This window comes from Schistocerca nitens, chromosome 8 (genome assembly GCF_023898315.1).
Source record: "Schistocerca nitens isolate TAMUIC-IGC-003100 chromosome 8, iqSchNite1.1, whole genome shotgun sequence".
NCBI lineage: Eukaryota > Metazoa > Arthropoda > Insecta > Orthoptera > Acrididae > Schistocerca > Schistocerca nitens.
The window spans coordinates 372,131,933-372,708,648 of record NC_064621.1 but is presented as its reverse complement, the minus strand read 5'-3'; the positions used below and the strand labels follow the sequence as shown (position 1 = coordinate 372,708,648).

The 576,716-nt window shown below is 43.4% G+C and overlaps 1 protein-coding gene and 1 pseudogene across 1 annotated transcript; one reads left to right on the top strand and one right to left on the bottom strand.

Moving 5' to 3' along the window:
- Window positions 1-168,918: 168,918 nt before the first annotated feature.
- LOC126198590 (uncharacterized) lies at window positions 168,919-463,079 on the bottom strand. Its single transcript, XM_049935039.1, has 8 exons — window positions 462,408-463,079; window positions 366,010-366,066; window positions 225,060-225,134; window positions 215,275-215,529; window positions 204,341-204,601; window positions 193,371-193,601; window positions 175,918-176,212; window positions 168,919-170,178 (listed from the first exon to the last, which is right to left on the bottom strand). Exons 1-8 carry the CDS (start codon window positions 462,522-462,524, stop codon window positions 170,096-170,098), a joined length of 1,374 nt encoding a protein of 457 aa, XP_049790996.1. The 5' UTR covers window positions 462,525-463,079; the 3' UTR covers window positions 168,919-170,095.
- LOC126199939 (5S ribosomal RNA) lies at window positions 383,390-383,507 on the top strand (annotated as a pseudogene).
- Window positions 463,080-576,716: the final 113,637 nt, after the last annotated feature.

The following is a 576,716-nucleotide window of genomic DNA, read 5'->3' as shown; positions in this document are numbered from 1 at the left end:
TCTCAGTCATTAGTTATAATCTGAACTACCTGTTGTACTAAGCCGTGCGTTGCTGTGTTTGAAAGACCAGGTCATTATTGGTGAATTTTAGCTGGATCTTCTGGTTCCGCCGAGTGAGTTCTCTTGTAATAAGTGTTCACAAGAAATGTTTTAAGACGTTCCTTCAGACTGGTCTTAAAATTAAATGTTACCAGGTCATTAGTCAAAATAAGACTGTCAAGAGGGACGGGTTGGGATCCAGTCGCACTTTGGTTGCCGATTGAAATTAAAAGGTTGGTAAGCCTTATCATTGTCATATTGTTTCCTACACTGCTTAACTTTTAGGCACAGTTGAGCATCGTAACCCCGAACCTTTCGACATACAGCTTTCAAATTAAATGTTACGTCATCTGTTTTGATTAATCGAATCACTCGTGTCATCAGTGGCGCTTATATAGTTTTCATGTGTTGCACAAACGCATTTAATAAGACAGACTGGGTCCAGCGCGGTAGTCAAACCGCTGTTTCACCCGATAACGGAAGGGCTGCAGGTCCGGCAGTCTTGTAATCATTGTCATATTGTTTGCTGGTTTTTTTTTTGCAAAAGTTCATTCTTCTCACCGTTTAAGGTCAAAAGAATACTGCAAATTTGTTCATTTTGTAAAAAAAAGAAAAGAACAAAAAATGTATGGCTATATATTGTTAAATATACAGGTTGCGTAAAAAGAAAATTATATTGGTGGATCCTCCCTTCCATGTTTCCCTTAATTCCAGTAAGTACCCCCGTCGCAGTAAATACAACGAAACTTGTTTGGTGACAAAAATAAGTACTTTCTTGTAATTGTAGAGATTGTTTTAAAATACTTCCAGTAATAGATGGAGTACAGTTCAGGAGACGTCAGCGCGCTGTGTCGTTCGTCATGTTCTGATTGTGATTGATAGCTTTTAGTGCTGCTCGTTTGATCCCGTGATGTGGAACGTAGAAAGGTGCAATGGTATTTCACATCCAGCCTCTTTCTCCTGACCGCTAACCCTTATTTTTACGAGGACGGCACGTAAATATTGGATTTGGAAATGTTAATGGTAGAGGGTGGACGGACGCCCCACCTTCCCGATCCACCCTTTTACCCTCCCAAGGCGGAATTTGTGTACCTCAACTGCCTGTGTCTAGTTCGAAACTGTGTGAACGTTTTCTGAATGTTTGCGACCAGTGTAACTGAGCTAGGACCTTGGTACCAGCGCGGTATTCATGTATTTGGATGTGAGAAATCGCCTAAAAACCACATTCAGAATTAAATCCTGGGCCAGCCCGTCTCCACGAATACCGGAAGCACTGTATTCGAATAAATTCAGCTTTGATCACTCCATGTACAAAGACATCTGTGAAGTGTTTACAAGCATGTATATGCAAATATGCCTCTTGAGTGAAGTGATATGTACGAACAAGATGAAGAATAGAATGTATGATGTCCTAAAATATTAAAAATGCTTTTCTTGGATTAAGTGGTAAGTTTACACTGTTCATCATTTCCACTATTTCGCACATATTTTTCGCGTTTTCATGACAAGAATATGCATTTCACTTCATTCAAGAGACAAAAATAAAGTGTGTATTAAGACAAAGCACACCTGATGATGGACTCTTAGGTCCGAAATGCGTCGTGTACTTAATAAAATACGAGAATTTGTGACTGTAGATGTTTTTTAATTCGTAATTCCAGTGTATTGAATACAGTCGCGTTTGAAGCTGCAAAATATGGATAAAAGTAAAATAAAATAAATATACGTTTGATCCTCATTGAACTTGATTAATGATTTTAGGGGCCTACTTCATTTAACGAAAACAGAATTGGGGATGACCTATTTTCTGATTTTTGTTAATGTAGAAATCAGTGATCTTGGTAACCCGAAGCAGTCGCAACGAGCCAATTAGTTCAAAGATGGAGGAAGAAGAAGAAGAAGAGAAGAAAAAGAGCAGATATTTAGTAACTCTTAATTTTGTGGTATGGTTTCCTTTGTCGTGCTTAAACAGCGTCCTGAATATTTCATTTGAAATCTCTCCAGATCTCTTTGGATCAGATGCACAGCAGCCTGAAGATGCTAAATTGCGCAATAATATTCTCGCACCTCTTTGCAAGACCGCTCCGAATTCGCCTAGTTCAGCTAAAAGCGGGGGAAGCCCCAAGATGGTTTGCGGCGATCGGGGCCTGAGTACTGAAGTACTGGAGTTAGCGCAACACGGGACACAGGTTTAGCACCGAACGCGGGACGCACTGAACACCGCAGTCGATTAGCTAAACTGGGAGGAACTAAGAATTCATGACGGGTGACACGGAACAGGAACCGTGCTACGGTGATAAGGATCGAGGTCTGTCGGAAGCAATAAAGTGTGGCCGTAAACTGAACCGCAAGTACGCCACCGGTCGCGACCCCTGCCAGCACGCGGAGCTCTGAGTCACACACAGGCGCTGTCCCCGCTCCATCGGTCACGCACTCGCCGCCCACCTCGTGAGTCACCCTGAATGTCACTTGCTCATCTTCCCTCTCACAGACTGCGGAATCCTCATTGCTTAATCGTGACTAATCGCTTTGAGTAGGGTACGCCTAATCCAATATTAAAAGATTCTTGCCACTCCTCGGGTTCGATTTCATGTTCTTGTCTCCAATTCTTCTTCGATACAAATCTCGTTGAGTGGCTCAGTAATTCTTTCGACTGCATACTCTTTGGCGACTTGTGTGCCCCTTATCTATCCCGGTTAGCCAAGGGAACATACAGTTTCACGTGGAACCCAAGCAACGTGTAATTACTAGTGACTCCTCAGATCGTAGACAGCTAACGGCTAAATTAAACGCTGATTAAAAATTTCCTTAGTCCAGTCGTGATTAGACCCAACAAGCACGTGGAATCTAGGCAAGCGCTTTACCTTTAGCCCACGACACCCGACAGCGATTCGAATAGAAACTTGATTTAATACCTGCTTCAAAATTCGTAGAAGTAACAAGCAACGTTACTGACTATCGTACGTTGCGATTTGAGAGATCAAGAGAATATATTGGCCATAACAAGAGTTACATGAAATGTGTTCGCAGTTGCGTATATGCATGCGGAAAACCATCACCTGTACAATGGAATGACGACAATGAAAAAAAAATGGCTCTTAGCACTATGGGACTTGACTTCTGAGGTCATCAGTCCCCTAGAACTTAGAACTACTAAAACCTAACCAACCTAAGGACATCACACACATCCAGGCCCGAGACAGGATTCGAACCTGCGACCGTAGCGGTCACGCGGTCCCAGACTGTAGCGCCTAGAACCGCTCGGCCTGTACGACAACAATGGAAATATTGTGCCGGATCGGGACTAGAAACCGAATTTCTGGCTTTACGCGTGCGTTATCCATAACTACATTGGCTACCCGTGCACAGCTCACGGTGAGACCCAAACTTTCATACGTCGTCGTTTAAGCGTCATAACCTGCACTCGTAAACATTGCGTGTTTTCCGAACAAGAGATGGTATTTTAATAGGAATCCGCTGTCTGGTATCAGTTGATGAAAACGATATTTTACCGTAGTTGTTAACAACACAGGCATTGAAATACCGTACAAAGGAGCCAGACACTCAAGGTGAAGAGGTAAGTCAGGACAGCACGCGCTGTATGCGGTCTGACATTATCTTGTTGAAAGCTGACGCCGCGAGGTAGGCGACGATAGTTCAATGCCACTGGTGATAACACACTGGAAAAGTAATTCTGCTGTCATCATTATTGGCTCTGAAAAGTAAAGGTGATGGTGTCGTGCACCCAATAGCACCCCGTTCCATCACACCAGGTACTGTGTCCATATGACGATGACGAAAGCTAATTATTTGCACAAGCAAAGATGTAGTGCACTTCACGCCAGTCTGACATTTATTACATGAAGCCTCCTGCCGGCAGATACTGTTCTAACGACCAGCAGTATAGTGTCATCTTTGAGAGAGGAGACCGTGCACCCAATGGCACCCCGTTCCATCACACCTGGTACTGTGCCCATACGACGGTGACGGGGGCTAATTATTTGCACAAGCAAAGATGTAGTGCACTTCACGCCAGTCTGACGTTTATTACATGCCTCCTCCTGGCGGCAGATACTGTTCTAATGACCAGCAGTATAGTATCATCTTTGAGAGAGGAGACCCGAGTCATATCACAGCACGAAATATCTTCCTACGAAACCCGATGATGTCCTCTCTTACAACAATCATTCCGAGCAAAGAGCAACACGTTGAATAAAATACCGAAAAAGATTATCTACTTATAATTGCCATCAATATTACTACAGATGAACATGAATAACTTGTTTGACAAGCATTAGCCCACAAGAATATCGTAAATTTCTCAGTCATTGCAAGAATTCTGACAGGCTGCTTTCAATCTGTCTCGGTAACTACGCTCTACCACCCGCCTAACATTGCTCTTCCAGATGTAAGAAAACCTGAAAGGCTACGTGCCTACGTGTCACTGCCATAATTGTGCATCTGATGATCTCCGGGAAGCCGAAACCGGTTATCAATTTTTTTAGAGTAGTGTGTAATGAGAACACTGAAATTTATAGTCCAATACTTTTCATTAATTTTTAGGGTTTTGACAGTCTGTCTGTCTGCCCGACGGTAAAAAACCCTTTTTATCTGGAACGGATAGACGTATGCAGTTCAAATTTATATCACACGTTAGGGTCTACAGCTACCTGGTGGTGTAAAAACTTGAGGCTTCTACGTCTATGCAGTCAAAAGATACGGTCCTTCATGTCACATTTGGGCACTCGCAAACTAACCCATCACTTCCCGTTGGTCTAGAAGAATGAAATTCAGCAACAAGCAAGGTTTTACAGTATAACCGAAGTAAAAAATCCAAAAATTCCTATTTTTAATTATATCACACGAAAACAATTTTTCTGTAATTTGTTGTCACACTGTCTGCCCGTCCGTCTGTTACGTCAACCTTTTCTTCAGGAACAGGTAGATGCATCAAACTGCAATCTATGTCACGTGCTAAGCTATATAGTTACTTGGCGGTGTCATAAATATAAGCTAGGTGAAAGGAACCAAAATACAAGGCCATTTAGAAAACATGTTTTGATACTCAAAAATTCTCTGCCGGCCGCGTTTTTCTCAGGCCGACTGTTCACTGGGCGGTCAGGACTAGAAAGCTGTTATGACGTACAGAAGAGTATAATCGGAAGATGATTTCTGGTGTAGTATTTTAATAAGAACGGAGTAAACTGGAATATTGTTGCCGCTCTACACAGTAATATCGCTGGTGTAAGTGACGAAAGTATATGGTTCAAATGGCTCTGAGCACTATGGGACTTAACTTCTAAAGTCATCAGTCCCCTAGAACTTAGAACTACTTAAACCTAACTAACCTAAGGACATCACACACATCCATGCCCGAGGCAGGATTCGAACCTGCGACCGTAGCGGTCACGCGGTTCCAGACTGTAGCGCCTAGAACCGCTCGGCCACCCCGGCCGGCTGACGAGAGTATAATTTCGTGATACGTTGACGATTAAAAAGAAAACTAACCAGCTGCCTTTAATACACTACTGGCCATTAAAATTGCTACACCACCAAGAAGACGTGCTACAGACGCCAAATCTATCCAACAGGAAGAAGATGCTGTGATATGCAAATGATTAGCTTTTCAGATCATTCACACAAGGTGGGCGCCGGTGGCGACACCTACAACGTGTTGGCATGAGAAAAGTTTCTAACCGATTTCTCATACACAAACAGCAGTTGACCAGCGTTGCCTGGTGAAACGTTGTTGTGATGCCTCGTGTAAGGAGGAGAAATTCGTACCATCACATTTCCGACTTTGGTAAAGGTCGGATTGTAGCCTATCGCGAATGCGGTTTATCGTATCGCGACATTGCTGTTCACGTTGGCCGAGATCCAATGACTGTTAGCAGAATATGGATTCGGTGGGTTCAGGAGGGTAATACGGAACGCCATGCTGGATCCCAAAGGCCTCGTATCACTAGCAGTCGAGATGACAGGCATCTTATCCGCATGGCTGAAACGGGTCGTGCAGCCACGTCTCGATCCCTGAGTCAACAGATGGGGACGTTTGCAAGACCACAACCATCTGCACGAACAGTTCGACGACGTTTGCAGCAACATGGACTATCAGCTCGGAGACCATGGCTGTGGTTACCCTTGACGCTGCATCACAGACAGGAGCGCCTGCGATGGTGTACTCAACGACGAACCTGGGTGCACGAAAGGCAAAATGTCATTTTTTCGGACGAATCCAGGTTCTGTTTACAGCATCATGATGGTCGCATCAGTGTTTGGCGACATCGCAGTGAACGCACATTGGAAGCGTGTATTCGTCATCTCCATACTGGCGTATCACCCGACGTGATGGTATGGGCTGCCATTGGTTACACGTCTCGGTGACCTCTTGTTCGCATTGACGGCACTTTGAACAGTGGACGTTACATCTCAGATGTGATACGACGCGTGGCTCTACCCTTCATTCGATCCCTGTGAAACCCTGCATTTCAGCAGGATAATGCTCGACCGCATGTTGCAGGTCCTGTACGGGCCTTTCTGGATACAGAAAATGTTCGACTGCTGCCCTGGCCAGCACATTCTCCAGACCTCTCACCAACTGAAAACGTCTGGTCAATGGTGGCCGAGCAACTAGCTCATCACAATACGCCAGTCACTACTCCTGATGAACTGTGGTATCGTGTTGAAGCTGCATGGGCGGCTGTACCTGTACACGCCATCCAAGCTCTGTCTGACTCAATGCTCAGGCGTATCAAGGCCGTTATTACAGCCAGAGGTGGTTGTTCTGGTTAATGATTTCTCAGGATCTACGCACCAAAATTGCGAGGAAATGTAATCACATTTCAGTTCTAGTATAATACACTCCTGGAAATGGAAAAAAGAACACATTGACACCGGTGCGTCAGACCCACCATACTTGCTCCGGACACTGCGAGAGGGCTGTACAAGCAATGATCACACGCACGGCACAGCGGACACACCAGGAACCGCGGTGTTGGCCGTCGAATGGCGCTAGCTGCGCAGCATTTGTGCACCGCCGCCGTCAGTGTCAGCCAGTTTGCCGTGGCATACGGAGCTCCATCGCAGTCTTTAACACTGGTAGCATGCCGCGACAGCGTGGACGTGAACCGTATGTGCAGTTGACGGACTTTGAGCGAGGGCGTATAGTGGGCATGCGGGAGGCAGGGTGGACGTACCGCCGAATTGCTCAACACGTGGGGCGTGAGGTCTCCACAGTACATCGATGTTGTCGCCAGTGGTCGGCGGAAGGTGCACGTGCCCGTCGACCTGGGACCGGACCGCAGCGACGCACGGATGCACGCCAAGACCGTAGGATCCTACGCAGTGCCGTAGGGGACCGCACCGCCACTTCCCAGCAAATTAGGGACACTGTTGCTCCTGGGGTATCGGCGAGGACCATTCGCAACCGTCTCCATGAAGCTGGGCTACGGTCCCGCACACCGTTAGGCCGTCTTCCGCTCACGCCCCAACATCGTGCAGCCCGCCTCCAGTGGTGTCGCGACAGGCGTGAATGGAGGGACGAATGGAGACGTGTCGTCTTCAGCGATGAGAGTCGCTTCTGCCTTGGTGCCAATGATGGTCGTATGCGTGTTTGGCGCCGTGCAGGTGAGCGCCACAATCAGGACTGCATACGACCGAGGCACACAGGGCCAACACCCGGAATCATGGTGTGGGGAGCGATTTCCTACACTGGCCGTACACCACTGGTGATCGTCGAGGGGACACTGAATAGCGCACGGTACATCCAAACCGTCATCGAACCCATCGTTCTACCATTCCTAGACCGGCAAGGGAACTTGCTGTTCCAACAGGACAATGCACGTCCGCATGTATCCCGTGCCACCCAACGTGCTCTAGAAGGTGTAAGTCAACTACCCTGGCCAGCAAGATCTCCGGATCTGTCCCCCATTGAGCATGTTTGGGACTGGATGAAGCGTCGTCTCACGCGGTCTGCACGTCCAGCACGAACGCTGGTCCAACTGAGGCGCCAGGTGGAAATGGCATGGCAAGCCGTTCCACAGGACTACATCCAGTATCTCTACGATCGTCTCCATGGGAGAATAGCAGCCTGCATTGCTGCGAAAGGTGGATGTACACTGTACTAGTGCCGACATTGTGCATGCTCTGTTGCCTGTGTCTATGTGCCTGTGGTTCTGTAAGTGTGATCATGTGATGTATCTGACCCCAGGAATGTGTCAATAAAGTTTCCCCTTCCTGGGACAATGAATTCACGGTGTTCTTATTTCAATTTCCAGGAGTGTATATTTGTCCAATGAATACCCGTTTATCATCTGCATTTCTTCTTGGAGTAGCAATTTTAATAGCCAGTAGTGTAATAGCCAGCACTTAGGTCACATGATTTTAATTTCGGTAAAGCATCAAAAAAAATATTTAGTACGCTAGCAATTTTTGGCTATTGTTCAACACTTACATTGCTTTTAACGCACTAAAAACTGTAAAGAATGACCTCAGCAGTGATCATCACAGGTACAACAAGTATCGTGATCGCTACCCCGCGTCTGCTGGGTCCCACACTAATGCTTTGCCCTCGGGTTGCCGTTTACTACTCGTACACTCGCCACTGCCCATCCTGCCACAGCCACCCCTCCATCGCCCTGCCGGTGTAGCAGGTCGCAGAAGCCGCGGCAGAGGTGCGGGCATTATTAGCAGCGGTAATTGCCTGCGGCCGCCACCCCCAACCCCCTCTCACCCCGAAATGCCACGGCCGACACGTCGATACACCGCCAGGTGACGGATCGCTCACCTGGCGATAATCGGAGCTAACAGCTGACAAGACAACTACGGCTAGAGGTCTGCGCGGCTGCTGATATCCGTCGATGTACCCGAAGCAACATTGGTTTGAATGGATAAAAGCCTGCACCGAGGTGGATATCAGTGGTATAAAGCTATCATCAAGCCGAACGTTGGTTTGAATAAGTGTTTTATTAGTCATGTAGCATACTTGTACCCTCCTCCCTGCTTTGCGTACACTTATCAGAAAGTTATAGATTGGCCTACAGTTTACTGATGACACCGTACGATTACACAACTCGACATTTTTCACATTAGCACATACTAACGGAGGTGACAGAAGTGACAACTCACAGATAAAAATCCTAGTAGTGAATATCCGCAGTAATAATTACTTTGACAAACTGCCTATTGGCTTCTGTCTCGGATTCTTCGGCCGACGTTCGTCTGATAATTTTACCGACGTTTTGCCTGCACGAAAGGCTGGTATTGTCAAAGCTTCATCCTCCATTGCCGGTGGTGAACTGGACCCGAGCTCGCGGCCGCAGACTATAGGTACCTGGCGTGCCAACGTCCGAGGGCTTCTCCGCGGTCATTTCCGGTGCCGTGCTCCTCTTGCTATCTGCGACGGTCGTTCACTGCAGCACGGGAAGCCAGGATCCGTTTACTTTAAGGCTTTCCTGTTGAAGTGATTCGCGTGGTTTTGTATTTGCACAGCTTCTCTGAACACGCGGGTGTGATAGTGCTTCTCGAGAGCCAGAAATTCTGTGTCGGCGAATTTTATTACGTGGTCGGTCTCACTCAGTACGTGCTCTACCACGGCCGATTTATTCACCTGCCTCAACCTGCAATGTCGCTTATGTTCTTAGATACTGGTGTTGATTGATCGTCCGGTCATTCCGACATAAACGTTTCCGCATGTGCATGGTATGCGGTATATTTCTGACGTTGCAAGTGGGTCAGTTTCCTCCTTTGCCGATCTAAGACACTCTTTGAGCCTCCTTCTAAAAAATGGTTCAAATGGCTCTGAGCACTATGGGACTCAACATCTTAGGTCATAAGTCCCCTAGAACTTAGAACTACTTAAACCTAACTAACCTAAGGACATCACACACACCCATGCCCGAGGCAGGATTCGAACCTGCGACCGTAGCAGTCCCGCGGTTCCGGACTGCAGCGCCAGAACCGCTAGACCACCGCGGCCAGCAGCCTCCTTCTCGGTTTTAAAATCGTCTCTACATTGTGTTTGCGCAACCTATAATTAAATTATAGGACGTTTTAATTGTTAGGATTTTCGACAATTTTTGTAATACTGGTGATAGATAGTAACGATAATTATTCTTTAAGTCATTATCATTATTCTAGAGTCAGTGTCATTTCAGTGGCCTCAGCGCCCATAGCCTCAATTGGGTATAAGCAATGTTGACATCTCCGACAGCTGAAGATGGCAACATGGCGATCTTCCTGATTTTGTGTCGCATTACCTGTACAGTCTGCTTCCATGGTACAAACGCTTATTTCGTTACAGAAAGCTTTCATAAGGCGACATGAAAGCTGCTCTAGGTCAATCTACCCACTGGAATCTTTGATTCATGACCTCACATTTTTCTGTGTGCCATACACATCGTAGATAGTGTTCTGCACAAAATCACCTTTTCTATCAACGTTTCTATTAAACAAATTTACAGTTATACAGGACATCCCAGAAATGTTGAGGCAAACTTCGAAGAACTGTAGAAGGTGTCTTCAGGAACAAATCGAGGATAGGAGCCCATGCTCGGAAACATCCAACGACGGCACAGAGCGTCCGAGTTACAAGCGCCGGCGGCTGCAACTAGACCACCCCCTCGGCAGCAAACGTTACTTTTTACGCTGGCTGACTGCGGGAGGAACGTTTCCCACTGTTGTTTGTTATTCAGTGATGACGACTAATTGCCACGATCGACAGGGAGAAGATGGTATTACTGCTGCGTAGAGAGACCTCGTCTCCTGTGTATGCGGCGTTCTGTTGCCTTTGTGGATGAAGGTTTTCTCCTGTATACCGATAAACACTGTTTAGAGGGTCCCAGCAAAGAAATAAACTGTAGATGGAAACTCGTGTCTGACTGTCCGACTGCTGCCTACAAGATAGTATGAGTAGCGATTTACAGTCACGATACATGTGATGGTCGTGTCTCCAATTCCTGCAGCAGTTTCTGCGAGCAGATCGGTCCTGATGGTGTCGCAGATTCTATATTCAGACAGTTCCTCATTTGACCTCATGAGGATGCGTGGATCCCTACAACAAAACAATGTCATTAGGTCGTGAGCATGTAATACAGGGTGTTTCAAAAATGACCGGTATATTTGAAACGGCAATAAAAACTAAACGAGCAGCGATAGAAATACACCGTCTGTTGCAATATGCTTGGGACAACAGTACATTTTCAGGCAGACAAACTTTCGAAATTACAGTAGTTACAATTTTCAACAACAGATGGCGCTGCGGTCTGGGAAACTCTATAGTACGATATTTTCCACATATCCACCATGCGTAGCAATAATATGGCGTAGTCTCTGAATGAAATTACCCGAAACCTTTGACAACGTGTCTGGCGGAATGGCTTCACATGCAGATGAGATGTACTGCTTCAGCTGTTCAATTGTTTCTGGATTCTGGCGGTACACCTGGTCTTTCAAGTGTCCCCACAGAAAGAAGTCACAGGGGTTCATGTCTGGCGAATAGGGAGGCCAATCCACGCCGCCTCATGTATGTTTCGGATAGCCCAAAGCAATCACACGATCATCAAAATATTCATTCAGGAAATTAAAGACGTCGGCCGTGCGATGTGGCCGGGCACCATCTTGCATAAACCACGAGGTGTTCGCAGTGTCGTCTAAGGCAGTTTGTACCGCCACAAATGCACGAAGAATGTCCAGATAGCGTGATGCAGTAATCGTTTCGGATCTGAAAAATGGGCCAATGATTCCTTTGGAAGAAATGGCGGCCCTGACCAGTACTTTTTGAGGATGCAGGGACGATGGGAATGCAACATGGGGCTTTTCGGTTCCCCATATGCGCCAGTTCTGTTTATTGACGAAGCCGTCCAGGTGAAAATAAGCTTCGTCAGTAAACCAAATGCTGCCCACATGCATATCGCCGTCATCAATCCTGTGCACTATATCGTTAGCGAATGTGTCTAGTGCAGCAATGGTAGCGGCGCTTAGGGGTTGCCGCGTTTGAATTTTGTATGGATAGAGGTGTAAACTCTGGCGCATGAGACGATACGTGGACGTTGGCGTCATTTGGACCGCAGCTGCAACACGGCGAACGGAAACCCGAGGCCGCTGTTGGATCACCTGCTGCACTAGCTGCGCGTTGCCCTCTGTGGTTGCCGTACGCGGTCGCCCTACCTTTCCAGCACGTTCATCCGTCACGTTCCCAGTCCGTTGAAATTTTTCAAACAGATCCTTCATTGTATCGCTTTTCGGTCCTTTGCTTAAATTAAACCTCCGTTGAAAACTTCGTCTTGTTGCAACAACACTGTGTTCTAGGCGGTGCAATTCCAACACCAGAAAAATCCTCTGTTCTAAGGAATAAACCATGTTGTCTACAGCACACTTGCACGTTGTGAACAGCACACGCTTACAGCAGAAAGACGACGTACAGAATGGCGCACCCAGAGACTGCGTTGTCTTCTATATCTTTCACATCACTTGCAGCGCCATCTGTTGTTGAAAATTGTAACTACTGTAATTTCGAAAGTTTGTCCGCCTGAAAATGTACTGTTGTCCCAAGCATGTTGCAACAAACGGTGTGTTTCTATCGCTGCTCGTTTAGGTTTTTTTTTTTTTTTTGCCGTTTCAAATATACCGGTCATTTTAGAAACACCCTGTAGATATTTCAAGAAATAATAGTAAAATTGTAATGTTTGATTACATGGCCATCTTCAACAGCAGGTGTTAAAATTAGTTACTCGTTCGTCTTAAGCTTACTGCAATAATTTAAAGAGAATTTTACACTATATGCGTTTCACTTTTGTTTAAAACCATCCTTTGTTTTCAAACTGGAAATGTTTGTAAATTTCAGTTTGTTTTATATTAAAAACAGAATTTATTTATAAAGCTGGTGAGATATTTACGTACAGTGTATCTTCTTCTTGTTTATATATTTTTCAAACCACTGCTTCGTCCCTCTCTCTTAGCAGAGGTTCATGTCGAAAGGAACTTCGTTATGAATGTATACCCCACAGTTTTTGTCTTTTTGCACTTTTTCTTACACTGCATTTGCGTTATTTACACTTCATCTCATTTTTGGAAATAGAACTGAAGTTAACTATAGGAAAGAAACTGAGAGGAGATGCTAGTGGTAAATGGAACCAATGGTTACATGCGTCATTTAGTGTTATATTAAGAGATTAGTATGTTTAAGAAGTGTGTGGGTTGCCAGATTGATCTGATCGTTTATGATTTTCTTTCTCTTCTATTACGGTTTCCGGAACGCGGTAGTTTTGTTGTAAGGTGAGGAGGTGTTCTTTGTTGTGGTTTATCCTGACGATTTCCATGCCTGTGTCTCTCCCGGTAAAAGTTTAATGATTTGTCCTATACTTCCATACTCGTACATGTTCTTAGAATGTGGTGTCAAATGTCCTCCCGGTTTAACCTTTGTATCTTCCATCACATTTCAGTTCATGTAGTTCAGATTTCTGATATAAGGTCAGTTTTTCCTACTGTTTTTGGAAAGTATTCTTAAATTAGACTATTGGTTTGGTCGGCTATTTTTGCTTTTTTTGTAAATACTGGATATTCTGTGTGTATTTGTGGTTGTATGCCATTGTGTGCCATCTTTTTTTCTGCTTTTGTCTAAATGCCAAATGTATATGTGTAACTAAGGTTCTTTCGACATCAAACTCTGGCAAGAAAGGGGGAACAAGTACTGGTTTGGAGAATATGTAGACAAGAGGCAGAAGCACCGTAAGTATACTACGCACCAACTTTATAAACAAAATGCTGTTTATAATGTAAAACAACCAAGATTTACAAACATATGTATCCAATTTGCAGAATGAGGAGAAGCGAAACGCAAATGGTGTAATATTATGTTTAAATTATTGCAGCACGCTTAAGACGAATAGAACCATAGTAATTATTTTGAAGAATAAAATAATCTTTCGCACAACTTGTTACAGAAAAGTAATGTTAAAAACTGTCCATTTAGTTAGCTAGGAGACCATCTAGCAAGTCTTTCATCCGTATCTGCGGATGTTAAAACAGTAAACCACTTTAACTCGTTGGTTCACTGGATCTCTGACGTGCTTACGACTGGTCTCAATTGTCTGCTGAAGTCGGAAATGGTTGTCTGCTGAAGTCGGACCTCGTAAGGATGGAGATGGTGGTGATGACCACTTTTTAATACAACGCAACACAATAGGGCAGGCTACATTTTATTAAGACGCGGTCCTTAGCTACATTCTTAGCTTATTTTAAAACACCGACAGAACAGGCGATTAAGGTCCTACGGTACCGATCGGCCGCCTTGTCATCCTCAGCCCGAATGCGTCACTGGATGGAGATATGGAGGGGGCATGTAGTCAGCACACCGCTCTCCCGGCTGAATGTCAGTTTACGAGACTGAAGCACCTACTTCTAAGTCAAGTAGCTTCTCCGTTTGCCTCAGAAGGGCTGAGTGCGCCCCGCCTGCCAACAGTGCTCGGCAGACCGGATGGTCACCCATTCAAGTGTTAGCCCAGCCCGACAGCGCTTAACTTCGGTGATCTGAAGGGAACCGGTGCTACCACTGTGGCAAGGCCGTTGCCTTCTTAGCCTATGGAATGGAAATTACGATGTCCGAGCTCAATAGATACCTCGGGCCAGTCGCGAGCGTATCATCATAGATCCAGTGTAGAGAATCCATTAAAGTAGTATGTTATTAACATCGACGGATATGGATAAAAGGCCGGACGGAGTGGCCGAGCGGTTCTAGGCGCTTCATCCTGGAACCACGCGACCGCTAAGGTCGCAGGTTCGAATCCTGCCTCGGGTATGGATATGTGTGATGTCCTTATGTTAGTCACGTTTAAGTAGTTCTAAGTTCTAGGGGACTGATGACCTCAGCTGTTAAGTCCCATAGTGCTCAGAGCCATTCGATATGGATAAAAGCCTCGCTTGATGGCTAATCACCCAGCTAACCAACTGGGTCGTTTCCCATTACATTTTTGTATCAATGCAACAGAAAGATACGAGGGTTGTCCAGAAAGTAAGTTCCGATCTGCCGCGAAATGGAAACCACTGGGAAAATCCGGTAAAGCTTTGCACAAATGTGTTGGGCTGTGTCTCTAGTATGCCAGTCGATCCTGTCGAGCCGCTCTTTTCAGTTTTAAATGAACAGTGAGCACGTAAAGATGCGTAGGGAATAGCGTCTTCCGCCAAGTATGTGGGCCTGGTTAGAGATTTCGCCTGTGTCATGCAGCCCACGTAACACAACCATCGAGCAGTTCCTTCGTCATGCCAATTCTCGGCCGCAGACTACAGGGTCAATGTAGGCGCTCCTGCAGCGTTTCCGATGAGAAGTGTTTGATCACCCACAATACAGTCCGTAATTGGCTCCCCCTGAGTGTGATCTCTGCTCACAAAAACCGCTGGCTATGAAGACAAAATTTTTCCGCGGACAATGAGCTGCAGAGCAGTGCTGATAACTGGCCGAAAGTACAAGCGGCTGCTTTCTATGACGAAGATATTGGAAAGTTTATACGACACTACGACAAAACTCGAAGCTGAAGCTGTGACTATGTAGAGAAGTAGGTGGAAGGTGTACCTAACTGTTGCAAATTAAAAATTTTTGGTTTTCACTGTGGTTCCCATTTCGCTACCGATCGGAACATACTTTCTGGACAACTCTCGTATTTTAATTGCAGTTTGTTAGAATATTAATACACAGTTACAATCTTAACAAATAAATAAAAATTCTAAAATAATATTAGATTCAGATATTGTAAGAATTTAACTGAAAACCATTTGATTATGAAGTTAAAAAACGACAATGATAGGAAAGAATGTGTAAGATCGCCCCCCAATTACATCACAGAGGCAGGGTCTCGCAAATACATATCGAGTCGCTAAATTCTGCATGGGATAGTGATTTATAATCTTAGTGATTATCTACTATCAGGAAGCAGCACCTAATTATTGTGGAGCCTGTCTACTATGCTGTTGGATTCTAATTTTTTGTATTTGATTCTAATGTAATATAAATTCTTATGTTGTCCTACATGTGAATATAGCGTGTTTCATTTCTGTCTGTATTCGATTTAACACGTATATTGCAAGTGTTACCTGGGACAGCCGTCACTACTGTATCCATGACCTGCTTGGCAGAATTTCAGATCTGCTGATACTATTTGTACAATACTGCTAATGTGATTTTATTTCTTCCTGCGTGTCGCTCATTAACTATGAACTGCCATTGTAAAAGTATGTATTTTCGTTATGTTCTGTGCTGAATACTATCCATGCTTAAAATTATCTCAGAAGATTACCTGTCTGGTTCTTCGTATGAATTCATCGTAGATTGTGCATGTTGTAATGTCAGCGGCTCTGTTCAGGCCTTGCCTTTTGACTAAGTCCCTTATAGATGAATAAAAATTGTCATGAGGTGCACTGGTTACGTTTCAACAAGTGTACCAATTGGAGATACAAACATTTTTTTCTCACAGTGCCCTGTAGTAGCTCTACTCCGAAGCATCTTCCATTAGCGAGGCGAACTGCCAAGTCGTTAAGCGAAGAGAACTATAGGGGTAACTCAGTAACTGAAGAGGTAACTCAATAACTGAAGACCTTTCTTTCTGTTCTACAGACTAAACGCACTGATTCAGCTATATCATGCCTTAACCTTATTGACGATCTTATTCCGAAGTGTGGATCAGCGTTCAAGGTTACAAGGATGTGCCCGAATTATTCTTAAGCCCACTTGTAAAAGGCAGTACCCTGTCAAAATGAAACTTTTCTTCTGTTTGATGCAATTATAGTTGGTCATTAAGAATTGTGTGTTGGCTCTGTGAATGTTTCTGTTCTTAGTGAATTCAGAACGTTTTATTACTAGTGTCCCACACAGTGCATACACCAACAATGAAATAAGAGAGTTCTTCGATTGTTTGTACTCGGAACAGACTGAGGCTGCAGAGATAATTCTCAGAATGTAGCTGCATTGTAGTGATAGCAGTCTCAGTGAGCCACGCATTCGTTAATATTGATACCTAGTGTCAATATTTACTTGATGTTCCACGTGGTAACTGGGGTTGATCATCGAGGACTGAGGTACGGTTACTTATAAATGGTAATCCTTAACTGTGACTAGTGTGTCCAGAACATTCCAAGAATTACGGATTCCCAAGGCCTTCATTATCGCGGGTTCGCGTTCCTTATTCTATTGCTTCCGTTTGTGGATGTTGAACTGCCAATATTTACTACAACCAAGGACCAGTGTAGGGAACGAACGGTGCGCACCAGTTTGTTATGTGTAACTGAAGTAGTGGTTGTTATACGCGAAAACACTTCTTCTTTGACCTGCTTATGGTAATTTATTTTCTGTTCTCTCGTACAACGCTCTCTAACTTTCAATAGTGATTTGCACAATGATCTTAGTACGAAGTGTGGATCAGCGTTCTAGGTTACAAGACCATGCCTGAATTATTCTTAAGCCTACTTGAAAGAGGCAGTATCCTGTCAAACTGAAACTTTTCTTCTGTTTGATGCAATTATAGTTGGACATTAAGAGGTTTTCATTTTAAATTGTGTGTTACTTTTTAAAGGCTCACGTGTTAAAACTCTTATGAAAGATTTATGTTTTAAATTGTTCGTTTCCTTGGTAACAATCATGTGTTATGTTGTCACAGTTGTTCTCATGATTGCAGAGCCCAAGTGTAAAAACTTACATTGTTCACTGTTAAACACTGAAAGGGCTTTATAAGCTATTTCAGCATGCGATTTGTAATAAATTTCTGTTGTTGTCACCTTCTGCCTACTTGGTTTTTGTTATCTTGTGTGAATTTTAAATTATCCATTTGAGCTGAACGTATGGACCGAGTGATGTCTGGGCTAATCTCAAACTGGTTGTCTTATGCCAACACCTGTTCATTAAATAAATCTACTTGTCTTGAGTTATTTGAATTGTGCTTTCTATTGTTATGAAACTTGGAAATTCATTTAATATTAATTTTCTCGCTGCCTCTTAGATTTTAAACTTCATATATACAAAATTTTAAAATATTAATTGTTTAAAAAGAAGAACTTAAAGTTTCGTTTTTATTGTGTGATTCTCATTCTTGTTCGAAAATCACTGAAGTGAATAAATGCTGTAATTTTTGTTCCTTCTTCTAGTTACTTTGGGCTGAGCAGTTACTATTCCTATGAGAGGCACCCACATGCCTTGCTCATACTGTGGCATCAAGCAGTCAGGCCTGCAAGATGAGTGGTCTGCCAAGCGAGTGGATTCATTCTTATTTATCGAGTAACATGAACTCTCGTACTCACAATTAAGTTACAAATTATCCTCCTGTATGAATAATACGCAACGGAAACGCACATCTGACTATCAGTGATTTACAGAACTCTGACTGTTCAGTGCGCACTGGCAATACCACATTTTCTTTTTGTCTTTTATTTAACGGCTTTTATCAACACGTGGCCACCGCACTGAATATGAATGGCGCACACATTATAAATTCGGGACATCATGACAACATACAGTTCGAAGGAAAAGTCCACCAATCTTTTTCATTTCACTATCTTATTTATTCCAATAAATTCTATAACCTAAACACAGAAATTCTATAACCTACAACAATAACACATGAGAAATTCCGCCCAGTGGTCATGGCTTTACATTGGTGATTCTCTACCTTATGGTCTCGTAATTATTTAACGCTACAGTGCACTTTCTGGATAGGATGGTGGATCTTTTATTGTATCTCACACTTCGACTCTCACAATCATCATCACGAAACTTTCCTCCAGATCGAGCGGTACAGAAGGAACAAGCATAACCCACTAATCTTTTGAAACTACCTTGCTACTCTCCCTTGCAAACCACACATACCCAAATTACATGACACCACACTACAACATGGAATACAATACAATAAATAGTCACAATACTATCACTTTCAGCCCGCATCTCGTGGTCGTGCGGTAGCGTTCTCGCTTCCCACGCCCGGGTTCCCGGTTTCGATTCCCGGCGGGGTCAGGGATTTTCTCTGCCTCGTGATGGCTGGGTGTTGTGTGCTGTCCTTAGGTTAGTTAGGTTTAAGTAGTTCTAAGTTCTAGGGGACTTATGACCACAGCAGTTGAGTCCCATAGTGCTCAGAGCCATTTGAACCATTTTGAACTAACACTTTCAGCTGTCCCACTTCAATTAGTATTTATCCCAGTTTCACACGACACTGCCCCACTTTGTAATTCTACTTTCCTACTATGAACTCTGGAGATATATGCACGTCTTCCTGTGCAATGCAAGCCAAGTGGCGTTGCTGGATAGACGGCCGACTCACCTTGCTTCTCTCTCAGAGTTTGAATCTAGCGTCACACGGAATCATATCACGCAAAGTAATATTAAGAACATATTCATCACACACGTGAGTCCTCAACTAATACCATGGACGAGTACTTCTCTTTATCCTTTGTCTCATACACAGATTGAGACACACAGTACTCACCACATGGAAGTACTCGTCTCTAATTTCAAGTCCCGCACCAATTAAAGAAATGTCTCCTACTACAAATGCAAATGACAATGTCCCACTTTAGTTTCTTGCGTTCATACAATAATTAGTCACCAAACGACAACTGTCCTCTATAAGTATACCAAGCGTCCCACATGAAATTCACAAAGCACACTTAACAAGTTACTGCCAAAAGCTTATGGATCCCACCGTTCAGTGGTCAAGACAAAACAAAACGATCGTTCTGTCTGCTAAAGACAAAATCTTTTCCACCACTCACAACGTGGAAACACCAGTCCTTCACTTTCCACCTTATGGAGACATACGAGCAGTCATCTTGCTTCACGGCTCCACAGTCCAGTACTAGTTAATAGTTGCTGGTAACAAATGCCCACGGGACTCTGCCCCGCGTCGTTCATTCTGCCGTTGCGCCGCCGCACGAGCTGTTGAGCAGAAGAAACCACCCGCTGTTGTCTCCGCGGGATACTTTCCCCAGTCGTAAGGGTGGCGGAACTTATGAATGGCCAGTGGGACGTGCGTGTCGCCCAGGCCATTGACCCCCTGTAGCGGGTGCGTGGAGTGTACCCCGACTGGCAGTGGAGTGGGGAGTGCCGCGGTTCTGTCGCCTCTCCCATGCCGACGTCAGCTCGGCCTCCCGCCTTCTTATGCAGGTACGGGCGCATTCTGCATGAGCACCTCTGCGCTACGACACCCAATCAGTCAGACCCTTCCGTGCATCTCGCAACATTATAGACAAAAGGATATTCTTACAGTATTTAAATACTCATTGATTACATGTATGATCTATTAGATACATTGGTAATAAAAGAATCTTTGTTCTAAAAAACATAAAATCATACACCCTAGTTTTCTACACATACAACATCAACATTTATCCCTTTTCTATATACAGCCCACACTTGTGCTATTGATTTTACCTGTCGTCCCTCACACAAAACATGAAAGTGTAAAAAGAAAAAAAAAATGGAATAAGAAACACTCTATACAGCTCATAATTACAATATTAAATAGTAGACTACTCTAACATCCTATCACAGTGAAAATATTAGAAACTGTTTATTCTAAAACTACAATATACGGTGAACCTTTGTGCTTGTGACAGACTGAAATTAATACCCCTTGAAAGTGTTCTAACAAAAAAATAAGAAATAATCTATACAGCTCACAATTACCCACCACATGCTATTAAATAGCAAACTACTTTAACATCCTAACACCATAAACATTTTAGAAACTGATGACTCTAAATCTACAACATACAATGCACCTTTGTGCTTGTGACAGACTGAAATTAGTATCTCTTTATATATTTTACATTTTATTATATATAACAACATTTCTAGGACACATATGTACCATCCACATGTCAGATCCTGACCTGCCATCGAGGTTCATCCCAATCAAACAATAAAACACAATAATGTTTTAGTTATGGATCGGTAGCATTCCCTTTACAGGAGTGTGCGCATTGATCACACTACTCTACGACTCTCACTCACCAGACATCACATTTTCCTTCTCATTCAACCCATTAATACACTAACAGAATAGGTCTAGAAGTCAGCTAACCTTAACACCACCACACTCACGACAACATACCATACCTTTGCCCTTATACTCAACCACATAACACATGAAGCTGTTTCGGAGATAGCTTTCCAGTCTCCGAATTCGTCCTTTCACTCTGGCACCTCTCTCCATCGGCTTACCTCTGCATTCACTTAACCGATTATTCATCCTGCTAAATATCAACTTAGAATTGCGACATTTCATCTAAGAACAAAAAATACACAAATTATTCATCCAGCAAAATAACTGTACACATTCTTGGTACCGTTTTGATTAGTTATACTGGTACCAGGCCTCAACAACAACAACAACAAAAATTATTTTTTTCATATAGCAAATGTTATGGTAAGAATTAGATTCACACTTATATTACATCTTACGTCAGTATTCCAGAACGTTCACCATCTGGATCTCATACTCCCTTTATGTCCTTTCACGTTGTGCAGTTGTCCTCCTCTCTTCATTCGTATTTCGGCTCTCCATCCGTCCATTACTCCATCATTTCCTGGTCTTCCTTCGCCATTGGCATCAATCTCGATTGCAGCATACACAGGCCTCTCTCTGTAACATACATCTAAGACATCTCCACATCATTAATTCTACTCACCTTTATTCACCACTGTTTCATCACGTCGAATCTCTCTTTATTAATCACACTGCTTCACGTCGCTTCTCTCCTTAAATATCATCTTTATCTACTACTATTTATTAAGTCGCTTCCCTCATTATCTACCATCTTTATCCACTCATTACTCATCACGTCGTTTCTGCTTGATCCTTATTCATATGACAAAAAATACGTACATACACCACTCTGTAGACTCCTGTTCATGACTCATTCGACCAGTCTATTCCGTCATACTTCCTGACATCCCGCCTGAAAATTCTTATGTTCGATTTGACCCTGCACAACGTTACACACCACAAATAAATACACTGACTATCTACCATAAATTGCCTACTTTCGATCTATCCTTAACTTTTCCATAATTTGATGTTAGAAATGTGATGAAGCCCACACGATTGTTTTCCCTTGATCGTCTCAATCAGTACAGTATTTTCCTGGACAATTCGCCTCACTCTCAATGGTCCACTATATACAGCAAAGAATTTGCTAGTTAGGAATCTGTGCTTACATGAAAATTAAATGTGTGCAGAGAATATACAAGCTGGGAGAAGTAGGACAGCCCAAGTGTTAGAAACTTTGGTGCTAGTGGCCTCTTTCCCTAACACCAGATTCCGAACAACCATACGCAGCACCACATAACTGTCACTATGAGAATGACATACTACCGATCAGGTGGCAGCTACTCTAAAAACTTCGGTCACAATGTTGACTTTTTACATTACGTGTTAAGTACCTGCAATTGTCAAATTGCACTAATTAAACTGGACTCATTGGCATTATTACATAACATTTTTAGCAACTTTTTTTTTTTGAGGAAACTGTCCTTTTACTTTAGTGTTCCAAAACAAAATTTGCAAATTTTGCTCTGAGAGACCAGCCTAACAGATTCCATTACTGGTGTTTTATTCTGTGATCTGAAGTATGGTATTTGCACTCCTACATATCAGTAGAGTATGTCTGCTACATAGACAATTTTCAGTGCCAGCGGCAAGTGTTTTAAGGCAGCATGCTAAGGGCTGATATGTTGATATGTTGGATCCATCAATCTATTACGAAAAGAAAGAAATGCCAGGATTCCATGCTCTCCTGTCATTCTGATAGTTTCTGCCGTTCCTATCCCCGACACTGTCTGACCTATGAGTCGTGTCTCCGTTCACGATGTTGCTCTCATTACCCAAACCTTGTAACAAGTGCTGAAATGACGCAGAATCGTCTACGCCTCTGCCTGCTATCGCTATATCTCTGCGCAATTTCACTGGCAACTTCGCTACACAGATCCTAATGAGCTCCCCCAGGTTCGTATGTCACATCCAAATACCTATTTCGTCTCAGGATTTCCTGATAGCATGACACTGGATCTCTTATACCACCTTCGTTACAATTTGGCATCATCAATATGCTTTGCGTAACCTGGTCCTGCTTACTTTTCGACCAGAATTCTTTTAAATAGCTGCTACAGTCTTTAATAACTTCCTGCATTTTCGATCTAGCCACGTCCCTCAAATGGTTACACACAAACTATCCAGTTGGGTTTGCCACCTGTTTTATCCGACACAACCGTTCTTCTAACTCTCTGAGTTCGTCTTCCTCTTTCTGCCTATTTTCGTTTTTTGAATTTATCTCACTCTCCCTCTACAATCTACCTGGTGGTGTTTCACCTTCGCTTCTGCACGCTAATTGCAACTGTGCTACATCTTCCCTATGTTTCCTATTTGTTTCTAATTGTGCCTCTTTAAACGGTAATAGTGATTGTATCTCCTCCTGGTCGGCATAAACCTCTCGCTGCGTACTGACAGAGCCTGTTTCGCCTCTTCTACTGATCTTTTCTACATCTGCGCTAATCGTATTCATTCTGACCACTACCTCCGCAACTTCATCCCTGTGTTTATTTAGCGCCACTTCCTGCCGGGTGACTTGAGCTTCCACGCTTTCTAATGCCCCTTGTTTATCTGCAAGTAAGTCCTCCCCTATCTCTTTGATTCTCTCATCCAGCAACACGTCCCTACGTTCTGTAATATCACTCTCTATTTCACTCATTCGTACCTCCAAATTATTGGCTTTTTCTTTCACGGCATCACATACTTGCTTCAATGCATCCAGATTTTTTTCTCCCTCATCTAACCGATTATTAACTGTGGACAGACGCTCATCGATAACTGTGTGTAGCTTCCTCACTGCCTCTTTATTTCCCTTATCCATTGCCTCCAATCTTTCCTTAGTCTCCCTATCTCTTTCCTTATTATCTTTATCCATCGCTTCCAATCTTTCCTTACTATCTTTATCCATCGCTTCCAATCTTTCCTTATTATCTCTATCCATCGCTTCCAATCTTTCCTTATTATCTTTATCCATCCTCTGTAAATACTGCAGTAGCACATTGTCATTTGCTACTTTCGATGCGGTCACCTCATTCGCCTGAGAAGCAGTAGCTTTGCTAAGGGTAGCTACACTGTCACTGCATACCTGACCCAGTCCGGGCTCGCCCGCGTCGTCGGGAAAAGCCCCCGGTTGCGGACAAAGCCCGCCGCTTAAAGGATCAACTCGCTGCGGTCTGCTGACCAATTCAGCCCCTTCCAAGTGTTTGCCGTTCTCGCTCATTAACCCATGGTCGACAGCTACTCCTCCCGCACTGCTACGTTCACGCCAGAATCACTATTCTCCATGGTGACTACACTTTTCGACTGCGGACTAGGTACTACGGACATTACGCAAAAAAAAATTATACAACGATCTTCCAACCTTAGATGACGTAGCAAGCGATTACATAAAAAAAATAAAAGATCCTCACCAATCCAGAAAGAAATTGCAAATAAAAAAAATTTTACTTCTTAGCGTTATCACAATACATTCCACAAAAAAAAAATCTAAACCGTAAACCCTAACAGCAGAGTCCTGGCAGGGTCGAAATTATGAGAGGCACCCACATGCCTCGCTCATACTGTGGCATCAAGCAGTCAGGCCTGCAAGATGAGTGGTCTGCCAAGCGAGTGGATTCATTCTTATTTATCGAGTAACATGAACTCTCGTACTCACAATTAAGTTACAAATTATCCTCCTGAATGAATAATACGCAACGGAAACGCACATCTGACTATCAGTGATTTACAGAACTCTGACTGTTCAGTACGCACTGGCAATACCACATTTTCTTTTTGTCTTTTATTTAACGGCTTTTATCAACACGTGGCCACCGCACTGAATATGAATGGCGCACACATTATAAATTCGGGACATCATGACAACATACAATTCGAAGGAAAAGTCCACCAATCTTTTTCTTTTCACTATCTTATTTATTCCGATAAATTCTGTAACCTAAACACACAAATTCTATAACCTACAATAATAACACATGAGAAATTCCGCCCAGGGGGCATGGCTTTACATTGGTGATTCCCCACCTTATGGTCTCGTAATTATTTAACGCTACAGTGCACTTTATGGATAGGATGGTGGATCTTTTATTATATCTCACACCTCGACTCTCACAATCATCATCACGAAACTTTCCTCCAGATCTAGCGGTACAGAAGGAACAAGGATAACCCACTAATCTTTTGAAACTACCTTGCTACTCTCTCATGCAAACCACACATACCCAAATTACATGACATACACCACACTACAACATGGAATACAATACAATAAATAGTCACAATACTATCACTTTCAGCTTTCCCACTTCAATTAGTATTTATCCCAGTTTCACACGACACTGCCCCACTTTGTAATTCTACTTTCCTACTATGAACTCTGGAGAAATATGCACGTCTTCTTGTGCAATGCAAGCCAAGTGGTGTTGCTGGATAGACGGCTGACTCACCTTGCTTCTCTCTCAGAGTTTGAATCTAGCGTCACACGGAATCAAATCACGCAAAGTAATATTAAGAACATATTCATCACACACGCGAGTCCTCAACTGATACCATGGATGAGTACTTCTCTTTATCCTTTGTCTCATACACAGATTGAGACTCACACAATACTCACCACGTGGAAGTACTCGTCTCTAATTTCAAGTCCTGCACACGCCATTTCTTAAATATTTCAACTTATGGTACACACGCTATTTCTTAAATATTTCAACTTATTGTACACACGCTAGTAATTCAGCTTAACTTAAGCACACGGAAGTATTTCAACTTATTGCTACACGTGGTTTCATTGTGACCATTGGTCACTTTCGAAGATTACTACGATCCCAATAATATTACCTGCCTGACATTTAATTCTCCCCACAAAAGTTCCTGAAATAGAGAAATTATTATTTCAAACTACTCTTAAATATTCCACATGCATACCATGTCTCCACTCTTTTGTCTTTACGGAGCACAACTAAGACGGGTCTTAACAGCACAAGATCCAGCGGCAGAGTGGTGAAACATGGCCGTTCTTCAGGTCCTCTCGCACCTCTGCTGAAGTGGGGGAGCACCTTGCTACCGTATTGGTCAGCCACATTTCAGGCGCTCAAAGCTCAGGTAAATTTAATCTCTTTGGTCCCACCAAAGGTGGACAAAGGATCGTCTCAAAGATGATGATATATTCACATTCACTATCTGCGGTTAGCAGATGACCATACATTCATTCATTTCACAGATCTCCCCAAACTGGATGTAGGGATTTACTTTGTGGGAGTGCACATGTGATCAATGAAATAAATAAATTGTCATTCTTTCCCACACTGGTATCCGGCTTCGCTGTATTAATTGAAATTGAGTTATTTTACAAAAAAATGTGTTGTTCTGACAAAAATAATGAAGTATGTTGTACCTATTTTCCATGTCGGGCGGTACTGTACCCTTTCACCTAACTCAACGTTACCTGTCACTTCACTTGCTGAATGAAAAGTGCTGGAGTGGATAAATCGCTGTAGAAGTGGGCGTATATACAGGGTGAGTCAGTGAGTCACTAACTATTGGCACCTAGAATAACTCCGAACATATGATATCAGCTGAAAAGTTCATGAGACAAATGTTGCATGGGACAACTGGGACCATAATATGACATTGTTTTTTTGTGTTGCTAGGTCCCCACCTAGCGTCAGAGATATGTAGGTCATTTTTTATGGAATTCTGTAGTTAGGTACTTATTTTCTGACAGCTGCTATCGAGACGAATCCTGTGATGTGTAACAGTAAGGTCTTTGAACGTCTTTGAAGGGTCAAAATGAGCGCATGAACGTCCATTTACAGAAGGTGTTCGAAGTGATAACCATTGGTATCGATGCAGTGCTGCAATGTCCTTATCATGGACACAGTGGTATTCGTTATCACAATGGCAGTTACCGAATCACATGCTCTGACAATTCTCTCTCGTATATCGTGCAAATAGTAAATATTCGCCGAATACGTCGTATCCATCTAATGTGCCATTGACATGAAAACACCATTCGACGGTTTCGCAATACAACACTAATAGGAACGGTAAGCGAAGTATCGTCGAATCAAGCGAATGTGAATGATGTATTCCTTCGATGAACAAGTCGATATGCTTCTCATTTACGGAGCATGCCAACGAAATTCAGTGAGAGGTAAACATTTATACGCTGAAAGATATCCTCAACGTAGTCACCCTACACCTCATACATTTAAATATGTGTAAAATAAGTTGAGAACAACTAGATCTGTAATGCATCGGAAACATATCCGGAAAAGGAAAGTTACTAACGAGGAAACGGAAACTGGTACTCTTGCCACTGTGGTTCGAGATCCTTGTGTTCGATCGCTTCAAGTCGCAAGGGAATCTGGCATGAGCCAGAGCAGTGTGGTTCGTGTTCTGCATCGCCATAAATATCACCCTTATCATATCAGTCTCCACAAAGAATTAACTTATACAGATTGTATCTGTCGCACTGAATTCTGCCGATGGGCTCAGCTTCAGATTCAGAGGGATGACACGTTTATTAATTTGATTTTATTTACTGACGAGGCTACATTCACGAACCATGGAAATGTTAACTTGTATAACGTGCTTTATTGGTCAACTGAAAATCCATGTTGGCAGCGGCAAGTTGCACACCAAAAACCGCAGTCGCTGAATGTATGGCGTGGGATTCTGGAGGACAGAATTATAGGCCCCTATTTCACCGAAGGAAATCTCAATGGTAGGAAGTACACCAAACTCCTGCAAGAAACATTAGGTCTGTTACTGCAAGAAATAACTTTAGGAACAAGGAACAGAATGTGGTATCGACACGTTGGCTGTCCGGCACATTTTTCGCTGATGGCTAGAAATGAGTTGCAGAGACAATTCACAAATCGTTGGATTGGACGCAGAGGAGACGTCTCGTGGCCGCCTCGTTCGCCAGACTTCTCGCCTCTGGATTCTTTCTTATGGAAATTCGTAAAGGACATTGTCTGTAAAGACGTTCCAACTATACCTGGAGATATGCTAGAGGGAATTGGCAGAGCATGTGCTTCGATAACTGTCGACGTGATAAAGAATACCACTCAATCCATGATAAGAAGATTGCTGCACCGCGTTGATACCAATGGTCATCACTTCGAACACCTTCTGTAAATTAACGTTCATGCCACCTTTGTGACCTTCGTTGCCCTTTAAAGACTTTACTCTTACACATCATTGGATTCGTCTCGATAGCCGCTATAAGAAAATAAGTACCAAACTATAACATCCCATTAAAAAGAAAAATAAAAGTTGACCTTCATATTTATGAAACGACGCCGGACGCTGTGGTCGAGCGGTTCTAGGCGTTTCAGTGCGGAACCACGCAGCTGCTACGGACGCAGGTTCGAATCCTGCCTCGGGCATGGATGTGTGTAATGTCCTTAGGTTAATTAGGTTTACGTAGTTCTAAGTCTGGGGGACTGATGACCTCAGATGTTAAGTCCCATAGTGCTCAGAGCCATTCGAACCATTTTCTATGAAACGACCCCACCTAGCAACAAAAGCCAACGTTATATTATGGCCCCCGTTGTCCTATGGATTTTGTCCCACAAACATTTCAGCTCCTATCACACTTTCGGAGGTACTCTTGGTGGAAATAGTTAGTGACTCACCCTGTATGTGTACAAGAAAGAGCGTTCGGATAGGTCAACCACTGTGAAGTTGTTGGAACACTGACATAGCTCAGGGAATGGTTCGTGATAATCTTTGTACCAGAGCGGATGATACTGAGCGTGAGATGAACATTAGCCACAGTCGAGCGTTTGCAGTTGTCCATGGATCTCTAAGCTATAGCAATGTTTGTCTAGTTGGGAGTCGCGTCGGCTTACAGACTTAACTAGAAATACAATTTACATGGGTTAAGTACTGTATTTTACGGCTGCAGTAAAGTCTAATCAAGACCCAAAGCGTTTCACTTTATTTTAAACCGTCTTCAGAAGATGCTGTGACAATATAGATTTCTTACTTTTTTGTTTGCTAGGTGAGCTGTGCGTGGCTTGTGTTTGTGCCATCTCTCATTTAACACCCTGTTTTTACCGTACTGCCGCCTCGTTATGTTAATTTTCAATTACTGGTGTCACTGAGTTGCTGCCTTGCCTGCCCGTGAGCGGCAGCAGCAGCGCTTATCAATAGAGGCCTTGCCGTATTATCCTCACTGGACTGTTATTACTTCCTGGTCGTCGTGTGTCGGGGATCGAGTTGGAACGCGCCAGCAGTGGAGTTCGGACCTGGCAGTCAGACAGTTGGGACAAGGCAGAAGTTCGGGCGGGTTGGAGCGGCAGTGAGGTTCGGATAGCCATGACTCGCCCGATTGTTGCCGGAACACATGGTTTGAGTGGGGGCGGTCTTGGTTGATCCTAGGTTGGTCGTCTTACGAGACGACGTGTATTTGATAGCCGATCGCTTATGGATTGGTGGTGTGTGTCTCAACTCGTGGTTCCTCCTGGTGATTGCACAGTCACTGCTTTTAGCATTTGTCGCGTTCTTCGTCCAAGTGTTTATGAAATTGTGCGTAGCCTGTGATGTTCACTGCCCAGTTATAACGACTTTGGTTGATCGTCAGTCTGTCGTCTTGTCGGACGACGTACATTTGGCCGGCGATTACTTAGGGGTTGGCTGTGTGTGCCAGCTCGTGATTCGTCCTTGTTTTGCTCAGTCAGTGCCATTAGTATTGTCTAGTTCTTCGTGCAAGTGCTCGTGAAACTGTCTAGCTTATGTGGTTTTGACTGACAAGTTTTTTTTCTCTGAATTGGCCGGTTGGCGTGGAGTAGCGAGGAAGGGCAGGAGAGCCATCAATCACCTGACGATTGCCGACACACACGTTTGAGTGGTAACGACCTTGCTTGGCCGTTTGGTCGGTCGTCTGATTAGACGACGTGTTCTAGGGTCGTCCACCGCTTATGGATTGTCTGTGATCCGTTCTGCTTGTTGCTCCAGTCTCCGCTGTTAGCATCGTTAGAGTTTTGGTGCAAGTGTGGAGCGGAACTGATCTTGATCATTGGTCCGCTGACTGCCGGTCTGTTGGGTTATCGTCGGTTAGTGAATGGTGGGACCGACTGCCTGTCTCACCTAAGCGAGCGTACTGTTTGAATTATAGGTCGACCCTCGAACATCTGGGCGCCCTTGTGTGAATTACCCTGGTTTTTTAAAATTTATTCTTGTTGTTTGTACTTGTATGGCTTCTAGCTGATTTTGTTTTAAATTAGTTGTTTTCCTCTTAAGTCCTTCAGCCTAGTTTAAGCCCTTTGGCATTTTAAAAGTTTTAATGTTGTTGAATTTTTAAGTCTTCGGCCTTCAGCTGATTTGAGGTTCAGTTGTTTGTTCTTAAGGCCTTCAGTTTAAATTAAAGAACTGTTTCACGTGAGGACTTTGGCATTTAAAAAAATTTTTTTTTGAGTGATAAGTGTTAGGCCTTCAGCCGATTTGAATTTAACTTGTTTACTTCAGCCTAACTAAAGAACTGTTTCAAGATAAGGCTTGCCTTTTAAGTTTTTGATTATGCTTGCGTTTTAAATTATTGGTCTTTAGCCGTTTTCAAATTAAGTGGCTTTCAGCTGGTAAGTAAGTCCCAGAGATTAAAGCTGTCCGTTTAAAAAAAAAATTTTTCGGGCTCTTGTAATGTTTGATCAAATAATAAAATTGCATGTTCGAGTGTAACTGACAGCCCCATATTTTGACCCCTTTCCACAATTTATACTATCTGTCCTGTCCTCCGGGTTAAGTGGGGCGTTTCACTAGGATCATGAACATTTCTGATCCTTTAACTTACGGCAGTGAAATCTATTAATTACTATCGTCACTGAAGTTTTCTTTTTTTTTTTTTTTCTTACTTTATTACTGACGTTCTGCTACTCGTACGTGGTACATTTTAGCACACGTAACATTCACTAACACTAAACAGTTCATTTTGATTTGACGTGCAGATCGAGTTCTCTTTTGTGTAGTTTCGGTGGAAGCGGGATGCCTTCCATTACTGTGTATGTGTGTGTGTGTGTGTGTGTGTGTGTGTGTGTGTGTGTGTGTGTGTGTGTGTTACCACTATTGCCAAACACAAAAGCATTTTCCGCACTTACCTTGTATGTTTTAGTGTGTGCACGCCTCAACAATCTGTTGAAGCTGACTCATCTACATTTCTAACTTTTTGACTAATAAATGTTAAGAAAACAACTTGATATCAACCATCATGAGAATCAAATACAATAATCAATGATCCTGTGCCGATGGAGGTTGTGAGGAATGGTAAAACTTTTCTGTGTCGTAAAGCTGTTCAAACACAAAGAAAACTTCACCATAGATTGTTTAAACACAGTCAAGTTCACAAGCTAAAGCTGAACGAAGCGAAAGTGAGCTCAGGAAGAATGGTAGGTACCAGAAGCGTACAGTGAATTCGAAAGTATAATTTCGCCATCCCATCGGACTAAAAATTCAAAGAAGCTTTTGTCTTACTTAAAATCAGTAAGCGATTAGGAATCATATACTCAGTCTATCATTGATCACAATGGAACTGAAACAGAACATGCAGACTCAAAGCTGAAATAGCTAAGGCTTAGTGTAGAATGCTTCAGATTTTCATACAGTTTTGCTCCACATTTTTGTCCTCAGAGTTGAATATTTTATGTTGACTGCTCATATACTTTGCAACTTGTTTCCTATCATACTTGATAAATAAAAATATTTTCCAATCTCTTTAATATTCCATGTTACACTTGTAGCCAGTGCAGTTATAACAGCCTTTTTCCCAAATCAGTCTCGTAAATTTTTTCTGTTACTTAGAGCTTCTTTCATTAATCTGTTAATGCAAAAACTGAAAAAGTTACACCACAGTTCGGAGTACGTGTTTATACCATAGTCCGGATTATTCATAGCAGGACAAGTCAGTTTAAGGTCGAAGGAAGGAATAGTATACTGCGTCCAACAAGATCATGCCTAGTATGGTCCAAATGGTTCTGAGCACTATGGGACTTAACATCTGTGGTCATCAGTCCCCTAGAACTTAGAACTACTTAAACCTAACTAACCTAAGGACATCACACTCATCCATGCCCGAGGCAGGATTCGAACCTGCGACCGTAGCGGTCACGCGGTTCCAGACTGAAGCGCCTAGAACGCACGGCCACACCGACCGGCCATGCCTAGTAAATTGCTGCTGTGCTCAAACAAGGCTTCCAATTAAGGGTTTCTTGAAATTACTGCAACCAGTCGCATTTTGTTTTGTCTTTCAGTTTTTATTGTCCGAATACCAGTTTCGAACGGCCTAGCAATTCATCATCAAATAGAACATATTTATTGAATCTTTGCAGCAGCGTGGGACTTTTGAAGCTGTGGCAAGAAGCGTAAACGTAACATGTAAGCACACATCTTGCAACAATACACAACTTCCGCACTGCTGCAAACGATCAATAAATATGTACAATCTGATGATGAATTGCTAGGCTGTTCGAAACCTTAATGGGAAAATAGAAATTGAAGAACGAAATAAAACGTGACTGGTGCTTTAATTTCAAGAAACCTTTATTCGTGACAGTCGCAGTGATCCTCATCCATAATGGGTAAAACGTTTTTTAATCTTCTAATCGATCACACTATTTCCTTTTTAGTTGTGTACGTAAAATTCCCATTCACAGTTCCAAAACCTTCACAGTAATTATTAGTTGTCTCTCAATTTTTTTTTAAATTTGTTTTTGTATTACTTCTAGACTATTATCTGATGCCTTTATTGCCTGGTCTTGTTTCCTCTTTATACCGGATATCTTACGAGCACAGGACATTCGTTAAAGCCAGGTAATCTAATACGAACATCAATATTCAGACAAGTTACCGGTAATACCCCACCGACTACTGAATTGCAATTCGGATGTCTGTGCTGTGTCGCTTTCTTCGGGATTTATAGCCCATAAACACGAACAGTGCGCATATCGCTTCTCACACGAGACCATACAATATTCATGGGGACACAGCCGATGCGTAAACAAACGCGCTGCTGATGTCAGGGGGTAAATGCTCGGTGGCGGTCAGCCGTCTCCTGCTGGACACCCCTGTGTGAGTTATTATGATGCACAGTAGTCCAGCAGTAGGGGGCCTAGCTACGCCCACTGGTCTTGGGTAGGGCCAACATACGGCTGAGAGGGTTATTCTTCTCAGGCCGAAAAGAGAAGCCTTTGATACTGTATTACGAGTATGAGCTGAAAGCAAGCCGGCCGCGGTGGCCGTGCGGTTCTAGGCGCTCCAGTCCGGAGCCGCGCTGCTGCTACGGTCGCAGGTTCGATCCTGCCTCGGGCATGGGTGTGTGTGATGTCCTTAGGTTAGTTAGGTTTAAGTAGTTCTAAGTTCTAGGGGACTAATGACCACAGCAGTTGAGTCCCATAGTGCTCAGAGCCAAGCCATTTTTGCTGAAAGTGATGTGTCGGCAGCTGGGCCAACACCTTGTAGATAGAGGTGGCTTAAAAGGCACGCTAGACTAACGCAGACGGGCGTGAAGTACTGGAACAGGATACGTAATTAATGCTATGAAGAAAAGTACGTAGCTGGTATAATACTTATCTTTAATCAATCATTGTGGTACATCGCACAAAGGAGACTTTAATTACAATCACTGTAAGGCTAATGGCGCCTTGTTAGTTCGTAGCCATTAACTTAGCTGAAGGCTATTCTGTCTCTCGGCTAATGAGAGAGAAAGGCTTCGTACGTCTAGTCGCTAGCTCTGTCGTCCGTACAACTGGGCTGAGTTCGAGTCAGTCTCTCGAGACCTGCCTTGTGGTGGCGCTAGGTTTGCGATCACACAGTGGCGACACACGGGTCCGACATGTACTACAGGACCGCGGCCGATTTAAGCTACCACCTAGCACGTGTGGTGTCTGGCTGTGACACCACAGAAAGCAATACCTCCGAATTTTTATATGAAAACTCTTTCAGTTTTTTTTAATGCAGACGTTATTTTCTGTACCTTTATTCTTCACGTCTACATATTCGCAACCCTGTGCTGCTAGTGAGCTCCGAATTGCAGCATCTAACATGACCGTGTGTAACGTAAAATTGTCGGTGCGTGAGAAACAGCGTGCTGTAATCATGTTTCGAATTAGAAGAGTTCGTCCACACACGGAACACTGTTTTCTTGAACTTGACAATGCCAGACTACACACGAGCGCTGTGATATCTGCAGTCTTAGGATCACTGTCATCGATCATGCTCCATACAGCTCCGACTCGGCCCCATCCGATATTCAGCAGTTTTAAAACTTAAAGAACATCTTCGCCGGCTTTACTTCGATATTGATGAAGAGGTCCGAGCAGAGATGAGGCTCATGCTCTGTCAACAAAGTTAAATATTCTACTTTGACGGTATCAACAAAATGGTTTCTCCTTGGGTAAAATATGTTCGTCACCAGGATAACTGTACTGAGAAACAAGTATGTAGGCATGAAGAATAAAGATGTGGTATGTTAATATCGTTCGTTTCATTGAAAAAGTTTTCACACAAAAAATTTGCAGGCATTATTCTTCACTGCGCCCACATAGTTAATGGCGCATGCACTCACTATATAGTCCCACTCCTAGGCCCAAATGTAAAGGTAACAATACTCACATATTACCAAGAAGAGGAAACTGGGTGACACAATAGACCAGTAGCATCGAATCTTTAAATTCAGACTGGATAATACACTAGTATGCAAAACCTTAGCCCCTGCCAATTAACTTAGCTCGTGGAAACGTCTACCATACGTAGAATGAATTACTTCAGTTGTTGTTGTTGTTGCGATCTTCAGTCCAGAGACTGGTTTCATACAGCTCTCTGTGCTACTCTATCCTGTGCAAGCTTCTTAATCTCCCAGTACCTACTGAAACCTACATCCTTCTGAATTTGCTTAGTGTATTTATCTCTTGGTCTCCCTCTACGATTTTTACCCACCACGCTGCCCGCCAATACTAAAGTGGTGATCCCTTGATGGCTTAGAACATGTCCTACCAACCGATCCCTTCTTCTAGTCAAGTTGTGCCACAAATTTCTCTTCTCACCAATTCCATTCAATACTTCTTCATTAGTTATGTGATCTACCCATCTAATCTTCAGCATTTTTCTGTAGCACTACATTTCGAAATCTTCTATTCTCTTCTTGCCTAAACTATTTATCGCCCATGTTTAGCTTTCATACATGGCTACACTCCAATACAAATGCTTTCAGAAAAGACTTCCTGACACTTAAACCTACAACCGATATTAACAAATTTCTTCTCTTCAGAAACGCTTTCCTTGTCATTTTATACCCTCTCTACTTCAACCATCATCAGTTATTTTGCTCCCCAAGTATCAAAACTCATCTACTACTGTAAGTGTCTCATTTCCTAATCTAATTCCCTCAGCAACACCCTATTTCGATTTAATTTGCTTTTGATGATGTTCATCTCATATCCTCCTTTCAAGACACTGTCCATTACGTTCAACTGCTCTTCCAGGTCCTTTGCTGTCTTTGACAGAATTACGATGTCATCGGCAAACCTCAAAGTTTTATTTCTTCTCAATGGATTTTAATTCCTACATCCTTCTTTTGTTTCCTTTACTGCTTGCTCAGTATACAGATTGAATAACATCGGGGATAGGCTACAACCCTGTCTCACTCCCTTCCCAACCACTGCTTCCGTTTCATGGCCCTCGACTCTTATAACTGCCACCTGGTTTCTGTACAAATTGTAAATAGCCTTTTGCACGCTGTGTTTGACCCCGGCCACCTTCAGGATTTGAAAGAGAGTATTCCAGTCAACATTGTCAAAAGCTTTATGTAAGTCTACAAATGCTAGAAACGTAGGTTTGCCTTTCCTTAATCTATCTTCTAAGATTAGTGTTCCAACATTTCTATGGAATCCAAAATGATCTTCCCCGAGGTCGGCTTCTACCAGTTTTTCCATTCGTCTGAAAACAATTCGTGTTAGTATTTTGCAGCCATGAGTTATTAAACTGATCGTTCGGTAATTTTCACATCTGCCAACATCTCTTTCTTTGAGATTGGAATTATTATATTCTTCTTGAAGTCTGACAGCATTTCGCCTGTCTCATACATCTTGCTCACCAGATGGTAGAGTTTTGTCAGGTCTGGCTCTCCCAAGGCTGTCAGTAGTTACTTATGGAATGTCTACTCCCGGGGCCTTGTTTCGACTTAGGTCTTTCAGGGCTCTGTCAAACTCTTCAAGCAGCATCTTATCTCCCATTTCATCTTCAACTACGTCCTCTTCAATATCCATAATATTGTCCTCAAGTACAGCACTCTTGTATAGACCCTCTATATACTCCTTCCACCTTTCTGCTTTCCCTTCTTTGCTAAGAACTCGGTTTCCATCTGAGCTCTTGATATTAATACAAGTGGATCTCTTTTCTCCAAAGGTCTCTTTTATTTTCCTCTAAGCAGTATCTATCTTACCCCTAGTGATATAACTATGGTGCAGAGAATAACGAAAGAAACGCGCATAGAGACAAACAGAAATAACACTTTTATTCAAAGACGCTAACGAAATCATCGCGTTTCATGATGGTCCCCTGGACATTACAGAAGGCGGGACATGGTTATTAGTAGGGTGTGCCATCACCATGGAAGGTAATCCGTGCTCTGCAATGTGCTCCCTCGCTGGCCTTAGGGCTGACAATGAGTACCTGTGGTTCTGCGTTCTATTCTCGCACGAGTTCGTTTGACAACTGCTGGATGGTTCGTTTATGCGTGTGGACTAGCTGCTGTACGTCGCCCAAACGCACCCCACATGTGTTCGATGGGATACGATTCAGGGTAAAGAGCAAGCCAGTCCATTCGCCGAAAATCCTTTCCTTCCAAGAATTCCTCCACTTCCTCTGTCCGATGCGGTCATTGTCTTCTATGAATATGAAGTCAAAGCCTAACGCAATCCTGAAAATACGAACAGGGCAAGACGTTCAGTATCATTATAACGTTGACAATTGAGTGTACTGCGTTCAAAGATATGGAGACCAGTAGATCCTTACAAAGGTCCTTACAGCATTATGCCTCCCCACACCCTAACACCTGGACCACCAAACCGATCGTGTTCGACAATTTGACTGGGTGTATTACATGTAGCCACCTCTCGCCATATGACTATACCCAGAAAAATTTTCGAACATGATCGTTTTGTTGGTCCATGTGTTATGGTGTGTCCCACTATAATGTTTCGTGGTTGTACTGGACTGAAAGAAGGCCCAGGTCATAATCTATAAAAACGGTAGAAAATGGGATGCACATAATTACCGGAATTTCACCGACATCGATTTGTTGTAGAATCATGGAACATATTTTGTGTTCAGACATAATGACCTATCTAGACTTTAAGATGCTCATCTCCAGAAACCAGCACGGTTTTAGGAAACAGCGGTCATGCGAGACACAGCTGGCCCTCTTCGGTGCATGATATACAACATGCTCTAGATATTGGCTCCCAGGTTGATGCCATATTCCTCGAATTTAAAAAAAAAAAAGTTTCAAATGGCTCTGAGCACTGTATGGGATTTAACATCTTAGGTCATCAGTCCCCTAGAACTTAGAACTACTTAAACGTAACTAACCTAAGGACATCACACACATCCATACCCGAGGCAGAATTCGAAACACCGACCGTAGCGGTCGCGCTGTTCCAGACTGAAGCGCCTAGAACCGCTCGGCAACAACGGCCGGCTTCTCGAATATCGAAAGGCGTTCGAATCAGTCCCGCACTGTCGTTTGCACCAAAACGTGCGCGCTTACGGTTTATCCGATGACATATGCTGTTGGATAGAAAGTTTTCTAACAGACAGAGAGCAGTATGTCGTCCTGAATGGGGAGACTTCAGCAGAAACTAGCGTAAGATCAGGTGCGCCCCAGGGCAGCGTAATAGGTCCGCTGCTTTTTACGATTTACATAAACGATCTGGGTGTTGATATTCACAGCGGCATTAGACTTTTTGCCGATGATGCTGTAGTCTACAGGAAAGTAGTATCACACGAAAGTTGTGAACAAATCAATGAGGATTTGCAGAAAATAAATGCGTGGTATAATGACTGACAGTTACAGGCTCAATATTAGTAAGTGTAACCTACTACGTATAACAAAGCGAATATCCACATTAATGTACGAGTACAAAATAAATGCCCAGTCATTGGAAGCGGTAACATCCTTCAAATATCTGGGTATGGCTATTCGTAATGATCTCAAATGGAACGATCAGATTACACAAGTAACGAGTAAGGCGAACTCTAGATTGCGGTTTATTGGTAGAATCCTGAAGCGATGCAGTCCTTCAACGAAGGAAATTGCTTACAAAACTTTAGTTCGATCAGTCGTAGAGTATTGTTCGTCTGTATAGAACCCTTACCAGTAGGGTATGATTCAAGAGATTGGCCGGCCGGGGTGGCCGAGCGGTTCTAGGCACTTGAGTCTGGACCCGCGCGACCACTACGGTCACAGGTTCGAATCCTGCCTCGGGCATGGATGTGTGTGATGTCCTTAAGTTAGTTAGGTTTACGTAGTTCTAAGTTCTAGGGGACTGATGACCTTAGAAGTTACGTCCCATAGTGCTCAGAGCCATTTGAACCATAGTGCTCAGAACCATTTGAACTATCAAGAGATTGTGAAGGTCCAAAGAAGAGAGTAAGATTCGTGACTGGTACATTTTGCCACCGCGAGAGCGTTACAGATGTAATTCAAAGTTTGAAGTGGGACACACTTGCTGATAGATGACGTGCTAAACGGAAGGGGCTGTTCGCTAAATTCCAAAAACCGAACCTCTGCGTGGATGTAGAGCATACATTACCACCAACTTTCAAGTCGCGCATTTAAATCACCATTCAAAGATAAGGGGAATTAGGGCTCGTACTGAGGCGTCCAGACAGTCCTTTTTCAATCTCGCGATCCGCAAGTGGAAAAAAAGGGGGGTGGGGGGGGTGGGGAATGTGACTTTGCCGCGAATAGCGCCCTCCACCTGAAACCGCTTGGTGGCTATCGGAGTATATATGCATATGTAGATGAGCTGACAACCAAATTTATGGGTATTGTACATCCATGGTCAAAGTTATTGTGACACTGTACTCCTTCCCATGTACATATTTCAGCTGTGTATTGGTCCTGCCTTCATTTTAATATATGAGAACACACGACAGCATCGAAAGTTGCAGAAGGATCTCTTGTAATGAGAAGATAGTTTGCGAATGGTCTGACCTGTCCATTCGCGTGGCTTAAATCCATTCTTGCACGTGTGGTATCCGTAGGGAAACGTATTGCAGCACGTCCATTGCTTCAACAGGAGCTGTCGCCCACGTTGGTGGTGGAATCGGACGCCTTACGTCAAGAGCTCCTTACCAAAATCGTGGCGAGCGTGGGATAAAGTTACAGAGCATTCGTTAGTGCCAATGACTATGATACATCCTACACCCTATTACGAATATGTAACGACTTTTGTGATGTCTAGGGGGCCATCACACATCGTGGTGAAGTCAGTGTAATTATTCTCTTTGAATAGATGTCTTATTTTTGATGGTCTCAAAGGGCGTGTCTTTCAATTACCTTCTGCACTGCGATGTAGCAGTTCCTTCTGTGTGTGGTACAAGTTTCTTCGGGCTTGGTTACCTCATAGTAACACTTCATGAGAAAGTTATATTTGTAATTAAGTTTCGAACTTGAAAGCTATAGACCTGGAGACGTAGATGATCAGAAATTTCCCAGAGACATGGTTTGGTCCGGTATTGTTCTAATTTTTTTCTGACAATTACCCGAGCATTTAGTTGGAGAGCGGACTCGTGAGGGTAATATTTTAGATCTCCTCGTAACTAACAGAAGCTAATTTTTCCATTCAGTTATCGAAGAGATGAAAATCAGTGCCCAAAAGGTTGATATAACATCAGTAACTACAGGTGTGAAATGGATTAGTGATAACTGTGCTTAACAAGTGGAATAAGGAAAATTCTGAGTGAGCAACAACCACTCATCTCTTAAGATCAAAATGTGGAGTATCAATACACTAGAGGAAAATACTCCTATCGGAGCACAAAAAGGACGAATGTGCTCCTCTTTAAAAGGCTCTACCTTCCTGAGCGCCTTCAAAACCTTTCCCAAACGTTTTGGCATGCGAACATATTTGCGCTTTTGTAACACGCAACTCACTTCCCACTCCCGCAAGCACTCCTAACAGTAACTCGCTCTGACCCACTTACCCATACCTGTAAGTTGCCCATGCTCATCCACTCTCGCTCACTCACTCAACTCAACTAATTGCCATTATCCCTTTGTGACACTCTGTCACTGTCTCCCGTCGCACAGCAACACTCTCCTTCGTTCTGTCCCACTACTATTGTCTCCTCTCAGCGTCACTGTCTTACTCTCTCTTACTGCTTCTATCTCATTCATTCCTTCCCACTGCTGGTGTCTCTCCACATTGTCATTATCTCTTCCTTCCTCGTTGTTACTGCGCTACACGGTCTCTCATCACTGGCTCCCACCCACCTCCACCTTGCTCTTCTCTTTATTCCTCTCCCACCAGTACTGTCTCATTCACTCTTTTCCTAATAACTTTCCGTCACTGTCAACTGTATTCCACCGCCACTGTGTCCCTTTATTTCTCTCATACTGCCATTGTCCCCTTCGTTCTTTCTATGTCACGACCACTGTCAACTATCTTCCAATATTAACTTCTTTTCCTTCTCTTTCTCATTGCCACTGTCTCGTTCCCTCTGAGCATACAAAAGCACGAATACGTCCGCATGCCGAAATATTTGGGAAAAATTTTTTAGGTGTTAAGGACTGTAGAATAAGGCAGCGGGTACCTCACATCTCAGTCAGAGTCTTTTAAACAGGAGCTTACTCGCCTTTCGTGTTCCGATCGGAGCAATTTGCCGCTAGTTCCCTTTTTTCCCATGCTACAGCAGGACATGTCACTCAAACGAAAAGATGTTTATGGGTCAGTAAAACTTTGATAGTTTACCTGAATGAAACTGAAATAACACAGAACTAATTCTACACCCCAGACCGGATTTTACATGAACAAAAATTTGGCATGTGCTTCGGACAACAAAATGGGGTTAGCAGAATCCTTGTGATAAAACGGAGACGCTTTACAGATAAGTCTGCGTGCTACGTCACATTATGAACCACGTTTTCGCCTCAAACCGGATTTTACATGCATATTATAGATGAACGTGTGGAACTAGGCTAATTTTGAACCTCTGCCTCTCGGGAACAGATAAAGTTAGCAAAAAAATATTGAGATTCTGCCTTTTGCTGCGCATAGCAGTCTCGGAATACACGGCTCGGTTTTGGCGTCCTAAATTAACGTTTTTCGTGGTTCTAGGTAACGGATCATTATTTCTGAAAACGTGATGATGGCACTTCTATATATTGCCTAGTGAATACACCTCTGAAATTTAAGCAGTTTGCTACTGTTAATTATGTAGGTATCAGCTGCTGACGGCGAGAAAATGGCAAAATACGCTTTTTTCGAGTTTTCCCAGGAACCGTCCATGGGCTACGGGGTGAAACCATAAGCCCTTATGGGGCAGTATAGACCACATCTGAGATAGAACCGATTGATTTGATCCATTTGTCTAAGGTGGAGAAAGTGTGTAATATTCAAATTTTTCACCCTGTACTGAGTGATAATCGGTAAGATGATTCTTCCATTGGATATAAAATGGTCCCTATCCAAAAGATTTGTTCCTACATTTCTATCATCAATAGAACCCGAGGTATGAGTCCCGAAAATGTCACGTATTTACGCACAGGCTTTTGTAAAATACTGGTAGTGCATGCTACCTCGCATACGTACCGATAACATTAAAAGAGTATATTGTACAATAAGCTTTCGACATTTATGAACTAAGTAAAATTGTGAAAAACAGGACAAACCACCTGCGCTTCAAAGTTCGTTTTCGAAAATTGCTGCCAATCTGAAGAAAGGTTCAACGTGAATTCGAACGAAGTTAAAGCCTGAAGCAAACAATGACGGTAGGAAAACCGGGTATGAAGAGCGTAGTTGGAGACGAGTTCCCTGAGTTCTAAGGTAAAACTCTGACTACCGGTCTGACGAAAAATCGTATGAGACATGTTGGTGTCACTTCTTGTCGGAAATGAAGCACTCGATATAGTCTCAAATCGACGAATGATACAGAGAAGGCCATAATAGTGAATTCACTGTGAAAGATCGTAATATTTTCCTTTTAATTCATCAAGCGAACGCCGAAAAGACAGACGTCGAAATAAATAATGGCAGAATGGAAAACTGACAAGACTCAGCAGACGAAGGTTGAAGGATCTGCTCCATTTCTATGCATCAAAACTTTGTCACAGGGTCGATGGAGCAACAGAAGGTCGCAAGAAATTTAAAAATTTTGGGAGAAAGGAATGATTTACAGAATGTCTCATCAACTTTGTGACTGTATTATAGGCGTTTAGAGGCTGATAGAAAACAATACATCATTCCCAATAAGGTGAAATCGTCTATGCAATATAAGAAATACAACGCAATATAGAGGTTGTAAAAAAAAAGTTACGCATACAAAATTTTTTAGTGTTTAGATGAGATAAAATGAAACATTTTTAAGTGTGCCTAAAATGTCACAGGTGCACCGTTTCGACACTAAGGGTCCGTGAAGATTTTGAAGCAAGTGATTTTCAGAGACGATGTTCAAACTGCGGTCTGATGAATGTTGTTCTGTAAAAGTTGTTGACCGATGGGTTTTCATTTCAGAAGAGCTGGTTGCGCGTTTGGCGGAAGCTACAGCTATCAGTCGTGAAACGTCTGGTTGTTTTAAGCGTATTAGACCACCATTAGCCCGCATATGCCAGTTGTGAGTTAATGTAAACGGACGACATTTTCAGCAACATCCCTGCAGAAATATTCGTATGTGGTCGCTATGCATACATGCCTTCAGACTCTTCGACTGGCGGATCGTCTTTCAGGGCACCATTCGCGGAATGATAATGGAATCCAAAGGTAGCAATACTCTGTGTATCATCCCGTACACGTCACACAGTGGGTGGTTTGTTCTATTGTTACGAAAATATACAAAAATTTGACGAAAGAGTAGGATTTACCTGTTTTTGTTATTGTTGTGTTTTTCAGTTCGAAGTTTGAAGAAGCTCTCGATCCTACGCTACGCTGTGCAAGCCTCTTCAGCTCTGCATCCGACTTTCAGCTGAACCTGCTGTGGGGCGGCAGGTGGAATTATTTGTTTATATAAAATGTCCGATTAGCCATATGTGGGGCGGCGGGTGGAATTATAGTAGAATATATATGTTTTGTTTATTTCCCGGCCGATGCACCATATGTGGGGCGGCGGGTGGAGTAGTTGTCATATAATGTAGAATGTAATGTAGAAAAGATGCATTTCCCGGCCGATTAGCAACATATGTGGGGCGGCAGGTGGAATAATTGTTATTATATAAAATGTTCCTATTATTTATTTAATGCTGTTGTTGTTGTTTGCCGTTCTCAACACTGGCTCTCTAACTACAATATTGGCAACCAGAAAGTGATTAGCAAAACGTGAAGCCTGTAATTAGAGTTCCTAGTACCCACTTCATCTCAGAAATAAATTTATAGCTACAGCTTATGGCTCTGAGGAATTAGGAGATTGTCTGGGATTCATAATCAAAAACGATTCTCTCTAAAATGTTCACTATATTCTGAAAGTCACAGACCAAAAAAGCATCCACACAATCCAACTACCAGAGCAGTTCAGAGTCTAATGCGCTGATGCAACTATAACTGTTCAAATTAAAGGTTTAAGTGAATGCTCGCCATAATTTGATGATAATGTTCATCAAATGCCACGCTAAATAATGATAGAATGTCTGTGCCGCGGCGGCACGTGAAAATACGACATACGCAAACTGAAGATAGATCATTAAAGTCATCCCAGAATTAACACTTCACTCGAAAACGATTTCATGGTTACGCGTATCCCGAGTAATTTATTACGGCATCCGAGGCTGTTTATAGCAATGATACCGATGCGACGCGACTCCCGGCACAGGTGGTGCGCTAATCAGCGTCTGGAGAGAACTGGGACCTTTCTTCTCTCGCGCAGCATTCTTATATATAAAGCCGCGGTGCGGACGGCTAAGGGAACGCCTGATTAAATCCGCTCTCCCGACTAGCCGCTGGGCTAGTAATGCACCACTTTAAGTTAATGAATAAATCATTGCTTCCTTTGCTGATGGCTGATGGAGCTCTCAATTTAAATGTGCATTCAGCATACAGGTAAGTAATCATAATAAAAGTCTGACGTGGCTAAGTCAAATATTTTGGGCGAGAGAATTAATTTAATTACTCTACACGCAGTAGATGAGCTCTGAACTTGCCCTTTGGAGATACGCTATCACTATAGTTTTATAGTTATTCAGTTGAAACTTCTCATATCTTTATGATTATAGCGGATCTCCCTTCTACTTAAATTTAAACATCCTTGCTTTATTTATTCGCCTACTTAATCTGTCTTGCTTCCTTAATTTTTAAGACAAAAACCAGAAAATCATGAATTTCAACTAAAATTTTAATTTGTGAGATCCAGGATATTGTTTCTACTAAATTATTATGAAAAAGGAATCTAAATATAAATTTTTAAGTTTCTAGCTCTTTTCTGTTGCGCCAATGATTTTTACAGAGAGACATCCAAATTTCGAAAATGGTTAAAGTTATTGAACTGATATTCAACACACATTGATTTAGTATTACTCCTGACATGCTAGAAACGTTTCAGGTTATTTACTTGATTTTTAAAATATTGCGCAACATTTATGACGTCAGAGCTAGTTACAGCGGACTGGCTAGCACACAGTGAAAAGACTGATGTGAATTCCCTACACTGCCTACTACAGTGAAGGCTCCGTCTACAAATTTTACTCCCTACACTTACCTCCACTACCAAATTAACTATCTATTAATACTTCATAAGGTGTCCTGTCAACCGGTTCCTTCTTTCAGTCAAGTTTTCCTCATCATTTTGATTCAGTATTGCTTCATTTGTTTTTAGATGTGCCACCAATTCTTCAGCAACCTTCTGCAACGCCACATGTCAAAAGTTATTCTCTTACCGTCTGAACTGTTTATCGTACATGTTTCACCTTCTTGCAAGGGCACACTCTAGAAAATACTTTCAGAAAATACGTCGTAACACTTAAATTTGTATTTGCACATTGATATTGATGGTTATTACCTGTTATCAAGTCTCAGTGTCTCAGTTATCCTATGACATATTCTCTTTGCAAATATAGTTTGACAAATGTTGTTTACTTCCTAATCTACCACTGAATGACATCCACATCTTAATGCGTCCATATGAATTACCCAGTTTTTCCTAATAGCAGTCTAAGAATTACCTGTATCTCTTTCTTTGAAAACACGAAGAACTATGGAGATCCAACTCAGGTAGAAATAGATATAAACCTCTTCGAGATTCCCTAGTCTACTGATGACATGAGCTGTTGAATGAAATATAATTTACGGCACCCTTAGTCTCTCTGCGAGATGGGAGATTTTCGAAATCATCTGATGGTGTGCTTTCTATAAATTCTGAAAGGCGCGTGGAAGAGAAGAATGTTGTCAAGACCGACGGAGTCGAGCATACGTCCAAATGGGTTTATATATTCCGCAGATTTTGCCATCAAGAAAATGCAGTACTGTAATCTTAAGGATACTTTCTTAGAAGTGATAAGACGTTTCAGTTTGTCGACAGATCCCGTCCTCCACACGCAAGACAATCATATATGAGAATACACGGCCTTCTTCTACATAATCTTTATGGAAATTAAGATACCTTGAAACTCTTAAACAACGCCCTGTGTTTCTTCAGCATTCGTTCCACTACATTTGGTTCTCTGACATTTCTCAACGGGCACACCAACGTCTTTCAGTCCTATGAAAGCGAGACAGTTCTGAGAGAGAGCTATCCACCGCGAGCCAAAAGCAATTCAGTTTCAACATCGCTCATAAAACTTACGTTTGTCTTTGTCGTCTATGCACTACCGTTTGCATGGTCTCGGGCACAGTTATTTACCACTTTTACGCCTACCAGGATTGCTGAATTGCTGCGCTAGACGAAGATCTAGTTGTTTTGAGTGTGGGCTTACTTCAACGGCGATCTGTTCCGCTGTAGCAGGTCTAGTGGTATCCACACTGCAGTGTACTAGACGATCATTTCTGACATCATGCGCCATTGCAATAAGGTTTATCCTCAACGGACCCTCATGAATTTGAAGATGACTTTTCTTGCTAGTTTTCGTTTGATGTTGACTGCCGTTGTATTTACAGAATAGTTTCTTGTTAATTGGAATCGTTACATAGCTTACGATATCTCTACATTATCAGTAGCGTTTGAGCTTCTGTTTCAGTTTACATCATTTACTTGTTGAATCGATATTCGTTCTTCCATACCATTCACATACCTTAGATATATCTTATGGAGAGTTAAAATAAACTACGTATCGTTTGCCCTCTGTTAGCTCACAATGGTATCAGTTCTCTGCTTACTGTCTGTTCATCGTTCCCATGCGTTGTCCATAATGAAAATCTCGGCTGAGGCAGAATTCCGCTCGTGCCGTCGACAGAGCGACAGCAACAAAGACTTGACACAGGACGCGAGGCAGAGTAATACGAAACGTGCGCCTATGTTCCCGCTGCATCTGAGGCCCTAGAAGCTTTTCCGTGCGCCTGTGGCGTATCTTACAGATAGCAGCAAAACTACTGTGTCACTCGATCAGCATTTGACAGTGACCGAATAAGTATCTCGCACAAGACGGAATGAAAAATTGCGGGGATGTTGAAAGCACTGCGTTCAAATTGATGAATCGCTCAATCAAACAGTGTAACCGTAATATAAATGTCCCTTTCACTACCTCCGATGCTGAGAGAAAGGACTGAAGAGAAGGAAGGACGCACCACATACACACACACAAACGCACACACACACACACACACACACACACACACACACACACACAGAGAGAGAGAGTGAGAGAAAGAGAGAGAGAGTTTGAAGTAGGCAAGACATTCGAAAAGAAAAATCAGGAAAGTTGTAGTGCATATTGCGATATCTTCCGTTTGCCTCAGAAAAATTGCAGGCTGCAACGGTATTCCACAATATTTACCGGAGAAAAGTATGCAGTATCCGTTAAAAGGTACAAAGACTATCACAATACAGTCATTGAACCATCCTTTACTGAATGTTAAGACGTATACGTTCGTCTAGAAACGTTTATTTATAAAAAAAACTCAACAAAAATACAATAGTCAAATCAGTGATAAGTTTAGGAATTCAACTACATTTCAGTTTTTTTAATGCAATTATACGATACCTCCTACATATTCCAGTCTCTGTCTTCTCATACAAACAAAAAACAAAAATTATAAAATTAATTGCCTTCAGCAACTGATGAAGTTCCGCTATAATAGATAAACTAATCCATACATCAAAATGAAATCAGCCAATTACTGAATAACGACCCAAAAACAAGAAAACCACATTTGTAAGCCTACCATTTACTAGGAAGACCTCCTATCAAATTACAGATCATGTTAGGACATAAGAATAAGCTTCTTCACAATAAATAAAATACCATCACCCACCGTACCAAAACTACTATGCAGTAATATCAAAAATCAGGCGTGTAGAAAGTCATTTGCAACTGATGCCTATGTTTCTACATTAGACAAACTCATGCAAGTTTCACGTCAAGATTCAAAGAACGTATGGATGCACTCCATCTTAACAACTTCAACCAATCTCCTTTCCGCCACATCTCACCCATTACAATCTGCAAACAGCGCACAACAGAACATTAAGATATCTCATCTTTCTAATACAGACAAAACGTTAACCTTGAAGAAACTGAAATGTTTATGAATATACATATTACCTCCTGGCGACCTTCTCACTGACCGGATTGAACAGGTAAACAAATTTATCCTTCTGAACTTCGAAGACTTACTTGCTCGATTGAAAGAGCTAATCAGTCGACCACGCCCTCTCCATGGGCTCCTTATCTTTCCCCTATAAATATGTGCCAATAACCCATCAGAAAATAGTTCATGTACTATGTAGCTAACAACTAAGCGTCCTACTACTAAAATAATTTAATCTTCATGTACATATTATCACATCAGCTGCAACATACCACATTTGCATCTACTATAAGCCAAATATTCCAGACCACAGTAACATGAAAACAGAAATAAGGCAGCAGTTCAATTTAGAGAAAATTTGGGAAATTTGTGGTACATTCCTATGGTATAGATGGCTCTACGCACTATGTGACTTAACATCTGAGGTCATCAGTCCCCTAGACTTAGTACTTAAACCTAACTAACCTAAGGACATCAGACACATCCGTGCCCGAGGCAGGATTCGAGTCTACGACTGTAGCAGCAGCGTGGTTCCGGAGTGAAGCGCCTAGAACCGAGTTCCTATGGAACGAAACCGCTAAGGCCATCAGTCCCTAGGCTTACAAACTACTTAATCCAACTTAATCTAACTAGCGGTAAGAACAATACACACACACACACACACACACACACACACATACACACACACATACACATACACACACATGCCCGAGGGAGGACTCGAACATCCGACGGTGGGGAAGCCGCACGGACCGTGACATGGCGCTTCAAACCACGCGGCTCAATTTAAAATTTTATATGTAGTTTGTCCCTTTTAATAGAAGTCAGACGCGATTTCTCTGATATTTTTGCAGACAATGGCAATTCGTTTTTGTGATGTGTTGCTGAACTCAGTTCAAACATGTACAGCTCATCACGTCTTTCATGCGACGTCCCCGAACAATGGTAAGCATCGGTTTGTTTTTCGTTACAAATCAAATGACTGTTAAGTGAAATTACTCTACTGCGATGTTCGTATTATCGATATACATGGCGTCCAGAATAAAGGTACAGAAAAACATTTTTCTTCTTGCATTTGCTGCGTATTAAGGTTTATAAATTTGTTTCTCCAGCATTGTGCACAGGAGCTTATACATATTTACGCGTGTTGGTGCAGTTTAGTGTTGGCACCGTTTGTAGCTCGACAGATATCGAAACAGTACTCCATTACTCGCCACATGTACACTTTTTGACATAAAACTTGACCGGCGGCAGGCCGCTGCAGAGGCTAAGTCCGCGCCGATCGCGACATGGGACAAATAAACTGACCAACTCGCTAATTCTCTAAGCCCGGCTATCTGCACAATCTGGCAACACTGTAGACTACGGCACTTCCAGGAGGAAGTCTTGTCCCATGTTAGAGAAAACGCCCGTGGTCTAGCGGTAGCATGCGTTCTTTCTGTCGATAATGTCTATGGATTGAGACCAACTGGTGCAAAACATTTTGATAGCCTCTTCTCTTTGATTGCTGAAGACGTGAATTAAGTGGTAGCGCAGATACAATCTATTTCACTTTCTGACACACCGATATCATAATTTTATCCAGTAACCATTTTGCGGCAGATTTCTCGCAGACTGTCCTCCTTTGGACGCCGTATGCGGTAAAGCTCCGGGATCCACTTCCCAGCTACCGGCAGCGGCTGTGGCGACAGCAGCGGCGCTGCACTCCCCCGTTCTTTATCGAAAACTCCTGCTACCGCTCGTCGCTTTTGATAATTTAAAACTCTTTATTATTATTATTATTAAATGTTGCTCCACAAAAAATTTCTACGATTTCCATTCACGCTCGAAAGCAACGGAGATTACTGTATTACATAACTCGGCAAGAGCTGAGTACGGCCCGAAATTAATGTTATAGACTAGGACGAAATTAAACCACCTCACTACATTCGACGAATTTATAAATGCTTCATACCTCGTTTCTTTTTCTTTGAAATTCATTCGGATGTTTTCGTCAAGGCAGAGTGAGCGTCTGTGGTGTAAAGTGTATTACAGTTTTTCTTACATTCCTTGTGGTAAGTCTATGCGATAAACTGTGTGAATACCTTGCAATGCATGCTCTGTAGCAGTGCAGGAAGACTGCACATTTGGAGTTCCATGTATGGATTCATTAAGTATTTAAAGTTGATCGGAAGTGATAGTAAAGGTCATCGGATTTAAACCAGAAAAAGTTATCGTTTTTGACGTTTCAGAGAACTAAAAGGAATTGCTAACGCCGCTGTCAGAAAACCTCTACAGTTAAATGCTGTTGCAAATATTTAGAGGAGAGGAAGTATATTAATCAACATGTTCACTTCATAAGCAATCTCCATGACATATTAGTCCTATATGACGAACAAAGTTCAAATTCGTATCGTTGACAGTCGGTTTGAATCTTTTCAGAAACTAGTTTACAGTGATGCACCTCGGCAGTTGCAAAGCAGTCATCCGTGATATTAACATAATTTACTAATTCGAAATTGCACAAAGATTTGTAAGTAAAGGCATTCTTCGGCTTTCGTATAAGGAATTTTTACTAGCAGTTTGCAACTCCGTTAATTAAAATGGAGCCGGCCGCGGTGGTCTCGCGGTTTTAGGCGCGCAGTCCGGAACCGTGCGACTGCTACGGTCGCAGGTTCGAATCCTGCCTCGGGCATGGATGTGTGTGATGTCCTTAGGTTAGTTAGGTTTAAGTAGTTCTAAGTTCTAGGGGACTGATGACCACAGCAGTGGAGTCCCATAGTGCTCAGAGCCATTTGAACCATTTGAACCAATTAAAATGGAAAATAAACGGTCGTATTCTGCAGCTTTCACCAAGATTGGAACTGCCACCTCATATAGCATAAGCATCGCAACACGTAAGGGAACCACCGGGCTAACGACACACTAGCGATAAGAGGCGGCCTATAGTCATTGAGATATTGACTGAGCCTCAAAACGCGACGTTAAAAACACGAACAGGTGTTACTTATGTGAAGAACACCGTTCTTGGAGTCCAGAAATTAAATATACTTTCTAAGTGTCTCATCTTATAGTGGATTATATCGTATGAGTCTTCGATGTGAAAAACGAATGCCAAGTGAATTTAGCGAGGTTATGCCGGGCTACACACGGAAGTGAATGAACTATCACAGTGTTGAGAAATACTTGCTACGATGCTGCCGATTCTCAGCTCTCTTACGAGGCAGCTCTTCTGCGAAATGCTTGTCGCGATTGTCCGATACGGTTCTTCAGACGGGAGACGCGCGCGAACGTTTGGTTTTTATGCGGCGTTCTCCCCTGATTGTTTCTGACGTCACCTTGTGGGCTATGTATACATTTGACGCTTTCAATAATCATTAATCCAAATGATACAAGTTTCAGCTTCCGGCAGGGAAGAAGACTGTTGACGCCGACATTGTATCATTTCAAAGTAGGGAAATCAAAACGGATGATTCAGTGTTTCTCATTCAGCATAAACCATGTGAAATAATTTTCCGTAACTTTCATAATCATCTCAAAATACAGGAGAAGTAAAAATACATCGAAATCTAATTTGAATTGAATATAATGTAAGATATCAAACGCTTTCACTTCGATGTTGAATGTGTCCATGTGCAATCTTTTGCAGCATACATAGAGAATGTCACGATTAGCACGAGAATGAAGAAATATGTTGGTAGGGATGGAAGCAAGAAGAGACACAGTCAACAAATATTCGATTCCTCATGGCATTCATTTCATTTGAGATTTAAGAAAAGGTAAAGCGGGATATTACTTTCGTTAACACGAAAGATATGCCGCACATATGGATGATAATGAGGAAGTCTGCGCCTTCATACGTTCAATCGTTAAATCTGTATGTTCTATTATATACTAAGTAGCCTGATCATTGTTTCCATATGTTACCCTCTTGTTTGGCCCCTACACGGTCAATAGATTCCAAATGCATGTCTGTGAATGAAAGTAGTTGTTTGAACCCTTCCTATGTTGTTTTTTGTGATCTTTGCTTGGAATTCATGAAGCAGACCCCCCACTCTCGAGGGTTAGTTCTTAAATCTAAACCAATTTTTTACTCACGGGCATATTTTATTCAGGCTGAATCAGCACAAGACTATCAAACAAAGCCTTCCGTTTACAGTTGCAACACTCTGACCAGCAGCTGACCCAAGGGTAATTCACGGTCATGGTCCGAAATTAGGAGATCTCTGCTACTGTGGCAAGTTCCAGAGTTGTGCCAGCGTATATGTCCTCCCATTGTCAACTTTATGTATCTCACTTCTACTGTAGCGTTGATCACGAGGTGCCGAAGTAAAGGAGTGTATTCTGCATGACGTAACATTCAGTATTCCCTTCTTCCATAGCCACTCTTCATGTGCTTCGATACCAAACAGGGATGTGAAAACTCTTGCGAGTGAGAGAGTGACAGCAATAATCGTAATAAGAACAAGCAAATAATGAGTGAAGTTCATTGCAATGCAAACGAGAATGGTTGTGAAAATAAAAAATCTATAAAAATTGTTTGATCGTTGAGTTGGCACAACGCAAATATCTTCTTAGCTTTTTATTACTGAATTTAGTTCTGAATGTTTGCAGAGAAAAAGGAAAATTCGGTACATTGTGAACCAGCAACTACCCTGTCCTTAGACCGCGACTCAAGCAGGTCCTCTAGTAGCTACCAAGGCATTGCTGCATTCTGTTCCCTGACATTGCTCTGATGACGTTTAATGCTGATAGTACCGATTCCGAAATACAAAACGTATTGAGGTTAGTTTCTAGGATCGTAATATTAAATTTGCGATGTGGAGACTATCCTGATTACTCGTCAATATAAAAAGAGAATATTATTGGAATTTAGCATGATCCCGCAGCCACTTCCTCTTTTCCACTCGTTATAGCCCCTTTGATGGTATTCTTTCCGCCAGCGTCTAGCTGTTCTTTTCGGTACTCCACACTTTTCTCCAGATTCTGATGCCGAGTAGTTACCATGGTCAATCATTGCAAGCACACGCACACTACTCCCTCGATTCCGAAGCGACTGCATTGCGACTGTCGCCCTTGTGAGGTTACCATGCGTTTTATATAGAGTACCAGTGGAGAAACGAAGATTGACAAAATAAAAGAGTATCTTTTTTCAGTTATCTGACACACAAAAATATAAACTCCGTTAAAGTGCTTTTTCAAGAATCACTATTAAGAAAGAAACGACAATCATTAGGCAAGATATTAAACGATGCTGTTGTTCATTTTTGTCAGACCACAAATATGCAAGAAAAGGTAAATTAAGGTTTCTGTCCCACTTATAATATTCATGTAATCCATTTGACTTATTACTTGAGTAACATGTTGAAAAAACACTACGCCCTCTTGACACGGCCACTCGCAGCATGTGACGTGGTGAGCAGTGTGCCCAGCCACGTGGTGTTTGTGTTGACGAAACAGGATCGCTGCGGCAGCCACTGTGGTGTAGAAATAGCACTCGGACTTGACCATCATCACGTCCGTCTACTATCCAAAAACTGCCTCCCATTCTCAAATGCAACGAAACGAGTGAAATCTGTGCTGCCAAACTTTTTATCATCACGAAAGCACCCGTCCCATACGTTACCAGACTCGAAAGCATTCATGAAATGAGTTTTTCGAAAAGCATATAAATCACATCTGCATCTTGTGACGTAAAAAATGCTGCCAACAGGCCCTTCTTCAGAAGTGGCCTTTTGTATTTTCGAATCACTGCTCAAATGACTTGATGCTCTACATCAAGTCAGAGCTTTATGGTTGTCTAACTTACGGTGTGACTAACACACCATATAACGCTCTAAGAAATCTCTATGGTAGGAATCAATGAGAAAAGTTAGAAAACATTTCAGTGTGTCATCAAGGAACGGACTGAAATTAAAATTAGTGATGGCCGCAAGCGAAACGCTACCTAACGTGACCAGGTGGAAGTAGTTCCCGTATAAGTACACTGATGCTTTTGTATCAAGATCACATTTTGGTCTATCAGGAACTAAATTCAACGGAAACTGGTCTAGCATCACGGCACTACGTCAAACCCTCCCCACGCTGCCTATGGTCAACTTGCTCGTCTTAATATTATTTTCTTTAATTCGGTCTGGAGGGTGCTGCAAATTGAAAGGCTCGTTCAGCTGTTCTGAGCGCTTTTATAAGCACAATTTCCTGATTGCATCACGGTAAACATTACAAGTAGATGTTATTTCTCTTTCCTTGGTGTATAGCCTTTAATAAAAGGGTAATGAGCAGTATTAAAGTTAAGTAAGGCTAAGCAGAGGAAATGAGACGATGGTAGTCGTAGGCGTGGTTTCCCATGTGGGCAGCAAAATAACTGTTGCAGGAGAGGTGAGAAGGATATGAAATGTTGTCTGGAAATATAAACAATAGCTTTATTGAAAAAGAAAACCCGCTACATCCGAAAATTAATTCAAATATCAAGGCGTCTACTCCGAAAGTATTTCTCTCCTTTCCTGCTGTTATTTGATGTTGTAGGTAACAGTCGGTAAGCATGAACAGTGGTAATAAATGGGCTTTAACCATGATACGAGTCACAGACGTGGGAATATTACTCATATGATTAACAATTAGGTTTTCTGCTCTTTTTAGACATGTAGGCATACAGCCATATCTGTCATTCGGATTGCATTGTATCCCCATCCGTTCGTGAAGAATTCCTGCTAAGAAAATGGAATCTTCTAGCCACTAACGTAGTCAAGGACTCACAAGGTCGTACGCCTTATTTGGCAACCGTCTTAGTATGAGAATGATTTGCGGCTGTGGAACTGTGTTTTATCTGCTACACCCATTTAACATTTTCTTGTCATGTCGATCAAATATTGTGAATAATTACCACAGAAGGAGTGGTCTTGAGTTAGAAAACGTATTTTAGTTCAAAATGGTCGCTTCATGCAATATGTGGCCATACTCCCATGTTTCACGTTGCGGGCTGTATAAGTGAGCTACGATTACGGTTCAAATGGCTCTGAGCACTATGGGACTTAACATCTGAGGTCATCAGTCCCCTAGAACTTAGAACTACTTAAACCTAACTAACCTACGGACATCACACACATCCATGCCCGAGGCAGGATTCGAACCTGCGACCGTAGCAGTCGCGCGGTTCCGGACTGCGCGCCTAGAACCGCTAGACCACCGCGGCCGGCGCTACGATTATGGTAAGGGCAGTATTTACTACTGTGAGAACGAGGCACTGCTACAATAAAGTGTTCAATTTACGTAACTGTAGCTGTTTTTACATTAGTTCCAGTTTCTCTGCAAAAGCTTTATCTTATCAATTCCTTCCGCTACTGTTTTCTAAGTTCTAATGCCTAAGGGACCAAACTACTAGGGTCATCAGTCCCTAGACGTAGAAACTCCTTACATTAACTGACTTATTCTAAGGACAACACACACATCCATGCCCGGGGGAGGACTAGAACCTCCGGCGGAAGCGGCCGCGAAATCTGTGACACGGCGCCCCAGCCCGAGCGGCCACGCCGCGCGGCAACTGCGATTCTAAAGATCACAACTAAGAGACTATTCTTAACCCTCGGTTTCATATGCGTTCAGGAAACCTTTCAGGATTTGTGATAGTAGTATTCTTCGCGAATAACAATTTACATCAACAACAAAACAAGACTAAGTCCCTGAAGAGACTAGAATTAACTGTCAGTAACACGAATTTGTGTTGTTTATATCATCTCGGTGTCAAACAAGAAGTTAACAGTTACTGAAGCAATAAACGAGGTTATTATTGATGTATTAACTATGGCAGCTATGAACATAAAAACGTTTGAAAATGCACATCAGCGCATTTTCCCATTGTTTCCTTTCTTCTTCAGTACTCCCACATTACATTTTTCTTTCAGTATCCACCAAATGATTTCGATGTGTTGGACTACTATCCATAATAACATCTGATATTCTAGTGATGTATAACAAATTTCGCTGAAGCTGATCAGCATAAGTACACAATTCATTCGTAGATTTCAGTGGTGTAATGTGCTATCGGGTTTGCGTCTGGCAGCGCAACTCCACTAGTGCTGACTTCAAACTGGCTGTGGATAGCAGTGAGGCTTTCCTGATCTGTCCATTGCTTTCTTCATATTGCTACTGTCTTTGGTACTTGGCAGACCTTTTGAAAGTGTTGGAATCGCCTGTGGTCATTCACTCTCTTTCAGCATTGGTGCCGTGCAACACTGTTCAATACCCATAATATTGTCTTTTTACATTGACCAGTAATCTGGATAGTCGTCACGTTCATGTGCCATCTGCATCGCAAATTTAATATTACGATCCTAGGAACTAACCTGCAATACGTTATGTATTTCTTAATCGGAACTATCTGCATTAACCGTCAACAGAATAATATCAGGGAGCAGAGTGCAGTAATGACTTGGTAGCTACTTGGGGACCTGCTTGAGTCGTGTTCTAAGGAAAGGGTAGTTGCGGGTTCTCATTATATGACACTAGCGAGATGTACTGAATTTTCTTCTTCTCTGCAAACATCCAGAACTAAATTCAGTAATAAAAAGCTAAGAAGATATTTGCATTGTGCCAACTCAACGAAAAACCAATTTTTTATAGTTTTTTATTTTCACAACTATTCTCGTTTGCATTGCAATGAACTTCACTCATTATTTGCTTGTTCTTATTACCATTATTGCCGTCACTCACTCATTCGGAAGAGTTTTCACATTCCTGTTTCGTATCGAAGCACATGAAGAGTGGTTATGGAAGAAGGGAATACTGAATGTTACGTCATGCAGAATACACTCCTTTACTTCGGCACCTCGTGATCAATGTCCGCAGCTCGTGGTCGTGCGGTAGCGTTCTCGCTTCCCGCGCCCGGGTTCCCGGATTCGATTCCCGGCGGGGTCAGGGATTTTCTCTGCCTCGTGATGACTGGGTGTTGTGTGCTGTCCTTCGGTTAGTTAGGTTTAAGTAGTTCTAAGTTCAAGGGGACTGATGACCATAGATGTTAAGTCCCATAGTGCTCAGAGCCATTTGAACCATTTTTTTGTAAACGGAAGGCTTTGTTTGATAGTCTTGTGCTGATTCAGCCTGAATAAAATATGCCCGTGGATAAAAAAATGGTTTAGTTTTAAGAACTAACCCTCGAGAGTGGGGGGTCTGCTTCATGAATTCCAAGCAAAAAATCACAAAAAACAACAGAGGAAGGGTTCGAACAACTGCTTTCATTCATAGACATGCATTTTGAATCTATTGACCGTGTAGGGGCCAAACAAGAGGGTAACATATGGAAACAATGATCAGGCTACTTAGTATATAACAGAACATACAGATTTAACGATTAAACGTATGAAGGCGCAGACTTCCTCATTATCATCCATATGTGCGGCATATCTTTCGTGTTAACGAAAGTAATATCCCGCTTTACCTTTTCTTAAATCTCAAATGAAATGAATGCCATGAGGAATCGAATATTTGTTGACTGTGTCTCTTCTTGCTTACATCCCTAGCAACATATTTCTTCATGCTCGTGGTAATCGTGACATTCTATATGTATGCTGCCAAAGATTGAACATGGACACATTCAACATCGAAGTGAAAGCGTTTGATATCTTACACTGTATTCCATTCAAATTAGATTTCGATGTATTTTTACTTCTCCTGTATTTTGAGATGATTATGAAAGTTACGGAAAATTATTTCACCTGGTTTATGCTGAAGGAGAAACACTGAATCATCCGCTTTGATTTCCCTACTTTGAAATGATACAATGTCGGCGTCAACAGTCTTCTTCCTTGCCGGAAGCTGAAACTTGTATCATTCTGGATTAATGATTATTGAATGCGTCAAATGTATACATAGCCCACAAGGTGACGTCAGAAACTCTCAGGGGAGAACGCCGCATAAAAAAGCAAACGTTCGCGCGCGTCTCCCGTCTGAAGAACCGTATCGGACAATCGCGACAAGCATTTCGCAGAAGAGCTGCCTCGTAAGAGAGCTGAGAATTGGCAGCATCGTAGCAAGTATTTGTCAACACTGTGATAGTTCATTTACTTCCGTGTGTAGCCCGGCATTACCTCGCTAAATTCACTTGGCATTCGTTTTTCACATCGAAGACTCATACGATATAATCCACTATAGGATGAGACACTTAGAAAGTATATTTAATTTGTGGACTCCAAGAACGGTGTTCTTCACATAAGTAACACCTGTTTGTGTTTTTAACGTCGCGTTTTGAGGCTCAGTCAATATCTCAATGACTATAGGCCGCCTCTTATCGCTAGCGTGTCGTTAGCTCGGTGGTTCCCTTACGTGTTGCGATGCTGATGCTATGTGAGGTGGCAGTTCCAATCTTGGTGAAAGCTGCAGAATGCGACCTTTTATTTTCCATTTTAATTAATGGAGTTGCAAACTGCTAGTAAAACTTCCTTATACGAAAGCTGAAGAATGCCTTTACCCACAAACCTTTGTGCAATTTCGAATTAGTAAATTATGTTAATATCACGGATGACTGCTTTGCAACTGCCGAGGTGCATCACTGTAAACTAGTTTCAGAAAAGATTGAAACCGACTGTCAACGATACAAATTTGAGCTTTGTTCGTCACATAGGTCTAATATGTCATGGAGGTTGCTTATGAAGTGAACATGTTGATTAATATACTTCCTCTCCTCTAAATATTTGCAACAGCATTTAACTGTAGAGGTTTTCTGACAACGGCGTTAGCAATTCCTTTTCTTTCTCTGAAACGTCAAAAACGATAACTTTTTCTGGTTTAAATCTGATGACCTTTACTATTACTTCCGATCAACTTTAAATACTTCATCAATCCATACATGGAACTCCAAATGTGCAGTCTTCCTGCACTGCTACAGAGCATGCATTGCAAGTTATTCACACAGTTTATCGCATAGACTTACCACAAGGAATGTAAGAAAAACTGTAATACACTTTACACCACAGACGCTCACTCTGCCTTGACGAAAACATCCGAATGAATTTGAAAGAAAAGAAATGAGGTATGAAGCATTTATAAATTCGTCGAATGTAGTGAGGTGGTTTAATTTCGTCCCAGTCTATAAAATTAATTTCGGGCTGTACTCAGCTCTTGTCGAGTTATCTAATACAGTAATCGCCGTTGCTTTCGAGCGTGAATGGAAATCGTAGAAATTTTCTGTGGAGCAACATTTAATAATAATAATAAAGAGTTTTAAATTATCAAAAGCTATGAGCGGTAGCAGGAGTTTTCGATAAAGAACGGGGGAGTGCAGCGCCGCTGCTGTCGCCACAGCCGCTGCCGGTAGCTGGGAAGTGGATCCCGGAGCTTTACCGCATACGGCGTCCAAAGGAGGACAGTCTGCGAGAAATCTGCCGCAAAATGGTTACTGGATAAAATTTCTATATCGGTGTCTCAGAAAGTGAAATAGATTGAATCTGCGCTACCACTTAATTCACGTCTTCAGCATTCAAAGAGAAGAGGCTATAAAAATGTTTTGCACCAGATGGTCTCAATCCACAGACATTATCGACAGAAAGAACGCATGCTACCGCTAGACCACGGGCGTAAACAACCTATGTTTTCTCTAACATGGGAAAAGACTTCCTCCTGGAAGTGCCGCAGTCTACAGTGTTGCCAGACTGTGCAGATAGCCGGGCTTAGAGAATTAGCGAGTTGGTCAATTTATTTGTCCCATGTCGCGATCGGAGCGGACTTAGCCTATGCAGCGGCCGGCCGCCGGTCAAGTTTTATGTCAAAGAGTGTACATATGCATGACAGGCGTTATGGCCTCTATTGCGAAGTACATCCGTTGTCTTAAATCTCCCAGATTTAGAACTTAATTTTGCAAACAGTGTCCTTAATAAACCCCTATGCACCGAAATCCACTGGATTTTAATCGAGAGACTGAGGAGGCCAGACAATGGGACATCGCTGGAAAGTTTCATGGAGAAATGTGGTAGCATTCCCATTATAGTGGGAGGGATGGGAGGGGGCGTGGGAACCAACCTGCTGGAAAATAACATCGAGAGCTATGTGTGAAACTGCATAGTTGACAACATGTTGAGACAGATGCGTCCTGTCACTGGCACGCATGCGCCCTGCAAATCAGTGTTGCTTAAGATATGGTGAGGATCACGTCTTGGAGAGTGTCTCTGTCGATTGGGTATTTATCCAACGTTATAAAATGTCAAGTTCTTTCTTTATTAGGATTCCTTTATTTATACACCTAGCCCAGACACGAACATTAACACACGATGCACTTCTGAGTAGCTGCTGGAGTACTGGTTACTCATCGCGTTTAATATTCGTGTTGACACATGTAGAGAAGACGAATATCGCTTTAGATTAATTTAGAGACCACTCTGTCGGATGGGCACATAAAATTCCGCTTTAAAAAATATCTTGTCTGGGAAACAAAGCAAAGCTTTCCGCCAACGTTGGACGCTGCATTGAAAACGCGATGAGAAGTGTCTGTCTGGGCTGACACAAGCTACACACTGTAAAATCGTAATTGCAAATATTTACCGAAAGGCTAGAGAAAATGAAAATGCATCTGACGATTCTTAGCTGGGACGCCTGGTATGTATTTCAGCATTCACGTTAGACCAGTTCTGACTAAAGTGTTTGGCCACATTGTGACAGTAGTATAGGCATACAAGAAGAAATAATTGTCTCTGAGTGAAGTACATCGTATGTTTGCGTAAAGATCTTTGTGTCATGTAGTAACTGTACAGAGCACTCTGGGTGGTGGCAGATTCATTGCAAGCAGCACACATGTATCCTTGTAGTGAAAAGTCAGTGATCTGTGACCCACTGGCAACTACAATGGAACCTGACAGTTGTATACCATTTACAGAGCTGCCCATATTGTCTCTGTAGGTAACGTAACTCATTTTTCGACACAATTCACCTTATAAACATTGCTCATCGCCATACATTAGCCGTTTCATTTATTTGCTTGTCTCAGAGGCAGTACTCAGCATCATGCCATGAAAAAAAAAGGATGTTTGCACCTGCTGACGTTAAGCTTGAATAGGTAGGTGATGGAAAAAACGAATATTTCGAAAAAGTGACTGTCGCAATTTTTTTTATTCTTTATATTTATATTAGTCCACGTAAGTAAAGCTTTTTGTAGCTAACCGTTTTTGGAACCACCAGCTGTACATACAAACCTTTTTTCTATACTTTTTTCAATTTTAGCAAACATCATCACGTAGAAATATAACACAAAGAAACGGGAAACATGTAGTATACACATACAAACTCTTAAAATAACGACCCAAATGTGCGACGAACAATCATCTGTAAAGGACTTACAAAGCTGTGTATGTGTGTGTGAAATCTTATGGGACTTAACTGCTAAGGTCATCAGTCCCTAAGCTTACACACTACTTAACCTAAATTATCCTAAGGACAAACACACACACACCCATGCCCGAGGGAGGATCCAAACCTCCGCCAGGACCGGCCACACAGTCCATGACTGCAGCTACAAAGCTGTATATCCACGTATCAAAAAGGGTACAACTGCATGTCCAGTACAAATTTGCCCCTATAATAACACACAGAAGCTCTATAACCGTTAAGACAGTACTTACCACAGAAACACCATAGTGTATACTAGATAACTCACAGCTGTTAACAACTAGTAAGTTCAGGGCTACAGAAGCTCATATTGCAGACTATCAAAGGCAATACTGTCGAAGATTACAAGAAGATATGAAGACCTACAGCCAAAGAATGTAGGATGTATGCTTTGGTCATAGTTGGCAATACTCGTCAATATTGTCAACAAATAGTGCCAAGAATAGCGATATATTACAGAAGTCCGTAGTGAGATTGGGTCTGATCATAATAAAGTATATCATGCAATACTATCGAATTGTTGCATGATAAACCATATCATGTAAGACTATCGAAATGGGATTAACAGAATAATCTGTGAATCAAATGGTATGTTGAACAGGCGTTAAATCATGAAGGCATGGCTGGTAAATACAGTGTGATTCAAAATTAACTGTACACGCTACATGGGTGTAATGTATGGATCAAAATAACAGTAAAATGTTAAATAAAGTTTAATCTAAAACTCCTTTATTTCCGATTTATGATGCATAATGTCATCGTGGTAGGCATTACATCATAGGCCAGGTTTTTGGCGTGTTAAGTTCGCTTTCATATCGACTAATGTTGCTTTGTCAACGGCGACCTTGTGCATTTCAGTCGGGAGGCAAGATAGTATCTCGAAGTTGCTAATACCGACGAGTGGACAGGTCGTGCAGGACCAGTTGGTTGGCCCGCCAGATCTCCAAATCTTAACCCGTGGACTTCTACCTCTGGGGTCATCTCAAGATCTGGTGCATAGTATGCAACTGAGAATGAAACACAACTACAGCAGCGAACAGAAAACAGCTGTACAACTGTGCAGAATGAGATGAAAGGGGCTTTCAACGTTCGGAGAGAGGTAAGAAGTCGAGCACGTCACTGTCTTCTTCTACTTGGACATAATTTTTAACATGTCCTGGGGTAAGCATACAATACGTAGTGGAGTTGAGTTTCTAGTTCCTTTGTTTCGTTGCTTTCCGAGAAGAATTAAGTTTGTGTTGCACTTGTGATCGCTACACTACTGCTTAAAGCAGTTTCAAATAGAACATGATTTGATGTTTTATTCTTGTTTTGATCCATACGTTACATCCACGAAATGTGTACAGTTATTTTTGAATTACCCTGTATAATAACATTATTGAGATAATGAAGTACAATATTAGTCCTGTTTTTCTGTTGGACAGATCCATTGATATAATCTTGTTAAGTACTTTGCCGGTGAAAGTTCGTCACACATGAGTTTCCTTATTTTAATAGCTTCTCCGTGCACACAACGTACGTTTGTCTGTTTCTTTATTTTATAGTCTCACGTGACGACGGTTGCTAAAATTGAAACCGGTTTAGAAAAAAATTGTATATCTACGGCTAGTTGCTTAAAATGCTTTAACCTAATGTTGTCCATGTTGAGACAGTTTATGACAATAAAAGAACAAACAATACAATTATCTGCGACAGTCAATCTTATTATTTCATCTCTCGACGCGTTTCGAGAATTTACACGGAACAACGATATCCCGGTAGATATTTGCTAGCTGGCTGCTTCTAGCTAGTAAATAATGTAACACAGTATCATTGTTCCACCTGAAAATGAAAGTATAAACTCTCCAAACGCGTCGTGGGATGAGATAAAAAGAGTGAGTGCCGCAGATAATTGTTTTGTTTGTACTTTTATTGTCAAAATGCTTTCCTTCAGGTAGGTTTTGATCCCCAACGCATTTGCATAAAGCTACAGTCTGAGAGTCAGTTCGCCCTTCCGGCCGGGCAGTTCCAGATTCACTGACCTGTCTTGCCAACAAGGCGGGATTAGTTCCAGCTGTCTGACGCTCTCGAGGTAAACAGGCCTGCGTGCCTTGCTCTGGCCCACAGACGCTCGCGGCCGTCGCCCCTTTGTTAGCGTCACCTGCTGCGACGAGTGTGCTGGGAAGAGAACGGTTCACAGGCGACAGAGACTGCAACAACGAGGTAGGGTGCCGGACGACGCACCCTTTCTGAGCAGCACGCGTGCGTGACCGAAGGGCTGCACCAGCCCGGAATTTGGCACGCCGAGGCTGCGTCGCCCGCTGCGACCGCCCCTGGAGACCTCCCTCGCCGATTGCTGGGATCCGTTGTGAGAACCCCCCTACGGCCCTCGAGAAGGATGTCGGCTCTCTGTCAGCCCCGGTACCGTTGCTCTGCCGGTTCAACGTCCTGCCGTCACCAGGCCGGCGACCTGCATCCGATTCACAGTCACAGGACGTGTACAGCGGGGTTTTCACGGGCGTGAATTTCTTTCAGTTCCCCTCCCTTCCCCCCGCCCTCACCCGCACCATCAACGGACCTTCAAGATCTAGGCAAGTTATTCGTGGAACTATGTTTCATCGGAGCAGTTAAATGAAAGGCAGTTTGTTTTTTGTCACACGCGTTTTGCTTCTTTTGGCTATGAAATATCTTCAGTAATATACACATATTCAGTAATACATATAATTATGTAGTAGTTACTGTTGCCTTTCCTATTGCACTCTCTTGTTTTTCGTATTGCAAATAACTTTTGTAGCAGACGTTTCACAAGGTTAACGTACTATTTGGCGTTATTTACTATTTCTCATGTTGTCATTACCCGACCACGATATTATTGTAGTTGGCCTCCTGTGACCGTGATCGGAAAACCTATGGAAACGTTATAGTAAACGAGTACAGTCGTGACTAAGGAAAACCACTGAATTGTGAGTGATTACAGGACAGTTGTGCATATACCACCAAGCGCTTCAGCGTGTCCTCGTGAAATATCGCAATAAAAACTCACAATAACCCGACCGAAGTGCCGTCACTCCCATATGCAATAATATTGTGGTTGATTTATAGTTTATGTGTGGCATTTTGGAAAGGAACAGCAATCCTGAAGAGGAATTGCAATCCTAGATAGATTTTTACTCGGTCTCTACCCTTCAGATGACAAGTTCTCAACGTATCTTCACCTAAATTTATTACAACACTTCACTTCTACTTCTCACTGTGTGTTGAACGTGTGTATATTTCAAGTGTGTAGCATTACCAACTATTACTGTGTTTTTCTTTCGTATTTTGCTTGTGTTGTGGTGTCACCGCCAGACACCACACTTGCTAGGTGGTAACATTTAAATCGGCCGCGGTCCGTTAGTATACGTCAGACCCGCGTGTCGCCACTATCAGTGATTGCAGACCGAGCGCCGCCACACGGCAGGTCTAGAGAGACTTCCTAGCACTCGCCCAGTTGTACAACCGACTTTGCTAGCGATGGTTCACTGACAAAATACGCTCTCATTTGCCGAGACGATAGTTTAGCATAGCCTTCAGCTACGTCATTTGCTACGACCTAGCAAGGCGCAATTATCAGTTACTATTGATCTTGTGAATCTTGTACCGTCAGACCGACGTTCACCATTAATGGATTAAAGTTAAGTATTCCACCAGCTACGTCCGTTTTTCTAAATTCTAATTTCCTTGTCCTGTTCCAGACCTCATGCCAGCCTGCGTGAGCTAAAACGCGTGCCTTTCGGCCTCCTTCTAGTAACACGGTGTTGGCTCTCCTGCCAACCAAAACATGTGTTATGTATGAGTGGTTTGATATTTGCTCATTCATTGTGTGTGTGTGTGTGTGTGTGTGTATGTGTGTGTGTTTGTGTGTATGCGCGCGTGTGCTCGCACGCTAGTGCGCGCCCATGTGTGTGTGGCTTTTGTTTTGTGCGAGAATGTTGTTCTTTGCGTGTGAGTACTTTTATGTGCGCGTGCGTTTGTGTGTGTGTGTGTCTGTATGTGTGAGAGAGAGACAAAAGAGAGAGAGAGAGAGAGAGAGAGAGAGAGATGGGGGGGAGGGAGGGAATTAATAAATTATTTAGTCTGGTTATGTTTTCACATTTCTGTAATTGTATTAGTGACAAACATAGTTAGTGCGTGGGGCTATTGCCTTTGTTGATATGGGCGTTTTTTTGTTGTTGTAATTGTTCACTTTAATAATTTTCATGTCCTCTTCCATGTTGGATGGTTCACGTACACATTCCATCAGGTATTCAGTAAAGACAGAATGACTATTTTGATTTTTCCAGATACTAATTTTTTTTTACGCCTAGTTTTGAAATTCTTGCCTCATTCACACTCTTGGTATTGCAATTGGTATATCTCGATATTTATCTTGTTTGTCTATTGTTGTATGTAAATGCGACTGCAGTGAGTGTCTTTCTCTGTAAGCAATATGTAATCCTTGTTTCTCATATATATTTCCAATCTGTAGGTCGACCTGCGTTTGTAGGTTAAAGTGTATGATACCTTTTTGTCAGTCATGTAGAAAATATTACCGCTTTGTGTTTCGGTGTGTGCTGTAATATCTGTGTTGTTTGTGGGGTTCCCACGAGTGTTGCGCAAGTCGTAGCCAAGAGCTTTTAGTGATGTCGACGAAGAAAAGACCACAAATGTTGGGGACGAAAATGGGTATCTTCTAGGAATCGTTCCTGGATGCCCAATACACTAATAAGGGAGTTATCTGCCGAGGACGAGGTTTCGTTCTAAAATCATTTTAGAATGAATAAAATCAATTATGAAACCTTTTTGAGACGTATTTCTGTCTTCGTGTATGAGTTACGATGCCAGCCTGCATTAAATTACAAGTAACATTGAAATATCTGACAACTAGGGTCACTGCAATATACGTACTACATTCTGGAGAGAACTTTTCCTGAACTTTGATGTTATCTACAATACGTTGAGGATACATAGAAATGCATTATGTGCATGTGTGTGTGTGTGCGCGCGCGCGCGCGCGTGTGTGTGTGTGTGTGTGTGTGTGTGTGTGTGTGTGTGTGTGTGCGTGTGTGTGTGTATTGAGAATAAGATGAAATTACATGAATCGGTGATCAGCTTTAAACAGGTAAATTCTACTTATGTCTCTGTAGATCTAAATCCTTGTAGTATATGCTGAGTGATTATAATTAAGGTACAACTAGTCACAGAGGTCCAGTGTGGGCTTTATTTATCGGACTACAGCGAAACTTAGTAGATATTCTAACGTGTTAATGCGGGATTGCTTAAAGATGGAAAAAAATTAGTTCCAATTTTGGTCACCACGTGCAAGTCTGGCGCTGTGAATGCAAAAAAGACGTTTAGATGTGCTTCCATATGTAATGGATGAAGAGCTGCAGAAAGAAAGTCAAACAAACTGATGTTATTACTTGCATAAGCCACCGTTTACACGATCTGTTCAATATGAGCGCCGGAGAAGTCGACGAGATGCTGTACATCGCAGACCTGTAGCTGTAGGCCAAAACTGGAAGATTTTTTCCAGCCTTAATCGGTTCCGCATTAATGCATTAGAATATCTAGCACGTTTCGCTGCCATAACTGGACTTATGCAAGTAGCTCCATTTTATTATAGGCACCCGCTATATTTATTCCCATTTCTAGGAGTAAGGACGCAAAACTAACCAAAGTTCAGGGAAATGTCGTTATAATGTTCCAGTAATCTTATTAATAATCATTTAGAGAGAACGCTAGCGACTAAAAGTACTTTCAAATAGTAATATTTTATTGTCACGGGCGGTTACAGGCCATTATATTCGTATTAAGGTGATTACACTTGCTTAAGTGCACGGTCAGCATGTTATCTGATGCTGTACTGCGTAATAATATCCAAGCATTACAGCCACTTGATGTGCTGTGTGCATGACTTGTCTAATACGGAAAAATGTTCTAGTGTGATTTCAACCGAAAACAAATGACGTGAGTCAGTTATTTGGGTGCTTTTGCACTAAGCACAAAGCTTTCTAATGTTAACAGCATAAACTTATTACATGATAAATTGTTACACACCGTTTCACAACATATGTCACACAATCAAATTAAGGCACAGAAATATATCAGTTTAATCATCATGGGGTGAATTCGGCAATACGTGAGAGGGGTTAACATTTGTGCACTGTATTCTTCTCTCCAGATATGCGATAGGTCCCAAGAGAGAAAACATCGTACAACAGAACAAAAGCAGATGCTGCATAGCTCAGTCACTTTGTATGTACTCAACTGCATGTGTACACTCCTGGAAATTGAAATAAGAACACCGTGAATTCATTGTCCCAGGAAGGGGAAACTTTATTGACACATTCCTGGGGTCAGATACATCACATGATCACACTGACAGAACCACAGGCACATAGACACAGGCAACAGAGCATGCACAATGTCGGCACTAGTACAGTGTATATCCACCTTTCGCAGCAATGCAGGCTGCTATTCTCCCATGGAGACGATCGTAGAGATGCTGGATGTAGTCCTGTGGAACGGCTTGCCATGCCATTTCCACCTGGCGCCTCAGTTGGACCAGCGTTCGTGCTGGACGTGCAGACCGCGTGAGACGACGCTTCATCCAGTCCCAAACATTCTCAATGGGGGACAGATCCGGAGATCTTGCTGGCCAGGGTAGTTGACTTACACCTTCTAGAGCACGTTGGGTGGCACGGGATACATGCGGACGTGCATTGTCCTGTTGGAACAGCAAGTTCCCTTGCCGGTCTAGGAATGGTAGAACGATGGGTTCGATGACGGTTTGGATGTACCGTGCACTATTCAGTGTCCCCTCGACGATCACCAGTGGTGTACGGCCAGTGTAGGAGATCGCTCCCCACACCAAGATGCCGGGTGTTGGCCCTGTGTGCCTCGGTCGTATGCAGTCCTGATTGTGGCGCTCACCTGCACGGCGCCAAACACGCATACGACCATCATTGGCACCAAGGCAGAAGCGACTCTCATCGCTGAAGACGACACGTCTCCATTCGTCCCTCCATTCACGCCTGTCGCGACACCACTGGAGGCGGGCTGCACGATGTTGGGGCGTGAGCGGAAGACGGCCTAACGGTGTGCGGGACCGTAGCCCAGCTTCATGGAGACGGTTGCGAATGGTCCTCGCCGATACCCCATGAGCAACAGTGTCCCTAATTTGCTGGGAAGTGGCGGTGCGGTCCCCTACGGCACTGCGTAGGATCCTACGGTCTTGGCGTGCATCCGTGCGTCGCTGCGGTCCGGTCCCAGGTCGACGGGCACGTGCACCTTCCGCCGACCACTGGCGACAACATCGATGTACTGTGGAGACCTCACGCCCCACGTGTTGAGCAATTCGGCGGTACGTCCACCCGGCCTCCCGCATGCCCACTGTACGCCCTCGCTCAAAGTCCGTCAACTGCACATACGGTTCACGTCCACGCTGTCGCGGCATGCTACCAGTGTTAAAGACTGCGATGGAGCTCCGTATGCCACGGCAAACTGGCTGACACTGACGGCGGCGGTGCACAAATGCTGCGCAGCTAGCGCCATTCGACGGCCAACACCGCGGTTCCTGGTGTGTCCGCTATGCCGTGCGTGTGATCATTGCTTGTACAGCCCTCTCGCAGTGTCCGGAGCAAGTATGGTGGGTCTGACACACCGGTGTCAATGTGTTCTTTTTTCCATTTCCAGGAGTGTATAAGCACATTTTTCCATATCACACAAGCCAGCCACGCAGCATGTAAACCAGTGTAGAACAGCAACAGATAACATGCTGCTGCCGATTGTCATACATCACTGAAACCAGCTTAACCACTTGAAGATGTGTATATTTACATTGAAGACGAATGTATCAAAACTCAGTTACGTTAGTAAGAGTAGTTAGTTTAGTTAGGAAATTATCAGTCCAAAACAAGTTTTGCCTGCCAATATCAGCATTAAAACTGTTGAAGAAATCAATCGGGAAAAGGTCGAACGAAATGGGACAGAACGGAACGTCAAAACATTGCACAAGGCGTCCGCACAGGCTGTCTTCCTCGGGAAGAAAATTTTTGGGGGTTTCGGAAGCGGGGGTGAGTGGTGTTATCATCCACTAACATTATCCACTAACATCGTAAATCAGCTATTTTCGCTGCTTTCATTGATTTTGTAGTAACGTATTACGTGATTTTATGATTTTTTACTTTTTTTATTGGTTTAGTTTATTTTCGTGATATGATGGAGATGATCCGCGATAGAAATGTCCCGTGAGAACTTGGGTATTTTTTTATATTGAGCATTCTTCCACAAGAGAGGATAGATATCTGAAAGTGAAATATGTTTTACAATGGAATTTCAAAAAATAAGTTACACGTGACGTGTGGGCGAAATGCAATGTTGCGTTGCCTAAGTGAAACGTTGTCAACAATTTCATCAAGGGCGTAGAGATGCTAATCGGGGGCCGGCCGCGGTGGTCTAGCGGTTCTAGGCGCTCAGTCCGGAACCGCGCGACTGCTACGGTCACAGGTTCGAATCCTGCCTCGGGCATGGATGTGTGTGATGTCCTTAGATTAGTTAGGTTTAAGTAGTTCTAAGTTCTAGGGGACTGATGACCACAGACGTTAAGTCCCATAGTGCTCAGAGCCATTTGAACCATTTTGCTAATCGGGAACAAAGTCTATCAGAGTCGACCGCAGACGTCAACGTCCAAGCAATCGAAGAAGTGATTCGCAGCAACCGCAGATAATTCGGCGATGAGAAGGTTCAACAGCGGTTCTCGAATGGCAACAACAGCAAGTAGCGGATTTGTATCTTACGAATTGTATCACATTGGTACTGTCGTTCACAGAGACTTGACTGCACTGGATCTGTGTCACTATAAAGTGTGCTGCAGCATTCATTGATCTGATGCAATAATGTGTAACATACAACCAAAGTAAGAATACAGATTGGTGAAGCACTTTTAATTAAATATCTTTTCGCTTAAATTTTAGAAAGTCAGCTCTATTGAGGGAGAGAAACAGAATTGTATTTGATTTTAGTTCGTAACTGGGAGAAAATAAGATAGACAGACCCTATATGTTACCTTCATTGTGCGACGTCTTTGTAGGCCTATGCATGTAGTTTCGCTGGTAAATAAATGTAGATGTTGTGAATTGTTTGGACGATACTACGAGGGGGCATTCAATAAGAAATGCAGTAGTTTTTTTCTGAAATCAAGTTGGTTTTATTCAAGATTCCAACACGTCCTATTATTCGCTAATGTTTTGGCTATGAAACCCTGTTTTTCAGCATAATCTCCGTTCAGTGCGATTGCCTTACCCCACCTCACTGGGAGAGCAGGTATGCCCGCATGATACTGCTCTGACGGTCGACTTCGGAGACAAAATGTTCCAGCATCAATAACCTCCCCATCATCACTGGGCTAAACCGATGAAAGTCGGAAGGTGCGAGATCCGTTCTGTAGGGTGGATGAGGCTGAACGGTCCTATGAAGTTTAGTGAGCTCCTCTCGGGTGCGCTAACTTGTGTAAGGCCGTACGTTGCCAAGGAGAAGGAGAAGTTGATTTGTATCTTTGTGGCAACGAACCTACTGAAGTTGTTTCCACGATTTCCTGACGGTATCACAGTACACAATGGAGTTGATCGTTAAATCTTGAGGTAGAAAATCAAACAGAATAATCCCGAAAGACCGTCGACATGACTTTACCCGGTGAGGGTGCGGCTTTGAACATTTTTTTTTTTTTTTTTTTTTTTTTTTTTTTTGAGAAGAGGTGGTGTGACGCCACTCCATGGATTACAGTTTTCTTTCTGATTCAAAGTGGTGAACCCGTGTTCCATCACCTGTGACGGTGTTCGACAGCATGCATTTCTATGTACTTAATGATGCAGTGATTGATGAATGGTGTGCTTGGGGCTATACAACTGAAATGTTGTTTCTATTTTATGCACAATATTTCGATGACCCATCTAGTCATCTTACTGATGATGTATGTTCGACTCCCGACTCGATCGAAATAATATGCAACAACTCGGCTGTATGCCCGGAATGTATAAAAAGGGGCAGATACCTCTGCTAGAAATTATTACTGATTCTTGTTTAGAAAAGCAACTAAACGTCAGTGAAAATCAGAATAGGCAAAGTAGTCAAATTCAACGATGAAAAAACAAGTTTCAGAATCAAATCAAGCTCGTTAGCAAAAACAGTCCTAAACAAAACAAAAAAATCAACGCACCATGATGGAATTATCCAAATGGGACGGACAAAAAATGACAAACGATTACAGTTTCAAAGAAACTGTATAATTTATTCAATATAATGAGCTTCACAAACTGAGCATGTCAGTAATGCGTTGATCCACCTTTGGCTCTTTGCAAGCAATTGCCATTGATTGGCAAAGTTACTGGGTGTCCTCCTGGGGGATATCGTGCCAAATTTTTGTCCAATTGGCGTTCTGGATCACCAAAAGCCCGAGTTGTTTGGAGGGACCTGCCCATTATGCTCTCAAGTTCTCAGTTAAGAGATCGGGCGACCTCGCTGGCCAAGATAAGATTTCGCAAGCACGAAGACTAGCTGCAGAGATTGCCGCCGTGTGTGGGCGGGCATTATCTTGCTGAAGTGCAAGTGCAGGATGGCTTGCCACCAAGGGCAACAGAATGGGACGTACAATATCGTCGACCTTCCGCTGTGCTGCAAGAGTGCCGCTGATGGCAATCAAAGAGGTCCTGCTATGAAAAGAAATGGCACCCCAGGCCATCACTTCCGGTTGTAGGGCCTAATGTTGGCGACAATCAGGTTGCTATCCTACCACACTTCGTGGCGTCTCCAGACATGTCATCAGTGTGGAATCTCATTGGAGTAGCACTGTCTTCAGTGATGAGTCCCGCTTCGACTGGAGCCATAATGAGAAGAGTAGCTGAACAACTGCTTGCCAGAGCGCTATTGACTTTCTCGGTTTGTGAAGTTCTTTAATAAATCATCCATTCTCTCTGGAAGTGTAATCATTTGCCAATCTGTACATGTACATTACATCTACCGCCATTACCACTGTTATGGACATACAAGTTTTATCGTAATCGTAGACTGCATGCATAACGGTAGACTAGTAGTTGACTGCTGTAATTTTATGATTCTTCTAATCAGCATGTCGATAGTACTGCCGAGTAGGGTGGCTAGTCATATACTGAATGAACCGTGTTAAAACAATAAAGACTCCAATGTATGAAAACTCGACCAGGAAAAGAAATAGCTTTATCAGTGTCACTGTGTCACTTAAAACGGACAACAAAATGCTTACTGCAGCAATACACAGTAAGACTTGTGTGTTGTTAAACCATTTAACATTTACTATCAGAATGTTATCTGTGAACTTCATCTTGTAGAATGACAAAACTTCAAAATGAGGCATTTTATAAGTTAAGTCACTTGCTAACAGAACTAGAAATTATATGCAACCTAGGATCACAGCTAAAATTTTCAGTTACGTCTATATATGGATTAAAATTTACAGTTTAGCAAGAAAAATCGCAGTTTTATGTAACTCATTATATCAGCATATTTATCTCTGTAATTCTCACAGCCTGAACACAAATGCATTCAGCCTTTTCATTTTTAATGTAGGATCGCAAGACATTTGTGACAACTGCGAAAAAAGTATTAATTGGTTCCCAGCTTTCCAACTAATGGCGCACGTGCTCTCCGGCTTGACAGCTCTCATTAAATTCACTAACGGTTTTTCACTACCACTGACACTGTGCTGCGAAAGGTCTAATTTTGATTTAAAATTACGCTTACGTGGGGTTATTTAGCATACACGCGCGTATTTCATTGATTACGATTTCACACGTCTCGCACATGAGAATTAATTTTCTGCCCTCTTGTAGAGCAATAGTTTTGTGAACTGTATCAGAGCATTCTTCAGAATTTTTTTACTTGTATTTTGCAGAAAAAACAGCACATTCAGTAACAACATGTTTGATATGCGGATTTCACAGATTGGAATGGTAGCCAGGGGCACACCTTCCCAGCCAATACTCTGGGTGTTGTGAGTTTCAAATGTGTTTTATTTACAAAGGAACAAAAATTTCAATCAAACAATGCCTATTGATTGTACCACAAACAAAGTAGACTAATTAGAACGTCTTTCATGTTTGCTGCAGGAGTCTAGTGCAAGTAGTTTAAGAGATACCGTAGTTTGAGCATTTGTTCCATGTTGCGGCACAAACTAATGTGAATTTCACGTACGAGCGTATGTGCAGCCCTACGCAGATGTTAATAGGTCTCCGGTGGTGTCTTAGTGTTGAATGGGACATTGCCTTGGATAAACGAAAGACAAAAAAATGAATGCAGTGTAAATGTGTGGTCTGACAAGCGAAGAACAAATGTAACCTCAAAGTCTCTGCTCAAAATGGCCACCACCAGCGTCAGTAACAGCTTGCAGTCTGCCATGCAACAATTTCTGCATACGTACTAGCATTTCAGGGGAAATAGCAGCGCAAGCAGCAGTAATACGCCGTTTCACATCATCTGTAATTGTTCGAAGAGGTTGAAGTCCACTGCGATCTCTTTCGGTATACACGTTACACGAACGGACATCATACTTAGTAAATTCGCCATAAACCATGAACATGACCGCTTTTTCGCATTGGGAAATACGACCTTCCAAGCACGTCTTACCGAGTCACCTCTCACACAGTGACAGGACCGTCGCAGTGCAATCGCGGTGCACACGAAACACAACATAAACAAAGCCAACGTCGTCACATACCATCTAAGGAATACGACTGAACAAGCAAATGTCGGTGTGTACAATATTCACAATACGATAGATCGTAAACTAATTGTACTAGCTTCCTGCAGCAAACACCATTAAAGTTCTCGTTTACTCATCTTTTACTATTTTACAGTCAATGGGCACTTTCCTATTTAAAAATTTGTAAATGTTGTGAGAAATTGCACATCATGCAACGTCTCGATATCTGTGTATTGACTGCAAATACCTGAGTTTGCCTACAATCCAATTCTGTGAAAAATGCATATCGATAGTATCTTCCATGTCCGAAATATCTGCGATCCTAGTGTTTGGTGACTCACCCTGTATATGATTTGAAGGTTATAACTACAAATATTTCTGTAGGTGACTAAGGACAGTGTAATGAGCAACATTACAGCAATACTTATGTGATTTGCAGACTATTAATTGTAGCTATTACAAGTCGCATGTTTTTAGATTCATTAGTATCTCCAAGCACACGCGACAAGAGCAAATCTTATTGCTTATATACCACTGGGCAACAGGTCAGTATTGATGTGTGGATAAAAAACAATTTGTCTGTGTTGACAAACGTAGTCCAGTTACTTCTGCGATGTAACCGTGCAGAAAACATTAGATCATAAAGTTTTTGACGCGTTTTTCAGAAGACTGTTTGAAGCACAGAAAAAACAACCAAACAATGATGTGGTACCACATATAAAAATACCTGCACATATACCCGTTACACCCGCCTGTGTGTGTGTGTGTGTGTGTGTGTGTGTGTGTGTGTGTGTGTGTGAGAGAGAGAGAGAGAGAGAGGCAGAGAGAGAGAGAGAGAGAGAGAGAGAGAGAGAGAAGAGGGAGGGAGGGAGAGAGGGAGGGAAACTGAACGAGAGTAATGAGAGGCAGAATACGGTGCGAGAGACAGAGAAGAGAACACGTTTTTGTCCTTAATGAACCTGGGTTTATGGTGAACGAAGAGTTAACTCGTTCTGTAACATTGCTGTCCAGTTCTTGCGGGTAACTCCTGATGTCCGTATAGCCGCCGCAGATTGCTGCAACCGACTGCTTCAGCATTCACCTGTCAGGGGCCATCATCACGTCAACACGTCAATATATCACCATTCGGAGACTAGCGTTCTTACCAAAACCGGTATACGTGACACCTGAGACATATATGCGTCACGCCATATCGGAGCTACGAGTGGCTGCTAGAGCACTGAAGCCGCGTGACGGTACCACTTGAGCAGCGCTCGCTACCTATTGTTCGCTTGGAGCGTCTTTGCGGAAGCACGCATCCGGCTGTTTCCTCAGTCGGTATCACGCGGGAAACACCTACTGTGAGGCCCTGCCGAGCGGCTAAGGAAAGGCACACTCCATACAGCTTCGTCCAAATGTAATGGCGCGAACAAACCCGGAAAGTGGTGGAACGCATTTAGAACAATATTTTCTTTATCTGTCGATTTTCCAAGTTTCAAATGAAGAAAGTTTATACCATTACCACATCGAATGAGTATGATCATGTATAACGAAAATTAAAGTGATGATCTAATACTTGACTGTTACTGAGTGACACTAGTTTAGCAGTGGAACTGTACATCTGAATGGAAAAATAGCTGATGAAATAATTTTGGCCCTTAATCTGTTGCTAAAATCACTCTGAGACATGCACTATTTCGGACGGAATGGATAAATGAATGGAATTACGAAACAGGAAAAGCCCTCAGTGCTAAGGAAAATAACGTATGGAACGTAACTACAGCTAAAAGCGTATCAAGCTAGACGACATTATACAGGGTGGTCCATTGATAGTGAGCGGGCCAAATATCTCACGAAATAAACATCAAACGAAAAAACTACAAAGAACGAAACTCGTCTAGCTTGAAGGGCGAAACCAGATGGCGCTATGGTTGGCCCGCTAGATGGCGCTGCCATAGGTCAAAGGGATATCAACTACGTTTTCTTAAATAGGAACCATTTTTATTACATATTCGTTTAGTACGTAAAGAAATATGAATGTTTTAGTTGGACCACTTTTTTCGCTTTGTGATGGACTGCGCTGTAATAGTCACAAACGTATAAGTACGCGGTGTCACGTAACATTCCGCCAGTTCGGACGGCATTTGTTTCGTGATACATTACCCGTGTTAAATGTACTGTTTACCAATTGTGGAAAAGGTCGATATCGTGTTGATGTGTGGCTACTGTGATCAAAATGCCCAACGGGCGTGTGCTATATATGCTGCTCGGTATCCCGGACGACGTCATCCAAGTGTCCGGACCGTTCGCCGGATAGTTACGTTATTTAAGGAAACAGGAAGCGTTCAGTCACATGTGAAATGTCAACCACGACCTGCAACAAATGATGATGCCCAAGTAAGTGTTTCAGATGCTGTCGCGGCTAATCCGCACATCAGTAGCAGACAAATTGCACGAGAATTGGGAATCTCAAAAAAGTCGGTGTTGAGAATGCTAAATCAACATCGATTGCACCCGCACCATATTTCCATGCACCAGGAATTGAATGGCGACGACTTTAAACGTCGTGTACAGTTCTGCCACTGGGCACAAGAGAAATTACGGGACGACGACAGATTTTTTGCACGCGTTCTATTTAGCGACGAAGCGTCATTCACCAACAGCGGTAACGTAAAGCGGCATAGTATGCACTGTTGGGCAACGGAAAATCCACGATGGCTGCGACAAGTGGAACATCAGCGACCTCGGCGAGTTAATGTATGGTGCGGCATTATGGGAGGAAGGATAATTGGCCCCCATTTTATCACTGGCAATCTAAATGGTGCAATGTATGCTGATTTCCTACGTAATGTTCTACCGATGCTACTACAAGATGTTTCACTGCATGACATAGTGGCGATGTACTTCCAACATGATGGATGTCCGGCACATAGCTGACGTTCGGTTGAAGCGGTATTGAATAGCGTTTTTCATGATAGGTGGATTGGTCGTCGAGGCACCACTTCATGGCCCGCTCGTTCACCGGATCTGGCGTCACCGGATTCCTTTCTGTGGGGAAAGTTGAAGGATATTTGCTATCGTGATCGACCGACAAAGCCTGACAACACCGTCAGCGCATTGTCAATGCATGTGCGAACATTGCGGAAGGCGAACTACTCGCTGTTGAGAGGAATGTCGTTACACGTATTTTTAAATGCATCGAGGTTGACGGACATCATTTTGAGCATTTATTATATTATTGTGGTATTTACAGGTAATCACGCTGCAACAACATGCGTTCTCAGAAATGATAAGCTCACGAAGTTGCATGTTTCACACTGGAACAACCGAAATAAAATGTTCAAACATACCTACTTTCTGTATTTTTAATTTAGAAAACCTACCTGTTACCAATTGTTCGTCTAAAATTTAAAATTTAGAGCCATATGTTGGTGTCTATTACAGCGCCATCTATCACAAAGCGAAAAAAGTGGTCAAACTGAAACATTCACATTTCTTTACGTACTAGACGAATATGTAATAAAAAATGGGGGTTCCCATTTAAAAAAACCTAGTTGATATCCGTTTGACCTATGGCAGCGCCATATAGAGGGCAAGCCATAGCGCCATCTGGTTTCCTCCTTCAAGCTAGACAAGTTTCGGGCTTTGTAGTTTTTTCGTTTGACGCTTATTTCGTGAGATATTTGGCCCGGTCACGATCGATGGACCTCCCTGTATAGGTGCTAGAAATACCGATAAATCACTAACAAGAAGAGCGCAGGGAGGAAGTTAGGAAAAATTCGTGACTGATGTGGATCATGATGGATATGAGAAACAAGACTTCCACTGTAAATTACCAAGAAATTTAAGTAAACCAGAAAGAGATCACACACAAGTAGATGTGGTGACACACGAAGTGTGGACTGAATATCATAAAAACCCTAGGAAAACATTTCTACTAATCCTGAAGATAGGACCGGAGATACTGTAAAAAATATTGACTTTCTTACTGTGGGAGAGTTAGAGGCAATAAAAAAGAATAAAAAGTCAGCAGTACCAGAGGTCATAAATGTAGAATTCATAAAGAACGGAGAATTTTCTCTCAGCCTCCGTCTCCTTCATCTACTGAACACCTACTGGCCTACAATGAGGATCCCTGATACACTGTTCACAACCACTGTCTCTCCTGTATTTCTGAAACGGCAAATAAATAAATTCAGAAACTGGAGAGGTGTAAGTATATTAAATTCAACCTACAAAGTATAGCCTGGTGCATTAAATAAATGATTAAAGCCAATAGTACAGTCACTCTTGCAAGAATAACAGAATAGTTTTAGACAAGGGAGGGCTTATATTGATAATGTATTCACTATGAAATAGCTAACAGATAAAAGAAGGGAATACAATTTTCCCACCCATATGGCAATTGTAAATCTAGAGTTTGCCTTCGGTAAGGTAGACAGGCACAAATTGAGGAATGTAAAAGCTAAACGAGGCTACCCTGAACACGTAATAAGATCAATGAAAACTCTATGTAGTGGCGCCTGCTTTAGACTCAACTTACGCAATTACAGTGGGGCAAACATTATTCAGGGAGTAAGACAAGTGTGTGGATTTCAGCCATGTTTTCCACATGGACAAAATCCCACATAGATTGAAGGAACAGGCACCACATGGGATTATGTTAGAAAGGACGATTTTAAATGTACAAACTTAGGCTGATGATTTAGTGATTGTACCAGATGTTGAAATATAATCTTCAACGAACTATTTACTGCCCAACATTTCTAAAGAATATAAATTTAAAATTTCTGATCAACATCAGTAGCCATCGCATTCCACGGCAGACATCCACCAAGAGCAAAAATTATTTGGACAACAGAATCTTAGAAAATGCAGAAGATTTCCATTACTTCGGCTGTGATGTCCCGTATGCTTACGATATAAATATAATTAATAAATTAAGAAGAATGAGCAGAACAATTCTAATACTGAAAACAGCACAGATTCAAACACAGAAAGTTAAAGAAGAATAAGTTAACTAAATGCAGGATATAAAATCTGTGGAAAAATTGGCCGTGCTGTTATAGGCGCTACAGTCTGGATCCGAGCGACCGCTACGGTCGCAGGTTCGAATCCTTCCTCGGGAATGGATGTGTGTGATGTCCTTAGGTTAGTTAGGTTTAATTAGTTCTAAGTTCTAGGCGACTGATGACCTCAGAAGTTAAGTCGCATAGTGCTCAGAGCCTTTTGAACTATTTGTGGAAAAATTATTAATCAAAGGCTACAAACTTTCGCTGATTCGGTAATCACAGAATAACAATCAGGGTTCAGAAAGGGGCTTTCGTTCCATGATAATATATTTATTATAAGACAGTATTGAAAAATGTCAGGAAAACGGCTTAGTAGTGCATGAAGTATTTATTGAGTTTTGAGAAGGCCAATGGTATGCTAAAAGGATCTCTTTTGTGGAAAATGATGGAAATAAAAGGTTTTTCTAAATATCTTATTAATATTATAAATAATCTATATGTAAATACACTACCGACCATTAAAATTGCTACACCAAGAAGAAATGCAGATGATAAACGGGTATTCATTGGGCTAATATATTATACTATATCTGACATGTGATTACAAAAAATGGTTAAAATGATTCTGAACACTATGGGACTTAACTTCTTTGGTCATTAGTCCCCTAGAACTTAGAACTACTTAAAGCTAACTAACCTAAGGACATCACACACATCCATGCCCGAGGCAGGATTCGAACATGCGGCCGTAGCGGTCGTGCGGTTCCAGACTGTAGCGCCTTGAAACCGCTCGGCCACTCCGGCCGGCAATGTGATTACATTTTCGCGCAATATGGGTGCATAGATCCTGAGAAATCAGTACCCAGAACAACCACCTCTGGCCGTAATAACGGCCTTGATACGCCTGGGCATTGAGTCAAACAGAGCTTGGATGGCGTGTACAGGTACAGCTGCCGATGCAGCTTCAACACCATACCACAATTCATCGAGAGTAGTGACTGGAGTATTGTGACGCGCCTGTTGCTCGGCCACCATTGACCAGACGTTTTCAGTTGGTGAGAGATCTGGAGAATGTGCTGGCCAGGGCAGCAGTCGAACATTTTTTGTATCCAGGAAGGCCCGTACAGGACCTGCAACATGCGGTCGTGCACTATCCTACTGAAATGTAGGGTTTCGCAGGGATCGAATGAAGGGTAGAGCCCCGGGTCGTAACACATCTGAAATGTAGCGTCCACTGTTCAAAGTGCCGTCAATGCGAACAAGAGGTGACCTATACGTGTAACCAGTGGCACCGCATACCATCACGCCAGGTGATATACGAGTGTGGCGATGACGAATACACGCTTCCAATGTGCGTTCTCCGCGATGTCGCCAAACACGGATGCGACCATCGTGATGCTGTAAACAGAACCTGGATTCATCCGAAAAAATGACGTTTTGTCATTTACCTCGTGCGTAATCTAGTTGAGTGGCCTTCAAAGATATTTGGGCTTGTGTATTTGCAGCTAGACTAATGCACATAAATGAAGGATAATGCTGATACATGGTGAAACAACGCTCTGGTGGGCGGTTTGCGGGTTTAAATCTCCTCGGGGAATGATCATGCGGTGCATTTGACGTGCGGCCGTCGAATGGTGGCGCTGGCAGCAGTCCACATACTCAGAGGTTTGTTGGTGCATGTCAGAGTACGGTGCAGGGAGTAAGTCTGCGAACCTGACGTTCTCATACGTGCTAATGGTGACTGTGTGTTGCAAATGGATCAAGGGGTGATATACTAGGGCCACGTTGTGTGGCACCACATTCTGCAGTTATCCTTAAAATACGAGCATGAGTTTAGTTTTGTTTCTGTGGGCTAAGCCATTCAGCATTTTCAGTAAAGCGATCATACTAGACTTCAATGCCAATTGATCATCAAGTGACAGGTGGCATCCCATGTAAGTACTCAGTTCGGCAAATGAAATCTTGTTTTCACACAAACCTATATCTTCACTACCCCGAAATCAAAGATGAACCTACAGAAGGTTTTCTGTTCAAATGGTTCAAATGGCTCTGAGCACTATGGGACTTAACTTTTGAGGTCATCAGTCCCCTAGAACTTAGAACTAATTAAACCTAACTACCCTACGGACATCATACACATCCATGCCCGAGGCGGCAGGATTCGAACCTGCGACCGTAGCAGCAGCGCGGTTCCAGACTGTAGCGCCTAGAACCGCTCGGCCACTCCGGCTGGCGAAGGTTTTCTGTAGACACGCATATTTCGTCACTTGTGAAACAAGGTTCCCCGTCCTCACTTCCATACCACTTACTACAATACATTCTACTCACCATGCTTTCTGCTATGTAACCGTATGTATGAATTTTATTTGTAAGTTGTAACATTTCTTATAGTGAGGACCAACTGCCAATCCCTGCACAACAGTCAATCTTCTGCAAATGCTCCTGCATTTTGCTATAATTTTCTAGCGTTGCGACCTCTCTTTATACAACAGCTTCATCCACGAACAGGTTCATGGAGCTTCCAACATTATCAAGTAGGTCATTTATTTTGACTGCCGATAGTCCTGTAATACTCCCTTTTTGTATGCGCAAAGTTCCTTCTGAGTCGGCCGGAGTGGCCGAGCGGTTCTAGGCACTACAGTCTGGAATTGCGCGACCGCTACGGTCGCAGGTTCGAATCCTGCCTCGGGCATGGATGTGTGTGGTGTCCTTAGGTTTTTGGTTTAATTAGTTCTAAGTTCTAGGGGACTGATGACCTCAGAATTTAAGTCCAATAATGCTCAGATCCATTTGAACCATTTTTGAGTTACTTCTGAAAATATTGCTCTGTTCGGAATGATATTCAGACCAGTCTAAAATCTGGTATGATATTTTGTTCATTAGCGCACAGCGCGGAACTGTATCGATCGCCTCCCTAAATTCGAGGAACACGGCGTCAGCGTGGTCCCCGGCGTCTATTGCCTACTTGTGAGTGAGTTCATCGTCTGTCGAAATCTGAGAAGGTGGCACATTAGTCCGACGGTAGACCGGGGTGATGACCATCCCCCACCCAGGAGACAATATATCCGGTGTAGTAGCTGAGTTGCGTTGACCAGGCGTGTCCCGATGGGAGGCCTATACAAGCCAGGTTCCCTCGGCTGGGGGCGGGTCGATAAGTCGCCCTGGAAGCGCCCCGCCGCCTCCCTGTGGAGCACAAGGCGCCGCCCCTTCCCACCCCCGCCCTTATCGCTACGGACCACTATCCCGCCACCCTCGGACGGGCAGGGTATTGCCTCGGCGAGGATCGGGGCGGCGGACCAACCGGCGCGTTAATTCTGAAGCCACTTCCAAATTAAAACAGCGCACTGGACCGAGAAACTAACCTCTTCAAAATAGCATTCAGGGGCGCCAACATATATGCAATTCCAATCTCCTCTTACATGTTTTCTATACACAACCATTCAAATACAAATTCCAATACTCTCCACTTGAACAGGAGGACAAAGGTTCGTATTATATCAAGGTACTCACAAATCCTTTTCATCGTCCCCAGTACCAACGTGTCCACCGCCACCTTCACATCGGTTTGCTTTTCAGCCTTTTAAAATTCCTCATCAGATAGGTGAAATACCCTCATATTACAAGAATAAGATAATAATTCGAGTTTCAAAGAAGGCGGATGTTAACAGAAATTAATATAATCGAACCCCCTGTTTCATAAGCGTAGGCTGTAAAATATTGACACGAATTATGAGGTGCATTCCGAAGGTAAGGTCCGATCGGTCGCGAAATTGAAACCACAGTGAAAATCAAAAGTGTTTTGTTTGTAATAGTTAGCCACGCCTTCCAGCAACGTCTCTACATAGTCCACGCTCAGTCTGAAACATCTGTCATAGCGTTGTACCAACTTTCGAATACCCTCTTCATAGAAGACAGCCGCCTGCACTTTTCGTCCGTTCTCTATGCTGATTTCCAGTCCGTTGTCTGTGTCAAAACGTTGACTTCATAGCCAGTGGTTCATGTCAGCAGAGATGAAACTCACAGGGAATAATGTCCGGGCTGTATGGAGAACGGTCAAACTCTTCCAATAGAAAACGCAGCTGAGTGCGGCCAAGAGCTGTCACGAAGAAGGAAATGCATGACAGTTATGTTGGGTGGGCTGCATAAAATCAGGCGAAATCTCTCACGGGCACTCATACTTTGCGGTAGAACTGTTTTCTAGGTATCTTTACGTGCTCACTCTGCGCTCAGAACTGAAAAGACAGACGTGGCGCGCCGGCCGTTGTGGCCGAGCGGTTCTAGGCGCTTCTGTCCGGAACCGTGCTGCTGCTACGATTGCAGTTCCGAATCCTGCCTCAGGCATGGATGTGTGTGATGTCCTTAAGTTAGGTTTAAGTAGTTCCAAGTCTAGAGGTCTGATGACCTCAAATGTTAAGTTCCATAGTGCTTATTGCCATTTGAACAGACGTGACGCGGTCAACGGCCATACTAGGGGTACTGTCCAACACACCTATGCAAAGCTTTATCGAATTTTCACGGTGGTTTCCATTTCGCAACCGATAGGACCTTATTTTCGGAATACTCGTAGTTACTGCCGTCTTGACTTACAAGACAGGTTGAAGAAAACTGATCCAACGTTTACAGCATTTGTAGGTTTAGAAAAGCTTTCGATTATGTTGGCTGGAACACACTGAAATTCTGAAGGTAAGAGGGACAAAACATTTTGAATCACCATTTATTATTGGAGCTATAGCTACGATCCATTTACTCTTTCAGTGGAAGCGAAAGGTTGTCTTCAACTTATACAGAAAATACAACGCAGTTACGTGATCCAAAGGACACGAAGGAGCAGCAGTGGTTTTGGCAGCTAAATAACTAATAATGGCAGAAGTAAATAGGATATGAAGTGCTGACCGGCAATAGCAAGAAAAGAATTTCTGAGAAAGAGTAATTTGTGAAAATAGTACATAATTTGTTAGAAAGTCTCAACTTGAGGTGTTTGTCCAGGGAGGTAAGAGAGCCCCGCGGCAAATACCTTAAGAAAGTAACTTCTCCCCCACGACTACCCCTCCGCCCTTTTCCTACTCATTAAAATGTCGAAGTTCGTGTCTCATAGCTTACAGCCCCCAAATTATCTCTTAGATTTTTTAATGTATGAACAGCCTTCCCGACAATCTGGGTTTGACAGGTGGCGATTGTTTCGTTCCTCTTCTTCGACACTGAGATCGCTAGTAATAATAAAGTTAATTCGAAGACTCTGAATAAGTAATACTTTATTAATTACAACAAAACTTATCTTTCCTCACCAGGCTGCGCTGTAGCTACGAAACTGCTCAGGTCGACATGGGATTCAGAACCCACTAAATGATCCTCGTTTACTGAGTGGCGAGTTGATACAGGTTCCGAATGGCTGTACTGTGGCTTCACTACAGTCACTACAAAACACATGTCCGTAGACGTTTGTTGACAAAGTTCTGACAGCGTTGGCGCGCAGGCGCGGTTCTGAGGAGACGGAAGTCTCGTCACTCCCAGGCGTTACACACGGACTGTGTCGCGGACAGCAGGCAGCACAACTACGTCATTCCGACAGGATCTCCCTGGAAGTGGGCGGGATCCGACCTCGGCCATAACTACTTCCTGACTTCTGGCGATGCTATTTTGGGGCAGAGGCGTGGCGGTGAAGCCTTGGAACTATGGGAGGTACAGCTTCTTCCAAGCATCTCATTGGCTCCTCGTGATACCACTTTGCTGTTCAGTATCTCTGATGTGGTCGATACTTTTTGCCCTGCTCCCGATACTCGAGAACACCGCAGCGATGGTAAATCAAGCATTGTTGTCTACCACAGTACTTAAATTCATTTCCATTATACATAATTCTCAGGGGTCATGGAATATGACGAAGGGCAGCTCATCTGTCAGGAAAGAAACAGATCGTAACTAGTAACACACCACTAGACGTCTTCAGTTGCAAGTCTAAGCACTGACTGCTACATAAGTAGCTTAAGACACTCTGCTGGTTGGAGGTTTCCGTCGAGTTAAATTTTCCATCGAAGAACTGCCGTAATTGTTTTCTCCTGATTTGGTTTGCGGGTGAAATTCGACGCTCGTTGTATACGACACATTACCAGGCCTAGTACGGTGCAGAAAATCTTTTAGCATACAGAACAGCTTACATTCATATCGGAATGGATAAATACAGGTCGTGCCTGGTTTTCAACGGAATGTTATGCCATTTTTTCCTGGAAAATAGAAGCAAGTTCAGGTGGCTATGATGGAGGTGGGTAGAGATCACTCACGCTTCTCTCCAACGTAGACAAAACAGGCTCAATAGTATTAAGATCTGGCGACCGCGGTGGCCAGGGGAGATACGCCAATTCACCTTCGTGTTCACAAAACCAGTCCTGGTAGACGCGAGCCATATGGACAGGTATCCTGTTGTGTTAGAACATAGTATCAACATGGGGAAAGAACAGTGTACCATTGCGCGGACCTGATGATCCATAATATATATTTCTTGGCAGTAATACGAGCTCGCAGTGGAAACACAGGGCCCATAGAATACCACGATGTGGCTGCCCAAATGATCATCAAACCCCCGCCATGTTTAGGATGTGAACTCGCTCAAAAGTCGCAAAAAGTATTAAACAAGACCCATCCTACCAAATGACATTCTTTAGATGCTCCATAGTCCGGGTATTGCGGGTTCGGCACCATAGATTCGTCTCACGAAAATTTGCTTCAGTGATGAATGTTTTTGGAATGCTGGCTCGCCCTGTAATTTCCTGTTTATGAAGCTCTCTTCCTGTTGTTTTGGTGCTGAGAGGGTTCGCAAGTGTAACATTCAGTTCTTCTGTGACTTTTGCAGCTTTTGTTCTCTTAATTTTAGTGACAATCTCCAACGACCGTCTGTCCCGCTCACTGAACACATACTTTAGTTCGCGTTGTGACTTAGCGGATGATGTTCTTCCGTTTTCTTTCCGTATGCGGTATACATTTTCGGTAAGGTATCTCTTGAAATACCAAAAATTTCGTATGTCTCAGTTACTGAAGCATCTCCCATAAGAGCAACAACAATCCTTCCACGTTCGAAGTCTGCGAGCAGCTACACAACGAACTCAGAACCACACAGGACAAAGTTCTGACCACTAATGACACTTGCAACGTGCTGGGGACATTTCGCAGGTGCTATTCGTGGCCAAATACCACCGCAACCTGCAAGCTCGGCTTCGTCTGCATATATGCTGAAGTAAGTATTTTCGCGGTATTTCCATGTTTTTGCCCAGTTACTGTATCTTTGAGCAAGTGGTACAGGCTGAAAGGTTCGAAGTGCATTTAGCTCACATTCAAAGGATTAGTTATGAACTTCTGTTGAAATCAGTGCATGTATTTTTTGCTACTTTTTCTTTTATTTTGAACTTTTCCTAATTTCTCTCTTCTGGGCCTAGGTGGTTCCAAGTTTTAGGGTCCCCAGAGCTGCAGCCTTGTTACGCCCCTGTGATTGTCAGGCGTTGTCCTTCGTAACGAAACGGAACGCGGACGAGAAATGATACAGAGAAGAAGAGGATACTAGCTTTTCAGACGTGATCCTACAGAAAACTGAAATGATTGTGTGGCATGATTGATCGGGAGAACCCATCTGGTTCAAATGGTTCAAACGGCTCTGAGCACTATGGGACTTAACATCTGAGGTTATCGGTCCCCTAGAACTTAGAACTACTTAAACCTATCTAACCTAAGGACATCACACACATCCATGCCCAGGCAGGATTCGAACCTGCGACCGTAGCGGTCGCGCGGTTCCAGACTGAAGCGCCTAGAACCACTCGGTCACAACGGGCGGCGACCCATCTGGGTTAGGTTGGTTACTATGAGTCTTTTTTATTTTACGCCTCTTTGGTGAGTTGCCCCTCAACGATGATGAAATGATGAGAAGGTTAGCAAATCATCCAGACCAGAGCAGATAAAATCTCCGTCCCGGCTTGTAATCGAACTACCCCCATGTGACAGTAACAACTAATTTCATAGTACTGAACATAAATGGGCAGGAATGAAATTTATAGTACAACTTGAATAAAAGAAGGGATTATTTAATGGGAGACATCCTGAGGAATCAAGATATTGTCCATTTGGTAATGGAGGTGAGTAGGGGCAGTCAAAAATTGTTTAGGTAGACCAACCATTGACTACTGGAAGCAGCTTCAAATAGATGTTCGCTGCAGCAGTTGTGCAGAGAGGTGAAGAGGCTTGCACAGGACCGACAGCTCCAAACCAGTCTTCGGACAACACCACAACTACGTAACATGTGTAAAAATCACCTACAGTATCGACGCGCTGTGAGGCGCTTGGAAGCGGAGTGAGCGCGTTAGGATGCAGCACGCCGTGGGAAACTCGCGCCGAGAGCTTCGCCCCTCAGATTTATGCCCGGGCGTGGCGGCGTACCCCTCCCACCCACAGACCTCAGCCCTTGGGCCCTAGCGGTACTCCTCGTGACCCGCGCCCAAGGTCAGCTGGGCGGGTGACGCCCCGTCCTCCGACAACGTGCTTACGCTGGAGCCGAGGACATCGCCTGGTCCTGTAGCTGTGTAGCTCGCTGGCCAGCCCGTGGCTTCAGAAGACGACGGCACTGCGCCCGGCTCGGAGGAGACAGACGTGCGTCTCAGACTTGCAAAATGGTTCAAATGGCTCTGAGCACTATGGGACTCAACTGCTGAGGTCATTAGTCCCCTAGAACTTAGAACTAGTTAAACCTAACTAACCTAAGGACATCACAAACATCCATGCCCGAGGCAGGATTCGAACCTGCGACCGTAGCGGTCTTGCGGTTCCAGACTGCAGCGCCTTTAACCGCACGGCCACTTCGGCCGGCTCAGACTTGCAGTGATCTGTTCGTTATACACTGAATTCTGTAATCGCTGTTGTAGTGAAGCAGTCCTCAGCTTAAATGTTCGCTTGAACACAGTCATACTTTATTAGCCGTCATCGTATTTGAGGTGCTACATACTTGCTTTCCTGCAACCTGTGAACTGCCTTCTCAGGCTAGTAAGAAAGACACGAATACTTTTTTTGTTTGGTCTTTACCATAGGTGCACTATTTAGATAACAACAGGTACGATAACTAGCGTCCAGGGATTACACTATTTAGCCAATAATTCAAAAATTTCAGCACTTTTTAACATTTAAGTGATTATGTTAATTTAAAGTGATTAAAAATCACCTTTTCATTACGTAAGAGAATATTTCGGTATCGAAATAACATATTGCTATTACGTTTCTACAGAAGTCGCCCATCACATGAGTGTTAATGTTTAGAGCTCTAAAATACACGACGCGCGGGATTAGCCGAGCGGTCTTAGGCGCCGCAGTCAGGGACTGTGCGGCTGGCCCCGGCGGAGGTTCGAGTCCTCCCTCGGGCATGGGTGTGTGTGTTTGTCCTTAGGATAATTTAGGTTAAATAGTGTGTAAGCTTAGGGACTGATGACCTTAGCAGTTAAGTCCCATAAGATTTCACACACATTTTTTTCTCTAAAATACGCGTATCAGACCGCATGAAAGATGTGAAGTAGATCAGGGTATCGAAATGTTGTAGAACTCTCAGAAAAAAGTGGCAAAAATTAGAATAAAAAGATGTGATGTCTTCACTCCATATTTAAATGTGGAAAAGATCAGTCTCCATCGGATGGAAGGTCGTAAATCTGTAGCGATCAAGAAAAATTCAAGACAGAACTTCTATAGAAATTTGAAATGGCACAATAGCCGAAACTGACCAGTAATGTAAAATATACAATAATTACATTCGAAAGCGGGACAAGTGGTAATTTAGGAACGGTAACTTTTGTTTGTTTCGTAGTGTTAAGATTGACGTATAGGTTTCCGTTTGCTAGCAAGTCCTGAATCCACTAATAAATCTTGCTCGATACTCGCTTAGCTCACAGTACGGATCTATATCGAATGCCTCACTTAAGGAACACTGCATCAACTCGGACGCTTTTGTCTTTGCTGCACCGTAAGATAGCATACAGTGAGATGACAAAAGTCATGGGGTAAAGATATATACGTATAAAGATGGCGGTAGTATAGGGTACATGAGGCATAAAAGGGCATTGAATTGGCGGACCTGTCATATTTATGCCAGTGATTCACGTGAAAAGGTTTCCGACGTGACTATGGACACACGACGGGAATGAATAGAATTTGAACTCGGAATGGTAATTGAGCTACACGCACGGGACATGACATTACGGAAATCGTTAGGGAGTCCTGTACTTCGAGATCTACAGTGTCAAAATCGTGCTGAGAACATCAGATTACATGTATTACCTCTCACAACGGGCAAAGCAGTGGCTGACGGCCCTCACTTAACGTCGGAGAGCAGCACAGTTTGCGTAGATTTATTACTGCTAACAGACACCCAACACTCTGTGAAATAACAGTAAAATTCAATGTGGGACAGACGACGAACGTATCCATTATGACAGTACGGCGAAATATGGCGTTAATGGGTGATGGCAGCAGAAGTCGACGCAAGTGCCTTTGCTAACAGCACAACATCGGCTGCAACCCCTCTCCTGGGCTCGTGACCACATCGGTTGGACCGTAGATGACTGGAAAACTGTGGCCTTGTCAGATGGGTCCCGATTTCAGCTGGTAAGAGCTGATGTTACGGTTCGAGTGAAGCGCACACCCCACAAAGGCATTGGCCCAAGTTGTCAACGAGGCACTGTGCAAGCTGGTGGTGGTTCCATAATGGAGTGGGGTGTGTTTGTAATTAATGGATTGGGTCCTCATATCCAACTGAACCATTAATTGATTGGAAATGGTTAAAATAATTTGCCTGTAGACATAGTTCTCAAGTGTTTTCTCTAACAGTTAATTACCTAATTATTCATTGCAGGTGTGTGAATATGCTAGAATCTGTCGTACTAATGTTTGGTTTAAACCTCCTATTGCTCCAATAACAATTCTTCGGAGACCCTTTACAGCCATCTATTGACTTCATGTTCCCAAAAACTATGGAATTTTTACGGATGACAATGCACCTGGTCATCGAGCCACAATTCCTCGCCATTACTTTGAGACCATTCTGGACAATTTAAGAGAATAATTTGGCCACCCCAGTCACCCGAATGAATTCTGTCGAACGTTTATGGAACATAAAAATCCACAAAATCCTGCACCGGCAACACTTTCGCAGTTATGGATGGGTATAGAGGCAGCATGGATCAGTATTTCTGCAGGGCACTTCTAACCAGTTTGAATCAGTGTCGCGTCCAGTTGCTGCATTACGCCGGGCAAAAGGACGCTCAAATTGGTTCATATGGCTCTAAGCACTATGGGACTTAACATCTGACGTCATCAGTCCCCTAACTAAACTAAGGACATCACAAACATCCATGACCGCGGCAGGATTCGAACCTGCGATCGTAGCAGCAGCGCGGTTCCAGACTGAAGTGCCTAGAACCGCTCGGCCACAGCGGCCGGCGCAAAAGGACGTGCGACACGATATTAGGAGGTATCCTATGACCTTTGTCACCTCATTGTATACTTGTAGATGTAGACCCTGGTATGCGTTAACACGAAACATTGGTCCGTTTACACGAAATGTGGATATGCTATCTTACAACCTCGCTGCTAGCATATCACTGTTCGCACATCGTTCCTCGCTGCTGATAAATCGCTGCTAAAACATCGCTTCCACCGGGAACCCTCACCGTTCAGCTGTCCTCATAGCTAGCTGAGTGCATATTTGCATTGGCGTGAAGCGATAACAATATTCCCTGGATCGTCTGACGAGAGTAATAGTAAGAATAAATAACAGCCAACCAGTTGCGAAAGATAAAGTAATCTTTACCTAGGTTTCAATAGTTATAAAACTATCTTCTTCAGAAGATGGCCTGGAGACAATGAACATCATTAGTATCTTAAAAGTATGAAACGTGAGTCAAGAATAAAATGTAACATATATTAGGAGAGTCTTGTATTATAACATGTGAGAAGAACTGCTGATACTTACAGTGTTAAATTGACATGGAGTATTATATCTTAGTCGTTTTTACAACCATCTACGTAACTCAGTTAATATATATAAAACATAGCCCTGAGTACAGGGTTAGTCAGACACACAAATAAGAACATAGTGGCTAAAGAGCGTACGGCCGACTGAGTAAAATCGGCCGGCGTAGTAGCACTGCAGCCAGGGCAGGTGTCGCTCAAGTCGCGAACTATGTGCCGAATGGCGTACTGAAATAACATGTAAGATATCAAATTAAATGCATCCTTAGATAGAGTACCAAAAATAATGGAAATCAATTATCACTCCCGTTATGACATTGTGGGAGTTATAGGAGCAATATCATAGAGACGATCATCAAAAAGACATGTGGCGCTTCCGCCGTGAATAACATGCAGTGGCCTGTACGGCCAGAATATAAAAGTTGTATTATCATAATAGTGAAGCGCATCTCCGGCGGTACACCGCAAGGTTACCGCCCTTCGATAGTGCCCTTCTAGCGCTTATCGAAGTGTTAGGTGTTCCAGGTGCCAGCCAGCCAGCCAGCCAGCCAGCCAGCCAGCCAGCCAGCCCAGAAGCAGCAGCAGCAGCAGCAGCAGCAGCAGCAGTTCCCGGTCCCGGCCTGCAGCAGTGGTCGGGCAGCCAGCCAGCCAGCCAGCCAGCCCTCCGGTGGCAGCAGCAGCAGCAGCAGCAGCAGCAGCAGCAGCAGCAGCCGCCGCCCCGGCCCCGTCCGCGGCAGCAGCGTTCCTGCCTCTCGCCGTCCAGCCAGCAGCAGCAGCAGCAGCAGCAGCAGCAGCAGCAGCCGCCGCCGCCGCCCCGGCCCCGTCCGCGGCAGCAGCGTTCCCGCCGTCCGCCGTCCGCCGTCCGCCGTCCGCCGTCCGCCGTCCGCCGTCCGCCGTCCGCCGTCCGCCGTCCGCCGTCCGCCGTCCGCCGTCCGCCGTCCGCCGTCCGCCGTCCGCCGTCCGCCGTCCGCCGTCCGCCGTCCGCCGTCCGCCGTCCGCCGTCCGCCGTCCGCCGTCCCCCAGTGTGTGTCCTGTCCTTTCGTGCTGTGTATTTTCTTCTCCTTGTCATCATGTCCGCCCCCACCACCACCGTCACTACTACCACCACCGTCATCGTGTATACGTCCCCTTCTGCCGCCTCCACCACTATCACTTGGTGTGCCCAGTCCCACCCCCCTCCTTCCATCCCTCCCCTCCTCTCTATCCCTTCGCCCTCGCTCTTTGTCCCCCCCTCTTCCGCTTCTTCCTCTCGTTCTGATCCCTTCCCCCCACTCCCCCAGCCTGTCACTGCAGCTCCGGCTCGGGTGGTGGCCCGTCGGGCCACTGCCCACGCCCAGCTTTCCCCGTCGCCATCGCCATCTCCGCCGCCACCACCACCACCACCGCCATCTTCGTCGCCGTCACCATCACTGCCACCTTCGCCTGCACCGTCACAGTCATCTCCGGCGCCGACTGTTGCGTCCGTGCCGGGACCTGCCCCTTCCCACCACCTCCCCATCTTTCCCGTCCCTCTTATCACCACCCGCCCATCTGCAGCTGTCAAACGCCCTAGTGGCGCCCCCACTTCCTCTGCTCCTAAAAAGGCTCCACCCCGCCCCCCATCCCCACCCCAAAATGCCATGGACGTCTCCCCACCTGGCCCTGCTCCCTCCTCCTCCCCCTCCTCCTCCCCACCCGGTCTCTACAAATATCTCCTGTCCCGTCCCGATCCTTCCTTCCTCGAGGCCCGGAATCTCTCCCTCCTCCTCCGCCGCCATTTCCCTGGCGCCCCCATATCTCTCCTTACTCCCAGACGGGACTCTGTTCTTATCTCCTCCCCCAGCCCGACCCTCCATACTGACATCCTCTCCCGCCTCCCCATCACCCGTTTTGGTCCTAACGCCTCCCTCACCCCTGCTCCCTCTCCTTCTCCTACCCGCCAACCCCAACCCCCGCGTCGCCCGCCGACCCTCACCGCCGTGATCACTCGGCTTAGTCCGTCGATCACGGAGGAGGAGGTGTTGGCGGAGCTGAAGGCCCATCCCACCCTGGAGGTGCGGGCAGTCCGCCGCATTTTTAACGCGACCGGCCCCACCCGCCTTATGCGGGTGTTCTCTGAGGACGCCCCCTCCATTGACCGCCTCCTGAAGGAGGGTGCCCTCCTCTTCAATCAGCGGTACAAGGTCGACCCCTCCCGTTCCCCCCCTCAATCCCTGCGCTGCCAGAGATGTCTGCGCTATAATGCACATACAACAGCCGAGTGCCGCGAGGCCCCCACCTGCCCGCATTGTCGCCAAGCGCACTTTCTCCGGCAGTGCCCCAACCTCCAATCCCCTCCCTCCTGTAATACTTGCAGCCTCCCCCACCCTACCTACTCCCAAAAGTGTAAAGCCCGGCCCCCTCCCACCTCCCCTGAACTCACCGTACCTGTCCGTCCCCTGGACGCCCCCACCCCTCCTGGCAATTCCCTTCGTCCCCCCCCCACTGCTGAGGACATCATCAGGTTCCTCACTATTGTCCTCCAAAACGTCCATCCCTTCCAGCGCCCCCACACCCTCCAACAGATCTCCCTCGCCGCCCGTTCCATATTCCACCTTAAAATGTACGCCACCTATTCCAATAACCAGGCCCATTTCACCTTCTCCCGCCTTGACACCCTCGTCTAAATCCTATCATGGCGCGACAGCATCGTATCCTTTTCAACAATATCCGCTCCCTTCCCGCCAACAAGAACCTCTTCCTGCACACCCTTGCTACCCACCGTGTGGATGCCTTCCTCCTCAATGAAACCTTTCTCCAACCCCACCACTCCATTCACACCTCCCCCTATCTCCTCCACCGATCCGATAATCCCCTCCCAGTGGCGCGTGGCGGCGTTGCTATTGGCCACCACCGCCAGATCCCCGTTCGGCTCCAACCTCTCCTTCCAGACCCCACCGAACACCTGATCCTTAGTCTCTTCTTCCCCGGCCTTACCGTTACCTGTGCCACCATCTATGTCCGCCCTAACGCCCCTCTTCCTTTCGACTTCCTCTCCCACATCGACCGTACCTTCTCCTCCTACGTGATCGCCGCCGACCTCAACATCCATAGTCGCTCCGCTGCCCAGTTACGGCGGTGGCATCGGTTCCTCTCCTCCCTTCAAGGCGACCTCATCCCCATCCCCCAGCATACCCGCCCCGAATCCAATTCCACTCCCGATGTTATTCTTTCCTCCCCCAACCTCCTTGGTCGCATTACGGTGGATGTCCTGGAGCCTATTGGTAGTGACCATCTCCCTGTCCTCCTCACCGTTTCAGACGGTCGTCGCCCCCGCCCCGACCCTCGTAATGACCCTCCCCCCAAGTACATCCATGACTATTCCCGTGCCGACTGGAATGCCTACCGGGATACCCTCTCCACTCAGGTCGACAGCCACCCTCTCGCCTACCGCCGTCCCGATGATGTCTCCCATGCCGCCTCCTTTCTCCAGCAGACCTTGTCTGAGGCCGTGGAGGCCCACGTCCCTACTGTTGCCATCCACCCCCACCGTCCTACCTTGCCACCGCAGGCCGTCCTCCTCCTCCGTGAATCCCGTCGTCTCTACCGTGCCTTCCTCCGCACGCGTGACCCGGACACCCTACGACGCCACCGGCAACTACAGCGACACATTCGAAATTTGCTCGCGGCTAAGAAACGCCGGGACTGGCGACAGACATGCACCCGTTTAAATGCTACCCTTCCTATAAACTCGTCCAAGTTCTGGACCGCCTTCCGTCGCCTTACCGGAACAAAGCCCTCCCCCTACTATCCTCTTCTCCACGATGACCACCCATTCCCTGACGCCCTTAGTAAGGCCAACCACTTTGCCTCCTACCTGTCCGATGTGTTTTCCATCCCTGATGATCCCCGGTTCGATTACTCCCTCTTCCCCGATATCCGCGATCGAACTGACACCTCTGTCCCTCCCCTCGCTCCTGGTTTCCAGTACTTGGACAACATTCCACACACGGAACTTAATGCCCCCATCACTACACAGGATCTCATTACTACACTCCGCACCAAACGCAACACCGCTCCTGGTCACGATCGTGTCACCTACCGTCACCTTCGTGAAGCTCCTGTCTCTTTCCTCTCCACCCTGGCCAGGCTCTACAATGTAGTCCTGTCCACTGGTTACTACCCCGACCTGTGGAAAACCTCTCGTATCCTCATGTTCCTCAAACCTGGCAAACCGCCGTCCGCCGTCTCCTCCTACCGTCCCATCAGCCTTACCTCGGTCTTCAGCAAGGTCCTGGAATCCATCCTCACCCGCCGCATCCACCAGCATCTCCGCCAGCACCGCCTCCTCCCCGTTACCCAGTGTGGCTTTCGGCCGTCCTTCTCTTCCGACGATCTTCTCCTTCACCTCACTCATCTCCTTTCCGAACAGCTCAATTCCCGTCGCTCCGCAATCTTCCTCTCTCTTGACCTCGAACGCGCATATGACCGCGTATGGCATTCCGGTCTCCTCTTCAAGCTCCAAACCTTCGCCCTTCCCATTAACTACGTTCGTCTGATCGGTTCCTTTCTCTCCCGCCGTCCTTCCCATGTCACCATCCATAACACCGATTCCTACACCTTTTTCCCCTCCGCCGGTGTGCCCCAAGGCTCCGTCCTCTCCCCCCTTCTGTACTTGTTGTACACGGCGGACATGCCGCCGCCGCCACCCCCCGTCCACCTTCTCCAGTTTGCCGATGACACCGCCTTCCTTGCCCTTGCCCCCACCCTGCAACGCTCCCAACACCTTCTCCAATCCCATCTTGACCGGTTCACCGCTTGGTGCAACCAGTGGTTGCTCAAGGTCAATCCTTCCAAAACCCAGGCGATCATTGTAGGCAAAACCACTCCTTCCTTCCGCCTCCTTGATTTCTATCTCACCGTTTATGGCCGTCCCATCGCTCTCACCCCCACCCTTAAGTACCTTGGCGTCACCCTCGACCGTCGTCTCTCCTGGACTCCCCATCTCCAGACAATCCAAGCCAAGGCACGTTCCCGACTCCGTCTCCTTAAGCTCCTTTCTGGCCGTACGTGGGGTCTGGACCCCTCCACCATCCTCCACACCTATAAGTCCCTCATCCGCCCTATCCTCTGTTACGCCCATCCAGCCTGGATCTCCGCCCCCCCTTCCTTTTATAAATCCCTCCAAATCCTTGAACGCCATGCTCTCCGCCTTGCCTATCGCATCCGTCTCCCCTCCCCCACGCGGATCCTGTATGACCTTATCCCCTTCCCCCACCTCCTCCTCTTCCTCGAAAGGATACGAATCCTCTACACCTCCCGTAAACTCGATCCTCCTCACCCGCTCGTCTCCCCGATCCTCTCCCACCCCCGCCCGCTGCCGCGCCTGTACTCCCATGTCCCACCCGGTCTCCATCTCTCCACCCTCCTTACCCTCTCCCGAGGTGGCTTCCGCCAGCTCCCTCTCCCTGATGATGTCCTCCTCCCCTCCATCTACCCCTCCTATCAACTTTGATCCCCCCCTCCTCCTGTGTCCTATCCTTTAGGCACCCTCCCTCCCTCCTATCCCCTCCCTTCTCTTTCCTTTCCCCCCTCCCTCCTCCCCTCTCCCCTGGGCTTCCCCACCCCCTCCCTCCCTCCCCCTCTCTCCTTTGCCCATGGCATCCCTGCTCTCCCCTCTCGCTCTCCCTCTCCACTTCCTCCTCCTCCTCTCTTGGCAGGTCCCCGGACTCGCACACGCTTAGTGAACATTCGCGCGCCGGAGATCATCGCCTTCTGTGTCTCGTGTGTGTGCCGCCGTTTAGTGTTTTTGGTGTCCGCCGTCCCACTACTACGTTCACTTGTGCCGTCGGATTCGTCAGTGTTGTGTGCGCCGTGCCAATGTGTTCTCAGTGTTGTTATCGTCACGTGTGAACGACTCCGTGTTTTTTGTGTCTATGTGACATCTTTCTTTTGCCCGTCACTTTGTTTCATTGTCTTTCTCCGTTTTTCTACTTTTGTGAAACGCTGTGGCTGAAGAGCGGCGTAGTGTGCCGCTGCCAGCCTACTTGCTTTGTACAAGTATTAAAATAACAATAAAGTAAAAAAAAAAAAAAAATAGTGAAGCGCATAAGTAGTATATAAGTCAGAAAAATAGTAAGAAAAACAGTGATGGCTCTTAAATTATAATTACGAAACCTGGGTGACAGTCCAGTTAATACACATTTAAGAAAAGAGAAAATTTACATTAGGGCCAATGTAGTGGCAACCATACATCGTGAGATAGACACATTATATAACTGGTAGTGAGCTAGAGGAGTAGAAAGTGCATTATAGCTTCCTGAGGAAACAGACTACCGAGGTTACTAGCGACAATGTTATATATTAAACAGTACGGGTTTAAAGCCTTCAAAAAATTGTCTACAGGCGAGGTTCAACTGATCATTCAGTATATTGCCGTCTTTAAGCTCTAGATGTTTGAAAATAAATAACTCTTCCCACAGATCTAGTCTACGTCCTTTGGCTTGTCTGTGTAGGATAACCGTGTCTTCTAATTGTTTAGGCGTATGGCCGGCGATCAAGAGGTGCTCAGCAAAAGTAGAGTTGCGAATATTCGTTCCTTTTTTACCTAATAAATGTTCTTTATATCGTGTTTTCACGGCTCTGCCTGTTTGACCAATGTAGTATGAGGGGCAGTTGTTACAGGTTAGTTTGTAAATACCTGAATTAGAAAACCAATCCCTTGCGATCTCTATTGACTGTACAAGATTTCTTTTTAAACTGTTACCTGTAGAGAAAGAGACGTTACAGTTATATTTTTTATTTAGAAGACGTTTGATCCTATAAGATATGTTACCTAAGAAGGGGATGGAAATAAATTTTTTAGTTTCTAAGACATCTGTGGGGAGGTTATTTCTCAAGGTCGAACAATTTTTGGAAATTTTCTTATTGAGCAGGTAATCGATCATATTCGGGTTGTACCCATTATTGACCGCAATAGTTTTAATGACATTCAATTCCTTTTTTTGGGCCTCAGGCGATAAAGGAGTGGTTACCATTCGATGAATGGCGGAATGAAAAAATGCCAGTTTATGAGCTTTTGGATGAGTTGAGTCAGCAGGAATGATATTATCTGAAAAAGTTTCTTTACGGAAGATATTGAAATGGAAGGTGTTATCTTGTATAAAAATTGTTAAATCTAGAAAATTTAGTTCGCGTTTATCATTTTGAACCTCTTTAGTGAAGGAAATTTTTTCATGAAAACCGTTGAAAGTGTTAAAGAGATGCTCTAGCTCAAGATCAGTGCCATCAAAAGCAATGAAAATGTCGTCAACATAACGTGCATAATAGCGGATTTTTTGGCGTAATTCTGAATTAGAATTGAAGAACGTTGTTTCAAGGGCGTTGATGAAAATTTCTGCTAGAATACCGGCAAGGGGGCTACCCATTGCTAGACCATCCGGTTGTATATACATTTACCCATTAAATGTGAAATAATTGTATTTTAAAACGACCCTAAGCAAACTAATGAGTTCCGCAATCTGTGTTTCACTTAATTTTTTATGCTTTAGAAGATTACCTTTTATAAGGTCTATGGTTTCATCCACCGGAACATTTGTGTAAAGACTGACGATGTCAAAGGACACCAGTCTAGTGTCAGATGTACAATGTACCGGCTGAATATTGTTAATTAATTCCTTACTGTTTTTTATAGAAAAATTATTTTCAAATATGAAAGCATCTTTAATTTTATAATGAAGGCGTCTTGCAAGTGTATGATGTGGACTGCCTATACCATTCACTATGGGGCGGATAGGGTGGTTTCGTTTATGCAGTTTAAACTGGCTTCTCAGTACGGGTGGTTTCGGGTTCATATTTATAAGCTCTTTCTTTTGAAACTTATTAAACAGGCTGACGGAATTAGTTAAAGTACGCCGGATTTCATCCTGCAGCTCAGCAGTAGGATCTACAATTATTTCACATTTAATGGGAAAATGTATATACAACCGGATGGTCTAGCAATGGGTAGCCCCCTTGCCGGTATTCTAGCAGAAATTTTCATCAACGCCCTTGAAACAACGTTCTTCAATTCTAATTCAGAATTACGCCAAAAAATCCGCTATTATGCACGTTATGTTGACGACATTTTCATTGCTTTTGATGGCACTGATCTTGAGCTAGAGCATCTCTTTAACACTTTCAACGGTTTTCATGAAAAAATTTCCTTCACTAAAGAGGTTCAAAATGATAAACGCGAACTAAATTTTCTAGATTTAACAATTTTTATACAAGATAACACCTTCCATTTCAATATCTTCCGTAAAGAAACTTTTTCAGATAATATCATTCCTGCTGACTCAACTCATCCAAAAGCTCATAAACTGGCATTTTTTCATTCCGCCATTCATCGAATGGTAACCACTCCTTTATCGCCTGAGGCCCAAAAAAAGGAATTGAATGTCATTAAAACTATTGCGGTCAATAATGGGTACAACCCGAATATGATCGATTACCTGCTCAATAAGAAAATTTCCAAAAATTGTTCGACCTTGAGAAATAACCTCCCCACAGATGTCTTAGAAACTAAAAAATTTATTTCCATCCCCTTCTTAGGTAACATATCTTATAGGATCAAACGTCTTCTAAATAAAAAATATAACTGTAACGTCTCTTTCTCTACAGGTAACAGTTTAAAAAGAAATCTTGTACAGTCAATAGAGATCGCAAGGGATTGGTTTTCTAATTCAGGTATTTACAAACTAACCTGTAACAACTGCCCCTCATACTACATTGGTCAAACAGGCAGAGCCGTGAAAACACGATATAAAGAACATTTATTAGGTAAAAAAGGAACGAATATTCGCAACTCTACTTTTGCTGAGCACCTCTTGATCGCCGGCCATACGCCTAAACAATTAGAAGACACGGTTATCCTACACAGACAAGCCAAAGGACGTAGACTAGATCTGTGGGAAGAGTTATTTATTTTCAAACATCTAGAGCTTAAAGACGGCAATATACTGAATGATCAGTTGAACCTCGCCTGTAGACAATTTTTTGAAGGCTTTAAACCCGTACTGTTTAATATATAACATTGTCGCTAGTAACCTCGGTAGTCTGTTTCCTCAGGAAGCTATAATGCACTTTCTACTCCTCTAGCTCACTACCAGTTATATAATGTGTCTATCTCACGATGTATGGTTGCCACTACATTGGCCCTAATGTAAATTTTCTCTTTTCTTAAATGTGTATTAACTGGACTGTCACCCAGGTTTCGTAATTATAATTTAAGAGCCATCACTGTTTTTCTTACAATTTTTCTGACTTATATACTACTTATGCGCTTCACTATTATGATAATACAACTTTTATATTCTGGCCGTACAGGCCACTGCATGTTATTCACGGCGGAAGCGCCACATGTCTTTTTGATGATCGTCTCTATGATATTGCTCCTATAACTCCCACAATGTCATAACGGGAGTGATAATTGATTTCCATTATTTTTGGTACTCTATCTAAGGATGCATTTAATTTGATATCTTACATGTTATTTCAGTACGCCATTCGGCACATAGTTCGCGACTTGAGCGACACCTGCCCTGGCTGCAGTGCTACTACGCCGGCCGATTTTACTCAGTCGGCCGTACGCTCTTTAGCCACTATGTTCTTATTTGTGTGTCTGACTAACCCTGTACTCAGGGCTATGTTTTATATATATTAACTGAGTTACGTAGATGGTTGTAAAAACGACTAAGATATAATACTCCATGTCAATTTAACACTGTAAGTATCAGCAGTTCTTCTCACATGTTATAATACAAGACTCTCCTAATATATGTTACATTTTATTCTTGACTCACGTTTCATACCTTTAAGATACTAATGATGTTCATTGTCTCCAGGCCATCTTCTGAAGAAGATAGTTTTATAACTATTGAAACCTAGGTAAAGATTACTTTATCTTTCGCAACTGGTTGGCTGTTATTTATTCTTATGACGTGGAACTGTTGCTGTAGCGCAGCTATGTTTAAAATACTGAGAGTAATAGTAGTTTTTTCGCGATTGGTAAGACTACTCCTTCTGAGATAATATTTCGTCAGTTTTTAATGCTCTTCATGTATCACATCTGCCGCAGATATGACGCCTTGTGTCCTGATATTTTGCCGAATACAGAGTGTTTCACACTTCTCGTTACAGGGTTATAGAGGTTGAAGAGGGGACTTACTAGATAAAGTTTTGATGAGGGACCCATGCCTGAAAATGTATCGTCTGGATACAAAATAAGTTTGAAGATGGGATGGCTCTGAAATCTCGCACTTCGCGGTACGCACACAGACTGAGAAGAGGGTACCGTTATCAGAGACTTCTGTAATTATTATAAAACTCAGCATTGTCGTCCGAGGAAAACAATGGCTGTCAAAAACGTCCCAAGTTCGCAACCTAGCCAGTGGGCTAAGTTGCGGAGCATTCACGGCTTTGAAGGTGACTTACTTCATCACGTAGTAGAGAACCCGACCACGAGTACTCGAAACATTGGCGTCACCATGGGCTCCTGCAGAACAGACCAGTCGGAACTCGTTATATCGGCTGGGTGCGTACCATGAAGTTTGAAATATTTTTGAAAGTAGATTAGAGAAGATAAAATTCTTTCCCAAGATCGCTAATAATAACCTTTATTCTTCACAATCGGTTTCGGTAATCAGTGGTACCATCTGAATATGGTAACACTGGTTACAGAAACCGGTTATCGAGAATAAACATTATTATTAGCTCAAATGGAGTAAAGAAAAAAATGTGAACATGATTCTATATTCGGACCTTTTTACGTCCAAACGGTACATTTTCGGAGATTGTGAGAAAATAAAACGCCTACAGCCGTCCTAATGTTTTTATTTATTTTGTAGCAACCAGTTTGGCGCTTCAATGCGCCATCTTCAGGCTGTAGTTGATGTGGAATGGGTTGATACGATCCCTATATATCGCATCATTCTCACTGGATACGTAGATAATATGTAAACTCAAGTGTCAGTACTCTAACCATCAACTGCTAACACCTAAGTTTTCAGATTATCTGCGTATCCAGTTATGCTGGCCACTGATGCGATTTATATAGAGGGATCGTATCAACCCGTTCCGCATCAACTACAGCCTGAAGATGGCGCATTAAATCGCCGAAACTGGCTGCAGCTAAATAAATAAAATCATAAGAACGTCTGTAGGCGTTTTATTTTCTCGCAGTAGTAAACGGCCGTCGACCAAAAGGATGGACATAAAAAAATTTTCGGGGATGGTTTTTCACCTGACCTCTATCTACTAACCAAGTCCCCTCTATAGCCCCTCGTGAAACACCCTTATAACAGATAAGTTTACTGAACAAGAGGAACTAATTTCTAAAAATTATTACACTTAATTTTATTCCGTAGTAAGTGGTCGTGATGATCTGCATGTTTCTGGTCCCAGACAGCGGGGACTTCAAAAACCGCTGAAATTGGTGCCAGTTTGACCCTCTCTTGAATACTGAACTGTCAAGCGCTAGAAGATAGATGCCAACTATTCCATACCCAAAGCTAACTTACAATATTTCAGCAACTAATACCGAGGAATCTAAGAGTATCCAAAGACTTTCTACACGTCTTCCGTAGGAATGGCGTAGGCAAAGCTAGACAAACTAAAGCGGGGCCAGAGCTTTAAAGCAGTCATTTTTCTCGCTTCCATACGCGAATGGAAAGGGAAAAAAGTTACAACATGTGATACAATAGAAAATACCCCCTGCCATGCACTTCACAGTGGTTTACAGAGTGGATGTGTGATGGAGAAACGGCAAGAACGAGAGGTCTGTGTCCACTAACAAGTCAAATTTTGCAAATCGCTTTCAGAATCGTCGTAAGAAAATTCTTGGATGTGGAAACACGCCCAGCAAGTCATATTCCGAAAGTTATGTCAACTGACAGAAGTAGCTTCAGCAGGTTGCTGGAAACAATCACTAACTTCTTGCTTCTAACACCCGCCGAAGTTGTCCGTTGCTGTAAGTTTTTCTCAAACTCGAGAAACATTTGTGTGTTCCATAAGGGTACGGAAATGACAGCGTTAAAAAGGAGAATAGCATAAAGACATAGGCCGAACCAAATGTATCACTGGAATCCCTAAAGATATATAACTGACCACCGTGAACTAAGAAAATGAGAAATGAATTTACCTATTATTCTGTTTCGTCACAGGAGAGGTGAGTAGCGAAGTAGACGTACATTAGTTTTAAATGATGTTTAATGTTAGTGTGTATGTAAACGAATTACATTTATAATAAAAATAATAAATAATATTTGAAAGAATAGAAGTATAATATCTTGGTGATACAGCTTTCCTCATTTTTGTATCCAATTTTCGAATATTTGGATGCACAATAAATATGTCCGAACTCGCATACGACATTTCCAGTACAGACGAACTCCTTCAATTGTAGTTAGTTAAGAAACGTTTCTTGATAACGTAAATAAGTACGCCTAAGTATCCATTTCTCCACCAAAAAATTGCTTTTTTTTTCTTAACGTCTTGTTCTGCGTCACGATTTTTCCGCAGTGATAAAAATGCAGAAACAGTGGTGGCTACTCTGTGTTTTAAAAACGACACTGTGAACTTCGTGTGAATTTCTAGTTGCCTACCACTCAACACGGTTCTAGTGGAACCACTTCTGCGAGTGCTTGCAACAAGTTCCTGCATGCCTTCTCTGCAAATCACACTTAAGCGTCTGTCGAAGGACTCTTCGAACCACCTTCAAACTATTTCTCCACCGTCCCAATCTCTGACAGGGCGAGAGAAAAATGAAGATTCCTCTCTATGTAGGTTGACAGCGAAAACATATTTTCCCGTTCAGAAAAGAAAGTTACTGATTGAAATTTCGTAAAAAATTCTCGCCGCAACAAAAATGATTGTCACCCTAACTCGCTTATCATATCCGTGATACCAATCCCCCTATTTCGCAACAGTGCAAAACGAGCTGCCCATCTTAGGACTTTTTCTGTGTCCTCCACCAGTACTGTCTCATAAGGATCCCATCCCGCACAGCAATGCACTAGAACAGAACGGACAAGCGTGATGTGGGCAGTCTCTTTAGCAGGAGTGATAAATAATCGTATTGTAAATGTTCTGCCAATAAAACCTAATCTTTAGTTTGCCTTTCTCACGAAATCTATTTCATCTTTCCAATGTAAGGTCATCGTAATTTTAATTCCTGGGTATTCAGTTGAACAGATAGCCTTAAGGTTGGTGTGATTCATCTGGAAACGAAATTTAACGGACATCTTTTGATACTAATGTGGATGTCTTGGCGCTTTTTCCGTATTCAAAGTCAACTGCCACTTTTCTCAACATGAGATATCGTGTCTAAGTCATTTTGTTCTTCTGATGACTTTACTACATCGAAAATGGCGACATCATGTGCAAACGACGCACGAGTGCTGCTCAGATTGTTTCCTAAATCTTATATGAAGAGTATGAACTGCTGAGGATCTATAACACTTCTTTAGCAAGTGACAGATATCACTGTTGTTTTTCTCAACGACTTTCCGTCACCCAAACGAATTGGAGTAGTATAACTGTGCAATTTTTGCTGTTAACATCTCAGCACGTAATTGTAGAAGCTACTAGTGGAAGTTATTTGCAATTGGACACACTCGTCTTAATGATGGCAACGACTGGAAGCGACTCATCGCAGATGAAGTTTCAGCATAGCCGGCAATGATTGTAGCTTGAAACAAAATTAGATGATATCTTCGACTGCCGACGGAAGGGCTAAGCAATTTTTTTTTTTTTTCTGATTGGTTTGATGCGGCCCTCCACGGATTCCTCTCCTTTGCTAACCTCTTCATCTGAGAGTCGCACTTGCAACCTACGTCCTCAATTATTTGCTGAATGTATTCCAATGTCTGTCTTCCTCTACAGTTGTTGCTCTCTACAGCTCGCTCTAGTACCATAGAATTCACTCCCTCGTGTCTTAACAGATGTCCAATCATCCTGTCCCTTCCCCTTATCAGTGTTTTCCACATATTCCTTTCCTCTCCGTTTCTGCGTAGAACCTCCTCATTGCCCACCTTATCAGTGCACCTAATTTTCAACATTCGTCTGGAGAACCACGTCTCAAATGCTTCGATTCTCTCTTGTTCCAGTTTCCTACAGTCCATGGTTCACTACCATACAATGCTGTACTCCAGACGTACATTCTCAGAAATTTCCTCTTTAAATTAAGGCCGGTATTTGATATTAGTAGACTTTTCTTGGCCAGGAATGCCTTTTTGCCATTGCTAGTCTGCTTTTGATGTCTTCCTTGCTCCGTCTGTCACTGGTTAATTTACTGCCTTAACTTCATCTACTTCGTGACCATCAATCCTAATATTAAGTTCCTCGCGGTTCTTCTACTACTTCTCATTACCTTCATCTATCTTCGAGTTACTCTCAGTACATACTGAGTACTTATTAGACTTTTCATTCCGTTCAGCGCATCATGTAATTCTTCTTCACTTTCACTCAGGATAGCAATGTCATCAGCGAATCGTATCATTGATTCCTTCCACCTTGCATTTTAATTCCACTGCTGAAGCTTTCTTTTATTTACATCATTGCTTCCTCGATGTACAGATTGAACAGTAGGGGCGAAAGGCTACATCGTTGTCTTACACCCTTCTTAGTACGAACACTTCGTTTTTGATCGTCCACACTTATTATTCCCTCTTGGTTGTTGTATACATTGTATATGACCTGTCTCCCTATAGCTTACCCCAACTTTTTTTCAGAATTTCGAACCTATTGAACCATTTTATATTGTCGAACGCTTTTTACAGGTCGACAAATGCTATGAATGTGTCTCAATTTTTCTTTAGTCTTTTTTCCATTACTAACCGCAACGTCAGCATTACCTCTCTCGTGCTTTTACATTTCCTAAAGCCAAACTGATCGTCATCTAGCACATCCTCTATTTTCGTTCCATTCTTCTGTATATTACTCTTGTAAGCAACTTGGATGCATGAGCTGTTAAGATGATTGTGCGATAATTGTCGCACTTGGCAGCTCTTGCCGTCTTCGGAATTGTGTGGATGATGCTTTTCCGAAAGTCAGATGATATGTCGCCAGACTCATATATTCTACACACCAACGCAAAAAGTCGTTTTGTTATCGCATCCTCCAATGATTTTAGAAATGCTGATGGAATGTTATCTATCCCTTCTGCCTAATTTGACCTTTAAGCCATCCAAAGCTCTTTCAAATTCTGATTCTAATAGTAGATCCCCTATCTCTCCTAAATCGAATCTAGTTTCTTCTTCTAGCACATCAGACAAATCTTCGCCCTCATAGAGGCTTTCAATGTATTCTTTCCTCCTACCCGCTCTCTTGTCTGCATTTAACAGTGGAATTCCCGTTGCACTCTTAATGTTACCAACCTTGCTTTTAATGTCACCGAAGGTTGTTTTGACTTTCCTGTAGGCAGAGTCTGTCCTTCCGACAATCATTTCTTTTCCGATGTCTTCACATTTTTCCTGCAGCCATTTCGTCTTAGCTTCCCTGCAATTCCCACTTCTTTCATTCATCAGCAACTTGTATGTCTGTATTCCTGAGTTTCCCCGGACCATTTTTGTACTTCCTCTTTTTGTCAATCAACTGAAGTATTTCTTCTGTTACAAAAGCTTTCTTCGCAGTTACCCGCTTTGTACCTATGAGATGACCCTTTTCAGAGATGTACATCCCTCTTCAACTGTACTGCCTAGTGAGCTATTAATTATTGCTGTATCTATAGCCTTAGAAAAACTTCAAGCGTCTCTCGTCATTCCCTAGTACTTCCGTATCACACTTCTTTCCATATTGATTCTTCGTGTCTAGTGTCTTAAACTTCAGCCTACTCTTCATCACTGCCACATTGTGATATGAGTCTATATCTGCTCCTGAGTATGCCTTACAATCTAGTCTCTGATTTCGGAATCTCTGTCTGACCATGATGTAATCTAACTAAAATTTTTCCGTAACTCCCGGCCTTTTCCAAGTATACCTCCTCCTCCTGTGTTTCTTGAACAGGTTATTCGCTACTACTAGCCGAAAATTGTTACAGAACTCTATTAGTCTTTCTCCTCTATCATTCCTTGTCCCAAGCATATATGCTCCTGTAAGATTTTCTTTTACTCCTTCGCCTACAACTGCGTCCAGTCTCCCATGACTATTAGATTTTCGTCCCCGTTACATACTGTATTACGCTTTCAATATCCTCATACACTTTCTCTATCTCTTCATCTTCAGCTTGCGACGTCGGCATATATACCTAAACTATCGTTGTCGGTGTTGGTTTGCTGTCGATTATAATGAGAACAACCGTGTCACTGGACTGTTCACGATAACACACTCTCTGCCCTACCTTCCCATTCATAAAGAATCCTATTCCTGTTATACCATTTTCTGCTGCTGTTGATATTACCCGATACTCATCTGACTAGAAATCCTTATGTTCTTTCCACTTCACTTCACTGAACCCTGCTATATCTACATTGAGCCTTTGTACTTCCCTCTTCAGATTTTCTAGTTTCCTTACCACGTTCAAGCTTCTGACATCCCAAGACCGACTCGTAGAACGTTATCCTTCCGTTGATTATTCTGTCTTTTTCTCATGGTAACCTCCTCCTTGGCAGTCCCCTCCTGGAGATCCGAATAGGAGGCTATTTCGGTATGTTTTGCCAATGGAGAGATCATCATGACACTTCTTCAATTAGAGGCCACATGTCCTGTGGGTACACGTTACGTGTCTTTAATGCAGTAATTTTCATTGCCTTCTGCATCCTCATGCCGTTGACCATTGCTGATTCTTCCGCGTTTAGGAGCATTTTCCCATCCAGTGGACAAGAGAGTGCAGCGAACCTCTGTCCACCCCTCCTCCCTCTTTGACATGGTCGTTGTCAGAAGGAGAGTGACTTCTTATGCCGAAAGTCTTCAGGCACCAATGCTGATTATTCATCAAAATTTAAGCAGCTGCGGGATTCGAACCCGGGACCGAAGACGGATTATGAATCAAAGACGCTACCCCTAGACCCTTGAATGTTAAATGCACCGGTAAGGGTTACTTGTTTCATAATGGCCGCACAATGTCGGCGAGGAGCGAGTTGTGTGATTGTAGCATAGACGCATCCTTAGTGTCGGAATTAGGTGGCAGTGAAAGTTTCCACAGAAAACTAATGGCTAGCACTAAACAGTTCTGAGAATCTAACATATCCGTGGAACGTGGTCGGTGGTCCACGTCGATAGGTGTGGGAGGCGGTCCGTCACAAAGCTGGGGACGCTTCCAGCCTCCCGTCGCCTAGTGGTACTGGACAGGGAGGGGGTTCCCCCACAGGGAGTCCCGTGAAAGCAGCAGCTCTCCTCTCGTCTCCTCTCCAAAGGGCCGGCCGCAGTGCGAGAAATCCATTTGGCCGCACAGAGCGCCCCCACAATGCCGTCCTTTCCCGGCAATTCGCGGCGGCTGTCCAGGAGGCGTGTGCGCGCTGGAGGCGGCCGCAATTTGTCCAGCAGACGTGGAGGACCCCGGCGACGACTCTTCTGCCTGCCGCGCCAAAGGCGGCGCTCGCCCTTTGAATTATCTGCGATTGTCCCGCGTCGCAAGCTCGTCGTTCATTACCCCTCTTCTCTGACGTGATGCGCCGGACTTTCTAAACACGAACTTACGACTATATTTCATTCGCTAACACGCTTTTCCCACTTTGAGTAATGCCGCTGAGGAAACACGGTATTTCCTGAGCTTTCATCTCTACCTACGGTCACGTCTTCATAGCCCTCAGCATCCTTACAAAATACCTGAGCCTAGGTGTCGGTGGCGATAGTCCTGAGGAGCTTAACAACAGGGTGAATCTCTAAATGTGAACGTAGGCATTTGGTCACATGTAGAGAGGACTTAGGCATAAGATTATGATTTTGCCAGCAAAGAACTTGTAAGAGTGGAAAGAACAGCGTTTTGAAAAGAGGCTATAAGACAAATATTAATAAAAGTTCAAAAATGTAATGGAAAGTAGCCGAATTAAACAAACCGATGCAGAAAAAATAACATTAAGGAAATATGACACTAAAAGTCGTAGATGGGTTTTACTATCAAGATATGTAGTGTGAAGCATGGAAACTGTAATTTTCTAAGTGCCAAATTTCACTTTTGTTGCCAGAATGAAAAAATCATGGATCTGTATTTATACCTAAGTGATTTATATCCAAAAATTGAGTAGGTATTCTGATACCACATTATTATTCTGCTCACTGCAACACTGCAGAAAATACTGAAACAAATTATAAAATAAATAAATTACCTTATCAAGAACGTTTAAAGACCATATCAAGAAACTGACTATTTTTTAACGCTAAAAAGAAAGGTTTTAGAAGCTGAATCTTCGATGTAAGAAAACAGCAGCCAACCACTGTTGATAATGATCTTTATTTACTCAAATGGCACTCGATTTCGAATGGAAAGATTCTTTTTGAGACCGCCATTTACGTTTATATTACATTTGTTTCTTGTTTACATCAGTTGTTTGCAAAAAATTGTCAACAATTAATATAATCAACGACAAATGAAAAACACACATGAAAATTCGTCCGAAGACGAACGTGTCGTTTCGAAACTGCTAACGGCGTTATTATTAATATTGACTGGGTGCCGTTTGCTTCTTTTCAAGAATCAACTTCTATTTTGTACACACCCACGCTCTACGCACTACGTGTGATAATACAAGTCCAGAATTATAGCGTTAGGTTTTTAATTGATAGACCTTTAGTCACCAAGAAACACTTCTCGTAGCTTTTGAATTTTCTAGTTCCAGAGGGAAGTAAGGCTTGGCACAATCAGCATGCACCCTCTACAAACGCATGTTTGAAACACTTTGTCCACGAATTGAGTACTGAAACAAGTCTAGAGACATGCAACAGAACGCCGAGAACGCACTATCCCGGCAGACGCGTTTAGGGAAAAAATGACACTTGAATGTTTTCCATTCTCATGACAGCGGAAGCAGAGAGGATATAGAATGAAGACTTGCTGTAACACATAAAGCGTTACTGGAAAGGGGGCATCTGTTTAACATCTAAGAGAAATTTTAGTGTTTTATGACGGTGTTTGTCTGTAGTGCAGATTTATACGGAATTGATACACGGAAGTGATACGTGAACGGTAAAGCTTTTGTACAAGAAGAGCGTACAAGCACACGAAACGTGGTTCTACAGAATAATCGAGATTAGATGGGTAAACAGGGTAACTAAAGAGGTGGTACTTAACCGAATTGTGCGAAAGGAAATTAATCAACTATTTGGCCAAAAGAAGGAATCGGTTCATAGGACACATCTTAGACCTGAAAAAATGGTTAATGTGGTATTGGAGTGAAGAGCGAGGGGTATATATTGTAGAGGGAGACGAAGTAATCGGGTTAAAATGGATGTCGGAAGTTAAGACACTAAACGTGTAGAACTGAATCAAACCAGTCAACAGTAACAGGCATATGATACTTACGTTTCGTTGTAACCACATTACAAGAATTCTTAAGTGGCAATTACAGCACTGAAAACCATAACGCCTGAAGTTGATTCGTAATGATCCAGAAGTTTCCAACTAAACACTTCTTTTTGTTGCTTCGCTGATGTTTAATATCTGACTTTTTACAGTGCTCGTTTATTTTCACACAAACCCTAGAAATCAGGAATTGAGACGCATTTGAATTAAAACGAAAGGATATGTCCTTTGTTTGAGGTCAGAAGACTGGAGTCATTCGTTATTGTTTGTGTACGTGTTTGAGAGAGCAATAAAATTGATGACTTTTTCGATGAATCATGCACTATACCATAACTAAACAACTGGAAATGCGAGGTACCCCTTACAATTAAATTATCAGATACTACAGACAGAGCAATAGCACTTCTTACTGCAGGACAAGGCAAATGGAACAATTAGCAGTATAAACAAGAGTTTTGTTAACTCCTCACGCCCTTGCTCAAAGAGAGAGAGAACGCGTACACTTTGAGGCAATTTGTAATGATTATTATCCACGACAAAGAATGAACTGAAGTCCAGGCAGGAGCAGTACAAAGCAATACCGTATAAGCTCGTTGTCTCGCCTACTTATCGAGGTGCAAACCATTGCTTTGCTGAAGGTTCACGAACGAAATAATCGCGGCTGCGTTGCCTTTAGCGCGAAACAGTACTAACCGCAGCTGTAAGATCCATGGCTGATACTGAGAACAATAAGAAAGCACAAACACATATAAATAACTGGAACTTCTGCGCTACTGAACTCCACGGACATGGTCCAGTAACAACTGCAAGCAAGTGAGTACGATACGACCTCTCTCTTCAGTTGAGTTACCGAGAGTATTGCAATCCAGTAAGCGTGTGCCGGCAGAAAGAGGAGACCGTAGCCAACTTAACCAGAATGACAGTTAAGTTTAGTTTTGGTCTACCAGGCCTGGTCCTACAGTTCCGAAGTTGCGTTTCCTGGATTGGTGGCAACTCACCGAAAGGGGGAGGACAGACCTGTTCCTCCGCCACGAAGGAGCTGTGGTCTGGAATTCAAATTAGAGCTCGAACAGACTTTGTGTCTGTTCACCGTATTGATAATTACTGGGAATATTCAAATCAAGGCTCGGAAATTACTCCACCTGCACGAGACAACAGTCCTCTAGGTCCTCTAGTAAGGCATGCCTACAGTGATATCTGACTGCCATGGAAAACTAGTTTTCCCTTTTTTTTTCTTTTTGTTTCGTGGTGGTAAATTCCTGAGGTCATCGGTCCCTAGGCGTACACACTAGTTAATGCAATTTAAACTAACTTACGCTAACGACAACATGCACACCCATGCCCGATGGAGCGGAGCCGCACGAAGCATGGCAAGGCCCCCTAGACAACGCGGCTACCCCGCGCGGCAAAATTAGTTTAATACGGTTTAATGGACGATTAATTTCATCGAATTTCTTAATGTTATCAGATTGACCTTTGTCACATATAAAAAAAAGTACTGGTAAATTTGTGAATGGTTTGAATCTAACGTCAGAAAAGCCGGCTAGAGAAAAGTCCCTGCTGTGCAGTCAACAGACCTGTCCTTACCGCTGTCTCTCACTGCTAACGTATTACTAACATTGCCGAAAATAATAAACCCAAGATGGAAGCTAGCAGTAGGCATACTGAATACAAAGCTGAGGACAGAGGGTAAACTGAGCATTGCCTTTGGTACCCGCATGTACCGTGAATGAACTAAACAAATTTGTTTCTAACGAGGCACACAGCGTATACTATCGACATTACCACTGTTCCCCAGATGTTTTCAGTGGAAAGCAGGTACTGTGACAAAAAAGCCCTGAAATCAAAACGAAATGCACTCTTCATTCGTAACCTAGTGAGCTAACAGGAGAAGTATGCCGCAGGCATTAATTTGAACGCCTAGTTCAAATGGCTCTGCGCACTATGAGACTTAACATCCGAGGTCATCAGTCCCTTAGAACTTAGAACTACTTAAACCTAACCAACCTAAGGACATCACACACATCCATGTCCGAGGCAGGATTCGAACCTGCGACCGTAGCAGCAGCGCTGTTCCAGACTGAAGCGCCGAGAACCGCTCGGCCACTCCGCCCGGCTGAACGCCTAGTCTATGCATGTGTGCCTGTCAGTGTGTATAATTAAGTCTACGACCCGCTCGGGAAGATTGATAATGTAGCCCTAGGATTAATACAAAGTTCGATTAAAAAAAGAATAATGTGAACAAACTTACGAAAATTACAGCGTTCATAATGTAACATTGCAAGCATGACGCACAAACATTATTAACGTCAACAAAAGGTTGACAAATGCTGAGGCAAAGACGAAGACAAAAGACTAACACGTACCAGCGACAGCTACCATAATACTTGAGTTTTTTGACAGATAACTCAAACTTACTCATTATTACAAAAGCAGTTGCAATTTATTTTGGAATACCGTATTCAACCGCTGATACCAGACAGCTACTTGCAATTAAAAGTGTTCTCCCCTGTACGGGAATTGTATAATGTGTTTATTGAGTACAGGTTGTGGCGCAGGAACGATGAAACATGGAAGTTTGAGTAAGGCTGTTGGTCGTCCACATATAGCCAGAGGTGTTAAGCCTACCGCTCGGGTAAAACGAAAAGTCTGGGCTCGAGTCCCGGTACGGAACAACTTTTCCTTGTCCTCATTCCCTTATGCATCTGATGGTTGTTCGTCTTCGCAACTGCGAATACATTTCATGATTCATTATTATCTAAATATTACACAAAAATCCTCACTCTAAAGTTTTCATACTTTTTAATATTTTACAAATTTGTTGTGTTTTGGTAAAATTGTCTGATTGTGTCTTTTCAGTTGTACATTATACTTACTTTAGAAAACTTCTCACTTATGTCGACTTTGATATTTTTTCAACAAAATAGTGTACACAATTTTTTTTACCAACACACTAATTCCATACGAAATCGAGGTTCTGTTTTGCTTAAAACAATGAAGAGTATTGTACTTGCGTGTTGTTATCCAACAAAACTTACTCGCACACTTATGTAAAAGAGCTTGAAAATAACAAAAAGCCACATGTCCACACTGAGGTATGTTAACCACCTCTCAATCAGCACATTCAAATATAATTTTCCCGCAAAGTCAAAGCTCTGGTTTATGAACAATGCAAGTATCGTATTCTTCACTAACCACGGTGTCATTTTCTGTACTAGAGTGGCCGCCACGAACTTAGGCATGTCAAGGTCACATCCGCTCCCTGCAGTCCGTTCATACTTTTGCTGCCTCACGTACACTTAACATTGCCAGCTGAATCTTCCCGTGCAATACGTATGTTAACATGTAATTTCTTCCCTTGAAACGCTGCAATGACGTCTTTGGTAGTAAGCGAAACGCAGGGACTAGGGTCTACGTGCAGTGCTACTCGTGTCGGTTAGCGTAAAGGATGAAAGACCTCAGGAAACGATCTGAAATTGTTATACCGAACGCAATGAAGGTTTCTTGCTTATGTGATCAACAGAGAAGATACCAGGAGTAGTATGAATTTCGCAATATTTCCTAATGGCCAACAAAAACTTATGGTATTTACGAATGGACTGTATTCTGTATTAACTGTACAGTAACATGGGCATAATCTCTAGTTGTGCGCACATGTTGATTCACCAAGAAAAGGGTATAAATGAAAACGGAAATTAACGGAATATGACGATCTTGACAAAGCGTTAGTGCATAGAACTGTACTTCGATCCTAGGAGACAGGAGATTACCCACAGTTAAAAATACTCAGTGATTATCCTGGCTCCTTTGTCTTCTCTGCTAGCTTAGTTTTTGGTTCAGAAATTTTTAATGAAATGTCGAGACGGTGCAGCAATAAGAACGAAATTCTGTTTAAAATGCACCCCTACTATAAATAGATTGAGCCTTTGAATTTTCCTTTTCAGATATCTAGCTTCACTACAACATTCAAGCTTCTGACATTCCACGCCCCGATTGGAAGAACGTTATCCTTTCGTTGATGATTCAGTCTTTTTTCCATCCTCACCTCCCCCTTTGCAGTCCCCTCCAGGTGATCCGAACGGGGGACTATTCGGGAATCTTTTCCCAATGGAGAGACCGTCGTGGCACTTTTTCAATCACAGGCCACATGTCCTGTGGATACATGTTACGTGTCCTTAATGCAATGGATTCCATTGCCCTCGCATCCTCATGTCTTTGATCAGTGCTGACTCTTCCGCCTTTAGGAGCAGTTTCCCACCTCAAGCTCAAGAGAGTGCCCGGAACTTCTGTCTGTTCCTGGGCCCTCTTTGACAAGGCAGTTGACGGAATTGGAATTGTCGGAAGTCCACGGCCCCTATTGTTTATTATTAATGAAAATGTAAGCAGTGGCGGATTTCGAACCAGTGACCCAGTACGTTTTGATTACCAATTAAAGACGGTACACCCTAGACGACGGGTGCAGATTATCTAACAATAATTTTATATACTCGTGACAAAATATGTGTCACAAACATCTATAAGCTTTCGCAGTGATCATACATCATTTTCGGTCGAAATATATTACTGGTTCTGTCTTTTTCATGGGGCTGAAGTAAAAAATATTTTTTTTCAAAATTTCTTGTAACGTTAGTTTTCATTTATTTATTTATTTATTTATTCATAGCAGCTGTCAGGAATTTTCTTTTGGAAAGGAGTCCATCATATTCTAGACTGAAAATAGTGATGTCTAGTAATTTTTTCGGAATTTTTACTAACGTTTAAACTTATAAGTAACAGGCAATACCTGTAGGACAGTGAAATGGCCATGAGGTGCTTATTTTCGTGACGGCCACTATGGTCACTGCTGAGGCACTTAGATTTCAATGCCCATCCACTGATACGGATGCCGTTATTCGAAATATTCCATTCTGACCATCGTGTGGACGGCCGCTTCATTCGAAGGATCTCCAGATAGCTACAGTACGAAAGCTTCACATAGTCTGCTTTTTGAGAACATCTGACTAGGTAAACATGTGAAAGTGTGAGGAAGGCCGGCTCTGCGATGCGAGTCGCCCTTGTCAGACGACACCTGACAGTCCTGGCTGTATCCGCCTGCTCTGTCGTGGTTTGGAAACTGAAGAAAAGTTTACGGTTTAACGTGCAGTCAACGATCCTGTCTTTAGGGGCTGACACAGATTAACGGCATTCCTCCGCATTCCTCTCTGTCGCCGTTAAATCACGGTGGAGAAAGAGTCTGACCTTTCATTGTACATGAAATACTTGAAGGTACCGCCAGAAAAAGAGACAGAACGCCAGGGCACAATAGGTATCGTCAACTAAGGAAAGAAAGGTAACAATGTTACACGGTCCAGCCGTAAAGAATCATTGGTTTTTGTCTCCTTTGTCATCGCGATACGCTAGCCAAGAGGAGGGAAGTTTAAGTACCCCGGAGATTGAAGTACCCCAGAGATTGAAGTACCCCGGAGATTGAAGTACCCCGGAGATTGAAGTACCCCGGAGATTGAAGTACCCCGGAGATCAGATGAGGAGATAGAATGTCGCATAGAGACAGGTATTTCAACCTGAGCCTCACAGGAAGAAGACCACGGGGAAGGCCATGAAAACTGGGTATTGGAAAATTGTGCTGAAATGCAGGAGGATCTGCAGCGAATTGACGCATGGTGCAGGGAATGGCAATTCAATCTCAATGTAGACAAGTGTAATGTGCTGCGAATACATAGAAAGGTAGATCCCGTATCATTTAGCTACAAAATAGCAGGTCAGCAACTGGAAGCAGTTACTTCCATAAATTATCTGGGAGTATGCATTAGAAGTGATTTAAAATGGAATGATCATATAAAGTTGATCGTCGGTAAAGCAGATGCCAGACTGAGATTCATTGCAATAATCCTAAGGAAATGCAATCCGAAAACAAAGGAAGTAGGTTACACTATGCTTGTTCGCCCACTGCTTGAATACTGCTCAGCAGTGTGGGATCCGTACCAGAGAGGGTTGATAGAAGAGATAGATAAGATCCAACGGAGAGCAGCGCGCTTCGTTACAGGATCATTTAGTCATCGCGAAAGCGTTACGGAGATGATTGATAAACTCCAGTGGAAGACTCTGCAAGAGAGACGCTCAGTAGCTCGGTACGGGCTTTTGTTGAAGTTTCGAGAACGTACCTTCACCGAAGAGTCAAGCAGTATATTGCTCCCTCCTACGTATATCTCGCGAAGAGAACATGAGGATAAAATCAGAGGGATTAGAGCCCACACAGAAACATACCGACAATCCTTCTTTCCACGAACAATACGAGACTCGAATAGAAGGAAGAACCGATAAAGGTACTCAAGGTACCCTCCGCCACACACCGTCAGGTGGCTTGTGGAGAATGGATGTAGATGTAGATGTAGAATACTGAATAGAGACTGTAAGATCGGATGCGGAGGAGAAAGGACATAAATGGGAAGTTGTCCTGGAACAGAAGATGTATGAAGGCAGAAGGAGATGGGGAGCGTTTGTACACCACACTCGGGAAACTGGAGTTGGAAAATGATGATAAGATATCAGACCAGAAGTCTGCAATCAGAGCTGTTTTCAATATAACTCTAGACTTTTCAGCATCCTCATTAAGTCAAAAAAGAAGTCTTCCCTGCGGTAAGAGGAGCGGAAGTTTTATTCTTGCTCTTCCCAGCTCTCATCCCTCCCCCGCCGACCCGCACTTGGTAAACAAAAGGGAAAAATTTAGTTTACGACTTTTAATTATTGTTTTATAGTGACTAATAGCGGCGCGGTTGGCTGTTCCTGTGGAATACCCCCCTGTTATTGTGGGCGGCTGAGAAGTTTGTCGTGGGATCCGGCGGCGACCGCTCTTCGGGACAGATATAAACATCCGGCCGGGCCGGGCCGGGCCGAATGGGCCGGGACCTCCGGACCTCCCCCTCCGGGGGCGGCCAGGAAGCGCGACGGCGCTCAGCTCAGCTGCCACTAGAGCGCAGCCGGGAACCACCGAGGGCCGGGAACCGCCGCGGCACGCCAGCTGCGCCGCCGCGGCCTCAGCTGGGCGCGCCCCGGCCGGCGCCGCCCACCGCATTCGGATAATTAACAACCGCCCGCCGCCGAGATTAAAGGACGCACCCCAGTCCTCCATCAGCAGCGCATAATAGCCGCCCTGGCCCACCTTGTCCTTTGTTCTTCCCAAAGACGACGCGATGCGACGCGGCGCGCCGAGGGCCTCGCTCGAGTTCAGATAAGCCCGCGTGCTCAAACACACGGCCGTGTTTCATCCAGTAGCGGGCCTGTTGTGCCACACACACACACACGCGCCCGGGCTCTGATTAGAGCAGAGTGGTCTTATTAGATGGCCCATTTCCTCGACGGCTTAGTGGCCCTGGCGCCGGCGTATCGGCGGAGCAGCAGGAGCGGCTTCTGCCCCCAGTAATGGACTGCTCGTGTCTCGAGGCACCCAAACTCCATCCCCGGCAATCGTAACACAGTGGCGCACGACAACGGAGCAGCGTCTCGGAGCAATCACTGCCGGGGAATACCTTGATTGCTCCTCTTTAGCCGTGATAGAATCCTGAGGGACTCCGTCGTAAATCATATGCAGCCACTTCCGTACGACGTCATTCTTTACCGTCCGAGGCCCACGAGGAAGACGGACCGTGGCGAGTACGTCACAGCACGTGACAATGCAGGTCTTACGAGTGCCACCAGCCGTATCCGACGCGGAGCGAGTTACTTCTCATAGTTCATACTTCATAGTTCACACTTCAAATTATGCCCCTCACACAAGCACCACCAGAAATATGTATTACTGTAACAAGATCGCATTAATCACTATAGATGTTGAATATGGATACTGTTGTGTACATAGTTCCGCGTAGTCAGCGCGTACACAACTTTCCCGCTAGAGCGTGCCCCGCTAAGCACAACAGCGCAGGCGCAGCGCTCGTCCGTCTCCGCACTACTAGATGGCGCTGCCTTAGAGACGGACCAAATTATGCTTCCGCCGATGCGCGTATTAATATGTAACGCAGCCAATGAGATTGCTGCTAACGTAGAACCTTTTCTCCTCGGGGATCACACTCGCGCAGTGTTACCTGAACCCGAAAGGTATTATAACAAGTGTACAGACCTCTGATCAGTCGGTCTGCATTTATCTGCACCTGTCTGTACCAGTCTCCATTAGTCTGTACCAGTCTATAGTCAAGTTTGAGTCTGCGCCTAATAAGATTACCATATTCCTGTACATAGCCATGAAGATAAATGAAAAGACACTTTGTCAAGCATCAGAGATATGTGAGAATAAGATTAACGTACCAAGACCAAAGGAACTTTAGATTGTCAGTTGTAAACAGCATCCAGAATCAAGTTAAGTCATTTTATGCTTTCTATTATTTTAATAAATGTGTGTGAAAATTAATCAAGTTCTGTTTAAAGTTGGTCACCGTCAATCTGCTACTCTAAGTGTGCAAGTGGCATTTCTATCGTCTGACCTAACGGCAGAAGATAAACACGCCACGATAAGCCCACGAGACATATTGCTGACACTCGCCTACTTCGTTAGAGCGACAAGTCAAATAATCTGATGGTGTGTGTACCAAAGGTCTCACAGTACGCACACCACAGATACCCAATATGAGATATAGTATTTAGCATGAGGCCAAGAGTGGTAAGGCTCGAGGAATGTTCCGAGGTTTTCTTCTCATGGCCTTGTTGGTGAAGGGATACTTAGTAAATATCCAGAATCTGCCAGGAAGTTTCGTTAGTAAATATCATTTACTTTTTGTAATTTTGAGTTGCTATACTTCAAATTACAATTAAAGATTCTTTTTGTATTATTAATATTTAAAACTACAAGTACATATTTTCTTTTTCTTTGCTAATTATTAAATGCTGCTCAGTAGTTGACTAAAATTACCTTACACTGTACTTGTCCGCCTCCACGGGGCGGGACACAGGCAACGGCACATCAGTAACTCAAGTTCAGTATGTGTAGCTTTGATGGGTGTATGTTCATTACTATGTGGATTTTCCCTTGTTCTTGATCTTGAGTTACTGATGTGACGGCTAAGAGACCAACTGCAGTATTACAGCCCGCTTTTTTATACAGGCAGAGGGCCTATTTGCCAAGCAACAAGTGAAAAACAAAGTTCAGACGAGTTTTATAATGTTTCTAGACTAAAATTTTCACTCTGCAGTGGAGTGCGCGCTGATATGCAACTTCCTGGCAGATTAAAGCTGTGTACCGGTCCGAGACTCGAACTCAGGACCCTTCCCTCTCGCGCGCAGGTACTCTACCATCTGAGCTACCCAAGTACGACTCACGACCCGTCCTCACAGCTTTAATTCTGCCAGTACCGTGCCTCCTACCTTCCAAACTTCGCAGAAGCTCTCCTGCATGCTGGAAACATCCCCCAGGCTGTGGTTAAGCCACGTCTCCACAGTATCCTTTCTTCCAGAAGGGCTACTTCCGCAAGGTCTGCAGGAGAGCTTCTGCGAAGTTTGGAAGATAGGAGACGAGTACTGGCGGAATTAGAGCTGTGGTCCGCCACACAGTTTTAATTTGCCATACAGTTACTAGCAAGGGCATTAGATCATGACTCTACTGAATTATGATAAATATGAGGCACTCTCGAGCAGTATTCCCTGCATGTCTGCACGACTGGCCTTGGTGAAAAGTGTCGGAGGTTGAGAATTGTGGAATATAAAATCTGCAGATGGCCGTAGCTCGCCAGACCGCCGTGGGCGGCAGGTAGCGGTCACCGGAAACGTGGGACAATACGGTGCTTTTGGGGGTAGCCCGGCATCCGGAGCCACCTGTGCTGGGCAACACGTGGCGAAGACGGGAATTTTGTTTGCCTAGGGGCAATATGACCTACTCGATCATTGGGTAGATCTCAGAAATGCCGTTGGAGGGATTTCGGCGATGATAGAGCGTTCGACATTGGCCGAAACAGGGTATTCTTCCGCCGCGTTTTCGTACGCGTGTGAGACGGGAGAATTGTGGCGAGAGAGGACTTCGCCTTCAGCCATCGAGCGGTACGGACTTGGAGATGGCGTCTTGGCCATCGTCTTAGAAGGGAGATATATGGTCTGTTGATTGGCGACTCCATGTTGTCTTGTGCACTACGACCAGATAACAGGTATACTTGAAAAAAGAGACAGCATTGGTCGTATATTTTTTACTATTGCAAAATCGATTTTCTGTCACTGAGTGACAGTATCACAGCACTGCACCAACGCGTGTTCTGTGCAGAGTTCTGCGGTTAGAGCTCTTTGTGCGCTCAGAGGCGAGATTTCCACCAACGCTTAACCACTTCCAACAACTTACCTAATATTCTTGATCCAGTAGTTATCCTTGCGAGGTGCCGAGTATTTACTAACGTAGGTGCCGGTATTAGGGGCGCGTAATTGCATATTGTTAATATGCCATTGTCAGGAGTGTGTGGGAGGACAAAGAAATTCACTTTTTTTTTGTAAATTTTGTCAGTTGTGGGGGATATCAAATTGAAATGCCACTATTACCATAGAACTATCGACTTCATTGTAGCTAGCATTTACCCTGTCCCAGTAAGCTTTACATGTACGCTAGTCACTGCACAGCTTGCACAGACGGGGAGGAAAGAAGGTTTGCGGTCTTCTATGTCAGCGACGGACAAATAAGTTTACAATTTTTCATCGTGGTGTTTCACTTTTATTTGTGAAGCATCTACCGCGTTTGTTCTGTAAACTGGATACATACATTTATCCATTTTTGGTTGATATCTATTGTAAACGCCGTATTGTTTATAAAGATGGACTGCAAATTACATACGGTGTTTCTGCCTCTTATCTACACATACACCAAACCTCTACATCTTCCTTCCTTATTAGCAGCTATTAATGTCGAAAGAGTTCGTTTAACATTTACAATTGGCAGTTTTTGCCCTTCTCCAGTATTTCTTGCTTTGCATTTGCGTTATTTACACTTCATCTCACTTTTATAAATCTAAATGAAGTTATAAGAGTTCTCAATCAGAACATTATTACGAACAGTCATAAACGTTGCAATACGGTGCTGAATGAGAACACACATCACTTCAGTTCGATTAACAAAATTGAGGAAAGTGTAAGTAACACAAATGCAGCCTAATAAATACTGCAGAAAGACAAAAATTGCTAACTGCTTGTGTGAAACGAAGTCTCTGGACTTCAGCCGCTGCTTAGAAGGATGGAAGAAGAAGTGTTTTGGTAAATGTGTAAACAAGAGGCAGAAACACATCAAGTAATTTGCACTCCTACTTTAGAAGCCAAACGCCGTTTTTAATCTAAAACATCCAAAACATACAAATATAGGTATCCAATTTTCAGAATAACCGCAGAAGATGCTTTATAAATAAAAGTGAAAAGCATCTGGTATAAAATTCTCTTCAATTAAATTGGAATAAGCTTGAGACGAAAGAAAGAATAATAACTGAGTTTCATAATTCCTGACTGCGCTTTTAAGCGCACGCAACATGGCAATAGCACACAAAAACTTAAGGCCTTTACGGGGTACCTTCCAAATCAAATACTGGTTTCACGTGTTCCCTGCACGGAGCCGAGAGTTCGCGAAGTGTGGTGGACAAGCCGACTGGTCTGACGTCAAAGGTTCGTTGCGTGGCCCGTATTTCTCGTGGGCTCCGGTGTTGTCACCGAGGCAGACCCGGTACAGATTTTGATACACAGTAATAAAGTAATGAAACATTTTATTTGCGGGAGCTTCCTGTGCTTTACATGTTTGCAGACGTGCAGGAATTGGACAAAAGTATGGAAACACCGCGAGAACTACATGCTTGAACATAAACGAAACCCTCAGCTTGCTCTGCTACATTCAGCCGCGAACGGCACCTGTGTAACTTCCACAATATATTGGAAGTGTCAGTCGGGATCAGTGAGATTGTGAGTGTATTATCTCTGAAATAAGTGAATATGAACGCTCGAAAATTGGTTGTGCTGGTATGGTTGCTGCTTCCGTAACCAAGGTAGTCGAAGTGTTTGGTGTTTCAAGAGGAACCGTGTCGAAGGTTTATACAGCAAACCGGGAAAACATCATCCACTAAGTCGCAAAGCGGACCATACTTTGTGCTAAGTGGAGTACTAAGAGGACTCTTCGGAAAGTAACGTCCAGTCGGTCGCGAGATGGAAATCACAGTGCAAAGCAGAAAGTTTGGTACACCTTCAAGCTACTTCCTTACATAGTCGCCACTCCGACTGTCGTAGCGTTGTATCAATCTTCCAACACTCTAGTCATAGGCAGCCACCTGTGCTTTTCGTCAGTTCTCTACGTCTGCAGGTCGCTGTCTCTGCCAAAATGTTGTCTTGATAGCCAGCGGTTTAAATCAACAGAGATAAACATCAGAAGGCACGAAGTCCGGGCGGTGTGGTGGGTGATCAAACACTTCCCATCGAAAACGTAACAGGTGCGCCATCATTGTCCCTGCAGTGAGCCGCCGAGAACTGTCATGAGGAAGGAAATCTATTACAGGTACATTATGCGGGATTGCATAAAATCAATCGAAATCTCGCAGCAGGTACGCAAACTTGGCAAGATACACTATTGTTGTAAGCATCTTCATGAGCTCACTGTATGCTCATATGAGTTAAAGAGCATTGCGCTCTCATTTGAATAAATGGCCGAAAGAGTCAGCCTACAGGAATTGTGAAACTAACCCGTCGTCGAGGACGGTGTGCCACAAAGGGCGCAGATTCACCACGAGATGGGGAAATTCATTGGCGCCTATTGTCTGTTGAGGCCTAAGTGCTGTATTGTGCGTGTGAAACAGACGAGAACCCACGTAATAGGGAAACCCAGTTGAACCCGTTTGTGGCCGAGGAGACGTAGCAGCGTTAATTATGGCGGACCTAAGATGGGCTACAAAGGGAAATATTTGTGGAAACAATTTAATTCAGTAGTAATGCAGCGAATTAAGCCAGTTATTTTAATCTACCATCCTGCATAAATTTACATGGCAATCCCAATAAAACTTGAATATTGATCATATCTATAATAGTTTAGGATTTACTGCTAAAGTGAAATTAACAAGTTTTGTAACAAAGACCCGAATGCTAAAATCTGAACGTTTTGGTCTATCTTAACGATCGACATTTCATATGGAAGCCCATCATTAAAATGACGAACGTTGCAATTGTCAACTATGTAACTTTATTTGTTTAAAAGGTATAGTAAATTTAAATTATCAGTATTTTCAGTTAAGCATCAGATCATCATTTCCTCCACACAAAACACACTGAACGATGATAGCATGGCACCTTATTGAATCATTAGGTGACAGAATATTTGTTCTGAAGTTCAGCGCATAATAGTTACTTTTGTTCTTTATTTATCAGAAGGCAAGGCTAATGGCCTTCGCACTCAAAGCTAAGAAGGAAATTGTATGTAAAAGAATTTAACGTTTATTATGTAAAAGATATTATTGTTACTTTTTTTAGAACGTGAAAGAGGTCAAGCTTTGATTATTTGAATGTGTTAAAATGTAAAATAATGTAGAATAAGCTGTAGCCAATCAGATGGACGGCTTCAGGAAAGGGAGCTGCCTTAGTCAGTTGAGCGAGGAGGTTCGGCGCGCGGGAAACGCGGCCGGAGACGGGCAGAGGGCAGTTCTGGTGCAGACGCAAAGGCGGACAGTTCGGCTGGAGACACAATAGGGTACAGTTCGGAATGAGACGCGAAAGCGGACCGTCGATCTTTAGGCAGCTAGGAGCTGAAACAAGTTAAAAAAATTTCACGTTGTATGCTATCGCGGGCTTAGTGTCTGAGCGGCGAGCAGCCGCGCGCCTACTATGAACTCTAACTTTTCGTGTAGTTTAGGACACAGAGCGTTGCACTTGTCTTTCGCGATGAGATTGTGAATGATCGTACTGTATCAAACAGTACACTAAATATGACCACTTTCGCTCTTAGTTTGCTTTCTGAATAAACATTATTCTAACCGAATCGCAACTGTGTAGCCTATGCCTTTTTTTGGCTCGTTAATTTAGTTCCCGATGTTATTATTATTGTTATTATATGTTATGTTAACTTCGTATTTCGAAAACTTGCCATCAGCCAGACAATTTAATCAAAGGGGCACAAGTGTCTAATTTAGGGCGTGTAATACGACACTTGCGGTTCAATCAAAACGGCTCTGAGCGCTATAGGACTTAACATCTGAGGTCATCAGTCCCCTGGAACTTAGAACTACTTAAACCTAACTAACCTAAGGACATCACACCCATGCATGCTCGAGTCAGGATTCGAACCTGTAACTGTAGCGGTTGCGCGGTTCCAGACCAAAGAGCCGAGAACCGCTCCTCCACACCGGCAGGTGCGGTTTAATTCCTAGACGAGTTTGAGCCAAGGAATTTCGACGAAGAGGAACTGCGTGTGAGCCCGAACATCTTTGGGATGTTAGCTCGTGCTCAGAAACGAAAAGACCGACGTGACGCGATCGACAAGCATACTAGAGATATCTCCCAGTACATCTGGGCAAATATTCATCGGATTTACACTGTTGTTTCCATTTCGCGACCTCCACATAGCCCTCGTAAAACTACCGTAGCCTACCGTAGATCGTCGTAAGCAAAGGCCTACTACAGTGATTTTTCTATTAACCTTGGTCAGCTAAGGTCTAAGTAGCGTTATTTGTACTTTAGGTGTGTTGTATACCCACTGGGCCGTACCTTATATCACTCGCTTTGTATACGTATTCCACCAGTGCCTCACTAGATTCCTTAGAGATCGTGTAAAAAGCAAGTAAGGTCTGCATAACCTACGTAAAATTTTTCTTCTACATATTTATCCTCCTGTATGTTACTTGAAAATAAACAATGTCTATAGAAAGTTTCAAACTGTCAATGTTTAATTCGTTTTTAATCGAAAATTACTGTATCAAAAAAGTGTTCTGCCCTTCAACATAAGAACATTAGTTTAGAACTGACTTTTACAAGAAATCTGCGTTTTGTAATATTTATAACATTCCATCTATTACTTTTGTCTGTTTATAGTAGGTCATCAAATGATGGGTTAAACTAGAACGTGACATGATAGTTTATAAACAAATTCAGAGGAAAGCAGCGACTGTTCTGAAACAACCACATAGCCTTTTTTCATTCTTTCAAATGATTATATTCAGAATAGACGCATTTGAAATACGATACTGCTGAAGAATGCTGAGTAAAAACGAGTAACTAATGAGGTGGTACCCAGTTGAATTGGGGAAAAAATAAATTTATTGCACATTTGGGCCAAATGAAGGCATTTGTTGATAGGACACATTCCGAAGCGTCGAGAAATTATCATTTTGGAAATGCAGGTGAGTGTTGTGGATAAAAATTGAAGACGAAAACCAATGCTTGAATACAGAAATCAAGTTGAAACTGGTATAGTTTGCAGCAGATATACGGAGATGAAGACGCTTGCACTGAATAGACTACCATGAACAGCTTTTGCAACGTAGTTTTCGAACTTAACGACCACAACAACAACAAGGTGTCACGCAATTAATGGTGAAAACTTACACGACTGAAATTATAAAATAACATAAGCAAAAACGTTCTAGTAAATACGAATTCGAAAACCAGCCTATTGCGACATACAGAGCACCTACAATCCGCTACTGGGTTCTTTATGAAATACTGTAATAATTAGTACAAATGTGTTTCAAAGGTAAACTTTTAGATTAAGGTCCCATCTAATTAGGCTCCAATTTCATCTATGGCATACCTTAAGAAGAAATACTATACTTTATAACTTCAGTCGTACAATTTACTGCACACACGTATCTGTTAAAAAAGATGTTCGAGGTGATGTACTTGGAAGCAGTACTGCTCTCATGTTCGCAGCGATTCTTTCTAAAGCGTCTGAATCCTTTCGTGAATTTTGACAAACTGTACAATTTGTGGCTCCAGTTCTTCAACATTATCATCTATACTTTCCTTTGAGATTACACAAGATAGAAAAATTCAGGGAATTGAGCTGAAGTGATCTTGGAGGCGAAGCAGCAGGTCGCTTTCGACGTATCCATCTTTCACTATTTCTGTGCGTTAGATGTCGTCATGCATGTGCAGCAAAATATGCCGTACATCTACTATATTCCCTAACAGTTGATCGTGGGTTACGTCGGAATCCACTTAGATGGAGACATGAGCGAAAGGATTAAATTTCCGTTACGTTTGTAATATCTAGGAGAATACATCGTAACGAAGCCAGTGACTTCTGTGGGATTCCGGACTCCGTTTCTTGGCTTGAGTGTTAATGAAGCCTGGCACTGGTTTGACATTTTCAACACGAGAAGGAAAATTGTTTAAGGACGATGAAGGGAACGCGGTAGGGCAGGAAAAACTCCTTACATCTGCCGTCAGAGCTCGCCTTCAACGGAACTGCAAAGTTACCACAGAGAATATACACACATTTTTAAAAAATCCATATCTTCCCTGACTGTGACAATTTTCTTCTTATTCTGTAAAAGCAGCCACATTCACTCTTCTCCCAGAGGACTCATCTCGACCAGTTTCAATCTGCGTTACAAATTAGACCAAGTCTACGATCACCCTCGGTAGCTTCAAAACAAATTAGCTTAAGCAACTTGTACAGCAATATACTGCAACCAGAACTGGGGAACTATAGTTTCAAGCATGTATTTATTACAGGTCGTTCGCACAGACCATGTACAGGGTTCCAAAGAAACACTAACAAACTATAGGAACAGATTCCCTACACTAAAAACAAGTAAAAAAGTCTACTAAACAGGGGCTCCAAAGCGCATACATTAAGAGATATGAGCACTTGTTCGTCTTCGATTCTATGAAAGACATCTTTCCTGCTGGAAGCTCTTTGCTTTTCATATTTTATGGGAGACAGTACGCAACAAAATAAGAAAGAAATGTCTGGTAAACATGACCCCTAAAACACATATCTCAAGAGCTATGGGCACATGTTCAGTAGAAGAGATGTGTTTCCCTTTAGCGAAGATGAACGAGTGCTCATGCTTCTTAAAGTATCAGTTTAGTACCCCATGTTTAGTACATACTTTTTTCTTATTTTTGGTACAGATCCCATGTTTACTAGACATTTTTTATTGTTTTGGTTCAAGGAACGTGTCCCCACAGTTTGTTTATGTTTTTTGGGACACCCTGCACATCCAATAAAAGTATGACAAACATTAGCCCAATCGTTTATCTCTTGACAAAATTAATAAAGTTTCAATGTCTGATATCTTGTGTAAGGTCAGTGGACAATGTGGGCACGGGATGACACTAATTTCACAATAATCTCTGCAAACGTAACGTCATTTTGACGTCACACGTAATATCGACAAAGCTTCACTCGCAACGCTGTCCTCCTAGGTTCCTATCTAACCACACGCTCGGAAGTCGCTACGTATTCAGAAATAAACAGCGAAATATTTGTGACACGGAGGAATACAAACGTTATTGGTACTCGTTTCGCTCTCAGCAAATTCAGTTGTCTTAGGTTCCTGAAATCTCCAAATACTCGTGTTTCATCCTTCGTTCTCTAATCACACGGAAATGGAAATAAGATTGAATACGGCAGAACATACTTGTATTACATTCATAACAAAGTCCCAGAATGTTTTAACAACTCTAAAATGAAAAAAAAGTTCATGTAACAGGATGTAAATCGACTATACATCGCGCCATTATCTATGCCGCTAGCACTTCGTCAGGTGACATTAGCCTCCTGTCTTGGTTATCATAGTAAGTCTTGAAGGAGTTTATCTGATTTTGTAAATTATCGACGGTAACAACTCGCTCGTGTGAGATCATACTTAAATGAAAGCATTAACCGTCGATAAATCATTATGAGACGTTCGATTACAACAAAAATTATTCGTGCAATAAATTGTACCAAGAATGGCGTTTTCTCTTTTCATTATTTTTTCTTTAAAAAAGATTGCAATGTGCTTGCATGAAGCCCAAGCGACGTCACGTTTGCAGAAAGTCTTGTGAGACAAATACTACCCTCAATACGTCCCGGAGTCGCAATGGCCTTTCACTTGTCATCAGCGGTGGCCAGATATACGCTGCTCTGCTCGCTCCGGCGACGCGCTGCGGTTTGGCCCAATTATCCAGTGACGTAAGGCCCATTGATAGAGAGCTATCCACGAACATCAATCACAATAACAGACACAAATCACATACAGCTTCTCCCATTATAACCACCCAAGAAATCAAAAGATACATTAAGTCGGCAGCAAAAATAAACTGGTGTCCTAAACTTTTGGGACACTGCACCTCTCGTAACCCCACTTTCGCAGATACTGCACCTCTCGTAACCCCACTTTCGCAGATACCTTGCGAACTACTCATTTCTGAACCTTTTTATGGAGCGTTTGCGCTTCTGTTTGCGCATATTTTAAACCGTATAATTTTTAGCTACTGATAGTGAGTGATAGAGGCTGTATAGATTCTGTCGGTTTCAGGAGTTTTGCTTAAACGTTCAGAAAATTGTGACCGTATGTATCCCCTTACAACGAAGGCATAAGACAGAATGTCTGTGGTTGTCTGTATACGGTTTTAACACGTTGTTGCGTTTCCTCCCTCTTCCTTCGCTGGCAACTTCTCTGAGGCGTACAGAAGTCTTTTCTTACCGCTGCTTGAAAAGACATATTTCAAAATGTCCCTTTTGGTTCCACCTTCGTAAATGACAATACGTCTTAAACGAAATTTTCTTTTATGTCTTCGTGGAGTAAAATCCCTTAACACCTAGCTATTATCATTGGAATAACGGTTTCGGAAAATGTAATGTAGCCATTCATGTTAACAACAAACTGGAGATGTTGGTCATAGTGAATGCTCGAGACAATAAATAATGCTCACCAGTAACGGTCAGAGTTGCTAGCTCAAAAGTCGAACTGGGCTAAAAGGTTTTCATCTTAAATTGACTTAGTTAGTCATGAATCGTTCCCCTCATCACTCCAATGAACAAGACCGTCGCTCGATAACAACTACAAATCCTCAGTCGTTACGTGGAAAGTCCAATAACTTGCAAAGCAAAAAATACAAGACATTCAGGTGATGCAAAGACGAGTAGTCGTCCTCAATATGAGCTCGCAGCGAAGTTCTGCCTCAGCATAGCATTATAGCTGCAGCAAACTGACTCCAAACACGCATCTCACAGCACGGTATGCCGAACTGTTTCATAGTGATCTATATTTCACCGCTCAAGTAAAATTAATTCTTGACCACAATTAATCCTAGAGAAACTGCATCAAATCATGATATCGAACCAGCGTGTGCTTGTAAATTATGTACTTTTTGCCACCGCAATGGCAAACCAAAGACATCTACGAATAAAGCTGCGCATGTGTATTTAATTTGGTTTCTGCCGAATTCTCATACTTAAAGAGTTTTTCTATGGGAAAACCCAATCATTCGCGATTCGACTGAAAATTGGAAATATTACAAAAAAGTGTCAGTTTCACGTACGACATTCTGTTAATCACAGTAAAATCACTGAGGTTTTATATAAAGGTGAGTGCCTAGCTATTGCCACTAAGAGTAACTCCGAAAGTATGATGGGTACTGAAAAGTTTGTCGGACAAATGTTGCATGGGGCAACGGGAGCCATAATATGATGTTGTTTTTTTATTGCTAGGTTGTGTCGCGTCAAATGTGAAGGTCTACTTTGTTTTTTAAATGGGATGCTACAGTTTGGTATTTATTTTCTGATAGCGGTTATCGAGAAGAATCTAATAATGTGTAACCGTAAGATCTTTGAAGATCAACGAAGGTCACAAAGGTAGCAAGAACGTCCATTTACAGAGGGCGTTCGAAGTGATGACCATTGGTATCAATGCAGTGCTGCAATCTTCTTATCATGGATTGAGTGGTATTCCTTATCACATCGGCGGTTATCGAAGCACATTCTCTGCCTGTTCTCTCTCGCATATCTTCAGATATAGTTGAAACGTCTTTATAAACAATGTCTTTTACGAATCCCCACAAGAAAAAACTCAAAGACCTTACTGTTACGCATCATTGGATTTGTCTCGATAGCCGCTATCTGAAAATAAGTACCAAACTATGGCATCCCATTAAAAAAAAGTTGACCTTCATAACTATGGCGAACGAGCTTACCACGACACATCTCCTCCTCGCCCAATCCAACGATCTGGGAATTGTCTCTGTAACTCATTTCTAGCAATCAGTGAAAAATGTGCCGGACACCCATCGTGTTGATACCACATTCTGTTCCTTGTTCCTAAAGGTATTTCTTCCAATAACAGACTTATGTTTCTTGCAGGAATGTGGTGTACCTCCTACCATTAAGATTACCTTCAGTGAAATAGGGGCCTAATTTCTGTCCTCTAGAATCCCACACTATACATTCACCGACCACGGTTGCTGGTGTGCAACTTGCAGCAGCCAACATGAATTTTCAGTAGCCCAGTAACGCATGTTATGCAAATTAACATTTCCATGGTTAGTGAAAGTAGCCTCGTCAGTAAATAAAATCAAATTATTAAATGTTTCATCCCTCTGAATCTGAAATTCAGCCCATCAGCAAAATTCAATGCGATGCATACAATCCATACCAGTTAATATTTGAAGGAGACTGATATAGTAAGGATGATATTTATGGTGATGCAGAACTCGAAGTACACTACTCTGACCCATGCCAGATTCCCTTGTGATTTGACGTGAACTAACACAAGGATCTCGAACCACAGTGGCAAGAGTACCAATTTACGTTTCCTCGTTAGTAACTTTCCTATTCCGGATATGTTTCCGGTGCGTTAAAGATCCAGTTGTTCTCAGTTTATCATACACATATTAAAATGAGCGATGTTTAGAGTGAGTACGTTGAGGATATCTTTCAGCGTATAAGTCTCTAGGTCTCACTGAATTTCGTTGGCATTCTCCGCAAATGAGAAGCATGTAGACTTGTTCTTCGACATATTCTTCACATTCGCTTGATTGGACGATACTAGTCTTATCTTTCCTGTTGTATTGCCAAACCGTCGAATGGTGTTTACGTATCACCGGCACATTAGATGGCTACTCTGTATTCGGCGAATATTTACTATTTGCACCATATAAGTGAGAAAATTGTCAGAGCATGTGCCGATGTGATAAGGAATACCACTCAGTCCATAACAAGAAGATTGCAGCACTGCATTGATACCAATGGTGATCACTTCGAACATCTTCTGTAAATGGACGTTCATGCCACCTTAGTGACCTTCGTTGACCTTCTAAGACCTTACTGTTAAGCATCATTGGATTCGTCTCGATAGCCGCTATCTGAAAATAAGTGCCAAACTATAGCATCCCATTAAAAAAAAAGTTGACCTTCGTAAGTCTGACGCGACCCCACCTAGCAACAAAAAATTAACGCCATATTATGGCCCCCCTTTGTCTGATGCAACGTTTGTCCCACAAACTTTTCAGCTACTATCATACTTTTGGAGTAATCCTAGGTGGCAATAGTTAGTGACTCACCCCGTATATGGGGCCCGAATATTACACAGCCTCAGTTAATGACATACATTATACAGCATTAACACACAAACCCTCCGCCTTTTATCATTCTTGTACTTAACCAACTAACACGTGAAGTTCGACAGTGGAAAACACAAAATACCATTATCTTAGAAAATCATGGAAACATTTAAAAAGAGTATTTACGACTAGCTTTTGTAATAAAAAAATACTAATAAAATTTCATTTGTAAGAATATTGATTACGACGCTCTTAAGCTCAGATAATTGTTGTTATATATGATGACTATTCGGGAAGTTAGATTCGATCGGTTGCTAATGGAAACCACAGTGCAAACCAAAATGTTTTATTTGCACCTGTTAACTATACCTTCCAGCTATTTTTCCACGCAGTCGCCGCTCCGACTAAGACATCTGTCGTAGCATTATGCCAACTTTCCAATATCCTCGTCATAGAAGGTATACTTGTGATAGAAGGTAGCCGCTTGTATTCATTGCCAATTTTCTACCTCGATCTGCAGGTTGTTGTCTGTGCTAAAATTTTCTCTTCGTAGTCAGCAGCTCATGAGAGCAGAGATGAAAATGGGAACTAAGCCCGGGCTGTATGGCGGGTGCAAACACTTCCCATCGGGCACGCTGCTATACCGTTCTCATTGTCCCTGCAGTGTGCGGCTGAAAACTGTCATAAAGAACGAATTGTGAGACAAGTTACGTTGGGTGGGCTGCATTAAATCAAGCGAAATCTCTCACCGGCACTTATACTTGGGGGGAGGCACTATCTTTACGTGCAGGCAGCATCTTTGCGTGCTCTCTGTGAGCTCAGAACTGAATAGAGTGACGTGACTACAGGCATACTAGACGCACAACCCAACATCTGTGCAAAGCTTCATCTGATTTTAGCTTCCATTTTCATTCCGCAATAGATCGGATCTTACTTTCCGAATAGTAATTAATCTAATTTCGATAAAATTCTTTGGTGTGTGGCATCGTCATATACCATAAAACTCCTAGGGTGTGGCTACTGTTGTAAGCAGTCTTCATCAGGATCGCTACTTCTGCTTTGTGATTGCCGGTTTACGTAATGGTGAGGCAAATAATGTCACCATAGCAGAGATGAAACCCATTCTAGCAAATATATGAACTGCAGATGTGTAAATACTCTGTCATAAGCTATTTCGGCAGAGGGTAACTGAAGAAAACTTCACCATCCAAGATCGCTAAGAAAGTATTTAATCGGATGACTGGTTTTGACAGAGCTTCACTATCATCATCGTATGTTATGCTTAAAATTTTTTTACAGCATATTGTCCATCAGCGTTGCAAGTCGCTTCGCATTGCTTATGCATTTCCCACTACCATATGAAATATGAAGCCACTTACAACACTGATGGACAACATGCTGTAAACAATTTTAAATCATCCGATCACGACAGCATAGCTCCGTCGAAACCAGTCGTCCAGACGACAGTCCGTTGGACGTCCACTCCTCAGAAAAGAACTTGGTGCTCGAAGGCTTGCCCCGTCTGTAAAGCATGATAAGCGGTGATCAGTGGCAGACATGATAATTGGTGCAGCCCAATTGTTTCGAAGCACACCGTTCAGCGGACGTTGTCGGACACGTGGCTCCGCAGCATACGGCCCCTACGCATCACTATTTCGACCTACATCGTCAGTTGCGTTTGCAGTAGGTACGGGATTATCGGGACTGGACCGTGAATCAATGCAAGGCGCCACTGATTGCGGTGAATCAAATTTCGTGCTACAGCAGCTTGACAGTCGTGTCCGAATATGCTGTAATCCTGGCGAACGGGCTTCTGTGGCACCTGTGATAGTACTGTAAGCCACCGTGGTACCTGTGGATTACATGAACATCATTGTGTAACTCCCGCTTCCCTTCGAACTTGATGTCTTCCTTGACGGTGATGGCATCTTCCAGCAGGGCGACTGTCCTTTTCCCATGGCCGGAGCAGTGCTGCAGTGATACGAAGAACATGACTCTGAACTCAAGTTGCCTTACCCCTAAAATCGTCGACTAAACACGTTTGAGGCGCTACGGAGCGTGAATTACATTGAACGACTCTTCGGTCGTTTCTTGGTAGAATATTTCACGTATTATGAATGAAACATAGACAACAATGTTGTAAAATTCTACGATATTTATTATTTGTTACGCGAACCGGTTTTCAGTTTTTTGCCATCATCAGGTACAAAGATAAGTATGTGAAGCAGTCAAATTTTGTTGGATCAAACATTTTAAACTACTGCGTGTATCATCTCTATTTACAGAGATGAAAATATTAATATCAGAATTAGGAATAGAATAAGATCGATTATTTCAGTGTAGACGGGATATAAGATTAATTAGCCAAGATAAATATGTGACACATTAACTAATGGACTACAGACAAATTATCATAGATCTACATAGAAGAAAACAATTGAACAATAAACTTTGGTAACATATTCCAAGGATGTGGCTGTAAAAAATAATCTTTCCTTTAATAGGCCCTAAATTAAAAATAGATAAGATGTAATAGTGACATTAAGCAGGTGAGTGAAACAGCTTTGGATAAACAAAGTGAAATTTTTTAACACAATGAGACAAATTATAGCAACTGGAATAAAGGAAATGGGGCATGTGAACAAGAGGAGTAATTTGCAACATGGTCTGGATGGGATTATGAGTAGAGCCTCCAGTTATAAGTGGCGAGTAAGAGAATTAACCCTGGTCATTCAGTACGAAGCTTCGATTGAAGGACACGTTTTCTCACTTTCCATTATATCGAGATAGTTCATCTTCCTTCCCCTATGGATGTGATGTGATGTGATGCTTCATGTTTCACCTTGTTACTATGGCCTTCTACAATCAAGTAGAGTCTCCTTTTCTAAGTTTCGAATTTCTGTGGTGTTCCTTTCAGGGGGTACATATTGCCCTGCCTGTCTGACCTTTGGAATATGTCACCAAAATTTATTATTCAGTTGCTTTATTCTATGTACAACTATTATAATTTGCCTGTAGTCCACTAGTTGGTTCAAAAATGGCTCTGAGCACTATGGGACTTAACATCTGTGGTCATCAGTCCCCTAGAACTTAGAACTACTTAAACCTAACTAACCTAAGGACATCACACACATCCATGCCCGAAGCAGGATTCGAACCTGCGACCGTAGCGGTCGCGCGGTTCCGGACTCAGCGCCTAGAACCGCTAGACCACCGCAGCCGGCCAGTCCACTAGTTAATATGTCACATAGCTATCTTAGTTAATTAGTCTTACATCGCATTTACACTGAAATAATGCCTCCTGTTTTATTCCTAATTCTAACATCAACACTTTCCTCTGTGGAAATGGAGATATTTGTGAATTCACTAGTTTAAATTCATTGATCCAACAAAATTTCACCTCACTATACACTTATGTTTGTACCTGATGATTGCGTAATAGTCGAAAACCGATTCGTGTGACAAATAATAAATATTCTGGAACATTATACCATTGTTGTGTGTGTTTCGAGAATTGCGCGCGCGTATGTGTGTGTGTGTGTGTGTGTGTGTGTGTGTGTGTCTGTGTGTGTCTGTGTGTGTGTGTGTGTGTGTGTGTGTGTCTGTGTGTGTGTGTGTGTGTGTGTGTGTGTGTTCGGCATAGCTCTGGAACGCATGAAACACGATCAACCAGACATATGACTTAGTGGAAACAGACAGTTACCACTCGTATAAGACACACCTAGTACCTTGTGCCTAGAGGCGGAAAAATTATTTAAGCCAAATGATTGTAACACCTGTAACAATTTCAACCGAATGTGGTATATATGTCACTTTCCATAAGGAAAAATATTCTGAAGGCCACAATTAAAAATAATCCAAACCCAACGATATTACTATCGAATCTGTAATTTGCTTGGCATATTGGTGCACATTTAAATAGGGAAAGAACGGGAGTGAAGTCAGTTCACACTTTGTTGTGTCCCATACTTGATTGGAGTACTTCTTCTATCTTCAGCAACTGTATTTCTATTTGTTGAAATAATCAGCAGAGAGATGCGTAAAAGAAATTTTTTCGGGCACCTACTGCCGACTTCAGAAGGTTAAAGTTATCGCACTACTTGTGAGCGTCAAAAAGTGTACGTGGCACAGTTCTGTGGTCATGTAGATCATAGTGCTTATACAAATATGCTATAAGGAAAGCAAACGACAAATGCAGACATTATGACAGAACTGGGGCTAATCAGCTAATCATTAGCAGATTAGGTCCTGTTCAGGTATGATGTCAGCACTTGAAAAAGCTCAGACTTTGCCGGCAATCATTGTCATCTTGCTGAGATCGAATGTTCTGCCGGCCGACCGCTTGTTCCCAACACATTGCGACGCCGGAACTCGTCTTCGTCAGGTGTTCTTAGGGAGCACCTGATAAAGATGTAGCAGTATGGCGTCGAAGTATCATGTTGAGAATACGCGGACGACCGGAAGATCAGCCAATTTCAATGAGATATTTGCACTTGTTGTCTGGTTTCTTGCAGTCATCTTATTTTTGATGCTCACAAATAATGTGATATTTATATCCTTCTGAAGAATGGTACTAGATGCCTGATACCGGTAAAGGAATGAAATTTCTTTTGTGCAACTGGGTGCCATACTTAATGGTTTTGACACTGTATTTTAGTTTCTTAACTGGACTGGACTTTTATAACCAGAAGATTAAACGACTCACAAAGGAATGCTTTTGTATCGCCGTACAAGACTACAAGTAAACAGTCCGCTCTCAACAGTGAACATAGTCAGTAAGCTATTCCACCAGTAGGAACATGACGCGGCATAACAACCCAGATTACGCGTTCAATCTGTCCTTTGTCAGTGGGTTTCCTCACTCATGGTCCGTATCGCCCCTGGAATGGTTCTATATTTTGTCTCTGCTTCGTTTGTATACTTTGGCAACAGGTGACATTCCTACTCAAGTATGCGGAATGTGCTTGCAATTTCCGTACAATATTCTGGAAAGAGTCAAGTCCGAGTTTAGGCCAATTAAAAAATTTTGAGAAACCTGTTTCGTCAGACTAGTGTTCTCAGAAATCGCAGATCTGCGGTCAACAACGATGTTGTGTGTGACTCCGTTAATTTGCGCAGAATACGATTCATCGTAGTAGAGGCTGTTGGCGACCACATTACAGTGCACAGTGGTGGGAGATTTCGTATTTGCATGCACAGTAAATGAAAGCAGCAGATTACTGTCAACGGGTTATCACTTCATCAGTAATGGAGTCCCTTATGTGAGCGACGAGTGATTAATAGTGTGTAAATAAGAACAGTACTAAGCATCAGATACCCTTTATCAGGACCAATAAGCGTTTCAAACATCACGTCAGACACATGAGGTGACTTATTTGGTGTTTCACTATTGGAAAAGAATTTGTGAAGCTTTTGAGGAGTTCATTGTCGCTTCTCAAAAACAATTACATTACAAAGACAGAACGATGTAGAATTAATAAAACGGAAGTACTGATTGAAGGTTAAAAAAGAGAAAATGGAGTATGTCAAGCTATGTGAGCCTACAAGGAACGTTGTGAAAATTAAAGACAAACAAAAATACCCAAACTGGTATGTAAACAGGAAACAATGGCTTAGAATGTGCACCATCGGCGAACGAGCCAAGAGGTGCGCCTTTAAGAAAAGAAAATGCAACTGTCATAATAACCAGTGAAATGTGGGATCAGTTAAGAAATACTGGCTAAATATTTCAGGCGGTACTGAGTGTCGGTGTCAGAAATACGACGCTGCTCGCATGTTCTGCAGGAAGTTGGAGGACGACACTGACAAATACTGCGGATTATTTTAACAAGATGTAGAGTGAAAGTCGTCCGCATCTCGTGGTCGTGCGGTAGCGTTCTCGCTTCCCACGCCCGGGTTCCCGGGTTCGATTCCCGGCGGGGTCAGGGATTTTCTCTGCCTCGTGATGACTGGGTGTTGTGTGCTGTCCTTAGGTTAGTTAGGTTTAAGTAGTTCTAAGTTCTAGTGGACTGATGACCATAGATGTTAAGACTCATAGTGCTCAGAGCCATTTGAACCATTAGAGTGAAAGTCGCATTTGCACGCCTCTGTTCGCATGTGAACGAACCTGATGTCCTTTCATTACTCTCGTAATGGAGTGGTGGTGGAATGCTGTAGAATTGGTTATACTTCAAGTAACTTGGTTCTAAATTTATTTCATTTCATTTTTCATTTTAACTGGCTCTTAAGCGAGATTTCTTGTTTTTTTTTTCTTCACATACACTCCTGGAAATGGAAAAAAGAACACATTGACACCGGTGTGTCAGACCCACCATACTTGCTCCGGACACTGCGAGAGGGCTGTACAAGCAATGATCACACGCACGGCACAGCGGACACACCAGGAACCGCGGTGTTGGCCGTCGAATGGCGCTAGCTGCGCAGCATTTGTGCACCGCCGCCGTCAGTGTCAGCCAGTTTGCCGTGGCATACGGAGCTCCATCGCAGTCTTTAACACTGGTAGCATGCCGCGACAGCGTGGACGTGAACCGTATGTGCAGTTGACGGACTTTGAGCGAGGGCGTATAGTGGGCATGCGGGAGGCCGGGTGGACGTACCGCCGAATTGCTCAACACGTGGGGCGTGAGGTCTCCACAGTACATCGATGTTGTCGCCAGTGGTCGGCGGAAGGTGCACGTGCCCGTCGACCTGGGACCGGACCGCAGCGACGCACGGATGCACGCCAAGACCGTAGGATCCTACGCAGTGCCGTAGGGGACCGCACCGCCACTTCCCAGCAAATTAGGGACACTGTTGCTCCTGGGGTATCGGCGAGGACCATTCGCAACCGTCTCCATGAAGCTGGGCTACGGTCCCGCACACCGTTAGGCAGTCTTCCGCTCACGCCCCAACATCGTGCAGCCCGCCTCCAGTGGTGTCGCGACAGGCGTGAATGGAGGGACGAATGGAGACGTGTCGTCTTCAGCGATGAGAGTCGCTTCTGCCTTGGTGCCAATGATGGTCGTATGCGTGTTTGGCGCCGTGCAGGTGAGCGCCACAATCAGGACTGCATACGACCGAGGCACACAGGGCCAACACCCGGCATCATGGTGTGGGGAGCGATCTCCTACACTGGCCGTACACCACTGGTGATCGTCGAGGGGACACTGAATAGTGCACGGTACATCCAAACCGTCATCGAACCCATCGTTCTACCATTCCTAGACCGGCAAGGGAACTTGCTGTTCCAACAGGACAATGCACGTCCGCATGTATCCCGTGCCACCCAACGTGCTCTAGAAGGTGTAAGTCAACTACCCTGGCCAGCAAGATCTCCGGATCTGTCCCCCATTGAGCATGTTTGGGACTGGATGAAGCGTCGTCTCACGCGGTCTGCACGTCCAGCACGAACGCTGGTCCAACTGAGGCGCCAGGTGGAAATGGCATGGCAAGCCGTTCCACAGGACTACATCCAGCATCTCTACGATCGTCTCCATGGGAGAATAGCAGCCTGCATTGCTGCGAAAGGTGGATATACACTGTACTAGTGCCGACATTGTGCATGCTCTGTTGCCTGTGTCTATGTGCCTGTGGTTCTGTCAGTGTGATCATGTGATGTATCTGACCCCAGGAATGTGTCAATAAAGTTTCCCCTTCCTGGGACAATGAATTCACGGTGTTCTTATTTCAATTTCCAGGAGTGTATTTGAAACAGGTGAATAATTTATGAATGTTGAAGTTTAATATTGTTAAGAAATTAAATATGGAACACTCTTTTCAAATTATAAATATAGCCGTATAGTGATCTGCATTTGAATACAAATGATTCGCGAATTTATGTCCTGTTAACCGGACATGATTGTTCAAGGCGCAACTAGTCGCTTGGTTCGCCTACTGTCTATGAACAGGATAGTGCAAACATAATTTTGTCCTTTCGTAAATATAGATGGTAAAATAACTTAAAATCTGCAGTTGATCGTTTTATAATTAGCTCTAACTCAGGCGCTGGTCACTTTTCAGTTTTAGAGCCCCGCTGGAAATACGTCAGATTTTGGTAATAGTTCCGGGGACAACCGGAGCTAGAGTATCACTGTAAATCGCTACGAAATTACGGTGATATCCTACGGAATTATTTGCATGCAGTCAACGTCATCTCTCGGGAAACGTAGGAGGTAAATTGCCTAATGAACTATCCCTCCTTCGGATTTCCTTTGGTGAATATTTGCAACGTGATCTGCCACATAATTTCCAGTTTTTATCCCCCGCTCCTGTAGAATACAGCTTTCACGAGGCCATTTGCAAAGTTAGCCGGACGTAAGACGTACGTCTAATGGCCGAGATCGGTGATGCCGCAATCGAGTTCCCTGAATACCTCCCGCGCGGCCGGCCGTGTGACAGCTAAAACACAGCGCGGGCATTCCGTCCGATCTCCATCAGCGGTCGCGTAATTACCGACTGGTGGCATTTCCGGCGGATTCGCCGTCCCGTCTCCACGCGGGTGTTCCTCTGGAGCAAAGCAGCCGTCTACTTAGACCGCAGCGATGATGCAGCCACCGGCGGTTCTGCCGCTTTTCGCCCGCTGCTAGTCGTGAATCACCGTCTCCAGGGAAATCGCAGCTCCGCATCGATGCGGGCATCCGGTTCCGACGTCAGAGACAATGATTCGAAATGGAGCGCGGAGGAGCAATGTAGGGGAGCTAGTATTTCCGGTCACTCGACAGACCACCTTCAATGGGAGCTCAATTAGACTGACTGACGCTGCCCGCCAGTCCCTGTGGCTTTGTATCGACTGCCACGTCGACTACTCTCTGTTCAAAATTACTTCAGCATCTACACTTCCGTTGGAGCACGTGAAGGCACGGAGCGGGGATGTCACGAAGAGATGGTACATCTCACAACGAACACAGGCATAAGATTATATTTTATTCACCTCGCCCACACTCAGAAAGTATTCGTCGTGCTAATATTGAACTGTCATCAGTGTGTTTAGGAAAACGCTGCACTACGTTTTCATCTTAGATTTATTTGCAGCAACAAATCTTTCAGATGATACAAGAAAGCTTACGAAAATCCATATCCCGATGATGTTGTAGCATTTGCGATAAGCGAGAAATTTTTCTTTGTTGAAGATACGTGGAAGTATCATTCAAGCACAGCGTTCAAAATAAATCACCTTAGGTAAACTTTAGATCTGTCAGACATCTCGTCACTCGTGGGTGAAATCCGTGGTTTCATTGCGAGAGCCGGCCGGTGTGGCCGAGCGGTTCTAGGCGCTTCAGTCTGGAACCGCGCGACCGCTACGGTCGCAGGTTCGAATCCTGCCTCGGGCGTGGATATGTGTGATGTCCTGAGGTTAGTTAGGTTTGAGTAGGTCTAAGTTCTAGGGAACTGATGACCTCAGATATTAAGTCCCATAGTGCTCAGAGCCATTTGAACCATTTTCTTCATTGCGACAAACAAATCCCTAGGTACAAAATAAACTGGTTTTCTGAGCACCCACACATCTGTCTGTATGTTCCGCCTCTATCAACAGCTTAGGGCCAGAGATGATAGGGAAAAGAGCGAGTTGCGTTGAATTGTTAATATTGATATGACGGTGTTGAAACAGGCCTGGTTCTGTAAGAGTGACCAATAATCTGCTGAATGTCGTTTGTTTCTTTCTGCTGTGAGATTCCAGGCCTGTGAAGATCTTGGAGAAGAGTTGCCTCGTCTGGTTGGTGTCAGCAGTCCAAAGGTTATGAAGATCGTCGTTCTGTTCCTCATCATACTGCGAACTGTCGTTTCCGACCACGGAAATGTGTGGGAAACAACGCCCTATGGGAAGGTTTGGTTTCATTGGAGCCTTTTATGCCTCCTCCTCAGGTCTTTTCGTATCGATTCCGAGCAGCGGTGTCTCTAAAATGTTTACCTCGGCTACACATAAGAGAACGTGTGATTTCTACGCTTGGTTTCGTGGTTCTGACCTCTACTGCAAAAGAGTCAAAAGAAGGGCTCAAACGTGCGTAAAAGGGGAGGGTGGGGGTGTAACGACTTACTCGATGTGTGGCACGACCAATGTGACAATGGGCAAAACTGTCTTGAAATTTAGTGCCAATATGTCTTAACACTTATCCTATCACCCTGTCCCTTCTTCTTACCAGTGTTTTCCATAATGTTCCGTACTTCGCCGATTGTGCGGAGAGTCGCAAGAGACTGGAAAGAAGCGCAGGTGACTCCAGTGTAAAAGAAAGGGAAAAGAACGGACCCGGAAAGTTACAGACCTAACTTCTGTTTGCTGCAGAATCCTAGAACATATTCTCAGTTCAAATATAACAGACTTTCTTGAGACTGAGAAGCTTAAGTCCACTAATCAGCATGGTTTTCGAAAGCCTCTTGAAACATCCCCTTAGGAAAATTAAGAATGATGGTGCTCGTAAACCTCTTATGTTATTAGATTTACAAACAGCTGAGCGAAACTGAACGTACTTATACATTTCTCTCTTTACTTATTCTGATCAACACTAAATTGACACACAATATATTTTTTTTTATTTTTAGCGCAACGCAATCTGACTTTCAATAATCCCTAGAAAAGAATGGCCCTGACTAACAATATTTACCTTAATAGGGATCAAAAGTCATAATATATATGTATATCAGTTCATGACATCCAGTCTTACAAATTTCCTTTTTCTGACGGACACACCTCCAGATCTTCCGCTCTCAAAAGTCTGTCATCTCTCTTCCCACATCCACCATTGCTGGCGGCTCACCTCCAACTGCGCAACGCTACGCTACACGCTGTTCACATCCATCTGCCCAACACTACAATAGCAAATATTCCAACAATGCAAACCAGCCACAGACTGCACACAGCACAGCCAGTGATTTTCATACAGAGCGCTACGTGGTGTTACCAACATGAAAACCTAAACAGCCTACTTACTCTCTCTCCTGCGAAACTCAGCTTACCCTTTCCACACATGATATACAGAGAATTGTAGACGAAGGGCAACATGTAGATTCCATATTTCTAAATTTACGGCATGCGTTTGACATGATGCCCCATTACAGGCTCTTAACGAAGGTACGACCATATGGAATAAGTACACAGATATGTGAGTGGCGGGAAGACATCTTAAATAATATGTTGTCCTGGGAAGTCTGATAGCACCGCTGTTGTTCTCTATAAATATAAATGATTTGGGAGACAGTGGGCATCAATCTGTGGCTATTTGCTGATGATGCCATGGTGTATGGTAAGGTGTTGAAATTGACTGATTGTAGTAATATACAAGACGACTTAGACAAAATTTCCGGTTGATGTGATGAATGGCAGCTAGCCGTAAATGTGGTTAAATGTAAGTTAATGCGGAAGAACAAACCTGTAATGTTCGGATGCCGTGTTACTAGTGTCTTGCTTGACAGTCAAGTAGTTTAAATATCTGGTCGTAACGTTGCAAAGCGATTTGAGGTGGAAAGAGCATGTGAGAACTGTGGTAGGAAGGGCGAATGGTCGACAGCAGTTTACTGGGAGCATTTTAGAAAATGTTTCACCTGCAAAGGCGGCCGCATATACGATGCTGGTGCGAGCTATTTTCGAGTACTGCTCGAGTGCTTGGGATCCGAAACAGTCGGATTGAAGGAAGACATCGAAACAACTCAGAGGTGAGCTGCTAGATTTGTTGCCGGTATTCGAACAACAAATAAGTATTATGGAGATGCCCCAGGGACTCAAATGGGAATCCATGGAGGGAAGGCGACGTTCTTTTCAAGAAAATCTATTGAGAAAATTTAGAGAACCGGCATTTGAAGCTGACAGCCGAACGTCTCTGCTGCCGCCAATATACATGTCGCCAATGTAAGGACCACGAATATAAGATACAAGAAATTATGGTTCATACAGAGGCATATAGACAGTCGTTTTTCCCTCACTCTATTTGCGAATGGAACAGGAAAGGAAATCACAACTTGTGGATGGCGGAGTATCTACGTAGATGTAGATGTATTCCTTACTACTCATATGGTGTACCCACGGTCCATAATTATTGCTGTGCGCGAAACATACATTCACAGAAATGGCTTCCTCATACTAATGCCTGGTTTCATACTAGTAGTAGACTCCTTTCCACCAGAACTATTGCATATTAAGGTAAAATGGATTGCCACTGGTGTCTCTCTACTGAAGTGTTGCGACACAGTTTCACTTTTTTTTCCAACACACACGTCCACAAGTCTTAGGGAGCCCAAAAGTAACTAGGACACAACTTCCCCTAGAAACGATTGACGTGTGGCTAAGAACAGACTCGATGATTAATATGAGTCTTTGGTGACATGGGAATGTTAGCGCTGCTAAATAGCTGCAACATCTTATTTAAACTGGCCTGGGGAGCATAAATCGTTACTTAATTGAAGACAGTGACAAGGTATGTTTGAAAAATGAATGCAGGCAACGTTGTTTCAATATACCGTAAACGGACATGGCTACAAAGAATATGGCGCTCAAAGAAATTTCCACTGATCTGGAAGAAGGATTAGGTTTTGATAAAGCGCACTTTGTAGAGACTCTGGCGAAAAGGGTTCATTTCAGTTAGAAGAACTTCCTGTTATTTTATTGCCTGCCGGAGTGGCCGAGAGGTTCTAGGCGCTACAGTCTGGAACCGCGCGACCGCTACAGTCGCAGGTTCGAATCCTGCCTCGGGCATGGATGTGTGTGCTGTCCTTAGGTTAGTTAGGTTTAAGTAGTTCTAAGTCCTAGGGGACTGATGACCTCAGAAGTTAAGTCCCATAGTGCTCAGAGGCATTTGTTATTTTATTGTGTTAAACAAAGCTGTAATTTATTAATATTACTTAATACAGTGTTATAAACAATAAAAGTAAGGTCGACATTATATGCTCCACATCACATTTAACTACACTTTCGGTTATCTACTACTCTATGCTCATCCAGAAAGCCACATGGTGACTTTGTATCAGTATGAATGTCTAATGATAACTGATAATTTGTGACAGACTAGCCATCGAACCCAGATTTCCTGTCGCCTTGACGTTTAGCATAACTGAGCTGGCTGAAATTTTATTGCCACTGTTTCCACCTATGATGTGAGAGCTCTGTGTGGTTTTTCGGTTGTCAATACACATTAATTATATTTTTTTCAGTTGTCAACACACATTAATTATATTACATTTCCAGCATATCTGAATTGCTCTCACAGTTAAACATTTCGCGTCTCTGGATCTTCATTGAATTATTTTCCGTCGAGCCTTTTATTTCGTTTAAATGCGTGTAACTCTTTTCATTTATATCTGCGAAATGAATAAAAGGGCTTTATGTAGTAAGTAAATGAAAGAATGCCTGTCACTAATAAAACCTAACTATGCTAGAGCACGCATCGGCTGAGTTCGGAACTTCTCGGATGTACTCGGTACAGCTCGACATTTCAATTAGCATTATGGTGCTTTATTCTTCAGTCGGCACGACTTTCTTCTATTCCACAATATCGTGGTGTCAGAGCTGTTTATATGTTCGTGGTAAACAAGAAGCTTGCACGTCCAGTGGCTGTTTCCACAAAAACAGGCAGCCTAGCGATCTATCGTCAGAATCCCTTAAAATGAGTGGGAATTATGCGATGTGCAGTGGCAGAATCGATGGCTACAGCAAATTTGCTATGGAAAGACATTACAGCAGCTTGCAGAAAGAATTTAAAGATTTAGTTAACAATCAAACAGCAAAAAATTACGATGATATATGGGACCCATTGCTCTGTACATCAAGGAGCACATGTGCTAAATTTGCAAGGCATGGATCACGTGACGCAATAGGTTATACGAATAGTAAATTTCCTGAAGTCGCACACATTATTTCACTGTCAGTTGCAATAATTTTCTATGAACCTGAATGACGAGAATGGAAAACTTGTGTATTACTGAAAAGTAAATTTTTAAGTTAAAGGAACGGTTTTTCGATTTAAAACGCGCCATTATTGAATTCCTTAAAGACTTAGGATGTATACACAGGAGTACTTATTCTCCAATATTAAAACTTTGCATCTGCAAACTTTTTCTATCATATACTTGTTTGTATAGTCTCGTCTTCTCTGTGAGATTAACCAGTGCGTCTAACCTTTTCCTCCCATTGATGAGTCACTATCAGTAACTTGGGGATCTTATCTACCCACTCATTCTATTCTTGACGGAACGTCAGTTCTGCTGGTGTGAAATTCGTGGCAGTACTTTGCCTTCCCCAGGTAGTCAATCCATATGGTTTGTCTGGCATGGCTATAGGTATGCATTAATCTATTTAGCTCTCTAAAACTCAGTTCCACAGTATTCCGTTTGGAATGGTACTTTGAGGTAAGAATTCGTTTAATAACCACTCTGGTTAATACATTTCTCCAAGCAAAACAGTAAATTTGAAAGCATTATCCGACAGTACCGCATGTGACTCGCACACCCACAGCACGAAGTCGTCAAGTAATCGTTTTAGGTTGCTGTCTTTAACGGATACACCTCTACATACTTCGTGAAGACATCAGAGAAAGCAACTATATACTTAACAACCACTTCTAGTTCTAGACATTGGCCCACCAACATCCACACAAATGATGGCTAGGATCTTGTCTGGTATAATTGAAAGCAATAGACCATTACCACTTTTATTGTCTGACTTTTTCTTTTGTCATAATTGACAGTAGAGAATCTCTTTCAACACCTTACACCTTATGAACAAAAGGGCCCCAAACATGGTTCATGTTCCATATGAGCCTCTTTCCATAGTCACTAGAAATGCAAACACATAAATTCTTTGCATTTTCACTCCTATGAAATAGCGCTTGGCCTACTATTTTATAGAACTTGTGCGATCAGTGATCCTGTTGCCGCTGAAGTAACTGCTGAACCTTTGACTATCAATTATCTTGTGCTTGTAATCCAGCCATACTATGGAATAAGTCCTAGTGGTACCCCCGATTCAATTGATCTTACATTAGCAAAACAGTAAAATCTTCTGTTTGTTCTCCCACAGCTGTTTCCTGATTGATCCCCTCTGGCAATCACGATAGTGAATCGACAACTACATTCTCATTTCCACTAACATATACAAACTTAAAACTATACACCTGTAAAGTAAATGTCCAACTTGCAAGTCTTGAATGTAACAATTTACAAATTTGCAAAAATATTGCAGCTTGGTGATCACCATGTACAGACGTAAGTGATCTGCAGAGATAATAGTGACTCTTGAACAGAGTATTCACTGTCACTAGCTGAAACTTATTACAGAACTCAATTAGTCTTCCTCCCCTCTCATTCCTTGTTCCAAGCCCATATTCTCCTGTAACCTTTTCTTCTACTTCTTCCCATACAACTGCATTCCAGTCTCCCATGACTATTAGATTTTCGTCTCCCTTTACGTACTGTATTCTCCTCTCATTATCCTCATATAATTTCTCTACCTCTTCATCTTCAGCCTGCGAAGTCGATATATACCTCAACTATCGTTGTCGGTGTTGGTTTGCTGTCGATTCCGATAAGAACAACCCTATCTCTAAACTGTTCACAGTAACACACTCTCTGCCCTACCTTCCTATTCATATCGAATCCTATTCCTGTTATACCATTTTCTGCTGTTGTTCATATTACTCTATACTCATCTGACCAGAAATCCTTGTCTTCTTTGCATTTCACTTATTGATCTCCTAAAAATCATATGCGGCCTGCAACGAAATCAAAGCGACGTGGATTGCTGTCAGCAGGTGTCCTTTTGCAACATGACAATGCAAGGCCCGTATAACAGTTGCAACAATCGCAGACCTGCATTCTGAGTATCTTCCTCATCCACAATACTCACCACACCTTGCCCCAAGTGATTTCCATATGTTTGCACCACTCAAAGACGCAATGGGAGAAAGAAGTTCTGTTCTGATGAAGAGGTACTCCACGCGGTGCATGAGTGGTTGCGAGGACTACCAAAAGAATTATTTCCTAGAGAAATTTAAGCACTTTGTAAGCGCTGGAGGACTTGCTTTGAGCGTGGGGGAGATTATGTCGAAAAGTGACACAGCTCTGTACCACTTCTGCACAACAAATAATATTTTAAAAAATATTTAACGTTTTCATTTGACTCACCCTCGTATATATAACTCCGCCTGTCCCAAGCCCAGTTGGGAAAGGAGAGGGAAGGAGTCACACACGAGAAATTTTATTTTCCACTTTAATGACACGTCCAATCCATTTGCAAGTTTTATCACTGTCTTTATATAGGTTTTTGGTAATCAAACTGACCACAGCATCACGATCGATACCTACAGGGTGTAACAAAAATGTACGGGACAAATTGCTGACACAATCCTCACACGTAGATGAAGAAATTACGTTACAAGAATATGGGTCTGAAAACACTTTCTTTGTGTCCAAGCCGTCCTGTTGCCATGCGACGTAGGTCATTGCTTGTTTACAGGTAACATTAACTGTTCTAGCGATCAGTATGACCACTGCAAGCACACGGGTTGCTACGTATAGTTAATCACAGACTTGGCTCGTGTAATGGCAGTGCACACAAACGCAGTGACGGCGGATGCCAATTTGATGTATGGATTAGCTGAAGGTAATGGCGCTACGCTCAACGTTTGTACCGGGAGAGATTTCCAGGACGAAGGTGCCCCGTCCGGAAAAATTTTGAATCAATTGATCGTCGTCTTAAATAACATTGGACGTTTAAGGCTGACACTCGTGACCGGAGGAGGCCTAGAAGGATGAGGACACACCAACGGGAGGTGGTAATTTTTCATGCAGTTGACGACGACCCTGGTGTCAGTACAAGATATGTAGCTGCAAAGCTGAATGTTGACTACATGACCGTCTGGCGAGTGCTACACTAGGACCAGCTGTATCCATACCATTTACAGCATGTTCAGGCACTACCAGCAGTTGATTTTCCTGCATGAATACCCTTCGGCTAATGCTTTATTCAACAAAGTAACAACACTAGTTTTAGTGCAACGGCGCTGTTCACAAATGAGGCGTCGTCACAACGAGGTCACATTGTAAATTTTCGTAATTGGAATGTGTGGGCAGACTTCAATACCCACCCTTTTGAAGCAAGTCATCAACGAAGATTTTCTGTTAATGTTTGGGCCGGCGTTATTGGTGACTGTTCGGTGGGGTCTCATTTACTGCCACCCATGCTCAACAGACGAGGTTATCATCATTTCTTAGAGAATGTTCTGGCTGATCTGTTAGCAGATGCGCCTTTTATCTATGCTACGAAATAAGCGCGATGGAGCACCTCCTCATTTTAGAGTTAATGAACGTGAGCTTCTAAAGAACAGATTCGGTGACAGATGGAATGGTAGAGATGCAATAATTGCCTGGCCTCCAAGCTCTCCGGACCTACACCCGCTGGACTTTTATTTGTGGGGGGACTTTGAGTGTTCTTGTGTATGGAAACCCCAGTACCAAGATGTTGAGAGTCTCTGTGCCCGTATTCAGGAAGACTGCGAAAACGTATGCAATACTCTAGGGATGCAGCAACGCATCCACGGCCACTAGGACGGCGGGTTGATGCACGCATCAATCCCCACGGAGGGCATATTGAAGATCTCCTGGAAGAAAGAGTTGCATGTGGTATGCTGGTGCGTTTTGTTAGTGAGTTGTAGAAAATGAGTTATAGCATAGAAAAAAGTGTTTACAGACTCATGTTCATATAACATAATTTCTTCGCCTACGTATGAGGAATGTGTCCTGCTATTAGTGCAGTACAAAAAAAAAAAATATATATATATGGTTCAAATGGCTCTGAGCACTATGGGACTTAACTTCTGAGGTCATCAGTCCCCTAGGACTTAGAACTACTTACACCTAACTAACCTAAGGACATCACACACATTTATGCCCGAGGCAGGATTCGATCCTGCGACCGTAGCGGTCGCGCGGTTCCAGACTGTAGCGCCTAGAACCGCTCAGCCACCCCGGCCCCCCGGCTGGCAGTGCAGTACATTCTTGATACATCCCCTATAGTTGCACTGAGTCATGTGCTCTCCCAAGATTTAAGTAGTAATGCCGTCATTAACACCAAAATTTACTTGAATACCAGAGTCCTTTACTAGACATGATCGTACTGGAAGTGGTGTGCTGTCGCCTTTCTGCTCCTTTTATCTGACTTACTGTAGTAGGGGGGGATGTACAGCTCCACGTATGTTGAAACAAATTTTTGGCTTCCAGCCGGTCGTTGCACATTATTTGGACTGGGCAATTGCCAGTTAGAGATGGGCAAACTCGTTCATCCTTGGGAACTAGATGACTGGTGATTGCTCTTTCTTGGGAACCGTTCATTCTTACTCGTTCACCGTTCATATGTGCATGGTATATGGTTATTATGAAAGATTAAAAATTAGTAGCATAGGTGACTGAAGATGGAAGGCGCCAAGACGGGGCACTTGCCTCCCCTCTTGAGCAGAGTTTTTACTCATTACAGAAGTCTCACAAACTTGTAGAAGTAATTTTCGTGATTCCGCAAAACCTCTGGTTTAGCCAACTGTAGCGTTATGAGGCTGATCGCAGTGAAATAATATAAGGTGGCGCAGGCCGAAGTGGCCGTGCGGTTAAAGGCGCTGCAGTCTGGAACCGCAAGACCGCTACGGTCGCAGGTTCGAATCCTGCCTCGGGCATGGATGTTTGTGATGTCCGTAGGTTAGTTAGATTTAACTAGTTCTAAGTTCTAGGGGACTAATGACCTCAGCAGTTGAGTCCCATAGTGCTCAGAGCCGTTTTTTAAGGTGGCGCACGAAAAACGGGTCCCGAGTACAGACTGCTCGCCAATTACGCACGAATTGTTGACCGCTACGAGCAGATTAGATAAACATGTAATAGTTAGACAGTAAAAAAATAACAACTAAGCTAACGCAATGAACTACGAAATAACAGATGACAACTGGTGGGTGAAAATGAGCAGTCTAGTACACGGGACCGATTTTTCGTGCGCCACCCTGTACCACTGAAATAATGTTGTAGGAGCTGTCGTATCCTCTTTACAAGATGTGACACCAGACACTCGGTTATGGAGCGCGGGCTTCATTCGGTTGTAAGTCGATCTCCCTTCCATAACAATGAACATGCTGTTTTACTATGGATCAAAAAAAGATGGAAAATGGCCACTCGAGTGTGCCGTACGGAATTTCTTTGCATGTGTAATAACAGAAAAACTTGCCTTTCTATAAGTATGTCTTCTACTGTTTAAGGAAATAGTGAAGTAAGTTGATATGTCATTTTGTTACCTGAAAAGATGTGTGTGTTACATCCCCCGTAATTTTTATGTAATATACGTAATTATAAAATATGTTTTAATTGCCGGTCGTGGAGGCTGAATAGAATACGAAAAGAACCAGAAGTCCAGACTTCAAAAAAGATTTGAAACAGATCTAGAATGGGCGTGAGCAACGAACGAAACGAACGACAACTCGATCCAGAACTAAGTGGGAGCAGACGGCAGTGGAACTGCGACGAGTGGCCACGCGAAGGAGGACGAGTCCGGCAGAGGGAGACCGAGACCGAGACAGACGGGAACGGGACCGAGGATGGAACCGGACCGGCCAACGTACCGTTGCGGGAACGAGACCGACCGTTTCCCTTACCCAGGAACAATAAGTAGAAAGCCGTTACCGAAGTGAACTATGAAAGACCGTTCCCTAGAATTCGTTCCTCGCTCCCTCTGTTCATTTTGGTGAACCGTTCCTTTGGACCCATTAGTTCGTGAACAACCAATCTCTACTGCCAGTCATCTCCAGTTGAGCCATCGAAGCGTTAGATTATTTTCCATTCTTTCTCCATGATCCATATAATGGCAAAGATGTTATCTTATCTTAGAAACCAAGTTGTTCTTGTTCACTTATAATCTTCTCGGTCAATGGTTTTAAAATCCTCCGTACAGGTCGCTAACTCAACTTCCGACACTTTTGCCTCGGTATCTGCTACACTCTTTCTTCCTTCCCTTTTTATATGTGGGGCTTAGATAAGCTGTTCCACTCTGCTGGAATTTCCTCCCAATACTACAAACACTGATTGAACAAATTGCTTTTATATTTATAAGAATACTTGGACTGTATCTCATTAACTATTGGTACATTTCTAGGCGCTGATGATTTCCCCAATTGCTTTTGTGTAGCCGCCTTCAGTACCTGTTTCACCGATATTTTCTGTACTACTTGTTGTCCACCTTCTTCCACTTTGTTTCCTTGTAGTTAGTCCTTTCTTCTGTTAGCAGATCTTTAAAATGATCCCCCCTCTTGGCAGACTGATATTCGTCAAGTTTACTCTTTCTTTTGCTTCGTTCCTCAGTTCTGCAAACATTTTCCACGTTGCGTGGCCCCCACTTTTGTGCTTCTTCCCCCCCGCCCCCCTCCCCCAGTCACTGAACTGATTGTCTTTCTTGCGTTCATCCTCACAGATTTCATTCTTCTTTCTGCAGCAGCCTTTTTTACTCTTGTGTTCATTCTAATGTACAAGACTACCCGGTTTGTCCTTAACTGTCCCTTTGCTGTTTCTGACAATATTACTGTGTCATCGGCAAACCTCAAAGCTTTATTTCATTTACTTGACTAATTTCCTTTCGAAATTTTTCTTTAGGATCCTTTACTGTCTGCATAGTTTACAAGCTGAATGACATCAGGGATAAGCTACAATCCTTAGTCCGTTCTCTACTTCACAATGTAGATGTTCGAATAGAGATTTTGTACAGCAAACAGTCTGCTTCAGTCGAGGCTGCAGTTCTAAGCTGTTAGCAAGTGGTATTATAGATATTTAAAATGATAGGGCATGTCTTCTCACTTGGCATGGCTACAGTTTTTAGAGATCTGGGAATGTTCCTTTTGTTTGCCAATTATATAACACTAAACATCATTTTCCAACCACAGATAACCGAATTCAGAGTGTTAAATCATGTTTCCTATATAATGTTGAAGATTAGAGCAATTCCAAGTACATAATTTCCTCTGGATATGCAAATGGGAACAATTTAAGGAATTATAAGTCACTTTATGACAGTAGAGCCTCTTTCAATTACAAGCGTAGAAAGAACTTCAGCACGTATCGCAGTTCCCCATCACAAAAGTGTGGTATAGTAATTTGGAATATATTATTTTCATTGTGAGTCGGTGCAACATTCACAAGTAATTTCATTAAGGTCGATACTTGGGCTTCAGTCGATAGACTAATGCTAAGAAGAGATTACTTCAATTCATTCCGTTCTGTGTAAAAATCCTAATTACGGTATAGCAGGTACAGTTTATATGTTTACTCATCACCAGTATCGACGAGTAATTGCTTTAGATTGTTGTCTGTCGGACTGGACGAGGAATGAAATAGACATAGGCAGAGGAAACGCAAGAGATGAATTAGTAGACTGCATGATGAACAGAGCTTGTCTCTTAAAAATAATAATAGATGTACTCCGATGAGTTTCCCCGTAATGTTGCAGGTTTGTTGATGACAAAATTGAAACAGAAGCGTTGTGACATAGATATATATTTTTGCATCAGTAATTTCCTTCACTTTGTTAATTTTGTAGCCTTAATCAGTGCAGTTACATTGTAAATCAATCTACACTGAAACTATGATGCATTTCTGTAAGAGGTTTTGTATTCAAAATTATCTTTACAATTGCCTCCTGGACTATTTACAGTTGACTACATACACACATCAAAAAAGTTTTGCATCACTTCGGTTGCGAGAGTTCCGGAATCTCTACAGAAAACTGGAATAGAGATCAACAGGAACAGCATTTCCGCCCTTTTTATTGCTAATGAAAACCACACATTGCAGGTGGTGGTCCGGATTGCTGTACACATCGGTACCTCTAATACCCAGTAGCACGTCCTCTTGCATGGATGCATGCCTGTAATCGTCGCGACGTACTATGCACAAGTTCATCTAGGTACTGCTTGTCCAGATGCACTATTTGTCCAGATTGTCCCACTCCTCCACGGCAATTCGGCGTAGATCCCTCAGAGTAGTTGGTGGGTCACGTCGTCCATAAACAGCCCTTAGCAATCTATCCCAAGAATGTTCGATAGGGTTCTTGTCTGGAGATCATCCTGGACACTCTAGCAATTTCATTATCCTCAAGGAAGTCATTCTGAAGATGTACACGATTGGGGAGCAAATTCTCGTCCATGAAGACGAATGCCTCGCCAATATGCCGTCGGAGGTTGGCATTCACGTATTGTACAGCCGTTACGGTACCTTCCATGAGCACCAGCGGCGTACGTCGGCCCCACAGAATGCCACTCCAAAACAGCAGGGGACTTCGACCTTGCAGCACTCGCTGGACAGTGTGTCTAAGGCGTTCAGCCAGACCGGATGGCCTTCAAACAGGTCTCCGACGATTGTCAAGTTGAAGGCATATGCGACACTCATCGGTGAAGAGAATGTGATGCCATACCTGAGCGGTCCACTCGGCATGTTGTTGGGCCCATATGTACTGCGCTCCGTGGTGTCGTGGTTGCAAAGATGGACCTCGCCATGGATGTCGGCGCATCATGCAGCCTATTGTGCACAGTTTGAGTCGCAACACGACGTCCTGTGTCTGCACGAAAAGCGTTATTCAACATGGTGGTGTTGCTCTCAAGATTCCTCCGTCGTCAGCGGCCATCCTCCGCAGTAGTAGCCCTTCGGCTGCCTGATCGAGGTACGTCACCGACAGTTCCTGTCTCTCTGTATCTCCTCCGTAACCGAACAACATCGCTTTGGTTCACTCCGAGACACCTGGACATTTCCCTTGTTGAGAGCCCTTCCACGCACAAAGTAATAATGTGGACGCTTTCGAATTGCGGTGTTGACTGTCTAGGCATGGTTGAATTACAGACAACACGAGCCGTACACGTCCTTCCTGGTGAAATGACTGGAACTGATAGGCTGTCGGACCCCCTCCGTCTAATAGGAGCTGCTCATGCATGGTTGTTTACATCTTTGGGCGGTTTTAGTGACATCTCTGAATAGTCAAAGGGACTGTGTCTGTGATACAATATCCACAGTCAACGTCTATGTTCAGGAGTTCTGGGAAACGGGCTGATGCAAAACTTTTTTTGATGTATGTAGAATGTTATGTGTTACAATTGAAAATATACTTAAACCTTGTTCTTTACTGTTCTCTTATTGCTGATGTTTTTGGATTTCTGAAATATCTATAGTAATTTTCCGGATCAATAAGTAAAAACCTACTGTCTTTCACTGAGTTCGAGAAACGTCCTACCCTATTACCTTATTGAACATTCCGAGATGAATCTTCCGCTAGATGTGAAATGCAGCAGTGAACATTGTCAACTTCCAAATAAACTGAAATATTTTCTCTTGAATTTCATTTATTTGAGTTTCACTTTGAGTTCTCGGCTGAAAAGGTCTTATTATCGGTAACCTGTTTGTAAGCATTGTTCTTACATTTTATAAACCTGTTACTTTCTTTCCTTTGATTCTGATACCTTACGCAGTCTCTTTTCGAAATACGGCGAGCCAGTGAATCCTTAACGTGTATGTTTATTTAAGGTTTAGTTACCATTTCTTACTTTGAATCCATAAGCTTTGTGCACGTCTGAGGCATTTGATAACTCAACGTCCTGCTAAACATCCATCGACTTCTCGATTCCACAGCACCAGGCATTAACTGTATATGGCTATTTGGCTGCAATTTTATTAAATAAATAAAGCAGTTTAGTATATGGTTCTAGGGATCCATAATACTTTACATATAAATGATTATATGTAATAATGTGGAGCAACTTTGCGAAGTCACAGTCCCATAAAACCAACTGATTATTTAACTGTTGCAGATTGATGGCGTGTAATTATCAAAAGACGTTAGCTGTATTTCTCTTTCATTGTAAATGATTATGTAGTTCGTGTGTGATAATATAAATTGTATTTACTGCACACTTATAATACCGAAAAGAGAAAGTGTGTTTTCTCTAGAATAGTACGGAAAAAGTGCAGAATGTTGTAACATGGACATTGTGGACACATTAGCCCGTATCTGCAGTGGTTGTTACTGAAATCGTTTTATGTTATGCGGTTAAATTAAATGGAAGAGTGACTCGTTGCTGTGTGTTTTACGAATTTTTTTCTTTAAACAGACGTCTATATAGCCATCTTTGATATTATTTATGAGGTATCCGTTCACGTCCAACCTCTCTAGTCCTTGTTTGCGTTATTGCACTCACAATTACCGCAAGTTTCATATTTCTTCCGATGTCATTATGTAATGCTTTTCTTTATCAATCAGGTGGAGTTTGGTACTAAATGAAACGAGAATCGTTCCCTGCCGTTTTCAAATAAGAGTGTTAAAGAAACTGTAAAGCTTTTACTTTGTACACATGCTCGCATGAACAGAGATCGAGGTTAACAGAAACAAAACACTGTGTTTATTTTTATGAAAGAAAGACTAGTGCTAAACGTATTTCTCCATTACCAAGAATAGCGACAAATTACACTGAGTTCTTAATTTAGACTGCTTAGCGTGATTCGGACATGAGACCTATTACGTTAATCGATCCTGTGTGGGTGCAGAAGTACTCTTATTCCACGATAATGGTTACGTGAGTTTCAAACTTGCTGAAGAAATAGCGTTGCAAACCACAGCAACGGCCACACTTTAGAAATTTGTCGATGGGGTAGGAACATGTCAGAGATCATCCTCTTGCAACAAACGACGACTGACAGATAGAAACGTCACTGATCTTTTCAATAGCTTGAAGCACGACACGGATAATGTTTGGACATCTGCTTACCGAGAGTTACAGGTAGTTTCTAGAAGCTAGGTTTAAATCTGTTTTTGAGACTTCAGTAGTTTCAAACTTTTGCAAGAGTGTAATGCTAGAAAGCTAACTCATAACCTAGACATGGAAGAAAATTTCGTTAAACTTAATGCGGCGTATAGTGTAACAATAACGAAGCTTTACGAAAAACACAGTCATGTTGCGATAAATGGGAATTGTACAATAGTAGCATAGTCAAAGTCCGCAACAGAATTTCACTAGGCCGACCGGTGTGGCCGAGCGGTTCTGGGCGCTAGTCTGGAACCGCGCGACCGCTACGGCCGCAGGTTCGAATCCTGCCTCGGGCATGGATGTGTGTGATGTCTTTAGGTTAGTTAGGTTTAAGTAGTTCTAAGTTCTAGGTGACTGTTGACCTCAGCAGTTAAGTCCCATAGTGCTCAGAGCCATTTGAACCATTTGGAATTTCACTAGAGACAATATCGCGTAATATTGGATACCAACGCCAGACAGATTGAAACAAAGCGTTATTCTGAGACGATAAAGAAGTTTCAGGCAGAAAATTGAAATTATATTGGCAGTTGTAAAAAAAAAAAAAAAAAAAGTGTAATATCGGAATTTGGATGCTCACCATATCAAAACTCTTCTGTGGGAGAAGAAATCTTCCAGTGATACATCAAAATAGGGAATACATTAATAACAATTTCTTCTCAGTAGTTGACTCGTTAATCAAGCTTAATTTTTTAAAACGAAGTATGTATACCTAATAAAACCCGATATTTGGAGAAAATTATGCCTCACGCAGCTACAATAACAAACTAGGAGTACCTTGAATCGATTATTAAATCACTAAAGAGTAAATAAATATCAAGCTGGAGTGTTACAAAATGTATTTCCGGTAACTGGTGTAATGTTGACTTGATTCGGCTGCACACATACCCACACATATTTTAATCAGTGCTGAGCTCTCCTAAAAGTAAAACAGATTGAACTGATCGAAGAAATAACTGATATTTAGCCGATCTGAATAAGTTATTTTCGGTATCAATATAATAACAGTAGTTAGGATCCTTTAAGCTATCTTAAGAATCTCTCCGGTAGCTTCAAAGAACCTGTGCATTGCGTCTCTGGTTCAAATGGCTCTGAGCACTATGGGACTTAACATCTATGGTCATCAGGCCCCTTGAACTTAGAACTACTTAAACCTAATTAACCTAAGGACATTACACAACACCCTGCCATCACGAGGCAGAGAAAATCCCTGATCCCGCCGGGAATCGAACCCGGGCGCGGGAAGCGAGAACGCCACCGCACGACCACGAGCTGCGGGCGCGTCTCTGGTTCTGTGATTCCACACACAATAGCTGGACAGAGAAATTGCGATCATTATTTGACCAGTGAGTCAGGGCTGGCAGTAACCGTTACAGGGATGATACCTTTGGCGAAAATGGCAACCTTTACGAACGAGGGACTAACATACAACCAGCTCGGACTGCCGACTGAGGGATGCACAGAGGACACTTGGACACACCACTCGGTTGAATGCATAGGCATAGCATGTGAATCCTGTAGTAGCGGTGATGTCTGATTGTGTAAATATGTAGAATATATATTTAAAGTCACTTAAAACGGACTGTTGTATTAATTTCGAGTGTTTTTCATCGCAGTTCGTGAAGGTATCCTTCAGAAAAATAATATATTGCGTATCTTAGCTATTACTATTTTGCATATGTTTTGGATAGGTCCGCCTTTAGCAACACACAATTTTGTTTTTTAACCCAAACACGTTTCACTGCAGTTGCAGCATCTTCAGTAGGCTTTTATTTTATGACTGTTAAAGATGAAGAATGTTCTTTACTGTTTGTATACATGTAAGTATTGGTTTTTGAAATAGTAAGTACAGAGGTTTAGTTTAAGAAACAAAATTGTGTTTTGCTAAAGGCGGACCCTATTCAAAAACATATGTATTGCTAAAGCAAACACGGGAAAAAAGAGCTTCAACCCCAAGATGATTATGACTATTTTAGTTAGTGAAATGTGTGCCTTTCTTATATTTTTATGATGACTCATTGTTTTGAAAACCTTACAGTGGGTAGTTCTGAGATTCTGAGAGATGGTTTTGTTCCACTCGCCACCTGAATACAGCTATAATGTGTCGAATTTCAGCCATAATTTGATCGTTTGTGGATGAGCTGAGTGGTAGCAGAGGCGTATCCCATCATGTGCACTTCTTGTCCATAAGTGGTAAATCGTGGCTTTTTCTTTGTGTGTTGAACCACATGTTGGAGTGTCAGTTAAATGTGATGTGCGGTAAATGCGTGTTATTACGGTATCAGTTCCTCCACTCTGGACGCTGGGCATAGAGTTTACTTTCTGTCGTTCGAGACATTTTGGCGTTTCTTTGTCTGAAGATCCTTGTGGACTGTGCCTTAAAAGACCAGTTACTATGCTATGATTTGTATGAATTTATCTTCAAATTTGCTGATGAGTTGTGTCAGAAAAATAATACCATCTTACTGCACCTAATTGGTCAGTGAAACAATGCTATCTACCAGTGAAGTTAGGCTGTTTGTGTTAGTGTTTTCATTTTTCTTACCTATGTATTGCTACATTTCTCCAACTGACTGCGGTCAAAACGTATCTATCTGAGGGCTTCGCTGCAGCGTATATGCAACCCAGCGCGACTCATACATGAGTATATAAGCGCATCCATGTACTCAGAGAGTTAGTGAGGCCATGGAACGGAAACTTTTTCATCGAGCCCTAGAGTATAGTCGAGCACTTCTCGGGTTCTTGTACCTCAAATTATTTTTGTATACACGTCTGGAGTACGAACTCTGCTTCATTAACTTGTACAATATATATCGCTCACTGCCTAAGAACTGCAAGGTAGCATTATTTTAACAAGTATGTTTCGCTGATTGAATCTGCTGTGGCCGCACACTTCGGACATCGTAGCGCCTACTGCATCGGTATCCCACTTTACGTCCAACAATCACGGCATGCCTGCATCAAAGGGTTTATATTCATCAGGAAACGTACGTCGTCCGTGTTGTTAAAACAAAGACATAATGGCGGCCACAACACAACACACCACCAGGTCTCCACCAACGGCCACCAGGGACCGCTACCCGTTCGCTGAGCCGGCAGAACCGCTTTACCAGAGGTCGCAGTTAGCCTAGGAACTACTTTGCTACGCCAGGCACGTGATCGCAAATAGTTCCAGCAGATACATCCGCCAACGGGCTTTATAAGACTGCGCACTGCCGGCAAAAGGCAGTTCGACGCACTGCTCGGAAGGATACAGAACTGCCGCCACGGCAGCTACGGCCAGACGCCTCCTCTAGCTGGCTGATCTCTTGGTATAGTCGACGAACCTCTTGACGTTGTACAACTGTTTGTGTTCGTTCCCCCTGAAGAGACGGGTCTCTTTTTATTATTAATATTATTGTCTGCTATTTTGTGTTTGTGTCGATCCGCAGTTTTGATCGAGTTGGTTGTTCTTTTGGATATTGTATTATTGTTTCGTTTTGGTGAATGTAATAAATTGTTTTCGGAATTGTGTATTCTGCATTTCTATTCTGACAATGTAGATACTTCATTGGTGTCGAGTTGGTTTACGAGTTTCCCGCGTTTAATCGTTTGTTGTCCGCTATGGCAGAAGGTATTACAGGTATTGATGAACCCTCAGGGTGCGAATCAGAGCGCTGTTTTAACCTATACAACAAACGAGCGAGCTCAATATTCATCGTTTACAGGCGATGTCCAACTTCCCCGTTGAGGTGCCTATGCTGGTGCCTTATCCAGCTTCCCCGCTTCTGGGCCTCCGTGCCACGCCCCTTGCATTTCCCAAGTTCGAAAAACCCGTTGAACTTTGGGGCAACTACGTCGCTCATCTGGAGCAAACATTTTATTGCTAATGATGTCACTGGCAAAGTTCAGCGTCGCTCTTTCTTCCTCTCCTGTGTGGGCCAGAGAGTTTATCACCTTTTTTAACAGTTGCATCCCTATACAGAAGAAATCTCAACAGTCTTTAATTTCATATCCGGCTAATACGAAGCGCTAGGACGATTTCTAGTACGAACAAACAGCGTAGGTGGAGAAACTACATTAAAGGCCCCTACGAGGGGGATGAGAGGGGGGAGTAGGGTTGGGGGACTGATCTGATGACGTAATAGAAGAAGTGGAGGTCGATATGGATGACTGTTGAGATTTCTTCACAGTTCCATAACGTTTCTGCGTCTGTAAAGTACAGTGTGACCATCATGATTAAAACGGAGAAATTATTTTGTAACATGAAGAAACTGCTCTATAACTTACCATTTACTCGATATGGATGACACAGGAGATTCAATACAAGAGTCAGAATTTAACAGAGCTCCGCGGACACTGGGACTTTATGAGGTAGGGAAGCCACAGTGATATGTTCTAGGCCGAATGTTTTTGTCAGTGTAAATCAGTAATTCCTCGGATGACATAAATGTCTCTCCTAAAGATTGGGAAAGCAATAGGAAGACTGACAAAGCTTAATATTGGGTAACACTACCCATGTCCTACAGAGATTTCGAAAATTTTAAATTTTATGAGAGAAAATATGTAAAAAGTTTCCTTGGAGTACCACATTCAGGGTATTGTGTCAAAACTTAATACTGCACACTTCACCTTACGAATTATCTCCACTGGACCTAAAACTGGGAAGTGTATTCTTGGTTACAACGCTTACTTAGGCGATATTGTGCTCTACAGTACCACGTTTTGGGTCATCTTTCCGTACTTGCAAACAGTATTCTTAGCCAAGAAAACGTTAGTCAAGCCGATAAGTGGCGTGAGTTCATTAAATTTCGGGCGGACGGTTTTTCAAGCATTTCACAATATTAACTATGTTATCCCTGTACCTAAAGTCCCTCTCAAAACTTTTGGTTAGTAGTATTAAGTCATTCAAAAATATCAGCGGGATTCACTCAGTGAACTCCGATAAGAAAAATGATATTTATTTCGGTAATTGACATAACATTTGTATAAAATTTCTTAAACAATACTGATGGGTCGTTTTTGTTACCCTTGCAGCAGAACTGAAAAATGCAGTGTTAAGTCTCAGGTTCTCCAACCTAATTTTAGAGGCTTCCTTGTGACACAAAGCTTTCATTCTGTCCACTATTTTCTCGCTGCTGTTTGGAGCTGTTCCGTGCAACATCTGCTTTGTGTACATGCTTTTGTAAACCTTTTGTATTGGCGATGTTCATTCCTTAAGTTACTTTTATAATCTTCTCACTTTTTCTTAAGACAGAATTATGAGGAAATGCCAAAGGGAAACTAGTAAAATGGTGATTTTAAGTATGGGAGAACTGTCCCTGATAACGTTATGTGCCTGTTCTGTGCCAAGGCGAAACACGAGATTTCTTCGGAAAGTAGAGAACGATCGGTATCGAAATGGGAAAATACAGTGAAAAACCTGGTGAAGCTTCACACAGATGCGTTGGGCACTGTGTCTAGTACGCCCGTCGATCGCATCATGTCGCTCTTATCAGTTCTGAGCTGACGGGGAGAACGTAAAGACGGCTAGAAATGAGTGTCTCCCGCGAAGTGCCTGGCGAAGCCATGCAATACACATAACGTAATTGTCATGCGGTTCGTTCTACACGACAATTCTCGGTCGCATTCTGCAGGGGCAATGAAGATGCTCCTGCAGCGTTTCCGATGGGAAGTGATTCATCACCCACAATACAGCCCGTAATAGGCTACCCCTGAGGTTCATCTCTGCTCAAATGAACCGCTGGCTATGAAGACAATATTTTGACACACAACAAGATGCAGTTCAGAGTGGAAAATTCTCGAAAAGCACTGGCGGCTGTCTTCTATAACGAGGGAATTAAAAAGTTGGTACAACGCTACTAGAGATGTCTAAGTCCGAGCGGCGACTATGTAGAGAAGTTTACATTTCGCGACCTATCGTTCCATAGTTTCCGAATAACCCTCGTACTACGAGTTACGCGGAAAACTACTTGGCGCTGGCGGTCTCTTTAACTTCTTTTCATTGCTCCTCGGCACTTGTGTCTGTGGCACCTAATAGTTAATTAGCACCCCACGAAAGTCAATATTGACTTTGAGATCCCATACCGTCTCAAATGTGTTGAGGGAGCATTTGGAAAACTGAGCGTAAGTACATTTGGTAACCATAACCATCTATGCAAGATGTCTAGTAGACAAATCCATTGATCCGAATCTTTTCAATGCTTGCGGGACTTGGGGTACCTTGCGTGAATCACAATAAAGCTATTGAAATAATTCCGTCAGATGCCATAGAAACTACTAAAACATTACTTTGCGTGACATCACACAAACATTCCCTATCTGCAGGAGCAAATTTCCAGTTGTTCTGTGGGCTAGGAGAGGCTACCATGTTGCACCTCAGACGGACATTTAAAGTGGTTCAAGATCGTTACTGACAAGTGTTAGACTAGCGCCCTTCACTGCTCAAATTGAGGAGGAACTTTGTCAAGGACTAACTCTGGTCAAGGACTGGAGACAATGTGGCGCACTTCAAAAGCACAAAACAAGAAAGCAGAGTAAACCTCTGAAGGGAGAGAACACGACTACTGCTGGTCCCTCATATTTACATGTGACCACTGAGATGGAAAGTTTGCATTAGGGATTTTGCTACTCACTACAAACCCCCAAGTTACTTAATTTCCAAACATTTACTATGTAAACATCGGAAAACATGATGCTTAAGGAGCGGTTATACTAAAATATTAAACAGCAGACTAAAACTGGCAAATAAAAACAAATAAACCTCGACCCAGAACCGAACCTTCGACCTCCTCTATGTTAACCCAAAACGGTTTACACTGCATCATCTGCACAGCACTGCTTCTATCTGCTGACAGAGGTAGTTACCGTAAATATGATTACGGTGTTACCACATTGCCATCCTTTAACGTCCACTTACTCCCGGAAAAATGCCTGGGACGAATTTTCGTGAGACATTTTTGTATTACTAGTACCTAATTCATGAGAAATCGCCTGCGAAGTCCGAGTGCACAAAATTTTGTTTACCGCAATATGTATACAGGGTGAGTCACCTAACATTACCGCTGGATATATTTCGTAAACCAAATCAAATACTAACGAATTGATTCCACAGACGGAACGTGAGGAGAGGGGCTAGTGTAACTGGTTAATGCAAACCATAAAAAAATGCACGGAAGTATGTTTTTTAACACAAACATACGTTTTTTAAATGGAACCCCGTTAGTTTTGTTAGTACATCTGAACATATAAACAAATACATAATCAGTGCCGTTTGTTGCATTTTAAAATGTTAATTACATCCGGAGATATTGTAACCTAAAGTTGACGCTTGAGTACCACTCCTCCGCTGTTCGATCGTGTGTATCGGGGAGCACGGAATTACGTAGGGATCCAAAGGGAACGGTGATGGACCTTAGGTACAGAAAAGACTGGAACAGCAGATTACGTCCACATGCTAACACCTTTTTATTGGTCTTTTTCACTGACGCACATGTACATTACCATGAGGGGTGAGGTACACGTATACACGTGGTTTCCGTTTTCAATTACGGAGCGGAATAGAGTGTGTCCCGACATGTCAGGCCAATAGATGTTCAATGTGGTGGCCATCATTTGCTGTACACAATTGCAATCTCTGGCGTAATGAATGTCGTACACGCCGCAGTACATCTGGTGTAATGTCGCCGCAGGCTGCCAGAAGACGTTGTTTCATATCCTCTGGGGTTGTAGGCACATCACGGTACACATTCTCCTTTAACGTACCCCACAGAAAGAAGTCCAGAGGTGTAAGATCAGGAGAACGGGCTGGTTAATTTATGCGACCTCCACGTCCTATGAAACGCCCGTCGAACATCCTGTCAAGGGTCAGCCTAGTGTTAATTGCGGAATGTGCAGGTGCACCATCATGCTGATACCACATACTTCTGTACCTAAGGTCCATCACCGTTCCCTTTGGATCCCTACGTAATTCGGTGCTCTCCGATACACACGATCGAACAGTGGAGGAGTGGTACTCAAGCGTCAACTTTAGGTTACAATATCTCCGGATGTAATTTACATTTTACAATGAAACAAACGGCACTGATTACGTATTTGTTTATATGTTCAGATGTTCAAACAAAACTAACGTGGTTCCATTCAAAAAAACGTAGGCTTGTATTAAAAAACATATTTCCGTGCATTTTTGTATGGTTTGTAATAAACAATTACACTAGCCCCTCTCCTCACGTTCGGTCTGTGGAATCGGTTTGTCAGTATTTGATGTGGTTTACGAAATATATCCTGCGGTAACGTTAGGTGACTCACCCTGTATATATAGCGGTACCTGTGATTCTGTTTCTCAGGCCTAGTGTATATAATCCGCCTCCGTAGCTGAATGGTTAGTACATGTGAGGAGCTCCTTGATTGAGAAGTATCGGCTACAAGGTCTGAAAAGCGGCAAAACGGCCGAGAGAGGTGGCGTGCTGGCCATATTTCCCTCCATACTGTAACCACACAACGACGCGTGGCAGTGGATGACACAGCGGCTGGTCGACAGCCTCTGTAATTTCAGTGCCTGGAGGAGGAGTTCACTCAATATCATAGCCCAGTTCTGTGCTGACGAACCTAAGTATTGATAACGAAGTGTAGAGGTCACGCGAACTACATTTGTCCACTTTCGCCATTATCGTGTCCTGAGCGAACAATGTACCTTTCGCAAGTTGTATTCCAGTCATTCAGAGAAAACAAGATAAGGATCAACACCGATCTGTGTACATTGTGGGCACATCCTCAGGTTACCGTATAATTTGAACCTACAACTGGAAGCGTCCGGTGACTCACCCGTCCTGCAATCAGGACCTTTAGGTGGCCACACATTATTCTTTCAGCTAAAGTGTTAAAATTGTTTCTGACTTGTTTGCAAAAGAATCTGTTCCATGGCTAATACACAGGGCATCCCATTTTCCTTGACCACCCTAAATAGCTGTTTGCCCAGATTCAAATTACTAAATGTTTCATGCAAATGTTCTTTAGACAGCAGGGGGACATCAATCAGCATGACTGCCTTCGTTGTAACTTAATCTTTTACAAAGATTTGAACAGCAGTTTGACTTTTTTAAATGGCATCCTGTACTTTTTATACGGTAATTCATCTCCTCTCCTAAAGGCCTATTCAAAAATTTATCACCGAGTACCATTCACTGAAAACAACGTTATTAATTACATAACACAACACTGACGTTGACGATCCCAGTGCTGGAACACATCCACGTGCTGATGTTGACAGAGGAGAAATGTAAACATTAGTAGAATGCACACCCGTCATTCCATCAAAAAATGGTTCAAATGGCTCTGAGCACTATGGGACTTAACTTCTGAGGTCATCAGTCCCCTAGAACTTAGAACTACTTAAACCTAACTAACCTAAGGACATCTCACACATCCATGCCCGAGGCAGGATTCGAACCTGCGACCGTAGCGGTCGTGCGATTCCAGATTGTAGTGCCTAGAACCGCTCGGCCACCCTGGCCGGCTCATTCCGTCAACCAGCGTCAGTTGAAGAGTTGTGTGAGTAGATTGTACACCAACTAAGAGAAGGTAGAAATGTTACTCATCTATGGGGAATGTAAGTTAGCAGAATAGTAATTGCAATACTGTTTTCTTATGTACGGGTACATTTATTACAGTAGATTAGTCCTTTAAAATACTGTTGTGTAGAGCAGGCATACAGTAAAGGCTGTCCTCCTACAAACTGCATCGACATGACGTTCTTTTTGTAGTAGTAGTAGTAGTAGTAGTATTAGTAGTAGTAGTAGTAGTAGTTGTTGTTGTTGTTGTTGTTGAAGGTAGGCGAAATGCTACGCAGGCAGCGGAACTGCACAGAGAGCGATATTCTGACAAGAATCCGCCTTCCCGACGGATGTTTTCTCGTCTTGTTGCGACGCTTCACGTAACGGGAAATTTCAACCCACGACAAAGCAATCGTCGTAGCACTCGCACAGACGAAGCTGCTGAAGTTATTGTTCTCGCTTCAGTTGCTATGAATCCACATGTGAGCACACGACAGCTTGAACACGAGATTGCATGGGAATGATTTCCAGAATCGTGTATAGTTCTGTCAGTGAGCACAGCAGCAAATCCGCTCCACCCTGTACTTCTTCTCCAATGTTCTGTTAACTGATGAATGTTCTTTCTCAAACAAAGGACAGGTAAATACAAGGAATATGCATTATTGGTCCGGTGACAACGCACGATGGCTTAGACAGATGGAACATCAGCGTCAATAGAGAGTTAACTTTTGGTGTGGGATGCTTGGTGCTACAATTATTGGCCCTTATTTCATCAATGTTAGTCTAAACGGCACAGTGTATGCTAACTTCCTCAGACGAATTCTTCCTCCTCTTCTCGTTGAAGTGCCGCTAAGAACTAGAACGCTTCTATGGTATCAACACGATGGATGTCCAGCACATAATGCCTTGCGTGCACGTCTGGTTCTGAACCCAAGGTATCCTGCCAGATGGATTGGTCGACGAGGAACAGTTACGTGCCCTGCTACGTCTCCTGATTTACATCCTCTGGAGTTTTTTCTATGGGGATGCATTAAAGAAGTTTTCTATCGCGATGTTCCAAGAACTCCAGAAGATGTGCAGGAACGTATCATGCTTGCTTGTAATTCTTTTCAGGAGACAAACTGGAAACAGTAAATAATTCTTTTGTTGAACGAGTGCACCATTGTGTCGGAATCCAGCGTCACCACTTTGAGCCCTTTTGACTCTCCTGTACCAGGAGTAGAACATTCAAAGTCAATTTTGAGTTATGTTTTTACTTGGTTTTCATTTGTTTTCTGACAGCTCCAGCAAGTGAACGAGTTTGTGATCCTGGGCTCAAAGTCAGTGCTGTGTTGTGTAATTAATAACTTTGTGGTTCAGTGAATGGTACACTGTGATACTTTTTGAATAGGTCTTTAGGAGAGGAAATGAATTACCGAATAACGAAAACAGGATGCCATTTAAAAAAGGCATACTGCTGTTCATATATTTGCAGATAACAAATCTGTAACGAAGGCAATCATGCTGATTGATGTCCCCCTGACGGCTAAATAACATTTGCTTGAAACGTCTTGTAATTTGCATCTGGTCAAACAGTTATATGGTGTGGTCAAGATAAATGGAACACCCTGTATATACAGCGCGGTTAGGAAAGCTTTTAAGGGCGTTGCAGTGTAGGTTTTGCTGAAAAATAACTGTTTTGAAGCAAATTCGATCGGTTGTTCCGTTTACGACCTAATTAGCACATATACAAATACAATTAGTTTTAGCTGTTCTCCTAGCTTAGATGACCGTGTACGAGACTGTTCAGCAGTTGGTTTGGATATGATAGTTACTACTGTTCCATATCAAATTTTAGCACCTCTCTCTTGTTCAGTTTGAGGAAACCAAATATAGAACACGTTTGGTAATAACATCCCTCCGTCTCTGTCACGCTGATTTTATATGGGAGTCAGAAGGAGTCTGATAAGCTTGTAAGACTGTAGCAGAGGAGATTGTGCTCAGAAGTAGTTGTTAACAGAAAAATTCGATACGTTGCTCCCTTCCCGAGCTACTTAGCATTGAAGTTAGCCAATAATGTCGTTATGCGCCCAAATTTGAGCACCTGAGCGCGCTAAAATGTGCTAATGTTTACACTTCTATGGGTCCGTAAGTAATAATTTGTTCATATGCTCATTACCAAATGAAATGTGCATTTTTCGAAAGCAATAAATTTAAGTTGGGTGAGCAAAAGCTACGTTGCTCTGCTTGAGGAAATCAAACGAGGAACACTTTTGGCCACACTGTGTCTGGCAAGCTTCAATTTGCGCGCGTAACTACCTGATTGCCTAACTTCAATGTTAAATAACTCGGAAATGGCGCAACGTATCGAATTTTTTCCTAACAACAATTTCTCAGCAGTATCTCCCCTGCAACACTCCAACACTCTTACCATCCTACATCTACAATTAACTTATCTGTTGTGTTATTCTTTCATTTGCATATAAATGCGTGTTGTGTGTGTGTGTGTGTGTGTGTGTAACCTATATCTAACCTTCTGACAAATCTGCATGCTGGACTGATACTGTAGTTGAAAAATTTATTTCGGATCTGTTGCAACAAGTTATAACTGTGTTTTCTTGTAACATTTTGAGATATAGCTCTTGTAGGAAGGATAGTAAAGAAAAGATTGAAAAAATGTTCAGCTTTCATGTCTATTATATTTTGATTGCACAGTTTATGGAAAAGTAAGGAGATACAAGATAAATATACCATACAAAAATAACATAGAGGATAGATTAGGCTGTCAAAAGCATAGTATACGATATCTTCAAGAGAAATAGATGTTCTACAGAAATTTATGGAAGTTTATGAAACATATTATGTTTACATATGTACCTGGATCAATGCTGTTGAAGAATGAATATTGGCCATATTAATAAATAATTTATCTCAATTACTACTTAATCTACTTATTATGTTTATGCACAACCACTGAAACAATTTAATTAGTACTTGTATAGTTGTAGTTATTGTATCATGTTAGGAACATTTGTAATGTATGTAGACATAAACATAACGACACAAAGTATTACGTACTACGAAAGAAATATAACTGGAAATTGATTTTTAAGTATATGTGCTAGTGTTCAAATTTATAAGAAAAATATTTAATCATTTAAATTGTGCAAACATCATTAGAAAAAATGAAAGTGAAATTAATAATTGGTTGAAAATACAAGAAATACAGTCATGTTTTAAGTTCAGTACTATTAATATTTTAAAATACCAGGCTTTTAAATATGATGTAGACAGTGGGTATAATAATCAGAAAATTTTACCATTGAGAAATACCGTTAAGTAAAGAACACGTATTTCCAAAAATGTGTGTTAAATTAATATTTTCATCTGGTGAACATTGACCATTACTTTCAGCATTTGCTGAACCCTACTACCTACAGGCATTGTTTCTCTCATTTAGGTCTCAATAACAAATGAAGCACAGTAGCACATGAACATGGACTATGATGGGTACATTACTTCTAATCTCTGCTTTAACGTAAGTGAAGGACGTCAACAATCTGATGGAACCAAATGCCACATTTGAAAACAAGCTAATTTAGTGGCACACATTCTTGCCTTTGTGAACAGTCTTTATAAGCACTAAGCTATGCATGAATTTCAAGCTTATGAGGTGTTACAGGACCTAATCAATACTGAAGGACCTTGGGAAGTTTTTATACAATTGCAACATCTTCTTAATGAAGCACTTGAAAAACTTGACTAGAATTTCACAAAAAGGTTTTGTAGACTTATTAGGGTAGCCTTGCAGAAACCTATTTTGACACTGGCAGTAATAAGGAACAGATAGGTCCCTTCATACATGGATGTTGTTACACTTTTCTTCGAGAGGAGTTGCTTCCTTTTCGATACCCGTCCACACTGGATTCAACGGGGAATCTGAAATCAGTAAAATACAGTGTATGGAATAGAACTCTCTTTTTTCTAATTTTTATTAAATGACATATATGTATATTAGCTCTTAGGTAACTACTTCATGAGTGATTTACATAATAAAGTAATCACGAAATGATAGTTACAACACTGCATTACAAAACAGAAAGTTTGGTATTTGCTCGTTATATTACTCCATCCTGTTTCAATTAGACTTCTAATACGTTAACTACCATAGTATATTTTAGTCACAGGTATTGTTGTTTGTAATTTGAAATGCTTCGATGAACAATATATTGAAGGAAACTGACAAAAATCACAGGCGTTTTATTTTGGGAAATACAACAGACATCACATAAGGGGGTTCAGAAAGTGAAGGAACGTATATGGTAAAGCATAAAAAGCACTGTGACTCTAAACTTGTCAACTACTAGCGCAGAAACTGTAAAGTGAAGCCCAGTGAAAATAGAATGCGAACTTCTAGAAGAAACGGTATGGAATTACCGCCACTCTCCATTGAAAAACTGACACTAATTGTTTTGAAATAACATCTTGGGTTGTCGGGTGTTCTGCCGGATATCAGCGTCGTACTTGCACAATATTTCGGTCACGTAGCTCGTAACCTTCATCAGGTGTGACCTGAGACTGCTCCTCGAGTGGACCTGGTCCTGTATTTATGCCTATGGCCTTCCCCCTCCACCAACGGCTGCAAGCGCAACGCTCCAGCAGGTCGTGGTGAGCGGGCGCGGACCGCAGGGGGAACGCTTGGTACCCCAGACCGTTGATGTAACCCCCAGGAGCGGGTTTGGTGGGCGCGGACCGCAGAGGGAACACCTAGAACCGCAGCGGACGGAAAACGGAGCAGCAACGCTCCAGCAGGTCGCAGGGAATGGGCGTGGACCACAGAGGAAGCGCCTGCAGCCGTTGGTGGAGGGGGAAGGCCATAGGCATAAATACTGGACCAGGTCCACTCGAGGAGCAGTCTCAGGTCGCACCTGATGAAGGTTACGAGCTACGTGACCGAAATATCGTGCAAGTACGACGCTGATATCCGGCAGAACACCCGACAACCCAAGATGTCGTTACATCGCCGGGAAAGCCTGAAGTGTTTTGAAATACATCCATTAGAAATTTGAAGATAATTGTCAGATGTAATAAGTCATAATAGAAGTAGCTTACTGTTACACTGACACACTCGCGAGAAATTGTACGAAAGAAAATAGCATAAGACGAAATTTTCCATTTAACTAGTTAATAACGGACGAAATCACAGTTGAAGTAAATGTGGAGTGAAGTGCCCAACTTTTTCACCCCAAAATTCTTTTGATCACTTAAAGATGATGATGATAGTCATCTATTTTCACATGGAAAAACAGTGACCAGGGGCTCATGGATCAAAAAGCAATGCGTCATTGCTACGTCATTAATAACTAAAGGCATCACCTTTGTCTTCCTTTTAATAGGGTAATGGTATTTTTACCATGAAAATAGAAAATATGATGAGACTAATTTAGTGATGTAGCTCTCTTGTAAATCTAACAACAACTGCTGCAGAAACAGCACAAAAACCCTATGTTACATGTCTTTTTACTCGGTTATTTCTTGACCGGAGAAAGTAGCACAGCTCCACTAAAATATTTGATGCTTGTATTTCGGTTATTCATGAAGAGAATGAGTTCCTCTATATTTCACTGTTCGCTGTTCGTCTGGCTAGAAACAGATTTAATTTGTCTTTATAGAGTCAGCGTTGTCATGACCATACGACCCCAAACCACAATCACTTAGTATCCACATAGTATGCTCATGTGTATTAAGCAGTCCAGTCACGCGTCATTTGCAACCCTGCTCCACCGGGTGGTCAGGACTACCGTGAGAGATCATTTTATGAGAAGTTGGTCAGGATGCGACATGATCCGCATGCCACGTGACACGTGTTTTATTATTTAAATATTTATTTGCTTTTCCCTTTAAGTTTCTTACACAGAGTCTAACACAGGCCAAATTCCACATATGAAAACGTAGATGCAAGTATAATACATAGCATATTAATATGAAATTACAAGTGCTAAAAATGGCTGTCTCGCAGTTTCAGCAGAGGAATCACACAGCCAACCGATTGCAAATAACTGTTTGGTACATTGATCTAGATTTCGACATTTCAAAGGATGTCTTCATCAGAAGTAAATGTTAAGAAACCTTTAAGTTCCTATGCGAGAGAACAATGGTCAAAGTTTTGAGCAGATAAGCTAAAGTAAAAAAATTGTAATTAAACATGTTCAAGCCTTTGGTACATATGCCTAAGAACAATATCAGGCTGATGTTGTTCCTAGCAAGGTATACGTGCTAAAGGCTGCAAACAGGAAGCTATTTTCTGTGGTGAAGAGAAAGGGAACTTCCTGTGTGCTTCCCTCCGTCAGAAGCTGCCTACTGTACTGTGTACCATTGCTACTCCACGGAATTTCTGATTTCTCGTTCTATGTCACGCCAGTCTATACAGTAGGAGAGAATGTTGTACCCTGGAACTTTTTTCTGACACTTGCTTCTAATTGGAACTGTAACAGACGTTTAGTATATTGTCTTTTTCCATTTATAAAGGATCGCATTTACTTTTGTGTGCTGCTAAAAAATTGCTCTGGAAAAGTAAAACTTTTTCAAATGTGAAAAAATATTCTAGATGTCATGTACGTAGGAATAAATATTCCACTGAAAAATTGCAAATCGAGAATATCTTCTCGGTGCTGTATTTAACAGTCTTCCCATTACATTGATTAATACATCGAAATAATGAGTAATTGAAAGTAAATTATTATCAAAAACCAGTTACAAGTTAAATACACTTTAAATAGAGGTTAATGGAAAGTAATGCAAATTTTTATTGCCGGACAAGTAAAACTGGTTAGATCGTTAAAGAAACCCAGTTCGTTTGCAAATACCATACGTTCCATGGTAGCATACCTCCTTCCCTTTCTAAATGCAAGAGGGTGCAAGACCGACGAAGTATTGGAAAATAGTTCACATATTTTATAACTTTTGCTTGGGTTGGGAATGTATAACAAAATTATTTATTAAAGTAATTTACGCGATCCCTTTATAAAAGGACAGAAAAACAAAGGAAAGATACCTAGCGTGTAACCTATAACCACGGCGTTATCTAACTGAAACTTGTGGGTTAACGAGCATTTCGCTCTCATTTAATTATATTGCCGAAAGAGACAGCCTTCCAGGAACTGTGAAACGAATGCTTCCGTCCAGGACCTTGTGCCACAAAGAGCGCAGATTCGTCACGAGATGCGGAAATTCGCCGGCGTTTATTGTGCTGAATGAGGCCAAGCTGCTCAGGCCTAAGCGCTGTAGTGCAGTCATAGGGAAACCCCGAAGGAGCTGTTTGTGCCCAGGGAGTTGTAGCAAATATGGCGGGCTTAAGATAGGCCATAAAAGGGAATGATTTATGAATACTACTTAATTCTGTAGTAATTCAGGGAATAAAGCCATAGTAACTTCAATCTACCATCTTTCTTAAATTTTCATGGTGATCCCAATAAAACTTGAACATTGATTTTTATCTATAATAGCATAAGATTTACTGTTGAAGTGAAATTAAAAAGTTTGGTAACAAGGACCTGAATACTAAAATCTGAATGCTTTAGTCGATCTTAGCGATCGACGTTTCATATAAAAGCTCGTCATTAAAATGACAAATATTGTAAATATCAACTCTGTAACTTTGTTTGTTTAAAAGATATTGTAAATTTAAATTATCAGTATTTTCAGTTAAGCATCAGATCATCATTTCCTCCACACAAAACACATTGAACGATGACAGCTAGACATGTTATTGCCCGCATCTCGTGGTCGTGCGGTAGCGTTCTCGCTTCCCACGCCCGGGTTCCCGGGTTCGATTCCCGGCGGGGTCAGGGATTTTCTCTGCCTCGTGATGGCTGGGTGTTGTGTGCTGTCCTTAGGTTAGTTAGGTTTAAGTAGTTCTAAGTTCTAGGGGACTTATGACCACAGCAGTTGAGTCCCATAGTGCTCAGAGCCATTTGAACCATTTGAACCATAGACATGTTATTGAATCATTAGGTAATAGAATATTTGTTTAGTGCATCATAGTTACTTTTGTTTTTTATTTATTTATCAGAAAGCACATTGGTGCAAGGCTACTGGCAGTGACATTCAAAGTTAAGAAGGAAATTTTATTGGTTTTATGTAAAAGAATTTAACGTTTATTACGTAATGGATGTTATTGTTACTTTACTTAGAACTTGAAAGTGGTCAAGCTTTGATTATTTAAATATGTTAAAATGTAAAATAATGTTGAATAAGCTGTAGCCAATCAGGTAGACCGTTTCAGGGAAGGGAACTGCACTAGTCAGTTGAGCGACGATGTTCGGCACACGGGGGACGCGACCGGAGACGGGCAGAGGGACAGTCCTGGTGGAGACGCGAAACCGGACAGTTCGGCTGGAGACACCAAAGTGGACAGTTCTGGTCTAAACACCAAAGGGTACTGTTCGGTTTGAGACACGAAAGCGTACAGTCGGTCTTTAGGTGCTACTAACTGAAACGACTTACAAAATTCCGCGTTGTGTGGTATCGCAGGACTTAGTCTCTGAGCGGTGAGCAGCAGCGCGCCTGGTGTGAACTCTAACTTTTCGCGTAGATAACTTGTATTTCGCGATGAGATTGTGAATGATGGAACTGTACCAAATGGATATGCGCTCGAGTGTAACAGTAAGTCTAAATATTACTACTTTCGCTTTAGTTTGCTTTCTGAGTAAACATTATTCTAACCAAATCCTGTGTGGCCTACATCATTTATGGGTCGTTAATTTAGCTCCCAATATTATTATTACTGTTATTATGTGTTATATTAACCTTGTATGTTTCATGCAATTTCGCAAACTTGCCATCAGCCAGACACTTTAACCAAAGGGTCAAAAGTGTCTAATTTAGGGCGCGTAATGCGACACGTGCGGTTCAACCACTAGACGAGTTTGAGCCGAGACATTTTGACGAACAGGAACCGCACGTGAGCCGGAACATCTTCGGGATGTTAGCTCGCAAACTTCCACATGGAACATCGTGACGTCAAATGCAATACAAGAAAAGCAACAACAACAAGAAGAGTTTTCTTTGCCCGATGGCTTATAGGTAAAAACGACTCAGGTGCGATCACAACCACGACATTATTGATGAGCAGCCCGTCTTCGAAAGATTCCAAATCTCAAAGATCTACATTAGTTCGGGCGACTCAAACCATTCACTTGCTACCAGTTAGGTCAATGAAACGAGGTCATCGACTCCTATAAGCTGTCGATAGCTCTATGAGAGTAGCCTACACAGAATTTCATTTTCCATAGAATTAAATAAGTGAAGAATTAAAAATACCTTCGAAATAGCTGTATTATTCTATACAGCTCTTAAATTTGTAGAACTCAAAATATTAAAAAATACTGCATACAACACATGCTCGTATATCACAGTAACACCAATAGTAATAAATTTTGGAAAGGGATTTTAGAATCACCTGAAGGATTGCTTTGTAGATACAGCCGTCTGTCTCGTTGAAACACCAACCAAGAAACATGTGTTACCATGTATACTATTCTATTCTACTATCCTTCTGAGCGTCAGAAGCAAAAATATTTTCCTCAAATTTTCCGGACTTTTTTAATCACTGGCGGGGCGAGGCATAGTTCAGAAATCACAGACGTTCTGCTGGGATGCCATCCATAGTGTACTGACCCTTCTTGCAAGGCTCGTCCTCGAAGTCCACGATGAGCGCCGCCTTCTCCGGCTCCTGGTGGTGGCGGCGCAGGAAGGAGCCGCGGTAGCAGAAGAAGAGGGCGAACAGCGCCACCACCGCCTTCAATGCCGCCCCCACGATCGGGCCGGCCACGCCCTGTAGCCAGACGCCGCCTCCGCCCCCAATTCCGCCAACTCCGCCTCCAGCTGACAGCCCCTCAACCCCCAGCCTGCCGGTGTCCACCACCAGCGGCCGGCTGCGACTCACCGACTCGGAGCGTGAAACCAGCTCCACCTGAAACATGGGGTTTTAGATAAGGCTCTGTAACTTCTCTCATGGAAACACATTGAAAGCTGCCTGTTATTTGCACATTCTTTTTTGTCCACAAAGTCTTTCTTTTTCTTAAATCTCGAGTTTATGTTTGCAATGTTTTGCATGTTTATGCTATGGTCAGCTTCGATTGGTCGAAATTAACTCATGGAGCGATCTTTTCGTGTCTCCACTGATGCATTACAAACCTTCAGAGGCCGCTTTGGGTCCTCAGCTAATGGGAAAGGTTCAGGGACGTGGAATCACGAGACAATATACTTTACGATGAGCTTCCGGCGTTCTGTTCGTGTTGTCTCCGGTTTGGGTTGGCAGTCCAGTCTGATTTGTTTACTGGAGTTGGTATTACGCGGTTCGTAGTTTCAGCAGTGATGATGTACGGGTGACATATTTCCATTACTTTCTACGCTGACTAACAGGTATAGGTGAAATCAGGTTAATTGTTGGATATTTTTACCGATTCCGCTGTGACAGTTTCCGAGTCATTCAAAGTAAGTGTACGGTGAGTAGCGCGTACATACCCAGATCATGCGATACTTGTCGGAGGCGACTTTAACCTAATGACTATAGTGTGGGACGTATTTACATTTATCAAATGGTTCAAATGGCTCTGAGGACTATGGTACTTAACATCTGTGGTCATCAGTCCCCTAGAACTTAGAAGTACTTAAACCTAACTAACCTAAGGACACCACACACATCCATGTCCGAGGCAGGAATCTTCAACAACCATTTCGACAGACGACACGCAGTGTGTATATCTTAAACCTTGTAGTTACAAATAAGTCAAACCTTACCGACAGCACCAGTACAGAGACAGCGATTTATAATAATGATGTCATCATAGGTACTATAGCTACTGAAGCTAATAAGTAAGTCAAGAAGGCAAGGAGAGTGTTTCAGGTAGAAAAATCAGATAAGCAGATGTTAGCATCTCCCTTAGACAGTGAACTAACATCATTTAGTTCCAGTACGATGGAAGTAGAAGAATTATGGGCAAAAGAAGAACTTCTGTGAAGTTTGGAATGTAGGAGACGATATACTTGCAGAAGTAAAGCTGTGAGGACGGGGCGTGAGTCGTGCTTGGCTAGCTCAGATGGTAGAATGGCAAAGGTCCCGAGTTAGAGTCTCGGTCCGCCACACAGTTTTAATCTGCCAGGAAGTTTCATGTTTCAATTATGGACAAAGTTTAAACAGACTGTGAATCGTCATACCTTAGTGAAAGATCAGGCCGAGAAACAGAGAAAATTCTGGTCCTATGTAAAATCGATAAGCGGGTCTAAGGCTTCCATCCAGTCACTCGTTGACCAATCTGGTGTGGACGTAGGAGATACGGAAACGAAAGCTGAAGATCCAAATTTCGCGTTTATGAAACCACTCATGCAAAAGACTCGTACAAACATACCGTCGTTTGGCCGTCGCACAGACACCCGTGTGGACGACATAGTAATAGACATCCCTGGCGAAGAGAAGTAGCTGAAAGAGTTGAAAAGAAATAAGTCGCAAGGTCCGGATGCAACCCCAGTTCGGTTTTACAAAGTATTCCATAGCATTAGATCCTTACTTAGCATGCATTTATCGCGAATCTCTCGCCCAGCACAAAGTCCCAAGCGAATGGAAAAAGCGCAGGTGACTCCTGTATATCCAGGATAAAAGAAGAAGCCACATATTTATAGACCAATATCCTTGAAACCGGTTTGCTGCAGAATTGTTTCACATATTTCGAGTTCGAATATAAAAAAACTCCTTCAAACCGGTCAGCTTCTGTGCAAAAACCAGCATTCTTTTAGAAAGCATCACTCGTGCGAAACTCACAATGCACTTTTCTTTAATGATATATTGCGAACTATGGACGAAATGTGACAGGAAGATTCCATATATCTAGATTTCCGAAAGCCGTTTGACACGTTGCCCCAGTGCAGAGCATATGGAATAGGTCCCTAACATGTGTGTGGCTAGAAGAGTTCTTAAGTAATAGAATCAAGTACGTTGTCCTCAGCGGCCAATATTCTTCAGAGGGATGGTATCGTGAGGAAGTTTGATAGAACAGTTATTATTTTCTATGTACATAAATCATAAGGCGTACAGGGTGGACCGCACTCTGTGATTGTTTTCTTGCGATGCCGTGGTGAATGGGAAAGCGTCGACGTTGTGAGACTGTAGGAGGATACAAGATGACAGACAAAATTTGCAGTGGGAGTGATAAATGGCCGCTAGCTCTAAACGTAGAAAAATGTAAGTTAATGCAGATGAGTAGGAAAAATAAACCTGAAAAATTTCGAATACAGGATTGACACATTCACATCGTTTAAATATCTGGGCGTAGCGTTCCAAGGCGACATGGAATGGAAAGAACACCTGAGGATTGTGGTAGGGAAGACGAATGTTCGATTTCGGTTTGTTGAGAGACTTTCGGAGAAGAATGGTTCAGCCGCAACGGACGATAGTGCGACCAATTCTAGTATACTGCTAGAGTGTTTGCGACCCGCACGAGGTCGGATTTAAGGAATACGTGGAAGCAATTCAGAGGCGGACTACCAGATTTGTTACAGGTAGATTCTATCGACACTTGAGTGTAGCGGAGATGCAGTGCGAACTCATATGAGAATGCCTGGAGTGACGAACACTACTGAGAAAATTTACTGAACCGGCATTTAATGCTGATTGAAGAACGATTCTGCTCCCATCAACGTACTTTTCCCCCATGGACCACGAAAATACAGAGGTGTAAGATACAGAGGCATACACAGATTCGTTTCACCTTCACTCTCTCTATTAGCGAATGGAATATGTGCCTTGCGATGTATATTTGTAGATGTATATGTGTAGGTTTTTTCAGTTGTGCTTGCTAAATATTTGCACAGTTGTCTTGCGATCACTCCACATAGAGAACTTGCAATGGTATCCTGCCGCTTGGGGAATCGGAGGTTCACAGACCGCTCACTTTTAGTGATACGAAAGATGATTATTGGATCGAGTAACATCTTCTCAGTCCATCGCTTGTCATCCTCTCCTGCATTATAAGTGTTTTACTGTTTTTATAGAAGTCATGTGTTGATGATTTTTGATTTCGTTACTCTTTTAGAGAAACTTATTGTGTGTTAACTACATTGAGAACACATGTGAATTTTGTGAATCATTTAAATTTAATGATTACAGATATGAGGGATCATCCTCATAACACATCTTTGGTTATAAGCTGAAATCATACGTATTATTTAATTTTTGGATAGTTCTTGATGACTCTCTTTACCCAAATGCTACCGATTTCTGCGACACATTCCTCCGTCGTCAGCCCCCCCCCCCCCCCCCCCCCCACAACCCTACTGGCAAATATGCAATTTAGCTTACTGTCATCATAGGGGACAGAAATGAAACTCGGTGACCACGGATAAGTTCATGCATGAAGGGCCCGCTACATGCAATACATCAAAGAACTACTGACAGGTCGCATTTAAATAAACTGATTCAAACACACGGCTAAAGGTGTAATCATTAATTCTCTTATACTAAACATTCGAAATAGAAAATGGATGTACGACAGTTTTATTTACATTGTTACACAATTTTTTCACCCCAGTTCCCATATTCTACGAGTTTACACATCAAATAAAAAGTATCTTACTCAACGTTGACTGCACAGATTATAGATTGCATAGATATCGTATTGCTTCACAGTCCGTCCACAGTAGGGCCTCGTCATCCTCTCAGTTGAGCAATGATACGCGAAGTAAAGGATTAACACTGTACTGAAGAAGACATCCAAATTGTACGTTGTAATGACTTGTGGACACGTCAGATTCGGATTTGAAATCTGTTTTTCGCGAAAGTGTTACATCACAGCACGTTCTCATCTGTTGTGTTGGCTTCTGTTTGTTTCGGTGACGGTTCTGCTAATGCCTTCTGAAATAGAGTTAGGTTTCGGGGGAAATAAGGTAATAACGCCGTTCCCCTAATCTTAGGTCGAACTCAGAACGTGATAATCCTGAACAGAAAGCCACCCAGTCTAATACTGTGAGAGGCAGTAAATCAGTTTATCATCGTCTCGAATCTGATGTAACGAAAAATTATTTCTGTATTATCAGTATTGTTTCAATTTAATACCAACAGGACGAACAGCGGTCGATGGATCAACCCTCACGTTTCCTTGTTTAGAGCTAAATGGTAATGGCTGCAGTTATTTCAATGGTACAACTTTTGTAGAGTTCAACCACTCATAATGCACTTGTGTCTCCTTTATTGTGCAGATTGAAGAAAGTCTAATTGCCCCATAGAGCAATTTAGGCACTTTTTATAGCGTTTTCTGATTTATACTCTTAATTTCGGAACGTAAAGGCCATTGGCGGTGGCATTTTTTCCTATTTTTTTCTCCATACTCTTATAGCTGTCCTTATTTTACCAAGAAACTACAACTATTCGCAAATAAGTTCTGTCTCGTGTTAGTTTTGCGAATGTTGTGTTCCTATCCAAGAACTTGGCAACACAAATTTATAGTTTGCACATTGTCATCGTAGTACAGAGCTTTCTAGAAATTAAATAATCATATTCAGCAGATCCATTTACATACGGGGAACTGCTGGGAATATAGATGGTCAAACTCGATTTGATAAAGAAAATTTTTATCTAATAGTACTAGAAAGCCTTCGGTAAAACTTATAGGAAAAGGCATGAGCTGGGATAACTGTATGTGAAAAAATTGCCAGCCACATTCTCCTGTTTAAAGTTTATATACAAACGAATCATTATAGTGGGGTAATTACATGGAAAACAAAAGGTAGATGCCTAGTGTGTAACAGTATAACCACAGGGCGTTATCTAACTGAAACTTATATCGGTTTTACAAGTTACTGAGGTTAATTTCCATGTGAAATATAGTAATACCAAATGCATGCCAGTGGGAAGCAACAACAAGGAAAGGTCTGGTGACCAGATGGCTTGCAGGCAAAAGGGCCTTTGTGTTTGTCGCAGTCACGACGCTGTTGATGAAAAACACGTCTTCGATAAATTCATAACATTTGATGGAATATTCTGCACTAGTTCAGGAGGATTAAACCATTCACTTTTTTTCCGACTAGGTCAGTGGAAAGATATCATCGACTGCTATAAGCTGCTAGTACAGTAGCTCCACTAGATTAGAGATGTCAGGAATGTGAAATCATGTCCTGTCAATAACCTGCTTCACAGAAGGCACAACTACCCTAATGATGGCCTTACTGACTGGACGTGTATGTTTCTTTTTATCTTATTACGTGTTCCTGGATACTGAAGTTTTTATTTATGTATACCACAAACAGAAAAAACATGACTAGCACGTGGACAAGGAAGAAAATTTGCTTTTTAATAGAGCTAATGCAGAAATTTTATGCATGTCCATTTTTGTGAAAAAACTGTATTCACATCGTTGGCGATCCAAATAAAGCCGGCAACTGCCGCTGGGGAGCGCTGAGAGCGCAAAATCACAATAACCAGCCCGTCCCGTGTGCTCAGAGCACTCTCTCTCCTAACGTTAGATATCCCATTGGCGCGCATGCCAGCGTTAGCTGTTTCCTCCCGTGTGATGACTTAAGCCAAAATGATGCTTTCAGGACGAATAAATGAATGTTGGGTATCACTTGGTGAGAGAGTGGGACTCTGTAGTGGATGTGTAAGGATTTCCCAGCGAAACCTGTGCAGCATAGTCTAAACAACTGTGGCAACATGTGGGCTCAATGTCTCTCCGTGCCCTGTGCACATTTTTGGAGCGCTGAAGAATAATATTCGTAGCTACGAGCTTCGTGGCTCACCGACCCAGGACGTCAAGGTTGAGTGGTGTGTTGAGTACGCAAGCCTCGTCCGTTCATGTTGTGTCGTTCGTTTCGGTAGTTCGCTGTTGGAGAGCTTTTCCTGTGAGCAACACCGAGTGTTTGTAGTGGTGAAATCGAGCCACCGTGCGGTGGAAATAACTATATTGGTTCACGACAATTCAAGTGCACATGCGGAATTTTCTGCCTTCTGGCCGTTGGTGTTCTGGTTACCTGTCGTGGCCACTGACGTAATTTCCTCACCTGTTGTCACTGTCCAATATGGTGTGTAGTTTTGACAAATTAATACATATTTCATTGTGGATAATCACGTCCTAACTGTTTGGTCTTCGAGTCTTTATGTACCGATTGGTGGCTAGCGCGTAATTTGGTCGGTCGGTCCGTGACTGTCCCTTGGTTGGGTTACCGACGGATCAAGTGTAGTTGGGCCCACCACCTGGCTCATCTAAGTGAGCGTTTATGTTTCGAGGAGCAACCCCACCTCCGCCCCCACTTCCCCCCCCCCCCCCCCCAGCTCCCTGGAGGCGTCTGAGTGCCGTTGTCTATACTGTCCTTTTCATGGATATTCAATGGTCTGTTGGTAATCTATTATAGCCGATGCTTTACAAGAAAAAAAAGTGTTGTATTTTATGTAAATCAATTTATGTAAATTTATGTAGGCCTTCAGCCGGTTAAAACCTTATTCTCAAGCTTTTTCACTTAGTGTGCGTTCGGCCATTGAAAACTTAGAGGTTAAGGTATTTTTGAATTTTTGGAAATCAACTGTGGGTCTTCAGTCACTTAAAGCCTTATTCTCAAAATTTCCCCTTAAGGGAAAACATTACGGCCTTCTGCCTTAAAAGATTATGGTAATATATTTTAAAATTTAGAAATTTAATTGTGACCTTCAGCCGATTATATTGCAACTTGTATATGTTGGTTCTATCCTTTGCTTTGAGGCTTAATTATTTTATTTGCAAACTGCATGTCTTTAGTCATTTGAAATGTATCTTGTTACTTTTTAAGATTTCTTGTTTGGAGGTTTTCAGCCGAGTAAGAATTGGATTTTGAAACTCGTAGTTGTAAAGGTTCGGCTATGTGCCGTTTTGGTTTAAAGGTTTTATTAAATACCAGTAAATTACAATTCTGAAGTGAAACTGACCGACACCTTATTTGGCCCTTTCCACAATCCTAATCACCTGTTCTGCCCTGCGGGTTTAACGGGCGTCTCACTTGTACAGCTACAGCAGAAAATGTGCACGCCTGGGTACTATGATGGTCCCGTAGACAAGTGCAAGCATAATTCCTTGAAGACATTGACCATCTTGTATCACAGTCGGATAAAGGCATTAACAATTATGCCGATTACTTCTGAAATAACAGTGTACTTACTTTTTTCACCTGTCTAATGTCCTTTTGAATTCTCTTTAAAAATAGTCGAGTTTTGGATTATCTGCATCGTCATGGATAAAAAATTAGTTCCACAATCTATTATGTGCAGTGGGTCGACGAATACATTTGACTATAAGTACTGTAGGTGACATATCTATATTTAATCACTTCTGTACGCCTTATGTGAGTTTCGGGTCGTATACCTTTTTTCAGATGTTTGAGGGTACAGTAGAAAACCAGGAATGTCTATATGTGGCGCAACGCAACTGCTCATTCCAGTTCCTCGTCCGTTCACTGACCCAACGACACACACAGTGCACGACATGTCACATATCAGTAGCGTTATTGGCTGTGTCCTACAAGCCATTCCTTTGCAGTATCAGACGTCTCATCGCGTGTCCCTTTGCCTCGTCGACTGACATAGTATACCCACAAAGTGGCAGTCGTCATTGCCGTGTCTGCCTGCAGTGGAGAACCGTTCCAAATAAAGCAGGGCCAGTCCAACTGCGGGATCACGAGACGGAGCACTCACGTAAACTTGTCGACGCTACTGCCTCCCTGCAGACACCTCGCTAATGGCTAATGAGCGCGCACTGGCGACGCGCGGGCGCCGGGGACCACCCGGGCAGAAATACTTTCTCAGCGGGGGACGCTGTTTATTTCCGTGCCCGTCACAGCCAAACATCGGCGCCCTTAAACTGCGTGTTTTGTGATAGCAGGCACGCCCTCCTCTGTAAACACACGCACGAGAACCTTCATCAGTGACAAAAACAAACAGCGGAAGTCAATAAAGAGGACTTTTACGGCTGAAAGACCGTACGTACTGGCGCACCTAAAAGACCCGAATTTCGTTTTAATACAAACATTTTCCTGGTAATTCTGAGGCGTCATTACAGATTTTCAACATCGTGTACAGTAATTACAGAACTTGTTTGTCAGACACGATAAGCGCACTTCCTCCCTCTTTTTCTGACGTCGCGAGGCGTAGCGGTAGCACGCTATTTAGGACAAACGGAGTTTTAGAACCAGTCCAGCCATCCGAACTCGGGTTTGCTATCGGTTCACTTAGTCTAAATTCAGATGTAACGTGCGTTAAAGCACGGTAACGCGCGATCAAATTTCAAAACAGTTGAGATGACGAGCGATAGAACGCGAACCTCTCTCGCAGTGTTACTGTTCCAGGAAGAAAAGAAGATAAAGAGTTTAACGCCCTGTCAACAATGCGGGCATTAGAGACTGCCGCTTTCAGATATCTTGCAAGCGGATGCCGAGTGGTGGAGCTACACTATTCATATAAAATTGGAAAATCGGCTGTGTCTGGGATAATTCGTTAAGAATGCGAAGTTATCTGGATGAAACTGACGCTGAGACGCCAACACCAGATGATTAAAAATGTATCAAAAATTTGAACAGTAGCAATGTTTCCTCATTGCACTGGTGCTCTCAGTTCTAAACAGAGCGGTTCTAGACCCTTCAGTCCGGAACGGCGCTGCTGCTACGGTCGCAGGTTCGAATCCGGCCTCGGGCACGGATGTGTGTGATGTCCTGAGGTTAGGTTAGGTTTCAGTAGTTCTAAGTCCAAGGGACTGATGACCTCAGATATTAAGTCCCATAATGCTTAGAGCCATTTGAACCATTTGAATTTCTGAACATACCGGAATACAAAGTACACAACACTCGACTTTCTTATAAATATTTTTCTCTATAGGACTGTTGGCTCTGCGTGACAATATTTATCACTTTATGAGGTTACATTTTCACGCTTATAAAAGATACAACGACTCATAAATTTTTAGATATTCCATTCTATATGAAAAACTCTGAGCATTTTCTGGATATGCGCGAGAGAAAGATCTTTAACAGCAAACTACGACACGGCAGTTCCTACGTGATGGCAGGTGATGAAGCCTATGGCCTGATGGAAAACTTAATGGGACCATACGGTGGAAAGCAGCTGACTTATGAAAAGAAAAGACAGTTAACTATCGGCAGATTCTAGCGGTTACGTACGATGAATGTACTTTTGCTAAAGCGTGTAAGAAATGAAGGATACTACATCGCTTGGTGGCTTTGAGTGTGGATTGCGCCGAACACACTGTAAAAACGATTACAGTTCTTCAAAGCAATGTTGTAAATACAGATGAATTTGAACAAGAAGACATCTTAGAACAGTATAAATGCTAATCGCAGTACACGAATCTTCGTGTTTAATTTAGCAACTATTTTGTTAGTGAAGGCAGGCAGACGAATATACACATCGTACGGTATTACCGAAAGTGTTCTTATTACCTAGATTTCTCGTTCTTTCTTGAGTCACTTCCCTCACAGAAGATGAAAACCAATTTCTTCCAAGCTTGCCGTTTCCAAAACGCTATTCAGATGCTATAGTCAGTATTGCTGTTTTTCTTTTTCTAATTCGTCAGTTAGTAACTCTATGACAATATTCTCGCCTTTGATTTCACCAACTTTTCTCAATGCCTATCAAAGGAAAGTAACAGAAACACGCAGAAGATAGATTCGGTCACGATGGAAAAGCGCCCTCGATCGAACAGCATAAGGACGTCTCTCTCTTTCCAGTTGCCCGTTAACGAACGTTCCTCAGCGATTAGAGATATTTTCCGTGGACGCTGACGCAGGCTCATGTGATTGATTGGAAGTTGAGTGTTAGGTGTCTAAACGCAGGTTTTGAAATCACGCGTCAGCTTTCTGTCATCTGAACTTAGCCTATCCCTAAAAGAGAATGCCGGTATAAGCTCACTAAATCGTCTGTTATGTGGTTACTTCTCCTTTCTTGCCGGGCTGCATTAGTGCACATTGTTTACCGAAAACTAATCCAAATATCAGTCCTTCCTTTTCTCTTTCAAATTATAGTATAAGTGTTAATAGCTACCGCCGTACTTTAACTGTTTAGTCAGCATCAAGTTACCTTCTGTTAGGAACGTGGATGCACTCAACGACTGTGATATGACTCTCAGATGATGGAGCATATCAATCAGTTATCTTTTTTTGCAATTTTATTCGGAAAATCTAGATTTTGGCTAGTGCCTGGCCATTATCAGTGAATAATTTCATAATATGAACGCATGTTGACTCAAGAGTCTCGAAAGAACTGTGGCAGAAGCCCAAACAACAGGGGACTGACCGAAATGGTGCACTGATAATGGCTAGGTACTAGTCGAAACGTAGATTCGCCAAATAATATCCGCAAGAAAAGGACGGCTGATGGCTGTGCTCTATTATTTGAATGTTAAGTCAGCATTCCGAAAGATATAAGTTACAAATGATCCCATCACAAGAAACTGGTAAACACACATCACTGCACAAGAAAAATTATTGGCTGTTGGTGGAACATATGGTAAAACATACAAAGACTCAGCATAAATAAAATATGTCAACAATTTTTTAATCTGAATTACGGTAAATGTAAAACAAGGATAGATGAGTTTTACTAAGGGAAATAGCTAACTGTGGCCAAAATAGAGAGTACGTGAAATGCACACAGGCAATAGCAAGAAAACAGTTTCCGAAAACGAGAAATTTGTTGCACTGAATACATATTACGCAGAGATGAAGATTCTTGCATAGAATAGATTAGCGTGGAGAGCTGCATTAAACCTGTCTTCGAAATGAAGACAACTTCAACAAGATCGTTTTAGTCGGCATTAGAATGGTGCTTGACAGATCTGGAAAACGACCGACGGGCGTATGTGACGGATGTCCATGAGTTCGCTGAACAAGAACTGCATATCGAATGGAAGTTTAAGTCATGTTTCAATAATCATTTTCTTCAAGGTATTTCGAAGTGTTCGAATACAACATATGATCCAAAATGCTTCTAGAAATCGGTGTTCTTGCTGACCAAAAAGGTCAAACTGAGGTGGTACAATGGTTCTCACTCGTATTCGAGATCAGTGGTGTCGCTTTAATTTAAAACCGAAACGTCCAGGCCGTGTCGTTATCTACCTTGCTGCATTTGGCGTCGTCCACCCGACCGTTTTGCCGAATTTCCAGACGGTGGAGCTGCTACTTCTCATTCAAGCAGATCCTCTGTTGCCATCATGAGGCTCAGAGCCCTCCGTCCCACTTCTCCTACCAAGCAAAAATCCATCGCAGTAGCAGTAGTCGAAGACGGATCCTCCGCATAACAGCGATACACGCTGACCACTCTTGTTTTCCCTTTGTGACGATGGTGGGGCGGGAAGTGAGGTGGAGGAGGCATGGATCCCACCTCGTTATTGTTCACGCATTCTCTCTCCTTCTTTGCCTTCTTCTGGTAGCCCTATTTGCTTTACTGTCTCTGTTTTTTTTAATGCAAACTTGGAAATAAAGATCTTAGGTTAAACTGAAAGATCGTTCCTACTTAAAGCAATGATAAATTTCCATTCACAAAAAAAGTTTTTTTTTTTTTTTTTAAATTAAAATTTTGTTCTGTGTGAACAACATAAACGCTGGCTCCACTGCAGCTGTGTATCTGCTCCTCAGCCAGGATAACCGAAAAGTGAAATTCTTATTTCTTGAAAATAATAATGTAGAAAAACTTCTTTCTAAATGTCGAAATTTTGTGGTCCGTGAAACGCAGTATGCTACTTAGAAATTAAATATTTACTTTCGAGACGGAAATAACTCTGTCCGAGGAAGGTGCCATGTTCACTATCAAAGTACTTCCGTCTGGCTGATACCCCTACTAATATCTCTCTTGGTTGTAGCTCTACAGTGTTCAACTGCTCTGTCTACTACATGTATACTTTCTCTTAAGATGCCATATTCTCATAGATCTCCTTCTGGTTAGCGTCTTCTGCAATATCACAAAATCCGTGTAGTATACAAGTACAAGCGACGCAGTCATTCGGTTGTCTGTTTTCTGTTAGATTCATTGCTGTGTGCCAAGTCATCCATATGGCAGTGTTGTTTGTTTTGCAGGTGAAAATCGAAGTTTGTCTGGTCGAAGCAGTTTTCTCATCGTTTTGACAACTTCATAACTTACACGACGTAAAGCAAAGGTGTACACCTGTCATTATCAGTAATTGGTACTATGATTGCGAAGACGGCTTCCCAGACTATGCTGTGTGAGTGTAAAGGAGTGCAATGCTGACAGTCGTTTCCGTCAGCTTTCGGAAAGTCAGTCTGTCCATTTTTCTTTTCTCGTTAAATGATCTGGTTCCGCCGTTCTACCTCTGGACTATTCCTTACACATGTGGGAGACCTTTCACTTAACATCCATAAAGCAGAATTGGTGCAAAACTTTTTACAGCCAAAATCGCATAAGTTCTTTATTTTTGACAACCCGTTTCGGCAGATATAACTGTTATCTCGTGGCCTTCAAAAATATTTATTACTAAACGTGTTCATTGCGGGCTAGGGTCCCACGCAATGATGTCTTTGTGGCGGATAAAATAGAGCACTTCATACAAATGTTTGTAAGAAGTAAAACTTAACAGTTAAAAAGCATCACGAGCACAAGGTCATGTCCAAATACAAGTGTTCAGACCGAGCGGGGTGGCGCAGTGGTTAGCCCACTGGACTAGTATTCGGGAGGATGACGGTTCAAGCCGGCATCCGGGCATCCTGATTTAGGTTTTCCGTGATTTTCCTAAATCGATTCAGGCAAATAATGCCGGGATGGTTCCTTGGAAAGTGCAAGGGCGACTTCCTTCTCCATCCTTCCCTAATCCTATAGGACCTATGACCTCGCTGTTTGGTCCCTTCCCCCAAATCAGCCAACCAACAAACCATGTGTTCAGAGGCAACTATTGATTCTTAAAAAGCACAATATACATCAAAATGCATAGCGCAGGTGCTCACGCAAAGAATTGGAAAACATCCTGTGTTAAATGCAGTCTGTAAATTCTAACAATCGTTGCCATTTTAGGGACCCTTCATTCTCCTGTAGTTAACTCTATAATTTGGAAATTCATATATTTATTGTTAGTGTTGAATAGATGCGACGGACGTTATAGAATCACGCAAAGCTATCAGATTCCAACGTTTAAAGTTTCCATGCAGCTCCAGTGTTTTCACAGTGGAATTTTCTTCTTTCTTCAGCCCACTTTTTCCCAACTCTGGTGGTGACTTCATTCTCTGGTACTACATGTTCTTTGCTAATTTTTTGTCTGTATGAGTTTCTGCTGAAAATGTCTGACATATTTGTATAAGAATTTTTTTAAATCCTGTATTGTCCTGCTGGATTGAGTTTTTCTGTGTACTTCGCAGTTTTGTGAGTGAGTTATGTTGTTGGGAGTCTGTGGATATGCTCATAAAATTTCAGTCTCCTTTTTCTGATATCGGCCGCAAAATTAAATACTTTTTTCGGTTGTTAAAAGTATCGGTTGGATATTTTTTTTCTGAGAGGAAGACCTTTCTTAGAATTTTGAATTCTTCTTTTAGGATATCTTCGAGTTCACATTTTCAGTTGAGTGTAGTCGTTTCACTACCGTACAACTTTGTTACAGCTCCTGACTTTCGTGTCTGTGTCCAAATGGTTCAAATGGCTCTGAACACTATGGGACTTAACATCTGAGGTTATCAGTCCCCTTGAACGTAGAACTACTTAAACCTAACTAACCTAAGGACATCACACACATCCATACCAGAGGCAGGATTCGAACCTGCGACCGAAGCGGTTGCGCGGTTACAGACAAGCGCCTCTAAGTTTATGGTATTCTCGTAAGAAGTTGAAACATAGAACTCTCTCGATTTGTTCATATGTGATGAGCAGCTGTACTTGACTTTTCTGAAGTATAACCGGAGTCTAATTCTTTCAGAGCATTTCTTGATAGTTCCCGTATGATTGTTGACGTTTCGCGGTCTGCTAGAATCGCCAGATGGCTTGCGAATTTTAGGCAAGAAATCTGGATGTTATTTCTAGATCTTCCAATTAGTTTAAGTTCCAAAGGTTTGGTTTTTAAGTTGTTTTTCCCACTACATATCTGAACGTATCAAAACGAATTACCTGACTTAAAAACTAAATAATCAGTGAAAGAAACATATTAAAGAAAAACTGCGACGAAAATCTTAAAAGACATAGCTACGTTATTACAAACACTACGTGTTCACTACCAGCAGCAGACAACGTCTAGACGATTCGTACATTCATCTTCTGCTCATTTAAAGCTGTATGTAACGTATCTAAAATGACGGAAGTCACTCCAGTTCTGTTCTGTTCCTCAGCTCATCTAAGTCACGAGGTGAAGGAGCGAAAGAAACAGTTCCCTTCACATATTCTCTCAGGAAATCAGGAAGTCTAAGAATCTTGGAAGCCGAGAATGGAGGGCAGTGTCTTGAAGTCCCGTGAGCCCTATCCTGTACTGAGACAGTATGTCATCGAGGAATTGTCGCGCGCTGTAGTGCCATTAAGGTGGGGCTCCGTCCTGTTAGAATATGAAGCCATTAACGCTCCTCAAGTTGTGAAAAGGCCACGTATCCACCATTCAAATATTCCTCATCCAATCACCGTGTGTTCCTCAAAAAAGGTGGGACCATAGATATTTTCACAACAATCTCCGAGTAGCACTTGTAACTTACGTCCTCAATTCTTTGCTGCATGTATTCCAAACTGTGTCTTCCCCATTTGTTTTTACCCTCTACAATTGTCTTACTAGCACGGGAGCTAATTCCTAATGCCTTAACACATGTTCTATCATCCCGTCCCTTGTTACAGTCAGTGTTTCCAACACATTCTTTACCTCCCCGATTCTGCGGAGCTCCTGCTCATTCCTTAGCTTGTCAGTTCACCTAATCTTCAACATTCTTCTGTGGCAACAAATCTCAAATGCTTCGATTCTCTTCTTTTCCGGTCTTCCCACAGTCCATGTCTCTCTGTCTTACAATTCCGTGCTCCAAACGTACAGTCTCAAAATTTATTCTTCAATTTAAGTCCCATGTTTGATACCAGTAGACTTCCTATAGCCGGGAATGCCCTTTTTGCCAGCGCTAGTGAGCTTTTTGTGTCCTCCTTGCTCCGTCCGTCATGGGTTATTTTGCTGCCTAGGTAGCAGAATCCTCAAATTTATCTACTTCCCGATCATCAGTGCTAAGTTAAGTTTGTCTATGTTGCTATTTCCATTCCTTCTCATTACTTTCGTCTCTCTCCGATTTACTATCAATCCATACCTGTTCTCATTAGACTTTCATTCCATTCCGAAAATCCTGTAATTATTATTCAGTTTCACTGAGTATAACAATGTCGTCAGTGAATCTTATCATTGACATTCTCTCACCTTGAATTTTACTTCCACTCTCGAACCTCTATTTTATTTCCGTCATTGCTTCTTCGATATATTAATTGAACAGTAAATTGCATCCCTGTGTTACACCTTTTTTAATCAGGGGACTTCGTTCTTGTCTTCCACTGTTATTATTCCCTCTTGGCTATTGTACAATTTGTATACTACTCGTCTTTCCCTATAGAATATCCATATTATTGTCAGAATGTCACACATCTTGTACCATTTGGCTTTGCCGAACGCTTTTTCCGGGTTGATAAATCCTATGAACGTGTCTTGATTTTCCTCCAGTATTGCTTTCATTATCAATCGCAACATCATAAATGTCTCTCTGGCGCCTTTACCTTTCATAAAGCCAAACTGATCTTCATCTAGCGCACCCTCAATGATATTTTCCATTCTTCTGTATACTATTCTTGTCAGCAACTTGGATGCATGAGCTGCGACTTGGATGCGTGAGCTGTTAAGCCGATTGTGTGGTAATTGTCCCATTTGTCAACTCTTTCAGTCTTCGCAACTGCATGGATGATATTTTTCCGAAGGTCAAATGGTATATCGTCATACTTACACGTTCTACACATCAACGTGAATTGTCGTTTTGTTACAGATTCCCCCAATGATTATCGAAAATCTGAATAATCTTACCCAACCCTTCTGCCTTATTCGACCTTAAGTCTCATAAATCTCTTGTAAATTATGATTCTAATAGTGGGTCTTCCATGTCCTCTATATTGACTCCTGTTTCTTGTAATCTGACAAGCCTTCCCCCTTCACAGAGTCCTCCAACCTATCTGCCCTTTCCTTTGTATTTAATAGTGGAATTCCCTTTGTACTCTTAGTGATACTGCCCTTGATTTTAATTTCACGGAAGATGTTTTGACTTTTCAATATAATGAGTCAGTCCTTCCGACAGCTATTTCTTTCTCGATTTCTTCACATTATACATGCAGCCGTTTCACCTTAGCTTCTCTGCACCTCATATTTACTTCATTTCTAAATGACTTCTATTTCTGTATTCCTTCTTTCATCGACATACTGAAGTATTTAGCCTCATATCAGGTATTCCAATTTTTCCACTTGCGCGGTAGGTTGTCTTCAGTCGATTTCTCACTAACGTTTGCTGAATCATTTCAGTGATCAAATTAGCATCCGACCATGCTGATCCAAGTTTTCCATGATATCCTCAAACAGCTCAAAGTGAATGCCGGGGTAGTACCTTTGGAAGAGCACGGCCGATTCTTCCCCACCCATGAAACGCTTAGAGCTATTGCTCCGTCTGTAATGAACTCGGTCTCTACGGAATATTTAACTCTAATCTTTCTTCTTCTTCCCACTAACAAGACCAGTGACGAATATTTTTCGGCAAAGGCGGATCAATCAAAATCCACTACATACACTCTGGGCTCTAATCACTGCCTCACTCTTGCTGAATTGTAGTAAACGAAATGCCTTCTGTTGAGCAAACGCCATCTTGCTTCAGGACGACTGAGCAGACGCATCGATTGGTATATATGGCGATTCTCTAAAAATCTAGGGCATGCCTGTTCAGCATGGTTACTGGTTCCTTATCATTACACTCTACAATCAGGTCATACTTTTTGACACACCCTGTGTGTAAACACTTCTGCTAAAATGTTTGAGGGTGAGAGTGTGGTATGTCTGAGCCCCATGACCATTCCATCTCTCTCGTCGATCCTTTTCTGGGTTACTAGAGGAGAGAAGAGTAGTTACCTGTATGTGGAAGACAGTGTCGGGCCAGAGGGAGAGCGTGACGCAGGTGGAGTCGGTGTAGAGGTTGCCGGTGATGCCGCCGCCGTCCACCTCCCAGGTGACCAGGTACTGGTGGCCGGCGCGCCGCTGCCGCTCCGCCTCCTTGGGCGGCACCCGCCACGACAGCTCCGCGATCACCAGCACACCCTGGTGGATCAGCGACTGCACCCGCACCGACCACACACCGCCCTTCTGTCGGAAGGAAACACAGCGCCGCCATGGCGTCTCAAGAACTGAATACAGCTCACTCCTCCCACCTAAACTACACTCCTGGAAATTGAAATAAGAACACCGTGAATTCATTGTCCCAGGAAGGGGAAACTTTATTGACACATTCCTGGGATCAGATACATCACATGATCACACTGACAGAACCACAGGCACATAGACACAGGCAACAGAGCATGCACAATGTCGGCACTAGTACAGTGTATATCCACCTTTCGCAGCAATGCAGGCTGCTATTCTCCCATGGAGACGATCGTAGAGATGCTGGATGTAGTCCTGTGGAACGGCATGCCATGCCATTTCCACCTGGCGCCTCAGTTGGACCAGCGTTCGTGCTGGACGTGCAGACCGCGTGAGACGACGCTTCATCCAGTCCCAAACATGCTCAATGGGGGACAGATCCGGAGATCTTGCTGGCCAGAGTAGTTGACTTACACCTTCTAGAGCACGTTGGGTGGCACGGGATACATGCGGACGTGCATTGTCCTGTTGGAACAGCAAGATCCCTTGCCGGTCTAGGAATGGTAGAACGATGGGTTCGATGACGGTTTGGATGTACCGTGCACTATTCAGTGTCCCTTCGACGATCACCAGTGGTGTACGGCCAGTGTAGGAGATCGCTCCCCACACCATGATGCCGGGTGTTGGCCCTGTGTGCCTCGGTCGTATGCAGTCCTGATTGTGGCGCTCACCTGCACGGCGCCAAACACGCATACGACCATCATTGGCACCAAGGCAGAAGCGACTCTCATCGCTGAAGACGACACGTCTCCATTCGTCCCTCCATTCACGCCTGTCGCGACACCACTGGAGGCGGGCTGCACGATGTTGGGGCGTGAGCGGAAGACGGCCTAACGGTGTGCGGGACCGTAGCCCAGCTTCATGGAGACGGTTGCGAATGGTCCTCGCCGATACCCCAGGAGCAACAGTGTCCCTAATTTGCTGGGAAGTGGCGGTGCGGTCCCCTACGGCACTGCGTAGGATCCTACGGTCTTGGCGTGCATCCGTGCGTCGCTGCGGTCCGGTCCCAGGTCGACGGGCACGTGCACCTTCCGCCGACCACAGGCGACAACATCGATGTACTGTGCAGACCTCACGCCCCACGTGTTGAGCAATTCGGCGGTACGTCCACCCGGCCTCCCGCATGCCCACTATACGCCCTCGCTCAAAGTCCGTCAACTGCACATACGGTTCACGTCCACGCTGTCGCGGCATGCTACCAGTATTAAAGACTGCGATGGAGCTCCGTATGCCACGGCAAACTGGCTGACACTGACGGCGGCGGTGCACAAATGCTGCGCAGCTAGCGCCATTCGACGGCCAACACCGCGGTTCCTGGTGTGTCCGCTGTGCCGTGCGTGTGATCATTGCTTGTACAGCCCTCTCGCAGTGTCCGGAGCAAGTATGGTGGGTTGACACACCGGTGTCAATGTGTTCTTTTTTCCATTTCCAGGAGTGTAGATGAATGGTCTCGCGACATGTTCAATAAAGTGTGACGTGATCAAACCGGAGCTCTCGACCTTATTCAAATGCCGCAAAATGGGGTGAAAAGAAACAAAGTCTCACTGCTGTGGCTTTGTAACATCGACCAAAATGGCCTCGCTGTGCTGGTACTGCGAATGGCTGACAGCCAGGTGAAACCACAGCTGTATTTTTTCCTGGGGTCATGCAGTTCTATTGTATGGTTGAATGATGATGGCGTCCTAGTAGGTAAAATACTCTGAAGGTAAAACAGTCCCTCATTTGGATCTCTGGACGGAGACTACTCAGAAGGATGTCGTCATCAGGACAGCGTAGAATCCTAGAGCCCTTATCGCGCTTCTAGGGTAGAAAATTTAAAAATGGAAGTGGATAGGCCTCAGTCACAAATAAATAGAAAATCAAACAGGGCTAATGCAGGAGTAGGTTTAATAATGAACTACAATATAGGAATGCGGGTAAGCTACTACCAACAGCATCACGAACGCATCATCGTAGCCATGATAAACACGAAGCCCACACCTTCTACATTAGTACTTGTTTATATGCCATCCGATTCTGCAGATTATGAAGAGACTGAAGAAATGTTTGATGAGATAAAAGAATTTATTCAGATCATCAAGGGATAAGAAAATTAAATTGCAATCGGGGATTGGAATTCAGTAGTAGGAAAATAAAGAGAAGGAAAAATAGTAGGTAAGGGGGGAAAGGAATTCAGTAGAAGACGAATGGGTAGATATGAGATGAGGTAGTGAAAACAGCAATCAAATAGGCAAAAAGACAAGGTTTATAAATTATAGAGTGGATCAATCAGTCCTCTTTTTTTTCAGGTTTTATTTGGCAAATCCAGATTTCGGCTAGTGTCTGGCCATTATCAAGGCACTATTTTCTAGTCTCGATGCATCTCAGTTCCCTGTTGTTCGGGCATGAGTCACAGTTCTTTGAATTGACTGACGCCCGAACAACAGGGAACTGACATGCATCGAGACTAGAAAACAGTGCACTGACAATTACGAGGCACTAGCGGGAATCTGGATTTGCCGAATAAAACTCGCAAAAAAACAAAATGACGACTGTTTAATGCGCTCTATAATTTATAAATCATACCACAGTCGCTGAGTGCACCCTCTTTCCTAACGGAAGGTAACCTGAAAAAGACAAGGCCTACTAGATGTTATTGGATATCACAGTAGATACTGAATTTAACTGACGAAAGGAGAAAATATAAAAACTCAGAAAATAAAGCAGATAAAAGGGTATACAAAGATCTAAAAAAATAGACTGACAGGAAGTGCAGGACGGCTAGATATTTGAAGCATACATCACTGGGGGAAAGATAGATACCACCTACAGGAAAATTAAAGAGGCCGTAAGAGAAATGAAAGCACCTGTATAAATATCGAGAGTTCAGATGATAAACCACTACTAAGCAAAGAAGGGAAAGCTGAAAGGTGGAAGAAGTATATAGGTCGTTTATAGAAGGGAGATGAACTTGCATGCAGTATTATAGAAAAGGAAGAGGAGGTAGATGAAGATGAATGAGAGATATAATAGCGCGAGAAGAATTTGTTAGAGCACTGAAAAACAAATAACGAACAAGGCCTCTGGAGTAGGCGTGATTTCGTCAGAATTACTGAATGTCTTGCGAGAGACAGCGATGAGAAAACTATTCCATCTGGCGTGCAAGATTTTTGGGACAGGCGAAATACCGTCAGACTTGAAGCACAATGTAATAATTCCAAAGAAAGAAGGTGCTGACGTGCGTGTATAATCCGAATTATCGGTTTAATAAGTCGTGGTTGATAAATACTAACACTAATTATTTACAGGAGAAGGGGAAAACTGGTAGTCGACCTCGTGGAAGATCAGTTTGCATTTCGGAGAAATGTAGAAACACGTGAGGCAGCACTCACATTACGTCTTACCTTAGAAGAGAGGTTAGGGTAAGGCAAACCTGCGTTTGTAGTATTTGTAAACTTTGAGAAAAATTATGACAGTGTTGACTGGAATACTTTCTTTGTAATTGTGAAGGTATCAGGGCTAAAATACAAAGAGCGAGACGGTATTTACAACTTGTATGGAAACAAAACGGCAGCTGTAAGAGTCGTTGCTCATGAAAGGGAAGTAGTGGTTGAGAAGGGTGTAAGGTGGGGTTGTACACTACCTTCGATGTAATTCAATCTGTATATTGCGCAAGTGATAAAAGAAGCAAAAGAAAAATCTGGAGTATCAATTTAGATTCAGGGAGAAGAAAGGAAAATTTTGAAGTTTGCCGACAACATTGCACTGTAATTCTGTCAGAGATGACAAAGGACTTGCAGGAGCACTTGAACGGAACAGATAGTGTCTTAAAAGGTGGATACAACACGAACATCAACAAAAGCAAAACAAGAATAATGGAATGTAGTCGAATAAAATCAGGTGATTCTGAAGGTACTAGCTTAAGAAGCTAGAAACTTGAAGTAGTACATTTTGGGCAGCAAAATAACTGCCATGGCTGAAGTAGAAAAAACATAAAATGTAGACTCGTAACGGCAGGAAAAAGCGTTTCTGTAAAAGAGACCTTTATTAACATCGGAAGGTATTTGTATGAAGTGTATCCATGTAGGGAAGTGAAATATGGACGGTAAACAGTTTAGACAAGAGGAGAATAAAAGCCCAAGAAATGTGGTGCTACAGAACAATGCAGAAGATTAGAGAGGCAGGAGAAAAGAAACCTGTGGCACAAATTAACTAAAAAAAGGAGATCGGCTGATAGAAGCTAACCTGTGACATAGAGAGATCACCAATTCAGCATTGGGGGGGAAGTGGAGGGTAAAAGTCGTGTATCTGGTTAGTTACAATCTCTTGGTGTCCCTCCACGACACCAAGAGATGGCAACTAACCAGATCCAGAAGGATGAGTTGCAGTAGTTATTCGAAGATAAGGCTTGCACTGAATAGAGTAGCATGAAGAGGTGCGTCAATCCAGTCTTCGTAACGAAGACCATTACAACAATAGAAGCTAAGGTGTGAACGTGAACAGAAGCAAACATCCAAGAAAATTCAATGCTATTGTATTGAAAGACAAACGGGAATATCGTTCAAACATTTTTTGTCTAGATTGTTAGTAAACTAGTCTAACGGGAAATTATGAATTTAAAAGTTGGCGCTGATGTTCGTTACTTCGAACTTTGCTTGTACGTACAGTTTGTGTTGTTTTAATTTTCATATATGATAAGAAAATTTGCAATCCCGTTTCATTAACCAAAAGTTGTTTTTTTGAAGTTTGCTTTAATCTGACTTATTTGTCGGCTAATTGAAAATTTAGGGTTGTATCCTCGGAATTTGTGGGGTGAATAGAAACACTAATTGCAGGTGCTTCTTCAGAAGAACACCAAGAACTTTACGTATGTGAAGGACCCACGTGACTATGTTCTCAACCCAACAGATTAATTCGTGATTAAAACATATGGAAAAAGTAAGTAATCTTACAGATTGTAGTCTGTGGTCTGTAGGTGGAAACAGCTATTTTTGAACCGGAGAAATTTTATTTCTTTCAGTGCTAGATTCAAAACAGACTTTAACACTTTCCTATTCATCCAAAATACCAGTATTTAGAACAAATAATAAGATTAACACTGTTGTTTCTATTCACTCCTCTCCGCGGGGTGAACAGCAACACAAATTTTTGATTCTTTATGTTATACAAAAAGTGAGATAGGTCCCAAATCAAATTGTAAGCTTAAATTAAGACATGAGGTCCATGACCCCACGTAATTTACATTAATTTACATATTTCTTTTTAAATTCATCAATTATTTCTTTTGAAACTGAAAATTGTTTCTGTTCATGTCATTTAAAGTACACTCGTTCATTCACAAATGCCTTGATCTCATTAGGTGGATTTCACATTTGTGCTTTCACCATCGGATCTAGCATATTGGTACAAAAGTACTTCTGTAGGTACTACACTATTCTGCAGTCCACATTATCGAGCTTGGCAGTGGGTTCATAGAAACACTTTCAGAATATTTCTCGATTCTTCCATGTATGAAAAATGAACACCTAAATCCGCGCGAACTCTGGTTTGTGTTATTTTATCACGATGGTCGTTTTCCCCTTCGCACATGGGAGTCAACAATACATCGTCTTATTCTGAGGAGGATATTGGTGATTTAAATCTCTTCTATAGATGTCGGTGCAACGAAACCTTGTGTCGTCCGGCGTTAACAAGCACTGATTACACCCCATTTGTAGAGAAACCTCAAAATAGACAACTTGCTATAAACAGCAAACAAAAGTATAACACAATCCTTTCACTCACCCGAAGTTGTGAGAGAAAATAAAAAGTTACTGACACGGATAACTGTTTTAATCTATATTTTATGTCTACAATTCTCAGGCAATAGTGCAAAGTTTCGGATGGGAGTAATTTGCATGCTCTGGCCACCGAGCGCACGCTTTGCACTCTTTGCATCCGAGAAGGGTCGGTGCATGCAACCGAAGTGCGACTCTCCACTATTCTGTTCTGAAATTGTCGTCAGAACTGAAACAGCCGATTCACTGTTGTGTAGGTGCTGCAGAGCCATACGCTTGTCGCCCTAAGTCCCCCATATAGTGCCAGAAAATTCACACAATATCAAACCATACTTCTCTAGAGTTGGGATGCTGAAGATAATTGAAGAAGGAACTAAAGAATTAAATTAAACGCTTTTAACAAAATAAGAGCCTCCCACCCCCACAGACATCCTCAAAACACGACGGGATTTGACTGGTGAACCTGTAAACATAGTACGTTACCGTTTCTGGGTTTCCTTTCCATATACCTCTACCGAGCTCCAGGTCTATAAATATGAACACATATTAGCATCTTCTTTAACTGTTTACTGCAAACGCTAGGCATGAAATATACAGAAACTTTAAGTGGTCACAAACCACGGTGAACGTAGTTTTGCAGGAATTTCACCAAAGCCAGGAGAACTTCTGGGATGTTGTCAGATTTCTGTGTCGTAGAGAGCTTGAAATGGAACTTCAAACTGGGATAATTGTACCCAGTAATGAGAACTGGAAACATCTGTCTTAACCTTGTCGCCACTGATATAGTCGCTGTATTTCCTTTGACACATGTCTGTGTTTTTTGCCATTTTAACTGGACGAAGCAGTGTTTATTTCCTTAAAATCTCGGGTACAGTTATTAAACATAATGCTTCTTACCAAATTTGTCTTGCACCAAGCTCACAGATGCATTACATATATATTAACTATCACACCGAGCAAAGTGGCGCAGTGGTTAGCACACTGGACTCGCATTCGGGAGGACGACGGTTCAATCCAGTGTCCGGCCATCCTGATTTAGGTTTTCCGTGATTTCCCTAAATCGCTCCAGGCAAATGCCGGGATGGTTTCTTTGAAAGGACACGGCCGACATCCTTCCCCATCCTTCCCTAATCCGATGCGACCGATAACCTCGCTGTCTGGTCTCCTCCCCCAAACAACCCAACCCCAATTATCACATTCGTGGGCTTCTTTCTATGATTTCGTCTTTGTCGTAAAGTATAACGACTGCGGTGACAGTTTCCGTTACCAAAGAGGACATCTTGCTTACTCAAACAGCCTGCGTGTTTATAGGTAGGTGAGAATGGAAACACGCACTCGCATTTGTTGAGCAAGAAAAGTGCAGCAACACATACGTGTTCTATGACGCGGGAGGCATACGCTGGCGCATGGCGACTTCTTGTATGTGCAAGGCTCTCTGGCGTAAACGCACTTCCAAGAGAACGGCTGTGGAGATAATCCCGCCGGTGTAAGACAAGTCGGGGATTTTTATTGTTAATTTAAAAAAATTTTCTACTTAAATTTCACTTCTGTACTCGTGTAACAACTAGTGAGGCTCAAGAGAAAAGGAGAGTGATTGTATCAACAAAGGATTCGTGTTTCTGCAAAGAAAGCTAACTGACAGACTTCCACGCGTCATGATTGGCTGACCAATGGGGAGAGTGCGAGAAAATTTAAGTGCTGACTGCCAGAGACGGCTGGAGCGTGGGGCTACAGACGGGCTCGGCATGACGTCTTTTCTCGTCTCTGCTTCCTAATTGTTCTCGGCACCAGCCCAGACCACCCTGACCGGCTTGTGGTCTGTTCTACAGGTACAACCCACGGTCCCCAGTCGTAGAGGGCGATTTTCTAGTTCCTATAGGGCGCGAAATGGAAACCATAGTGAAAATCAAAACTGTGTTACTTGCAACGTTTAGCTACTTCGTCCAGTTACTTCTCTACATAGTCGCCATTCCGACTTAGACATCTGTCATAGTGTTGTGCACACTTTCGAATGCCAATATGACAAAAGGCAGCCACCTGTTTCTTCCGCCAATTCTTTATGCTGGTCTGCAGCTCGTTGTCTGCAAGGCGCGGTTTGTGTCAAAATGCTGTCCCCCGTAGCCAAAGGCTCTTACGAGCAAAGAGGTAAAAATTAGATGGAGCCAAGTCTGGGCTGTATGATGCGTGATCAAACACCATTGCAAACGCTGCAGCGTGGGGACGAGCACTGTCATGAAGAAGGACAATCCATGATGACAACATTCGCCTTCACTTGCTCTGAATTGTCCCCCGTAGGCGAACTTCTCGAATCGTCTAATCCACTCACTAAACAAGATCATCGGTTGATGCTCGGTTCCTTCTTACGCGATTACAACATGAACGTCTGTACGTCGTGTTTCAAAGTTCCTGTACCATCGCCGCACGTTGCTGTCACGGGTGACGGTTACATCATGTGGGCTCCATGAAATGGGGTGGTACCACTAAGCAATAAGAAATCCAATGACAGCACGCACTCCATACTTGTCAACATCTTTACGTGCTCACTGTGCCCTCAGAACTGAAAAGTGCGAGGTCAGACGACCGGAGGGTGTACTACAGACGGTGCGCAACATATCTGTCCAAACTATCATCGGATGCCCGCTGAGATTTTAATTTTGCTACCGACGGAGCGAAGCCCTCTTACACCGAGCGCAAAATATTTGAAAAATCAGTGTTCCATTTCAAACACTCTCTTTGGACGTCCTCATTCCTAGATAGTCCTGAAGTTACCACTCCGCTAGTGTACATGAGTAACATTCCATCCGGTAAATTATTCTTTATATTGCTGCGTATGTTACACACTTTCATCTACATCTGCATGGATACTCTGAAAATCACACTTAAGTTACTAGTACAGGGTTCATCGAACCATTTTCACAATAATTTTTCATTATTCCAGTGCGCGGTAGAAAACGGCCGCATAAACGTTTCCGTGAGAGGTCTCATTTCCGTTCTCTTATTATGATGATCGTAGCTCTCTATGTAGGTCGGCGTCAACAAAGTATTTTAGCATCTGAAGTAGAAAGTTGGTGACTGAAATTTCGTAAGAAGAGTCCGCCGCAACGAAAAACGCCTTTGTTATAATTATGTCGATCCAAATCCCGTATCATGTCAGTAGCACTCTCTCCCCTATTTCGCGATAATAACGTGCTGCTCTTCTTTGAACTTCCTCGCTTCACTCCGTTAAACTTATCTGGTAAGGATCCCAGAGTGCGCAGCAGTACTTGGTTCAAATGGCTCTGAGCACTATGGGACTTAACATCTGAGGTCATCAGTCCCCTAGAACTTAGAACTACTTAAACCTAACTAACCTAAGGACATCACACACATCCATGCCCGAGGCATGATTCGGACCTGCGACCGTAGCGGTCGTTCGGTTCGAGACTGAAGCGTCTAGAGCCACTCGGCCACTCCGACCGGCGTAGCCGTACTCCAAAACACTACGGACAAGCGTAATGTAGGCACTCCAGTAGATCTGTTACATTTTGTACATGTTCTACCAATAAAAGCAGTCTTTGGTTTGCCTTCCCCACAACATTTTTGATGTCTTCTTTCCAATTTAAGTTATTCATGACTGTAATTCATGCGTATTTAGTTGAATTTATGGCCTTCATATTTGACTGATTTACCGTGTAAGCGAAGTTAAACCGATTCCTTTTAGCAACCATGTGTATGAGCTCACATTTCTCATTATTTAGGATTGATTGAAAATTTTTGCACCATACTGATACCTCTTCTAAATATTTTTGCAATTTTGTTATGAGCTTCTGATGACTTTACTAGACGACGCTTAAGTCTGGAACCGCGCGACCGCTACGGTCCCAGGTTCGAATCCTGCCTGGGGCATGGATGTTTGTGTAGTCCTTAGGTTGGTTAGGTTTAAGTAGTTCTACGTTCTCGGGGAGTTATGACCTGAGAAGTTAAGTCCCATAATGCTCAGAGCCATTTGAATCATTTACTAGACGATAAACGGCAGCATCATGTGGAAACAACCTAAGACGGCTGCTCAGATTGTCTCCTAAAACGTTTATATAGACAAGGAACCGCAGAGGGCCTATAGCACTACCTTAGCGAACGTCATAAATCACTCCTATTTTACTCCATAACTTTTCATCAGTTACTACGAACTGACAGAAAATCGCGAATGCGTAAGCACGCAACGTCACTACACGCCGCTTGTGTGGTACAGTGTCGAAAGCCTATTGGAAATCTATAAATACGAAACAATAGGACTCAACACTTCATGTGAGTAAAGAGCTAGTTGCGTTTCACAAGAACGCTGTTTTCTAAATCGAGGTTGACTGTGTGTCAATAGACAGTTCTCTTCGAGATAATTAATAAGGTTCGAAACAATATTATATTCGAAAATCGTGCTGCATATCGACGTTAACGATGTGGGGCTGCAATTAAGTCGATTACTCCCACTACCTCTCTTGAATAGTGGTGTGACTTGTGCAACTTTCAGGTCTTTGGGTAAGGAACTTTCGTCGCGCGAGCGGCTCTCTCTGAGCACTATGGGACTTAACAGCTATGGCCATCAGTCCCCCAGAACTTAGAACTGCTTAAACCTAACTAACCTAAGGACATCACACAACACCCAGTCATCACGAGGCAGAGAAAATCCCTGACCCCGCCGGGAATCGAACCCGGGAACCCGGGCGTGGGAAGCGTGAACGCTACCGCACGACCACGAGCTGCTCGCGCGAGCGGTTGTATATGACGGTCATCTATGGAGCATTCTCTCTGAAAGGAACCTAATTATTATACAGCCTGGACCGGAAGACTTGATGTAAAGGTGGAAAGCGATAGAGATCGATACATATTACAGTGGAGCAAGCAGTGGAGTGTTAGCGGCTAGACACTAGACAGGGGCTACAGTGTAGCTACCTCCTCCGGCAGCACCCAGCCGGCGGGCGCGGCCACGAGTCCCGTCCCCAGCGCGGCGGCGCCGCCGCTCAGCGTGGCGGCCACGGCGGCGGCCGCGGCGGCGGCGTCGGCGTCAGCTGCGGGCTGGCGGGCGCCCGCGGGTGTGTAGACGGTGCGCAGGCCGCCCGGGTCCACCACCAGCACCCGCGCAGAGCCCGCCGCCACCTGCCGCGGCTCGGAGGCGCCCGGTGTCGCGGGCAGCCGCGCCCTGCGCTCCAGCGTCTGCAACAGACAAACGGGACGCGCCGTCAGCGCAGCCACACCGTGCCGTCCGTAACTGCACTGATACCTGTTCCATTCTTTGCTGACTATCTGGCTTATTGCCCGGTGGTGCCGAAACATGTTGACTACACGCCCAGCCCCAAAGCCACCAGCAGACAATAAATGTCCTCGTGACTGTCACTGATCAGCCGACGACTCCGAAGGTCTCTGACTATGGCACAGTCATCTTTGAATATTTTCAGCGGAACTGTCTCACTCGCTCATCTTAGAGGTGATAAAACAGACCTTAACTGGAAAACTATGAGAGAGATTTCGCCATTGCAACCGGTCATCGTAAACTGCACTCCACGACATTTCGACTGGACACCTGCGATTCGTCTTCAGATAAGCCACGAAGACTGATGGCTCATCTGAAGATGACTAGCAGGTGTCCAGTCGAAATATCTTCGAACATTTAATTTTCAGGGATAATTTTAAATGTCACAATGATGAGACTAATGCTGACATCCACAACAAACATCCTCGGCGGTGGACAGTCACAAGGCAGCTTGGTACCATTTCTCCATCGTCTTCGACAACCGAGGACGCTCAGCCTGTATTTGGACCAAAAATATTCATCAGAGAAGCTATCATTGTACTCAAGAGTTTGCTGCACAAGTTAGAATGAAATAGTGAAGCTTACATAGCGTTGTTTAATCTGTAAAAGGCATATGACTGAAATTACTGGGAAAAACTCCTAACGATCTTGAAAGATAGGCAGTTACACTGTAAAGCTAGAAGAACTGTATTAAAATACCGAAAATCAAAGTATGGGGACACGAATTATTAAAAAACTAGAAACCCGCCTTTTTGCGTAAAAAGCAGCTAGTGTTAACCTAGGTTTCGGCGTAGATAACTACACCTTCTTCAGAACAATAAAACCCACAAGTCATCCACGGTATGTGTTCTTTCGGGAACAGATACTACCGTCATATATAGTAAAACCCACAAGTGCCTAAGACCTTTGTCAATGATTAAAACAACACCATAGCTAAACATTTATACACGAAAAAAAGGAAAACACAAACAGTACATACGTACAAAGTCTAAACCACTACTTAACTTAATGATGTAACCTCCACCTCACACCGGCATATGTTCGATGGGCCGTGATCCGCCATAAACTGCAGCTACGAATGGTCGCTCACTTACACTACCTATGCACATGCGCAAGACAAGGGAAGTTACTTGAATGCGCATGCGCCTACGAATACGTGAAAGTTTATACATGGGTCGTGGCTAATTCTTTGGCCCTCACTTTAACTGTGGTTGACAACCGCATTAAATTTGATATTTTTCGGAAGAATACGTTTTCCGACAATATTATACCTGCAGACTCGGCTCATCCGTAAGCCCATTAGATGGCCTTTTTTCATTCTAATATTCACAGAGTTACAGCTATCCCTCTTGCGTGCGCTGATTGGCGAGCGCGGTTGATCAAGCTTTTCATTTTTCTTCTTTTTTCCTCATTTCCTTTTACGATGAAGGTGACTTTAGCCCGTTGAACACCTCACGTTTTATCCCTATATCTTTATTACCACGACGTCTTTAGATTACGTCTTCTCAGCCCCCCCCCCCCCCAGGCCAACTATTGGCTTTAGGAATAGTTTTTTAGAGTTCCTCCTGTTGTCATAGGTAGCTTCATATATGTTCCTTTCCTAGCATAAGCAACCGTGTGCGGTTATTTTTAGGCTTCATCTCCTATTCAGCTCGTCACTTATTCTGTCCATTGTATTTTTTGATATACGTTGATCCACGGTTGGGAATATAAGGGCTATTTAGCCACGACCCATGTATAAACTTTCACGTATTCGTATGCACATGCGCATTTAAGTAACTTCCCTTGTCTTGCGCATGTGCATAGGTAGCGGGTCGGGCGTGTAAGTGAGCGACCATTCGTAGCTGCAATTTATGGCTGATCACGGCCCATCGAACATAGGCCGGTGTGAGGTGGAGGTTACACCATTAAGTTAAGTAGTGGTTTAGACTTTGTACATTTGTACTGTTTGTGTTTTCCTTTTTTTCGTTTATAAATGTTTAGCTATGATGTTCTTTTAATCATTGACAAAGGTCTTCTTAGGCGCTTGTGGGTTTTACTGTTCTGAAGAAGGTGTAGTTATCTACGCCGAAACCTAGGTTAACACTAGGTGCTTTTTACGCAATCGAGGCGGGTTTGTAGTTTTTTAATATATTAACGAACGATTGCTGACACGCTGCGATGTTGAAGGTTCTTGAACACAAATTATTTCAAAACAGCTGAGGACAATATTAGAAAAAAAGGTAATACATTATCACAACAGGTTTCAGGCAACATCAGCCATCTTCAGATACTATGGGTGGTATTTGGTGATCAAATCCTCACGCATTGTCAAGTAAACACAATAGAGGAAATTAGTTCAGTCGACAATGCATGAAACTTTGTTCACCAAATACCCTCAAACCTCCTGAAGGTGTGGCTATTTTAGGCCGAAACCTGTTGTGATAATGTCTTAAAAAATTGATTGTGTCATAAATAAACGAAAATTTGTAATAATCGTCTTTTTTTCTGGAATTCCCATTCTCTGAATAAGGTTTGCTGAGGATATTACCTTAATAGCTGATGGTGAAACCGTATGCAAAATATAATTTCTAAATTTTCTACAATTATTTAGAAACATGAACTTAAAATTAATAGTCAAAACTTTTATAGTAAACAACAAGAAATGATAAATCGCCTGACATCCAGATTGAGAGAAATAAAAAACAAAAGTTCTAAAATTTTGATTTTACTTACAGTACACATCAGATGCATCATGCAATTTAGAAAACGACTGCAATACCTAAACGCTCTTTCAGCGAATAAACACACCTACGTGTGAACAAGTCTTTTAGTGTACAAAAGAGATAATACCATTCAAAATATTCAACTAGAGTGTGCTCCTGTATCGCTGCGACGACTGACAGCTGACAGAAAGTGCTTCGAAGTAACGGTAATATAGCTTTAGAGAAGACTAAAGAGGACCAGCTACACGGAAAGAAGGCCAGTTATAATGTTCTGAAAGAGAACAATGAACAGCGAATCCTCATAGCAAACGTGCAAGAAAGGAAAAAGAAACTTTTGCGATATTTCTTCAATTATAATAACGTTGTAATACAGATACCGCTACGGCAGATATTGGCAAACAAAACCAGAGAGGTGCCAAGAAAGGAAATAGTTGAACATCTACTGCCAACGACGAAGTGCCAAAATTATGAAGAAATGAACAGAACAACAACAGGCATGGGAGAAGTGTTTCAGCGACAAGGGATAGCCTTCAGATTTGAAAGATGGTCATGCCATTCTCTTCTAAGCTTCGCAACCCCGACAACCATACCCATTGGTCAACTGTCATAATAAGTGCTACTTTTTAGCGACCTAACCTAAGCTAACTTCAAACACCAGGGATTTGGCCACTTTTTGTTGTTTTTATGCCACCGCTTCCTGCACCACCCGTATCCTAAAGTCGCTTTAGGTACCCTACCTTCACATTACGTTTTTGTAGGTAGTAAGCCATATGTGTTGCAAGGTTGGTATTTTCTGAGACCTCTCTAACATATTTGACTGCGTGAATCGCAATATTCTCCTAGATAAATTGACGTTTTGTGGGATTGATAGTATAGCCAACCAATGGATAATGTCAAACCCAGCGAAAAGTATCCAGAAATTTGTACTTAGCAATTCAAACAATAGTACTGCAATCAGTCCAAGCATATGTGTATAAACAGAAGAAACGGTGAACAAAGTTCTTTACTGACTGGCCTCCAGTGAGTGGTCTCACGATCAGTTTTAAAAGGACACAAGGTATTCAGTTCTGCATATCTACATGTACTACACCAAAGATAAGTGTAACATACGGAGAGGAAATAATAAATAGGGTTGAAATTTAAAAATTCTTAGGGGTACATATTGATGAGAATTTAAATTGGGTAAAACACATTTAGGAACTCCTAAAACAACTTAGCTCAGCTACATTTGCAATTACAATTATTTTAAATCTTGGGAAGAGACATATTTCGCATATTTTCATTGAATAATGTCGTATTTTATAATGATCCGGGGTAACTCATCTTTAAGAAAGAAAGTCTTCACCGCGCAAAAACTTGTAAGAATAATATGTGGTGCTCGCCACGATCATTTTGTAGAGACCAGTTTAAGTAGTTGGCCATTCTGAGTACTGCTTTACAGTATATTTATTGCCTCATGAACTATGTTGTAAATAATCCACTACAATTCAAAACAAACCATAAGTTATATAATTACAATACAACAAGGAAACATGACATTCATTACTCGATATTGTCTTTAGAACAAAGAGGGGTGCACAACGCTGAAACAAAAATTTTTGATAAATTACCCAGTAATAAAACACCTGAGTGAGAGCAAAGTAAAACCCAATAACAAACTGATAAAGTTTCTCTCTGACAAGTTCTCCTATTCCGTAGGAAAACAAGCATGTGAGCGCATGTACAAATTAATTAGCGATGTAGATGTAAAACGACTTATTCCACATCATTATGGTATACAGTGAAAAATGAGCCATAGAACATGTAACTAACTTAAACTCCCCTACCCCATTTCACTCGTGTAATCCGTTAACTGCTACATTTATCCTTGTCTCATACTGCCTTTTTCCAGATAATGAGGCATCTGCGTTCCAAGATCGTGGAATTAATCGAACCTCTTCAACAGTGAGCAGCCACACCTCAATAAACTATCGTAAAACTGGGAAATTTTGTGACTGATGCATCAGTTTATGACAACAACGCGCTCCAGCTTTTTATGTTTAAGTATTATAACTCAGGTCTACATATGGTATACAGCTCTGCTGCATTGCGTTCGTGGACATTCCTGTCGTTAGAGACGAAAGTTACAAGTACGTGCATTACACTTGAGTTGATTCCAAAGCCATTTCGTTTGGAGATGCAAAAACATGTTCGTAGATTTCTTCGGAACTTCCTGCTACTGCCAATAACTTTGAGAAATGACTAAGTAAAGGTAAACCGATACAAATATGTTATTTGTCGGTTTTTCTGAGTCACAATGAAATTTTACAAAAAAATTTCTTCAGCGGTTAGAAAACAAAGAAAGTTATTTCCGTTGGATGGTGAAAGCACACATGCCTGAGAATCAAGTGTGACTATTGAAATTGTCATTGTAGAAAACAAGTCTCATTAGTGAAATTAGGCACTTTTGTGAATGGTTTAGTAAAGAAGAGAAAGTGATATTTCGCAGTAAGACATTCTTTATGAATAAAGCATGCAGTTGCTTAGAATGTTGTATTAAATACGTAATTCCCTCGTTTTTTCCTCTTATACCAATGAATTTGTACGTAAGTAGCTAACAATTTGAAAGAATAACCTGTGTTACAATGTAAGTGTTGGGATCTGCTTTCTTTCTCATACAATTCCACTGAACAGATGCGTGAGTAAGTGTGGAAAACTTGTCTTTAATTATATTGTTTCATATAGTTCTGTCTCTTCTTTCGTTCTCATTTTGTTTCAGTTATGATAGACCTATAATTATAAGAATTTTAGGAAAATTACGAAAATTTAAGTCACCAAAGTGGCAAACTTTGCGACAAATATTTTTCTGTATGTGGATGAAATAGCACAAAACTACGTGCTGGTACTTTTAACAAAGCTACAACTGTGTATCATACAGAAATACTAGATCACCTCATTTTTCCGACAGATGAATTTAATTGATTGGCGACTCCATGGAGTTATTGTGATGATTTCTTAGCTTTGGTTACTGATAATAACTCGATACCAGTGCCTACGTGTTTAATTTGTACACCATAACACTGAAGATGATCACTATGATATAGAAAATCGATTTTGCTATCAATAAACCATCAATATTACGGCCAACGCTGACCTTCTTTCTAAGATAAATTTAACTCTAAGTTCTCTGTCATACACTTCAAGTCACTATGTCATCCTGAGCTGAGGAGGGACAACATTGCGGCAATTAATATTCAATGTTCCGAATACTTCATTTCTAATAAAACCTTTAATGCTATCAATATTAAATAATAAAGCTATAAAATTTTATATACTTGGAAATTAAACGCCACAGTACGCATTTGCATTAGACTATGTCATAAAAAGTATTAAAGGATCTCCAAGTCGCCCAATTTTACGGTACTCTAATAAATACAACCACAATGGGCATTTTATCAAAAAAGAATACAGCTGTCTCAACGGATGACACCTCATTACGCGACCGATGCTTCTATCAACATTATACATGTGACGGACTATCTACATGCAACTGAATCTAGATCAAGACAATCAGCACTTAACCATTTTCTACCTTTTAAAGTCCTTTGATCCTCATTTCTGCACGTCTTTGTAAATTCACATGATATTACTGGATGTCACACGGAAAACTGGCCACGATTAGAGAGTGCTCGCCTATCACGCATGAATTGTTGCCCACCAACAGCAAATACAACAAATAGACAAATATGTAATAATTATATAATGAAGAGAAACTGATAATACAAAACTTAGTCACAACAGCGTCGAAAAAATATGTGACAAATGGCGGTCGACAATGCATAATCTAGTACTCAGAGCAAATTTTACGTGCACAACCCTGTTTAATTATTATTCAGAATGTTCGGAAATTCCTGTTACTTGTAGACTGAGTACATAATACTATGAATAGCAAGCAATGTCCGGATACTTACCGTTTCCGCTCTACGACGGTTTCAGATCAGATTTTTAATTCATTCACTTCTGCTTGACGTATTTAATTAGGCGTGACGCAGTAAAATTATTAGAAAACAATTCGGAAGCAAACATAACAAAACATCAATTTTTCACTCATGCTCATTTGTCTTCATGAACGCTTCAACATTACGTGTTTGCATGATTCCAAAAAAAAAAAAGTACCTATCGTAATGTACGTACAGAACAGTATTGATGTGTTATAACAGCGGCTCGATGTGGCGACCATCAACGATGTTACAGACATATTCCCTACGAAGCATGTTCTAGTACACATTCTCCGTTCCACCAGGTGTCTCTTCAGTTTCTAGTGCAGCTGCCAGAACTCGTGCCAGCTGATCCTCCTCTTTCTCAACAGTCCCGTAACTTAAACGTTGCATACGCTCCTACAAAAAGTAGTCCATATTACACATCATCCTGCGTACTTTATAGCGTACCAGGACAAGCAACTCTGCGACTTTTCTCTTTCCCTTTGCAGACGTGGACGCATTACACATCTCAACCAAAATGTTTTTGAACGGAAATTATACATTTCCGAACATGGGTTGCTATTCAACATATGATATACTCATACTCCTCTACAAGTCCTAGAAGTCTGTAACGGGAATTTCCGAACACCTTGTAAATAAATAGTATAGGGGAGAGAGGGGCATATTGCAGCAGGGGAAATTGCAACATCTGCATTTTTTCACGAAGTATTCCCTCAAGTGCTGCCATCGTGTGGGGACACTTTCAACTGCGTGTTATCCTCACTGTGATGGTCAGAGCCTGCGCGAGAAGACGTTTTTCTTTGTGTTCTCTTTCTCTGATCAAAATTGTCAGTGGTGAGTAACAGTTTACAGTTTAAAAAACGTTTTGTATAGAATCACACGTTCGGTGACAACTATTAGATTTTACAACTGATAAATGGTTGCTATTTGTAGTTTAACAATGTAATAACTGATTTTAGTTTAAAGTCTCTGACGGGGTATTTACTTATGATTTATGTGGCGATGCTAAGTGGGGCATGTTGCAACACAGTGTTTCAACTTACCCCACTCTTGGTTAGGTCGAATTTTTATGATAATGTAATGTAATGATTTTCTTTTACTTGTTCTTGTACTTTTACGTTTATTCAGTCTAAATTTTTACTTTCAGGTAAAGAAAATGCGTCATTAAAAACGCAAAACAGAAAAAGGTTGGACACCTTTAAATGTAGTGCAGAGATCAGTCACTTTAGTTCAATAAAATGGAGGAAAAAGCGATTATTCTTTTTAAAAAATGGCAAAACAGTTTAATATTTGCTATTGTACTCTCTCTCGCTTCACCAAAAAGTAAAAGGTGACAGACGGATATTACTTGTGAGTACTCTAACCTCATGAAAGTATTTAGAGACAGTCAGGAAAAAATACTATATCTTGAGATTCAGCGAAATTATGTTCGAGTTGACAAAAGAGGAAGTTCTAAAACTAGGATTTCTCTGTGCAAAATACTTAAACATGAGAATGCCATCATCTTGGGCACAAAAGAAAATAGCCGGGGCCGACTGGCTATCAGCATTTTTGCACAAAAACACCGATCTCTCGATCAGACAACCTGAAAGCAAAAGTCTGGGAAGAATGACACCATCTATTGGAAAAAAGTTGGTGAGTTTTTTTCCAAAAATTACGAGTTGTTTACCCTCGGCACATTCTCCCCCCTTCCAGAACTTGGAACACGGATGAAAATGGAAATGCCGTGTGGCTAGAGCCTCCCGTTGGGTAGACCGTTCGTCTGGTGCAAGTCTTTCGAGTTGACGCCACTTGTGTGTCGATGGGGAGGAAACGATGATGATAAGGACAACACAACACCCAGTCCCTGAGCGAAGAAAATCTCCGACCCACCCGCGAATCGAACCCGGGCCGTTAGGTATGACATTCCATCACGCTGACCACTCAGCGACCAGGGGCGGACGGAACATGGATGAAAAAGCTGTAACTACAGTGTTGAAGCCAAACAGGATAGTTGTACACGAAGTTGTGAAACTGCTGAACGTGGAGAATTGGTAACAGCAGCAGCTGCTACATGTGCACGGGGGACATTCATTCCACCCATGATTATTTTTCCAAGAAAAAATTTTAAAGATCATATTATCCGTGACGGGCCCTTTGGATGCATTGGTGCTGCCACAGGTTCTGGATGGATCGTGGAGCAATCTTTTTCAAATATTTATCACCATTTTATTAGGCAAACCAGACCCACAAAAGAAGCTCCTGCCCCACTACGTGTGTGCAGACTGTGGACACAATTAAGACACTTCTGTCATGTCAGATATTTCAAAGTGAGAAGGCTCTTTTCAGTAAAATTTTGGTATGTTGCAACATGCCCCGTTAGTGGCGTAAATTGGATCTTTGTCAATCTTTCCTCTATCCTTTATTGTAGCCATTCTAACGGCCTAATCGGACATTTAATTTGTGACTTCTGTGTGCAAAAGTATGTAGTTTCTCATTGGGATTTTCAAATTTAACCAGTTGTTGTTGTTGTGGTCTTCAGTCGAGAGACTGGTTTGATGCAGCTCTCCATGCTACTCTATCCTGAGCAAGCTTCTTCATCTTCCAGTACCTACTGTAACCTAAATCCTTCTGAATCTGCTTAGTGTATTCATACCTTGGTCTCCCTCTACGATTTTTACCCTCCACGTTGCCCTCCAATACTAAATTGGTGATACCTTGATGCCTCAGAACATGTCCTACCAACCGATCCCTTCTTCTAGTCAATTTGTGCTACAAATTTCTCTTCTCCCCAATTCTATTCAATACCTCCTCATTAGTTATGTGATCTACCCATCTAATCTTCAGCATTCTTCTGTAGCATCAAAGTTCGAAAGTTTCTATTCTATTCTTGTGCAAACTATTAATCGTCCATGTTTCACTTCCGTACATAACTACAGTCCACACAAAGATTTTCAGAAATGACTTCCTGCCACTTAAGTCTATATTCGATGTTAACAAATTTCTCTTCTCCAGAAACGCTTTCCTTGCCATTGCCAGTCTACATTTTATATCCTCTCTACTTCGGCCAGCCATCAGTTATTTTGCTCTCTACATAGCAAAACTCATCTACTACTTCAAGTGTCTCATTACCTAATCTGATTTCCTCAGCATCACCAGGCTTAATTCGACTAAATTCCATTATCCTCATTCTGCTTTTGTTGATGTTCATCTCATATCCTGCTTTCAAGACACTGTCCATTGCGTTCAGCTGCTATTCGAAGTCCTTTGCTGTCTCTGACAGAATTACAATGTCATCGGCAAACCTCAAAGTTTATATTTCTTCTATATGGATTTTAATTCCTGCTCCGAATTTTTTTTTTGTTTCCTTTACTGTTGCTTAGTATACAGATTGAATAACATCGGGGATAGGCTACAACCCTGTCTCACTCCCTTCCCAACCACTGCTTCCCTTTCATGCCCCTCGACTTTTATAACTGCCATCTGGTTTCTGTACAGATTGTAAATTGACTTTCGCTCCCTGTATTTTACCCCTGCCAGCTTCAGAATTTGAAAGAGAGTATTCCAGTCAGCATTGTCAAAAGCTTTCTCTATGTTTACAAATGCTAGAAACTTAGGTTTGCCTTTCCTTAATCTGTCTTCTAAGATAAGTCGTATGGTCAGTATTTAAACAGTTTATAATAAAAAATAATAAATTTCAATATACGTTATTTGCTGTAACTTGCTCCTCCCCCCCCCCGCCCCCCCAAAAAAATAGTTACTGCTGAAATAGCTTTGATATACTCTTTAATGTAACAGTAAGTATGCCAACCCTGTAAACTGTATAGGTACTAGTTTAACGTAAGAAAGGGCCTAGAGACTGCAGGAAGTAGACAGATGACAGAGAGCGAGAGAGACTGGCGACTGACTGACCTGTGTGACCTGTGCCCAGCGGGCGGTGTCGTTGGGGCGCCACATGACGACGTAGACGAGCCTGCCGGCGTCGGCGTCGGCGCCCGCCCCTGCTCCTGCGCCTGCGCGCGGCGGCCGCGGCCAGCGCAGCTCGACGCCCAGCACCACCAGCAGGTCGGCCGCGCTCGTCTCGCGCACCGGCTGCAGCTGGCGCTGCTGCTGCGGCGACGCCCGGAACTCCGCGAAGAAGCGGCACGCCGCCCGGCAGCCCGGGAACTGCTCCACCGGCAACACACAACACTTCCGTATACACCACTTCCTGCTCCTCGTACAACAAACAATTTCCAGAGACAAACACAGTCACTGATGTCACGGCATTCTTACACTGAGGTGACAAAACTCTGGTTTTCGTGTACGTGTGTTATAGCTGCCTGTCTGGTTTTGTACAAAAGTGTCTTTCTTATCTTCACATTTTGTACTTAGCTGTTTTTTTTTTCTATTTTCCGCTGTATGTAATGATTTATACTTGGCGATGAGGTCTGACTTTATTTAATTGATTTCTACATGAAATTTGTCTATGGATCTATTTGTTGGCGATTTGAAACCTTATTTTCGTATTAATAGCGTCGTCGAAGTTTTCAAAGTTTGTTTCATCGACGTGGCGAGCATGACGCCGTCGTGATGATGTATAGACACATTTTTGTTTCCGTTACAGGTTGTAAATTAAACTACCTTCTTGCAAAGATTTATGTTTGTATTAAGAACATGTATTTTGTAATGTTTGTTAATCACTTTATAATAAGCTGAAAAAGAGAAAGAGAAAAGAAAATGTGTAGAATAAAGTTGCTGCTAGACGGCAAATTTACGTTAAGCGCCCTCTGCCATAGTCTTCTTAATGTCTTCCACGCTGCGATGTCTCAATTAGGCGAATGAAGTTCAATCCTGCAATAATTTTCAAACATCTGTATAAATGGAATCACTAGTCATGTGGCTGCCTTAGTGGATGTTATTGCATAATTTCGCGGTAGGTACCAAATTCATTAATTATCTCTGTTCTGTCGCACTGTTTTGCAATGAACGTATTACTTACTATTTGGTTTCTGTTTGCTAGCATGATGTGATGAAAAGCTTAGGCTCGAAACTATTCATCAAGTAATAAAGAAATGTGACATTACAACTTCGACGGTTCTAAGCAGTTTTTCGCGTTATTTGGTACTCCACACTGGTGTTGATGTTATAAATTTCAGAATCATGGGACTTCGTAAATATCTATTTAGTTATTCATTTATTCTGGCAACATTAAAGCCATTAGGTCTTCTCTTACATCTAACAAGGCGCTATACATCTTATATACAAGGTGTCCCAATATAATGTATCCATTTTTTGAAACTGAATATCTCGTTAATTAAAGAAGATAGAAAGGCAGTTTTTGTGGGTAATTTTGTTCCAGGATTGTAAACATGGTGTTATTGTTGGCTCAACAGAAATGTGTGCTGAAGTGTTACTGGAAAACAGAGAATGTGAGTGAGGTATGATGATGCAGGAGGGCTGAATTTGGAACACCCTCACCACCAAGGGTAACAACTGCAAAAATCTAAAATAAGTTTGACATCAGAGGAGCAGTACAAGATTTTTAGGTGAGACATTGCGGAAGAAAGAGATGTTCAGCAGACAATGAAAGGGTTGACGCAGTGATCCAGGCATACACACAATCCCGAATAAATCTGCAAGGCAATGCTCTCGTGAGGTTCAAAATGGTTCAAATGGCTCTGAGCACTATGGGACTCAACTGCTGTGGTCATAAGTCCCCTAGAACTTAGAACTACTTAAACCTAACTAACCTAAGGACAGCACACAACACCCAGCCATCACGAGGCAGAGAAAATCCCTGACCCCGCCGGGAATCGAACCCGGGAACCCGGGCGTGGGAAGCGAGAACGCTACCGCATGACCACGAGATGCGGGCACTCTCGTGAAATTGGGACCTGCAAATGCAGTGTTCATAGAATTCAGCGGGCTCAGGAATTGAAGGCTTACATTCCAGGACTTCTCCATTCTCTTACTGAGGATGAACCCAATAGGTGAGGTGAATTTTGTGAGTGGTTCGTTAACAGATGCGAAGAAGAGCAACATTTCCACGATCTAATTCTTTGGTCAGATGAAGTGACCTTTATACTTCGTGGAACAATTAACTACCATAACTGTGTGTACAGGACCAGCGAGAAACCATACGTAAGAGAGGAAAGACATGTTAATCTACCAGGAGTAAAGTCTTGTGTCATCCGCCTTCTGGAAGGTTAATTGGGATGTACTACTTTACACTGTCACAGGGGACCCTTACTTAGAAATGTTGCATATGGTAACTCCTGATTTTAATGAATTTTTTGAAAATGAGATGCACTACATCACCTTGACATTGATGTAGGGTATTTGTCAGTTGTACATTCCCTGCAAGATGGATAGGTCAAAGAGGGAGTGTGGAGTTTTCAACTTGATCCCCTGATTTAACTCCTCTAGACTTCTGTCTTTGGGGTACTCTCAAGAACACAGTATACACTGCAAGTCCACAAACACTGGATGATCTTGGAGACCAAATTGAGGAAGCCTGTGATGCTATTCCGTTAGGAACAATACAGTTGGGATGTCGTTCTGTTGTAAGTCATTTTCGATGGTGTATTGTCGCTGAAGGGGACAACTTTGAATATTTGACACCTTAAGTTGGACCTTAAGGTACACCACAAACAGTGTACTGTATTTCCATCTCCTTTAATTAAAGAGCTATTCAGTTTGAAAGAGTGTATACATTTTTTTGGGACACCCTGTATGTTAGATAGCGACACAGACGGCAGGAGATATCTGCTACCGACCACTGAGGCTGTCTCTTCGTGAGTGGTTGAGTGGGCCTCTGATGGGATGATGTAGGCCACATCGGGATAATTGACGACGAAACACGTGGTTCTAAGGAAAACATACCACACAGAGATTTGAATTGTATCAGCTACATCTGAAGAAGAGGCTAGTGGCCTCGAAATCAGTCATGTTACAACAGAAAAATTTACTTTCATTAACTGCAGTCAATTTCATTCTCACGCTCAGCGCATCGAATGATTGCGTTACCGCGGTTCCGTCAATGGTGGAAAGTTTAAGAAAGGTCCTTCAGCTACCAGTTAAATGTAATGGGACAGAGCGAATGGTATCTCTTCTAGGGGCGGAAAAGAGCTGTTGTAGAAGTTAGCGAATGTTTATAATTTTTTTTAATTCTTTTACTTCATTTTTTACGTTAATAGCATAAATTATTCAGAGTTCAGTTCTGTCAATGGATAATTCATTGCAGTATTGCAATGTCAAACTTCAGAAGCCTGCTAGTATCAAACATCGGCCTTAATTTGAAAAAGAAATTTCCGAGAATGTCCATTTGGAGCACTGCATTATATTATAATAACTAATGGTGTTTGAGAAAACAGAAACAGAAGAGAATCAAAGCGTTTGACATGCTGCGCTAGAACACTGTTGAAAAGTAGATGGACTGACAAGGTGAGGAATGAGGAGGTGCTCCACAAAATCAGCGAAGAAAGGAACATACAGAAACTCCTCACAAGACCAAGCAAGATCATCAGAAGAGCACTTAACTAGAGGGAGCTAAAGAGCGTAAAAACTGTAGAGGAAGAGAGAGACTGGAGTATATCCCGCTGGCAGAAAGATAAGTTTCCCAGTTTCCGTCAGTGGGACATCTTCAACTGGTTCCCACGTCATTCAGGATATCGTGTTGCCTATGGTCATTATCTAATAAAGCGTAAGATCATCGTACACATGGGATTCTGCACCTTTCTTTTCACTGTGTGAGAATACAGTGTCTTATTTGTTGCTAGTTCCATGATTATGGATCAGAAGATGGCCATTGAACTGGCTGAGACTGGTTATCTGTGTAATAGAATTTGCGATCTAGGCAATAAGTGTTCTAGGAGGGTACCAGACTCTCAGAAAGAAGTGAGTGCAAGTGCTAGTCTGATATGAAAATGATGGAATAGCACATTAATTCTTGGCGGGCTGCATCAGACGAACCAGAAAACTGAAGACTAGCAAATTAATAAATAAGTAAAGTCTGTCAATAAATCATTCATAGTGCGACTGCAATGACAAACTTCCTACACAGATTGTACTCGAGTAAAATCTTCTCGGTGTTCAGACCGCGTGAAATCGGAATTCAATCTCGAGCTGCCGAAGGTTATCTCTATCTTCTCACATGGATGATTTTTCGCTGGGAACGAAGTCTGCTTCCTTTACAGTGACGTTCAAGCGTGTCTTTGGTTGGATGACGACTCTTGTTATTCTATTGCCGATGTGACGTCACGTGGAGAGTTGGATTAGCATGCGCAAATGCAACCGGGGCGCGAATGAGGAATGGAGGGGAAACCGTGAGCACTCCCAGAATCTCCTACGGGTTACAACTTTCGGTTATCTTTCTTTGAAGAATCTCCGTCTGAGGTTCTCTTCTCGAGGCACTGCAAAGAATATATGTACCGCCTCTGTTCATCCTTCTACTGCACACGCGAATTTCTATCGCTTCTTTTGATACGGAATCCTAGTAGGCCGATGCGTGGAAGTCGACCTTCGTTTCTCAAAGTTGATGTTGTATTTCTTCGTAAGGCTGTGTTTCGCTACCGAAAATTTCTGAATATTTCTGTATTTGGTACGTTTTCTGTGTTCAGTGCAGCGCTCAGCTACGGAGCGGATTTGTCTGCCCTATCAAATTTTAGCAGCATTCACATGCCACAGTGCACATAACAGGTATCATCTTTTCCAAGCTGTTTCTAATTGGACAAAACAAATCCTTAATTTTCCACGAACGCTGGAAAACTGATTGTTTATTGTAACGTGTCTACAATTGCTGACAATATAAACTAATGCTGTTCCCTTTACCTCTAAATTATTTTAGGATATATTAGTATCTATACCAGCTTCACTTCACCTGTTCTGTCCAGTAACTCTCCTACCGCATAAATTTTCTACATTATTCTTCAGTACCGCGACTCTTACGTATGTGGTGGCAGTCTCTACTGAATCTACCCACATTATGGAACGAGCCATGTGGCGTGACTCCAGACCAGCGACTATCATATTCGACTGCGTAACTGTATAGCGCCATTGGTTGTGATGAGGCTTGTAATATGTAGCGTTTTTCTGGGTTTTAGCTATGCAGCCGTAGCTATTCGCGATGCGTTGAACACCGTCGACGCCACCCAATTAGTTCCCCTGCTTGACGGAAATATCAGCATCGGCAGGATCTTAATCCAGTTCTACAAGACAGGTGGAGTTGTATGGAATTTTACCCGGACGACTCGCACAAACTCTGATGATCACGAAGAGTACGTAATCCACTCGTCATTTCATTCGAGCGCCACTGCGTTAATGAAGTCGTCCACAGGCCTGGCGGTGGTAAGTTGATATGGGACCAAACTGCTTACACAGCGCCTGATCTAATTTAAACAAACTTATACTTAGGACAACACATACATCCATGCCCGAGGGAGGACTGGAACCTCCGACGGGGAGAGTCGCACGAACCGGGGCAAGGTACCTTAGACCGCCCGGCTACACCGCAGGGTTCCAAAGACCTGGGTACAGTATGCTTGTAACGAATAATTTCCGGACCGTGACGATCGGCGAGTGCCCGCCGCTGTTGCGGTTCACAGCACCAGTTTGCCAGTGTCCGCGGGGGTGCGGACATTCTCCGGTCTGGGGATAGAAGCCGAGCCTTTCTTAATCTGGCTAACGGGTGTTCGCCTGAGCCGCCTGGGTGGTCCTCAAAGGCGAGGCTGTTTCCCATAGAGTGGCTGACGTTTCCTCGTACACTCTGAGAACAAACAGCTGAAAGTTTCGGCAGGCAGCAGCATTTCACAGTTGTAGTAAGAGCGTTAGCAGGAAATGGCCAGTCGTAGTGCTACTTGCTGCCGTGGAGCCGGATTGGCCGAAACATCTGAATGTGAAAAGAATACGTTCGTTCGAGATACGGTTGCAACTGTAGGAACCACGCGAATACATTCGACGCAGGCATTCTGCCTGTTCCCGTGGCTTGTGAGTTGGTGAAAGCTTTTTGTGTGGCGGGCAATGGACGCTTGCTGCTAGTTTCAGGAAATTTTTTCGACTGGCTCCAAAGCGTTTAATAATCCTTCTCCAAAGAGATCAGCGCGCTCATGCACAAAGCTTTTTGTTTTCAGTCCTGTAGCATTCTAGTTTAGGAAACAAGCACTACATTACTGCCAGCCTTTACGTCTCAACCTTGTGAAAATTTTATACGTACTAGCGTAATTTTATCCCCTTAAGGGATTTTTCTGTAGAAATGCCGCATATATAAAGACTGGGTAATCAAAAGCGTAAGGACCCCACCACCCTTCGTTAACTTCACTTTCAAAATGTACAAATATTCTCTCCTGCGTGCAACGATACAATCAGAAGAGTAGGTAAATGGGGGTCTTATACTATAGTTATTGCTATAAATGACATGCACACATTAACTTGGCTCACTTTAGAGGGGAGGTCGCATAGGTAGAAATAAACATGCTACGCTGTTGCACATATATTAATGAAACTGAGCTGCATGCCAGATTCATAACCAGTGGTCACATTGCAGCCACACCCTACCACGTAAATCAACGACAATTTTTCTTCATATTACATAATTTCCATCAGCTATAATGTTTGGGCATTGACTAGACTGTAGTTTAATAAAATTGGTGCTAATCTTCTGCAGCGTCTTGTCAATTAGCAACAAAATTTGTTTATTAAAATCAATGTGACAAGTTTATCAAATCTCTCATCGTGTGCACATAATCAAAATATGCAAAAGAAAACAGGGCAGTGATGCGGAAACTCGTGTCAGGAATAATGAAGCACTTCTTCAACTGGCATTTAATATCATTGCTTCTCCAAGAATTGCCGATCAGAAGTGGGAAGCAATGAACGTTTGACTCAGTTTCATTAATCATCATTGATCTTTTGGAAAGCACGTAACTGTCATTCATTCTTTACATAATGAGACACTAAGTCACTCACGTATTTTTTCATGTTTACCACGACACATTTCGAGATTTTCTAATTATCATTATCAGGTGTTATTTACATTAGTATTTTTATATTGAGCTGCCTGTATTGCACTTTAGTCGTCGTAGGTACTGTGCCTCCTCCACTATGCAGAAAACAACATACACACAAATCATCACTCAGCACCGTTTGTAAAATTTGACACTGTGAGTGTGTCTTTCTCTAGAATGTGGGAGGCACAATATGGTACATTACAAGTTCAAAAAGATGACACAGTAAAGTGCAAGAGAGGCACAACATACATACAAACAGCACAAAAAATAATTATGAAAACGTTATTACTTGAGAACGAGAATAAATTCTTGAAATGCGTAGTGCGAAACATGAAAAAAATAATATCGGATGGACCGTTTCATTATGTAAACGTGAAGGATTTAACCAACGCAAAGAGAAGAAAGTATTTCGCTACATGTGGTCAAAAAAACACGCGAAACATGCATTCGAGTGAACCCAAATGGTTCTGACGGTCTAAACTACCGTGATGCTCCATATGTGCAGCAGAGACAGTTTGGACAGTTTGAAAGCGACTTCACTCGATTGTGATGCTTTTCTGGAACGAGCCTAATGTCGTGGAGCTGTGGTCAGCCCACGATATCAAGCAGTTGGTTGGTGGCCCTTTTAGGGTGCAGGAGGTGAATTTGAGCCTTCCGGGGAGGAGGTGGTGTGGAGGTGTATTTCGGAAGTTTGCAGTCAGGAGCAGATTAACATGTTTTCGTGTGTGGGAGGTTCAGAAAGTGTTGGAAAGTGCATTCCCTTTCGCGCGCGTGAGAAGTGTTTTAATTATTGCTGGTTTCCGAGGTGGGTGTTGAAGTAAGCGAGCGAACACTGACTGTTAAGTAAGAAACCACATAAGAGACTGTGGAACAACTGAGTTCCGGAACGCGTCATGTGCAGCACGACGTGTACTTGGAGATGGTTATCAGAATAGTTCTCGTGTACGTCTTTATCCTCTTTGACTTTAGACATGCTTCTGCGTTGTTTTCAGAAGAGAAGGAAGAGACAACTTGGTGCCGGTGTGGTGGCTGATTGCGATGTTTTCTGTGCAGTCCAGTGGCCGGGCAAGTGAGCTTTTGAAGGGACATTTCTTCAAGACAGTGAATAGTGGTTAAGAGGAAGGGAGTCTTTTATCCTTCTATGTGAAATGTATTCGCAGTGCCAATATGGGCAACCATCAGCTGTGTGATGGAATGGCGACAATACACGTTTGTGCCGGATCGGGACTCGAACCCGGATTTCTCGCTTATTGCAAGCGGTCGCCTTACCATTTTCCTATTCGAACACGAATCACGGCCGTACCCCAAATTCCATGTATCTACAATCTGTACTCGAACATCATGTATATTCCGGTACAGTGGAGACATTTTACTTGAAAGTCGCTCGCCCAGTGTCGGCGGATAAATACGACACTGCAGCGCCTAGAAATTAGCCATGTCCGCCACCAAACGTTTCAGTGGTTGTATACGGAGCAATATGTCGCGTGATTTTTGTAGCTCATTGCACGGCAGTAAGAGTTCGTGGACTTTGGCCGAGGGCACGAGGGGCTTCACCAGACGCTACAGAAGCTCCGAAACATCGGACTAGGAAGAGCGTTTTATGGTGACACACAACAGTTGTCTCTTAAATATTTCACACAGCACTTTATAGGCTCTGAGGAGTACAGTTTGGTTAAGTATAAAGAATAACAAGTTGACTTTAAAAAACAAGTTGATCTAACCTCAGCGGTCACAGCCAATATTTCAGATCCTTCATCTGGAAAATGAAGTAAGAGCTCCAGAAAATGGGTCTTTTCAAAACCACTTTCATTTTGCTGATGACACTGCACTGTTTGCCACAAATACAGGTACACTTAAGCGAAAACAAGAACCTCATCGAGCAAGCTTAAAAGCAGGCCTGAAAATCCATTACCATATCACAGAAACAATTATTAACCAGCTTATCAAAAAACTGTACGAATTAACTGTGAAGGTGTATAACCAGAAGACGAAAGAAGGAAGAAAATGGCTCTGAGCACTATGGGACATAACTGCTGTGGTCATCAGTCCCCTAGAACTTAGAACTACTTAAACCTAAGTAACCTAAGGACACCACACACATCCATGCCCGAAGCAGGACCTGCGGTTCCAGATTGTAGCGCCTAGAATCGCTCGGCCACTCTAGCCGGCCAAAAGAAGGAAGATTAGGGTTTAAAATCCCTTCGATATCAAGGTCATTAGGGACAGAGCCAAAGCTCGGAATGATTCAAGGATGAGGGAGGAACTTGACCGTTCCCTTTCAAGGGAACCTTCCTGGTATTTGGGATTTAGGGAAATCACGGAAAACGTAAATTTCTCACTACTGAGTCCTAGTGATATACACGTAGTAGGTGGTGTAGAAGTTAAAGAGTCTTTAATCCGAAGAGAAGTTGTCAAATACCGGCTGAGACCTCTTCTTTTACGACGTCAGAGTGCCTGCACACTGCTGAGGTTCGACCACAGAAAATAGGGATAAGGAGTTCGTTCCACACAGCTGTTCTGTAACTCTAGTTTTATGCAGTCCACCTTATGTCTTTGTAATATATTACTATATATAACATCCTATTATCTGCTTATATGGTTCGTGATGTTTAATTACATCGTGTCTATTGGACATCTACCCTTTCCATCGTTCGCACGGTGTATGCAGTTTCATCAGTAAAAGTGTGGTGCAGGCAGGTATAAGATACTTACGCATGACGTCTTCTCAGAACACATGCTGCTCCAGATCGACCAATTGGCGTGCAACATCTCACAGTTCTGCCAGCACTGAAACAGAAAAGACAAAATACTATAACTCGCAGATACTTCATAGAGTTTATATATAGCTTCTTTATTCGCCTGCTCATGCTATTTATCTTATAGCTCCTATGCCAGCAATTAGCATGTAACTACTGAAATAAATAAATATCGTAACACAGACACATTTGCCGCCATTGCTCCTGTTCACTGAGTGAATATACACTCAACCTGAAGAGTAAAGAAAGGCAAATTTACAATCTGTCTGCACTGAGTGAATATACATTCAACCTGAAGAGTAAAGAAAGGCAAATTTACAATCTGTCTGTTCGACTGGGATGCTCTTTGACCATGCATACGCCATTTGCCCCCTACACAACGTCCCTGGAAAATAGAAATAAAGATTGCAAAACATGTTTTAGTGGCTAATCTCGACTTCCACAGAGCTGACATTTTGAAAAACTAAACCCCCTTCAAAAAAGTCCCAATAAGACGTTTTACAATTCCCAAAGCACCTCTGTGAAACAGTCTCAGGGATAGCTTTTAGCACGCTCCATTTCCTTCCCCGTCCATTTCGAGCGTGTCCTCTGTCCATAATGGCCTTGATGTCGACAGGGTGTTAAACCCTAATATTCCTTCATTCATTTTCTGTTTCGTACTTGACAGCTCTTGTCTAGCTTTTTTCGATCGTAGCCATCTAGAAAGCTTCCGTTAGCACGCCTCAGCCATTGTTTCATCACTTGTTACGACACGTTTCAGTAATTACGTTGGCTAGATGTATAAGTTCATGGCGTTTTTGAGTAAGGATAATAAAATTGGCACAGTCAAGTCGTTTAAATATCTGGGCATAACGCTGCAAAGCGATATGAAGTGGCAGGAGCATGTGAAAACTGTGGTAGAGAAGGCGAAAGGTCGACTTCGGTTTATTGTCAGAATTTTAGGAAAGAGTGGTTCACCTGTAAACGAGAACACATATAGTGTAAGTAGCCTGTTTATATATTTGTATGTTGGCAGCACGATAGACTGCATTAATGTCACTGACTGCGCTCTGCGCCCTCGCTAAGAGACTCTGTGGCTCGTCGGTCTCTCAGTTAGAAGTTAATAGTGAGCAGTGTTGGAGGTTGACAGTGTTAGCGCAAGCGGACGGTTTGGACGAGTGTCTTTCATGGAGATTTAGTATTGGTTGGACATGGGTTGTAAAATGATGATGGATGTATTTGCTAATGTTTGGGTAATGGAATTATTGACGATTATACAATTTTCGGCACTGGATGTCACATGATTAAGGTAAAATCTGCTAAATACATTGTTTGCTCTGCAACAAAATCTTTTCTTTGCTATCCACATGCCTTTAGTAGTTAGACTCTATAGTAGTTAGAATCTCATTATTTAGCTGGCTGTAGTTGCTGCTTGCTGTATTTGCTGTAGTTCGTGTCATGAAGATTTTCTGTGAGGTAAAATGGTTCAAATGGCTCTGAGCACTATGGGACTTAACTTCTGAGGTCATCAGTTCCCTAGAACTTAGAACTACTTAAACCTAAGTAACCTAAGGACATCACACACATGCTTTGCGCTTCTATACTGTGGGTCGTAAAAGAATAGGATAAGTTTGAGTTGTATTTGTCAGGGAAAATTCTGTAGGTCACTGTTGAAATGACAATAACAAGTACAGAGACAGTACGTTCAGTTCAACCTGCAGTTCAAGAAGTTTCAGTTGCATTCAGAAGTTCACGTAAAAACTCAAAGTTTCACCAACTCAGTACTCAATTTAAATATAAACGTAGAATTTTCAATAGAACCTATTCTTGAGTACTGCTCAAGTGTTTGGGATTCATAACTGGTCGGATTGAAGGACGACATCGAAGCAATTCAGAGGCATTCTGATGGATTTTTTAACAACAGGTTCGAACAACACATAAGGGATCGCAGATGCTTCGGGAACTCAAGTGGGATTCCTAGCGACTTTCTTTTCGAGAAACACTATCGAAAAACTTTAGGCAACTGGCATTTGAAACTGACTGCCCAACGATTCTATTGCCGCCGACATACGTTGTGCGTAAGGACCACGAAGATAAGATGCGAGAAATTAGGTGTCATAAGGAGGTTCACAGACAGTCGTTTTTCCGTCACTCTATTTGCGAGTAGAACAGGAAAAGAAATGACAAGTAGTGGTACAGGGTACCCTCCGCCACGCACCGTAAGGTGGCTTGCGAAGCATCTATGTAGATGTAGATGTAGAAACACGACAGATACACATAAAAGAGACTTTAGTCATCAATAATATACACTCCTGGAAATTGAAATAAGAACACCGTGAATTCATTGTCCCAGGAAGGGGAAACTTTATTGACACATTCCTGGGGTCAGATACATCACATGATCACACTGACAGAATCACAGGCACATAGACACAGGCAACAGAGCATACACAATGTCGGCACTAGTACAGTGTATATCCACCTTTCGCAGCAATGCAGGCTGCTATTCTCCCATGACACAGGCAACAGAGCATGCACAATGTCGGCACTAGTACAGTGTATATCCACCTTTCGCAGCAATGCAGGCTGCTATTCTCCCATGGAGACGATCGTAGAGATGCTGGATGTAGTCCTGTGGAACGGCTTGCCATGCCATTTCCACCTGGCGCCTCAGTTGGACCAGCGTTCGTGCTGGACGTGCAGACCGCGTGAGACGACGCTTCATCCAGTCCCAAATATGCTCAATGGGGGACAGATCCGGAGATCTTGCTGGCCAGGGTAGTTGACTTATACCTTCTAGAGCACGTTGGGTGGCACGGGATACATGCGGACGTGCATTGTCCTGTTGGAACAGCAAGATCCCTTGCCGGTCTAGGAATGGTAGAACGATGGGTTCGATGACGGTTTGGATGTACCGTGCACTATTCAGTGTCCCCTCGACGATCGCCAGTGGTATACGGCCAGTGTAGGAGATCGCTCCCCACACCATGATGCCGGGTGTTGGCCCTGTGTGCCTCGGTCGTATGCAGTCCTGATTGTGGCGCTCACCTGCACGGCGCCAAACACGCATACGACCATCATTGGCACCAAGGCAGAAGCGACTCTCATCGCTGAAGACGACACGTCTCCATTCGTCCCTCCATTCACGCCTGTCGCGACACCACTGGAGGCGGGCTGCACGATGTTGGGGCGTGAGCGGAAGACGGCCTAACGGTGTGCGGGACCGTAGCCCAGCTTCATGGAGACGGTTGCGAATGGTCCTCGCCGATACCCCAGGAGCAACAGTGGCCCTAATTTGCTGGGAAGTGGCGGTGCGGTCCCCTACGGCACTGCGTAGGATCCTACGGTCTTGGCGTGCATCCGTGCGTCGCTGCGGTCCGGTCCCAGGTCGACGGGCACGTGCACTTTCCGCCGACCACTGGCGACAACATCGATGTACTGTGGAGACCTCACGCCCCACGTGTTAAGCAATTCGGCGGTACGTCCACCCGGCCTCCCGCATGCCCACTATACGCCCTCGCTCAAAGTCCGTCAACTGCACATACGGTTCACGTCCACGCTGTCGCGGCATGCTACCAGTGTTAAAGACTGCGATGGAGCTCCGTATGCCACGGCAAACTGGCTGACACTGACGGCAGCGGTGCACAAATGCTGCGCAGCTAGCGCCATTCGACGGCCAACACCGCGGGTCCTGGTGTGTCCGCTGTGCCGTGCGTGTGATCATTGCTTGTACAGCCCTCTCGCAGTGTCCGGAGCAAGTATGGTGGGTCTGACACACCGGTGTCAATGTGTTCTGTTTTCCATTTCCAGGAGTGTATTTTCAAATGGTTCAAATGGCTCTAAGCACTATGGGGCTTAACACCTGAGGTCATCAGTCCCCTACACTTAGAACTACTTAAACCTAACTAACCTAAGGACATCACACACCTCCATGCCCGAGGCAGGATTCGAACCTGCGACCGTAGCAGCAGCGCGGTTCCGGACTGAAGCGCCTAGAACCGTCCGGCCACATCGGCTAGCTTAATATATTTTCCTTCACTATTTACAACACTGGGGTAGCTCTTCCATTTCGCGACTGCAGAAATCACACGAGAGAAGAGACAGAGAAAGTATACGAGGATACGGAACGGGTAATTCAGTACGTAAAGAGAGATGGAAACTTAGTAGTCATCAGGGACTGGAATCCGGTTGTAGGGAAGGGGTAGAAGAAACGGCTACTGGAGAATGTGCGCTTGGTTGTAGAAATGAGGCAGGAGAAAGACTAATTGAGTTCTGCAGTAAATATCAACTAGTAATAGCGAATACTCTGTTCATTAATCACAAGAGGAGGAGATGTACTTCGAAAATGCAGGGAGATACGGCAAGATTACATTTTGATTAGGGCCTACATCACGGTCAGGCAGAGGTTACGAAATCAGATATTGGATTTTAAGGCGCACCCAGGGGCAGATATAGACTCGGACAACAATTTAACACTGATGAAGAGTAGACTGAAGTTGAAGAGACTACTCAGCAAGAAACAATGAACAAAAAAGGTTGGGTAGGGTCATACTAACGAATGAAGAGACAGAAGTTCTCTGAGGCTACAGACACTGCAATATTGAATAGTTCAGCAGGCAGTTATGTTGAAGAGGAACAGACATCCCTAAAAAGAGCAATCACTCAAGTTGGAAAGAAAAACATAGGTACAATGAAGATAATGCGAAGAAACCACGGATAATACATTAAAAGAAGTACTTAATTTGTTAAACGAAAGACGGATGCACAAAAATGTTCAGAAAAACTGAGCAACACACAAACAAAATTCAGTTAGGAATGAAATAAACGGAAAGTGCAGGGAAGCTAAGTATATATAGCAGCATGAAAAATGTGAAGAACTCGAAAAAGACTTGATTGTCGGAAGGACTGACTCAGCATAGAGACAACTTAAAACAACCTGTGATGAAATTACAAACAAGGTTGGTATCATTAAGAGTGCAATTGAATTTCCGCTGTTAAATGGAGAAAAAGTAGAAATAGTACACTGGAGGCCTCTGCGAGGAGCCTGATGACATGATAAAAGGAATTCGATATGTAGCACACAGAGGATCCAACATGAGTCAGAGATTAACAGATTTTGGGAAGAGTGGGAAGAGTTCTGATTAAATAAGGCAGAAGGCATAGATACATTTCCTTCGAACATTCTAAAATGCTTCTGGGGAACGGCAGCCAAAAGAATTCTGAAGTAGCATAGCTCTATGAGGGGGAGGACTTGACTGATGAAGTTACAGAAGAAGAAGCAGGAGTCCATAGGGAATAGATACGGGAACCTGTGTTTGAATTTAAAAGAGGTTTGGTGGACTTCAGAAGGGACGGATAACACTCCATCGGATTTTCTACAATCGATGTGGGAAGTGGCAACGAAACGGGTATTCATGTTAGTGTATGGAATGTATGAGACCGGCGGCATACCATCTGACTTTCGGAAAAGAAAACATCATCCATACAAAACCGAAGATTTGGCTCTATGAAAGGTAAAGGTAACAGACAGGCAGTTATGACGTTGTAGCTCATAATGGAAACAAGACGAAAGAGACAAAGACAAGTCTATAGGATTTGTCGACCTGGAAAAAACATTCGACAATGTCAAATGGTGCAAGATATTCGAAATTATGAGAAATGTAGGGGTAACATTTAGGGAAAGACGGCTAGTATATAATTTGTACAACAACCAAGACTGGGCAATAAGAGTGGGAGACTTAGAACGTAGGTCTCGAATTAAAAAGGGTGTAAGACGGCGATGTAGTGTATTGCCACTAGTCTTCAGTGCGTACATCGAAGAAGCAATGATAAAAATAAAAGGAAGTTTCAAGAGTTCGCTTCAAATTCAAGGTGGGAGAATATCAATGATAGGATTCGCTGATGACTTTGCTACTCTCAGTGAAAGTGAAGAAGAATTACATGATAGGCTGAATGAAATGAACAATCAAATGGGTACAGAATATGGGTTCAGAGTAAATCGAAGAAAGACGAATCTAACGAGAAGTAGCAGAAATGAGAAAAACCAGTAACCCAACTTAAGAATTGGGGATCACTAAGTAGTTGAAGTCAAGGAATTCTGCTACCTACGCAGCAAAATAGCCAGTAATGGACGGAGCAAGGAGGACATAAAACACAGAGTAGCACTGGCACAAAGGCATTCTTGAACAAGAGAAATCTACTAGTATCAAACATAGACCTTAATGTGAGGAAGAAATTCCTGAGGATGTACGTTTGGATCACAGCATTGTTTGGATGTGAAACATGGACTGTCCGAAAAGAAGAGAAGCGAAGCTTTGAGATGTGGTGCTACAGAAGATTATGGGAAATTAGGTGATCTGATAAGGTAAGGAATGAGGAAGTTCTCGGCAGAATGGGAGGTTAAAGGAATATATTGAACACTGACAAGAAGAAAGGACAGGATGATAGGATATCTGTTAAGGCGTCGAGGAATAACTTCCACTGTACTAGAGGGGGCTGTAGAGGGTTAAAACTGTAGAGGGTTAAAACTGTAGAGGAAGGTGGACATTGGAGTACATCCAGAAGATAGTTGATGACTATGCTCTATTTAGATGAAAATGTTGACACAGGAGAGTAATTCGTGGGCGCCGCGTCAAACCAGTCACAAGACTGATGAATGAAAAGAAAAAGATCGTGTACATGTGCTTCCGCTACCAGCTGATCTACCGGACTTAATAAACAGAACTTACACAGACGTGGCAACAGTTACTCCAGATACACTGATTAGGATTTGGGAAGAACTCGCCTATCTACTCGATGTGTACCGTGTGATAAATCACTTTACTAAGGTTTGAAGCTCCACTTTTCGTTCTTCCGTGTTTTAAAAACTGGGCTGTTTTGTAAATGAGCCTTATGCAAACACAATTAGTTTATATCTCCCCAGACATGTTTCAACACCAATGTGTCATCTTCTGTGGGTAAAATTTTTATTTCTGTAAAGTACAATATCACATTTGTAATAATTAAACTGCTGAAGGCCTAAAAAATACAATTATTATACGTCGATTTTAGTGCTCGTTTTCATTTTTTTTTGTTTTTTTGACGGAATGTCGTTTGCAAACTAGCCATGAAGAAAATTATATGGTATATGTGGACAGGGTACGTTTCTGTACTTACATTTTCCGTCCAGTGAGAGGTGTCATCTTATTCTCGTTGCTCACATGTTCATCGTGGTTTTTTTTTAAAAAAAAAGAAAAAGAAACGGGGTAGCCACCTTTTAAAGTGCATTGAGTGTTCCAAACAGTGTTTTGCTACACAGTGTTCTATTTTCATTCAGGATTCCTTTTCCCTGTATCATTGCTTTTTGTATGTGGTAGTTCTCCTCTACTGTGAGTTTTTGATAAAGATTGTTGCTTTCTCTGAGGAACTTAAGATCAGTCTCCATGTTTTTTGGGTGGTGGTTTTCTTGTATTAGATGGTCTGCAAAAGCGGAGTGTTTACTATCACTTCTTAGGGCTCTGAGGTGTTCGGAGACCTCGTTTTGAAATTTCTGCATGTTTGGCCTATGTAGACCGACTGGCACGAACTGCAAGTTAACTGATATATTCCAGCTTTGGAGAATTGGTCTGCAGTGGAGTTCTTAGATCTTAGATTCTTCTGTACTGTGTTATTTGTACGGAATTATATTTGTAGCCCTTGTTTCTTCAGTATGTTTCCCACTCTGTGTACGTTTTTGTTCCTGTATGTTAGTGTGTGCCACATTGTATTATTTTTAGAGTGTTTCTGGTATCCTGTGTTTGTCTGGAGCTTATGTTCGTTCTCTGTTGCGGCTGGTGATTTGTTGATGGTTTGTTTTCTTTTAATTTGTTTTTTTTTTAATTTTGTTGTTCAGTCTGTTTATCATTTGTGTGTTGTACCCATTCTGTCTGGCTATTTGATGGATGGTATTTTGTTTCTTTGCGTAGTTGAGTTTCTCTGTTGAGCCTGTGTAGCATGTGTCTGAAAATTGAGAGTTTGTTTGCTTGTGGGTGGTTGGAGTTGATGTGAATGGTTGTACTTGTGGCTGTAGGTTTCCTGAAAATTCTAATATTATGTTTGTTGTGTCTAAGAAATTAAGCCTCATTTCCTCATCTGTCTCAATGGTGAATTTTATTTTTCATAAATGGTGCTCACATCGAACAGGTGTAAGAAAAACTATTTGAGTTCTTTCATTAGATGCACTATTTATTATTGTAAGCTGAATGTAATAAATGCTACAAAGCCTTGAAACCACAATGTTGATTTTGAAACATCCGCTATTTTTTGGAAAGACATTAATTTCGCACTCACTGATGTAATCTTAAACTAGCAAAAGGTGCTACGTGACCACCGAATCCTTTCCCGTGAGACTCAAACCGAATCGGGAATGCAGTCGGTTCGAGAGGTATTCAGAGGGCTGCGACCGCTTCCGCCCACGTGGGGTGGCAACGGGTCAGCAGATAACGCTAGGCCAGCAGGCAGCTCACAACAGAACAGCGTGACCCAACGTCTGAGAGGAGGCCGACCGATTCCCTCGGGAGTAAGACGGCAGAGTCGCCTGGCTGCCCTGCGGTCGGAGGGCAGAGCTGTGGCTGGCGGCTGGGGAGGTCGCCAACCCCCGCGGCGCCCGCATGCTGGGGGTAGGGTGTGCGCGCAGCAGCCCCAAGGGGTGCAATAGCCGTGGGAATTCCTCTGTTGGCCTAGCGGTACGGCCTATACCTGCCACTCTAAACTATGTTTACAGATCTAACAGCGGCTAATGAGACTGTTTGAAGACAAGGGATAATATTCTAACTCTTACGGACATACCGTGTCTTAAAATCGGCAGTCTCGTCATCGCTGTGTGAGGAATTAGATGAAACCCCTAACGAAGTTTAGTAGTAATCATAGCTAGCACCTATACTGTTTTCCCTGTACACAATGTGTCCCTCGAGGAATGTTCAGTTCTCAGGTGCATGACGGGAAGCAAAAAACTCTACGATGGGTTTGCTTTTAAATCATTTCCCTGCCACAATTCACAGTTTTCTTTCATTTATTTATTTACTTATTCGAACAACCCTTTTGGAGGTTACGATAAATCAATTGTCGTTTTGCTTCTTTGTGTTTCTTTTTGTTGCTCCCAGATTTATTTCATTCTTCGAGAGTGCCGTTCCTTTTCTTCCTGGGTCCACTTTCTTCCTCTTGCACACCTCTTTTTTTCCTGGAATCCTGTATGTTGTAATGAAAGTATTTTGTTATCTATTATGTTCATTCTAATTCCAGTGTTACTCATATCTTTGACAATTTTGGTGAAGCATGTAGGCTTTTATTTGTAGCAGTTTAGTAAGTTTAATATCTGCTTGGATAGTCTCTTACTACCCATTCGGCAATCGCGTCCATAAAATAATAGTCTTCTTTTCCCTGTTATATCAATTAGCTTTTCCATTTTCAACTAGAGCACTCTGTTTGCTCTTCACTTGTATTCAATATTACTGTTACTTCCTGATGAAAGTATTTGCCTTTCAATTGTCCATTAAAGTTTTTCTAGTTGTTCAAGATCCCCTAATCACTACATACAGTGTTCCAGCTCTCACCACCGTTTGATAGTGCTTTACGTTTGTGTTCCAGAATAAAGTCCGTCTTTTCATACATATTTGTTGTCGTTTGAAATTCCCTTTCCGTTTTATGCACGCTATTTTCTGTGGTTATCTTTCCTTTTGCATCACCTTTTATCGATTCTCCTAGGAATTTAAAAGAGTTTGTTTAAATATTGTGTTCTTATTAATTTTAACACCTGTAGGGAAATCAGACATTTTTCATGCTACGTGTTTTTCCAAATGATATTCTTAGTCCTATTTTGACTGTTCTTCTCTGTAGTTCAGTAATTTGTTCTTTGATTAGTGGTTAAAGTTGTCAATTTACATAACCAACTAAGATTTTCATTTCAGGGTTGTTTGTTTCCTTAGATCTACATCTACATCTACATTTATACTCCGCAAGCCACCCAACGGTGTGTGGCGGAGGGCACTTTACGTGCCACTGTCATTACCTCCGTTTAGTTCTGAAAAGTACGATGATGTGTGATGAGTGACACAATGAACAACATTTTAGATTGTCCCGAAAATGGATCAGTATAGAAATAAAAGGGCAAGATTAGCGAATGAGATGGAGAAAAAGAATCGGAGGAGAAAATCTCACGTAGTTTATAACATGACAGAAATATTGGTTCCTTGTTGGACAGTAGAAAAACAGTTGTGATTTGCCGAGAAGGAAGTTACCCTCATGATGACTCATAAACTGAATACAGAGTGGTCTTGGACAAGACAAAGATTATAGGATATTTCCTTCCACATTCATTTGGCTGAAATAAAGAAGGTAGTGTAGAAGGATTATGTGAAGTTGCAGCTAAGAAGCTGGGCCTATCCGATCTGATACTGCACTACAACATAATGGCCACCTCTATTAATATACGTGTCCCAAAGATGAACTAGTTGTTTTACACTTCGTGCAAAGAAGTCATTATCTTGTTGCATGAGCCACTTTACAACAAATTGTTTCACCTCCTCGTTGTTGCCAAACCATTATCCACTAATGTTTCCATGAATGGACAAACAAACAAAAATCCGAGGGAGCGAAATTTTTTCAAAGGTTCCATGGGTCAGACGGGCGGTGTGAGGGCAACATCGTCATGTAGGAGTATCACGCTTTATCTTTGAGATCCTGCTGGCTCCAGTATGTACTGTACGCTAATCTTCCAAGTAATCACAAAAGACGACGTCTCAAGCATTCCATAAGATGGTCAATATGACTTTCTTTTGATCTTCTGATGACTTTATTAATCGATAAACGACAGCGTCATCTGACAACAACCGCAGACGGCTGCTCAGATTGTCTCTCAAATCGTTTATATAGATAAGGAATAGCAAAGGGCCTATAACACTACCTTGGGGAACGCCAGAAATCACTTCTGTTTTATTCGATGAGTTTCCGTCAGTTCCTACGACCTCTCTGACAGGAGATCGCAAATCCAGTCACATAACTCAGACGATATTCCATAAGCACGCAATTTCACTACGAGCCGCTTGTGTGGTACAGTGTCAAATGCCATCCGGGATCCAAGATTACCTAATCGATCTAAATTCCCTGGTCAATAGCACTCAGCACTTCATGTGAATATAGAGCTAGTTGTGCTCCACAGGAACGATGTTTTCTAAACCCATGTTGACTGTGTGTCAATAGATCGTTTCCTTCGAGGTAATTCATAATGTTCGAACACAATATATGTTCTAAATCCTGCTGCATATCGAAGTTAATGATATGGCTCTGTAATTTAGTGGATTACTCCTACTACCTTTCTTGAATATTGGTGTGACCTGTGCAACTTTCCAGTCTTTGGGTACGGATCTTTCGTCGAGCGAACGGTTGTATATGATTGTTAAGTATGGAGCTAAGGCATCGGCATACTCGGAAAGGAACCTAATTGGTATACAGTCTGGACCAGAAGACTTACTTTTATTAAGTGATTTAAGTTGCTTCACTACTCTGAGGATATTTGCTTCTAGGTTACTCTTGTTGGCAGCTGTTCTCGATTCGAATTCTTGACTATTTACGTCGTCTTCTTTTGCGAAGGCATTTCGGAAGGCTGCGTTTAGTATCCCTGCTTTGGCAGCACTGTCTTCGATAGTATCTCCATTGCTACCGCGCAGAGAAGGCATTGATTGTTTCTTGCCGCTAACATACTTCACATACGACCTGAATCTCTTTGGATTTTCTGCCAGGTTTCGAGACAAGGTTTCGTTGTGGAAACTGTTATAGGCGTCTCACATTGAACTCCGCGCTAAATTTCGAGCTTCTGTAAAGGATCGCCAATCCTGGGGGTTTTGTGCCTGTTTAAATTTGGCATGTTTGTTTCGTTGTTTCTGCAACCGTGTTCTAACCCGTTTTGTGTACCAAGGAGGATCAGCTCCATCGTTCGTTAGTTTATTTGGTATAAATCTCTCAATTGCTGCCGATATTATTTCTTTGAATTTAAGCCTCATCTGGTCTACACTTATATTACTAATTTGGAATGAGTGGAGATTGTCTCTCAGGAAGCTTTTCCTTCGGACACATTGTGTTTTCCCACAACATTGTATGCGTCAACCCCGATTTCCTACCTAGCCGTTACCGCTCTCTGTATTGTTCTGCACGAACACGTTCAGGATGACTCGTATTGCTTCACAAGAGCATCAGCAACGAACAATCGTACATCGACTTTTCATTTGAAATTTGGTAAGACAATTACTAGAGATAGGCGAAACCGTATTGTTTCTCTCAGAAATGTATTACCGTCTTCTCTAATACGGAAGGGGAGTTTTCGCGAGAGCGGTGAACGCAGCCTTTCGCCGCTGGCCGCAGGTTCCGGGGTTATCTGTACACCAGCCAGAGGTGACATGGCGAGATGGTTATCACCGGCGGCGCGGCGGAGACTGGCAAGCTTTCTCTGCGGACGGCCTTATTAATGTCCCCCACGGGACACACACGCCCTGTGCCGTATCCCACCGCATCTTGCGTCCGAAAAAGGAAACGTGACGTACAGCGGCTAGCGCGCTTTCTCCGGTGTGACCTGGGTGTGATGCGATGTACGGAGAAAATCAAGCACGAGAAACTGAATAGGGTATGACCCTTTTCTTTTCTTCCTCAAACTCAAATGAATAGACTAACGAAGAACGATAACTGAACTGTGCTGAAAATTGGCTGGGTAGCTCGCATAACTAATAAGGAGGTACTAAATCGAATTAGGGAGAACAGATATTCATGGCACAACTTGAAACTTCCTGGCAGATTAAAACTGTGTGCCGGACCGCGACTCGAACTCCGGACCTTTGCCTTTCGCGGGCAAGTGCTGTACCAACTGAGCTACCCAAGTACGACTCACGCCCCGTCCTCACAGCTTTACTTCTGCCAGTATCTCGTCTCCTACCTTCCACAGCGCACACTCCGCTGCAGAATGAAAATCTCATTATGGCACAACTTGACTGAAACAAGCAATCGGCTCATAGGACAAACATTCTGAGGTATGTTTATTCATGGTGTCAACATTGGAGACAAGCGATCTGTGTAATTTTTTTATACTAACGACTGAAAATCCTCATAGTCACTTAGTACCAGCTACAGACGGCAGCCATCTACAGATCATATATATATCCTTGACTGGTGTAACTGCCATTACGGCACAAAAAACATCGTTAACATTTCTTTCTTTATGGAAACACCCGTATAGAATGTATAGGTAAAATAACTTTACATTGTTCATAACCTACCAAGTAGAATAAAGGTCATAAAACCAAGACGTTGTGGCGTTAAAGCGTAGTTTAATCAGTATTTGTATTATCTCCTACATGATTTTTGAGACTTAACGCTGTGACATTTAACCTTACGGAGGTTTTCGGAGTACCTATGTAGATCTAGATACGACGTTCTAAGAACAGTGGCAACACATGAAGGACAGCTGCACCTGTCGGCGTTTCGGAAATGGTGGGTGACCGGCGATGGTAACAGCCAATGGCTATCAGCCTTACGGCACTGAATGATAGCGAGTTTTTGATGCATGAAATACAAGAAAGGAAGCTGAAGCACTAGGCAAGAATCGGATTTTTCTATGCCATTTGCGAATGGTCTGCGGTAAAAACGAGTCAGTAAACCCCATATTAGCTCTGTTTATTCGGTCGTGCTTATTTCGCCCAATGTACGAGGAAGGAAGCGAAGTGGCCCAATCTCCTTGGTACGTGCGCTCTCGGACTGTAACCATAACCTCGGACTGTAAACTATAATCTTCTCCGTTATAGAAACTGGCAGAAACCGACCTCGGGGAAGATCAGTTTGGATTCCGTAGAAATGTTGGCAATAATGCCTTACGACTTACCTTAGAAGATAAATTAAGGAAAGGCAAACCTACGTTCCTAGCATTTGTAGACTTAGAGAAAGCTTTTGACAATGTTGACTGGAATACTCTATTCCAAATTCTGAAGGTGGCAGCGGTCAAATAGTGGGAGCGAAAGGCCATTTACAATTTGTACAGAAACTAGATGGCAGTTATAAGGATCGAGGGACATAAACAGGAAGCAGTGGTTGAGAATGGAGGGAGACAGGGTTGTAGCCATTCTCCGATGTTATTCAGTCTGTAAAATGAGCAAGCAGTAAATAAAATGAAAGAATAATTTGATGTAGGAATTAAGATCCATGGAGAAGAAGTAAAAACTTTGACGTTTGCCGACGACATTGTATTGGTCAGAGACAGAAAAAAACCTGGAAGACCAGTTGACGGAATGGACAGCGTCTTGGAAGGAAAATATAAGATGAACCTGAACGAAAGCAAAAGGAGGGTAATGGAATGCAGTCGAATTAAGTCAGTTAATGCTGAGAGAATTAGATTAGGAAATGAGATACTTTTGATGCTCAGGAAATTAGATCAGGAAATGAGACACTTAATGTGGTAGATGAATTTGCTATTTGGGAAGCAAAATAACTCATGATGGTCGAAATAGAGGGGGTATAAAATGTAGACTGGCAAAGGCAAGGAAAGCGAGTCTGAAGAAGAGAACTTTGTTAACATCAAGTATAGATTTAAGGGTCAGGAAGTCTTTTGTGAAAGAATTTGTATGGCGTCTATCGATGTATGGAAGTGAAATGTCGACGATAAATAGCATAGACAAGAAGAGAATAGGAGCTTTCGAAATGTAGTGCTACATAAGAATGCTGAAGATTAGGTGGATAGATCACCTAACTAGTGAGGAGGTACGGAACAAAATTTGGGAGAAGAGGAATTTGTGGCACAACCTGACCAGACGAAGGGATCGGTTGGTAGGACACGTTCTGAGGCATCAAGGGATCATCAGTTTAGTACTGGAGGGAAGCGCGGAGGGTAAAAATCGTAGAGGGAGATCAAGAGATGAATACACTAAGCAGATTCAGAAGGATATAGGCTACAGTAGTTACTCGGAGATGAAGAAGCTTGCACAGAGTAGAGCATCATGAAGAGCTGCATCAAACCAGTCTCTGAACTGAAGACAACACCAACAACAACAAGTATGGTACAGACATTTGAACTTGCTTGATTGTAAATGGGGTTTCAATGCATACGTCAAATAAATGCCGCAATGGAGATGAGTAATTCAGGGGAAGTATGTTTTGCAACGAGTGTCTGTCCTCACTGTGGATAATTAGCGTTATTATCTGAGAAGGAGCTATGGCTAGTGCTTGCAATGCAGTACGAATTCCTTCATAGTTCTTTCTAATACCCCCTCCCCCCCCCCCCTATACCCCGTCTTCCCTCACGCCCCCCCACCCCAAGACAAACTAAATATCATTTATCCTTCATCATTTTAAAAATAAAAGAGTTCAAGGACAGTCTTTTATTCTACAGTTTAGTTAGTTGTTAAAGTTGGTGGTAATGTGGGGGAACAGAGGGAGCGTCAATAGACAGCGGGAGGGTGGGGGAAGTCAGGGGTAGTTGCTAAGGTCAGGTTGCACTCAGAGCTAATGGTAAGGAAGGTTGGGAACCACTGAGCTAGAAGATGAAAAATCACACAACAATGCATGGGCCGGAAACGCTTTCCTTGAGAGGTAGTGACGACACAAAACAGAAGGAAGGGAGGACACCAAGTTTATTATTGTCGTTGCAACAGGAATCAAGAAATAAGAACGGTGATCGTCATCAAATAATTGAAATTACGTCCCCGATCCCGACCTCAGTTGACATCTCCGGCACATGGAAGATGTTCTGGAACACACTAGGCGTGTCCCGAACTCCTCCAGAAATTGCCAAGATTCTTACAAGTTCCGCAGCACTGTTGACGGGGGTTACGAGTACAAGCGTCTTGACGTATCCCCTGAGAAAGTAGTCCGAGCGAGTGAGGTCTTTCCCGCTGACCAATGGACCAAAGTACTCCGACCAAACTACCCCGACCAAACCAATTTTTTCACGATACATTGCATTCAGGTGTAGAGGCTGTAACGTGAGGGGGTCCCATCACGGTGAAAGAATTTGGCTGTACTAAGCGTAATGAATATGTTATTCTTAAAATTTATCCTGCTTAAAGTGTGTTCCTTAAAGTTTCGGGATTGCAGCCGGATAATGTCGACTTCCTGCCATAATATTTCGTTTGACAACCACTCAGCCATCTTCAGGTGAGTGTTTTGCATTGGAAATGGCTAGTTCACATCACTAGCGTTGTACCAATAACGGACGCTAAGACGCATGCGCTAACGTATCCGCTACATGAGCGACCTCTGTCGTGTTACGCGCGCTCTTCGAATTTTGCTCGATGTATAAATATGTTTTCTCACTCTTTTCGTGTCCTTCCCTTCATTTGCTTTGTGTCGTCACTAACGGGGAACCGTTTCCGACCCATGCCTTGCTATATGATTTTTCATCGACCGGGAGTACTCTACATCGCCTTAAAGATTTTAACTGCAAACCTGAAACATTCTGTATACAAACCTATAAATGCTCGTATTTTTTTAGATGAAGGATCATGGTCCCCTATGAGCAACACCCTCTCCCTTGAATCTGCGCCTGTCAAAAATTATCTTCGGTTTGTTACCCTCCCAGAGAAATGTCACAAACCAAGATGTCTATCGCCAACAGAAGTGCGAATTTCGAATAATTTAACCCATTGGAATTTAACTGAATACGTCGTCATTATGTAACTTTCAGCTAACAAGAGTTCAACGCCATTTTCAGTTTGCACACCTTTCTACAGGAACATTTACATGTGAAATATTACATGGTACAGCCGCTTCAGATATTTACTACTGAGCTTTCCGTGCCCTATTTTCTCCCGGGGCTCCCCTTCCGACTGACACAAAGGCCGCGCAGCGACGGACGGTACAGAAGTGAGCGGCGAGGATTTCTCCCTGGCGTCCACGTCGCGTGATTTTCCTTTATACTGCAAACACCGCTGCGTCCGCAGCGCCCCTAGGGCCCTCTAGAAGACTGGCCGGCGAATTTGAAGGAATATCTGCAGCGTGGCTGAAAGGGAGCGGACCCTCCCTCTGCTCTCGTCTGTCGTCCGTCGTGTTGCGGGGGTGCGCGGGTTCGGTTGTTTGAGGGATTATCCCAGGAGAGCCGTCCCTCTCCTGCCAGCTCAGGCGAGCTCGCTGAAACACAAAGGGTGGGCACCGCTAGCTCTTTTGTGGGCCCGTAGCCAGAATGCGCCGCCGTTCTAACAGCAGACTACAGTAAAACTGTGTGTCTCTGGTTCCGTCCAATTCACAACCTAAATGTGTGACGATTTACAAATACCTCACTCTTTGAATATGAACATTTTGCATAACACAGAGGTGAAAAAATTAATGGGATAACGATGTGCATATATGTAGATGGCGGTAGTATCGCGTACACGAGGCATAAAAGGGCTGTGCATTGGCGGGACTGTCATTTGTACTGCGGTGATTCATGTGAAAAGGTTTCCGATGTGATTGTGGACCCACGACGGGAATTAACAGACTCTGAACGCGGAATGGTCGCTGGAGCTACAAGCATGGGCCATTCCATTTCGGAAATCGTTATGAAACTTAATATTCCGAGATCCATAGCGTAAAGAATGTGCCGAGAATACCACATTTCTGGCATTACCTATCACCCCAGACAACTCAGTGGCCGACGGTTTTCACTTAACGGCCGAGAGCAATGGCCTCTTCATTGAGCTGTCAGTGCTTACAGACAAGCAATACAACGTGAAATAACCGCAGAAAGCAATGTAGGACGTATGAAGTTCGTATATGATAGGACAGTGCGGCGAAACCTGGCTTTATATCGCAGCAGACTACCGACGAGGGTGCCTTTGCTAACAGCACGACACCGCCTCCAGCGCCTCTCCTGGGCTCAAAACCATATCGGTTGGAGCCTAAACGACTGGAAAGACGTTGCTTGATCGGATAAGTCCCAACATCATTTGCTAAGAGCTGACGGTACTGTTCGAGTGTGGCGCAAACCCGCCGAAGCCGTGGACCGAAGCTGTCAGTAAGGCACTGTTGAATCTTGTATTAGCTCCATATTGGTGTGGGCTGTGTTTACATGGAGTCGACTGGGTCCTCCGACTGGGAATTGCTATGTTCGGCTACTTGTAGACCATTTCCAGCCTTTCGTGGGCTTCACAAACGATGGGATTTTTATGGATGAGAATGCGCCATGTCTCCTGGCGTCAATTGCTCGCGAATGGCGTTAAGAATATGCTGGACGGTTGGAGCGAATGATTTGACCTCTCATATCACCCGACATGACTCCTACGGATCATTTATGGTACATAATCGAGAGGTCTGTGCACGCATGAAATACTGTACCGGCGACACTTTCGAAATTATAGACGCCTATAGAGGCAGCATGACTCAGTATTTCTGCAGGGGACTTCTAACGACTTGTTGAGTCGAGTTGTTTCACTACGTCTAACACAAGAAGGTCCGACACGATATTAGCAGCTATCCCATCACTTTTTTCATCTCAGTGTAGGTCTGAGAGCAACTGGTGTAAACATCAACTGAAACAGAGAAGAATAACTGTTATCAGTAACTGTTCGTAAACGATTTCACGACGGAAGCCTGACTACTATAACTTCTTCGCCTGTTGCGTTATTTATCGTTATCACCCTATTTATGTCGATTTTGTCTGTGCTATTTAGTGAATAACTTTTAGTATAGTCTCAAAGTGAAATGTAATCACAAGTTGCTTTTGAAAAGTTGGAGACTAATGTCCTATTTTGCACATATGGCACTATGGGCATTGTTGACAGGTGTAAAAAGAAATTAGGAGCGCCCCAGGGAAGATTGATGGGAACCTTGCAATGTTCGTGTTGTATCTCATGAATCTTAGAAAAAGAAAAAAGAACTGCTGCTTACTTTTAAGGTCTTCTTCCCTTTTCAGCAGTTGCCCTGTACTCCCATTAGCCAGTTTTCACGATAATCACATTCTTCCTCTTTCAGATCTCTCTTCCTCATCATCCCAGTTACTCCCGCTCACGTGTTAATTTCGGCGGTGACCATTCCAGGACTACTTTTGGACATCGTCCTTACTCCATCTGCCGCAAATCACCATAACACTGAAGAGCTCTACTCTCAGTTCTCTACACGACTGATTGTTCCACATCCATTATCTCCCTAATTTCCTCATTTCCTCTCTTCTCTCTACTGGATATCTTGGCTGCCCTCATCATTCCACCCATCTCTACTGTCTGTTCTCTGCTTCTCTGCTGCTCCCCCACGGTCCATCCTTCTGTACCGTACGTTACTATACTTCCCACTACTGTTTGCAGAATCCTTTTCTTTGTTTCTTTTGACATTACCCGGCCCCACAGAACTCCGTTATCATTTTAATTGCTCCTCTTGCCTGCTGGATAACGCGTTTCGCTTCTGCTTCACAGATTCTCGGGGAATGAGTTATCTATCCTGAGTATTGAAATCGCTTTACGACTTTAATAGTACCTTTCGGCATAACTATATCGCTTTTATCTCCTCCCACTACTAGATATTCTGTTTTGCTGATATTTATTCTAAGCCTGGCTAGTTTAAATGATTTCATTAACTTCTTGATCATATATTTGACATCTTCTCTATTTTGTGTATCAGTACTTGATCATCGACGAATAATAATGAGAACATAGTACCATGCTACGAAGGAAATCCCATACCGTCGCGTGATTGGTTACACAGTTCCTATGCACACTGCAAATATATTTTAAACAGGGTCGGTGACACACTACAGCCCTGTCTAAAATCTGTCGATATTTTGAATGTCTCACTCAACGTTCCCCTACTTTAACTATTGTTACGATTGGTGATATGTTCTTTGAATTAGGGATGTCTGTTGTACTTCTACAACTATACACTACATCGCTTCCCATATTCCGTTGATGAATACAGAATCACAGGCTTTATCTAAACAAACCCTCGCTACAACTTACGTGTAGCTCATTGTAATTACATATATGTGTTATACACAAAAAGTTCAGCATAGGTAAGATATTGAAATCGGTGAAGACATGAAAGAAAAATTATTATGTTGCAGATTAATATGAATTAGCAGCACATATAGCCTTCACAAGTTATGAAGAGGTTGAAAAATAATGAGAAGACTTTTATGACCATTGTCTACAGCGAGACTGAAAGTACGCTCACGTGCTGATGTAAAGAACGTGTATTCGTGGAGAAGAGACGAGAATCATTCTAGCAACGACTGGAGTCGCAGATGAAAAATCCATTGATATAAGCTATTTTATGAGAACGGCACTTATATGCAAAACATTCTCGGTTTCCTTGCCGTGTCAATTCGGGCTGAAAAAAAAAAAGAGAAAGGAAACGTGAAAATGCTGCACACTTACAGGATGAAACACCGATTGCGGATCTTCCTTTTTGTGGCGCTATATCCAGCAAAATAGGAACAGTTCTGGGTAGACGGGGTACAAGACCGATTTTTCGTCCTAAGAAAATTAAGGAGATGATGCGCCCTGTTAAGGACAGTCTCGGCCTCAGGGTCCCTGGAATTGATAATATCCCCTATGAGTGTGGAAGCAATTATATAGGTCAGGCCATTTGTACCATTTCCGACGGCTATGCAGAACATCAACGTCTTGTTAAAAAATAGAGAATTGGAGAAACGGCAATTGCGGAGCACAGCCTCACGAACAAACACAAAATACTGTTCGATGGAACAAAAATTCTGTCCCATGCCTCAACATACTGGAATTCTGTTATTAAGGAGGCTGTTGAAACAAGAATGAGTGAGAAGAGCTTTAACCGTGATAGCGGATATTATCTGAGCGGTGCACGCAAACGAGCACTCTATGCAGAGAAGCAGCAGAGACATTCCTTCCAAGGTTTACGTTCCAACGGAAGCGGTGGTGCCACCAGCACACACATCGTCACCGCCTGCGACAGCAGTACGTAATCGCCGACCAATCACAAGCCGACCAATCAGAAGCCGTCCACGGGCTATAAAAAAAGTATACCACAGCAGCAGTGAAGACAGTCAGTTGCTCCTGACGATGACTATAGAGGGTATCGTCGAAAGCTCGAGGTCTTGTCCCGAATTGACGCGGCAAGAAAACGGAGAATGTTTTACGTATAAGCGATTTTGATAAAGGGACGATTTTCATGGTTCGGGACATGAGTATGAGCATGTAGGGAAGGCGGAAGCTGGTCGACTTTTCGAGTGCTATGGATTGTGGTTGTCTACAAGGTGTATGTTCACACCTCATCACAGAACACGGTCACTCTTGTCCGCTCTGTAAAGTAGGAGAATTGATAACACGTATGAGATAAACCTGACGACATAGTATAATGCTGCTGGTGGTACTGCAGTAAACCAGTATATATTTCAGCGGTCATCCCCTGTCCCCCGTCCGGGTCAGAAAGCGGAACTTTACCTTACGTAAGGCTCTTCGATGAAATTAAAAGCAAGGGTGGTAACATTAAGAGTGCAAACGGAACTCCATTGTTAAATGCAGCCGGCCGGTGTGGCCGAGCTGTTCTAGGCGCTTCAGTCTGGAACCGCGCGACCGCTACGGTCGCAGGTTAGAATCCTGCCTCTGGCACGGCTGTGTGTGATGTCCTTAGGTTGGTTAGGCTTAAGTAGTTCTAAGTTCTAGCGGACTGATGACCTCAGATGTTAAGTCCCATAGTGCTCCGAGCCATTTGAACCATTTTGTTAAACGCAGGGGAGAGAGCGAATAGGTGGAAAGAGTATTTGAAGCCCTCTATGAGGGGGGCAGAGATTGTTGTTGTTGTGGTCTTCAGTCCTGAGACTGGTTTGATGCAGCTCTCCATGCTACTCTATCCTGCGCAAGCTTCTTCATCTTCCAGTACCTACTGCAACCTACATCCTTCTGAATCTGTTCAGTGAATTCATCTCTTGGTCTACGATTTTCACTCTCCACGCTGACCTCCAATACTAAATTGGTGATCCCTTGATGCCTCTCTACTTCGACCATCATCAGTTATTTTACTCCCTAAATAGCAAAACTCCTTTACTACTTTAAGTGTCTCATTTCCTAATCTAATTCCCTCAGCATCACTCGACTTAATTCGACTACATTCCATTATCCTCGTTTTGCTTTTGTTGATGTTCATCTTATATCCTCCTTACAAGACACTGTCCATTCCGTTCAACTGCTCTTCCAAGTCCTTTGCTGTCTCTGACAGAATTACACTGTCATCGGCGAACCTCAAAGTTTTTACTTATTCTCCATGAATTTTAATACCTACTCCGAATTTTTCTTTTGTTTCCTTTACTGCTTGCTCAATATACAGATTGAATAACATCGGGGAGAGGCTACAACCCTGTCTCACTCCTTTCCCAACCAGTGCTTCCCTTTCATGCCCCTGGACTCTTATAACTGCCATCTGGTTTCTGTACAAATTGTAAATAGCCTTTCGCTCCCTGTATTGTACCCCTGCCACCTTCAGAATTTGAAAGAGAGTATTCCAGTTAACGTTGTCAAAAGCTTTCTCTAAGTCTACAAATGCTAGAAACGTAGGTTTGCCTTTTCTTAATCTTTCTTCTAAGATAAGTCGTAAGGTTAGTTTTGCCTCACATGTTCCAACACTTCTACGGAATCCAAACTGATCTTCCCCGAGGTCCGCTTCTACCAGTTTTTCCATTCGTCTGTAAAGAATTCGCGTTAGTATTTTGCAGCTGTGACTTATTAAACTGATAGTTCGGTAGTTTTCACATCTGTCAACACCTGCTTTCTTTGGTATTGGAATTATTATATTCTTCTTGAAGTCTATGGGTATTTCGCCTGTCTCATACATCTTTCTCACCCGATTGTAGAGTTTTGTCATGACTGGCTCTCCCAAGGCCATCAGTAGTTCTAATGGAATGTTGTCTACTCCCGGGGCCTTGTTTCGACTCAGGTCTTTCAGTGCTCTGTCAAACTCTTCACGCAGTATCTTATCTCCCATTTTGTCTTCATCTACATCCTCTTCCATTTCCATAATATTGTCCTCAAGTACATCTCCCTTGTATAAACCCTCTATATACTCCTTCCACCTTTCTACCTTCCCTTCTTTGCTTAGAACTGGGTTTCCATCTGAGCTCTTGATATTCATAGAAGTGGTTCTCTTCTCTCCAAAGGTCTCTTTAATTTTCCTGTAGGCAGTATCTATCTTACCCCTAGTGAGACAAGCCTCTACATCCTTACATTTGTCCTCTAGCCATCCCTGCTTAGCCATTTTGCACTTCGTGTCGATCTCATTTTTGAGACGTTTGTATTCCTTTTTGCCTGCTTCATTTACTGCATTTTTATATTTTCTCCTTTCATCAATTAAATTCAATATTTCTTCTGTTACCCAAGGATTTCTATTAGCCCTCGTCTTTTTACCTACTTGATCGTCTGCTGCCTTCACCACTTCATCCCTCAGAGCTACCCATTCTTCTTCTACTGTATTTCTTTCCCCCATTCCTGTCAATTGTTCCCTTATGCTCTCCCTGAAACTCTCTACAACCTCTGGTTCTTTCAGTTTATCCAGGTCCCATCTCCTTAAATTCCCACCTTTTTGCAGTTTCTTCAGTTTCAATCTGCAGTTCATAACCAATAGATTGTGGTCAGAATCCACATCTGCCCCAGGAAATGTCTTACAATTTAAAACCTGGTTCCTAAATCTCTGTCTTACCATTATATAATCTATCTGAAACCTGTCAGTATCTCCTGGCTTCTTCCATGTATACAGCCTCCTTTCACGATTCTTGAACCAAGTGTTAGCTATGATTAAGTTATTCTCTGTGCAAAATTTTACAAGGCGGCTTCCTCTTTCATTCCTTCCCCCCAATCCATATTCACCTACTATGTTTCCTTCTCTCCCTTTTCCTACTGACGAATTCCAGTCACCCATGACTATTAAATTTTCGTCTCCCTTCACTACCTGAATAATTTCTTTTATCTCGTCATACATTTCATCTATTTCTTCATCATCTGCAGAGCTAGTTGGCATATAAACTTGTACTAGTGTAGTAGGCATGGGCTTTGTGTCTATCTTGGCCACAATAATGCGTTCACTATGCTGTTTGTAGTAGCTAACCCGCACTCCTATTTTTTTATTCATTATTAAACCTACTCCTGCATTACTCCTATTTGATTTTGTATTTATAACCCTGTAATCACCTGACCAAAAGTCTTGTTCCTCCTGCCACCGAACTTCACTAATTCCCACTATATCTAACTTTAACCTATCCATTTCCCTTTTTAAATTTTCTAACCTACCTGCCCGATTAAGTGATCTGACATTCCACGCTCCGATCCGTAGAACGCCAGTTTTCTTTCCCTGATAACGACGTCCTCTTGAGTAGTCCCCGCCCGGAGATCCGAATGGGGGACTATTTTACCTCCGGAATATTTTACCCAAGAGGGCGCCATCATCATTTAATCATACAGTAGAGCTGCATGTCCTCGGGAAAAATTACGGCTGTAGTTTCCCCTTGCTTTCAGCCGTTCGCAGTACCAGCACAGCAAGGCCGTTTTGGTTAATGTTACAAGGCCAGATCAGTCAATCATCCAGACTGTTGCCCCTGCAACTACTGAAAAGGCTGCTGCCCCTCTTCAGGAACCACATGTTTGTCTGGCCTCTCAACAGATACCCCTCCGTTGTGGTTGCACCTACGGTACGGCCATCTGTATCGCTGAGGCACGCAAGCCTCCCCACCAACGGCAAGGTCCATGGTTCATGGGGGGCAGATATATACACGAAACTAATCTACAGCCCCAAACACCAGGAGCTTCTTATATGCTGACGACCTCGCTCTAGCCACCCAGATCACAGATTTTAAATCAGTGGAGAACAACCTCACGAATGCCGTTGAAGATCTATCCAGATACTACAACACAAACCAGCTTAAACCAAAGCCTTCAAAGACCCAAGTGTGTGCTTTTCATTTGAGAAACAAGGAAGCCACTCGTAAATTGAAAATAGCATGATCGGAGGTTGAACTGGAACATTACGAGACTCCAAAATACCTAGGAGTGACAATTGATAGATAGATCTCTCACTTTAGAAAAGCACTGCATGAAATGCAAGTCGAAAGTCTCCACCAGGAACAATCTCCTACGGAAACTGGCCGGATCGCAGTGGGGTAGTCAACCTTAAACAATCCGAACATCTGCAATGGCACTATGCTATTCTGCGGCAGAGTATGCCTTTCCTGTTTGGTACAATTCAACTCACGCCAAACATTTGATAATGGTCTAAGGCCGAAATTGCAATAGTGTAATAAAAACTTATAACAGTCACTGGCAATATACTGTCTGAATTTCGGAAAAATATTATCCACACACTTCCGAATACTGCAAGACCTGACAAGTGCGAGAAATATAGAAAATCAGCTTAATGGCTCATGCATCCAAGTTTCTGACAAAAATAAGGTACAGAAGAACAGGAAATATAATTTCTGAGAATGTACATCTGGAGTACAGCATGGACTGTGGGAAAACCGGAACAGAAGAGAATCGAAGCATTTGAGATGTGGTGCCACAGACGAATGTTAAAAATTACGTGGACTGACAAGGTAAGGAATGAGGAGGTTCTGCGCAGAATCTGAGAAGAAAGGAGCATGTGGAAAACACTGATAAGGAGAAGGGACAGGATGATAGGATATCTGTTAAGACATGAGGGAAAGACTTCCATGGTACTAGAGGGAGCTGTAGAGGGTAAAACCTGTAGAGGAAGACAGAGATTGTAATATATCCGGCAAATAATTGAGGACGTAGGTTGCTAGTGCTACTCTGATGTGAAGAGGTTGGCACAGGAGAGGAATTGGTGGTGGGCTGCATCAAACCAGTCACAAGACTGGTGGAAAAAAAAAAAACCCGCGATACTACCGCCATCTGTATATATGGGTACCGCTATCCTCTGTCGTTCGTCACCTCAGTGTACGAGGTGCATTCAAGTTCTAAGGCCTCCGATTTTTTTTCTGCGGACTGGAAAGAGATAGAAACATGCGCATTGTTTGAAAATGAGGCTGCGTTCATTGTCAATACGTCCCAGAGATGGCAGCGCCGTACGGCAGATGGAATTTTACCGCCAGCGGCGAGAATGAGAACTGTTTTAAATACTTAAAATGGCGACGTTTTCCTTACTTGAACAGCGTGCAATCATTCGTTTTCTGAAATTGCTTGGTGTGAAACTAATTGAAATTCATCGACAGTTGAAGGAGACATGTGATGATGGAGTTATGGATGTGTCGAAAGTGTGTTCCTGGTTGCAACAGTTTAATGAAGGCAGAACATCGTGTGACAACAAACCGAAACAACCTCGGGCTCGCACAAGCTGGTCTGACGACATGATCGAGAATGTGGAGAGAATTGTTTTGGGGGATCGCCGAATGACTGTTGAACAGATCGCCTCCAGAGTTGGCATTTCTGTGGGTTCTGTGCACACAATCCTGCATGACGACCTGAAAATGCGAAAAGTGTCATCCAGGTGGGTGTCACGAATGCTGGCGGACGACCACATGGCTGCCCGTGTGGCATGTTGCCAAGCAATGTTGACGCACAACGACAGCATGAATGGGACTTTCTTTTCGTCGGTTGTGACAATGGATGAGACGTGGATGCCATTTTTCAATCCAGAAACAAAGCGCCAGTCAGCTCAATGGAAGCACACAGATTCACCGCCACCACAAGTGCTGAAAAAATGATGGTGTCCATGTTCTGGGACAGCGAGGGCGTAATCCTTACCCATTGCGTTCCAAAGGGCACTACGGTAACAGGTGCATCCTACGAAAATGTTTGAAGAACAAATTCCTTCCTGCACTGCAACAAAAACGTCCGGGAAGGGCTGCGCGTGTGCTGTTTCACCAAGACAACGCACCCGCACATCGAGCTAACGTTACGCAACAGTTTCTTTGTGATAACAACTTTGAAGTGATTCCTCATGCTCCCTACTCACCTGACCTGGCTCCTAGTGACTTTTGGCTTTTTCCAACAATGAAAGACACTCTCCGTGGCCGCACATTCACCAGCCGTGCTGCTATTGCCTCAGCGATTTTCCAGTGGTCAAAACAGACTCCTAAAGAAGTCTTCGCCGCTGCCATGGAATCATGGCGTCAGCGTTGTGAAAAATGTGTACGTCTGCAGGGCGATTACGTCGAGAAGTAACGCCAGTTTCATCGATTTCGGGTGAGTAGTTAATTAGAAAAAAAATCGGAGGCCTTAGAACTTGAATGCACCTCGTATATGTAGAACCATTTTAAAATATATAAGGACTTAAGGTTTTTAAAATGGTTGTCAATCAGCGACTGTTGTATAGTACAAAATTTTGAAAAACACAGCTCTCAGTCGCGAACACAATTAATTTGTAACTTACGTTTTGGTGTCACAAGGGACACCTTCTTTGGACAAAATTAAAACTGAATGTTAGAGCATAACGTACCAAAAAATAAGAAAGCTGCGGTCATACCTGACAGCGTCAGATAGTCAGAATTAAAATAAAATTCAAAAGAGGTGCAAGCAACTAGGGGCCGCCATGTGTGTTCTGCTACAGTCAACACAAAACTGAAACATCATGTGACTTGTGCACCACGGCAACTTCAAGACAATACCACCATCTGGTGGTTAATTGGTAAAACAAGCTATTTTGTAAACATCTCTCGTAACTGCAGAGAGGGAAATAAACAAACACCTGAACGGTGTACATGAAGTAATTACAAAAGCGGGATACTGCATGATACAAAATTCAACTAATGAATGACTGGCTGTAGTACAAAAATTTCAGAATAAATGCATAAAGAAGACATATACGAAATAATCCATTAAATGACATTACTGCTTGCTGTAATAGATACGTTATAAAACCAAAAAAGATTTTTTAATTTACGTATATGAGCCGTAAAAAGTAGAAAGAAAAGGTATCTCTGAATCTGCAAGAAGTGTTAGATCTCGTCAAGCAGCGGCTTTATACCATTGAAATAACTTCTTCCACGCAACTGCACGTGCTCGTTGAGAAAAAGTCCGTCATTCGAAAGTAAATGCTTGAAAATTTTCAGCTCCTCCAAAATATCAAGTTTACGCCCCCCTTTTTTGTTTTCAATATGCAAAATTTTCAACTTCTCAACTCCTTTAGGATAGTGCCCTGTGATTTAGTTTTAATTTTGTCCGAAGAAGGTGTCCCTTGTGACACCGAAACCTAGGTTGCAAATTAATTGTGTTCGCAACTGAGGACTGTGTTTTTCAAAATTTTGTATATATAAGGATGTATGGAAGACCTCGCTCCACTGCACTCTGGGGGACATAGGAAAGTGCACATTACAAATTAGTAACTGGCTATAGGACAAATCCGTCCTCTGGTTCTCGGATAGCGAATGGACAGCTTATAAGAGACTACAGGAATAGTCGCCTGGCTAGTTTCTGCGTGGTCGACGTACGCGGGCTTACTGATCCCGCCAGAGCAGACGCAGACGCCCGGCGGCCACAGCCCTGATGCCGCAGGGTGCAGACAGGGCGCGCGGCGCAGTGCTGGCTGGCTGGCGTGATGGCTGTGATCAGGGCGGGCGTGCCGGCGGCGCAGATTACAGGGGCCGGCGCGCGCCGGGTCGTTAGCGGCCATTCAGGGGCAGCCGCTACCCCGGTGGCCGGCCTCCGCCGCCTCCGGGACGCCGGCTAATCGGCCAGTACACCACCGCTGCTTAGCGTTTCCGATGTCGCCGGCCCCTGTCCCAGACGATATTGTCCGTCCATTATAAGCGGTGCCGGTCCCGTTATCGCCGCATCAGCTGGCGCAGTCGTAAAACGACGAACGCGTAATAAGGAGAAATCTGGTTCAGCTTCCTTTTCGCCCATCTTTTTTCTCAGTTGACGTGGCTTTCTCAGAAACTTTCTCATACATGTTGGATCCCCACATACATACAGGTCAAAACAGACCAATTTGAAGTCATGTTGACCGTTAATCGACAGAGACTGTTTCAAAAATATGAAAAGGTTTTCAGATACGACGACCAGTCATAAAATTTCTTGGCTACTAAATTATCTATTTACCGATAGTTTTCGAGGTTATACCTCATCACCCGGCTATACTGGCATTACAAAAAAAAAAAAAAAATACTGTATACAGATATTAAAGGTTTATATACTTATATGGATATGGAGTCTGTTCTTTCGGACATGTCTGAAAGAACAGACACCATATCCATGTAACTACACTACTGGCCATTAAAACTGCTACAGCATAAAGAAATGCAGATGATAAACGGGTATTCATTGGACAAATATATTATACTAGAACTGACATATGATTACAATTTCATGCAATTTGGGTGCATAGACCCTGAGAAATCAGTACCCAGAACAACCACCTCTGACCGTAATAACGGCCTTGATACGCCTAGGCATTGAGTCAAACAGGGCTTGGATGGCGTGTACAGGTACAGCTGCCCATGCAGCTTCAACACGATACCACAGTTCATAAAGAGTAGTGACTGGCGTATTGTGACGAGGCGGTTGCTCGGCCAACATTGACCAGACATTTTCAATTGGTGAGAGATCTGGAGAATGTGCTGGTCAGGACAGCAGTCGAACATTTTCTGTATCCAGAATGACCCGTACAGGACCTGCAACATGTGGTCGTGCATTATCCTGCAGAAATGTAGGGTTTCGCAGGGATCGAATGATGGGTAGAGCCACGGGTCGTAACACATCTGAAATGTAACGTCCACTGTTCAAAGTGCCGTCAATGCGAACAAGAGGTGACCGAGACGTGTAACCAGTAGCACCCCATACCATCACGCCGGGTGATACGCCAGTATGGCGATGACGAATACACGCTTCCAATGTGGGTTCACCGCGATGTCGCCAAACACGGATGCGACCATCATGATGCTGTAAAAAGAACCTGGATTCATCCGAAAAAATGACGTTTTGCCATTCGTGCACCCAGGTTAGTCGTTGAGTACACCATCGCAGGCGCTCCTGTCAGTGATGCAGCGTCAAGAGTAATCGCAGCCATGGCCTCCGAGCTGATAGTCCATGCTGCTGCAAACGTCGTCGAACTGTTCCTGCAATTGGTTGTTGTCTTGAAAACATCCCCATCTGTTGACTCAGGGATCGAGACGTAGCTGCACGATCCGTTTCAGCCATGCTGATAAGATGCCTGTTATCTCGACTGCTAGTGATTCGAGGCCGTTGGGATCCAGCACGGTGTTCCGTATTACCCTCCTGAACCTACCGATTCCATATTCTGCTAACAGTCATTGGATCTCGACCAACGCGAGCAGCAATGTCGCGATATGATAAACCGCAATCGCGATAGGCTGCAATCCGACCTTTATCAAAGTCGGGAACGTGATGGTCCGCATCTCTCCTCCTTACACGAGGCATCACAACAACGTTTCACCAGACAACGCCGGCCAACTGCTGTTTGTGTATGGGAAATCGGTTGGAAACTTTCCTCATTTCAGCACGTTTTAGGTGTCACCACCGGAGCCAACCTTGCGTGAATGCTCTGAAAAGCTAATCATTTGCATATCACAACATCTTCTTCCCGTCGTTTAAATTTCGCGTCTGTAGCACGTCATGTTTGTGGTGTAGCAATTTTAATGGTCAGTAGCGTATATAGTTCTGGCAATAACGGCCATGACCTTCCTCTTCTGTGCGGATGCACACATATTGGTACGGCATATTCTGAGGCATCAAGGGATCACCAATTTAGTATTTGAGGGCAGCGTTGACGGTAAAAATCGTAGAGGGAGACCAAGAGATGAATACACTAAACATATTCAGAAGGATGTAGGTTGCAGCAAGTAATGGGAGATGAAGAAGCTTGCACAGGATAGAGTAGCATGGAGAGCTGCATCAAACCAGTCTCAGGACTGAAGACCACAACAACAACAACACAAAACAAGTCAGCAGTTCAGAAAACAATGCTACTATCAACACCATGATCGACTTAATTTTTTCATAGATTAATATGAAAGCGGTTTCTGCACTGCTGATTTCTTTTGTATTATTGTGTTATAAAGTAACTCCTACGACGCTTATGAAGAATGATGTAGAAATCCAAGAGAACCACGGAAATAGCAATACTTCTGCCTATCACAAGAAGAACGCCACGCCACAATATCACAGATGATCACAATAATTATGTAAAGAAACTTAGATATCTGTATACGCTTACGTTAAATCTTTTTGTAATGCCAATATAGCCTCACGATGAGATATCACCTCGAAACATGTCGCTAAATAAGTAATTTACAAATCACAATTCAGTCCGTATATGATCGTTACGTGATTACGTAAAATTAAGCAGCTCACGTTCCCTCAATTATCTAAAAATGATTGAAAAAACATACTGGTAAAGACCTAGTTATTCAGTCTTAAACTGCAGTTCATCCGCTCTCCCCCCCCCCCCCCCCCCCCCCACCTCACCCAAAAAGAGAATTCAGTGTAGAACCATTTTAAGGCTCAACACGAAACTGAAATGAAGTGAACCGAGGGTGAATATCGTGCGGTACCTAAACAGTGCAATCGGCAGAAAGCAACACATTGCGGAAAGCCAGGTGGCAAGAGGCAGAACGTAGCCATTTACAGTTTTCTGAGATAACTCGAAGAAAATAAACTGTGGGTCGCTAATGGCATTCTGTACTGCTTTTAAAAAGCGACCCACAGTTCTTTGCCCATCCCCTTTCTATATTCTCACAGGGTATCACTCCTAAGATCGATTAGGCCCATTGACTTTTCGGCAGATATTTGCAATTTCGTTTCTGTTCTGTGTAGCTGAAGTCAGCCGACACAAATAGCTCATCACGTCTCTCATGAGATATCTAGTATCGACGGAAAGCGTTGGTTTGTTTCCCATTACAAACAAAATTATTTTTAAATCGGAATTTTACAAAAAATGGTTCAAATGGCTCTGAGCACTATGGGACTCAACTGCTGAGGTCATTAGTCCCCTAGAACTTAGAACTAGTTAAACCTACCTAACCTACGGACATCACAAACATCCATGCCCGAGGCAGGATTCGAACCTGCGACTGTAGCGGTCTTGCGGTTCCAGACTGCAGCGCCTTTAACCGCACGGCCACTTCGGCCGGCAGGAATTTTACATGCCCACTCAATAAATCAGGGTCATATTAGCCTAGTTTAAAATTAATTTTATCGATATGTATTAACACGGATAGTGAAACACGGAGGATAAACAGCAGCAGGGGCAGCACCGACCTGGCCTGCGCTGATAGCTAGTGCCACGCAGCAGTGCTGCTCGGTCGCTGCTGCACTCACAACCACAAAAAATCTCGAAATACGCGTCTGGAGCGATTTAAAGCGAAATACTCACGTAAAATAAATCACAGGAAATACAATGACACACCGAGATTCAATGGATAAGTCCATAGAAAATGAGAAAATATAGTCTACTGACGTTGGAAGTAGTTTACGAAAGCATTGTTCGACTGATGCTTGTATCTGTGCAGCCTCATTGCTGGGACCAATAGCAGAGAGGATTAAGGAAATAGTGAATATAACAATAGGGTCAGCTTCTTTAGTCACGGGATCGATTAGTAAGAGCGAAAGCTTTACGGAGATGCTCATCCAGTTCTAGTGTCAGACGCTACGAGGAAGTCCTTGTGCATCACAATGTGGTTTTTTTTTCCCTAAAACTCCGTCAGAACACAGAACACTTTCATAGATTAATCAACAGCATTGCTTCCTGTAATATACACTGATCAGGCATGACATTATGACCACCAACCTACCATCAATACAAACCCTGGCGAGGACTGATTTGCCAGTCAGACACACGCACGGTGCATGTAGTACCAGTGAGCGTGCCGTACGTGTGTATGTTGGAGAAGGTGCGCGATCCCTCTGAGTTTTACTGAGGACAGATTGTGATGGCGCAGACGCTTAGCACAAGCATTTAGGAAACTGCACGACTCGGCGGGTGTCTGAGGAATGCTGTGACGGGTGTCTTCAATAGTGGCGAAACCAAGGTGAAAACACGTCCAGACGTCGTGGGGTTGGACGGCCATCCCTCTTTACAGATGTCAGACATCGTAGGCTGGGAAGACTCGTAAAACAGGACAGGCGGTGGATTGTGGAGGAACTGACATCGGCAGAGAACAAGTGTGTCTGAACTCACAGTGCACCGTACAATCCTAACGATGGGACTCTGCAGCCGACAACCTTTGCAGGTGCCAATGTTAACACCACAACATCGGCAACTGCAACTGAAATGGGCACGTGACCATCGACACTGAACGCGGGCGCAGTGGCAGAGCCTTGCGTGGTCTTCTTCACCATGCCGATGGGAGGGCGCGAGTCCGTCGTCTTACACGGCAACAGCCCCTTGACATCTGTATTACGGCTCCATTTGTCCCGTGGAGCTCGTGCAAGGTACCACGATGACAAAGGAGAATCGTACACTGGTTGCAGGCGCGAAGATCGTGTTTCCCGACTGCAGTGGCATTTTTCAACCAGATAAGGTGTCATGTCACAAGGCTAGGAGTGTGACGGAGTGGTTCGAGGAACACAGTGTCAACTTCAAGTTGATGTGCAAGTTGACTGGCAAGCATTAAAACAAAGACGTTTTTCGTTGCGACGAGATCTTCTCATGAAATTTCAGTTTTCTCCTCCGATTGTGAAGACATTCTGTTGCCACCCACCTACATAGGGAGAAATGATCATCACGACAAAATAAGAGAAATCAGGGCTCTCACAGAAAAATTTAAGTGGTCGTTTTTCCCGCGTGCCGTTCGAGAGGGTAACCTGTGGAGAGGCAGCTTGAATGTGGTTCATTGAACCCTCTGCCGGGAACTTTATTGTGAATAGCAGAGTAATCACGTAGATGTAGATGTGCTGACACCCTCAACTCGCCAGATCTGAACCCGATCGAACACATTTGGGATGACGCTGAACGTGGCATTAGAGCTCATCGCCTCTTTCCCAGGTATTAACGGGAATTAGATGACTCGTGTTTGCAGATGCTATGTCAACTCCCTTCAGCGACCTACGAAGGCCTCATAGGTACCATGCCACAAAGCGCTGCAGCTGTCATCGTCCCAAAGGCGAATATACCGGCTATTAGGTAGGTGGTCATATTGTTCTACCTGATCAGTTTATATCTCGAAACACCATCAAAGTGTGATTAGATGTAATGGGGCTCACTCTGAGATTTACCAGGAATTGCTCTTACCACTTATCACCCGCAACCGTAACAGAAAAAAATTGGATGTAGCAATAGTACGTAAAGTAACCGCTTCCACATATCACATGGTGGCTTGCAGATTCGAAATGTCGATAGTCCTTGGGTAGTTCAGTTGGTAGAGCACTTGCCAGCGAAAGGAAAAGGTCCCGAGTTCGAGTTTCGGTCCGGCACACTGTTTTAATCTGCCAGGAAGTTTCATATCAGCCCACACTCCACTATAGAGTGAAAATTTCATTCTAAAGTAGACAGTCATTTACATAAACTTGGAATCCTATAAGGATAAGAGTCTTTGGTATTCCTTCGTGAAGATGTTTGATAGTGGAAGCCGCTGATTGTTCTCTCCTGACACACTATACAGTACTACCATGATTGCAGTTGGCCACGTGTATAGCTGCTTGAGGTATCTCTTTGAGAAAGATTCAGGTAGACAGACGCAGAGTTTGGAGTAAAGTCAGTAACTGTCCAGAACGGAAGACGAACACGAAATTCACGCTACACGAGCACGGTTCAAATGGCTCTAAGCAATATGTGACTTAACATCTGAGGTCATCAGTCCCCTAGACTTAGAACTACTGAAACCTAACTAACTTAAGGACAGCCCATACATCCATGCCCGAGGCAGGATTCGAACCTGCGGCAGTAGCAGCAGCGCGGTTCCGGACTGAAGCTCCTAGAACCACTCGGCCACAGCGGCTGGCTACACAAGCATGGTCTACGGCATTTTTGCTTTGTAATCTTGAGGACCTATCTTAGTATTAGTGGACAAAGAGATCTGGCAATGTAAGTCGATGCCAAATGTCTGGAATGTTTTGTACAGTGTCACCACGATGGCGATTGGCTGTCTGTGTGGCTGTTGGTGGCAATATTTTAGAGGTGTGTCAAGATGATAAAATAGGGAAATGCGTATTTAGTAATATAATGGTTCAGTACTACGACACTATTGCTAATTTTGCTGCAGCAACGTTTCCTACGAATGCTTCGTTTCGCAACAGTGGAGATCACTGAAGAGTGTGCGTCAATAAACTAGTTGAGTGTGAATTACCTGACATTTCTAGAAGCCCAAAGTGCGTTCATTGATCTTTTCTTGGAACGTATGCAAATGAGAGCGTTTACTGCTGGAGCCGGACAAATTATTGACGAGCGATCACGCTCGTAAAAAGGAAGACATTAATTAATGCGTAGAGCATAAGCATTTCTGACGCTGTAACAAAAAGGCACTGGCGAGCCAAACATTATGATAACTGACAACTACGAGAGTGAATGGCGCCTGGTGACGCTACGGACATCTGATGCGTTAAGGAAAGTGCGAATGTGTAAGCGGAGCAGAAAGATTGGGGATTCAGTTGCCGCAGAAGTCAGAAGACTGCCGGGACACACATATCCAAGCGCTGTGACACGAAGATCACCTGCACATCGAAAATCGCTGGCAAGACCTGCTGAGTGTTTACAGTATCAGACAGAAAGGAAAAAAAAACAAAGACAACAAAAACGACGGCCATGCGTAAACTGAAATAAAGGTCGACCCGAAGATGACTGAAACGACCGAGAGTTTACCCACCGCCACACTCTTGGAAAAAGTAACCCAGTAAAGATCTGTTGCCTGGCTGACAATCAGGAATCGTCCCAGAGATAATACGTACAGAAAATGTGGAAATCCACTGACATAAGTGACCTTAACAAGGGGCAGATTGTTACGACCCAGTGCCTGTTGACCCAACCACGTCGTCAGTAACGATTCCAGTGGACACGGTATCATTGTGATTGGACCATTCATCAATGGAAACGTGTCGCCCGGCGAAATAAATCACATTTCTAGGGGTTGTGTATCTGAATCTGTAAAAAACGAGACCCCTGTAAGACCACTTTATTGTACGTCTGTTTGTCTGACTATTATGACCCCTTTTGCTCATGAACGTGTAGAGGTATCAAGCTGAAATGTGTGTCACGTTCTAATGTTTAAGGTCCATTAGCGGTGTGAAAAATGTAAGCCTTTTGATTAAACATATGAACATTTATGTCACATATTTCGACAGTCCCAAACTTACTCAGGAAAATCTTAGGGTACTTCCTGTTGGCTTAGGACCATAAAATTTAGCAAGAAGGAAGGTTTCAAAATGCAATTAGAGGAAAAAATCCGATAACTGTTAATTTGTAAATATATCCCTTTTTGTCTGTCTGTCCGTCTCTTAAGAGCTCTTTCTCTCCGCAACTAGCAGAGGTATCAAGTCGAAGTTTATATCAAACACAGAATATACAGTCTTGTACTGCCAGGAAGCTAGGGAGAGGATGTTGTTATGGGTGGCCGGAATCCTCTTTCTACCACACAAATGCACACGTGCATTAATACGGTTCTTTATTTGCGCGAACTGTAAATTTTACTTAACTTGAATAGAGTCCACGTGTACAAGCTCATCAGTAATTCTGTTTGAGGTAAACTAGTTCCGTTGTATTCACTAATCTGGTCGCTGTGTGCTGTCGTAGCCTGTGAAGAACTGAACCCGCTCTGTGGGTAAACTGACAGACGCCAAATTGGATGGTTGAGTGATTGAGAATGGTGAGATCAATTTCCATCACTATTTGTATGGTCGCAAGTTCTTTTTAGTGACAGATCATAAGCATTTGCAGTCTTTGTTTCTTCAGTCAAAGCCGGCTCCTACAGGCACTGCTCAAAAATTGCAACGATGGGCTTTGTTGCTTTCGCACTATCTTTATGAAATTGTGTACAGGACTACGGCAAAGCATGGCAATGCAGAAGTCCTATCTCGCCTTCCGATTGGCCCAGACTCTGATTTTGATGTATATGCCGCATCTTGTTGCCAAATCTATGGGCAGAACTCTGAATTTCTGGAATGTTGTCCTTTGCTTTTTCGCTGTACACGACTGTACAGTGGCGACGAGGATGGGATACGAATCCACGTGTGCACAGCATCTCACTGTTTAGAGAGGACAGGAAATTGCAGTGGTTAGACAGTGTAGTTTGCGTGCCACTTACTAATCTCACACTAGGACGGTGAATGGAAGACTGATCCATTAGTGGTGAAAAAAAATTAAGCTTCTAAGTCAATATAATCAAAAGATACAGCCATATATGTCACTCTTTAAAGCTCCGCGATCAATAATCTACATACATTGTGAGCCTGGTGGTTAGCGGTAATGCACTAAGCAATTGCAGAATGAAATTTAGGTGAAAGCTTGGATTCTTTAGTCTTAGTTTTAACCTAGCGCCGGCCGCGGTGGCCGAGCGGTTCTAGGCGCTTCAGTCCGATACCGCGCGACGGATACGGCTGCAGGTTCGAATGCTGCCTCTTGCATGGATGTGTGTGATGTCCTTAGGTTATTCAGGTTTAAGTAGTTCTAAGTTCTAGGGGACTGATGATCTCAGATGTTAAGTCCCATAATGCTCAGAGCCATTTGAACCAATTTTTTTAACCTAGCCTACAGCTACCAAATATGTGAGAAGTGGCCAGAAACAACACGTGCTTCAGATTCCACGTTATACACACTAGGACTACTGGGGTACGTTAGTGATACGCAAGTCGCCATGTCCAATATAAAGACTTGCAACAGGCCACTGGCCACACGAAATTACTATTATTATCTACAGGGTAATTTAGCTACCCCTTCAAAAACCACACACGAGAGACTCATTTTCTCTCCCTCGTTATGCGCCGACTAGAAGTACTACAGAAAAATGAAGAGACCTTTTAGTAGCAAATTTAATGTTGTTAAATTTTGAACTGGACTAAGTTTCCGAATTATTCAAGAAAAACGTACAAAAGTGACCTTCAAACGCCTCTTTCTTGAATAACTCGAAAACCGTTGCTTCTAATGAAAACGTATCACAGTACAAATTTTAACTGCGTGAAATATCCTACAAGAAGGTCCAGTTCATTGTTTCTTTAGGACCAATAGTTTCCATATGATGAGTAAGAGAATATAAAAATTTCGCGCGTGGTTTTTGAAGGCGCTGCGAGCTGCATACAGCCTATAGGTAGGGGCAGCTGAATAATTCTCTGTTGACTTATACATAATTCAGATTGCACGGAATTCTCGCAGCGCGAGTCCTACGCGCAGTTATACACTTTTTATACACCAGGTCAGTGGCCGTCTCCGGATACACTGTCATCCAGGCGAACTGATGCTATATGGATGCTCACCACCACGGAAGCAGATTTACGCTAGTGGCGATATACACACGGGATTCCATGGCACCTGTGATAGTAATCGAAAGCACAACGACAGTTGTGAACTACGCGAATGTTACTGCGGACTACCCTCATCCCTTCGTGCTTACTCTCTACCCCGACGGCGATGGCAACTTCCATCAAGATAAATTTCCGTGGCATTAAAACACAATTGTCTTAGAAGGGTTTGAGGAGCACGACAGCGAATTCACGTTAATGTGTTGCTCATTAAATTCATCTGATACGAACCAATTGCATCACAACTGGGACGTACCCCAGCTTCGCTCCCTTTGGGCACCTGCCTTCAGTTTACTGTAATTTCTTGGCCTATGCTTAGACGTCTGGTGCCACATACCACTGGAAACCAACTAAAGATTTTTCGAATTTACATCACTCAAAATCACTGATGTATTACGTACCGAAGGTGGATCAACACATTGTTAAACAGACGGTCACAGTGTTTTGGCTCATCAACGAAGATGATATTTTGTTTGTGGCCACTCAACAGCGATATTATCAGCGCCCGTACAAATTCCCAATCTTTTCACTGTCCACTCACGCCACTTTTCCCAAATGATGATGAAATAATGAGGACAACACAGACATCTCCCCGGGCGAAAACAATCCCCGGCCTGGCCGGGAATCGAAAGCGGGACCCCCTAATCCAGAGAAAGCAACGCTTGCCACTAGAAATAATGAGTGAGTCATTTCTAGCAGAAGCGACGCTTTCTCTCCACTAAGTTGCCCACTTTGTGGTGTTATATCACTAAAAGGAAGTGTGAATTTATTCGCTAACTAAATTTGGTTCAAATGGTTCTGAGCAGTATGGGACTCAACTTCTGAGGTCATCAGTCCCCTAGAACTACTTAAACCTAACTAACCTAAGGACATCACACACATCCATGCCCGAGGCAGGATTCGAACCTGCGACCGTAGCGGTCACGCGGTTCCACACTGTAGCGCCTAGAACCGCTCGGCCACTCCGGCCGGCTTCGCTAACTAGAAAGAAAGCAGAGCTGAGTACATTTTGAGTTTGTCCTGTGAGGTACTAGGTTAATTGTCACTAACCCGAGCTGATGAGAGAGAGAGAGAAAGGGTTAAAAATCTGCCTTTCTTATCAAAGGTTTACTTGGAACCTAACAAGCGTTTATGGTAAACGCCTAGATGTGGGAGGATGGTTGCTCCGTGGGCACTCGGGACCATGTTCAAGAAATGGACGGTAAAAGACAATCAGCTGCAGAGACGAGGGTAGACAGTCTTCCGCGGGACGACAGCAGGTGAATGGGAAGTGAGAGATCCACAGGCGGACACTCTAGAGAATAAACATTCACAGCTAGAGGAGGTGACACGCTATACGTGATCTTTTGAATTCTGACCTTTGAGTGTATCTTATGGGCTGACAGTTTCCACTGCTTTGGACACTAGATTCACCTCTATTCGCCAACACTATTCGGTTATGTTTACATGCGATTTAAACTTAAAAGGACTTACTTGCACTGTATCGCTCCTACCTGCCTGTTATTTTTAATTAATTTCGTTATGATTATCGCCATATTTGTATCATATCGATGTGCTCCTTCTTTTGGGGATCGTTAAATGCCGTGAAGGACACACACAATTGAATTTCTTTATAATCAAGACTGATGAAAACGTTACGAGTATCGATAACATTATTTCAGTATCTTGAAAGTTTTATAAAATATTGGTGGTGTCATTACGTGGGAAATCCAGATATAGCCCGCATTATTAAGAACTTAGCGCACATTTGATACCCACACATGCAAGATGGAAATAAGGAAGGAAAGTCATAGTTCAGCATCTCGTAGACAACGAGGACTCTAGAGACAATTACTATCTCAGCTTGTGTAAGATTGAAAGAGGAAGAAGGCTGGATTAATCTGGGGAATTTTTATTTTTTCACACGTTTACTTCTGTAGACCAAACTGAGAAGGAAATCTCCATGATTATGGAACGAGTCAGTACATGCAATTAGCATTATTAAAATTAATAACATAAAGAATAACATTTACACGATTCCTATGCAGATGACAAAGTTTTGGGTATGTATTAGCGTAACCATCACTGTAAGTCAGCAATTTGATCTTTTTTCTCCGGGACTCCTCGGCTGAATAGGAGTTGTGAGCAAGGAGGAAACTCTTCACTTAACACTTGAAACCGCGAGGATTACTGCTCAGGTTTTTAAATTCTTGTGATAGCTTACTGAAAATAGATGCACCCGAAAACTGCACTCCTTGCACAAGACTCAAGGACGGGGACCCAAATCCGGATTGGATTTGTGCCTAGTTTTAATTGAATTAAAGCTGCTAATTCCGGGAAATAACCTCATAATTTTGAATGAAACGACGTTAAAGGAAATGTGCTAAGAGTTCAGTCACAGAATTCCCAAACTCCCGAACTGCGGTCGACAAGAAGGACAATTGCTTAAAATGATCATCTACCCTTAATCTCGTCGTAATCGTAACAAAAGGTCTAACTTGTGTCCTAGCTGTGCCCTTCCAAGAAAATAATAACTTCTAAACCTCCTATTCTACTTCTGCTGCCCGGCTGTGGAACAAGTTGCATTTAAGATAAATCCGAATCACTTTGTTTTGCTGGTGGCCTGAATTTTGCCATCGAAAATTTCCGAATGAGTGCATTTCTCTCCGAGAAACAATGGAACAAAGATCCACATCGTATGCAGTAGCACTTTATTCGCTTTAACTTTTTCAGACACACTTTCTTTCCATCTCTCTTCACTTACTAATGGTCTGTCACGTTGTTTCTCTCCCTATCCATGATTTCTCTCACTCTATTCCTGTCAATGACGACGTTTAAAATTATGCCCATGTAATAAATCTCCATTATTCTACGTATTGAAAACGAATATGATTTTTTTTTGTTTTTGATTTTAGCTAATTCTGTTTCATCTGTTTAAGCTATGTCATGTACAAAGGTTGGATTACATGCTTGGTATAATGTATAATATCTCTAACAACATGTATGCCATAATGAAGGTAGCAGATGCAGAAGACAAAAAGCGGAAGGTCATTTACAACTTGTGAGAAGCCAGACAGCAGCCATAAAAGGGGACATGCTTGAAAGGGAACTATTAGTTGAAAATGGAGTGATGTTCTTCAGTCTGTGCCTTGAAAAAGACGTAAAGAAAATTAAGACCATTCCACTACGTACATTAGTGTTTTAACTAGCAAGGTTGGACCTTCCATGTTCTTCGACATGTTGCGCAGCATTTTTAAATGTTTATATGCACCTGGTGATGTTGCTACAAGTCACGAAACAAGTAGTACGTTAATAAAATTTGTTCGTAATGCTGCTGGTTGTGCAGTTCTCGCTATGGCATAAGTAAGTAAATAAACGAGTAAATAAAATAAAAGTATTTTAAAAATTATCTGACGTTTGCCGATATTTTGATTCTGTCAAAGACACAAAAGACTTGGTTGAGCATTTCAACGGAATGAATAGTGCCTTTAAAAGAGGCTGTAAGATAAATATCAAACAAGTGAAACAATGGTTCTGAAATGTAGTCGAATTCAATGATGCCAAGCCAAAGGAATAAGATTATTATACGAAAGATTAAAATTAGTAGAGATGTTTTGCTATTTTCGCAGCAAGGCAACTGATGGAAATGTAGCCTGTTTTCCTGGTGAGTAGCCTCACGCAGAAGTGAAGCGAATAGAAGCTTTCCAAATTTGGAACTGGAGAAGAATGCTGAAGATTTGATAGGGAGATCGTACAGCTAACGAGGAATCGCGCAGGGTAAATAGAAAAAAAAGTCATAGAGTGACCAAAAGCAGGGATCGGTTGGTAGGACACGTCCTGAAACATCAAGCAATCATCGGAGGACGAGGGCGGGGCAAACCTTCTAGAGGAAGACGAATTCTCGAATATAGTGAGCAATTCCAGATGGATTAAGGTTGCAGCCGTTACGTAGGGATAAAGAGGCTTGCATAGGATAGACTAGAATGGAGAGCTGTAGTAAACGCTTCTTCACAACAATTTCTTGTTACATATTATATAAAATACAGTCTAAGATAAAAAAAGAAAAAAGAAAGACGTCGCACCAAGAAGGAATTATCCGAATGGGACGGTAATTAGAAGATGTGATGTAAATGTACAGATAAACAATTTATTGCAATTTCAGAATTACAGGAATATTGGATAATTTATTAAAGAGAAAGAGCTTCATAAATAAAGCAAGTCTGGCCCTTATGCAAGCAGTTATTCGGTTTGCCATTGATTAACGTAGTTATCCTGAGGCCATTGTGCCAAATTCTAACCAACTGGCGAGTTTGATAGTAAAAATCCCGAGGTTTTCCAAGGGCCCTGCCCATAATGCTCCAAAAACTCTCAACTGGGTAGAGATTCGGTGGGATTCCTGTCCACGGTGCGGTTTGGCAAGCGCGAAGACATGTGTGCGGGTGGCATTATCTTGCTGAAATTTAAGCCCATATGGGCTTTCTACGAAAGGCAACAACGTCGACATACCGCAATACAGTAAGGGTGCACGGATTACTACAAGGGGTCCTCCTATGAAAATAAATGGCACAACAGAAGGTTAACCATGGTAATCGGGCCATACGGCGGGTAACAGTGTGGTATCCTACCGCTATCCGGGCCGTCTCCAGAGACGTGGTCATCAGGGCTCAGTTCGAAGCGGGGCTCACCACCGAAGACGATTCTACTCCAGTCTAACAGATTCCAATCCGAAGACGCATCTGAATTCGCTCCGGATGGCGGTCGTTTGTTCAATTTGTGAAGCTCTTTCTCTTAAATAGTTCATCCAGTTTTTAAGTTTTCTGAAATTGTAACCATTTGTTTGTGTGTAGATGTACATCACATCTACATATTTCAGTCCTATTCAGATAATTCCTTTGAAGTGAGCGGTTCTTTTTTTAACTGTATACAAATTGCATGTGACATTTCAGATATAAGACAGGATCCTATAGCCATATTTTTGTCAACAAACAAATCAAAATTTCAATAAACCACGGAAATTATATTTCTGAATGACCAAATAGTGATTTAGAATCCGCCCCTGCGGAATACATCTTCAGCGTATTAACCACAATTCGTGCTCACTCTGCAGGCTGAAAGAAGGGAGATAATCAAGGATAATTCAGAGCCCTGTCTGGGCTCTGTGATGTCCTTGTGCACCCTGAAAAGTCGCAATCACGGTGCGGCCGGCTTCCGCGCTGTTACAACGCGCAGGTGGTCGGCGCCTCCGCGTCTCGAGCAGACACTTGCCCGTCATTAATCAGCGGCGGCGGGCTGTCAGCGCCGCAGCCGCTGATGGGGAGCGGAAGTGACGCCAGCTGACAAAGCGACGTCGCTTCCTGTCGCATTGTGCGCCGCATCCGGCCGCTCACATCTCGCCACTCGCCGTGAATACGTCATCAGGACGTGGAAGCGACACACGCGCGCGGCTCGGCGCACAAAAGGGCGCCGCCGTTCCCACCTGCGCTCCCACGTATCGCATAGTGGCGACTGCTCGCCCGCTGAATACGCCGGGAGGATCTGGGGATCGACCCTGGCACCCGGCCAGGCATAGCAAATCACACGAGCGCTACCGCCAGGAAGAAAGCATCACACGTACGAATTAAATCCGCACTTTACTCACATGTCACCCTGAAAGCCATGATCAAGGTATAATGTGACAACACTACATTTTGCTTTTTACGTATTTTGCCATCATAATTTAATATGAATTGTACAGTCTAACGAAGAAGAAAAGGACGCTCCACCCAGGAATCATCCGAATAGGACAGAAATCGGTAGATGTGATGTACATGTTGTAATGGTACTTGAATTACGTAACCATTACGGCACCTCACCTCAACCTCTCGATACCAGCAATATTCTACTGTGTTTTTGTAAAATAGTTAACATATTTCTGTGACAACATTCAGATTTGATTTCACTGATGTAGAGGTACTTCGATACATCGATATGTATATATTGCAATGATATTATTCTTATGTGTATTCTTTCTTTTGTCACTATGATCTTTGACGTACTTGTAACTCTGATTTTTGGGCTCGTAAGCGGTTATTAGAGAGTCAAGCTTTGGTCGTCATGTTAAAAAGACGCAAATTGTAGTCAGTTTATGAAATGTGAACTTTTACAGTGAGGAAGACATTTTCAAGTACGTTTTACATTGTGAAGTGATGTTTTGGAACGAGTTATGTGATATTGCAACAAAAGTAATAAAAAAGAAGTGTAACTTAAATTCGGAGTGCTCATTACTTTTTTACATCACCATTGTCCTAAGTTGCAAAAGTTTAATCTTCAAGAATGTTTTATGAAACACATCTATAAAATTTTTGAATATCGCAGAATAACACCTAGGCCTCTTTGCATCCGAGCTTGGAATCATCACTACCTAGATTTTCGACGATTGAGCCATGAGTTCACAACGAGACCAGCGTGGGAAACATGAAAAGATGAGTGCCTAGTTTATCCATTATTTCAAGAAATGACTTTAATAACTGTGGTCTAATGACACCTGCCACATAATATAACTTTGTTGTTGCCCGAAAATGCAATATTTAGCAGCGTGAGCAACACTACAATCATAATTAATTTTTGACCTTTGTTGTGGTAGGGTTGTTAGAGTGTGCAGACAATGAAATTATTACAATTCCAGATATATTGGATGACTTGTCCAAGACTAAGACCTTCACAAACAGAACAAATCAGTAAACCGTTGTTCCAGCTCTGGCTCTTATGCAGGCAGCTATTCGGCTTGAAATTGGTTTTTAGAGTTGCTGCATGTCGTCCCGAGGAATTTCGTGCCAAAATGTATCCAACTGGCGCGTTAGCTCGTCAAAATCCCAAGCTGGTTGGGTGACCCTCCCAATAATTCTCCTAAACTTCTCAACTGAGATGAGATCCGGCGACTTTTCTGGCCATGGTAAGGTTTGACAATCATTAAGACAAGAGTAGAAAGTCCCTCCGTGTGTGGGCGGGCATTATCTTGCTGAAATGCAAGCCCATGATGGCTCACCACGAAGAGCAACAAAACGGGGCGTAGAACATCGTCGCCCCACCACTGTGTTGCAATAGAGCGCGGATGACAGCCAAAGGCTCCTGCAATGAAATGAAATGGCACCCCAGACCATCAACCTTGTTGTCTGGTCTTAAGGCGGGCGGCAGCCATATTGGAACCCCACCGCAGTCCGTATGGTCTCGACACACATCTTCGCCTGGTCATTGGGGCTCAGTTCGAAGCAGGACGCGTCACTGAAGACAGTTCTGCTCCAGTTGGTGAGATTCCAGGTCAAAGACAGGTCTGGAGACGCCCCGGACTGCGCTTGCGATACCATCCCGAGCATCGCCCTTTCAGCACAGCGAAACGCCGACGACATACTGTGCGCCGTTTCGTTGCCCTCCATGGCAAGCCATCCTGGCCCTACCGCCCACACATGGCGAGAGCTTTAATGCTTGTCTTCGTGCTTGCCAAACACTACCTTGCCCAGCAAGGTCGCTGGTCTCTCCCAATTGAGAACGATCGGAACATTACGAGCAGGCCCTCCAGCCAGCTCAGTTTATCATCTATCCAACTTCAGAATTTGGCAAGATATTCGTAAGCAGGGCATTCAACAACTATATCAATCAATGAAAAATCGAATAACTTCTTGCATAAAGGCTAGAGCTGAACCAACGAGTTACTGACTTGCTCAAATTCTGATTCGCTTTCTCTTGAATAAATTATCGAATTTTTTGAAAATGTAATATTTTGTTTATATATGTACATCACATTCACCGAATGCCGTGATGCGTAAGTTTTTTATGTTATAGTGCATTATAAATAGAATTAAATTAACTAAATTTGTCACTGAATCGCAGAAGTCATTTTTAATATGAAAAGTGTTACACAATCGAGTTTGATGAAGAACTCATGTCCGTACATATATAAAATTCGAAGATAGGATCGCTTTCGATTCTTCCAGTTCCCTAGGCACACAAACTGAGAAGATGCCTCCGTCTTCAGCCCCTGTTGCAACTAGGACATCACATGCTATTGTCGTAGGATTAGAAGAACGGCTGCCAGTAATTGATATATTCACAACTAGGAGCGTTGTTGCGGTGCTCCACCGACGTGGCGCAGTTTGACTTTCAAGAATATGTAGAAGAGAACGCGATGAGGATTCTGTAAGAGGTCCATGATTAAGGAATTTGTAGCTAGCGCACTCATGATTACGGAATTTGTTGCTAGCGCACTCGAGCATATGTAATTTCGATGGATTGCTCACGCGCTAGCAACAAATTCCTTAATCATGGACCTCTTACAATTATTCGAAACATTGCGCATGCCATGGGTTCCACTAGAGCACAAAAGTCAGGGTGCATTATCTCCGCTGTGTGCTAACTGTGAAGCGGGAGGTTAGGAAGTGATCCAGTCTTCAAACATTTAACATCCAAACGGCACGTCTCTGGACAAGGATTCCTGTACATGGTGATTCAGTTGCCTATGCCGCTGTCGTCTCATGCAGCCCTTCATGTCATAGCTGGCTTTCATAAACCACATGCGGTATTTTCATATTTTCTCGCTTGCTACGCGCAAACCAATAGTCTTACAGAAACAAATGAGCAGTATGTTTTTGCAGGAAATGTGTTGTAGTTAAATTTTGTACTGGGATACGTTTTCGCTGGACGCTACTGTTTTGAAGATATTTAAGAAAAACGTACAAAAGTGAGCTTCGAACGCACCTCCATCCTACACTCGCCCTCACAAGTCGGGATTTCTAGTACTCTGATCATGGCACTCCCTCCTACCACCGTTTACACGAACTATTCCCGATATTCGAAATTTTTTGGTCTGTATTGGTTGGGCTACTACGCCGTCAGCACAGCCGGCTACTTCGCCGACTTATTAAACTTGCCTGTGAGGGTAATGAAGGAAACTGACTTTTGTTAACGTTGCGCTAAACCTAATTCCGTTGACAATTCGATCCAAACGTAATCCGTATAAGCACAGCAGTTCCGCAGCAAAAGGAATACGAAGATGTAATTGGTTATTTTATGCAGTTAAAATTCACAGAAATGTTAGGAAAAATTACATATACGTCAATTTCACAATTTGTGATCTACTAAGCCCCCGGTATAATGAGACTTGTAAAAAAGAGTCGAATGTGGGAAATAATTTTTGCAGTCGCAAATACTTGTACATTGGTATTAGGGAGCGCCGTGAACAATTTAATAGAAATCGTGACTGGTGAGGACAGCGGGTGAGGGCAGGGGTGTGCTTGAAAGTCACTTTTGTACGTTTTCTTGAATAATTCGAAAACTTCAGCCTCCAGGGAAAATGTTTCCTAGTACAAAATTTAACTGCAAAAAGGTCCTATTCATGTTATCTGTAGGACTAATAGCAGCGTAGCGAGGGAGAGAATATGAAAACCCGCTCCTGGTTTCATGAGACCACCTATAACGCTACGAGTTGTACAAAATGACAGCGGTAGGGACAGCTCAAAAATGGCTTTGAGCACTATGGGACTTAACATCTGAGGTCATCAGTCCCCTAGACTTGGAACTACTTGAACCTAACCTAAGGACATCACACACATCAATGCCCGCCCGGGTTCCCGGGTTCGATTCCCGGCGGGGTCAGGGATTTTCTCTGCCTCGTGATGGCTGGGTGTTGTGTGCTGTCCTTAGGTTAGTTAGGTTTAAGTAGTTCTAAGTTCTAGGGGACTTATGACCACAGCAGTTGAGTCCCATAGTGCTCAGAGCCATTTGAACCATTTTTGAACATCAATGCCCGAGGCAGGAGTCGAACCTGCGACCGTAGTAGCAGAGCGGTTCCGGACTGAAGCGCTTATTTAGAACCTCTAGGCCACAACGGCCGGCTAGGAACAGCTGAATGACATTATATACGGGCTGACCAAGACTCTACATCGAGATATTCGCAATCTCTTCAGGAGTGAACCACTTCCAACCACAGTCGGAAATCCGGAAACTTACAAATTTTGTGTAAATCTACAGAAAGTTAGCCATTAACGGAGGAAAGGAAACAGAAAGAGACAAAACGGCTGTAGAAAACTACGGGTTAGAATAAAAAAAAAAGTCAGCTGGCATTCCTGATCGTGCTACGGAAGATTCTCAACGAATTTCGCTTCCATACAGCACATGAACTTGTCCTCTTAAAGACCTGGGCAATTCCAAGAGCTATTATTCGCCCACTTTATTCAGCCACAAGACTCCCGTCAGGAAGCACATATTGGACTACTAAGGTAACAGCCCCATCCTATTCAGAATGCTGTAATAAAGGAGCAGAGGCAGAAGATGTTTTCCTTTTTTGTATTTTGTTTAGTGAGATAGGTGAAAAGTTTTTTCTTCACACCGAGTAAATTACCTGTATAAGAAAAGAGCAGGCGAATATATCGTCTAATATTTTCCGCGGCCAAAAGGTGGAATTCTAAAGGCGTAAAATTTCAAAAAGTATGAAGTGGAGGAACACGGAACGAAACTGTGTGTGTCGGGGCAGGCAGGCAGCGCTAACCAAATTTACAGACGACAGACGGAGCCAGCTGCGGAAACACGGCGATTATTACCCCGGCGGGCGGACGAGAATTCCTCTGCGGCGTGAGGCAGTGTATATTACCACTTCGCGTTTCCAGGCCACATAGACGCGCCGCGGCGAATCGGCCCGACGTCGCGGCAGCGCTAACGTAACCGGACCCACGGTCGTAACTCCCCGCCGGCCGGTGTGCCGCGAATCCAAGTATTTTCTACGCTCAGCGGGAAGGCACTTGGCTCGCTTTGTTCCGATTGCGTGAGAAGGTGGAAGGGAAACCAAAACATGCATCTTCAGCGAAAGGCAAGTTGCGCAACTCTTCCGAATATAATTGCTTTCTCGTAGGGAGATACCCTTAGCGCCATCCCAACGAAGATGGAACGCTCACAAGTATTTAGTGCCGTTACGTCGTTGTTCAGTTTTCAGTTTTTTTAATTTTTTCAGTGATCAGTCATCTCACTGGTTTGGTGTGGCCTGACACGAATTCCTCTCCTATGCCATCCTCTTCATCTCAGAATAGGCCTAGCAACTACCGTCCTCAATTATTTGCTGCTTGCATTCAAATCTCTGTCTTCCTCTAAAGTTTCACCTTCTGCAGCTTCACTACCACGGAAGTTATTTCCTTATGTCTTAAAAGATTTCCTGTCTTCAGCTGTTCAAATGTGTGTGAAATCTTGCTAAGGTCATCAGTCTCTAAGCTTACACACTACTTGACCTAAACTATCCCAAGGGAGGACTAGAACCTCCGCCGGGACCAGCCGCACAGTCCATGACTGCACCGCCCTACACCGCTGTCCTGTCATCCGATCCATTCTTCTTGTCAGTGTTTTCCTTCTATGCTCTTCCTCGACGATTCTCTGGAGAACATTCTCATTCCTTACCTTATAAGTCAAACCAGTTTCCAACAATCGTCTGTAGCATCACGTCTCAAATGCTTCTATTCTTTTCTGTTCAGGCCCTGTTTCACTACCATACAATTCTCTGCTCCAAACATTCATTCTTAGAAATTTCTTCCTCAAATTAAGACCTTTGTTTGATACTACTAGACTTCACTTGGCCAGCAATGGCCTACTGCCAGTGAAAAACTGATTTTCATGTCCTCTTTGCTTCGTCCGTCACCCACTATTTTGCTGCCTAGGTAGCAGAATCGTTGTCGGTGTGGGTTTGCTATCGATTGTCATGAGAATAAGCCTGTCACAGAACCGTTCACAATAACTCACTCTCTGCCCACCTTCCTATTCATAACGAATCTTCCTCCACTTACACCATTTTCTGCTGCTGTTGATATTGCCCGATACTCATATGACCAGAAATCTTTGTCTTCCTTCAGTTTCACTTCAAATGTTCAAATGAATGTGAAATCTTATGGGACTTAACTGCTAAGGTCATCAAGCTTACACACTACTTAACCTAGATTATCCTAAGGACAAACACACGCGGGAGGGCACGATCCTCCGCCGGGACCAGCCGCACAGTCCATGACTGCAGCGCCTTAGACCGAGTTTCACTTCACTCACCGCCACTGCATCTCTACTGAGCCTTAGCACTTCCCTTTTCAGGTTTTCTAGCTTCCCTACCACGTTCTAGCTTCTGACATTCCACACCCCAGCTCGTAGAACGTTATCCTTTCGTTGGTTATTCAATCTTTTTCTCATGGTCACCTCCCACTTGGGATTGCCCTCCCGGGCATCCCAATGGAGGACTCTTCCGGAATCTTTTTCCAATGGAGAAGTCATATGACACTTTTTCAGTTACAGATCACATGTCCCGTGGATTCACGTTTTGTGTCTTTAATGCTGTGGTTCCCATTGCCTTCTGCATCCTCATGCCAAGAATCATTGCAGATTCGTTCCCCTTTAGGAGCAGTTTCCCACTCCAAGAGCAAGAGAGTGCCCTGAACCTCTGTCCGCTCCTCCGCCCTCTTTGACTAGGCCATTGCCTGAACGAGGATGACTGCTCTTACCGGAAGTTTTCGGCCGCCAGTATTTCGAAAAATAAGTGGGGGCGAAATTCGAACTTCCGATAGGCTGTCATGCATATTAATCAAAGACGCTTCCCGTAGACCACGGGTTTAATGTTATATGTTTTAACTAACTCCTTAAATTATCTTAGATAATCACTTGACGAATAAATTTACTGAAGTTTTAGAATTACAATTGGCGAGAAACTGTGGTCTACTCCACAAAGTTCTGAGCATTGACCGAAAAATAGTCCAGGTAGGTTTATTGTAAATGTTCCTTCATTTAGTCGGTCTGGTGTGGCATCGATTTTAACTGTTTCAAGCTTACACCTCTAATCAAGGAGAAAGTGAACCCGAAAAACGTAAGTACTGTCGTTCCCAGCGTTTAAAATTAGCTTAAAAGCGTCTCTTCTCCGGATTTAGCTGAAAGTGAGCGAAACTTCTGTGTCGCCATAAATGAATCATGTCAGGTCATTGCACCTTCACGAATTTCATCCCTATCACGCCATTCACTTCCCTCCAGGGAATTTAAAATTGAATTCTGTAATGAGGAGTAGCAGACATAAACAACTTAATATCACAATTATGAACGATGAAGTAAGTGTAGGGAACGAATTCTTCTACCTTGGAAGCAAAGTAACACATGACGTCCGAATCACGAATGACATAAAAATATATACTGGCACTACCGGCCGAAGCACTCTAATAGTATTCTAACAGCGGTTTTGTCGATCACATAACGCACGTGGCGAGGGCACAGCGTCTGTCCAGACCAGGCCTTACAACAAAGGAGGAGAGAGTAATAATATTAATTCTTTGGTTCAGATCACAGATTCGAACTCGCAATAAATTCTGATTAAATTGATATCAAACAGAGACAGGTCGGTCATAAAATAAACAATTCGTCTGACTTAGTAGTTACTCAATCAATACTAGTAACGTACCAAGCTGTTGTTTACATCCAGGACCATCGGTTGGAGGTACAGGGTAATTTTGGCATTCCCCGTTTATTTAATGTAGTAAACGCTCATTAAAACTAAATCTAGTTTGGTTCCATTCGAATCGTCATTGGAGCCACGCTGTGGAGGAGATACACAACGCCTCCCGCGTTAGGAATCATCGCCAATTGGGGCCACCCAACTTGAAGACAAGAACTCGGCAGCTCCAGTTGGCCGCAACATCAGTAACGGTCAAACTTCCAACTTCTGTTAGAATGACTAAAGGACCTTTTCGCATACTGCGGAGGTGCACTGTATTTCATAGACTGAGCGTTTTGATGTCCGGAGAGCAGCTCTTCACCTCATTCAGTTGCAGTTACTAAGTTAGCGACATTGCAAGGTTCTTCGTGGAGCAGTTACCTAGGGTGCAGCATTGTGTTAACCATTCACGAGATGCTCGTAATATTTTACATTTGCGGATGGTTGGTCTATGCTGTCGTTATATTTGCACCGCGAGGTACCGGTACCGCAAATCGCCATGTAGCGTGGTAAACTCTATTGTCCCACCCCTGTTATTGTGACCACATTCTTGATCCATGGCTAGCTTTGTAACCTACCCACTATATTTGTTTCCGTATGAAATGTAGCCCAACTTTACCCCCAGTCTATAAAAATCTACTTATTACTAAAACTATGCATCCACGAACTGTTATCTACCTTAAACTCGTATGTAACCTTTGACTAAACAGAACATAATTTTAACCGAATTGTAACTGATGTGAATGCAACTTGTCTTATGTAAATCGTGCAATTGAAGTAAAATAATTATCTGGACCTAATCAAAATTTCCACTTATCTCGTGTCTTGATAACATTGTGCAGATTTCTCGATAGCGCAACAGCAAATAGCAAGCAGGCAGCGACAAGATAGATTTCTGTTTCTAAATAAATATTCAGACTGTTGCGATCCACCTCTTTCAATTTGGTACTGCGTAATGATAAACAGTGGGGTGCTGAGAGGAACTACTCCTATGAAATGATATTCTAAGGCAACGATTTTAGAATGAAGTATGTATTCAAAAGGGCAAAGCAAAATTTCGCGTGATCTCCACACATAACATTGGTCCTGAAGAATACTATGCTTAACAAGGTGAACAATGGTTTCAAAAGGGTACAATGGTAACAGAAAATTTCCATAAAGACCAAACAAGCTAATCAGGCGATATCTTAATACATTATTGAGGGAAGCTGGGTGGTCTTTCTCTCATTGATGAGTAAGTTAACTAGCTAACAATAATCATTCTGATAAACTAGATGCGCAGTGCTGCAATCTTACGTCAAGGTTCTTCTATTCAAAAAATAATGACATTGTTCAAAATTTATATTCCCTTCACTTTATAATATCTTCATCCTACTCATTCTTGCTGTCCTTTACTGTCAGTCTTTCTTCATCCAGTAGATAGAATCACTAGTCCACTACTAAGTACGTCGATCACGTGTTGCGGTAAAAGGTTCGACTAATGCCTTGAACCATTTTTTTAAGTAACATAAACTAGTAGAGGCAAAGGTGGAAAAATGGGCCCCTGCTGGTATTATGGGCCCCCTACATATTTGGAAGTACAGGCCACGAATTCTAGCGGAGAGCACATGAACTACTAAAACTAGTTGCCAAACTGCACTGTACAGTGCGCAGACGTAGTAGCTGTCATGGTTTGTGAGTAGTTGTGCTGTGAATTTTTTGGCTGTCATCAAAAGTTTGAAAGGTTAGTGTTTACTTGAATAAAACTCAAACTTATAACATGTTATTAGTAGAACTAAGGTAAGGTACGTATTTGACTTGCTGTTGGGATACCGTTTTACGTTAATTAACGTCGGTTGCGAAGCAAACTAACCGTAGGCAAAATCGTTTTTACCGTGATGGCGAGGGTGGATATATGGGCCCCTTTTGCTGCTGGTATTATGCGCCCCGTAAAATCAATCAGATATTGCTACTCTTTATGTTTCAGATGCCTCGAACACATCTTGTACCCCCAAAAAAATCGAAACGGCAATCGTGGGACAAAGCAAATATGGCAAATGCTATTGTAGCTATTAAAGAGAAAAAAATGGGGTTGAGAAAAGCGGTTAAAGTGTACTCTGTCCCTCGTGTACGCTCCAAGGGCTTTCCACCGGTTTTACCACAGGGACTTGAGGACGAACTGGTTAAATATCTTCTCATTATGGAATCCAAATTCTACGGCCTTACCAGAAATGACGTCAGGCGCATGGCCTACCAGCTTTGCACAAGAAATAAAAAGTTGGTGTTTCTGTCCCTGATGTTGACGACGCTGTATGTCTATTTTGTGAAGGGATTTTTTCAAAGGACACAAAAGGTGAACTTTGGGTCCAGTGTATAGCCTGTGAGATGTGGGCTCAAAAGGAATGCGCTGGATGCGAAAAAGATGATTATGTGTGTGACTATTGTAAATAGGCTAGGCGTAGGCTGTGAAAATCATCCCACCAGTAGACTAATTAACAATGTTCAGAGTGAATCTTTCCTTCATTACACAGAAAAATTAAATAAAATTGTATTTTTCAAATTTTTGTTTCTTTTTATTTCAAACTACCTTGAGGCCCATATTACCAGCACAAATTCTTGGCGAGACAAAATGCAGAGTAACAGGAAAAAAATAAAATTTTGTTTTAAATATTAAAAAGTTGGACCAAAACATGTCGTAACTATTGCAGGACATAATAGATAAATGTTTTATGTTAATTTCAGGTGATTATACTAAAAATAAAAGGTGTTATATAAAAAAAACAGAGTGGGGGCCCATTTATCCACCTTTACCTCTAACTATAACATGGAAGCTGTAAGGTGGTCACGTCATTTAGATTTCTGTTTGTTATCGATGTGTCCGTCAGTGAGAGAGAGGAAGTTGCGTTAATGTTAAACGATCTTTGGCCTTGTTGTGGCACAGTCTTTGCCTCTGCGCAGTCTGATATATTGTTAGTTGAAGCATTGTACGTGATGGACGTTCAAATGGCTCAAATGGCTCTAAGCACTAAGGGACTTAACATCTGAGGTCATCCGTCCCCTAGAGTTAGAACTACTTAAACCTAACTAACCTAAGGACATCACACACATCGATGCCCGAGGCAGGATTCGAACCTGCGACCGTAGTGGTCGCGCGGTTCCAGACTGTAGCGCCAAGAACAGCTCGGCCACCCCGGCCGGCTATGTTACATCATTTAGCGTTCTCGTTAGAGACTGGTCTTTATACTGAAGACATTATTGTTGATGTGAACTTTTATCCTTTTGACTTGCCCTGCAGCAGGTCCGGTGTCCGTCTAGCGGCTACTTTACTGTGAGCGATACGTTACGAATCTTGTGACAGGGCTACCTTTCGGTTATGTGTCCTTTTCTGAACAGATGCACTGCAAGACGACACTGACATTCATTGACCTATAACTTCCATGCTGTCTCTTTAAACAGTTAGTTGCTAGGCGACGTAACATCTGCTGTAAGGAACGAACTCCGACGTCTGGGGCGGAACATCAGGAGGTAAGTGAACTGCGAGAGGAAAAAATAATAGTTTGTATGAGTAGTTCACACTCTTAAAAGGAGAGCTCACAGAGACCGCAGCCATAGCTACCCAGCACACACACTACAGTGTTAAATACTGGAGCGTAACGTTATACGGAAGTAAGTCATAGGCAATGGTAAAACCGGAACGGAAAAGAATCGAGACGTTTGAGATGTTGTACTGTAGAATAACCGATCACGGAATAGAAAAGCACGTCAGGATTAGGTCAGATATCTAAAAGATTCTACAAAGATAATGCAGAAGAACTTGCTGCCCTTCTAGCAGGAATTTATCGTAGATCGCTTGAGCAACGAAGCGTACCTAGCGATTGGAAGGAGGCGAAGGTCATTCCTGTATTTGAGGAGGGCCGTAAGTTTATAGAACTACATCGCTGACGTCAATCTGTTGTAGAATCATGGAACACTTTTAATGCTCAAGAATTACAACGTTCTTGGAGAAGGAAAATCTCTATAAAAGCCAACATGGATTATGCAATCAGAGATCCTGCGAAACTCAGCTCGTTCCGTTCCTCCATGAGGTCCACAGCGCTGCACACAACGGCGCTCAGCTTGATGCCGTGTTCCTAGACTTCAGGAAGGCATTTGATACCTTCCCGCACTGCCATATAGTGAAAAAAATACGAGCTTATCGAGTATCGGAGCAGATTTGCGACTGAATTCAAGACTTCCTTGCAAACAGAACGCAGCACATCGCTCTTAATGGAACAAAATCGACGGATGTCATGGTAATTTCTGGACCCAGCCGTTCTAGGCGCTTCAGTCTGCAACCGCGCGACCGCTACGGTCCGACGCTTTCTACTAGATCGTTTATATATATACTGTAAACAGTAACGGTACTGTCACACTTCCCTGAGGTAGTCCAATTCAAAATGGTTCAAATGGCTCTGAGCACTATGAGACTTAACTTCTGAGGTCGTCAGTCCCCTAGAACTTAGAACTACTTAAACGTAACTAACCTAAGGACATCACACACGCCCATGCCGAGGCAGGATGCGAACCTGCGACCGTAGCGGTCGTGCGGTTCCAGACTGAAGCGCCTAGAACCGCTCGGCCACTAACAAAGCTCTTTAAAAAAATTAGTTTCAGTCAAGTCATTGAGCGGATATTCCCCAAATATTTTCTGTAAAAATTAAATTCTACTTTTTGACGTAGACATCTTCGCCCTTTGTTGATTTTATGATGTTTGTACTGTGTTAGAGCGCTGTCTAGTGTCTGTTACATATTTATTTATGTTTTAACCTTTAACATTATAAAAAGAGGAAACATAACCTGTTTTCTCTTATCCCACTTCCTGAAAAGACATCTGTGCTCTGCACTAATATCAAGAATGTAAGTGCACAGTTCTCCATCTGAAGATGATGGTGTGACCATCGAAACGCATAGAGGTAAAATCAAACAGTAGCTGATGCAGAAAATTGTATAACATCCTAGGATTTCCAGAATCACTTCACACTTGACTGTTCCTACAATAAGGTACTGAGCCACCTCTGTCGCTCTCTCCAGCCTAGCTCTGAGCACTGACTGCTACAGCAGATGGCAACAAAGGTAGCAGGTGAAGGTAACGCAGCTCAGAATTTCATACCAGCCGGTGCTGCGACACTTTACCAAAACCACAAACGTATGACGTGAAGGCGACATAAGAGCCCTGAGACAAGAACACATCTCCCTACTGGAAGATGCCATCACCATCAGGGAAGACACCAAGTATGAACGGTTGTAGGTGGTTCACAATATTGTTCACATAGTATTGAAATTAGCCTACTGTGCGTGTCGTATTTAGGCCTGACGGATTTACATTCGATAATATCAAAAAGAGAAGAATTTTTATATACACTACTCTCAAGAGGATGCATGCTGATACTGCGCTGCCAGATTTACCTAACGCTAGTTTGCATTGGCCCTCGTACATATACTAATGAGTTCTAGTAAATACAATTACTACAGAAATTATGTAAGAACTCTTCCAAAATATGTGAGCTGGGAAAAGAAGTTAAGTTATGATCACAAACCAAGAAGACAATTGCTAATCTATAACAAACAGATGTAAAACTTGGATCTTGACACAGAATTTTAGAGTGACTGGTTGTACAAAAATCACGAACATGTCCAAGAATTGCTGGTAAGAACACAAGCTTGTAGACCTAATTTGAATACAGCAAACATGCTGTTCATTCTACTGAAGTCAAGGATTTCTAATACAAACATAGAATATGCCTAACTCAAAATTGTGATCGACTACAAACAGAAAAGGCTTTGCATGCAAACAAAGAGACACTGACTGCTACAGAAGATGGCAACAAAGGTAGCAGGTGAAGGTAACGCAGCTCAGAATTTCATACCAGCCGGGGCTGCGACACTTTAGCAAAACCACAAACGTATGACGTGAAGGCGACATAAGAGATAATACAACTTCACCCTATGACCTTCCAGAAGCGATCGCCGATTTTTTATCCTTCACGCCACAACATGGACACCCATCTTGTCACTCACGAAAAATTACTATCTTGACACAGCAACAGAACCGTCAAGATTCATTACCCCGAAACAGATGCTCTCTGCTCCCACTACAAAAAACAGAAAAAAGTCCTGTGTCAATCTGAAGGCGTCCTGCCAAAACGAAACGGTGGCTTTGAACATGGTCAGACGTCACAGTCTGCCCACCAATCACAGGCCCTGCCAACTCCGCACGCAGGACTACTCAAGTGCGGGATGTATGTAAATTTTCCGGTCTTCGTGTGGCGCACTGCAGCGGTCGTCACGCAGAGTCAGAGGGCAACTTCTGCGAATTCTACAGACCAAGCAGTGCGGGCATCGCCGCCCAGCACTCTGCCATATACGCAGAAACAAAACAAAGATTCCAGCAACACAGACAGCGAGCTGTAAGGCGATTTGGCGAGCCAGGGCAACGAGGTGGCAACTTAAAAGACGGACAGGGACTGTGAGGTCCTCACTTCCTTCCACGAAGTTCTCCGATTCGCCACTCTCACGTGACCACTGGCCTCCCAGCCTCGGCCGCATAGAACGGGCGAAATGTAGTACTGAGAAAAAATGGTTCAAATGGCTCTGAGCACTATGGGACTTAACATCTATGGTCATCAGTCCCATAGAACTTAGAACTACTTAAACCTAACTAACCTAAGGACATCACACAACACCCAGCCATCACGAGGCTGAGAAAATCCCTGACCCCGCCGGGAATCGAACCCGGGAACCCGGGCGTGGGAAGCGAGAACGCTACCGCACGACCACGAGATGCGGGCCCAAGTACTGAGAAAAGAAATCCATCCCCTCACCGATGAAATTTCCCAGACATTGAGGTACTGTGAGCTCAATCACCGATTCGTGCTTATATTCCCTATCAGAAATAAAATAACATGTAAATTATGACCTACTAGTATGTTGAATTACGAAAAAAAAACATATGAATGGGAACGGGCGTGATGGGCCCTATGATGAGAGTGGAGGAGACCACGGAGGAACCAGAAGACCATGTCGTATTTCACGCACACAGCTGTCATTGTTCTTTCGTTTACTACATAGGTCTTGTAGAAGGCCAGGTGAACGTCCTCAATAGCATAACATTGCTCACACCAGAACCACATGGTGGTATAGAGCATGTTTCGAACACCCATAATAATGGGCTGTGGCTCAAGTTTATTGTCTTTGATGAATCTTTAATTTGTTTTCATCTCGTTGTGTATTTCAATTACTTTACGTACTGTGCTATACTATAGCAGGTCTTTCTACACTCCTGGAAATTGAAATAAGAACACCGTGAATTCATTGTCCCAGGAAGGGGAAACTTTATTGACACATTCCTGGGGTCAGATACATCACATGATCACACTGACAGAACCACAGGCACATAGACACAGGCAACAGAGCATGCACAATGTCGGCACTAGTACAGTGTATATCCACCTTTCGCAGCAATGCAGGCTGCTATTCTCCCATGGAGACGATCGTAGAGATGCTGGATGTAGTCCTGTGGAACGGCTTGCCATGCCATTTCCACCTGGCGCTTCAGTTGGACCAGCGTTCGTGCTGGACGTGCAGACCGCGTGAGACGACGCTTCATCCAGTCCCAAACATGCTCAATGGGGCACAGATCCAGAGATCTTGCTGGCCAGGGTAGTTGACTTACACCTTCTAGAGCACGTTGGGTGGCACGGGATACATGCGGACGTGCATTGTCCTGTTGGAACAGCAAGTTCCCTTGCCGGTCTAGGAATGGTAGAACCATGGGTTCGATGACGGTTTGGATGTACCGTGCACTATTCAGTGTCCCCTCGACGATCACCCGTGGTGTACGGCCAGTGTAGGAGATCGCTCCCCACACCATGATGCCGGGTGTTGGCCCTGTGTGCCTCGGTCGTATGCAGTCCTGGTTGTGGCGCTCACCTGCACGGCGCCAAACACGCATACGACCATCATTGGCACCAAGGCAGAAGCGACTCTCATCGCTGAAGACGACACGTCTCCATTCGTCCCTCCATTCACGCCTGTCGCGACACCACTGGAGGCGGGCTGCACGATGTTGGGGCGTGAGCGGAAGACGGCCTAACGGTGTGCGGGACCGTAGCCCAGCTTCATGGAGACGGTTGCGAATGGTCCTCGTCGATACCCCAGGAGCAACAGTGTCCCTAATTTGCTGGGAAGTGGCGGTGCGGTCCCCTACGGCACTGCGTAGGATCCTACGGTCTTGGCGTGCATCCGTGCGTCGCTGCGGTCCGGTCCCAGGTCGACGGGCACGTGCACCTTTCGCCGACCACTGGCGACAACATCGATGTACTGTGGAGACCTCACGCCCCACGTGTTGAGCAATTCGGCGGTACGTCCACCCGGCCTCCCGCATGCCCACTATACGCCCTCGCTCAAAGTCCGTCAACTGCACATACGGTCCACGTCCACGCTGTCGCGGCATGCTACCAGTGTTAAAGGCTGCGATGGAGCTCCGTATGCCACGGCAAACTGGCTGACACTGACGGCGGCGGTGCACAAATGCTGCGCAGCTAGCGCCATTCGACGGCCAACACCACGGTTCCTGGTGTGTCCGCTGTGCCGTGCGTGTGATCATTGCTTGTACAGCCCTCTCGCAGTGTCCGGAGCTAGTATGGTGGGTCTGACACACCGGTGTCAATGTGTACTTTTTTCCATTTCCAGGAGTGTACATATGATCCAAATTTCATCGAGCTGTGTTACTTGCCGTAACACACCAGTACAGTAAACTGCCTGCGTGAGAGAATATAGTAGTGGAAATCACTATAATGACATGGATATTTATAGGAAAATTAACATTGTCTGCTGTAAAATTTGTGCACAGTGTGTTCGCTATAGTATGAGACCCAGTATAGTGACAGATTCGCTCAAATGGTACCGCATTTGATGTCAGTAGTACAATATGTAATAATACATCGCCGGTTCATGTGGTGAGGTAGTCGGCTCTGAGATGTTATTGTGTGCATATGTGCCTCTATTGCAGATAGGAAACAGACACCAGTAGTGACAATGCGTGTTGTATATATAAACCCGATCGTAACGGTGCCACACGGAAAACAGTAACCATGATTTGACAAAACAAAAATCGTTGCTTGCATGGAAATAAGACTCTCTAATCGTCAGACCGCCAATAAACTGAACTGCTCAAGCACAGTGATTGATAATTATTCTAGACTGGACATACGATATGGACAGAAAGCAAAATATGCGCTTAGTAGAAAATCGCTTGAAGCATCAGAACCGCTGCTTTTGCACAAAGCGAGGGCCACCTACCGTTTTTATTCTAAAGTTCTTACTGATTTAAAGTTCTCAATTACTGCCAGGTGTGTAAGCTAAATTTTGTCGAGTGACAAACATATTACATTCAAGAAACTACTGCAGAAATTTGCTCTAACACCCAAACATAAGCAGGCTAAATCGGAGTTTGCTGAGAAACATATAACATGGACTTCAGAATGGGATAAAGTGATCTTCAGTAACAAGAAGAAGTTAAATCTAGATGAGCGGATGGACTACTGGGATGCTCTGAGAGCAGAGCACCAGTTAAGAACGAGCAGAAATTTTGATGGTGGAAGTTTTATGTTATGGGCAGCCTTCTGCGGTAATGGTAGATCATGCGTTGCTTGACTGAACACTACAATGAACTCTAACTTGAGACGCTAGAGACAGAACTAATTAAAATGTATGAGCACTTAGGAAACGGAAGTGTACTGTTTCAGCAATATAATCCATCTGTGCATGTTTCTGCTGGAACCGAAAAGTGGTCTGAGGATAAAGATATCGATGTCTTGCCGTGACCTGCTCGTAGCCCGGATAGGAGCTCCGTAGAAAGCTCTGGAGAACACTTGCAAGGTGTCTTAAGGGAAGGCAATCTAAGGCCGTAATCGAGCTGAAAATTGCGATACGAGAAGAGAGGGCAACAATTTCACCGCAAAGAACTCATTGCCCCCCAAAAAACAATGCCGTAGAGAATTTTTGAGGTAATTAGGAAGAACAGAGGTACTAAAAAGCAATACCAAAACAGGACAGTGAGCGCCTTTATACAAATTTCCACCCAGGACATGCAAATGCGTTACACTGAAGAGCCACAAAAACTGGTACACCTGCCTAATATCGTGTAGGGTCGCCGCGGGCACGCAGAAGGGCAGCAGCAAGACATGGCATGGACTCGACTAATACTGAGTAGTGCTGGAGGGACTTGACACCATGAATCCTGCAGGGCTGTCCATAAATCCGTAACAGTACGAGGGGGTGCAGAACTCCTCCAAACAGCACCTTACAATGCATCCCAGACATGCTCAATAGCCGGCTGAAGTGGCCGAGCGGTTCTAGGCACTGCAGTCTGGAGCCGCGCGACCGCTACGGTCGCTGGTTCGAATCCTGCCTCGGGCATGGATGTGTGTGATGTCCTTAGGTTAGTTAAGTTTAAATAGTTCTAAGCTCTAGGGAACTGATGACCTAAGAAGTTTAGTCCCATAGTGCTGAGAGCCATTTGAACCATGCTCAATGATGGCTATGTCTCAGGAGTCTGCTGACCAGCGGAAGTGTTTAAACTCAGAAGAGTGTTCCTGGAGTCCTCTATAACAATTCTGGAGTGTGAGGTGTCGCCTTTTCCTGCTGCTATTGCCCAAGTCCGTCTGAATGCACAATGGGCATGAATTGATTCAGGTGATCAGACAAGATGATTACGTACGTGTCACCTGTCAGAGTCGTATCTAGACATATCGGGGTCCCATATCGCTCCAACTGCACACACCCCACACCGTTACAGAACCTCCGCCAGCTTGAACAGTGCCCTGCTGACATGCACAGTCCATGGATTTTCCAGGTTGTTTCCGTACCCGTACACGCCCATCCGTTCGATACAATTTGAAACGACACTCGTCCGACCAGTCATCAACAATCCAATATCTTTGTTGACGGGCTCAGGTGAGGCGTAAAGCTTCGTGTCGTGCAGCTACTAAGGGTACACGAGTGGGCCTTCGGCTCCGAAAGCCCAAATCGATGATGTTTCGTTGAATGGTTCTTATGATAACACTTCTTGATGGCCTAACATTGAAATTTGCAGTAATTTGCGGATAGGTTGCACTTCTGTCACATTGAACGATTCTGTTCAGTCGTCGTTGGTCCCGTCCTTGCAGGATCTTTTCCCGATCGCAGCCATGTCCCAGATTTGATGCTTTACCGGATTCCTCATGTCCGCGGTACACTCGTGAAATGGTCGTACGGGAAAACCCCCAGTTCATCGCTATCTCTGGGAAGTTGTGTCCCACCGCTCGTGCGCCGATTATAACACCACGTTCAAACTCACTTGAATCTTGATAACCTGCAAGTGTAGCAGCAGTATCCCATCTAACAACTGCGCCAGACTCGTGACGTTTTATACACGAGTTGCTGACAGCAGCACCGTACAGCTGAGCCTTGATTGGAGCTACGGCGTATCAAGGTATACGTCGACAAGTGCGAAGCAGTTCTGTTCACACGTAGACCGAAACTACTGCGCAAACATCAACACAGTAGACCGATAACACTACATACACGCCCAATACGTTTCCGAGAGAAAGTCAGGTACCTAGGTGTCTGGCTGGACGGGAAACTTACATGGGGGGGGGGGGGGGGGACCACATCTAGTACGTTGCCAACGGAGTGCACGCGAGGCTCAAACAGCTCTACCCAACGCTCAACAGGGAAAGCACACTGAATAGGAGGGTGTTGAGGTCCATATACATGACACTGGTTTGATATCCCGTCTGGGGATATGCAGCTCCTACACGACTGCGCCGCCTGCAGGTCATACAGAACAAAGTGCTACGAATCATTAGCAACGCTACACACGCACCGTGGATCTTCACCATGAATACCGCCTTGATACCCTCAAGGAAGTATTCAAAAAACACGCCACACGACTATACAGGAACTCGAGACACTCGAACAATCCTTTCATGCTCACTCTGGAAAACTACGATCACAACCATAAGTGGAAGCACAAGCGGCCAAAGACACTACTAGCTAGGGCATAGCCACCTATGGTTAACTAACATACACTAACAAGTGACAAACATTGGCAAGCCCCTGCATATCAGCAACACTGACTAGCAATTACCAGCTGCTATTAGAACCGACCAACAGGCCACAGCAGGGACACCGACGAGCTCGCCCACTGACGCACAAACAAACCGCCAACATTACCTTACACTGTGCATCCGATATATGACCTACCGGACACAAAAACGATAACAAACCTAACTGTTGCACGTTGATGACTCTGAACGAGAACTCTACACCGGCACCCAGCGGCAGCCTCCGAGCAACACAACCGCACAACGTCAAAGATATCGACATGCATGCATGATTCCCACTACTAACAAAGCCTGTCCTTGCACGACCTATCGCAGGCAGCAAGACATCCACTACTGCTCTTACCACCCGACCTAACTATCGCAGAGGTTTTCTTCCCTTGGCTCTTGCCTTGGCACTTTTTTTCCTATGCCCTTCAAATCGCTACCCTTCGTTCGACTTCGAACCAATCTATCTCCAGATGAGCGCGTATTAATGGTTAACCTTAACCAGACGTACGCAAACATCGCAGTACCCATATCCTGCGACACCTCCCATTAGTGAAAACTAGCCCCTATGCAGAGATGGCAGTAGACCTATTGAGTTGGCCATCATGCCGGTGTGGGAGTGGAGAGGCTCCACCTCTAAAAAAAAAAAAAATCAGCACAGTATTCTACCTGCTTACATATCTGCGTATTTGAATAAGCATGCCCATACTAGCTTTCTTAGAACTTCAGTGCATTTTGTTCCTCGTGATACGAAACAAAATACTGTATAATTTCGTCATAACTTTTTATGTCTTGTACGTGTCTACTACTTTCATAATAAATTCGGTACAGTATGCTACAGACATTATACTGTCATAGAAACCTGCCTTTATACTGGTTTCCGCAACTGCACGCAGACCGCCCGGCGGCTGGTAGTCAGCTGCGACCCCGCCAGCACGTGCTTCCCGCAGGGAGCCTTATGAGTGTTTTGCGGCAGAGCAGCCAGCTCGGAGACGGGCTGGGCCGGCGTGCAACCAGAAGACAGCGCCGCGCCGCGCCGCCGGCCAGCCCTTTGTTCAGCAGAGAGCCACTTTGTCGGAGACGCGAGCAGATAAGCGGCGACCCGGCCAGCGCCGGCGCACACAGGCCGCCCCCTACCCTGCGCGTATACCTCCTCCGATAAAGAACAAACAGGCCCGTCGCTGTGCGGGGATCCCGTGTTGTTTCTCCAGATAACCCGAGATGAATGGGGGTCGGCAAGCCGAGAAAGCTTCCGTTGCGACATCTTACGAAAATAAAACTTCCACTTTAGGTCCTGTAAGTGTTTTTTCATCGCTGTGTTTCGCGTCTCGGTAGTCGCCTCCGAAGCTCAGAGGCTGTAATGTGTGTGTGTGTGAGTGTGTGTGTGTGTGTGTGTGTGTGTGTGTGTCACTGTCGTAATTTCGACGCCCGGCTCCTTAGAAAACAAAAACACAACTCATTACACAAGACTGAAAAACGTGTACGCAGAAAATTCACGACTGGGAAGTTGGCATGGTAGGAAAAAAAAAGGGCGAGAAATAGCCCTTTCTGAGATAATGGATGTAATGTAGGAACAAAGGAAAGCTAAAACAAAATTCTGAAAATGTTCTTCGTTTTACATGGCGTGATGAATTAGGATCCAAACATTAATAATAATAATAAAGATTCATCCTTTTGGGAGTCTACAAGTAGGCCTCATAGTAGTGAGAGGAAACGAAGGACTACAGTGGCCCCGTTTTCAAAAGTCCACATTAACAGAGGCAAGGGAGGTATTTTAAGAGCGTGCCACTCCTACACACAAAGTGTCAGCTGATAAGCAGAAACTTAAAACGGAGCAGAACACCACGCACGCACTGCGTATGTATACCTCTCATCCTCAACCGCACGAAGTAATGGCCGCTATCGACAGGGGATCTCAAGTTGATTCCGTATTTCTAGATTTCCGGAAAGCTTTTGACACCGTTCCTGACAAGCGACTTCTAATCAAGCTGCGGGCCTATGGGGTATCGTCTCAGTTGTGCGACTGGATTCGTGATTTCCTGTCAGGAAGGGTGCAGTTCGTAGTAATATACGGGAAATCATCGAGTAAAATTGAAGTGATATCAGGTGTTCCCCAGGGAAGCGTCCTCGGACCTATGCTTTTCCTGATCTATATAAATGACCTGGGTGACAATCTGAGCAGTTCTCTTTGGTTGTTCGCAGATGATGCTGTAATTTACCGTCTAGTAAGGTCATCCGAAGACCAGTGTCAGTTGCAAAGCGATTTAGAGAAGATTGCTGTATGGTGTGGCAGGTGGCAGTTGACGATAAATAACGAAAAGTGTGAGGTGATCCACATGAGTTCCAAAAGAAATCCGTTGGAATTCGATTACTCGTTGAATAGTACAATTCTCAAGGCAGTCAATTCAACTAAGTACCTGGGTGTTAAAGTTACGAACAACTTCAGTTGGAAAGACCACATAGATAATATTGTGGGGAAGGCGAGCCAAAGGTTGCGTTTCATTGGCAGGACACTTAGAAGATGCAACAAGTCCACTAAAGAGACAGCTTACACTACACTCGTTCGTCCTCTGTTCGAATATTGCTGCGCGGTATGGGATCCTTACCAGGTGGGATTGACGGAGGACATCGAAAGGGTGCAAAAAAGGGCAGCTCGTTTTGTATTGTCACGTAACAGGGGAGATACTGTGGCAGATATGATACGCGAATTGGGATGGAACTCATTAAAGCAAAGACGTTTTTCGTCGCGGCGAGATCTATTTACAAAATTTCAGTCACCAACTTTCTCTTCCGAATGCGAAAATATTTTGTTGAGCCCAACCTACATAGGTAGGAATGAACATCAAAATAAAATAAGAGACATCAGAGCTCGAACAGAAAGGTTTAGGTGTTCGTTTATCCCGCGCGCTGTTCGGGAGTGGAATGGTAGAGAGATAGTATGATTGTGGTTCGATGAACCCTCTGCCAAGCACTTAAATGTGAATTGCAGAGTAATCATGTAGATGTAGATGTAGATGAGGTTCGGTAAGAATATTCATTGTGACCTGAGTATGTGATCCTGAGACTGTGACAGAATAGAACGTCTCTGCAAATCGATGCATCTCCGCAGACCGAAGGTATCACTCCTTTGTACAAATGTCAGCTGATAAACAGAAACATGAAACGGAGCAGAACACCACGCACACACTGGCACGTATACCTCTCATCCTCAGCCGCTCAGGTTCAGGAAGAGTTTTCATTGGGACGATGAAAGAATAGAACATTTCTGCAGATCGAAGACAGCAGCGAAGCAGCGCCTCGTTGACACTGATGAAAGCTTATCGGAGGTTGCTAAACATATTAGGATCCCGAGTGGGAAAATCCAAGGACAATAAGAAGAAATTGAGTTATAATGTTGATGACACATATTGCGAATGCAGAGAAATTGAGTTATAATGTTGATGACACATATTGCGAATGCAGACAAGAATGAACAACAAGCCACATCGAGAATGAGTTTTCACTCTGCAGTGGAGTGTGTGCCGTTTTGAAACTTACTGACAGATTGAGTTCGTCCATCGGACCGTTAGTCGAAGCTTGGACATCTGTCTTCCGCGTGCAAGGGCATTTGGTTCGAGAGCAAACAAGCGACCGCTTCATCACCTACAGTTTCCACCATCCTGTACAGAGGAAGATATCACGCAAGCCATCCAAAGTCGTGGAGATACATGATATGAGGATGAAGGTTAACCGTATGTGTCTATTTTCCCAGTCTAATTTATCTAACTTCTAATATACCAATTTTCTGAATTGTTTCCGTGTGTGTGCATTCGTGTGTTTTAGGGTCGAGAGTAAAACGCCCCAATATTGCTGGTCGACGATGTGTTGATCAGATTTTAGATTTATCCCCCTTTGGTGATATTTTTGGTAGAAGACTGGCCATGTCTGCAAGGGAATACGTATAAGAAAAATGTTCTCAACACAAAACCTCAACAGTGTTATAGTAATACTTTTCACATTTATAAGTGCCCTTGAGTTGTTCTATAGATGTAGAACGTTCTGTTTAGCAACACGGAATATCTGCTGATGTAAGGAGAAATTTGAACCACGTCACTTACTATATGGCCAAGAAGACTGGAACTCTGTAGCACAGCAACACCCTTCCTGGCAATAACCCTACATTCGAGCTGTACTAGAACGCCTGCAGTTTTGATATGGTCTGTAATAAATTACATGAGGGAATTTTACAATGAATCGTGTTTTATTGGGTTACAAACAGTGTTTATAAAAATAATTTATCCAATTTTTAGTTTGATTTACGGGAACCGCAAATATTTACTCGTTCGTTTTGCGGCTCATTTATTCGAGAAACCACAACAAATTTAAACTGCGTTAGCACTCATTATTAGATAATTGTCGATGTGGTCTTCCACAGCTTGTACCAATTATTTGCGGTTCTGTCATACGACGGTAAAAACGAGTTGATGAATATATAGCACGAGTGTTCAAGTGTCTTGACGTATCCGAGAGCTGAGACTTTGTAAGTGAATAGATATTGAAATTAAACAGTGTCTAGTTGCAATTATTTAAATTTTAAAGTAAGTTAGCATCAGTCAGATAGGCAGTACATAAAACGACCTTTTATGCATGTTGCCGGCCGGTGTGGCCGTGCGGTTCTAGGCGCTTCAGTCTGGAACCACGCTGCTGCTAAGGTCACAGGTTCGAATCCTGCCTCGGGCATGGATGTGTGTGATGTCCTTAGGTTAGTTAGGTTTAAGTAGTTCTAAGTTCTAGGGAACAGATGACCACAGATGTTAAGTCCCATAGAGCTCAGAGCCATTTGAACCATTTTTTTATTCATGTTGAGGGAAACTCGGGTGCTGTTGACTTTCAGATTACTTCATTCCGTTCTCTTACTGGATGATAGTTGTTACTAAAGTGACAAACTGCCTGTTGGCTTCTGTCTCGGGTTCTTCGGCCGACGTTCATCTAATGATTTTTCTGACGTTTCGCCAGCACGAGTGGCTGGCATTGTCAAAGATTCACCCTCCATTGCCGGTGGTGAACTGGAGGCGAGCTCGCGGCCGCAGACTATATGTACCTGGCGCGCCAACGTCCGAGGGCTTCTCCGCGGTCATTTCCGGTGCGGTTCTCCTCTTGCTACCTGCGACGGTCGTTCGCTGCAGTACGGGAAGCCAGGATCCGTTTACCTTAAGGCTTTCCTCTTTCTTGTTGAAACTGTTCGCGTGTTTTTGGATTTCTACAGCTTCTCTGAACAAGCGCGTGTGATAGTGCTTCTCTACAGCCAGAACTTCCGTGTCCGACAAGGAAGATCAAAGAGTGTCTTAGATCGGCGAAGGAGAAAAGAGACCCACTTGCAATGTCGGGAATATACCGTATACCTTGCACATGCGGAAAAGTTTATGTCGGAATGACTGGACGATCCATTAACACCAGGATCAAAGAGCATAAGCGACATTGCAGGTTGGGGCAGGTGGAGAAATCGGCCGTGGCAGAGCACGCACTGAATGAGACCGACCACGTAATAAAATTCGCCGACACGGAAGTTCTGGCAGTAGAGAAGCACTTTTGTAAAGTACAGACGTTGTGCTGTGAGCCGATCTGTACGAGTGAAAATGTATAACACACTTCGTACGCCGCGATGGCAGTACAGGAACATTTATTGTTCCAAGATCATCGGTTTCATCAGTCTTTATGTTGCCATCTTCTGGTCTCATCTTTTGCCAAATTCCGGGCGACAGGTTCCGTCGCTGCTAAACCAAAAATTCGAAGGCCAAAATCAGCCATCGATGACGGACCGACGGCAAGTGTGCTGGAATCATTTAGCAAGAGTCCGCAACGCAGGACCCGTCGCCTGTCGCAAGAACGTAGAGTTAGCGGTACCTCAGTTCTGCGAATTTCGTCGCAGCACAATTGACACCCGTACAACTGCTCCAACACCTGAATGAGGATGACCCAGACCAGCGGGTACAATTCGCAGAATGGGTAGCGTAGCAACTGCAGACAAATCCTCGTTTTCCTTATCAGGTACTGTTCAGTAACGAAGCCAGTTTCTTTGTCAATGGTGAGCTGAACAAGCAGAATCACAGCTATTGGTCGGATACAAATACACACTGGATTAATACATCTAAAACGGACGGCTCGCAAAAAGTGATGGTCTGGGGTGGTGTGTGGGCCGGCCGGGGTGGCCGAGCGGTTCTACGCGCTACAGTCTGGAACCGTGCGACCGCTACGATCGCAGGTTCGAATCCTGCCCCGGGCATGGATGTGTGTGATGTCCTTATGTTAGTTAGGTTTAAGTAGTTCTAAGTTCTAGGGGACTGATGACCTTAGAAGTTAAGTCCCATAGTGCTCAGAGCCATTTGAACCATTTTTTGTGTTGTGTGTGGTATCCAAGAGGTGGGACCGTTTTTTATTAAAGGTTCATTAACAGCCAACGGCTATTTGTTGGATGAAGAGATGTTCCACTGCTGTTATCGGAGGACAGGACATTTCCGAGATTCTTCCAACATGGTGGAACCCTGCCTCATTATGGACGCAGTGTGCGCGAGTACTTGTACGTGCAGTTCCCCCAAAAGTGGGTTGGTCGTAGGGGTGCAGTGGAGTGGCCACCACGTTCATCAGATTTAACTCCTTTGCATTTTTACTTCTGGGGTCATGTCGATGCATTGGTTTATGTCGTCAAAGTACAGCATCCGGTTTATCTTAAGCAGCTTCTTGCTCATGCGTGCGGTCAAATTTAGCCGGATGCGTTGGTCAAAGTTCATCGGACTGGGTTCGGACGATAGCAACACTCCGAAATAAGGACAGCATGTCGAAGCGTTACTATGACTGTTCGTGTTCTGTGGGGGAGTATGTGCCTTTATGGTACCTAACCCCATGCTGCTGAGCGTATCACCGCTGCCACATATGTTGTTGTTGTTGTGGTCTTCAGTCAAGAGACTGGTTTGATGCAGCTTTCCGTGCTACTCTATCCTGTGCAAGCTTCTTCATCTCACAGTACCTACTGCAACCTACATCCTTCTGAACCAGTTTAGTGTACTCATCCCTTGGTTTCCCTCTACGACTTTTACCCTCCGCGCTGCCCTCCAATACTAAATTGGTGATCCGTTGATGCCTCAGAATATGCCCTACTAACCGATCCCTTCTTCTTCCTGTCAAGTTGTGCCACAAATTCCTCTTCTCTCCAATTCTATTCAATACCTCCTCATTAGTTATGTGATCTACCCATCTAATATTCAGCGTTCTTCTGTAGCAACACATTTCGAAATCTTCTATTCTTTTCTTGTCTGAACTACTTATCGTCCACGTTTCACTTCCATACAAGGCTACACTCCATACAAATACTTTCAGAAACGACTTACTGGCACTTGAATCTATACTCAATGTTAATTTCTTTTCTTCAGAAACGCTTTCCTTGCCGTTGCCAGTCTACATTTTATATCCTCTCTACTTAGACCATCATCAGTTATTTTGCTCCCCAAATAGCAATACTCTTTTACTACTTTAAGCGTCTCATTTCCTAACCTTAATTTGTTATAATTCGAGAATGAATAAAGCTGTGTTCAAAATTACAACGTCATCGTTTTTCTGACGCAATTCTCTCTCTCTCTCTCTCTCTCTGATATGTAACATGACCCACCTTCCAAATGGAACCTAGATGGCCACTTTCAAGATGGCCGTCATGTTGGTCCCATAGCCCATAAGAATTTCCCCCTCCCTTTCCTAATGTCCAGGGCTTTTTTTTACTGTTTGCTACTCCACTTGCATTTTTAGGGTGTTTTTAGAATTTTGGACCACCCTGTATATTTAATCAAACGCTAAAAAGTCGCGGCAACTCTTCCTGTTCGCTATTATTAACCTGTGCTTGATGAGAGACAAGTTATAAGGTGGTACTTGAGCTTAAGTCCACTTAAAGTGAGAAACAGAGGCTGCTCCAGCACTGGTTTCGGGCCAGCGGTCGCCTGGCGCCAGTGATCTTGCAGGCCCCACGGCAGGGGTCTCTGCTGGCACGCCTGGGGTGGAGGCCGCTACCTGCGGAACAAAGCGATGCCAGGCGCCGCTGCTGACGCCCTCTGACCCACCCCCAGCCCCGGCTCCGCTGTAAATCTCCCGGAGGCAAACAGCCAGCTGTCAGCCGGTGCCAGGTAGCCTCTCCACTTCGGAGGACACTGCGACCGCCCTCCGAGAAAATCGCTTACTCGGAAATTGTCTGCTTCGCACGGTTAAATACTCTAAATCGTCAACAATGCAGCTGCAAACAAACCGTGATCACATTTAATTACACTAGTGGCCATTAAAATTACTACAGCAAGAAGAAATGCAGATGATAAACGGGTTTCATGGGACAAATATATTATACTAGAACTGACATGTCATTACATTCTCACGCAATTTGGGTGCACAGATCCTGAGAAATCAGTACGCAGAACAACCGCCTCTGGCCTTAATAACGACCTTCATACGCCTGGGCATTGAGTCAAACAGCATGGATGGCGTGTACAGGGACAGCTGCCCATGCAGCTTCAACACGATACCACAGTTCATCAAGAGTAGTGACTGGCGTATTGTGACGAGCCAGTTGTTCGGGCCGGCCGAAGTGGCCGTGCGGTTAAAGGCGCTGCAGTCTGGAACCGCAAGACCGCTACGGTCGCAGGTTCGAATCCTGCCTCGGGCATGGATGTTTGTGATGTCCTTAGGTTAGTTAGGTTTAACTAGTTCTAAGTTCTAGGGGACTAATGACCTCAGCAGTTGAGTCCCATAGTGCTCAGAGCCATTTGAACCATTTGAACCAGTTGTTCGGCCACCATCGACCAGAAGTTTTCAATTGGTGAGAGATCTGGAGAATGTGCTGGCCAGGGCAGCAGTCGAACATTTTCTGTATCCAGAAAGGCCCGTACAGGACCTGCAACATGCGGGCGTGCATTATCCTGCAGAAATGTAGGGTTTCGCAGGGATCGAATGAAGGGTACAGCCACGGTCGTAACACATCTGAAATGTAACGTCCACTGTTCGAAGTGCCGTCAATGCGAACAACAGGTGACCGAGACGTGTAACCAATGGCACCCCACACCATCACGCCGGGTGATACGCCAGTATGGCGATGACGATTACACGCTTCCAATGTGCGTTCACCGCGATGTCGCCAAACACGGATGCGAACATCATGACACTGTAAACAGAACCTGGATTCATCCGAAAAAATGACGTTTTGCCATTCGTGCACTCAGGTTCGTCGTTGAGTACACAATCGCAGGCGCTCCTGTCTGTGATGCAGTGTCAAGGGTAACCGCAGCCATGGTCTCCGAGCTGATAGTCCATGCTGCTACAAACGTCGTCGAACTGTTCGTGCAGATGGTTGTTCTCTTGCAAACGTCCCCATCTGTTGACTCAGGGATCGAGACGTGTCTGCACGATCCGTTACAGCCATGCGGATAAGATGCCTGTCATCTCGACTGCTAGTGATACGAGGCCGTTAGGATCCATCACGGCGTTTCGTATTACCCTCCTGAATCCAGCGATTCCATATTCTGTTAAAAGTCATTGGATCTCGACCAAATCGAGCAGCAATGTCGCGATACGATAAACCGTAATCGCGACGGGCTACAATCCGAGCTTTATCAAAGTTGGAAACGTGATGGTACACATTTCTCCTCCTTACACGAGACATCACAACAACGTTTCACCAGGCAAACGCCGGTCAACTGCTGTTTGTGTATGAGAAATCGATTGGAAACTTTCCTGATGTCAGCACGTTGTAGGTGTCGCCACCGGCGCCAACCTTGTGTGAATGCTCTGAAAAGCTTATCATTTGCATATGACAGCATCTTCTTCCTGTCGGTTAAATTTCGCGTTTGTAGCACGTCATCTTCGTGGTGTAGCAATTTTAATGGCCAGTAGCGTATAATGAAGAGATACATAGCCCGTGGGGCTTGATGTGTTTCATTAGGATAACCGGTTTTGAGTGTCGTTACACGTCGTATTCAGATCCCAAGTTTCATTACTGCGAAGTGCGTCTCGTCATCAGGTGAATCTTTCGATCTTTGCTCTACTGAAGACCTGTGTCGAAGGTCAAAACCGGTTAACCTAATAATAAGACTGACCCAGACGGTGTATATCCATTGCTGTTAAAAGTGGGTACGATTCCTGAGAGATCTAGGTTTCAGTTGCAATCGTAATGCATCAGTGTATTGTACCATGGGAGTCGGCTACTGCAGCAGACAAGTTCCGTGTAAGTGATTTTAATTTTGCCGACATATCCACTACGCCAGTGTGTTCTGAAGAAACTATAGTCCTGTGTGAGAAATAATATTTGTCTAAGTATATTCGTGGTGAATATTTCTGCGATTTGTGATTATATTAAACGAAATTAGGAAAGGAAAGAAGAAAAGCCACTTTCCTCCTTCCATCCTTTCTCTCTTTCTTTCTCTCTCTCTGTCTCTATATAACTGATTCCTTTTCATGACTGGAACTTTGGTGGTGGTAATATACTGTTGTCAAATAACCTGTTTTATTAATAGCATTTGTAAGTAGGCTGTTTAGGTTTTTATGTTGGTATAGCCACGTAGCGCTCTATATGAAAAATCACTGGCTGTGCTGTGTGCAGTCTGTGGCTGGTTGGCATTGTTGGAATATTCGCTATTGTAGTGTTGGGCAGTTGGATGTGAACAGCGCGTAGCGTTGCGCAGTTGGAGGTGAGCCGCCAGCAGTGGTGGATGTGGGGGGAGAGATGGCAGAATTTTGAGAGCGGACGATCTGGACTTCTGTCCATCAGAAAGAGTAAATTTGTGATACTGGATATCATGAACTGATAATGATGACTTTTCAATATTATTAAGGTAAATACATTGTTTGTTCTCTATCAAAATCTTTCATTTGCTATCTATGCCTATCAGTAGTTTGTGCCTTCAGTAGTTAGAATCTTTTATTTAGCTGGCAGTATTGGCGCTCGCTGTATTGCAGTAGTTTGAGTAAGGAAGATTTTTGTGAGGTAAGTGATTCATGAAAGGTATAGGTTATTGTTAGTCAGGGCCATTCTTCTGTAGGGATTATTGAAAGTCAGATTGCGTTGCGCTAAAAATATTGTGTGTCAGTTTAATGAATGTCTGAGTACGTTCAGTTTTGCTCAGCTGTTTGACAATCAAATAGCGTAGAGGTTTTCCAGCACTGTCATTTATAAAATTTTTCTAAGGGGATGTTTCATATACTGCTGTCAAATAATCTGTTTTATTAATAGCATTTAATTCACATGATCAGTTTTAAATCACACTGTTTCATCTTCCCCAATTAGACTACCAGCGAGATCCATAGAGTACGACATAAGTAACGTGAGCTCGTGAGCTAATGCGTAAGAACAGGGAGAGATTCTGTTCCCATTATCTGATTACGTCGCAAGAATCATTGTATAACTGAACTGAATATAATGCGAGAGTTGAGATTTTGTTCGTGCATTTTTCCAGTAAAGTAATTTTTATTTTAAGAGTAGATTCAGTGACAACAATAGTAATTCACAGTTGTTACAATTGAAGGTGATTTATTGACACTGGCGGTTTAGGGCTAGCGCCCATCTTCAGGTAAGTTTATGCATATATTTTCATATCTTCACATACAGTGTGCGAATCACTATTTAAAGAAAAAGAAACCGATAGTGTCTTAAATAAATCTCCTTCAATTCTGACTGGCTGCGGATCTTCCTCTATACCCCGTGAAGGAACAACTGCATTTAACAGCCCTTTTGTTCAAAGATTCTTTGATTGATCTAATTTAGTTTGTGTGTGTGTGTGTGTGTGTGTGTGTGTGTGAACTCTTATGGGACTTAACTGCTAAGGTCATCAGCCCTAAGCTCACACACTACTTAACCTAAATTATCCTAAGGACAAACACACACACCCGTGCCCGAGGGAGGACTCGAACCTCCGCTGGGACCAGCCTCACAGTCCATGACTGGAGCCCCTTAGACTGCTCGGCTAATCACGCGCGGCCTGATTTAGTTTCAATAAATCTTAAAATACAGTATCAACTAAAAGTCTCCTGCATGTTAAATAAAGTGATTGAAATGCAGTAACCATCTGACCTCTGGAGCAGGTGAAATACTTCAGCGTGCTTTCTACTTCTATCTTATACTACATTTAAAACTTTAACAATGTATGTAATATCAAGAAGTTACATTGTATGCAGTTTGTGCGTCAGCTTTTGGGTAAGCACATTTATATATTTCTACTGTATTAATGTCTTGTTATTCGTACGCTCGCTCCTTTTCTATTTGATTGTGAACATAAGTTTTAATTATCCCTTGCAGATGTAGCATCATATAAATCATGTCGAAAAAGAAAGTTACACATACAGCTATGTTTTCAAAGCGAGTTTCTAAAAATACTTGAAACAGATTTATCTCACAGCTTCTTAAAAACGTTAGAATCCCATATCCCAACCGCTTCCATTGCTCGCGTTAGACTTCGATTTGATTTTGTCCTGTTACCCATAAAAGCACGGAGATAAATATATATTGTTATCCGCCGATTACTGCTGCGACACTGACATTAAAGCAGAAATATGTGTGATTCCTCGTTTTTTTTTTTCCCTTCACCTTCTTGATTTGGGACGTGCCACAAGCTGAAGCCAGCCAACTGCGCGGCTTTCGTGGACAAGTGACTCAGCGAAAACGACCAGCGCTGGGAGTCACTTCGACCCAGTTTCGGAACTCTGGGTACAAAGAGCAACGTCTGTCTCTCGTTAAATTGAATAGAGACCAGTGATATCGTTCATAACAACGCTTTTAAGAACGTATTTCACTTTACTTGTAACAGGGAAATATAGAAATGGCAAGATCACCTTACATCTGAGCATATGGGTGAAGGCTGTAGAGACGAGGAAGGTCTTTATTCAGCAGTGGATGTCATAGATGTCAAATGACGGATGATGAACTAGGTCTCTGAGTTACACCATACAGCGGACTCTATGCATCATGCTGGAAGGTAGTTTTTCCCAGTTTCTTTCTTTCTGTCTCTCTCTCTCTCTCTCTCTCTCTCTTTCTCCCTTTCTCAAGATTTGTTTATCTGGCTTTAGAGATGATCCAGCTTGTTGTTTTTAACAGATAAGGCCAACACTATCGTGGAAGCTGGGCTCTTTCCAATGACAAAATTCTGCTAGCTTCCTAATTACTTATCGTGATCGAATGGGCAACTTTGAGTCCGGGGTTGCATATTTCAGGAATGTGTGATTACGTGTCTACACTGTCGTAGCAAAGAATAATACGTGCATGCAGCATAAAGGAGCACACGCTACAAATAAATACATAATTCCTTCAGCTTTCATGAGCGAGTCAATATTTAGGTGTGTGGGTGAACGGATTCCAGAAATCCTGTTTCTAGGCTTTCGAACAGTTTACAGTTGCATATCGAAGTCTTCAAAACAATGTACGTATTGTATCACGTAGACAGGTAAGTATAGAGACACTAAAGTAAAAACGTATTTTATGCTCCCGCGGACTGTAATACGAGTAGATCCGTTGTGTTTCATGTAATACATTGATCGAATGACACACTATCGATGAGTCGACACTATGCGGTGAAGTGGCAGCAATATCCTGTAGGATTTCGACGAAATACCATCTTGGTGCAAAGACTGGTCACTAACTCTTACTGTAGAGAAATTCCAAGTCGCTGTATTTTGAAGCGCTAAACAGTGATACCTTTTCACCAAAGGAATAATGAGTCAAATCTGGAATCAGCTGTGTCTTGCAAATATTTTGGGGCTTAGAACCCGTAGAAGTGAAATGTCCACAAAAATAGGTAAACCAAAAGACAGGCTAGGATTGATGGAGAGAGCAGTTTGTATATTAAAATTATTGCATAAGTGTTGTTGTTGTTGTTGTTGTGGTCTTCAGTCCTGAGACTGGTTTGATGCAGCTCTCCATGCTACTCTATCCTGTGCAAGCTTCTTCATTTCCCAGTACCTACTGCAACCTACATCCTTCTGTATCTGTTTAGTGTACTCATCTCTTGGTCTCCAGCTACGATTTTTACCCTCCACGCTGCCCTCCAATACCCAATTGGTGATCCCATGATGCCTCAGAACATGTCCTACCAATAGATCCCTTCTTCAAGTTGTGCCACACACTTCTCTTCTCCCCAACCCTATTCAATACCTCCTCATTAGTTATATGATCTACTCATCTAATCTTCAGCATTCTTCTGTAGCAACACATTTCGAAAGCTTCTATTCTCTTCTTGTCCAAACCAGTTATCGTCCATGTTTCACTTCCATACATGGCTACACTCCATACAAATAATTTCAGAAACGAATTCCTGACACTTAAATCTATACTCGATGTTAACAAATTTCTCTTCTTCAGAAACTATTTCCTTGCAATTGCCAGTATACATTTTATATCCTCTCTCCTTCGACCATCATCAGTTATTTTGCTCCCCAAATAGCAAAACTCCTTTAATACTTTAAGTGTCTCATTTCCTAATCTAATTCCTTCAGCATCACCCAACTTAATTCGACTACACTCCATTATCCTCGTTTTGCTTTTGTTGATGTTCATCTTATATCCACCTTTCGAGACACTATCCATTCGGTTCAACTGCTCTTCTAAGTCCTTTGCTGTCTCTGACAGAATTACAATGTCACCGGCGAACCTCACAGTTTTTATTTCTTCTCCATGGATTTTAATGCCTACTCCGAATTTTACTTTTGTTTCCTTCACTGCTTGCTCAATAATCAGAGTGAATAACATCGGAGATAGGCTACAACCCTGTCTCACTCCCTTCTCAACCACTGCTTCCCGTTCATGTCCCTCGATTCGTATAACTACCATCTGGTTTCTGTACAAATTGTAAATAGCCTTTCGCTCCCTGTATTTTATCCCTGCCACCTTCAGAATTTGAAAGAGAGTATTCCAGTTAACATTGTCAAAAGCTTTCTCTAAGTCTCCAAATGCTAGAAACGTAGGTTTGCCTTTCATTACCCTTTCTTCTAAGATAAGTCGTAGGGTCAGTATTGCCTCACGTGTTCCAACATTTCTACTGAATCCAAACTGATCTTCCCCGAGGTCGGCTTCTACCAGTTTTTCCATTCGTCTGCAAAGAATTCGCGTTAGTATTTTGCATCCGTGACTTATTAAACTGATTGTTCGGTAATTTTCACATCTGTCAGCACCTGCTTTCCTTGGAATTGGAATTATTATATTCTTCTTGAAGTCTGAGGGTATTTCTCCTGTCTCATACATCTCGCTCACCAGATGGTAGAGTTTTGTCAGGATTGGTTCTCCCAAGGCCGTCAGTAGTTCCAGTGGAATGTTGTCTACTCCCGGGGCCTTGTTTCGACTCAGGTCTTTCAGTGCTCTATCAAACTCTTCACGCAGTATCGTATCTCCCATTTCATCTTCATCTACATCCTCTTCCATTGACATAATATTGTCCTCAAGAACGTCGCCCTTGTATAGACCCTCTATATACTCCTTCCATCTTTCTGCTTCCCCTTCTTTGCTTGGAACTGGGTTTCCATCTGAGCTCTTGATATTCATGCAAGTGGTTCTCTTTTCTCCAAAGGTCTCTTTAATTTTGCTGTAGGCAGTATCTATCTTACCCCTAGTGAGACAAGCCTCTACATCCTTACATTTGTCCTCTAGCCATCCCTGCTTAACCATTTTGCACTTCCTGTCGATCTCATTTTTGAGACTATGTATTCCTTTTTGCCTGCTACATTTACTGCATTTTTATATTTTCTCCTTTCATCAGTTAAATTCAATATTTCTTCTATTACCCAAGGATTTCTACTAGACCTCGTCTTTTTACCTACTTGATCCTCTGCTGCCTTCACTACTTCATCTCTCAAAGCTACCCATTCTTCTTCTACTGTATTTCTTTCCCCCATTCCTGTCAATTCTTCCCTTATGCTCTCCCTGAAACTCTGTACAACCTCGGGTTTAGTCAGTTTATCCGCGTCCCATCTCCTTCAATTCCCATCTTTAGGAACTTTGTTCAAATAAAGAAATGTGTGACATGGTGTAATGAAAGAGGTTGAAAAATCTTAATAGGCAGACACTCGAAGAAAGATGCCAAGATTCCATATGTCTTGTAGGAATCTGTTTATAAAACTGTAGGGACAGCGCTTCAGAGCAGAAAATACTAATATTCTTGAGCCTCCCACCTTTCTCTTTCGTTGAAAGCCTGCAGACAAAGATAAATAAGTTACAACTAACATGAAGGAATATTGTCCCTCCTCCTATCCTCGACCCATTAATGGAATTGGTAACCTCAATAAGTGCATGGTGAAATAAAAATTTTCCTCTGTCATGCACTTCACACTCATACACAGTAGAGATGGGGGATCCGCTCTTGAACTAATTCATAGAGTTGAATCTTTCAAAGGAGTGAACAATCAGTGATTCAGAAAAAAAGAACGGTAGCTCCAAACGTTTCCCACGGCAGAGAGAGAGAGAGAGAGAGAGAGAGACGGAGCATATCAGCAGCGCCTCTGCTGGTCAGAGCACAGTGCACGCCACACAACACAGCCAGCGCCGGCCTCTGCCCTGCTTCTACCTTGGCTGCCTGCATTGTGCAGTGCCCCATTGGATTTTGTGTTTCACATATACCTTGCCGTCTCTGTGCGTCGTCTGCCGTGTGCAGTGTCTGGCGCAGCTTAACTTCGCATCGCACTCTGTCGGCGATCGTTTCAGTCGCACGTCCTGCCCTCTGGGCAGTTGATGCGAGCAACAGGACAGAGAGCCACCTAGCGGATAACATAGGAACTACTTGCAAAAACCTGCTCGCAAGGGAACCGACGATTTGGCTCGGAGCGGGTGAGTTCACCGCTCCCCCCACCCTCGGAACTCGCCCGCTCAACGCTCACCCCACTGTCTCGACTCTAGCCAGAGCGTTGAGCAAAGCGACTCAGGTGTCACTCTGGTCTCTGCGGTCTCAGCTCATGCAGTAATACAGCTCGCGGCTCGACCTGCTCGACTCAGCGCCTCTGCATCGGAGTTCCTCTCTACTGGATATTGTTCTTCGTAGCAATACCGCTATGTATATTACATTATTATGTTATGTATACATCAATCGTTTTTATGTTATTTTTATTTGTTTAAACTGATTAGATTAGGTTCCTGATGACTCCTCTTACCATAGGATTTTTACTATGGATACTCGAATTTACGCCTTAATTACGAGCGAACCGATAAACGTATCGCAAAATGTGATACACCAATATTTTCCTTGTTTTATTCTGCGGAAGGCTATATGCAGCACTTTCGTTTTACAGTCAAATTCATATTTTTTTTTCTTATTCTGGTACGGATTTTGCGATTTTAGGCGTCTTCGGAAGGAAACGTTCACTTTAAAAATATATGGCTTGCGATGTATTTGTATGAGGTTAATGAAATTTTAATACATTATAGCCAAATATATTGTTAATGTAAATCTCAAGTTACAACATTTTCCGATCACCCAAAAAACCACGATAATGCAAAATAAATCAATAATCAAAAACTTTGTCATATCGTGGAAATTTCAATAAACAATACAAAATTCTTACTCATTATCTGTGTTACTTCAAAATAGGATCAAATAAGATCAAAATACAGGTATAGTACTGGAATAAACCAATGTGCTTTCCATTTATTTTCTATTGTAAGTGAGTGGTGAGTCATGAAAAAGAGCTAATTCATTTCAGGGAGCGAACAGTTCTGATCCAATCTCTGAAAAGAACAGTTTTGCCCATCTCTAATACACAGTAGTCTGCTGTTTCGAAGGAGTAAGCAAACTGCATTATTGTCTGTCGAGTTATTTTTGCAACACCCAAAAGATAAGAATGGAGATATATATCTAACTGTCTACAGTTCAATTAAAAAAGTAATGAACTATGATTTCACTAAGGGAAACAACACATTTTACAAGTTTTCACGCTATTGATTTTTTATTACTACATCGTTACTGGCAGGCATTGACGTGTGATATATCTACACAGTCGGCTTTGCACATAATCTCAACTAGTGTTACTCTAAAAATGTCGCAGTTACTTCGACATTTAGATAGATTAAAAAGACTACAAACGTTGACTATACAATAATATATTTACAAGTTTTGTACCATCAAATGTCAGTAATCTTTTTCGGATATCAGGAATCATCACCTTCCAGAATCTCTCTGTTTCCGTACACGGTATCATACAGCAAGGTTCTACAGTCCAGTTGAAATTTCGCAAACCTGACAGGAGAACCAACCATGGACCTGGACTGGTCATCTTCATCCTAGCAAGGTGTCGTGCCGTCCGAAGACCCGAAACAAGTTTGGTATCTCGCAAGGCAACCACAAGACAAGACTATGGATGCAACCCGTATTGACGAAAGAAATGCACCGGCCTAGCCACGCCCCGACTTGTTTCGCTACGCCTCCGCAACCGCTCAGCCCGGTCCATGGTGATCGACTAGAGCTACGGCGTCGACACCTAGTAGGCCAGCTGATCGGTGTATTACGCAGAACTCCACATGAATGTTATTCTTCAAAGTATTCTGAGTGAGAGAATTGCATTTTCTCTGTATCAAGTGATACGTTGACGTTCAGAGACAGTTGTAAATCTCCATTACATTCCTGCGGAAATTAATTGTATATAGTTAAGGAATTCTTCTTATATATGTAATAATAAAGTCAAGTAATATTTTGTGCGTTATAGTATCCACTCAGTATCCTGCCGGAGCAAAGTAAAGAGTCCACGGTTGTACCGACGAGTATGTTTTCATCCGGTATTCTGAGGCGACAGTATTCCTCGAAACAAATGGTGCAAACTGAAATGCGTCAGATGTGAACTTAAAATGAATAAATTTTAGGATTACAGTTCTCGTTGATGCATCTCCAGTCCGTTTCATCAGTACACCAAGCAAGAGCGTTCGGCTCTTCTACCCACAAGGTAGTTGCAAAGTTCGAAAAGAGGAATTACTTGACCTTTGGACGACCTTTCCCGGGCGGCAGTTTTACTGAGTATCTTTCACAGGATATTGAATGCAAGGTTTTTCTTCACTTGACGAGTGGAAATGGAAAATGATCTATGTCCAATTTTTTTTCATAAAATACGTTTTTAGTGCTATTTTGTTCTCGGTACTCCACTGAATGTCCCTAGACTTAATCCAGATCTTTGTGCCAAGCTGTGCTTACTACTTTATTGTGACTATGAGATTTCTTTTTGTTAAGAGCCGTTATTTGTGTACTTGTATTAACACAAATAAAATATAGAGCTTCAGTATTAATGACACCTGCAACAAAAACTTTCTTCTCGCTACTTCACCGAAAACTGCCATTTTTAAGAATGAGACTGTGTAAAAAATCGGAGTTGATTGTTTCAAAGAAAAAACAGCAACCAGCCACTATTGATAAGCCGATAGGTTCATCTCCAGATGGCTGTTCACTGTAACATAACATTCGTTGTTCTTTACGTTAGATTTTGGAAGAAAGCAGCCAGTACCTAACGTAAACAACAACAATCATAATGTAAACTTAAAGAGACGTCTGAAGACAAATCTGTCTGTTCAAAACCGGTAACGGCGCTATTTGTGTAAATTCTTGGGTGGGATAAAAAGTAGTGGCAACACTGCTACAATCCATACCAGACGTCCACAGATGCCCACTGTATTACGTGTCCTCAGTATAATCGCCCGGTATCTCGATGGCCTTCCGACAAACAGATGGAAAGCGTTGTTGCCGGAACACTTAGAAAATGCTACAGGTGTAGTAAAGAGACTGCTTACACCACCCTTGTCCGCCCTCTTCTGGAGTATTACTGTGCTGTGAGGGATCCGCATCAGGTAGGATTGACGGAGGATATAGAGAAAGACAGGAAGCTAGTTTTGTATTAGCGCGAAGCAGGGCAAAGAGCCACGGGTATGATGCGCGAATTAGGTTCAAGTGGCCCTAAACACTGTGGAACGTAACATCCGAGGTCATCAGTCCCCTAACTTAGAACTACTTAAACCTAACTAACCTAAGGACATCACACTCATCCATGCCCGAGGCAGGATTCGAACCTGTGACCGTAGCAGCAGCTCGGTTCAAGACTGATGCGCCTAGAACCGCTCGGCCACAACTGTCGGCCGCCAATTAGGGTGGCAATCATTACAGCGAAGGCAATTTTCGTCGCAGCAGGATCTTCTCGTGCAATTTCAATCACCAGCTTTGTCCTGAGGGTGTAAAAATATTTTTTTGACGCCCAGCTACGTAGGGAAGAATTATCATCATAGCAAAATAAGATAAATCAGAGCTCTCACGGTAGATTTAAGTGCTCGTTTCTCCCGCGCGCTCTTCCATAGTGTAACGGTAGAGAAATAGCTTTAAGGTGTTTCGATAAACCCTCTGCCAGGCACCTAATTGTAAACTGCGGAGTCATCCTGTAGATTTAGATGCAGTTGTACGACGTCAGAGCGTCCACCTCTGTCGTTGTCTCCCAAGGACCGCACTGTGGCACAGATTCTCTTGTCTTGTAACAAGTGTGACGAAGAGGTTCCTTCGTCTTTGCGAATAGGTCGTAATCGCACGGACCCATACCGGCTGAATACGGCGTACCTTCTGGTATCTACCACCCTCATGTACGCAGGAGCTCCTGCGCCGACTGACATCGTGCATTGAGCACGAAGGAAAATAATTGCGAGAAGGTGCCCACTCTTTCTTCTTGTTGCGACACGAAGGTGATGTCGCAAGAGACTGCAGCAATAGACTGCAGAGGCCATCTGTTAGGACGCTTGAAATGGCCTCCTGCACTTTCGGACGTACGCACTGCAACTGACTCAAACACAGACGTAACCGCTCTCTTCAGCTAACTTTCTGCTATCAACTGCAGACAGCGCACATATCATCAAACGCACATGCTTCGCGTTTCGGCTGTGTTGCCACTACTCTTTATCGAACCCATATTTCGTTGTTGTGATCTCTAGTCTGATGTCAAGTAAATAAAAGTCTTGGCGTGACGTTCAGTGTAAAGTGAACACGTGTCATAACAAGAAGATTTATAAGACCTGAAGATGACCGCATAGTCTTTTGAAACCGCTTGTCTTAGACAAAAAATATTTTATGCGATCTTGGCTGTTGAATGGCTTTTAGAATTACAACAGATGATCCTTCAGTACTCTCAAAATGAGAAAATTCACCCACCTATTTCTGCTTACTGTATACATCTCTTGGTCACCCTCACGATTTTTACCTGTCCACCACCTCCTCAATTTTCCTCCCATACTAAACTGGTGAGCCTTTGACGTCTCAGAGTGTGTACTATCAACCGACCTAGAACCGGGTTGTGGCCTATCCCCGACGGTATTCAATCTACACATTGAACAAGCAGTAAAAGAAACAAAACTAAAATTTGGAGTAGGAATTAATGTCCAGGGAGAAGAAATGAAAACTTTGAGGTTTCCCGACGACACTATAATTCTATCAGAGGCAGCAAAGAACTTGTAAGAGCAGTTGAGCGGAATGGGCAATGCCCTTGAAACGAGGATATAAAATGAAAGACAACAAAAGCGAAATGAGGACAATGGAGAGTAGTCTCATTAAATCAGGTGATGCACAGGCAATTAGATTAGGAAATGAGACACTCAAAGTAGTCGAAGAGTTTTGCTGTTTGCAAAGGAAAATAACTGGTGATGGTCGACGTAGGGACTCGTATAATGCAGTCAAAGGCAAGCAAAGCGTTTCGGAAGAAGAGAGATTTATTAACACGGAGTATAGATTTAAGTGTCAGGCTCTGGCTCTGAGCACTATGGGACTTAACTTCTGAGGTCATCAGTCCCCTAGAACTTAGAACTACTTAAACCTAACTAACCTAAGGACATCACACACATCCATGCCCGAGGCAGGATTCGAACCTGCGACCGTAGGGGTCGCGCGGTTCCAGACTGCAGCGCCTAGAACCGCTCGGCCACTTCGGCCGGCTGTGTCAGGATATCCTTTATGCAAGTACGGAGTGTAGTCATGTATGGATGTGAAACATAGATGGTAAACAGTGTAGGGAAGAAGAGAATAGAAAATTTTAAAATGTGGTGCTACAAAAGAATGCTGAAGATTAGATGGTTCAAATGGCTCTGAGCACTATGGAACTCAACTGCTGTGGTCATAAGTCCCCTAGAACTTAGAACTACTTAAACCTAACTAACCTAAGGACAGCACACAACACCCAGCCATCACGAGGCAGAGAAAATCCCTGACCCCGCCGGGAATCGAACCCGGGAACCCGGGCGTGGGAAGCGAGAACGCTACCGCACGACCACGAGATGCGGGCAAGATTAGATGGTTAGATGACACCCTAGCTAAGGAGGAGGTACTGAAATGAACTGTAGAGAAGAGAAATTTGTGATACAACCTAACTATAAGAAGGGATCAGTTGGCAGGCCACATTCTGAGGCATCAAGGGATCGCCAATTTGGTACTGGAGGGAAGCGTGGGGGCTAAAACTCATAGAGGGAGACTAATAGATGAAAACATTAAGCAGATCTAGATGGATGTATGTTGCAGTAGTATACGTCGGACCCGCGTGTCGCCACTATCAGTGATTGCAGACCGAGTGCCGCCACACGGCAGGTCTAGTCTAGAGACTCCCTAGCACTCGCCCCAGTTGTACAGCCGACTTCGCTAGCGATGGTTCATTGTCTACATACGCTCTCATTAGCAGAGACGACAGTTTAGCATAGCCTTCAGCTACGTCATTTGCTACGACCTAGCAAGGCCCCATATTCTGTTACTATGTATCCTGAACAGATAATATTGTGAATCATGTACCGCCAAGAGCGACGTTCATCATTAATGGATTAAAGTTAAGTATCTAACTAATTACGTCCGCTTTGTGAATTCTAATTCTTTGTCATGTTCCAGACCTCACGTCAGTATAGCTCTTCCCTCCTCACGCCAGCCTGCGTGAGCTAAAACGCGTGCATTTCGGCCTCCTCTACTAACACGGTGTTGGCTCTTCTGCAAACCCAACACTTTGGACTGAAGACCACAACAAGAACAGCTAGAACCGGTACGTTCCTTGATACCGCACTTAGAACGTTCTGAATAAAGTATTTATTTCCTATTGTTCTCATAATTTTTTGCATGATGCAGTGTGCAGCATAATTCTGTGGATACAAGTCAATCAAGTGCTAGCAGGGAAACACTGTTTTTTGGCTCTCTTTAACAAATATTATATTTGACCCTTAGAATGTTTTCCATTTCGACTGATGATCCTTATTAGAAAGCAAAACCGGCGAAAGACAACCTGAGCAAGACGTCGGTATTCCGAGGTGAGGTGAAAACAGTAGGTCATCAGCTCAGTGCTTGAGTAAACAGCTGAGAAACACACTGACAAACAGACAGGGTGATGGAAGTGTGTAGATGGAGGAGCGGGGGGGGGGGGGGGGGCGGTGGGAGTAGAACGCTTTCCGGCCTGACCTCCGACTCGGGCAGTCACGACGCTGTCCGCCGCGAATAAACCTGTCGGCTCGTCCCACAATGGGCAGTGTGTGTGAGTTGGTGCGCCCGCGAATCTGTGTGAGTGTGTGTGTGTGTGGAGTGGCGAGCCTGCCGGAGAGGGTAAAGTGAAACCGAGGAGCCGGGCAGTCCGACAGGGACAGGTACGGCAGGCAGAGAGAGGCCAGAGTCGGAGGCAGGGGCAGCGAGAACCGGTTCGGCGCGCCGTGCCGTGGGCCGGGGCCCTCCTGCCAGGTAAATCAATAATTTGTGAGCGGCAGCGCAAAAACACACACGCCTCGCCGCCGTGTCCGCTCGCTGCACACAACTCACTCACTCGGGACGCTGACAGCCGCGAGCCGACTGCCTCGCCGACAGGTTTAGCGGAGGTCTGAACTGAGTCCGTCGTGCGCCGCGATCAAAGACTGGCAAACTGACGGTCAGATAGCGGCAGCCGCAAGTCTACGTTATTAATGCTGCGAGCGTTTACGTGGGCGGCCTCGGATCTACCGAGACTCTTCTGATCTTTCCGCGCCACTCGGCTTGCGATGTGCACCATTGGGAGCTGTTTTACTGGCGCACGCTAGTGTAGCGGCGTTCGAAACCTAGTTGACGGGTGACGGTGCAGCGTATATAAGTGAACTTATTTTAGTGTGGTAGCTTTATCTGTAAACAATCATAGCAGTCGTCCTCAAAGTGGGGGCATGCCGCGCTGGAGATGGAAGGTGGGGATGGGGGAGAGTAATAAAGGGCAGCGCTGGCTTTCACTGAAACATTTGCATCTTATGTTTTTTAAGAAAAAAAAGAAATGCTTCCGGTGAACGGATATTGCTAGCGTTAATATGCTGTCCTATTTCACAAGAACTTGTGAGGCGGGCTTGTCATTTTGAGTTTTGTAAGTTATCGATATGTACGTCAAAGAGAGAGCAATTTACGTTAGTGTTACACTATTTTTTGTCTTGTGGCACAATCTTTGCCTCTTTGAAGTCACATACAGGGTGTTTCAAAAATGACCGGTATATTTGAAACGGCAATAAAAACTAAACGAGCAGCGATAGAAATACACCGTTTGTTGCAATATGCTTGGGACAACAGTACATTTTCAGGCGGACAAACTTTCGCAATTACAGTAGTTACAATTTTCAACAACAGATGGCGCTGCAAGTGATGTGAAAGATATAGAAGACAACGCAGTCTGTGGGTGCGCCATTCTGTACGTCGTCTTTCTGCTGTACGCGTCTGCTGTTCACAACGTGCAAGTGTGCTGTAGACAACATGGTTTATTCCTTAGAACAGAGGATTTTTCTGGTGTTGGAATTCCACCGCCTAGAACACAGTGTTGTTGCAACAAGACGAAGTTTTCAACGGAGGTTTAATGTAACCAAAGGACCGAAAAGCGATACAATAAAGGATCTGTTTGAAAAATTTCAACGGACTGGGAACGTGACGGATGAACGTGCTGGAAAGGTAGGGCGACCGCGTACGGCAACCACAGAGGGCAACGCGCAGCTAGTGCAGCAGGTGATCCAACAGCGGCCTCGGGATTCCGTTCGCCGTGTTGCAGCTGCAGTCCAAATGACGCCAACGTCCACGTATCGTCTCATGCGCCAGAGTTTACACCTCTATCCATACAAAATTCAAACGCGGCAACCCCTCAGCGCCGCTACCATTGCTGCACGAGAGACATTCGCTAACGATATAGTGCACAGGATTGATGACGGCGATATGCATGTGGGCAGCATTTGGTTTACCGACGAAGCCTATTTTTACCTGGACGGCTTCGTCAATAAACAGAACTGGCGCATATGGGGAACCGAAAAGCCCCATGTTGCAATCCCATCGTCCCTGCATCCTCAAAAAGTACTGGTCTGGGCCGCCATTTCTTCCAAAGGAATCATTGGCCCATTTTTCAGATCCGAAACGATTACTGCATCACGCTATCTGGACATTCTTCGTGAATTTGTGGCGGTACAAACAGCCTTAGACGACACTGCGAACACCTCGTGGTTTATGCAAGATGGTGCCCGGCCACATCGCACGGCCGACGTCTTTAATTTCCTGAATGAATATTTCGATGATCGTATGATTGCTTTGGGCTATCCGAAACATACAGGAGGCGGCGTGGATTGGCCTCCCTATTCGCCAGACATGAACCCCTGTGACTTCTTTCTGTGGGGACACTTGAAAGACCAGGTGTACCGCCACAATCCAGAAACAATTGAACAGCTGAAGCAGTACATCTCATCTGCATGTGAAGCCATTCCACCAGACACGTTGTCAAAGGTTTCGGGTAATTTCATTCAGAGACTACGCCATATTATTGCTACGCATGGTGGATATGTGGAAAATATCGTACTATAGAGTTTCCCAGACCGCAGCGCCATCTGTTGTTGAAAATTGTAACTACTGTAATTTCGAAAGTTTGTCTGCCTGAAAATGTACTGTTGTCCCAAGCATATTGCAACAAACGGTGTATTTCTATCGCTGCTCGTTTAGTTTTTATTGCCGTTTCAAATATACCGGTCATTTTTGAAACACCCTGTACATTCTTAACTGAAGTGTGGTAAGTTATGGACGTAGTGCTATGCTGCAACATCTACAATTAAGATGGCTGCTCAGATTGTCTACTGAATCATTTAAATTGTCTCCTAAATGTCTTAAATGGAGAAAGATTTACTGTAAAGCACGTCAAGGACGAATACGTTGTATTTACTGAAAGGCGAAAATAATATGCATTTTAAGTATACAGGGTTTTACAAAAAGGTACGGCCAGACTTTCAGGAAACATTCCTCACACACAAAGGAAGAAAATATGTTATGTGGACATGTGTCCAGAAACGCTTACTTTCCATGTTAGAGCTCATTTTATTACTTCTCTTCAAATCACATTAATCATGGAATGGAAACACACAGCAACAGAACGTACCAGCGTGACTTCAAACACTTTGTTACAGGATATATTCAAAACATCCTCCGTTAGCGAGGATACCTGCATCCACCCTCCGTCGCATGGAATCCCTGATGCGCTGATGCAGCCCTGGAGAATGGTGTATTGTATCACAGCCGTCCACAATACGAGCACGAAGAGTCTCTACATTTGGTACCGGGGTTGCGTAGACAAGAGCTTTCAAAAGTCAAGAGGGTTGAGGTCAGGAGAGCGTGGAGACCATGGAATTGGTCCGCCTCTACCAATCCATCGGTCACCGAATCTGTTGTTGAGAAGCGTACGAACACTTCGACTGAAATGTGCAGGAGCTCCATCGTGCATGAACCTCATGTTATGTCGTACTTGTAAAGGCACATGTTCTAGCAGCACAGGTAGAGTATCCCGTATGAAGTCATGATAACGCGCTCCATTGAGAGTAGGTGGAAGAACATGGGGCTTAATCAAGACATCACCAACAATGCCTGCCCAAACGTTCACAGAAAATCTGTGTTGATGACGTGATTGCACAATTGCGTGCGGATTCTCGTCAGCCCACACATGTTGATTGTGAAAATTTAAAATTTGATCACGTTGGAATGAAGCCTCATCCGTAAAGAGAACATTTGCACTGAAATGAGGATTGACACATTGTTGGATGAACCATTCGCAGAAGTGTACCCGTGGAGGCCAATCAGCTGCTGATAGTGTCTGTACACGCTGTACATGTTACGGAAACAACTGGTTCTCCCGTAGCACTCTCCATACAGTGACGTTGTCAACGTTACCTTGTACAGCAGCAACTTCTCTGATGCTGACATTAGGGTTATCGTCAACTGCACGAAGAATTGCCTCGTCCATTGCAGGTGTCCTCGTCGTTCTAGGTCTTCCCCATTCGCGAGTTATAGGTTGGAATGTTCCGTGCTCCCTAAGACGCCGATCAATTGCTTCGAACGTCTTCCTGTCGGGACACCATCGTTCTGGAAATCTGTCTCGATACAAACGTACCGCGCCACGGCTATTGCCCCGTGCTAATCCATACATTAAATGGTCACCTGCCAACTCCGCATTTGTAAACATTGCACTGACTGCAAAACTACGTTCGTGATGAACACTAACCTGTTGATACTACGTACTGATGTGCTTGATGCTAGTACTGTAGAGCAATGAGTCGCATGTCAACACAAGCACCGAAGTCAACATTACCTACCTTATTGGGCCAACTGGCGGTGAACGGAGGAAGTAAAGTACATACTGACGAAACTAAAATGAGCTCTAACATGGAAATTAAGCGTCTCCGGACACAGGTCCACACAACATCTTTTCTTTCTTTGTGTGTGAGGAACGTTTCCTGAAAGTTTCGCCTTACCTTTTTGTAACACCCTGTATATGTCGGCGTACGAACCATACAACGAAACATCATCGATATGAGCTTTCGGAGGCGAAGGCCTATCCATGTACCCTTGATGACTACATAACACAAAGCTTTCGCCTCGCCTGTGCCCCTCAACACCGAAAATGGGCTGTCGACGACTGGAAACATGTTGCCTAGTCGGACGAGCCTCGTTTCAAATTGTATCGAGTGGATGGACGTGTACGGTTATGGAGACAACCTCATAAATTCGTGGACCCTACATGTCAGGAGGGGAATCTTCAAGCTGTTGGAGGCTCTGTAATGGTGTGGAGCGTATGCAGGTGGAATGATATGGTAATCCTGATACGTCTACATACTACTCTGACAGGTGACACGTACGTAAGCACCCTGTCTCATCACCTGCTTCCATTCATGTTCATTGTGCATTCATACGGACTTGGAAAATTCCAGCAGGACACCCCACACGCCCAGGATTGCTACAGAGTGTCTGCAGGAAGATTCTTCTGAGTTTAAACACTTGCGCTGGTCACCAACTCCCCAGACATGAACATTATTGAGCATATCTGGAATGCCTTGCAACGTGCTGTTCAGAGGAGATCTCCACCTCCTCTTACGGATTTATGGACAGCCCTGCAGGATTCATGATGTCAGTTCCATCCAGCACTACTTAAGACATTAGTCGAGTCCATGCCACGTTGTGTTGCGGCACTTCTGAGTGCTCGCGGGGACCCTACACGATATTAGGCAGCTGTACCAGTTTCGAAAAAAAAAAGGTTCAAATGGCTCTGAGCACTACGGGACTTAACATCTATGGTCATCAGTCCCCTAGAACTTAGAACTACTTAAACCTAACTAACCTAAAGACATCACACAACACCCAGTCATCACAAGGCAGAGAAAATCCCTGACCCCGCCCGGAATCGAACCCGGGAACGCGGGCGTGGGAAGCGAGAACGCTACCGCACGACCACGAGCTGCGGACTGTACCAGTTTCTTTGACTCTTCAGTGTATATAAGGTCTCTTCAAAAAGTTTCTGAATTTTGTCCACAAAATTTTTCTACACTTACCCATATGTCGCTCCCAGCCCCATTTCCAATTCTAGAGGCAGTCTTGGTACGATTCATGCTGGATCGCTCAAAGCGCCATCTGCGAATTTTCTTTTATCTTGTCCATTGTTGCAAATATACGTCCATTCAACGGGGATTTCAACTTTGGAAATAAAAAAAAAAGAAGTCCGCAGGGGCCAGGTCTGGGGAGTACGGAGGATGTGGCAGCACAGTGATTTCGTTTTTAGTGCAACAGCCACGCACCGGATGCATTATCTTGATACAAGAGCTATGAAATGTCTCGCCACCTTTCAGGCGGTTTCCTCCTCACATTTTCTCATAGGCGTCGCAACATGTCCCGATAGTACCATTGATTAACAGTTTGGCCCTATGGCACGAATTCATATTGAACCAATTCTTCAAAGTCAACGAAATCTGTCAGCATGGCTTTGACACTTGACCTGACCTGAATATCTTTTTTTGTGTTGGAGAACTTTTCCTGACCCACAGTGAAGACTTAACCTCGACCTCAACATCATAACCGCAAACTCACGTCTCACTACCATTTATGATTCTCTTAAGGAACATCTTGCTCTCATTTGCGCCATCGAAAAGCTCTTCACAGACTGCGAGGGGAAGGTTCTTCGGGTCTTGACTCATGAGCCGTGGGCCGAAGTTGGCGGTGACATGATGCTTTCCATGATGCTGTGTCAGGATTTCATGACATGTTCCTACTGAAATGTTACATTCTTCTGCACTCTCTCAGAGTGTCAGTCTCCGATTGGCATGCACAATTTCGTTGACGTTCCTGAGATGAGCGTCGTCGGTAGACGTTGAAGAATATTTTGAACGAGTGTTATCAACTTACGTCTGGCCACTTTTAAACGGTGTGAACCATTCGTAACACCGAGCACTTATCATCGTAGGCTTCCTGCATCATTTGGTGTGTCTCTGTAAAGGTTTTCTTGAGTTTCACGGAAAATTTTGATGCAGGCGCGTTGTTCCTCTAACTCTGCCATCTCGATATTCGCAAACTGAGCGACAAAACGTTTTACTAAGTACAGCACTGAATAGTAACTAACAAACAAACAAAAACGAAACTTTCGCAGTCGCACATTAATCACAGGCGTGTGCAGGAATGCCAACCGCATTGCGCTCCAACACCACTGGCACAAAGCTATGAATTTTCTGGATTTTTTTAATTTTTTTTTTCTGAAGAGAAGAAGTTTTAAGTAACACTGCAGCACTGCGCAATTAGTTTATCGCAATGACGGATTGATTTCTGTCAGCTAGTCAACTTTGTTCACTTGCTCAGAGCTGAGAGGGACGCCACAATGCTTCCCTGAGTCATGCATTAACATATAAACTGATTAAGCTGTTTGTCTCATATTCAAATTCTCTGTTAACACTGTAGACATTTGTTCACTTCGTTAAGCATACTATTGTTCAGACTTGTGTTAAGTGTGAAGATCACGAGGGGCTTCATACTGTCTCTTTAAATACGTACATCATTCTAAAATCGTTGTCTTGGAATACCATCTCATAGGAATTACAACCTTCCCCATTCCACTGTTCAGAGAAGGTTTCTCATTACGCAATACCACATTGTACTATATGGTAAGTAACAGATTGAATATTGTTTGGAAATACAAGATGATGATTTTACATCTGGCATTTCGTGGAGAGAGAATATTTTTCTTAATTTTAGGCCAATTTTGAGCTTGACATCCTGCAATATATGTTAATGACATAAACTCAATCACTTGAAAATGGTATAAAAGGCCGAAACCTGGGTCGTAATTAAATAAACAACAATGCAATCAAATGGCTGTGTGTTCATTTAAGAAACCTAACAAAGGAGGCCAGAACAACAAAGAAAATTAAAGAATATGATAAGGATGCTCAAATCAACATGATTATGGAGGTGGAATGTTTTGACATGTTCTCGTTGAGAAGAAAATGACATGCAAATCTTCAGTCTCAGTTTCCCATAATCAACGTTTTTGCGTACTTAGGTGTCATCATCTCATCCATTATTACAGCTTCAAAAACAAAATTTGGTATGAACAATAAATAATACAGTGCTTGCCTATACAGTGAAACGCATTATTGAACAATCTATTAATTGTTTTAAGCTGTAGAAAGTCACATGTTCTTAAATTATTAGGAGAAAAAGAAACAAATTATAAAAAAAACGTTGTTTCAACAAAGAGCAAAACAAGAAATTAGTATGTGTTCCTGGTTTATTGCTTCAATAAGTTAATAGTTATTAAAGGAATAAAATTTGTTTTGACCTTTTATTTTTGTTGTTAAAAAAATGGTTCAAATGGCTGCGAGCACTATGGGACGTAACATCTGAAGTCATCAGTTCCCTAGAACTTAGAACTACTTAAACTTAACTAACCTAAGGACATCACACACATCCACGCCTGAGGCAGGATTCGAACCTGCGACCGAAGTGGTAGCGCGGTTCCAGACTGAAGCGCCTAGAACCGCTCGGCCACACAGGACGGCTTTTATTTTGAATAGTATGAAACTTTAGTGTATTAAAATTAAGAATCATGAGTATTCCAGCATTTAAAATAAAAATCAGTAGTCACTCCACTATTTATTCAACATCCACTTAGAAAAATTTATGAATTACAGTGCTGGTAAACACTTTACGTTATTTGATTTTCAAACAGCTCAGCGTACTAAGACATTTCTCTCTTTACTTATTCTGATCATCACTAAACTGACACACAATATTTTTAGCGCAACGCAATCTGACTTTCAATAATCCCTACAAAAGAATGGCCCTGACTAACAATAACCTATACCTTTCATGAATCGCTTACCTCACAAAAATCTTCGTTGCTCGAACTACTGCAATACAGCGAGCGCCAATACTGCCAGCTAAATAAAAGATTCTAACTACTTACGGCACTATCTACTGTTTTGCATAGTTAGCAAATGAAAGATTTTGATAGAGATCAAACAATGTATTTACGTTAATAATGTTCGAAAGTCATCATATATATATCAGTTCATGATATCCAGTATTACAAATTTACTCTTTCTGATGGACACACGTCCACATCATCCACTCTCAAAACTCCGCAATCTCTCTCCCCACATCCACCACTGCTAGCGGCTCTCTTCCAACTGCGCAACGATACGCGCTGTTCACATCCAACTACCCAACACTACAATAGCAAATATTCCAACAATGCAAACCAGCCTCAGGCTTCACACAGCACAGGCAGTTATTTTCATATAAAGCGCTACGTGGCGTACCAACATAAAAACCTAAACAGCCTACTTACAATGTCACAATACAACAATTATTTGGTTTAAGTTTTCATTGTTGTTGTTGTTGTTGTTGTGGTCTTCAGTCCTGAGACTGGTTTGATGCAGCTCTCCATCCTACTCTATCCTGTGCAAGCTTCTTCATCTCCCAGTACCTAGTGCAGCCTACATTCTTCTGAATCTGCTTAGTGTATTCATCTCTTGGTCTCCCTCTACGATTTTTACCCTCCACGCTGCCCTCCAATACTAAATTTAAATTGGTGATCCTCGATGTCTCAGAACATGTCCTACCAACCGATCCCTTCTTCTAGTCAAGTTTTGCTACAAGCTCCTCTTCTACCCAATTCTATTCAATACCTCCCCATTAGTTATGTGATCTACCCATCTAATCTTCAATATTCTTCTGTAGCACCACATTTCGAAAGCTTCTATTCTCTTCTTGTCTACACCATTTATCGTCCACGTTTCACTTCCATACATGGCGACACTCCATACAAATACTTTGAGAAACGACTTCTTGACATTTAAATCTATACTCGATGTTAACAAATCTCTCTTCTTCAGAAACGCTTTCCTTGCCATTGCCAGTCTACATTTTATATCGTCACTACTTCGACCATCAGTTATTTTGCTCCCCAAATAGCAAAACTCCTTTACTACTTTAAGTGTCTCATTTCCTAATCTAATTCCTTCAGCATCACCCGACTTAATTCGACTACATTTCATTACCCTCCTTTTGCTTTTGTTAATGTTCATCTTATACCATCCTTTCAAAAAAAAATAATGGTTCAAATGGCTCTGAGCACTATGGGACTTAACATCTATGGTCATCCGTCCCCTAGAACTTAGAACTACGTAAACCTTACTAACCTAAGGACATCACACAACACCCAGCCATCACGAGGCAGAGAAAATCCCTGACCCCGCCGGGAATCGAACCCGGGAACCCGGGCGTGGGAAGCGAGAACGCTACCGCACGACCCCATCCTTTCAAGACACTGTCCATTCCGTTCAGCTGGTCTTCCATGTCCTTTGCTGTCTCTGACATTGTAATATCTATTAAAGCTTTTGAATTATTAAATTCCAGAATAATAGTGAAAACTAGAGGCCATGACGTCCAGATGTCCTCAATGACATTGGTCTGTAATTTTGCGGATCTGTTCTGTTATCCCTGCGACGCACACATTGAACTTGCTTAATGTAAATGCACTACAATCGAATAAAACAGATCATGCATGCGCACTGCTGACAGGGCTCCAGACACGTGTAGCCTGCAGGGGTAGTGAGTGACTCGCCGCCAGTTGGGAGGCTGGGTTCTGGGCGCAGTGGAGGCCGGAGCGTTTCTTGTCGCAGCGTGGCGGAATGATCCGCGCGACGGGTCGCCGCGCACCTGTACCTTCCCGCGCTTCTTGCGAGCGCCTCCCGTCCCTAAGCGGATTCCGGCGCTCCGCGTCGCGCCAGCAGACACACAACAGCAACAGCAACAGCAGCAGCAGCGGCAGCGCCGTATAAAAATAAAGGATGAGGCCCGGGGCTCCCCCGGGACTGTTCTGCAGCGCCGCCACGACAACCTCTCCTCGACAGCCGAATGCTGTTACCGTCTTAGGCCGCGATTGTAACCTTTCCAAGCCGCTCGAAAGCTTCCTCGCACACGGCCTTTAGAAACCGGCACTGAATTTGTGGTAATATTGCATAAAATTATAGATTTGTATGACATCTGTGTCTTTCGTCTGCCATCGTCAATAGCATTCTTTTCGTACTCGCACATATCAAAAAGTTGTAAACACCCTATCAGGATGCTCACTAGCTGCCTTTACTCGTTCTACGGCTAATATATTGTAGTAAGATCTTGTTTCGTTGAATACAAAAAATGGTTCTAATGGCTCTGAGCACTATGGGACTTAACATCTGAGGTCATCAGTCTGCTAGAACTTAGAACTACTTAAACCTAACTAACCTAAGGACATCACACACATCCATGGCCGAGGCAGGATTCGAACCTGCGACCGTAGCGATCACGCGGTTGAAGACTGAACCGCCTAGAACCGCTCGGCCAAACCGGCCGGCCGTTGAATACATTCCGCTACTCTGGAAAAGGTAGGCCAACTTCATGATTGGCTTTCTTTAAAACTAAAAATCATCTCTCACGGTCACAGCTTTCTGTACTGAGGAGTTGATCTTTGAAAGCATGAGCACACTCATTAGGCTGATAGTAAGATACTCCATTACCATTCTGGTGTGTCCATCAGAATCGAACGTGACACGAGACAGGGACAGAACAAAACGTTCAAATGTGTGTGAAATCTTATGGGAATTCACTGCTAATGTCATCAGTCCCTAAGCTTACACACCACTTAACCTAAATTATCCTAAGGACAAACACACACACCCATGCCCGAGGGAGGACTCGAACATCAGCCGGGACCAGCCGCAGAGTCCCTGGCCGCGCGGGATTAGCCGTAAATACATATATACGGCAAGTAGTTGCGATCTTCAGATGTGCTTAATCCACTAAAAATCTCTTGCTGATGTGCAAACAAATATAGACAAGCACTTTGAACGTAATGAAGTCATTTAACATTTCAGTGAATGTACATCGTAGTCACATGACAGAAACTCTTTTATCACTTCCACGCCTCGTTGTTAGAACACAATTTTCTCTTTCTCAGAGCATTCTGGAGAATGTCTTGAACGCTTTATTTAGAGATGTTCATTTCGTTGCTCTGTTGCGATTTCTGAAACAACAACGTCGATATACCTATAGCCACGGTGCCTGTATAGAACTGACTGATTGAGTGCTCATCTATTCTTTACAGTTCTTACTTCAAAGTGTCAGGGTACCTAACGGGCTGACGTCATTTGTACGCAAAGAATAAAATCAGCTTCGGAACTTTCGGGACGGACGATTTATGTGAAACATATAAAAGACGCTCCAAATTTCGTGAACACAGATTAAGGTAACATTAAAAAAGACAGTAAATTTAAATACCTTCTTGAGTTAATACAGAACAGCAGTACAGAAGAGTAAGAAACACAGGGCAGGGATAATGAGCACAAAAAGATACCTACCTACTCACTAGCAAAATTACACCACTCTATTATAGTAGAAAAACGATGATTTATACACAGGACAGTGCCTGGACACTACACAGGAGAAAAAGGAAATTTGGAAAAGAAAGAGAAGACTATCTATTCCTTGAATAACTTGTGGAACTAGCAATCCTGCAAATCTTCTACCGTGGGAGGGGTGTACTGTCCCAAGAGAAGAAATAGCTCAGTCGGTAGAGCACTTGACTGCAAAATGCAAGGTCCCAGTTTCGAGACGCCGGGAACTTTCAAATCACAGGAATTTCCTATCGTTCAGTCACAAAAATTACGGGACATCCGTATCAGCATCCCCTGCTCCGAACTGGTCAATGACACACTGCTACCATTCAGTAGATAGCACGATACATTCTAAAAAGTCGCTAACCTCTCCAATAACAACCAGTTTCATTTTTATACAAGTGTTATGTAACTGAAATGACAGAAATAGAACGTTTATGTTTATGTAAAGAATATGCATTTGAGCGGACAATGAATATAAATAATATTAATTTCGTCATTTTTCTAAAAACTTAATTTCTTAATGTACTTGATTAGTTTGGAAATTTCTTCATCATGGAATTACACATGAAGTTATTAATGTGGTTAATTAAACCTTTGAAACTGAATGAATAAAAGATTGGAGTAAGGTCAGTGTTTTATTCTATATAATCTTTGTCTTCTTTTTCGCTCTCTCTGTGTTGGCGGGAAAAGATTACACTGTGACGAGTCGTTCATGGAGGGTCAGTTATACTGGAATGTATTCCAAAGTTTTACTTGTGGTTTGACGGTAAGTTCTAAAGAATATAGTAACTAAAAGAGTCGTGTGAAAGAAAAAAACATATCTGCTACAAGTTATTTAAATGATCTCGTACATATTATAAAATAACATTTGCAAAACAGGCTGCAAATTCCTAAATTTAAAGAACCAACAGCGCAAAGCCATGGTACCTCAAATTAAGAACTCAAGCTAAGTTAAAAACTACTCAGCTTCTACCGTAATAATAAATTTAATCAACAGTTCTAATTTAATCTCTTATTTTTTCTTATGGTCAAGATAAAACATTACGCAAACATCTTTATAGTAGCGACCAGGGATGTTTGCTGAATTGTTATTTTTCTCACAGAGTAAAATAAGCGATAGGTTAGAACAGGCATCCAACAATGCTTCCGAATTACTCATAAATTAAAACAACGGACGTCGTTTTCCATGTTTGAAAAAGCATTTTGCTTCGGTTACACAAGACAACCAATAAAAACACAGTACTTGTGTTTTGAAAAGAATAGTATAGATTTCAGGGGGAACTTGGCAAATGACAAGCAGACAGACTGTACAGAGTGAGTATAAACATAAATGTAAAACACATATATTTATCGGTAACTTTAAATTTGTGTGTGATATTTATGAAACGAGCCTTGTACAATACAGGAGCTGTTGAAGTTATTGTCCTTAAGCATTTAATCTGGAAATGAGATACGAAATGGAAAGTTAGTACAGAGATCGAGGACAATAGGGTATGGATTTACCTTACCCCGAGAACAGAGATGGCAGTAAGACGTACAGGAGTCATTAAATTGGCAATCTTAGGACAGGTGAATAGGAAACTGCCATGGACAAATTATCAATAACATTATGCTTGTTAGATATGTAAGGAAAAAATTTGTGTATTGTAAGAAGAAATGGGGGCACCAAAGCATACAAAACAGCCGCAACCATAACTTTCATGAGTGAAATCACGTTGGCCTACCAATAGCTAAATCTCAAAAACACGCCCAAAACCTTATTGTGGACATAATCTTAAGAGAACCTTCTTATGCTCAAAGGATTTTTGCAGTGCCTGTGGTAGGTACTGCACTACGAACTTCCGAAAGTTCAGTGTGAGTCAGCAGTTACACGCATCCCAGGTAATGGACGGTGGCTGCCTTCGGAGAGTCGTTCATTTACCGCCTCGTGCGGTGCTATATGCACGTCGAAAGCGCACTGATAGACCGGCAGCCGTCGCAGTAATTTCCCATCCATTCCCCGTCCATACTTTACGACCATCACTCGCTGCCATTAGCTACACGAGCAGCGGACGCCCCACACGGAGCTTCGCTCGTACACTTCACGGCCGTAGTTTCCCGGAGAGAATTGCTCAGTGCTCTCACTGACGCTTCATTTCTGACTTCCTGGTGCTGTGTTCGTTATTACGGCTACGCAGTAGACGCTGCACAGAAGCCTTTAATGATACATCGAGTACGTTGCGCCGCATAGCTCTCCAGCCACCTGTCTATTGCTAGTACCGTAGCTAACGGTCTCTCGACGTAATGGCGCTCTTCAGACCGCGTTCCGATTCTCCGCGGAGCAGTTGCGGACACAAGGAGATGGAGGGCATACCATGCGCTCCATTAATCAGTAATTGTCTCCGTAGTTTACGAGCTCGTATGGATGCACGCCCGGTGCAAGTCTTACAGAGCTTCATCACTCCAGCGACTTTCACTCGTGAGTCATTGTTTTACCGTTGTGCCGTACCGTCAACTTGGGGGTCATTAGAGATGGGACATAAATATGAGTTCATCTGGACAAAATGACAGTCATCCCCTTCAGAGACCTCACTTATTGCTTTGAGGCGATGGGGACGTTGTAGACGCAGTACGCAGCACTCACGTGTCCCTCCGCCAATCTTCAGTGGGGTGGTTGGTACGTATGTGCTAGTCGAATGTGTAGAATCGGTGAATAGGCACGCATGTGTCGTGTGTGTTTTGATAGTCCGACAACGTGGAATATCAGTTACTTATAGTTTTTCTGTCTACTGCCTTTTACACTGAAGAGCCAAAGAAACTGAAACACCTGCCTAATATCGTGTAGGGCACCCGCAAGAACGCAGAAGAACATGACGTGGCATGGAATCGACTAATGTCTGAAGTAGTGTTGGGGGGAGTTGACACCATAAATCCTGCCCGGCTGTCCATAAATCCGAAAGAGTACGAGGGGTTCGAGATCTCATCTGAACAGCACGTTGCAAGGCATCCCAGATATGCTCAAGAAAGTTCACGTACGGAGAGTATGGTGGCCAGCGGAAGTGTTTTAACTTAGAAGAGTGTTACTGGAGCCACTCTGTAGCAATTCTGGACGTGTAGGGTGTCACATTGACCTGCTGGAATTGCCCAAGTCCGTCGGAACGCGCAATGGACATGAATGGATGTAGGTGATCAGACAGGATGCTTACGTACGTGACAACTCTCAGAGTCGTATCTAGACGTATCACTGGACCCATATCACTCAAACTGCACGCGCCCCACACCTTTACAGAGCCTCCAAGAGCTGCTGACATGCAGGGTCCATGGATTCTACATGTTCCCAGTCATCAAAAGTCCAAAGTCGGTGTTTATGGGCCCAGGGGTGGCGTAAAACTTCGAGTCGTGTAGTCATCAAGGACACATGAGTGGGCCTTCGGCTGTCAAAGTCTGTCACGTTGAACGATTCTCTTTAGTCGTCGCTGGTACCGTTCTCGTTCTTCCAGGACCTTTTGGGGCCTCAGCGATGTCGGAGATTTGATGTTTCACAGAATTTCTGATACTCGCGGTGCACTCGTGGAATGGTCGTAGGGGAAAATCCCCACTGCATCGCTACCTCGGAGGTGCCGTGTCCCATCGCTTGACTACAACACCACGTTCAAATTCACCTACATCTTGATAACCTGCCATTGTAGCAGCACTAACCGATCTAACAACTTTGGCAAACACGTGTTAACCTTATACAGGCGTTGCCGACAGCAGCGCCATATTCTGCCTGTTTAGATATCTCTGTATTTGAATTTGCGTGCATACACCAGTTTCTTTGGCGCTTCTGCGTGTTAGCTAATGAGCTTTAAGACCCTTGTGCCATTTTGAAATCTGGTTTCGTATCTCAGTGTAATGACAGGAGTAATGAGTTTATTGACAAAAAATAAGGTTTTCATATCGTTCGAAAGAATTATCAGGAGATTTCGGAAATTAAACCAGAGATACAATCATATGAAACTTTTATAGACCTTGTCAAGAAAATCTCTCGACGGCGCATACCTAGAGGGTGCCGCACCCAGTATATCGCTGGACTCGATGGTAGCAGCAAGGAAGCTCTGAAAAAGTATGAATAACTGTACAATAAGGGCCCCCCTCTCAGAGGAAACGATCCAGGCAAGTGGGGTACTGATGTCTGGTATCTCCGAAGCGAGAAAGGAAAAGTGGTGTAACCTCCTACAAAAGACGGACATGAAGCACAGCAGTAGGAAGGCATGGAAACTGGTCAAAAGTCTCAACAACGACCCAACAGAACCACAACCAAATTACAGTGAAGTTACACCTGATCAGATAGCTCACCAGCTACTCATGAACGGAAAAACTAAAAGGAAGATCAGGAATGGCAAAATTAAAAGAAAATTGAACGAGGAGATAAGCTTCCTAGCTCGCCCGTTCTTCATTCAGGAGCTACAAGATGCCATCAACGATTTGAAAAACAATAATGCCGCTGGCCTCGACGATCTGAGATCTGAGCAAATTAAACATTTTGGACCGGGAGTACAAGCATGGATCCTAGAGCTAATGAATAACTGTATCACAACAATGCAAATTCCTAAACTGTGGAGGAAAGCTCGGGTCATTGCGTTATTAAAACCAGGGAAAGACCCAGCTGAAGCTAAAAATTTCCGGCCTGTCTCACTGCTTTGTCATTTATTTAAAATGCTGGAGCGAATGATCCTCAAACGCATAGCTGATTATGTGGACAAAGCGCTCATTAACGAACAAGCTGGATTTCGACCAGGAAAATCATGCTGTTGCCAAATCCTTAATCTCACACAGTAAATCGAAGACGGCTATCAGAGAGGAGAAGTAACTGGGGTCGCATTCCTGGATCTCAGTGCTGCATATGACACAGTTAACCATAAGTTGCTTACCCAGAAAGTGTATAATGTCACTAAGGACTACACCCTTTCTATGTTCGTGCAATGCATGCTACAGAACAGACGCTACTACGTAACCTTACAATCTAAAAACAGCAGATGGAGGTCACAGAAAAACGGACTTGCATAGGGTAGTGTCTTGGCTCCAATATTATTTAACATCTATACCAATGATCTTCCCATCAGCCACCAGACACGAATGTTCATATATGCTGTTGATGCAGCAGTGGCCACTCAGGATAAAACCTTTGAACAAGTGGAGGAGAATCTCACAGGAGCCTTAACAGAACTTGCTACCTATTAGGACGGTAATAATCTCAAACCAAACCCTAGTAAATCTCAAGTATCCGCCTTCCATCTTAGGAACAAACAAGCCAAACGGAAACTCCGAGTCATGTGGCAAGGGGAAGAGCTGAAACATACAAACAGCCCAAAATACCTGGGAGTAACACTGGATAGAGCACTTACTTTTAAGCAGCACTGTCACAACACTAAAAAAAGTTCTGTGCCAGGAACAACATACTGCGGAAGCTAACAGGTTCATCGTGGGGAGCTCAACCACATGTTTTGCGCACCATGGGTCTGGTGCTGAGTATCTCAGCAGCGGAATATGCGGCGCCAGTTTGGAGGAACTCTGCTCACACTAAGCAAGTTGACGTCGCCGTAAACGAAACTGTACGTATTGCCACAGGATGCCTCAAACCAACTCCCACAGACATCATTTATCCCATCATAGGCATAGCACCACCCACTATCCGCAGACAATTAGCCGCCGAGATCGAAAGATCAAAACAAAAGAATGATCCTTGACACCCGATGCATATGCACCGAAAACAACGTGTCCGGCTGAAATCCCGCAGGAGTTTCATTGAAACTACTGAACAGCTCGCCACCAAGCCCGTCGCAAGGCGGCTATCTCTTTGGGAAGAAATGGTGCCACACTCCACAATGGAACTACGAGTACTTGAGGAGGGATGTGTAGGATTTCAACTACCTTTTACAACTTGGAGGTCATTAAACCGGCTGCGCACTGGAGTAACTGGGTGCAAATCAAACCTATTTAAATGGGATTACAGTGATAGCGATAGGTGTGAATGCGGAGCAATACAGGACTTGGACCACCTACTGATTTGCCCAGATATGTCTATAACATGCACTAAAGATATTTTGAAAGTCAGTGACAAAGCAAACTACGTTGCTAAGTACTGGGAAGGGAAGATATAATTGGTGCATCCGGATACGGAAGAAGAATTCGAGAGAAGCGATAAGAAAGTCTCAATGCGTTCTGTGTGCAATCTTAAGCAATTAAATTAAGACTGAACGTACTACTTTTCGTTAGACGGTAACCCTGTGGAGATGTTCGACGACACGAGGTTTGCGTCAGCCGTGTTACACAGGGTATTAAATTTAACTGTCACGATATTGTTGACTGTTTAATCATTGGAAGAACGTGAACGTGCTCAGTTGCGTCGTCGTCATGTATTTCTCTGAGTTTGCTTTGAGTGTTTTAGTCATTATTTTGATATTACTTGTTTGTTGAACACACGTCCGGCGTTTATGGTAAGTCGGCGACCTGTCCTGAAAAGCGTGTGGCTTGAAGATTGGCGTTATATGTTTTAGCTGGTTCTGAGGAACGAGGCCCTTGTTGTTTGCGTTACGAAAGTATTTGGTATACTTCGTCGTGCTGCTTATTTTACGAACTTGTGCAAATTTATCGAGCTGTGTCCTTATGTTGCGTGAGGCGCCGAGGACACGCGTTCGTTGTCGTGCTCGTTCACTTCTTTCAGTGGCTCTTTTGAGCTCTCGTCTGCAAAGTGCTACAACGAGAAGTTTTTAATTCCTTAGTGATAAATTAGTCTAGATCGCTGGTTACTACTGAAGCTACGGTCTTATGCTGGGATTTACTGTTTGTGTTGATCAGGCTGGTGCCTGCGTAGTTATTCGATTAGGCAAGTCTCTATTTATAAAGGGGTTAAGTGCTCGCTCTAAATTAAAAACCAGCTTTAAACTATGGCTAGCGCCGATTACTTGTCACATTCGACCGTAAGTGCCTACTGGCATCGTTTATAATGACGTTAAGCTCAATAAAGTTACCCAGTGAGTGTTCGGTCTTAAGTAACTGAGGATGGAGTGTAGAGAGTGGTCTCTACGCTGCCTACTGACATCTTGTAATTCTTATTACTGACTGGTCACGTCGAAAAATCTGAAGTATGTAATTTATTTGCAGAGAATCCTAGTTTTTCAACCACTGTGTACGTTGCTACAACGTTTAATGAATACCATTATGATTAAGTTTTAGACCAATGTTAAACTCAATGTTTTGGTGTGATATTAAGTGTCGCCAGTCAGCGATGTTGGTGCTTGAATGGAGATCTAGTTCCTTACTCCGGTGTCTGTTTCACAGCAGGAGTGCTTCCGTGTATCCCGTACTCTCAGCACGTGAGGGGTGCCCTCCGTCGTTGTTACTACCGGCAACGCGATGATCGAGATGGGCAGGGTCTCACATCTGGCGCCGCCTCATTCCAAGGACGTCGGATGTTCCATCTTGGCGTCTGACCTAAAGGTTTTCTTTTTAATGGCATTTACACTGGAAAAATGAAATAAGTGATTGAAAAATAAATGTGTGTTAGCCCAACCTCCCTCAGACGCAAAGAACTTAGCGCTCCACTCCCCAATCACATTCCTGGCATTTCTTCCAGTCTTCATAGAGCCACGCTCCAAGGTACTTAAACTTGTCTACTCTTTTTGTTACGGAGCGGCGTGGACACACGTTACAGAGTGGTGAAATGGAAATATCGTGTTTCTAAGGGCCCTTCCCGATTTGTTAGTGTATCAACGAGGGCTTTCCATCGTGTCCACAAAGAACGGTCTAATACTCGCAGCCACGTAAAACGCATTATAACTTGTTCTTCTTCTTTCCATCGGTTAACAGATACTGGCGTCACACGATGCGTATTTGTGAGCCGTACTTTGTAATCCTGCCCATTGCTTTGTATTATCTAACCAAGAGTCCGCCCCCGGTAGCTGAGTGGTCAGTGCAGGGCCCAGGTTCGATTCCCGGCTGGGTCGGAGATTTTCTCCGCTCAGGGACTGGGTGTTGTGTTGTCCTAATCATCATCATTTCATCCCCATTGACGCGCAAGTCGCCGAAGTGGCGCCAAATCGAAAGACTTGCACTAGGTGAACGGTCTACCCGACGGGAGGCCCTAGCCACACGACATTTCATATCTAACCAAGACAATTTTCTTTTCCCGTTTCTTCTTTCACCCTCGATCTTTCCTTCCATTATTAACTGTAGAAGCAATTACTGAATACTCAGTAAGATATGTTCTATATAGGGTAGGTGGGGGTGGAGGTCCACGACGGGTAAAAAGCCGCACCGACTTCTTGATCTGACTGCCATTGGTTCAGGAGTTGACCACCAGGTGGCAAGTTTATCTTGTTGTAACTTGCTGTTCAACCAAAGTTTGTGCCAGCTGGTCGCTCCATAGGTGAAAAATTGAGGTAAGTCTGATTTATTACTAGGTGCTTGTAACGTTTCTGATGTTTTACTTGAACATTGTCTAATATAGGGTTTCAAAAAAAGAATCAACACTACACAGCTGAGCTTCACTTCCATGTGGAAATAATTGTTCCAGTTGGTCCCCAAAACCAACAGTGGAGAATGTATCGAAAAACGTTAAAATGGGACAAGTATCCAGAGGTATTTTGTGGTAAATTCGCGCAGCTCCAACAATGTCATAGCAATTCTTCAGCGATAACCGTTGCAAAAGGTGACATTCATCACACACTGCTTGACATTATCTCATCTGAAAACATGATTCCGCTATGTAATTAAAAATTTAGGGGAATCTTTCTGGCAAAGCATTGAAAACTGTGCCTCTGACGTCGACACCCAATAAAGAACGAACTGAAGAAGAATGCACGGGAGAAGAAAATCTTGCTACTTAGGAGGGAAAACGTGCCAGAGAAAGAAAGGAGCGTTCCATAGAAGCAAAACGACGTAAAATATATAGAAGCAAAACGACAAAAATAGATTTCATTAGACCAGTGCCAAAAAAAGGAAGAAAACGGGTAGAAAAACCAGATGATTATTTCACGGAGTCATTTTCAGTATCCCGAGAAGAAGAGCCTGGGATTCCAAGGAAGAATAAGAAGATCCAACGAAGTACACTATTTACTAGGTTCGTAGGTAGATTAGCCCCAGTAATTGAACTTTTCACATTACCTTGCTATTCCTCCTTCCGTGGAGAAGAGAGTATTATTCTTTTTACAATTAATTTTGAGCATAATGTTCTAACTTACGAGATAACTCACTTCATTATTATGCTGGGTAGCTTGATACAATACAACAAAGTAACAAAGGGGTACTTCAGGTGTTTCTTCAATGTAGTCATCCGTTTTTATACATGTTCAAATGCGGCAAAGACCGACAGTGCGGGTCTTTGTTTCATTTAGTGGGGCTAAGCCCCGCAACTCTTGCTTTAGCTAAATTGTAAATTTCTCTGCAATTCACAATCAGACAGAGCCGGAGCTGGGATTGGCTATAAATAACAATCCAATCTACGACTTTAAATGGAAATCGTGCGGAAAACTGCCCCTCATGGACGACAATATTATAAAAGCTGAAAAATGCGGGCCTATAGCACAACCTACCTTACCACTTTTTTTTAAACATTGTTAACATTTTATGCTGTTGCTGTATTCGTCTCAATACTTGGCGTCGTTTTTCTTGCTATCCGTGATATTTCAAGCAGTCTGTGGTAATTCACAATTAAAAATCCTCACACTCTTTTGTTGTTGCCGTATTTAGTGTCCACCTTCGAGAAATGCTCTAAGGTTTAGGTCCAGATATGCCCTTGTGACAATTTTATTGAACTTTATGAAAGCATTTTGAATGTTTTCTATGCAACATTTGAGCCCCAGTCTCCATAGAGTCATATTCAAAAGCACATCAACTTGTCTGCTCTTTGTCTTAAGCTGCCACTGATTCGTAGATTTGCATTTTTAAAGAAATTTGGCTGTCCTGTGACAATCATAAAATGTGTGTATTGGTGTTTAAGTTGTGGCTGAAACTACAGCTCGTCTATTTACATTGATGAGGTACGGAAGTCACCCCACCTTGGCAAGGTGGGCAATATAATCTGCCTATTCGTCATGAACGATGGGAATGACCTTTTACAATTAGCAGACAGGCAGCACTGACTTGAATTGTACTATAATGGTGCGAACCTGTAAGCGATGTTTTCGTATTTCAACCGATGATTATTTAAAGCTGTTGTAGCATTATCTGATTGCTTAGTACTGGACATTTTACTTCCTTACACGTGGAAAGACTTTCATACTACCTTGGTCTAACTGTCCGTTCTTCAGCGGCCCATCTGTCGATTTTTTAAGTACCCTTCTGTGGTAATAGAACGCTTTTATTTTAAGACTTTCTCCTCTGTCAGTGTTTCAAAATTTTACTGTCTTGTATTAAAACCACATATAATGCAGGAAAAGTAATCTAGAGATAATTCTTGACTCTTTTCTTTTTTAGTTTATTTACGAGTTATGTTTCAGGCTTGAGAAGATATGTCGTCAGATAAAGGAAAAATGTTGAGCTGTACCGGTATCGCACGAATATGCTTACCAAAATTTCTTCCCACCCCGTTAGTCGTGTATGCTCTGATCTCCTCCATCTCTACAACAGAATCTCAACGTTCAGCAACGCGATGCATGGGCCATACAGAAAGAAAAACTCTGTTTCACCCACAGTTCATGAGCGAGGGCAGCCCTACTACGCCGCAACCAACGGGACGCTTCTGCCTTCTATCTTCACGCACACAGTCACCCTCCTTGGATTGGTCTGATATGCTCTAACGACCACTTTCTTGGGCGGGGCCAATCGTCGTGTCATAAATCGACAAAACTATAAAATTACCCTCATTATATGTTCATTAACATATTCAAATACACCTGCTCGTATTACATTGCACCCGTCCGACTTTTACAGCACCATAAATTAAACCGTAAAAAAATCAGTTCCGTCCTATTATCTTGTCGCATCTGCACGGCCAGCTCCTGCGCTGGGGGACTTGTTCACTGTGAGAAAACAAACTTCTGGCAGATGTCCATTCCAGTTTAGCGGTCGCATTCAGTCAACGCTGTGGCGCTTTTAGGTTTACGCAAGGTTCTTGGACGTCAGGTACGGACTAATCATTCTCCACGCTTCTCTGGAATTCCTACATGTACATACCTGCTCTGCAAGCCACTGCAAGGTGGTGGAGAAGGGTACTTCGCACCAACACTACCGATCTTCTGTCTTACTCTGTTTGTGTACTGAACCGTCCGCATGCCTCTGTACGCACCCTTGACTCTGTTATCCTCTTCTGGAGATACCTGCTTTTGATAATGTAAGTAAAGTCGGACAGTTACAACTTTGAGCAAGAAAGGAATAATAGTTCATATTTCAATGTGTTACAAAGAATTATTTCTACTATATGTCGAAAGGTTGACAAAACTTGACCGTCGTTTTATGATTATTTGATCTTTACCAGTTGCAGGCTGGTTTGCCCATCTTCAGAGAAGGTCTGAGTCTCTGAGTCATGGTTGAATGTGATAATTTGGTTCTGAGTCGGCTTCACCAACGCATTTGAAAGCAATAAAGCTGCCTGGCACTCCATCGTGCTGCCATAAACTCACCTTTTTCCATTTTCACGACCTTTTCCAGCATAGTGACTGACAGTATTCCGGCTAGACATCTACCGAGCGATTCGGAAAGATGGGCACCCGTCAGTACTTCCGACTCGATCCTAAGGTATACAGCCGAAAAAACTGCCGCCAGACGATGTCTCGATATCGATTAATCCCCGAACCTTTATGAATCAGGTAATACGTCGTGAGACTCTCCCCATCAAAAGTTGCAGTTCATCCTCCGATTCAGCCAACACTGCTTGATGATCTTCTAAGGTGCCCTTATTTTCGAAATGCATTTGCTACACATCAAATCAGTCGATTATATAAACACATGGCTGATATTTAAGGTAATGAAGATATGCGAACAGGAACGATGTTTCACGATTGTAAGTACGAGGTCTCGTCTGCGTACCGTACTCGCCATTCGCTGATAGGATGCATTCCGAGCGAATGTTGTTATACGACCATCATCTCAAAAAGCACTAGAGTGTGAGTAAGAAAGTGCTTTTCCAAATTTACATTTTACGTCGTGTCTGCAGATATCAGTAGCATTCAGCGACCTCAAGCACTAATACAGAACGCATTAGTATGACGTAAGGTTACAGGTGCCCAGGAACAAAAAAAGATTCAGATCACAATTTAGTAGTGATGAAGATTAGGCTAAAGTTTAAGAGGCTAGTCAAGAAGAATCAATGTGCAAAGCAGTAGGATACAGAAGAACAAAGGAATGAACAGATACGCTTGAAGTTCTCTGAGACTGAAGATACTTCGCTAATGTTCAAAAGATAGTCCAGTTGAAGAGCAATCGACATTTCTAATACGGCCAGTCACAGAAGTTGAAAAAACATACACTATGTGATCAAAAATATACCGACACCCCCAAAAACATATGTTTTTCCTATTAGGTGCATTGTGCTGCTACCTACTTCCAGGTACTCCATATCAGCGACATTAGTAATCATTAGATATTGTGAGAGAGCAGAATGGGGCGCTCCGTGGAACTCACGGACCTCGAACGTGGTCAGGACATTGGGTGACATTTGTGTCATACGTCTGTACGCTCGATTTCCACGCTCCTAAACGTCCACAGGTCCACTGTTTCCGATGTGATAGTGAAGTGGAAACGTGAAGGGTCACGTACAGCACAAAAGCATACAGGCCGACCTCGACTGTTGACTGACAGAGACCGCCGACAGTTGAAGAGGGTCGTAATGGCTAGCATCCCTTGTTGTTTTACATGGCACTATCACAGCACAGGCCTACACTGATGTTTTAAGCACCTTCTTGATTCCTACTGTTAGAGAGCAATTTGGGGATGGCGATTGCATCTTCCAAAATGGTCGAGCACCTGTTCATAATGCACAGCATGTGGCGGAGTGGTTACGCGACAATAACATCCCTGTAACGGAGTGACCTGCACAGAGTCCTGACCTGAATCCTGTAGAACACCTATGGGATGTTTTGGAACGCCGACTTCGTGCCAGGCCTCACCGACCGAAATCATTACTTCTCCTCAGTTCAACACTCCATGAAGAATGGGCTGCCATTCCCCAAGAAACCTTCCAGTACCTGACTGAGCGTGTGCCTGCAAGAGTGGAAGCTGTTATCACGGCTAAGGGTGGGCCAACACCATATTGAATTCCAGCATTACCGATGGAGGGCGTCACGCACTTGTAAGTCATTTTCAGCCAGGTGTCCGGATACTTTTGGTCACATACTGTAGGTACAAGGAAGGTAATTGCGAACAAACCGTGGTAAGAGATGAATTGCTTCAGCTGATCGACGAAAAAAGGAAGTACAAAAATATTCAGGGAAATTGAAGCATATAGAAATACAAGTCGCTTAGGAACGAAATGAGTACGTAATATGGATTGAGAGTAAATCGAAGAAAGGCGAAAGCGATCAGAAGTAACAGAAATCAGAATAGCGAGAAACTTAACATCGGGATGGAAGGTCAAGAAGTAGATGAAGTTAAGGAATTCTGCTATCTAGGCAGCAAAATAATCCACGACAAACGGGGCAAAGAGGATATAAAAAGCAGACTAGTGCTGGCAAAAGGTGCATTCCTGGCCAAGAGAAGTCTACCAGTATCGAACATAGGCCTTACCTCGAGGAAGAAATTAATGGGAATATATGTTCGGAGCACAGCATAGTACGTTAGTGAAAACTGGACTGTGGGAAACACAGAAAAGAAGAGAATCGAAGCATTTGAGATGTGGTGCTACAGAAGATATTAAAAAAAAAGTGTACTGATACGGTAAGGAATAAGGTGGTTCTCCAGAGAATCGGAGAGGAAAGAAATATATGGAAAGCCGGCCGGGGTGACCGAGCGGTTCTAGGCGCTACAGTCTGGAACCGCGCGACCGCTACGTTCGCAGGTTAGAATTCTGCCTCGGGCATGGATGTGTGTGATGTCCTTAGGTTTAAGTAGTTCTAAGTTCTAGGGGACTGATGACCTCAGAAGTTAAGTCCCGTAGTGCTCAGAGCCGTTTTTTTGAAATACATGGAAAACACTGACAAGGAGAAGGGACAGGATGATAGGACATCTGCTGAGACTTCAGGAAATGACTGCCATTGTACCTGAGGGAGCAGTAGAGAGAAAAAGTTGTAGAAGAGGGCAGAGATTAGAATATATGCAGGAAATAATTGTGGGGTAGGTTGCAAGTGCTACTCTGAAATGAAGATATTGGCACAAGATAAGAATTTCTGGCGGGCTGCATCAGTCCAAACAGAAGATTGAAAAAAATTCTCACTCCAACTGAATTAACCGCTGGGCCATAAATAAAATGCAAATGTCGTGTGACTAGGGCCTCCCGTCAGGTAGACCGTTCGCCGGGTGCAAGTCTTTCGATCTGACGCGACTTCGGCAAATTGAGCGTCGAAGGGGATGAAATGATGATGATTAGGACAACACAACACCTAGTCCCTGAGCGGAGAAAATCTCCCTTAACATTGCGCTGACAACTTTTTTTTTTTCGATGCATGACAGCGTGGACAAGGGTGTTTTGCATCATGTGACGGGTAAGCATGGCACACCCCAACTTTGAGAAGGTTCAAGGAAGGCGCTGCGGAGATAAGCAGCAAAAATGTGTCGGTAAGATGTTTTTCGGGTGAGGGTGCTATGCGGACCATTGTAAAAGAGGTATTCTAAAGCCTGTCCTCGAAACCAGATGAGTGTATGGTGCAAGAGGGTAGTGAAATGTCTGGGGCAACAACAAGAAATCTGGGGTTACCATCGTTGGCGGGGCACGGAGGTAAAAGCCCACGATTCGTTGGACGAGGAGCAACGTTTCGTTTCAGGGGGCACGTAAGGCCATTCAGCTACCAGGGGCAGCTGGCCGCGGTGGTCGAGCGGTTCTAGGCGCTTCAGTGCGGAACCATGTGGCACGTGGATGCTACGGTCGCAGGTTCGAATCCTGCCTCGGGCATGGATGTGTGTGATGTCCTTAGGTTAGTTAGGTTTACGTAGTTCTAAGTCTAGGGGACTGATGACCTCAGATGGTAAGTCCCATAGTGCTCAGAGCCATTTGAACCTAACAGGGGCGGACACCACTGGGCCATGTGTCGCTGCCAGTAGACATTGAAATGAGACGCACTGGCTAGCAGTAAGAGAGACAGTTACATCATCACGCGCTTCGTAGTGAATCCATAACCATTCTGGTGCGAATCAAGTGATTTTATTTAATAAATATTTACTAATAAATGTCACGTCTTAAACTACAGGTATTAGGAGAAGCCTACCGTCATAATCATTTTTTGCACCAATATTCCTGCGCCAGAAATCGGTCTATCAACAAACAAGTGAATCATGTCTAAGCTAATCAAGATGTAGGAACAGGTACGATGTTGCACGATTGTAAGCACGGAGTCTCGACCCCGTACCGTACTAACCAGTTGCCGTGAGGATGCCTTCCTAGAGAGTTCTGTTACAAGGCCGTGCTGCCGAAAAGCGCTAGAGTTTGAGTTCATATTCAATCTGTTGTTTCATTACTATCAGTTTAAGATCTTTTTGCAAAGACGTACATCAAATTCCGTCAACAGAGTAACTACCCGCATTGACACTTAGAATTACAGGTTGTAGAACTGCACTTTCCTGAGGATTGGATGGCACTGCTGCAGGTTCTGCGAGGAATATCAATCACAAGACCTTCAGACAAAACAAATAGGAGGAAATCCCAAGTGACGACTCGGCAAGAAATTCAGTGGTGAATTTCTTTAATCTCTCCAAATCTCGGATGGGAAAGCAGGCCAATCCCACGCTACGCCTCTTATACCATCTCCTACGGACTCGCTAACCGTCACGAAATTAGGCACCTGAAGGTCACACCCGCCCCCAACAATCAGATGGTGCTGTGCTGGGATTCGCCCGCCTCTTAGCTTTGTTGGGGAATGTGCACTCTTAAGAGTACACTATGTCAGAGCCACACGAACGTTCTGTGCTTTCATGCGATATCGTGTGATCATAGTCATACGTGGAAAGGTGCACTGACGCGTGTTTGGTAGTGAGCGAAATTGAGGAGCAAGGGCATACGTGTAGCGCTATTCCTGTCTGATAGCGTAAAGGGCGAAGAGACATTCCGAAACAGTCCTGTCTGGCCAACAGTGAAGAAGCCATGAATAATACAGATTCTGAACAAGTTCAGAATATGTCAACGAATCATAGTGGGATTTTCGAATCTACTGTATTCCACATTAACAGTGCAGTAACATTTGCAGGAACTCTTGATGTAGCGAAGTGTTTTGATTCTTCGTGAAAGGGATACACACTGAAGAGCCAAAGAAACTTGTACATCTGCCTAATATCGTGTAGGCCCCCGTGAGCTTGCAGAACTGCCGCAACTAAACGTGGTGTGGACTCTACATGTCTGAAGAAAACCTGGAGGGAACTGACACCATGAATCCTGCAGGGCTGTCCATGAATCCGTAAGAGTACGAGGTGGTGGAGATGTCGTCTCAACAGCACGTTGCAAAGCATTCCAGATATGTTCTACAATGTTCATGTCTGTGAAGTTTGGTGGCCAGCGGAAGTGTTTAAACTCAGAAGAGTGTTCTGGAGCCACTTTGTAGCAGTTCTTCGCGAGTGGGATGAAGCATCGTCGGATTGTACAGTGGACATGATTGGATGCATGTGATCAGACAGGATACTTACGTACGCGTCACCTATCGGAGTTGTATCTAGATCCGAAATGTGAAATAATTTGGGTGAAGGTCACGGTTAAAGCAGGCTCAGACATGGTAATTGGATGTCTCTATAGGCCCCCTGGATCAGCAGCTGTTGTGGCTGAGCACCTGAAGGATAATTTGGAAAATATTTCGAGTAGATTTCCCCACCATGTTATAGTTCTCGGTGGAGATTTTAATTTGCCGGATATAGACTGGGAGACTCAAACGTTCATAACGGGTGGCACGGACAAAGAACCCAGTGAAATTTTTTTAAGTGCTTTATCTGAAAACTACCATGAGCAGTTAAACAGAGAACCGACTCGTGGCGATAACATATTAGACCTTCTGGTGACAAACAGCCGCGAACTATTTGAAACAGTTTACGCAGAACAGGGAATCAGCGATCATAAAGCGGTTACTGCATCGGTGATTTCAGCCGTAAATAGAAATATTAAAAAAGGTAGGAAGATTTTTCTGTTTAGCAAAAGTGACAAAAAGCAGATTACAGAGTACCTGACGGCTCAACACAAAAGTTTTGTCTCAAGTACAGATAGTGTTGAGGATCAGTGGACAAAGTTCAAAACCATCGTACAATATGCGTTAGATGAGTATGTGCCAAGCAAGATCGTAAGAGATGGAAAAGAGCCACCGTGGTACAACAACCGAATTAGAAAACTGCTGCGGAAGCAAAGGGAACTTCACAGCAAACATAAACATAGCCAAAACCTTGCAGACAAACAAAAATTCCGCGAAGCGAAATGTAGTGTGAGGAGGGCTATACGAGAGGCGTTCAATTAATTCGAAAGTAAAGTTCTATGTACTGACTTGGCAGAAAATCCTAAGAAATTTTGGTCTTATGTCAAAGCGGTAGGTGGATCAAAACAAAATGTCCAGACACTCTGTGACCAAAATGGTACTGAAATAGAGGATGACAGACTAAAGGCTGAAATACTAAATGTCTTTTTCCAAAGCTGTTTCACAGAGGAAGACTGCACTGTAATTCCTTCTCTAGATTGTCGCACAGATGACAAAATGGTAGATATCGAAATAGACGACAGAGGGATAGAGAAACAATTAAAATCGCTCAAAAGAGGAAAGGCCGCTGGACCCGATGGCATACCAGTTCGATTTTACACAGAGTACGCGAAGGAACTTGCCCCCCTTCTTGCAGTGGTGTACCGTAGGTCTCTAGAAGAGCATAGCGTTCCAAAGGATTGGAAAAGGGCACAGGTCATCCCAGTTTTCAAGAAGGGACGTCGAACAGATGTGCAGAACTATAGACCTATATCTCTAACGTCGATCAGTTGTAGAATTTTGGAACACGTATTATGTTCGAGTATAATGACTTTTCTGGAGACTAGAAATCTACTCTGTAAGAATCAGCATGGGTTTCGAAAAAGACGTTCGTGTGAAACCCAGCTCGCGCTATTCGTCCACGAGACTCACAGGGCCATAGACACGGGTTCACAGGTAGATGCCATGTTTCTTGACTTCCGCAAGGCGTTCGATACAGTTCCCCAAAGTCGTTTAATGAACAAAGTAAGAGCATATGGACTATCAGACCAATTGTGTGATTGGATTGGAGGGTTCCTAGATAACAGAACGCAGCATGTCATTCTCAATGGAGAGAAGTCTTCCGAAGTAAGAGTGATTTCAGGTGTGCCGCAGGGGAGTGTCATAGGACCGTTGCTATTCACAATATACATAAATGACCTTGTGGATGACATCGGAAGTTCACTGAGGCTTTTTGCAGATGATGCTGTGGTGTATCGAGAGGTTGTAACAATGGAAAATTGTACTGAAATGCAGGAGGATCTGCAGCGAATTGACGCATGGTGCAGGGAATGGCAATTCAATCTCAATGTAGAAAAGAGTAATGTGCTGCGAACACATAGAAAGATAGATCCCTTATCATTTAGCTACAAAATAGCAGGTCAGCAACTGGAAGCAGTTAATTCCATAAATTATCTGGGAGTACGCATTAGGAGTGATTTAAAATGGAATGATCATATAAAGTTGATCGTCGGTAAAGCAGATGCCAGACTGAGATTCATTGGAAGAATCCTAAGGAAATGCAATCCGAAAACAAAGGAAGTAGGTTATAGTACGCTTGTTCGCTCACTGCTTGAATACTACTCAGCAGTGTGGGATCCGTACCAGATAGAAGAGATAGAGAGGATCCAACGGAGAGCAGCGCGCTTCGTTACAGGATCATTTAGTAATCGCGAAAGCGTTACGGAGATGATAGATAAACTCCAGTGGAAGACTCTGCAGGAGAGACGCTCAGTAGCTCGGTACGGGCTTCTGTTAAAGTTTCGAGAACATACCTTCACCGAAGATAAATGGCTCTGAGCACTATGCGACTTAACTTCTGAGGTCATCAGTCGCCTAGAACTTAGAACTAATTAAACCTAACTAACATAAGGACATCACACACATCCATGACCGAGGCAGGATTCGAACCTGCGACCGTAGCGGTCACGCGGTTCCAGACTGAAGCTCCTTTAACCGCACGGCCACACCGGCCGGCTTCACCGAAGAGTCAAGCAGTATATTGCTCCCTCCTACGTATATCTCGCGAAGAGACCATGAGGATAAAATCAGAGAGATTAGAGCCCACACAGAAGCATTCCGACAATCCTTCTTTCCACGAACAATACGAGACTGGAATAGAAGGAAGAACAGATAGAGGTACTCAGGGTACCCTCCGCCACACACCGTCAGGTGGCTTGCGGAGTATGGATATAGATGTAGATGTACAGATCAGGGACCCCATATCACTCAAACTGCACACACCCCACACCATTACAGAACCTCCACCAGCTTGAACGGTCTCCTGCTGACATGCAGGTTCCATGGGTTTATGAGGTTGTCTCCATACCCGTACACGTCTATCCGCTCGATACAATTTGAAACGAAAAAATGGTTCAAATGGCTCTAAGCACTATGGGACTTAACATCCGAGGTCATCAGTTCCCTAGACTTAGAACTACTTAAACCTAACTAACCTAAGAACATCACACACATCCATGCCCGAGGAAGGAAACGAACCTGCGACAGTAGCAGCATCGCGATTTCGGACTGAAGCACCTAGAACCGCTCTGCCACAGCGGCCGGCATAATTTGAAATGAGACTTGTCCGACCAGGCAACATGTTTCCAGTCATCAACAGCCCAACGTCGGTGCTGACGGCCCTACTAGGCAAGGCGTAAAGCTTTGTGTCATGCTGTTATCAAGGGTACACGAGTGGGCCTTCGGCTCCGAAAGCCCATATCGATGATGTAGCGTTGAATGGTTCGCACGCTGACACTTGTTGATGGCTCAGCACTGAAATCTGCAGCAATTTTCAGAAGGATTGCACTTCTGTTACGGTGAACGATTTTCTTCAGTCGTCGTTGGTTCTGTTCCTGAAGGATCATTTCTGGCCGCAGCCATGCCAGAGGTTTGATGTTTTACCAGATTCCTGATATTCAAGGTACATTCGTGAAGTGGTCATACGAGAAAATCCTTACTTCATCGCTACCTCAGATATGCTGTATCCTATCCCTCCTGTGCCGACTGTAGCACCCCTTCAAACTCACTTTAGTCTTGGCAACCCATCATTGTAGCAGCACTAACCGATCTAACAACAGCGCGACACTTGTTGCCTTATATTGGCGTTGCCGTCAACAGGGCCGTATTATGCATGTTTACATATCTCTGTATTTGAATACGCATGCGTATACCAGTTTCTTTGGCACTTCAGTGTAAATAAAATCGGAAATTTCGGATCGGTCAATTTCCACAAAAAGCGAATATATGTTTTTAACAGAGGAGAGTATCTGACGGCTAGGCAGATACAGAGTGAGCTTCATGGGAAAATTAAGTACAGGGTGATTCAAAAAGAATACCACAACTTTAAAAATGTGTATTTAATGAAAGAAACATAATATAACCTTCTGTTATACATCATTACAAAGAGTATTTAAAAAGGTTTTTTTTTCACTCAAAAACAAGTTCAGAGATATTCAATATGGCCCCCTCCAGACACTCGAGCAATATCAACCCGATACTCCAACTCGTTCCACACTCTCTGTAGCATATCAGGCGTAACAGTTTGGATAGCTGCTGTTATTTCTCGTTTCAAATCATCAATGGTGGCTGGGAGAGGTGGCCGAAACACCATATCCTTAACATACCCCCATAAGAAAAAATCGCAGGGGGTAAGATCAGGGCTTCTTGGAGGCCAGTGATGAAGTGCTCTGTCAAGGGCTGCCTGGCGGCCGATCCATCGCCTCGGGTAGTTGACGTTCAGGTAGTTACGGACAGATAAGTGCCAATGTGGTGGCGCTCCATCCTGCTGAAATATGAATTGTTGTGCTTCTTGTTCGAGCTGAGGGAACAGCCAATTCTCTAACATCTCCAGATACTGTAGTCCAGTTACAGTAGCACCTTCGAAGAAAAAGGGACGAAAAACTTTATTGGCTGAAATGGCACAGAAAACGTTCACCTTTGGCGAGTCACGTTCATACTGAGTTGTTTCCCGCGGATTCTCAGTGCCCCATATACAGACATTGTGACGGTTGACTTTCCCGTTAGTGTGGAAAGTTGCTTCATCACTAAACACAATCTTTGAAACGAAAGATTCATCTGTTTCCATTTGAGCAAGGATAAAATCACAGAAATCGATTCTTTTAATCTTATCAGCTGCAGACAGTGCTTGAACCAATTTCAGACGATAAGGTTTCATAACTAACCTTTTTCGTAGGACTCTCCATACAGTTGATTGTGGAATTTGCAGCTCTCTGCTAGCTCTGCGAGTCGATTTTCCTGGGCTGCGAACAAATGCTTGCTGGATGCGTGCTACATTTTCATCACTCGTTCTCGGCCGTCCAGTACTTTTCCCTTTGCACAAACACCCATTCTCTGTAAACTGTTTATACCAACGTTTAATACACCACCTATCAGGAGGTTTAACACCATACTTCGTTCGAAATGCACGCTGAACAACTGTCGTCGATTCACTTCTGCCGTACTCAATAACACAAAAAGCTTTCTGTTGAGCGGTCGCCAACTTAGCATCAACTGACGCTGACGCCTAGTCAACAGCGCCTCAAGCGAACAAATGTACAACTAAATGAAACTTTATAGCTCTCTTAATTCGCCGACAGATAGTGCTTAGCTCTGCCTTTTGTCGTTGCAGAGTTTTAAATTCCTAAAGTTGTGGTATTCTTTTTGAATCATCCTGTATTGTGGCTCATGCCTACGTGATTTGTATTCTCCGTTCACTCGGACTTTTAATCGGAAAGATTAACGCTGGACAAATACAGAATACAGAGGTACTGGAATACAGAGGTATTGCCGCAGCAAAAACAAAGTTATGTGTAATATGCATTTACTGCATGCTGAGTACTTGTAGTGTACTTCGATAAAAGTCGGGTTTCGCAAAAGAACACGAAGAATATACTTTTTCCGATTTCAGCGAAGTAGCTCCTGGCGCAAACCTACAATACCTTGTATGGAGGTTCCTCAACCACCCAAGAGTGGGAGTCCCCTGATGCAAGACTAACCTTAAGAAATGGGGAATCCTTCCAGCGACCGCAGATACCTCTTGCGACTTCGGGGCTAAAGAAGATCCAAGCCACCTACTTGTATGCCCCCTCCTGGACAACCCGTGCACAATGCAAGATGTTTACGAAGGAAATGACAAAGCTACCGCAGCTTCTATTTTTTGGAATTGCTGACCGGACACGGAAATAAAATGAACGAATGGGCGGAAATATTGGCCTGTAAGCACCTTTGTGTAGCGTACATTGGCGATTTGGTTAATGTGCGCAGTGACAGAGGGTCTGCAAGAGCTGGAAATAAAAACTTTGCGGGAGGCAGAGAATATTCTCGGTCGTATCAAGACGAGACGTCGGAACTAAAATTGTGGCGGTGGCATACAGGTGCTCGGGCTGTGGCGCACAAAGTCTCTCGTTAATAAAATGCGTTCGTACCTAACACGATACAGTGATGACGTTTCAGATGTTACCAAAATTACTTCCAAAGTTTCATTGACAACTTCATCTCTGGAAGGTCCAACATAATGCAAATTCATCAGAGACGGCGTTTTTCGTTATACAGGACGAACAGTTTCACATCTCTTCCGGCACTTCATTTTTTACCTCATATTACTTTTACGTTTTCATGATAAAATATGTATCACTTGCGACATAAACTTTGAGACTGTTCATACCTTATTTTCAGTCCAAATATCCAGATAAGTCAGTGCCTCTGGTTTTCTTTCTTTTTTTTTCTATAGAACCAAGCAAAAGAAGTTTCTCCTAAAATTTTTGGCAACGGTAGTTTTTGTTTTTTTCCTTAGTAGCTGGCAAGAATTTTCTTTTAGAAAGTACTCCATCATATTTTAGAATAAAAAAAATAGAATAGAAATATCTATTATTTTTTAGGGATTTTTACTAACATTTTAAATTACCATTAACCGGCAATGAATAGAAGAAGAACTGATTGGGGACTACCAATGCGGTTTCCGCAGAAACAGATCCACAATAGATCACTTATTCACCCTAAGACAAGTAACTGAGAAGGCGTGGGAATTCAGTGTAGATGTCCACATATTATTCGTATATTTTAAAAAGGCCTATGATAGCATACACCGACAGACACTCCTGAATATAATGAAGGAATTTAAAATACCATCAAAATTAATCAGATTAGTTAAAATGTGTATCGATGAAACTTTATGTCCCATAAAGGCACCGGTAGGAGAAACTGAAGATTTTGAGGTGTACACTGGACTGAGAGAAGGGGATGCCATTTCACCTATTTTATTTAACCTTGTCCTAGCGAAGATTGATAGAGAATTTTGTAAAACCAGTCCACAAGGGATCCAGCTACAGGATGTGAAAGTTACAGGACTTGCCTATGCAGATGATGTAGCACTAGTAAGTAGTTCCAAAATAGAATTAATCAGAATGATGCAAAATTACTACAATATTGCTTAGAAAACAGGATTACATGTTAATGAAGAAAAGACAGAATACCCGCCCATAAGTAAGAAAACCAGAAAAGATGCACCTCTGACTGTAGATGAATTCAATTTCAAGACTGTTGACCACTGCAAGCACCTAAGAAGTATTTTTAATAATAACAACAGAACAGATATAGAAATAGATGCCTGTTTATCAACAGCAAACAAGACACTTTTTAGTTTCATCAAAATTCTAAGAAAAAGATCACTTAGCAGTAACTTCAAAATCCGCTTATATCAATCGACCCTTATGCCTGTGATGTTATATGGATATGAAACATTAATATTTAGATAGAAAGATGAAGAAAAACTGTTAATATACGAAAGAAAAGTATTAAGGAAAATTTTTGGACCTGTATACGACGAAAATATTATGGAATGGAGAATAAGAAACAATGAAGAATTAAGAGGGATGTACAAACACCGTAACATCGTCGAAGTGCTCAAGAGGAGAAGGTTGAATTGGGCAGGCCATATAGCAAGAATGACAGAGAACAGACTACCTAGAATGGAATTCAGCAGAACAATAGAAGGAACGAGAAGAAGAGGGAGACCCAGAATCAGATGGCGGGATTACATTCGGGAGGACACAATGAGGATGAACAGCAGCGGCAACTGGACAAACAGCGCATTGGACAGGCAGAAGTGGAAGTGGCTCATAGAGCAGGCGTATGGTCGATAAGGCCCTTGCCACGTGTAAAGTACAGTAATTAACCGGCAATGCAGCTGGACTGTGAGATGAAATTGAGGTGCCTATTTTCGTGACGGCCGCTGCAGCCAGGCCGAGAGACTCGAGGTTTAGTAAGGTGAGGGGATCTTGCAATCTGTACGGTAAATTGACTTGAGAGCTAATAGGAGATAATGTAAGCTTCACTCTAGGTTGGCATCCTCGCGGCGGATTCAGGGAAAGTATCGTGCTTCAGAGCAGCGTGGTGTATCGGCGACCGGTCGCTCGCGCTATGAGACCAGCAGGTATGTGGCGCGTGTTTTACGGGTAGGGACGAGAAGCCGGGTGCGCTTTAATGGCTGGTTTTTACTGGGGCGCCGCGGCCGCTGCCGCCGCCGTTAGGTTACGGCCCGAGACACTGCCGAGCCGGCCGGCCGGCAAGAAATGAACGCGGCGAAAATAAAACCGAGAGCCGAGCGCCGGCGGCGCTGTCGTCCATCTCCGGTTATGGCTTTCTGCTAATAGAAAACGCAGCCAGCCGACGTCCGCGACGACGTGTTGCCGCCGGGGCCCGCCGGCTGGTCGAGGCGGACGGGGGGATATGTATTAATTCTAATGCGTTCAGCGTGTTTGCCCCGGCGGAGGCGGCGCCTACAGCCTAAGCTGCAATTACGTCGCAGCTGCGTGGTTTATGTGCTCCGGGGAAAGACGCTAGAGCGAGGGGTGAAGGGAGGGGAGGGGGGGGGGGGCGGAGGAAGTAAACAGCACAATCTATGGCTTTCAGCTGCTCGCCTGCTAATGGCTGCGGGGACATCACTAATGTCGTTTCATCCGTGACGCTACTCCGTGGAGCAAGAGACGGGAAACAGGCATCGTACAGTTCTGTAACGCTTGCCTCCAAATTATATTCTCCGCTGTTAGGAACTCAGGGTTAATGGTGCGTGGGACACATCATCTGTAATACAACCCGGGTAGCCACTGTGTCGGAAATATTAGGTGTTATCAGATGTCAGCTTTAATTTAAGCACGCTATTAATATGAATTACACTTAGTACGTAAATACTTTTAAATATAGAGGGTTTTCTGTAAACAGTGCTACACACTTTCAGTGTATTTAAAATAAGGTACCATGAAACTATAAGAATCTGCTGTAACACACTATCTGATCAAAAATATTCGGGCACCTATTGGTGAAAATTAGTATGCGCCGTGTTCACCCTCCGACTTTACGACAGCTTGAACCCTGCTGGGACACTTTCACTGATGCTTCTTAATTTCTGTGAAGGCATGACAGCCCATTCTTCCTCCAGGGCCAAAGAAACAACAGCGGGTTGTTGGGCGCAGGGGCTGTATCGAAGTCGAGAGTCTAACTCGTTACAAATGTGGTCCACTGTGTTCAGGTCGGTATTCTGGGTAGGGGCGACGCCCTAACAACGAAAAGAACCCTCATATTGTAACACAGTTCCTTGTTCATCATTGTTGATACTAAATATGATGGCAGGTAATGTTATCCAGGCGATCGCCAAACCCAAACCCTTCCATTGGATTGCAAATGGTTCAAATGACTCTAAGCACTATGGGACCTAACATCTGAGGTCATCAGTCCCCTAGACTTAGAAATACTTAAACCTGACTAACCTAATGACATCACACACATCCATGTCCCAGGCAGGATTCAAACCTACGACCGTAGCAGCAGCGCAGTTCCGGACTGAAGTCCCTAGAATCGCTGGGTCATAACGGCCGACTCCTGTGATCATGATGAAGAGCGTTTTATTGAGCACACACAAAAAACCATAATTATGAATCCAGAGTGAAATTTTCACTCTACAACGGAGTGTGTACTGATATGAAACTTCCTAGCATATTAAAACTGTGGTAGAGCGCTTGCCCGCGAAAGGCAGTGGTCCCGAGTTCGAATCTCGGTCTGGTACACAGTTTTCCTCTGCCACGTATTTTTATAGTAATGTAGTTGTTTTTATATTTGTGCATGTTAAATATACTTCCATCAAAAGCTATCACTTTGGTTACATAAAAGCGTAAAAGTTACGTGATCATCTAATTTTTATTACTTATAGAACGGAATTTATATTCTGTAAGAATGCATCACTCAGAATGTACTATCATTGAATGATGTATGGTTCTGATTATGTGCAAAACAAACTATCGAACAAACAAGAGAAAACACCATCGGCTCCCAGTTTTCTCTTACACATTGATTTATGTTTCTTCCCCCCACCCCCCCCCCCCCCCCACCCACCCAATGTTACCAATACTACTGGTAATTATCTCATTCGCTACGTCATTTATTTACTGTACCAAAACTGTCAAACCGTAGTTTTGGCAAAGCGCAACTCTAGTCTGCCCCTTAGCGACTGTAGTCTAATCCTTAACCCTGGACGTTCAACATGTTAGTGGTTGTTGTTTCTGCCATGGTTGCTGTTCCACTCATGGTTGTTGTTTCGGCCATCGACAGTAAGTTGTGCTTTGATGTAGTTCCCATTCCTGTCGCTTTCCAGGTGACCTCGTTTCAGCATAACCTGTCTTTGACAGACCTATCTCTACACCACTCTGCCCGCATCTCGTGGTCGTGCGGTAGCGTTCTCGCTTCCCACGCCCGGGTTGCCGGGTTCGATTCCCGGCGGGGTCAGGGATTTTCCCTGCCTCGTGATGGCTGGGTGTTGTGTGCTGTCCTTAGGTTAGTTAGGTTTAAGTAGTTCTAAGTTCTAGGGGACTGATGACCATAGATGTTAAGTCCCATAGTGCTCAGAGCCATTTGAACAATTTTTTTTCTACACCACCCGCCCAAGAAATTCCGAGGCTGATTTCTCTCCTGGCATATAAGCGATGTCGCAGCAGTAATGGCGAAGGCTTGAAATAACAACACACTTTTTATTAAGTTTGGTTCCAAGGGAGCAGTTGTGCGCAGCGACTGTGGTATATTTCAGAAAAGGAAAAGGTTCTCAGCAATCATTCGTAAATCCAATCTGTATATTACTGTAGATCTGGATTTCTGCTATTGAATACCGATAGTCATAACGTTTAAACAGCGTCTTATAGGATCGTCCAGCTTGAGACAACACGTGTTGTCAAGGAGTTTAACACGTACATTTTAAATAATCGTGAGTTGAACCTGGCTATAGCTGAAATCTAGATCTGCAATAAAATGCAGACTGGATTTGCGACTGATCGATGAATTCCTTCGCCTTTTTTAGAACAATAGGAATGTATTCCACCAGTCAGTTCTGAGTAGGCAGTGCCCAGCAGCGGTCATAACGTGTCAACGTTGTGTCACAAATCGCAATGGTGCCACATCTCCAAATCAAGTGCTCGGTAAACTCTCCAGAATTGTTTGAAGAAGAGGGAAGTATGCACCAAGTTTGTCCCGCACACTTTGACGCCCGAACAAAACTAACGACACGTGGACAGCTGCAGCAACTTGACTCAGATTTAAAACACGCACACTTCTTTTGTAGGCAGAACAAAAAAGAAAAACAGTGATGACGAGACTTGTTGTTGTCAGCGCGAACCTACCACGAAACCACAGAGTGCCGCTTTACATGGTTATATGAAAGGTGTGTGTGTTGTACTCAGTTGTGGGAAGATTATTTAGAACACCTGAAACATTAAAACGACCGTTTTAAATTTTGTCTATTATTTACTAATCCACTCTCAGAACATTATGGATTGATGCGAAAAGTTTGCTTACTCAGCGATTCGTTTTTTCCACTTTCCTTCAGTTACAGTTTTCAAAAAAATAGTTCAAATGGCTCTGAGCACTATGGGACTCAACTGCTGAGGTCATAAGTCCCCTAGAACTTCGAACACACACATCCATGCCCGAGGCAGGTTTCGAACCTGCGACCGTAGCGGTCGCGCGGTTCCAGACTGTAGCGCCAGAACCGCTCGGCCACCAGTGGCCGGCTACAGTTTTCAGTAACGACCCATGTAACTCTTCTATGCATTATGTTCTCTATTATCAACTTTTTCTCTTGTTTTCTTTGCAAAATGCCGCCCTCACTCCCTGGATCAATTCATTTCGTCTTCACAGTCTCTTGCATCGCATTCCAGAAATGGTTGAAATGGCTCTGAGCACTGTGGGACTTAACATCTGTGGTCATCAGTCCCCTAGAACTTAGAACTACTTAAACCTAACTAACCTAAGGACATCACACACATCCATGCCCGAGGCAGGATTCGAACCTGCGACCGTAGCAGTCGCGCGGTTCCGGACTGAGCGCCTAGAACCGCTAGACCACCGCGGCCGGCACAGTACGTTAGAGGTGAGAGTGCTGAATACAATCTTCTACATATTATTTTTTTTTTTTTTTTACTGAATCACGGAAATCGCCTTCAACGAGCCAGCATCTCCAATCTAACCACTTTCTTACTAGCTGCCGAAACGAAAAAGTTTACTCGATGCTCACCTCTTTTGAACTTGATAATTTGAGATTTTGGGATATTAGTTCACGGATGTTTACTAAATGTATTTTATAAACATATAACTTTTAGTGCATAACTGTCAATTGCTTGACTATCTACAAACTGAGTTCGCAGTAATTTTATATTTTTGTATGAAAGTAAGTTTTAGGTCAATAAGTTTTCGGAAGGGACGATATTTCTGTCGAGATGGAGACACTATGTGTGATCTTTTGAAAATAATTTATTATCCGGACAATAACATTTATTTCTGACCGATTTCAGCTGCCATCGGCCATTCTCAGATTACAAAGTACAGGCCGTGGTTCAATCCCATCACCGCAGAAACTACGTAATCAATCAGCCCGAGGACGGACAAATTATGCTGGAACCGATTATTTCATTACAAATAATTGCCACTGGAAATTAAATTATTTTCATACCAACAACTCCAGTACAACAACTAGCAGAGCTGGAAAGAAGCGATACGTGCACAAATCACGAGCGCCTAATATTCGCTGAAATAATCTCAACGGGTCTTTCCCGGTGACGCTACTGTTTCTGAACATCGGTTATTTGGACATTTCATCAGAAGACATCATTCTAAAAATAAATAACAAGTAATTAAGTTATCAGGCAAATATTCCAACTGTTCGATATTGTAGGATTAGGAAAAAGATTTGCACACATCATCTATAGTCACAAGACTTAAATTATCTATTTCAAGGAAGAGACCGACTTAAATCTTTGATATTTTCCGTATCGACATTCCGAAATAAAATTTATTTCGATGTTGTACTTTGCGAATAAAAACTGAAGCCTACATTGTATACATAGTATTTTAATAATTTATAAAATCATCATTTTTACCAGCTGTATACTTGAAAAAGTACTTTAACTGAGACGTTGCTAAGAGTTGCTAAAACTTAATTTCATGTGTGAAGTACAAAATAATTAGTTACTCGACGGAATAGAGAAGAAACATGTACAGCTTGTCAGAATATACGCTAATGTATAACAGCTGCTGTAACTGTGATAGCACTGTAAAAAGAAATTCCACGGTGAGCCGGAGCCTGTAGCTCGGGGAATAATTACCGAGGAAAAAAGATGCGGCATTAAACGCAGAGATGAATAAATTAAAAAGGGGTAGTAATAAATCAACGTAGTGGGAAGACTGTGTAATAGAACAAGTTCTTCCGCCTCCTCCCCTCCCAAGTATACGAACTCGTTAGGAATTCCGTTCCCCTTGACGGGTCACCGGTCGATCCTCAAGGGTGTAACAGTTTACCGAAATGTCGTCCTGTACTGCGCTGCATCACGCTGAGGCAATGCAGGCATCGAGACCTAACATACGAGAGTGTATATATTTAGACGCTCGACCAGCTACCAGGTACGGAAATAGCGGCAGGAGGGACAACTCATACACACATATGGAAGTCAGTGCTTCGTAACATGTGAGACCAATATTTTCACTTTCATCTACACCTAATGTCTTATCTAACTGCGTGTTAAGATTGGCGCATCCAGGGCGAAAGCTGAGCTTCATGCGTCAGAAGATGACAAGATGAACGATACACAAGGAGCAGAAACTATTTGGACAACGATAGCCCTCATCAACTACAAAGGAAGGAGACTGCATGAGAGAAGTGATCTGGTAAGAAAACATAACGATGATGCCAATTCGTTCGTATAATACGTGAAACTTGCTTCAGTTCCCTCAACAGACGTACGAAGAGCTCCTTGTCGTATTCAGCCCCACGAACTACTGTCGTCTGCTTGCAGCTATAACTACTAACAAAGATGATGATAATTTAAACATCTATTAACAACATTTGTGCGCTGGTTAAGTCAGTGATGGAGATCATAATTTGATACATAAAACGTCGTGGTTATTCCGATGTAAAAGGCCATAAAAACTGCTAAGACAGTTATTACAATACTGTGTGTACAGTTGGTTGCCTAGACGTAATTGTACTTTTCTTGGTGATTTCACGTATGAAGTTTGTGTCTACCACGTATAAGGAAAATCGAATCTACAGTGATGTGCCAAAAACTTACGACCTCTACCCACTGTGAGAATGAAAGCCGCCTGTGGGGTTTCGGGCACTTAACTCTGTAAGGAAAGTAGGGAGCACAGCACATCCGATTGGTAAATCATAATTTTCTCCTCTGAAAGAGAAGATATTTTGTTGTTGCTCAAATAGTTATGGAAGAATGATCATCGTAATAAAATAAGTGTTCATTTCTCCCAGGCGCTGTGGAACGGTAGAGAAATAGTCTGAAGAGTGTTCAAAGCATCTTTGTCAGGCACTTGTGTGTGCCGGGTTGCTATGTAGATGTAGATGTTCAGATGTCCACCCCTCACCAAAGAACTTGAGGTCTGACGTCTGCTTGCTCTATAAAACACGATAGGTCACCATCTCTACAGGTGTAGGCACAAGTGTTCCGGAGCACGCTAGGATGACGGTCGTATCGTCATCCAGGTGAACGCCTGCTCGAAACTTACATTGCGCAACAGGTGCAGACTGTTGGAGGCAGTATTATACTATAGGGGCCATTCAACTGGGCTCCCATTCGTCCCGTGGTAGTAATGAAAGGCACCACGTGAACGTTACTGTCGACCATCTACATTCCTTCATACTCGATGTCTTATCCGACTGTGAAGGAATCTTGCAACAGGTTAACTGTCCATGTCACAAGGCCAGAATCGGGCTACGTGGTTTGAGGAGAAAATCACATTGACGTCTCTCCTGATCTGGGCCATATGGAACAAGTCCGGGAGCCTATCGTCCGCCAAATACGCGTCCACAGACTACCGGCCAGTAATTTAAGGGAAATGCCTCAACTTTGCATAGACTTCTCCTGACACATAGCTATGAAAACCTGTCAAGAACTTGTCGAATCCATGCCACACATAATAGCTGCTGTACTGCGTTCCAAAGCTGGAAAATTTGTGGTAAGTTCCTATGGAACAAAACTGCTGAGGTCATCGGCCCCTGGGCTTACTGACTACTTAATCTAACTCACACTAAGGACAACACACACTCCCATGCCCGAGGATTGACTCGAACCTCCGACGGGGTGGCCGCGCGAACCGTGGCAAGGCGCTCAAGACCGCGCAGCTACCCCGCTCGACCTCCAAAGCTGGACCAACACTCCATTAAGCAGGTGGTCGTAACATTTTAGATCATCAACCTAAGCGTACGTAGACTTCCGTGTCGTCATACTGTTCCAATGAACAACGTTTCGACCACTTCATGGAGGTATGTTCTGTCCGTGCAAGGCAGTTTGTTCATTGCCATATGCGTTTCGCTTCTTTTATTTGCAAAGCACCTTCAATGGCTTGTAACAACTCTCTCCTTTTATACATATAATAAATGTATTATTTGATAGTTACAATATGTTACTATGTTACATTTCGCCATTTTTTCTCTTGATTTCCAGATTACAATCACCTTTAGTAGCACAAATTTCGTGAAGTGAAATTATCGTTCGGTCTTACGATTTCCAGCGCCGTAAGCCCATGTGTGTGGTCCTGCAGGTGTGTTCATTGATCTCCATGTTCCAGCTGGCGATTTCCGACGTTCTTACACCCATATTTGTTACAACACATCAGTTACATCACTCGTACTTTGCATTTTGTGGTCAACATGTGTGCGTTTACGGTTTTTAGTGTTGCCAGCTGGAACTGTGTGTTTATCTTTCGTCTTTTGTTTGTGTTGTATGTGTGTTGTTTGATATCATTAATTTGTGTGTGCGTGTGCCTGTATGTGTCCGTGTGTGTGTGTGTGTGTGTGTGTGTGTGTGTGTGTGTGTGTGTGTGTGAGAGGGAGAGAGAGAGAGAGAGAGAGAGAGAGAGAGAAAGGGCGTGAGAGGAAGATTGATTAAATATTTATTCTGGTTATGTTTCAGTTCTCTGTTATTTCTTGAGTATCTGACATGATCAGAGAGTTATTGGTTAAATGGATTTGGTCATTATGTACTTTCTTTTTCATTGCAAGAGCTCTTAGTATGTGAAAGTTCTTTTGTAACGTCAGGAGCTTTTTGTTGTGATTATTCACTCTAATAACTGTCGTGTGTTGTTAAATGTTGAATGGTTCCTGTCCCTGTTTTATCAGGTGTCCGGCGAAGGTAGAATGGCTATTTTCATACTTGCAGCTTCTTATATGTTTCTATATCTAATTTTGAGGTTGTATTTTGTATGTTGTATGTTAACCGGGGACCTAGAAACGACGGAGAGGCTTCGTCCCCGCCGCAGCCGCAGTGGTCCACAACCCACGACGGCTACCGCAGTCCACTTCACCCCTCCGCCGACCCATACCGAACCCTGGGTTACTGTGCGGTTCGGCCTCCGGTGGACCCCCCCCCCCCCCCCCCCCCCGCTCCACCACAGGGAACGTTGGAATGTTAACCCTTATGTTTGCGTTGCAGAGTAATCGTGGTGTACTCATACGTGGAGAACTTGTTTGCGCGGCAATCGCCGACATAGTGTAGCTGAGGCGGAATAAAGGGAACCAGCCCGCATTCGCCGATGCAGATGGAAAACCGCGTAAAAACCATCCACAGACTGGCCGGTTCACCGGACCTCGACACTAGTCCGCCGGGCGGATTCGTGCCGGGGACCAGGCGCTCCTTCCCGCTCCGGGAAGCCGTGCATTAGGCCGCTCAGCTAACCGGACGGGCAATTTTGAAGTTACTACTTGTCATCCCCAGATATACTGATTCATATTCTTGGCACTCTAACTTGTATAGACCTGCTCCTTGGTATTTATGTGGATTGTCTGTTGCTTGTATCCCATAGTGCTCAGAGCCATTTGAACCATTTTGTTGTTTGTAAATGTGACTGGAGTGTGTTTCTTGTTCTGTAAGCAATGTGTAATCCCCGTTTCTTCAATATATTTCCCACCCTGTGTGTTGCTTTGTGCTTGTATGTTGAAGTGTAACATTTTTTCTGTTCATCATGTGAGTGTTACGGTTTGTGTCTGCGTATGTGCTGTAGTGTCTGTATGTTTTTTTGCTGTTTGTGTTCTCTGCTTGTTTCGACCACTGTTGCAAGTGGTCTTCCGTGCACTATGTTTACTACTGGGCTTGAGCCACTTCAGATCCCACAGTTTGGTACTTCATGCCGCAGCTGTTGTCAAGAATGTTATAGAAATCGATTATTGTTTGGTTGACAGGAATCGGGAAGAGTGGAGGAGACGTTCATTATTGGTAGTTCTTTTGATTAACATGTCTATTGGCTAATATTGAGAAGCCAAATGCAATGACGCAATATTGCACCAGGCCGGTATGTTTAGTGCTGGGAGGGATGGGGCAACCTCGTGATCGCTGTCGGCGGGCTACTGGTGGCAGCCAAGAAAGCGGCAGTCCGTGAATCACTTCGGCGGGCCGATGCGCAGTTCTAATAGCCTCTCGTATCTCATTCCTGGAGGTAAGTGGCTGTCTACTGCGCGAACTGCTCCGAACTCTATAGTCTTGTTGCACTCACTGTGTTGCTCTGCCATCACTTACTTGCTGTCTTCTCCAAGCCGTTAGTGTTTCCTCTGTTACTTTACATGTGTTTTAATGAAGCGCTCCGCCTAACCGATGTTTACTATTCTGCATTCGCAAATGATTTCATCGTCTCAACTCATGTGCTGGCGCAACTGTTGGTGGTTGCAGCGCAGATCCGGAGAGTGTTGAGATCCGCCGAGATAGGTGGAACGGTTTTGCTCGGTCTTACGAGCACGGGGCGTCACCTGATGTTTGAAGATTTATTTAAGCGGTAAAAAGACACTTATTTGATGGCACTTCTACATATATCCCACGTAATAGCGCAGGTGATACGTTTCATTGCGCAACTTAAGACAATTCGCTCGTGTTACAACTTCTTTTCGTGTACGACGGGAATATTAAGATTGGACGAGCAAGAACGAAGTGCTCTGATCAAAAAGGATGTGAGATGGGGATGTTGTCTTTCGCCCCTACTGTTCAACGTGTACATCGAAGAAGCAATGTTGGAAATAAAAGAAAGATTTACGAGTGTAATTAAAATACAGGGTAAAAGGATATCAATGGTACGATTCGCTGATGACATAGCTATCCTGAGGGAAAGTGAAGAAGAATAACATAATCTGATGAATGGAATGAACAATCTAATGAGTGCAGAATACGGATCCATAGGATCGGTAGTAAATCGGAGAAATACGAAAGTAACGGGAAGTATCAGAAATGAGATCAGTGAGAAACTTAACATCGGGACTAATGGTCACGGAGTAGATCAAGTTGACAAATTCTACTGCCTAGGCAGCAAAATAACCGATGAGGACGTACCTTTGGAGCACAGCACTGTATGGAAGTGAAACACGGTGTGGGGGAAAACATGAACAGAAGAAAATCTAAGCATATGAGATGTGGTGCTACAGACTACTGTAGAAGATGACGTGGACGGATAAGATAAGGAATGAGGAGGCTCTGCGCAGAATCGGAGAGGAAATGAATACGTGGAAAACACTGACAAGGAGAAAGGACAGGATGATAGGACATCTATTAAGACATGAGGGAATGACTTCCATGGTACTAAAAGTAGCTGTAGAGGGCAAAAAAAAAGAATGTTTGCTGAAATGTATCCGGATATTTTATGTTAAAAAGCTTATAGTTTTTAAAATAAAGCTAATGTTATCAACATTGGACGCCTTTACTCATCATGCCTACATATTTATGCGCCTGTTGACGGCGCCACAACCTCACTTCGTTTTGCACCGCTTCATCGCTATCAAAGTGAATTCCTCGACAGTGTTCTTCTGAAAGCAGATGAAAACCGGATGGAGCCAAGTCGGGACTTGGTGGAGGATGATGGATGGCAGTGTGTGGTTTCGTCCGAAGAACGAGAGCCCGTTGCCAAGTTTGTACCTCGGGATGGAACCATAATTAAGCACAGTCCCTGCCAGACTCAAAGGCGAGTGAGAGAGATCGTCGTGTACGAGCCATGAAGAGTCCCACACGCCACCACTGCAGATTTCTAACTTACATCAAAGTGGACTGTCGCTCCGCCCAGTCTGCAATCACCGTCGAAGACGACAGCATTGTCTCGTCACAGCCAGCAGCTGTATTTCACAGAACCATGTAGAGAAACTTATAGTCCGTTCTACTTTGAAAGAACAGGCTACGACATTGTTTTGCATCAAGTGATACGTTAATGGTTCAAAATGGTTCAAATGGCTCTGAGCACTATGGGACTTAAGTTCTGAGGTCATCAGTCCCCTAGAACTTAGAACTACTTAAACCTAACTAAACTAAGGACATCACGCACATCCATGCCCGAGGCAGGATTCGAACCTGCGACCGTAGCTGTCGCGCGGTTCCAGACTGTAGCGCCTACAACCGCTCCGCCACTCCGGCCGGCGATACGTTAGTGATCAGCGACCGTTATAAACATACATTACATTCCTCTAGCCATGGATTGTTGTTCAAATGGTTCAAATGGCTCTGAGCACTATGGGACTTAACTTCTAAGGTCATCAGTCCCCTAGAACTTAGAACTACTTAAACCTTACTAACCTAAGGACATCACACACATCCATGCCCGAGGCAGGATTCGAACCTGCGACCGTAGCGGTCGCGCGGTTCCAGACTGTAGCGCCTTTAACCGCTTGGCCACCACGGCCGGCGATACGTTAGTGATCAGCGACCGTAATAAACATACATTACATTCCTCTAACCATGGATTGTTGTAAAGTTAAGTATTTCACCTAGTCAAGTTATAATAAAGCAGTGGTTCCCAACATATCTTAGACAATTAGCCCTGAGGGCCATCAGATATTAGCTAGTACCGCCGCTCTCCCCCCCCCCCCCCCACCCAAGACTTCCATCTGTTGCCAGTCCCCCTGCCCACATAATCACCAACTATAGCACCTATCTAAACTGCAGAGTGAAAGACCGGGTTCGATTCCCGTTGGGTCGGAGATTTTCTCCGCTCAGAGACTGGGTGTTGTGTTTTTCTAATCACCATTTCCTCCCCATCGATGTGCAAGTCTCTGAAGTGGCGTCATATCGAAAGACTTACACCCGAAGAACGGTCTACCAGACGGGATTCCCTAGTCACATATTTACATTTATAATAATATCATTGCGTACAGCACTATAGTAGCCGTCATGAGGTTACTGCTGTGTCGTGCTGTCAATTTATTCATTTATCTGTTTCTGAACGAGTAATGTAGCAATTTCTGGACTACTACTGGTACTATCTACGTCTTGGAGGACACATTTTCTTTAGATATTACCATTTGTTGAGTGTAATTCTCAGTTTTATCATCAGCGACGTACAGGAAAAAGCGCAACATATGTGTGTAGTGGGTGGACTGTGTGAGGCAGGCCGGGGTGACCGAGCGGTTCTAAGCACTACAGTCTGGAACCGCGCGACCGCTACGGCCGCAGGTTCGAATCCTGCCTCGGGCATGAACGTCTGTGATGTCCTGAGGTTAGTTTGATTTAAGTAGTTCTAAGTTATAGGGGACTGATGACCTCAGACGTTAAGTCCCATAGTGCTCAGAGCCATTTGAACCATTTGATTTGACTACGTGAGGAAGCTGCAACATCCAACGCATTAATGGTACTAATTGAGAAAAAGTAAATATTCATAATGTAACCAATATTAGAATCTTACAAAATTAGATTAATAATGATCTATTGAAAATAATTTAGTTTGTTGATTGAACCAGAATCTAATCAGTTTTCGACCCTCAGAAAATTTAATTTTACCCCTCAGGGAGTAATTACCCAGAGGTTAGGAACCACTGTAATGAAGTGAGCTAACATTCTATGTGTGTTGTTTTATCAACTCAGCCTCCTCAAGATATGAATCTAAGAACCTACCACTACGTTGACGAGTGTTACTTCGTCCTGCACAACACAGTGAACCCAAGGTGCCGGATTGTTGCTGTTGTCGCAGTGCTCGTGCGTGCTCTGGCACTGACATGCTGAAAGAAACTGTGCTCCATTTGTGGACGAACTCTTTTAGTTCGAAAAACTATTACAGTACGTTGTTTCTCACCAACTGACATACTTACGCTACACACCGCAATGTTACACGCTACAATCCGAAGCCCTTTAGCGGCAATGTGCTGCAAATATGTAGATATGAAGAAGAAAGATGTGAGATGTTAATAACGTTTTGTTTCATTTAAAAACCATTAAGAGTTTTCGTGTAACAATTCAGGAAGCATTAGATTTCAGCATGCCGTTGTATATCTGTCGCACCGCGCTTACTGAGTCATGTGTTTGAATAGTGAACTGTATATAAGAATTAACTGTCAAAATACCATGTTGTGCATTATTCGCTGAACGTGTAAGTATCATTGCGATGTTCAGAAACGAATTAAGTGATTATCACAATAGGAAGCGCTTGAAAGTGATTCCTATTTACTTACGAGAATAAAGTGTGAACAATGCACATCGTAAAAGAATTATTTTCGGAATGCATGCGGTATTACCAGTACTGTCGAAATTTGGTACTGTGTGGAAACATTTTAGTATTCCTACGAACAACAGGGCCACAGAGGAAGGAACAGTCCCCGCGTTACTTAAGGTCACGGTCTGAGCCGTGCCGGCTAGAGTCGAATCTTTCGCTCGTTTATTTCACTGATTTACTGGCATTTCGGTAGATGGTGTGACGGTAGTGTAGTGTCTCTGGACGTATCGTTGCCGCGGCGACGTGAAAAACAAGCCTTGTGCGTCTGCCGGGCCGTCAGTAACAACCGAGTCCTAGACTACGACGCTACCTTGCGGCGGTGAGCTCTAGACCTTGACTAGATTTGCGAGGACGTAGGTCGGTTCAAGGCTATCGACTTTAGAGGGTAAGCTTTGTTGCATATCTTTGGTGCCCCATATATTCTGGATATCGCTGGGAACTACAGGATAAACTTCCTGGTCGTGTCGAAGTCAATCCTTTATTTTTTTTATCAAAGCCTGCGTCTCGGAGCAAGATTTAACAGATGAATGACATTATGAAGCAGCAAGCTAGCCTAAACCCTGGCTGTGAATACATATTGGCGAGGTTTGCCTAAGATGTACCATCGTACACTGCACTATGAAGCGACTGAAAGCAGGTACCCCACTGTGCTGTTAGCTAGCGGGCAAAGGTCAAGCGGCTGTAGTACCGTGTCTCGGCATCACTTTATCATCATTCGTCATCACTGGCTTAAATAAAATGTACTGTCATAAACCACGTCACGTTCGCTCCTCTTTGTTCCTTTCATCCAATCAAACTTCGAATGCTTAAACGTTCCTTAAAACTGACAGTACGGTGAGAATGATGTATCTGTATACCGGGTGTTTCCGTAAGAGCGTGCAAAATGTAGTAGGAAATAGAGAATGCTCCACTGAACGACCTGAGGTAGGTAACCTGGGGTCAGTAAAACCAGTTTAAGGAGATATGGAAGTAAACTTGTCTACCGCCTTGTCTAGCATTACTATTTTCCAGCTTATTTACAACTAACATGCATACAAATCTACACATACTGTGCTGTTTATTTACAGGTACAGATTACTAGGTAGTCATGATGCACTTTTCGTTTATTTACTTGTCCATAAGATGGCTGTGTTGTATCGTACTTACACTGTCTCATGACACCACGTGCCATGAATCAACGACAGACTCATTCATAACTCACTGCTAATCAGAGACGTACAGTAGAATACGATGGAGCAGTATCGATACAGTTTCGCAGAACTCACTGACATTCACCTTGTGTATGGGGAAGTACATTGCAATGCCCTCGCTGTTGAAAAGCTGTACAGCGAAAGATTTCCTAACGCGCATCATCCGCCACGACGAGTGTCTCTTCTCTCGATCGATGAATGTGGGAGACTGGTTCACTGGAATGAAGAAACGAAGAACCTGGCAACATGAGGACCACTCGCACATGGGATGTTGAAGAGGAGGTGCTGCAACGTGTTGCAGCGGACCGCACTACAACTCCTCGTCTTATTGCACGTAAAATGGGCGCTTCACATACTAGTGTGTGGTGAGTACTCGAGGAACAACAATTACTCACAATATCATCCACAACGAGTCCATGAAATGCTTGTGAGCGACTTTGCACCAAGGGTGACATTGTGTCAGAAGTTGCTCCAACAATGGATTGATGGACCAGATTTCCTCCACATACTGATGTTTATTGACGGGGGCTCATTTGATCGTGACGGTATTTCGAGCAGCAGGAATAGCCATGTGGGGATAAGGGAAACCCTCACGCTGTCACACCATCAAGTACGTTTTGCTGTGAATTTCTGGGCCGGCATTATAGACGACAGTCTCATTGGGCCATATCTTCTACCTGACCGTCTGAATGCCCACATGTACTTGAGGTTCGTGGAAATAGTTCTACCTGAGTTGCTGGAGAACGTATCCTTGACTGTTCGTGAGAGGATGTGGACACACGACGGTGCACACCCTATCTCCAATGTGGATGTCCACAACCATCTCAATGCTGTATTTCCTGGTCTCTGGATTGGAATGGGAGGTCCTATTTCATGGCCAGCGAAGTCACCTGACTTGAATCCCCTTGATTATTTCCTATGGGGATATGTAAAGTCACCTGTAAATGAGATTCCTGTGGATACAGAAATTCAATTACTTTCCAGAATTGTAGCTGCCTGTGATGTGATTCGAAACACGGCAGAGATATTTAACTGCAACTAATGTAAATAAAAAATAACACAATAATGTGATTTTATTCCAATAATCTCCTTAAACTGGCTTCTCCGACCCCAGGTTCCCCACCTCAAATTGTTTACTGGAGCATCCTATATGTCCTGTTAAATTTTTACACGCTCTTACAGAAACAACCTGTATAATACATGAAGTGTCACTGGTCACTGGTCCAGTAGTAAACAGCCCACCCTATTTAAAGCCACTTGCAACTGTAGCAGAAATGCGAGTCAGTATAGAAACATGACGCCATAGTCAGTTTCTTTGCAAACCATTAATGTTCCAAAGAAAATGCGTGTCTGGTGCAGTATATCAGAGTTGAGATATGCTTGAAATTACGACACTGTTACATGTAAGATTTAAAAGGAACAAAGAAATGGGATCAACATGCATCTTTCCGTGCTTAATATCTTTAGGGGGCCGAAAGTTTATTATTTTAAATTTGTATACCTATTAGGTATCTGAGGTATACGTGATAAAACCCGGTCTTTGTTATGCATCTGATAATGTCCACATTCAGACATGAAATGAAAAAAAAAAGATTATTGTGATACTTCTGCAAAGTCATTTAATGAATAACTTTTACTTTTTCCTTCATTTATTGTTGGAATACACGTTAAGTTTGAGTTTTCGTTTGTGCTGGTGCGAGTGCGCCATTTATTCAAAAAATGGCTCTAAGCGCTATGGGACTTAACATCTAAGATCACCAGCTCCCTAGACTTAGAACTACTTAAATCTAACTGACGCAAGGACATCAAACACATCAATGCCCAAGGCAGGATTCGAACCAGCGACCGTAGCAGCAATGCGGTTCTGGACTGAAGCACCTAGAACCACTCGGCCACAGTGCCCGGCTGCGCCATTTATTGCACGCTGTTTTTCACAATTTATAACAAAAGTCATAAAATGAGATTTTTTGCTCTTTGCATTGCGTCGTAGTTGCTGGAGCGATCTTAAGGGCGCTACAAAATTCTACGAGCAAGACCTTTCCGTTTATACAGCGAAGTGTCAGTTCCTGGATGACTGAAAGTGATTCCTGCTACTTCCTCAGGTGCGGGTGTACTCACGGCCTTTGATAGCTTTTTCTTTTACACTCTGTGAGCAGGAGATCAGCTGAGACTCCCAACATTTACACTGTCTGTAAGTACTCAAAAGTTACACCTATTTTCCTACGAACCGTTCCACAATATGCAGTGGCTTCCACCATTAGCCAAGTAGTTTATTAGAATAACTTCACAGAGACACAAGCAGATTGCCCTCATAATTTGCTATCATTATTACGTCCCATTTTAGACAAGCAGTATATAGAGACAAAATAACAAAATGCGTACTTACCGCAAAGCAATCCGGGTGTTGCATGCATGACGCATCCCGATGGAAATCCTCAGAAAACTGAAACAAAAATAACAATGATGTAAGCTCTGTAATCTTGCTTTATGAAACTATATTACGATATGTTTCTTCTGTTCCTCTGTTACGACAGAATATACCTGGTAAATAAGGATCATGTTTGCAAGATGTAGCTAATGTATCCCATACATATTTTGTTACCGGTGTTTTACTTTTGTGGCAGGATCTATTTATTAATTTGATATCCGCCAGAGGTTTTATACTATTAACAAATGGCGTCACTAAATGACACGAAAAACTGGACTTTTTTTCTTGTATATTTGGGGAGTGGACACAATTTTTCTGTGTGACTTGACAAATCGCGCCACATTTTCCTTTCGTGTGCCAGCCTCATTGTGTCAGAGTTGCAGTTGGACGCAACGTCCTCAATTATTTGTTGAATATATTCTTATCATTCTCTTCACCTACAGTCCTTGCCCTCTTCGACTTTGCTTCTAACGTGAAAGTTATTTTAACATTCTGTCATCGTGTCCCATCTCCTACCCAATATTTTCCGTTTATTCCTTTCTATCCGATACTGTCCAAACCCTCCACATTCCTTATCAGTTCACTTAAATTTCTGCGTCCTTCCTAGGAGAAGAAATGACGGTATTTGAAACAAACAGTCTGAAAGTGATTAATGTTGAAACTCTTTCCACAAGTTCCGCGGAATGACGTTGACTCCATCACTGCAGTGTGATCTTGAATACAAAAATTTATAGGAAAGATTAAGAACATATTTTTTGTGTTCATCTTAGTTTTCGTAACATCGTACTATACGTTGTCTCTCTCAACATCACTATTATTTTTCTACGTGCGCAGCCTCTAAAGAAAGCTGTGGGATGATAGATATGTCATTTATTGCGCTCCTCTTGACGATCAAATAGTTATGGCAAAGCGTTGAGTTCTTTCAGCGACAGGATTGGAACTGGTCTCTGCTAGGTAGAGACCCACTACCTTGGCACGCATTCGTGACCTCGGCTAAGGAAGTGAATCACTTCCTGAGTAAATGTAATCACGAGACCCCTAGAAACTCGATATGTCATTACTCATACTCTTTACTTTCGTTTTCACTATTGCCGGATTGGAGTGAAAATTTTCGAACCCCTTCCATCAACGTTCTTTTTTAAAACATTATACGTATAAGAGTGTAGTTGCCTCAGTAGCCTATATTTGAAGACCACGATGTTATGCAATATATACATAGAGCAAGCTATCAAGGGATCAAGGAGACTTTTGGAAAGGGAATTTAAATTCAGAAGGAAGAAATAAAAACATTTATGTTCGCCGATGACATTTCAGTTCCGTCGGGGACGGTCAACGACTTGAAAAAGTATTTTATTACCCTGGATACTGAAAAGAGTTTATAAGATGATCATTAACAAAAGTAAAAGAATGGTACCCGAAGGTAGTCTAATTAAATCAGGCGATGCTGACGGAAGATTAGTAGATGGCATATTAAATGCAGTAGATGACTTTTATTATTTTGGCGACAACATAATTGAAGATAGTTGAAACAGAGTGGATATCAAATGCAGATTATCAATAATAAGGAAAGCGTTTCTGAAAAACATAAATTTCCTGAAGTTGAACATAAATTTAGACGTTAGGAACTCTTTTCTGAAAGTGTTTGAAGTGGTATTTGAAGTATAGATTTTTACGGAAGTGAAATGAGGGTGATAAACAGTTAAGACAAGAAGAGAACAGAAGGTACTGTAGGAGAATGCTAGAGAATAGGTGGATAGATCAGACAGCTACTGAGCAGGTACTGGATTAAACTGGGGAGAAAAGAAATTTAGGAAGAGATCTATTGACAGGACACATCCGAACGTTGTACTCCGCTTTCCCACGCTAAACTCTTGTCAGCCACTGCTACCTGCTGTAACGTCAGTGAATAGTCACGACAGCAAACCATCACGGTCGCTAACGTAGTTCTCCAAGTATTAATGGTTCATGTGCGGATAGTGCTCTAATTACCACCTTTCTATTCAATATTGAAATGCCGGTGAACGAAATAAGAGCAGGCGTAATTATGACGTTGCAATTGCAATAACATTCCCTATAAAACTCTTCATATCATGTACCATTGTTTCGAGAACGTTTGGAAGCAGAAGTCAGAAGGCTGTAATGGGTTGGCGGTGGCGTGTTTGTTGCTGCTAGAAGTGGTTTATCTTGTCGCGAAATTGAAGTAGGTAGTTCCTGTGAGTTAGTATGGGCAGACTCATTGTTAGCAACCGGAATAAAATAATAATTGGATTCTTTTACCGACCTGACAATTCAAATGATACAGTTGGTGAAAGATTCAAAGAAAACTTGAATTTAATTTAAAACACATGCCCGACTCATACGATTATAGTTGGTGGTGACTAAAATTTACCCTCGATATGTTGACGAAAATACACGTGTAATTCCGGAGGAACGTATAAAACATCATCGGAAAATGTGCTAAACGTATTCTCTGAAAATTATTTCGAGCAGTTAGTTCATGAACCCACAAGAGTGGTAAACGGTTGTGAAAACACACTTGACCTCTTAACAACTAATAATCCTGAGTTAATGACGAGCATCAAAACGGATAAAAGGATTAGTGAATACAAGGTTGTCGTAGCGAAATTGAAAACTGTAACCCCCAAATCCTCCAAAAATAAACGAAAAATATACCTATACGAAAAGCAGATAAAAATTCACTTGACGCCTTCCTGAGAGACTATCTCCACTCCTTCCAAATGAATGATATAAGTGTAGACCAGATGAGGCTTGGATTCAGAGAAGTAGTATCGGTAGCAATTGAGAGATTTATACAAAATAAATTAAGAAATGACGGAGCTGACCCTCCTTGGTACACAAATCGGGTCAAAACAGTGTTGCTAGAAACAACGAAACAAACATGCCAAATTTAAACAGACGCAAAATCCCTGAGATTGGCGATCTTTTACAGAAGCTCGAAATGTAGCTCGGATTTCAATGCGAGATGCTTATAATAGTTTCCACAACGAAGCTTTGTCTCAAAACCTGGCAGAAAATCCAAAGAGTTTGTGGTCGTATGTGAAGTATGTTAGCGGCAAGAAACAATCAATGCCTTCTCTGCGCGACAGCAATAGAGATACTATCGAAGACATTGCTGCCAAAGCAGAGTTACTAAACACAGCCTTCCGAAATGCCTTCACAAAAGAAGACGAAGTAAATATTCCAGAATTCGAATAAAAAACAACTGCCAATATGAGTAATGTAGAAGAAAATATCCTCGGAGTAGTGAAACAACTTAAATCACTTAATAAAAGCAAGTCTTCTGGTCCAGACTGTATACCAATTAGGTTGCTTTCAGAGTATGCTCATGCATTAGCTCCATACCTGACAATCATATACAACCGTTTGCTCGACGAAAGATCCGTACCCAAAGACTGGAAAGTTGCACAGGTCACACCGATATTCAAGAAAGGTAGTAGGAGTAATCCACCTAATTACAGGCCCACATCATTAACATCGGTAAGCAGCAGGATTCTGGAACATATATTGTGTTCGAACATTATGAATTATCTCCAAGAAAATGGTCTATTGACACACAGTCAACGTGGGTTTAGAAAACATCGTTCTTGTGAAACACAACTAACTCTTCATTCGCATGAAGTATTGAGTGCTATTGACAAGGGATTTCAGATCGATTCCGTATTTCTGGATTTTCAGAAGGCTTTTGACACTGTACCACAAAAGCGGCTTATAGTCAAATTGCGTGCTTATGGAATATCGTCTCAGTTATGTGACTGGATTTGTGATTTCCTGTCAGAGAGGTCACATTTCGTAGTAATGACGGAAAGTCATCGAGTGGAACTGAAGTGATATCTGGCGTTCCCCAAGGTAGTGTTACAGGCCCTTTGCTGTTCTTTACCTAAATAAACGATTTAGGGGACAATCTGAGCAGCAATCTTAAGTTGTTTCGAGATGACGCTGTCTTTTATCGACCAATAAAGTCATCAGAACATCAAAACAAACTACAAAACGATTTAGAAAAGATACCGGAATAGTGCAAAAATGGCCAGTTGACAATAAATAACGAAAAGTGTGTGGTCATCTTCATGAGTGCTAAAAGGAATCCGTTAAACTTCGGTTACACGATAAATCAGTCAAATATAAGGGCCGTAAATTCAACTAAATACCTAGGAATTACAATTACGTACAACTTATAGAAAATGTTATGGGGAAGGCTAACCAAAGATTGCGTTTTATTGGAGGACATTTAGAAAATGTAACAGATCTACTAAGGAGCCTGCCTACATAACGCTTGTCCGTTCTCTTTCAGAATACTGTCGAGCGGTGTGGGATCCTTACCAGATAGGACTGACGGAGTACATCGAAAAAGTTCAAAGAAGGGCAGCAAGTTTTGTATTATCACGAAATATAGGAGACAGTGTCACTGAAAAGATACAGGATTTGGGCCTGGCATCATTAATAGAAAGGCGTTTTTCGATGAGTCGGCACCTTCTCACGAAATTCCAATCACCAACTTTCTCCTCCGAATGAGAAAATATTTTGTTGACACCGACTTACATAGGGAGGAATGATCACCACGATAAAATAAGGAAAATCAGAGCTCGTACGGAAAGATACGGGTGTTCGTTCTTTCCGCTCGCTATACGAGATGGGATTATTAGAGAATTGTGAAGGTGCCACATAAATTTGATTTGCAGAGTATCAGTGTACATGTGTAGCTGTAGAAATAGATTTTAGCAATGTAGGAGATAAGGTGACAAATTAATTACTTACTTCCATTAAAGTGGCATTAATAAAAATGCTTTCCTAAATTTTGTCATTACGTGTCTTTGCCCTGTGGACACTAAATATATCGTTTTTACAAATGTTATCGACACTGTATTACTGAGAATACATATATACATCCTTACGATATACTTCTACTTGTGATTCGTCACATGAAGAGAGCATCACCAGGATATGGGATACGTGCAAAAAAAGCATGTTTTAGCAGCTTTGTATTCATCAAATACGACTAACATCCAACAGCCACAAACCCAACCTCAGTCATTAATGACAACCTTTAAATGACAATACTCGTCTTGACTGTCAGCGCAATGTTTTATTTATTTATCATCTCATGGCGTGTTTCGGGATAACCGAACCGTCAGATGTGTTCAAATCAATATGAAGATATTTTCCTGAGAATATTTTTATTCCGTCTTTATAACTACAAGAATATACGAGTTTTTCTCACCAGACGTGTTGCGCTTTATTGAAGTACAGCATCATCAGTTGTCTGCAATTAAAGATATTTATGATATTATTTGTTTTCTAGATCGAAAAACAGTTAGTTAACAATTTGTAGCCGGCCGCGGTGGTCTAGGGGTTCTAGGCGCTCAGTCCGGAACCGCGCGTCCGCTACGGTCGCAGGTTCGAATCCTGCCTCGGGCATGGATGTGTGTGATGTCCTTAGGTTAGTTAGGTTTAAGTAGTTCTAAGTTCTAGGGGACTTATGACCACAGATGTTGAGTCCCATAGTACTCAGAGCCATTTGAACCATTTGAAACAACAATTTGTAAGTTTTTGCTTACGGCAATTCTGCTTGGTTCTTCGCCTTGATCAGCTAATGTTTGATAGCACGTCTTAGAAACCATCAATTTGTTAACGAACTGCTTTTTGATCTAGAAAACAAATCAAATTGTTAATATCTTTCAGTACAGACCACTAATGATGCATGAAGCGTGTGGAGAGAAAAATACGCATTTTCTTGCAGTTGTAATGACGAAACAAAAATATACTCAGAAAGTGTAAAGCAGCAACGGACAACATGGCTACACAAACGAAGAATTAAATGATACTTTGTATTTATTTGATCTGATCTGATTTTTAGATTTACCCGAAATATGTCATGAAACGGTAAATTAAATTTAAAAAAAATTGGCGTACAAGACATGTGTGTTATTATTTAGTGTCAAAGATGGTCATAGATCCTCTGAGAGACTGTTTGTCTAAAATGATACCACGACAAACTTTGAATTGTTTATTTTGACATAGTGTTATTTATCTGCAGCCTTCCACGTGATGTTGTTTTTAACTTTCTTGAAACAGTCATGGCACAATTTTTGTAATGCTCAGTTTAAGTTATCGTACCATATGCTATTCACAAGGCGTTGTAAACATCTAGGATGGCCTGTCTACAATCTTTCAAAATCGGATCCCTCATTTTTCGCCTGTTTTTGAAACGCGTATACCAGTCGTAATTCTATGCCTGACCTAAATCAAAAGCAGGTTTCAACAGCTTTTGCATTCCTCCAGCTGTCTCCCCACCTTTAAAACAAAACTTAATACAAGCACATTGCTCTTTCAAGTTAACCATCGCAAAACCGACGATGGAAAGAAGCCCTCCGACCTCCGCCCCTCCCAACAACTAATCAAATAACTGAGCTCGTAGCGACTAGCTGCACTGCTTCTGAAAGCTATATGGGGAGACACCGACCGGTGTTTTAGTCTAGTCAATAAGCGTGAAAAGTTCAAATTTAGGAAACTTTTGGATACTACCTCGTAGTTAGAGAGCGATTTACACCGATGGAAAAGTCATGTAATACCTCCTAATATCGTGTCGACCATCGATTTCTTTGGGTAGTGCATCATCTCGACGTGGCATGGACTCGACAAGTCTTTGGAAGTCACCTGCAAAAATATTGAGCCATGCTGCCTCCACAGCCGTCGATAACTACGAAACTGTTGCCGGTGCAGAATTTCGTGCACGAACTGATATTTCAATTATGTCCCATAAATGCTCGATGGGATTCACGTTGGGCGATCTGGATGGCCAAATCGTTCGCTCGAATTGTCCAGAATGTTGTTCAAACCAATCGTGAAAAGTTGTGGCCTGGTGACACGGCGCATTGTCGTCCGTGAACATTCCATCGTTGTTTGGCAACATGAAGTCCATGAGTGGCTGCCATTGGTCTCCAAGTAGCTGAATATAACCATATCCAGTCAATCATCGGTTCAGTTGGACCAGAAGACCCATGCCAAACCATGTAAACCCAGCCAATACCATTATGGAGGCTGCGGCACACTCGAACCCTACCATCAGATCTTAGCAATTGAAAACTCATCTGACCATGTCACCGTTTTCCAGTCGTCTGGGGCCGAACCGATATAGTCACGGGCCAAGGAGATGCGCCGCAGGCGATGTCGCGCTGAAGCAAAGGCACTCGCCTCGTTAGTCTGCTTGCCGTAGCCCATTAACGCCTAATTTCGCTGCACTGTCGTAACGGATACATTCTTATTACGTCCCACGCTGATTTCTGCGATTATTCCATGCAGTGTTGCTTGTTTATTATCAGCTACAGCTCTACACAACTGCCGCCGCTCTCGGTCGCTAAATGGTGACCGTCGGCCACTGCGTTGTCCGTGGTGATAGCTAAGACCTGAAATTTGGAGTTCTCGACACACTCCTGACCTCGATTTCTGAGACTGAATATTCCATGCGTCTGGTTCCAACTTACGTTCCGTGTTTTAATTCCCGCGTTGCCGCAATCACGTCGAAAACATTTCTACATGAATCACCTACGCATAAGCTACAGCTACGCTAATGCACTGTCCTTTTATAACTTGTATATGCGATACTTATATACGTGGTGCGACAATAAAGTAATGAGACTGATTTTCTTTGCAAGATGTGGCAACCCTGCGGGCTTGCATAGGCACAATAACTTTGACCTTGGTCTATAAGCTGCTTCTAGTCGAAGCGGCGCATCGATGCAACTGCTCAGTCGTGAGTTGTGCTGTAACAAGTTAACATGTGTTTGTGTCTCTCGTCACGGAAATGGAAACGCATAATATTGCGCAACAGTACACCATTTCAAAAAATGGTTCAAATGGCTCTGAGCACTATGGGACTCAACTGCTGAGGTCATTAGTCCCCTAGAACTTAGAACTAGTTAAACCTAACTAACCTAAGGACATCACAAACATCCATGCCCGAGGCAGGATTCGAACCTGCGACCGTAGCGGTCTTGCGGTTCCAGACTGCAGCGCCTTTAACCGCACGGCCACTTCGGCCGGCAGTACACGATTTCATTCGGCTTTAAATTGCGTGAAAATGCGACGACAACTAACAGTAAGCTTCAGAAGGCTTTTGGAGAGGAGGTTATGTCAAGAGCTCAAGTTTTTCGTTGGCATAAAATGTTTAGTGAAGGCAGAACGAATGTTGAAGATGAAGACTGCAGTGGACGACCATCAACCTCACGGACGGATGTCAACTTGGCCAGGGTGTGTGAAATCGTACGATCTGATCGAAGATTATCCGTGAAAATCATTTCAGAAGAACTGAACATCAATCGAGAAACGGTTCGTCTAAAAATAACTGAAGATATGCATCACGATAATACACCATCCCATACTGCTCTGTCAGTACAGCAATTTTTAACCTCAAAACAAATTTCAGCACTACCACAGCCACCTTATTCGTTAGATATCACTCCGTGCGTCTTTTTTCTATTTCCAAGAGTCAAAATGGCGGTGAAGGGACATCATTATTTTCAAACAACATAAGATGTCCAAAAAGCTGTGACAAGGGTCTTGTAGGATATTACAGAAGATGAGTTCCAGAAATGTTACCATCAATGGCAAAAGGGCTAAAAAAAAGTACGTGCAATCAGAAGGGAACTACTTTGAACGAGACCACACTAAATTTGAGTAAACCGGCAAGCAACATTTTTTTCACATCAGTCTCAATACTTCATTGTCGCACCTCTTATATGTGGATAATGCTAGCACATGACTTTTGTGACCCCATTGTATTTGAGAGTCTATCTGCTTTTGTAAAAATCCGTGTCATCGGCAAAACAACGAGAGTTGTTGGTCCTGGTTGTCCCGGGACGTCGCCAGAGTACGAAGAGGATTCCATTGCCGGACTCCGTGTTCCATGCGTCGCACCTCGCACAGAGTCACAGTCCAACCTACGTAAGAGCTGAAGAAAGAGGATACAGACACGCTGCCAGGTCGCACCGCAACGCCGCGCTGTACGGGGATACACATCTGAGGAAGACGCGACGCCGCCGCTCCACATTTCTATGCGGGACGCAGTGTGGGAGCCGCAGCAGCCCAGCTTATCTGCGATGTCTGTCGCCGCGTCGCGGTACAGAGACGTCTCAGCTCGGCACAGCCAGCAGATCCCCGACAGAGATGCCGCCCTGCGGTTCACGGCGCTTACTCATAGCACCAGTTCCACGAATGAGAGACTGCTTGTTGCGAGCAACATTTAACTGCCCATCACAGATTTTATTTTCGTGAATCCAAAGGTATTTGAAAACTGCAGCCAGGTGATGTCGACTTCTTGGCACGACGTTTCGGCTGATAAGCAAGAACCATCTTCAGGTACTATTTAAAAAACAGTCGTAGGTTGCACAATGTTTCTTATTGACTAAAGAATGACGCGCTTTGCCCGGATAGAGCAACATCTGGTTATGTTAACAAATCAAAAATTCTCTGCCAAAAAGCATTAGTTAAAGTAGAATTTAGTATTTTTTTAACATAGCCTCATGATGCCCTATCCGTGCGAAACGCGTCGTTCATGAGTTAATACAGAATATTGTGCAACCTACGACTGTTTTTTAAATAGTAGCAACAATAAGGTTGGTGTACAACCACGCCAAGATGAGATTGCATAAATTTTCCATCTCTAGATATTTTACGACACAGGATCGTTGAATTTTTTTTTTTATTGAACTGTTATTTAGACCGCCCACCTAAGAATGCCATCTATACGTTCACTGAAGAAATTTTACAAGCATTAAAAACCAAATAGCATTGGTTGGCTTTTCTGATTCTTAACTATGGTATTTTACTGTGTGAATTATAGTATTCTCCTAGATAAAGAGAGGTCATATGGAGTTGATGGGATTGCCAACAAATGGGTAACGTCATACTTTCGCAAAAGAACTACTTAATAATTCCACCAAGGTAGCCATGGAAAATTCTTCTGACTAATGAGGAATGACTTATGGGGTTCCACAAACGTAGGACCAGTATTGTTTCTCATATACGTAGACGATGTCAAGTCTCAAATACAAAAAGCAAAATTAGTTCTTTCTGCGGATGCCACTAGTATTGTAGCCAGTCCAAACGTACGTACACCAATAGAAAAAATGCTAAATAATGTTCTTAAAAATATTATCGAGTGGTTTTCTGCAAACCACCTCACCCTTTTTTTAAAAAAAAAATACCACATAGTTCTGCACGCCTAGCGGCAGTGCACAAATGATAAATGTAACACTTGGTTAGGGAATAATAACTAGGGTTGGAACTTCAAAAATTTTAGGTGTTCATATCGATGAGAATCTAAACTGTAGAAAACATATTCTGGAAATCCTAACACCTTAGTTCAGCCACATTACTGTTTCGAATCACAGTAAATCTAGGGGAGAGACAAATTAGTAAGTTGACTTATTTTACGTATTTCATATGGTTGGGGAACTCAACTTTAAGAAAGTGTTCATTGCTCAGAAATGTGATGTAAGAATAATATGTGATCATCGTCTACAATAACCTTGTAGACATCCGTTTAATAAGTTAGCAATTTCAACTACTTCTTCACAATAAATTGATTCCATCACGAAATTTGTTGTAAAGAATCCACTGCAGTTCAAAAGCAACAATGATGCACATAATTATAGGATCAGAAAAAAATGTATTAATTTCTCCACATTAAGGTTATATTTAGCATCAAAATGCGTACACAATACTATCACCAAAAGTTTTGATATCTCTTACTCAATAACATAAAATGTCGGACAAACAGCAGCGTTAAATTTGGAAACAAAAGGAAAAGTTACTACTTGTCACCTACTTCTATTCCGTACAAGATTTTCTGCACAATGCCACCACGAAAAATTTGAAAACCAACTGTAAAAATTTCTAATTGACAGCTTCTTCTATTCCGGATAAGACTTTTCATTTCTGTAAAGCGTAAAAAGTGCTGGACAGGAAATACTGATTTACATCTGTATTTAAATAATAAAATACACGCGCAAACACACTTGTAAATGATCAGCTTGTAGCCATATATAATCAATCAGTTATGTGAATCATAACGTGTAGGCTTTCACGGCAGGCATCTTCTTTAGTTAAAACTACCGCGGTGAGAGGTATAAAACTTCTTCTCCCTGACGTTTCGTGGCCAACTGTCACCAAAATCTTTGTGGCAGAATTGTACCTGGGATATCGCGTTGAGATACAATCCCCACATGAGGCTGACTTACTTGTGATACGAAAGGCAAATCTGATGATCATGTTCCATTCGCTTGTGCTGTACTGTGTGTGTGGCGTGAGTAATGCAAGTTTTGTCGTATTTTGTCACATTATTGGTTAGACTACTTTTTTCGTTAATCCTTTAGCGAATTGAGAAGAGCAACGGTCTTCCATGACCCCTAGACTTAGTGATACAATGCTTGAGTGTGAGTTGATAAATAAGCCGGATAGGAGGTTGGCAGCATCAGCAGCATTCGTACCAACCTTAAATTTATTTTGGGTTTAGACATAAACCCTCAACCAGTTTATTCACTTATCCCAACTTTTGACAAAGCCTTGACAGTCAGCGTATAATAACTCTTATGGTAGCTGTCGCATCTAACGAGTGTTCTCTCGCGCTATGGCCTCATCGTCTTTAAATTGCTCCCCTCTCAGTGTTTAAGGGGCAAGCAGATGAAAATCAATTGGCAATTGAAAGGGATCCACGATCCCTTGCTCACTGTTATTTACTGTGTATTCACACAGGTCAAGTGTAGCTCCAACGATCAATGATGTTGTTCAGTTAGCAGACGGTCGTTACTGAAATGGCGTAATGTATGGAGTGTAAATGGACGGATTATAGCTGTATCACCCACGCCGCGGGTACGGCCTCAGCAGAGAGACATAACTGCACTGATTAGTGAGAACAACGTATTTTTTCAAAGTGTATCAGAATATAGAGTGGAAAATACCAGTGTTCGCGTCAACTGCGCCTATCATTATTGAATTATAGTGTGGTACAGATCACAGTATTGACAATGTGTGTGTATCTTTAGAAAAGCGGGTGACATTACTTTGCCCTCTGTTGAAATTAACCGTGGGTAATCCCCAAAACGAAGGGGGTGAATTACCTCGCATTTTTTCTATAAAGGAATACCGTACGTTGATGTTGTATTCAACAGGTTCCTTTCCAGTAATCTCGCAGCTTGCATGAGGCCCAAGAATGTATATTTTAATTGTATTACTACAAGTAAATAAGTAAAAAATGCAGAAAAAAGACTTGTACCAAAATAAAATAGGTTGGAATACACTGATTTACATAGCGCAATCTTAACAATGGTTTTGATTACCATAAAACCCATATTTTTTTATCCTACATTATTACGCCACCAAAGTTTCTTTGTTAAATCTCTCTTGATAAAAATATATTTTCCTTAGCATTAGGCTCGGTCACAAAACTCAGACTTTGGGCTGCAGTATTATTATTGTATATGTTTTGGCAATTAGTTAACCGGCAAATTACATTTTTATTAAGCCTCACTGATCTCGTCAGTAAATAGGACTAGGCATCTAATCTGTTTTCGAAGACGAGTCTGCTCATTATTCATATAATTGATTAAGAATAAAATTAGCTTTCATTACGGCTCTTAAATAACAACCGGTCTCTTCAAGCGCTACAGCAGCTTCACGTGCAAAAATGCTCGCTATTCAACGTTATCCATCGCCAGCCAGACGGAAGAAGTCTGTTATATTAATTTTTGAATGTAAACATCATTATTACTACCTCCGAAATCCCACTCCGTAAAGAAAGACAGCAAGAAGAAAGGAACTAAGTAACAGAAAAGGAAAAAAAAGGAATTCTTACATTAACTGTTAACTGGGACTGTTCAGTGGATGTTCGAAGCGTTATCAATTAATTGTTTGCATAATCCCTGCATCTGTTTCGTTATGTGAATACGGGCATTGTCAGTCAGAACGACTACTCCGCTGTCATAAGTGCAGTTTGCTTGCATACCGATGAAAACATCATGGTTTTTTCCTGTGTGTCAGGGTAAGGTGGAGCGGGTACGATGATGCTTCCGTTCTAAGCAGTGCCACTTTGACTGAAGTAGGCAGTCATTAAGCCGTCTCTCGTTCGCAGTAATTATCCGAAATATGAAACCCTTCCCTTTCTTACAGAAGTGCCTGAGGTTTTGCAGGTGTATATCCATCCTAGTCCAGTTGTGCTCTAAAACCAATTGGCGTGGCACCCAGCGTGCACAAACGTAATGAAAATTCAATCATTCACGTATGATGTTCTGCGAGAGCAATCCACGATCCACGACATGTCACGTGAGGGTTTGCGTGCTTCAGTTTCGTCCATTGTTCAATTCCTGTAGCCAGTTGAATAAAGCAGACCCTGAAATAAGTTTGTCGCTATATAAATACGCTTTCCGCATGAATGTCTAGTCCGTTGGCCAACTAATAAAACCGTTTTCGTATGTTTTAGTTCTGTACAGTGCTGTAGCACGCCTGTCGGTTTGCACTAATTGCGATTTATTGGTCTTTGACGGCGGAATTCTGTGTACTGACTACCACCCAGTCTGTGCTGCAATCTTTCAAAAACACATGCGTGCGAAATTTGATATGGTATGCTTAGTGATTCACCCTCGAACGATTAATCAGAGCAGTCGGATAGAATTTTAATAGTGCAAAAGGGCGAAGGCGGGAAGGAATATTTGTCGTAAACCAAAATTCTGTACCGGACTGGGTTTTGCCGCGGTCCTTGCCTTTGGAGGCAGCGCTCTACTAATTACGTTGTCCAAGCACGACTCACTGAGCGACTCAAAGTTCAACTAACCATTAGTTCCTCCCTATCTCTTCCTAACTCCATTGATGCTCTGTCTCGCACGATATTGTAGGGCTGTCATTCCTGGGGGGAAGCGTACAGCAGAAAGTTCGACTTAGATTACACCTCAGGGAAGCTACCGAGACGCAGTCTCACTGTTACGAAAACATTGGAGTGGAAAATTGTTTACAGACAAAGCAAGTATCTAGCGCATTAGTGAAAAACTGGTGGGGAAGTCCACGTAGTTTTTGTAAGCCTGCAAAGGCATATGACACTATCCATTTCAACGGATAAAGTTATACTGCCATCTCGTCAGATGTACCACAACATCGTATTAAGTACAAGAGGGGGGAGGGGGAGGGAGTGATGGATGTAAATGACTGCGAAAACATACTCAACCTCATAGCAAGAAATAATCCTGAACGAATAGGGGGTATATTGACGGACACACGGGTTAGTGTCCACAAGGTCGTCATAACGAGACTGAATAACACACAAATCCACATAAAACGTACGCAAATAAAAATTCTATGGACATCTTCCTAAGAGACAGTCTCCACTACATACGAAGTGACTAGCATAGACCAGATGTGGTATGTATTCAACGAGGTAGTATTGACGGCAATTTATATGTATGTGTATATTCCTGTAAAACATCAACGGACTTGGAGATTTGCGATGTTTTACAGAAACTGGAAACTTTGGGCGGAATACTGTTAATACTTTCCACGGCAAAAGTTGTCTCTCACTGTGCCATAAGCGCTGGTAATGTTGTCGATGACAGGGCCAGAAAAGCGCATTTACTAAACACAGTTTTCCTGACTTCATTCTCTATATAAGACTAAGTAAATATTCCAGAATTCGAATCATGAACAGCTACCAACATGAATAACTCAGAAGTAGATGCCATCATTGTAGCGAAGCAACTTAAATCACTTCATAAACGCAAGTCTTCCGTTCTAGGGTGGATACCAGTTAGATTCCTTTCAGAGGTATACCTTCCTGGTATAATAACTCAATACTTAGCAACTACACACTACCTCTCACTCTGCGAGTGATGCGTACCTAAACATTGGGAGGTTGCACAGGTCACATCGCTAGACAAGAAGGGAAACACAATCAATCCGCTTACAGACTTACACCCCTGACATCGATTAACAGTAGGATTTTGGTACAAATACGGCGTTCAAACATGATTAATTGCCTCAGAGAGAGGTATCTATTATCACACAGTCAGCACGGATTGAGAAAATATTGTTCTTATGAAACACAACTAGCTCTTTTTCGCTTCAGACTTCTGGACTGATAGGCCGTGGTCGATGTGTAAAAATTTCTCCTAACGTTTTATACATCGACTACGGCCTATGAGCCCGGAAGATTCAAGTGAAGTCAGTTCCTGCCGTGAAAGCGTACGCTGTATGACCAACTAGTTCTTTATCCAAATGAAGTAATCTTATCCACAGGGGATCTCAAATTGATTCCATATTTTCTACATTTTTTGACACCGCTCCACAACAAGCGACTTCTAAACAAACTGCGAGCAAATGGAATACCGTCTCAGAGTTGCAACGGGATTCGTGATTTCCTATCAGAAAGGACTGTTCGTAGTAACTAATGGAAAGACTTCGAGTAAAACAGAAGAGATATCCGGCGTTCCCCGAGGAAGTGTTACACGCCATTGCTGTTTCTAATCCATATAAGCGATTTAAGAGACAATCGGAGCAGCCCCCTTAGATTGTTTGCGGACGATGCTGACATTTACTCGCTAGTAGACTCATCAGAAGATCAAAATCAGCTGCAGAATGGTTTAGACGATATGTATGTTTGATGCGAAAAGTGGCATCTGACTTTAAACAATAAAAAATACGAAGTTATCCGAATGAGAACTAAAAGAAATTCGTTTAATTTCGGTTAAACGAATCTATATGCTGTTCCACGAACCTAAATGCTGTCAGTTCAACTACATATCTAGGGGTTACAATTATAATGTGGGCAAGGCGAACCAAAGACTGTCAATAAGTCTATAAAAGAGTTTGTTTACACTATACTTGCCCACCCTCTTTTGGTGTACTGCTTAGCGATATGGGATTCATGTCGGATGAGATTGACAGTGGTTATCGGGAAAGTTCAGAGACAGGCAGCTGACTTTGTATTACCGCGAAATAAAGGAGAAAGTGTCACGCATATGATGCACGAGATGGGGTGGCAATCATTAAAACATAGATGTCTTTGATTGCGGTGAGGCCTTTTCACGAAGTTTCAGTCACCAACTTTCCCCTCCGAATGCGAAAATATTTTGTTGACGTTCACCTACATAGGGAAGAATGTCATTGTAACAAAATAAGAGCTCATACGGAAAGAGTTAAGTGTTCGTTTTGCCCGCGTGCTGTTCGAGAATGGAAGTGTAGATTAATAGTTCAAAGGTGGTTTCATGAACCCTCTGCCAGGTGCTTAAGCGTGATTTTCAGAGTGGTCATGTGGATATAGATGTAGAAGTAAGCAAGGAAGTTGCTTGTCCCCAACAGCCCTTTCAAGGTAGAGAAAAAATACCATGATATGATAATAAATGTTGGAGAATGTAATCTCTATAGCACACAGACGGCCGAGATCAGCTGATCCAAGCAACAGATGAAGATGAAATGCATCACGTACTACACAAGCTAAAAGAAGAATATCAGAATAATTAGGGTTGGTAATGAAAGCAGACATGTCAGAATCAGATAGAATAAATTACGGACAGTTAATGAAACAACATAGAAGTCAAGAAATAAGAGGAAGTGAGTGACAAACGTAACCGATGTAGGGTCAAAACGTGTCAGGTGATTTGGATACAATAAGAGAATGCCTTTGGACATTTGGCCCAGGAGTGTAATATAGTGGACACTATTAGAAGGAAATAAGATAATTTTTCAGAATGTTGAAGAGTCTATGGATATCAGAAGCCTGTTGAAAAGACCCATAAGACGTCACTGAGGCTCCAGAGCGAAGCCAGCACCTGTAGAAAATTTGTCTATTAGCATGGCAGGGTATACTGTGCCATGAACACATTCTACCTTCAAATGTTTATCGTGCCAAGTCTGCTCTTCGTGTGCTTGCCTGTTTAACAGCTATTCCACAAGTGTTATTTTTATAGATAACGAGTTTTATCAGTAAACAAGAGCGTACAAATTTAAGAGGCTAATAGCGTGTATGTTAACATCCATGTCATCTATGAAAACCCCTTCATAGTCACTGGCGACACAGCCATGAGTGGTTCCCATACAGAAAAATCATTCTGTGAATACTCTGCCGGAGCAGGGTAAAGTGTATACGATGCATTCAGATTATGATGAAAGGTTACACGTTCTCTGTCATAAGAAGTCGTATGGCATGATTCGCTGGGAGCCCCCAAGGAGTACGCTCGGCCGCTCACTCGAAAAGGGTATTTATCCAGCGCTCACAGTGGCCACTTTCCATGCAATGGAACTTGTGTCGTATGTGCATTTGTATCGTGTAGATGAGTGTAATGCCAACGGCCTTGCCACAGTGGTAACACCGGGTCCCGTCAGATCACCGAAGTTAAGTGCTGTCGGGCTGGGATAGCACTTGGATGGGTGACCATCTGGTCTGCCGATCGCTGTTGGCAAACTGGGTGCACTCAGACCTTCTGAAGCAAACTGTGGAGCTACTTGATTGAGAAGTAGCTGCTCCGGTCTCGGAAACTGACATACGGCCGGGAGAGCGGTGTGCTGCCCCATGAATCTCCATGTCCGCATTCAGTGCCCCCTGTGGGACGTGGATGACGCGGCGGCCGGTTGGTACCGTTGGGCCTTCATGGCGTCTTGAGGAGGAGTTTACGGTTTATAGATGAGTGCAATGGACTAATGTAGTGTTATGTTTGTGTTGTATGATGATGAGAGAGGGTCGGGAGCTAAATCCAGTAGCGGAACATAGTCTACTCCTCTCGAAAGCCAGCCGGCCGCTGTGGTCGAGCGGTTCTAGGCGCTTCAGTCCGGAACGGCGCTGCTGCTACGTTAGCAGGTTCGAATCCTGCCTCGGGCATGGATGTGTGTCATGTCCTTAGGTTAGTTAGGTTTAAGTAGTTCTAAGGCTAGAGGACTGATGATCTCAGATGTTAAGTCTCATAGTGCTTCGAGCCATTTGAATCTCGAAAGCCCCCTAGCTTAGCGTCCGCCATACGACAGGCGGATCACCATCAACAGTGTCACATTCCCTCATTTCGTGACAACATGCGAAGATGTTTGGAGTTCAGTCAAAGACATTGGCGCGGCCATATGATAACGCTATAGATGTCATACGGCGTCAAGCACCGAAACAGCATATAAGCACTGAAATATAAGAGTGTGCCGAAAAGAAATACCTTCGCATTTTTAACGTGAAAACTCTTAAGGCTTTTAAAACAAAACAAACTTTATTAACATTCTCCATCTTTGAAACTTCCTGGCAGATTAAAACTGTGCGCCGGACCGAGACTCGAACTCGGGACCTTTGCATTTCGCGGGGAAGTACTCTGCCAAGTGGGCAAGAGCGTCTGGAAAAATCCCTCAGGCTGTGGCTAAGCCATGTCTCCGCAATATCCTTTCTTCCAGTAGTGCTAGTTGTGCAAGGTATGCAGATTAGCTTCTTTGAAGATTGGAAGGCAGGAGACGAGATACTGGCAGAAGTAAAGCTGTGAGACCGGGCGTGAGTCGTGCTTCGGTAGCTCAGATGGCAGAGCACTTGCCCGCGAAAGGCAAAGGTCCCGAGTTCGTGTCTCGGTCCGGCGCACAGTTTTAATCTGCAAGCAAATTTCATACCAGCGCACACTACGCTATAGAGTGAAATTTCATTCGGGATTCTCTATCTTTATTCTTCTACATCTACATTCTACATTTATACTCCGCAAGCCACCCAACGGTGTTTGGCGGAGGGCACTTTACGTGCCACTGTCATTACCTCCCTTTCCTGTTCCAGTCGCGTATGGTTCGCGGGAAGAACGACTGTCTGAAAGCCTCCGTGCGCGCTCTAATCTCTCTAATTTTACATCCGTGATCTCCTCGGGAGGTATAAGTAGGGGGAAGCAATATATTCGATACCTCATCCAGAAACGCACCCTCTCGAAACCTGGCGAGCAAGCTACACCGCGATGCACAGCGTCTCTCTTGCAGAATCTGCCACTTGAGTTTATTAAACATCTCCGTAACGCTATCACGGTTACCAAATAACCCTTTGACGAAACGCGCCGCTCTTCTTTGGATCATCTCTATCTCCTCCGTCAACCCGATCTGGTACGGATCCCACACTGATGAACAATACTCAAGTATAGGTCGAACGAGTGTTTTGTAAGCCACCTCCTTTGTTGATGGACTACATTTTCTAAGCACTCTCCCAAAGAATCTCAACCTGGTACCCGCCTTACCAACAATTAATTTTATATGATCATTCCACTTCAAATCGTTCCGCACGCATACTCCCAGATATTTTACAAAAGTAACTGCTACCAGTGTATGTTCCGCTATCATATAATCATACAATAAAGGATCCTTCTTTCTATGTATTCGCAATACATTACATTTGTCTATGTTAAGGGACAGTTGCCACTCCCTGCACCAAGTGCCTATCCGCTGCAGATCTTCCTGCATTTCGCTACAATTTTCTAATGCTGCAACTTCTCTGTATACTACAGCATCATCCGCGAAAAGACGCATGCAACTTCCGACACTATCTACTAGGTCATTTATATATATTGTGAAAAGCAATGGTCCCATAACACTCCCCTGTGGCACGCCAGAGGTTACCTTAACGTCTGTAGACGTCTCTCCATTGATAACAACATGCTGTGTTCTGTTTGCTAAAAATTCTTCAATCCAGCCACACAGCTGGTCTGATATTCCGTAGGCTCTTACTTTATCAGGCGACAGTGCGGAACTGTATCGAACGCCTTCCGGAAGTCAAGAAAAATAGCATCTACCTGGGAGCCTGTATCTAATATTTTCTGGGTCTCATGAACAAATAAAGCGAGTTGGGGTCTCACACGATCGCTGTTTCCGGAATCCATGTTGATTCCTACATAGTAGATTCTGGGTTTCCAAAAACGACATGATACTCGAGCAAAAAATATGTTCTAAAATTCTACAACAGATTGACGTCAGAGATATAGGTCTATAGTTTTGCGCATCTGCTCGACGACCCTTCTTGAAGACTGGGACTACCTGTGCTCTTTTCGAATCATTTGGAACCCTCCATTCCTCTAGAGACTTGCGGTACACGGCTGTTAGAAGGGGGGCAAGTTCTTTCGCGTACTCTGTGTAGAATCGAAATGGTATCCCGTCAGGTCCAGTGGACTTTCCTCTGTTGAGTGATTCCAGTTCCTTTTCTATTCCTTGGACACTTATTTCGATGTCAGCCATTTTTTCGTTTGTGCGAGGATTTAGAGAAGGAACTGCAGTGCGGTCCTCCTCTGTGAAACAGCTTTGGAAAAAGGTGTTTAGTATTTCAGCTCTACGCGTGTCATCCTCTGTTTCAATGCCATCATCATCCCGGAGTGTCTGGATATGCTGTTTCGAGCCACTTACTGGTTTTACGTAAGACCAGAACTTCCTAGGATTTTCTGTCAAGTCGGTACATAGAATTTTACTTTCGAATTCACTGAACGCTTCACGCATAGCCCTCTTTACGCTAACTTTGACATCGTTTAGCTTCTGTTTGTCTGAGATGTTTTGGCTGCGTTTAAACTTGGAGTGAAGCTCTCTTTGCTTTCGCAGTAGTTTCCTAACTTTGTTGTTGTACCACGGTGGTTTTTTCCCGTCCCTCACAGTTTTACTCGGCACGTACCTGTCTAAAACGCATTTTACGATTGCCTTGAACTTTTTCCATAAACGCTCAACATTGTCAGTGTCGGAACAGAAATTTTCGTTTTGATCTGTTAGGTAGTCTGAAATCTGCCTTCTATTACTCTTGCTAAAAAGATAAATCTTCCTCCCTTTTTTTATATTCCTATTAACTTCCATATTCAGGGATGCTGCAACGGCCTTATGATCACTGATTCCCTGTTCTGCACATACAGAGTCGAAAAGTTCGGGTCTGTTTGTTATCAGTAGGTCCAAGATGTTATCTCCACGAGTCGGTTCTCTGTTTATTTGCTCGAGGTATAATGTCACTCGATGCTCTGTCCCTACCACCCGTCCTAAACATCTGAGTGTCCCAGTCTATATCTGGTAAATTGAAATCTCCACCTAAGACTATAACATGCTGAGAAAATTTATGTGAAATGTATTCCAAATTTTCTCTCAGTTGTTCTGCCACTAATGCTGCTGTCATCGTATTTATATCTCAACATGGTCACTCTTGTACGAACACATTTCTCCAAATAAGAGACCTGTTTGTTGATACGATCCCTGTACAGTTTTTGACTTTCTCACAGAGTCACAATCTCACCGCTACTTCCTGCGCTTCGTCAATTTCAAAATGAACCTCTCGAAGGTGCTCTTTAAGTTATGGAAACAGATGAAAATCGGATGGGACCGAATCGGGACGATCGACGGTTGTGAACCTAAGGCGTCTGATTGTTGAAGATGCTGCAGTGTTCGTGCGTGGTCTGGCGTTGTCTGAAGGAAAGGGTGCAACATGTGTGGACGAACTATTCGAATTCGTGCTTTCAGTTTTATGAGGGTGTCGCAGTACCGTGTACACTTAATGCTGGTGCCTTTAAGCATGTACCACACCTTGAACGTCCCAGAACACTGTGAGCGTGGCTTTGCTTGATGATTATATGATCCTGTAGTTGTTTTGGCGTCGCTGATCCTTTGTCGCGGGACTCTACTGATGCGCTCTTGTTCCCGGGGTCAAAATGATAAACCCACATTTCATTACCCGTCGCAATGCTGTTAAGGAACCCACCACCCTCACGCTCCAACCGTGAAAGAAACTGTTGAAAGATGTCCAATCTCTTCTATTTCATGTCAGAAGTGAAGATCCGAGGCACCAACAGTGCACACAGTTTCCTCTACCGTAGCTCTGCAATGATGGCCACTACAGGCTCTCGTTATATGCCACTCTTACCTGGGGGCCGTGCCTGTGTTATCCGACGGTTTTCTCTGATGTGTTCATCAACCTCGTTCCGATGAGTCTCCTTGGTTGCCGTACGCTGTCGTCGCCCCTGAGAAATGTCACACACGTTAATATTAGCATCAGCGTTTCCTTCATTACAAACACGAACAACCCAACATCGCACACTAATGATGTTGATAGAATCATCACCGTACACAAACTTTATTCTTCCACGGATCTCAATTGGAGACGCGTTTTCTGCGGTCTGAAAGTCGATTACAGTACGCTGTTTCTGACGCACCTACGTAGTTAGTTTACACGCCGTATTGTTACACGCTGCTGCCCTCGAGCGGCAGCGGGTTGTAGCTTGGTTCAGCGAAGCGCGAAAGTCGACGGAGTAATATCGATAACAAGTATTCTCAACTGATAATGAGAATAGAATAAAAAAATCTGAGTCACTACTTTTAGCACACTCTCGTAGTATTCGTGAGATATCCCTTTCAGAGCCCCATACTTAACAATCGTATACATCCGCTCGATCGACCAAAGATCCATACCAAAAGACTGGAAAGTCGCACAGGACTCATCAATATTCAAGAAAGGCAGTAGGATTAATCCACTAAATTACAGGTCCATATCATTAACGTCGATTTCTAATGGAATTTTGAGTTCGAACATTATGAATTCCCTCGAAGAGAACGGTCTACTGAAACACAGTCAACAGGGATTTAGAAAACATTTCTCTTGTCAAACACAACTAGCTCCTTACTCATACGAAGTGCTGAGTGCTATTGACAAGGGACTTGAAACTGATTCCGTATTTCTACATTTTCAGAAGGCCTTCGACACTGTACCTCACAAGCGGCTTATGGTGAAATCGGGTGCTTATGGAATATCGTATCAGTTACGTCACTAGATTCGCGATTTCCTGTCAGAGAGGTCACTGTTCGTAGTAACTGGTGGATAGTCAACGAGTAAAGCACAACTATTTCGCGCAATCCCTGCGGTAGTGTTATAGGCCCTCTGCTGTCCCTTATCTACAGCGTGAATCGCTATCTATTGCCACCTAGAACAACTTCGAAAGTATGATAGTAGCTGAAAAGTTTGTGGGACAGATGTTGCATGGGACAATGGGGGCCATAATAAGACGTTGGTTTTTTGTGCTAGGTGGGGTCGCGACAGGGATATGAAAATGAACTTTTTTTATTTCGGATGCTATAATTTGGTATTTATTTTCTGATAGCGGCCATCGAAACTATTGCAATTATGTGTGACAGTAAGGTCTTTGAAGGTCAACGAAGGTCACAAAGGAGGCATGAGCGTCCATTTACAGAAGATGTTCGAAGTGATGACCATTGGTATCAATGCAGTGCTGCAATCTTCTTATCATGAAATGAGTGGTATTCCTTATCACTTCGGCACTTACCAAAGCTCATGTTCTGACAAATCTTCGTGCAAATAGTAAATATTCGCCGAATACGGCGTATCCATCTAACGTGCCATTGACCTGTAAACTCCATTCGACGGTTTCGCAATACGGCACTAATAGGAACGCTAAGGCTAGTATCGTCGAATGAAGCGAATGTGAATAATTTATTCCTTCGAATAACACGTCGATATGCGGCTCATTTACGGATAATGATAACGAAATTCAGTGATAGCTAGAGACTTATACGCTGAAAGATATCCTAAGTGTACTCACCCTACACGTCGTTCATTTAAACATGTGTACGATTAATTGAGAACAACTGGATCTTTAACGCATCGGAAACATACCCGGCAAAGGAAAGTTACTTACCTCCGAAACGGAAATTGGTAATCTTGCCACGGTGTTTCGAGATCCTTCTGTTAGTTCGCGTCATATCGCAAGGGAATCTGGCATGGGCCAGAGTAGTGTAGTCTGTGTTCTGCATCGCCATAAATATCATCCTTACTACATCAGTCTCCACCAAATATTAACTGGTACGGCTTGTATGCATCGCATTGAATTCTTCTGATGGGCTCAACTTCAGTTTCAGAGGGATGAAACATTTAATAATTTGAATTTATTTACTGACGAGGCTACATTCACGAACCATGGAAATGTTAATCTGCATAACATCCATTATTGGGCAACTGAAAATCCGTACTGGCTGCGGAAAGTTGCACACCAAAACACGTGGCCGGTGAATGTATGGCGTGGGATTCTGGAGGACAGAATTATAAGTCCCTATTTCATCAAAGGAAATCTTAATGATAGGAAGTACACAACATTCCTGCAAGAAACATTAGGTTTTTTATTGGAAGAAATACCTTTAGGAACAAGGAAGAGAATGTGGTATCAACACAATGGGTATCCGGCACATTTTTCGCTGATTGCTAGAAATGAGTTGCAGAGACAATTCCCAAATCGTTGGATTGGACGCGGAAAATATGTGTCGTGGCCGGCTCGTTCGCCAGACTTGACGCCTATGGATTTTTTCTTGTGGGGATTCGTAAAAGACATTGTTTATAAAGACGTTCCAACTACACCTGAAGATATGGGAGAGAGAATTGCCAGAGCATGTGCTTCGATAAGTGCCGATGTGATAACGAATGCCACTCAATCCATGGTAAGAAGAATGCAGCACTGCATTGATACGAAAGGTCATCACTTCGAACACCTTCTGTAAATGTACGTTCATGCCACCTTTGTGACCTTCGTTGACCTTCAAAGACTTTACTATTACACATCATTGGATTAGTCTCGATAGTCGCTATCAGAAAATAAGTACCAAACTACAGCATCCCATTTTAAAAAACAAAGTTGACCTTCATACCTCTGACGCGACCCCACCCCGTAACAAAAAGTAATCAACGTCTAATATGATCCCCGTTGTCCCATGCAACATCTGTCCCACAAACTTTTCAGCTCCTGTCATACTTTCGGAGTTATTCTAGGTGGCAATAGCTAGTGACTCACCCTGTATATAAAAGATTTAGAAGACAATCTGAGCAGTCGTCTAAGGTTGTTCGCAGATGATGTTGTCGTTTATTGTCTAGTAAAGGTATCAGAAGACATAATAAATTCAAAACTATTTATAAAAGATATCTGTACGGTATGAAAATTGGCAGTTGACCCTAAATAATGAAAAGTGTGAGGTCATCCACATGAATGCTAAAAGAAATCCGTTGAACTTCCGTTGCACAATAAATCAGTCAAAACTAAAGGTCTTAAATTCAGCTAAATACCTTGGAATTACACGTACGAATAACTTAAATTGGAAAGAACACATATAAAATGTTGTGGTGAAGGCGAACAAAAGACTGCGTTTTACTGGCAGAACAGGAGATGTTATCAGATCTACAAAAGAGACCGCCTGCACTACGCTTCTCCCCCCTCTTTTGCAGTACTGCTGCGCGGTCTGGAGTCCTTACCTGGCAAGACTAACGGTGTACATCGAGAAAGTTCAAACAATTATCGAGAAATAGGGGACAGAGTGTCACTGACATGACACAGGATTTGATGTGGACATAATTAAAACAAAGGTGCTTCTCGTTGCGACGGAACCTTCTCAAGAAATTTCTACTGCGAACTTCTTCCTCCGAATGCAAAAATGTTTTCTTGACGGCGGCCTATATAGAGAGAAAAGACCATCGTAATAAAATAAGGAAAGATTTGTTCGTTGTTTTCCGCGCACTGTTCGGGATTGGAATAATAGAAAATTATTGCAGAAGTGCTTCGATAAACCCTCTGCCAGGCACTTAAATGTGATTTACAGAGTATCCACGTAGATGCAGATGTAGACCTACGCTTGTGGTGCCCAACGCCAACCCGTTAAGTACAGTCATCCACATTTGGTTCAATTTTCGCACGTTATGTAATTAAGAGTATATTAGGACCCCTACACACTTAAGACGTAGCAATAATATATTTAATGTTTTTTGGTTACAAGGCTCTCACGCAGATGAAAGAAAAAAAACTTGCGCGATCAGCCTAGAAATAAAGTATGGCTGCCGAAAGCGTTTACCAGATCCGTAGAATGTAACCCGTAACTTAAATGCAAATAAAACAGGCCGGAAGGAAATAGGCAATACACATAAATGACGGAGTGTGTTGTCATTAAGCCGACCGCGAAATTCCTCTTATTGCCTGAAATGACTTTACTTTTGAAAGCAATACTGAATTTTTCATTTGTCGCGCAGAGTAGAATGTAAAATTGAAATGAAAGAAGGTATATCTATTTAGTGAATAATGTATAATTTTTCAACGGGAGGAATTTGACACGAACATTGTACTGAACTCTTATGTTCAGTCGTAAAAGAGATAGTTTTATGGACATAAGGATCACAGAAAAACGGAGTTAACGCGTGTTATGTGTTACTGCAGACGACTAAAATTCATGGCTCTGAATTATTTAGTGGAGCAACGGGACAGGGTTCTAATTTCCAAGAGGTAAACATCGGGATGTGGCTAAGCCACGCCTAACGACCATTGGTCAGTGGTCGGAAGCCCGTTAATCCGGATTATCCCTTCTGCCCCCAATCCTTTTTGTCCGTTCCTTGCTGCGCAGTCGTTTCTTCCGGCGGCGGTGATCGCTGATTTCGGCAAGATTACGGAGACCGTAGCTCACCTAGATGGTTCTTATACTAACATACATTGAAAGTAGCGTATTAGAAATGTACTTGGATGTTCCGTATATATATTCTGATCAGCTAGAACATTATAAGCGTATGGGAACTACATAATGCGAAATCCACTGTATTTAACAGGTGTTGAAGACGAAGAAAAGTCATTCCTTCCTTTTTGAGAGCACAGAATGTTAAGATGTTGTATGAACGATTTTAGTAAAGAATTCATTGAGGCACCATGCTGAGTATTACGGAAGCTGCGAGATTCGTTGTACGACATTTACCGCTGCATGTAACTATAAGGGTCCAATGGCGGTAAATTTTCTAGCAGGTGTTTGTAGCTAAAGTGTAGTGTACATAGGTACACCTGACGTTTTTTGGTTGGTATCAAAAAATTCACAACTTTTCTTCATGACTACTTTAAAGATGACATGCTGTCAAAACAACATAAACAGCACAAAAAATTGATCTGCGAAATTGCATTTTCACTAGCAATGAAATTTTCCGGCGAGAAATCAAAACATACAAAACAAAATTCACGTTTTATAATTTTCGGGCTGATAATAGATAAACGATCATAAACATTATATTAAAATTTACAGAAATGAAATAGACCCACAGAAGATGAGACATAGGTTTTTACATAGGTCTCTGTGAATAAAAAGAAATAAATGGTGTTTTACATAAGGCGGATGTGGTGTCACCGCTAGACACCACACTTGCTAGGTGGTAACTTAAATCGGCCGCGGTCCTGTAGTACATGTCGGACCCGCGTGTCGCCACTGTGGGATCGCAAACCTAGCGCCACCACAAGGCAGGTCTCGAGAGACTGAGGAGATCTCGTCCCCAGTTGTACGGACAACATAGCTAGCGATTGGACGTGCTAAGCCTTGCTCTCATTTGCCGAGAGATAGACAGTAGAATAGCCCTCTGCTAAGTTAAATGGCGACCACCTAGCAAGGCGCCATTTGTATCAGTGCCAATAGCTTACGAGTATGCAGGAGAGATGTATTCCAACAAGAGAATAAAGTTAAGTATTAAAAAAGCTACATATTTTTCTTTAGTGCATTTATAAGTCTCATGTTCCAGACTTCACGCCCGTCTACGTTAGCCTTGCGTGCCCTATCGGCTACAGCATTGTGTCTGGGCTGTATGGTCTAGACACAACAGCGGAGTTTAAAAAAAGGAAATTTTCGGTCCACTAAATGAAATTAGAATCACATGAAGGTATTCGCACTAGAGATCGTTTCTACAGTATTTGCTGTTGTTATAGATGGGGTTCTGTTTGTGCAGAATTTACAAATATTTCGAGCTCTACATATTTCAAGTGGTTTTTAGTACACTTAAGCTATTTGGAATATGTAGTTGATTGCTCAATTGCAGATTTTTATGGCAAGTAAAATTCTATATATTTTTGAAGCTAGTTGTATAGCTTGTGGACAGTTAAGACAATCTTAATTGGTTGTGTACCATCTTAAAACATTACTATGGAACCTATGACATTTACAAATTGGCTAAGTTACGTGAATGTCTTCACAAATTAACGTGGTCTGAAGATGCTAATTTGTGTTAGATTCTAAAACCTTTATCTTCAAAATGTATTTAACTTGTAACTGTTTTTTTTACAACTCTTGTCCTTAATTTGATTTCGCTTACTGATGTTGGTTTGTAGTGGAGTAATAAGGTTACAGGCAGACGACTAAATACACTACAGACAAGGTTATATCGGTTGAAACGCTGTTAAAATTCAGTAGAATATTTGTTTCTGCGTACATGACCAATGTATCTTTGAACATGTTTTCACATTTGGAAATAACTTATTTTGAGAATAGCTGCAGCACATAAAACGCGAATATCATCATTTAAAAGATTGGGTAAATAAATACAGGGTGATTCAAAAAGAATACCACAACTTTAGGAATTTAAAACTCTGCAACTACAAAAGGCAGAGCTAAGCACTATCTGTCGGCGAATTAAGGGAGCTATAAAGGTTCATTTAGTTGTACATTTGTTCGCTTGAGGCGCTGTTGACTAGGCGTCAGCGTCAGTTGATGCTAAGATGGCGACCGCTCAACAGAAACCTTTTTGTGTTATTGAGTACGGCAGAAGTGAATCGACGACAGTTGTTCAGCGTGCATTTCGAACGAAGTATGGTGTTAAACCTCCTGATAGGTGGTGTATTAAACGTTGGTATACCCGAGGCGATGGATCGGCCGCCAGGCAGCCCGTGACAGAGCACTTCATCACTGGCCTCCAAGAAGCCCTGATCTTACGCCCTGCGATTTTTTCTTATGGGGGTATGTTAAGGATATGGTGTTTCGGCCACCTCTCCCAGCCACCATTGATGATTTGAAACGAGAAATAACAGCAGCTATCCAAACTGTTACGCCTGATATGCTACAGAGAGTGTGGAACGAGTTGGAGTATCGGGTTGATATTGCTCGTGTGTCTGGAGGGGGCCATATTGAACATCTCTGAACTTGTTTTTGAGTGAAAAAAAACCTTTTTAAATACTCTTTGTAATGATGTATAACAGAAGGTTATATTATGTTTCTTTCATTAAATACACATTTTTAAAGTTGTGGTATTCTTTTTGAATCACCCTGTATATTAATCTTCTGTAGCAGGGCTGACTAAAGGCGAAATTCTGAAAAGTCATTCAATGTATAACGTTTTCCCCTAGATAACATTGCTATGAAATAAGAGTAATAACGGGAGAAACGACATTGTATTCGTAAGGAATTTTAATGTAAATTTTAATGATTGCAGTAGTACTATCATTTGAATTTGAATCATTGTACTGTTAAATATGGCAACCAAAAAGGAAAATTACTGTCAGTAGTGAAAGAAAATGTAGTTCAAAGAAAATTACTGTCATATTTGTTGGAGCATTTGACACGCGTTTGAATTTAATTGTGGAACGTTCAAGATGGCCGGCCGGCCGCTGTGACCGAGCGGTTCTAGGCGTTTCGGTTTGGAACCACGCTGCTGCTACGGTCGCAGGTTAGAATCCTGCCTCGGGTATGGATGTGTCTGTGATGTTCTTAGGTTAGTTAGGTTTAAGTAGTTCTAAGTCTAGGAGACTGATGACCTCAGATGTTAAGTTCCATAGTGCTTAGAGCCATTTGAACCATTTTTTGAGATGATAAATGTTAAGAGAGTAAATAACAAGAATTGTACCATAACTTTCGAAGATGCATAGTTCTTAATTGCTATTCATTGTTACTCACTTTCCAACGCGTGTTGGCACTTGTGCTTCAACTGATGCATGATAAGAGATAGTTGAAATATATTATGATACTAAACTTTCTATCTTTCCACAGAAAGAAAAAAAAAATGTGAACAAGGCTAACTTCTTTGCCAAGGAAATACAATGTAGATTGCATCTCGTGTTCACGAAGTGGAACGTTTGGTGTTCCATGTACCATGAGGCGCTCTTCCTTCCTCTGCCGTGTTTAATTCTTCCGTGTCGACATTAGTAGTGAGGCGTGCGAAACTTTGCTGTATATAAGTCTCACGAGAAGTAGGGGGCAGACAGAGAGAGAGAGATCGGGGGATTGTGTGGGAGGGGGGAGGGGCATACGGAGAGGGAGAGAAAAAATCCGCGAAGACATGCAGCTACGTTTCTTCTAGTCCGATACTTATTACAACCACTAGACACTTTGATTCAGGGCCGCTTTCCGTTACTTTATCCTTTAACAATCGACCTTATGATGACACATTTTCCATATATGTAATGGAATTTTCCTACGATTTACAAGTTCAGACATGTACATGGAAGTTTTCTGTGGTAGTTATTCCATGGTTCAGAATGCTACACTAGTAGCAGTTAACTGCTGAATCTCCTGCATATTCTAGACTCTTGAGCTTTCCAGTAGACATCTGTAAGGTTTTGTGATCGTACATTTATTTTTTTAAATAATAAAGATATAATTTAAAATAAGGAACCTTGCCCTCCGAGTCTCTATTTGCCCACAGACTCGGGTGAAATAGAAATTAAATATAAATTAGCATTAGAATAATTTTCGGCTATGGTAATTACACTGAGATACCTTGTTGATGGTCACCAAGGTGGCGGTGACCGTTAGAGAGGCTCCGATATCTGAAGAAGGACGCCAGTGGCGCAGGTATACCTTCCTAGCAGGTCGGTGGCGGCTACGACCAGTCAGGTATAAGTCACCTATCAGACCTGGAGAATTCTCTCAGAACTAGCTTGCAAAACAGACACAGCTCATTGTAGTATTGGGTGTTTAATGTGCCAGTACAAGAGTGTGCTTATCCCGATATTCTTCAGTTTTTTTTTAATGGGCACGAGATTTACTGAGAAAGCGGCAAGGTCATGTAGCCTTACTCTTGTCTATGTCCTGGAGCGTCCATGTAGTTAGTATTCACAGTATTTGTAGATATTTGTTCACGTAGTCGTCAGCTTCCTTCGAGATATGCCTGCAGCAACACTGTACTCTCTCGTTATACAGGCGGATATTGTTTGTTATTCCAGCTGTATAATGCTTGATGCAAATTTACTGCGCTATGCAGATGGTTTTCTGACAATCGCGGCTTGCTTTTCCTTCTTAGCCTCCATGTTCAGCCGATAATTCACCTAATGAATCTGATGGTAACATCTGCTGACTAATATCTGCTGAGTCGTTGAAGCGGCATTTTCCTCTTCAAACTTTTTCATTGCCCAGTATTTCGATCACTCTGCTGGGATCTTGTTTAGGATACAGTGGCTGAAAGAGATCGCAGCACAGTGAGCGAAACTTTGAACAATGAGGTTTGAAGAAGAATATGACGCGATCTGAGAACTCAGAAGCCACGAAAGCCTGAACACCTGCATGCAGGATGTGCCTGCCCTGAACCTGCAGCATCAATGGTAATGATTCAGCCGTGAAGTATGGACTTAAGTGGGAAAAGTTTAGCAGTCTGCCATTCTGTACATGACCACCCCAAGGTTTTCCGAGTAAATACGACGCCTCGTGTAATGATAGCCTGAATTGTATGTATTGTTCTGTTGCTCTGTTGTTTAAGATTAACACAGTTTAAGAAAACAGAAGCCATTATAATTACACGCAACGTAAGTGCGGTTTGCCGAGCGATCTAACCCACGGCTTTCCGGAGTGGGAGGAAGCGCCTGGTCCCCGGCACGAATCCGCTCGGCGGACTTGTCTCGAGGTCCGGTGAGCCGGCCAGTCTGTGGATGGTTTTTAGGCGGTTTTCCGTCTGCCTCGGCGAATGCGGGCTGGTTCCCCTTATTCCGCCTCAGTTACACTATGACGGCGATTGCTGCGCAAACAAGTTCTGCACGTACGCGTACACCAACATTACTCTATTACGCAAACACAGGGGTTACACTAGTCTGGCGTGAGATGATCCCTGGGGGGGGGGGGGGGTCCACCGGGGGCCGAACCGCACAATAACCCTGGGCTCGGTGTGAGGTGGCGAAGTGGTGAAGTGGACTGAGGTAGTCGTGGGGTTGTGGATCACTGCGGCTGCGGCGGGGACGGAGCCTCTCCTTCGTTTCTAGGTCCCCAGTTAACATACAATACAATACATACAAATGTGACATTAAACATAATTATCATAGTGGCAGAGTTCTTTCCCGTAAATATTCTTTGTTCGCTGTCTAACATCCCGCGAGATGAAACGGTGAAGATTGAATTTAGTAATTCTGCATTTGCCAGGAGAAATTTACGGAAATCAGAGAAACTAAATCTGGATGGCCGAACTCGGGTTTCCACCATCGTCCTAGGAAATGCGAGTCCAGCCTTGTGTCACTGCTGAGAGAAGATAGCGACTTCACCATTTCACTGCTCTGCATTGGTAATTCATTCAGCTGGTCAGTTACTTTCTCTTCGCTTTGTGGTGTGTCGTTCATCAAATTTCTATCAACTGTTTTCAACAGTTTACTCCATATTTTCTCCTTTCAATAAAACTTACTGTTCTAGCTACATCAGTTTAGAAGAAAACTATTACGAACGTATTACTATGTAACTGAATACATCTAGGCTATAAGGGATTTGATGCAAGGAAACAGTAAAAAACTATTTCGTTAGCCGAAGGTAAATAACAAGAGAAAACGCGCTTTCAGTTAGCCTTTATTCGCAGTAGAAAGCAGCCCTAACAGGAAGCTAGTCTTCTTCATAAACAGTAACCTATTTTATAACACCGCAATTACCGCTTACGCAATTCAGGTAGCAGAAGAGATAATAGCGTAGCCAGTGGCGTAAATTCGGGGACGAAATTAATTTAATTTGTTCGGCAGCCCACGTAGCAAGTGTAAGCGAACAAATTAGTATTCACTGCGATTACCAGACTGCTGCTAACAGAGACTAATAACGACCCCACACGTTGCAAACGTAATCACGAAACTCGCAGTTCATGGTCAAGGCGCCGTAAAAGACGCCAGCGGAACCGGTTACGGAATGCAGCTGGCGTGCAATAAATCCACGACGGTATGAATTACACGTATCGCGGAATCCTCTCAAATAGGAGGCGCCACAGTCCCCACACATTCATTTGTGTCGACGATGATAAACGTTCTGGCTTCAGTAGTCACAAATGAAAGACAGCTGCAAACAATCAAATTGAAAGCCCTGCCTATTATTCAGCAAGTTGCTGCGATATTGATTCTGTGTCTGTACTTAGAGATGCCTGTGAGTATACCAACTACACTGCAGAAATGTGCTCCTCGAAGAAAAAAATTACTTCACTGGGTCCTCCATGCCCTGAAAGCAGCTGTGAATCGCTGTGGTGTTGGCTGCGTGATGTACTCGATGTTGGAGTCATCACTTGGCTGCTACTCCTAATTTACCTCAGCATGCGCGGGTCATCCAGACTATTGGATGCAAACTCTGGCCGGCCGCGGTGGTCTTGCGGTTCTAGGCGCTCAGTCCGGAACTGCGAGACTGCTACGGTCGCAGGTTCGAATCCTGCCTCGGGCATGGATGTGTGTGATGTCCTTAGGTTAGTTAGGTTTAAGTAGTTCTAAGTTCTAGGGGACTGATGACCACAGATGTTAAGTCCCATAGTGCTCAGAGCCATTTTGCAAACCCTGACGTTGTTCAGAGGGTGGTCTCTGTGGTTTGCAAAGAGATTCAGATACTGCGACTTTTTAAACCAGTCAAGACGTTCTGAGAGTTCATTACGGTAAGTAGTCGAAGCGACAGACTGTCGCTACATGGCTGCCAATGCTCTGGATCTCCTTAAATTAAGAGCTAAATGCAAGGCTTGCTTGTCTAGCGGCTCGATGTGTCACATCTAAAGCCAGATACGTATGGCCTTAACTAATGGACATGGTGACATACAGTTAAAGTATGCCCAAAATATGACCGTGAGATCTACCAATGTTTAGTTGTTAACATAATGTTCAACCCTCATTCAGTATTCCCTAAAACCCACTATCCCAGTGGATATACTTATCTGGTTCCGATGATAAACAGGAGCTTTGCGTAATATTTGATTCTTATTGTTATTACTGAGCACCTCCATAACAAGTTATTCTTCCAATACCATATAGCTGTCGCAAGTGTTGTCACTATACTGCTGATGGAAGTCGAGCGTTCAGTGTGTCACCTGAAACTGTCAGACCAAACCAGTACCTCTCGCTCCCGTCAATATGCCAGCAGCTGCATCAACTCACTGAACAACTTTACAGAAGTGCCTTCTTTCAGATGAGGCATCTGCTTTCATCACGGAGGCTTTTTACATCAGAATCAAAAAGTGTTATATGGATCAAATTACCACTTGCACAATCCAAAATAACATTGAACGGGAATTTTCAGTACGATAAAGTGGATCAAAATAAAAGTCGAGGACCCTCTATAACTTCCGAATCAGTGCGCATACAATTATTGTTCATTACACAGTGATTGAACCGTATTGACACAAATACAGGAGAGATAAAAACTGAACTTTTCCAAGGAAAAGTATTTCAAACGGTATCGATTTTTCATCTATATTTACCCAGATTTGCTAATTAGTGTAAATTTAAACTCCTGGACCAATTCCTTACGCGTGAAACTGTCCAAGGAATTGCCTGTACATGAGCTGGCTTTCTTTTGGGTCTAGGTGTTTTATTACTGGCGTTGTCGTGTTGAAGTAATAGGCAAATAATTAGTACTCACACCAGAAAGGTAAGGAAGGAGCGCTGAGGAAGGAATGTGCCTCAATCTTCAGTTACCCTTAAAAAAAAAAAAAAAAAAAAAAAAAAAAAAAAAAAAAAAAAAAAACAGGCGATTACCTTTCCGGTACTTGATTTATGGACAGAGTCCTCTGTCCCTAGTGAACATAACATCGACAGGACACAATATTCTAGTTCAAATGGTGCGATGGTAGCGGTCGTGCGGTTCCAGACTGTAGCGCCTAGAACCGCTCGGCCACTCCGGCCGGCACAATATTCTAGTCATTCATATTGTCTTCATTATTTCATGGAAATGTACCGTACGATTTAAGTGTGAAACTCGCCACCATTTTCATCTCCTAATAGCACTTGCAATCTACGTCCTCGATTATTTGCTGGATATATTCCAAGCCCTGTCTTCCTCTGCAGTTTTTACGCTTTATAGCTCCCTCCAGCACTATGGAAGTTATTCCCTGATGTCTTAGAAGATGTCCCATCATCCTGTCCCTTCTCCTTGTCATTGTTTTCCGTATATTTCTTTTCTCGCCGACTTTGCGGAGAACCCCCTCATTATTTGCTTTTACAGCCTACCTGATTTTCAACATTATTCTATGCACCAAATGTGAAATGTTTCAATTCTCTTTCATGCCGGTTTTCCCGCAGTTTGTTTCACTACCATACAATGCTGTGTGCATTGTCGGAAATTCCTTCCTCAAATAACGCCTATGTCTGATACTACTAGACTTACCTGGACAGGAAAGCCCGTTTTACCAGTGCTAACTGCTTTTTATATCCTCCTTGTTCCATCCATCACAGGTTATTTTCCTACCTAAGCAGCAGAGTTCCTCAACTTTATCTATTTTGTGATCACCAGTTCTGATGTTAAGGTTCTCGCTGTTCTCATTTCGGCTACATGTCAATACCTTCTTATTTCTTCGACTTGCTCTCAATGCATATTCTGTACTCAATGCACTGTTAATTCCTTTAAGCAGATCCTGTAATTCTTCTTCACTGTCACTGAAGAAAGCAATGTCATCAGCGAAGCTTATTATTGATATCCTTTCACCTTAAATTTTAATTCCACTCTTAAATCTTTTATTTCTGTCATTCCTTCTTCGATGTATAGATTGAACAGTAGGGGAGAAAGACTAAATTCCTGTCTTCCACCCTTTTTAGTCCGAGAATTTCGTACTTGGTCTTCTACATTTATTGTTCCCTTTCGGTTCTTGTACATATTGACTGCCTCTCTAGTACCTCTCTCTTTTCAAAAGACAACCCGGTCGTCATCTGAAAGTCAATTTCGTTTCCCATTATTCTGTGTATTATTCTTTTCAGAAATTTTGTTGCATGAGCTATTAAGCTAACTGTGCTATAATTATCGCACTTGCTGGCTCTTGAAGTCTTCGAAACTGTGTGGAGATGTTTTTCCGAAAATTTAATGTTATATCGCTAGTTTCACACTCAGAACTGTGGGATCAGTAATCATACAGGAATAAAAGCATTTTCGACAGTTACTGAGAACTGTCACGTGAAGATAATCAGTACCATTGAATAAGTATTCCAGTTATATAATACTGGGTGATCAAAAAGTCAGTATAAGTTTGAAAACTTAATAAACCACGGAATAATGTAGATAGAGAGGTAAAAATTGACACACATGCTTGGAATGACATGGGGTTTTATTAGAACCACCCAATATTGCTAGACGCGTGAAAGATCTCTTGCGCGCGTCGTTTGGTGATGATCGTGTGCTCAGCCGCCACTTTCGTCATGCTTGGCTCCCAGGTCCCCAGACGTCAGTCCATGCGATTATTGGCTTTGGGGTTACCTGAAGTCGCAAGTGTGTCGTGATCGACCGTCATCTCTACGGATGCTGAAAGACAACATCCGACGTTAATGCCTCACCGTAACTCCGGATATACTTTACAGTGCTGTTCACAACATTATTCCTCTACTACAGCTATTGTTGAGGAATGATGGTGGACGTACTGAGCATTTCCTGTAAAGAACATCATCTTTGCTTTGTCTTACTTTGTTATGCTAATTACTGCTATTCAGATCAGATGAAGCGCCATCTGTCAGACATGTTTGAACTTTAGTATTTTTTTGTCTGTAATAAAACCCCATGTCATTCCAAGCGTGTGTGTCAATTTTTACCTCTCTATCTACATTATTCCGTGATTTATTCAGTTTTCAAATTTATACTGTCTTTTTGATCACCCGGTATATGGTGTGCATTATAATTGGTTAGTCTTCAAAGTAACGCGTGGTGCTGTTTTATAGCTTTAGCCGGAACAAACTGGCAGCCATTGTAATTCTCTCCTATTACTGCGATAAAAAGGGTTATTTACTATCAAAAGCACTCTTGATCACAAATTATTTATTCTGGTGACCGATTTCGACCACAGCTGTGGTCATCTTCACGCCAATGAGGAAGAACCTCCTTCTGGTGGTAAATCACTACTATACTGTATAGTAGTGATTTACCACAGTAGTGATTTACCACCAGAAGGAGGTTCTTCCTCATTGGTCTGAAGATGACCACGGTTGTGGTCGAAACTGGTCACCACAATAGATAATTTGTGATCAAGACTGTTTTTGATAGTAAATATTAGTAATAATGCTGATCACTGGTTGCTTCCACAATGTATTCAAAAGTAAAAAGGGTTTTCCTTGACGTTACTATGGCTCAAATATAACATCTAATCAATAAATGTTATTTATTGTCTATAAAACCATTTTCCAGATCTTCCCAGGATAACGCTCGACCCACTACTCACAAATCTTCACCTTGACCCCAATCGTGATTAAAAAGAATGACTTTCTCTTACTTTCACTAGATTCCGAATGTGTGGTATGAGTCCGTAATTTCCATAGCCTTATTGTAGTTAATGAGGCGGTCATTGTTCGTCCACTAGACAGTGGAGTCGGGCGGGTGAAACATGGGAGTATTTCTACTGAGCACTAGAAGGGCACCTCAAAGATACGACCGGGTTTCTGGGATCACCCTGACACTGGGCGCAGCCGACGACTCCTTCCGGGACCCGAAACGAACGCTCCGGTCGTTGACCCCGCGCTGGCCGCACTGCCAGCCACCCACTCAGAGGCCAGGCCGGAGCGCCTCTGGATCGGCGACGCCTCTCGCCGTGGGTTGACACCCGGCTGTCCCCCATTCTATGCAGATGAGCGCTGGGCGGAGCGGAGGGCCGGCCAGATGACACGGCACGGCACCAGCGCAGCAGGCGCCCCTCGGAACCAGGCCGGGTACCAGACATCCTCGCAACGCTGTCGCCAACACAGCTCTACTCCTAGCGTTTGGCGGTGACTACACCACAACTGGTATTTGTGCAATTTTTGCTCCACGTTCGTACAAGATCCATTACCACTGTAATAATAGAAGCCGACCTCGGGGAAGATCAGTTTGGATTCCGTAGAAATGTTGGAACACGTGAGGCAATACTGCCCCTACGACTTATCTTAGAAGAAAGAAAGGAAAGGTAAACCTACGTTTCTAGCATTTGTAGACTTAGAGAAAGCTTTTGATAATGTTGACTGGAATACTCTCTTACAAATTCTGAAGGTGCCAGGGGTAAAATACAGGGAGCGAAAGGCTATTTACAATTTGTACAGAAAGCAGATGGCAGTTATTAGAGTCGAGGGACATGAAAGGGAAGCAGTGGTTGGGAAGGGAGTGAGACAGTGTTGTAGTCCGTCCCCGATGTTATTCAATCTGTATACTGAGCAAGCAGTGAAGGAAACAAATGTAAAATTCGGAGTAGGTATTAAAATCCATGGAGAAGAAATAAAAACTTTGAGGTTCGCCGATGACATTGTAATTCTATCAGAGACAGCAAAGGACGCGGAAGAGCAGTTGAACGGAATGGATAGTGTCTTGAAAGGAGGATATAAGATGAACATCAACAAAAGCAAAACGAGGATAATGGAATGTAGTCGAATTAAGTCGGGTAATGCTGAGGGAACTAGATTAGGAAATGAGACACTTAAAGTAGTAAATGAGTTTTGCTATTTGGGGAGCAAAATAACAGATGATGGTCGAAGTAGAGAGGATATAAAATGTAGACTGGCAATGGGAAGGAAAGCGTTTCTGAAGAAGAGAAATTTGTTAACATCTAGTATAGATTTAAGTGTCAGAAAGTCATTTCTGAAAGTATTTGTATGGAGCGTAGCCATGTATGGAAGTGAAACATGGACGATAAATAGTTTGGACAAGAAGAGAATAGAAGCTTTTGAAATGTGGTGCTACAGAATAATGCTGCAGATTAGATGTGTAGATCACAAAACTAATGAGGAAGTATTGAATAGGATTGGGGAGAAGACAAGTTTGTGGCACAACTTGATTAGAAGAAGGGATCGGTTGGTAGGACATGTTCTGAGGCATCAAGAGATCACCAATTTAGTATTGGAGGGCAGCGTCGAGGGTAAAAAGCGTAGCGGGAGACCAAGAGATGAATACACTAAACAGATACAGAAGGATGTAGGTTACAGTAGGTACTGGGAGATGAAGAAACTTGCACATGATAGAGTAGCATGGAGAGCTGCATCAAACCAGTCTCAGGACTGAAGACCACAACAACAACAACAACATAATAATAAATGGCTCTGAGCACTATGGGACTCAACTTCTGAGGTCATTAGTCCCCTAGAACTTAGAACTAGTTAAACCTAACTAACCTAAGGACATCACACACATCCATGCCCCAAGCAGGATTCGAACCTGTGACCGTAGCGGTCTTGCGGTTCCAGACTGCAGCGCCTAGAACCGCACGGCCTCTTCGGCCGGCCATAATAATAAACTGAAGCGCCAAAGAAACTGGTATATGCATGCGTATTCAAATACAGAGATATGTAAAGAGGCAGAATAGGGTGCTGCGGTGGGCAACGCCTATATGAAGGACTTATTTCAATAGTGGTAAAGTCCATTTTTGTTCATATTGTGATACAGAGTCCTAATGTTAAATGAGCGCTGAAAAATCTGCAGTTGAGATACCAGATATATTCAAGCATATGGCTCTATGCTCGAGATGAACCTTTCTTTCTGTTTGTTTGGCTCATTAATTTCAGGAGCATTATAGACAGAAAAGTGGAGGTAATGGACTTGTACCTCTATTGAAATAAGTCCTTCATATAAGAGAACGTCTGGCGCAGCTGTTAGATCGGTTATTCCTGCTACAATGCCAGGTAATCAAGATTTAAGTGAGTTTGAACGTGGTGTAATATCGGCGCACGAGTGATGTGACACGGCATCTCCGAGGTAGCAATGAAATGTAGATTTTCTGAAGAGAATCATTCAACGTGACAGAAGTGCAAAACTTCCGCCAATTGCTGCAGATTTCAATGCTGGGCCATCAACAAGTGTCAGCGTGTGAACCATTCATCGAAACTTCATCGATTTGGGCTTTCGGAGCTGAAAGCCCCCTCGTGTACCCTTGATGACTGCACGACACAAAGCCTTACGCCTCGCCTGGGCCCACCAACACCGACACTGGACTGTTGATGACTGGAAACATGACGCCTGGTCAGACGAGTCACGTTTCGAATTGTATCGAGTGGAAGGACGCCTACGGGTATAGAAATGGCTCTGAGCACTATAGGACTTAACTTCTGAGGTCATCAGTCCCTTAGAACTTAGAACTACATAAACCTAACTAACCTAAGGACATCACACACATCCATGCCCGAGGCAGGATTCGAACCTGCGACCGTAGCGGTCGCTCGGTTCCAGACTGTAGCGCCTAGAACCGTTCGGCCACTCACGCCGCCTACGGGTATAGAGACAACCTCATGCATCCACATGGACCCTGCATGTCAGCAAGGGGACCGTTCAAGCTGGTGGTGGCGGTGTAATGGTTTGGAGCGTGTGCAGTTGGAGTGATATGGGACCCCTGATACGTCTAGATACGACTCTGACAGGTGCACGTAAGCATCCTGTCTGGTCAGCTGCAGCCATTCATGTCCCTTGTGCCTTCCGACGGACTTGGATAATCCAGCAGGACAATACTACATAGTGGCTCCAGGAACACAGTTTAAACACTTCCGCTGGCTTCCAAACTCCCCAGACATGAACGTCATTGAGCATATCTGGGATGCCTTGCGACGTGGTATTTAGAAGAGATCTCGTACTATTACGGATTTATGGACAGCTTTGCAAGATTCATGGAGTCAGTTAACCCCAGCATTACTTCAGACATTAGTTTCTTTAGCCGGCCGGAGTGGCCGAGCTGTTCTAGGCGCTACAGTCTGGAACCGCGCGACCGCTACGGTCGCAGGTTCGAATCTTGCCTCGGGCATGGATGTGTGTGATGTCCTTAGGTTAGTTAGGTTTAAGTAGTTCTAAGTTCTAGGGGACTGATGACCTCAGAAGTTAAGTCCCATAGTGCTCAGAGCTATTAGTTTCTTTAGCTGTTCAGCGTAGAATCCCTTGCTTTCCAGGACACGGGAAGGGATTTGCTAGTGTTCACTTGCATTATTTGAGAAAAATCAGTGGAAGTAATAACATACATAGAAGTAAATATCGAAAGTGACCGAAACTGGAAGTATCACTGTGATGTCATCAAGCCTAATGCACATTGTGAACTCTGTGATACCGGCGTGCCGTGCGGAGTGGCCACGCGGTCTAGGGAGACTTGTCACGGATTGCGCGGCCCCTCCAGCCGTGAGTTCGAGTCCTCCCTGGGGCATGGGTATGTGTGTTCTTAGCATAAGTTTATTTAAGTTAGTTTAAGTATTGTGTAAGTCTAGGGACCGATGGCCTCAGCAGTTTGGTCCCTTAGGAATTCACACGTATTTGAACATACCGGTGAGAATCGATAATTTCATTTGTTCGACATACAAAACTATTTTTCTTAATTCTTAATTAATGCAAATTTTATGTGATCAGAATAATTTTGAAGTTACTAAACATGAAATTGCAATGCCGGAAAAAATTAGTATGCCCTTATAAAGGGTTCCAGTTCACTCAAGATTTATTGTAGCAATAGCGGATGAAGTACATGAGAAGCTCACGTGTACAGATCAATAGCAAAAGAGGTTCTACGGTACCAGATGTCGACCCATGCTGAAATAACCAATTTAGTAAGTGGTGTAGCCTCCCAGGGCCCTAATGCAGACGATGACTCTGGCACCTAGTCGATCGTACAAATGGCGCATACTGTCCTGGGGTACGTTATGTCACGCCTGCTCGACCTGTTCACGTACTTCCGTAAAGAGTTGTTAGTTGGCGAGTCGCACGAGTCACTTCTCGTTCCATCGAACGCCACAAGTGCTCGACCCGAGGCAAGTCGGGAGGTCTTGCTGATCAGGGAAGTTGCTGCACATCTTGCAGTGCATGCTTGGTTTCACGGGCAGTGTGTCGGCGGGCGTTATCCTGTTAGAACAGATCATCACCTTCCTGCTGCAAGAATGACAAAAGAACGGGTCTAACAACGTTCAGCCCGAACGGAGTGCTGGTTAGCGTCCTCTCCAGAAACACCAAAGTTGAACCAGATTTGTAGCTTAAAGCCTGGGGTAGGGCTAGTGTGTTTTGTGTCGAATTCACTCTAGGAGACAACGTTCACTAAGTTTACGTCGTAGATGCAAACGATCATCTCTTGCGTGCAGGCAGGATCAGCCTTCACGACTGAAGACCACCGTGAACCATTCTACACTCACGCTCATAAATTAAGGATAATGGCAGAATGTGGTGCCACACAACGTGGCACTACACAAAACTGGCACTAATAGCATACGAACATAGGGAGCACACACGACACAGATCTGTAAGTCCACGGTATTGCTGATAAGTTGAGAAAACCGTCCCGAAACACATGTGCTACAAAACGCCACTGTTTCCTGCGCATGTACCCTGATATCAGTATGGGATATGATCGCCATGCACACGTACACAGGTCGCGCAACGGGTTGGCATACTCTGGATCAGGTGCTCGAGCAGCTACTGGGATATAACCTCCCATTCTTGCACCAGTGCCTGTTGATCTCTTGAAGTGTCCTAGGGGTTTGAAGACGTGCAGCAATACGTCGACCGAGAGCATTCCAGAAGTGCTCGATGGGGTTAAGTTCTGGAGAACAGGCAGGTCACTCCATTCGCCTGTTTCACGGTACTCCTCCACGATGGCAGCTCGGTGGGCTGTGCGTTAGCATCTATCAGGAGGAAGGTGGGACCCACTGCAACCCTGCAAAAGCGGACATACTGGTACAAAATGACATCCCGATACATCTAACCTGTTACAGTTCCTCTGTCAAAGATATGCAGGGGTGTACGTGCACCAGTCATAATACCACCCCACACCATCAAACTACAACCTCCTTACAGGTCCCTTTCAAGGACATTAAGGGGTTGGTATCTGGTTCCTGGTTCACGTCAGATGAAAACCCGGTGAGACCCACTGTTCAGGCTATACCTGGACTCGTCCGTGAACATAACCTGGGACCACTGTTCCAACGACCATGTACTATGTTCTTGACACCAGGCTTTACGGGTTCTCCTGTGACCAGGGGTCAGTGGAATGCACCTTGCAGGTCTCCGGGCGATTAAACCATGTCTGTTCAGTCGTCTGTAGACTGTGTGCTGGAGACAACTGTTCAAGTGTCTGCGGTAAGGTCCTGAGCAATGCTACCTGCAGTACTCCGTGGCCGTCTGCGGCCACTGATGGTGAGATATCGGTCTTCTTGTAGTGTTGTACATTGTGGACATCCCGTGCTGCAGCGCCTGCACATGTTTCCTGTCTGATGGAACCGTTGCCATAATCTCAAGATCACACTTTGTGGCACACGGAGGGCCCGTGCTACGACCTGCTGTGTTTGACCAGCCTCGAGTCGCCCTAGTATTCTGCCCCTCATAATGTCATCAGTATGTGTTCTTTGAGCTATTTTCAACACACTGTCAGCATTAACACGTCTGAAAACGTCTACACACTTACTCGCTTCACCGTACTCTGACATGCACCAACACACCTCTGCGTATGTGGATTGCTGCCAGCGCCACCGTGCAACGAACGCAGATGCACTGCATGGTCATACCCCGAGATGATTTAAACCCGCAAACCGCCCACCAGAGCGTTGTTTCACTATGTATTAGCATTATCCTTAATTTATGAGCATGAGTGTATCTCCCAAGTGATCCTCTGGCGGAACCAGCGGGACCTGCACGTCGATGCTGTGGCACGAGTTGAAGGCTGGCTAGATGTTTGCATGTGTTGATAGCCGGTTCGCAACAGTTCGTATTGACACGTCTGGGCTCACAAGCCCTGTTATCTGTGCTGCGGTGGCTTATGATATGCCACTGCCGTCCTTACAGTACTTCGATCCTGGCGGGTGTCCGTGCTGCGTTCACGTCCAGAACCTCATCTACGGGTATCAGAGTATTTATGTTACCACTCAAATCTCGACAACTGACGCAGGCCATCCAACCTGTATAGCATTTCTCCAAAAGGACCATCCTGCCATTCGCTAGGCCACAATTTTACCTCTTAAACACACTTAGTTGGCTGTAGGAAGAACGTGTGGAAGTCCATTAAATGGTTGCCTATTTGCGTCACATGTTTGAGCTAATCTGAGCATTCCCTATTAAAGGGTAAACATTGATGGCTCTCTGATAGCCATGCTACTAAGCTACCTGTTGGCGGACAACGTTGAAACCCTTATTACTACATCTACTTTCCCCAGGTGCCATTTGCGATCATCGGATAAAAATCGACGTCATCCTTTCAGGTGTACTATTTCTTTTCCGATGGTTGATGACGTATTTTCCACTAAATTTTATGTTTTATATTTTAGTTTTCAGTTCAAGTTAATTTAAATATTGTCTTCACCATCGATGAAAATAATTAAATTCCTTGCCTAAAAATGTAATCTTTTGTTCTGTTTGTTTGTTGGGAAGAGGTGAAAGAAGGAGCGTGTGAGGTCATTTGAAAAGCGTGTACATGTTGTGTATACAGTGTCCAAGAAGGATTGGACAGCATTCATGGATACGACAGATGGTTCAAATGGCTCTAAGCACTATGGGACCTAACATCTGAGGTCATCAGTCCCCTAGACTTAGAACTACTTAAACCAAACTAACCTAAGGACAGCACACACATCCATGCCCGAAGCACGATTCGAACCTGCAGCCGTAGTAGCAGCACGGTTTCAGACTGAAGCGCCTAGAACCGCTCGGGCACAGCGGCCGGCGGATACGACAGGAACGATAATTTGAAGCAAAAAATCTTCATGGGGACATATACCCTCTGAATGGTTTCCGAGGTGCAACACATTTAACGTACATTTGCTTTTCGGCTAGTGGTGCGCATTTATGTGTTTAACCCAACCAATCAGTTTGACATTTCTTTCTAGCCCAATCCACTTTGATCCATTCAGCCACTATACTCGGGGATGTCTTTCTGCCATTAAACTACCTCGCTGAAAGCACATTTATCCACGGCGTTTTTTGGGAGAAGTAGTGCAAGTGATTGTGAGATTGTATCAGAGAGAGGCATCGGTTAACTGTGTGTGTGGATGCACTGGCTAAACTCTCACACATCTAGGCTAATGAACAATATGCAGATGTGGTGTCTGTTGACGGCTTTTGCGGTGGTAGTGTTTCTACTGCCGTCGAACAATACCGCCGGCCCTTTCCGACAGGTCAAATTCCTAATCTAGAGTGTTTACCAGGGTTTTCAGCATGTAAGCTGTAACATGTCCTCTTCAGTTCTCATTTTTCTTCTGAACGTGTGGTTCAACAATCTGTGCAGAAATAGCAACATATTGTTGAAATGGTGCAGAGTATTTCTATTACCAGAACATGAATCATTACCCAATGAACACGGGTATCACGAGTATTACATGCGTAAAACTTGCACTTATTTCACGTACATTGTGTCCACAATCTTCCTTTTTCCGACAATGTCACACGCCTTGAATTTTGTCTGCTTCCATTAATACTATTCGCAGTTGAAACCACGTTTACACGGAACTGAATCAACAATAATCATCGATCGTCGCAGGAAAACCAGTGGAAACCAGTTTCCAAGTTCATTTTTCGATCAATGTTCGGTGTGGCATGATTGGTAAACGTTGATAGGTCCAATAATTTTAAAAGAGAGAAGAGTGGGAGAGACTTAGATGTATTTTTCGATAAATTAATTTGTTGAACACTTTGAGGGCGTTTGCATGGCCTTATGGACTGCAGTGTATTTCCATCACGGCGGAGTCCCTCCACATTTTACCAGATGTGTGAGGGGACCGCACGTACCCCAACGCTACCAGGATAGCCACATCTTACGCCGTTAGGTTTTTGTTTATCGTGTTCAAAGATTTTTGTTTATGGGGTTCGATGAAGACTGAGGGGTATAAACGACAGGTGAATAAGCGAGATGAAGTGCTTGGTCCTATCGTGGACGCTGCTGCCCTCATTAGGGACAATGCAGACGCAATGAGATAAACAACACATGTTCTTCCAAGAATATACAAATGCAGTGAAGTTGGGATATTCGAACATTTATTACGAACAGTACAGCAGTTATAAAGTGACGTGTACGATAACAGGCAGAGACGAATGATGTATAGTTGGAGTTTGTAGCCCGTGGGAGCGAAAGGAAATTATATGAGTCAACAATTTGTTTGAAGTATTTAAAAATAGAGAAGATTAAAGAGTGACCTTTATTATTTTGTAGTTAGTTGTGAACCATAGCGGTTTTACAATCTTGGAATGTTTCAATTTTCTTCGTACAGGAGAATACGGAGACAACAATCATACACTGAAGACAAATCAATATACAAAACCAGTTAAGTACTAAATAGAGAAACTGTTTAACGTGAGCACGTCTACTTTGAAAATCCCTCAAATAGACATACACTCCTGGAAATTGAAATAAGAACACCGTGAATTCATTGTCCCAGGAAGGGGAAACTTTATTGATACATTCCTGGGGTCAGATACATCACATGATCACACTGACAGAACCACAGGCACATAGACACAGGCAACAGAGCATGCACAATGTCGGCACTAGTACAGTGTATATCCACCTTTCGCAGCAATGCAGGCTGCTATTCTCCCATGGAGACGATCGTAGAGATGCTGGATGTAGTCCTGTGGAACGGCTTGCCATGCCATTTCCACCTGGCGCCTCAGTTGGACCAGCGTTCGTGCTGGACGTGCAGACCGCGTGAGACGACGCTTCATCCAGTCCCAAACATGCTCAATGGGGGACAGATCCGGAGATCTTGCTGGCCAGGGTAGTTGACTTGCACCTTCTAGAGCACGTTGGGTGGCACGGGATACATGCGGACGTGCATTGTCCTGTTGGAACAGCAAGTTCCCTTGCCGGTCTAGGAATGGTAGAGCGATGGGTTCGATGACGGTTTGGATGTACCGTGCACTATTCAGTGTCCCCTCGACGATCACCAGTGGTGTACGGCCAGTGTGGGAGATCGCTCCCCACACCATGATGCCGGGTGTTGGCCCTGTGTGCCTCGGTCGTATGCAGTCCTGATTGTGGCGCTCACCTGCACGGCGCCAAACACGCATACGACCATCATTGGCACCAAGGCAGAAGCGACTCTCATCGCTGAAGACGACACGTCTCCATTCGTCCCTCAATTCACGCCTGTCGCGACACCACTGGAGGCGGGCTGCACGATGTTGGGGCGTGAGCGGAAGACGGCCTAACGGTGTGCGGGACCGTAGCCCAGCTTCATGGAGACGGTTGCGAATGGTCCTCGCCGATACCCCAGGAGCAACAGTGTCCCTAATTTGCTGGGAAGTGGCGGTGCGGTCCCGTACGGCACTGCGTAGGATCCTACGGAATGGCGTGCATCCGTGCGTCGCTGCGGCTGGTCCCAGGTCGACGGGCACGTGCACCTTCCGCCGACCACTGGCGACAACATCGATGTACTGTGGAGACCTCACGCCCCACGTGTTGAGCAATTCGGCGGTACGTCCACCCGGCCTCCCGCATGCCCACTATACGCCCTCGCTCAAAGTCCGTCAACTGCACATACGGTTCACGTCCACGCTGTCGCGGCATGCTACCAGTGTTAAAGACTGCGATGGAGCTCCGTATGCCACGGCAAACTGGCTGACACTGACAGCGGCGGTGCACAAATGCTGCGCAGCTAGCGCCATTCGACGGCCATCACCGCGGTTCCTGGTGTGTCCGCTGTGCCGTGCGTGTGATCATTGCTTTTTTCCATTTCCAGGAGTGTATATCCGTAATTACATTTATCGATGCTGGTTTTAAAAATGGTTCAAATGACTCTAAGCACTATTGGATTTAACATCTGAGGTCATCAGCGCCCTAGACTTAACTACGTAAACCTAACTAACCTAAGGACATCACAGACATCCATGCCCGAGGCAGGACCGTAGCAGCAGAGCGGTTCCGGACTGGAGCGCCTAGAACCGCTCGGCCACAGCTGCCGGCTAGTTACTTGAACGTTGAGTAACATGAGAGAAGCTCAAATTTTATATGACAATACTCCTTGCTTCCACGCACATTCCCTACGCTTTCCCCCACTTTTCTTAAACGTGCTTAACCCTTAACTCACGTAGTGACATTTCCGTAACGTATATTACAAGGTGTGGTATCTGAGACCCCTATCTTTAAACCAATATTCAACCTGTAACTCATTTGAAAATTTAATTTATGTTATAAAACATCTATGGTTACAGCTGTTTAAGCGGTATTTAAATATTCCTTGTTGATTTTATTGCACTAAATAAAACCAACAGTATTTTATTTCTGTATCAAGCAAAAATCACATACTTTAATGAAGCTTTTACAATAGTACACAAAACCAACTGTTAGGGAACTAAATTTTACGTTCTGAAAAATTATGGTATCTCTGTAGGACCCAAATTTTCGCATAAAACTAATTTCCGGGGTTTAAACTTTCATATAAAAACTGAACTCGATTGCCAGAAACAGAAAGTCTGCAACATTAATATTCAGTATTGAAATCTACATTTTTCTTTACAACTGCTCAGAATACATTTAATTTTAACTAACACTAAGTATTTTGTTGGAGAAACAGAAAGGTCCTCATCACCATTGTCCTGAAGTTCTTCCTCAGAATTGTTCTCTGGTTCGCTACCGGATTTGTGATCGCTCGCTATTGAAAAATCGTGGTCTTCTTCGACTATTTCTTGTTCTATATCATTGACATCATTCTCTACCTACTGATTAAAAATTTCATCGAACTTAGTGTGTGTAAAATTGTCACATTCTTGTTAACACATTTTGTACTGAACTGACGTAAGCAGGTGCGTAGTTCACGAGGCGGGGTCTAGGAGACCCGATCACATGTCAACAACAATTAAATAAGGCGATATTGCAACCGACAATAATAATTTGTAGGGTTGGTGATTAAAAGAGAGTAGGTGGTGTATAAAAACGTTCCGCCATAACTGATCTACTAGAGCGACTTGGAAAATTCTGGCGCGGTCTGAGAGACCACAACTCGTGAGTTGAGGGTTAAGGCGAAACACGTAGCTGCTACACCTGGATTGAGATAAACTTCTATAAATGAAACTAACATGTTCCGAACCTCTTTAAATTACACAAACTCCCGGTCTCCTGAAGTTTCGACTTCCACGATCTACTGGATCTCTGTTATCATCTCCCGTCTGCATCAATTCCAGTTTTAGTATCGAAGGTAATGAAGACGCCTCGAGATTGTCCAGACTGAAGACTCTGTTCGCAGGCCGTGGCGGACCCATCGCTAGTGACTGCCCGCCTTGTTACCCTCCACCACAGGTACCACCGGATGCGGTATGGAGGGGCGTGCGGCCAGCACCCTGCTCTCCCCACCTTTGTCTGTCTTCGTGGCCTGTAACCGCTACTACTCGTACGTAATCAGTACCTCTAAAGCAATACTGTGAGTATTGGCTTCATGAATAACCGAGCTAATGGCAATTTAGAAGGCAACTAAGTTTTTTATTTCGATTACATTTTCAGTGTGTCACTTCCCCGTCGTCTCTGTACTTTTCCAGTATGTATGAGAGCATGCTGTGTGAATGTATTATAAAGGTGAAGGGCTGTTTAGAAGGATTGTCAGTAGATGCGGTACGCTTCTCAAAAGAGAAATTAGGGAAGCTAAAAACAGGTACTGCTTGAAGCACTTAGGGAAGATCGGTTCTGAGGAGTTGAGGGCGGAGGTTGGCCTTCAGCCAATAGAAAGGTGGCAGTTCGGACAACGGCCGGGGTGGCCACTCGCTAACGTGGCGGAGAGAGAGAGGTAGCTGGGACGTGCTGAGGAGAGTACGCAGCTTGGAGACGCTCCGTGTGAAAGGTGGTAAGAGGTGAACTGCAGTATATCATAGTAGATACAGTTCGCGAACCAACTTGCCCTCTTTGGGTCGACTCACGAGCGTACTTGAAAATTATGCGCTCAAGCATATCTGTGGGTAGGTTCCCAGCTCTGTGCGATCGCGCTTGTGCATTAATTTATGTAGCACCGGCATTCTGACGAGTGTTTTGCGGTGTGCTTCAGCGTGGCGACTCATGCACGGGTTGTGCCCTGGTGCGTGATAATGAATTCCCTTCAGCCTTCCTATAGTGCAACCATTGATAGACTGATAATACGAGACCAATTAGCTATTTGAATACTTGTCAGCAACAATAATGGACCGGTGATTCAAGATTATGTTGAATTATAACATCTAAATTTGTAATAAAATTACAGTTACCTAAAACAAAAAGCAGAGTTGGAACTTTCAGACGATTATCTCTCGTTTCCCAGATGTCAAATCCGTAATTAAAAGAATAAGAATCATCTTATTACCTTACTAAATAATGCCAAATCAACTAGCATTCGCCGCTCGGTGTAGCCGCGCGGTCTTAATCGCCCATCCACGGTTAGCGCAGCTGCCCCCGTCGGAGGTTCGAGGCCTCCCTCGGCCATGAGTGTGTGTGTTCTCCTTAACGTAAGTTACTTTAAGTTAGATTAAGTAATGTGTAAGCCTAGGGACCGATGACCTCAGCAGTTTGGTCCCACAGGTACTTACCACAAATTTCCAAATTTTCCATCTAGCATTCCTTTCTTTTGATAACCCAGTAGGAATATGGGTGTAGGCCTGAAAAAATGCTACGGTTACCGCCCCTTTTTGAGTGCGTTTGTTTGTGTTTGTCTTGTTATCCGTTGCGTGCACTAGTGGTTTATCAAAAAAATTCAGTATCATAGATTAGTTTTTCGTTTCATAGATCCGTGCTGAGGAGATCCTCGTGTGTGTGGAACATGTCAATTCTTTTTAAAGCTGAAATAACAATACTAATAGTATCAGTATATACAATACATCATTTGTATCTATTAAAAAATTCGTCAATGGAGTAGAAGGAGTTGGCCACTAGTAAGTCTTTCAGGCTCCTTTTAAACCGATCTTTATTTGTAACTAAATTTTTTATGTTTGCTGGCAAATTATTGGAGATGAGTAGTGGACCCCTTTTTGAACGAAATTAAGTGCTCTTAAGTCCTTGTGCAGATCACTTTTTCCTGGTATTGTAAGTATGAGCTGAGCTGTTTGTTGGAAAAAGAGATATATTATTTAGGACAAATTTCATTAAGGAGTAAATATACTGAGAGGCAGTAGTTAGTATACCCAGTTCTTTGAAGAGGTTTCTACAGGACGTCTGTGAATTTACTCCACAAATAATACCTATTACACGCTTTTGGACTCTGAAAACTTTTGTTTGACTTGAAGAGTTATCCCAAAATATTATACCATGTGACATTATGGAATGAAAGTAGGCAAAGTATGCAACCTTTTTCATTTCTGTGTCGCCTATGTCTGCTAACACTCGAATTGCAAATACAGATTTGTTTAGGCGTTGCTGCAGTTCTGTGGTGTGCTACTCCCAACTGAATTAATTATCAAGTTGTAATCCCTGGAATCTAAGACTGTCAACCTCTTCTATATGCTCTTCTTCATACTTTATGCATATGCTGGGTGGAGACCTCTTACACGTTCTGAATTGCATTTAGTGAGTCTTTTCGAAGTTTAATGTCAATGAATTGGCTTTAAAAAAATTATTAATATCCGTGAAAATATCATTAGCAGATCTTTCTATAACTACATTCGACATACTATTTATTGCAATACTTGTGTCATTTGCAAACAAAACCAACTGTGCTTCTGGCAGTGTAACTGATGAGAGATCATTAATGTACAAAAGAAAAAGCAATAGCCCTAAGATGGATTCTTGTGGGGCACCACATGTAATTTCTTCCCATTCTGATGCTGACTGATGAATTAATTCACTTGTCCCTTGCACTGACACCCTTTGTTTCCTGTTAGCGAGGTATGACTTGAACCATTTTGCAGCACTGCCCGTGACACCATAGAATTCTAATTTATTTAAAAGGATGTTTTGGTTCACATACGAAATATTGTCACGCACATTCAACCACAGCATCCAGTAGAAGAGATAAAAATACAAGTGAATGAGCACCAAACAACAAAGCAGGTAAGGAGCACAGGCCAGCAGAGCCAACAAAAAGGACGGTTACCGCGCACCTCTTCAATTGGCTTCACGAGGCTGCGTGCTCCCCCTTTCAGTCCCCCAACAAGGAAAAATACCTAACAGTGCCAGCAATCGATCCCAGGCCCTCTCAATGGCTGTCATCCGCACTGACCACTCACTTAAGGTCACTGAAGAAATAATCATAAATTATTCCTACTGATCGGTACTAGAAAATGCGCGAGTCTTCAGTTCCAGCGAGGCAGTATTGTAATAACCAGTGACCAAGTAGATTTGCACTACTAGCCATTAAAATTGCTACACCTAGAAAAAATGCAGATGATAAACGGGTATTCATTAGACAAATATATTATACTAGAACTGACATGTCATTACATTTTCACGCAATTTGGGTGCATAGATCCTGAGAAATCAGTACCCAGAACAACCACCTCTGGCCGTAATAACGGCCTTGATACGCCTGGGCATTGAGTCAAACAGAGCTTGGATGGCGTGTACAGGTACAGCTGTCCATGCAGCTTCAACACGACACCACAGTTCATCAAGAGTAGTGACTGGCGTATTGTGTCGAGCCAGTTGCTCAGCCACCATTGATCAGACGTTTTCAATTGGTGAGAGATATGGAGAACGTGCTGGCCAGGGCAGCAATCGAACATTTTCTGTATCCAGAAAGGCCCGTACAGCACCTGCAACATGCGGTCGGGCATTATCCTACTGAAATGTAGGGTTTCGCAGAGATGGAATGAAGGGTAGAAGGACGGGTCGTAACACATCTGAAATGTAACGTCCACTGTTCAATGTGCCGTCAGTGCGAACAAGAGGTGACCGAGACGTGTAACCAATGCCACCTCATACCATCACGCCGGGTGACACGCCAGTATGGCGATGACGAACACACGCTTCCAATGTGCGTTCAACGCGACGTCACCAAACACGGATGCGACCATCATGATGCTGTAAACAGAACCTGGATTCATCCGAAAAATGACGTTATGCCATTCGTGCACCCAGGTTTGTCTTCGAGTACACCATCGCAGGCGCTCCTGACTATGATGCAGCGTCCAGGGTAACCGCAGCCATGGTCTCCGATCTGATAGTCCCCGCTGCTGCAAATGTCGTCGCACTGTTCGTGCAGATGGTTGTTGTCTTGCAAACGTCCCCATCTGTTGACTCAGGGATCAAGACGTGGCTGCACGATCCGTTACAGCCATGCGGATAAGATGCCTGTCATCTCGACTGCTAGTGATACGAGGCCGTTGGGATCCAGCACGGCGTTCCGTATTACCCCCCTGAACCCACCGATTCCATATTCTGCTAACAGTCACTGGATCTCGACCAACGCGAGCATCAGTGTCGGGATATGATAAACCGTAATCGCCATAAGCTACAATCCCGACCTTTATCAAAGTCGGCAACGTGATGGTACGTATTTCTCCTTCTTACACGAGGCATCACAACAACGTTTCACCAGGCAAACGCCGGTCATCTGCTGTTTGTGTATGAGAAATCGGTTGGAAACTTTCCCCATGTCAGCACGTTGTAGGTGTCGCCACCGGCGCCAACCTTGTGTGAATGCTCTGAAAAGCTAATCATTTGCATATCACAGCATCTTCTTTCAGTCGGTTAAATTTCGCGTCTGTAGCACGTCATCTTCGTTGTGTAGCAATTTTAATGGTCAGTAGTGTATATCTCTCGTACGATTTCCAAAATCGTTTCAGACTACTGCTGGAATGGTTTCATCTAAAGGGTCAGTCTTCGGACAGAGATGTGTGTCTAATAATCTCTTCGTCACCACGACGCGTGTAAAACTGGCCCTCCACTTGAAGCGTTAGACTGGGACTTCATAAGGCCTAAATCGAAGAGGCGCATAGAACGTCTCTATCCGAAAGTGCGCCGCCTCCTGGCGAGTCCAGCGTGCCCAGACGCCGCTACCGCTGGCGCTCTCCGTGGTGCGCCGCCGCGCCGCGCTTCTCTTTAAAGTTGCGGGCCCAGCGGTGCTACAAAGTGAAGCGCCGATAGCCGAGCCGGCTGCGCTGCGCCGGCCGACAGCGAACCTCGCAATGTTTTATTCATACGTGACGGCAGTTTAACGTTACGTCATTACAGACAATGCGGTGGGAGGGGCGCGGCCGGGCGGGGAGGGGGCAGACAAAATCACTTATCTCCCAAAGTGATCATAATAGCGGGCTAAATGGTCCAACGCATATTTTCACGCTGACATGGTGGACCGACCTTAATGGCCGTCCTCATGAGCTTCATGTGACGTCGGAGACGGCAACCCTTTCTCCTCCTCTTCTTCTTATTCTTTCCATTCTTGCTTTCTTTTCCAGCCTGTCCTTTTTTTTTACTTTATAAATAACAAAGAAAAAAAATCACCTGTCGCGACAGACTCTGGGGCCGTATTAGGCGGGAGCACGAGGACGAGTCCGTTTCCATAGCAACGCCCTCCGAGGAATGTCCCACCGGCTACAAATATTGTGAGGAGGCGCTGCGGCGAAAAGGAACAACAGAAGCCGTGAGACGGGAGTTGGGCAGGGGCGGGAGGGGGCTGAGTTAATTCTCCACGGCACGGTGCGGGATTCAAAGAGGGCGACGGACAGGTGCGCCTGCCGCCTCGGGAAAAACAGAAGCCGCGCGGAATTCGTCCGACGGAAGTTACAGCTTCCCCATAGCCCGCCCCATCCCACCGTGGCGAGGGCAGAGGAAAGGGGTTTGGCGTCCCTTTTTGTTTCTTGCAGCCGCAACGGACGGCTGACTCTTAATGAACGTCGCAGATTTATGGCTTTCCCCGATCTGTCCGCGAATCACTTGTAGTGAATTCGTTACGCCGGCGCACCTGATTTGGGCACTTATCTCCGCTGAATCACCCGAGGGAATTATCACTCATCCGGACGGGTGCTGTGGGGTGCGGGAGAGGTTGGGCGGTGGAGGGAGGTGGACGTCACCTGCCGTTCCTGCACGCAGACAGGTGGACAGCACTGTCTGTCGTTTCCTACTGCATAGCAGATTCGTCATGAAACTGTCGCTACTAAAATGGGTGATTCTGTCTTCACAACTGTCGGTCATTGGCCCAACGCTACGAAGGTGAAGTTAAAGGCTATGTGATCCGCGTAACAGATCTCGGAGACCTAGAGAGGACCACAGCCGATAGGAATATTACAATTCTCAACACTGCCTTCAGCTATAATTTCATTATCAGTTTATTGGCAACAGGTATCTACGATACATTTCGTCATTATCAGCCCATTAAAGTAATATGAAAACAGCAACATTAGCATTCAAAAGCAAAATTTTATCTCGAATTATTTCGTATTAAAATATCTAATAATCATTCTGTTGTTCAAAAGTGACCTATATACAACCTAAATAAATGTACTGCAAGATACTGCAATTATAGAGTATAAAATGATGATTACGTGTGTGCGTTTGTGTGTGTGTGTGAGTGTATTAGGATGTAATGATCATGCTATACTCCATGTCAGTACTGCAATGCACACGGTCACCTATGTTAAAACTCAGTCACTGTGCAAACAATGTAACACGTAGACCCAATGTAGAACCGAACCGATCACGTACGTACTTGCAAAGCCAAATCAACTGAAACCACGTTACATTGTTTGTACAGCGCTTGAATTTGAATATAAGTTACCAACAGCATAGCCGTACTGATACAGAGTACAACAGGATGATTGCATCCATTTTACAAAACGTTTACTGAGCTTGTATATAGATCGTTTTAAAACAACAGAAGAAGTATTACATATTTTAATCCCAGATACAGTCTTGCTTTTGAAGTCATGATGGTGCTAATGTTTCTGTTTACTTTTAGGACTTGCTAATGATAAAGTGTATCGTCGAAACTGGTTGCAAATAAAGTGATAATGAAATTACAGCTGACGGTAGTGTTGAGAATTGTAATACAGAACAGGTTTCCCGCAAAAGGCCTTAGGTCACAGTATCAAATAGAGTGATCAATTGGAGAATAGTGATAGGAGACGTTTAGTGATATCCTGTAAGTCGTGATTTTGCCTGTTTTCAGATGACGTAAAATGACAAAGGCCGAGATGGCCCCTTGAGGCGATTAGGCAATAGTGTGTCAGGAGTGTTGCTTATACCATGGTGGTTCTGTGATTTTTTTTTATTTAATTTATTTATTTATTTATTTATTTATTTATTTTTTTTTTTAGCACGACTCTGACCAGGTTTCTCAAGAACAAGAACATGAAAGTTAACTTCAGTATCCTTAGTGGCTAAGTGTAACATTTCTTCCACACCCCCATGGTGAGTATTCTGTTAACACATCCGTCTTCTAAGATGGCAATAGCTGTATTCACAGGGCTGTATATTTATGTTCTGGGTTTCATAAACACTCCGGTACCCTTATCGAAACTTGACGCACCTGCTAAATCATCCGATATTAATCCTGTAGAAATGACTGGGACTATTTCGAACAGTTCACAGTTCCAGCGAAAGCACTATAGTTACTGCAACGATAATATTATTTAGAACTGGGAAGTTCTAGATTGAATAACTATGAATATGAGAAGGAAACGAATAAAACTTCTAGGGTTAAGTGAAGTGACGAATAGAAATCTGTACCAAGCCTGGGATTCGTACTTCAGTCTCAGGTTCGCTGGCCAGACGCACTAAACACAACGCCACTCAGGAACAGTGGCTTCTCGCAACTGCACGGACTAACTTGGCAAGCCTCCCTCCAGAATCTAAATTCCCACTCACGCCTCAGTCCACTTGGGCTTCCCCTCAACTCGAACAGCAATGCAGATGATCTCCAACTGTACTGGGATAGTACCTCAGCTTCGAACAAAATGGATGATCCGGCCTGAAACCCACCCACATGCCTGGGTTTCAGACAGTATCCCCTGTTTTGTTCGATATTGGAGTGCTATTCCAATACTGTTGGAGATCATCTGCAATGCTGCTCGAGTCGAGGCGGCTGAAGCGTGAATGGGAATTCAAATTAAGGTGGGTGGCCAGCAAGGTCTGTGTGTACGGTTATGCAGAACCCTGTGCAAGGGTGGCGTAATGCTTAGTGCATCTGCCCAGTGAATGTGAGACTCAGGTACAAATTCTCGCCTTCGTTCACATTTTCCCTCGTCGCTTCAGTCTGCATAGCAACATTACAGATGTTTGAGACTTTCAAAATTCTTAGGAACCTACGGTTTCGTCTGATTAAAGCACCTACGTCCAAGTTTCAGACAGGGTCCCCTGTTTCGATCGATGTTAATGTGTTGCCCTATACGGTTGGAGAGTCACTGCACTGTTGTTCTAGTTTAGGGGGAATACCATGCGGGCTGAGATGTGAATGAGATTTTGAATTGAGGAGGGTTCCGTGGTAAGGTAGTCCTTCCAGTTCTGCAAAGCCACGGTGCCATAGTAGCGTAGTGGTTAGCGCACCTGGCTAGTGAGGTTGATACCTGGGTTTGAATCCCGGCCTTGGTACACATTTTTATTTGTTGCTTAATTTTGCAAATTTTCATCATAGATGTTCGAGAAAGTAGTTCAAGTGACTCTAAGCACTATGGGAATTAACATCTGAGGTCTTCAGTCCCCTAGGCTTACAACTACTTAAACCTAACTAACCTAAGGACATGACACACATCCATACCTGAGGCAAGATTCGATCCTGCGACCGTAGCAGCAGCGCAGTTCCAGGCTGAAGCGCCTTCAACCTCTCGGCCACAGCGGCCGGCCGATGTTTGAGACTTTAAAAGATCTCTGGAACCACGTAGTTTCATTTGGTTCTGGGTATGAGATTCTATGTGATGTTATTTCAATGATTACAAAATCGAGTCAAGTTTTCAAAGAACTTGGCAGTATGATCTCGCTTACCAGTACGACGCTGCACCCTATCCAGGACGGAGGCATGGGCTTAGTTTCTTGGGAAGGGTGTCACAAAGCCGTTGTATTCTCTACTGACGCAAGCTGGACCACAAGTGTTGTAACTGGTCAGTACGATTATGGACCTGGGCGCTTTGACAGAGTTGATATCCTTTCTGGTCCTACAAAAGTTCTATTGGGGACAGATCTGGGGGTCTCGATGGTCGCGGGGAGACAACATCACGCATACGGTTTATAGAGACCCGCACCAGGTGTGGGCGAACTTTATCCAGCTGAGAAACGGCGGACAATACTGTCGCCAGAGAGGCAACACGTGAGCGCACGGGGTGTCCGTGGTGTGCTTTTGTGCCGTCAATCACTCACTACCATCTCTGATCTGAAGTCATACCCGACGGCTCCCCACAGCATGATGCAAGAAGAAACACTGCTTTATCAGTCCAAAACACTGGAAGAATGGCCTCTCCCCAAGTAGCCGCCGTACTCCCTGACAATGATCGTCTGCGCTACTGGAGAACTGAGACGCTTCGCTGAACACAGTGTGACACCATTCACCAGCAGTCCATGTTTCCCAGTCACGGCACCACTACCGACGAACCCTTTTGTGTTGTGGTGTTAACGGCAGCCTACGCACAGGGACGGTCTTAGCCTAGTCCGGCTGCTGCTATTATCTGACCAATGGTGCGTGTTGATACAGAATGTTGCAGGAAGTCTGTTACCTGTTCTCAGATATCAGGTGCAGATGGAAGGGTGTGGTCAGGCGTGATCGACAGGCACCCTGACTACGAGTACGCCTGCTCTTACGTTCCCATGCAGTCCAACAATTGGCCACTGTCACGTCCGAATGGCCCACTAATCTAGATACTCTACGAGGCCAGTTATGCACCCTGCTGCCGACCTAACTGTCACAGAGTATTGCAACTCTAATCATTGAAATACCCGTGTACGTGTAATGACTTACACTAACATACCTATCGTCTTCTGAGTGATTAACATTTTTTTTCGGGGCAGTGCATTTGAAGAAGCGATGGACATGATTCATGGAGACAAGTATTAGAGATATTATGTTTAGAAGAAGCCTGGATGACGGTAATAGTAATGATGATTAGTGCTCACACACTTCTAGATTTATACTAGACATGTCGCTGAGTCACCGTACTGCAATGAAAGTGATGGACTCTCAAAAATGCAACAGTTTCATCAAAAACGATTGAACAGAGATAAAATGGCCTCGACGTATATTTTTGCCTGCATCTCGTGGTCTAGTGGCTAGCCTTGCAGTCTAGACGACGGGTTCCAGAGTTTGATTCCCGGCAGGGTCGGGTATTTTCTCCGGCCGAGAACTGGGTGTTTTTGTTGTCCTAATCATTGTATCATCATTCGGGAAAGCGGCGAGACTGCACAGTGAAATGACTGGGAATCTGTACCGGCGCTGGTAACTACGCAGTTCAGAGCTCCACAAACCAAATATCATCATCTTCGACTTATATTTGCAGAATCAGTTTTTTGTCTAAAGTCTGTTAATGGATTAATGAAGGAGCCAGCTTCTCAGTGCTTCCTGTTAACAAATTATTAATCACCTGCCGCGAAGTTGAATAGGGGATGAGGCGCAGGGGGGAGGAGGGAGTGGAGGTGCAGATCTGAAGGACCAGGAACGTCAACAGAGAGTGCGAACGACACTTTCCTGTAAGAGGTTCTGCCAGGTCTGAGACAACGTGAATTTCTGAAACAGTTATCTTATGATCTAGAAATATGGTATTGATTAGTTGGTTTCCTTCCCGTCAATACACTACTGGTTGAGTTTTTTCTGATTCTTTGACAAGCGCCACGCAGCAACTGGAGACCAAGCTTTTGTTTGTTTGATTGAAACTGTACTTTGTACTTTCAACAGTTACTTTCATCTTCAATTCTTCATCGTAAAAGCTACGTTTTGGTTTGGTTCCTAAAACTTTTTTGTTCGTCTATGTTATTAAATAAGTTTAGGGAATGGCTGGTGTAATGTTAGAGAACGTACACAGGTGGGTAGATACGTGAAATGGGTGAAAAACGCTTCACAACATACACACAGAAATTTATAAAAGATTGTTTTTGTGGACAGTACTTGTTACAGGCTGCTCATAGCATCCAGGTCACTGAAACATCAACGTTGACAATGAATTTCACCATTATATATTGTGGCTGTGTGGTAGAGATTTTCCGCTGAATAAAGCAGGAGTTTGAGTTATTCCTTCTAAAGGACTTTTGGAAACAATGGCAACATTTCACCTCTCTGACTACTATCGTCGAACGTTGGGACTACCCTCGAAGTGACCGTGGTAGAAGTCCTACGGCATCCTCTGTAATAATCCGTAAGGTACATTCACATAGAAACAAAGGTAACGCGGCTTAGTATTATTAGGAAATGTCGGCATAGCCTGGAGGGAATGCTTCGCCTTCAAATGAGCCGTCACGTATTCCTGGGAAGCATGTCCCTTCTCGGAACTCGGCCAAGGTACACGGGCCGGTGTTTTTCTGACCCGTAAATTATCTTTGCATGACATGAGTTTTTGTAGATAATTATGAGCATCGTCAGTCTAAACGTGCAGGGTGTTCCATTCTAAGCGTTAATGCGCGAACGTACGGCATTACGATGAAGGTTCTTTTTGTTGTTGAATCTAATGAGCACAGTGGAAAAAGTAATTAGAAAAGTAAATTTCCGCCATAAAATGACAGCATATAACATAAAATTGTACTCCACACTACAAGAAAATTTCTGAGCCTCATAGACACTTCCAGTGCTTTGCTCATCAGTGAAGTATAGACTTTATATATGGTAATGAGGCGCAATGGGTTAGGTGGGTAGAGACAGTAACTTCAGAAGACATACAATCCGAGTTGTCTTTCAATAGCAGCAGTTTATTATCGGCCTCCTTACAACCGTTGTAAGGAATGCAAAATCTAAAGTGACAGGATTAGTCTCACACCTACGACTTTTCTGCAATTAAGTACTACAGAAGTGGACGCGACTTCATTATTTTATTCTTATTGAAGACAAGGACGTCTTACCATCCAAACGGCAAATTATTAGCAGCTAAAGGGATTTCAGACTTGTAACAAACAGTCTTGCCACGATAACTTTATCATTACGCCAGTGGATAGACGGATATCTTGAGAAGTGTACTTATTGGAAATAAAATTCACTGTAAGATAATGACGAAAAATATTATCTTGCGTATGATCCTCTCATAACGATTTCGGCTTTCTCACTTTGTGCACTTCGTGAAGTTTGACGGAAAAACGTAAATTTTAACTATGTGACTCGGTGTTTGAATGAATAAGTATCAGACTACAAATTCATAGAGTTGGGGTTCAGTCCTCGGTCGAACCTAAGACTTTTTCTGTCACTCGTCCCCTTTTCCTCCTCTGGGAATGACTTCTATATATGAAAAACAGCAAGATGTGCGATGGTTCGCATTCCAAATTAAACAGTAGAAACCCCTATAAATGGCTCGGACAGTCAGTTTAAAAGTCAAGACCTCTGCAAAATATTCATGCCTTGTAAAGCACTGTGGGCTTTCTAACCAACTTTTCGGCTGATGACAGTTTATCTCAAACTATTTAGTGTAGCTCATTACATTGAGTACGTATAGACTGTGTGTTTGTGTTGCTGCTGTTACAGAAGAAAGAGAAGTCCACCGCCGAATTCAATGTAGACTTCCATAGAACTCATCACACTCGAGAATTAAATATGGCTGAAGTGACTGAGGCACAGCGGAGAGGTTTGGGGTTTACCCCAGAACATTCGCGCTAGAACTACAAGTCACCAACAGCCATACCATTGCAAGTAAAATACAGAGGGTGGACGAAACAAATAATATGTAAATCATGTGCTAAATGATCATCCAAAACAACCGATATCCCGCTGAGGATACGTGGATATAAATCTTAAATCGTTTTGAAATGGATTACATCTCTGTCCACTAATCGGTTAAATTCAATGGGAGATAATGCCAGAGAGTAAGAGTGGCTGACAAGCAGTATTTTCCTCTTAGACCCCAGTTGTCATTTAATAATTAAATTCGACAATTTTAGATGTTAGGAGATGAATGTGACCATTAACTTGGGAGATACAATCGTCTGCAGTGAACAGTTCTGAAGCTATTGATTGAACAGTGTAATGTAAATGGACTTCACATGCGTCATCGGCTACCTGGTCCTCTGGTGTTAGTGTAGAACCTACTGAAAACCACAGTACGACAACCAAAATCCTTACACAAACTCCGTTGTAGCTCTACGTTTGGACGTAGAAGGACTATGTTTTACTTCTCTCTTGGATTGCTCCGAGTGTTAGCAGCAGCGTTGTGAATAATGAAAAAGTAGACACGTCCATTTATACATGTCTGACGGTGAGAATCGATTTTGAATCCCATATATCATTGAAGCTTCTTCCTCGTATTTACCTGGGCTACAATAGCTCAACGTCTACATGGTCTGATGACTTAAAACAACACGACAGTTACCACAGATTTAATGATGGCTCAAAATACTACCAAGATGTTGACACACAAGGGGAAACGGAAACAGGAATCTGAGCATTTGTATGCCCGCAAAACAGAGTATCAGTGACAGAATCATAGAAATGCTCGCCTGATAGTAAAATGGAAATATAGGAACCAGTCTGCGTTATCGGAGCAAGGAGCTTCAAAAAAATGATTCAAATGGTTCTGAGCACCACGAGACTTAACATTTGAGGTCATCAGTCTCCTAGACTTAAAACTACTTAACCGTAACTAACCTAAGGACATCACACACGTCCATGCCCAAGGCAGGATTCGAACCTGCGACCGCAGCAGCAGCGCGGTTTCGGACTGAAGCGCCTAGGAGCGTAAGGCCAGTGCTAGCGCATGTGACCAGAGTAAAATGCTGCACTGAGCACAGTGGTTCACGAACGATCGATGGTGGACAGCCATTACAGTGATGGGCTACAGAGTTATGGTCACTGCCTAACGCGAGATCGAATGCGCCTGGTCGTGTTACGGGCAAGCGACTCATTAAGAAGTGCACACTGAGATGACAAAAGTCATGCGACACGTAATAATATCGTGTCGGACCTCCTTTTGTCCAGTCTTGCAACCCGAAGTGCCATTTACTCCACAAGTCGAAAGTCGCCTGCAGAAATACTGAGAAATGCTGCCTCTGTGGCCGTCCATAATTGTGAAAGTGATGTCAGTGTAGGATTTCTTGCGACAACAGACCTCTCGATTATTTTACATAAATATTCGATGGGATTCGTGTCGGACGACCTGGGTCGTCAAATCATTCGCTCAAATTGTCCAGGATGTTCTTCAAACCAATCGCGAACAACTGTGCGACGGTGACGTGGTGCAGTGTCATCCATAAAAATTCCATCGTTGTTTGGAAACACTAAGTCCATGAAGGGCTGTAGATGGTCCCCAAGTAGGCGTACATAACCGAGGACCCAGTCCATTTCATGTAAACATAGCCCACACCATTATGGAGCCACCACCAGCTTCCAACAGTGCTTTGTTGATAACTTGGGTCCATGGCTTCGTGGGGTCTGTTCTGCACCCGAACTCGACCAGCAGCTCTTGTTAACTGAAACCGGGACTTATCTGATCAGGATACGGTTTTCCAGTCGTCAAGGGTCCAAACGATATGGTCACGAGTTCAGGAGAGGCGCCGCATGCGATGTCGTGCTGTTAGCAAAGGCCCTCACGTTAGTCGTCTGCTGCCATAGGTCATTAACGTCAAGTTTCGCCGCACGGCCCTGATGGATACGTTCGTGGTGCTTGGCACATTGATAACTACGGTTATATCACGAAATGTTACTTGTCTTTTAGCACTGAAAATTCTACGCAAACGCCTCTGCTCTCTGTCGTTAAGGCCATCGACCACTGCGCTGTCCATGGTGAGAGGTAATGACTGAAACATGATATTCCTGGCACATTCTTGACACTGTAGTTCATGGAATACTGAATTCCGTAGCGATTTCCGAAATCGAATGTCCCATGTCCCAGCTGCTCTGGAGGTTCTTAAACACCATTAGTGTTCAGCTTCGTAAAAGAAGGAAACATGGTTGGAAAGTCTATAGTGTGTTCAGGATAAATGTGGGAAGAGGCAACTGTCCTTTAAACCAAAGAGAGCGGTAACTGACTCCGAACAGGCATCAAGGTTGCCTTCCCATCAGTCAAGATTAGTGATTGTCGGTTTCACCTGGCTCAAGCTTGGGAGGTATAATTGCATTTGTTATTTTAAGGAAACCGTATTACTGTTAAACGATAAACGGTCATAATTAGTATAGAATACTATTTTCCTTTAGAATACGGTTATTTCTAAAATTACGTTCTTCCTAAAATTAGCTATACTTCATTCACGTTACTAACGCTTGAGCACTTTGCTTAAGCTGCGCACCTTAAAAAACCTCTGCTAGTTGAATTTTCACAAACATTTTTTTCTACATATTTAAAATGGGAAAAAATACAGGCTTGATTTGGCTCCGATGTACAAAATCCAGAACAGTTAAAAAGGCCAGCGGGAGCAATACATCTTTGGGCACAGTTACCTAAATCCTCAATACGTTGAGATATCTTTGCTGACCCGGTCAGCATACAGCTACAAGACCAAAAACGCACCAAATACCGAGCGAGGTGGCGCAGTGGTTAGACACTGGACTCGCATTCGGGAGGACGACGGTTCAATCCCGCGTCCGGCCATCCTGATTTAGGTTTTCCGTGATTTCCCTAAATCGCTCCAGGCAAATGCCGGGATGGTTCCTTTCAAAGGGCACGGCCGACTTCCTTCCCCATCCTTCCCTAATCCGATGAGACCGATGACCTCGCTGTCTGGTCTCCTTCCCCAAACCAACCAACCAACGCACCAAATTTGTCGATTACGTAACTGAAAATTACTTTGACGCCGAAGAGGTGCTATTTCTTCGTGATGTTTGGGTAGCAGATGCGCTTCCTTACGGAGTTCCACTAGAACCAGTGAAAGCTTTCACTCGCATTTCAATACTTCACGTGTATGTCCCCACGGAACCATTTTCAAGTTTGTGAAGAATCTGAAGCGTGGACCAGCTGATACCTACATAAGAATTAACTTAGAAAAAGGTGGCCACATCATCGAAAGAGGCTCAAAAACCAGGAAGAGACAGGGTTCCACACAACGTCAATTATATTTACTCAGGAATAGTGGAACTGGCAAATCTGAATTTGTAAACTGCGTTTCATACAAAACAGCAAGGGCGACCATACGATAGTCTGAAGGGACGGGGAAGGTTAGCTACCTCGAAACATGGAGTACTTGTAATATTTTGGAAGACGAATGACGGTTTGTAAGTAGTCATTAAAAAGTTCCAGTTCTTCCCCCTTGCCCCAGAGTGTGGAGAATAAAAGATAAAAGACATGCAGTAGTTTTCAGGAAATATTTTTGTATGTGAAATTTTTAATAAAATTTTTGTGTCTATGTGTATTTTTTTTCTTTTGTATCTTGTTCATTGGTTCAGTATTTACAATTCTTTAAGAGCTTTGTAAAAAGTGGAGGAGGCTCGTAAACTTGCTACGTTGAGAATTGGGAGAGTTCGCCGAGTTTGTGCAGCTGGTCTGCCACGAGCAAGTAAAACTTGCAGAGTTCGTATGAGCCTTTCAGGAAGCGCTTTGGAAAGAACTGACGATTTCGAGTGTTTCGTTTTCACGAACAGGTAGAAGATGCCGAGATCGGAGATATGGATTTATGGACGTCCGCTCTATAGGATTGGAAGGGACGAGGGGTTCTGGGAGGGGGTAAGTAGAGGAATTCGAGTAACGACCCATTTCCGATTCAAAACATTGACGATTACCGGCAATTCTCTTCGGTGTGTCAGAGAACATGGGCACGCATTAGGAAAGTATACCCGTTTTGTTAAGAACAACTATGACTGTATTTCATGTACGGAAACGCCCGTTACAAGACGCGTTTTCAAGTGAGGCTACAGGCATTTTCTGAGGACGTGCCGCTTCTCAGTAACCGACCGAGCAGTCGGAACGGGAATTCGTTTCTTCTTTAAATTACCGTCGCATGATATGTGCTACTGTAAACAAATGCCAGGAACCGTTTGGAATGACACCGCTAGTGGGTACAGGGAAGGCACAGGTTGTTGCCTCGCATGGCGTATACGGCGGCGGCGACATTACACCCCGACGTACGTGTTTACAATGGCAATTTTTCCTTGTCAGCTACGGCGAGAGGCGCGCGTTTATCTACGTAGAATCGCACCCTAAAATGACAGTAAATGGAGGAAAAGTATACGTTCCTTGCCTGTGACAGAGTTATAAGATAATGTTGGCTGTGAGACAAAGAGCCAAAACGATACCAGTGATGCGTGGTATATGTGAGTGTGCGTGAGCGAGCGCTGCCGCGCCTGTGTGTGTGTGTGTGTGTGTGTGTGTGTGTGCGTGCTCTGCTTGCCACGCCTCTGCCTCGTCCGCGGCGGCGCGGCGGCGGCGGCGGCGGCAGCGGCCGGGAATCGATATTAACAATCGGTGACATCAGAGCGCGAACGACTCGGTCGTTTGTCACGCGGCCACATAAATCACTGGTGCGCGGCGCGGCGCGGCGCGGCGTGGTGGCTCGCGCTCGCGTGTCCGGCAGAGCAACGACCGGCGAGCCGCGCCGGGCCGGGCCGGGCTTTCTTTCTCACAAAACCGGTCCGAGAGAGCGCGCGGGGTAATCGCTATTCCGACCTCTCGGTACAACCCGTTTACTGGCAATAAGAAACCCGCGAGAAACAAAGTCATTGCTGGCTTTCTGCGTTCGTGCACACATATTATCCGCGTATGAGAGACCTCGCCCCCTCCCCCCTTCCCCGTCCCCCTCCTCCTCCACTTTTCTTTTCCTTCGGCCCGGCCGGTCTCCTCCTTTTGTCCCGACGTCGGCGCATCCATCTTCGGTTTCATTACAGTACGGTGGCTCGTGCAGTCGTGTTTACAGAAGCGCCACCGCAGAGCAGTGAGCTCTCGCGCATCCTCCGGTCCACTCACTCGTACAAAGGATGATGCGTGCCGGCCGCGCGCGATGGACAAATACGGCGGACATAATGCGTTCCTCTTCCCTCGCTCTTTTTTTTTTTCCCTTTCTCTCGGTAATGGCGTACCGTAGGCCGCGGTAATTCATTGCGGCAGCGAGCGTTACATGATTACAGATACACGCATTTTCTCCTTCCTCCCCCTTCCCCTCCTTTTTTTTCCTTTCAAGATCCTCAGAGGCCGTTTCCTATTGCGCAAACACTTTTTATTAAACTTATTCAACCAGCTTCTACGGTTGTTTCATGGGAACTCGTAGCGGCGAAATTATTCTCTACGGACAAATAACATCTCATCTCCGTAGCTCCTGTGTCATGCTCGGAACGAGCAGGTGATACTGGAAATTTACTGGCTGTGTAAAGGACAAATTATGGGAGTGTCTGTCAGAATCCACTTGACGCTAAACTATCGGATGTTTTACGTCGTTGTTGGACACTCAGTTGCTGTGCTTTGTGCGAAGCAATGTTGCAGAGAGAAAATTGTCTGTTCATTTTAGTACATACATTCGTCGCGCGCGGGATAATAATGCGCGGATCCAGGAGCAGTGTCATGGGTAGAGGTGGGTAGGGGGGAGGGGGGTTATAACGTCAACGCCAAAAAGTGGTGGTACAAGTATTTATGCGAGGGCGCATCAAACATGAATCGGAATTTATTTGGCAGCTTTGGTAGTGGAAGCAAATGGGCGTGACCTTGGACATATCTTGACATGGCTGGAATAACATTGGTTTATGTGTTTCGGCTTCATTTGTATTTGTACGGGAGAGAAAGAAGCACTCTGATTTTATTTATCTAATTCTTTTTCTTCATGCATTTAAATAACGTAAAGAGAGAGAGAGAGTGCACGAAGAAAGAATTCGAGGAAGCGAGAACACAATCGTATGTTCTAAACAGACAGTTTATGAACATGTTGTTTTTAAAGAATTTGGACTCTCCACGACTCGTTATTAATTAGAGCAGAAGATAATCATTGAATGTGGTCAGAACTAGTTTTCAAGTGTAACTGTCAGCAGCTGAGACTGTTACAAAAAGTATTTTAAATACTTATTTATGCCGTTCATATCAATATGGTTCAAATGGCTCTGAGCACTATGCGACTTAACTTCTGAGGTCATCAGTCGCCTAGAACTTATAACTAATTAAACCTAAGTAACCTAAGGACATCACACACATCCATGCCCGACGCAGGATTCGAACCTACGAGTCCGCCGCTCGTGGTCTCGCGGTAGCGTTCTCGCTTCCCGAGCACGGGGTCCCGGGTTCGATTCCCGGCGGGGTCAGGGATTTTCACCTGCCTCGAGATGACTGGGTGTTTGTGTTGTCCTCATCATTTCATCATCATCCATGAAAGTGGCGAAATTGGACTGAGCAAAGGTTGGGAAATTGTACGGGCGCTGATAACCACGCAGTTGAGCGCCCCACAAACCAAACATCATCATCATCATCGAACCTACGACCGTAGCGGTCGCTCGGTTCCAGATTGCAGCGCCTAGAACCGCACGGCCTTCATATCAATATCATGATATACATTTCGAAGTCAGTTATGCTCAATGTATCAATCAGTTTTCCCAATTTCTAATTTTAATAAAACTATTCAAAAAATAAATGTTCAAATGTGTGTGAAATCTTATGGGACTTAACTGCTAAGGTCAACAGTCCCTAAGCTTACACACTACTTAACCTAAATTAGCCTAAGGACAAACACACACACACACATGCCCGAGGGAGGACTCGAACCTCCTCCGGGACCAGCCGCACACTCCATGACTGCAGCGCCTTAGACCCCTAGAACTATTCTCCCAGATGCTACCTCCTCTTATTGTCTCCTAATAACACTTAATCTAAGCTCCCATCAGGGACTCACTGGGCGCTGGAGGGGGAGGTGTCATGACACCCCAATCCAAAACAGCAAAAGTACTGTAGTAATGAATGATGTATACAAACTACACTGAAACTGGTATAAGCATGCGTATTCAAATACATAGATATGTAAACAGGCAGAATACGGCGCTATGGTGGGCAACGCCTATATGAGAAAACAAGTGTTTGCCGCAGTTGTTAGATTGGTTACTGCTGCCACAAGGCAGGTTAGCAAGATTTAACCGAGATTGAACCAACAGAACATCAAACCTCCGACATCGCTGCGGCCGGAAAAAGATCCTGCAAGAACGGGACCAACGACTGCTGAAGAGAGTCGTTCAACGCGACGGAAGTGCAACCTTTCCGCATATTGCTGCTGATTTCAAAGCTGGGCCAGCAACAAGTGTCAGCGTGCGAAACATTCAACGAAACATCATCGAAACGGGCTTTGAAGCTGAAGGCCCACTCGTGTGCCTTTGATGACTGCACGACACAAACCTATACGCCTCGCCTGGGCCCGTCAACACCAACGTTGCACTGTTGATAACTCCAAACATGTTGTCTGGTCGGATGGACGCGTACGGGTATAGAGGCAACCTCATGAATCCATGGACCATACTTGTCAGCAGGGGACTGTTCCAACTGGTGGAGGCTCTGTAATGGTGTGGGGCGCGTGCAGTTGGTGTGATATGGGACCCCCGATACTCCTAGATACGACTCTGACAGGTGACACGTACGTGGGCAATTCCATGAGGACAATGCGACACTCCACACCTCCCGAATTTCTACAGAGTTGCTCCAGGAACAGTCTTCTGAGTTTAAATACTTCCACTGGCTACAAAATCCACCCGATATGAACATTATTGAGCATATCTGGGATGCGAGTGCTGTTCTCCATCTGCTCGTGCTCTTACAGATCTATGGACAGCCCTGCAGGATTCATGGTGTCAATTTCCTCTAACACTAGTTCTGAAATTCGTCGAGTCCATGCCACGTCGTGTTGCGGCACTTCTGCGTGCTCGCGGAGGCTCTACACGATATTGGGCAAGTGTACCAGTTTTATTGGCTTTTCAGTGGTTGGTTGGTTGGTTTGTGGAGGTTGAAGGAACCACACTACAAAGGCCATCGATCCCGCTCTTCAGTGTATTATGAGTACATTAAGAGATACTATACATTTTATTATTAAAATATTTGGTATCGGTGTCACGTTAAATATGGGTGTGACTGTGTATTACTTTGGTTCGAAGGGGGAATGGGTGGGTCGTTATAGTACATAAATACTATGACTCCAGAAACAAACCCTGCAACCGCACCTGCCCAAGAAGTGGACCACCGTATCCACTGCAACCTTCGCTAATCCAAAATAACCTTAATTAAGAAGCATATAACGTTTTATCTATTGATAGCTCTCATTAATAATTATTAAAGTTAAATCAAAATTCAGAATTTGAATAAGAAACTATTTGATAAATTAAATCACGATGTGGTTTCAGAATGGAGGGAAAACTTCAACCACCATTCGAACAGTTCCTGTTGCACTTAACGGTAGCTTTGGTCTTATCTCTTATTCGTACCAATATATTTCAACGCAGCACTAACACACTAGCGGTGAATATTGTGCTTTCCTCGCATTCTTCTTTTTTTCTTTCCTCTCTCTCTCTCTCTGTCTTCCTTTGCGTTACTTAAAAGTCTAGTGAAATGGAATTACGTAAATAAATTCAAAAGAGTTCCTTACTCCCAATACAAAAATAAATGAAGCCAACACAGAAAAATCAAACCTATGACTGTAAAGCGCATAAACTCTCCCAACAGCCCTCTCTGTGTCTTCAGAAATGAGAATGAAATATGTGAATGAATAAATGACCGCACAACACCCAGTCGTTGAGGAGAAGAAAATATCCCACCTCAGCCGAGAATCGAACCCGGACCCCTGCGCGTGGCATTCCAACGCGCTGACCGTTCAGCTATTGGGGCGGACTCTGCTGAGGTAATAAGTGCCGCACTAGCATCAGAGGGTATATAAACCTTGTCGGGGGGGGGGGGGGGGCGAGGGGGGGCGAGGGGGGGGGGATGCATTCGTGTCGTAATGCAGAAACGGTACGATTTACGATTTATCTGACGTGCAAATGGGCATTATCATTGCCGTGTGGAGGCATTTCAAAAACCGCTAAGTCTGTAAACTGCTCGATTGCCGCGGTAGTTTAAGTACATTGTGCATGGCAAAATGGCGCTATCCAAAACCTGCATCGAAGCAACTGTGTTTTACCATGGACCATAGACGACAGGGGTGAAGGACGGCTGCGGAGAGGTACAGGGGCGAACAGACATGCAACTGCCGAACAACTGACTGGCCAGATGAACCAAGGGACTGCCTAGCTTGTCTCGGAACCAGCTGTTCAGCGAAAGTTGCTGAGAAAGTGCCTCCGTAATGGCGCCTTGTTGAGGCACCCATATTGATTGCTGTTCATCGGTGATGAGGGTTGGAATTTGCGAGCCAATACCGACAAGTTGTCTTTTGAGATGAATCACGTTTTATACTCCATCGAAGAGACGGCTGTTGGCTTGTACGGCGTGAAACGTCTGAAAGCAGACAAGGAAGGAGCGTTATAGTCTGGGGAATGTTTCCTTGGCATTCGATGAGTATCCTTATCGTTCTGGAAGGCACAATAGATACACACGTGTTGCGACCCTTCCTGGGGACCATATCCACTCCTACGTGCGGTTTCTTTCTCATCGGCACCATGAGATCGACAGTGCAACGTGTCACACACTCGCAGTTTACGTACGTGGTTCGAAGGGCACTAGGATGAGTTAACCGTACTACGCTGGCCGCTAAACTCCCTAGAATGGAACCCAATTGACAGTTTGTGTGAACACCTCGATCGGGCTGTTCGCACAGCGAAACATCAATCGAGAAACCTAGGGCAGTTAGGCACTGTGCTGGAGTCGGCATCCACATCCCTAACGATGCCTCCCAGAACCTGACTGACTCAGTTCGTGCTCGTCTCGCAGCGATCCGCGCTGCAAAGGGTGATAATTTAGGCTTTTGACAGATGGTCGCACTAATGTGACAGGACAGTGTATATGCTTGGATGTAAAATTCATAGAAGACAGACTCTTCAGAAAACCCATGGATCTTTATAAAACCAGCTGTAGTATTTGGAACCATATACGAGTCATGATGATGATGATGGGGTCCATACTGCGAGGAGCGTAGGGGACGATGCGGGAGACCCGCACCGCTGACGAGGCAAGGTGCTAGCGGAGGTGGCTTGCCATTGCCTTCCTCCGACTGTAATGGGGATGAATGATGATGATGAAGACGATACAACACCCAGTCATCTCGAGGCAGGGAAAATCCCAGACTCCGCCGGGAATCGAAGCCGGGACCCTGTGCGCGGGAAGCGAGAACGCTACCGCAAGACCACCAGGAGTCATATACAGCCGAAACGAAATCCCTTGTTAGCAGACATCATTTTGACTGTAGCTATATGACATCCCCTATCTTCAGTACTCTATCTGAATACCCGGTGTGGCCGAGCGGTTTTAGGCGCTTCAGTCTGGAAGCGCGAGACTGCTACGGTCGCAGGTTCGAATCCTGCCTCGGGCATGGATGTGTGTGATGTCCTTAGGTTAGTTAGGTTTAAGTAGTTCTAAGTTATAGGGGACTGATGACCTCTGTGAAGTCCCATAGTGCTCAGAGCCAATGTATCTGAATACCAACACACTATGAGCTGTAGTGTCGAATGCGTAAACTTTCACTATGAGCATTTCCACCAGAGAGCTATTGCAAGTGACTGGAAACAATTACGTAGCAGTATAAAGTAGACAGTTTTATTACCTTCAAAGACGTACTGAGAAAAATTTACCCCGATAATCCGATGTGCTGGCACCGGTTAACATATACTCCATAATATTACAACGCGGAAAAGGCGGTGAGCGGATCAGATTTGTAGAGAGGGGTTTGCACATATCACGTGCGAGTATCTTGTGTGTGTGTGATGTAGCCGAGTTCAGCTGCGGCCTTACGTCGCCGCCCGCGGCCCGCTGGCTCCCCTACGTGATCGTTTTTGCACGACCACAGCAGACAAGCGCCGTTAATTCTTACGTCCGTATCGTGCCGCGCTGGAGGACACGCAATGATTCCCGGGCACGCAAACCGTCGTCAGCTAACGAGAATTAATCACAACTCGCCTTTGTACCTGCGCACGCTGCTTGCGGAGCTCATTAGAATAGAAGCTGTACTTGTGTTAGCGACTAGAAGCCGCCAGCACACGACGGGGAACGACCGAAACTTACTTAAAATGTTTCGCTAAAATCGTGCAATGGAGCCTAGCGTCTGTGAAATATCATTATTGTATCCCAATGCAGAATTATCTTTCTAATCGAGAATTTTAAATGAAATCAGTAGTTGACAAGGGTGTGAAAAGAAAGAGAATTTAAGGTGTTGGTCTTACTCATGATACATATTACTTCTTTTGCAGAGCACAAAGGCTTGGAAGATCACATAAAGGAAATGGTCAATGTCTTGATAACATAGGATGATTATTAAGAAAGTAAAACAGGGGTAATTTAAAGCAGTCGGATCGACTCAAGTGATGTTCAGAGAATTAGATTACGTAATGAGAGACTAAAAGCAGTGGACGAAGCTTGCTACATGCGCAGACAAGGGTAGTTCATTATGGTCGAAACAGAGCGAGTACAAGATGCAGATTGGCAATAGCAAGAAAAGTGTTTCTGAACAGATTTAGGCAGAAAAACGTAGCCGGGCGATGGCCAAAATAGAGGGGCAATATTTAAAGACTTGCAATATCAAGAAAAGCGTTACGGAGAACGAGAAATGCATTAGCATCGAATGCAAAAGGATCGTTAGGAACTATTTTCAGAAGGTGCAATAATCCACTATTCAGACACAAGACCACAACAAAAACGCAACGGTTTCCTGAAATGGAAAAAGTGTGAAGTGTTAACTGCTTTTGAAGTTGTGCGAAACAATAAAAGAAGAGGCCCCGACTGTACAATTCGACCTGAACGGTTTTTTTTTTTATGGCATCGCACAATCTTACAATATGACCTGGTAGTTCAAAAATGTAATACTTATCATATTCACAAATAGTTTCTATCGCACGTTCACTCAGATTATAATACATTGCTCTACATGTTTTATCCAGAGCATCGAAACGATAAATTTTCCAACATGAATCTCAATCGAAGATAGTGCGCACCCTGGAAAACATCATAACGGACAATGAGTATTTAGAAACAGCCTTTACAATTACCTTCATTGTTGACACTCTGACCAACATCTGCATCTGCATTAATATTATGCAGCTCCCAGCATGGTACATGGCGGAAGATATTTCGTGTAACTATTTCCCTTCTCTCCTCTTCCACTCGCGAATGTTGGGAGGAAAGAATGACTGTCGTTAAGTCTCCGTATAAGACCGAATTTCCCTGGTTTTCTACCCTTTATGTTTTCAGGAGATGTGTGTGGGAGAAAGTGTTCCTTTATTCTTCTTTAAACGTGCAGATCGACACTTCAAAAGTAAACGCCTGTCTTGTAAGCGTCTATCCCTAGAGTTGACCGAGAATCTCCCTGATGCTCTTGCACTTGCTTAACCACGAAACGCGTTGCTCTTCTTCAGATTTCCTCTATTAATCCTATCTCGTAAAATTACCTTACACAACGTACAACCACTCTGTGTGTATCCTCGCAGAACAAATTTTCCACATATAATGCTAAACTGATGGCGACAGTTTCAATCACTTCCTTATCGGCATGAAAGCTCTGCATCCTGGTGAATAACTGGGTGCACAGAAGATAGAGAAATTCACTATCACCCAATGCTCAAATCTCTAGGGAAGATGAGAAACTTGCTGAAAGCGAAATTATTACTTAATTATTACGTTCGGATACTGGTATACTCACGCTGCTACAAACCGATGAACTTACTAACAGACACTTCTCTTTAAGGCTCACATACGTGTTTACACCTGTCGTTCATCATGCAGTCTAGAAACAGATCAAAATGGCTCTGAGCACTATGGGACTTAACATCAGAGGTCATCAGTCCCCTAGAACTTAGATCTACTTGAATCTAACTAATCTAAGGACATCGCACACATCCATGCACGCGGCAGGATTCGAACCTGCGACCGTAGCGGTCGCGCAGTTCCAGACTGCAGCGCCTAGAACGGCACGGCCACAACGGCCGGCAGAAACGGATTCTTGGTTAAATTTTACCTGCGACTGCCATTAATTCTCTAATAATTGCTGTAAACCCCAGACACTCTTTACAACGCTGGTCACAGCCAGATTCAGAAACGAAGTATACTATCCATAGTCAGCACTTTTGCACACGAGATATCGGTAATCTGTAAGTGTAAGAACAATTTGTGACTTCGAAAGTCGATTTAGCCTACTGGATTGTAGCAACCTAAAGTTTCTATTGCTTAAAATTGAGCAGCTTATAAGGTCCGTATTACAGTGTCAAAGATTTTTTGTTAAACACTGCAAAAAACTGCAGCCACGCTCCATATTTTACAATATACACTGCCGTTTGAGAAAAGTACAACACCGAGAAGGAATTGCTGAGTGGCAACCTGTAATCTTTTCGGATGCGTCCCGTTTCAAAGTGTCCTACAGTGATGGCCGATATGTGTCCGGCGGTACCGTGGTGAGTGCAACGTGGAGGGCTGCATTGTGGAGCGGCATAGCCGACAAAAACCAGGTGTGATGGTTTGGGGTGCCGTTGGTTACAACAACCGATCTCGCCTAGTACGTATTGCGGCCACTTTGAACAGCAACCGGTACCTAACGGCAGTTGTGGAGCCTGAGGTACTCTCCCTGTTTCAGGCATCTCCACAGTCCACATTTCAACAGGACAATGCCCGGCCACATATTGTGAGGAATGTACAAAAGTACACCAGTTCACTGCCAATGATTCTATTCAGTGGCTTTTATAAAGGATTTTCAACACAGCACAAGGTAACACAAGTGAGAGCTTATATGATACGGTATACTTAAAATCAATGCAAAACATCAAGACGTCACAAATTAGAATGTGACACGTAGGAAGAAATAAAGATATTAGTACCTCATAGATAGACATGAAGGTATCTCTTGTTCAGTCTACGGCAGAATAAAATAAAAAATTAAAAAACGTTAAACACCGTAGCCTATTTTTCTAATACTCTTAGAGAAAGAATCTGCATATTGGGATACACGTATGTGATGTAAATTCATCCGTTCCATCGCAGTCTGTGGAGCCGTGAAGTCTGTAATAAGAACTGATTTCCACCCAGCCTGCAGGCTCAAGCACCTGGCGAAGGAGAATTTACTTTCCATTCGTTTCAATCTCATGCAGAAAGCGGAACAAATAGAAACCTTTATGACCGTGTGTGCGGGCTGCAATTCCTATAATTTACACTCTCCCCTCCTCGCATGCGATGTGCTAAGGTGCGAGCAGAAGTTTCCCACCGCGCTCACCACGCGTGAACTGTAATGGCTGCTCCGGAGAAGAACTACGACTATTTTCTTGTGCTATCATCTTTTATGACGACTTGCACATGTGTGGAATAAGGATGCCGGTCGAGAAGAATCCACTGCTCGAACGCACCTTCTCTGGGCTATTTCCTTAGATGGCAAGGAAGGTGTCATAATTTCTGAAAATATCGCGTTAGTAAATAACCAGAACTGAAATGACTCCATTAGAAGAATAAGTCATTTTCTGTGTAATTTTCTCAATAAAGCAGTTTGCTACTGACTTTTCTTGTTCGAATCTCCCGATCACTAAGTGAATCAAGAAATGGAATTCGTGACTCGTAATATTTGGTCCAATACAGTAACCCTAACTACAGTGGTTACTTGTGTCAGGAAGCATATCAAGAGCGGAATTTGCATTCCCTGCATATCACTGTTAAGAGTTTGGCATCTTTACAGTATACCGTTTGTTTGCGATGTGTCTCCATCCATCCACAGGTAAAGTGTACCAAGCACACAGTTCATTGACTTATCTTTCTTTCCCATAAAGGATCCGTAACAAAGGACAGCAGAAGGCTAGAGTACACGCTATAACATATGTTTCTATCTACAGCCCGTTAAATTTCAACTACAGTTCTATCAATCGCCCCAAGGAGACAGAAAAATTTGCGAGTAAGTTTCGGTTGTATAACCCAATATCAATATTATCGCAGCACCTAAATGTAGATTACATACTTCTTATAAACAGCAACTTCCAAGAGCCTGCTTTATTTTGCTGCCTCACGAAGGAAAGAAAATGTCGAGAACTCTATCAATTCTTATACCTACGGCTGATCCATCTGATCCTTGAATCCGATATCCATTGACCTTTCTACTTCGTGGAGGAACATAGTTGGAATACCTGTTGAGACTCCCTGGTTTACATTTTCTTTCAGTTTCCCAAATTATTTTTAGGTTAATGAAGTGATTTCGATGACAGGTTTAACCATAACGTAAGTTCTGTTTAAGCCCACTGACATTATTCATGACATTCAGTAACCTACACCAGAGCTAATCCTCTCTCATATTTTCCTACATCATAAACAGAACAATTAAAACACAAAGATATCCGTTGACACAATAATTACACGTTTGGAAAAAAAAGTGTGCATAATTTCCAGAACCATCGCAAAATCAATGAAGTTTACCGAACTGCCCATGAAGTTCGTTGATGAAGTTTAAGTTTCTTTCCAAATAATTAGAAATGGATTGTAAGCAAACTGCAGGAATAAATATCCCTGCGTGACTGGATTGTGGATTCCGTGCTTTTTGTAAAACGGTTATATCGAAGGTCACTAAGGGTCTTTGAGCGGGCAGCCTATTTCCTACCTGTCTTGCCACAATCAAAGATTGTGGTGCGTTTCTAATCAGGGACGATAAACGGTTAATTCATTTTAGGTTTGAGCTATTAAACAATGTAAAACTTGTTTTTCCCTTTTGATTGTTCCTTATAAGTACATTCGTAGCTAAAAGAAGAATGTATCACATGTACAGGTCACAAACTGCTAACACATTTAGTGGTGAGTAATTACCCACATTTTCGGCGCTACGGAGGCGATACAATCGTAGGACCAGAACAATAGAAGCAACACGATTTGTGAACACAGCCAATCCGTTATTCATAGGCCGGCTCAAATAATGAGTAATTACTTCGAGAAACAATAGAACAATGAGCTTCCGTGACCGAGAGATAGCGTCGAAATATTCTCGGTTCTATTGGAGCTGTGTTCTATTGAACCCCTTTTATTTCCGACCAAGTAAATGTAAGGAGTGTAAGGTATATATATCTGTCGGGGTTCTCCTACACACTGTATTCTGAAACTTTTGACGACACTTCTGTCTCAGATTCTATCCGCTTATTTTGCTGACTCAGTGCGTAGTATTCTGCCGAAACTGCATATTATTCATCTTGTTCCTGGCAGATAACTGTAGCAGAATTTTCTTACCATTTCCCTCATCGAAACCTCTCTCGCTATTTATATTATTACATAGCAAGACATTCACTGTAAACTCGTCTGCATGTACCGTAAAATAGCGTTATACATGATGGTTCTTTAAAACTTCACTACTGGGGTATCATAGCGACTGAGCAGTATGGACTACGAAAGTAAATCTAAATTTGTATGACATGGTTAGTTGGAAGCCCTTCAAGAAGATGTGTTCAGTCAACTTTGCCGACTCCTACGCCCTTAAAGTATCCCACCTTTCCGACCGGTGAAATGGAACCCACGGTTAAACGCGAAATCCGAACCACGTGTCGTTCCTGGCATGTCTCCAAGTCCTTGAGACGGAAAGGCTAACGTCAAAGACGAGTCAAAATTTCCGGTGTCTGACCATGATAACACCCCGCGATCAATTAAATCCAACATCTTAATTGAAATCAATAAAATAATTATAAAATCAGTTTTTAAAATAATGAACTAAAATGTAATTTTTAAGATAACGTTTACAGCCTCCCATCTCACACTGTACTACTACTACACGGCCAAGCCGGAGATGGACCATGCGGAAGTGCCTCGTACAATACGACACGCCACAATCGACGTGTACTATTTAGTATCCGAAGTGTTATTCGAAATGAGTGATTGGAGAGCATAAAACATTCCGAAATCCACAACAGAAGGAAGGTTCATTATAGAAAGCGTCCGAACGAATGGAAAAGTTAAACAAATAACAAAGGTCACTGACGAACTGCGCAGTGGGTGAAAAATGAGACACGGAAATATCAGATCTGTGCTAACAGGCGCAGCATTGCTGATGAAATTCAAGCGGAATTCAAAATGGATTACGGATGTTGTATCCCTGTTTGGTGCCAAAGAGTATATCCAACCATCACATGCGTGTGCGGTGGACTGTTCCTTAGGTTCATTTGAACAATGGTACCAATGAAGGAGAAATGTGACAGGCACACCATTACATACCACACAGTAAGAGACAATCGCTAGAACTGAAGCACCCGTCGTCTCTAGTCGAGGACAAATTTCAAGACTCAAGTATCCACTCGAAAAGTCATCCTGACGATCTTTAGTGATGTTAACGCTAGGGATATATATATACAGAAGAAGAACCAAATTTGACCAGTGGTTAACATAACCATGTATTTATAGGGAGATGGAAGCTTCCCTTAAGCCTAAAATGGCTCTCAGCACTATGGGACTTAACATCGGAAGTCATCAGTCCCCTAGAACTTAGAACTACTTAAACCTAACGAACCTAAGGACATCACACACATCCACTCCCGAGGCAGGATTCGAACCTGCGACCGTAGCAGTCGCGCGGTTCCGGACTCAAGTGCCTAGAACCGAGGGCTACCGCGGCCGGACCGAGCGAGGTGGCGCAGTGGTTAGCACACTGGACTCGCATTCGGGAGGACGACGGTTCAATCCCGTCTCCAGCCATCCTGATTTAGGTTTTCCGTGATTTCCCTAAATCGTTTCAGGAGAATGCCGGGATGGTTCCTTTGAAAGGGCTCGCTCGATTTCCATCCCCATCCTTCCCTTACCCGAGCTTGCGCTCCGTTTCTAATGACCTCGTTGTCGACGGGACGTTAAACAACACTAACCTAACCTACCGCGGCCGGCTTCCCTCAAGCCTGATATCTGGGGACTTCCGTCAGAACAAGTTACTCTAAAACAACGCACACTCTCATTGATCTTCACGTACAAAGGAGAAACTAGGTAATTTCAAATTACGGCCTGGAGACACACACTACTCTGGTGTTTTTGAGGATGGATTGTAGGAGATTACGCATCACGAAGAGGTCATGGAGGCGGTGGAAAGATGGCAACTATTCATGACAAACCATCCCGGATGGCATCCGTGAACTTGAGATCAGATGTACTGGCTGTGTTGCAAAATAATATAACGAAATTTTTAGCGAATAAAGTTGAGTTAGTTCATGTAACTTAATGATTCGCTCTCATACGTTGTTGTGACCAGAAAACTGGAGTTTGTTTTTCGGAATTTATACATTACAGGCGAAACAGCAAAGGAGTGATGCTACAGTACTCTCAACTAAGCGGCCATCACCCCATCTCCCCCCTGACCCCTCGTTCACAAATTCTTCTCTTTTCCAATGCACAGGGATACGATGGAGAAAATGGATTCACTACAGTTCTAGTTACTCTTTGTGAATAAAATTACTGTCCTGTGTTACACAGAAAGCACTAGTCTAGTCAGTGGAAAAATTTTGACAATCGTTTTCTGTGACTGATTTTCTCTTTCCATTTTCTTCTTTTCTAAATTATACGTAAATTTTGAGGAAATGTGTTACACAAATGCAGAATGGTTTTCATTTTATTGAACGTCACAATAAGAACATAGCTGTACTTACTGCTGTACGTAATTTTATGATGTCCGAAGATGATGAGATGATTGATTCAAATGGTTCAAATGGCTCTGAGCACTATGGGACTTAACATCTATGGTCATCAGTCCCCTAGAACTTCGAACTACTTAAACCTAAATAACCTAAGGACATCACACAACACCCAGTAATCACGAGGCATAGAAAATCCCTGACCCCGCCGGAAATCGAACCCGGGAACCCGGGCGTGGGAAGCGAGAACGCTCAGATGATTGAAAATGGCAGTTGATGAAGACTGCTACCGTGCGCAACTCTCGGATATTCTGAAGTATTGACATTTTCCACACATCATTTCCATTTCCTAATGAAAACGTTACAAATATCATTATGCATACAGCTACGGGACAGTGAGATCCAAATCCTGATACTGATTTCCGTCGACTATTACTAACAAAACTGTAGAGGAAGAGAGAGATTGGAATACATCCAGCAAATAATTGAGGACGTAGGTTGCAAGTGCTACCCTGAGATTCAGAGGTTAGCTCAGGAGAGGAATTCGTGGCGGGTCTCATCAAACTAGTCAGAAGACTGATGACAAACAAAAAACAAAAAAGTTACTAAGCGTGAGACTGCCGATGGAGTACACATAGTTTAAGTAATGTCGTCGTCTTTCCATCTCTGATGCAAGTCAATGTAACACGAAGAACCTCTGCAAATATAACCATCCCATATACTACTGTAATGTTTTAATTTCTGAAGTCCTGATTCGGCGTTATCCCCTCATCCCTCTATCGCAGATTTAATGTCCTGCTGAAACAGGAAACTTCCCTCGTAACTTTGTTATCGTACAGAAGACACTGCCAGTTTCCCTTCATCCTCTTCTAGTGCTGCTCTCCTTGTCTTCTTGAATATGCTAGTGATAGAACGGTTTCATTTCTGGCTCAGTATCCATTTAACTCAGCACCAGTCAACTTTGAACATGAACTATGAAACCTTAGACCGTACTAAACAGAAAAAACGAACACTGATATCGTAATAATTTTGTAAAGCAGTTCTATACTGACTCTCTCTTCAAAGTTTTATCTCAAAAATTCGATAAGTAATAAGAGATTAAGTTGGAATGTCCATACAAAACGAGTTACCATGAAACCACGAAAATAGCCGCATTAAACGAAGTCATCACGAATACTCAAATATTGTTTTATTAAAACATTTCAAAGTGGAAATTTTCTGCTGAAGTAGTTAAAATACGTATTTATATACATCTTACAGTTTTGTACAACTAAAAATTCCTGTAACGCTTCCCTATGCGGACTGAACATGCTTTTTAAATAGAAGGTGATATGACGCCTATTAAACCCACAAAGTTTAGTTTTGTTAATTATAAACTAACATAGTATTTTACAAGTACTCTCTCAGTTCAATTAAAAAACATTCAAATCATACAGTCTTCTTTTCATAATTATGATGAGGTAACACAAAAATTATACCGAGTGATCACAAAAGTCAGTTTAAATTTGAAAACTCATAAACCACGAAATAATGTAGATAGAGAGGTAAAAATTGACACACACATGCTTTGAATGACATGGGGTTTTATTAGAACCACCCCATATTGCTAGACGCGTGAAAGATATCTTGCGCGCGTCGATTAGTGATGATCGTGTGCTCAGCCGCCACTTTCGTCATGTTTGGCTCCCAGGTACCCAGACCTCTGTCCGTGCAATTATTGGCTTTCGGATTACCTGAAGTCGCAAGTGTATCGCGATCGACCGACATCTCTAGGGATACTGAATGACAACATCCGACGCCAATGCCTCACCATAACTCCATACATGCTTCACAGTGCTGTTCACAACATCATTCCTCGACTAAAGCTATTGTTGCGGAATGATGGTGGACATATTGAGCATTTCCTGTAAAGAACATCATCTTTGCTTTGTCTTACTTTGTTATGTTAATTATTGATATTCTGATCAGATGAAGCGCCATCTGTCGGACATTTTTTGAACTTTTGTATTTTTTTGGTTCTAATAAAACCCCATGTCATTCCAGGCATGTGTGTCAATTTGTACCTCTCTATCTACATTATTCCGTGATTTATTCAGTATTCAAATTTATACTGACTTTTTGATCACCCGGTATATGAAGATAGTAACTGCTCTCGAAAGAACTGATACTCCTACAGGTATCGTCACCTTAGTGTGCGTGAGTAATGAGTGGATGGGCAAATATCTATTAGGTACATTACGTATGTAGATTGTAGACAGTTGGGAATGTGGGTCTCACGGGAAACGTGCAAGGGATAAGTCCCTGCAGTCGCGCTGTTCACCTGTGTCCTCGGTGGCTGAGATGGATAGAGCGTCTGCCATGTAAGGAGATCCCGGGTTCGGGTCCTGCTCGGGGCACACGTTTTCAGCTGTCCCCATCGAGGTATATCAACACCTGTCGGCAGCTGAGGGTTCCTATTAATTATCATTTACAAAAATTATAGTTTAGACAGTGAAGTACTCAGGTAGCAAAAGTTAAGGACGAAAGTAACTGTGGCAGGGTGTGTCACTGCCAAGTAACATGACTTGTACCATACATAAAAAGAACTATTGCAGTATAGTATAGAAGGTAACTGAAGTAAATATGCGAAGAGACGAACGGAAATGGGACATTTATATAAAAAAAGTAATTACACTAAAGTCACCGCAGGTAAGGGGGGACGATTCTTACTAGGGTGCTTCATCACCACGGAAGGCAACGCATGCTCTGCCACGTACTCCTTTGCAGGCCTTGAAGTCGGTAAAGAGTTCTTGTGGCAGGGAGTTCCATTATCCCATTAGCGCGGTTGACATGTGCTGGATGATCATTGGTGTATGTGGAGGTGCTACAGTGCGTCTCCCCAACGCACATCACTCGTACTCTATGGGGTTTAAGTCGGAGCAATGTGCAGACCAGTCCATTCGCCGAATATAATCTCGTTCCCCTCCACCTGCGCTACTCGATGTGGACGCACATTGTAATCATTAAAAATGTAGTCAGGGCCGAAGGCACCTCTCAAAAATCTCTCGTGTCGGTAGGAGTACACTGTGACAATAACGTTGAGCGATGAATGTACCGTGTTCTGGAGGCCAGTACTCCCACGCAACATTATTCCTTCCCACACAATTGCAACGATAGTGGTCGTCGATGCTAGACGTACCCGCACGTCGAGATGAGGAACAGACTATTCGCCCGGCAACAATGCCGAACAAATGCGTTTTGATGGTCTCATTGGGTAATTCTTTCATTTACCTTTGCTACTACACTGTAGCAGTACTTTCTCTGTATGGTCATAGTTTCATCGTACTGTGTTGCTCGGCAGCGACACATCATGCGAGAGTTATTTTCGTCCTTGTTTTTTGCATACAAGAGTACTTGCACGCAACGGAGATGAGAAGACGAAAAAGTAATTGGAAAAATGATTTTATGAAAACGTGACGTGCTCAGGTAAATTATGTTTCTGTATACAGCTTGTGGTGCATTTAATTGTTATTGTAGGAAGTTGCAATACATCGTATAGCCATAATGACTGACTATGAGGAAAATATCTACGTACACTGAGTTTCCAAAGTATAAAAACGGTGGTGGATCAATAAACGGTACAGCTCTGAGTGTTTCAGATACATATGTTATTAAAAATAAAATAGCACGTAGCAGTGAGTAGGGATTGCTGGTTTGTTCCTAAGGAACCTTTTACAAAGCTACTTTCTCTTCTTAATCGACTGCTGGAGGCTAATATGTCTGCTGTAGCACATCTGGCGTGTTGGTTCAAATGGCTCTGAGCACTATGGGACTTAACTTCTGAGGTCATCAGCCCCCCTAGACTTAGAACTACTTAAACCTAACTAACCTAAGGACATCACACACATCCATGCCCGAGGCAGGATTCGAACCTGTGACTGTCGCGGTCCAGACTGTAGCGCCTAGAACCGCTCGGCCACTCCGGCCGGCAACAGGTTGCATTTAAGATAAATCATAATCACTTTGTTTTGCTGATGTCCTGAATTTTTCCACCGAAAATTACCAAATGAGTGCGTATTATTCGTGCGCTTAGTCTCACCTCTCTCTCACCTCTCACATGTGGCTGTATTTTATTTTATTTTAGATCGGCGCCTTCTTTGCATGGGTTACGCGAAATGTGTGTAGTGAAGTTTGGCACCTGAACGGTAAAAGTGGGTTCACGACGGACCGGCCTGGTTACACAAAATGGATGTATAAGGACGGAATTAGTACTAGTAATGATAACTTAATTTATTAGCGATCGAATTCATACTATATGTTCTTGACAAAGGTAGTATGATAAAATCCTCGCACTGCTAACGTATGATAAAAAAAATTATCGTCTACACATTTCACATCAACAACATTTGTTTGCTAGACATAATTTTAGGTTGGGAGATAAGCTCGTAGAGTTTCTGTTTTGCACCTTCGTATTTCGGTTGCAGTGGGTTTATTTATCGTTTGTCTTGTTTTACTGTAATTCAGTGTTTCTATATAACTTAACATACTGTCATTTTGTCATCTGGAAATAGTGAGTGGAGCTGTGTACCCAAGGAAAAGGAGTGCAGTTCGTAACTTTTCCGACATACTCTATGTGACCAAAAGTATCCGGATACCTGGCTGAAAATGACTTACAAGTTCGTGGCGCCCTCCATCGGTAATGCTGGAATTCAAAATAGTGTCGGCCCACCCATAGTCTTGATCACAGCTTCCACTCTCGCAGGCATACGTTCAATCAGGTGCTGGAATGTTTCTTGGGGAATGGCAGCCCATTCCTTACGGAGTCCTGCACTGAGGAGAGGTATCGATGTCGGTCGGTAAGGCCTGCCAAGAAGTCGACGTTCCAAAACATCGCAAAGGTGTTCTATAGGATTCAGGTCAGAATCTGTGGCTGTCGTGTAACCACTCCGCCACAGGCCGTGCATTATGAACAGGTGCTCGATCGTTTTGAAAGATGCAATCGCCATCCCCGAATTTCTCTTCAACAGTGGGAAGCAAGAACGTGCTTAAAACATCAATGAAGGACTGAGCTGTGATAGTGGCACGCAAAACAACAAGGGCTGCAAGCCCCCTCCATGAAAAACACGACCACACCATAACACCACCGCCTCAAAATTTTACTGTTGGCACTGCACACTCTGGTAGATGACGTTCACCGGGCATTCGCCTACCCACGTCCTGCCATCGGATCGCCACATTGTGTACCGTGATTCGTCACTCCACATAACGTTTGTCCACTGTTCAGTCGTACAATGTTAACACTCGTTACACCAAGCGAGGCGTCGTTTGGCATTTACCGACGTGATGTGTGGCTTTATAAGCATCCGCTCGACCATGAAATCCATGTTTTCTCACCTACCGCCTAACTGTCATAGTACTTACAGTGGATGATGTTGCAGTTTGGAATTCCTGTGTGATGGTCTGGTCTGCCTGTTACACATTACGAACCTCTTCAACTGTCGGCGGTCTCTGTCAGTCAATAGACGAGGTCAGCCTGTACGCTTTTGTGTTGTATGTTTCCCTCACGTTTCCACTTCACTATCACATCGGAAACAGTGGACCTAGAGATGTTTAGGAGTGTGGAAAACTTGCGTACAGACGTATGACACAAGTGACACACCATCTCCCGATTACATTCGAAGTCCGCGAGTTCCGCGGAGCGCCCCATTCTGCTCTTTCATGATGTCTAATGACTATTGAGGTCGCTCATATGGAGTACCTGGCAGTAGGAGGCAGCACAATGTACTTAATATGAAAAACGTATGTTTTGGGGGTGTCCGGATACTTTTGATCACATAGTGTAGCAAGTAGAAGTGGGTATGGATGCTGGTCTTTTCCTAAACGAAACTTTTGTACGAGCGACTTTCTCTCGTCAATCGACAGCTGACGGCTGGTATGTCTCTGCAACACCTCTGGAATATTATTCGTGCACTTAATCTCGCCTGCCATATGTGACTGTATTTTATTTTATTTTACATCTGTGATATCATTGCATGGGTTATGTGAAATTTGGGCAGTGCAGATTGGCACCTGAACGGTAAAAGTGAGTTCACTAGGGACCGACCCTGTTACACGAAGTCGATGCATAGTTAAGGAATTGGTACTAGTAATGATAATTTATTAGTGACCAAATTCATAGTATATGTTCTTGACAAAGGTAGTATGTCGATGTATAGTAAAGGAATTGGTACTAGTAATGATAATTTATCAGTGACCAAATTCATAGTACAAGTTCTTGACAAAGCTAGTATGTTAAAATCCTCACACTGCTGATATCTGAAAAAAAAAAAAGAAAGTTTCGTCTAGACATTTCACATCAGCAACGTTTGTTTGCTCGAGATACTCGTAATACTAGGTTGGGACGTAAGTTCGTAGTGTTTTTGTTTTTCATGTTCGTAATCCGGTTGCTGTGGATTCCTTTATGGACTTTCATTTTATATATGTAGGTCACCATTTTTATATGAGTTTACATACTGTCATTTTGTCATCTGGAAATAGTGAATGGCGCTATGGACGCTAGAAAATGGAGAGTCGTGGAGAAATCCTAACATTTCTGACATATTCTTCTGTTTTTAGTCTAACAGAGAGGTGACAGCAGCAGAGGCAGACAGAAACACTTGCACTGTGTATGGGGATAATGCTACAGGACAGAGCACTGAAAGGAAACAGTTTTCTCGTTTCAAGGAGGATATTTCTGACGTTACTGACTCTCTAAGTTCAGGAAGACTTTTGAGGTTTGATGAAGGTCGTTTAAACGCATTAATCGACAACGATCCATGTCAGTTTACAAAATAACTGGAAAATGTGATGAACTGTGATCAATTCACCGTTGTGCAGCACTCACATACAATGGGGAAAGTTCAAAAATCTGGTGCATGGGTACCGCATGCTTTAAGCCAAATTCACAAAAAATCATCAAGTGGCTATATGTGCATCTCTCCTTGCTCGTCATCATTTGGCTCGTCAACAAACCGACAATTTCTATACTGTATCATTACCGGTGACGATAAATGGTGTCTTTATGCTAACATAAGCGAAATGAAGGCATGACGGTGTTTCAACAAAGCAGCACCACCATTAACAAGACCTGCGTGCATCCACAAAAGATACTGTTAGGCATCTGAAGGAACCACAATGGTAGTGTAATATGAATTGCTTCCCCGAGGTGAAGCCATTGCTGCTGATATTTATTGTCAGCAACTGAGACGTCTTGCACATGCAGTCCAAGAACAACGACCACGAGGACTGCGTGGAATGTGATGCTGTTCCACCATAACGCACGCCCTATTCTCCTAGACTGACAAAATACACTATACAAGAGTTGCATTCCGCACCAACCTTATTCACATGATCTAGAGCCCTCACCTTGTCACCTTTTCCACACTCTGTCGAAAAAACTTCAAAGAAATTCAGTTCCAGATCCAAATGCGATCTGAACATGGCTGGAAAAGTTCTTCACCTCAAAACCACATGATTTCTACAGTCACAGAATCTAAAAGTTACCCCAGAGTTGGCACTCTGTTGTAAACAGTGAAGGAGAACGCATTATTGATCACTAAAGTCAGTGTTATGTGTGTCTGTTGTTTTTATTAAACTTATGAGAAACCAGTACGAACTTGTGCACCAACCGAATAAATTCAGTACATAAAGAGCGCGCAGAATATCGTGGCCGATAGATGTGTAGTGGCTGAGGGAGCATGGGGAGAGCATTACTGGTGGGGGTTGTGGGCGGGCCGTCAACGCGCTGTAGGGGAAATGCCGTGCGCTGGAGGGGAAGTGCCGCTCTAAATTGAAAGTTATGCTCTTATTTTTTGTAAATATTAAGTGGTGTACCTCCACGCCCACACTTGCATAGTGACCATTGAAAGAGAAAAATCTGTTTCTCCAAAATCGTTAGAAAAAGATTCCAAGGCTTGTGCCTCGATTCTGTCAGTGCAGCGCGTCGCCACCTTTGACAGCCATCCGAAAGAGTGCAGACAATGTCGGCTTCTCCTTCCAAACGAATGAATGAGCTCACCAAGCCCTTCGGACGAAAATTCGTCACTGCAGACCAGCAACTGCGGACAACCATACCAAACATTAGTTAGAAGACAGTAAATAAATAGCGCACTTTTATTCCAGCTGTTGAGTCCTGTTTTCTTGATAAGTGGTAAGCAACATCAAAAACGATGTATCTCGTTCGACAGATTTGACACATTCCCTGTCGAAACAATTAACAGTTATTACGACGACTGTTCAGAAAGTAAGGTCCGATCGATCGCGAAATGGAAACCACAGTGAAATAAATTTTTTTTTATCTGCAACAGTTAGCCATACCTTCCAGCTACCTCTCTAGTCACCGCTACAACTTAGGCATTTTTCGTGGAGTTGTACCAACTTTCCAGTACCCTCCTCACAGAAAGGAGCCGCCTGTGCGTTCTGCTAATTATCTACATTAGTCCACAGCTCATTGTCTGTGCCAAAATGTTGTCTTCGTAGCCAGCGGTTCATGTGAGTAAAGATGAAACTAAGAAGAAGCCAATTAAGGGCTTTATTGTGGGTGATCAAACACTTCCCATCGAAAACGTGGCAGGAACATCTTCATTTCCCCTGCAGAATGCGGCAGAGAATTGTATTGAAGAAGGAAAGGCGTGACATTTACGTTATGTGTGCTGCATTTGTTTCAGGCATTTCTAAGTGGTCACTTTGCACTCTGGACTGAAAAGAGCAACGTGAGTCTATCGACAGGCACACTTAAGACACTGCCTAACACATATGTGCAAAGTTCGATCTGATTTTCACAGTGGTTTCCATTTCGCGCCAAATCGGACCTTACTTTCCGAATACGCCTTGTATTAAAACGTTTTTCATCTGTTTACGTTCGTATTTAGACACAGTACAGGCTTTTCCTTTGTCCAGATACTGTTAAACGTAGGTACATTGTTGCTTTCAGATTTTTGGTCTCTCCCCCGGGATAAAATTGGTAGGAAAAGTATCAAGTCCTAACGCAAAGTTTTGTAACAAGGCTCTAAAACAAAAGATCAATAAAATAAAGATAATGAAGACACAAAATCCACTACTAAAACAGAGCAGTAAGAAAAGGTTTACTTTCGTTGTTAGCAGACGTCGATGCGGTCCCCTGTTGGTACTCACGAGAAGTCCTCAGCACATTCGGGATTCTAGAATGGCACGGTCAGATGATCACTGACGTCACTGCGTCTCTCGCGGCAGATTTACACGCAAGCACGTGACACGCACCCGCCACGAGTAGCCGATTTTGACCAGAAAATATCTCGTACACAATGGGCTTCAAGAAAAGAACATTAGTGATCAACGTCTCGTCGAATCGAGGTCGCAGCGTTTTAAGAACAGCGAGGGATATCGGCCGTGCCCTTGTAAAGGACCCATCCTGTAACTTGCGTGGAGCGGTCGGTCTAGGCAAATCACGAAAAACCTGAAACTGGATGACCAGATGTGGACTTGAACTGTCGTCCTCCCGAATGTGAATTCAGTGGGCTAATCACTGTGCCACCTCTCTCGGTGCGGACATACGGAGAGATCCTGGTCGAGAACTATGAAAAAATGGATTTTCTTTTACATAATTTGTATTTTTGAAGTATTTAGAGTATGACTGAATAAGTATTTTTTGATCGTGAAAGTGTTTTGGAAGTTACAGCGTGTTGAATGGAAACATGCGCCGACCGAAATGCTGGCAGCTGCAGGCGGTCGACGGATTAGTTCACGAAAAGATTCGACCAGTATACAAATTTCTGTCCAGTAAAGGTTTGCTTAGAAGATATACAGGTGCCAATACAGAAAACGGCAACGAGAGCTTCAATATGTGCGTTTGGAAATTGGTGTAGAAGTTTTTTCATTGCGGTGCAAAAACTGTTGAAATAGCATTATATATAGCTGCAGGTATATTCAACGAAGATTATTCATCTATTCTGAAAGAGTGAACATGTAAGAATCGTCATAGGATCAAGGACTGAAGCCACCATTTTTAATCTGTTATGAGAAAAGCAATGTTTTCATACATGAATGTAAAAGTAATTGCGTGGTAAAACACCCATTATAGTACAAACAAGTGTTCTATGAAAAAAAATTATAAAATTATTTCATTCCTTTGTGGCAGGGTGGTACAGCAACCAGTTTCGAACGCATTTTAGAATAGGAACAGTCTTGGCTTCGAAATTGTTTAATGTCAATGACGCGTTTCACCATTTTAGGGCAGCATCAGACTGTGTAAAAGTAGCTGGATATGAAACCCATGCGTCACAGAGGCATTTAAAATGGGAAATGGAGGCAACAGTAATTGGATAATGCCCCCGTAAAATCATTATGCTGCGGGAGGCTCATGCCGCCTTTACTTTTGTAAGCGTAGTCCTATTTTGTACTACTGTGACGGTGTTACCTGGTGTGTTCAAGGTTCACCTTGCACTTTATGTTTTTATACGATGGATGGATTATATGTCCATTTGTTGTTGCGTCCATTTTCCAATTTATAAGGCTATATGACGGATGGTTTTCATAGCCAGCTGCTTTTACACAACTGATGATGCCCCAAAAGGGTGAAACGCAACCGAGGCTGTATTTATTCTGAAAAAAGAAAAAAATTATAAACGTCGCCCATTCTTCGCAACTCTCTACCAGAACTTCCCCTTAAAGGTGGTCAAACATGTAACTGCAAGTATGACAAGTATGCATGCACAAGCATTTAGAGCGATCATGCACAAATAACCATCACTCCACACAGCGTGCTTCCACAGTCATTAAATTGTACTTCAAATTATTGGAGATTTTGAGTCGCCGATTTTCTTGTTTGGGCCATCTTCGCAGTCGTGAAAAGAAGCGAAGAAGTTTCTCTTACATTAAGTTATTGTGTGGGTTGAAGAGATATCGAAGATTAGTTTAAATAGTGCAGGGTCAATAGAGAAACATATTTTAACCTCCCGTCTCTTGTAACATCACAGATTAAAATCAGAACACAATTGTGAGAGAAACTATAACATCATACAGAAATATGAGAGCAATATTGTGATTTCTCGGATGTTGAAGGCGCTAAAAACATCGAATACATGCCTACACTCATCAGTAAGGGTTGTCTTATGAACGTTGTCTTATGAAACTCATCTTTCCTTGCTTCAGATTAAGAAATACTTTCACTTTTTTCCTTCCTTCAGCTGGTTCTGGGAGAATTTTCCTACCTGTAGCTCACTCTGGAAGAATTTATCTTCTTAATAACGTCATGTCCCTCTGTGACATGGTAAGTTGCTCTATATTTTGTAGAAAGTGTAACATATGCAACATTCCTCTTTTTCCTAGCCTGATATAATTCCTATGTAGGAAGGCTGGCTTTCATACAGTCAAATAAAATTTTCCAGTAACGCATAATCGATGTGCTTCACATTGGTCGAGACAGAACCACTAAGAATACTGAATCATAACTTACGTTAACTTGTACAACCACATACGCTGTGTGTAGACAAGCTCAAGGAAATACGAGACGTTGGTATGCTCCCACAAACTTGGGTAACTGAAAGTCGGTGAAGCTTCAGGCAGCTTGAACAGTCCAAATCACGTACGGTCATAAACGCTTGTACTAACTGCCTGACATGTTTGAAGTTTCGAGCGTGGCCACCTTAAAGACAAAACGCTCAACTATGGCGAACGAAACTTATTAATTTCCGGGGTAATATCACCGCGAACGAAGCAGACAACAAATACTCCGATAAAAAATGACTCTACGTCCACATTCATTCTCTGAAAACCACCGTTCAGTGTGTGGTAGTTGGTACTTCCCACTGTGGTAGTTATTAATCTTCCCCATTTCCATTCATGTACAGAGCGCGAGTAGAATGACTGATTAAACGTCTTTGCAATTGTTCTAATCTTGTCTTGGGATCCGTACAGGAGCTATGCGTAATGGCTTGTGGTATGTTTCACGGAAACCTTTCAGGGGATGCTTTGCGTCTATCTTCAAACGTCTACCATTATAGTTTTTCCAACATCTCCATGACGCTCTCCCATGGATCAAACAAATCTATGGCATTCTCCCTATCCTTCTTTGTATGTGCACTCTAACACACACACACACACACACACACACACACACACACACACACACACACACAAATACGCACCACGAAGGATTATCCGAGTAGGGTGGAAATAGATAGATATGATGGACATGTTCACAATAACAGATAAATTACAATTTCAGAAAAACTGGATGATTTCTTCAAGAGAAAAAGCTCCACAAACTGAGCAGGTCAATAATGCGTTTGTCCACCTCTGGCATTTATGCAAGCAGTTATACCGCTGGGGACTGATTGATTGTGTTGTTTTGTTGTCCTCCTAAGGGGTATTGATTGTCCAATTGGAGTGTTGGATCATCAAAATCCTGAGATGGTTGTACGGTCCTGCCCATAATGCTCGAAACGTTCTCCGTGAGAGATCCGGCGACCATTCTGATCAAGGCAAGGTTTGGCAAGCACGAAGAGTAGCATTAGAAACTCTCTCTCTATTGGGACGGGCATTATAGTGCTGAAACGTAAGCCCAGGCAAGCTTACCATGGACAGCAAAACGGTGCATAGACCATCGTCGAAGTACCGCTGTGCTGTAAGGGTGCCACGGATGACAACGAAAGAGGGTCCGTTACGAAATGAAATGGTCGTATGGCGGGCGACACCCAGGTTGGTATCACAATGCTGTCCAGAGCGTCTCCGCGTATGTCTTCGGCGTGGAGTCCCATTGACTCTAGTACAGTTGTCTTCAGTGATGAGTCCTGCTTCGGACTGAACCCCGATGAGCTGCGAATCATCATGGGTAGGGCCCTCCAACCACCTCGGTATTTTCCCGACGTATCGCACCAATTAGACAGAATATGGCACGGTATCCCTTAGTAGGACATAATAATGGCTCTGGGCACTATGGGACTTAACATCGGAGGTCATCAGTCCCCTAGAACTTAGAACTACTTAAACCTAACTAATCTAAGGACATCAAACACATCCATGCCCGAGGCAGGATTCGAACCTGCGACCGTAGCAGTCGCTTGGTTCGGGGCTGAAGCGCTTACAACCGCTCGGCCACCGCGACTGGCTTAGTAGGACATCCAGTAACCCTATCAATCAATGCTAAGGAGAATAAATGCTTGCATAAGGGCCAGATATGGACGAACGCGCTGTTGACCCTCTGAATATGTGAAGCTCTTTCTCTTGAAAAAAAAAAAAAAAAAAAATCAAATTTTTCTGAAACTGTAATCATTTTTTTGCTTGTACATGCAGATCACATCTATTGATTTCCGCCCCAAGCGGGTAATTCCTTCACCGTGCGTTGTCTCTTTTGTCTTAGAGTGTACGTTCAATAACTTTGCTAGCTCTCTTTGGTACTGGTTACATACACATGAGCAGTATTATAGGACACGTCACACTAGTGTTTTGTAAACAACATCCTTTGATTACACTTGAGACAGTATTCTACCAGAAGACTGCTCCCAGCTTTAGCTGCTGGTTGAGCCTATGTGATGGTTCCATTCGATATGCTCATAAATCGCAACAAGCAGGTACATGTATGGGATGATCGAGCGAAGAGGAAGCCCAAAAGGAAATGGGGTTGTCAAATGTCGTCTAGTGCTTGCTAAGACTTTTGAGAAACCAGATCGTTTCTTTAATTGTCTCAGTTACTCATGTCTAGAGGCGGTACACGCATTTCCTGCCACGATCTACGGTCTGGGAGAGGGACCGACGTGGGGATGGCAAAATGCCCTGCTTGGAGGTGTGTAGGAAATTACGCGCAATTTGGGTCGTCGCGCCCTGCTCTGCACACGTCGTTAGCGGACGATATTAGGCGGTGTGTGTGTGTGTGTGTGTGTGTGTGGCGATTAGGTGGGCGGCCTGAGTCAACAGCGTGGACCCCCGCGAGCCGCGCCAAGGCTGCGCAGCGCCTGCGATCAATGACTCCGACGGCGATTAAGATGGCAGCAGCCACGAGGCAGACTCCTTACCAGACGGACCGCCGCTGCGCTGCGGAAGCACGCGTAGGCCTGCATATCTCGGCTGACCAGTCCTCACCCATAGACTGATCGCTTCTGTCATTTGTTTTTCGTTGTCGCCTGGTGGTGCACTAATAGCTTCGTAAGCTTATTTCGCGAGTACGCTTCCTTCTTCTCTGCTGTGCGCTATACCCTTATGTCTGCTGCATTTTAACTGCTGCAGCCGCATTTCGGAAGACTAGTAATATTGTCCTTGCTGGGTTACACCGATGTGGGTGCTGCGCGAAGAGGGAACGGAGGAATTCTGGAGGGAATCCATTTCTTATATGGCCACGGGTGAAACAAGTCGTTCTGTACCGGTATGCAGCAAGGCTTGATAATCAATCAAAACGCTGCACATTCATTCTCTAGGACAGATCCTAGCCTCGTTACAATGACATTTCGCAAAAACAGTTTTTAGTGTATCAACTTTTAGACGCGCTAAGCAAATCCATCTAATCATAAACTGTCAATGTAATTATTCTTTTCATGAGCGAATATAAACTGTTTTCTTCTGCTGTACCATTTGTATTACTGTTATATCTACTAGTCGTATCCCATAGTAAAAGTGTTTTCATAACAAGTCTGTTCTTACGAAAACAATGATAAATATTTCTTAAAGGACTTGACTGCAGAAATTATTTCACAGTTGCAATTTCAGCCTTAAAGCCATAATTAACTGATAATTTTGCTTCACAAGATGTCAAACTTTAAAATCTTCCGACATGTTGTGAAGCAGAATTACTGCTTAGTAATGGATTTAAAGCTGGAATTGAAATTATGATTTCAATAATTTGTACATTCAACGGCAAATACGACGTCGTTTAAACAATTCTACATGACCGTGAACCTCAACCATGAGAAGTTACTTAACGGTAAATATGTACAACGCCTAGCTGGAAGTGGGGTGGCCCTGTCTTTCCAAGATAAGTAAATAACTGAAAATAAACATTTCTTCAGCTTCTTACAATGTACACAAGTAGATGTCGAATAAAAAATGAATAAGGTTTTCTTTTTCAGGTAGAGGCTTCTACTACAGAAACAACATAAATTAATTTTTTTTACATTTAAGTCTTTATGATTGTTCATTTTCTATATAAAAATATATAACTTTAACCAATAGCAAAATAAGAGGGGTGGGGAAAGATAGTTACTAAAATTAGAGGCAGTATGTTAATGGGCTGATTGGTAGCATTGAAATATATGTTGAATGCTTCAATAATAATGAACAGATAAAAGAAGCAGATGTACGTGTCCTACAAAAACAACTTGAGAAGGTCAACAGGCTAGAAAAAATGACTAAATAAATGTGCATCTGCAGCAGCTATGACAGTAACGATCGATTTGAAATAATGACGACCTTCAGTACATAAGATATATTCCTGTTACGGAGAAATTTTCGAGTTAACCGTCTTGATGGAACCGAATACTTGCCACCGATGGCTGCATGTTGTGCTGTAAGGCCAGAGGTACAGAAGTGTAACATTGTTGCAATCTCTCGTATATATATTTACAAATACGAAACTATTGAGAGTTGCAATAGCAATATTTCTTTTGCTTTACTGCTAGTCGATTACAGCGTTGTTTTGGCGAGTTTCAAGGTGCTGCTCTCCTCGGGAAGCCACACCCAGCACTAGAGCATGCGACTGGAAGAGGATGGGCGACTCACCTCTTTCAAGCATGTGGCCCTGCAGTGCGCAACGGTCAGCGGTGACCAGGAGGGATCATCAGCTCCACCACCAGCTGTCCCGCCAAGTTTCTTCGGCGGTGGGCCGCAGGACGTCATCCGCCAGAGCGAAATGGAACAGACCAGCAGTAACACCGGCGCACACGCCCCAGGAAACGGCATTGCTACCGTATTACTTTTCTCTTTTGACGACGGAACGGTTATCGGTGGAAGACCTGTATCGGCTACTTAAAAAATTAAAAACGCCGCAACAGCCGCCTGTTTGGACTCCACCCGCGGCACAGACATTTATTGTGGGAAGTCTACATTTAAGGCGAACTCAGTAAATAGTAGAATGCTTCGAGTACTATACCACAATGACCAGCAGGCATACTGAGAGGAAGAAAGACTTAATCAGCGCCGTAGGCCAAGGTAAGTAAATTTAAAATTGCTTTTAAAGGGTGAGGTCACCATCTTTTGATTTTTAAACGTGGACGTTAGAGAATCAGAACAAGACGAGTTTGTGTCAGGAACACTGGATGCTCAAACCGGAGAGGTACAGCTAGATTCACGGAGCGCTCGGAACTGATAAGGAAGTGGGTGAGACCCAGAAAACACGAAAACACTGCTGAGCCAAAAAAAAACTGCAGCGCCCGCGAAACACGCCTACCGCGGCTTCCGCGCGCACACTGCAGGGGCCAGCCCGGCTGGGCCGTGGCAGGGGCCGGCTCCCCCCTCCCTCCAGACAAGTCTCCCGTGACGTCACTCGTCACGTGACCTACCGCCAGCCGCGCGCCGGCAGGTTGTCAAGAGTTGGGTTTCGCAGCGGCGCGCGCGGCATCGACCTCGCTGTAATCGGCTGTTATGTCCGTCAGTGGAGACGAAGATGGATGCGCGACCAGCACGGCAGATACCGGCCGACAGGTGCCCCGCGCAAATCCGATGAGAGAATAAAAGTTGCTCTCGATTACTCGGACCGAATCTGCACCAAAACGCAGGAGAGGCGCATTCGCTTGTCTGCGACCCTGGAAGTGACAATCCTCTCTATTGACCCCCGCTGATGATTCTCTCACATAATGTGACTATACTAAATACAACAGTAAACTGCTGGAAATAATACGTAACAGTATCTTCAGCAATTTCGAAACTCGCAAATTTTTACACTTTTGATACGCGACTGTGGCAAATCTCTTACAAAAAGTAACAATTTTCTCACTGCTTTCGACGACCTTAAACAGGTGTCAAAATAATGATAACTAGATTAATCGAGAAAGGAATGGATACTGTGCCTAAATAACGCCATTTGGCTGTCTTGACTAGACACAGGATAGACAAATAACGTCCTCGCCAGTTAATAAATGGCTGGCTCTGAGCACCATGGGACTTAACATCTTAGGTCATCAGTCCCCTAGAACTTAGAACTACTTAAACCTAACTAACCTAAGCACATCACACACATCCATGCCCGATGCAGGATTCGAACCTGCGACCGTAGCAGTCACGCGGTTCCGGACTGAAGCGCCTAGAACCGCACAGCCACCGCGGCCGGCTCGCCAGTCAATAAACCTACTATTTTAACGTCTATTGATGTTGAATTTCTGTGCATGTGGCTCGAAGTTAGTGGACAGAAACACTTTTCTTACTGGTTAGTGGTCATAATATTTTAGTGCCTGCTCATGTTAAATATCTAGATATGTGGCTCAACTTTCGACTGGTATGGCAGATTATAACGATCTCTTAACTGTAGTACATATGAGAATTAACAGCTCGGAAGTTTTGTCTTGCGCCGGCCGTTGTGGCCGTGCGGTTAAAGGTGCTTCAGTCTGGAACCGCGTGACCGCTACGGTTGCAGGTTCGAATCCTGCCTCGGGCATGGATGTGTGTGATGTCCTTAGGTTAGTTAGGTTTAATTAGTTCTAAGTTCTAGGAGACTGATGACCTCAGAAGTTAAGTCGCTTAGTGCTCAGAGCCATTTGAACCACTTTTTTTTGTCTTGCACTGACTGGGGAGCTATCTCTAGAACCTTCTTACATACGTAAGATCAATTAATCGGGAGCAAGATGGAAATAGGCTTCTCATTGTGTGATTCCGTTCCCACTTCACCACTGTGTAGAATCAGCACCTCATTATACTTGTGGAGGCTGCTTAACGATACTCATATCTGTCGTCGATGCGTAACAGACGATAACCACACTCGTTGCGCGACGAATACTGTTAAGTGGCCGATACATGTTTTGGGTAAGATCGTCTATCTGTCATTCATTGCAGTGATCCAGGCTAACTCATACCGGGAGAAGAAACGTAGACCCCCTACTATGGATATCGACATTTCTACTGAAATTCTTGAATACCCAGCATTACCGCGTGGTTACAATAAAAGCACAGCTTCTCACTGAGGTCCAGTGTGGCCTGTAATTATCATATGACAGCGAAGCTTGGTAAATTGGCTAACGTGCTAATGCGAAACTGATTTACACTGGGACACAAATTAGTTCCAACTGTGGCCACCAGGTGCAAATCTGGCGCTGTATACTGTTTTCATGACGCCATGGTATCCCTGTCATTTGACAAACCATAACGTGAGTGAACACTATGGCTACCGATAAGATAGGCCGTGCTCTGTTAGTGAAACTCTTTTATGTGAACGGCAGCAATTACAGTACTATAAAGAGAGTATCATCGACTTAAAAGTATGAGGAGAGGCCCGATGTCATTAAATGGTTTAAAGAAGGTGATAACAAAATTCGAAAACACGGGTGTGCTTGGTGTGGCACCTGGAAGAGGAAGTCATCCTATACCGGGTGACGTTATTAACTCGATAAGTGCTCTAAAGCCGCTTACGAGTGAAGTGGAGGTAAAATTGCAAAACTCTTGGCACATGATCTACTGAGAGCAAAGGAACAGCATTAACTAATTCATCTACAATGGATACCGAAACTTGTTGCTATTATGGTCAACTCGCGAAAATGATGCTGCATCTTCTTTCCATTGGCATACACTTACTGTACAGCGATTTTCATAGCACACTCGTTAATAAATCAAAAGCTGAATGGGCAGTATTTGAATTAAAGGCACCAACAACAAATTTCACGCCACCCTTGGTTTCTCTGCTTGGCACTGGGGATGAAATAAATTATTAATTTTAACAGACTAAAAACAGGCTACATGAACATTAATAAAATGAGACATTTGTTAAAAATAATACCCTCACCACACTTCGTTTCCTGCCTCATCGAAGAGTACATTGAGCCGGGTGGCGATTCTTCTGGAAAACCTGGAATTCTAAGGGAATTGCATTTTGCCTGGAAAATCAGGAAAATCTCAGTGAATTTCAGGAATTTCATAAAATCTCAGGGACTTCTGTAGTTTTAACCTAGTACTGAAATTGAATTTTGTTGAGGTACGTAAATCACAAATTTTAAAATATGTAATATCTCGAAGTGTGTTAATTATATGATTGTTATTCTATATAAATTGCTGTTGTTTAAAAGCTGCAGTTAAACTACTGTTTAATGGCTGGTATATAGCTCAGCTGAGAGGAAACAAAAGTCATTATGGTGGCATACTGTTCCCATGACGTCATCTTCCTCCTCACACCTGGAATTCTCACGGAATTTTTTTCCAAGGTTGAGTAGCCATCCTGATTTGATACCTACAATCATCCAAAAACACTTATGCAGTATTTAAAATATTAAAGCTAATTTTCTTCTCAGTAACGGTTTTGGTTCCATGAAGAACTCCGTTGCCACCTGTACTGGAAATTTCATCCGTCTTTTAAATGGTAACTTCATTTGACATGCACTTTTGAAACTTTTAATATAAAACGCATTAAATTTCACATTAAAATGGTGTCTTTCGTTGCAATCTTACTGTCAGACTAACATTTTGTAGACTAATTACCTCGCGTAAATGTTCACTTAACTTTGTTTCCATTGGTTTATCTAGTACATTGTGAATTATATTTTGGAACAAAGTCAGACAGATATCTTACTTTTCCGTTAAGTCACATTAATGTATCTGATGAAATGGACTTTGTGAGAAAGGAATAAAATAATACAAACTTTCTCAAAGCATTAAGGCACAAACATTTTTCTGCAATGCTAACGAAATACACTCTATGCAAAAAAAAAAAAAAAAAAAATAGACGCACCACTAAGGAATCATCCGAATGTGAAAGAAATCGTTAGATGTGATCTGCATGTTCAGACAACAAATGATTACAATTTTAGAAAAATTGGATGATTTTGTAAGATGGCAAGAACTGTACCCCTTACATGAAGCCATTAAAGATAGCCTAACTCACTTTGAGCGAACAGTAGGGCTGAACAAAAAAATGACTGACAAGGCACAATGCATCTTGTAAAGGGTATAGTATGAACGTATTGGAATAATTAATGACATGAAAACTTTGTGGAAATGAGTCGATTTACTGGACGCTAGTTTACCCTAGGGAAACAGAGTTGACAGTGGCCAGCTGGGGAACGGCGAAGGGAAGCGACAATAGGCAGCTTAGGGCGGCTCAAGCTCTGAGAAAGTGGTAACGTGGCGCGGCCTCCAGCCGCCTTAAGATGAGATGCCTGTTGATAAATGTCCGTCGTCCCGTTTTCTGTGAAACACGTGACAAAGCCTCGCAAAGCTATGGTGGAGCGGTCAACAGAGGTCAAAATATGCGTGTTCGTGACTGTAGCAACTTCACGCTGAATTCACGGTCTGCAGAGCCTGCAGTAAATCAGGTGAAGAGCGACAGCATGAAATACGCCGGCCTCTGATGGAAACGTAGGACCAAAGAATTTGAAGTACTCTCCTGGGAGTCAGAATTCTGGAAAACTTGGTGTTTGTGCAGGCGCTAACCTTGATGGGTGGCCTGCGGGGAGCTAAATAGAAGAAGTTAAGAGGAAGGGAAATTTTGTGGGAATTTGTTCACTTCCCAGAGCAAGCATTGGTTGGCGCTGGGAAGCGACGCATAATTAACGCGACTTGCGCTGCAATTGGCGTAAGTGATTTTGCTGGAAGGGAAACCGAGGCGAAGAGCAGACTGGCAGAAGTCTCAGTAGAGGTCTTCCGTTCCCAGCTTGCCTAGACTGCGGACGTGGCGTTCTTTACTCAGCTTGCCTGAGAAAGAGTGACCATGTCTGCAGTTTAGACCTTAGCAAATGGAACAATTGAGCTTGGAGATAGAAAGTTTTGGTTCAGCTATGTACTGAGCAAGATAGCTTGGAGTGAATAGACGAGCGCAGCATTGCAGCACCACGAGGTCGGCCGACGTCCACACAACGACGCCGCTCCTCCACGCTGTATTTGGTGATATTGCGCCCGCTCCGGCCACTGATTAATTTTTTGGATCACGTCAGCAAAGTTTCCATGAGGTTTTCATGGGCCGTGTACTGTAGAATTCTTCTCGCACTTCGCATTACGCCTGGGTCAGTCGATAGGAATTACTTTTGAGTTATCGAGCTTTACTCCACGCAAACGCAATTTATTACCACTGCCTGGTAGGAGAGTCATGTAATGTGATGATTGAAGGTCGTGAGTTAAAATAAATTTGTGATAATCGACTGCATCTGTTTTCAATCAAGTAGTTGAAATCCCAAGTCACTTTCTTAATTAATTTATGTTCAACATTTGCATCTGGTGTTCAATAGCTGCATATAACAGCCATGTGCACCCCTTTTTAATTAAAAGTGATCCATTCTGAATAAATTAATGTCAACACTGCCACCGCAGTTCAATCAGGAGTCACAGAGCCTTATTACTTTCTTTGCGTTATCCGATATTGCGGCAGTTTTGCACTCTCTGTTGATCTGTTAGTCAATTAGCTGGGGTGAACACACGCCAAAACCAGATAAATGACAGGTGGGGTGTTACAATTTATTCAAGAGAATGACCTTCACAAAACGAACAAGTCAATAACGCGTTGGCCCACCGCTGGTTCTTACGGCAAGCTCTTACTCCCTTTTCCCGGCGGGGTCAGGGATTTTCTCTGCCTCGTGATGGCTGGGTGTTGTGTGCTGTCCTTAGGTTAGTTAGGTTTAAGTAGTTCTAAGTTCTAGGGGACTTATGACCACAGCAGTTGAGTCCCATAGTGCTCAGAGCCATTTGATTTCTTACTCCCTTTGGCATTGATTGGTTGTTTGATGCCTTCCTGACAGATCGTCATTATCATCATCATCATCTTGGACATTTTCCAGCCTCTGGTCGGGTCTGTATGGAACGTAGGCACCTCCATCATCTTCTGTTTTGCCACCATCTGTCCGTCTTCACTTTGGTCCAGTCCTCTACTCCTTTAAGCCATCTGTCTCTCGGTCTTCCTCTTGGTCTCTTTCCTTCCAGTTTCATCTCGTGTATCGTCCTGGGTATCGTCCTCTCTTCCATTCTCTTAACGTGTCCATACCATCTTGGCTTTGATTTCTCTATCTCCTCCTGTAATGGTTCCACCTTCAATAACTCTCTATTTCTCTAAATACTTAACATGTCTATTTTTGTCACTGCAATACTGTTTCTCAAAAATTTCATCTCACTAGCTTGTAGTTTGCTTTTCTCTCCCCCTTTCATAACCCAGGTTTCTGATGCATATGTCAGGATCGGGATATAGTATGACCGGTATATAACCTTTTTACTGATTTGGGATACATCCTTGCTCCATGGCAGACTTCTGATACTCTTCCGAAATGCTTCTCCCCGCTCGTTTATTTCTCTGTCGTTTTTTCCATCTTCCTGTTTCAGGCTTCCCAGGTACTTGGAACTCTCCACTCCCCTCAATCGTTCCCCACCGTTATTCCAATTGATCCTCTCTTTTTCGTTCTTGTTATGATAATCATCTCACTCTAACTTATACTAAATTTCATCCCATATTCTTGTACTGTTCGTTCCCATACATCCAACTGCTTTTGTACTTCCTCCTCCTTATTCCCCGAAATCATTAGATCATCTGCAAACACCATAGCTTTAAATTTTTCTTCACCAATTACTTGTGCAACTGTACTCATTATATCATCCATCACTACAATGAAGAGTAATGGTGCAAGTGCACTTCTCTGCCTCAAGCTATTCTTCTGTTCAGTCCAAACTGATCTCTCTCCTCCCACTTTCACACAGCTCACGCTTCCATGGTACATTTCCCTTATCCTACAAATAATCTGTTTTGCTACTCCCCTGTTCTCCAGAGCTTTCCACACTTTGCTTCTACGTTCACCATCATACGCTTTTTCAGTGTCCAGGAATGTCATTAGAAGATCTATTCCTTATTTATAATGCTGTACCTGCAGTTGCCTTACAGCAAAATTTATATCCACCATGGAACTTCCTGTTCTGGAGCCATGTTGGTCTTCTCTCATTCTACCTTCTAATTTTGCCCCAATTCGTGCTTCCAAATAAATGTTCAACTGTGTGTGAAATCTTATGGGACTTAACTGCTAAGGTCATCAGTTCCTTCCTTCTAATTTTGTCCCAATTCGTGCTTCCAAATAAATGTTCAACTGTGTGTGAAATCTTATGGGACTTAACTGCTAAGGTCATCAGTCCCTAAGCTTACACACTACTGAACCTAAATTATCCTAAGGACAAACACATACACCCATGCCCTAGGGAGGACTCGAACCCCCGCCGGGACCAGCCGCACAGTCCATGACTGCAGCGTCCCAGACCGCTCGGCTAATGCCGCGCGGCCGTGCTTCCAAAATTTTCTCAAAAATCTTTGCACAATGACTCATCAATGTTATCCCTCGATAGTGCTCGCACTCCTTTCCATTCCCCTTCTTAAAAATCGGGACATTTATTCCCTACTTCCAGTCTTCTGGGATCATCTTCTGTCTCCACACAATTTTCATTCCGATATTGCCATTGTATCCCCACCATCTCTACACTTAGCTCACCCAGACCTGGTGACTTTCCTCCCTTCATCTTGCCCAATTCCCAATGCCTCTTCCACTCCTCCCCCCCCCCTCCTGTAATGTCCTTTTCTATTTCCTGTTCCTCCTCGTTTTCCTCCTCAACTTGTTCCTCCTCATCCAGGTCTCCATTCAAGTTCAGAAGTTCTTCAAAATACTCTTCCGCATATTCTTGAGTTCCTCCTTATTCTCTACATATTTTCCACTTTTGTTCACCATTCGAGCGTAATCTGTCTTACTGTACTTTTAATCAACCCATATAACACCTTTTTTAAGCCTACACTATCCTCCTCCATCATTCTGGCCCACTGTCCCATCCACTATCTTCTTTCCTCCGCAAACCACTCTTTTTCCTTCTTTCTTTCTTGTCTGACACTCTTCTCTTCTCTCTACTGTTCTCTTCTGGAACCATACCCTAAAGGCTCTCTTTTTCTTCTGCATTATATCGCTTGTTGGGTCATTCCACCAGGGTGTTTCTTTCCATCTCGTTTTGTTGCTTGTCCTTCCACATATTGCTTCCACTCACTTGCTAATGTTCCCTTAAATCTAATCCATTCCTCTTCTCCTGACAGATACCGTTCCAAATTCTAGCTGATGCATTAGATCGTCAGAATCTCGAGACGGTTTAATGGCCCTTTCCATAACACTCCAAACGTTCCCAAATTTGGAGAGATCCGGCGACCTCGCTGGCCGAGGTAGGCTATGGCAAGAAAGAAGACAAGCGGCAGAAGCTCTCGCCGTGTGCGGGAGGGCATGAAATTGCTGAAATGTACGCTGAGGGTGGTTTGCCATGGAGGGCAACTAAACGGGCAGTAGAGTATCGCCGATGTACTGCTGTGCTATAAGGGTGCCGTGGGTGACCACCAAATGGGTCCTGCTGTGAAAAGAGCGCTGTACAGGGTTCACCAGACACGTCTTCGGCCTGGAATCTCATTGACTTCAGTACAATTGTCTTCAGTGCTGAGTCCCACTTCGAAAAGATCCCCGACGGTCAGCGAAGACGCGTCTGCAAACGCTCCGGACATTGACATTACACCAACCTGACTGTCGCCGCCAAATGGCCCAACAACCAGGAGTGATGATCTGGGTGACATTTCTTGTCATAGCAGTATCCCTTGTAGCCGTCGAATCATCCATAATGATGACGATATAACGTACCAGTTGGACAGGATTTGGCACGATATTCCTTAACAGGACATCAACAGCTTTATCAACCCATGCGAACCCATGCGAAGCCGAATAACTGCTTGTGTAAGTGCCTGGGGTACCAACGCGTTATCGACTTTATCAATTTGTGAGCTGTTTCTCTTGAATAAATCGTCCAAATTCCGTCCCGTTATGATAATTCCTCCGTGGTGCGTTGTATTTTTTATCTTACTGTGTACTACTGACCCAATTTAAACAATATATAGGTAAATAATCATCGTCATCTGCACTTCAAGCGTTTGGCCGTTCCTTTTTTTACCTCTTAGGATACCTACGCTTCCGTGACACCAACTCCCAACTGGTTTAAATCTTTTACTCTGAAGAGGCAACCTTTCTCCACTCATTCTATCGAAATATTCGTTCCTTGTGTTTTCTTGCCTTTTATTTAGGATATTAAATGTATTCAGCTCTTCCCTAATTTCTGAATTTCGAAATCGGTTGGGTCTTTTGCGTCCCCTTGCTGTCCTAATAAATCTCATCTCTCTTGCTTGTATACGGCCTTCTTGACATTTATTTGTAGCTCATCATTCACCTCCACAAACAAGAATTGGAAGTGCCGTAGTCTTCGGATGTTTCATTCTTCTTTCTTTCCTTGTTTTATTTTTTAGACTGTTCATTGACCCAGATATATTCCCAGACTTAGTTAATTTCTTCTCTACGTCTCCGTTATACTCGTAAGTATTATTTTGTTATCAACTATAATTGTTATGCGTACAGAATGTATTTACCTGAAAGCCATTGATTTTTTTGTCTTTCATGAAATTCTTTAATAACACACTTCACAAAACTTACCTAGTAAATGTATTCCCCTTTGTAGGTCATCTTTTTTCTTCGACAACAATGAGTCGCTGTCTGTATACGAAAGGCAGTTCAAGCGGCAATTTCTGTTAATCTTAATTCCTCATTAAAACTCTCCTATTTCCGGACTGCATCATCTGAATAACTGTCAAGTAGTGTGGGTGAAACGCTGCAACCTGATCTAACTCTGATGTTTGTGGTTATAGCGTTTGTCAGATTAGCTATTTATATCCAAAATGTCACGAACGACATGTGTGTTTCAAGAGAAGCTTAATAATCTTCCCGTTTTAGCAAATGCTAAATTATTAGCAACGACGGGTATGCATTCGTGACTGCCAAACTCCCGAAACATTTCCAATCGTGACAACGTGTTTAGGCTGCCAGCTGCTTGCCTGCCTACCTGCCTGCCTTAGTACTACGAGCCCGCCATATGCGCGTGCAAACATAAACCCAAACAAGCTTCGTCACTCATCCCCCTATCCTGCAGCCGCCAGTACGACGGTGAACGCTTCCAGTAACTTCCAGTAATTGCGGCAACGCCGGGAGCACCAGTGTTAATGGCTTTAAACGTGGAAATATTGCCCTTATTATTAACGAATGTTTGACATTCCGCCACTGTGTGCAACTGGTTCTCTTAAGAAGGCCTCAGTAAGAAGACCAATAAGTCGGACCGGAAGAATCTTAAGAACGGGCGATGCCAGTATCCAAGGAATCTCAACATCAAGATGTTATTCTCAGAACATCGCGAACATTGCACAGGGAAGTATACACATGTAAAGAAGGTTAACAGTTGCATTATGTTAATGAAAGAGTCAACTGTGGGAATCAGAGACTTATTTATGTCCCAACAAACACAATAGCAACCATTCGTACTTCGACGTAAGAAATGATCTGAACGCCCTAATTTGATCAGGTTAATTAAAAAGCAAATAAATAAACAGCAGCATTCCCTTCTTCCCCTGCACCACTGGAAGCACATGGAAAGCGTTTGAAAAATGACATTAACGATCGAAATGTGTAACTAATTGTAGTGAAATAGTTTAACTGGTTTCTTGTCCGCAGCTCGTGGTCTTGGGGTAGCGTTCTCGCTTCCCGCACACGGGGTCCCGGGTTCGATTCCCGGCGGGGCCAGGGATTTTCTCTGCCTCGTGATGACTGGGTGTTGTGTGTCTCTCATCATCATTTCATCCCCATCGACACGCAAGTCGTCGAAGTGGCGTCAACTCGAAAGACTTGCACCAGGCGAACGGTCTACCCGACGGGAGGCCCTAGCCACACGGCATTTCCATTTTCCACTGGTTTCTTGAAACAGACAGAGAACGTACAAAAGTAAAACGCCTTCAGTGCGAGGCGCATAATTAAGAGAAAATATAAGACATCCCAGCGAAATAATGCGAAACAGTTCGCACAGTTTTCGAAGAGCTAAAAGACCTCATACCATCATCAGTGTCGTTTGACTGTTCACTGATTCGCACTGGCAGCTGTTACAAGTAGCCGACAGTGTAACATTAAAGTCAGACGTTCACCAGCAATTTAAAGTCTCTTATTTCACGTGCAATGTCCCTTTAATATATATTCAAGTACTTGATTTCGTATCAACCAGAAATTAGTAGTTCGCCAATACAGATTAAACTCCAATTGTTGCCACCAACTACTATTTTAAATATACTCAGACGCTGTGCAACTCCGAATTGCATATATTTTGCTTTACCTAAGTTCAGCGGCAGTCCATTTGCAGAGAATTATTTGTTAGTTTTCCAGAAAATTTTATTTCCGTTTCGACTGTTGAAGTTCCTCCATTAGGCAGGATTTTAATATTTGCATCGTCAGCAATGAAAATCATTTCTGTTTCTTGGATAGAGGGTCATTTACTATTGAAGTATTTCTGTCTACACCAGAAAAATTAAAATTTTGACCGCTGCAAAAGAAGTTATGGATTGAATGAGAGAGATAAGGAGCAAGAAAAAATAAGGAGAAACGAATTACATCCGGATGGAATAAAAGGTTTATCTTTTCAGGGAACTTATTCTAATCGGTAGAAACAAAAATAGGAAAATGTAACTACGTCAACAGCAATATTTACAGAACATCCAAGATTGAAGAATATTAGTAACAAAACAGCAGAACCAGCTGTGCAACATGGAAATGAAATTCTCCGGTCCTGGAGAATGAGTGGCAGCTAAAGTGACAACTAGCAAGCTAAGGTACAAGTATAGCCCTTACGACAAGAATATAAGGTGAAATTATCACAGAATAATATCACTTCCAAGGTGATAAAACAGCTCAGACTTAGACAATGCATCCATGGACAAAAACCTTATCTATGAGCCTTATATTTCCTTACATATATGCAAGGTGATAAAGAAATCTCAGGAACATCCAAAGTTAACAAAGTCATTAGAGGAACATCAGATGTTCCACCTAAAAATGAGAAAGCATGTGATTATTGTAATTTGTGACAATCTCTATTTAGGTTCTCAGCGGTTTTGCGCTTTAACGGTTTCGTAAAGATCTAAGGCAGATGTATAATTAGAATTACTATATTAAATAAAAAGAAGCCCTTATGTTATCTCTCAGTATCAGCAATAGCCGTATCTTCTTCCTTCTCATGTAAGCGTAGGTTTTAAGAGCAAACATAAAGGCTGTTGTCTGTGTAACCTAAAAAAAAAACAATCAAACTCACAAATAAATCTATATCAAATAATCCAGTAAATCGATCACCTATAATAGATGGCTATGAAAACAAGGCGTAAAGAGGTAATAAAACTGATTTGAAAAACTAATTAGTGACACAGTCCTGTAAATCCTGTGACAGTAACACTAGTGACTGTCGTGGTGTTGATTACTCTATTATGGAGAGAATAATGAAAGGATTGGCAGCAACCTGGCTGCTTTGGTTTTGAAATTTACTTTATTTCTTGTGATCGATGTCATACTCTTTGACATCCATCTTCGTTGCTTTATACATGTATATCGATTAACACTTAGTAATTTTCTAAATATCTCGTCTGTTCAGTCAATACGTCGCCTCCCGTTAGTTCTTACCATCTTCCTTCACAATGAAAAGACAGAGTAATTGTTCGAAGCTACATAAGTTAAGAGTCTCATTAAACTCAAAAGGCCATAAATAAAAATTCAATTTATTTCTTAAAAGTTATTGGCATCTTAGACCTATAAATGATACTTTATTAGTCGAGATCGCTAAAATTATTTATGATCATCGATAACCAGTTTCGGCTAAAACAGCTAGCCATCTTCAGATCAGAGAAGGCAAACATTTCTGTTTTTAATCAGCAGACATTGGATTGTTTATAATAATGCAGTAACTTTTAAGGTTCACAGCTCGGTTATCTCCAACCTGACAGGTGAGGAATCAACAGAAATTTATCTGCTTTTAGCAAACTTCGTTAAGTCCGTTTCTTCCGGAAATATCTCTTTCCGCCAGTTAACAGCTTAACGATCTAGTACGAGGCACCAATGAATCACGTGCGTTCGCACCAATCCGCAATACTTGCTTACGAAATTACAAAAAGAACTGATCATAATCCCACGGTAACGCTAAAGAACACACTTGCGAATCCTTGCATGCTTTCTGTATCACTGTACAATTTATCCGACTTCAGAAGTATCGTCATTGCCCCAGAGAGACCACAAATCACCTTTTTCGTGCAGATCTGCCACCTGCCCCATTCTGCTAACCCTCCAAATTGTTAGGCTGTAGAGCCCTTTCAGATAATCGACTTTTGACTTAAATACGTTCTCATCGACCATTCACTTCCACCATTAGGAGCGCTTCTCTGGAAAGATCTACCTCCTGCCAGGACTTTTCGTAGTATCATTTAACACGTAATCGCTGTTGGGAGAAGACATGGCGCCAACTGAAAGTCTGGTGGGTAACGACATATAGGTGCTTCATAGCTTTTCGTACTTAATACGTTTCGCATTAAAGCTTGTGTGTAACGGAATTTTCCTGTTCAAAGGCACCAGTAGATTCTACATTTACAACAAAAAAAAAAAAAAACACTTCATTTTTGGTACGATTTGCCATAATTAAATGTCGCATCTACGATCAAAGCGTTTAGCACTGCGTGAGACGAAAGACATAGATGGAGGCATCATGTTCTGTCAGAAGCAGAGTTAATATCAGTTTATACTCTATAAAAATACATTACTCCTCATATAAATGGTAGACTTGTATTGATACCTATTTTTATTTTTTATCTTTTAATTCCTTGCTTAAAACAAATAATTTGAATGCACTGTTGATAATGGTTAAGCTTTGCATCAACATTTGTGCAACGTTGTAGTTCATTGTATTTCGGCGCAATATGAGACTTTTAGCTTAAAAAATTCTTTAGTGTAATGAATAGAGACGTACTCTGGAGACTAAGTAGTTACGGGTTCACATCCTGGTCTTTGCAACTATTTTTTATACACGGACATGTTTTCTAAAAGGTCTGGTTAACCTAATCTAATGGAATTATAATCTGGAGTATTCGATGCTACGAGGAGTCTCCATTCAACAGCGAGTTTGTTCGATTTTTTGAAAGTGCCAGGAAACTACGATCATGAATTTGAAGATTGCTCTGTACATGAGTAGCTGATTTCCCTCACACTTGAGTACGGTGTATACTACACGCAGAACAACGTGGTTAGGACGTGGACGAGGGAGTAAATGTGTGTTTTAATGCTCAGTGAAAGAAGAGCAGTGTTTGCATAGTATTGAAAGTAACATAAGCAGAGTTCCTCACGAAGCATTTCGCTGTCTATTTCATCTTCGTGTAACGTAGTTGTCGACTTTTCATACATAAACCGTGTTCATCTTGGGTATTAATAACCGCTTCATCTGTATTTACTGCTTTTATTACTGGATCACAGCTGGTTTCGTGGCAGTAAAAGCCACATCGTTCAGGTGAACGTATGACTGAAACACTAGAGCGGAATTAAGCAGAAGGATGTGGCTTTTACTGCCACGAAACCGGCAGTGATCCAGTAATAAAAGTACTAAATACACCTGATGTGGTTATTAATACCCAAGAAGGATACTCATAGCTGTGGTTGCCCCACCTACAGGAATGCCTGATTAAACAGTATCGTTTGGGCGTAATATGTTGGTGAAAAATGCCGTTAGAAAGCGCTGAGGTCGCAAATGACGTAGAGGAACACGTTCTGTGTGTTGTACCAACTCGTTTCAGAGCATGCACCAACCGCATCGGAAATCACATTAGACACAGCATACCACGCATAGTGACTGGTTGACACTGTTCCATCGTCACGACACCCAAGACACTCAATTCATTATTGGGACAATCAGAATCCAAATGCTACTCCCAATAAAGGGACACAGGCCATTTCTTTGTGTGAGGGGTTTTGTCCCGAAAGATCCCGCGAGGCCGTTGCGCACGCCGGCGGCATCCACCTGTCGTCCTTGGTTTTTGTGGCGCGCGTCCCTCTGGGCGCTGGCGCATGGCAGAGTCTGGTGACCACTCTAGCGGATGGCTGTTCGGCGGTCAGCTTCCAGAGTTCCGGAGTTCCGGCAGACGGAGTCTGAAATTCACTGCTTGGCTGCGTGGGAGGTTTTCTTCTAATATTCTGTATCGGACAGTCACTCGCGCAAGGCAGCAACAGTGATTTTTTTTTCTTTTTATATTTTCAGCCATTCGAGTGACCACACTTTCCTGTCTTCTGTCAATCCTTTGAGGCATGCAGAGACACTACGCTGAGCTCCTTCTGTTTAGCGTATTCGAACACTTATCCGACCTAAGTTGTTTCATTACATCTACAGCTCCTTCCAGCGTGAAATTCAAATCGGGAGCAATTGAGAGATTTTCACCAAATAAATTAACAAACGACGGAGCTGATCCTCCTTGGTACACAAAACGGGCCAGAACACTGTTGCAGAAACAACGAAACAAAGGTGCCAAATTTAAACAGACGCAAAATCCCCAAGATTGGCGATCTTTTACTCAAGCTCGAAATTTAGAGCGGACTTCAATGCGAGATGCTTATAACAGTTTCCACTACGAAACTTTGTCTCGAAACCTGGCAGAAAATCCAAAGAGATTCTGGTCGTATGTGAAGTATGTTAGCGGCAAGAAATATGTGAAGTATGTTAGCGGCAAGAAACAATCAATGCCTTCTCTGCGCAAAAGCAATGTAGATACTATCGAAGACAGTGCTGCAAAAGCAGAGTTACTAAACACAGTCTTCCAAAATGCCTTCACAAAAGATGACGAAGTAAATATTCCAGAATTCGAATCGAGAACAGCTGTCAACATAACGTGGAAGTAAATATCCCTGTAGTAGTGAAGCAACTTAAATCACTTAATAAAAGTAAGTCCTCTGGTCCAGACTGTATACCAATTAGGTCCAAATGGCTCTGGGCACTATGGGACTTAACATCTACGGTCATCAGTCCCCTAGAACTTAGAAATACTTAAACCTAACTAACCTAAGGACATCACACAACACCCAGTCATCATGAGGCAGAGAAAATCCCTGAACCCGCCGGGAATCGAACCCGGGAACCCGGGCGTGGGAAGCGAGAACGCTACCACACGACCAAGAGCTGCGGACACCAATTAGGTCCCTTTCGGAGTATGCTGATGCATTAAATCCATACTTAACAATCATATACAACCGTTCGCTCGACGAAACATCCGAACCCAAAGACTGGAAAGTTGTACAGGTCACACCAATATTCAAGAAAGGTAGTAGGAGTAATCCACGGAGTTACAGGCCCATATCGTTAACGTCGATATGCAGCAGGATTTTGGAAAATATATTGTATTCGAACAATATGAATTATCTCGAAGAAAATTGTCTATTGACACACAGTTAACATGGGTTTAGAAAACATTGTTCCTGTGAAACACAACTGGCTCTTTACTCTCATGAAGTGTTGAGTGCTATTGACAAGAGATTTCAGATCGATTCCGTATTTTTGGATTTCCAGAAGGTTTTTGACACTGTACCACACAATCGGCTCGTAGTGAAATTGCGTGCGTATGGAATATCGTCTCAGTTATGTGACTGGATTTGTCATTTCCTGTCAGAGAGGTCACAGTTCCACGTAATTGACGGAAATTGATTGAGTAGTACAGAAGTGATTTCTGGCGTTCCCCAAGGTAGTGTTATAGGCCCTTTGCTGTTCCTTTTCTATATAGACGATTTGGAAGACAATCTGAGCAGCCGTCTTAGGTTGTTTGCAGATGACGCTGTCGTTTATAGACTAATAAAGTCATCAGAAGATCAAAACAGATTCCAAACCGATTTAGAAAAGATATCTGAATGGTGCGAAAATTGGCAGTTGACGCTACATAACGAAAAGTGTGAGGTCATCCACATGAGTGCTAAAAGGAATTCGGATTAAACTTCGGTTACACGATAAATCGATTCTACAAGCCGTAAATTCAACTAAATACGTAGGCATTACAAATACGAAAAACATAAGTTGGAAAGAACACACAGAAAATTACTGCGTTTTATTGGCAGGTCACTCAGAAAATATAACAGATCTACTAAGGATATTTCCTACACTACGCTTGTCCGTCCTCTTTTAGAATACTGCTGTGCGGTGTGGGATCCTTACCAGATAGGACTGACGGATGGGAGCGAGTGTCACAGAAATGATACACGGTTTGGGCTGAACATCATTAAAAGAAAGTCGTTTTTCGTTGCGACGGAATTTTCTCACGAAATTTCAGTCACCAACTTTCTCCTCCGAATGCGAAAATATTTTGTTGACTCCGACCTATATAGGGTGAAACGATCACCACGATAAAGAAGGGAAGTCAGAGCTCATACGGAAAGATATGAGATTGAAATAATAGAGAATTGTGAAGGTGGTTCGAAGAGCCCTCTGCCAGGCACTTAAATGTGATTTGCTGAGTATCCATGTAGATGTAGATGTAGATACCTGTTTGTCGTAGATTAAGCACCAGTAACCTGTCCCGACTTTTGGTAATGATTTCCGTAGACTTCCACACTCACCTAGTGCTTTCAGTATAATTGCATATCGCACGTATCGTACTTTACCCATTCCTCGATTCCTGTCCCCATCCCAGTTTAGTTGTTAAGCAAGTCACTAATCTTCTTCATATTACTTTTTTACCATCTTCGTCTATGATTCACGTATTTATCCCTTAACCCAAATTCTTTGCTAAGTATGCTGTTATAACGGCAGACCAAAGTTCTCCTGATATTCGACGAGAAAGAGTATTCCCTCGGCAAAGTTTAAGTTTGGTTAATAGAATAAAGAATAACAGTCTAAACATCAACTTATTTTCGTTTTATTGGTAGTGACCGGTTTTAGTGATTATAAACTCCATCTGACAAAAATTAATCTGAATGCTGCAAATTAATATGAGTGCTGCAAAATTGCTGAAGTGGTTGCTAAGTGAAATGCCATTAGTCAAAAAACACTGACTTTATTTGACGCGTTTCGGGATGTACTCATCATCAGATAGGCTGGAAACCAAAGCAGAAATGACAGAAAATATACGAGTACAAAGGTATACAGAGCAACATGACAAGAATACAAGAATTATAAAGCTTTGTCGTATTGAGACATGACATACACACGATGATCTTCTAGGTATTCTGATGCATAAAGACACGTTGTAACTGATACAGCTGTCATGGCGGACTTTATGTGACAATTACAAAAATTAATTTACCAAGACGACATGAAGTGCCGGTGTGGAGAGCCACTGTGTGCTACTTACACGTACGTGAATTTTGGTCAGTTGGTATTTATAATCACCGAAATTTGCCAGAACGAACAGAGGGAAAATAAATTTGCACACTATTACTTTTAATTCTTATCTAAAGTAGAACAGCTGAAGTTGAAGCATTTAGCCAAAATTTCTTACTTTGCATTCTTATCTGTTACCCTTTCACGTTTATTCCTCCAAAACTTTTCTTTCAGTTTGTTTATTCTCATTATATTTTGTGAGCGTTCTCTCCCCTGGCGCGTAGGTTACCTGACAATGAACAGATTACCTGACGATGAACGAAGACTGAAAGTGGCTGTGAATAAAGAATTATTCATGAGGAGCTGGTGGCGCTTGAGCTACAATTTCTATCCATTATTTTTATTGCATTTTGGTATAAAATGACAAACAGTAATGATGAGAATGTTTTAAAGATGGATCGCAGGTTATCATATACTTTTCTTTCTTGACTTTCCACTCTTATGTCACTTGTATTTTGTAGAAGTTGTCTGTGTCAGTACTGCAGCCCCAATTTTCTAAGGATTGCGTACATTTCATTCAACCTTCCATTGTCTAATTGATTCTCTGGCTCCGACATTGGTCAGAAGATATCCTGATTGTTCTTATATCTGCCTTCCCTTACTAAGCGCTATGTTACAGTTGCTTTTGAAATATCTTTTTCCTTACCGAAACTAAACGGATCGTCCAGTGCGTAATCAACTATCTCTGATCTTCCGGTCAGATGTTTGCAAGCGTGTCTTGTCACACGAATCGCTCGTTAATTTTTACATTTATTCGCACGTGTCTTCTTTGCAAATGTGGTGATAATGCTTTTCTACAGTATTCTGATAGTTTTATTGTAACTCATTACCAAACGATACTTGTATTTTCACTAGTAGATGTGACGATTAGTTTCTTTTCAGATATTACTGATTCCTTGAAAGAAACGTCAGACGCACCCGTTTTCTTACAGAGTGAACGAAACTTATCAGGACATCATCAATGCTGTCGTCGCAAGTTTCAGGGCGTCACTAAGGAACGTCGCCGGAAGTTCGGTAGCAAAAAGACAACGTTTTGTGGGACTGAAGTACTTTACGAAAGATCGTATCGCACTTCAAAAAACTCTTAATTCTAAAGCCAATGTTTCTCTGCTTCCTTCTCTTCCTATTGATAGACTTGAACATATTGGAACTTCCGCCCATATTGTAGCGAGTAAACAATTTCATAACATTCGGTGACAGGTGGAAGCTACCTGCCTGATTATTGTGAGCTTATCGATAATTGATTTTATTCTTCTGGTGGTTCGCCCAGTAAGTAACACTGAGTCCCCTTACTTTGTTAGTAGTACAACCGAGTATCTCGCCCCAGTTAGTGTCCTTTCGTTAGATTCCTGAATCTAGATTACTTAGTAGCTATGCAAGGTTCTAGGCGTTTCAGACTGGAACCGCGCGACCGTTACGGTCGCAGGTTCGAATCCTGGATGTGTGTGATGTCCTTAGGTTGGTTAGGTTTAAGTAGTTCTAAGTTCTAGGGGACTGATGACATCAGATGTTAAGTCCCATAGTGCTCAGAGCCATTTGAACCATTTTGCTCAGATCAGTAAGTCATTTTGTTTATTACTTGTCCCCGACAGGAGATGAAAGTCTTCATGTTGCTAGAAAAACAGCAACGCTTCCACATTTTCGTCCCTAAATATGAGACCAAACTTAGTTCCCTGACGAAGATTCTTTTGTTAACATTTCCATGTGCATCGGAGAGTATCAAGCTTACCTGTTTGTTACTTAGTCAATGTGCGGGGCATTGCTATGGTTTCATTAAATTCTGAGTTTTCATGCAGTAATAGTTTTAATCACATTTTAAATCATGGACATCCAGCCGGTACCCCTGTCACTGTATTATATGTATTCCTGTACCTTGCACTTTCCTTTCGTTCATTTGTTTACTTGTTTTGTAATGAGTCTATATTTATTTATAGAGATGAGAATTGCTTGATGCTTGACGATATAGCTTAGACCCTCTTGACACAACTACGAACACGGGACCATAAGATGCGCCAATACCTGGTAAGACCTTGCTTTCATAGGCGCCCGTTTCAAAGCATATTTCACAGTCAGCGGATATTTTTGTATCGACAGCAATTGGGAGATTAAATAAATTAACAAACGATAGAGCTGATCCCCCTTGGTACACAGAGTAGGTCAGAATACAGTTGCAGAAACAACATGACAGGCATGCCAAACTGAAACGAACGCAAAATCCCTAAGAACGGTGATCTTTCACAGAAGCTCGAAATTTAACTTGGACTTCAGTGCGAGGTATTTATAATAGTTTCCTCGAATAAACTTTGCCTAGAAACCTGGCATAAGTCCCAAGAGATACTAGTCGTATGTAAAGTATGCTAACGGCAAGACACAGTCAATGCTTTCTCTGCGTTACAGCAATGGAAATACTATCGATGCTACAGCAGAGTTACTAAACACAGCCTTCTGTAATTACTTCAAAAAGAAGAAGAAGAAGCAAACATTCCAGAATTAGGACAAGAACAGCCGCCAACATGAGTTCAAAAAATGGCTCTGAGCACTATGGGACTTAACATATGTGGTCATCAGTCCCCGAGAACTTAGAACTACTTAAACCTAACTAATCTAAGGACATCACACACATCCATGCCCGAGGCTGGATTCGAACCTGCGACCGTAGCGGTCACGTGGTTCCAGACTGAAGCGCCTAGAACCGCACGGCCACACCGGCCGGCACCCAGCATGAGTAACTTACAGTAAATATCGTCGGAATTGTGAAACATCCTAAACTACTTAATAAAAGCAAGTCATCTGGTTCAGACTGTATACCAATTACATTCCTTTCAGAGTATGCTGATGCAATAACCCCATTCTAAACAATCATATGCAGCCACTCGCTCGACGAAAGACCTGTATCCAAAGACAAGTCACACCAATATTAAAGAAAGGCAGTAAGAGTAATCCATTAAATTACAGGCCCATATCATTAACGTCGATATGCAGCAGCATTTTGGAGTATATGTTGTGTTCGAACATTATGAATTACCTGGAAGAGCACCGTCTACTGGCACACAGTCAACATCGGTTTAGAAAACATAGTTCTCGTTAAACACAACTAGCTGTTTACTCACAATAAGTGTTGAATGGTATTGATAAGGGATTTCAACCTGATTCCGTATTTCTAGTTTGCCAGAAGGCTTTTGACACTGTACCTCACAAGAGGAATATCGACTAGATTCGTGATTTACTGTCACAGAGGTAACAGTTCGTAGTAAATGACGGAAAGCCATCGAGTAAATCAGAAGTGATTTCTGGCGATTCCTGTGATAGTGTTATAGGCCCTCTGGTGTTCCTTATCTACGAATATGCAAACGATTTAGTAGACAATCTGAGCAGCCGTCGTAGATTTTTTACAGATGATGCTTTCATTTATCATCTAGTGCAGTCATCAGAAGATCAAAACCAACTGCGAAACGAATTAGGTAGGATGTCTGTATGGTGCGAAAATTGGGAGTTGAGACTAAATAATCAACAGTGTGAGGTCTTCCACATGAGTGCTAAATGGAATCCGTTGAACATCAATTACACGATAAGTCAATCAAATCAAAAGACCGGTAATTCAACTAAATACCTTCGACTTACATTAACGGACATTCTAAAGTGGAAAGAACACATAGAAACTGTTGGGGAGAAGACGAAAGAAAGGCAGAGATTTTTTGGCGTAAGTGTTAGAAGATGCAACAGGTCTACTAAAGAGACTGCCTGCATGACGCTTGTGCGTCCTCTTTTGGAGTACTGCTGGGCGGTGATGGTTCCTTACCAGATAGGATTAAAGGAAATCGCTGAGAATGTTCAAAGAAGAGCAGCACATTTTGATTTGTCGGGAAATAGCGGAGAGAGTGTCACGGACGTGATACAGGATTTGAGGTGGACATCCTTAAAACAAAGGCGTTTCTCGTTGCGACGGGATCTTTTCAAGGAATTTCATTCACCAACTCTCTTCTCCGAATGTGAAAATGGAGAAAAGATCACCATAATAATATAAGGGAAACCAGAGCTCGCATGGAAACATATAGATGTTCTTCTTTTAAAAGGAACACGTCACCGTTTCACCGTTTTTTGTTTATTTCAATTCAACCCAGGTTTCGGCCATTTACGCCATTTTCAAGTATTTAATTTTATGTCATTAACTTATATTAGAGGACACTTAACAGGTAGTCAAGCTGAAAGTTGGCCATTTGACAACATGTTTCTTGCAGTATATGTTAAAATCAAATACTTGAAAGTGGCATAAATGACCGAAACCTGGGTAGTAGGTAAACAAACAATAAAACAGTGAAACAGCGGTGTGTTCCTTTTAAAAGTATTATGTGACTGTTGCTGAGCAACGTCAAAAACCACGTAGGTGTTTGTTCCTCCCGCGAGCTGTTAGAGAGCGGAGTAGCCGAGAATTATTGTGAAGATGGTTCGATCAACCCTCTGCCAGGCACTTCGGAGTGATTTGCACAGTATCCACGAAGATGTAGATGTAGTCACGTACGTTTCATTGAAGTAACCGCACGAATGTAGCAGTACTTGGTAGCCATCGATCAGCTCATGACATTCTAGCGCACCCATACTACTACAACCGCAGAGCGACATTAATGCTAATGGTATGACAATGCAGGGTATGAAACAGTTTTCCATTTTGACCTCTAACCAATTTTGTGTTTACGTTATCGTTGTCCCCGATAAGCGATGCATGTGACTTGTGATGTTCCACCTTTCTTTCTTCGTTAGTCATATGCCTTCTCTCTGGTTTGATGCGGCTTGCCACGAATCGTTCCAGATAGAGTTAGTAGTAAAGAAGTAATAAATTAAACTTTTTTCCTTTCATGGTTCTGTGTGGGAAGACATTGAGGAAAAGTCTCGTAAGAGTTTGAAATTATGTGTAAGGTTTATTACAAGTCACCAATTGCTCTCATTCTGAAATAGCGCATGAATATATTATTGTTTTTTGCGCGTTGTAGTCACTATTCTTTTCCACCCCCACACCCACCGCTTTGACGGTTATTGGTTTCTTCTAGACAGTAAGTGATATGTGTATCAAGTCTGGTTCAAATCGATCCCATGGTTCAGGAGCAGATGTGAAACAACGTACATACCATTTTATAATATGCATATATTTCAACCACCTGTCCTGTGGTATCCCATGAAAGTTTTGCTCACATTGTTTCATTCAGCGTATGATCATCAGTGTCTACTTACTACCTTGATGCAGTGCAATCTCCACAGCACAAGTGACTATCTTAAAAAATTAACTGTTTGTACTTCTGGTGTAGTTGATTTAATGGTCAAGCTTTATCCAGCAGACAGCATACAAAAATCTCATCGAATGTGAAAATGAATTTTAAATTGATTAGCTTTGACAGCTGACGTACGTGATATAATTTAACTAGTAACAGCGCTCTTTCGCATAATTGGTAACAACCGGGGCTAGTAGTTTCAAGCGATCGTCGCTGACTGGTTGCCTTTTAGGCCACAATTAAACAATAATACATTTTCGAAAAGTGTTTACTAGGAAAATTATTTTTCGACTCGACAACCCCTCCCTATTCCGAGGATATTATCGGGATTCTTACAGTCCTGGAATAACACCACATAATCCTTATAACATTCCTCTTTCCAGAGGAAATAGAAAGAGGAAGGCACAAAGATCACTTTGATACACTGTGATTGGAGTGGAGTACTGTCGTTCCAGGCATGTACAGGATGGCCAGAAACAGTCTGAAAAACATTCTTTCACAAACTGAGGTCTGAAAAGATCGTAGGGGTGTTGCAGAGTAGGCTGCAGTGAGAAATAATTGCTAATAAAAAATTTGGTACTAGTGCCGTTTCCGATTAAATTAGAGTTGGAGTTAGCCAATCAGGCTGTAGTGTGCACAAATTGAAGCGGTCCACCAGAGACTGTGCCTAGTTAGATATCCTAAATCGAACAAGAAAGTGATACACAAACTGGACTTGGGTCGATAGTAAGGCTTGAAACGATCAGTGGCTGAGCATTGTCGTGTACTGTCATCTACTCGTCGGGAGGCCCTTACACATCTGGTATTTCAACACGCTGTTTCCATATCTTTGGAACCCTGAAGAAAGACATTCGTAGCCGTAGAGATCCTAGGACAAAAAGGTGCTCGCTTGAACTCAATCGTGGTTCCCTAGGCCACACATTTCTCCATATAGGTACTGACCGTTTTGTCTCACAGTGGGATAAATGTATTAAACATATGGCGATTACTTGTGAAATAACAAAGAGTTTACTTATTTCACAACTCTCGCTTTCAGTTGACTGCCTCCTATAACACTGGCGACTAATTTTGCATTCATACAATGCCTACAAGATTATGGGACGTAATCGAATTGAACCTGGTAATCTTAGGGCATTAAAGCAGGAAATGAAACCATAAAAGCATACAAGCTCTACAACTGGGGGTAGCAAAATAACTGCCGATGAACGAAGTGGAGAGGATATCAAATGCAAACGGACAATGCCAGGAAAAAGAGTTCCAGTAAAAGAAAAAATTATTTTCATCGAATATAAGTTTGTAAGTCGTTCCTCATGGAATTTGTGTAGAGTGTAGTCTTTTATGGATGTTGCCCTGTACGGATGTCAAGAGAACAGTAAAAGCTCTTTAAATATATGCTAGATAACACTAGATGAGTAGATCGTGTGGAAAATAAAAATGGCCCGGAGAACAGCATTCCAGGGCACAAAGACATGCAGTGGAGGAAAGGAAATACAGTACTAATCTGAGTGTACCAGCCGGTGAAAGTGACCACCATTCATCTCTTGGCACGTTTGAGCCCCGGTGAGCAAGTTTCTGAAGGCAGATCGAAGCTAGAATGCTGGAACTGCTGCGGTCTGATCCGAAATGCTCTGCTGCACTTCTTGAAGACTGTGAAGGTTGTTGCGATCACCTTAGACTTGAGGAGTAGATGCACACAAAGCAATCGCACACTTACAGATCAGGTGACGTGGGTGGCCTGCTAGGGCCACGACCAGACCGACCACCTCTGACAACTCTGTGAGGCGTGAAAACTGTGTCAAAGTGCTCCAATGTTCGGCTGGCTGTAGGGGCAATTGCTCCATCCTGTTGGAAGTAATTGTAGGTCTTCTCCTCCTGCGTTAAGGCTGCTACAAATGTTTTCAAAATGTTGGCAATGTAACGCATCGAAGTCCGATCCTGATGAAAGAAGGTGTGCAGACGCTACACACGAAACCCCAGCCTTCTGATTAGGCGATGGAATTTCGTGAAAGCTATGCGGATTTTCCACTGCCCAGAACCTGTGATTATGTGAGCTGACATAACTACTCAGGTGAAACCAGGCGTCATCAGACATAAAGAACAGATCCACGTCCTAGGTATTCATTGTTATCTCAGTGAACAGCCAGTCTCAAAACTGGAGGCGCTGAGGAGCATATGTTGGATTTTAATGCACGTACAACACACACTCGGTAGGGACGTACGTGCAAGTCCAGGTGGAGTATTCGTCCGTCTGATCGAGGCGTCAGATTGAATTGGTAGGACGCTGAAATACTTGTTGGTGAAGTGCGGCAAAATTTTTACTTGCGAGGACACTTTTTGGAATGTTTTTTGACTTGTTCAAACAGTCCGGTCTGACTCGATTTTCGGACTAAGCGTCGCGTGGCACTTCTTGCTGCCACTCTGACAGAATTAAACTTCTCGGCAAACTGACCACACTGTTTTCACGACTTAGTTCTTACGTAGCTTCCCACATCAAACACACGTTTCTCCACTGTGTTTACCATCGTCCTCTTTGCAATGCTCCACTCACACTGATACAGCCCGCACTACTCTCTGAACCGATGCGTATCACGTGGCGGGGCTGCATATCACGTGGCAGGCGTACACGTGGTGTGCGAATCACGGGGTGCGGTTATATGCGTGCTTCACGTCCAGTAGTAACCACTATTATTTGCCTCACCCTGTATGACTGGTGAAGAGGAAGGAAAAAAAAATTATAAAAGAAGGGAACGGTTCACAAAACGTCTTCAGGCATCAAAGTGTTATCAGTTGAGTAATGGGGTAAATTGTAGGGGGTAAAAATTGTTGACTAAAACCGAGGTTTCACTACAGTGTGCAGTTCAAAATGGATGCAGCTTTCTGTAATTGTACAATAACGATGAGGCTTGGACAGGGCAGACTAGCGGAATGAAACCATGATTCGATCTGAAGGCCATAACACAAAACAGTAAAGTGTGTGCATAACTGAGTAGTACACACAGAATTTTGGTCATGGTGACCGTGGTAGTATTCTTAAACGGTTAGTAACCCTTATCATGTATTAGGAGGGGAGAACTCTTGGAAAAGGTGCCAGCTCCATAAGTAAAACAAATATGTGGTCTGTGAACGAGGCGCTAGCTCAGCAACGTACGAATTCAAAAAAATAGCTCTGAGCACTATGGGACTTAACTTCTGAGGTCATCAGTCCCCTAGAACTACTTAAACCTAACTAATCTAAGGACATCACACACATCCACGCCCGAGGTAGGATTCGAACCTGCGACCGTAGAGGCCGCGCGGTTCCAGACTGAAGCGCCTAGAACCACTCGGCCACTGCGGCCGGCATACGTACGTATTCAGCCACGTCCATTTCTCCGATCTTCAGAAGATGGAAATATTTCATTTAGAATATTAACAAAAAATTATTAACTAGCTAGTTAGCAATGAAGTGGGAATCGGATAATACTCAAGTGACTGGTTTAGACAGACGGTGAAAAGCGGTAGGGGAGAGCAAAGGGACTGAAAGAGTAAGAGAAAGAAAGAATAAGACGGGAAAGTAGGAGAACGGAGTACAAATGATACTTGTAGCCGTCTAGAATTACCACTTGAGATGGTAAAGTATAACCCTTATTTTTTTGTTACGGGTAATCTACAACGTCTGGTAAACAGATAAAGCAGTGAAAAAGGTGCTTCAGTTCGAGCAATACAGTACGCAGTCCAGCAGCTTTTGAGTTGAGCGCCCAAACCTTCCCTTCTCTTATCTTTTCTTTTTCCAGACACGAGTCTTCGTCATATTTGTTAAAATTCATGCTGAAACATTGAGCTGTCATTTGTTTTGCACAATAAACGACAGATGAAGGTTTCACCATCAGTTTTAACAAGTTTCTTTTGGCTACATATCCCCATCTGCAAACGTACATAAATTCGTCATATTTATCTGTTATATGCTTATGTCTCTACTGTGCAAAGAGAGTACTTTGTGATTCATGACCGCAGCTCGTGGTCCAATGGCTAGCGTTGCTGCCTCTGGATTACGGTGTCCCGGTTTCAATTCCCGGCCGGGTTGGGGATTTTCTCTGCCTGGACACTGGGAGTTGGTGCTGTCTTCATCATCATCATCATTCGTGGGAGTGGCTAGATTGGACTGTGAAAAAAACTGAAACAAAAAAAATTGACTTCGTAGAAATTGGGACTTTGTACGGGCACTGCTGACGATGCAGTTAAGAGCCCCACAAGTCAAACAACGTCACCATCATTTGTGATTCATTATATTTCTTACAAATTGTGTCATTAATTTGAAAGCAACTAATAAATATTAAAGTTACTGTTATTCGTAACATGTGTGACTTATCCTACGTACAAATTACTAGATTCGTAGAATGAGAACCGAAATACGTAAAAGCAAAACGACACCCGAGCAACTGATTATATCTTCAAAATTTCCTTTACAAAGATAAATCAAGGAATGTTATCATTCATTAGCAACACCGCTACTAACACGAGACAACAATAATCACCGTTGCCGAAATCGCTTAAGCTCTTGAATGCCCAGAACACAATGGATACCTTGAGAACTTCTATAAGGTATCACCAAGTGCATTACCTCCAATATTTGCCATAATAGATGTAAATGATCAACATGACTGGAAAAAAAATCAGAGGTCATATCGATCTACAAAAAAGGACGTAAAACTGAACAACAGAACTGTCGTTCTGTATCACTCATATCTGTTTGTTGCACATAATGGTATTTTGTCTAAAACTGACATAGTGGGACCATGGCTGTGTACAGTTAATGTAGGTTGATTCTTACAAAGAAGAAGACAGCAACCAGCAACTATAAAAGTAGTATTAATAGTGGCTGGCTGCTGTCTTCTTCTTCAACCTATATTAATCATAATGGATTTCGAAATCATTAATAACGATAAACTTTCGTTCTTATGTGGGTGGAGGTGAACAGAAAGATTTATTGTTTATAGAGTTTATACAATTTTGAAGAGCTTCAATTTAGCGGATAGTATTAGATGTACTCGCATTCTTATTTTCAGATGACGATCGTGTGCTGTAAAAATAGAAGTAATGTCCAGACAGGTCTCTACCAAATATCGCCCGAGTGCAAGAAAGGTAACTAGCTCTTAAAATAGAGAAATGCGAAGAAGTCGCTCAAAAACACGTGAGACGAACATAGCTCCTTTGTCTATAGGAATAAGAAATCCCAACTACATTCAGTTATATTACACAAATATTTGGTAATTACAGTGCATAGAGCTGTAAAGTAAAACGACAACATAGGCTGAGTTGTAGGTGAAGCATGTGGCAGGCTGAGATCTAGCGGTGAGATAGAGAGAAACTGCATTTTGTCTACAAAAAAATTATGACCCTTTCTTGAATACTGCTCAGAGGTTTGGGAGTTGTACCGAGAACCTCGAGCGTATACAATGAACGACCGTGGGGAAGGTCACAATGTTGTTATACCAGCGAGAGACTATAACAAAAATGTGGTCTGGTAGACATTCGACGGCAGAGGCCGTTCATGTCGTGAGAAGCTTTAAGAACAGAAACTATGATACTCCTCAGTCCCGGTTTTTCTGCCTTGTAGAAGTCGTGCAGCTAAAATTAGGCAAATAACAGCTCGCCAGGGGCGTACAACCAGTCATTTCTCCACGCTCCATTCGTGAGTGGAATGAGAAGAAACGCTGCAAAGTGACCATTGAAACGCATTTCATAGTGATTCGCAGAATGTAGACGTAAATTTAGGTGTAGATTGCTCATAATTGGGCGTGTATGAAAAACTGCACAGGAGCAATGTCTATCATTGCCTAATAGTCAGTAATCGGCATGTGTTGAATAAGAGATTTCTCTGTCTTGTCAAAGGTGAAAGGCACCAGTTTGTAACATCTTTACAGGATGAATAGACCGACTTGTCCATTGTGATTTGTCACGTCCTGAAACTGATCTCTTATGGGCATAGAACTACTGTAGTGATCACAGAGCGTAAAGCATTGTCCGAAGAGAACTGCAAATTTTGAAATCCCAGAATTACACAATAAGATAGGACGTCAGTACATAATAGCCAAACTTGCTTTAAGTCACTGACAAAGTGTAGAGTTCCATATCGAGTGTTTCCAGAATGTTTATGTGAGGTGTGGGAGTTTGATGTCTGTCTGCGGCGTTTTGTTAGAGACATCTGTACTGAGAAAGACCTGCGTGTCTTCCTGTCGAATAGCTTACCGTGACGCTCAGTTCCAGATGTCTGTCGTTGCAGTAAGCCTGTCATTATATGCAGTGTTGTGTTAACTAGGCAACCCTGCTTCACTTTGTGTACTGTAGTTATAAGTGTGCTTCGAAAGGAGCACAGTTATTTCCAGTTATAATAAAGTAAGTGATTAACTGTTATTTGTAAGTTACTTTTCTTAGATTTAAAAGGTGGCAAGGAAAATTTTAATATAAAATGTGTCCTTATCTGCTTCATCTGAAACTTTGTAGTTTAGTCGAAATTCTCATCTCTTCCGTCTAGCTTGCTTGAGCGATATAGGCAAATCTGAGGTAGGAGGCTCAAGCTATCACGTCGAAAATCTATGATCAGTTGTTCCATTTATTAAATTCCTTATCACGCCATCCATTACTTACAAAAAGTCTGATAATTTCGTTCACCAAAAGGATTGTATATATTTCACTAAGAGATTACGTTACCATGAGCTTGTTTCACGCTCAGATAACATAACTCCATTGTGTCTCATGAAATACACCATTGTACGACTTCCCCCAATGAACAAACCTGGCAGCCACTGACTCAAAAATAATTGGAAATAACTTATATTAGATTTTACCAATTTTTATCGTTTTATCAAAGTAACACATTCCAACCACGTTTTTACTTACTTTCAGTTTCGAAATAAAGATTCCTTAATTGTTTTAATAAACTTTCAGGTACGTAATTTGAACGTGTGTCTATATTATTTGCGAATTTTGGGCTAATCTATGGCAATTAATAACTGAAATGAATTATCCTTCAGTCTAGTTACAATGTGGCATAAATCTAGCAAACATAGATAGTAAACGTTTTTCTTCATATAAATTTGTCCGATTTATATATTTACAACAGAGTGTTGAACTGTGAAAAAACAGAGTTAGATTGGCAGACCCATAAGAATAAATGAAATACGTGTTACCTCACGTCTTGCCAACAATAACTGAACATTTCTATGCCATTCATTATACAGGGTGATTCAGAGAACGGAAAATTTTGATATTTGTGCTGGTAGCCCTGGGTGATGGTTATCACTGAGTAGCATGAAGAAACCAGCTCAAGCCGTCTTACTATTTAGTTAACGTGAATACTTGGAGCGGTGCGCTGTGAGCTTTTGCCTTCAAAGCTTTTTACAGAAACTGTGACAGTAGGGAATTTCGCCGTCACTTGAACTTAAAGACGCCACGATCACGTTACATCAGAACATGCTACTGGCGGAACAAGCTATCGTCAGACTTGGCCTACATGGAAGTGACTTGAAAATATTGGGTCACTCGATACGACCACAAAACTCGATATCATTCGACAAACTGTCAAGCTCGGCTTACTGTGAAGTAATGTCACATTGGGAATCCTCGTATTTCGTTGTTTTGTTATGATAATTTGCGTGTTATGACAGTATGCCATTTCAAGACGATGATGCTTTGAAGATTCATCATAAACATAACATGATTTCTTGTAATTAAATGTCAGATAATGGCGAAACATCAGTAAAATTTTTTAGCGGTTCGTCTGATCAGTGATACTGTTGTTGCAAGTGAAGTGTCTTCTGTGGTCTATTGGTAACAAACGTCAAGTTACGGAGTCGAGGGACGTAGGTTTGTGTCCCATTATAACCTTGTCCTCATCTTCGCATTTGTAATAGACTCTGGGAGGCTCTTATTAACGTAATAAAAGTGTAATCTGCAATATTGATGTTCTTTGCTTACAAGAGCGGCTTGTCAGGACCAAGTTTGTTCGATTGTGTAACTTCATTTGTATTCTTGCTTGACACAAATATTTATCTGCTGTTTTTCCGAATATGTCAAGGTATCCGAGGGTGAGGTTATGCAGGAACCTACGAGCATAATTCGCTGCAAGTGAAATGAATAGCAACGATGTTAATACTTTTTCTTGTCACAAATATCTGGCTGTTGTTTCTGAATATGTCACGATTTTTGAGGGGTGAAACCTAATATCAGAGTTCAAATTGCTAAGACGGAAACTACCATTGCTGGTGTCACTCGTGGCTTATTGAATAGACTGCTAACGTGTTTGGTGGTCCCATCGTGTGACACTTCGTTGTGACGTCACTTCACAATAAGTCGATAGGTAATTTTGAAGACACAAGTTCAGCAATGAGAATGAACCTCCAAGCCATGTTGGAACCGTTCGTACACCACACAATATAGAAGCTGATCGAGCTACTGTCATAAGAACTCCGCATCGTTCAATCCGTTGTCACAGATCACTTCATAGTTTCATACTTCAGGTACTCGAAGAATATTGGTACATGATTTACGTTACCATCCATACAAGTCCAGGAACTGAAAACCAATGATTACACAATGAAAATTCTGCGAAAAGATGCTTGGGAAGATAGATGACAAAAACGGTTGTTGTCAGAGAAAGCCCATAGCCATCTTAACGGGTTTCTTAATAAACAAAATTTTCATTATTGGACACAAAAAGACGGCCTACTAGGTCCACTGTACAGTAATAAAGTGTGTAGTGTCAATACAAGCGTAGTATGCCCTTACTTTTTTTGGGTGAGGGGGCGTGTGGTGGGGGGGTTCGAGAACGGATTAGTGGCTACAGTATACAGGATCGGTTCGTCGCCATTGTCGAAACTTTTGTTGCGCGGAAACAACAGGCATTTGGACAAATTACTGACTACTGCTGTTTTCAGCAAGATAGATCAACGTCACACACACAGCACGAATATCGATGGCTGCTGTACGTCGACTGGTTGTCGACATTCCATGGTTTCTGACATACCCCGATCCACAAGCGTGCGATTTCTCCTTGTGGGGTCACCTTAAAAGCAACGTGCATCATAGTCGCCCTGTCCCAACAAAAGAAATGAAAGCTAATATCTGAAAAGAATTTGCCGAATTTTCTGCTGAAATATTTCTTCGAGCTATGCACAATTTATTTAAAAGACTTTAGGAATGTTCAGTTTGGAACCGCGCGACCACTACGGTCGCAGGTTCGAATCCTGCCTCGGGCATGGATGCGTGTGATGTCCTTAGGTTAGTTAGGTTTAAGTAGTTGTAAGTTCTAGGGGACTGATGACCTCAGAAGTTAAGTCCCATATTGCTCAGAGCCATTTCTACCATTTTGAACTTTAGGAATGTTTGAGCAAAAGTGGAGTTCACCAGCAAGAAGCTATCTTCAAGAAATAGATTTACTTAATGTATTCCTAAAATGAATGTTTATCAATATTAAGGGACATAAATAAATTTCTTTAAACGCATTTTTTCATAACAGTATTTAACCTCTTTTAGTTTCAGATCTCTCTGAATCACTCTGTATTACAAGTTCAAAACAGAGGTTGTGCAGTGGTTCACACATTGTCCTCGCATTTAGGATAGGTGAGGCTCTAATCCATCCGCTGCTATCTTCTCTTAGTTTCTACGTACTCTATACACTCCGTAAAAAAAGGCCTCGAAGGCTCAAAGGTACCGAACCACCACCGTGTCATCCTCTACCTAGAGGCTCCATTGCTGTGGATGGGGGGGGGGGGGGGGGGAGTGGTCAGCTCACCGCTCTTCCGGCCGTTGTCAGTTTTCGTGTTCGGAGCTCTCTGCGTCGCAGTGTCGTAGCTCCCCAATGATTGGACTCACAGGGGCTGAGTGCATCCTGCTTGCCGACAGTGTTTGACAACCGTGGACTATGACTCATCTAAATGGGAGCCAAGCCAGACACATTGTGTCGCCTCTTACATAGGACAGACAAGGAGAACACTCGAGATCACATTTGGTGCCATGTAGCTGGATAGGCTGGATAGTTTAGAGATCCGATTTCGCTTCCCACCAGCTTGAGAGCAGACACCCCCTCCCCTCTCTGAGGTCGGCTGCCAAGTTGCTGGACAAGGCTGAGAAAGGCAGATTCATGGACGTCCAGGAGAAGATGGAAATCTACTGCTCTCTGGGGTCATCTGACGTCACACGCACACTGAGCCGATGGTGAACAGCAGCCAATTTTGGGAGTTCTTTGACGATCTTCGGAGCAAGAGCCGTCACGACTGGTGAGGAATCTAATATGGGAATTTCGGTCTGTCTTGGAAAAGAAAACACGTGCCAAAGTACTATGCCAGACTATGACGTATTATGATTAGTGGATCGTTTTTTCTTCCATTTGTTGGCAATTTTACCACCAAGCAAGTGAATCACTAGTCAATTTTAGCCTTAAAGGCTAGATATAATGGAAGTTAGCTTTATCGTCTTTCTGCAAACAGTGTAACGCAGTTGGAGCTCTACCATACGTTTATGTATGAAATTGTATGTTGATAGAGGAGGTTTGTATGTTTTACTATACACACATCAAAAACAGTTCTGCATCACCCCTGTTCCCAGAACTCCTGAAGATAGACGTTGACTGTGGATATTGTATCACACACACAGCCCCTTTGACTGTTCAGAGATGTCACTAAAGCCGCCCAAAGATGTAAACAACAATGCATGAGCAGCGCCTATTGGACGGAGGGGGTCCGACAGCCGATCAGTTCCAGTCATTGCACCAGGAAGGAGGTACACGACTCGTGTTGTCTGTAGTTCAACCGTGCCTAGACAGTCAATATCGCGGTTCGAATGCGTCCGCATTATTACTTTGTGCCACAAAAGGTTCTCAAAGTGTCCAGGCATCTCGGAATGGACCAAAGCAATGCTGTTCGGACATGGAGGAGTTACAGAGAGACGAATGGTTCAAATGGCTCTGAGCACTATGGGACTTAACTTCTGAGGTCATCAGTCCCCTAGAACTTAGAACTACTTAAACCTAACTAACCTAAGGACATCACACACATCCATGCCCGAGGCAGGATTCGAACCTGCGACCGTAGAAGGCGAGCGGTTCCGGACTGAGCGCCTAGAACCGCTAGACCACCGCGGCCGGCACAGAGAGACGGAAACTGTCGATGACATGCCCCGCTCGGGCCGCCCAAGGCCTACTACTGCAGTGGATGACTGCTGCCGACGGAGAGGAACCCTGACAATAACGCCACAATATTGAATAATGCTTTTAGTGCAGTCACAGGACGTCGTGTTACGACTCAAACTGTGCGCAATATGCTGCATGATGCACAACTTCAATCGCGATGTCCATGGCGAGGTCCATCTTTGCAACCACGACACAATGCAGCGCGGTACAGACCGGCCAAACAACATGCCGAATGGACCGCTCAGGAGTGGTATCACATTCTCTTCGCCGATTGGTGTCCCAGATGGCTTCAATCAGACAATCGTCGGAGACGTTTGGAGGCAACCCGGTTAGGCAGAACACCTTAGACACACTGTACAGTGACTACAGCAGGGTGGAGGTTCCCTGCTCTTTTGGGGTGGCGTTATGTGGGGCCGACGTACGCCGCTGGTGGTCATGGAAGGCTCCGTAACAGCCGTACGATACGTGAATGCCATCCTCCGACCGATAGTGTTACCATATCGGCTGCATATTGGCGAGGCATTCGTCTTCACCGACGACAGTTTGCGTCCCATCGTGCACATCTTTTGAATGACTTCCTTCAGGATAACGACATCGCTCGACTATAGTGGCCATCGTGTTCTCCGGACATTAACCCTATTGAGCATGCCTGGGATAGATTGAAAAGAGCTGTTTATGGACGACGTGACCCCCCAACCACTCTGAGGGATCTACGCTGAATCGCCGAATCGCCGTTGAGGAGTGGGACAATCTGGACCAACAGTGCCTTGATAGTATGCCACGACGAATATAAGCATGCATCAATGCAAGAGGACGTGCTACTGGATATTAGAGGTACCGGTGTGTACAGCATCTGGACCATCACCTCTGAAGGTCTCGCTGTATGGTGGTACAACACGTAATGTGTGGTTTCCATGAGCAATAAAAAAAGCGGAAATTATGTTTATGTTGAGCTCTATTCCAATTTTCCGTACAGTTTCCGGAACTCTCGGTGACGCAAAACTTTTTTTAATGTGCTTATGTATCTGGTTAAATCAGCCTTGTCATGTTCATCTTCATGGTTTTACTATTATGTTAAATGAGCTTTATAAAAATGGTTTTAAGGATTCTTATACTTCTTTTATATCGTTGTTTAGTGGATCACTAAACCACTGTGATATGAGTGACTACGTTAGGATTTAGTTTTTGATGAATTTCAGACTGATATGTAACTGTATTTTACACAGACGATTTTCAACAACATCATTTTTTGTTTCTAAATTGATGCAACAGTTTTGTTGCATGAAATTGTTAATGATCCTTTCCATAATATTTGATAGATCGCTTCACCACCAAGATATGAGCAAGCACGTTCTAAGTTAGCATTTCCTGAATATTTCAAAGTGATATGAAAATATGTTGGTTGATATAATACTCTACAGAGACGACACACTGTTAATTTATTTGTAATATAGAGGGCGTTACTTGCACCACATGACGTAAACTAAGACTGTTGTACTTGCTGTAAACTGTGACTCAGTTTCCTCCTATATTTACCAGAAAGATCAAATAGTGACGTGTACTGCCGCGAGTATGTTGGACTGAAACTCAAATGGTATGTTGGCCAGAATCGAAACTTTTGTTGGATAAGATGGTGTGTTAATTATTCTTCTATGTAAGATAAATTAATTCTGATTCTGTAATTTTTCTTATATTTTAAGACTGAAGATGGCAATTTACAACTGAAAACGAGATACGCAAGAGTAATAAAAACTAATGGGATTGCGATTGACTGCCGTGTTCCTGTCCTTCCTTTATTTTAATTTTGTCTATTTTCACCAGTACTATTCCGATTCTGCTGTGTACCTAGGAAATGTGACGACATAAACTGATTTTATCAGTGAATTCAGCGCCCACAAAAAGTATGTAAGACCACCCATTTACAAACAAAATGAGGAAAAAAATTTAAAATTTGCTGACTAATATTATTGTTCTGTTGCACTATTGGAGATAATCACTGGAAACAGTAAAAACGGTAAAATATGTGGTGGTGACCGTCCGAAGTGACGCAAAGTGAAACGACTACAAAAAATTATTTGTAGGAAATGCCATCACTAGGCTGAGATCAAGTGAAAGAATCCTAAGAAAAAGCGGGTGTCCCTCGGAAGAAATAACAAACAAAAACCTCTTTCGACTGATTCTTGAGTATTGGTCTTTATTTCAAGATACTCAGGTTTAATAGATGAAGTAAGGAAGATCCACAGAAGAACAGTAAATTGTGTCACTGTTTCGTTTAATAAGTGCCTGAACGTCATGGAGATGCTTAAAAATTTCATTATCAGACGTGGCGAGAGAGCCACTGTGTATCACGGAGAGACTTAATGTTACAAGCCCCAAGATCGTTCCAGAAACATTCAGGCAACACACTACTTCCTCTGACGCACATTCTACAAAATGACCATAAAGGGAAAATCAGAGAAAATCTAACTGAAAGCAAAAGTTACCGATAATCTCTCTTCTGCACCTTCAGTAACCGAAAGAGAAATAGTGATAAACCTAGCGATACGAAAATAACCGTACATCACACACCGAAAGGTAACTTGCAGAGTGCAGATGCAGACGCTGATGTAGTTCAGTATGCACCGCTACTGAACTTAGGATTCAGTTGCTAGCCATTATAATGTCATAAAAATTTCATAGTATCATTTAATTTTCCGTTCCGTTGGCGTATTTATGCAGCCAGTCAATGAAACTAGTAATCCGTTAATGGAAAGCCTCACAGATCTAGGACTGTGAATGCCTTTGTATGTGTTCCCAGTACGTATTTTATTCGTAACATCACACTTATTCTTTGAAACATATGCTAATAATTGTGACCCATACATGGGTTGTGTATTGATGTTTTGGCACACTTTGTTCACTGCAGTTTCAAAGACAAGGGCCCCCACTGTTCGACGAGGCGATATGGCATACAGCGCTCCCATTTCCTGCACTACAAGATATTTTATGGAACACACTTCTGGTTAGCCAAATTATTGCGTTTTAATTATTTGTGTATCCTCATCGGTGAAGAAAACATAGTGCAGTTCTGCTAGTCCGTGGATGTCTAAAAATGACCGAAACTGGATGTCTAAAAATGACCGAAACCGTAAACAGTAGACGCTTTACTTTATCCAGCACCTTCAGTGCCTGCACACTACGATATGCACGAAATTTTAACTTCTGCCTCGCTTTCTGAGCGCTACCATCTGAAATCTGGGACTCGAGACATAGTCTCCTCAGTCTTTCCCAAAGCGAACGTAACATTGTAGCCCTCAGCTCGGCCAATTTCCGTCCGTCAAAATGGCCGACTTCTTCTTGTCTACCAGTCATCTGCATTCCGAGAAACGGCCTTTTAAATACGAGAAAATTTCATAACATTCTACATCTTTATTTTTGATGCCCACACGTTTTCAGCCCTCTGCCGCTAAAAGGTTCTGAATCGTAGTGTGTAACATGACTGTACTTAACGTAACTATGTATATGCGTGAGAAACAACGTGCTGTAATCGAGTTCCGAATTCGAGGAGTTCTTACATACTTGGAGCACCCTGTCCTTCAGCTTGACAATGCCAGATCACATACGAGGACTGTGCCATCTACAGCAATCCTATGCCTTTTGTTCACTGCCATCAGTCATCCTCCGTTTGGTCCAGACCTGGTCCCATCCGATTTTTACCTGTTTCCAAAACTTAAAGAACGCCTTCGAGGTTTTCACGTCGATAGTGATGAAGCGATGTAAGCAGACTTGATGTTTTGGCTCCATCCATAAAATCAAACATCCTACAATGATTTTATCAGCAAACTGGGCTATAGTTGGGAGAGATGTGTTCGTTGCCAGGGTGACTATATTGGGAAATAAATAAGTAGACATGAAGAGTAAAGATGTACACTGTTAATAACGTTTCTTATTTAAAGAGCCGTAAGGTTTTTCTCATAAAAAATTCGGAGACATTACTTTTCACCAAGTCCTGGCATTATGTACGACTGTCAAAATAATCTCCAAAAGTGAAAACTCGTTGCTCTGGGAAAAATAACGTGTTTACCAAGCAATGAACTGTGAAACGCAACGGACGCAATGTGACCTCTGTCCATCACACTGCTATCTTCGTTTGTAATATCTGTAGAGTTTGCGGTGGGTGATCCCACGAATTCAGTGCAGCTTCTAATTATAAACATGTATATTTTCATGTGAGCGACTATTCTGTCTCATAATATAATTGAAAGGATCGGCGGAAGAGAATTATAGTGTAAAAGGGCATAAATTTGAGTTACTGCACATTTAGTAGGTCAGAAGCCAAGAACATAAATATAACAAGATAATACAGTTTATACGGTGTGCAGTTCTTTCCAGAAGTACAAATGTACTTATTTGTTTAACAGCAAGTGGCGCATTCGATAACGCAACAGATACGTTGATCAGACAAAGCACTTTCCGCTGACAAACATTCCAAATTAACACTTGAGATAACGTGTATACGAAGCTTTGCGAGACAGAAAGACAATATTATCAGTATTTAGAGTGTACCGTATTCTCTTTTTATCTTGTTTCTCGACGCACAGAAATGCGAAAATATTTTGTTAACACCCACCTATGTAGGGAGAAATGATCATCATAACAAAATAAGAGAAATCATTGCTCGAACGGAAAGATGTAGGTCTTCCTTTTTCCTACGCGCCATTCGAGAGTGGAATGGTAGAGAAGTAGTATGAAAATGGTTGCACGAGCCCTCTGCCAGGCACTTAAGTGTGAATTGCAGAGTAACCATGTAGATGTAGATGTAGATGTAGATGTGGAATTGAATATGGAGACATGGAATATCATAGGAGTCGATCGGTCGCACGGAGACTGGTTTCAGAGAAGCCCCTTTCACCAAATTTTATTACGAGTATTTTCTCCCCAATATTGTTTTACGTAAATCAGCCAGTGGCTCGCAGGCAGATTATGGATGAAAATTTTGGTAAAGTAGGAAGTTTGTGGTGACACCGTCCTCTTCATAGCGAAACAAGTAATTGAAAATACTCAAATCAGATTTTTCGTATTTATTTTTCGGCTGGATCTCGCTAAGCACGGGTAGTATTTCAATTGATTTACGCCAGAATTAACTCAAACAGGATGTTCGTAAATTTCCGTTATAAACTTCTAGGCATTGTAGAGGGGAGTGAGTAGATAATATTTTGAATTGGAACCCATGTCCGGAAACGTATCGTTTTCGTGCTACAACCATTTGAAAACATGTTGGCAACGCAACCACTTTTGGAAATGATAAATTAGGCGTGACAAAGTATATCACTTGTTTTACAATTCCAAGCATTAATAGCCAAAGAAATTGCTCGTTTACTCGTTCATGGATTCTCTCCAACGTAATGCGACGTCTTCGTGCCTGCTGACTGTGAAGGTACCCCTTCTCGAAGCCGTTGCCTCATTATAGCGAAAAGGTATGCGATGGAGTCGGACGTTGAGGAGAACGATATGGATAAAGCCGAGGAGCATCTCTTCCATTACTGTGAGCTTCGCCATTCAGAACGATCATATCGGTGTATTCCGCAAACGTGTACTTAATTGTGTCGTTCTAACACTCATGGACACGTTAATGAGGCTCGAACCAGGTGAGAGAGGTAGGACAGACATCAAATGACGTAAGCCGATCCGGCGTAACAACCCCTCACCATGACAGTCTTGATGCATACCTACCTAGCAAACATGTTTTCAGACGGTTGCAGCACTGGTTCCTACTCAAAATGTCATGTACTCACTCTTCTCTACAAGTTCTAAATGTTTGTAACGGGAACTTTCTTAATACATCTTGGAGACGAACTACTGCAGCATGGAAGATGAAATACATCTGAGTAATTCAGTTCCTTAGCGTGTACATGCGGATGATGCTGAGGGAATTAGATTAGGAAATGAGACCCTTAAAGTAGCAGACGAATTTTGCTATTTGGGGAGAAAAATAACTGATGATGGTGGAAGCAGAGAGGATATAAAATGTAGACTGCCTATGGCAAGGAAAGCGTTTCTGAGGAAGAGAAATTCGTTAACATCAAGTGTAGATTTAAGTGTCAGGCAGAGAATAGAAGCTTTCGAAATGTGGTGCTACAGAAGAATGCTAAAGATTAGATGGGTAGATCATATAACTAATGATAAGATCCTGAATAAAATTTGGGAGAAGAGAAATTTGTGGCACAACTTGACTAGAAGAAGGGATCGGTTGGTAGGACATGTTGTTCTGAGGCATCAAGGGATCACCAGTTCAGTATTGGAGGGCATCGGGGGGGGGGGTGATTGAGGGGGGAGGTTGAGGGGGGGATTGAGGGGGGGGGGGTAAAATTCGTAGAGGGAGATGAATGAATACACTAAGCGTATTCAGAAGGATGTAGGTTGCAGTAGGTACTGGGAGATGAAGAAGCTAGCACACGATAGAGTAGCATGAAGAGCTGCATCAAACCAGTCTCTGGACTGTAGACTATCACATACACAGTGTGTACATGAAACTGAGACAAAAATAGCGGTTTCTCCAGGCAGTGGTTTCGAACAAGCATTGGTTTGTATTACTTGTGTACCGAATTTCATTTATTACATTATGATTCTTTCATTTTGTCGTTATTTTCACAGGAAGGACTGTGCTTCTCGGCACGGGCAAGGTAAATCTGATTTTGCGCTCACGCCAGGAAGCTCAGCGGCGCAGTTATTGGCTTACGGTAGGGCTCCCGTGACGAGGTACTAAAAGTACTGTATACCGACAAAAGACGAACCAACGACCCATGGTGAAATTCAGACATTATGATTTCCGAACAAAGATCAACTGTAATCTTGTCTGCAATGTCCGTGTAGGAGGCGAAGAGTACCTATCAAAGAGAGCCCAACAATGAGTTCGGTGTTCGGCGTCTCTGATCACAACGATTGAGCAACGAGAAAAGAGCCATTGGGGTGATGTTGAGCGGAAGGCGCCCCGCGCCCTGTAGGGTCCGGCGGCGCCTTTGAGCAGTGGCGCAGACCGCCGACGCTGATGCCCCCTGACGTGGACGACGGGCCGCTAATGTTGCAGCAAACAAGCGCTGTGTTTGCGCCGCCCTGGGTGGGCTCGTGAGCTGGAGGAGGACAGTGACGGGCTTTCTCCGAGACGTGCTTCTTTTCCAGTATTCTTCTGTTTACGAATATCCCAGTTACCTGAAGTCATGGAGAACAACGGAATGCTACCAGTGTGCATACGCATACAAGAAAAAAAAAAAAATATATATATATATATATATATATATATATATATATATATATATATATATATATATATATATTCCGGATTGCTCGGTTAAAACTACACCTTTTCTTGGGTGAAAATACACCGAATCCCGGGCGGAAGTACATTTTTCCGCGTTAAATACACTATCCATAGGAGCTGTAAAATTTACAATACATTGAATGGTGAAGGTCTTGTACACCGTCGTAGAACTTCGCGGCGCTTTAGGAAACGAAACCCAGCAAAAAACCACGCGTTTTCGAAATAGCTTTGATGCGCGGCAATATTACACTGCCTATTTTCGTATTACGTAAGTACAAATACGAATTCCACCAAACACAGCACGGAAGTTTCGAAAGCACTGAAATCGAGACTCCGATGCGCTTTTGTCAGCCAATCATAGCTCATGTCACGTGATCTCGCCAACGAAAGGCTGCAGATAATCACAGCGTAGTGCATGTGATGTGTGGTCAACGAAGAGCAACATCACGGTTAAGTAGTGCAAACACACAAATACGAGAAGTTAATGGTTGAAACTCAGATACACACTATATAGTTACAAGAACACCTTAGCATTCACGTAAAATATTAGTCGACAAAACTTTTTTGCTGCTTTCTTTTCCGAGGGTGTGGTTAGGCAGTATCCTAAGAGCACAATTTAAATTGCAGCAGCTGAATATTTCTAACAAACACGATTCACTGCTGTGCACCAAACGTTTCATGGGTTACCTAGCTGAATGCATGTTGATCACTTCGACTTCTCCATAGAAATACGTGTGTAATTACTTTTGCCACGCCGGGTAGCCGCTCGATCTAGGGCGCCTTGCCACGGTTCGCGAGGCTCCACCGTCAGAGGTCCGCGTCCTCCCTCGGGCATGTGTTGTCCTTAGCGTAAATTAGTTTAAGCTAGATTAAGTAATGTGTAAGCCTAGGGACAGATGACCTCAGCAGTTAGGTGCCATAGGAACTTACCATAAATTTCCAAATTTTCGAAATCCTTTTGGAACTCAACTAGTACTTTTTTTAAGGATAAGTGCCATCGTTATTGCATAATTTGAAACCTATGGCAGACTTAACCTTGAGTCTTCGTCTTTTTAGCGTCTGTCAGCTTTCAAGATATATCAAGTAAAAATGTCCCAGTAAAATTTAAAATAATAGGTTAAATGGCTAGTCTTTTGGACCAGAAATTTTTCCAAGTGGCTAACCTCGAAGTGTTAGGGTGTGAATGAGAGAAGAACGCTCCATGGTTTAAGTAATTCGTCGCACGTTCTAGCACGCAGTGTAATTCATCTTTCTTTAAAAGAAATTTACTTTGAAAGAAACGCTTCTGAAACCACCAATCGCAACATTTTCCCGCAACCTGCTAGATATGTAAACTGCTGAGACGTCACGCTTATCGAAAACAACTTATTCTTACGAGGTATTGCATCGTCTTCGACTTACGCCCTTTGACACGTTTTCCTGTCGGCAGACGCTTGTGTGTGCACTGTGTTATATTGTAGATGGCGCATTTTATTTCTAATTACGTTTTGTTTTGGTGTTATTCTCTCGTTTACGTCTTACTGAAGCACTATTATTCTGCAGCTGCTGGCAGAAGTAAAATTATTTATTAGAGTGTCACTTCTTACCAGTCAAAATTAAATAAATTTACCTGAAAACTAAATCCATTAAAAGTTACCGAAATTTTAAAAATTCCTGGATTTTTCCTGTATGAAAATATTACCGGGATTTTCTCGGATTTCCCAGGGAGTATACACCCTGATTATTGGATATACAGGCTTCTGAAGAAGGCACATGAGCAGATGAGATTTGTAGGCGGAGGGAAGCTCCTTTTCTATTCATAATTTTCGTGGTTTGCAGGCTATTTAGCAAATGTACCAACCAGACGAGGTAGTTTCAATGACAAAAGGTGGAAAGGAAGAGGTGGCATTCCACACATTGCGATCAAGGAAAAGGAGGTAGTTGATGGAGCAGGAAAAGTGATCTGCCAGGAAAACACCACCGTGCATTGTAACATACCTATACAGAAGCCGGCGGCTGTGACCGTGCGGTTCTAGGCACTTCAGTCCGGAACCGCGCTGCTGCTACGGTCGCAGGTTCGAATCCTACCTCGGGCATGGATGTGTGTGATGTCCTTAGGTTAGTTAGGTTTAAGTAGTTCTAAGTCTAGGGGACTGATGACCTCAGATGTTAAATCCTATAGTGCTTAGAGCTATTTGAACCCTATACAGGATAGAGTGTCATTGCCTTTGTAAGAGAGTCATAACTAAGTGAGAGATGCATCGTCAGGAAGTGCCAACGACAAGCTTGGTCTAATTCAACATTCGATTACCGTCTATCTGTCTGTCTGTCCGATTGTTAACAACTCTTTTTCTGAGGAACAGTTAGAGGCATCAAGTTGAAATTTATGTCACATAATAAGCTATACGGTCCCTTGGTTGTGCAAAAATTTTAAGCTTCTAAGTAATTTCAATCAAAATTTATGGCCATTTATGTCACATATTTTGATACTCGAAAACTCACTGATCGAAACCCATAGATTATTTCTCGTTGACGTAGAATCATTGAACTGGGCAAGAAGCAAGGTTTCACAGTACACGTAAATTAAAAAATCCGAACACCGTTAATTTATAATTATATCATACGAAAAAAAAATATTTTTCTCATTTTTTATCCGTCTGCCTATCTATTATTTTTCTCTTGCATAGATATGTTTGTCAAGTTCAGACATATGTCGCAATCTATGCTCTATGGTCCCACGGCGGTGTAGCATATTCAAACTTCTAAGAGAATGCAATCAGAAGATTCGGTCAGTTACACTACGTATTTCGATACTCGAAAATTCACTCATCAAAACCTATGATGTACTTCCCGTTGAGCTAGAATCATGAAATTCGGCAACTTGCAATGTTTCACAGTAAAAGTAAGTAAAAAAATCCGGAAACTGCTAAACTGTACTCACATCACATAAAAAAATAGCTTTTGCCCTTAGAACATATGTTGCAGTCACCGTCCGTCAGTAGTATAAAATACGAACATGTAAACATTTAATGTAAGTTGCAGTCGATTTTCAGTAAGGAATTAAAAATTTTTTTATTAGATCTTCTCCACATACATATATAAACTGGTCACCTGCTTGTGACTGTTTGTATGTCTGGGTTAATCTGAGGAACTACTTAGAAGTTTTGATACCGTCTTGTAATTCCCAGTAGTATCGATATCTTACCAGTATCGATTTAGATAACAGACAAATGTCGTTGTGATTCTCGATTCCCTGGATGGACGAGCTATACACACTCATAATTCAGTTTGTGCGGAACCCTCTAAGAGCAAGTCTTACACGCACTTGACCATTTTTTTCGTAATCGTTTCTGTTTGATACAAGTCGTATATTTGGCGTACGCCAGCAGAGGAAGAGAATTTTCCTTTGTATCCGAAACAGTCATTTATTTCTCGTGAATAGTATGGTTTTCGTGTGGGTCAAAGACGCCGCTTTAGCTGTTGGTCAGTAAGAAAAATAACTGAGCGCAATTTGTGACCACCGATGAAGTGTCAGATCTTCTGCACAGCTAAAGAAATTAGCGGATACGAGTGAATAAGGGAACAGTCTAGGGGACAGATTCGTGGGTACATTTGTGTCTAGGACGCTCTCTGTGATCTATCTCGCCGCCGACGCTGCTCCTGTGCCTTTAGTACCTCGGCTGACAAGATGCTTGTGTGACAGAGCGAAAACTAACTTTATAGTCACTTTTGGCATTACATGTTTATGTCAGTTCAATTATATCAGTCAATTCAGTCTATTAATTCGTGAAATCGATAGTTAAATTGTTTTCGTAAGACTTCTTGAAGGACCACCTTGAATTCGGCCTCTATTCAGTTTTGTTATTACCTTGTCCGCTTATTTCATAAATGCTTCGCTCTGTGGTGTTTTATATATTAGCGGGCTAAGGTGTTGGTTGGAGTTGCTTCCCATGTTCCTCTGTGTGAGTTCACTTACTGTTACTCTGGTCGCTTCTCGGATGCGTATTCCGTAACTATTGGAGATTTGTTACTTAGAAACGTGTACTCGTAACTTCCTAGCCAGGAAATGATTGATAGATTTGAGATTTTACGTACCACGTGGTGGCTAATGAGTCCCATGTCCTTTTTATTATCAGCCAGTGATTAATGGGGCAGGAATAGCCGTGGCTTTGACGCTATAACAATGCTGTCTCGTATAGTATCGGCTGTTACGATTATTTGAGTCGGCTTCGAGGTGTTCCCGTTTTGTTAACTGTGACAAATCGACGATTTCGTATCGGTCATGTGTAGATTGTGACCGAGTATGAAGCGTCGCTTTGTGGTATTACCTGTATATTATATACTGTAATTTCTGTTGTTAATTTTCCTTTTTTAAATACAGAATCTAAGTGAAAAATTGACTTCATAAATTTTGGTTAGAGAGTGCACTTGTTCCTGAATGATTTTTCTTTGGATGAACAGTGTAGGAGATGTGATAAAAATGTGTCCTTTAGTTCAGTGTAATTCGATTATAGATTTTGCTGCTTGTAAATAATTCACTCATATTTTATTACCGTTATGTCTTAATAGTCTGTATCGAAGCACTTTTTCATCACAAGCATTTTATGCCCGTAACTTTGATTCTATTTATAAAAAAAATAGACGTCCTGTATGAATGTGAAGCTATTATGTGCAAGGAGTTAGTGTAAGTTGTGAAAGTATTGGTAACCGCATCGTCGGGAGCAACATAGCCCACTGGTTATTGGTTACAAGGCGTAGTACAGCATCGCTCTCTTTCAGCTTTATGCTTTGGTATGAAGCGTACTGAGACCAAGGTTACAGGGACGACTAAACCCACCCATTCATCCACAGACGTCTCAACACATTGCACTCTATTACTGTCGTACAAAGATATAGGTACAGAGAAAAGCATTGGATCTGTATGGAGACCGAAAGCAGCAACAAGCGCAACTTTTAACTGGTCACAGAGATCCATCTCACGATGAGACATTGCCTCAATGCTCCGATACAGCTCTATTGGCCTTAAACAGGTGTGTCCCATACGCTGTGAGAGATCGTCTGATAGAAAGCTTCTGCGAAACCAAGGCGAACTTTAACGCAGGTATAGACAGATATAAACGAAAATGAACAAAACTAAAATTACTGCAAACATAGCTATGAGCAAAACTTTCAATGAATGGTAAATTTCTGTCTACCAAACTGAAAGCAAAGTCTAAATGGATTTGATATTACATTAAATCAGTAAGCGGATCAAATCAGTCTGTCAATGCCAGTAGATGGCCGTAATGGGATTGAAACGGAGAATAACAGATATACTGAATTCCATTTTCCAACATTTTTTTCTACAATGGCGACGGGACCTGACGGAATACCAATACGGTACACAATGCGTGTGAAAGAACTTGCTTCCCAGTTAGTAGCCGTCTGTCGTATCTCACTCGAGAAGCAAAGTGATTGGAAAAATGTGCAGATCACTCTCATTTTCAAGAAACGTCGTCGCAAGAAGGTATCGAACTGTCGACCTATATCGCTCACGTCAATCTGTTGTAGAATTTTGGAACACATCTTGTAGTCATATATTATGACCTTCCTGGTGGCCGACAATCTCCCCTGCAGGAATAAACGGTATTCAACAAACATTGGTTGTTCGTCGACCAAACCTAGTAGGAACTAAATACCGGTTTCCACGTTGATGCCTTATTGCTAGATCTCCGAAAGGAGTTCGATGTCGTTCCACAATATCACCTAATGGCCGAAGTATGCGTGTATGACATAACAGACAAGATCTGTGGTGGGCAAAAGTGTTCGTAGCAAATAGAACACTGCAGTAACGTAGAAACTCACCGGACATAAAGGTACCTTCGAGCGTGAAACGGCACCGGACGTTTGTTTTAAGAGAACAATTACCCAATTACCTGAACGTCTCGCGAAGTGGTACTTAGGCTGTTATTTGAATCTCCGTTTCATAACTCTCAATTGTTCGTGTATCACAAATGATACACTCCTGGAAATGGAAAAAAGAACACATTGACACCTGTGTGTCAGACCCACCATACTTGCTCCGGACACTGCGAGAGGGCTGTACAAGCAATGATCACACGCACGGCACAGCGGACACACCAGGAACCGCGGTGTTGGCCGTCGAATGGCGCTAGCTGCGCAGCATTTGTGCACCGCCGCCGTCAGTGTCAGCCAGTTTGCCGTGGCATACGGAGCTCCATCGCAGTCTTTAACACTGGTAGCATGCCGCGACAGCGTGGACGTGAACCGTATGTGCAGTTGACGGACTTTGAGCGAGGGCGTATAGTGGGCATGCGGGAGGCCGGGTGGACGTACCGCCGAATTGCTCAACACGTGGGGCGTGAGGTCTCCACAGTACATCGATGTTGTCGCCAGTGGTCGGCGGAAGGTGCACGTTCACGTCGACCTGGAACCGGACCGCAGCAACGCACGGATGCACGCCAAGACCGTAGGATCCTACGCAGTGCCGTAGGAGACCACACCGCCACTTCCCAGCAAATTACGGACACTGTTGCTCCTGGGGTATCGGCGAGGACCATTCGCAACCGTCTCCATGAAGCTGGGCTACGGTCCCGCACACCGTTAGGCCGTCTTCCGCTCACGCCCCAACATCGTGCAGCCCGCCTCCAGTGGTGTCGCGACAGGCGTGAATGGAGGGACGAATGGAGACGTGTCGTCTTCAGCGATGAGAGTCGCTTCTGCCTTGGTGCCAATGATGGTCGTATGCGTGTTTGGCGCCGTGCAGGTGAGCGCCACAATCAGGACTGCATACGACCGAGGCACACAGGGCCAACACCCGGCATCATGGTGTGGGGAGCGATCTCCTACACTGGCCGTACACCACTGGTGATCGTCGAGGGGACACTGAATAGTGCACGGTACATCCAAACCGTCATCGAACCCATCGTTCTACCATTCCTAGACCGGCAAGGGAACTTGCTGTTCCAACAGGACAATGCACGTCCGCATGTATCCCGTAGCACCCAACGTGCTCTAGAAGGTGTAAGTCAACTACCCTGGCCAGCAAGATCTCCGGATCTGTCCCCCATTGAGCATGTTTGGGACTGGATGAAGCGTCGTCTCACGCGGTCTGCACGTCCAGCACGAACGCTGGTCCAACTGAGGCGCCAGGTGGAAATGGCATGGCAAGCCGTTCCACAGGACTACATCCAGCATCTCTACGATCGTCTCCATGGGAGAATAGCAGCCTGCATTGCTGCGAAAGGTGGATATACACTGTACTAGTGCCGACATTGTGCATGCTCTGTTGCCTGTGTCTATGTGCCTGTGGTTCTGTCAGTGTGATCATGTGATGTATCTGACCCCAGGAATGTGTCAATAAAGTTTCCCCTTCCTGGGACAATGAATTCACGGTGTTCTTATTTCAATTTCCAGGAGTGTATAAACGTTCGGTATGAAAATGGTGAAAATATCAATGTTACTATTAAGTACATTACATGTTACTCGACTCACTCTTTGTTAAAGGTGGAAGTGAAGAGCATTAACGTGATTCAATATGTAGATGAAAGAGCCCACGTATTGCAAACGAATTATGTGACAAAAAATTTTTTTTTCAAATTATTGACTTTCAGGATGTGCACATACACCTATCTCAACAACGAAATATCAATAATAACGATACGGACCTTAGAATAACACAACACTCTGTCCCTGTGCGGAGAAAATCTCTGACACTGTTTGGAATCCAACCCGGGCCCATTAGGTCAGCAGTCCACCGTTTTGACAGCATAACTACCGAGGCGGACCTGAGACTAAGATTTCCCATTACGCAACATCTGTACCACGACTGCATCTGTGTTGCCAAAGTCTTGGAAATGTTTCGATGAAACTTCATTAAATGTGTTTCAGTAACTACGATCGCATGTTATAATTTGCGGAACGTACCGAGAATAAGGCAGATGGTGCTGCATGAAAATTTCGTTATGAGCGATCTGATGTTCTTATTGAACAAAATGTAGGACCGTCCTCAAAAGTTACAAATATACGAAATAACTTCTCAGTAAAGTCCCCTAAAGATGAATACGGAACAAGTATTATTGTTGTCATTCTTAGAAACATAAATTAAAGAAAAACGATTTAAAATTTGGTGACTGACAATGAAATATATCCAGAATATCCCGGAAATATGTCCAGAATTCGCAGGATTGCTTCAAACGCAAGTGTGGACTCCAGCATACGAAAATTCATACTAGGCTCAAGTTGTCTTCGTTCAAAGGTGTAATTCGTTGACTGACAGCAGTTACATAGGTGCGTTAATTAGTACCAGAATGGGATACTCTCCTAGTAGTAGTAACTTGTATGGCTGTGATGGCGACAGCACGTACCCGACAAGACAGCGGAATCGATGGAGAGCCATTCCGCGCTGTACACGCTTGGCAGCTCCCACAACTCAAGCAGCCCGGGCGTACATCTCTCTGGACAGGATCGCAAATGAGCTCAACAGGATCGAGGTCACATCATCTCCGTGAACCAGCATCACTTTGGAGTGTTTATCGCACCCCGCCGATACGATCTGACAGCAACGTGGTGATATATTGTCTCGCTAAAGGTACTCGAGCCCAGTACTATCCTGCAGGCGAAAGATAGAGCGCACATAATTCACCAGGAAGTCCATGTAGCGTTCAACTGCAAAGGACAAATGAGTATGCCTGCATGTACAACAACGAAACATCCCAGGGCAGGGTTACTTTGTTTCCCCGTCACCCGTATGTTTCGAGGGTGTAGTGGTCGTTTTCCTTCGTCCCTGCTAAAATCTATGTCTCCCTGATGTTAACTCATTATAATTGCCAACCAGTCAAGTTTCGACTTGGCGAGTTGAACGCTGCGCTACGGCCTTTCTACGAATTTTAGCGATGACATACTCTCAGTCGTAGGTAATTCAGGTGGCATACTTCGTTTCATTGACAGGATGTTGGTAAAATGCAATCAGTTCGCAAAGAAGGTTGCATACGAAGTACACGTACCAAACAGGACTAACTGAGGATGTGGAACGTATACCAAGAAGGACAGCAGGGACGGTCACGGTTTGTTTGCCCACTGAAAGAGCCTCACTAAAATGACGAAAAAAAGAAAATTAAACAGGGATACACTTAAAGACAAACCCAGTCTTTCCCTTGAAAGCCCACTTACTAAGTTTCCAAAACCATCTCTGAAGAATCTATCAGTATACTACAGTCCTCTGCTTATAGCTCCCGTAGTGATCGCGGAAACCAGGTTAGACTAATTATAGTGTGCACATAGGTCTATAAACAATCATTCGTCGTACTTCATATGAGAATGGGTTGGAAGAAGGCCTTAACAACTGGTACAATAAGTACCCTCTGCCGTAACCTTCACGGTGGTACGAAGAGTATGAACATAGATGTAAACATCTATTTGCTGTTACAGTAGCCGACTGCGAGTCCTGTACCCACTTGTTGACGCTCACTGTCAAGGGAATTAGTTTCAAGGGTCTCAAGTTAGATCACTGACCTGGCAGTTGCGTGAAAACAAAAGACATATATAATTGTATGCGTTACCTCTTTCGCCAGAAACACAATATTCGGACAGGTCGTTATTAAATATATCTTCATTATTGTGATTAATATCGGAACTGATTTTTCGAGGCCTTTTCCGTTGTTGAGATTAAACCGACATTCTTTTGTTAGTTCTGTTGTTCTGAATATAAGAGATCGATATTCTTAAAAGCCAAAATTAGACAGTATTACAGGGTTATTAGACCGGAGACTCTAGATGTGGCAGAGACATTTACAAAGAACAACAAAGGTATAATGGGGAAACGTGAGACAAAAGGAAGAAATAATATGAGAAAAATTCTCGGTCCTATCAGATAAAACAGCGAGTACAGAAGGCATCACAAAAAACAAGAGGAGAAGATAAATGATACGTTTCGGAACATAAGAATTGCCTTTTGTGGCCACGTGACACGGATGAGCACAGGAAGGATAGCTAAAAAGAGTATTGGTCTACTTTCAAGATAAGAAAACCAAAGGGGTGTGATCCACAGAATTCGAGAAAGATGTAAGAGGACAGGAAATTACTCCAAAAAATATCCAGATGCGTGATCCGCTTAAAGAAAAATTATAGACACTCAAAGGTGGCCAGGAAAAGTCGAAGACGAAAAGAAGGAAATCGTGGACCCAAGAGAGAAAAGTAAAATCCGGAAAACGTGTGCACGAGCACTGGACGGCAGTTAATATTCGGAAAAAGAAACAATTTAAATGACATGGCCCCAAGATACCCGGAACGAAGAAAGAAGAACCTATCGAAAAGTCAATTTAAATGGCTCCTGAAAAAAAAAAAAAGAAAAGACAGGTCAATGCACCTCAGTACACTGTAGCTTGGAAGCTTAGAAGACGAGACTGAAACGTCAGATAAATGTATTGAAGTCGCTTATTATGACAGAAGCTTTAGACTGCAACACTATACGCTACTGAAAGAGGGGTATGTGTCGGACATAAAGGCTGTTTGACGAGTTCCGTGGAATAGAATGGTTCAATTGGCTCTGAGCACTATGGGACTTGACATCTGAGGTCATCAGTCCCCTAAAACTTAGAACTACTTAAACATAACTAACCTAAGGACATCACACACATCCATACCTGAGGCTCCCTGGAATAGATTTCTTCACGAAATGTAAATTATTACCAGAAAATTAGATCTCTACTTTTGGACGATCGAATAAGTTGGAAGTAGTTGGCTGAAGTTCTCCTTTCTCCATATGACGATTTCCACGATTAATGCTAATCTGTTAAAAACACAGTAATATTTTTGCAAAAATATGTCGAACAGTGTGATCTCTACGATTTATTTAAAAAAAATAGAAATTCAAGAATTTCATTAAGATTATTAAAAATGTTTTCTGCAGGTTTTTATTTATCTAAATATAAAGTTATTGTGCATAAAAGTTCGGTCATTTTTCCAGCTTTGATTATGACAATGTCTTGCACTTACGACGGCTTATTAGAAGATGTCATATACATCTATAGTCCGCAAACTAACTGAAGGTGTGTGACAGACAGTACTTTGTGTACCACTTTAACTCCCTCTCTTTACTGCTTCACTCGCGAATGTTGGGCGGGCTGAACGATTGTTGGCAGTCATTCGTGTGAACTCTAACCCCTCACTCTGCAGCGGAGTGTGCGCACACTCCGCTGCAGAGTGAAAATCTCATTCTGGAAACATCCCCCAGGCTGTGACTAAGCCATGTCTCCGTAATATCCTTTCTTTCAGGAGTGCTAGTTCTGCAAGGTTCGCAGTAGAGCTTCTGTAAAGTTTGGAAGGTAGGAGACGAGATACTGGCAGAAGTAAAGCTGTGAGCACCGGGCGTGAGTCGTGCTTCGGTAGCTCAGTAGTCGGCTCTCAGTCATGATACCGTGCGGACGGGCTCGGCGCGCCGGGCAGTGCTCCGCAGGTGTTGTTTACCCGCTAGCGCGCGGTCGCGTAGTTGTATTGCCTTATAGTACCTATACCGACCCGCCATGGCGTTCTCATATCGAAAAGCTACAATCAAATTAACGTTCAACGCTTCGTACACAAGACGGAAGGCCCATGAAATTGAACGGTTTCTACGAGACATCATGCACATAGAACCACAAGAACTGATAGGCATTCATCTGTCTATTGTAACCAGCACAGTGTACCTCAAACTGATTGACGAAGCGGCCTGCGTCAGATTACTCCAACGATATGCAAACGGCTTTCGCTTCTGTCACGCAGACGGTGATGTAAGCATGGTAGGAGTCGACCATGCTGGTCTGGGGGTGCGTTCCGTGCGCATCTTTGAACTACCGTTCGAAATTCCTGCCAACCTTGTCGTTGATGAGCTGCGGCCATACGGCACAGTTCTGAGCCACACAGAGGAGCAATGGAACACATTCGAAACGTACCCTGTCCTTAACGGGGTACGACATGTGCGCATAGAACTTAAGAAGCATGTTCCATCATATATTTTCGTTGATGGCTGCCGCGCAATTGTTATATATGATGGACAACCGAGGACCTGCTCGGGCTGCGGCCAGGAGGGCCATGTTAGAACCGAGTGTCTGCAGCGTCGCCTCGTTCAGGTGCCCCGCAATGAACTTCCCCAACGATCCACTATGACCTCTCTCCCGCTAACATATGTGGAGGTGGCACGACATGATATGATGGATGATCAAAACCTGCTACCTCGTCAAACCTCTGCCAGCTCCGTTGGAGAGTCAGCGCCTTCGACGACGCCGCAGCCCAACGGTGCAGAGGTTCCTACAGCCTCTGCCCACCGCAGCGTCGTGGGCACCCAGCCACCGTCACTGTCGGGATCGGACACAGGGATTCCTAGCGACCGAGACTGTGTCGAGCCCCGCCCTCCAGTGGATGTCGAATCTCGGACCCGAAAGCCAAAATCACCCAAGCGACACAAGAAGAGGCGATTGTCAGTTGAAGAACAGGACAGGGATGTGAAGCCGGTGGAAGACATCGACTTCGTTGACTCGTCCACAACTGCAACGGACTCCAGTGGCATCATTCACCAGAAGGTGCCTGAAGACAAGGAACACTCTCCTAAATTTGGTGGCCCGGAAAACGAGGCGCATGGCGTCGACTCCCTAAATGTGGGCTGCTGTGAAAGCGACCAGCCACCAATGACATCACAATCGTCTCTTGGTGATTGGGCAGACGATATGGAGGCAGATGATACACAGCAAACATCGATATCTCCACCAGAGCCCATGGCTGACATTGAGCCCGGAGGGCTCTGCCAGTCAGGGACTCATACGGCACAGTAAAGCACAGCATGCAGATGGATGGCTGTGTGGTGTGTGAGATCACTGTGGGCTTGCACCGACACACTGCCTCCGCCACTTGATATGTCTCAGTCATACCGTGTGGGAACAGTAAATGTAAATGGTGTCCACTCCACTGTCAAGACCCGCATGTTACACGACATGATCAGAGCGGCAGACTTGGACATTGCCCTTCTCCAGGAGGTCCGTCCCGGGCTGCGTTTAGACCTATATGGCTACACTACCTACAGCCTACCCTTAGGTGATGGCGCAGGAGGAACGGCCATCCTTCTCCGAGATGGCATAGACGCGACGGACGTGACGTACTTGCCGAACGGGCGAGGCATCGCACTCACACTTGGAGCAGTCCGCCTCATTAACGTCTACGCTCCCTCCGGTAATTCGCACCGTGGTGACAGGCATGTCTTCTATTCGGAGGACGTAGCCCCACTTTTGCAAGGAAATATGGACCATTACATAGTGGGCGGCGATTTTAACAGTGTTCTGCGGCCCGAGGGCCAGATACCGCATTACGTCCCATGCCCGGCTCTACAAGCATTGATACGTGACCTTGCGCTCCACGACACATGGCTCTTACATCATGGGACCCAGAGTGGATATACGCACTTTACCAGCCATTCTGCCAGTCGTCTGGACCGGTTATACGTCTCGCGTGGCCTCCGCACAGCAACCTGTGATGCAGAACTCTGGCCGACGACCTTCACGGACCATCTGGCGTACATCTGCACTGTCACCTTACCCCGACAACTCACAAGACGCAGCAAGGGCCCGTGGACGCTGAACGTCTCCCTCCTTCGCGAGGAAGCGTGTCGGTGAGCAGTCACTGACACTTGGCGTCGATGTATCAGGCGCCTGCCCATGTATGCTTCCACGTTGCTGTGGTGGTTGGGATGTGTCAAACCTGCACTCCGAAAGACCTTGATGGCCTACGGGCGTGACAGATCGAACTGGCAAAGGGCAACATCGGAATTTTACTATACGGCGTTACGCGAGCTGGCGACACAACCGCCGTACCCCGAACGTCAAATGTCCGTACAACGCATCAAAGCTCGTCTACTCCGCATCAGGACAGAGCAGCTAGAAGGTGTCCGCGTCCGTGCGCGAGTGCAAGACTGTATCCCCAACGAAACGGCATCAGTGTATCACATTGTGCGCGAGAGGCGGCACCGCAAACGTCAGCTCATTACGGCGGTAAACACGGAGGACGGCGGCCGCGCAGTGACACAAACGGACATCGCGAACACGTTCGCCAGACACTATGGGACCTTGTACATGGAAGATCCGCGAAATGTACGTGACTATGACGAGCTATTGCACGATTTACCCGCCCCTCGGGACGTGGCACCCGATGATAGTCTGCTGTTGCCCATTACACCCGACGAGCTGACATCGGCCTTGGCACGTGGAACACCGAACAAGTCGCCTGGACCGGACGATTTACCCCTGGAATTCTACCGCACTTTTTACGACCTTATGGGCGACAAGTGGCTCCAAATGTTTCAAGACCTGATCCGACCTGATTTCACTGTCCCCACAGAATTCACAGAAGGCATCTTGATCCCAGTACCGAAACCGAATGGTGGTTGTAGGTGGCAGGACTTTCGCCCACTCAGCCGGCCGATGGTGGCCGAGCGGTTCTGGCGCTACAGTCTGGAACCGCGCGACCGCTACGGTCGCAGGTTCGAATACTGCCTCGGGCATGGATGTGTGTGTTGTCCTTAGGTTAGTTAGGTTTAAGTAGTTCTAAGTTCTAGGGGTCTTACGACCTCAGCAGTTGAGTCCCATAGTGCTCAGAGCCATTTTTTTTCGCCCACTCACACTCCTCAACAACGACTACAAGATCTTCGCCCGTATCCTCCGCGCGCGTCTCCACACCGCTATCGGGAAAGCCATCCACACCGATCAGACATGTTTAGGTGGTGTCAGCAACATTCATACGGCGTTAGGAGCATACCGCGACGTAATTGCTTTGACGGCGGCCTGCAAAATACGAGGCGCCCTTGTCACCATAGATTTTGACCACGCATTCGACCGCGTCGATCACGGCTTCTTACGCGCAGTTTTGCAACACATGGGCCTCTCTCCGGAGTCTGCACAGGTGGTCCTTCGACTGGTCCATGGAGCGCGCTCCCGCATGGTGGTCAACGGTTGTCTGGTCACATTGTTGTTGGACTGTCAGTGCGACAAGGGTGCCCCCTGTCGGGTATATGATTTGCTGCAGCGTTTGAACCAGCTTTACATGGTCTACGGCAGCGATTAACTGGTATCTCCTTGCGGGACGTGACCTTTCGTTGTGGTGCATTCGCCGATGACGTGGTGTTCCTGGCCAGATCAGAGGATGAAATGCATATGGCGCTTCAGTGGCTACGCCAGTACGGGGCGGTCGCTGGGAGCGTCATCAACGTGAAGAAGAAAAAATACATGGATGTCGGAGCGGGGCTTTCCCACACAACGGCGGTGCCCTTTGACAAGGTGTCCGTACTCAAGTGTTTAGGGAGTGCAATTCTATAGCAATGTCCGCCGCACGGCGGCAGCTACGTATCGCCGGCTCCTACACCAGACACGTGCTCTGCTGCAGGACAACAAACTGCGTCGCTTGGATATGCTCCTCAGAACACGTTATGTCAACATCTATCTTGTCTCAAAACAGAACTATTTTGCGCATATCCTTCCCTTGACGGCTACGATGGCCGACAGATTTCAAGCAGCATATGGACATTTCGTAAGCACCGGTCTGGTTTTTAAAGTCCGATATGCCACCCTGACACTGCCGCAGCGGGCGGGCGGTATCGGTTTAATTCATGTATATAACCGTGCGCGATCGCTTTATCTCAACACTATGCGTCGCACGTGGACCTCTGCCCACGCCACTCTGACGGGCACCCTGATAGCGGAAGTGGCACCACACTCTCTACATCCCCCGGTTTCTGTAGGACACATTTCACCGGCACTCACCTACATCAGAGAGTTCTTGATTGACTTCAGCTACTTACGGTCAGAACTTCCGACGACACGGAAGCCCAGCACACAAGACTATTATCGCCTCTATCAACAGCGGCAACCTGTAAATACGGTCGCCCACGGACATCCTGAAGTTGCCTGGAACACGGTGTGGCGAGCGGTACACACGCCTTTTCTACCTACGACGGTGCGTTCACTGTGGTACGTGGTTGTGAATGGGAAGTTCGCTACTCGTCAGAGGCTACATTCCATACTTCTGACGGACGACCCCTTGTGTCCGACCTGCTCAGTCGTTGACTCGGATGCACACCGTCTGACTTGTGCCGCGACCAGCGAGTGCTGGCTACTGACGCAGCGCATGCTGGCGTTACTCTTGCGGCGATTGCCGGAGTCTATCTCCCCTGATGAGGTATTGCGCCCCGAAGACGTATACTTTCCATCAACCAGAACGAATGCCGTTAACTGGCTAAAAGGCATGGCCGTTTACTACATATTTTGCGATGCTCCCAAAGGCACACTCGACTTTTGGTCCCTACTGATGACGACACATGCAGCTTTCAGCCGCCACCCGAAGTACAGAACTCGTTTCGCAAATTATTTAGGTTTATTATTTGCGGATCCTCCTGCTCACTGGGGCGTTCCGGGTATGAGACGCTGAAAATGAAGAAGAATCCTGGAGCATATTGATCCTCTACGGACGGAATAGGGGGGAAACCCTCCCAACAGACGAGAAGACGACTCGGACGCTCGGCTACGGCAGTTGTAGGATCTTTCTTTGTAATGAAACAAAAATAAATTTATAAATACAATACAAAATGAAAATTTAAAAAAAATTAAAAATGTTGTAAAAATTAAAGAAATAAATAATTAAAACAACATCGACAAACCCACTGCATCCCCTTCCTGATCCTTCGATCCTCGAACTCGAACACGTTGCTTGGGCGTGGCGGCGGGATGGCCAGGCGTCGGGTGTCGACCCCTGCCCTACCCGTCGTCCTGCTCCTGCAGCGGTAGGCTAGGATACAAATTAAAAATAAATAAATAAATAAAAATTTAGAAAAAAGATGGTAGAGCACTTGCCCGCGAAAGGCAAAGGTCCCGATTTCGAGTCTCGGTCGGGCACACTGTTTTAATCTGCCAGGAAGTTTCATATCAGCGCTCACTCCGCTGCAGAGTGAAAATCTCATTCTGGAATGATATTACAGCTGACCATTGTTTTAAAAATTGTAATATTCTTATCGGCTGTGGTCGTCTCGTCTTATTTAACAAGGATGAATATGGCGATATCTGATTCGAGTTTCAGACTAACGAGTAGTTTTTAAGTAATGGTCGAAAGAGGGTTTTGCAAGTTTCCTTCTTTACTGTTGTGCATACTTCCTGCGGATTCTTCGAGTGAATCTCAATCTTGCATTATCCTCTTCTACGTTTAGTTTTATTTGGTCTGTCCACTTTAAATCGTTTCGTACTCGCACTCTCAGATATTTAACGGGTGTGACTATGGCCAGCTGAAATTTCGCGCAGACCACATTTACCAAGCGTTAAGATACAAATGTGTCGATAGGGAACATTTGTTGTGATCGAGCCTTAATTTTTTTTTGTTTGGTTGGTATGACATCTGTCAAAGATATTTAGCATACATCAAGTCATGGAACAAACAACATCATATGTTTTCATCGTGTTAACAATGTCGAATTTTGTACCAGAAAGTGATGATTTACGGAAAGCATTAATTTTTTGTTTTCACTTGAAAAAAAAAGTGCTGCAGAGACGCATCGAATGCTTTTCGAGGCATATGGCGATCTTGCTCTATCAGAAGCAACATGCTGAAGATGGTTTCAGCGGTTCAGAAATAATGATTTTGATGTAAAAAATCAAGAACGTGGAAGACCACCAAAAAAGTTCGAAGACGCCGAATTGCAAGCAATATTGAATGAAGATGATACTTTGAGTCAGAAGCAAATGGCAGCAATGCTAAATCTTGCACAAAAAACAATTTCTGACCGTTTGATAGCTATGGGAAAGATCCAAAAGTGTGGAAAATGGGTGCCAAATGAATTGAATGAAAGACAGATGGAAAACCGAATAACCATTTGTCAAATTTTGCTTCAAATACATGAAAGAAAATCAGTTTTGCATCGACTTGTTACTGGCGATGAAAACTGGATTTATTTTAAGAATACTAAACGGGAAAAATCATGGGTTAATCCGGGACAACCATCAACATCAACTGCAAAACCAGATCGATTCGGCAAGAAGACATTGCTCTGTGTTTGGTGGGATCAGAAAGGTGTGGTGTATCATGAGCTTCTAAAACCCGGTGAAACTGTGAGTACTAATAGCTACAGACAACAAATGATCACTTTGAACTATGCATTAATCGAAAAAAGACGAGAATGGGCCAAAAGACATGGCAAAGTAATTTTTTTTACACGACAATGCACCTGCACACAAACCAAAACTGGTTCAGCATACAATCAAAACTTTGGCTGGAAGCTGCTGCCCCACCCGCCGTATTCAACAGACTTGGCCCCTTCCGACTACCATTTGTTTTCATCAATGGGACACGCATTGGCTGAGGAACACTTCGATTCCTACGAAGAAGTCTAAAATCGGGTGTCTGATTAGTTTGCTTCAAAAGACGAACATTTCTATTGGCGTGGTGTCCACAAATTGCCAGAAAGGTGGTCAAATTGTATACAAAGCAATGGTCAATACTTTGAATAAAATGTTTTTACATTTCAATTCAAAATTTGTGTTTCATTTTCACAAAAACGCTCATTTCATACTGATGCACCTGGTAATGTACACAAAAGACGACAGTTTAGAAATTATGTGTCACGACAGTGTAAGGAGACTATGACCACCGGAGATAGTATGATAAGTTACCCCAAACTCTTAACATAACACACACATATGTCATACTTACTTACTTACTTACTCCCTGGCACTACAGCCCGTGTAGAGGCTAGGCATGCTGAACAATCTCCGCCCTCTCTTCTCTGCTGGCTGCCTTGGCTCTCCATCTTTTATCTCCCTTTCTTCTCAACTCCTCCTCCACGTTGTCCAATCATCTGGTCCTTAACCTGCCCCGTATACGGCATCCACCTGGTTTACCTCGGAAAATTTTCTTGACTGTGCTGCTCTCCACCATTCTTCCTACATGTCCCATCCAGTCTTGTCTATTGCTCTTTGTTTCTGTCAAGATATCTGGCTTGTTGTACAATTTTCTAATCTCCTTATAATTTCTGATTCGCCATTTTGCATTTCAATTAGGCAGACATGGTGTCGCGACTGAATGTGAGCAGGGGCGGCTGGCCGCTACTCCGGGTCGCACCGTGGCGCCGGGCTGCCACGGCAGTGACTGAAGCAGCTGGAGGAGCGGGCCAGGCGTCAGGGAGGGGGCCGGACCAGATGGGCGGGGCGGTCGTGAAACACCGCCCGGCGTGACTTACGTCCCGATCCCGCGGGACTAATTGCGGTGCCCGGCGCCGGTGCCCGTGCGGGTCCCGCGGCCGGAGCCTGGGGTGCGCCGACAGATGGCCGCCTCCCGCTGACCCCTGCCATCCAGCCAGCCAGGCAGCAGCAGGCAGCGCCAGATGGCCGCGCCAGATGAGCCACCTAGCTGCTGCCCCCGGCAGATGCCTTCGGCGGGCCTCATTTGTTACAGCCGCGGACACCTGCTGAGCGATCTCTGGCGAGTGGCTCTCGCATCTGCCGCCCGGCCTCCACAACTTGGCCAGTCGTGAATTCTCCGCGGCGTGTGGCTCTCCCTGTGGATATTGCTTTAAGCCTCATCAGTGACAACACTCCAACCACCACCACCATCGTCATTGCCACTTGTCACTCCCTTGCAGAGATTCTGGGCTGTGGCCAGTCGCGACTGTCCGAGTGCTGTACTACTGGGGACCCGAAGACAGACAGAGAGGGAGAGGGAGAGAGAGAGAGAGAGAGAGAGAGGGAGAGACAGAGAGAGAGAGGGGGGGAGGAAGGATGAGAGGGCGGAAGAGGTGCTTGTTACCACCCCTATTCCCGTTATCATTGTATGAATGGCAATAGCACTCGGTGTTGCCACTCATCAAATGCGACAACGTCAGACACGTTGTCAAGTAACATTATTATGGTCGCCTCCTAGTAGTGAGAGAGACCACAGTTTCACAACGCACCACAGTGGATGACTCGTTGAGGTGGCGATGCATCTCCACGGACAGCTGACGCCGTGTTCGTCGCAGCTGAGGGAGGGTGCTCAGCGAATCATTCACATGCCGCACGTACGATAGAGAACATCCCTTTGATATTATATTGGTATTAGGATTGTAGAATGCAGGGGACAGAAAAATAATGTACGTGTCATCTTGTTCTGTTAAATGAATGAGGACATCTGTTTGCTCAAAACGTGTCTCATCCAACTCTGCTAAATATATGAGGACATCAGTTGCTGAAAACAGGGAGGACGGTAGACATTGTAAGTTCCCATTCAGTCTTCACTCTCACATTTCATCTAAATTTAGGCACTAGGTTCATTAAATTTATCGCATGACCGTGCACATTATCCAGTGCGATTCATCTCCACGGATAGCTGACGCCGTCTTCGTCGCAGCTGAGGGAGGGTGCTCAGCGAATCATTCACATGCCGTACGTACAATAGAGAACATCCCTTTGTTGTTATATTGGTATTAGGTTTGTAGAATGCAGGGGACAGAAAAATAATGTATATGTCATCTTGTTCTGCTAAATGAATGTGGACATCTGTTTGCTCAAAACGTGTCTCATCCAACTCTGCTAAATATATGAGGACATCAGTTGCTGAAAACAGGGAGAACGGTAGACATTGTAAGTTCCCATTCAGTCTCCACTCTCACATTTCATCTAAATTTAGGCACTGGGATCATTAAATTTATCGCATTTGTTACTCACCATGACTGTGCACATTATCCAGTGCGGTAACAGTTCGATTCTGTGGTCAATACTTTACATTACCTGCATAAATACGAGTAAAAAAGTAAATGCAATGTTCATTTGTTCAAAATCGTCTATCTCCGAAACTGCTTGACCAATTGCCTTGAAATTTTCACACAACGTTGCATTCTAAGAAAAGCGTGATTTTAGTTTTTAGTTACCTACTTCTACAGTATATATATATATATATATATATATATATATATATATATGTGTATATGTATATATTATTATTATTAGCGAATGTCCCCATGGGAGAACGATAAGCAGGTGATTAACATTTCTTAATGTTCTTCTTATTTTCCCAGTATTTCTTCATTGCCTCCCCAAAGGCCTTCTTCCTTTCTTCGGTCCACTTTGGTCGGAAAGGTTTAGATTCCGTCTCTGGAGTAAACTTCCACTTGTCGATTTTTCTTCTGAATGTATCCCGGTCTGATGTGTTTGTTATGTCAATTTTTGCCTTTTTCAAATCCTTCTTAACTTCAGTTACCCAGGGTATTGTTGCCTTAAGTGATGTCATATAGTCCAATAGACGTTTAGTTAACCTGTTTCCAGGTAATCTGTCTATATGTCCATAAAACTTCATCCGCCTCTTCCTGATATCTGCCTCGATGTTTGATATTTTTTCGGTTGTCTCGGTAGTCTGCAGCCTGTATCCATCTTGTGTGTATCGTGGTCCTAGGATTTTTCTAATAATTTTTCTCTCTACTTTCTTAATTTCGTGTAAATCTAATTTTCTATTCAGGGAGAGTGTTTCACTTGCATATGTGACTGTTGGTTTGATGACTGTGTTGTAGTGTCTGATTTTAGTGCCTTTTGATAGACATTTCTTGTTATATATATTTTGAATAAGTCCGAATGCTTTCTTGATTTTCTGTAATCGGTTTTTTTGTGCTATTTTCTCAAGTCCTGTTGGTTCAATAACTTCACCGAGATACTTAAAGTGCTTGACTCTAGTTATTTCACCATACTTTGTTTTTAGTTTCGAAATATCTAATTTTGAGCAGATGAATTCTGTCTTCTCAAAGGAGATTTGCAGGCCAACCTTCTCAGCACATTCTTTAAGTGTCTCAATTTGTTTTACTGCTGTTTCTTCACTGTCAGTTATAATTGCCAAGTCATCTGCAAACGCTAAATAAGGGATTTTCAATTTTCCTTTACCTCTTCCTAGTTCAATTGGCTTCCACAAGCTTTGTTTCCTTAGTGTTACTTCCCACTCTTTCATAACTTTGTCCAAAACTATATTGAATAATAGTGGTGAGATCCCATCTCCTTGTCTTACTCCTGTTTTAATTGAGAATGGTTCCGAAATTTCCCCTCTGAATTTAATTTTTGATTTGGTTTCTGTTAGTGTTTGTTCAATTAGTTTTCGGGTTTTAGTGTCTAGGCCTCGTTCTTCGAGAATGTGACATAGAGACTGTCTGTCTATGGAATCGTATGCCTTTTTGAAATCAACGAATGTGCAGATTATTGGTTTTGACCTGATTGCTTTAATCTTTAAAATAGTTTTAAGGTTGAATATCTGTTCCGGGCATGATCTATTAGGACGAAAGCCTGCTTGGTAATCTGAAATTGTATGTTCTAGTTGTTCTTGTGCCCTCTTTAGGAGACATGCAGATAGAATTTTGTAGGTAACTGGTAAAAGTGAAATGCCTCTGTAGTTGTTTACGTCTGATCTCTCTCCCTTTTTGTGCAATGGGTGAATTAGTGCACACTTCCACTCCTCTGGGATATTTTCTGTCTGCCAAATTTCTTGGATGATGCTAGTGATCTCTTTTAACGAATTTGGACCAAGGTTTTTCAGTAGTTCAGCTACAATTCCATCTTCTCCCGATGATTTATTATTTTTGAGTTTTCTAATGTGACTATAAATTTCTTCTTGAGATGGTGGTAGTGAAGTCTCATTCGTGTGTTCTGGTTGTAATCTGGGGAATCTTGTACTTGGTTGTGGGCAATTTAGGAGTTGTGAGAAATATTTAGCTGGTTCTTGGCAATTTTCTTTGTTAGTTAGTGCCAATTTTCCATTCTGTTTCCGGAAGCAGAGATTTTGTGGAGTGTATCCTTTGATTTGATTTGCGAATATTTTATAAAAATCTTGAGTGTTGTGGTTCTTAATGTGGTGTCACCGCTAGACACCACACTTGCTAGGTGGTAACTTAAATCGGCCGCGGTCCTGTAGTACATGTCGGACCCGCGTGTCGCCACTGTGTACTCGCAATCCTAGCGCCACCACATGGCAGGTCACAAGACACGGACTTGACCTCGCCCCAGTTGTACGGACGACATAGCTTGCGACCACACGTATCACGTCTTCCTCTCATTTGCCGAGAGACAGATTAAATAGCCTTCAGCTAGTCCATCGCTACTACCTAGCAAGGCGCCATGTGTATCATTGCTAATTGCTTACTACTATGCAAGAGATGTATTTCAACAAGAACAAGACTACATTAAAGTTAAGTATATTAAAATCTCTCTTCTTTTCTTTATAGTTTTCATCCAGTCTCCTGTTTCAGAATTTACGCCCGTCTGCGTTAGTTTCGCGTGCACCTAGCCACTCATTGTGTCGAGACCTTAGGGAATCGACACAACAATATTTTGGCGACGAGGATGGGATGCCGCGCCCACGTTGCAGTCTTTGTGTTATACTTGCTCTAATTTGCTTGTGTCATGGCTTCGCCGCATTCTCCAGATGTACTGTCCGAATTTTTTCGCTTGCAGAATCAGCAGACGCAGGCGTTATTGGAAGCCCTTGGACAGCTCGTCCAGGGTCAACGTGCGCTGCAAACCGATGCGGCGGCAGCCGCTTCATCGCTACCGCAGCCACACAACGCTGTCGCACCGCCATTTAGGCCCTTTGAGGCCACAACCGAAAGCTGGACTGAGTGGGCCGATCAGTTCAACTTCCACCTCACTGCTTATGGAATTCAAGGTAAAGAGCGGCAGCCGTTTTTGCTTTCTTGTGTCGGTGTGTCTACCTACCGGGTGATAGTGAAATTGTTTCCCCGACGCGACGTAGCAACTCTGTCCTACGAGGAAATTTTGTCGGCTTTAGATGCCTATTTCAAAGAAACAGTAAATGTAGTTGCAAAACGGTATACGTTTTTTCGTACAAAACGTACGGCCGGTCAGACTAACAGGGAGTGGGTAGCAACTTTGCAAGGACTTACTAGAGACTGCGCGTTTGCATGTGAATGTGGCCTCCCATATTCAGATACTATGGTGCGTGATGCAATTGCACAGAACGTTTCTGATGTTCGCATAAGGGAACAGATTTTGAAACTAGTTAATCCCTCCCTGCAACAAGTGATAGACATATTGGACAGGCAAGACACACTTGACTTTGCTCAGGCATCATTTGAAACTTCGCCAGCAGTGTGTCACATTAATCGGCCCGCCCGGCCCGCTGCACGGGACGCTAAGCGGCCCTCGCGCCCGACTTCGCTGCGGCCGCCTAGCTTGCAACCACGTGCGCCGCGTAAGCAAGCAAATGCAGTGAAATCTTGCCCGCGGTGTGCAACTAGACATTCGCGTGAAAATTGCCCGTCACGCCAGGCTATTTGCTTTTACTGCCAAAAGAAAGGACATGTACAAAGTGTTTGCCAGAAAAAGCTTAGATCAGACACTCGCAATAATTCCAGGCCTTTTGCTTCGCGCCGGAATCGAACCCAGGACAATCAGGCTCGTGGACCTTCGCCCATGGACATTCATGTAGTTCATGCCCACCCGTCCAGTGACACTTTAGCTAACAGTGACTGTGTTCGTCCCACCCAAAGTGTGCGTCGACGTCGCCGGAAATCCCGTAAAGTTGCAAGTGCTTCTGGACCTGTATCAGTTCAAATTGCACGAGACAGTCGCTCTTGTCGTCAACAAGACCATAAACTTTTTGTGGACTTAGACTTTGCAGGAAAAGTGATACCATTCCAGCTCGATACCGGAGCTGCAGTTTCATTGCTCAATCACGACACGTACAAACAACTGGGCGCCCCGCCATTGCGTGCCGCACATGTTACGTTAACTAGTTACTCAGGACAGCCGATCCCTGTGTTAGGACAGTGCAGCCTTCTTGCAACATACAAGGGACAGACAAAACTTGTGTCATTTTATGTTCTTCGTTCCTCTAGTGCAGTGAACTTGTTTGGTTTAGATTTGTTTCAATTGTTTAATATGTCTATTGTCAATCAGGTCCTATCAGTGAATCAGACTGTGCCTTCCGCCAGCGTTTCTAGTCTTTGTGAAGAATTTGCAGACATTTTTGCACCGGGCCTTGGTTGCGCTAAGAACTATGAAGCGCATTTGGAACTGAAAGACAACGCGCAACCGAAATTTTTCAGAGCGCGCGATGTTCCCCACGCATTGCGTGATGAGGTCGCAAGAACATTGCACGATTTAGAATCTCAAGGTGTCATTGAACGTGTGCAGGCTTCTCTCTGGGCCTCACCCTTAGTCATTTTGCCAAAACCTTCCGGAAAATTGAGACTTTGCGTGGACTTCAAGGCAACTGTGAATCCTCAACTTGTGACTGCTACTTTTCCTTTGCCCCGCCCGGAAGATCTTTTTGACAAACTGTGCCCGGGAAAATATTTTTCAAAATTGGACCTAGCCGATGCGTACTTGCAAATACCTGTGGACGAAGAATCCCAGCGCGTCTTAGTGGTTAACACGCATCTTGGCTTGTATCGCTTCAAAAGACTGCCATTCGGGTGTGCATCCGCCCCTGCTTTATTTCAGCAATATTTACAAACTATTTGTGCGTCGGTCCCTACTGCTGCGAACTATCTGGACGATATTGTAATCTCAGGAAAGACAGAAGCAGAACATTTGCAAAATCTCCGTACATTATTTCAGGTCTTGCGTCAGAATGGTCTTCGCTTGAGGAAGGACAAATGTGTGTTTTTTGCTCGTGACTTACCGTACCTGGGCCATGTCCTTAACGCCCAAGGTATACATCCGAGTCCAGAGCACCTTCGTGCCATTCAGGACTTGCCGTCACCGCAGAACTTAAAACAGCTACAGAGTGTGCTGGGTAAGGTAAATTATTATCATCGGTTTGTGCGCAATGCTTCTTCCATTTCAGCTCCGCTTCATCGCTTACGCCGTAAAGGTGTTCCGTTCGTCTGGACGACGGAATGCGAACGCGCCTTTCGCCAGTTGAAATCGGCGTTACTTTCAAATACTTGCCTTACGCCATTCGATCCCCGAAAACCCCTTTTGTTGATGGTCGATGCATCGGATTTCGGGATCGGTGCTGTGCTTGCGCACAAAGATGGTTCGCATGATCGCCCTATTGCCTTTGCGTCAAAATTGCTCTCATCTGCGCAAAGAAATTATTCCCAAATAGAGAAGGAAGCTTTGGCTCTTGTGTTTGGTGTAACAAAGTTTCACGATTTCTTGTATGGTCGTCACTTTACAATCATCACGGACCACAAACCTTTGACATCGCTTTTTCATCCGAACAAGCCTGTACCTCCTCGTACAGCGCAGAAATTCATTCGCTGGTCTCTTTTTCTCTCGCAGTACCGCTACGATATCTTGTATCGGTCCACTGCTAAGCACGGAAACGCTGATGCGTTGTCCCGTTTGCCTGTTGCTGAGGATAAAGCATTCGATTCTTCCGAACTTGCTTGCATGTTCATTGATTCGGAAGCCGATGACGTGGTCGCATCGTTTCCGATTGATTTTCGTCGTGTAGCTACTGCCACAGCTGCTGACCCTGTCCTTGCTCCCGTTTTGCGTTTTGTTGCTACGCAATGGCCCTTGTCAAAGTCACGGATCGAGGATCCTTTGGTTCGCCGTTTTTTTGCTCACAAGGAGAGACTTTTTGTACGACGTGGTGTTTTGTTGTTGCGTTCCGCTAATGATCAATCCCGAGTCGTGGTCCCACGTTCGTTACAGTCCTCTGTCTTAAAGCTTCTTCACCAAGGCCATTGGGGTATAGTGCGAACGAAACAACTTGCTCGGCAGCACTGTACTTGGTTCGGAATCGATGCTGCGATTACGAATATGTGCTCCTCTTGCGTGGCGTGTGCCGAACAACCATCCGCACCGCCGCGGAAATTCTTTGCATGGCCGAAAGCCACTTCCCCTTGGCAACGCTTGCACATCGATTTTGCTGGTCCATTCTGGAATGCTCGATGGTTGGTTGTGGTCGATGCTTTCAGTAATTTTCCTTTTGTTGTCCGGATGTCTTCCACGACGTCTTCTGCCACAATCCAAGCCTTGTCTGCTATCTTTTGCATTGAGGGTCTTCCGCAGACTATTGTTTCCGACAATGGCCCACAATTCATGTCCGCAGAATTTCAGTCGTTCTGCAAGGCCAATGGTATTCAACATCTGACATCCGCGCCGTTTTCGCCTCAGTCAAACGGTGCCGCGGAACGATTGGTCCGGACTTTCAAGTCACAGATGTTGAAATTGAAAGAATCGCATTCTCGGGAGGACGCTTTGTTGCTCTTTTTGTCCTCATATCGCTCTCAGCCCCGCGATGGTCGCTCGCCGGCTGAGTTGCTCCATGGTCGTCCTCATCGAACTCTGATGTCTTTGCTGCATCCGCCACATCAGGTTCCTGTGCAGCGGCAGACTCCTGCTTTTGCTCCTGGCGACGTTGTCTATTATCGCAACTATCGCGGTTCACAGCGTTGGCTCGCAGGGCGCATTCTTCGCTGCCTCGGCCGCGCGATGTATTTGGTTTTGGGGGCCTCTGGTGAGGTGCGTCGGCATCTCAATCAGCTGCGCCTCTGTCGTCGCCTGGGTTCTGCCGCTCCCCGTCTGCTTTCAGCGACGGAGCCGTCCGGTCAGCGCCTTGGGGACCCATCTACTGGCTCGCCTCATCCCCAGGTGTTACCGACGATGCCTTCCATTTTGCCTCATGGCGTCGCGCCGCCGCAGCCGCCGCCGGCGCCGCCAGCAGCGGACGCTTCGCTGCAGCCGCCTCGCGCCTCCCTGGGTCACGCGCCGCCGCTTGCTTCCCGTGACCAGCCGTCCTCCGCCATGGACCTCTTGCCCGCTCCGGACCAGATGTCGTCTTCGCCCGTCGGGTGCTCCGACCACATGGAGGTCGACCCCGCGGCTCCTCTTATATCATTACGTGCGCAAACACCTCATGTTGACGTGCACCCTGGACTAGGTTTGCAGGCGTTTCCTAGCTCCCCTCGGACCGAATGGCCGGGTGCGGGTGGCACAGCCTCGCCTGTTGTTAGGCTCCCCACCTCATCGCATACGTCAACATGGGGTCCTCCCCACGGCGGGCGGAAGCCTTATCTCACGACCGTTCGCCGATTTGCGGGGGAGGAATGTGGTGTCACCGCTAGACACCACACTTGCTAGGTGGTAACTTAAATCGGCCGCGGTCCTGTAGTACATGTCGGACCCGCGTGTCGCCACTGTGTACTCGCAATCCTAGCGCCACCACATGGCAGGTCACAAGACACGGACTTGACCTCGCCCCAGTTGTACGGACGACATAGCTTGCGACCACACGTATCACGTCTTCCTCTCATTTGCCGAGAGACAGATTAAATAGCCTTCAGCTAGTCCATCGCTACTACCTAGCAAGGCGCCATGTGTATCATTGCTAATTGCTTACTACTATGCAAGAGATGTATTTCAACAAGAACAAGACTACATTAAAGTTAAGTATATTAAAATCTCTCTTCTTTTCTTTATAGTTTTCATCCAGTCTCCTGTTTCAGAATTTACGCCCGTCTGCGTTAGTTTCGCGTGCACCTAGCCACTCATTGTGTCGAGACCTTAGGGAATCGACACAACACTTAAAGTTTTCTTCAATTGTGTTTAGCTGTTCATTAAGGTATTTTCTTTTAGTTTGTCTAAGTATTTTAGCTGTTTGTTTTCTCACTTTGAAAAATGTTTGTTGTGTGGTTTCTGATTTGTCACAATTGTAATTTAAAAAGGCTTGTTGTCTCTCTTCTAATGCGTTATCACAATTCGAATTCCACCATGGATGCTTGGATATTTTCTTTAACGGAATCAAATCTCTTGCTTTCTGTATAATTTTCGTTCGGAAATCTTTCCAGTTGTTTGTTGGTTGTTTATCCCATGCTTCTGTAATTTCTGATTCCTTGATATTTTTCAAGTCAAATTTGGGAATCAGTGGTGATTTCCTTTGGCGTTTCCTTTTTGGAGTGAATTTAATTTTAACTCTGGTAAGGTAGTGGTCAGAATCTATATTTGCCCCTCTGCGGACTTGAACGTCGTGTATTTCTTTCTGGAAGTCATAGGAGATCGCAACATGGTCTATTTGAAATTCACCAAGCTGAAGGTTTGGTGATCTCCATGTTTTTTGTTTCTTGGGGTCTTTTCGAAGTGATGTTGTCACGATTTTTAGGTTGTTTTGCTGACATAACTCGATGAGTCTCATGCCGTTCTTGTTTGTGAATTTGTGTGCAGGGTAATTACCGACTGTTTTTTTATATTTCCTCTCTTTGCCAATTTGCGCGTTGAAATCCCCTAGAAGAATTTTTACATCCTCCTCTGGAATTTTGGACATTTCAGTTTCGAGTTTTTCCCAAAATTTTTCTGTCTTCTCCGGTTCTTTTTTGTTGGCAATGTTGGTAGGTGCATGAACATTAATAAATGTATATATTTTGTTGGTGTGCTTGATTCGCATGGTCATTAGTCTGTTACTGATTTGATTTATGTCTATAACAGAGTCAAGGGTGTCCTTATTTACAATAAAAGCCATGCCAAATATTGCAGCTCCTTTGCCCATTTTCTTGTCTGTTTTACTTTTAAAGATACGGTAATTGTTGTAGTCTATTGTTTCTGAATCAGTGAATCTGGTCTCTTGGAGAGCAAGGATTTGAATTTTCTGTTTGTTGAGTTCTGTTGTAAGATTATGAAGTTTGCCTGTCTGAATTAGTGTCTGAATGTTAAAAGTGCCAATAAATGTATGGGACTTTCGTGGACGTTTACTAGAGAACTCCGACTTTCTCTGTCGTACGAGCCCAAGCTCCCCAGAATCCGATAGCTTGGTTGTCGCCACAGGGCGAGTGGATTGGCCACCTGGGGTAATATTAATTTTACTTGTACGAATCATACTGCTTGTAATTAAGTTCCAGCTAATGCTGGGTAGTTAGAACCAGGGATTGTTAGTTCCTGGAGCTTGGTGTTCAGCCGCACCTCACATGGTGAACAGACGCTGGCCAGAGTACCGGTGGTTGCCACACAGACGTGTCTGGGCTTTTCAATATGCTTTATCTTGTTGATAATGCTTGCCTCTTCCGCCAGTTCCGCCGTACCGATGATCTTCATCTCCGTCTTCACTACCGTTGAGGTCTTCGCCGTATCCCTGGCAAGGGACCCTCACAAGGTACTATCACCCGGGCCAGGTGAACCAAGGTTTTTTTACGAGGTGTTACTCCTCCCCCTCCTCCTTTTACAACCGGGCTTGGGACCGGCTTAGGCGGAGTTATATATATATATATATATATATATATATATATATATATATATATATATATATATATATATATATGTGTGTGTGTGTGTGTGTGTGTGTGTGTGGTCCGATGATGTCCCATGTCCCACATGTACTCAACTGGAGACAGATCTGGTGATCGAGCAAGTCACTCTATAGAGCATGTTGAGTTAAACAGCGATATGTGGACGAGCGTTATCCTGTTGCAACCTCCCCTCCCCCCTCCCCATCTGCAATCCTGTTCATGAATGGCAGCACAACAGGTCGAATCACCTGATTGACGTGCAGATTTGCAGTTAAGGGGCGTGGGGTAGCGACGAGAGTGCTCCTGTTGTCATCGAAATCACACTCCGGACAGTGACTCCAGGTGTAGGTTGAGTGTGTCAAGCACCAGACAGATTGGTTGCAGGCCTTCAACTAGTCTCCTCCTAACCAAAACACGCTTGTCACTGGCACCGACATGGAACCAGCTTTCATCATAAAACACAACAGACCTCCACCCTGCCCTCCGATGCGCTCTCGCTTGATACCACTGATGCACAAATCCATCTTGGTGCTGTGTTTTTTTTTTGTTTTTTTTTTTTTTCCTCAGTGTATATAAGGATATCAGCTGCTGAAGATGTAAGCTATCAGTCACTCTTTGTTCTTACTGGTCGTATAAATTTAGGCATTGAGTTAAGGGGTAGCCTCGTGGTCTTGGGCGCCTTGTCACGGTTCGCGCGGTTCCCCCGTCGGAGGTTCGAGTCATCTATCGGGCATGGGTGTGTGTGTGTTGTTCTTAACGTTAATTAGTTTAATTAGTGTGTAAGCTTAGGGACCGATGACCTCAGCAGCTTGGTCCCATATAACTTGCCTAGGCACTGTATTGATAAATTTTATCGCATTTATTACCAGCCATCGTCGTGCACCTTATCTAGTAAGATAACGGTTAGATTTCTTGATCAATACTTCATATTCTTAGCGAAATAAAACCTTACGGTGAGAACCGTCCCAAGGTTTAATTTCACTCTTCTTCTTTCTCTTTTTTTTTAAGATATCAGTTAATTATTCAAATCAATTCGAAATAATACATGTCAAGTTTAGATATCAATATTAGGCGTTCGTATCCGGATAAGTAAATTAGCAGAGCTATCACTTTATAAGTTTTCTCAAATTTAAATAACGTGAGTCCCGTATGCTGCACAACTCATTCCCAGCCGCCAAATTAAGTGATAAATGTCCTTTGGTGAGCCATAACTCTGTGGCCTTTGCAGTAGTGCATGTCAATGAGAATCTCAATTAAGTCCAATAAACTTCAGTCTGTCCATAGTAATTAGCATTACCTCAACTTTGACACACAGTACGTTAACGGGTATATGTAATCCCACCAAAAAAACTTTATTGTGAAAATAATTGACATTCTATTCGCATCAGTCACAGGTAACTACCGTAGTCTATGAGACAGAGGAAATACCCTCAGACTTCAGAGAGATTGTAATAATTCCAATTAAAAAGAAGGCAGCTGCTGGCAGACTTGAATTCTAACGAACCTCCACTATAATAAGTCATGGTTGCAAAATATTGACACGATTTGTGTAAAGAAGAACGGAAAAGCAGGTGTAAGTCGACCTTGGAGAAGATCAGCTAGGCTTCTGGAGAAAGGGAAGAACACGCGAGGGACACCGTACGTCTTATCTCGGAAGATAGATTGAAAAAAGGAAAAACTACGATTATAGCATTTTTAGATTTAGAGATAGCTTTTGATTATGTTGACTGGAGTTCGTTGTTTTAAATTCCGGTGGTACGAGAGATTAAATATAGAGATTGAAGAGCGTATAGGAAAAAGATGAGCTCACAAGAGTCGAAGGACGTGAAAGAGAAGCAGCAGTGGAAAAGGGAGTGAGACAGGGCTTAACCCTAGCCAAGATGTTATTTAGTCCATACAGTGAGCAAGCAGTGAAGAAAACAAAGGAAAAGTTTGGAAAGGGAATTAAAGGTCACCGAAAAGAAATAAAACTTCAGACACGGCAAAGGACTTGGAAGAGCAATTGAACGGAGTGGAAAGCGTTTTGGAAAGCGGATGTAAGATGAACATTAACAAAAGTAAAACAAGGGTAATGTAATGTAGTCGAAATCGGTCGATGCTGAAGCGTTAGATTAAGAAATGAAACTCTAAAATTACTAGAGATGTTGAGCTATTTAGGCAACAAAGTAGGCGATGATGGACGAAGCAGAGAGCATATAAAATAGATAATGGCAACAGCAAGAAAAAGGTATCAGCAAAAGTGGAATTTGTTAACATCTAACGACATATAGGTGTTAGGGAGCTTTTTCTTCAGGCACTCGATCTGTACGGAAGTAGAACGCGGACAGTAAGCAGATCAAGTAAGAAGAGAATACAAGTATAGGAAATTCGGTGCTGATGAAGAATGCTGAAGATTAGATGGTTAGATCGAATAATTATAATTAAACAGGAAGTACTGAATCGTTTGGAGCCGCGCGACCACTACGGTCGCAGGTTCGAATCCTGCCTCGGGCATGGATGTGTGTGATGTCCTTAGGTTAGTTAGGTTTAAGTAGTTCTAAGTTCTAGGGGACTGATGACCTCAGAAGTTGAGTCCCATAGTGCTCAGAGCCATTTGAACCGTTTTTTTTTTTTTTTTTTTTTTTTTAAGTACTGAATCGAATCGGGGAGAAAATAAATTTATGGTACAACTTTATTAAAAGAAGCGATCGGTTAGTATGACAAATTCTGAGGGCTCAGTGTACTGTCAGTTGGTAAGAGAAGGAAGCGTGTGGGTGAGAGAGCGGTGCAGGTGGTGGTGGTTGTTGGGACGTTTAAGGGGGACTAAACAGCGAAGGTCATCAGTCCCCCAGCGGTGCAGGGGGCTGAAAATTGTAGAGGGAGGCCAAGAGACGAAGAATGCTGAGAGCAGGTTCAATTGGACATATTTTGCAGTAGTTATTCTGAGATGAAGAGGCTTGCTCAAGATAGACTAGCATGGAGGTACTGGAGACCTCAACAACAACTACTATGAAATCACACCGCTGACTTCTCTGATGGAACGTGAGACGGCGCATCGCGCTCAGAACCCACTGTCGGTAGCGTAGTGACTGTGCTCTTACTCGAGCTACCAGCGGAAAAACTGCGAACTCACACATTACGCTTCCAACAAATATCGGTGAATGTCTTGGCCAATAACCAGTCTGTTTCGAAATCTTTGAAGACAGGCAAGAGAACAAAGTCAAGCAGTCCTGAACCCGAAAGTTGGTTTGAACATAGCCCTATCTTTATTAGCCTTTTGTTTTTTGCACGAGTTGGTTTCCTGTGCCTGGTTATTGCTGAGGCGGAAATGTTTCCTCCTAACTTTGAACGGTCTTACCCAGGACTTAGATGTAGTTCCCGACATAAACAAACGTATAACGCGTCCATATATACGAGGTCCTGTTTGTTGTAGACACTAGTAGTTCGCGCGCATACCGCAACGAGCGCGTGCGTCGTGTACCGGCATGCCTCGGGAACAACTGTGCTCAGTTTCAGCTCTGTAGCTAACCTGTACGGATGTTCTGTGCTTTCAAAATGTTTAAGACTATCAGCTCGCCTGCAGCGTGTGAGTTTTGCTCAGTGATACGGTTTTTGTCTGCAAGCAACCTGTCTGCTGCAGAAACTCATCGACAGATTTGCGAAGTGTACAATGATACTATTATCAGTTAAAAGCAAAGTGCGTTGTGGGTACGAGAATGGCCGTGACAACGTCCATGATGAGGACCGCTCTGGTCGCCCTTCTTGGATTACAGACGATTTGGTGGCTTCAGTTGAAGCCAGGATTCATGAGAACAGGCACTGCTCAGTAACAGGTCTCTCAAACGAATGTCCTGATATATCGAGATCTGTGCATTACAGCATTGTTTCTGAACACCTGAAGTTTAGAAAACTGTGCTCTCTTTGTCTTCCGAAACTCCTAACAGAGGACCACAAAAACCAAAGATTTGAGTGTGCGATGAAGTTCTTGACTCGTTATCACGAAGAAGCTTCTAGAGTGAGGTCATAACTGGAGACGAAACATGGGTTTAGCATATTACGCCCAAATCGAAGCAACAGAGCATGGAATGGAGACACACACACTCGTCTGTAAAGGTGGAGGCCAAACAGACTCTGTCCCAGCGGAAATCATTGCGTCGGTGTTTTGGGATAGGCATGATGTTTTGATGGTCGACTTCATGCAACAAGGAACTACTATCAATGCAGAAGCATATTGCCTAACCCTGAGAAAGCTACGCAGAGCGATTCAAAACAAGAGACGCGGCATGCTGACAAAGGGAATTGTCCTTCTCCATGACAATACAAGACCTCACACTGCAGGTCAGACCCGCGATTTATTGGACAGTTTTGGCTGGGAAGTTTTAGACCACCCACCCTACAGTCGTGATCTTGTGCCGAGCGATTACCATCTGTTCCTCTGCCTCAAACAACACCTCAGTGGCAACCGTTACAATGATGACGACGACATGAAAACAGCAGTGAACTCTTGGTTATCGGCGCAGGCGGCAAGTTTTTATGAAGAGAGTATGTTAAAATTGGTTGAGATGGATGATATGTGTTTCAACAAACTTGGAAACTATGTCGAAAAATAGAGTAAAGTATATTTCCTGAAAATAAATTTACTTTTTTGAAAGAACTTTTCGTTGTGTACTTATGTTCAAATGGACCTTACTTAAAAAACCACACCTTGCAGTAGACACAGTCGGATGACGAAGTAACCTGGAACACACACACACCATCGGCGGTTATGGATGGTTAGAGTAGAAGCTCTCTGTGACAGTTAGAAAGGCAATCAGAGTGCATTTGTGTTGCTTCTGTTTATTGTTGCTGGCAGACCTCGCAGGTTTTACAAGCTACGACAGATGTTGATTGATAAATGTAAAGGACATTGAAATGCCACGTACACTACTGGCCATTAAAATTGCTACACCAAGAAGAAATGCAGATGATAAATGGGTATTCATTGGACAAATATATTATACTAGAACTGACATGTGATTAGATTTTCACGCAATTTGGGAGCATAGATCCTGAGAAATCAGTAACCAGAACTACCACCTCTGGCCGTAATAACAGCCTTGATACGCCTGGGCATTGAGTCAAAGAGAGCTTGGATGGCGTGTACAGGTACGGTTGCCCATGCAGCTTCAACACGATAGTGACTGGCGTGTTGTGACGTGCCAGTTTCTCGGCCACCATTGACCAGACGTTTTCAATTGGTGAGAGATCTGGAGAATGTGCTGGACAGGGCAGCAGTCGAACATTTTCTGTATCCAGAAAGGCCCGTACGGGACTTGCAGCATGCGGTCGTGCATTATCCTGCTTAAATGTACGGTTTCGCAGGGATCGAATGAAGCGTAGAGCCACGGGTCGTAACACATCTGAAATGTAACGTCCACTGTTCAATGTGCCGTCACTGCGAACAAGAGGTGACCAAGACGTGTAACCGATGGCACCCCGTACCATCACGCCGGGTGATACGCCAGCATGGCGATGACGAATACACGCTTCCAATGTGCGTTCACCGCGATGTCGCCAAACACAGATGCGAACATCATGATGCTCTCAACAGAACCTGGATTCATCGGAAAAAATGACGTTTTGCCATTCGTGCACCCAGGTTCGTCGTTGAGTACACCATCGCAGGCGTTCCTGTCTGTGATGCAGCGTCAAGGGTAATCGCAGCCATGGTCTCCGAGCTGATAGTCCATGCAGCTGCAAACGTTGTCGAACTGTTCGTGAAGGTCGTTGTTGTCTTGCAAACGTCCCCCTCTGTTGACTCAGGGATCGAGACGTGGCTGCACGATCCGTTACAGCCATGCGTATAAGATGCCTGTCATCTCGACTACTAGTAATACGAGGCCGTTGGGATCCAGCACGGCGTTCCGTATTACCCTCCTGAACCCACCAATTCCATATTCCGCTAACAGTCATTGGATCTCGACCAACGCGAGCAGCAATGTCGCGATATGATAAACCGCAATCGCGACAGGCTACAATCCGACCTTTATCAAAGTCGGAAACGTGATGGTACGCATTTCTCCTCCTTACACGAGGCACCACAACAACGTTTCACCAGGCAACACCGGTCAACTGCTGTTCGCGTATGAGAAATCGGTTGGAAACTTACCTGATGTCAGCACGTTGTAAGTGTCGCCAACGGCGCCAACCTTGTGTGAATGCTCTGACAAGCTAATCATTTGTTTATCACAACATCTTCTTCCTGTAGGTTAAATTTCGCATCTGTAGCCCGTCATCATGGTGTAGCAATTTTAATGGCCAGTGGTGTACTCGTGTGGTACAACGTCATCAGTTCTTGACAGCGTTCGAACGGACCTCGTTGTGGGTCTCCGATGGGCCGGCTAGTCGAATCGTCTCGTATTTGATTTTGTGGAACTGTCGGAGGTGACCTTGGCCCAAAGTTGGATTGCATATGAAACTCAGAGGAGGCATACACATTGTCAGGGCTCGGTCGACTATGTCTGACCACCATGGGGCACCCAGAACACCGTAACCGATTCGTATCTCTGCCTGCCGTTCAAGAACAAGTAACGGACTCCCTGCAACATCCAGTGTTATCCCGCACCGTTAGCAGGAGATCAGCAGCTGCCTGACCACCTCACGTGTAGGCTGACGCTAACACCAAAACACAGACGTTCGTGTTTGGAGTGGCGCCATGACTGGGAATCATTAATTGTTTATGCATGGCGTCGCATTGAGTTCAGCGATAAAATTGCATTTCTGCGCTACGCAGCATGTCATTCTCAATGGAGAGAAGTGTTCCTGAAGAAAGAGTGATTTCAGGTGTGCCACAGGGGAGTGTTGCTGTTCACAGTATACATAAATGACCTGGTGGATGACATCGGAAGTTCACTGAGGCTTTTTGCAGATGATGCTGTGGTGTATCGAGAGTTTGTAACAATGGAAAATTGTACTGAAATGCAGGAGGATCTGCAGCGAATTGACGCATGGTGCAGGGAATGGCAATTGAATCTCAATGTAGACAAGTGTAATGTGCTGCGAACACATAGAAAGATAGATCCTTTATCATTTAGCTACAAAATAGCAGGTCAGCAACTGGAAGCAGTTAATTCCATAAATTATCTGGGAGTACGCATTAGGAGTGATTTAAAATGGAATGATCATATAAAGTTGATCGTCGGTAAAGCAGACGCCAGACTGAGATTCATTGGAAGAATCCTAAGGAAATGCAATCCGAAAACAAAGGAAGTAGGTTACAGTACACTTGTTCGCCCACTGCTTGAATACTGCTCAGCGGTGTGGGATCCGTACCAGATAGGGTTGATAGAAGAGATAGAGAAGATCCAACGGAGAGCAGCGCGCTTCGTTAAGGGATCATTTAGTAATCGCGAAAGCGTTACGGAGATGACAGGTAAACTCCAGTGGAAGACTCTGCAGGAGAGACGCTCAGTAGCTCGGTACGGGCTTTTGTTAACGTTTCGAGAAGATACCTTCACCGAAGAGTCCAGCAGTATATTGCTCCCTCCTACGTATGTCTCGCGAAGAGACCATGAGTACAAAATCAGAGAGATTAGAGCCCACACAGAAGCATACAGATAATCCTTCGTTCCACAAACAATACGAGACTGGAATAGAAGGGAGAACCGATAGGGGTACTCAGGGTACCCTCCGCCACACACCGTCATGTGGCTTGCGGAGTATGGATGTAGATGTAGATGTAGATGACCATTGTCGACGATTATGGCGACAGCTCGGGCAAAGGTCCCACTGCGTTTTGTAGAATCACAGAAGCACTAGCCCTTGGTGTCATGGTGTGGGAAGGCATCGGGATTGATTTCACGTCACGTAATTCCTCCGTCTGTCTAACGCGACGTTATCGTGGTGGCATTTTTCAGCAGCACAAATTCGTCTACACACGGTATGTGTCTGCACGAACCGTCATCGTGGTGTTGAGGTACCCCCGTTGCCAGCGAGATCTCCAGATCTGATCCCAGCAGTGCCACTTATTGAGGGTATGACTGACTAGTTACAGCAGTTGTGGGTCAGCTAGCTTCAGGAGAGGACACAACGGATCTGTGAAAATCCTCCCAGCTGTATAATTGCTTGCATCCGTGCAAGAGGGTATGCCACATAATACTGATAAGTTGACTCTTACTGCTAAGTTCTGTGTAAACTGCTTCCATATTGTAATCACTGAAATGACATTATACAGGGTGTTACGAAAAGGTACGGCCAAACTTTCAGGAAACATTCCTCACACTCAAAGAAAGAAAATATGTTATGTGGACATGTGTCCGGAAACGCTAACTTTATATGTTAGAGCTAATTTTATTACTTCTCATCAAATCACATTAATCATGGAACGGAAACACACAAAACAGAACATACCAGCGTGACTTCAAACATTTCGTTACAGGAAATATTCAAAATGGCCTCCGTTAGCGAGGATACATGCATCCACCCTCCGTCGCATGGAATCACTGATGCGCTGAAGCAGCCCTGGAGAATGGCGTATTGAATCACAGCCGTCCACAATACGAGCACGAAGAGTCTCTACATTTGGTACCGGGGTTGCGTAGACAATAGCTTTCAAAAGTCAAGAGGGTTGAGGTCAGGAGAGCGTGGAGGCCATGGTATTGGTCAGCCTCTACCAATCCATCAGTCGCCGAATCTGTTGTTGAGAAGCGTACGAACGCTTCGACTGAAATGTGCAGGAGCTCCATCGTGCATGAACCACATGTTGTGTCGTACTTGTAAAGGCACATGTTCTAGCAGCACAGGTAGAGTATCCCATATGAAATCATGATAACGTGCTCCATTGAGCGTAGGTGGGAGAACATGGGGCCCTATCAAGACATCACCAACAATGCCTGCCCAAACGTTCACAGAAAATCTGTGTTGATGACGTGATTGCACAATTGCGTGCTGATTCTCGTCAGCCCACACATGTTGATTGTGAAAATTTACAATTTGATCACGTTGGAATGAAGCCTCATCCGTAAAGAGAACATTTGCACTGAAATGAGGATTGACACATTGTTGGATGAACCATTCGCAGAAGTGTACCCGTGGATGCCAATCAGTTGCTGATAGTGCCTGCACACGCTGTACATGGTACGGAAACAACTGGTTCTCCCGTAGCACTCTCCATACAGTGACGTGGTCAACGTTACCTTGTACAGCAGCAACTTCTCTGATGCTGACATTAGGGTTATCGTCAACTGCACGAAGAATTGCCTCGTCCATTGCAGGTGTCCTCGTCGTTCTAGGTCTTCCACAGTCGCGAGTCATAGGCTGGAATGTTCCGTGCTCCCTAAGACGCCGATCAATTGCTTCGAACGTCTTCCTGTCGAGACAGTTTAGTTCTGGAAATCTGTCTCGATACAAACGTACCGCGCCACGGCTATTGCCCCGTGCTAATCCATACATCAAATGGGCATCTGCCAACTCCGCATTTGTAAACATTGCACTGACTGCAAAACCACGTTCGTGATGAACACTAACCTGTTGATGCTACGTACTGATGTGCTTGATGCTAGTGCTGTAGAGCAATGAGTCGCATGTCAACAGAAGCACCGAAGTCAACATTACCTTCCTTCAATTGGGCCAACTGGCGGTGAATCGAGGAAGTACAGTACATACTGACGAAACTAAAATAAGCTCTAATATGGAAAATAAGTGTTTCCGGACACATGTCCACATAACATCTTTTCTTTATTTGTGTGTGAGGAATGTTTCCTGAAAGTTTGGCAGTACCTTTTTGTAACACCCTGTATATTCACGTATCAAACTGTGAAGTTTATTTTCCTCCATTCCTTCTGTGTGATTCACTTTTTTCTCAGGCAGTGTAGCTAAATGGTACGATGTAAATAATAAGTGGTAGCGTCCACAGTACACGAGGATTTTTGGTTTTCGTACCGCGGCTACAGAGGCCGCGAGCTGAGTATTTCGGCCGTGGCTTGCTGCCGACAGCGCGTGCATTGCCGCACAGGCCGCTCGATGCACGCCGCTGACGCGCATACCGTATTCCATCTGCTGCAGCAGCCGCTGCGGGATGGCCGAGCAGCGAATTTCGTTACCCCGTCTGTCCCGTGGCGCCATTCCTCCCGCTTTTTTCCCCTCTCCAGCCCCTGGTTGGCAACGTGAAATGCAAATGCGCGTCGGCGCCCGGCGCCACATACAGTTTTGACGCTTAATCCCCGCGCTCGACGCGACGGCACGTCTGCTGCGGCGAGGGGGCGCATCAAAGGCCGGCATCACGTGACAGAGAGGGCGTGCGCCGCCGACGCCCCACTGCGACCTACATCGAAATAACGCCAAAGCCCGGATAACTGCAGTTCCTTTATTACTTCATCCTACTCCACAGCATGTTCGTTTCCTGAAGCAGAATATTAACCGGCGAATATCATCTACGCAGCTGATGGAGGAAAAACAGAAATACCTCGATATCAGAAGCGATACAACTTTACTATTTATACGCCACACATTTGACACCTTCAGCATTTTTTCCAAAATTCCATTGCAGCGAGAAGGGTTCATTGTATGAGGGACGTTCAATAAGTAATGCAATACTTTTTTTTCCTTGGTCAGTTTCAGTTGAAAAACTGCGGCATTTGCTGTGGGACATTGTGAAATATTCCCGCTTCAGCCCCTACAGTTTCATGAAGGTCCGATAGGTGCCGGCTCTATACGTAGCCTACATCTACATCCATACTCCGCAAGCCACCTGACGGTGTGTGGCGGAGGGTACTTTGAGTAGCTCTATCGGTTCTCCCTTCTGTTCCAGTCTCGCATTGTTCGTGAAAAGAAAGATTGTTGGTATGCCTCTGTGTGGGCTCTAATCTCTCTGATTTTATCCTCATGGTCTCTTCGCGAGGTATACGTAGGCGGGAGCAATATGCTGCTTGACTCCTCGGTGAAGGTACGTTCTCGAAACTTCAACAAAAGCCCGTATGGAGCCCGTGAGCGTCTCACCCGCAGAGTCTTCCACTGGAGTTTGTCTATCATCTCCGTAACCCTTTCGCGATTACTAAATGATCCTGTAACGAAGGGCGCTGCTCTCTGTTGGATCTTCTCTATCTCTTCTATCAACCCTATCTGGTACGGATCCCACACTGGTGAGCAATATTCAAGCAGTAGGCGAACAAGTTTACTGTAACCTACTTCCTTTGTGTAGTGGCGTAGCAAGACAGCCATGCCACTCGGAGGTAGCCGAAAGGCACGCGTTAAGCTCACGCAGACTGGCGTGAGGTCTGGAACAGGACAATCTCTTGAGAATGGCAAATAAAGTACGTAGATGATGTAATACTTAACTTTAATCCATAATTGGAGTACATCGCTCTTGATGATACAAAAGTATAATAAGTTCAATATAACTGGTAATGGCGCCTTGCTAGGTCGTAGCAAATGACGTAGCTGAAGGCTATGCTAACTATCGCCTCGGCAAATGAGAGCGTGATTGTCAGTGAACCATTCCTATGAACGTCGGCTGTACAAATGGGGCGAGTGCTAGTACGTCTCTCTAGACCTGCCGTGTGGCGGCGCTCGGTCTGCAATCACTGACAGTGGCGACACGCGGGTCCGACGTATACTAATGGACCGCGGCCGATTTAAAGGCTACCACCTAGCAAGTGTGGTGTCTGGCGGTGACACCACACTTTGTTTTCGGATTGCATTTCCTTAGGTTTCTTCCAGTGAATCTCAGTCTGCCATCAACTTTACCGACGATCAACTTCATATGATCATTGGATTTTAAATCACTCTTAATGCTTACTCCCAGATAATTTATGATATTAAGTGCTTCCAGTTGCTGACCTGCTATATTGTAGCCTTCAACATGGCTTTTTTTTCAATATCAGAGCATCACTGATATTCACAGGCGCTTGGTTGGCTCAAATGGCTCTGAGCACTACGGGACTTAACTTCTGAGGTCATCAGTCCCCTAGAACTTAGAACTACTTAAACCTAGCTAACCTAAGGACATCACACACACCCATGCCCGAGCCAGGATTCGAACCTGCGACCGTAGCGGTGGCGCGTTTCCAGACTGTAGTGCCTAGAACCGCTCGGCCACCCCGGTCGGCACAGGTGCTTGCAAAATGTCTACGGAGACCTGGCAGTGAACAAAAGCACTCTGAATCGTCATCATCATCGCCCAAGGTCTCACAAACATGTCCGACTTCCCGCGTGCCGGACGGCCGCACATAGCAGTGTTACCGCCAGGAAGTTGAAGAAACATCAACGTGTTCGTCACCACAAAAATGAAAAACGAACTCTCCTCTTCCATGATAACGAAAGGGCTCACACAGGTGTGGGTGACCGAGAAGAGCTCACAAAACTTCATTCGACTGTTCTTCTTCATCCACCGCACCTCGCTTTCCTTGAAGTTTCGTTATTTCTAGCATGATTCGAAACGAACACTGCATGACGTCATCCACAGACATACCAGGGGCATACAATGAACCCTCGCACCTTCAGACTTCTGTCTGTTTGGCCCAGTGAAGGCTGCACTCCACAGAAGCAGTACGTGGAAGACGGGGAATTTATTGATGCAGCAAGACGTTGACTCCTACGTCGACCAGTAGAGTGGTACAAAGCGGCCATACAGGCCCTCCCAATAAGAGGTTGGTTCAAATGGCTCTGAGCACTATGGGACTCAACTGCTGAGGTCATTAGTCCCCTAGAACTTAGAACTAGTTAAACCCAACTAACCTAAGGACATCACAAACATCCATGCCCGAGGCAGGATTCGAACCTGCGACCGTAGCGGCCTTGCGGTTCCAGACTGCAGCGCCTTTAACCGCACGGCCACTTCGGCCGGCACAATAAGAGGCGTAAGGCCTTCGCACTGAACGGAGATTATGATCAAAATTAGTGTTTTGTACCCAAAAGAGTTAGATGTAATATGGTATATTGGAATCCCGAATAAAACTGCATCTCCTTTTAGATAAAATGTTACTAATTGAACGCCTCTCGTATACCTGTGGATGACGTCATGCACTGTTCATTTCGACTCATTCTGGAAATAACGAAGTTTCAAAGAAAGCGAACTGCAGGCGCACCTGATCAAAAGGGGAGAAATTACGTTCAAATGGTTCCAATGGCTCTGAGCACTATGGGACTTAACATCTGTGGTCGTCAGTCCCCTAGAACGTAGAACTACTTAAACCTAACTAACCTAAGGACATCACACACATCCGTGCCCGAGGCAGGATTCGAACCTGCGACCGTTGCAGTCGCGCGGTTCCGGACTGAGCGCCTAGAACCGCGAGACCACCGCGGCCGGCAGAAATTACGTCTAAGATTATACTATCATACACTAAAAGTGAAGAAAAATTATACTAAGCGTAACAACAGTAACTTGATGGACCAGATTTGTGACTGGATTAAGGTTTGATGAAGTATTTCTTTGAAGACAGAACTCAACATTTCATCCCTAACGGAACGAAATCAACCGACCTTTAAAGTACCCCTGCCGCGCGGGATTAGCCGAGCGATCTAGGGGGGCTACAGTCGTGCGGCTGGTCCCGGCTGAGGTTCGAGCCCTCCCTCGGGCATGGGTATGTGTGTTTGTCTTTAGGATACTTTAGATTAAGTAGTGTGTAAGTTTAGGGACTGATAACCTTAGCAGTTAAGTCCCATATGATTTCACACACATTTGAACATTTTTTTGGAGCATCAAACCAGTCTCAGGACTGAAGACCACAACAACAACCCAAAGGTATCGTTATGCGACCGATAGGATTTACAAATCGTTTTAATGGTCTAATGGATAGCATTGGAGGTTATGAGAGCTATTCGACAATGATGCTGCTGTCTGCAACACCAGAAGATTGAAGCGAAATGTGTGAAGACCGGGAGTGAATTAACGATTGATGGAAGGTCTTGCACTTGACCCTCAACCTAAATAAATCTAACATTTGCGCAGTTTTAAAGGGAAATAATACTGTTCGATTATACTGTTGGCGATAATTCAATGAGAATTTACGAAAAATACCTGGGAGTAATCGTTTGGAGTGACCTACACTATCTGTTAATATCGTGTCGGACCACCTATTCCTTTTCCCTGTGTAGTGCAGCAACCAGCCGTAGCATGGCCTCAACAAGTCGTCGGAAGTCCCCTGCAGAAATAGTGGGCCATGCTGCTTCTATGGACGTACGTAACTGAGGAAGTGTTGTCGATGCAGAATGTTGTAATGTTGTGTACGAATTGACCTCGTCATTATGTCCGTAAATGATCCATGGGAATCATGTCGGTCCATGTAGATGGCCAAATCATTCACCCGAATTGTCCAGAATGTTCTTGAAACCATACGCCAACAACTGTGGCTCGCTGACATGACATCGCTGTTTGGGAATATGAAGTACATGAATGGCTGAAAATGGTTTCCAAGTAGCCCAAGATAACCACTGTCAGCACTTGGTCGGTTCAGCTGGACCAGAGTACTCAGTGCACTCCAAGTAAACATCACTAGCTTGAACAGTGCCTTGTTGACAACTTGGGTCCGGGGCTTGTGGGGTCTGCGCCACACTCAAACCATACCATCAGCTCTTACCAATTCTGATACCAGGACTCATCTGACTAGGACACAGTTTTCAAGTCGTCTGGGGTCCAAAGGAAATGGTCTCAAGTTCTGAAGTGGCGCTGTAGGCGGTGTCGTGGTGTCAGCAAATGCAATCTCGTCGATCGTCTGCTGCCATAAATGACGCCAAATTTCACCGCTGCTCCCTGTGGCTAATTGACGGCTGTCGGCCAATGCCAGTGCGTTGTCCAGGTTGAGAAGTAACGCCTGAAAGTTTGTACTCTCGGCACACTCTTGACACTGTGGATCTCTGAATATTGGATTCTCTAACGATTACCGAGATATAATGCCCCATAAATCTAGCTCCAACTACCATTTCGCGTTCAAAGCTTTTTAACTCCCGACGTGCGGCCAAAATCACGTCAGAAACCCCCCCCCACACACACACATGAATCACCTGGGTCCAAATGACTGCTTTGCCAGTGCCCTTCCCTTTTATAACTTGGGTACGCTATACTATCGCCATCTGTATACGTTCATATCACTATCCCATGTCTTTTGTCACCGAGCGAGGTAGCGCAGTGGTTAGCACACTGGACTCGCATTTGGGAAGACGACAGTTCAGACTCGCGTCCGGCCGTCCTGATTTTCCGTGATTTCCCCAAATCACTTAAGGAAAATGCCGGGATGGATCCTTTGGAAAGGCACTGCCGAGTTCCTTCCCCATCCTTCCCCAATCCGCTGGGACCGATGACCTCGCTGTCTGGTCCCCTCCCACAAATCAATCAATCATCAGAACACAGTTAGCTCACAATGAAAAAAGATGTGGGGTAAGCCAGCGAATATACGCATTGTGATAGTAAATCTTCAACAAATAACATTTCGCAGAAAATACTGCTAATAATTTAAATGTTCATCAGCGCACTAAAATTTCCAAACGACTAGTTATCCAAGTCTGCTTTAAGAATGGGAGGCACGTGCGAAACGCAAAGCTTGAACTGTCTATAGAAAGAATATTGTCTCACAGATCTTCGTCCATTTAATTTATAACAACGTGTAGGATTTTCATTCCAATATATTTAATCGCCGTATGTGACCCGGTTAACGAAATGCCAACGGATGACTGTGGTAAAACATCCACCGCTTTCTGGGTGTCTTAGACTTACTATTCTACTTGTCCTGTTATCTTGTAGCTAGAAAGGACCATTGCCAAAAGTTTTGCAGCAGGATTGACGACCACGTCCTACCATAGTTGATGATTTCGTATCTTTCCTGGCTACATGTTACCCGATTCCGAGCATCCAACATTTGTGACGAACAAAGTTTCTTCCTTTTGCCCATCTGCGGTATTCATCCACAGATTGAAAATATGTCTGCATTAACACTGGTGTAAAATATCTTTACCCGTGACTTATAATCTGAATTTAGCCTTCATTATGCTATCTGCATCGCAGAAATACTCCCTACAGTGCACTGCATGAGAAATTCCTTCCTCTGGCCCATATTTAATTTTTCAACCCATGTTCTTTGTACTTGAATATACAACAAGGTTTCCAACATTTAAATTCGTGAAGGGACAAGTAAAAATTTTCGATCCTTTTAAAACTGTCAGGATAAACGAAACAATTAGAGCACACAGCGAAACCGTTGCCAGCTAATAGCTAAACAGTCTATGACTCGGTTAAGTGTCAGACATGTGATGCTACAGAAGTAATAAAGATCAAGTGAGTATACAATATACGATATGACAGAACAGGTGAAGAGCGAACGCCGGCCGGAGTGGCCGAGCGGTTCTAGGCGCTTCAGTCTGGAACTGCGCGACCGCTACGGTCGCATGTTCGAATTCTGCCTCGGGCATGGATGTGTGTGATGTTCTTAGGTTAGTTAGGTTTAAGTAGTTCTAAGTTCTAGGGGACCGATGACCTCAGATGTTAAGTCCCATAGTGCTCAGAGCCATTTGAACCATTTTTGAAGAGAGAACTCTGAGAATTTTGTTACAATAAAAATGACAAAAATATCATCAGATGCGCTGATGTGCTAAATCAGGAAATGAGGGAACATTAGAAGTGGCAAAACTCTGAGCTGTAACATTTACTGGGAGAACCTATAAAGATGGACATGCGTGTATTGAATTAGACACTGCCGTAAAAGAAAAAGATCTAGAAGATGACACAAATTGAGTAAACTAACGAAAGCAAAATAAACGATTTCTACGTTAAAGGTTATTAGCCTTTATATAGTATATGCACAAGTTTAAAACATTTTGTTACGAATTCATTTTCCACTGTGCGCTTCACACTTACGCAGCAGAAGTTGAATCACATCAGACTGTAAAACTTGACGGGGGAGAAACAAGTGCTATATTTTCTGCGCATAGGAAATCCCATCTCAAAATAAATTTATAGACAAATGAGGTAAAGAAAGCATTTGTTTTCAGGAACACGTTTCGGTTGCGATTTTTGCGGTGATTTTTTTCGTTGTATTCTAAAAGGCAACCACATCAACAATAATTCATGGAAGTCCTCAGCTGCTTACATTTATCTCGGTGAGGATAATAAAAGAACCAAATCGTAATGACGTATAAGTGTATGAAGCGTAGAGTTCAACACAAGAAATCAAACTAGAGGAACAAGTGGTGACACAGCTGCAGACTTTCTATCCTCTATTTAGTTGGTTACTTACACACGCGCACACGAGTTAGTCGTGGGAAACAACCCTGATTTTCCCGTTTTGTTGATCAAATAATCATGCATCTACTGTACGAAGGAGGCCATGTAGTATCGAAAATATCGAATTACGATGTCGCGAGAATAAGTAGCAAATTCCTACGCCTCCTTTCTTTCTTTCATTTTGCTATGAGATTTCACTGCTCATTCTGAAGCTCGTTCATTTGTGAAGCAATGAAGTACGCTCGTTACATTGTGATTTACGACATTTCCTTCCTTTAAGACCCTCCTACAATACTGATTCAATTAATTAATGGTTAATTTAAACTGGTATCAACAGTCCGGTTCAGCGTGGAGTGTAACCGTCAATCTGTCTAATTTGCTGGTATCGACCTGTCCTTTTCTCGGTGGCTCCGATCGTAAATCGTCAGGTGCTTAACGCTTACTGCGAGATAAGTGGTAGTTTACTGAAATTGCGACATCGTTCATTCTACCCAACCCGTCAAATTGGAACTAAGCTTTACTACAGGAGTGGCGAGTTTGTAAAGGCTTTCAGAAAATTGTATAATAGTTCTTGTTACTGACTGAAAATTATGAATTAAGATTCCTAAATACTGGTAACTATAAAATATTGCTACGCACGCATCTACTGAAATTAATAATCATTTTGGCAATAACATAAATAATGAGCTACTTACACAGCAACTATGGAATCCGAGACCGCACAAGTAAAACATCTGATCATGTTTAATTCAGCAACTGTTTTAATTTATCGGGGTTATACTTAGCACTCCTATTCGGAGAAATTTTAGCCTGTAGAGAATTCAGTAACTACAAGACCGCTCTGCTTTCTAGTCTCACTAACAAGACTGGCAACTAGCTCCTAACTTAGGCACTTCACGAAACAAAAAGGCCAGTAGCTTTTGGCTAAACGATCAATCACTCACAACTACAGTCAGTCAGGTAGGTACCTAGAGGTACCTACCGTAAAGAAATAAAATGGAACTAGCATACATATTCAGTCATAGCAATCCAAGTGGAAGCAGTAAAATTGTAAGGATACTGATGTTCGCTTACAATAGAGATCTCTTACAAACCATATGTACGAATAATACTCTCCCCAGGAGTGTAGTTTCTCTATTGGGTTGTAGTAACAGGAACCACCATGCGTATGTAAAGAAGGACCTGTTTACAGAGATGCTTGATTGACTGGAAGGACGCTGTAAAACAAATGCTGAAAAATGTAATTGGCAGAATCTGTATGTATCACGAAAACCTGCTCTGAAAATTCTAAGAGCCGACTTTTTTCCCAATACATTTATCCGACTGGTATGATGCTGCCTCTCATACGCTAACCTCTTGTTTCAAAGTAGCAGTTGCGCTGAACGTCCTCAGTTACTTGATAGATACAGTCCAATCCCTGTTTCCCCTACAGTTTCCCCCTGTACAGTTCCCGCTAGTACCTTGGATCTAATTCCCTGATGTCCCAACAAATGTGCTGCCGTCGTGTCACTTCCTCTTGTCAGTGTTCCTTCCTTCGTCGATTCTGCGGTGAACCTTCTCATTCCTTATCTTATCAGTCCTCCTGATTTTCAACATTCTGCATCTCAAACGTTTCGGTTCCCTTCCGTTCCGCCTTTCCCACTGTTCGTACTTTTTCACTATTACATAGTGCTGTGCTCCAGACATATGTTCTCATAAATTTCTTCCTCAAATTAAGACCTATGTTTGATAATAGGAGACTTCTCTTAGCTAGGATTGCCCTTTTGCGAGTGCTAGACTACTTTTTAAAACCTCACGGGTTATTTTGCTGTCTAGTTAGCAAAATTCCTCAAATTCATCAATTTCGTGATGACCAATTTCAGTGTTTAGTTTCTCGCTATTCTCATTTCTAATACTTCTCATTCAATTTCTCTAATTCCTGTTTACCGTCAATCTATATTCTGTACACATTACACGGTTCAATACATAGTGAAATTTCTCTTTACTTTCATTGAGGATAGTACTGTCATCAGCGAATTTTATCACTAATATCCTTTCATCTTGATTTTAACCGCAAGTGAAATTTTTCTTCACTTTCACTGAGGATAGTACTGTCATCAGCGAATGTTATCACTAATATTCTTTCATCTTGAATTTTAACCGCATTGTCGAACCATTCTTTTACTTCAGTCATTGCTTCTTCAAAGTATAAACTGAACAGCAGGGGCTAAAGTCTACATCCCTATCTTACCGCTGTTCAATCCGAGCACTTCGTTCTAGGTCTTACAGTCTTTATTTTTTCATCTCGGTCCTTCTACGTTGTCTACTAGTCTATTTTTCCTCAGAATTTCGAACATCTTGCACCATTTTACAATATCGAACGCTTTTTCCAGATCGATAAATCCTATAAACGCCTCTTCATTTCCCATCAGTCATGCTTCCATTATCAACCGTAACGTCAAAACTGCCTCTCTGGTGCCCTTACCTTCTTTAAAGCCAAAATGATCATCATCTAACCGCTCCGTAACTTCCTTTTAAATATTCTGTGTATTCTTCTTATCGGCGGCTGTAGATGCACGAGGTATTAAGCTATGGTATCTTAGAACTTATGCCGATGAATTTTTTCCGGAAGTTTGATAGTATGCCACCACACCAATTTGAATAATAGTGTGCTTGTCATTTCTCCCAATGACTTTAGAAATTCCGGCGGAATATTATTTATCCCTACTGCCGTATTTGATCTCTTATCCACCAGGGCTCTTCTGGATTCTGACAGTAATACTTAATCTCCTGCGTTTTTCATATTGATTCCAGTTTCTTCTTCTCTCACGTCATTAGACAAATCTCTCCCCCCCACCCTTACAGAGGCCATCACTGTGTTTAACAATGGAATTCCCACTGTACTGTTGATGTTATAAACCTTGCTTTTAATTTTACCGAAGGTTGTTTTGACTTTTCTGTGGTGAGTCAGTCCTCTAAACAATCATTCTTTAACTTCTTCCTTCTTCACATTTTTCCTAGAACCATTTTCCTTTGGCTGCCATGCTTCCGATTTGTAGTCCCCTAAATGATGCCTAAATTAGGCAAACAGTAGTAGGAGTTAAGAGGTTACTGTATTTCATTTTTAACATTTGATGAAATGCATAATGATGAGATGATAAATAAAAATTATTTTGGTAACTAGGCTAGTGCAATTCTATTCAGTGCTAAAATCGTCGCAGATCATATAGCAGTCTTCTTATCTAAAGTGGTAGAATTTATAAAAGGTGAATAAAGAGGAGCAGACTGTCTGCTTTCTTTGTAGCCCATCTTCGTGTTGGTGAATGGGTAATATAAGTGAGAGCATCCGTTGTTCCCTACGCAGCATTCACTAGCGGGACTTAAGTCGGAGAAAAGAAGGCTGATACCACCCTAGGGAACAAGCAGCCCCGACTTAATCAGCAGAGGCTTCAGCCCTAAATACAACAGTTTTCACTCGTTCCTCGTTGCCCACCATCATAAGCTGAGATGCTGAGAGACGCGTTACCAGTCATTGTGCACTTCCCTCGCCTCTTTGCCTCATTCTGACTGCAGGACTAACATTGTGTTTCTCTCCTCGGCGTGTCTTCGCAGCGTCACGGGAAGAGTGGGACGCTGCGACTCCCCTAGTCAGTCTCCCCTTGATTATAATCAATGAGTCCACCCTCCCGAGGCATTACTCCAACGAGGGGAGCGTCCCCACCCGAAACCTCTAGGTGTGGGCAACACAATAAATACCGAATTTTCGAGAACAGCGCGACTTTCGTACAAGTCGAAGGCCGTGTCTGGAAGTGAAGCAGTGACGACGCTGGCATTGGGAAGCAGGTTGTGGCGGTAATCTTACTTGAAGCACATCTTTGCTACGATTTATAGGTTGCTTTAAAACATCGCTCATTGTTTTACTCCCGATCTTGTACTTACGCAGCTGTCCCTGTTCGAATATAAATGTCGATGTGGGAAAAGCACCTGCCTTAGTTTACACGCGATCAGTACTACAACTCAGCAGTTAAAACATTAAAAAAACATCAAAATTAGTCTTTGATGTATACTATCGAATATCTCAATAATGTAAGTACAAATATCGGGCGCTAATTATCGTCAGGAGAACATCTCTCATAGGCACACCGAAAATAAAACTCTACCCCCCCCCCCAATCACCCCCTACCCCATCCATCCAAAAGCTTCACCTTCCACCTCTACACCACTTCTATTAGCCCCCCTCCCCCCCCCCCCCCCAGTTCAATCCGCCAGCTTTCACTAACTGCATGTCTCTAAATTATACTGTATTCTAACAGATATTAGCTAATTCTAGTGCCGCGTCTCGGGACAGGTTTACTACACCAAACTAGACTCGCTGTGACCTGCATGGTGCAATCAGGACGCTAACGACAATATGGATTAATATTTTTTTTTTTTTTAGAGATCATCATATTCGCCGTTGACTGTAAAACTTATTTGTTTTACAACTTTTATTTCGGCCTTTGGCCCACTTTAAAGTGAGCAAAACATTTAGTTTCAGCATATTTCAGACTTTAAAATCTTTTGACATGCATATATAAGTCATCGTAGAAAAAAGGCTTTTCGCTTTAGAAATACAGTAACATCAGACGAGTGCGAAGCTCGGTATATTCGTATTTGTTTGATGTTACTGTATTTCTACAGTGAAAAGGCCTATTTGTGACTATGTCCTATACACATGTCAGAGGATTTTAAAATATGACACGTGCTGAAGTGTTCCTCTTGAAAATGGTCCAAAGGCAGTAATGTCAGTTGTAAAATAAATAATTAGCACCATCAACGGCGAATATGATGTCCTTTAAAAAATTAATGACTGTGAGCCCCTATCATGAGAAGTTAATCGAAGTACTTCTGAACTTTTCTTTTGTCAGCCTTTACAATGGAGACGAGAGGGACTAAATCTGGAGAGGATTAGGTTATAGGAGGTTGGTAACTGTCAAGGAGTAGGTAGGAACGGTTTGCTGAAGTAGGAAGTTAATACTCTTTCTTTAATCAATATATTGTTCTAACGAGCACATTTGTTTAGTGAGTTGTTGTACAAAATCCCCTTACCAGAATGTTGGACGCTCGCAATAATTACTAGTAAGGATCTGTACCGGAGACAGTACTTGCGATGCCACTCGTTCTGCTAACTACCGCACGCTTGGCCTAGCTAATCTATCGTCAGCATTTTGAACTAATTGCCTCGTATTCAAGGGCCACAAGTACTAAGCCTTGACTTGTTCTTGCTGTTCACTGACATTCCTCTATTCTATTGAGACAGAGACAGGCAGGCTCTGTTAAGCACTATTCGAATGGATATAGTAAAACACTACTTAGCTTGCAGTTGCCGTGTGTCCACCACAGTCTACCGTGGTCTTCTGGTAGTTGGCGTGTCTATTGTTCCATTAGATGCGGCTGTGAAGCGTTAACTGCCCTCTGGATGCTCAGTACTGAAACTATTTCTGACTCCTTAATCTACTGCTGACCGACCTTTTATTTCGTTCTTAGTTAATTCTGGGTGCTCAAAGCCCTCTTCAGTATCTGGAACATACTCTTGGAACCTTCCTTTTGATGTGAGATCGGCTTAATGGTTGATTATCTTTCTAAATTTCACTCGGGATTCTTCCACCGTGCGCTCTAGAAAATTTCCTTCAATTCCATTGACCTCGACCGTCGGTGCCTTTGTCGAGATGCCAGGTGAAATGATTACTGGCGTATTTGAGAAGCGTCTTAGAAACAAATGTTTTCCAGTTGCCTCAGGAAGCACTATCTTCTCCCGACATCCTGTTTGTCTTCTTCCTCTCACGTGAGCGGGACGGCTTTATCATGCAGCCCTGCACACTCTTCTCTTTAAGATTTGACATGTAACTAAAATTATTATGGTTTTCTAAGGCCACAACTCTAATTACGTCACTTCGTTAAGAAAACGAGCCAGCCGGTGTGGCGAAGCGTTTCTAGGCCCTACAGTCTGCAACCGCGCAACCGATACGTTCGCAGGTTCGAATCCTGCCTCGAGCATGGATGTGTGTGATGTCCTTAGGTTGGTTAGGTTTAAGTAGTTCTAAGTTCTAGGGGCTTAATGACGTCAGATGTTAAGTCCCATAGTGCTCAGAGCCATTTGAACCATTTTTGAGAAAAATAATTAGAACATCATCGTAGTAGAAAAGGCTACGAAACCTTCGGACAATTTTTGTGGAAGCAGGGGCATTTCATTGAGTCCTACTACAACGATGAGTCAAAACAGTACGATCACCTACTAAATAGCGTGCTGGTTCACCACTGTCGTCAGATCTGCTACATATCGTGGCGTGTCCTGCTTAAGAGAACAGACCAGCTTCTGACCACATTCTGTGATGAGGCATGGACGTCCAACACTTTTTCACCTACTCGTAGTTTCACGTTATTTCAACCAGTTTCCGTAGATACTCACGACAATATCACGTAAACAGCTGTTTTCGGAATGCTCTTTCCCATACGACGGTCTGTAACCATCTGCTCTTCGTCGAAGTCAGTTATGTCAGTGAATTTCCCCATTTGCGGTCCCGTATAGTCACTAGAATGATTCCTCATTCGTCTCTGCTCCGCTTATATTGCTATAAAATAATGGAATTACTGCTGTGAAACAATTTATTTAAAAAACATGTACTTTAGTTTTTGTCACTCTCAGAATCCTCCTGTAGTGATACAACATGTCCAGTGATGGAATTCTTCCTCTGTGCATTCCTTGATAATGGGTGCAGCTTTTTCTTTCACTGCTTCATCGAACTGAAATCTGGTTGCTTTTAATGAGGATTTGACCTTAAGAAATAGATAAAAGTCACAAGGTGTTTGGTTCGGTCAGTAAGGTGAGTGGTCTAACACTGTACTTCGGTGGAAACCTATTAAGAGACAATTCTGTATGAGCCGGTACGTTGTCTTGTTGCCGAAGACGTTGACTTTACTTCCACAATTCGTGTCTTTTTTTTCTTATTGTCTCACGGAGTTGTGTAGAAACTTCAGGGTAGTGATGTTGATTCATAGTTTGACTTTCAGGATCGAGGGGAAGGAACAGATTTCCATGAATATCGAAAAAAAAAATCATCAGCACTTTGAATCTTGATTTTCTCATTCGAGTATTTTCACTCTGAGTGAAGTTGGGACCTTCAATTGCGTGGATTGGCACTTAGTTTCTGGATCATAAGTGAAAAATCAAGATTTGTCACACGTTATAGCTCTTTCCAAGAAATTAGGATAAATTATAACAGCATTCAGTAAGTATAAACATTGTCACGAGATCTTTTTGTTCTATCGTGAGAATTTTCAGCACCAATTCCGTTCTCATGTTAAATTAGGTGTACGAAATTTACCTTACGCATTCCTTGTCATTTTCAACAGTTTCAGCAATCGATTGAGTACTCAATCGACAGTCAGATCGAATCAGATTACCTACTTCTTCGATATGTTCATCTTTTTATGATACTGAACTTCGTCCCAGGCGCCTTATCGGCCATCTTGGTAAAGCCTGAACCACTGAAAAACTCGTGTACGTGATAAACAGCCTTCACCATACACTTCATTTACTAAAAAATAGGTTTCAGTAGCAATTTTTCCAAGGTTTATGTGAAACTTCACGACAATTCGTTGCTCTATTACGACGTTTATCAGCGTTCCGGTGAAAGATATTAACAGTTCTTACACAAATGAAGGCCACGGCCACACGGTTTCGTCTACAGACACCAGAGATGCCGTATTCGATCGAAAAGGCTTCAAGTTTCACAGCTACTAAGCGTTCATCTTCGGCGCATGCTTACTTACTCTGTGACAGCGTCATTCCCTCGAATACCTTCCTTAACGCGTAACTACCACGTGGTACTCAGTCTCGCGGTAGTCAGTCGCCATAACGTTTTTTGATCAGCAGCATATCTATCGGTTAGGAAAAGTCCTTCGTAAATGCTGACAGATAGCAGTATCAGAAATCATCACGTCATGTTCGCGTATTATTGCACCTCGCCGTAAAACCCTACGAAAAATTCGCCGGCCATCTGAATCACGGATTAATTTGGGTCTAACCACGGTGTCTTTATCCCACGCCTGCTGGCTGTAACACAGGTAACCCAAGCTAAATCAAAACGGCATCTCAGAGTTTCATGGTGAGGGGAAGGGGCTTAACCTGTTATCTCCAATTAGATGCAGGAATTCTTCGTTGTCAGATCCCATTGATTATTGGAATTATCCAGCAGCAGATGTTTATGAAGGGGTTAGTCTTTCATATTAGAAGAAATAGCTAATAAAACTGTGTTGGATGCATTCCTAATGTTTGTGTTCAACTCTGCCTTGTTAATGGCTGTCTTAAACAGAAACTAAGTGATGTGTGGTTGAGGGAGGAAGCGTAGGCAACTGACCTATATTTTGTATTTTCGTAACCGTGTCCCTAATACAGAGTCATCTGTATCTTTGTCCATTTAGCAAGGATGTAGCCAGGATTTTTTCAGTGCGGACAGGGTGGGGTGTCTTATCTGTTAAAGAAGACCTTAAAAGGACTCATGTTTTTCATATATTCTTAAAATTTCCACAAAGAACGATAAACCTTTTTATTCGACAATGCTCTAGGAGTTTTCACGAAGTGGTGATATAATCTCGTTACTTAGGAGCGCTGCATTTTGGCAAACCATTAAGAAGCAGCCATGCTCCAATCTTCCTTCATCCTCCAAGGTCAATTTACATTCTTCTTCTTTCAGTCTGGATTTGAGACGAGGAACTGATCAGGAACGGACGAGGGGTAATTTTTGGGACACCGTGATTATTACCGACAAGGCTTTTATAATAAAGAGATCTCTGTTTGACAGAGAAGCTAGAAAACTTTTTGATGGTGAAAATGCAGAGGATTCCGAATTATTCAACCTTACACTTTCACAAGTTTCCACATTTAAGTATGCGTCTCTCACTTCTTACAATTTCCGGCATTAAGGAATATCCAGCAGACAAGTGCATGAGCAAAAATAAGGAGAATTTGAATTATTATTTATCATTAACGCATTTAGCGCCCTCGATGCAGCTCTTTTAATTTAAGCAGAGGGGCTGCGTCTTTAAGGGAAATGGCATCTTTCAGTTAAGAAAGGTATTGGGAAAGAAATGGCTGTGGCCTGTAGGATGGGAACATCCCAGGCATTCACCTAAATTGAAAATGGGGAACCACAGAATGTCATTTACAGAGTTGCATGCCAAATCCAGGGATTGCTATACTATGTGATCAAAAGTATCCGGACACTCAGAAAAACATACTTTTTTCATATTAGGTGCATTGTGCTGCCACCTACTGCCAGGCACTCCATATCAGCGACCACAGCTGTCATTAGACATCGTGATAGAGCAGAATGGGGCGCTCCGCGGAACTCACGGACATCGAACGTGGTTAGGTGATTGGGTGTCACTTGTATCATCTTTCTGTACGCGAGATTTCCACACTGCTAAACATCCCTACGTCCACTGTCTCCAATGTGATAGTGAAGTGGAAACGTGAAGGGACGCGTACAGCACAAAAGCGTACAGGCCGACCTCGTCTCTTGACTGACAGACACCGCCGACCGTTGAAGAGGATCGTAATGTATAGTAGGTAGACATCTATCCAGCCCATCATACAGGAATTCCAAACTGCATCAGGATCCACTGAAAGTACTATGACAGTTAGGCGGGAAGTGATAAATCTTGGATTTCATGGTCGAGTGGCTGCTCATAAGCCACACATCACACCGGTGAATGCCGAACGTCGCCTCGCTTGGAGTAAGGAGCGTGAACTCTGGACGCTTGGGCAGTGGAAAAACGTTGTGAGGAGTGACGAGTCACGGTACACAATGTGGCGATCCGATGGCAGGGTGTGGGTATGTCGAATGCCCGGTGACGTCATCCAAAAGTAAAATTCGGAGGCCGTAGTGTTATAGTGTGGTCGCGTTTTTCATGGAAGGGGCTTGCACCCCTTATTGTTTTGCGAGATACTATCACAGCACAGGCCTACATTGATGTTTTAAGCCCTTCTTGCTTCCCACTGTTGAAGAGCAATTCGGGGATAGCGATTCCCTCTTTAAACACGTTCGAGAACCTTTTCACAACGCACGGCCTGTGGCGGAGTGGTTACACGACAGTAACATCCCTGTAATGGACTGGCCTGCACAGTGTCCTGACCTGAATCCTATAGAACACCTTTGGGATGTTTTGGAACGCTGACTTCGTGCCAGGCCTCAACGACCGACATCGATGCCTCTCCTCAGTGCAGCACTTCGTGAAGAATGGGCCGCCATTCCCCAAGAAACCGTCCAGCACCTGATTGAAAGAGTGCCTGCAAGAGTGGAAGCTGTCATCAAGGCTAAGCGTGAGCCAACACCATATTAAATTCCAGCATTACCGGTGGAGGGCGCCACGAACTTGTAAGTCATTTTCAGCCAGTTGTCCAGATACTTTGGACCACACAGTGTAGCTCAGCGGTCCAGCACGCAGAGCTACCCCAACCCGATGAATAATTTGGAAAAACTGGTTGTCTTACGTGATTTTAAAATAAAATAAAGTGCATCACAAAAAAAGATTGAATTCTGACATTGTTTGTTTTTCTTTTAACCGCGCATGTTTAGTCGTTTGGTAGTTTATGAAGGCATGTGTATTTTAATATTTAATTATGCCTGGAGTTGATGGGTTCAGTTATTACAGTATTACAAGACCGTAAATATATTTTAAAGAAAATTGGGAGGGATGGATGCAGAGTGCAGTCGCCTGGGACGAACTGAAGCAGTCCACCGAAAAAAAATCTTTTAGAAACGAACTGTCATGTACTGTCATCCTGTACCCCTTGTGCTCTCCACAAACCCCGCTGTTCCGTATCAGAACTAGTTTTCATAGTTAAGTACCGCCCAGATAACTAGACTGGGCAAAAGTCTGCCATTTGGGGTACTAATGGTAGAATATTGAGGATTTTTTTAAAAGAAATATAATCATCGCCGATTGGCGGACATTTTTGTTGATGTACATGATTTTTGCGCAACACAGTCATATCCAAGTGTATTTTTATGCACTGATTTTAATATTATTTTTAATGATGATTACGGCTCCACTGCCTTTTGAAATACTGAGATATTGCAACGACGTCAAAAGTAAAATTTAGAAGAGAACTGTCCAGCAACTTGAGAAATGTTGGCAGACAAGGAGATGGCCTACCCGTAATTCTCTTCAGATGGCCGCTGAAGAAAGTTATTCCTGAACGCAAGGCCGTAACCAAAGGGGGGAGGGGGGGGGGGGGTTCAGGGCAGGGAGTCCGCTCGACCATATCATCTAAATGAAACTACACGCTACCTAGCTGACGTGTAGTAAAATTGAAAGGTATTCTGATATTCTACCATGCGACCATGCCTCCAAGTAACGAGACCAGTGCTAACATTAAACTGATATACATGGGTAATTAGGCTATAATAACAGTGTGTACATATTTTAACCTACCATGACGCTAGCCAATGAATCAAAATCGATTTTCCTCTTCTTTTCTTTTCTTCTTCTATTTTTTTTTTACAAATTTATCCATAATCAGAAATTATCACAACAGCAGAAAAACAGTAAAGGTATCACTGACATTGAATTCAACTGAAAGTAAGAACTAAACTGATTAACAAAACAATATCTGAGCTCAAACAAGGCTAAGAATTGGTCCTAGCTAAAATAGGGAAGGGCGACACCCGGTAGTACTATGGATGTATATATACACTCCTGGAAATTGAAATAAGAACACCGGAATTCATTGTCCCAGGAAGGGGAAACTTTATTGACACATTCCTGGGGTCAGATACATCACATGATCACACTGACAGAACCACAGGCACATAGACACGGGCAACAGAGCATGCACAATGTCGGCACTAGTACAGTGTATATCCACCTTTCGCAGCAATGCATGCTGCTATTCTCCCATGGAGACGATCGTAGAGATGCTGGATGTAGTCCTGTGGAACGGCTTGCCATGCCATTTCCACCTGGCGCCTCAGTTGGACCAGCGTTCGTGCTGGACGTGCAGACCGCGTGAGACGACGCTTCATCCAGTCCCAAACATGCTCAATGGGGGACAGATCCGGAGATCTTGCTGGCCAGGGTAGTTGACTTACACCTTCTAGAGCACGTTGGGTGGCACGGGATACATGCGGACGTGCATTGTCCTGTTGGAACAGCAAGTTCCCTTGCCGGTCTAGGAATGGTAGAACGATGGGTTCGATGACGGTTTGGATGTACCGTGCACTATTCAGTGTCCCCTCGACGATCACCAGTGGTGTACGGCCAGTGTAGGAGATCGCTCCCCACACCATGATGCCGGGTGTTGGCCCTGTGTGCCTCGGTCGTATGCAGTCCTGATTATGGCGCTCACCTGCACGGCGCCAAACACGCATACGACCATCATTGGCACCAAGGCAGAAGCGACTCTCATCGCTGAAGACGACACGTCTCAATTCGTCCCTCCATTCACGCCTGTCGCGACACCACTGGAGGCGGGCTGCACGATGTTGGGGCGTGAGCGGAAGACGGCCTAACGGTGTGCGGGACCGTAGCCCAGCTTCATGGAGACGGTTGCGAATGGTCCTCGCCGATACCCCAGGAGCAACAGTGTCCGTAATTTGCTGGGAAGTGGCGGTGTGGTCTCCTACGGCACTGCGTAGGATCCTACGGTCTTGGCATGCATCCGTGCGTCGCTGCGGTCCGGTCCCAGGTCGACGGGCACGTGCACCTTCCGCCGACCACTGGCGACAACATCGATGTACTATGGAGACCTCACGCCCCACGTGTTGAGCAATTCGGGGGTACGTCCACCAGGCCTCCCGCATGCCCTCTATACGCCATCGCTCAAAGCCCGTCAACTGCACATACGGTTCACGTCCACGCTGTCGCGGCATGCTACCAGTGTTAAAGACTGCGATGGAGCTCCGTATGCCACGGCAAACTGGCTGACACTGACGGCGGCGGTGCACAAATGCTGCGCAGCTAGCGCCATTCGACGGCCAACACCGCGGTTCCTGGTGTGTCCGCTGTGCCGTGCGTGTGATCATTGCTTGTACAGCCCTCTCGCGGAGCAAGTATGGTGGGTCTGACACACCGGTGTCAATGTGTTCTTTTTTCCATTTCCAGGAGTGTAGTTTATCGTTGGCCTTACTATCGGGATTGTATTGTTTTGTATGTTAACCGGCGACCTAGAAACGACGGAGAGACTCCGTCCCTGCCGCAGCCGCAGTGGCCCACGATCCCACGACGACTACCGCAGTCCACTTCAGCCCTCCGCTGCCCAAAACCGAACCCAGGGTTACTGTGCGGTTCGACCCCCGGTGGACCCTCCAGAGAACGTCTCACACCAGACGAGTGTAACCCCTATGTTTGCGTGGTAGAGTAATGGTGGTGTAAGCGTACGTGGAGAACTGGTTTTCAAAAATGGCTCTGAGCGGTATGGGACTTAACTGCTGCGGTCATCAGGCCCCTAGAACTTAGAACTACTTAAACCTAACTAACCTAAGGACATCACAAACATCCATGCCCGAGGCAGGATTCGAACCCGCGACCGTAGCGGTCGCGCGGTTCCAGACTGTAGCGCCTAGAATCGCTCGGCCACTTCGGCCGGCGAGAACTTTCACAGCAATCGCCGACATAGTGTAACTGAGGCGGAATAATGGGAACCAGCCCGCATTCGCTGAGGCAGATGCAAAACCGCCTAAAAACCATCCACAGACTGGCCGGTTTACCGGACCTCGACACAAATCCGCCGGGCGGATTGGTGCCGGGGACGAGGCGCTCCTTCCTGCCCGGAAAGCCATGCGTTAGACCGCAGGGGCAACCGGGCGGGCTAACTAGTGGTAGTGCATATCCCTTTTTGGTCGCATGGTAGAATATCAGAATACCTTTCAATTTTACTACACGTCAGCTAGGTTGCGTGTAGTTTCATTTAGATGATATGGTCGAGCGGACTCCCTGCCCCGAACCCCCCCCCCCCCTCCCCCCCTTTGGTTACGGCCTTGCGTTCAGGAATAACTTTCTTCATCGGCCATCTGAAGAGAATTACGGGTAGGCCATCTCCTTGTCTGCCAACATTTCTCAAGTTGCTGGACAGTTCTCTTCTAAATTTTACTTTTGACGTCGTATTGGCCAGCATCGCTTTCGAAAGGTTCAATATCGTGTTGTGTGGATTCAGTACGTTAGAGTCCGAAAGAGACTGTTCATAGAGTTGTGGTACGTTTGGAAGTCGATGAAAAGTGCTGCATAAATTAAAACTTGTAGAGCCTCGTACGTGAGGATTGTTTTGATGTTTATTGTCTGTTTTGCAGGTGATCTCGTCTTCCTGAGTCAGTGTTGTTATTCCCTTATACAAACATCTAGCCGAGCCTTAACTTTCGTGTATGATACGCAGGAGAATATCTTGTACGTCACTGAAAGGAATCACAGACACTTTCGACTTCTGTGATGAGCAATTTGCTGGGTTAAGGCATGTAAGGCTTAAACCATTTGTGTGATGAGCACGTAAATATAACAGGCAGACAGCACTTTCCACTGCTGAGCCAAAGTAGATCACACTCACACAGAGCAACAATCCTACGACCGGCACATTTAAACTGCCCTAAATATAGAAACCAATAAACTAGTAACTTCTTTGTCAATATGAACTATTTTCTTCTTGATTTGTTGTTCATAAATCATTATTGTAATTCTTATTCAATCCTGCTTTCAATAATTCTGCATTTAGCTCCTCCGTTATATGCTAAAGATTATGTGCATTGGAGGCAAACATTATAACGTCATCAGTGAAATGAGGGTAGTTCAGGTATGTTCTGTTGTCCCACATGCATTGTTTTTACCGGGTCATTACCCTAAAAAGTTCGTGTAGTGCTCTGCATACAGACACATCTGGTAGGCTGTTTGAGTGCCTGCCTGTTTAAAACATCTATACATGTTATAAATTGAAGTCTCCTGTCACAGTTTCCGTTTGTATATTCACCATAATTTCAGGATCAACGGTAGAAATTTTGATAGGATTTTTATTAAAAGATAGATTGATTCATGAGCAAGGTTTGAGCATATACACCGCTACCTAATGTAAAGTGTAAAGCATGTACAATATTGTTAATTGTCCCATATTCGAGCAGATCGGAAAAGAATGAGAAGACTGACCTTGTATTTTTTTAAGTGGCTAATAATTTTTACTTATGTCAATTAATGTAAACTGAAATAATTTGCATGAAGTATCTCTTAAATTTGCACTAGTTCTCGAGTTAAAGGTTTGCGTTATTTTCCGAAAGCGACAATTTGTCTTCTGTGAACTCAAGAACCTTATATCTCATTTCAGTGAATTACGATTCTCTATGAAGTGATTATCTATTGTTTGTGGAGGTAAGTAATAAAAATATACCGTTAATTAAAGCAATTTTTGAAAACCTATTACTCATGTATTAAGCATAAATATAGTTTTCATGAAGGTTAAACCTGCGAGGTGCCGGGGCTAGCAGAGTATTTAACACTAAATTCTTCTAGAATCTACACATGTAAATGATGCTCTAAGCCCCCCCCTATTCTCCGACTTTTGCTGTTGCACATGGATTAAAAAGATACGCGAACTGACTGTAATCAACCCTGCAAGTGGAGTAGAAAAGAGTGTGGCACCTGCAATAATTTAATTTGATAAATAAGTTAAATAAAGGAAGGTTTCATTAACGTAGTGACTAATGATAGGGTTGCTCTACCGATTAACAGAATGAAAGTTCTGTCCAAAATAACAATATGATTTATTAAGACTAAACACAAAATAATAAACAAAATCACATGAAACATTTACAATACATCAAATTGGCTCAAATTGGATACTCAAACAAACGCTGTGAAGGTGAAGTTGTCCCTAAACTAGATTGTGACGTTTATGACGAAGTGGTATGTGGACACAATTCCTTGCCACTCAAATCTTAAGAGAGACACACAGCTAACCCAACATTAATTGCTGCTACATTAGTGAGAACTCAGACAATGAACACCAAAGATAGAACAAAGTTAGAAAAGACGAACAGGCGCGCTCTGCTGAGCTCTGATTATCGCCTAGCAAAAATGCCTGCTTTGCCGGTGCTGCGGACGTACATTACCAAGCTGTCTTCTTAGCTGCAAGGACACGATCTGGCGTACTGGAAGCGATGGCTGGGTGCTTCGACGTCCCGTCGTGGTGATGATAATGTCGCGAGTATAGCCCGAAACAAATTGTCCTGGTCTGGTTGTTCCAGACTAAAGACTTCCTATCAATACAAACGCGCCTCTGAGGGAGACGAAGAAGGCTCGCCACTCAATCACTGAAGGTACAGTGATTGATTTTCACAAGCGAAGTCACACAGTAACTTCGATACAGTCAACTTTAGCCAAAACTGCCCAAGACAGACAACATCGGCCGCTTGTGCGCAGAACGCTCAATTGCCAACTGTACTCGGAAAGTTACGTTGAAGTCGGAACTTCAGCAACTTGGTTAAACAGTTACAATCAAATAAAAGTATGTTAGACAGCCAACGGAAGGCCGGCTGCCCAGAGCAGCGAGAGCTCAGTGTTGTAACCTACTCCGACTGAAAGGCGAGAGCCGACTACTCCACAAGAGCACCCATACAAACCGAACACAGAACATTCCCGCCCCCACGACAGTGGCCATGGTTAACCGTTACAATCAGCAACTCGAAAACCGGCGGAAAATTTCACTCTATTGCCGGAACACTACCATTCCACCAATGGGGATTCTTGGCGCCAATTTCTGCGTTGATTTTGCTACATCACGGAGATATGCCCTGAGCAAGGCAATCACAGTTACCATTTTGCAGAAAGCGCGGGAATTTGCCCGCCACAACTGCATGGGTACACAAGTCATTCCCACGCCTCGCTGGTAGCCCGCCAGAAAGTGTTTCAGCGAAGTAACGGAACCTCTAGCCCAGCCGCTACTTCAGGGCGTGTCTCAGCCCCTATTCTACAATGTCGGCATCTGGAAAGCATTCACTCGACTCCTTCACACCCGTCGGCTTTCCCTTTCAAGATCAGCAGAGCCCGCCTGTCACCGGACCACCCGGTTGACGAGAGACGCTGCGTGGGAAGTCCGCGTGGGAAGGAATAGCAACTTTCCACCGCATGCAATTAGAGAGGAGAATCGTAAGATAGAAATATGAGAAGGGGCTCATGCCACCTCTCAAACTTACATAGGCTACAATCTTCTTGATTTCTGTTTTCAGTTATATGGAAGCATTTGTCTGAAACATGGAAACGATAATTAAATAACAAATATTTCAGCTCAGACTGTACTATTTCACTTCCGTGAAACATAAACAGTGGGCGGTCTACAAAGGCGTCGTCATGTTTCGTGAGTATTGCCATTGTTTCAATTTACTTTTTATTTTTTCTTCAGCTCTTCACTAAAGACACCATGAAAAGTTTATCAATATTGTTTTACAAACAAATTCTGAACAATATTGCTTAACTTTTATTCCGTTTAAAATTGTGTTCTTCAGGAAAAATATGAAAAATGACAATAATTACTGTAAAATTAAGTTCTAAAAGTACCTTATTAATAGCTCCTCAAACTGTAGAATATTACCTTCTCTTTGAAATTCATTTGAGAATTTTAATTAGTACAGTTTCTAAGCTACGAGCCTCATAATCGCGTAATTTTATTAAATTACGGTAGCTTTGACCATTAAAAAGTTCTGAAAGCACTTGGTTATCACACCTGGGAGCCTGCAAAAGACATTAGCTAAACAACTGCTTTAGAACACACAAAACTGAATCCTCACAGGAAAATCCAAGGAAACCTGCTGTCCGAAGCGAAATCCAGCATCCTATTCACGAGCTGCTGACGGCGTTTGCTGTAGGGGCTGTCTAACAGTAGGGACCGTAAAGTACACTGCTGCCACAAATAGGGTGCAGCGAAGCTTGACGATAATTTACACATACCTTTTATATGTGTTAAAAATTAAAGACCGCTGCAACTTTTTCCTGTCTGTATGTGAAGAATAATCTCAGGAACCACTCTAGGGATTTTGATACGCGTTCCGCTAATAGATAAACTGATTGAGTGAGTAATTTATAACCGCTACGCCAGACGAGACGTTCGGTCATAGATAGTGCTACATGTCCGGATCGCTAGTAAAAGCACAACACAAAAGGTCATCAAATTCAAAGCATTTTTTATTTACGACTTGCTTTAGACTTATTTCTCCATTATCAAGCGGCACATCAGATGTTTAGCTCAAATGTATTGCTTACAATAAACCAACGATGCAGGAATGCCTGAAGTTCAGTGTAATGGAAGAGGCAGATGTTGGGAGGGCAGAAGAAGAAATGGTTCTGTGTTAAGAAGTACTCTCTCAGTTCGCTCCTTTGCGGGCTTCCTCATAAGGACGGTGGTGGCCTGTTGTCGCCAATAGGCACAGTGAAAGAAGGTTCAGATTTAGTTATATCTTCCGTAAGTTAACAATCAGTGACTTGATTCGCTGTTGACATCGACTGTAGATGCCCGCCGAGGACCCGCGTCATAAGCGCCCTTCAGACCGCTCAAGGTAGCTGATGCCGCATTCTCCGTTCCTGGCTGGCTCTTGTTATTGCGGTTGGCAGCCGGCGGTGGCTCTGGTGCCGGAAGTGCCGTGATAGCGCGGCAGTGAGTGAAAGGGGCGCGTGTGTTGGATTTACACACGCCTGTTTGGGGAGGGGGGGGGGGCGGTGGCTTCTGTCCGCTCCCGCTCACAATCCTTCTACATGTCGCACCGCGATGACGTGTAGCAGTGCAGTATGACGATCTTGGCCTCCTATTCAGGTGAACCCTGGTCAGTCCGCCGAAGTATCTGACCCGGGACGATAGGGAAGACCTCCTGGTTCACCCACCTGCGACAGCAGCAGGCTGTCGTGTTGAACTTCGCGACTGATGATTATGACGATTTGGCCACATCTCCCATTAGCGGCTGTCTTTTTCTCGGCAGCTTGTAGTACATCTACAATAGAGTTGTGGCGGACACCACTTTCCTGTAATCAGTGAATCGAGTGGGAACGTTATGTACGCTATCGATCCGTCTGACCGACTGCCGTAAGAGCTAAACTGATGGGGTATATATGCAGCGAAGTAGTGGCTAACGTTTATGCGACGTCATGTTTGTCTTATTATTACGAAAGCGTCAGTGCTTGCTCAGTGAGTTTGGTATAGTATAGGACTCGTTCACAAAAGCACACGGAACGATTTCTTTCAATAGCAGTCGCGGTTCTTTCATCACGTAACGAAGGTGAAGTGATCCTACCTAGCTGCTCTGCCCCAGTACGTGCCTGTCGAGGTACGCCGTCTGGCTCGCCAGAAGTGCCAATGAAAAATGGAAATGAGCGTTTGGCGTCATTGGTCGGGAGGCTCCTTGCGAGGCAGGTCCGGCCGCCGTGGTGCAGGTCTTATTACATTCGACGCCACATTGGGCGACCTGCGCGCCAGATGGGGATGAAATGATGAAGACAACACAGCACCCAGTCCCTGAACGGAGAAAACCTCCAACGCAGCCGGGAACCCGGGCCCGTAGGACGGCAAACCGTCACGCTGACCACTCAGCTATCGGGGCCGTCAGAAGCGCTAATGTTTTCCACTGACCCCCATCTCGGTGGTGAAATGTTATTTTTCGCACCCTCCTGGTGTCGAAACCGCCGTAATGGAGCGAGACAGCTTCGCTAAGCGACTTTGAAAATTTAACTATTTGCTGCCTTGAATAAAAAGTTCTCGGATTTCCAGCCGCGTTAAATGATTTAAATTACATGAGCTTTCGGCCATGCCCTCCTTGGCTATTGTCAAGTTATATGACTCCCTGTGGGCTGCTGCTACGCCCCTTACATACACTACCTGCGCGCTGTGACGTCATTGGTGCCCACTGCATCGCCATAATGGGCATACATTGACTCGGCGTACGATGCGTCCGCTTCACCCACGTGATCGCTGGATCCCACACGGCGTTGAGCTGGAGGGTGTTTCGGTGATTTTTATTTCAATGGCTTCTTAGATTACAAAATTTGAGAAAGCCGTTAGTGCTAGCCAGCAAGGCGTGGTATCCAGAGATCGAGCGACTGACTGGGGGCATCGAACGCCGAGTCAACGTACGCCGCGGACACCACTGACGCCACAGCTGGAAGCTAAAGTATATAAGGGGCACACCAGCAGCCCACTTGACTAGGCGTGCTGGAAACCCGAGAACACCTTATTTAATCTTACTGCCGAGAGATTCTTTATTCTTACATTTGCTGCTTTGTACAATGTTGGCAAGTAACTGTATCTTCGATGTGTACATTCCTGCTCTCATTTGTATTTCTTCTAGAACTGCTGAGAATAGTTTTCGTGATACAGTATCTCCTTGCATAAGTACTCCTCCAGTTGCAAATATCTCATTAATCCGAAGAAGACTAATCGAATTTTCAGCCACTATGTATAGGTCATATTTTCTGAAATAGCAGTGAAGATTAAATGCTAAGCAGTATGTTAACGTAAAAAATAGATGGAGAACTAAAGCATAAATCTAATACACAAGAGTGCAGTCTGTTCTTTCATACATGTCCGAAAGAATAGAAACTGAAGCGCCAAAGAAACTGGTACAGGCATGTGTATTCAAACAAAGAGATACGTAAACAGACAGAATACGGCGCTGCGGTCGGCAGTGCCTATATAAGACAACAAGTGTCTGTCGCAGTTGTTAGATTCTGCAAAAATGGCAGGATGTCAAGCTCTAAGTGAGTTTGAACGTGATGGTACAGCTGGCACACGAGTGGCACAGCATCTCCGAGGTAGCGATGAAGTGGGGATTTTCCCGTACGACCATTTCACCAGTGTACCGTGAATATCGGGATTTAGGTAAAACATCAAGTCTCCGACATCGCTGCGGCCGGAAAAGGATCCTGCAAGAACGGGACCAACGACGACTGTAGAGAATCGTTCAACGGGACAAAAGTGCACCCTTACGCAAATTGCTGCAGATTTCAGTGCTGCACCATCAACAAGCGTCAGCGTGCGAACCATTCAACGAAACATCGTCAATATAGGCTTTCGGTGCCGAATATCCACTCATGTACCCTTGATGACTGCACGACACAAAGCTTTACGCCTCGCCTGAGCCCGTCAACACAGACATTGGACTATTGATGACTCGAAACATGTTGCTCACTCGGACGAGTCTCGTTTCAAATTGTATCTAGCGGATGGACGTGTACAGGGTATGGAGAGAACCTCATGTATTCATGCACTTCGCATGTTAGCAGCGGACTGTTCAAGCCGGTGGAGGCAGTGTAATGGTGTGTGGCGTGTGCATTTGGAGTGATATTGGACCTCTGATACGCCTAGGTACGACTCTGACAGGTGACATGTATGTCCATTGTGGATTCCGATAGACTTGGGCAATTCCAGCAGGACAATGCGACACCCCGCACGTCCAGAATTGCTACAGTGTAGCTCGAGGAACACCCTCCTGAGTTTAAACACTCCCGATGGTCACCACACTTCCCAGACCTAAACATTATTGAGCATACCTGGGATGTCTTGAAACGTGCTGCTCAGAAGAGATCTCCGCCCCCTCGTGTCTTATGGATTAATGGACAGCCCTGCAGGTTTCATGGTGTCATTTTCCTTCAGCACTACTTCAGACATTAGTCGAGTCCATGCCACATCACGCTGCGGCACTTCTGCGTGCTCGCTTGGGCCCTACACGATATTAGACATGTGTACGAGTTTCTTTGCCTCTGCAGTGTATACAGGATGGTCCATTGATAGTGACCGGGCCAAATATCTCACGAAATAAGCATCAAACGAAAAAACTACAAAGAACGAAACTCGTCTAGCTTGATTGGGGAAACCAGATGGCGATGTGGTTGGTCCGCTAGATGGCGCTGCCATACGTCCAACGGATATCAACTGCGTTTCTTTAAATAGGAACCCCCATTTTTTTATTACGTATTCGTGTAGTACGTAAAGAAATATGAATGTTTTAGTTGGACCACTTTTTTCTTTGTGATAGATGGCGGTGTAATAGTCACAAACGTGGTATCACGTAACATTCCGTCAGTGCGGACGGTATTTGCTTCGTGATTCATCACCCGTGTTAAAATGGACCGTTTACCAATTGCGGAAAAGGTCGATACCGTGTTGATGTGTGGCTATTGTAATCAAAATGTCCAACGGACGTGTGCTATGTATGCTGCTCGGTATCCTGGACGACATCATCCAAGTGTCAGGTCCGTTCACCGGATAGTAACGTTATTTAAGGAATCAGGAAGTGTTCAGCCACATGTGAAACGTCAACCACGACCTGCAACAAATGATGATGTCCAACTAGGTGTTTTAGCTGCTGTCGCGGCTTATCCGCACATCAGTAGTAGACAAATTGCGCCAGAATCGGGAATCTCAAAAACGTCGGTGTTGAGAATGCTACTCAACATCGATTGCACCCGTACCATATTTCTATGCACCAGGAATTGCTTGGCGACGACTTTGATCGTCGTGCACAGTTCTGCCACTGGGCACAAGAGAAATTACGGGACGATAACAGATTTTTTGCACGCGTTCTATTTAGCGACGAAGCGTCATTCACCAACAGCGGTAACGTAAACCGGCATAATATGCACTATTGGGCAACGGAAAATCCACGATGTCTGCGACAAGTGGAACTACAGCGACCTTGGAGGGTAACTGTATGGTGCGGCATTATGAGAGGAAGGATAATTGGCCCCCATTTTATCGATGCCAATCTAACTGGTGCAATGTATGCTGATTTCCTACGTAATGTTCTACCGATGTTGCTACAAGGTGTTTCACTGCATGACAGAATGGCGATGTACTTCCAACATGATGGATGTCCGGCACATAGTTCGCGTGTGGTTGAAGCGGTATTGTATAGCATATTTCATGGCAGGTGGATAGGTTGTCGAAGCACGCACGTTCACCGGATCTGACGTCACCGTACATCTTTCTGTGGGGAAAGCTGAAGGATATTTGCCATCGTGATCCACCGACAACGCCTGACAACATGCGTCAGCGCATTGTCAATGCATGTGCGAACATTACGGAAGGCGAACTTCACGCTGTTGAGAGGAATTTCGTTACACGTATTGCCAAATACATTGAGGTTGACGGACATCATTTTGAGCATTTTTCCTTTAATGTGGTACTTACAGGTAATCACGCTGTAACAGCATGCGTTCTCAAAAATGATTTCACAAATGTACATGTATCACATTGGAACAACCGAAATAAAATGTTAAAACGTAGCTACGTTCTGTATTTTAATTTAAAAAACCTACCTGTTACCAACTGTTCGTCTCATATTGTGAGCCATATGTTTGTGACTATTACAGCGCCATCTATCACAGTCCGCAGCCCGTGGTCGTGCGGTAGCGTTCTCGCTTCCCACGCCCGGGTTCCCGGGTTCGATTCCCGGCGGGGTCAGGGATTTTCTCTGCCTCGTGATGACTGGGTGTTGTGTGATGTCCTTAGGTTCGTTATGTTCAAGTAGTTCTAAGTTCTAGAGGACTGATGACCATAGATGTTAAGTTCCATAGTGCACAGAGCCATCTATCACAAAGCGAAAAAAGTGGTCCAACTAAAACATTCATATTTCTTTACGTACTACAAGAATATGTAATAAAAATGGGGGTTCCTATTTTAAAAAATGCCTTTGATATCCGTTTGACCTAGGGCAGCGCCATCTAGCGGACCAACCATAGCGCCATCTGGTTTCCCCCTTCAAGCTAGAGAAGTTCCCTATTTTAAAAAATGCAGTTGATATCCGTTTGACCTATGGCAGCGCCATCTAGTGGACCAACCATAGCGCCATCTGGTTTCTCCCTTCAAGCAAGAGAAGTTTCGTTCTGTGTAGTTTTTTTGTTTGACGGTTATGTCGTGAGATATTTGGCCCGGTCACAATCAATGGACTAACTTTTATACGTGAGGCGAGACGGCCAATGATCTCTTTCGTGCAGATCCACACCAGGCTCGAGCTTTTACGGCAATTGGCGAAATGCCACCTGTAACGAGGATAGTGGGCAAGGGACACTACATTAGTAACGTGTGCATAGCTTGAGAAGTTGGATCTGACGGGATGCGTGCTAGGGTAGTCCGAGCATTTGCGATAACGACTGTGCTTGGATGGCGCAGTCTGCGCTTCTGCCCAGTAAGTGGCAGAGATAGGCTCGAATTCCAGTCCGCCACAAATTTTCGACTTTTCCCATTGATTTAAATCAATGCCTTCTCGCAGCTAATGTCTGAGATTCCTTTCTGACAGAAATTTTATTCTCTACCCTCCTTTACTTTTTACAAGTAGTGTTGAGCGTACAGTAGCATTACAGTGTTCCCGATGTTGTGTGTACGTGCGAATCGGCCGCTGCAGCTGTGGGTCAGCGGCTGTGCCATCGCCGTGTAGGGAGCGCTGTGCCGGGGTAGCGAGCCGCGTGGCCGACCACCTGCGGCCGCGCTGCCCGGAACAGAACAAGGTCAGCCGCCATCAGATACACGGCCGCAGCCGCCGCCGCCGCTCCGGCAGTTAGTCGACTACGGGAACAGGTGCGCTATCTCGCGACCCGTGTTCTACACGCGCCCTG

What these genes read in the sequence shown, in the direction of transcription:
- LOC126198590 (XM_049935039.1), bottom strand. Translation starts at nt 462,524, where the DNA reads ATGACGTCCTGCGGCCCACCGCCGAAGAAACTTGGCGGGACAGCTGGT. An exon ending in AACACCCGGATTGCTTTGCG is followed by an intron (nt 225,135 to 366,009) that starts GTAAGTACGCAT and finishes TTTCTGTTTCAG; the next exon opens with TGCTGGCAGAACTGTGAGAT. An exon ending in GCTGGGTGCTGCCGGAGGAG is followed by an intron (nt 193,602 to 204,340) that starts GTAGCTACACTG and finishes TCCTTCCGACAG; the next exon opens with AAGGGCGGTGTGTGGTCGGT.